Raw genomic sequence first — 576,716 nt, 5'->3', positions numbered from 1 at the left:
AACACGTAAGTCTTTAAGCACATTTTGTATATGAGAATCGTGAGGGACCTTGAATTTGGTGGAGGTTCTATTTGTTTCGCATGTGACGCCCATTACCATACGAAAATATACGTATACGTTCGTATTTTGAAGAATAGTCTTCAGAAATGTCTCACTCCTGGCATGTGCTTAAAATTTTTACGAAGGGAGGCTGCTAACAGTACAGGCATACTGTTGAATAAATATATAATAACCAGATAATTCAAAGCACTCATTTACACTGAAGACACTAAATTTATATTTGATATTACAAAAAAGTGTTTATTTTCAAGTCCACTGGGTGGTGAGACTAGGTATTTAGGCATTCAGGGCTCTAGAAGATATTGTTTCCACCTGAAATCTATTGACGAGTGGTGTTGCGAGTAAAAAATGGAGTGTGAAGTTGTTGTGTTGTGTTGTTGTGTTTCCGCAAACTACCCTTACTGAAAGGATAAACGCTTTTCTTCTGAAATGAATATTACGATCTTCTCTACTCTACATTTCTTATCCGCCTAAAATTTTTGGCCCACAACTCTAACATCTACATGCCGCTGTACCATTCACTCTACGAAAACGCAAGCAATGATATGCTTTATTTACCTGAGCTCGCTTATGCCATTGAACGACTAACTTACGTCGCTGTTAGCAACTTAATATTTTTACCACCATCTATGCCCGTATGCTCATATACATATGGCCATTTTTCGGGCTCATATTTTGCTCATGTTTGCGCACAAACATACAAACATATACTTGTATGCAAACATACATCACTCATTGTTACAACATAAAAGAGCATGTTGTTTAACACCTTACATTGACTTTGCTGTATGCTCTCACCTGGACTCACGTGGGCTGCCGCTTAAGCTAAAGCTTCGTTAACGAGGCTGAGTGATAAGGCTAGTGGAGTTTCATTTAATACTTTCACAGGGAGTAATTTGTGCACCGACTGTTCGGAATGTAATTAAATTTCACGGAGAATGCTAAACCGCCGCATCAAGAATTTGAAGTTTTATAGGAGAATTTCTTCTGTGAGGTAATTAAATTTTTCTTTTTAGTTCAATATGGGGAGAGCCTAAAAGTATGCTTTTCTTTAAACAAGAAATTGCGCCAACTCTGGTAAGTAAGGAAAGACAAAGTGCAAAAAACATTCTATATGTAGTCCTTTCAAACAGATGCTGGTTGCGAATTATTTTAAAAACCCGCTTGGAAGTGAAATCCCTGGATTGAACAGCTTTTTTATCAGCGAAAGTGAAAGCTTAAATTTGTATTTGTATTTTCTTCTTGCTGTATGATAATTAATATTCCTGCGGCTGTCACAATTAATTAACATTTAAATTAAGTTATATGCCGCACGCATACACACACTTGCAAACGCATTCGCATTATCGTGTGAATGAGCGTGCGTGTGTTTTGTAACGGTGTGCGTGTGCTGCAAGTTCCATATCTGTGATTATCCCATTATCCTCTGTCTGTTAGCTGTTGTGGCCTCTTTGTTGTTGTTGTGTGGTGCGCACGCTGCATGAATATCATAATTGCTGCCAAATTGGCTACATTTGCCGTTGACCCGGCCAATTTTGTAATTAATTAAGTAATCTGGGAGTCATTGAACGTGACATAAATAATACATACCTGTGCGTATGTGCTCCGATATGTACATATGTATGTATGCACATAGTTATGGAAACTCGTTGTCGCGACACATGAAAATATTTGACTAAGCCCAATTAGTATTTAAAGAGAATTCCTATAATTCACAGCAAATAAATTACTTCTCGCAGTTTGCACACAGGTACTGCACGCACACGCACATACATAATATGATCCATCCGTAATAGTGATTTAAGTACTGTAAATGATTGAAGGCTATTACTAAATAAGTTGTAGGGGAATTGGAGAGATTAGCGGAAGTATGCTATTAGTTTCAGAGAACGACATTTGCCAAAAAGTTTATAAAATTTTGAATACATCTTTAATACCTCGACTAAAGTTCAAAGAATTTATTTAAATATGCATTTGTATTTTACTAATAATATTTAATATTTAAGAGCATGATTCAGATATTTTTCATTTTAAGGCATATTCTTACATTTATTCGGAAAGAAAATATAAATCCATCGTCGATTTAAAAAAATGTATTGAACCAATCGTTACAATTCTTTAAGAATCCCGTAGCAGAGTGTACGAGTGGTTTCAACGTTTTCAAAGTGGTCGTGAAGACATAAATGATAAAATGGCCAATCAAAACCCGTGATCACCGAAAATTCCATCGAAACTGTGCGAGAATTCATCAAAAATCAGCCGAAATCATCTTTGAAATTCTTGAAAATGGAATTGAATATCTACAAAACATCGATTTATCGCATTTTGACCGAACATTTGGGCTTACGAAAGGTGTGTGCTCGGTTTGTTACGCACAAATTGACTGACGACCAAAAATTGCTCAGAATCCAACATTCGAAGGACGATTATTTGACCAAAAATCACATTTTAACCATTAACCACTTCCCGTATTCACCTGATATGGCACCGTGCGACTTCTTCCTTTTCAGAAAAATGTATTTGCCCATGAAAGGAAAGCGTTGCAGACGTAGAGGCCATTCAAAGGGCTTGCACCGGCATACTGGCGGCTATCCGGCCAACGAGCTAAAAAACATTATGAATAAAAAAACCTGTTTACTTTGCACCTTGTTGGCTCCTTCTGCGTCGATGCAGCGCTGCCCGCGCGATTTCCAAACATGGAAGGCGTCATAGAAGGCATTCTCCGGAATAGCCCTGAGAGCCGAGGTGTATGGTGCTTGGATCTCCTTTCATCGACCTTTTCATTCAAGGAAACAAACAAAGTTCGGGAGGCCACATCTAGCCTGTAGGGCGGTGTGAGCCGGGGCGTTGTCGTGGTGCAACTTTCAATCGGCTGCGATGTCTTGTCGGACCCGATTGACCCTTTGTTTGAGCCTCTTGAGGACTTCCACGTAAAATGGTTGGCGTTGGTGGTGGCATGGTGGACGATGCCTTTGATGTCAAAAAAGACAATGAGCATCGTTTTCACACCGTCTTCATCAGCGACTTCTTCCCGGCCCTCCAAAAAGGCCTGGTGCCACCGAAACACACCACTTCTTGCTAAAGCAACATCTGGGTAAGCCTGCTTGATCATATCAAACGTCTCTGTCGCAGAATTACTGAGTTTCGCTTAGAATTTAATCGCGTACCTCTGCTCTAACGAACGCTGCATTTTCGGCTTAAACCACTCACAGAAACACGTCGCGCGAATAGTTTGTCCTGACTCTCCAGGTGCTCGGAGATAACTGACCAGCCGCTCGTTCGTTTGCTAGATACGCCCTCTACAGAATCCAGTCAGTGCGCGCACGCTCCGAAGTACAGTCGCGGCGGAAGAAAATCAGTCCTATTACAGTTTCATTTCAAATATGAAAAACGTATTTTTAAAGGTAAAGTTTTGATGAAATATTTTAGAAAAGAGTAGTAGATTCATTTAGTAGTGACGATGGTGAGGCCATTTGACTGCCCCAGGAGCTGTTTAAGTCATACCGCTTAATTACAGATCTTGCTTATAGTTATAAAGCAGAACTTTTCTAGCCTTACAAATGTTATTGTAAGACTCGAAACCTAAGGCATGGACATAAAATAATCTATCCGCCTTGTCGAATAGGTACGAACCTCGATATCTACTTTAGAAAATAAAGCATATTTTGAAAAGCTTAATGCCATTCTCGAAAGAAATAAGGGATAAAAACCTCGTGAGGAAATAAATGATAGTTTGAAATAAGGTATAGAAGCCATAGGTTCATACGTGAATAAACTTTCTCCAACGAAGCTGACTCTATTTCACATCTGCAGATGTCGAGCGAAGTTTCTCCGCATATGCAAGCATATTAACTGAAGAACGAAAATCTTTTGACAATTTAAACATCATTTAGTAATTTATTGTAATCGGAATAACCTTCGAGAAGAACTACACCACACCACAACAAATGAAGTGGTCCAAAAAGAACCAGTACTAAACCATTTTATAGTAGTTATAAAAGATATGTGCACATCAAACAACTTACTGTTCACAAAAAAACGGAATTAAAACCATATAGTGTAAATATTGTTGTAAAGTTGGACTTTCGACTCATGTCGATTGCGAGTCACGTAGCTTGCAACTTGCTCGTTTCTCTGTAGGGAATTCTCTTATAAACACTCGTTTATTAGCTGGATAATTCTTTCACGTCTACTAAGAGTCATAACGGAATTTTCGGTTAACTGTTTGTTTAGGCCAAAGTCAGTGTTTATTACTTTGACATTGTTATTGTTTATCTGCTGTTGGTTTAGTAAATATTTACATTGGTAAAGTCTATTATATCATATTTGGGAAACCACAGAAAACATCGCAGGTTATTTACATACAAACACTCACGTGTGGCATACCTATACTCGTACAGCTGCAGGTTTTTATGTGAGTGTGCACAAATTATTTAAGTTGGAGTTCCAAACTTGCGTGTGACTCAATGCAGACACTCATATCCGTTTACCAAGTCAACATATCGGAAAGTTTAAACCTCCAACAATATGTATGTACTGTCAATCAAAGCGCAAACAATTTCTCAACTAAGTTTCATAGAAAAGCTCTCACAAGGATGCGGTAACGAGTTGTATGTAATTTAACTGGCAAAAGAATAGCAATTAGAGAAGCGCTTGCTGAAAATTATATGTGCAAGGGGTACGGTAGTTACACGCAGGAGGAATCGAAAATCTCTATGGACTAAAATAAAAATTTTCTTCATATTTGGATCTAGAATCCGACACAATTCATTTACCAAATGCAGCCAGCGATACTATTAATAAACCAAGCGAATATACAAATAATTTCTGCGAAGCCCCTCAGCAGGAATGGGAGTCATGTTGCCTATTTGAGCTCCTATGGACTGTGGGGGTCTTCTGTTGGTCACTCGGGGTGAGGGGTGGCGCAGTGCGCGAACTATGTGCAGATTGCACAGCCGTAGAGGCTAAGGTCGCGGTAGTGCGTTGGCAACATGGGACCACTCGTCTTCCACTTCCTGTGTTTCTGAAGGCCTGAGCAGGTGTTAAGCTCCATCCATTGCATGGATTACACTTGACTGCGGTGGAGTTATGATGGAGCCTTTTGACGCAAACGCAGCAGAAGAATTCCTCCGGGCACCTGGTCGGACTCAATGCCAGTACTAGTCAGCAAGGCGTTCTTCCAGTGACGGCGAGCTTTAACTAAAACTTACCGATCTAAACGGGGTTAAATCTCCGAAGTAAAAACCCTTGGCCGGATAAAATCCGGGTGAATTCCGGTGCGTAGAACTGATTGTTGTGGGAATTTGTGTGACCGTTAGCTTAATAACTTTCTGCATTATTTAGAAATATTTTTTTATCTTTACTGCGATATTCGCGACATCTACACAAATATTTCGACAAATAGACGTACATCACATACACATGCAGAAATAACGGCAGCATTGTAATTATCTCATTTGGATCCTTGGCTTCGCATGGCTCCTGTTCAGAGCGAATAAGCATTTCAATGACATCGTTAATGACTTGCCGAAGTAATCACAGCCGAGCTAACGTGTAAACAATGGCTAACATATATTTATGCATGCCGAGGATTATCAAACTGCTGGTTTATAATTACTTAAAGCTCCTTAACTGTTAATTAGATAAAACATAAGTAATTGTGTGGGAATCCGTTATTATTCCCTACCATTGCTAATGTATAACGCTTGCAGTGTAATATACTGTTATTAAGTCATCACTGCGCATTAAGTCCGCCTGGACACGCTGCCACAGGATGAAACTTTCTTCTCTTCCTCTCCAATATAGGCGATGACATTACAAATTTCGTATGTTGTTAACTCAGTTTAATGTCACAAGTAGTGCTGCATTAAGGAGCTTTAAACTTTGCGTCTTAATTGCATACAAATATTTGAACTTTTCAAAAGCTATAAATACGTGACAGAGAAACGATGTTAAAAACGACTTAGATATCAACACGCGAGTCGTGTATCGCTTGTCAAGTGTTTTAGTTCAGAGCGAATGATTGCGAGGTAAGAAAATTGAGGGTGGAATATCTGGAAATCTAAATTTTGGAGATCCACTTTCAATTATAATCCGTCAGTGAATGTCGGGGTCTGCTGCAAGGATGAAGTTGTCCAACCTAGAGCTATACATTTTGGAGATCCACTTTCAAATATATCATGATCCGTCAGTGAATGTGGGGGACTGCCACAAGGACGAAATTTTAAAACCTAGCTCACGAAAGCTTACTCAATTCCAGTGGAGCAAATCCAGTTACACGTTCTACTTAAGTCAGTAGTCCGATTGCCACTAATGCTACTTTCAACCTTCCTAATGCACATACATACTGATGAGTCGCTTTACAACTCACATCCAGGTAGGTGTTCGTGGGAAAGTTTACTGCCAACAACGACGAAACCATTCATTATCATTAACTCAACTAGCGCCAAAAATACCCTTTTTCGAAGAACAGGCAGAGGTGTTGTGTTATATCAAGGACTTGCCAAGAAGTCGCTTTCATAAATTGTCGTTGTTGTTTCAGCGACGCACCACTATCACCACTGGCTGTGTGATTTTCTCAAGCACCTGCCTTCCCTTCCTCTATTCAACACTGTTTGCTCACCTCCCGCTTTTACGCCTGTGGTCATCTCTCGTCCTTTGTCACTTGACCCGCATGCTTGGCTGGCTGGTTGGTTGCTCTGTTCGGACAAATGCTCGCTGGCTCAACTAACCGGCCACTATGGCGACATGGCAATCAGCGTTGCGTGGCTGTTCACTTTGTTGCGCTGACGCTGAGACACAACTTGCAGTTTGCAAGTGTACAAACGAATTGATTTACCTTACAGCCATCTCTACATAGCGCTCTTAACAGTGGGTAAGATGGTTTTAGAGGTTTCGAAAACTGAAATTTTAATGAATATTTTCCAAAAAGACTTTAGGCAATGCAATCCAATTGCTTTTTCGAATTGCTGTGTTCTCTATAGATCAGCAATGTCTTTACGATTGAAGTTGGACTCACCGGTATCGCCGGTATCGCCGGTATCTTATAAACTCCACGTAAGACCTAAATATTAGCTCGGCTATTCTGTTTTAAGAAGTATCTCCGAAACTCATTCACTGTGGCAACTTCGTCCCCGTTGTATTCGCTTATTTTCACTGCAGTGTAACGGTACTGCAGGTGTTTAGTACTTTCTTACGCTGACATCGCAGCAACACAGCGCACTAACTGTACAACTGCAGCTGTAAGCAACGAAGGGGGAACTAAATTGTAGTGTTTAACAAGTGAGTTAACCGGCACTGCCCTCCGTCGTGTTGATATTGCGAAAGGGTCTGCGAGCAGTTCGTGTGTTTGCGTTGTAATTATGGCGGCAATAACGGCGACATTAACAATGCAACAACAGCAGAAGCAACAAATCTGTAGTCTTTAATAATGTGTCATGGTATTGTTGTTGTGGAAGCTGCAAAAACAATCGAAAACCCGTGCACTTTGCGTGTTTTGTTTTTGTTGTGTTAATTTTTTGAGTTTTCTGCGTTCTTTTAAGGAGAACTCACGTTGCAAGGATGTTGTTGCTCTTGTTCTTGTGCATGCTCCTATCACCGCTTGCACTGACGACTGTACTTATTTTCGAGAGCTCCGCTTCGCTTCGTGGGCTGACGGCTTGTTGTCGTCGCTCGCTTTTAGTTGCTCTGGAAAATTTAATTTAATTGTTTTGCGCACTTTCTGATGGCGCGCCCATATGTGTGTGAGTGTGTGTGTGGGTGTGTGACTGCGCGTCAAATTAGTCAACATTTTAGTTTTATGAGAGTGCAATTATTATTAAATTAAATTTTACTGCAATGTCTGCAATTATTTTAGAAAGTGAAAGCAAATTACTGCTAAAACAACTCGCTTGCGACGATCTGCGGAAATTTCTATTTCAAAAATTAAATTCGCTGTTATTAATTTAGTAATTAATGGAAGGATGGTCAACGGAATGTTTTACCCAATTCACAAACAGGAGGACCCCACAATATGCGCCTTTTATAGTGGAGCAACAAACTGATTAGACCTTATCAGTGTAGCTTTAGACTTGGAAAATCAATTATCGATTAGATTTTCATCACGTGCCAATTCTTGGACACACCACCACTCCTTGTCGATTTGAAAGCCGTCTTCGACAGCACGAAGAGAAACTGCCACTATGCCGTTATTTATGCACTTGATATTTCCACAAAGCTTTTGGCCTCAACAATGGATAAGACAGTGAAGCAAATGGGTCACCACCAAGAACGAGGGCAGGACGAAATATCTCCTGTCATCAAACAATCATCATCGCATTCGCGGCTTGGCTCGTACGGCACTGTTGATCGTCATAACTTTGAAGACATACATAATTTCGCCTATCTTGGAATCAGCACCAACAATAATATCAGTCTTGAGATCAACGCAAAATCACTCTTGCCAGCAGCGAAAAGAAGAAATGACTAGAACGCTGTTGTTAAGTCGGCTATAGCCTCGTAAGCGGTGTCTACACCACTAATGAAGAAAAAGAAGGTTATTAATTACTTTGCGGAACAATAAAACTATCAGCAACTGCTCAAATAGTCTCATTTCACGAGCTGCTAATAAATAACTTAGAAGTATCAAATTTAACTATAAAGAAGATGCAACGGGTTACACAAAACTTAGCCTAGACTACATCCACACCTACCTATCAAAAAACACCATTTGAATCTTCCTCCCGGTAATTTAATACCATATACTTATGCATATGTCAGTGAATATATGAAATATTTTAAGGGAATTATGAATATGTGATTTGGAGCTAAAAATTGATCAAAGCCTTTCACAACTCTCTCTGGCTCCACTGATATGATTAATGTCCATATAGGCGAATTTATGTAAATATTAGTTATAGTAAGAGATTTTATTCCGTAAAATTTTGTTTAATGGAAATTAAAAGATTATTTTCCGAATTTGTGACATTAGTAACCTCGAAGAGTGTACGCATACCTTGAGCATCTTTGACTTCACGTCAAAAACATTTTCTCAGTAACATTTACATTTCGAAATTTAAATCGAAATAACATATGTATACTATTTACATATAATATGACTTAAGGTGAATATGTAATTTCATTTTAGTGAGCATTTGTTGCCACATCCACCCGCTTCTGCATCCAGCTTCAACCGAACCATGCAGCCATAACTTAGAGAAAGAGAGTAGAAAACACCAAACCAAACCGTAACCCATTAATCATAGAAGACAAGATGTGCCCATATTTTTAAACCTCGCGAACCGAACTGGATGCAATCTGTTTGCATGTCACGTGCCCAATCGCAGTGCTTTTATTGATTTTTGCAGATCTCGCGAATTATGTGTTTTTGATTGGCGATAAATGACAGCCATGTTCCATTGTTTACGCACGGAAGATTCAACTCGACGGCAGCTAAGCTCTTTAATGGCAATTTAATACATTTCAACTTCAAAAGGGTTAATCAGTTCTGAGGCTTCAATTATTTCAAACACATTCGTCAGTTGTTTGCAAGAAATCGGTATATTGATGGCAACGTAGAAGCTTTAGAAACCTTGTAGCACTTTTAGCAGAACAATTATAAATATATTCGCATTTAAATTTTTCGCCTGAATCTGCTGGATGGAGAACCGTTATTAAGTCGCTGTGTCATTAGTATTTAGTTTGATTGATTTTCGTAATTTAAAAACCATTAATGAAAACCCAGCAATTAAAGTTCTATTAATTTGGTGCGTCGCATTACACACACACCTGCACCCGTAGTGCATACAAACTCATGGCAACATTCAAACACGCATTTTCTGGTTTGTTTTGCGGCGTGGCTCGAAAAATTATTTGCAAATAGTCGCTGGCAGCTTTAAGGTGGATTATGTTCATAGGTATTTGTGCACTGAATATATATTCGCGCTTTTTGGTCGTGTTTATGCGAAGTTGTGTCTGAAACAGAAGTTATTATGAGCAACTGCGAGTGAAATGCAAATGTTGAGGCGAATCACTGGGTGTTTCCAACAACTCAACAATTTTGCGATGCATTTCGCTTTTTAAATATTTCATTGTATTTAGCCGACTTAAGGCGAAATTAAAAGATAAAACTCGGACACGTAAAATTTCTCACAACAAAGGGATTGCAGGGAATATTTTTTTATGAAGAAGCAGCACATTTGTTCTAATTTTATTTTTAAAGTAAATTCATTCATTTTATTTGCCAGCCATCGCCAAAAACGAGGCATTTAAAGGTTCTTCAAGAGCTCAACACAAAGCTCAGTAAACAATACAGGAACCAGCGCGAGACAGCGAGTGTGAGCGAAGCGCGGCGAGAAGAGGGTGCATATTTGATTCGCGAAGGGAGGGGGGTGCAGACCAGTTTGTTGCTCGGACGCGCTTGGCCCTGAAATGAGGTTGAGCAGATAAATTAGTTCAGTAAATTATGTATGCATTTATGCAGCGGCAGCAGCGAGAGGCGTTGAAGGGGAAAAGTTAATGCGACGAGATAATCACGCGCATTAAATATGCACATAGTTGAGAAGTGTAAATAAAAGTGACCAAAAACTCCAAGTAGAATATGTATGTGTGTATGTATTGCAGTGATCGCTCACAGTATTGTTTGTGGTGTAAATAAGTTTTTTTTTGCATTAAATTTGCGGGTTTTCGTTCGAACTGCAAGCATACCCACGAACAACACTGTGGCGCTGCTGCGCCCGGGCGTATGAGTTACTTCGCGAACAACGCAAGTTGCCACCCTAATTCGATTTGTTTGCCACAAGAATTTGCATAATTTCGCTGAAACTCAATTTCGTATGCACAAATGCATTTACCCTTTGAGTTTCAGCCTTTGTCATGCACATTTCCTTCCAAGCGAAACGAAAGCCCTTTTATTAACCAAAATTTAATTATTTTAATTGCTTGTTATCAAAGTATGTCTCACTATGTAGATCTGCATTTCTGAGAAAGAATTTTTTGTGTATTAGTTTGTAACTTCCTAACACAAAAAAGAGCACTGACTGCAGATGGAAATCGCGCATTGGTTACTCCCTTGTCAGCGGATGAATTAGCAGCTTGCCAAACCTTCAAGCAGTGAAATAGTCGAAAGCCGACAAAGCAAAGAATTCAAGTGGTAAGTAAACTGCGTCAGTCAACTCCAAAAAGCTTCTTGTGCGGGGCTGTAGTGAAGCAATAAAAGCACCGTAGCTTCTTATGACGTGGCAATTGTGTAAGTCTGCGAGTGCGTATTGGTTACGTAAGGCATGTTTGCTTAGGCAGAGCACTCGGTGTGTTTTCGAGGCAACTACATTCGTGCGAACTTCTTGGGCTGGACCTGCATAGCATAGTGGCAGTCAATGGAAGCTGAAATTTCTCACACACACTCGTTGAGCCACTTCACTGGTACAACGACAGCAGTAATTACCGGAAAACAGCCCTCTTTGTCCATTTATTACTAACGCCTTCATTGGCTTGCTCTTGCGAATTTCTCATGCCGGGCACGTAGCAAGAAGCACTAGCCATCGAAGAGGTATGTATGGACGCATATATTTGGATAGCGAAGAATAAGCGGCTGGAGCAGCGATACGCTTCCGTCGCATTGTGGGCAAAGTAAATAATTTACTAAGCATTTAACAACGTCAACACATTCCAATCCAGTCGCGCAAATTCATAAACCTTTGCTGCCTGCGGTTCAGTTCCTTAGCCCGCTTGACTTACGGTTATTGTAGCAGCTGCTGGTGTGTGTGTGTATTTTGGTTTGTTGGCTCAACAGCTCGTCTCAGCTTGCTTTCCCACGCCAGCGCATTCCTCTCGAAATCGTCGACATTCCTTAACGGTAATCGGTTGTCTCGGGCGTGAGAAAATTGGCAAATAAAACTTTGGTTTCAACATCAATATTTATTGTGATGGCAATTTTCGGCATTTCAGTGTTGAGAAGCGGCCAACATACATAAACATCGTATGAAGGAGGGGAAATTGCACATATTCGAACTGTTTTCACATCAGAGTGGTATTACATGTGGGTCAGTGGATTGATAAAAGAAAGCGAAAACGAAATTATAAAAGTTCGACAATCAATGTTAAACTGCAGACCCTTTACCTGCCAGCCCGATCGCCGATGAGGGTTTTAAGTTTGATAAATTAAATTTGTGGTTTTTACTGTCCTGAAAACGGTCCTGAAGTATATTCGATGAATATTGCCGAGTTGACAGCCCGGGTCAGCTCCGGTGACTTACACTTCACTCTCGTGGGAAGGAAAATTTGTCTTCGAATTTGAGGTTTGGTGGTTAAAGAAGTCTAGCGGAATATTTTTGTAGTATCTTTTAGATTACTTTTGTAATTTTAATTTCAGAAATCCCAAGGGGACAGCCAACATCGCCCGATAATGTTCCGATGACGTGTGCTGATAGCCGGAGCTGGTAATGCTGGTGTTGCACGCTCAGATACAAACACGTTTCGGGCATATTCACCTATATTTACGGATATATGAATTTCTAAACGCATGCGCTGCACTCACCTAAGTGCTTAAGTTGCTGCAGCTCCTCACTCTTGAAGCACATATCTGTTTTGATGACAATGGGAGAAGGGTATGTCTGCTGAGGTGCTTTGTGGCAGTATCATGCGTCGCTGTAGACACGAGAAACATAACTTTTGCCATCCGGAAGAATGTGGAGCGCCATTCACTGGATAAGTGGGTAAGTGTGTTGCGGCATTGTCAATGACCTCAGCGCCTGTGAACACTGTGCTATATAATTACGACATCTGTGCGCTCTTAAGCGTGCTTGTTCATGTGTCGTGTTCTGCTTTCATACCTGAAAGCATTCAAAGATATGCTTCGCATTATGGCAGCTTCGCGGGCAATGAATTGGATGAAGCGTTGCTTGGGGGGTGTCGCCAGTGAATGAGTTCAGCAATTTGGCTGTCAGAACTGTTGCCTCACTGCGCGCTTGTGTCGCCTTACTCTGCTCGCAGGCAATAACATTGAACGTAGCAAGCGCAGATAAGTGCGTTTGAAAATTAATGAAGGCAACAGTTCAGTTGATTTACTCTTGAGCGACGTTGGTACTGACGCATGAACTCACCAATAAGGGCGCCGTTTATTCTGTAGACACATGCAATCTATCTATCTTTCTATAAATTTACCGCGGTGTATGGAAAAACCTTTCAGCCTCAAAACGTTACACTTTAAATGTCAGGCAAAGTTTACAAAAATTTTACAAACTTTCGCTTAGAATATTTATTCTGGTAAAATAATCTTGGTTTTCCTTTTGAAAATCCGTGGATATTGGGTTTCGTAAACAGTTAATCATCACTAAATAACTGCGAGAGAAGCGCGGGTTCTTGGAAGATTACAATGTGTCAATATTTTTCCAGTGAAAGAGCCCAACAAATATTAAGCGACCGCAAGTCGTTAGAAAATTGCATCGTCAAATCAGCTATCAGCTGCCCACACATTAGTAGAGGTTTGGCCAGGTTTAGGATACCTCTCAGCATTCAGTAGATCAACCCAGAAAGGAACTATTTTTTCCGGTAAGTCTAAAATACTTTTTCCGATTATAAAAGTAAAAAATAGACTAATTTTATTTTTTAATAAACTCCATTAAATATTACGACCTCTTCTTTAACGGAAATGACAAACACATCACAATATCGATCTAGAGGGTTTCCGACTTCTCGATTTTGCATTCGAAGTTGTCCCAATAGCTTGACTTTTCGGTCTTTAAGTTCATCGCTCAACACTTATGCCGCCATCATTAATAACGCACACGTCAAAACGCGCACTTACACATGCACACATTACCGAAAAATGTGTGTCTTCAGTCATTTCCGTTTTCATGGAACTTTTCACATTACTTCTGACGTGAAAACTCGCAACAGCACATACAGATATACGCACGAATTTACCTGTATATATAGAAGCGCTATGATATGCATGTATGCACGTGTTTACCGAAACATTAATGAGAATACTTATATGCCTCATTATCGAGGACGGTTATGAAAATGTTCAGGGGTCGTTGTGAATGCTTTACAAACATACACACCTGTGCTGGGGGGGTGTGTGTGTGTTATAATTACGACATCATGACAGCTCATAATTTTATCATAAGGCGGTAGGAAACGAGATATGCATGTATGTGTGTCGGTTGGTGCGTAAGAATTCCTACAAGCACAAATGGCATCGATCGAGGCGACTGCACACACATAAGTGTTATGACAGCGCATGGAGAGGAAACTATTAGGTAGCACGAACAACGAACTTTTGGATCACACAGGTTTGTGTGTACGTGTGTATGAATTTTATGTCGTAAACAAGGTTCGAAGTTTACGGTTAATGAAACTGAAGTCAAATAGAGTTTTGCTTCTTTCCAAAAAGGTGATTTGGTGACTAGGAAGGATAGTGTTGCATAGGGAAACATTGGGGCTCCCCGCGCGGTAATTATACAGTAGCTTTTGAGTCCAAAAGGGCAGGAATGAGACTTTTTCACACGAGAGTAACAAAAATGTGGAGAGAATTTGGAATTACTTATTAATATATGTACATAGCTTACACACGATGACTGCGACCCGATTTCGAAAAGTTGTTGCTTAGATTAAGGCGAGCTTGGGGGAGTCAGAAAGCAATAATTAAAATCTTTTATTAATAACATATCCTCAAATATATGCTTTGTACTAAGAACAAATTGGCTTATCGATTTCTCATATACATAACTATACTTGCACATGCCCGTGAGACATTCACAAAAGTTGACTATTAATTTATTTGTAAATTGCCTAAGATGTCCATTAATGTACAAGCAATATGGAGACCCCAGTTGGCTTGTGCTGAGAATTCACCAGCGTCACCTGAACAGTCTTTAAATATGGAAATGAATGCAATCAACGCTCAATGCATCCATTTAAAGGCAACACTGTCAGTGTCCACAGCAGGTATAGCGGTATTGAGCTGGCAGTGACGTATACGCAGCGTAGTCCACACACGGGAGATCGATTGTCTTGTGCAACCAACTGTGCCCCATTGCCTTGTCGGCCTTTGTGGATGGGCATTTGCATTTTAAATGCAGCAAATCGACTTCCGACCTCAATGCTAATATATCATGCTGATATCAATGTCCAAGCGAACAAATAAAATGCCACCAAAGGGGTGACACAGATTGTTTTGGCGCTCTGCTGTTGAACGGAAATGCAATTGTTGCGCCAGAAAGAGCCCTAGCTGCAGTGGCTTCCTATTGGTTGCTTATAATTCTCTCAAATTGGTCAATTTCAAAAAATGCGAAAGTCTATGAGCTATTTATTTATTTGGAAATTGAGGATGAGTTGGGATGAAACTTGGTTTTAATTCACACACATTTCTCACGTGATTTAAAGTGTAATAAAACAAAGCAATTCCAATTTTCTCAATGCATTGAAATTCCTAAAGATTATAAAAAAGTAAATTTATTTATAAAATATTCAGTATTTAAAAATGTTTCTTTGATTCTTTTGGTGAAATTTCATTACGAAATATTTCCGCTCTGTTGGCTTACCGATCCCGTAATGGACTAGTAAAACTGATCTATCAACAACTGTTTAGTTTTCTTTGACGAAGAGCTTCAGCGATGGACAAGTGGCTTAAATATTTGTTTGGATGAAAACTTTTACTAGAACCATTCTGCTCAAAAATATTTTCGAAATCGCGGACGAAGCGATCTGCTTTCATATAAAACTGTCCCACTAAATTATAGTGCCCACACACAGCTTACTCACTTATTCCTCACACACATCAAGGCAAGCCTCACTTGCGTTTTCGAAGTAGCAAAGTAGAAAAGCAATTGTTCAAGTTCAATTAATTTGATTTGATTGACGGCGACACCACCACAGACCATTTACGCACATAAGTACACACATACATATATAAGCTTACACACACATGCGAACATTACTTTGCTAGAACTGGCATTGTTAGGTCGGCATATAACTCTTACGCCCTGGCGCACAACTTGAGTAAAAGAAAATAATAGTGTTTAATAAGCTAACAGCTTTCCATTAAGTTTCATTTGACTGGGACTTAACTATTCATTTACAACTACATATTCCTTTTTATGCATTTCCTACTAAAGCTTCTTATAGAAAAGCAACGGCTCTCAAAGGTGGCCTAGTGTAGGACTTTGTTGTCATTTTGGGACAGTAATATTTCTGTCCAGGCATTGGAATAAATAATTTACGCATTGAGAGCCAATACAATTTTTTACTATTCTACAGGGTAGGGAACTGTATTTAGCATGTCTTCCGAAAATTTATGATATAATTGGTGCACTTTGTTGCTAACAAGCTCATCTGTTGTAAGCTGGTGTCATATTTATATACGCGAAAGTCTAGGTAAAGCAAAAAATTTTATGTGGGAGTCATCCTTCCCTTAACTTGAGAAGAGAAAGACATTCGCAATTCATTTCTTATTGATATGTTAAATATAGAGTGACTAGTTCATGTTCGAGAAAACGGACATGGTTGCATTGTCTCAGCTCGTCACGCTGATCAGTTATACATACATATATATAACCCACAAATCTTCGACATTTTCTTCTGGGTGTTACAAACTTCCTAGCAAACTCAATATACGCCGTTCCGGGCCTTCCGATATTTACCTAATTAACAGCTATTTAAATTTCAACGCATAATCGGAAGTCGCCGAAAATTCGCATGGAAAAATTCTTGGTAAAGATACAATATTTTCCTAACATTTGGTCCACTGTGCCACCATAAATACTAACATATGCGTACTTAACCGTATAGATGAATGTTTATGGACATCCAGGTCTGAAGACGCAAGGGCATAGACACACATGAGCACAAATGTGTGCCATCGCATGAGCGCCCCAGTAACACAGAGACAGACAGTGTGGCCCAAAAGCACCCACTTCCCCCATTCAAAGCGAGAAACGTAAACAAGTGGGGAGCACGTTCGCTCTCTGAACGGGCGCGCACTCAGAGCCGCAGAGAGGCGACAACCACTTGCTTGATTCTGGCGACCGCCAGCTGATTTGCCCAGGCCCGCCGCATAGCTAGAGGGCCGGGCAGCACGAGCGGGAAACTGCAAGAATTTGCCGTTCACTCCGAAATCGACTCCGAAAGCGAGCACGACTGCCACAAGTGTCCGTGCGTGGCGTCGGTTGTGCTTGCCAGCGACTATTGCGCCGCCACCGGATTTTTGCGTTTAGTAGGGATTTCGACGCGTTACTGCACGGACGTATGTCGCGGCAGTTGGACGACGACGACGGTGACGACGCTGAGTAGTGAAAGAGACAGAATATATCAGAAGTTGTGCTGTTTTTCGTTTTTATGAAATTCACTCGGCCTCGTCTTTGACTTCGTCACAGCAGTCACATTTGAGCGCCAGTGTTAGTGACAGTTCGGTTGAATGTTGAACGTTGACGGTGGCGGCGAGGCTATGAGGTTGTGCTGTTGACATTTGGTATCGAGGCAGTAAACTGTGAAAGGGTACAAAGTCACAACGCGGCGAAGTCGTTAAAAGTAGAGTACAAATTAATCTAGCAAGTATGTATGCGTGCGCATGTGTGCGTGCGTTCGCCGTTTGTGGCCAAGTGTGTTCGTGTACGCGCGCGTTGAAGCGGCTAAAGGAATACGGGAAACCAGAAATATTTGAAGAATTCACAAAAAAATGCATTCGCGTTGCATTGAATGTTCGCGTTCGTGTTTCTTCTGCCCCCCCCCCCCCTCGCGTGCGAAGCAGTGACTCGTCCGTTGCGTGGCGGAAATAAGTGGAGTGAAATTGCATTGGCAGCGGCGGCGATGTTGTTGCATGTATGGCAATTTGATGAAGTATGCGGCATGTGGCAAGTGGCATATGCGGCCGGGGTTCACGTGTGCGCCCCTCTGTCCGCGCACGCCTGCCTCTGCACGAGATGGTGAACAGTAGCTAGAGTCTTTCCGATTCTTTATGACCTTTTACATGTTGCAGTGGCATTTGTTGCAATATTGTATTTACAGAACACGCATGTGTGGCACAAATCAAGTGGCAATGTGTGCAAATGTAATCGGAATAGTCGCACTGCGTGTGGAATGTACAAATATGCATTTTCATGTACGTAAATTTTAGGGCATTTATTATGCACTCACACACACACACACACGCACGCACGAGTTAAAGTGCCCCTGTGTGTGCGCTTTTTAATGCCACAATCGCATGCAGCACGTACATGGCCAACATACTGCCGCATAAATATGTATTTGTGTGTGTGTACAGCAAGTGAGCTTGAAATGGCAAAGGAGCTGAGTGCCATTGCGTTAAATCCGAGCGCAGACGAAAAGCTGATTGAAATTGTAATTACAGGAAGAAGCTTATTCTGAATTTGCTTATAACTAAGAGCTGCAACGAAAATGGCGTCGTTTCAAGGGGCCAATGCTCAATGGCATACAATTGACCTAAGAGGCAAAAGAAAAGCCTTAATTCAAATGAGTGCGACTTGGTCTCTTCGAATGTGTATGAGGCTAAGGATAAAATTGCTGAGGTTCAACTGACTGTGACATTTGACACCAAAGTGACCTAACTTGTGCTTGAAAGTCAGAAGACTTGAGTTGGTACTGAAAAAACACTATTCAAAGAATGGCACACGTTTACACGTTTATTTCCATTTATTACCAAAAACGCTAAAATAAATGCAGACAAAGCAGGAAGGGCATACACTGCTCGAGCGAACTTTTCGGACTGAAATTCGGGGTACCTTGGTATTCACTGTTATAAATCTATATTTAAATTTTATAGTTTTCGCAAAGCAAAATCTTTTTCCAAATCACAGCTTTATTTGAAATGAATGACGGTTGCCGACCAAAATATTTGCTTATTTATTTATTAGTATAAATATAAAAAAAAATAAGTTGAAGTTTGATTAGAAATACGAAAAGACTTTTTCGACTACTCAATATGTTTTTTTCCGAAGCCCTTTGGACCTCAGTAGTACTGGGGGATATAAATAGACCTATCAAATAATCCTAGATACACTTTAAAAAGCGTTAACGGTATTTTTCCTGAAATAACCTTGAAGGGAACTAGCGAGTTCAGATTTCAGCAGTTATGTGTTGTGTTCCCTGTTAAAGAGCAGTAAAAAATGCAAACTCTCTTACGATTTCGAACTCAAAATGTTAAAAAAAAAGTTCTTTATTCGATCCACACGCCGTCTGAAAAATGTCTTTGTCATAAAATGCATAAGAACGGCGAAAGAGAACAAAATAATTATTTTAATTTTAATTTGAAAAAAGAAAAAATCTGAGAAACTCAAAACTATCCGATAATATGTTTTTGAAATTGAGAACGGTGTGAATCGGTTAAGTTCCCACAAGCATTAAATTTTAAATTGCCACACGCAATAAATAATCCAGAAAAGAAATGCTAAGAGCCATAACAACCAACGGTTTATCAAGAAATCGCGAGCACAACAATTTGATGAACAACAACAAAAATAATTGCTTGAAAATTTGTGTGACAATCAATTTTTCAGCTGCTCGGCAAAGCAATTGAACCAGAAGAGCCAATGGAAATTTGGAAATAAACGGACTTTCGCTATAAGCTCACATAAGTATGTATCTATGGCTGCATTTAGTTTGTGGAAAATGGATTAAGGGATATTTGTATTACTCTGAGCGTGATGCTGTGTTTTCGACGAAGCAACTATAAGCATAAAACTCGCAATATTCGACGAAACACCTCGTGTAGCTGTTTCATATACAGGCGCGCTCACCTGTTGAAGCTGCTTGGGGCCTACTGTGGGTCAGTACCAGTCTCTTCGGTAAGTGGAAATCGCTTGTGTGTTTTTTATTGCTGCTTAATTAGTTTGTGATGATAAGCTATTTTGTTTAGGCCAACCGCAAATAAAAACGCTATGCAAATACACTTCTGTATGTATGAAAGAACAAACGGCCGAGCAAATATTTTGAGAGATGGAAAACGTTCGCTCTATAAAAAGTGAATCGCCCCACCTAAAGAGTTGATGATAAATGAATTTATATACATACATATATGCGTACCTACATAAACATATATACATACATATATAAAAATGTATATACATATGTATATATATGTATATATATATATGAGTGTGTTGTGTGTACATACTATATGCATCGTTAGCCATGAATGTCGGCGCTACTGTAAACATAATAAATGGGCAGGGATCCATTAGCATTCCCTCAATCACTAAGCCAATGAGTCCCGCAGGCAGGGCGTGTACGTCATTTCAATGTTTCGAAACAAAAAAGAAGGCTTTTTTCTTGCTTTCCCTTGCTTATTTACTTTCGTATTGAGTTTTTCGTGTGTTGGTCTCTTTGCTTTTCTATGAAAAAATTGCTTACATTTGTGAAATTATGCTAATTACTCATGAACAGCGGTGGCACGAGGCATATGAGCACCGAAAGGCTTCTTATTTAAATATTTAGATTTTCGCGCAGAAGTAATATTTTACCAGACGTAACTTAACATTTTCTTCTAAAAGAAAAAAATAAATGAAAAAGGCTATATTCTTGAAGATTGAGGTTTTCTTTCTACATATATGCTTTTATGATATAATATAAACATGCTCTTCCATTTTGTGTGGCTTTCCAAGCTCTGTTTTAATCCAAATTCAAAAGGAATGCCTATTCTTGTAAGCACCGAACCTTAAATACTGTATATCAATAATATTGAGCAATATATGAAACTATGTTGCCTACATTTAGGCGCATTTATAATATGCTGGGGATAAGAACTTCGAAGTGAAATAAATATATATTTTTTTGCGCTGAAACAAAACGTATTATATGCTCCATACAAAATCGGCCTGATAATATTCGGCGATCTGCTGATAGTAGGTTCGTTCTTGTTGGTTGTGTTATCTACACATAAAACTTTAATGGACGCTGTTATCACTCATATTACAAATAAAACTATCAACATCGGTAAAAGCGTTTGAACACATTGCATGCCTTAATCAGTAGATCAAGTTGATATGACCGCATCACATCAGTGTTGGATCGCAACCATAATCATAGTAGCCTTATCAATAACGAAGTGTATGCAGGAATGCCTGATTCCTCGTCATTGAAATTGGTGTAAAATTCTCTAATTAAACGCAATGAAGTGAGAGCCATGCCGAATGAAAATCGGATGAAAAAGAAACTTCACTCCAATTACAATCTTGTCAGATTGGTCTGTAGCGTTTGATGTGCACACTCCGCAGATTATTCGTCGAGCAGCAGTCAGAACTTCCATTCCACAAGGATATCCTTACAATTCGCATCACGTTCCTTGGTGGAATCAACGTCTTGCATTGAACAAGACGGTGAAGTTGAGTCGCAGCTGGAATGTAAGTGGAATTTTTTTATTAGTCCTTACTACCCTTCCGCTCTTTTCTTATTTACCTTATGTGCTCGCTTAATTCCGAAAGAAAAGCGCTGTTATTTTGCCTTTCAGAATTTTTATTATGATCATTAAAAGGAATACTAGTATGGAAGAAATGCATGTCGCACAACTCCACCGACCCACCGACCCACCGACCCTTATGTTGGTAGTGACATTACAATGGCTTGGAGGCCAATGACCGCGTGGCCCAAAACGGCACAACAGAATGCAATGAACCGAGCAAAGCGAACTGGGTGATCCGTGAGGCGGTGCAATGACAGATTTCCCCCTTCAATGCCATCATATCACGCAGAGTATCTCAGTGCAGGGCGCCCTTTTGTTAGACTCAAGTTTTCTTTATTGATTTTATATTTATTGTGTTGGCTTAATGTGCGTTGCTAAGGCAAAGCGGTGTTGCTCTTTTAAATCACAGCTTTTATTCTCCATCGCAAGGGTCGCCAATTCATTTGTTCGTGCGCTCCATTTGTCCTTCACCTCAAAATGTGGAAAAAGGTTCACTCAAGTCTCAAAATAATTGACTTGACTGTGAGGTCAGGGAGAATTCAAAAGAATTCGGCACTACAAGGTGCGTGGAACGTTGACAATATTTCATTACAGTTCAGCCACATCTAAATTCCGTCATTAAGTGGGTATTCAATGAATAGAGTTTTGGTCATTTTTGATATTTCTAGCATTTTGTGAGAAGGAAATCAAACAGTAAATTTCTCAAATATTTTCATAAAATGGTTGGTAACTTTTAGTGATGAAAACGGATCTTTAGAAATAAAAAAAATACTAAGGAGCCAAAATGATATGAAATTCATTTATCTTTGCCTTTTCTTTCAAGTTGTTGTTGCCATTCACACTTTAAAGGATGTCGCCTTCCTTGACATTTGATAAACTTGAACCTATAAATTCGGTACTGATTTTACGGTAAACAGATTTAAAAAACTATAAAGGCGTTTCGAGATTTTCAAAGGCAGATTAGCGAATTGGCGTGCAAATTTATGCGACCGCCTCTACATCAGATAAAATATAACAGCGTTGTGATAATCTTTGAAAGTGGAAAGCGGAAAGGCAATACAAGACCAATGCAGCATGCATAGCTTTAGGCGTTTAGCACTTAAGAGCCGTCCATACCGCACCGCTGTGTCGAAGAGGTGCCACTGTGAACAATGAACGTGAATACGCCGTGCAGCTAATCCTGCCGCCAATTTGCGGTGCACGTGCACAAGTGCGAAAAACACGAAAAGCACGAACCAGCGAACAGGCGAGGCATTGATGGAAAGCGCGCCCAAAACTATGCAACTTAAACTAAGCTACAAATGTCTTCATATATAAGCCTCTACGGCCCGGTGTTTCGCCGTTGCTACGGGTGTGGTCCGAGGGGTGGAGGCATAAGCACAAGAAAACTGAAAGCGCACTGAGGGCAAATTACTAAAAATAAAGGCATGAAAGGAAAGAGAGCAAAATAAAACAGTGTTAACTACAGAAACAACAACAAAAGCGTTCATTTATGTTAGATGAGTGTTGCGACATAGAAAAAGAGCACAACAAAAGGCAACAATGTAGTTACGTATACCTGGTAAAGCGAGGGGGTAAGCGTGTAGCGCGTTCATTGTAGTACTCTGTGGGCTGGCAGCGTTTCCTTTCTGTCTCGTCTGGTTTCTTGCACTCTGCAATTGTGCTTTCCTTTCGCTGCTCCCACCATTCATCAACCAAATTAGGTCGAAAATTGGCATTGCCCGCACGACATCGTCAAAGTGCCACCGGATGACCGGTGGTCAGAGAGGAAAGTGATTTGAGCAATGCATGAATGAGGTACGAAAAACGCTGTTAAAACGCCGCTGAACCACGGTCACTTCAACGAGGGGGGACGGGTGGACAATGGTAGGTGCTTAGCTATTCCGGTGGGGGAGAGATAAGTATTGTATTTTTAGACCTTCAAATACAATGTGTATGCACTTGTATGTATGTTGCATGCAGTGGCGCTATAAGGTCATCGCATTGTCGAATTGCAAATAAAGAGAGGGAGAATTCTAATTTCTTGAATTGTCCAACTGAGTTTATTGTTCGCAAAATTGATTTGAATTGTGGAATTGTACTCTTGTTTACAAAAATAGAAATTGAAACAAAAAAATTAAAGAAATATTAAATTTGTAGATATCAGCAAATACCGTTATAAAATATGGTACTTTGTTCTAAAAAAGTTATGAACAAATTTCTAAGAGAAGAAGAAGCTGTGCGTTTTGGGTTTCCGGGTTGTTGATTCCACCAATATCGTGGTTTTGCTCCTGGTGGAGCTGTTAGAAGTTACCGTAGTGTGGATGAGGCTGGTGAGACTACATATATTCCGCCACTTTTCTCAGCTTCTCTCGGATATTGCAAAAGTATCTTTCCTCCATGCTTTCAGCAGGGCAGCAGGGCACCACAGTATGCCAACTGAGCTTTTTCGCATTGCCGTGTTGAGAGCAATGAATAACATGCATATAATATACGCAGCCGGGGACAAGTATGCACCGTATGTTTCCCAGTCGAGGCTCATAAAATTGCAAAAGATTAATGACCAGTCTGCATTTAAGCGACATAAGTTGAGGTTAAATCGAAGTGTTTTATTACCCTGCAGAGGTGCCTCCGAACATTTCAAAATAGTGGGAAGGGGAAACCGCTGTCCAGGCACCATTGTTTGCCACTTTGCCATTAAATGGTCATAAAATTCGACCTGAGCGATAATGTTATGCAAATATCCTTTGAAAGCGAGGACGGTGGCTTGAGTAAGGTGCTCAGTGTGCCCGTTCATACAGCGCTAGTTACGTATTTGTCCATGTGGACAGTATGTTGCGAAGATTTGTACTCTGATCCGTAGCACGTAAGCTGACAAATGACCCAAAAAGCAGACATCAATGCTCAACAGCGAGCCGAGGGCGATTAGTGGTCGTAAATGCAGTAGCCGAAAGCAGCGGCAGAGGCATGAACAGGAAGAAAGGGGTGGGGCCAGCAGCCGCTTAGCACAGTTTCGACAGACCGGTGACAATTGGTGGCTAATTCTATTATTCAGCTTAGCCGTAGACTCAATTGTATTCCCGCACAACAACAACTGCTTGAGCATCCTTTACAGTGGCGTTGGTGGTGAAACTGTTGCCACGTCAATTATTCTTTTGGTCAGATGCGAGGAACACAAAGAATACAAAGAATTAGTTAAGTTATTTCGGAGAAATTTCATCGAACTCGTTGTTTTTGCTTTAATTACTTTTGCAGCTAAGCCAAAAGTTTCTGCGGCTAAGCGATTTGCGTGCGGTCAGTGGCAGCTGTCAATACACAGTGGTTGCTATTATTGTTGCCACACACAAAGCACATCTGCTCGTGAAGGCAGTCAGTGTCAGCGACCGCAGCGTGCCTTCAGGGAGACACGACAAAGACACAGTCGAATTAGCAGCCAGCTCTCGCCTTCCGCCTCGTGCGCCCATTTACTCGTCGTACATATGTAATTGCTTAATGAAGCGCGGATTTTCTTGTTCCAGCAGGCGGTCGCTGTGGGGAAGAAAGCACAGTGGCACGCGATTTGCGATTTTTATAGGGAATCATTAGCACTTTCTGAGGAAATGTTAATGAATTTGAACGACGCCGTTAATGCGATTATAATCACAGTACGGTCGTACGATCATGATAAATTATGGGCTTGCTTATGTAAAGATAACTGTTATGGTTATTATGGTAATTATTGTGCTTTCAGCAAAAAGATAAAACAATTGATGATAAGCACAAACTACACGAAGTGTAAGGACTCTGACTTCTTCACGAAGAATTTTGCGAATTCCAAATACGAAAACCTCGAGAAAAGCATTTTTAATACAGCACTGGTTTGCTCACCACGTGGTTTATTGTTGATGTGGAGGGAAAGATGTCATCGGAACTCATATCTTCTATTTTGCTGCCTTAGACATCACCACGCGTTTATAGCCGAAAGCACACAACAGCCTCGGGCGAGTTTATCCGAGGCTGTTAATTCTTTTTCATTGGAGGCGTTTTTACGTGGCGGGTACTAAACCAAGCGCACATTCTCGGGAGGAATGGTTCGCCTTCTCAGTTTATATCGCCTTCAAACGGATGTTCTTTGGCTAACCAGAGGATACTCGGTCTAAGACCGGAAGTCGTGAGCTGCTTGACCCATTTGTTAAAGAATCGTTTCTGGTCACTCCCAGGTGCATGGCGCTCAGAGAACTTTCCTCACTTGCGTGAACTTCTACACATGACTCCATATTCCATCAGGACTCATACGGCTCAACAATTTAATGGTGTGTTACATCAAAAATACATCTGACCATTGTCTTCCTGCTTACGAATCATTTATTACGATTGCAAATGGCAGCCATTTATGTGGAAGTGCATCTCGGTATTTTTTGACAAAATGCTTTGCGAAAATAAGTTTTTGAAAATTTCCAGAAAATTCCGTATCTTATGCTTTAGGGTAGAAACCCGAATCGGAATCTTAGCCGCGGAAGTTTTTTTAAATTCAATTCGTGTTTTTACGATTAGTAGTCATGTGACCTTATTTGAGCATGCACACTGTTGTGAAATGGCCTTGCAATAACTAAAATTTATTTTGTTTTCATTCAAATCGTTGATAGGCCTAAGACCCTAGTGAAGCTAATTTCAACAAGCTTTCCGCTGGTGAGCCTTATTTATTTGTGTAATACCTTCTTAGTTAAATGGAGTATGCTGTTGGGCAACCCAAGAGGGTAGACAGTTAAATGCCGACACCTATTGTACCACTAATCCCACACATTGCGCACGTAAATTAGTTATTCAAGGTTATTTACGGTCGGTGCGTGTGTGTGGATACAATCCGCTTCAATTTATGTTTAAGTAAGGGGGTTCAGTACGGAATGTGGCTCCCTCCTCATAGGGAACCTGATGATGTTTTTATGCCCAACTGGATATAATTTATGATATACGAGCACAATGCTCGCTAACGGGACTACAATCTTCCGAGAACCTCGCATTTGCATTGCAGTTGTAATTCACTATCGTGAGGAAGATAATGTGCTTTTATTACCGCTATAACTGTTCAAATGAGTGTAATTGTTGCTTCTGTCATTTTAATAGCGCACAGTTACACTTTAAATTTACTTTTAATTACCGCCATAGGCTATAACGGACCTGCCGCAGGTAAGCGCCATTATTTCGGGAGTTGGGGCCCATTTTGTTGTGTTTAGGTACATAAAAATGGGGTCCACAACTATCAGCTGTGTCGGAGGTAATAAATTACATTTCTATGTCCCAGCTTGAAAGTGTTGAATAGCAGAGCTTCAAGAATGGAAAAAAAATCTAAATATAAATCAAGAGTAAAGGTTTGGCGTTTTTAGAGATCTTGTTTTTTTCTACTTTATTCGTCCCCTCAATATAACAATAGCGTATGTGCTCATACGCCATTATTTTTTTATTGCATATTTAGAATCTCCATCATTGATTAAATGTCTGGTCAAAATTTCGTCAAATTCTACTTCCACAAAGTGGGTCAAAATGTCATTGGAAAAAATGGTGCATAATTTCATGTTCAGAAATTTCCTTCAATAAGAAAATTACAAAAACTTTAAACTCGATTTTCTCAAAACCCAAAAAAAATTATACGCTATTGTTATATTGAGGGGACGTATTCTTCGTTTTTTTCCCTCATTCCCTTCTGCGCATAATCCATCGAAACATTTGCTCAGTGACATCTTGAATCGAATCATTACTATTTGGCGTTGACTACAGGGTTGGCAACACCCTGAGGGTGCAATTAGCAACAAAGGGGGGCCCACAGGTCTATGCCTTTGAGGCGAATAAATTTGCCACTTAACAAAGCTTTTAACGATTACTTTTGCGTGTTCGTGCGTACGGTGCTGCCGATGTCAGTGACGCTTATGAATACTGCTAGATCGGTGTGTTGACAAACTGAGCTCCACTTGGCTCCCCTCACATTATTACACTTTTGGCTTTTTCCAAAGTTCATGTGTACAGTTAAATGCACAAACTCTCCCGATGCGAGCGACTTGCATTAAATGTGCTGGTTGGCTTTTGCATGCCGTAAAGGAAACTTTCATGAATAAACTACGAAGTTGTCTGTTTCATGCGTTTGACAGGAATGTTATTGCAAGACATTGATACAGGCAAGCCATATATATATTATTACTTATACATATGTACATAAGTGATAGGTCGTCGTTTCATTGGGTGGCGAAACTCGTTAATTTCAACAATTATTTTATGTACAACGGTAATTAAAACTACAACATCAAGTGTGTGCCTTGTGCGACTGATTATCACTCATTCTGTCACTTTTCTCCAGTGAGTATGTCAGTAGTCCTGCAAGTTAGTCCACAAATGCAATACATGGTATATAAGCCCTTATGTTTGTCTCATATATTTATGGAAGGGGTCGACATTGTATGCCCTGCAGTGCGCTCCCGATGGGATCGTAAAAATGTCACTTCCTTTTGTTAGACTTTATTAAAGTTTCAGCAACTGCAAAGCAACAACCCACAACTCTAATGTGCTCGTGCATGTGTGTGTGTGTTTGTGTGTGTGAGTAATAAATAATGAATGCTGCTAGATAATTAAGTATGAGACCGTCTGGTATGTTTTATCGCCGCCGTGTTAACGGGAATTACAATTTTGTTATGCAAATTAAGTTGACACCACAAATAAACCGGTTAATTAAAGATATTGGCTGTTTGGACTGATTACATCGCATTAATTAACTTTATTAATAAAATACATTAAAAGAGTCATAATACAAAGAGTTGAAGAACCGCAGAAAGCCTCAAAGGGCAGCAAAGAAGAGTAAAACTTTGCGAAAGAGTTTGACACGCAAAACTTTGAAGTCACATGATCTAAGGCATTTCATAATTAAAACCAACATAATTACCTAATTTTTGAGTGCCAACACCCCTGTCTGTTAGTGCGAGGGTCGTGAAATTATCATAGTGAAAACATCACAAAGAATTGTAAAAATAGATGACGAACAAGCAGCTGTCAACAGTTGAACGGAGAATTGAAATGTCAAAAGTTGACAAGGGCAAAACAAGAGAGAGTGACAGGGGTCCAAAATGAAACAGAAATAACATCGATAATAAAGAGATGAAACTCGAAGCGCCAGGAAGTGTGCTTTTAAACAGAAATCCAAAATTATTTAATTGCCAATGTACGCTGTTACTGTGTGAGCAATGGCTCTTTATGTTATGGGAAGGTCAAAAGTATTTTAGAAGGACAATATTACAGAACTGGGCATAAATGCAGTCTCTTGTTGTTTTTTGTCTGAACGATATGTACCTTGTATATAAATTGCAATCCTCATGTCAGTCTCATGCTGATTTTTATTAGCAGACTGGAGGTGAAAACCGGCTAGAAAATCCTGTTTCGCCTCTAATAATCTAAAAGTAAGCCGTTTTTTGACTTACGATTTAAAAAAATGTATGGAGCCAATCGATACTTTACAACCCTTCAAAATAGGCTTCTTCTGCGTCGATGCGGCGCTGATTGCCAAGCATTGAAGGCGTCACGGAAGGAATACTAGGGAATAGCCTTGAGAGCCGAGGTGCACGCTGCTTGGATCCCATCTGTCGTCTCAAAATGCTTGCCATTCGTCGACCTTCTCAGGCAAGGAAACAAATAAAAAACCCGGGGGCCCACATCTGAGCTGTAGGGCGGCTGCGGAAGCATTGGTCGGTGCTCGCACGGAAGAAAATCAGTCCTATTACTTTCCGGACAAACCCTGTAAGTGTTAAATGAGTTGAAGTTAAAAAGTACTCCAATTTCTAATTCTTCTTGATCTGCTGTTCAGTGGAGTTCTTTTAATATTGTAACTCTGAAACAATTTCGATCTCGCACCACCTTTTTATAACGGACGCTTTATTTGAGGTAACGAACAATAAATTGGTTTTCTTGTTTTGAAGAAAGTAGAAGTGCCACAAGTCTAATCCCAACCCTTTACTCTTTTCTTCACTTTCTCCCTACAGTAGTAATTTGTTTGTATGTCGGCTGTGAGCTGTCCGTCACCCGCATTGATCGGTTGTACCATAAATGCTTTGATTTCGCCCCTGCGGTGTTCATTGCCTTGCCCGATGGGTGTTGTTGTTTTCGTACGCACCACTACGTGGCCATTTCATTAACTTTTCGGTATTGTTATGCACTGCTCCGGAATAATACGAAAAAAAACGTATTTTAAACATAGAAAGAAATGCCAATGCCAGGCGGGCGGCGATTGCGTCAATGCCAAGCGCCCAATTATGGAAGCGTGCCTCTGATGGTTATTTGTTTCTGGTGTGCCTTTATGTTGTGGCATATACTTTCGCACTTGAGTGTGCGCACGTTTGGGTGGCATTGACGTGTACGGGGGCCAAAAGAAAAGAATCGTAATTTAAAGACGCTTTATTTGAATCAATCAGTCAAATCCAAATAAATTGAGTGCTGTTTACAAAACGGTGTATTTTACGGAACAAATTTCCACCAAAATAGTTTAGACGGTAGCACACAACCTCATTTTACACCTCATTAAACACACCACCGTGAGCTCTGAAATTTTCCTTAATTTCTCTTGCTTTCTCGACCGATTTCGGTGGCATCCAGTTGTGCAACATGAAAGTGTACAAAATGCTAAAATTGTGGCATTAATTCAAGGGCAATTGTTTATGATTAGAAATTCTTGGCTAGTCCGTTAAGTCAATATGCAGCAGAGCAGACCTACAACTAATCTTAATCAATTTTAGCACCGAGTGCTGTGTGTTTATATGTTAGTGTTGTATTTACATAAGTTCGCTCGTTTTAGTTGTGGCACAAACAGAATGAGCAGTAAAATCTAAACTGTAATTACCATAATTCTTTTGGCTAATATAAACAGTGGTGGCCGCAGACCCATTTACTCTGCGGTGGAATTTAAATATGCCCATGTTATTGTTGTTTACCGCGAAGAAAATGTTTACGCGGAATTGTGTTTTATCTGAAATACGCGGTAAAGCAAAAACTATTCATGCGCTATAGCGGGTCATGGGTTTCTTGCCAATATATCCACTAATAATCGGTTTGGAATAACAAATTAGGAGCTAATTGCTGTTTGCTTTGTACAACACCTTAATGGATGCTGTAATTGGAATTTCTTTGAACAATTGTAAATATGTCTGGCACACAAAAACACGGCAATTAAAAGAATATACCGCGAGAATCGTCTTATTGATGGACGGCGCTTATGGAAATTTTTTTTAAATTTCGTGGGCGATCCTAACAGGGATTTCACTTAAACAGCTTAGAACATCGGTCCATTGTGGTACCTAAAAACTCTTATGTACTGTATCATAAGATATGTATATAGAAATCCACACATTTCCTTGATCCTCTCACAAGTTTGTTGAGACTGGTAATATCAGATGCGGCACTGTCTTCCGGTTCGTCCAAGGAAATATTATTGAGATGATTCAGCCTCAGTCTTTTAAAGACTGAATAATGGAAGAGAAAGTGCATGAATGTTTCCACCTCACCCTCCTCCGTACAACTTTGACAAGGAGGCCTACCATTGCGGCAAGATGAACTTTTCTCAGGGAAAGTAGGTCGGTAGACCTATTGCGTTCTACTCGAGATCAGAAGTGTCTGCTAAGTGCAAGCAAGATTCATTGGTCCAGAGCTATAACGCAATACGCCAATGGGGATCTAACTCTGCCTCATTCCGAGCTCATCGCTTTTACCTTTGCGGGCACCCGGTCTGATGATGAAGTAGCTTGATGCTATTTTTAGTGAGGACAGACACTCCTGGACTAGCTTTGAATGCACAATTCGGCCGATCTGCTGTCGGAGTGTATGCTCACCTCCCTAAAAGAAGCTGTACTTCATAGGTATACGTCTACCTGCTAGCCACTTCTGCCTGAAAATACTACAGTGGTCCGGTAGCCGAAAGCTAAGATTGACTGAGACCTGCGTACAGAAAACGTGAAAAAGCTTACTGCTCCTCATCTCCACCGATTTTTCCCCATACACATATCCCTCGCCGGAATGTGAGCAGTGAAGAAGCCCTTGTCCTTACAGTTCAGTGATCCAATTTTGCAGAGATGCAATTAAAGAAGGATACAATTTCGACATGTTCTTATTTGGAACCCTTTATACTCGTATACTTAGAATTTTATATTGATTATTAGACATTTTTAGTAATACCTTCAAAATAGGCGGGTGCATGCCCATAATTGCTCTTGTGGAAATGTTCCTTAGTTCTTTCAGCGTATTTATTGTGTAGCAATCATTTAAATATGACGTGCGATGGGTGCGTTTCGAAATTAGCAAAAATACTCTCTGGGTGACTAGTTCTATATTTTGTCTCTTTTGTGATATCTCTTTCGTATAAAAATCAAGCCCAAGGTGGCCTCATTTACCAATAGCTGAGAGCCCACCATTATTTCAATGTGAAAATGAAAAGTTCTTATCCACACAAAGCATACTCCTGGTGGCCTGTTGCAGTGCCATACTGCCACACTGCCGCACTGCCAAGTGGCACGGCCGCTTTGTTACTTAAGCCATTTGTATTGATGGCTTAAACGCATTTGCTCGAAGGTTAAAAAGCTGCGGTGGCACATTGTGACACTTAAAGCCAACATTGTTGTTGTGGCGGCTAGTGTCTTGCAACATTACTTGGTGGCTATAAAGGCCACCATGCTGTCGCATGTTGTCGCTTGTTGCAAGTTAGTTATGTCTATGCAACGTAATAAGTGTTGACTTTTATGTGCTGCCACACTGTGGAATGCTGTGAATAAATATGTTGCAACTTGTGTTGCTAATGAAAATAATATTTTTCAACAATACAATGGAGCGCGCGGGTGCCGGCAAGTGCTGTGCCGAAGGTGTTGGCGGTAAGTAACGAGCATAATGCAACTAGAAGTAGCTACACCCATAAAGCTGCCGACACAAGGGCAGCGCGGCGAATGAGTAGGAAGTGCAATGCGGAAGGAATAAAAATATAAATAAAAGTTATAGCAGGGTAAAATGTGGTCCTTGCAGTTGTTGTAGTTGTTGTGGATGTGCCAACTGCCATGAAGTTGCTAAGAAATATCTCTTACAATACGTTTTGTGGCATGCAACATGCAGAAATGTAATAACAAGATGCACATAGATTTATGGCGCAATGACGGTAGCTTCAACTGAATTGTTTCTTCTTCTTCTCACGCTTCTTCTTCTCATGCTTCTTCTGCTCAATGCTGATAAATCAGGAATAAGTTCTCGCAGTTTTATTGGAAAAATTCCTTTGGTAGCAAAAGTTTATGTATTTACAGCTCTAATGGCGACAGAAAGGTACAATTCTATTTCAGGGTCCAGAATCTGGGTAAAAGACGCTCTCCGTTGGACTGTACCAATTACTAGCTATGCTTTGGGATTGAAGTTGGATAGTGATTTAGTGAATGTTTAGGATTTGTAAACTACTTCTTTTACTTGCAAAGGCAGAGTAAAGGAAAATATTCTTCCTAACATAACGATTTGTACGACAAATTCATTTTATATACCTAAGATCTCTTACAAAATGTTCTGGGCGACACAAATTTTCGACGTTGCAGCATTGTAGCTAATTCATTCCTATTTATTGCATTATTTAGGAAACCTTAATGCCCGAGCAGAAGATTTGCTTATTATTAGGAAACATATGTATCTAACGCCCCGAAAGAAAAAAATTCATAATAGAGTCAGGCGGAAAAGAAATGGCGGAACTGAAAATATGTGCTTAAAATTCACATTATTTACCAAACCCTTTTTATCATTTAATAGTCCGATTCTGCTTACCATTTTACTTACCGAAAAGAGCAGATGTAAATTAAAAGCGCTTGAGATTCAGGTAGATTACCCGGTTCTTTACTAAAATTTTGTATCATTTAAATTTAAATCCGTGGGTGTGATTTTAAGGGTTCAGAGTTGCAGAGATCGTACCAGCTGCTATCATGGTCAACACAATAGGTATGGTTTCCCTAGTGGGTATATTAAAAATTTATGGTTTATTTAAACTTTAAGTATTTTGCATTATGTAGATGACATTTCATTGTTTCGCTGTCAGTAGGAGAGGGCAATGAAAACATGAATAAATGAGCGCATATTTTCTACACACTCGTACAATATATAACTGCATATGAATATATAAGTACATTTATGAGTAATGATAAATTCCTGCCTTGGTTGTCTGCAAAATGTCGACAACATACTTTATACAATTTATTCGATTGTATTTTCTGTTTTTGCTAGCTTTTCCCTTTATCTTGATTTGTTGCTCAGGTGGCTTAGATAAAATGATATGCAAATGACACGGCCGATTTTTGAGTACTGACTGAGTGGGGACTTTTCAAGTTCGAGGCACTTGTGTGGATAACTCAAAGTTATGTTTGGCAATGCCTAGGGCCTTTTATTTTTAAATTTCTATAGCTCACAGGCATTTTATGGCAACGCTTTGACATTAGACTCGTATTCCTCAGAATTGAACACTGTACAAAAGTGCCCATTGCGAAGAAGTTCTAACTCTCATTGGCGAAGTAGTACGAACTTCTAAACCTGATTTCCCATGAAATTCGCGTTTTCTTGTATTTATCTCGTAAATGATAAACTTGTAGGAAATTTTAAAAAATCTATGAAAATTCCGTACAGCCTTACTTAAGAAGCAGAATATCTCGAGAAGTTTTAATGATAGCTATTTTGCGTTCGGGACCTTTCTTGTAGAAAATAAAATTTAAATGAACCTAAAACATAAATTTCCTACTAGGAGGTATTGTCTGTTTGATTCGGTCGAAAAAAATCAAAAAATTGAAAAACTGCCGGTGTTTTAAAAAATTTTTGAATTTCGGCTGAAATTTTGGTCATTTATGGCCTGCCTAAAATCAATTTTTGCTTAGAACTTGTAGGTCATTGTATGTAGAGGTAGTATATACAGAACATCCAGAAAAATTCTGATAGCAATCGCTCAAGTAAATTTGAAAAATGTAGTTTTGAGAAAAAGGATAGAAAGGAAACTCAAAAACTATAACTCAAAGATAATTTGAGATATCGATTTGAAATGTTATTTTTAAAAGTATACCATATCAAATGAAAAAATTAGAAAAAAGCAGTCGATTCTTTTTTTATTTTACACCAGGTGTTCACCTTAATGCAGAATCTCAAACGAAGCTTTAATTTTAAACTAATATCATTCCATATATCAATTTCTTAATTTTTTCTTTTCTATGAGTGTTACCCATTGTAACCCTTTCATTGTTTTATATTTCAGATACGATTTGCACTTTTCCAATCGTCCCAAAGTACGAGCGAGTGACAGAAACATCGCTGCCAAGGCGAAGGCGAACGCACAGCTAAGACTATGATTCTAAAAATAGTCCCAGAAGCAAACGACAACCATGAGTACAACAAACAAACAAACAACAACACTAAAAGCAAAATGACAATAACAAAACAGAAGACGCCGGCAACAACAACGGGAGAGATAATGATGGAGAGAGCACTTGAAAAGTGTTGAAGAGAATTGCAACCACAACAATAACAAGAACACATGAAAAAGCAAGTCAATAATGCATAATGGGAATTGGATGATTGAATTTGAGTGCGCGGCTAAGAAATATGCGGCAAATGCGACAATTCGCGAAAAACAGCTGCTTTGCGGAGTGAAGGCGCCCAGAGAGTGCTGGCTAAATATAGGCCAGGCGCACGTTGCGACAGTCGTTAATGCGCGATTCGGTTGGTTGTGACATCAAAAGCAACAACAACAACAACAATGCGAAAAAACTACAACCAACCAAGTGCCAACAAGAATTACTAAAATAAACGCTCGAAGACGCTTTGAGTTAATTATGTGACGTCATAGTGACGAGCGAGTGCAACGTCACAAGCGTCAAGGCGTCAAAGCAAAGTCAAAAGCCATAGGAAATCATAAACACATAAGCAAGGCATGAGAATGAGACGGCGAAGCTTACTACTTCGCCCGCAGTGGCCGCTACCCCTGTTGCACATAATGCTGCATGTCTGCACATATGTGTGTGTCAGCACCCGCGGAGGGGGTGGTACCAAGGTGGTGCAGTCAAAAATCTTGTGAGAGCAAAAACTGACAACAGTGAAATAAGAAATCGACAGCTGCGCGGCCAGATAATCTCAGTAAACCGACCCGAAGTGCAAATTTCAATAAGCACTTATTCATATACAGTGATATACATGTGTGTGTGTGTGTGTGTTTGCTGTTTGCGTGCTTTTGCGGGAAATTGAGAAAATTGTCAACGAAAATTGTCAAAATGCTTTTCAACTGGCTCAGTCTAATTTCGCTGCTGAGATCACTTGGAACGAACGAACGAGCGAACGCGACCAGCGCGAATGAGCTGCGACAACAATAACAAACAAAAACAAAAACTAATACATAAAATAAATAATAATAACCAAAGTGAGGTAGCGGAGATAGCAACGCGGCACGGGTCTTCAATCGAAAAGAGTTTTTCCTTCACACAACCGTTATTTGTGGTGAAAATTGATAAAAAAAATGTTGAGGATATGCTTTGGTGGATTTCACAAAAGTAATCAATGGTCTTTGACTGGTTGAGAAAAAAAGTCAATTGACAAATTGTTATATAAATCAGCCGAAAAGTTAAGAAAAACTCACTGCAAGCTATTTTAAGGAAGTGGCTCGGTGCAAAGTGGAAAATGTGAAGAATTTATTATTTTCTGACTAAAACTTACTGAAAAGTGAAAATTGCAAAGTAAAAACTTTGAAAAATATTTAGATGTGAAAAAAATTTTTTCCTCGGCGAGTAACGCTACTCTTATAAATAATGGTTTATTAAAATTAAGATTGAAAAAAGCTAATGTGTATAAGAAATCTGAAATATTAAGTGAAATAATGCTCGGGAATAAGAAGATCTTGTTTGCATAAATTTTTTTCCTGTAATTTATTCCTTCAATGTCAGGGACAGACCTGTTAGATGAGTTCAGGCACTATTAATTACTTTGCTTTTGGATTTCTTCAGCTTTAGTAAAGAAGTGTAGGTAACTGGGAATTGCTGGCTTTCTTAGAGGGCAAATATATACAAAATTGGTATTTTAAAGCTGTAAATTAGTTGCTTTATTTTTGAAATTCACCCATCGAAGTCTCCGGACCTAAATTAGCAGCTTTTATACTGAATATCACCAGGTTTACAGATTCTGTAGAAAATATTGTTACTCCGTAAATTTTTGGTAGGCTTTTGCGGGAGTGATCGCCAAAGATATCATCCCGCAAGATTGCAGTCGGCTCTTTTGCACTTCATGAGCGCTACTCCCTCTGCATAGCCGCGCAAAACGACCAACCGCACAGCCTTTAGCAATGGGCTCCCACGATTCCGCGCGCACCGCGAACGCGTCAATGAGCTGCTGAAGTGCTAAAGACATTTTTTATGCCTTTCACTAGCGTAAAAGGTGAAAATTGCTGAAATTTTTGTTTTGCGAAAAATAAGAATTTTTCAAAGTCAACGAGAGAAGAGCAAAAAGTGCTTTTCAGAAAAAAAAAGAAAAAATAGAAATTAAAATAAATAAGTGTGAAAAATGTGAATGCAAAATTAAGATGGACTAAAAATTTGCCAAGTATTAAAAAGCGCGTTGAGCGGCGAGCAGTATTTCGTTTTCGACGCAACTTTGAGTTTGTGTTTTGTGTATGTTTTGCAAATAAATCAACTTGAAGTGTATAATAAGTGTTGGCAGGCAGACAACAACAACAACAAAAGCAAAAGCCGTTGTACCAAGACGACAGCGTCCTTTGCGGCGGAACGTGTGTGCAAGCGTGTGTGTGGGGCAGCGGCAGCCGGCAGCGGCGCTAGCAGTGGATCCAGACGCCAGGCACTTAAGCAGCGAGACGAATGTGCAGAAGATGGCAATAAATCAATGGAAGTAGGAAGCGCAAAAGCGAAAAGTGGTTAGTGTTGTGGAAATAGTTTCGGAAAGCAAAAATACGACATTGGTTTTCGAAATACCGTTACATAAAAAGTTAGAAAACGACGAGCGAAATATAAATTATTTGATTAACTCGCTCCGTGCGCTTCGTCTTCTTCCTTAACTCCCTCCTCTGCAGGCCGCCCAGCGCTTTGTTGGCGTACGTGTGTTTGTCGCCTAAATGTGTCGCTCAGCTGTCTGCTCCACAAGAACAACAAGAACAACAACAACAAATACATACGAAATCATCTGCCACTGCGACATTGACGTCAGCTCCGCGAAAGTCGTGCAGTTTTAAAAAAGCATTTCACTGGATTAAATGGTGAGTGAGCGCTTTGTTTGTGCACGGGGGGGACGCAAGGGGAAAGCAGCAATGCTTAAGAAAATGTGTGGACGATTTGTTGGTAAAGCAGCGGACTCTGGGGAATTATACAGCACTGTGTGGTGAAACATTGGAAACTAATAAATTATATATTTCTCCGCTTTATATATGTGTGTATGTGTGTTTGAGTGTTTGTGTGCAGTTTGCTGGTTATTGTCACTTACAGCTGTCGCCGCTGACAGAAATGGCTATTTAATACATAAAACGAAGATAGGGACGCCTGGTCCCTTCATGCACATGTGTGTGTGTGTGTGTGTTTATTGAAAAGTAATTCATGCTTCTGGGTTCATTTAACTTTCACAACTAAATTTATGTTTGTATTGCACGCCCAGCATCTTCTTTATGCTTTATTTACTGTGGGCTTTCCTACAACAGAAATTCGAAATTAAATTTGTTTTGCTGTGCTCAAAAGGGGTGAGAGGGGTTCCTTGGGTAATTTAGTAGCAAACTTTTATATAAGTAATCGAGGCTGTTGTCTAAAAAATAGAAACATTTCAAGTTTCGGACGGGTTTGCATTATTGATGAGTTCATGTGGAAAGTATTGAGGTTATTTATCTGATTTATTATTCCAGAGAAAAGGTAACCCCAATTAAATAAGTGTTTTTCTTTTTTTGTTCTATTTTTCAAGTCTTCAAACTTACACTGTACAATCTGAAATGAATTGGTTGAATCCCGTCGGCCACCGCTTCAGTCGAAGTGCGTTTTCTTTAAAGAATCACAGGTTTTTTTAGTGCGTTTCTGTGACGGTTTTCCCTTTCTGCGTAAATATACTTTGCAACCTGTTAGGATTTATGCATTCAACCATTCCTTTGCAAAATTGCAAATATTCTCCGTTACTATTTCTTTTTTTATATATACTAACAGCTGTGATTTCACGCCTCTACATCGCCCCAACCATTAACTAGCGTCGGCAATGAGAGCTGATCAAATCATCACTGGAAAGAGGCATATAAAAATGTCGTAAACTTTTCTCGTAAAAGAGTTGTAAAATGTTAAATTTATTTCTAAATAATGCAGATACTCGTACATAACGGTGCTCCATTTTGTCAATTTCATTTTATATTCCTTTTTGATATTTCAAACTAGTTGATATCTATTATCGTACTATCATTAAATATTTAATCCAAAAAGCAGTCTTGTCGGCCACATAAATATGATCAATCAAATATCTCTTCATTTTGAAAGATGCTTGATTCCCTCGGAATTGGCTCTCCTCCTCCGCCGTGTTATAAATTATCTAATGTCTGTTTCCAATGAAATCAAATGCTGTAAGACGTAAAATTTTCTGCCGATATTTAAGAGCCACCTTAATGTGTTTCCAATTCTATATGCTTCAAATTGCCTTCATACACAAATTTGTCGCTAAAAATTTATTAGACACACATTCACACAGCAAAGTATACTAAAGTGCCTATAAATACGTGCTCATGCATTTTGCACCTCTTCATGCAATGGCTTTATGCATGCCAGTCGCATGCACACACTCACTATCGTTGAGGCATTTCCATACCGCAAATTAGCCACCTGGGCGTATGAGTAATATTTGTGTGACAAATACTTTGATTCTCGCGGATTGACGCTTGATGACGCATTCGAATGCATATTGCTGAAATAACCAAACAATGGGTATAATAATCGCGACATTAAGTCACTATTTCACGCAAACCTGTGGAAGTCTTTGGCGTTTAGTCTATTACATAATACATTGGGCTTATCGATTGAATATCGATTATTATCGACTATTTCGGGTGTTGAGGTGAATTTAGTAAAATCTAAGAAACTTTTTTTAGTAAGAATCAACCTGTCTACCTCTTTTCCATGGTAAAATGTAATAACTTTTGGTTTTTTGTTTACACTCCTATCTCCTCACATGCATAGAGGCACGTGATGTGCGAGTTCACATCCACGAGAATACGAAATAAATACCACTCACGGCAACTTTCAGAGCACTCGGAGAATGTTTGCTGTTTTGAGTAGATAAGTTAACATTTCTAATTCGTGGGAAAGCGTTGTGGTAGAACTATGTTTGCCTTCCGATATAACTGCGGTGGCCTCTGCTGTGCTGTGTGGGCAACTGGAATTAAAAGTTGGCAGGGGTGGCTTCAACTTGCGCAAAAATTGCGGTTAGTGGTCGAGACAAAACTGATAAATATTTTTGTTTTTATGAAACGTAACGGTACATATTTTTCAACAGACGTTGTAGGTGAATGCTCATTTATAAAATCAACTACTTGTTAATGAAGCTCAAGTTTCCTACATTTTTCGCCCGATTTCTCAACTAATTCTGTGGATCGTGGAACTGCTGCATCTAAATCTGAATATAGAAGTTTCAAGGCTCCCCAAACTATCGCTAAAGCCTTTTCCAAATACCTATAATATGAAATTAAAAAACCAAGTGGATTTGCGTTTTACGACGCAACATTCGAAACTAGTTTTTAGATTTAATCTCATTTGATGTGGACGTAGTAAGAACATGTTGGGATTTCTTTGGATTACTTCAGTTTGAAGTGTTCAGATGGTGAGGTGACTTAACTACTACAGTACTTATTTCTCCATTAGGCCGGCTTCAGATCAGTTCTAATTCCTTCCCAGAAATCGAAAGGCGCCTTTTCAGAATAAATTCGAACCAAGGGATAATTCTGTAGTTGTGAACGATGTGCTTCAGAACGAAATTTGGCATTTTTACAAATGTACGGAATTCAATATCATTGTCACGGCAACAAATCACTAGTTCTAACTCAAGGGCAATGTGGGCAACAAGAGCATTGTAAAATGAATTCGAAAAGTGCATTGTGTTTTCGAACATTTTTCTCATTTGATGCATGTTCTTGTTACAGTTGTTGGTTTCACAAAAACAAAAATAAATTAACGCAGAACTTAACAAAGACGATGTAAATATGCACATATAATACACGATGCTTACAAGTCTCACAATACTATATACATTCAACCAAAAATATAGGCCTGTTTTAGTCAAAAATTCTGAAAAGCTAAAATAATACTGAAATATCCGAATAACATATTGGGTAGTCGCAAAAGTCTTTTCGTATTTTGTCAATAAACATCGTTGCAGTCGTATATCTCCAGTGCCACCAATCACATTGTGTCACACCATATAAGTAGTGTAGTAGTGGAGTTTACGGAGACGATGGTGTATCAGTTCGTGTAATACAACAATGGTTCGCTAGCTTTCATTCTAGAAATTTCGATGCGAAAGATGCACCTCGCTCTGGTCGACCTATCGTTGGAAAAGTCGATGAAATTATGGAAAATATTGACCAGGACCGCCACATAAGCAGCCATGACTTCGCTAAGGAACTTAACGTTCACCATTAAACGGGTTTGAACCATTTAAAACAGGCGACCAAAATAATCTCGTTGTTTGGTTACCACATGAATTGTTTGTGAAAATTTTAATGGACCGAATTATCATCTCCAATTCTTTGCTGAAACGAAATGAGATCGAATAATTTCTGAAGTGAATGGTAACAGCAGACGAAAATTAGATCAAATACGACCATAATGTGCGAAACAGATCATGGTCCAAGCGTGCTGAAGCTCAACAAATGTTCTCAAAGCCTGGATTAACGTCTCGAAAGGTTATGCTGAGTAAATGGTGGGGTTGGAAAGGAATCCTCCACTATGAGCTGCCCCAGCCTGGTCGAAAGATTGATTCTACATTTTACTGTCAACAACTGATGAGATTGAAAGAAGCAATCGAAAAAAACGGCCAGAACTGATCAACAGAAATGGCTTCGTCTTCCATCGAGAATTATCAACGTGGCAGCAATCAAAATTATTTGTAATAATACAACAACACGAGAAACTAAAAGAATATGCGAAAATTTATGTTTTTTCCATTTGCTTTTACTTTTTTGACCTCAGATGTCGATCTTTGTTTTCCAGGCTCGCAGATAATAAAACTTTTAAATGAAATTTTTGTAGTATCGAGAAATCAATTATGAAACATAACTGCAAATACAGAACAGAAATTCATGTATTTATGTATACTCATATAAGCGCTTGGCCCGGCGACAACATCAATTATTAAGCACATACAATGTGTTCGCCGCCAGTGTACGAGACATAAAAGTGCGCAATGCCAGCGTGGACATGAGGAGAAAGCAAATTACACTGCATTATTAATGATGTGATGTGCGTCAATGCAGAAGAAGGCTGGCTGTCTTCAATATTTGTACAATCAATAGCAACTGAGCTACAAGCAGACAATGAAAACCTCATTGTTGACATTGTTATTATTGTGTTTGTTGTTGTTAAACATTTTGCTGCTCATTTCCTCACGCCATCGGATTTTGTGATTGTTTTTCGGTAGCTGAGTGCGTGTGAAGTCGTCGCTGGCACTTGTGGTGTCCAATCGACCAATCGAAGCTCGCAGCAGGTACAGGATAAATACTTGTTATATAAGTAAATACGTGTAAAGGAGAACATGTGAGTATTATGGTGGTGTGTCTTTTTGTCACAGCTTCGATATTCCAGCGATAATATCTCGTCAATATGTGTTTAATAGCGACGGGGTCTTGCAATTTCAAAGCGCACCGAAATATTTAACAGCAATTCTCTTTGTTTAAAGTCTTGTTGTTTGCTGCGTACACGAATATTTCAGTAATTTATGATTGTAGCACTCCCTAGTACCATAGCGCGAAGAAGAGTCGAAAGCATTCATCGAATTTCCTGGCTGCCCATTCACCGCCAAGAAACGGCGAGACGAAGCTCTTGCCAAATCACTTGCCCTCTTGCCAAAAATGCGACCGACCCGCACGGCAGTGCGGAAAGTCCCAAGAAGAGCCAATACAATTTAACAATCGACATGCAGCACTCACTTAAACATATTTGTGCGAGTACAGAAGGCGAAGAGAAATATGCAAAACCAAAGCGGACGCCAAAAGTCTGAAATTATGGCGGCCTTTCAAGTGCATTGCCAAGGTCCACAAGCGCTTACACATGTAAGTGAGCACATAAGAGCCTTACAAATTAGGCGCACGCGAGTGCGGGTACTTGCGGTTGAATGAATGACTGGGAGGCGCGCCATGGCTCATGCCAAAGAAATTCAGCTTTGTTTCCCGTTTTATTGCCATTGGTGCTAAGCAGTTCTAAGGCAATTCGTTAATAAATGTTCGCGTTGAGTGTTGGTTTGTGCGCTTCGCGGCCCATGGCTGCATTCAAGCATGTTGTAAGATATTTTTGTTATGTGCAAAATGTCGGTGCGACGCCGAATTTGGCGTTCTTGGCGCGCTTCATGGCGTGCGTCTAGTTTCTTTGTCTTGCTTTCTGTTATTGTTTGCGAATGCGAGCGAGTGAGCTTCCTCCAAGGAGAGTTGGAACAATATTATTCATGACTAAGCATATCAATAATGATTTCCACATTTTATGATTATCTAATAGTTACATTTGATAGCTTAAGCATGCAATTGACTTGAAGAGTGTTACGAGAATAGTATTTAGTTATTATACTGAGGACGTAAGTACCAGCGGCATATAAACCACGGTTCCACAACTCTTTGATAAAAAGTTCGTGCTAAAAGGGGTGACAATTTCATTTCCAAAATCCGAAAAAGCTCCGAACTGCCGTGCGCCTTTAAACTCCTCGAAAGGAGCGAAAAGTCGCCAATTTCATCAAATCATCAAATCCGATGGATGGCATGTGATGGCTGTGTATGTGTGGGGATTGTGATATCGTAAAAAATGCTTTTCGTTCGCTTGCGCGCCATTAAAATTCGCAGAACGTATTTGTATTAAAATGTCGTGGCCGTGATTCGCAAACACTCGTTCACTGCTTAAGTGAAACTGCATGAAAAAATACTCGCAGACTGAAGCTGATGGCAAAGAGCGACTTTTTCATGTGATACTTTATCGATGCTGTCACTGTAGGAGTAATTGGGGATGACGCTTGACAAACACGATGATAAGTGCAGTCTCATAACGGAACTGCAGCGTCACACAGCCACCCACTTCCCCTCATACGCTTCGTTGCCTGCTTCTGCCCTGGTTGCAGCTGCCGGCGTGTCGGTAGCTTTATCTCTCTCTGTGTGTGTGTCTGTGAATGGCTGTAATTTTTATTCTGCCCTCACTTTTTTGTATCTCAATCCCCTGGCGTCGACTTTGCACCAGTTACTTTTATCTGCAATGTCTTTATTGTATTTGTTGGCTGCTGATTCTGAAAGGTCTGAGCTTGACTTGTCAATTTGCATTTCATGTTTGTTTTTGTTTCTGTTGTACTGAATTCTGCCTGACTGGCAGCGCAGGCGAGAGAGACCGGAGCCTTAAACTGAATCAGTAGAGTGGCGGACAAAGTTCGAGGGAAGAAAATGCGAGTTTTAAGTGCGAGTACCTAATTCTTCTAATTCACTGTTTTGCCGCTTTTCAACATACGCATAAGCCGTTATAATCGCAACGTTAAATGCGTGCGTCCTCCCCTCTGACGATTATTTTCCGTGCGGTTTAATAAAAAGGAAGATCAGAGGATCAGAGTCTCTTCAAGGCTTAAAGAAACCACAAAGCTATTCAAATCGCCAAGAATGCCTGGCACATTTGTTGCTGTAAAAATATGACAGCATTAAACTTTGCACTTAGTTGTCCTTAAGTGTGGGTCTCTGTATTTGTGCTTGTAAACAAATTCTTTGTTCTTGCCTTTTGAAACCTTTTCCGTTTCCAAGTGGTAGTAAGTCACTCCTTCAACGAATACTGGTTAAGACTTTTGAGGTTTTTAATTTTGTTAATGTCTCGAAGTTTATTCACAGCGAAAACTTTTCCGTTCATCATCCGACCTGAATGTGGAACTAATTTGGCGTGAAATTATTCGCATTACGCACTTTGCCGCATTGAAATAATGAGAGTTGACTAAGAACTTTAACGGGTGTAATTGAAGTAAATTAATTACAGTTGATGCATTATTTTTGAAAAAGGTCATTCTTTCTTTAAATAGACAAAATGAAATAACCATTTCATAGGTTACCCAACGAAAAGTAAAAAATGCTAAAGAACTCTTCTTCGTGTTTTAGACGAGTTTCTTAACAGGTGTTAAAAAATATTCTGACAAGTTCGTCAAAAAATTGACGACGATAGAATCTATTTCGATATCATCAAGCCATTGGCTGAATGTAATTTTTCCAATCTACTGGATACGGCCAAAGAGAAATAAGATTAGCGCTTAAAGCCGAGCCGAGCGTATTTTACCATTTATGCAACACGGAAATTGGGCTTTGAGCATCCAATCTGCGGATACTCTAAGTTTTCTTGACTCTCTTCCACAAAGAATTGATGAATTAGTGCTTCGATGCAGTATAACTCCGAATTAATCAAATATTACAGAATTTAAAATTTTTCTCTCACAACATGTGCTTCTTTCACTTATAATTTATCTTAGCTACACTATTTTTGTCTTCATATTTCTTCTATTAAAAATTTGATGAGTAATCACCAAAGGCATGTATTGCCAATTTTGTGCAAACTCTCGACTTCCTAGACACATAATTCTCTCAGCGAGAGCTGAGGCGGAGCAGAAGAAAATTGTGGCGGAGTTCAAAAGGCATTCATGTTACACATACGAAATTGCAAGGGGATATTGAGACTGAACGTTGCTTGTACTTGCAACATTGTCGATAAAAGATAAGGCAACTAGAATTAAACAGTTATGCATGAGTCTCTGTAGAGTTCAAGTATTATTATAAGATATTCTTGGATCAGCGTTGAGATATTTCCTAGTGCTTATAACCAGCTGATTTTATTGTTGCATATTTATATTTGACTATTTCTATGTGATATATATGTTTCTTGTGCTACTCTTCTGCTTTGGTTTCGCTCGCCAGTGTTCTTGCCATATCTTTTGCCAAATAAATACCAGCCAAATGGCGAATATGTGAAAAGAGGCTCAGGTCTCAGAAAGCCATTTTCGGTTGTAAGTGCAGCAATAAAAGACGCTCAACCCTCAAACCTTGTTCCGACAGCCTAACCTCAAGGCAAGATAGGCACAATTTTGCATACGAGCTCGTATTGCAATCAACGGTCTGTGCGCTTATGAATATTGCAATGCAGTAACAGTCTGAAGAGGAAAAGGGTCATATGTTGCATGCAACACACATTCTTTGCCCGCTTCCTTAAGTGCGTGTGTGTATGTAGTTACACTTGTTTTTGGCAGAATCAAAGCGGATGCATGATTTGCATGAAATGCTCTTGGACTTGGCGAAGTGAAATGTGGCAGCGGTGCTCATGTGAGTGTACATATGTGTGCGTGTGGTGCGCCACTGAAATGAGTAAGCATCTTTGGCTTACGGCCAGTTGTGCGCGCATTCGTGTAAACAGCGAACATCATTGCCCAACCCCTGTCCTCCCCCCCGCCCATCGTTGGCTTTGCACCGCCAGCGATACCTTGATTGCGCCACAGCATGGCAGAGGCCAACGGCGATGAATAACTGAATTGTTTGTATTTGTAATTGATTTGTACACAAACAAGCGGGAAGAAACCACTTGTGGCGGGATGCCCCCGCTCCTCTAGCGCAAAAGCGCAAAAGCGCAACGCCACTAACGCTGAGACATTGCCACGGCCGTGTGCATTGCCACTGCCACGCCAGCGAGCGCGCCGTGAAGCGATGCGTGGCGAGCAGGCGATGAGACAGTCGCGCGGCCCAGGGCCTCTGTCGGCGAGCGCGTGCATTTTGCTGTGCGGCATCCTGCTGGCTTACAAATATTTCGAATTAAACGCACTTAACACATACCTAATGACGGAAATTTATGCAGGCATTTATTTGTTTGTTCATTTGTTCACGCGAATTAATCAGCGCAAATATTTATTTATCCATTTTCACTCGTTTATTCTTGTTTACCCATGAATGTAGGAGCCCGCGTGCGGTGTGTGTGTGTGTGTTAAATCATTTGCTTTACTCTATCGTCGCTGAGAGCGTCGGCGTTTAATTTATATTCATTTGCGGGAATTTTATATCGCCAAGCGAAAAAAAGCTTTTGATGCGCAAATCAATTTTAATTTATTTAATTAATTTATGGCATTGCCAGGCTCGATATTTCGTTAAATATGCAAAACGTACGGGTAACACATGTACACACCTACACACATATATGTATATGAGCAATGAAATGAGCTATAAAATATGTTTTCAATTACATTCGAGCGAATACCTTAGTGCATTGCTGGAGTGAAAAGGTTGAATGAGCTAAATTTGCAGATTAATTTGTCAGCATTTATAAATATAAATATAAAACTTTGTATTTAATGTTCTAATATTGGGGTCGTCGAAAAAGTCTTTTCGTATTTTGTTCATAGATGTCCTTCCAACACTGGAAGGTATGTGTCATATCATATAGTGTTGGAAAGGTGAGACTTTACGCTTCATTTAACCAAAAAAACTTAAATTCGAAGAAGTAGAAAAAAGTTACAGTTGTTCAAAAATGAGTGGAAATAATGCAGAAATTCGCAATATTTTGAATTTTTTGTATAAAAACGGAAGAATGCCACGCATGCCATCAATGAAATTTGTGAAGTTTACGGAGACGATGCTGTATTAGTACGTGTAGCACAACAATGGTTCGCTCGCTTCCGTTCTGGAAATTTTGAAATTTCGATTTACACTGATGGAATATTTTCTCTAGCGGAAAAATGGCAAAAAGTGGTAAAACTAATTAATTCTGTAAAATTCAGATAAACTCAAAATAATTTTTATTCTACAAAGCTTTTGACATCATCGAGTAACCTTAAAGTACATATATAGTATATCGCATATAAGCGATTCGATTCAGCCATGTCTGTCTATTTGCACCATATGTACGCAAAGCACTTCTTTAGTTGTTCAAATATCGATCTGAACTGCGGATATCGGACCATACAAAGTGACCGATATAAATCAAGATCTTTGTAAAGAAATATTTTTTTTACAAGAGATCTTCACGAATTTTGGCATCGAATATTTTCTGGGGCAATATAGCTGTCATACAAACTGATAAAATTAAGTTCTAGTAGGGAATGCGTTTTTGTTTGACAAAGTTTTTTGCCAAACTCGGCACGGAGTATAGACCAAGGTAACGGTAAAATCTTGTTCAGTTGAGATCTTCTTCTTTACTGCTTACTCAGTCCAAAGCAGCACCTGTTGGCAAGAGATATTCTGCGTTGGATTTCGAGGCTGACGTTGTTGTTGGTGTTAATGCTGTTTCCAAGATAGACGAAGATATCTACAACTTAACCCTAGTCGAGCAAGTCTAGTCGCGAGTACTGTTTGTTTGATGACAGGATATATTTCGTCTTGCTTTCGTTCACTGTCAGATCCATTTGCTTTGCTTTCTTCTCCAGTCTGGAGAAAGCAGAACTAACGTCGCGGTTGGCCAATATTATCAATATCATCGGCGTACGCCAGCAGCTCGAATTATTTTCTCCAGCAGCAGGCTGAAGAAGTCGCACGATAGGTAGTCGCCTTGTCTGAAACCTCGTTTGGTATCGAACGGTTCGGAGAGGTCGTTCCCGACCCTGGCGGAGCTTTTGGTATTGCTCAACGTCAGTTTACACAGCCGTATTAGTTTTGTGAGTGATTAGATGGAATCACTATAGCATAAAGCTGCCTGGCAAACCGGTCGATCAAAATCAAGATACATATCTTGCCCCTTCATGCTACAAGAAATGCACCTGTGAAGCGTATATTAATTGCGGCGCAAGTGAAGTTGCTGGTTTTTTGTTTTATTTACGAACACACATTTATTTTTACTGTAGTCGAAAAAATCTTTTTATATTTTGTTTTAGAATTTGATTAGAAATACGAAAAGACTTTTTCGACTACCAATATTTTGCTTACCATTCTATCCTGAATATGATTATTCAGTCTGACGATAGCAAATAACCAGAATTCCACCGAAATTTGGAACGAGTTGCAGCATTTACTTTTCTAGTTTTCGCTCTCTTCGTCGCTCTTGTTCCCTCTTCTTTGCAGATCGGTCGGCCATTGCACTTCACAAGTTACGCAAAGTTAAATCCATACAAATCTGAGCATTTTGTTCCCAATCCCACTGACGTCCACGTCCATTCATTCCATTCATTGCCACAGATGTCCTTTGTGCTATGCAAAACGACTTATTTAATTGACTTATCTGCTTCTCACCCCTCACACCTCACGCTACCAAATTCATTTCCGAATTTATTTACTCGCCTTTAAACGCCCAAACGACATTTTAATGGCAACGAATCGCCAATCTCCTGCAATGTCGCACTCATTCGACCACTAAATCATTCATTCCTGCATCCATTAATTCATTTATCTGCAACTGCGTGGGCACGGCCACCACCCCGCACCCCCCGCACCGCTCTCATCACTCTGCCCGCTCGCACATATTAAACTTGAAACATTTCGAATTTGAACAGCTGCTCAGAATTATTTTCCGACAGTTGCTGCCACAGCTGTCCACTTGCAGTGTTTGTTGTTTGCCACCAGTTCAGTTGTTGTTGTGTTAGGCGAGCGCCTTGCTGTTGTTGCTGGCTGGCGAAAATTTTATTTCAACCGGCACTTTGTAGTCAACACAAAGTTTTCTCCCACTTTGTCTTCTGACAAACTCCTCGTGTACTTTTTTTATTAATATATGTATGTATATATGTGTGTGTGTGTGCTGTTGTCTCGTCTGGTTGTGCGAAATTGCCGTCCGATTTGCCGCCCATTTGCAGCAAGTACAAGCTTAATTTGTGGTCACAGCTCGCTCATACATGCGTACCCTCGAGCGGGCGGGGAAAGTGCTGGCCGAGTAGTTTGGTCCAAAGTAAACTTGCTACTTGGAAAATTGTGTGAAGTTTTCACAAACTTTCCGCTGAAGTTTCGTTGCGATTGACATGAGCCACTCGTCATTTTCCAAGTTATTTTCAAAAAATGTTTTTTTGGTGAGATTTTATCCTCTTTGGGCAACGGTTTGTACGGTGTTTCAAGTTAACTTGTCCTCGAGTGTTTTTCTTGCTAAGAACTCTTTTTGACTTGCTACTTACTTGTCCAGTTCTTCGGGTGCGGTTTCTCTAATGACGTTTTAATTGTCTTCTAAGCTTCTCCTGATTGGTGGGAATACTTGCAGGAGGGCATTATAGCATTTCGATGAAACATTCAGGTCAAAGGTAAATTGATAACTGAAATGTGTAAATGGTGGAGCAAAAGCGAACTGATTCCACTATTTATATGCATGAAAGGAAGGTAAATTTCCAAAGTTTATACAGCAATTTAGCGAGTAAGCAGCTTTGCAATCGATTTACTATCCCGTCATTGAAAGGAGGAAGAAGAAAGACTCCACCGTAGACGTGATAAAGCAGAGCGAAGTTTACTTACAAAATACTACCAACTACCATAAGCTTAGGTATTCTTCGGTTATTAAAATCACATTTTTATTTTTTTTTTTTATAAAAGCCGTCTGCGAAAATGTATCTCTTACTTGCTTATCGAAACGAAAGCTGCAGTTGGTCGTCGAAATAAAGACATATGTACATACATATATACCAACATAAGCTCAATTATTTAAGAGGGCTGGTGGAACACACGATCTCATATTCGCACATATTGTTTCCACTTTGTTATTTCTTCATTTAGGCAAGTACTGTGAAAAGCGCGCTTGCTAAGGCCACGTTGAAGCGCGTCAATTTCAAAGGAGCGAGTAAAAGCTCTCAAACTACTGTGAAAATATTTCCCTTTGCAAATATGAGTGTGTTTAGTTGTTGCAGTTGTGGATTTTGTCCCATCATCCCGTTGTTGTATACCTTTGACGGTCGGAATGTTGGCATGACTGCAGCCATTTCCTGTTTTCATATCCGCCGGGCATGAACCACTGCCACACACACACACTCACCTACTCGTACTCAAATATAGTGGAGTGAATAAGCGAATTTCAACATAACACTGATTTGGGCCCACGTCTCCCACAGAAAAGAAGGACGATATGACCAAAGATGTCTTTTGTGAGCGACTGGAGTGCACTTATGAAAACCGCCACGATATAAAAATTGTGCTAGGCGACTTTAACGCCAGGATGGGCAAAGAAGACTTCTGAAGTACAGCAGCTAGAAAATTCAGCCTCCGTGCCAAAACTTATCAAAATCGGTTAAGGCTATCGACTTTGAATGGGCTTGAAATATAGTTGTCGGTAGTACCAGAATCCTACACAAGAAAACTCATCAAGGCACTTGGCTGTCTTCGAATCGAAGAGTTCGAAAGCAGATTGATCATGTTATGATACCACATAAAAGGCAAAAGAACAGCTGGTACGATGAGGACTGCCGTGTCGCAGCGGAGAGAAAGCAGACTGCCTAACTCGTAACGTTACAATCGACCATAACACGAGCGGCATGCGCTAGATACCTGCAGACAAAAAAAAACAAATATGCCGAAATGCGTGAGCATAAAGAGCTTAAGAAGCTGGCCGACAGGGCTTATGCTACAAAATTCTTCGAAAAGATGCGGTGACTAACGGAAGGTTTCAAGATCGCAGCATACTCTTGTAGGAACCAAAGTGGTGATCTAACAGCTGCATTACCGGCCGAGCTATTCAAATACGATTACAAAGAACCGACAAGGTGCATGCATCAGCTTCTTTGCAAGATATGGTCTGACAAAGCATGCCCGAAGGTTGGAAGCTAAGTATGCTCTGCCCAATCCACAAAAAAGGCGACTCCACAATTTGCGCTAATTACCGTGAGATAAGCCTTCTTAATATCGCAGACGTTTTGTTTGCCACATCTTGTAAGCTTACTCAAGTTGTTTATTTATATTGTACCTGATGTCACGAATTGCTATTTCCCAATGAAATTAAGCGGACGACAATGACCGAGAAGAATTTATAAATTTCGTCACGTTTGTTACCGTCAATGATATTAACATAAACACACAATTTTTGGGAACCAGCCATGAGAGCTTTGGGGTTTGTAAGTGCGTCGTTGTTATAATTTCCTGGCCACTCTTTAAATGAAATAACACCGTGTTCAACGAACTGAAAGAATGCCTCCAACAATGCACGCAAACACACACACGCATTACTTGTCACATATATGAGACAGTTGGCAGTTCTAACAAACTTCTGCAATAAAGGCAAACGACTACCTTCTTGCCCACATTATTGGCTTTTCAGGCCAGCCAAATATTTCGCAAGCAAATATAGCCTAACATCACCATCCGGATAAGGTGTGTAGGGGCGTATGAGGGATCTACCTGCGATGATTGCTTGCGTACACAAGTGAATAGGCTGCGGAGGAGATGGAAAAGCTCTTATTTCCGGACTTCAATAGTTCGTGTTTACCTTTGCGTTCTTCCGATTAACCCATAAGTTAGCCCAGTGGTAAATTGTTGCCGGTCCTTGCGTTGACTGAATTAAGGTAGACATTTCAATAGCGGTTTCCGGATAACCCGAAAAATTCAGTGTGAAGACTTTTTGTTGTAATTTTCAAATATAGATAAAATGCCTCTCTGAATATTGTACGCTCCACCAGCTAACTCTAAAACTTCACTTGTTTGATTAAAAAACTGGAGGCTAACATTGAAGTATTTTTAATGGTTAAAACAAGTTTTTATTTCATTTACCATTTGAAGTGTTTATAAATGTTGTTTGTTTGGTTTGACCTTTTTTTATTGCTGGAAAATATAAGAAACTTCACTTAATTCCTGGTTTTTAAAAAAACTTGTATTGCTCGCCTTCACCATAAATGTAAAATTGTACTGACGACGACTGGGTTCTCATGCTACTCACATGTCGAACTGGCAGGAGAGCTAGAGCGTACCTTTTTCTGTCCGCAACACGAGCAACACGAGCGCACTTGCCTTCGTAAGAGCTTTCAATTATGATTGCAAAGCAAATAACAATTTGCTCCATATCCTTGTCTCTGGAAGTAGTTTGGACTTGTTATTTCCCTTTCGCATAAAAGATACAAACATTTACATGCATAATATTGTGTAAACAATTTTGAAATGTTTTCCAGCGCAGAAATTGCGCAACTAGAAGGATATCAATAAAGCGAAGCTAAAATGTGGCAATAGAAAGGCAGTTCAGAACGTCCGTCCGTGGGGAGGGGGTATGTATGTGAGCTCACCGAATGTAGTTTGCATAAGATAAATAATTGATTTCCCTTTTTAGGTAAGTGGTAGGTGTAAACGCTTGGGGTATTTGAAGAGGGGAGTGCAAGTGTGCGCAGAGTACCTAGAATGTCAGGTATATGCTGAAGCTACCCAATTTGATTGTCATTTGTAAAATTTTGTTTCAATTTGAAATTGAGTTGAAATTTCAAGTCCTCATTTGCGCTGCGGATGAGCTTGCTATTGCAACCGTTACACCCCCCACTCCCATAAACATCAAATTCAACACACTTTGCGCAATTAAAATGTCATTTTCGAGGATTGCTAATTCGGCTGAAGCGTACTCTGAATGGCGCAGGTGTAGATTAGTGTCAGGTTTTCGCGAGTCTTCAAAGCCTCTAAATTCAAGAATTATAGTAGAAGAGATATCTTTTAGCTTGCGATAATTACCTTCATAGTTGTTGTAATGAAAGCGGCGTGGACTTAAATCGCAATTAGTTTTCTTCCCTAATTTGCTAATATAATAACCGAAAGTCTGTACGCACTGTTTCCAAGGGGCTAACAGGCTGCGGCTGCCTTAAGTGGCATTACAGATTCTTGTGCTGTGATTATAGAGAAGGAAGCGAGATGAGAACTAAACCTAAGAAAAGTGGTGTTCGAAAGACTTGAAGGCAGTGATTTGATGTTTTTCTGGATTTTGGTAAAATGTTGCTCTCAATTGTCACTTGCTTTTGAAGGTTGAGAATATTGATTATTGAGTGAAGTTTTATTCATAAAACCCTGCTAAATGTAGTTTTGTAATTTTTCTGCGTTAGTTATTAAGTAACTGTGGCAAGTTTCTCGAGAAAGTATAAACAAAAAAAAAAACAATTTTGGTGTTTTGGAATTGGCAGTAGAGCGCGCTTGGCATAAAACTAATCTTTGGTCTTATGAACTTGCAAAAGGTGTGATCGAATATTCTCAATCAAACGGGTCTACCCGTTTCAATATTGATTGATGCCCAACAAAAAAAAAAACATAAAATTTCACTCTTTTTTTGTTTTTTCGAGTTTTATTATGCGCAAGTGTACCACAGGAGTGTAATAAACTGAACAATCCAAACCCGAATAACGCACAGCTAAGAGTCCAGTAAAGAATTTAGGAAATTGAAGAATAATTTTATTTGCAGTGCAATTTGTCCAGAGTTTGTTGTAATTTCCACAAACGGTTGGAAGTGATGCGGCCACAAAATAAGTCAAAAAGCTCACAGTCAACCAGAGGCTCGACCGGCCACGATGTCCACGAAATACTTTCGAATGTTCGCACTGCTGCGGCAATATTCTTGGTTGGGTAACGGGTAGTACAGAAACTTATTGAATACAAATTTAATTAAAGTTAAGAGAAAATACAAGTTTAAACGAATTTACATATTATTGAATCAAGCTGGGGCCCTTAAATATCCCTTCTTCAAAACAGTGGCTATTTGGGTTTCTTCATTATTCTCACTAATATCTCATTTAAGGATTAATAGACCTAACATTTCTGGATTAAAAAGGATTGTTGCACACATTTGGCCAAATGAAAAAGTTTTCGAACCAACCTATGCACCCATGAACAAAAGTTGGATACGCTTTAGTCGTTGAAGCACTTTTGTGTTAAAAAATTATATCACGGACAGAAAGCAAGCGAGAGTGGAAGTAGCACGGTCTGCGAAAACCGAAAGTAAATTAAGACAAAAGCGAAATTTTGCACACGAAGAGCAGCCTGTTATCCAGCCGACGTCCAAAAAGTCTTTAATAAGGCTACTATGTTTATAGATATGTGTGTATGTGTGAATAAATGTGCGTGTGCGTAGGTGTAGTGTGTAATGCTTTAATGTAATGAAATTTTGTACTTAATAAAACTTGCGGTAAAGGTTACCGTTATTGCAAATAACCCACAAAAAGGTGAAAGTGAAATAGCGAAGGAAAGCCGACGCAAAGGTTATACCACAGCATCTCTCCATATAATTGGATTACTCTAGCAAAAGTTGAAGGATATTGAGCCCTTACCTAGAAGATGGTGGCTTAAGTTCGAAATTGACTTATATTGATCAGTTGGGAAAGCTCACACTTACTTGGGAGTCCAATATCTGCGTACAGTGAAACTAGTCTTCATGCACAGAAGTCAATAAGCTGATATAATTTGAATGAAAACAAAAAGAGGCTTACTTCGGTTGCACCGAATTAAAATACTCTTCACAAATAGAAAGGACTCATTACAAGTACTTGATTTGTCATTTTAAATGACAGCTACTTATGTATATGCTGTAGTGGCTCGATCTAAACAATTGCTTTAGACATTGCACTGTTTCCTTGGATAATAACTCGAAGTCAAATATGTTTGATGAGATACCTCGTTAAATGAAAACAATTCTAAACAACCGATGTTGGGAATTACGACAAATAGCCAAATTCTTGCAGAGAAGTTTGCAGATTGATATCTCGAAAGCTGAGTCTTCGATGCTCATTTTGCAGCATCTTAACTTAGAGTGGCAATCCTTGAAGGTTGCTTTTTCTGTGACAGTGACCAGAAAATCGCCATCAAACCAAGTTTTTTCTTCAACTGTATTTTTTCCCTTCAAAAAGCAATATTTTATCAACACGCGAAGTTCTTTTTTTCAATTTTCCTTTTCACAATAACGAAAGCTGCTTCACCAAATGATGTATTTCACAAACTAATCATCCGACAGCTGTCATGTCTATACACGCGAGTTTGGAAGATTAGGGCTAACTAAAAATCATAAGGATGTAAATCTTGTAGCGCCATCTATTTGTCGTGTCGGGGACATTTCAATTAACTCGTTAATAAGAAAGAAAATTAGATAACAATGCTCTATTCCTATTTTGGTGACCATATACTGTATCTGGCACGTACCGGAATGAAATTTGCTGCCAGGTATGAGATACATAAAAGTTGAGCAAATTGTGCGCGACGCCTAAATGGATTCGCAAAAGTTTTATGCTCTGGTTTTGTTTTCGTTACACTTTGTTGTCTCGGTTATTAGCTGGCTTGGCACTGGGGGCTCATCATCCAGCAAAAGGCACTTTTGCCGTTGTGCCGGCAAATACTGCAAATGCTCAGTCGACACGCATACACCGTTACAAATTGGCGGCCATCTAATGAAACAAGCTGAAATTACCAGCGGAAATGTGTTCTAATGGGAAGCTAAGCGCCAGCGTATGCTTCACGACGATTCTGTTCAGCATGTTTTGGCTTATTTAAGACACTGGCAAATCTGTTGAGTCTCTCACTTTCGCTTGGGGAATAAACGCCTCGCAACCAAAAACCAAACTATTTACCAAATTATTGAATTCTTTCTTATTTATAGCTATGCATTTTTAATTAAAGTATTGAAATTAAGTAACAATTATAATTGAGTTAATTATGCTTAATACATTTTTGTATTCCGCTAAAAAGAAATCTAATTATTCTCAGTATTTTCTTCTTGCAGATATCGACCAATATGCCACGCGCTAAATGACGACGACACCTTTAAACGACGGATAGCGCGGGATGTATCAGTTTTGTTTGTGATATTTGCTTTCCCTGAGTTAAAGACGTACGTTAAGCTTAAGCGAGATTGTCGTAGACACCTATCTACATATTTTGTTAAATGAGTGTGGATTCACATTTATTCTTTATACCGTCTCTATATATTCACTTTTATAGATGTTGTGATTTATCTGATTTTTTTATTTGAAAAAGTCTTAAGTTGAAATTTCAAAAAACAAATTTTGAGTTTAGCGGTTTTTGAGAGCAAAAACCAAAACGAAAAAAGACAAGAAAAGAAACTACGAAGACCAGAACAACAATAATATAGACACTGTATAAGTAATTTAACATTAAAAAATTTGCATAAGTAAATAATCAATACGAAAGATAATTTTAAAATAAAATATAACTATAACAATACAGAATTATGTAAATAGAATATACAAAGAAAATAGGCTTTAATAACCTGAGAACGTAAGAGCAAAGTGATAACTATATATAGCGTACTTTAAAGAAATATCCACCAAAACATCCCATCGAGCATATAAAAGACAAAAATCTTCAACTAAATCTGCCCAAAAGTGTTCCCTTAAGCTCTTGTCCGTCCAGATATCAGCAGCAGCAACTCAATCGCAACTGTAGAGGCGGAGAGTGTGTGAGATTCGCGGAGTCACCATGTCACATGGGGGCGGCCAGGAATGTTTGTGATATTTCCAGCTGATGAACTCATTTTGATGACATATGGTCCCGCCATACCACGTCTAGCACCACGACCAACACTCGACTGTCTGCGTGAACCCGAAGTGCCAATAGAAATACCACCAAGATCATTGCCACCGCCGTTACCATCGGCAATCGCCACCACCACTGATACAAACAAATCAACAACTAACAACAGGGCCGTAACCGCGGTTGCCACAAACAGCAGTAGAACTGCCGCCAGTCAAGGTGTTAACAGTAGTAACGTCAGCAGCGCCAACACCACTGTACCAGCACACAACTCGTCTGCGTCGCGGACCTTGAATAGCGGCGCGTCCGCCGCTGCGCCAGTCTTCACCACCGCCTTCACCTACGATCCCAGCCAACCAGCCCAACCCACTTCACAGCAAGCCGCCGCGAACTCCCTACCGCCAACGCCAACTCGTCGCAACTCACGCACATCGCGCATATCCCTGACACATTCGGCTTCGGCCGTGCCTACACCGGACGCAGCCGCCTCCAAGCGTTCGAGTGTGCGGAGCAACAGAAGCAATCGCAGTGCACACCAACAGACGCCGCCGTCACCGACGCAACTGCAACATCAGCAGCAATTGTTGCTCTTGCAGCAGAAACAACAACAAGATTACCAACATCAGCAACTACTTCTACAACAACAACAACAGCAAGAGGAACAGTTATTGCGACACTTGCAAATTCAGAAGCATAACAGTATTTCCAAACGACTCAACAACTCAGCCACAGCCAGCCAAATGCAGAACGATGCGACAGACAGCTCGCGTTCGATGCAGGGCCGTCAAGGTGGGCCAAGACCCACGCTCGAGCGCAGTACAGCTATACGCGGCACCACACCGCAACGTGGTCCTACGCCGCAGCGCGGAGCGACACCACAGCTCAGCTATGAGACGGAACAATTGGATGAATATGCGGGCGCCACATCACTTGGAGGGGGTGGTGGACAACTGATTAGTGCGCGCGACCGTAGTCCAAGCGTATTTCTCGAACCACCTTCGCCCGATCCAACACAGATTATTTATGGCCCAGGCTGGGGTCGACCGATGTCACCGATGGATCTGCCACCAGAACCGCGGCCTAAGTCCCCTACGCCAAGCAAATCGTCTCGTTTGCGTCCAAAATTACACCTGCCTTTGGGCAGACTAGGACGTTCTACCTCAACCGATCAGCGCGAATCGAATCGCTTGAAGGAAGATCTACAACTACTTGTCGATAACCCAGTCTTTAATTGCGAAAATTTGCGACAACGCAATTTCGATGCGTTCTTCGAGTCGGGAGAACCGAAGTATAAGTTGCAGCCGATGACGCCGAACTCGGCTCCTACCGGATCTCTATCGAGTGCCAGCAGTCAGTATTCGCCGCAAATAGATGGGCGTAGCACAAAGAGTGCCAGTGGAGGCGGTGGTGGGGGCGGTCTGTTTGCACCCACTCCAAATGAGGGCAAGACGGCGATGAACTCGCGATCACGTTCCACCGAGCAACCAGTGTCACCGAACCGCGAAAGACGTGCGGCGTCCGTTAGTAGTGGTGTTGTGCCCCAGAAAGGTGACAGGTGCCTTCAAAACACACATTCTTTTACAATAACTAATCATATTAAGATTTACAGTTTTGCAGTTCAAGAGGCTTTTCTAAAATAAAATAAAAAATAAAAATAAATAAATAAATTGAATTCAAAGACCGATCATTGTCAATCAAAAGAGATTGCTGAATTAATAGTTTGAAACAGTTAAAGAGAATGAACTGCGTGCATCAAAAAGATTTGAACGAAATTCGGAACGACTTGAATCTAACCTCAAAATTTGTTACTCTTTATTGCTTTATTTAATTAACCGCTAAATTAGTCTAACTTTGATTTGCTTTTTTGTTTGGTGTTGTTGTTGTGTTTTGCCCCACTAATGCAATGCTTTGACAAAAAAACAAGGTTGCCACATACCAAATGGAAGCGTATTCTTCAAAGAATACCGAAATGCTTTTAATGGGAGTGGGAATGAGAGGGTGGTATAGAATGACTCTGCGGAACCGCTTTTATGTAGCGTAAAGTTTTCATATAAATTACTCATAAAGGCAGGAAGAAAAGTGCGCAATGATAATATTTTGAGAACTGTTTTATGGTTAGACCTAACCTTCAAAGCAATCTGTTGAAGTTCTCAGCTGTTTGCGCAAATGTCTTCTGGGGTACAGAAATTCGAGTTAATCATTTGGGGATTTTGATCACGGCTAAGTGAATATTCCTCGAGCTCTGTGCTGAGCGAACCAACCATTCGTAAGGTTAAGTTGAATTTTGCAAGCGACCCTCTCTGGGTTATAAATTAATGCCAAATACTCTTTGTGTAGTTTTTCGTAAATGAGTCTCCAAATATGAACCCGGGGCTGTAGTATGCAGTTTTTAGGAGCTGTCCACATTTTTCTAAAATATTTATTTTAGTTACTTTTATCAGAATTTTAGAGGTCTTACTAAAAGAGTACCAAGTTAGGGGTCTACAAATTTCTCATGGTTTGGGGACTTGTCACTGAGAACCAATGTCGTTGCTATTGTATTCTATAATTAGTGCCTTGCGTCACACAAGTGGAGTTATTTAGTATTGTTGCTTTCGTAATTCGCGCCGACTGTGCACAACAAAGCACACATGTCAAACACAAATGCCAACGCATGTACTTACATATGCACAAAGTCCCCTTTACGCTCCGTGGGGGGCCACAAAAGCGCTGTTACATTTTATTTGCGTTGCTATTGTTGTTGTTGCAGTCGACCTGCAGCTGTGTTATGTACCTGTGCGGCATGTTATGCGCGCATTTTTCACAATGTTTACACTTTGTTCGGTACATACACGAGGGCCAACGAAAGGTACGTGACGAGACTCCGGGGGCTGCCACCCCCCCTTGAACACCCGCTTCCATGGCAAAAACATTGCTTGCACCAATGCAATTCGGTATTAAAGGCAGCGAGGTTGCAGGAGCACGCGCATGCAACATGTAGACAATACAACAGCAACAACGAGAAGCAAAAACAATAGTAATAACAGTACAAACAACAAAAGAAATTGAATTCGTTCAAATGAATTTTCATTGCAGTGACTTTCTGCGGCGACTGACTTGGTCCCGAAGCGCGAAGCATGCGAATGCAACAACAATATGACAATATAAAATAAAATTAACCGAGCAAAGTGTGAGTAGAATATGGCAAGTTGGTTGAAAATAACGCCAAAACTATTCAGCATAACTGCCGCGCTTGGCTACGGAGCGACCCGGGCGCCAACTTTAGTGGCAATACTGCCTGACACATCCGCTGAGAGCGTGTCACATGGCTCGGCCAGTTGCTGTAGCTAACTGTTGTTGCGTGCTTAAAAACTTCGGCGCAAAGTGAATTGCAATTGTCGTCTCGCACAACCCCCGTGTCCTTCCGCCATTCCGAAGTTAAGATGCAATGGATCCCTCTTAGGGGTTGCCTATTGCTGCAGAGGTAGTTTTTCGCTGCCATTGGTCTCTGAAGGAAAATTGTTCGTGATATTCCTTTAGGCGCACAGCATGTATTCGAAAATAAGATAACTATCCGATTTTAAGTAAATATGTATACAGAGATTTTTCAGAAATGTTGCTTCTAATGTTCTTAAAATCTGTGAGTTTACTTAATCAGCGGTTCCACTCCAGCTCAGCTCTTGCTTACATGCTTAAGGTGGTAATATTATATTTTCATAGAAATCTCGTATTCACAATTCCATGCCTCAAATACAGTGGAAAATATCGAATTAATGTCAGTGTATTTGACAGCGGGTTGCTCCCCGCGAAGGAAGCCAAGTAGTGTGGGGATAAAGGTAATAGTTTCACATTTCATTGACGTAAATCCCAACAGCTTTCGCTGATAATTATCAATAATTGCAATTAATTAAGAAGCGTTGTATCGAACATTGTGGCATTTCGCATTTTTAGAAAGTTCTATGGCGTCATAAAATATAATAATGCTGAGGCTCATCGCACATTTTCCATTTTGATAGAAAAGTATCCAATTTTCAATTATGTGTAGCATATCCCTAGGCTTCGCAAAATATTTGGTGCTCAAATCGCTCACAGAGTTGCATGGTAACCATTTCCGTTTTTTTGTAGGCATTAACGGTTAAGAACTTAAAACTTTTTTGCTTCACGAAAGCAATTTATGGAAAATCAACGTATTAGTTGGAACTAAGCAGAAGAGTAGAAGAGTTTAGAGAAGCTGAATTTAAAGGAATTGGATGACGCAAATTATTTATTTTCGTTTCCCAGTTTTTTGTGCCAAGACCTTTATTAATTGTAATATTTTTTGATCTGCTAATTAATTCAAAAATCCTTATCGACTTTTTTGGAGTCGCCGGAAAAAACTTATATATTTCTGAAATAAACTAATTAAAACTCCGTTTTTTATCTTTTATATATTAAAATTACAATGAATTTTTGGAAGTTTATTTTACGAATTTCAAACACGGGTTTAATTTGGACATTTATTTTATTTATTTTATTTATTTATAATAATTCATATAACAAAAAGAGTTTTTATTATATAAATACATAAACGCAGCACTGGCTACGAGGCCTTCAGCCGTCTTGTAATTATAACTAGGTGAAAAATTCTAATTGCTAAGGGTTAGTAAAGATGTAATTTGCTTAAATATATTTTAACAAATCGTTGGTTTTTAAAAATCTATATACAATCATCACGTTTTTTTCTGAAGGTTCACTTAGTAGTTTTATGAGATCAATGTTGCCAGAGTTGTGGGCTGTTGAGTGAAGCATCGGACAGAGTGTGAGTAAGTGTTTGATAGTAGCGGTGTCCTCGCAAAGGGGGCAAATGGATGGGCTTTTACCCGATAGTAAATGGGCGTGTGTTATGATAGTGTGTCCAATCCTTAATCGAGTATATGTCTTCATTGCGCTAGTTGGAACTGTTGACGAGTAGATTATACGATTTCTGGCTGGGTTTATGACCGCGTAGTGATGTTTAAATGTTTTCCATTCGCTTGCGTTTTTTTGATGCCTTTTGTGCTTAATAAGGTTAAGAATGTCTTGCTTGGATGAGACGTAGTATGTTAAGGCAGGAGTCCTGGCTACATTTTTCGCAGCGAGGTCTGCGAAGTGGTTGCCTGTAATACCAGCATGGCCAGGGATCCACATTACTTGGATTTTCTGAGGGGTACCAATGACCGCGTCTCTGATTACTTCTATTATGGGATTGCGATTGGAAGGAGACGTTATTGCAGACATACACGATTTGCTGTCTGTACAGATGAGGAACTTTCCTTTAGTCTTTTTTGCGTAATTAACTGCATGAAGGATAGTTTAGGGAAGAAGCCAATTGCAAATAATTTCTCCTGTGACAGTGACAACTGCTAACGAAGTGGAATCGGTGGACTTGGAGCCATCCGTAAACAATAACTTCCAGCCATTATTTGTGTAATTAGATTCCAGTTCAGCAAAGGTTTGTTGAAAGACTTCGTTTGGTGTGTTTTGCTTGGACAAAAACATAAGCTTATTCTGTAGTATTTTATCATTGATCAGACAGGGAGGATGTCGAGTGGTGAATTTGCGTGTTGCGTTACGGACATTTATTTGGACATTTATTTGCCACAAATCCATAGAAAAGCCAAGGCGGAAGCTTTCGCATACATTTTTGATTTCGATTTTAAAAATTCATCAGTTAACGCTTCAATACGCGAGTGGGAAATCGCACCCTAAACACGCCTCGCCGCCGCGAGTTCATTCATACTCTTCCTTATTCGTAGCTGGCATTTCCCCCGCGGCTGTGGCAGTTATGTCTGTGAACGCATGCGTTTGTGCATTTTAAATTGCGGACGGTTGTTTACCTTCGACATTACGAATTCATAACAAAATTAGAAGGAGCATGGTAAGCTTGTTTGTATACATATTTAGACTTTAAACCGTCGGATGCGGCATTGAGCGGCGTTGCCGTTCTGCGCTTGATAATTGTCCTTAGCGTCTGCTTAGCTGTGCTTCGGTTTTTGCATACTCTTCCTCTCTACACTCCGACAGGCTGTTTGCTTCAGATTGACAGACAGCTGTAAACAAGCATAAGAACCTCAATTGAGGCATTCATGAATAATTGATGAGGTACAGCAATGCTCCCTTTGAGAGGCACTCGAAGGAAAGGAAGGGCCGAGCCAGTAGTAGCAATTATCTTCGGCACACGGGCCGTCACAGCTGATTGCCCTGCCATGAAGGTCATTTGCTCCAAATCACACTGTTGGGGTGCGACTCCACGCTTTAATCCGAATAAATAAAATAGAAAATGAAGTGCGTTCAATAGTGCTAAAAAAGACTCCAAAAGTAGTCACAGTAGAAGCCACCGCCTTTACGAGAAGCGAGGTGTTTCCGCAGGTAATAAAACTCCTAGTTTTTGACTAGAAAATGCTGGTTCACCTAAAGAGTCGAAAGTATTGACCATTACATGAATTCTGCTCCTAAAAATCGTTTTCAAATATTCTCCTTTGAATATTGATTTGAAATATTTTCATCTATCCCACAACGCATGATTTTAGTTTTTAAGTTTTTGCGCATGATTTAGCTTTGTTGCATGGTTTATATGTGTGTTCCTTAATAAGCTTAATTTATTAAAATACAATTTCTTAGTTTAAGTATAATTTCCATTTTATTTTCTGTTTTTGGTTTAGTTTTCGTTTTTAACGCTCAGAAGCACCAATTCTCTCACTAATATATTGAAATTTTTTACTCCTTTCGCTCTCTCTACACACTGAAATGGTTCAACCACCTTCGCTTCAAACTTCACTGAACATACTCAACATCCACCGGGACTTCGGGTGCCAGCAGATTCTTCAACAAAATCTTCAAGTGGTCGAAAAAGTCGTAGATTCTTTGGGTGGAGGGGGCCACGCAGTGGTTCCCTTGGCCCGCGGGCCGGAATGGCTTCCTACAATGGGGTGCTAAAGGATTACGGACACAGCAGTTTGAATGAGGCTTTCAAATCCCAAAATAATGTCAACTTTAAGTTAATCAAAACAGGTGAGTCACACAGAAATACATTTCGGTTTTCATCCATTTAGCCAATTTGTAACTGACTGTAAATAATTATTTGTAATGTAAAGGTTGAAGAGTGAAATGGTTCGTCTCTGTACCTAAACAGAGAGTATTAAGTAGTGTTCGAGATAAGTTTTTATATTAATATCATACGAGTGTTTCGTTCTGAAGAAGCCAGGGTTTTTCTAAGCTTCAAAGTGACTCCAACATATTGACGAATTTAGCCTTGTCCAATGCAGTCCCTTTACTAGCTTCTGTTACTTGGTGTTTAATATTTTTGATATACGATGTGACTATCAGCTATAGTGATCTGATAAGATAAGCTGCGCGCAAATAAATTTCGATAATCAAGCGTTTTATTATTATTTTTTTGTTTCCATAATTTATGCGCAGTTCTCACTGTGTGCTTGCGTGTGCGTCTCATCGTAGGCTATCCCAAACCGAACTGTCAAACCACACTTTGCCCATGTCAATTGCGATACATTCGCTGCCTCAGTAGAAAGTTTATTCCCTCCGCTGCTGTGTTGCCAAAGACCCATGTGGCCACAGTCGCGACGAGGCAATTACAAAGCGGTGGCAAAGCTCAAAATTGCCTGAATACCCCGAGGCGAGTCACAGCTTTACGAGCGGATATTGTGCTTTAGCACGTCAATTATAGAATTCGGTCGCCGGTCTCCATGTTTGCCCACTTCCGCGAGTTTAAATACATAATATGTATATAATTTGTAAATGTGTGGACGATTGGAGGGATTTTGGGAGCAGCATCAGTTTTGGAGCTCAATAAAATCTGTACAAAGAATATGAAGCATAAGAAATAGTGTGTGAAATTAGCAAGCGCTGTAACGAGTGTGGCAGACGTTGAATGTATGAATCCGAACTTTGAGTAAGAAAAACTTTTCTTGGAAATACTTTTAAGATATTCGTTCGTTTTGTTATATATAAATGTTGCTGCCGTCTATAATAGAGGTTTGGTATATTTCACAGTCAGTTTTTGAGTTGAAATAGATTAGTTTAGGCCCTTAGTAATGCCAGATGGGAGTTCAGTTTAGTTTGACGTGAAGTATATGTCAACAGCACGTCTAAGTTTCGTATTTCGTCTAACCCCTTGAACTCCGAAACTCATAGATACTTAAGGCGAGTTCTAGATAGTCCTGGACGCAGGAATAAGCGGTGTTCTAGCGTCTCTCTCATGCCAACTTCACTGCATTTTTTGCATGTTTTTTCATTATTTGCGCCCCTCCGGTTCGCATGTGATGCCAGTAGGTTGTGACCTGTCAAGAGGCCAACAGCCGTCCGGCAGCCCTTTCGAGACCGCGTAAGTAAAAAGCAAAAGTTTTCCTGCGTAGCTTTTGCCAATGATCTTGACGATCCTGCGCGTACTTAAGGCGTTCCATCTCGCTCTGATCCCCCTGTCAGCCCTTTCGGAAATTTCATTGTTTATCATATGTAGCCGCTTTTCTATTCAAAACTTATTGAATAAGTTTCGAAAACAAGTATTTAGTTGAAATTACTAGTTTTTTTAAATTTGTTTAGACTTTTTGCAGCGACAAACTTCAAATGTAGCAATTCATTGTAGTCTTTAATACTGACACTAGATAGCTAAACATTAGCATATGTCTTATCTTGATATGATTTCAATTTTTTTTCAGATTTTCACTGAAAAATGAAAAAAACATTCCATTCGATATTTCACTCAAAAGTAAACATTAGAAGCAACCCATGGGCTAGCATTACTGAGTTTTCCGGGGTGCATAAATTCGAAATAGGTCACACTTCTTTACAATCAATTCCATATTCTACCAGCGCCCACCTTGTATGTTTTGGATAAGAGAGTACTCACTTGAATACGCGTCTGCATTTTTCGACGTGTTGGGGTTTTTGGAAATTTTATTTCCCGCTTGCGCTGCGCACTTTGCTATCGCTTTTGACTGCTGTAATTGAATGTAACCCAGATAGGGCTGCACGTATGTAAATTATACCGTATGTGTATGTATGTGTGTGCAATAGGTATGTTTGTCTGTTTGCCGGCGGGTTCGTCAGTGTCTGTAAATGACAAATTACAAGGTTTTGCTTTCGAAATTGTGTCGCTTGGCACAAAGGGGACTTCACGTCAGACAACCCTTTCGACAAAATGTAACTACGGGCTCCATTTGCATTAGCTGGTATACTATATATGTATGTTTGGATATACGATATACTATAAACACTATAGAGAAGTGGAAGCTATATCCCTGTTATGTAAGTAACGGCACGTATTGACTACAATGTTAGTGAGTAAATATGTACTTTTATAAATGTGTGTGTAACTTTTGATTGCCATCGATTTATCGCTCTCTTTATTGTTATTATTTATTGTTGTTGTAGTTGTTTAGCCTTCATAACACAGTAAAAGCAAGCGCATCGGGTATTTTCGATCATAAATCAACTCGAGAGTAGAGAGCAAACTATAAAAGAGCACAAAGTGATTGGAATCCAGCGGGGAAAAATCAAATTCGTCAAAAGAAATCTGATTTCTAACTGGAATTTCTTGCTTGAAAGTTAACTAGTTGGCAAAAGATATGTCCTGCAACAACTACGCAGCTTTTTGTTAGTGTGTTTTCGCCGGATCTGCTAGCATATCTATAATCAGTGGTGTCATTGACTAGATTCAGCGTGAATTCTTTGGCAATTAGGGAAAAATACGAAAATATAGTCGTCTATTCGGGCGCATAGTATGTGAATATGTGCCGTAGTTACAACAAAAACTGTACATAATTTGACATTTGTTTCGTTAGATATATGTGTCTGTTTGTAACATAATAGCAGTTAGGAGGGATTTCGAGGGATTACGTGGCATTATCTGTTGACAATGCAGACACGGGGGAGGGCAGACTACCACATTTGTATAACGGGAACCACATATACTACTATAATACAGAGTATGCCATATGAAATTAGCGCTTTATTGGTTTTGATAATCGGTTTATGTACTCATTGTGCGCTGTGTGCCTGTAGGAAATCGAACATACTATTCAAACCCCTGCAGAAAACCGCTTCACTTTGTTTTAGCCATTGATCAATGGTGATTGCACGAGTATCGCCTTCACTTTCTGTTAGTTAACCGATTCAACTATTGCAAACATTTTTTAATTATTATTTTATTATTTATTTTTTCAGTTTTCCAACTAACCAAGCCCCAGAGGTATACCTTGAATATTATACAAGAAGTGGCTAGTTCTTAAAACAAATGTTTCTTTGAAAATTTCGTCTGCATATGATTTGTACACACTATAGAAAATATTTATATGAGAAAAATAAAAACAAAATAAGAACAAAACTGTGTAGTCTCTGATTTAGTTACTATGAGAAAAGCGAAGTACTTACCAAATGAAGTTTAGTAGAGCCTAGAAGATTTTTCGTTTTTGTATACAAAAATGTTAGACGCTTGTTTGTTTTCATTGATCGGAAACTGTTACTGAGACCAGTTCTTGGCGAACTCCAGCGTTTTAGCCACTACACAGTGGTGGCCTTCAGTATGAACTGCCACTATCGCCACTCAAAAATGATAATTTTACCACTACACTATTGCTAATGAACATCTATTAATTATAGCTTCTCTTTGAAGCCCTTTTATGAGCTGTGAATAGAGAAAAAGCGCCGCCTAATTATGCATTCAGCGCCAAAGTGTGGGCGAAATCTTCAATTAAACTATTAAGTGCTTGTTATTAAAAGTTTTTAGTTTGAAAAGCACTTATGCCACTTTTTTAGCCGGCCGCGTTAAAAAAAAAATTGAGAGAGTCTTCCAACGGCTTCTAACAGCGGCACATCAATGGAGGTGGGAGAAAGAAATAAGCGGCAAAAACATGAGAACTAAAAGGTAAACTTTCTATGTCAGTTGCACTGAGTATATGTATGGAGAGCTACCGATTCGAATGCTCAATCAGGCAACGCCGATAATGATGCGCTTTGTATTGACCTTTGAAAACGAGCGAGAAGAGCCGTTCGCGTGTAAAGTGAGGAAAAACTTTTTGCCCATCTATTTTTAACGAACAGTGGAAATTTTTAATGAAGAGTTTGCGAAACGTGTAAAGAAAGTGGCGCAGGAAAAGATGAGAAACGGCGAAAAATATGAGAGCGGTGAGCAGCAGCGGCTTTCAAGTGTCGTAACGAAAGGCAATGTTGACATTTTAATTGAACGCTCCGCCGATCCGAGGGTTTTATTCCTTTACTTCAGTGCAGTTTGCTTTTCCACTTTCATTATCCCGTTCAAAGAACAACAGTAACGGTCAATATTGATATTTGGTTAGCGGCTGTTTGAGCATTTGAGCAAAAAGTGATTAGCAGAAGATTGAAGCGGTCGGCACAAAAAGGCTGTTAAATTGCAATGTCGTTGTGTAAGATTTGAGAAAATTAATAAAACAACAGTTAGATGTCCTAAAAAGGAGGTAGTCTCTTTTGACAGAATATTTAATTTGGGTTTCAGGCGAACCTCTCGTTATTCGAATTATTGCCACACACAATTTCTGGCATTTTGCGTGAGGAATTTTAGGCTCTGTCCAATTTTAAGAAAATTTATATTTTATTGAAGTAATAAGGAATGATGGATTCGATACTTCATTGAAATAAAAATGTTTTTTTTTTTATGTTAGGAATCCAAAGAATTTTCGATTCCTTTTGTTGGGGTTTTGGAAGTCGATTTGTTATATGCTGCTTCTAAACATATTTTTGATATCGCATCGAGTTTTACATATGAAAAATATGAGATGTTAGGAAAGAGTTAGACATTCTAAGTTCAGTTCGTCCAACTTTCCATGTAAAAGTTGTAGCTATGGAGGCATCTGTGCGCTGCTGCTTATTCAGACATCCTTACGAATCAGGGGTTAGTTTCGCCAACTGATAATGTGAAGTCGGAATTTTAACCACAGGAGTTTAGAGGTTAATGAAAATTACAGAATAAATTGGCGCTGGAGATGTGTATATAAGCCCATTGCAGCATCACAGGGAATTGACCTAGACACTGGACTACATTACTGCACTTCAAAGTGACGTTTGCTCTACGATGTTGGACTTCGCGGTATATAAATTATAAAAATATGTACGTATGTATGTGATTGTCTGTGTTCGCTAAGGCGCACTTATCGCCGCTTGGTTGTGGCTCTTCTGACTTATTACAAGCAACAATGTCGGTGTTCAGCGTGGACTACTTGAAATACCGTTAAGCGAGTACACCATACGTTATAGCTTCTCAAATGATAAGCGTACTCACATCGAGCACATAACGCCGTCGATTCGATTGCAGCTGAAAGCTGCAAGGTCAGCGGGGACTTTTTATCGCTGCGCCAATAGTGACAGGAGAGCCATAAAATGCGTTTAAAGTACAATAAAGCGAGCTCAACTTCACCGCAAACTGCACTAAAAGATGTGCCAATGAGGCGCGTGCTACTGACGCCACAGCCACACCAACAACAACAGCAAAGGTGACAGTTAAAGCGATTGCCGATGACACTCCGAGTGCTGAACGTCAAGAAAAGCGACGCATCCGTCAACCGGGAAGATCCGAATGGCTGCATTTGCACGTGACAGCATGTCAAAAGTGGCGCGTGGTAAGCGCATAAAGGTGAGGCGGCTCGAGGTCGAGTGGCGCGCACTTAATGGCTTTGCAATAAAAATCAAACGTTGCGCCGGAGCTGCTGTGCAATATAGACAGAGCAGATAAGCGTGGCTATGTGTGTGTGTGTGCCTCTGGTAAGTATCAGCACGTTTAAGTGAAATGCGAAGATCGACCAGAGCAAACCGCTAGATGACATAACAATATTTACTTTTAATACAAATAAATGTCGTGTGCGCAAATGATAGCTTAAGAATTTAACGGTTGCTATTTCCCACGTCTCCTTCTTCTCTTTTTGTTCTAAGTTCCTTACTGCATAACGCCGTGTTTTACCTTCGAATTGCTAGCCTTTATTGGCGCTTAGGACAAAGTTTCATGTCATACAGAAACCTCTGGCGAAGAATATAAAGCTTTTTTGAATCGAAGAGAGCTTCAAAAATGTTTAAGACAAGAGAGACATGAAATATATTTGCCCCTGGTATCCAGATCTCCAAAGCAGAGGTTTCAATTGTTGAATGAACAGTTAGAGAATACTCTATTCTTTTAAATGATCTGAAAAGATGATGACCTTGAATTTCAATTTAACACTGCAAAAAAGCTAAAAGCTTTTATTTCACAGCCTACCTTTAGGCGTAAGGGCCGAAATGAATTTTGATAATATGATTAGCCGACATTTGTGTGGAAATTCCTGCGATTGTTGAGCAAGCACTCACAGGGTGCAAGAAGAATGCGAGAAATTCAATCACAACGTGAAGTATGTGAGGGTATATTTGTATATGTACTATATATCCATTACAAGCTGTTATTTTTGGCCAGCGGCAATATAAAATTCAATTAACTCACCGCTACGGTTTTCGAAGGGACAGGCCACGGCCAACCAACGGCCGTCCATTGAAAACATCCCACTCACACACCCACTTCTTCATTCAAAGGGCATGCACACACCTAAACACAGGCACAAAAAGGCACACAAATACGGTTTCTGACAGACAGTCGTGAGATATTTTTACTTAGTGAAAGGACTCATTGAATTTATCGGCTGTTCGCCACAATGGCCTGCCATAACTGGCAAATTTGCACGCGCTGCGGCCGCCGGAGCAGAATGTGAGGGGTATATATGTATGTAAAGCACTGCAGTTGTGTGAGTATTAAATGCAGAAGAAATCAAATTGCGAATATTTCGGGATGAAGATATCGAGGCGCAGCTGAGCCATAGATAAAGCAGAAGAAAACTCAATTTCCGTTTAAGCTTCAATTTTGCCCAACAGCCCTCCATAAATGTGTATACGATTGTGTATGTGCATACACATACATACAAACAGCATGCTCATAATAAGTGGTCTAGTTGAGATTCAACGCAAGTCGGAAAGGCCAGATCACTTCTTATTAATTGGTAGTAGAAGAATGATGTGCAGATGTATCTAAGATTTCTGATTTTAATTGTGGCATATCAATAAGAATGACCTCCAGAAATAAACACAGTTGCTACACACAGCTTTAGGGGCGCCTCATATTTCATCCAGATCTCGGATTCGGGCGAATGTTCGAAGCTTAAGACGACGCTATCGCATTGCATGGTTTTAGTTCTTTGATTGCTCGATGTAAAAACATTTTTTAGTAGTTTCAAACCTCAATACAAGACAAACTGCGAGGAAGAACTAGCTCATTTCTCGCTCAATCTTTGGTAGTCGAAAAAGTCTTTTCGTATTTCTAATCAAACTTCAACTTATTTTTTTATATTTATAATGAATTTTAATGAGCCAAACATTTACCATTTTGTTCGACCACTTTTTGCAATTTTTTCCGCTAGGGACATTATTCCATCAGTGTAAAACGTTTCTGATTTTTCGGCGAAAAATTGCGACAAAAAATCACAGACTTCTCTTGAAGCCAACTTTACTCCATTAAGGAAGTTCTGCATTGACCGAAACAAATATAAGTCCGATGTTGCAAGGTCAGTGCTATATGGTGAATGCATCAAAACTTCCCAGCAAAGCTCTTCCAGTTTTTGCTCTTCGCTTCGTTTCACAAAGAATCGGAGATGATAATTCGGTCCATTAGATTTTTCACAGACAATTGTATGGTACCCAAACAACGACATTATTTTTGTCGCCAGCCTGTTTTAAATGGTTCAAACCCGTTTAATGATGAACGTTAAGTTCCTTAGTGATGTCACAGCTGCTTATGTGACGGCCCTTTTCTTTTTTCTTTTCCATAATTTCATCGAGTTTTCGACCTATCGGTCGACCTATCGACCAGAGCGAGGTGCGTGTTTCACATCGAAATTTCCAGAATGGAAGTGAGCGAACCATTTTTGTGCTACACGATCTGATACAGCATCGTCTCCTTGACTTCACAAATTTCTATTTTGGCGTGCGTGGCATTCTTCCCCTTTTTGACATAATGTGATTGGTAGCACTGGAGATATACGACTGCAACGACATCTATTGACAAACTACGAAAATACTTTTTCGACTAGTCAATATATAGATACAGGTAAATAAAAAAGAGTTCTTCGTTTATTCACGTTACGTGAAATTGCTCAAAATCGATAGCAGTTTCGCCTTCCGGGTTGCATTACACCACCAATTTTTCGCACAGGGCACTCGTGTCACATGACGTTAGCTCTCAGAGAGATTGTTTGAGGCTATTTGTAAGCAAAAGTGCAATGCGCCCGGACGAGCGTGGGAGTCAAGATTAGTTTTTAGGATAAACACACTCACACTCACACATACACCCACTCGTGTGTGTGGAGGGAAGTGCGCACATAAACACAACATCCGCCTGCATTCAAAACGAATAACGGATGCGAAAATCAAACTCACAACAGCAAAAAATATAGTCCAATAAGCAATCGATTCGGGCAGGAAATGGCGGGCATTAAAATATTCATACGTGAAATAGTGGAAATCAAATGCCATCGAAGTCGCTTGAGGGGAACAGAAAACTGCGATTTTATTAATTTTGCAAACTTTTTATTTACATTACCCAATGCCATCGACGCATTCCATACGTTAATAATCGATGATAGCAAAATCAAGTAAAACTGATGTGGAAAGACGTCACGGCCCAGGCAGCGCGGATGTGGCGCGTGCAGACGTTGCACGCTGAAAGGAAGATAAATGGCTGCCACAGATTTGATTGAGCGACCGAACTCAGAGTTTTCATTAGCAACTACAAATAAAGCGCTGCGGATTGGTCCCTTTCGCTTGTACGGAGATATATTACGCTGCAGCGCTTTTCCTTCAATTCAGCTGTGAGCGAAAGTGCTCAAAGGCAAAGCAAATCACTTTGGACAGCGAGCGAGTTCACAAACAACTACACACACACACACACCTCTTAACGGTGCGTCAGACATCCGTCTTACCTGTCACCTCTGTGCAGATTTTGTGTAGATTTGCAGCATGCAACAACGCTCATGTCACGCGCCACAGAATTGATAATATGCGGGACAATGGCCATGTCTCATCAATTTCATTTCGATTTCGCTTTGTTTGGGCAATCGCATCTCTCATTTGTTGTATTGAATTACATTGACTGCGAGCATTGAGTTGTTATGAAATTTATTACTTCCTGCGGCACAATGCCGCATAATGCACGAATGCCTCTGAAGACAACTTATTGAGGGGAAATATTTTGTATCTTCTCTTGCAATAATATCAAAATCAATTTAAGTTTCCTCTGCTTCGGTATTTAGTTTCACATTTTTCTCTTTGTGCAAATGTCCGCACAAAAGTTAGTTGCAACTGAAAAGTTGAAAGAAGGCAAATTGTAGCAAGGAAATAGAGATTTTGTTCGTGCATGTAAAAGTAGCATTGAATTTGGTGGCAACTTCTTTTTAAAGCAATCACCAATAAAAAAGTTTCTATACAAGAACTTTATTTTTACGCACGCTTTATATGACAGCTATATGCTATAGTCGTCCGATCTGTAAAAATTTAGTCAGAAATTGTAGCATTGCTTTGGCTAATAACCCGTGCAAATATCTCCTCAAAAGAAGTTATTTTCCATACATCGACATCATTCTGATCGGTCAGCTGTATGCTATAGTTGCAGGATATCTTCGGTGCTGACAAATGACCAGTTTCTTCTTCTTACGCTGTTATAGCCGAGTTTACAACAGATTGCCTTTTCGCTGTTTCCTTCTCCACCTGGTTTTTCCAACGGTGTGGAGGGTTCCCTCATCTTTGTTCCCCCGGCGAGTACTGCGTCGAATACTTTCAGAGCTGAAGTGTTTTTGTCCATTCGGACGACATGACTTATCCAGCGCAGCCGCTGTCTCTTAATTTGCTGAACTATGTCAATGTCGTCGTGAATCTCATACAGCTCCTCGTTCCATCGAATGCGATATTCGGCGTGGCCAACGCGCAAAGGACCATAAATCTTTCGCAGAACCTTTCTCCCGAAAACTCGTAACGGGACGGGAATAATGAGTGACTTATAGAGATTGGTCTTCGTTCGTCTAGAGGGACTTTACTTCTCAATTGCCAACTCAGTCCGCAGCAGCACCTGTTGGCAAGAACGATTCTATGACTGTCAATGGCGACGTGGAAGCCAAATCGCGACTGCGGCGACTGTTTGTTTGATGACATGAGATACTTTGTCTTGCCCTCGTTTACTACAAGACCAATGATATCGATATCAACGGCTTCGCTAGTAGCTGTACATTCTTATAGAAGGTCGTACCAGCTCGATTAAGCTCTGCAACTCGAATTATTTTCTCTAAGAGCAGATTGAAGAAGTCGCACGAAAGGGAGTCGCCTTGTCTGAAGCCTCGTTTGGCATCGAAGCTCAGAGAGGTCCTTCCTGTTCCTGACGAAGCTTTTGGTATTGCTGATCATCTTCTTGGGGAAAGAAAAAACGTATGCACAACTTCGGACTGATATAAATATGACTCGCTAAATAACAGTTTCCTTTCTGTTCAGTTCAATTGAGTTCTCCTCCTGTCCATTAGTAAGCTCGCTACTTCTAGCCGGAGATGTTTTTTAAGTGCTTGCACATTTACTCGTACTCGTATGCATGTATAGAATGTATGTGAGTGAGTTGACTCCAACCAGTACCAGCCCGAGGTGTGCGAGCGTGCCAAAAGCGTAATAAATGAAATACTTTGGATGTAAGTAATGAACTCCAAGGCTAACAAAGAAGGAAAACGCTCTATCAATATTTCATGTGAGCATCTTTGCATTATTAATTCGACAGTTGAAAATCGTTTTGGTATTGCATTTGCACTAGACAACTTGATATTCAATTTGTTTTTGGCATTAGGGCGGTTCACTTATATTGAGAGAATTAAGAAGAATATTGCAAACGGAATTGTATATGGTAAAACTTTAAGGTTTTCTTTAAATTGGAAACTTGGTCACTGATCCGCGGGATCCTTCTTTTGAGACAAATGAATTTTGATCAGATTGACCTCATAGCCTGCCGAGGTAGTTGAGAATCCGTACATAATATGTTCATGTTCATAATATGTGAACGAAAACAAATATTTCTGATTTAGCAAGGAAACTTTCCAAAGGGAAAATATATGTTACGCATACGCAGTGGAGCTCCACTCGTGGGTGTCATGCTGGGTATTGGCTGTTTAAAAAAAGTGAAGAATTTTGATTATAATATAAGTTATATTAGAATTTTTGACATAATCAAAAGTTTGCTCTTCGTATTACCTATATATGGTACATACAGCACATATAATAAGTTGTTCTATTAACTTAGAATATGTGTTGCTCGAACGATTTCGATTTTCGAATGCCACCCTATTTCTCAAAACTTTAATGGCAAAGTTCAAGTGCTCGCACCATTCGAGAGTCAGATATACATCTGTTGCTCAATGATGCATATCATCTACAGTAGGTGAATGTTTGTGTGCGCAGGCACTTGTGCTGGGCTGGGGCGCTCACAAAATTATGACATCGATTTGTTTATGGCACTGTGTTGCTGCCTTCATTTTGCCGTAACTTTTACAACATTTATGCAAAATTCATATGCCACTCAAATGCAGCCGAAGAAGCGAGCGAAGGAGGATATTTGATGCTAAGAACCTTCGAACCCTTGTGGGCTGATCTGGTTACTTTCAGGGTTGTATCTTAAGATGTTGTGTTGCTGGCATAAACGTTTAAATAAGGTTTTTAGTGGTGAGACGCAAGGCATGAGACACCTTTATTGGTTGCATCAAGTTGCGTGGTCAACACCAGTGTTGCTAAGAGATAATAGCAAACTGACAGGGTGTCAAAAATTTGTGAGCTAAAAGTCAATTACTTAATAAGATGCAATAAAGCTCACAGAAGGTGAGCACAAATCTGTTTACCTTACTCGTTCCGATCCAAGTGCGCTTAAGATATTTATTGCTTATGGACTTTTAGTACGACAAGTCGACGAGTGTACGCTGTTTAGAGTAGTTTGCAGTTATTGCAGAAAGCCATTTACTAAGCCATTTTGCACTGTACTTTCTTGCACACATACATATATACATACAAAACCATAAGCTCCGCACAGTTAAATTCAATTTTGTTGAAAATAATTCCCAAGAAAAACAAAATGAAACTTATTTTAGGTGTGGGGCATTTGGCTCTTTAAAGGCACATACATATTTGAGGAGGAGGAGTGGGTGTAGAACTAAAAATTTCTTTAATTCTAATTTTTGAAAAATGCTGAATGTTTGCTCATGCGAAATTGGCAATTAATAATACAAATATTTTTTGTAAGGCTGGTGAGTATTCTTTAAAAATGGAGTTAAAGTTAGTTGGCAGTGTAAATCTCAATTTTAAGTCACACATGCACAATGATTTAAAGTCTACTCTTAGCTTTAAAAAAGTTTTTGATTTTGTATTTTTATTTTTTACTTTTTTTTTATTTCTACAAAAGTTTACTCTTTTGCAAGGCATTTACTAATGTGCACTTCGATTACTAGTCGATTGGTTTAGAGAAATCTTCAGCTTCGAAAAATCACATATAAATAAAGAACTTTTAGTATTTCTTCGCTGTAGCTATTACTCGTAAGGAAATATTTCAGCTCTGCTGCACTCAACATCCAGGCTATTCAGGGTGCTATCGCACCAAAATCTCACTCGAAAGCCTGCTGTGCTCTTACAAATATTATTTATTGCCAGTGCAAATGCCAAGTATCGCAAAGCTTCAGTTCAGTGCAACGTCCAAATATCCATTCTCCATCGTTCTGCTGCCTCAGCTTGAAAACTTTCAACGCCACGCGCGTCAACATAACAACCCATAAATACAAACTAATATTTACGCTCTTATTACCAGCTTTCAATACGACAATCCACTTCTCCCACTTGCTTGTCGCCCATTCGTCTATTCGCCCGTCCACTTAAACGCTGAGCACAATCAAATAAAGCCACTTCAAAATCAACCGTAATTCAATTTAGCACGGCAATGCGATTGTTTGTCTGCTATGTGAGAGTGAGAGTAATCGCTGATGCTCGTCACTTCAAGTGCATGCCCTGAGGAAAATGCTGGGGCTGTGCGGAGAAATCGTGATGCAAAGGGCAAAGCACAATAAAAATGATCGCGGCTAGCCATTTCGATACGTCACGTTGCAAGCATAGACCAACCGGGGTCTGGAATAGTCCTGTCTGGACCTTGCCCTCCAGAGCAGTTGATTATAGTTATCAGATTGTTGTCTAAATTCTGTAAATTTCGCAGATCTTTGCAGTGATCTTCGAATACCAGTGCTGAACACAACATTTATTCCCTTGTGGCACTCAGTTTCGGCGGCAAGTGGCTAGTAATACCCAAGTACCCGTCGTTTAAATTTCCCCACACTTATTCCGGATTTATGCATAATTTATTTAAGGAACAAAAACAATCGCGCTTTATTAACGGCATTTGCAACTTTTGACATTCGGTTAGCCCGTAAAGCGCGCCACAACGGGCATGAGTGTGTGTATTTTACACGTCGTGGCGTCGGCTGATTTCAGTCTGCCGCAGAGTTGATCAAATTCAATTCGAAACTTTTAATAGCCTACTAAAGCCTCGGAGCTCGCAAAGTCGGCGAGTTTGCTGGCACGTGCGTCCGGAAGTTCAAATTCCCTACAGCCAAGTGCGGCGCAAAAACAAAGCGCAGTGTCTTCCATCGTCTTATCTAAACACTCGAATCCGCTTGAGAAAAGCGACGGTGCAGCCACACAGACCGCCGCCGGCTTGTGGGTTTGTAGGTGAAAGCCGGCTGTCGTGTTGCAGATTAAGTTGTATTTGCAGTTGGCATTTATGGAAAATATAAATATTTATTTTGTGACTTGCGTTTAAATGTGCAACGCTGATTTTTAATGCTAATAATCTGCTCTTTACTTGCAGTATCTGATTTCACCGAAACCCTCTCCCATTTATACGAGGAACATGCAACTGCCCTACAATCTTTAGTCTCCAATTTTCGTAAAAAGAATGCAGAACTTCGCAAAGAAAGGTAAGTGCTGTGGATTAAGTATTCGATCTTCACCGAGTACCCCGATTAACTATTGGTGGAGAATATTGTGTTATTAAATTTTAAGCCTTGAGTGACGAGAGTTTGTAGCTTTGGTAATTATTTGGCATTTAGTCTTCACGGAAGAGGACAACGACATGCTGGTAATGGGTCATACGAAACATTGTGTGTAACTGTTTATTTTTGCTGTTGATTTTCTCTGTTGTTTTCCTTCGTCTCCTTCTCTTTGCAGACCCGCCTGCCATCAGGCAATTTTCCAAGCATGGGAAACATTCCTACAGGAGGTCGAAACCGATTCTCAGGCATCAAACGATGTGGCCAACGTGCTTTCGCGTCAGGTGAGTCCCGTTAAAAGCTAACAAGGCGTAAAGTGAAATTTATCTTTGCAACTGCTGTTGCCGTTGTGGTGGCGATAATAAGCACGCGTTGCTTCATTACCGCTGAAATAATATTAGCGCTCTGTGCCAGCCCAGATGGGTCCGTTTATTTGCGTGTTGGTAATGTGCAGGTTTCAGTACTGACCGCAACCGCAGCCGCCCCGGTGAGTTGATCAAATGCGCCCGCGATGACCACTGACAACTCAACTGACTCCGAGTGATACCATATTATATAAATGTCGGTGAATATGTGAGATATCTTCTTGAAATTATGTGAGCTTATTTACTGGAAAATAAAACTGTTTGGTGTCAAACGTGCATGAAATGAGAAAATCACACGCTTCACTCCATTTTTGTACTGGATAGCGTCGTCATGGTTGTCTTTATAAAACTCTTGAAATCGGTGAGACCATCTGATCTTTGACTGCACTTGAGCTTGGTGCTTCCTGACTTAAGATATCTTCCACCCCCAGCGAAGAATAATCTTTTCGTGCCCTAAGTTGTAGTTATTGTCGTCTTCGTGGGTTGATGCCAATGATCAAATAGTTTTATTCATAATGTTTTCTTGACATTATCGTTGAATTTTCTGCAAGTCGTCTTAAACTGTTGCAAGTTGCGCATACGCCGTGTCGAACTGGATTCCTGATATATTCTTCAATTTGTTGCTCTGAATAACATCTAGAGGGTATGTCTGCAAGTGGCAACAAAGTAAACACCACCGTTGGGACTTCAAATAAAAACTGCTGCTGCCACACCTTGCCTCACAGCTGCAATTTCAATTATGCTCAAAAGCAATTATCTCTTCATCCACGGATGAAGCGAAGCAAGAGCGCATCATCTATAATAATCAAGGGCCTGCAGCAGATGCTAATTATTTTTGTTTAAATTTAACTCTCGCTTCTTCTTGCAGGTGTCACGTCCAATGCTCGATAAATCCTTTCATCGTAAAGTTCAAAGTCGGAAAATTTTCACACACAGGGAGTCTTTTGAGACTATTATCGCAAAGACTGAAGAGAAGCTTTCGAAGGTGAGTATAAGAAACAAAACAGGGGAAAAAATGCGTGCACGGAACCAAGTTGAAGTACGAAAATGCAAAATGTCAAAAAATTTAAATATTAAAGTGAGGAGGAAGGGCGAGGCGGTTGAGCGAGAAATCAATAAACAAGAGAAAAACATATGCATTCCGCAATGTCCTTATGCGGCGCTGGAATATTCATGAGCGCAATGCACTCGCCATTCCAGCTTATAAATATGCATGTCGGAATGCACTAACACGGACGTATGTGAACCGTTATGTTGGGTGGCGAGGTGCTTACCTGCATGCAGTACTCGCGTCAGACGCTCATCACGTGTTGCAGGATGCTGTTGGGCTTTGCTTCGCCTTCTCCAACTTTATACTTGCATCTTGAGCTGGTTTAAAAGAAAGAACAAACAAAAAGCTTAAAAACGCCCGAAGCAGACAACCGGTGCAAAGGCCTTTCAGAAGAGCTCACCTCCATGTGGAAGCATGTCTCCCCCTTATGACTTTGCTTTTCAGCTTAAGATGACTTACAGCGCATTTACCGCGGTAGCAGACAGGACCAGGGTAGACCATACTATGGCGGGTAAAAAGAAAAGTGGATGGCAAGTCCCAACATTTTAAGTCTAAAATTGTCAAGAAACAATGCAATGTTGGTGCTGAACTCAGAAGGTGCAATAGGCAGTATCAATAACCGGAACGATTTAAGTTGAAAAGAGTTAAGAAAGCGCTAATTGTATTCTACTTCCCAGCTTTCGACCTTCCTTTACACAAAACGAAATTGCTCCTTTGCACTGTCCTCCTCAATTTACATGATTACATTGTCTGCTCAACCGTTAAATGACATTTTCTGTTGTTTTTGTTGTTTGTTGTGCGCTCTCGTTGCAGTGTCGTTTGGATTACAAACAGTGTTACATGTCGCATCGTCAAAATCCCACACCACTCTCACTCACCGAATACATAGACGCACACAATGCGTACGTGCAACAGTTGCATGCCACAAATGCCATGCTGGAGACCTACCATTGTGACACGGTGCCGCAGTTGATGCAAGAACTGGAGGAGATACACAATGATTTATGCGGTATTATCGCCGAATCGATACAACAGGGTGCCGATGTCATTGCCAACAAGGTGAGTTGCCGTTTCGGGTTTGTATGCACTTGCTTGTGTTTGTGTGTGGTTATGTGGCACTTGAAGCATTAAAAAATTGTTATTTTTTGTTTTTCACATACATTTTTGTTCCTTTTTCTAGTAAATAAATTTTGTCTGGTGGCATTTTTAAATACATTAGTTAGCATTGAAATGGAAGACGCGTCTACAAGATACTGGAATTCCCACAAAATGTGCTAATCTAATAATGAAAACTCGGAAAATCGCCAAATTTGGGCGCACCGTGGCTAAAATACCCTTCATAAGTGTATTTCATACAGTTTAAAAGGGTATAGATAGGACTTTATCTTGATTGTGATCGGTCAATTTAAGCGACAGCTGTAAGCTCCAATGTCGGATCTTATTAAATTGTACGGAGATGGTAGCGCAGTCTTCAAAAATAATTTATATAAAAAAATCGTGTCAAATAAAAAAGTTTTCCTTACAAGATCTTGATTTCGATCAGCCAGTTTGCATATTAACACATTTTTAACGTCTAGAATGGCTTAGTGTCTTACTTTCAGAGCGACAACAAAAACGAGTGTTAGCCTTACTTAACAAACCAAGAAAGTCGCATCAGACTTCCAGATTGAGAAAAAATTAATTAGGTATTGGATAGTCGAAAAAATCTTTTCGTATTTCCAATCAAACTTCAACTTCTTTTTTTATTTATAATGAACTTTAATGAACCAAATTTGTACTATTTTGGGCGACCACTTTTTGCCATTGTTCCGCTAGAAACATTATTCCATTAGTGGCTCGGTGAAAAACCGCGAAATGTAATTTTCACAGGCTTCTCTTGAAGCCAACTTTACGCCATTGAGGGAGTTTTGCATTGTCCGAAACAAATGGTAGTCCGATGGTGCAAGCTCAGGGCTTTATGGTGGATGCGTCAAAATTCCCAGCCAAACTCTCCCAGTGTTTGCCGAGTCATGAAAGATGTGTGTGGTCTACGAGGTGTGTTTAAAAAGTATCGCGAATTTTGTGTTTTTTCAAAAATTATTTATTTATTCATGAATATCTATTTTGTCCCCTTCAAAGTAATCCCCATGAGATATTATACACTTGTGCCAACGGTTTTTCCAATCTTCGAAGCACTTCAAAAAATCATTTTTTTATCTTGTTCAGCTCCTCCTTCGATGCCGTCTTTCTCTCGTCAAGAGAAGCGTAACATCGTCCTTTCATGGGCCTCTTCACTTTAGGAAACAAGAAAAAGTCACAGAGGCCAGATCTGGGGAATATGGTGGCTGCGGCATCATTAGTGTGTTGTTTTTGGCCAAAAAGTCGCGCACAAGCAACGATGTGTGAGCAGGGGCGTTATCGTGGTGCAAAAGCCAATTTTTGTTCTGCTTCTCGGCCTTCTGAGAACATTTTGTACCACCGATAAACGTTGCTTCGGTCCAAGGTAGCTTCTCTGTATGCCACAGTCAACATTCGGAATGCATCCGCGAACTGAATTTCGTTTTTCACACAAAATTTGATACAGGTTCTTTGATCCATTTTTTTGAATAGGTAAAAATCGAAGACGAACCAATACACGTCCAAGCAAAGCAGCTGTCAACAATTAAATGAACATTCAAAATGGTCGAGCTTGTCGGCATAAGTGAGAGACATGAGTACCAACATAACGCCACAAAAAATTCGAAATTCGAATATACGTAACCCGCGAAAATTCAAAATTCGCGATACTTTTTGAACACACCTCGTATGTAGCGTTGTCCTGATGGAAACGAAGCCCTTTCTGCGGATCAGCTCTGACCGTTTTTTTTCGATTGCTTGCTTCAATCTCATCAGTTGTTGCCAGTAAAATGTAGAATCAATCGTTCAACCAGGTTCGAGGAATTCATTGCGGATGATTTCTTTCCAATCGCACCAAACACTCAGCATAACCTTTCGATACTTTTTCGACTAACCAATAATTATCACCTAAGTGCTGAGATATTTATTCGCATATATTTTCCGTTATAATTGGAATTGAAATTGTTAGATGAAATTTATGCAGATTGTTTTTCAAAATATTTTAACCAAACAATTGAGTTACATTTTCGTATTCGGGGGCATTTGTGGGTGCGTTAGTATTGTGTAAAGGTCAGCGCTGATTTGCTGCACACAATGGTCATGAATAAATTGTTGGAAGGAACAATTGCGTAACACACACATTCTCAGAGAAATTTTCGATTAAAATTGAAATTCGCATGCGGCTTCGGAGGTGAAATACAAGCCGTCCACGTGTATGTGTGTCTGCATGAATGCGTGTGTGTGTGCAAGTGCAACTGTTGCGTTGCGTGCGTGCGGCGGTCTGGCCACTATCAACATAAACGGCGGTTTGCACAAGTTATTGGCTTGAGCGATACCTAGTTGACCATTAATAACAACAATAACAGCAATGGCAACAATGAAGACGGGTCAATTGTAATAATATTATTGTGGCCGCAATAATAAAATGAGAAAACAAGCAAACAAGCAAACAATGTGCAGTTAAATGGAATCGTTATGAATTCCAATTTAATTACTAGCGTTATTCCATTACAAGTGCACACACACACACATGCAAATGCAAATACACATATTTACATTTGGGTTTTGCTTTTTTGAAGCTCAGCGTCACTTTAATGTAGTCAACTGTCGGGAAGTTCAGTTGAAGCGTGTTGCCTCACTTATTTGCTTTCGAAATTTCTTTACAGGCATCGGATCAAGCGAAGCGCTACGGCTCTCTCACCGCGCAGTGCGGCGCCGTGTCGCCGTTGCAGGACCTCACGAGCTTCGTACGCATTCTGCCGCCGCTGCCCACGCAGGTGCAAAAAGTTCCTAAGCGCATGTTTGCGCCGCCGCAGCTGCCGGCCGAAGTCGAGGATAACGGTGATTTTAATGTAAGCGAACGAGACCAAATATAGTTACCAATTATGAATTAACTCAATTGATTGACAGTTCTCTTTTTAAGTATAAAATTAACACAGCCTAAAGAAGAAAGCTTTAGTTCTTTTCATTTAATTTTACCGTTTAAAAAATTTTTGTTCCGAAACATTTCTTATCGATATTTGTCCGAAATGGCAGTTAGACTTCATTTTAATTTTATACTTTAGCGGTTGTTTTTCGGTATTTTGTGTTGTAACTATGTATGCTTATCTACTTGATTTGGTTTCGACAGGAAATGGCTCCGGTGTTGCGCAACGAGCTGGTCTTCGATCGCCATTCGACGCTGTCGTTGCGCCCAGCCCTGGAATCGTTGAAGCGGGAGGCGCATGAGCTGGAAATGCAAATACGTCTTTTACAGGTATTTGTACCGTTACTCCAGTACAAAGATTAAGTGAAGTTAACGAGATCTCTCTCTCTCTCTTTCTTTCTCTCTCTATCTCTCCCCTCAAGGATACCGTGGACGGCTTGAATCGCACGCAGCAGCGTGGCATTGAGGGACAACTGTACAACAAGGTCAATGAGTTGCAGGAGGAGCTCTCTTTGAAGAAATTTGATTTGCGTGCTAAGCAGTTGCACTTCGCTGCCATCAAAGCACAGGTAAGTGGACCAAGCTAAAGATCGTTTTTAAGAAGAAAGCTCGCCCAAAGAAATATTGCATAGCAACTTGCATGTATGTTTACAACAACACCCAAGATGGTCGTGAGACCATTATTCAGAAATTTTTACGGTTATTCGTTTAATATATTTCGTTTAAATATCTGAGAACCATTTTTTCATTAATTTATCAAATGTTAATGTTGCTGTTTTTTGGAATCGCACATAGATTTTTTCGTATGGCCAATATTATTTTCGAAGTTGAGCTTTGAAAGCATTAAATATTTTAGTACTTGTGTTCTATAAGCTTTTGTTATAAGAATACCTATTTTATACTTGATTTATAGTTAGTTCTTACTCTTAATGTGTCTATTAATTGAAAAGAAACTTTGGTGCTATGTAAGCTTAGTATGAAAAGCTTTGTCTATGTAAGCACAGAGAAACTTGTAACTACGTCCAGTAATGTTATTACAGTCGTAAACTTTTTAAGCTTTCTTCAGTTTGCTGTAGCATCAACATAAATGCAGCTTACTGTTTTCGTATCCTTTTTGCCGCTTAAGTGGAGAGCTTGCAAAGCTGTTAAAGCTTTTAAAGCTTTTAAAGCTTCTACGGCACCTTAAGCAACAGGTTACCTAAAGTCTTCACAAAACTTTTTCCTTTATATTGTTATTGAAAGCTCAACAAGCTTTCTTAGCAGAATTTTCTGCATGAAGTTCATGCAAATGGAAGTGACATTGACCTACTTATCGAGATGAGTATACAAGTGAAAGTCTTTGCTACATGTGCATGGGTTTGTGTGATGCTTTGCGAACAGCTGTCACACTGACATTTGCAACTTCGCAGCTGAGCATACGACCGACTGCCGCAGTGCGCATGTGACCTACTCATCCTTCAGTCGCCGCTTAAATGTTTCGCAGAGTCTCTTCCACTTACCTAGCATTGCTCCAGCTGTCACTTGCGACTCCCGTTAATGTCAGTCAAGTGGCGAGCGAACGAACGCGTGGTCGTTTCTGCATTTAAGTACAATAGCGAAGCGGAGAGCAAAGGAGCGAGAATCGTTGCGGATTGAAGACGAAAATAGTAACAAAAATAAACCAGACGCGCCGCTAAATATGCCAGACTGTGATTGAAGCTAAAGGTGATTTAATAATGAAAATCCGAGCGATTCAAAGCAAAGTGATTACGTGAAAGTGAGATAGTTATGGAGTCAAATCGGGTTAAGGCGGATTTCTCCATCCACGTTTGGCCAGTTTAAGAGTGGCCTGCAAGACAATGTGTCTCGAAATATATCGGTATATATTCGGAAAGTGTGCTACCCACGTGGGATGGCAGTTAAGGGGAGTATCCTAAGTTTTTCTAATCGAATTTGTAAACAAAAACATATTAGTGTATAACCTGAAAAGAAAAAGGAAACGAATAACGGGAATGCAGTAGATGAGTGGTGAACAGTTAAAAATAAGACAGCAATCGACCCTTTCTCTTCCTCCCACACCCGCACTTCCTCCACTTTGTACAGTGTTTATAAATAGATAGCTGCACAAGGCACAAGCGAAATTCAGAATGAGAATGTGAAGACAGAAAGTGTGAAAATTACTAGCAAGGTACAATAACTTCAAAAATAACTCTCTTCATTAAAATTCGCAGAGCTTTGCGAGGTTTTGTGTTCCCATTTTGTGATGGGGCACTAAAAAAATTATGAAGTCATAACGATTGTGCGAGGCAATGCAAGAAGTGTCAAAGTCGAGTATTAAAAACGCCAAAACGCCTGTCACTTGGTGCAGAGCGCAGTGAAGTGAAATGAGGCGAAGTGAAGCGAAGGGGCGAGCATAAACGCCCAAAAAAGAGTTGCGAAAAGAGTGGGAGAGCGAAAGCAAAACACTCTGCAACACACAGAGCGAGCGGCACAACAGGGAGAGCGCCTTAGTTGCTGTCACACCAACAGGAAAGCTGGTCGTGTTGCGCCGAACAGTGTGCCATGCAAACACAAAGTGGTCTTTGAAGACGGAAAAGCCCGAATCGAAATGCAGTCCTGCTACTTGTAAAGCTATTTCATGTAACCCAACATATAAAAGCGAAAGGCCTTACAGACCACACAGTCAGTCACGTGCTTCGACAATTCGAGTGTATATCGAACGGAAAACGGTTAACGGTAAATCGCTACTCGCTTGCGTGCCACACAAGCTGTTGGTCTACGCCTACGCTAGAGCCGCCAAACGCCTAAAGCAGTGCATCCGTGATTCGGGAGAACTATTTCTGATACCGTGCGCGTATGGGTGTTTTGTGAATGAAACACTTCCGCGCCGCCGTTGCCGTCTGTGGCCACCGAACTAGCCGTTGCTTAGCCAATCGTGTCCGTGCGACCAATGCGTGTCGTAGCGTTTGTTCTTCAGTCTGCTATTAGACGCGTATCACCTTCGCATAATTCGATGAAATCCGTTACTAAGTGTTTGCGGTAAAACAGTGCGTGCCTTCTCAAGCACGAGTGTGCCTTGGGGCATTCTTCGAAGTTCTTCTATAGTTTTGCGTGATGGCAAGTGCAAGCAAAAGCCGCGTGATATTTTTGTGACAAAACAAAACCAAAACAAAAAACATTTTGTGTAATGAGCATCAAACGTGTAAATAAACTTAGCTAGGAAGTTGTGTTAAATAGTAGTAGCAAATAAAAAAATAGAGAAAACAAAAAAAATGAATAAAATTAATAATTTTATGTAACAAACTCCCCAACTTCTATGGTAATTATGAATAAACTGAAAGCAACAAAACAAATCCTCAAACAATAAAAGGAGTACCCTTCGAAAATTGGTCTTTCGAAGACAAATTGCTTGAACTCTTAGCACTCATTTGGTTACATGTGTACCGACGGCTGAGGTTTCGCCGATTTTATTTTCATATTTCAGTGGGTTTAACATATCAAGCCAGCCTGGGTAGACAAAACATTTAAAGAGACGTAGCTTAGGGTCCCATTATTGCAAGAAAAATCTGAGGATATGCTCATAATTTCTTTATGAAATATCTAAAGCTGGAGAAAAGGTTTCTTCCAGCGAAAATGTTGGACTGCCCCAACAAAGATTCGGTTGGCCTCATTTTAGCTCGTTGACGCGAGTTTATTTCATAAATATGTGAGGTGGGGGTTTCAGATTTTTTTTAATATAAATCAGGCTGTGAGCTGAGCGTAGCTTCTGAAAGGTCTGAGTGCTTAAAAACTTAATCTACTAACCCTTTGGAACTTCCTCAAAGCATTAAGGCATTACTTTGATATTTCTTACAGAAAAAAAACTAAAAAAAATTACAACAATAAAAAAATAATAATATTAGTGATGAACTAAAAAATCAAGTAACGTTTAAGAATAATCTCAGTGTATTTTTAAGTGATTCATTAAGTGCGACTTCCAACAAATTGCAAAAGAGCATAAATAAGTAATAAGAAATCTGCAAAAAAAATAAGTAAGTTGTGATATCGTCGAAGAATAGTTTAAAAAACCCACAAACATTTCCTCAGTGAAGCTGAAAAGTTCAAAGTTGATATTTACGAAATTTAAGTAGTCTTTACTGACTTATGTAAGTAAAACGTTTTTCCACTAGTGAATTTTTCACTCAACTCACAAGTACTTTCACCGAAACTCTCTTGCTATACCCACTTCAACTACTAATGCTGTGCTATTTGTATGGTAGCCGCCAGAAATTATTTCCGCAATGTACTGCAGCAACTAACTATTCAAGCTAAGACTCGCCACATCTGCTGTAAATTAACTGTAAACTAACTGTAGTGACACACGCTAATTCATTATTATTTCGATTTTCATTTTTCACTTTGCTTACTAACATCTTCACTGATTTTTTTTATTCCAAAGTCAAAAACTAATCTGTAAAGAAAAAGGTAACCTAGCAACGCTCCATTGAAGCATTGAAGCTAAAGCTAATGACCGTTGCTAATGAATGTCCTGGAACACTTAGCCTTTAGATTTGCAATGAGGTCAACGAGGTACATATATAGACAATTGGAAGGCTTACGTCTGTGTCTAATAAACATAAAAATGAGAAGTAAAATCTCACTCAAAAGTGTTTTCAACGAAAAATTGTGATTATTGACTATGAACAAATCGAAACTTTTGAATTATTTAAAGGTCTAGTGCAAAACCGTTTAAGGGGTTACATGGGTTTCCGCGAGGAAAAACGGCTAATTTTTGATATTTTTTCTTTATATAAAAAATGAAATATTCAGAAGTCGGTCATGAAGACGTAATTTTCAGCAATTTGACAGCAGAACTTCTTGCAGGATCATCAAAAGCAAAAAGAAAAAATGTTTTAATTCGGAAAACATAGTATGTATTGTACGAGGAAAAAACAAGAAACGTGAAAATTTTATTTTTGGCAGACGTTTTTACGGAAAAAAACTTCGTTCAAGACCTTGTAAATTATATCTTGAAAACCGGTGTAAAGCTTTTTTAAGATCGTTTAGTTGTTCGGGAAAAGTCTTGTCAACCGACCTTGAAAACATAGTTTCGAGAAAAATGCTTTTAAACTTTTTTTGACTATATGGCTGACCTTGACCGCGCAACTTTTCAAGACTGTATCTCCAAAACTATTTCTCGGATTCACTTGAGAATTAAGGAAAATATTCTAGAGATGTTAAAAAATTCAATAGGATAACCAAAAATAAATTTTTTGAAGCCGCGAAACCCACGTAACTCCTTCATTTAATTCCTATCACCTGAACATCTGTTGTTTGGTAGATAATGAAAGACGTAACTGGTCAATTGTGGAATGGAATGTCTATATTCCTATTCCTTCCCAATCGCTGCGATCCTGCAGAAGACTCCTTACCAAGTCAAACTTAATGTGAAATTTTAAATCGAACTTTGAAGAAATTAAATATAATCCCTAATCCGTCTTTTTTTCAAGAACAGCTTAGAGTTTATTTATTCATAAAATGACATTTGATTCGTCAAGCACAAATATATCTGTTTCCGCACACATAAAGCAGCTTTCAAACATTTACGCACACATGGACTTAACTGTATATAATATATATTAAATAAGCGAGTGTAGAAATTCGATATAATCGCATTAATCTAAAAAAGAGTTGTTCAATAAGAAAAAGTGTAAATATGTATTATATAAATGTATGTATGTATTGCACTGAAATCAGCCAAACTAAGTGTAACTGAAAATAAAATTATGAAATTGGAAAATAAAGTAGAAGAACAATTCCGAGAATTCGCAACTAAACCGTTATTACAAACCTAATAAGAATTAAGTCTACTGAGCACGCTCATTCTTTATTCAATTCAGATAACTTGAGCAGACACAAACGTATTGATTAAGAGCTAACGAAACACGCACAAAGCACACTTTTATGAAGTAGTGGCATTTACAACAAAAACAAAACTATCAATAAGTTGAAAAGTTCATAGCTAATGTTAGTAGGAAAATATTGAAAATTGAAAATAAAAAAAAATTAATAATAAGGTAAGAATTTGAAATAAAATGTGTTGAAAACTACGAGCCTTAAGTAAAGCAGTAAAAATAATTAAGAAAACAACGAAACATAAAATGAAAAACCAAAAAGTTGCTCAAGCAAAATAGCCGTGAAATAATTAAGCAGTAGAATTAATTATAAAATTGTATAGAATTCGAAAATATACAAACACAATATATGTATGTAGTTCGTTGTCAGAAAAAATAAAAATTTTGAATTAAAAAATTTCTAATAATAAATGAAGAATAACACGTCACCATAAACGTCGTCAACACTTAATCGCAAAAACAGCTCTTATCGTTCGCTTTAACTTTGATTCCTTTCCGTCGCCGCCGCCGCCGTCGTCGTCTCCGTCACCATGCGCGTAATCGTGTTAAAGAAAAACCGCAGCAATAAACGCGGCACGCCCACAACCGCACCGACCGCACGTGAACTTCCCAAAAAGTCACTCGCCAAAGTAAGAAAATTCAGCACCAATTCGTTGTTGTTGTTGTCGTTGTTTTAAAACACCAAAAGCAAAACCAGCAAATATTTCTTTATTTTTACTTGTTGTTCGTTGTTGAGCATAAAAAACAAAAACAAAAACATATAATACAATTTATTGAAGGAAGAAGAAGAAGAAGAAGAGAAAAATAGAAATATTTTACACACTGCATCCAAATGCAATCAATTTTTGAGGTGAGGTACAACAAAATGTAATTGAAACCCGATTGTAGCCAGCCACTGCACCGCTGCTCCATTGCCGAGGGACCCCAGATTGGCCAAGCCGGAATCGCGCTTAGAAGCCGTAGACGATAGCACGAGAGTTGAGCGTCAAGCGCCGTGAACAGAAAACTAAGAGCCGCAGTCGCCATTCCGCCAAACTTGCGTTAACGCAGATCCTTTGATGTGATGTGCCCCAAGACGTAAACCCTGTGAGGCACGTAGAGTCCACAAATCTAACTATCTCTGTCTCACTCTCTCTCTCTCTCTTAGCACGCTCATACAACAAATACAATAGATGATAGTCGTAAAATATAATGAAATAAAATAGTTGCAGCGCATTTGAATTGTTCTAGCCAATTTGATAATTAATTAGCGGATGCTGCATGCAAATTAGTTGAATTAATTTACATTTTTTAGAGCAACTAGAACGCCCCACTCTCACTAGCGTAGCGACCCCGGAAATGCCAGTAGTTTAATGCGGAAATGCTGCGAAAATGCATTTATAGCAACTGTTGTGTGTTCATTAATTAGATATCAATAAGGAAATTAATTGGAAATTCAAATTGGTGCAAGTCCACACACAAAATTTCAAATACAAAAAAATGAAAAGCAATCGAAATGAGATATTTGCATTGTTGCAAGCGCGAGATTTTCGTTTTGCAACTGACTGCATTGTTACATTTACCGTTAAGTGTTCTATCTAACCACTGGCTTGCATAGTGCTTACATAATTACGGAAAGTGTGTTAAAAAGAATTTTGATAAAATGAAAATAACCACACATTTTGCGTTGCGAAAATGACTGTTGTTTTTTGAGTAGCGGCAACGAGTTGTTGTAATGCGCGTTACTAACTCAGAAATTGGTTGTAGTGGGATGCCAAAACAGAAACAAAGCAAAAACAAAAACAAAAAAAATTACATTGAGTTTCGTGTTAAATAAAGTTTGTACATAGTGATCCTGGTTCTTTCTGTTCCTTTGTATATATGTATATATGTATGTTTGTAGATTTGTAGCAATTGCAGTTTGCCTCTGTAGCACTCGAACCGAAATTTCGGAATTTTACTATGTATATAACACGCTTTTTAGACATCTCAACTTATATATATCTTTTACTGTTATCGTTTGTTTATGGTTCTCTCACGAAAAATATTTCATTTTATTATATTTAGGTAATTACTTTACGAAGAACACTTTTTAGTGGAGTTAACAGCTCCATTTCGAAATAAGACTTTCATTATTAGTATGTAAGTATTTTTATGCTTTGAAAACGGAGATTTCCCTAGTTTTTGCGGAAACGTTGCCTTGCTGTGTAAGGCGTGTATTTTTATGGTTAAACACCTTGTAATATGGACCTTGAGAAATGGGACTATAATTTCTCAAGGTTAGACTACTATAGACTTCTCCGGATGAGAATACACTCTAGTCGTGAATAGAGAAAATTTTGAGTAAGAGAGCATCTTCTGCAGTGACTTCAATGTCATGATACGTGTACAGCAATGCCAGGCCGATCAATCTATCTTGAAGCATGATGGTACTCAGCCACGTTTTCATGCGGCGAAGTGTCGAAAAAGACCGTACAGAGCAGAATATGCGAAGAAAACTATGAATTATGGGGAAGGGGTCTACATCACAGTTCTTCAACGTTTCCAATGCACTAGTCAGTAACTTGTTGTCCTTTGACGTTTGCTTTTGCCCCGAATGGCTCTGCCAGTGATCAAATTCACCTTTGAACTTCAAACGTAGCACGACGTTGTCATTATCCAAAAGGCCTTTCAATCTATCTATGAAGCAGTCAATAAGATTTTCCATTTCTTTGATTTTGAAAGCATATTCTTTTTCTGGAAGTAGCAAACTCAACTCCGCGATGTCTGAATTTGGTATCCCCGCAAAACTAATTCGGCTGTGTAAACTGACGTTGAGCAACACCAAAAGCTCCGTCAGGATCGGGAAGGACTTCTCCGAGCCGTTCGATACCAAACGAGGCGACTCCCTATCGTGCGACTTCTTCAACCTGCCGCTGGAGAAAATAATTCGAGCTGCAGAACTGAATCGAGCAGGTACAATGTTTTATAAGAATGTACAGCTGCTGGCGTATGCCGATGATACTGATAATATTGGCCAACCGCGCCGTTAGTTCTGCTTTCTCCAGACTGGACAAAAAAGCAAAGTAAATGCAAGGTAAGACGTAAAATTTTTCCTGTCATCAAACAAGCAGTCGTCGTACTCGCGGCTTGGTTCTCATGTCTATAAGTCACTCATAATTCCCGTTCTGCTATATGGTGGACGATGACAACAACTGATGAGTCGACGTTGCGAGTTTTCGAGAGAAAAGTCCTGCGAAAGATTTATGGTCCTTTGCGCGTTGGCCACGGCGAATACCGCATTCGATGGAATGATAAGATGTTTGAGATATATGACGACATTGACATAGTTCAGCGAATTAAAAGACAGCGGCTACGCTGGCTAGGTCACTGAGACTCGGTAGTATTCAAGTTCTCACGCGGAAATGTTCGCGTTTTGTTTGTCGGGCGGATGCAAAAAGCAACCATACATATGGATAACCAGGCAACACTGCAGGTCTTGTCGGCGCCACTTATTAATTCCAGCGTAGTTAAACATTGCAGAAATGCTTTAAGCTCAGGGCAGATGGAAGTCTATAACCAACTGCAAAATAACGAAGCAGTTAGGGCCCAAGTATGATAAGACAACAACCAAGGACTTATAACTTAACAGGAATAGTATTTTCAGATTTTCAGTCTTACGTCTACTATAACGAGGCATTGGCCGTTTGAAGAACACGCGCTAAAAATGTGTCTGCCCTATAACAATATTTGCTGCAAGCTAGAAGGAATAAGGGAAACAGTTTTCCACTCTCTCTGTGAACGCGCAGCTTTAACACAAACCGAGACATAATACTTGAAACCCATAAGGCACCAAACCTTGAATCGCGGTCTCCAAAAAGCATAGAGGACATATGTAAATAGTTTGATTGTGTGCACCAAATGGCTTAACCGAAAAGATGAAACGAGGTAGCAAGACGATGGTTTAACGCTAATTACAAACACATCAATTGTATTTCTAAGGAGCCATATAATGGGCTACATAAATATACAGACCATATCTAAAGTAAGGAAGGAAGGGACATTTTCATTAAGAGTAAGCAACAAAAGCTTAGATTGCCTAAAGCATTAGCTTCGGATTTTAAAGTGTCTGACGGTCCTTCCTTCTGGAAAAGTACAAATTTCTGGTGGTCAGAGAGTTTAAAATAATTAATAATTAAGTAGTTTTTTGGAGCTTATGGCTAGTGGGTGAGTGACCACTAATGAGGTCAGATATTACAAAACGATGTGGAGGCAGATTATGCAATTTTTTGGCTATGCGAACTCATATATTTTAATGCGGGATCAGGCTGCAATCGTGAGTGGATTTTGTGTGCCACAATAGTACTACAATGGATATTTATTCCGAACTACCTTTAAACGTACTTGGAATGAGCTCAAAAAATATCAGTTTTTCTAAACTTTTTAAATCTTATCTTCCTTGATTTCCAGGTTTCTGACTTACTTTTTCTGTAAATATAAAGCAAGCCTTCAAAGTAGTTTCTCCTTGATATGGTTTGCAAAGTTTATGATGGCAATATTGTTTTCGCAAGCTCACCAACTATGCCAAAAGTTAACACAATTTCGGAAAATAAATATTTTTTGCTTGCAGCTCCAATTTTGCTAAAATATTATGGCCCTCTGCACATAAGTATCGCTTAACTTAATTAAATTGCAGAGAGCAAACATCAACTTTGAAAAAATAGCCACAGCCACTTCGCAAGCTCACATCCAAAGCTTGTGAATACAGATTGCTTAGCACAGCAGCAAACATGAGTATCTGTTCGAAATTACTTTAAAATTAAATTAAATGCGAGAATCTGCCGATTTCAATAAAATGAAACCAAACCAGCATTCTCTCGCCACACGGAAATTTCCAAAGCTCAACTGTGGGCCAGCAAAGTTGGGAATTTCGTTTCAGTTCGGTTTAGATGGCTTTCCGATGTAATAATGTAAATGGAATTGAAATTTTTAGATGCCACAAAATGTGTCTGCTTCCCATCAGCGTTGCCACTTCGAGTGGCTTTTCGACCCCATCGCTCTGCAGCTGTAATCACTCTTAGCTCGCTCGGCAATAAACTCGACCAAGAAACAGGCCACACTCGGCGTCGGTCAGCTGCGCCTCAGAGCAATTTTAATTGAGCTTAATGCGGCATGGCATTGAAATTTGGCAAACGACTTTTTCACTTCACTTGGCTTCCGGCATTTGTCCCGGATCTGTTGAAATCTGCTTACGATTATTCACCCCAAGTGTCAAGTAAAGTTCCGAAATATTAAAATTGCACAAACACACCATATTTACGACCTCAAATGAAGCGAGACGAAGTGAAGTGGGTAGAACTAATGAACAAAGAAAAATTGGAAATTGATATTTCTAATCAAAATATATGTATGGGGAATCAGGAAATTGTCTCGCAGTCGCATCAGAGCCTTGGTGAAGTGACAGGATACTTGGAAAGAAGTTTAGAGTTTATTAGAAAATACTTAAAGCGAAACAAGTACGTGTGAAAGCAAGTAGGGTCTTGATTAGAAGCTGCTCTGCGCCTAGCCATCGCCTGTCCTCGCCTTGTGCTAACAAGTCAAAGTCTGTGACAACCCTGGTGTGAATGGATGTGGCAGAATATCGTCGTTAGAAAAGCAATCTTCAAATGAAACACTTTAACTGCACTTAAGCACAGCACTCCCAATCAAGCTGAAACAGATTCTTAGTTAAAATACTTTCGAGTGTTTATGCAAGACGACCACTTTATGTGGCAGAAAGATTGTTAAGTGTGTGTGTGTGTGTACTGGTCCAACATTGAGTGGCAGCGAATAAGCAAATTAGAGCGCCAACGACATGAGCATCGCTTAGACAAATGTTTTAGTAGTGGTAGTAATATACTAAGGTATACATACGTGTGTGTGTCGTGAGATGTATCTTTTATGTATAATAAATGAAAATAACTTAATTGTAGAATTAAAAATTTAAACAGAAACATTAAATCGTTATTGTGGTAATATTGGGTAGTCGAAAATTCTTTTCGTATTTCTAATTAAATTTCAACTTAATATTTTATATTTATAATGAACTTAAATGAACCAAATATGTACCATTTTGGTCAACCACTTCTCGCCATTCTTCCGCTAGAGACATTATTCCATCAGTGTAAAACTTTTCTGGTTTTCAGCCAAGCATAATGATTCATGATTCCTTTCCAATCCCACCAAACACCCAGCATAACCTTTCGAAGCGTCAATCCTGGCTTTGCGACCATTATTGTCGTATTTGATCCACTTTTCGTCTCCTGTTATCATTCCTTCCGGAAATGGTTCGATTTCATTTCGTTTCAGCAAAGAATCGCAGATATTAATTTGGTCCATTAAATTTTTCACAGACAATTCATGTGAGCTTATTATATATTGAGCCTTTTTTTCAAAACCATTTGATGATGATGACTTAAGTTCCTTGACTGCTCATGTGACGGTTCTGGTCAATCTTTTTCATAATTTCATCGAAAAAAAGTCCAGCGCTCCATTTGTTTTTACGCTTCATATCTGCCAAACATTTATGGTTGACCGATAGGGCAGCTAGTAGTGGCAGAGTCAACCAAGCACAGTCGAATCTGACAAGTTCTGATCTGTGAGAGGCCAGCGGGTACCCAATGATAGTTGGCACAGTTGCAACGACTCACTGTCACCGATAAAAAAAGGGTTAATTTGAAATTTATTGCCATGTGGGGGGGCTGTATAGCAATGTACCGGCTTCAAACACACACATACACACAACTGTGTCCGCATAAGGCTGTAGAATGAAGAATATTTTTTGTAGCAGTCAGTATGTAGTCAGCATCCCTATAAGGAAAAGCCAGACGGAGCTAATTTGTTCTGCTTATAGCGCACTTGTGTTATTTTGGGGGGATTTTTCCTGCACCCGTAATAGTTACTGCCTACATACGTTTGGCTCGCTGCACGAAGCTGCTGCTTTGCGCTAATTTTGCGTATTTTAATTGACCAATAGTTTCCTGCAAGGGTGTTGAGCCACATAGCTGATACGCTCGAACGGCCCGAAGCAGACAGCGTGTCGCCTGAGCACACACAGCACACACACACGCGCGGCGAGGCTGCTGCCCCACGACCCAGCGAGCTGGGCGGCAAATCCGTAGCAACAAGCGGTGACATTGCGTGGGTGCGTCGCTGCGAAATCTGAGCTCGCCCGCCCTCTTATACGCTGCTAGATAACTATTTGCTTGTATGCATCCAAATATGTGGGTGTAAGTGTATGTGTGTGAGCTTGTTTTGTATCAGTTCGCTTGCCACGCCACGTAAATTACAATTTTTGCGCTGCTGGCGTGGTGCCCTTGAATTTTTATGCATCCTCTGCTGTAAAGGCACGCTCGCACTCAACGCTCGTGTATGTGTGTGTAGGCAGGCACGTGCGTGTGTGTGCACTTGAAAACATCCTTCACAGACGATGTGACACACTAGTGGCACTCATTCAACTCGAAAGGGTTGTAACTGTAACAAATGGGCGAACGCAACTGTTTCTAGGCACATGTTCGCGTGTGTGTGTGTGTGTAGGATCGTAGGGCAAAAACAATGCAAGTGAGTTTTGTTTAAAAAAGCATCTTAGTTGAGTGGTAATTGAGGTTGAGCGCCCTGGTAGACCCGGAGGCTGTACGGCGCTGCCCATGTGCTGCCTCAATGAATTGGAATTTTCTCATCAGTTTGCCCTTCACACACACCTACACACACGCACATAGTCCTCTTTTTTTATCGTCTCTTTTCATACATTTGCTGATGCCCTTCGGTAACAGGTCTGAATTTTGTGCCCAAAGTATTACTATTTTTTAGCTTCCTCTCTCTTTACCCCTTTCGCTTTGCCACTGGGTAGTTTTGCTGTCCAAAAGTGTCACCAAAAAGAATGGCCATCCGGCTTTCCACACTCACCCGCACGCAGTTTCGTTCAGTGCGCACCAGTTCGCTACGCACAATTTGTTATTGTCGCTGTTATTGCTGTTATTACTGGTAGCAGTTGTTGTTGTTTGTTGTTTATTGTTGCTCTTGCTACTGCTTGAGTCATAAAAGCCATTTGACAGGCGGTTAAATATTTAAAACTTGTTGCGTGTGTCGTTCATTTTCTGGCTCAGAGGCATTTCTGCGAAAAGGAGACAGACTGGGAGCATGAGGACCCACACGTGTGAAGGAAGTGGAGGAGAGCACATTTTTTAACATTCTTTGTAGTTTTATGCACATTCTTTTCTTTCTCAAAACATACAGTGCCTTATACAAAGGTACAAATTAGGTCCATCTGGACTTTTTTCGAAGTGGTAATACGGAAACCTCTGTTAATCCATAAGAGTATAGCCAAACACTTTTTGTGCTATGAGTTTGGGCTTAGTCTGAAGTTTTTATTTTTCGAAAAGTTTACACGTTGATCTGTTTAAGCCTACCAGTCTTGCGGTTTGTTTTTACTAAACCTTGGCCTTTCAATCTTTTTGTGAACACACACACTCGCATGCGCTTTGTGCCTTTCGAGCTACTCTGTGATGGTGTCTTTTGTTTCGGCTTGTAAAGGACATTATTATTGAGTGACAAAGGTCTTTGCAACAATAACAACAACACATTTTGTTGACATCTCGAGTTTGTTCACTTAATTGCTTTTAATTTGTGGATAATTGAGGCTTAGGCGCAGTTAAGTGACAGCTTGTCATCATTAATAAAAGATTGCAAAGCTTTTTGGGGCGCTGCACTTATTATCGCGAGTAGAAAAAGTGTTTGAGATTTTTTAGATGGCTTTCCTCAAATCAGCAGCAGCCTTCTGCAAGCAACATTCATTTCTAGTAGACGGAGAACTGTATTAAAAAACATATATCAACAACAAAACATCAATCAATAGATGTGTATACTCTGCAAGTAATCACCTGTCCCGTTGTCGAAACTTAAACACTCGCTCAAGCGTTGAAAAGATTCTTTACTGCTATATTGTTTTTATACTATACTGACTTACTAACTGTTTAGTGCTTTGCTTTAGACACCTTCATTCGTCAATATGGAATTAGCTTTCAAGCTTTGTAGATCGTCTTTTGCTTGTAATTAATAGTTGAGTTTGTGTGAGCTAACCCTAAACACTTTGAAATCGAGAGCAGAGCCCAAAAGCAGAGTCGAAGGGCACTTTCGTTTTGCTCCGGTTGCCAAAAGGCAAACTATTAAGGAAGCGTCAATCTTGTTGCGCTCACGCATGCTTATCACAGTGCCTAAATTTGAAAATTTTTCTGAGCTGTTTTACATTACAAGACATTACATGATAACCTTGCGGCCGGAGTGGCTGCCACTGCCAGATATTCACAGAAGAGCCTCAAGGCTTCCACCGACAGCTGTGAGTGGATACAACATTTGCTCGCTTACATATATTCATGCAAAAACCCGTTTGTATAGGCAAATGCCTTTCATCTGTGCGAAAGAGTGCAGTTTAATTCAAATTTCTTGCCTCGATTCCACTGTTAATATTGTGGCTCTAGCGTCAGAGAAGCAAAGCATTTGCTGCGCCGCTATTTAAACGGTTTTAGTTATGAAAATGAAGGAGTTATTATTGAAATATGTTTTCCGCATAAAACTGCTTTCTGCTCTTAATGTGCTCTGAGTAGTTGTGCATTCAACGCCGGAAAGCGAACCGTAGAAAACCGAAGCAACGGTGGAGATTTTGACAGGGCAAAAGTTGCCTTAGACATGTGTAATTACAAATGGGTTTATAAATATTAATTAAGCAGTTTGCTATTACCGCAATAAACCTCACTCGAGTCATTGTTAGACTAGGGTAGATAATTTTTATAAGCACAAAGCACATGGGAAACCAAGATAAAATATAAAATATTAAAGAAAATGTGGTTTACGGCGATATGAATTCTCTCTAAGAAGAAAGTTATATGGAAAAGTTGGAGGCATAAAAAAAAATTTAAGACTTACGTATCAAAAAATTTTCACATAACCTCAAAACTTATGCGAACAATTCAAGTTCTCGAGTTTCATCTTGTACGAAAAGTTTTTCAAATTTTCAATCTAAAATTCCCACGCCAAGCTATAGGTTAGTCGAAAAAGCTTTTTCGTATTTGTAACAAAACTTCAACTTATTTTTTTATATTTGTAATGAACTTTAATGAACCAAATATATACCAGTTTGGTCGACCATTTTTTGCCATTTTTCCGCTAGAGACATTATTCCATCAGTGTAAAACTTTTCAAGTTTCTCGGCGGAAAAATGCGGCGAGTAATTTTTCTAGGTTTCTCTTGAAACCAACGCTAGTCTATTAAGGGAGTTCTGCATTGACCGAAACAAGGTGCAAGGTCAGTGCTATATGGAGAATGCATCAAAACTTCCCAGCCAAACTCTACCAGTTTTTGCAGAGTCATCAAAGATGTGCGTAGTCTAACGTTGTCGTGATGGAAGACGAAGCCTTTTCTCTTGATCGGTTCTGGCCGTTGTTTTCAATTGCTTATTTCAACCTCATCAGTTGTTGACAGTAAAATGTAGAATCAATCGTTCGATCAGGCTGGAGCAGCTCATAGTTAATGATGCCTTTCCAATTCCATCAAACACTCAGCATAACCTTTCGAGGCGTAAATACTGGCTTTGCGACCATTTGCTGAGCTTCACCACGCTTGTTCGATGATTCGATTTCATTTCGTTTAAGCAAAGAATCGCAGATGTGAATTCGGTCCATTCAATTTTTCACAGACAATTCATGTGGTACCCAAACAACGAGAATCTTCAGCTTAAACAGTTTGATGGTGAATGTTAAGTCCCTTAGCGATGTCATTGCTGCTTATGTGATGGTCCTGGTCAATATTTTCCATAATTTTATCGGCTTTTTTCAACGATAAGTCGGCAGAGCGAGGTACATCTTTCACAACGAAATTTCCAGAACGGAAGCGAACGAACCGTTGTTGTGCTACACGAACTAATACAGCATCGTCTCCGTAAATTTCACAATTCTGTTGAAGGAAGCTTGGTCCAAAGGCAGCTGAAATCGGCGCATTATTACACCACCCTCCATGAAACGTAACAATATCATGGCAAACGGCTTAGCGTAAAAAATCAACAGAATTTGTTAAATGTTTTCTTTTATGCACATAATTCGCAGTTCCAGCCGAAACTGGCACTACCATACTCGAGTGTTTGGTGCAGATGATTGTTGCTTGCTCTAAATAACAAATTTCCAGTTGGAGACATTTGTTTGGTGTTTGGTGTAGCATTAATCGGTGAGCGTTTGAGTAAGTGGCAGTTGTATTGCTTGTCTGAGTTGTCAACATCGATTACCGCACAGCTGTGCTCCCAGCTGGAAGCGGGCCAGTGAAATTTGCATGTATGACCGTTATGTTAACAGTGACTTCAACAAGCAGCGAACACGGCAAGCCCACTCCCACAAACACTTCCAAGCAAGCCACAACTGCGCGTTGCGAAGGCGCACAATTCCATCTGCCACAATCTGCGGCGCGCTGCCGTTGCCACCCCCTCGGCCAGCTGGCTGGGCGCACACATGCCGCGTGCATTCAATGGCTACATAAATATTAATTTAAAATACAATGTGCCGACGCTCAGCAGGCACACACTTTAATTGTAGTTGGTGTGTGTTGCAGCATACCGCAACGGCGGCTCGGGCGGGGGCGTAATTTATTGTCATTCAGAGGCACAAACACCGCAAACTGCCGTTACTCCACTTTGGTGCGTGTGCGTGTGTGCGACCGTTTGTTTACATTTGGCTTAAAACATGAAAATTTGTATGCTTTTACAGTTGAACACACAAATGCGCGCGTGTGCGTGTGTGCGTGCAGCTGTTTCCGCCTTGCAGCGGCTGTGGGCGTGTGTTGGAGGGCGTTCGTTTAAATATTGACTCGGTTTGTAGGCAAAGGTGTCGCCTGCGGTCTGGTATTACTATTTTTGTTTGCTGTTGTTATTATTGTTATTGAAAGTGGAGGCCATGCGGTTATCCGCCGTGTGGTTGTGTGTGTGTGCGGACATGCAAATAATCTGCTTCTGATTATTCCGTCACGAGGATGTTTGCCTGGCGAAATTGAAATATAAATCTTGCAATAAAATAAGACAAGGCAAAGGGTGAAGAGTGAAGCAACGGAATTTGGGCAGCCGTGCCAACAACAATGAAATGTCTAAAGATAACGGTACATGCCGGCAAACAAAATATTCAGTGATGTGTTAGGATTGAAGAGAGTCGTTTCGGAGGGAACGAAGGGAAACAAGATGGCAAGGCGCTGCTAAATTCGGAATACCAATCGATTGATTCCATCCGAAATGTTTAACAACGAATAGAAATATCATCGCAATTTCCTTAAATATCACATTGATATCTTGTTTATACTACAAAAACATATAAATTCTAAATTTAATAATTTTAAATGGTTTATGTAGGGAAAACGTTCACAAACGTATTGCCCAAATCAAGTTATGACAATTTCTCAACTTTCCGTTAATTTGTGGATTCCACCTCAAAAGAAATGGTTGGTTGGCAAGAATGAGTCAAGCCAATTTTTAATACTCGATTTTGATGTGAGGCATTTTTCATCGACCAGAACAAATGCTAGCCTGAAGAGGCAAGGTCTGGGCTATAGGAAAGAAGGAGTGCGATTTCCCAGCCGCTGTTTCCCATATAACTTTCAAATGGTCTTGCAACATGAGTGCAGGCATTATCACGATGCAAAATTATTGACTTGCCCATTCAATTCGAAAAGTTGTAACCTTCCTTGTCAATAACTTCACACGGTTGCTCATAATAACTGCAGCATGATCCCTGGATGTTACAAAGTATTATCTTACATCGAAGATATACGAATTTTCCGCTGATTTGGCTAGTTAGCTAGGTCTCACATATGGGTTGTTTTGCACTTAGAGTTGTAGTAATGGATACATTTTCTATCACCAGTCACAATCTGACGCAAAAGCGATTCCTGATTTTACCGTTAAAGCAATATTTTTGACATGCAAAACTGCTGTTCAAAGAATGCTTGTTCCAACTCGCGTGAAACCCGATTTCCTTGCTTTGAGTGTAATCGTCTATCTTTAAGCCTGTTGAAATAGCTGCTTGAGTGACTTTCAAAGATCTTGCGAGCTCGTTCTTCTTCTATTTTGACACTTGTTTTGCCGCCCTGAACGTTCTTCGCCTTCGAAGCCAAAATCAACTTTTTTAAATTATGCAAACCATGATGGCAAGTGACACGTTCGCCAGGCGAGCTTACGTTCACCATAAACTACCACGAAAATGCAAAAATTTTCGTAATACGTAGAAAATATTAAAGTAATAACGACGAACTTAAAGCAGAAACATATTTTCAAGTACAAAGTTCGAGATTTTGATTGAAAAAAAATATTGTTGTTTACGCTTCTTCGGAATATTGGGACAATGGATTAATAAATCTCTTCCCAAACCGTACGAATATAATTCTAATATATTTTGTGAGAAGAAACATTGTTTTGGTGTGTGGCACTTAACAAACCTCGTATTCGTAGAGTACTTGAAGAAAGAGTTTATTTTTAGATGGCCTTAAAGACGCAAGGTAAATCGAGTTCCAAAGCTAGGGTTGTCATAAATCACATGTCGACAGAATATTATCTTTTGACACTCACTAATGCCAGCATTTGGAATAAAGCTTCACATTCGAAGCACTTGAATCGCCTTAGTCAGAAAGCTTAACTGTTTGCATTATCCAAAAAAGGAGCTGTGCGGCATTGGAAATGAAAAGGGACGGTTTCAGGCGCCTGACAACACTGCCAGTTGTGGCATGATGCCTGTTGACGGCTGTCAACTAACGGCTCATGGTATTTGGCCTTTGCTTGGCCAGTGGTCTGAGAGACTTAGTTGCAAGTACTCACACAAAGCCTAATATGTCCACAACACACATTCACACTCACATGTACACGGTGGACACAAATCGAGTTCAAGCAAAAAAGCCGACAGTGTGACTCAGGTGGAATATGAAGTGACGTGACGGAGAGTAGAGCGAGGCTGCTGCTTTGTGTTCAAGCGCTTACATGTGTATGTGTGAGGATAAACGTGCCGCTGAAGAGCTATTTCCAAGCCGAAGTGTGCGAGTTGGCAGCAGCAGGTTTGTCGTGTGAACATTAGCTAGGCTGTGCTTGGAATAGTAAATACAGAGCGGAGCAGCCGAGTTGTGTTTGGACAAAATAACAATGAGTGTCGTGCAAAAAGAGCACAGACCGGCAGGTAACAGCTGCCGAAAGAAATCACATGTTTCCTCTTCTTTGCTTTGCGACATTTAATTGAATTTTGTGGGAAAATTAAATGCGGTTTCTAGTTTCATGGAACCCCTACCTGCGCTTACCCAGTGGCTTCCTCAATTAGCCTTGTTATTTTCGTTGACTTTCTTTAAAGTTGAATCAAATAAACTTTCATAATTATGACCCCACATCAGTCTTCTTCTTCTTAGCTTCGCTTGTTGGTCTATTGATATTCCTTCATTCTGTTCCCCGACCTCTGAGCTATTTGCGCTCCATCAACATTTCACTGCCCAATTATGACAGTGACAACAACGCTCCAACTCCGAGTTATGTTTTTATTTGCGCTTTCAACGCTCACTTATCATCGTATTGTAAATAGCAGTCCCACTGACGGAGTAATGTTAAACTGAAAGCAAATAAAGCCCGTCATGCATTTGCGCCAACAACGGCTTAAGCCTCCACCGACAACAGTCAACCGCTCGATGCCGGCAGTTGGCCGGCTCTGCCACAGTCGAGATGACGTTTTGGCAATGGCGTGCAATCCTCGGATGCTGTTGTTGTTGTTGTTCCGTTATATTCCGTGCGATTGCTTCTCGCTCTGTCGGGGCAATGTTGATGGACGTATATCCTCTGAAAATCCATTTATAGCTTTATTAATTGCGACTTGTATGTGCTTGAATGCAGCTGAAGCACGGCCCAGGGCAGCTGTGTTGTAAGGGGAGGCACGCAACCGCAGGCATACTCCCGTAAATACCAGCGGGATCCTGCAACTATGTGGCAACTCCATGTGTTCAAGTGGGACGTGGCATGCTGCAGAGGGCAGTGTGGCACTGGTCATCACGTGATTTCAATGAGCATCGGATAAGCCGTTATCAGCAGAAAATTCATAAAATTCGAGTGTAGCATTGGCATTAAGACCTCAACTCCTCACTGAACATTAATAGCAATGAGCTTTATTGAAAGTCAAATACACTGCATCTTTATTTGAGAAATTTATTTGGATCTGACTCTACAAAAATTATATTTTCCGGCGAATATTGGGAAAAGCCTTAACTTTATTTTAATTGAATGATCTTAGGCACATTAACTATCTCTGTCTACAGGGTGATTCACAAGAGTATCTCATTTTTAACAGTAGCCACCTTTGCGTTCCAACTGTTCTTCGGACATCTTTCTTTTTTTGATACTTCTCCTTTATTGATGCCGATCAAATTAAATTATTTTGCAGTGCTTGCGGCAGTGTTCTTTCAATATCTTCCTCTCCCTTCACAACTTGCCCTAAAAAGAGCAACCAATGAATCTAAATCAATCTGCAATTATGCGCTGTTAATAACCCGCGCTTCCGACGGCGGAAATCGCGGCCGAAACTGTGACACGGAGACTATCATTAGAGCTCGTCAGCCCAGATGGATGCCCAGCAGAGCGCCGTTGTTTTTGTTGTGCATGCTGCGCTTTTATTATGAAATTTTTTAATTAATATTCATAATTCCTCGCCGCGGCCCGCTCCGCCGCGCCGAGTGCTGATTGGCAGCTTTTGAAATCTTTGTCAGCGAGTTTTAATTGCATTAATGCACTAATAACGGCTCCGCCGACGATGGCCGACCAAATTTAGCGCAACAGCTCGAGTTTTATTTGGCCCGAATTTTTTCCTGTAGCAACTATTCAAGCAATATATTGAAACTAGCGGTTTTTTAGCGGACAGCGAGTAATGACGCTTTCACGCTGAGCTTCCATCGACTTGTTTGGCTGTAAATTGCAGTCATAAAAGTCCGTACAATGAAAGTTTACCTGCGCGCCAACAATTGACTCGCAAAATTCGACGTCAAAAGAGTGAAAAATGTTTTAATTAAAATTTAATTAAGTCGTTTGAGTTGCATGCAGTAAAGTGAGACCGAAAGTTGTGTCAGTCAACGCCGTTACACGAGCGAAAGCAGTTTGTTGTTGCGGTGGCGGGGGGTTTGGCAGCTGGACGGGCGGATACGAGATTCACACGGAGTCAGAAACCCTGGCAAGTGAGCAAAAGCAGCCGTTGCAAAGAGTGTAGCATCTTCCGCTCACTTACTACACATGTTTGTGTGTGTATTGGTAGGTGGTGCTTTAGAAATATTTTGCTGAGCAAAATTGATGAGCCATTTTAAATGCAAAAGAACATTGCAAAGAGCTGTTTTTTTACACTGAAATTATCCAGTTAGAAAATTGAAATCGGCACACAAAAGAAAAGTAAATTTTAAACTATCACAATGGATTACTAAGTCACCTCTATTGCCTAGTTCACACACCCTGTCAAATTTTATGTTAGTATGTAAATCAGTAGTGCTAGGTTAGGTTGGGTTAAGAGGTCTGGCATAATCTCTCTTTCACTTGGACAGCTTCGAAAGCCGCTTCGTTGTAGTACCTATAAACTCCTATATATTGGATCATAAGACCCTTCATATCTAATAAGAGTTCTGAGCTTATTACACATTTTTTAAGACGGTTAATATCATTTCTGATTTGTCTTCTGGTTCGTCGAAAGTAAGATTATGGAAATGTTTCAGCCTCGGTCTTGCAAGGGGGGATGTTGCCCCCTCACCCTCTTTCATACAACTTTGACAACTAGAGTCCAAGAATTTAAACCTTACCACATGAATGCCTATGGGACAGTGTCTGGTAAGAAATCAGTAAACTTCAGTAGATCTATTGCGTTCTACACTAGGCCAGAAGGATCTTGCAGTCGCAAGCAGCTGGCCGTTGACCAATCAATAGTGCCGCTCGGACTAGTTTTTGAAATCTGAAAATAGTGTCCATTATATCTAAGCTAAAATTTGTCGTGTCTTCCTCGTTACTGGTTTCAACAAATCAACTCACCAGTGCCGCATTACACATCAAAAAGTTCAATCTCTACCACCCCCTAGTTGTCTGGGGTCGAAAAGAGGGGCTACTCAGATCTTCAGAATTTGACTCCCGTGGACTTGTTTTTGCATGAAGATTTGAAAGGTAAAGTTTAAGCCAGAAATCTGAGGACCTTTGACCAACTGATGGCAAACTTTGGTGCCGAAATCATCATCCGAAGTTGTCGAAAGAGTGAAAGCTGCGACCAATAACGGTAGTATTCCCAAGGTTGTCCAAATGGGTTATAAACCGTGTTCCAGAAGAAATGTAGTTAAGACCTCCGTTGGCCGGTGCGTAATTGAGCAATAATTCCCCGATAGTTTACCAACGCACCTTTGAAGAATTGCACTTGAATTGCAGTTTTCATAATGAATGTCAAGCTCGCCGCGGTTTTCGGCTCACGCCACCAATTAAAAATAACGAAGTTTCTACTTCACAGTTCGCGCGATCCACTAATTGACGAAGTACAAGTGAATTTGTCATAAAAGCATTCCCTTTTTTTTTGCCAAACTGCTCATTCACTACTCTCGTTTCCTTTTCATGCACTCTCCAGCAAAGTTCGGAGGAATAAACGTGGGTAGAGTGCGCCAACAAAAGTTCCGTTTGTATTTTCGTCCCCAAATGATGCGATAATTAAAAGTCAAAAAGGCAGTACAACTGCAGAAAGACAGAAAGAAGTTCAAAAGTAAGCGCAAAAACGCAACCGCGTTGACCTTTGCCGAAAAGTTTTTGACACAAAGGTGACTGGCAGTTGTTCCACAAGTGAAACTCAGAAATACGCTGTATTTGTAACCCTTCTATGTATTTGAAGTAGTGGAACTGCTGTTGAAAGTGTTAGATGAGTCTTAGTTTTATAAGTCTATCGCCATTTTTTAACTTTTTCTCAAATTTTGGGGCCTAGAGCAGGGCTTGGGTTGTATTTTAGCTAGTGAAGGCGTGTTGCTGTCGCTGCTGCCAGTTAACTTCCTTAAAAGGTAAGGATTTTATATCAGTTGCTCATACGCACGGGCGCTTCGAGGGATAACCGATGCAACGGTTAGATATGTGAATCTACTATTAAATCAAAATCGGGAGGAATTAAATTTCGGTGGAACCAAAACAGTAATTGTCGATTCTATTGGGATTAAAAAGATGTATAAGCGCCAACAATGTAACAGACGTTTCCTGAATTTTTAATTGACAAAATCTATACATTTCATTTAGTGTTTGATACGCAAGAGCGGCAACAAACGAGCGCTGCAAGTCCCAAATGTGTTGTAATTCAAATCCATACTTGACATGTTTGCATTAACAAGTTGTCACAAAAGCCGCAAACATGTCGACATTCTGCTCATTGCTGGCGGAAGCCTGACAGGCCGACAGGCATGGCTTAGCATTCAATCAACAACACCGCAACAACAACACCAGCGATAGGACGCATGGGAGCTGGATGTGGCATTGACATCGATAAACAGAGAGACACGTCGGAACCAAAACCCACTGGGCACAAAGTACAAGTCGGGCATTCCAAGCACAAGCGCCCCCTCAAACACACACGCATACACGCACAGATGCGTATAAGTACAGCAGATACGCAGGCGTAAATGAATGCCAGGCCGAGGCGACACGGTGCCGCTTATGGGGAATATGTATGCAGTGTGTGTGCAAACGGAACTGCATTTGCCAAGTGGCATACACACGCACACACGCCCCACATCGAATCGACTAAGTTGGGGCTGTGAACTCAAATGCAAATTTGATGATATGCCAGCCAGTGCAGGATGAAGAGCGAGTGCCGGCGCTGCTGTCGTTGCAACATGCGCGTGGAAGCTGTGTAGAAAATGCAAATCGCACTTAGTGACGCCAAAAGCCAGTGGGCAGCCAAACTGCCGCTAATTCGATTGAAAAAGTCCCCGAAAGTTTTTCAGCTCACTGCCTGCCATTTAGTCGTTGTCAAATGTTCATTGATTTACGCAGCGAACTCCCGATTGGCCACGGGGGGTGAGTGCCGCTTGCCAAACGTGCGCTCCGTGGCTCGCAGCCTGGTGGCTTGGGTCGAATTAGCGCCCATCAGAGCAGGCTTTAGCGATTTGTCGAGCGCTCTCATACACACACAAGCTCACACATTGAGAGGTGTTGAGTTAGTTTATGCTCACATGCTCATTCACGGGCTCATTTAATGCGCTTCAGCTAATAATTTATGTAAAATACTATGCATAAAGGCAATAAAAATTCATGAGCGCTGCACACAAAGCATAGAATGGCACACACACATACAGGCACACATGTCTTTGCAGTAGGGATATGCATGTAGGGACTCATAATTGACTGTGTGTAACGGTGCATAGCGGTTGAGCGTGTGGGTGGTGAAAGAGTCAATGAATTTTTAATATTAATTCCTCGCATTCCGACGTTCGGTGGTCTAATATGGGGTTATAACAGGGTGTTCGGCAGTGTATAGAAATAGATCTAACTGTAAATGAAAGGGTAGATCCGCGACGGAAACAAGATTTATGTGTTAAAGATCAATTACTGTTTAGAGCGGCACTTTAGCTGTGGCAAGTCAGTATGGAACGCTTTCTAATTTATTTTTTATTGTTACCTAAGGAGAAATGTGATTTAAATCTTCCTCGCTTTGCGGTAAAATTATGCAAAACGATGGGTTTCAAAGTTAGTCAAAAGTCAGTAGGTATGGTGTTGAAAAGACGGCTGCTAAAGGCTCTTGGGCAGCAGTTAAGTAAAAACACAATTACTAAAAGCAACTGCTGAAGCTCGATAATTCTCAAACTAGCATGGCTAAACTCAGCTGTCGTTTAAAAATTTGGTTTAACTGATTATATGGGGTAGTCGAAAAAGTCTTTTCGTATTTCTAATGAAATTTCAAATTATTTTTTATATTTATACCAGTATTATTAATAAACAAACAAATATGTACCATTTTGGTCGACCACTTTTTGCCATTTTTAGGCTAGAGAAATTATTCCATCAGTGTAAAACTTTCAACAGTGAAAATCGAAATTTCGAAATTTCCAGAACGGAAGCGAGCGAACCATTGTTGTGCTACATGTACTGATACAGCATCGTCTCCGTAAACTGCACAAATTTCTTTGGTGGATTGCGTGGCATTCTTCCGTTTTTATACAAAAATTTCAAAATATAACGAATTTTTTCATTATTTTCACTAATTTTTAAACAGCTGTAACATTTTTTCAACTTCCCGGAATTTAATTTTTTTTTTGGTGAAAAGAAGCTTAAAATCTCACCTTTACAACACTATACGAGTATGATATGACACATTGTGATCGGTAACACTGGCGATATACGATTGTACCTGCATCTATTGACAAATTACGAAAAGACTTTTTCGACTACCCTATATTTTTTACCTTTATTATACCCTGAACAGGGTATATTAAGTTTTCCACGAAGTTTGTAGCAACCAGAAGGAAGCGTCAGAGACCCTAAAAGTATAAATATAAATGACCAGTAAGTTGAGCTGAATCGATTTAACCACGTCCGTCTGTCTGTCTGTCCGTCTGTCCGTATTTATACGAACTAGTCCCTCAGTTTTTAAGATATAGTTTTGAAATTTTGCAAACGTAATTTTCTCTTCAAGAAGCTGCTCGTTTGTCGTAACTCCCGTTATCGGACCACTATAACATATAGCTGCCATACAAACTGAACGATCGGAATCAAGTTCTTGTATGGAAAACTTTCACATTTGACAATATATCTTCACAAAAGTTGGCACAGGTTATGATCTAAGGCAACAATGTAATATACAGGGAAATTGTTCAGATCGGCATACTATAGCATATACATAGCTTCCATACAAACTGAACACATAGTTACTAAAATAAATGTATCTGTAAAGGGTATATTAGCTTCGGTGCAGCCGAATTTAACGTTTTTTCTTATGTATTTACACTTCGCAAACGAAGTTTCAGTTATTGCTTCAGCTGGAATTTCATCTTATGCCCTCGAAAGCCTTCTAGTTTGAAGAAAAGCTTCTATGCAATAACAAAGCTTCATAATAATTATGTATTTTCACTTTCTTGCTGGTGTTTATGGGATTTACATGCACGAGTGCAGTGATTGACAGCCCGGTGATACGCGGCGTATACGTATCCTTGGACGACTCCCCTGCAACAGGCAGAGTCTGCCTCATTTCATTCACAATGTCACATCATTCAGTTCGATTCAGCTAAATCCCACCCTCACATCGACTTAACTCTGTTTTATTTACCATCGTTGGCTTACAAACACACACACACACATATGCATACGTACAATGGTTTCGCAAGCATCTTTGTGGCGGTGTGTGTGTGTTTGTGATTACGCCATTCTTCCGATGAGCACACACATCGTTGGAATATTTGAACACTCAATGAGTTGGCTCGTAAATGGATGCGAGTGAGTGTGTGTGTGTGTGCTGCTATGCAAAAGTACCATTATTTGCCTGGCACTTATTGTTCTCAAGCGAGAGGCAAAAATTTCTGCTCAACGCGCTGCCTGTGCTGCTCCCATATTTGCTTGACTTTTTTTGATTACACTACACATACCCACACACCCACACACACGCACACAATACCATGTCTACATGCTGTTTATTCACCCAACTATTTATGTACTTGCATGTCGGTGGCGGCGGCCTTTGTGTATTTTCTTCTCGTTATTTGCCTTTTATTGTTGACGTTTATGCTGCAAATAAGATTTATGGTTCAATTTATTATGGCAATAAATTTGTTAAAACGCGAAACAGCAAAGGGAAGCGGCAACGCACCGACTGAAGCGTGAGTGATGCGTCTGCTGGCTGGTGGCGCGTTGGTGGCATGCACTATTCGCAGCCATATCAGCGAGCAATAAGCCAATAAGTGAGCGTACAATTATGAACTTCCTGCTGATGTGTTGTTGTTGTTGTTCTCAGTTAATTGCTGCGATATTCTCGTAAAACTGTTTTACTACTGCTGATTGTGACATGAGGCGCCACGCGAAAGCGGATTGCTTTTAAAGTGCTTGCATCACATCATTGAGTGGCAATTTCTATTTTGAGTTTTCCATTGAATTTTGTGCTATAAAAAATTTGAAATGGTGATAGATAGAGTTTTCTTGTTATCCTCTTCATGCTTTATGTGAAACATTTTTGTACTGCAAAAGTCCAAAATTAAACCCAGTTTTATAAACGCTTTGAGAAATCGAACTTGTCGCCGCGCTGAATGGAGTGGAATAGGTGAAGAATGAAAAGCCGTCGATGCGTTTTTCTTAGACACTGTGTTACAACAACAAAAAGACTAACAACAAAACTCCTATGATGATGTTCTCTGGAGTAATAAACAATCATTTTCGTTCATTATTATTCCTGACCAGTCGATTTCGTAAGCCAATCGAGTTTTGTGCTGTTTTATACAGCCAGAGCCTTAAAGAGGGACCCGGAATCTTTCACCAAACGTCTGAGCTACTCTTCCGCGTCATATATTTTTTTGACAATTTTTACATTTTTACGCTTCGTTGATCCTGTTGACCCATTTCAGCAGAGTGTATGTAAAACAGAGATCAGCATGCTGCATAAATTCCTTACACATGTAAAATTTTAATGCTCTGCGAGTTAACAAGTGGAGGGACAACATTTACTTTTTGTTAGCGACAATTAAAATGGCAAAATGTGCACGACCTCGCTGGCATATGCACACACCCTACGTAAACACGAAGGGGGAGCCGATTCGAAAACGAGAAATGTTTCAAGCAATAAAGACATTTCCCGAAACGCCACAAAAGCAGAGCAAGAAAAACGGACACGGCCGAAATGACCAACCAGCGCACTGTATATATGTGTTTGGGTGTATGTGAATGAACTGTGGCAGGGTGCTTCGGGGGACGGTAGGTGGCAGTGGCAAGCACTTCCTGCTGTCAAGCCGTGAATGTTGTGCAAACTTTTGGAAATCTGCAAAGCAAAATGTTTAATGCAAGCCGACAGTGTGTTCGTACGTACACGTATAACGGTAAACAATGTCGTTATTCGCACGAGTGCGTGCGCATGCGGAGCTCACACAAACAACACATATGTTGCTGGCAATAAGATGCAACAGCGTGTGCTATACCGACCTAAGCGCAAGCGGGCCATACGCTACACGCTCACATAAACAAACTCAGATACAGTATGTAAAAGCATGTTTTGCATAGAAGAAACTGGTCCGGAAAATACTAGTTTACTACTACATCTTTCGGCCTGACTTCGAATTATTTAGAAAACGTCACTTTTATTCTTCTTTGATTGATCAGATGCCATTAAGAAATTCCTCGATTTCTGGAATTGTTGAAGTTGGGACGGACGTGGATGTGTGTTTGCATGAAACCAGGTGCACAACAGTACTATGCAAATTGATGGTATCTCCTCTCCCGCCAGTTGCTGATATATTAAATTTGGCTTGGAAGCCGAGACAAGCTCCGCTTCAAATGAGATGCAGCGGCCCAGGGTTCATATGGCCTTAATATGTAAATTCAAATACTTTAGTTCGGTGTCTCTCGTGATATATGCAAGCCTGCCTTTATTTGTATGTGCGTGTGTGTATTTCTGACTTGCATTTGCGTTTCAAATTACCCCCTCGCCACCCAGCTGGTCAGTACTGTGACATTTTAACGGCCAACAAGCTTTTGCACTTCTCGTCTCTCTCGTGCTTGTTTGTACATACGAGTATGTCTGCATGTATGTGTGAGTATGCAAATGTGTGCGTGTGTGTGTGTTTGTGTGCGCAGCTGTTACACTGGCCACATTTGCGACACGTAACGTATTGCCAGCTGCCAACCTTAATGCACCCGCAAAGACTGGCCGCAACTTTTGTTGCTTCTCCAGCGCACAGTCCACTTATTGCCTTTATTGCTGCTGGCACTTTGACAACAATTCCTGTGGCTTAACTTGCCCAACGTTCTGTAGCAAGCACACGTCAACTTGCTGTTGTTGTTGCGCCCCTCTTATTTACCGTTCAACGTACAACGTTCATCGTTCCATTTGGTGTTTACTATTAAAGCCTCAACTGATGCCACGACGCCGATGAGGCAGCGCAATGTTTTTATTCGACCATACATTGGAACCAAAGCTTTCCCGGGGAAGTGGAATTCATTTGAATTTTATTGGAAGGGCGTTTGGAAAGGCCAAGCCAATGTACATTGTGGCTTGGCACGGGTGAAATGACTTGCCAATTTAAAAGTTTGTTGGCTGGCAATCGGCCCACGCCCTTAAATAAATGAGTCATTTGTCAAATTTGTGGGAAGACATTGAAAGATTAGGGGAATTATGAGCAATGACTTTTGAGTTTGACGTTAGTTTCTATATTCGGAATTTGCTTCACCCGATTCTTTATGCAGCCTTTTGAGGTCCACACCGTCGGGAAATTTGATTAATTTTACTAGCTATAAACTGTTTTGACAGAAATCCCAGTTTTTTCACTTCGAATTTAACGATTTTCGTATCCTTTTTCGAAGTTCCTCAAATTGGTCCTGGCAAGATTCTCAGAAAATTGTTTGGGAACCTAAAAGTACTTTGTTTTCTGAAAACCAGATAACTATGTACCAAATCGGATTGTCGGAAAATAAGCGCAAACAGTCTTCTGCAATTTGGTCTGCACGCCACGCCGCGCGCTTTTACTAGCGCAGTTTTGCACGGCGCGTAGTCTGTGTCAAGCTTAACAAAATATTTAGTGTCCTTAGTTCCCTTAGTACCTCCACCGAATCCCGATTTTAATCAGGCACTCAATTGCTGCGCTGAGCGCACTCACTTCAATCGCTTGAACGTCTGCTTCCTGTGCGCCACGTGGTTCGCTGTCGCCTCGCTTGTCATTCAACTGAAAAATTGTCAATGCAATTTCTGGATGCTGCCGACGCGCAGCATGCAGCAGCCAGCTTGCCTGCCAGCCGGGGCGCACAATCAAGACATCATCAATGTCAACCTAAAAATGTCCTCGCACTTTACATGCTCTCGCTCCTATCCCCTCCCTGTTACTGGCGCACACTTTGCTCACACTCGCTTTATCCGGCGAATTTTCGCTGACATTTTCCATTTCCATTAGATAAGGAATTCGTATTATTTGTTATTCTAACCTGTCAGTGGCAGCGCGCAAACGCTTCGCGAGGCGTCGCAGCTGCTGCTTCTCCGCGCAGCGAAATCAGTTCGATATGCGCCGTCATTTGCCCTTGCCTTCTGCATTATTGATGTTAGCTGGAGCAATCAGCGGGAAGTACAAGCGTTCGTGGCGCTCATGAGCGTTTAGTTGCAGCAGCAAATTCACTGTCGCTTGCACACTGGGTCACCAGTAATTTGTCAGCGATGATTGGCAAGATTATGTGCAGATTCTTGTGTGGCAACAAAGTAAGGACCCTTCAGTTGGCTTGTCTTATTGGAAAAATTTACTTCTTTTAGATTGGTTCTAAGAGCTCATAAAAATAAATATTTTTCGTCACTTGAGGATTTGGGCTCTACCACGTTCGACCAAATGGCGCTGATGGTGCTAACCCATAGCTGAACTATGGCAGAGACGTAAAATGAATACCGAAACGCTCCTCAACTATTGTGGATTATTCTGGGTGTGCAACCATCGTAGATGGAGCAAATATCGTGATCTACGAAGATGTGCTCGACCACTTCGCTATGCTTCGAGGATATTTTACGAGTCCACATGGATTCGCACCGACATCCACCGGTTTCCCCAACTCAAATGTCTTCCACAAGGACAATGCGGCTATTGCACCAGAGCTTCTGTTTTGACGTTCATAACTTTCGCTGTAAATGCTGTTACATGAGCTCCCGTACAAAACCCTGTGACCTTGCAATATCATTAGCAATTCCAAGTGATTTTTCGCAAAATCAATTGCATACGTGTGCAAAACAATCTGCCGTCACTCTTCGGCTGCAACATGCAAGTCAACAGGCCATGTCTGTGGCATATTATCAACACTTTTCGCAGCTTTCGAGGCACGCTCGCCGCCCAGACGAGTTGCGTGTTGCAAATTTAGCTTCACGTTGCATTAAGTGCGAGGCAAGCAGTGGTTGTTGTTGTTGGTAAACTTTCTGTTACACTCAGCATTCCTCATGCCGCGCCAAAGGGGCAGAGGAAGGCGAAGGGAAGGGGGCGGGTATATGCAATTACATGCTGCAGGTGCAGAAAACTTTTCGCACACGAGTGTGCCGGAATTCAGTTGGAGCAACGCATTCGTGCCCCGCATACATGTGTGCGTTCGCGGAAAATAATTTTGTTGTTAAGTGAAACAAATGTCAGTTTATTGAAGAGAGAAAGAGCGTGAACTTACGGCGGCTGCTTTGCCATGAATTGTGCATCAGGACGTCAAGGCGAAAGCGACGAAATGTGAAGGGTGCGGGTGGTTACTCCAATGACAGCTGGTTTGGTTGGGTGTTCGTGTTTCCAGTCATAATTACACTGAAGAAAGAATTTTTTGAAATTAATAATAAGTCATTTAATTCAAGAAAAGTCAAGCCGGTTTGAAGTGCTTGTGGGTGTGTGCGCCTTGAAACATTTCAGTAGTGAATAACACAAGCTCAGCCAATCTATATTTAGTTGCTTATTTTTGATTTCTTTTTTTCTTCCTCTTCTTCACATCATTTGGACGTGGCTGGGCTTCCCTGCTAATCCTCGGGGGCATCGCTTTATTGACCTTTCGCCCGTCTCGCATTGCTGAGCTGTGGCTTTCGCGCCATTCATTCGACCGCCTGTGGTTTCTGCGGATATCGGCTGCCCACACGCCCACACGCTCGCACTGCTCGCCCAATCGCACCCACATCGCGTTTTATATTTTTAATCTTGGCAATATTTTCGGTTTCTTTGATGTTGATTTTGCGATTTCCTCTTTTCTGCTTCCTTTTGCTCTGCTCTTATCTCTCTGTTCATCTCTTCTAATGTACATACATATGTATATTTGACCCTTGGCTAAATTCATCTTGAAATATGACTGGGATATACATATGTATGTATATATTCGCGGTTTTCGAAGGGAATTTAGTTTGCCTGCGAGTTTAGCTTTAGGGTTTTCTTTGCTGGGGCGGAGATAATATTTCAGAAGCTAAACCTAATAATAGATATAAAGTAATCAATAATTATATGTTTGGTTATTCTGAAGGTGTTCTTAGTTTCCAACAAGACCGCCTCTATTCCTGACTGAATATTTTCAGAGCTCAAAAATTCGCCGGCGTTCAGATTAGAGTTAATTAGATTTGCCATTATGTTTTACGCCATTTAATGTTATAGTTATTTGCATTCGCCGATTTGTCAATATTTTTCAGATTTTTGCTCTTGAATATTTAGGGATCTACAACTCAGGTTTCTCCTCTTAATGTCTGTTTGGGCATGATTGAAGCCTTTGAAGCTTTAGCCTGCTCTGTGGGAGGAGATTTTACTTTCTAACACACTACTAAGCCCAAATAAGATGTATTAGTAAGAGTAATTCTGCGTTAGATCCCGTAGTTGTGCCAACCAGTATGTTGGATGAACATATAGTACTTCGTCGTATCCTTTTTTACGACCATTCTTGTGGCTATTTGTCCAATTTGGAGAAGCCGGAGTGAATGGATAAAGTTTCGCTACATAAACGAATGGATTATTTACTATTCGACAGAGAATTATCCTCTTTAAAAGTTGGTTTATTGCGAAAAAGCTCTTTTTCGAAACTAATCAGCACTCTTGATCCAAGTACAATGTACTTAGCACCTCTTACGAGAGAAATTTCCTTAATATTGTAATGCGGCAGCTTGGAAAATGTTGCACAATCTCACCATCCCCACTCCCGCTCAATCAACACTTAACTCAATTTCATCTTAGAGGAGTCCTGAACAGCATTTGCTTGAAGGTATTGCATGACACTATCACTTGCTAATGTAACTGAATTTTTGCGTAAATTAATGAAGCGAGCTTTGTCTCACGCAGAACCACTTTGTGGCGGTGTGCGTGTGCCATCTGCAATTATGCGGTCATCTCCGATATCAGGACTCAATCGCTATCAATGTGTTGTATATGTGATATGGATGCGCTAGTAGTTGTTTGGTTGTGTGAGGCTCTACTAATTGAATGAACAATGGAAAATTTCTTTCACACACACAGTTATACATATATCAGTTAGAAAATGCTCTATTTTTGGCTGTGTGTGCGCTTCTCATAAGCTTTGTGGGCAATCTTACGTTAGATATATTTTCTTTTTGTGTTAATAATAACAAATATTTTCTTTTTGTGGGAACGTTACTCTCGAACTTCTTAAGACTTTCTTACCGTTTTCATTGGACGTATCTGCTTGAGGTTTCTCCCTAGTATGGTCATTGCTTTTCTGCGGCTGGTTTGACCTTTTCTCCGCGGGCGTCTTTTCCTATATTCCTTTTCAAACACTTCAAAATCTTAAACTGGACACAAAAAGTGCTTTCCATAGAATAATTCCGATGATTTGGTCACAACCGAATCATTTACAACAACATTTTGGAAATGAGTGATGGCCTGAGTTAATAGAATCTGTGTTGAGAATTGTTTGCTTTGCTGGGTTGTGAAATGAACATGGGAAAACAATATTACTTCCGGCTCGTTTTCTTTGTAACAGGATTCTACTTCTCATCAAGACTTCGGCAACTTGGCATATGAATTCGTGCAAGTTCATCATGGGGCATTTTCACTGGCAGTTTACAGCCAGGAATTCTGTTTCGTCGAACTGTTCCCAATGCGTAAATTCCTTGAGTGCGCAAATAAGCCAATAGAGAACTAGAATAGAGAGACTAGTGTAGTAGTTGTCCAAAAAATACAATGATTGACGAAACATGGCATAGTGCGGCTCAAACAAGCTACAACATTAGATGACACCCTTAAGTTAGGTTAATTTTTAAGTGGATAGCTTTCGTTCACCGAGTAAATTTCAAAACTGTAGCAAAAGCCAATAACATTTTGGGCTTATCTGGCATATACTGCTTTAAAAAATGCACCTGATGGTTCCTCATCAGATTATGAAAGAAACTTCAATTTGTCAAATTTCTAGACTAGAATACCCCTTAACTAGCAGATTAAGAGTTATACTGATGTAGATATCATATTCTCCCAAAAGCCCGAATTTTCACATATATTTTATATTCAATTAATTAATATGCGCATTTAATTAATTTTGTGCATTGACCGTTATAAAAAATTCGCCTGCTTTGATAACTTTTTAAGCCTTTAAGTCTCTCACTTTCGAACAGCTTTGCTTTCCAAATCAGAGATTAAGTTGTGCATTTATTTTTGACGATTTAATCTTTCATAGCTTTTGGGTGTGAGTGTGTGTGCCTTTTACTTGCTCATAGAATGTTTTTCATGAAAATTGCAACATTTTAATGCGATCAAGCTTGAAATGCAAATACAGTTATTTCATTTATCCATATTATTCTTTATTAGTTTTCGAATGTATTTATACCCATCTATATTACTTACGTAAATATATTTAATTTTGTTGTCAAATCGATCTGCGTGGTGAATATGGTGAATATGCAAATGAAATGCATCTGTGAGTGCTTTATAGCATTTGGACGCTTAGAAATTATGGCTGGCCGGTTGACTCCATTTGCATTCGCTTACAGTTCGATACATTGGCTTGCCAGCCACCGCCTGCGCCCGCCTCCGGTGCTCCCGCTGCGCTAAATTAGCTTCGCATTTAAATATAATGCGACTTAATTCAAATCGGCGTTGAAATTTATTCAAATCTGTTAATAACTGTTCGCAAGAGCAGGGAATTAAGTGAGCGGTACATTTGTGGCACTTGTGCTTATCCAAAAATGTTGCAAGTATAAACTCTAATAGTAAAATATGTACATATGTATATTTTTGATTTGTTGAACAGCGTTTCCATTTGAAAGCTTTCCGAAATCTATAGCAAAGATAAATTCCGCTCACTTTTCTGCTTGTTCGCTGTAGCTTGTTAAAAATAAAAGAGTCCGCTTTAATATTTGAGTTCCTCAAAATGTTTTCACTGCCTGCTCCATCGAGTGAATAACTGCCGTAACGGTGAAACTGTGCGCTGACGAAGAGGAATTAAACCAACAATCCCCAAAGAGTAAACAATGCAGCTGCCAACACCTGCACGGGCCTCCTTCCCCCTCCCTGCTTCGCCCTGCATCATTTACCGTGATGCATTAGCATGCTTGGGCTGGCATTATTCGTCGCGTTCGCTCAACTACATTGTCGCAAGTGCCGAAATTCATCCGGAACTTCAAAAAAAAAAAAAATAGGAAAACTTTCTGACAACATTAACAAGTTCCTTTACTCTTGTGTAAGTACTCGCCTCACTTTATTGCCGCGCTCGGTCTATTTTGGGCTCGGTCTCCACACACCCCGGCGCCTGCGAGTGTGCTCGTCGTGCTATTTGTGTGCTGTCAAACTCAAACAACAACAAAAGTATAGAGTGTCATAGAAATATTAGAAACTTTGCTGGCAGTCTGTTGCAATAATGCAAAACAATGTTGTTTGCATAGAGAACTACAGCCGCTAAAGTTATTGTTGTTGTTGTTGATAGTTGTACTGGTACTATTGCTGTTGGCTCTATTGTTGTCAACGCTGTCACTGCAAATCGGCATCGCTATACTCACTCCGCTGCACCACAGTTTTCTCTTGTTGGTTTGGTTTGGTTGCTGTTGTTGTAAGTGAGTGGCAAGTGCCCGTTGTGTTTGTTGTAGTGCTTAAAAGCGATTATTATTATGCAAATAGTTTTGTATTTTAGAGAATTTAATAATGAAACTACTGCGCTCGGCGGTGTAAATAAGTCGATTGGAATAATGTGTGGCGCTCACACACACACACGCACACTTCTCCATATACTTAAATATATTGGGGCATGCTTCATTGTACTGCGGCATGCAAGGCAGTTGCTTTCTGTTGATTAAATCAATAAATCTTGAGATTGTTGCGAAATTGGCAACCAAAGATTCATTTCTTCATCGAAACGAAAAGAAAGAAAGAAAAATAATGGATCAATATCTAGTGCTCGGGTTTAGTGTTAGATATAGTGGACGCTTCTTTTGCATATCACTTGAATTGCAGCTGCAACTATTGGGTCTATGGCCATATTCGTGCGCTTTGCCAAGAGATGGTGTAACTTGATTATTATTCCACTTTTTCAATATTCCGAAGATGTGCTGGAAAGCGTCTTTTTCAATATATTTATGGTAATTTCTTTGAAGCGTAAACATCAATAATTTATTAAATTCAAATATATCGCACTTTGTGCCTGAAAAAAATGTTTTTTGTCGGAAGTTCTTCTTCGACACTAAAATATGAAGAAAACCTCTGCCAGAAGTTTTCGTATTTTGGTGGAAGTTTACGGCGAACACGGTCTCCTGGCGAACGTGTCAAAGTGGTTTGCATGAAAGAGTGGTGATTTTGGCTTGGAAGACGACGAATTTCCCGGGCGGTCAAATAAGTTTAAAAGAACTGGAAGCATTACTCAATAAGGATTGTCGCCAAACAGAAAAGATCTCGCAGGACCTTTGAAAATTACTCAAGCAGCCTTTTGTCTAACAGAAAACGAACCCAAAAATTATATATGAGACCTGCGAACCAACCAAATAAATTGCTATATCTGATGGAATCAAAAAGGCGTGCCGTGATAGGAACAACCGGGTGAAACTATTAATGAGGAACGTTCCCGAAAACATCTCATCAAGTTGATGAGTGCAATTGCCAAGAAAAGCCCGGAATCGTGATTAGAGACAATGCAATAATTTACATCACAGCAACGCCGAACCGGCGAACCGATACTATCTGCAAAAACTGTTAGGAAGTTTTGCTTCATCCACCTTACCATACAGACACTTGTGCCTGACTGCCATTTGTTTTGGTGATGTTGATATTGTTTTAGGCCCAAGAAACGTGCTGTTTCGACGGGGTCGGACCAAAGGGAGAGGGGTGTCAGATGAGTGGGGTTGGAGGGGCATGCAAAGAGATGGCCATGTTCTGCGAAAGCACGCCAGCAGGAACTGCCTAGTGAGGAGCTCATTATGCTCCTTAACTGGGAGCATATGGGTCTCACTATGCAGGCAATCGATAGGAGACATCAAGAGGCATACAGTCCTAGTCCGGAGTGCAGTATTCTGACAGGTCTGAAGCTTCTTCGTGTGCGTTCCATTACATCCAGGCGACCATATTGGTGCGGCTTAGTTAAGGACGGCCGGCCGATTGCCTTGTAAGTTGCCAGCAACGATTCTTTGTCCTTTCCCCATGTGCTGCCGGGTAGCGTCTTGAGGATTTTGTTGCGGCTCTGTACTTTGGCGATAATTGCGGTCGTATGAGGAGTGAAGGAGCATAGGCTATCAAAAGTTACACCTAAAATTTTAGGATTATTGACAGTCGGAATCTTGACGCCATCGACTGTAATATTAAGATCAAGTCTGTACTCCTTCGATCAGTTTGTAAATATGGTCGCTAGGGATTTAGTGGGGTATTAAGTTCCGTGCAGAGAAGGCGCGGAAAGGTCGGACCGTGTTAAAGTTCAACGCTTCTAGGATCGTTCTCCCACAGGGTGGTTTCTGGTTAAGGCCACGAACTATCTGGGCGTTTGTGACGCTAAGCACTGTGGTCGACGCAGATGTCCACACTGGAATACGATTCACATCAGCATAGGGTAAAATAGGTTGAGTTTGAAGGATGAGTTTTTGCCACAAAGAAACATGTGGGACAATTAATTTTTCTGTCGGAAACACTCGTGTTCGTTTTGCTCAATTACACATTTTTAACAACTATGTTACCAGATTAAGTTTTTAGTCATCGCTCTGGGAGCGATAGTGTTTCGAGAATTTAGCAGTCAGCACGTTAAAAGTCTCTAGAATTCCTCTAACTTCCAACTTTAATTATCGGAAATGAAAGTTTTAAAGTTTGCGGGACCAAATTCTTCGATGCAAATGCACATAACAAGCACACACATGCTAGAATTCTAGGAAATAAAGAATAATCGCATCGAAAATTGGCCGAAGAAGTCGATCATGGACTCGAACAACGCAGTTTTGGAAAACGACGAAAAAATTGAAATAAATGGCAGTTGACTCTCGTGTTTAATGCTTAATGCAACGCGGAGTGAATATGCTGAGAAACAACAAAGAGACAAGACAGCGCACAAGCAGCACAAAAATTGAAAAGTAATGGCTTCGGATAAGGACCAGAGCGGGGCAATGTTGCCGGGGAAAGGAAAATGCGAACGGAAAATGATAGTGAACATTAAAAGGAAGTAAACAGCGCCAACAAAAAGAAGCGGCAGAAACTTTACAAAGCACTACAAATATCGCGTGGAAGAAAGAAGAGAAAAAGTGCAGACCCGAAAGAGGACAAGTGGCGGCGAGTACAAGCATGAAGCTACATTAATACATCTGTACAACGGTGAAGAACAGTTGCGCAAGTTGTACAGAGACCAAACTTCGACGGTGTAACTTTGCAAGAAAGCCGGTGGATGAGGTGTAGAGGGCGCAGAAGAAAAAGGGAAAGAGCGGGGATATAAAACAAAAGACGCAGCTGATCGGTGGCATGGGCAAGACTTCTTGCAACGTGCCATGTATACATTGCTTTATTTTGAGTGTGTGTGGTACACATGTACATCCCGTTACACATGCGATGTGTGCGGTTTGTACTGCGGATTGTTTATCAGCTGTGTGTCCGGTGTGTGTGTGTGATGCGCGATGTGTTGGTGCATGCAACACGCTTTTGGGCCACTATTATTTCATTAAGCTGGAGCTTAGCACACGTTCATCGGTGCAAAGTGTGTTTATTCTCGGCGCGCCATGAACCGGAATGGGGTTATGTCCCGCAGGACGGCTAGCAGTACGCCACAAGCACACACACACTCATGTGAAACGTGATAAATGGTTTTAATTGTGGCATGCACAACAAGCTTCGCGGAAACATGGCGGAGAACTTACTATTCTCAAACCGGTTCTGGCAGTGGTTAGTTTAGGACCAGTATTGAGCCGCATGCCTTAATAAGCTGAAAATGCAACAATGTGGAGTGATCTAATAACGGGGTAAACTATGTTTCGATGAGGCATTAGTCGAGATGATAATGTATTGAGATCACTCAGGGCTCAGTTTCATTCTTAGAATCCAAGTCCAATAATATTAAGCCTCTAGTTTGGTCGCATCGTTCTTTGTCCACTTTGGAAATCTTAAGAGCGCGCCAATATCTGTCATTAAGTTCTGGCTGTCAGATAGCCTCTTCCATGCAACTAGTCGCAAAGGAACTTGTTTGCATTTTAGCCCTCATTCTACCTGCCCGTGAGTGTGTATGTGTGAGTCATTTGTGGAGCACTTCTGAATGCCGCTAAGCCATAAGCACTTCCGACATTAAAACAAGCCAAATTAAAAGGGCTTCCCTCTTCACCAGCTTAACTCATACAATTGGATTGAGCGCTATGCTTGTGTGGGTGAGCGCTGATGCGACTGTGTGTAGTTGTAATCAACTTGAATGCACACAAATGTAAGCCATGTTTTGTGCAGAATAAATTGTATGAACGAATATGCAAGAGATCTTTCCACATGCCGGTGCAACAACGTGCCATAGGCGCTTCGCTGTGTGCTTGGCCCAGCTTCGTCGTCTCGTGCTGCCACCTTGAGCTTTCTTGGGAGTCTGCAGCCAGGCATACATCTGTAATAAGCCCAGTCCAGGATGGGACCCTACGTGCTGTAATGCTACACTCAGCCACCCGACTTCGGCTCGCTTTAGAATTTCTAACATTCAAATGCGAGGAAAACAGTTTTCACAACGTCAAAGGTTCTAAACTATATCTTGATATATATACTATATTTATGTATGTGTGTGTGTGTGTTGTTTGCTCTGTACATGGAATATTCAAGCTGTTGCCGTCAACTTAAACAAAAGTTGCCATTGCAAAAGATGTATGTGTGTCGGTGTGTCAAGTGAGTTGAGCCCGCATGGAGCGCCTCGGCTCGAAATTAATTAAAATGTTATATTTAAGCCGTCGCTAACTGTGTTCCTCATTCAACAGCTTCCACTTTGTTTACTTCTCACTTCCTATTAACTCTGAGATATTATTCTCAGTAGTGTTATTGTTGTTGTTGCGCTATAATGCGAATAGTTGTGAAATCTCACTTAGCAGAGTGAATTTGCCGTGCACCGAAATATCCGACAGGGAAGTATTCCTTGCGCCCATCTTTGAGACTTTGGGCGGAGTGAACTGAGTGCCGGGCATCAGCAAGTCAAATTAGAAAGCTTGAAAGTTTGACAGCCATTTTCTAAAGAAATCAATATGCGGCAATTAAAAAGTTTTTTATTATTTTTGTACTCTGGCAACATGTTGCTACAGAGTATACTAGAATAGTTTTGTTCTCCTAACGGTTGTTGGCATCACTTAGAAGTAATCGGGTCAGATATAGGGTCATATATTGGGTAGTGGAAAAAGTGTTTTAATCAAGCTTCCAATTATTTTTTTTTTTTTATATTCATAATGAACTTTAATGAATCGGATATGTACCATTTTGGTCGACCACTTTTTGCTATTTTTCCGCCAGAGACATTATTCCATCAGTGTATAACTTTTCAGGTTTCTCGGCGAAAAACTGCGACAAGTAAATTTCATGGGTTTCGCTTGACCTACCACGTGTAGTCCGAAGGTGCAAGTTCAGGGCTATATGGTGGATGCATCAAAACTTCCCAGTGGTCTAGCGTTGTTCTGATGGAAGACGAAGTTTTTGTGTTGATAAATTCCGTCCCTGTGGTTCGATTGCTTGCTTCAATCTCATCTGTTGTGGACATCGAGCTTTATTTTGTAACCAGCATTTTTTAAATGGTTTAACACCATTCAATGATGAATGTTAAGTTCCTTAGCGATGTCATTGCTGCTTATGTGACGGTCCTGGTCAATCTTTTGCATAATTGCATCGACTTTTTCAACGATAGGTCGACCAGAGCGAGGAGTGTTTTTCACATCGAAAGTTCCAGAACGGAAGCGAGCGGACCATTCTTGTGCTACGCGAACTGATACAGCATTGTCTCCGTAAACTTCACAAATTTCATTGATGGCATGCGCGGCATTCTTCCTTTTTTATACAAAAATTTCAAAATATTGGGATTTTCTGCATTATTTTCACTCATTTTTGAACAGCTGTAACTTTTTTCAATTTCCCCGAATTAAAGTTGTTTTTGGTCAAATGAAGCTTTAAGTCTCAGCTTTCCAACACCACATAGTATGACACAATGTGATTGGAAGCACTGAAAATACACGACTGCAACAATATCTATTGACACAATACCAAAAAACTTCGATTACTCAATATATGTATCGCTCTTTTCGCAATCTAGGTGCTCCCTGAACCAGGGAAAAGCTCTCGTGTAGTGAAAATGTGCAGAACGGAGGAGGGTAGAAATAAAGAAGCTTGGGGAGGCATTTCAAAAATTCGTTTTCTCTAATAAATATGTATGAATTTGAAGTGAGTAGACTAGCCAATAGCTCAAAAAAACTTGAGGAAGTTTGAAACCGAAGCAAGAAGGTAAAAAACTTTATTTGTTTAATATAATATGTAATTCTTATGTGACATTAAGGTATGTAGAAGAAGGAATAATAGCTCCACTTCCACTTCAAGTATTTGCACTAGAAACATTCATCACTTACTTTAATCCTCAACTCTTAAGTGCCACAAGTTCCACTGTGAACGCAAGCATGGAGCAAGCACCAGCCAAGCATGAAACGAAGGCTCATTCGCTTACATAATAAGTGATGTGATGTGCAATTTCGCATGACAATTGCTATCCAATCAACGCCGAATACATGAATATCCTTGCCACTCACAGACCCATAGCACATATAAAGCATATACATATATGCTATATGTCTATATACATATATAGTATATATTCATGCGATTCATTTCTATTATTTTTCGCATATTATTATTATTATCAGTATTGTTATTGTTATTGTTATTGTTATTGTTATTATTGTGTTCGTAGTGGAAAGTTGTGTATTTGTATTTATGCTTTGTTGGAACTGCCCTCTCATCCAGCGCACTTAGTCATATTTGGAATAACTGTAAAGCATTTGAGTGAATTTGTTATGCAATATTTCTTGGAGCTTGCCGCTTGAAGCTTCGCACTTTGCGTTTATTCAGAAGTTTCTCACACAGTCTTATAGTGCCGTTACTCATATTTCATCTTTAATATACCTTCCTCTCTCTCTTTTCAGGTAAGTGAGCATACCGTATTTCTATTGTAGTTGTGGCAAGAACCACCGACGACTTAAGTCAGCGCATACAACAACAACAATGTTAGCGACTCGCAAGAAAGATGACGGCTTAAGGACGCACACATTGAAAGGAAAGCATTAGCACCAGCGCCTGCGAGTACGCCGCCCCAAATACTAGAGCGCCGTTGCATATGTATTGTATATATGTATAAATATGTATCTGCATAAGCACATAGATAAAAATTTAGGTAGAACATGGAGACATATTTGCATACTTTAGTAAAGTGGAGGCGAAACACACTTAAGTGTTTCGTGAGCAAGGACAGTGCGAGGCCTTAAAGTATGCCAAGCTATGCGGTAAGGTCTGCTGCCTTTAACTAGCAGCAAGGACAAGAGTCTATAACGGTGAAATTGCCGGGTCGACGGGTGAAATTGTGGCAAGCGAAAAACCTTTCGCACCTGACGCCCAAAATTCCACACCTAACTCCGAAGTGCCGATGTGCGGACACACACATACACACACTCCGCTAATACGGCTGTCAATGTACTTTCTTATTACTGTTGTTGTTGTTCCTCATGATATTGCGTGGCGTGTTAATGCGACTCTGCTGTGACATTACCCGGCACTCGTGGGATTTTCCAAATACTTGTTTATCGGTTCGTCATTTTGGGGCTCGCACACACACATACAGACACAGATATACATATGCAAATGTGTTCCGTGTGAATTTTTCGACTTTTTGCGCTCTCTTTTTGCTTTTTTCTTGCTTTACGGCTTATTATTGTGGCACAATTTGGCATGACAACGGCATTTGTTTATCACTTAGCCACACGAACGTCCACCGCGGCGCCCAGCCCCCCGCAGGACTCTGTCGGAATTTGCTTATTTTCACTTCACACATATTCCGCCTCACATTAAAGCATTTTTGTAAGTTTCTATGTGTTTGTGTTTGGTGATTCTTCTGATTTCCCTGTTGGCCGCATTAGATCCACATTTATTTCACATTTGCCGAGCTGACGATGTTGACTCAAGGTCGTCGTACTAAATTGTCAGCGCGCTGCCTCCCGCCCACTCACCCAGGAGCACAGAGCACGGAACAAATACCTCACTCGCTCATTCCGTGCAATGACAAACCATTAATTTTATGGATTTTAATTATACTTAGATCTACAAAAACATATCTGCTCACACACATACACACATATATTTATTTACATGTGTGAATATGTACACACTTGAGGGCCTGCATATTTTATATGGCTTGCGCTAATGGAATTAGGCGAATGCGATTTTGATTGGCGTGATTGATGAATGTCCCGGTGTAATGGCGAGCAGCGTTGATATTGATCCTATTCTCGAGCGCTCGGGTGGTTGACCAGCGTGCGGCAATTTGGTGCAATTAATATGTCAAATAAACGCAAGCCCATGATTAAACAACCAAGCGGAGAGAAAGTGCTAAACGTGTAGAGGTGATTTGATACTGACAAGGGTTTCGAAGCGCAAAGGCGTTGGGAAGGGCAGGATTCAAAAAACTGGATACAGTAGCAATGACTTATTGTATGATTAGTTACTGCTATTGCTTTGAATAAAAATAATCTCTTTGGGCGCTGATATTAGCCGCCAAACGTGTGTCTACCTGAAGTGGAATTTTTTTCGTTGTGATAAGAAAATTATTAATTTCTCGAGTAAAAAGCAAAAAAATTACTTCAAATCAGTTATCAATTCTCTCACTGAGAAGAAATGCCGGTTTTTGGACCTTGCAGATAGATTGGTGTGTTTGTTTATGTTAATTACTTTGCTAATTTGTTTAATGTTTCACTAAGGAGTACGCGTTTATCAAAGCATTTTGCAAATTACCTTCCAATATTTCAAGAAAATTTATTCGTATATCCTCCATCGTTATAATTGGATGTTATTTCTTTAGGGAACGAATAAAATAGGCGTATTTCGCTAATATAGAAGAACATCATTTTTTTTGACAGCTGCTGAATCGTCGTGTTGGCACCAAAGGGATAGCAGAGGAGATCAACACTCCTTATGGATCGACTCAACATATTTTTGTTATTGTTTTATTTTGGGTAGCTGAAAAAGTCTTTTCGTATTTCTTATCAAAATTCAACTTATTTTTTATATTTATAATGAACTTTAATGAAAAAATATCTACCATTTTGGTGGGCTATATGGTGGGTGCATCAGAACATCAGCTGTTGATAGTAAAATGTAGAATCAATGATTTCTTTCCAATCCAACCAAAGACTCAGCATAATCTTTCGAGGCGTTATTTCTGGCTTTGCGGCCATTTGTTGAGCTTCCCCATTTTCGCTTATTATTGCCGTATTCGATCAAATTTTCGCCTCCTTTTACCATTCGCTTCAAAAATGATTCGATTTCATTTCGTTTCACAGACAATTCATGTGGTACCCAAACATCGAGCTTCTCTTCGTAGTCAGCCTTTTTCAAATGGTATGACACAATGTGATTGGTAGCACTGGAGATATATGACTGCAACGACATATATTGACAAAATATGAAAAGACTTTTTCGACTAAACAATATATGAGGCCTGTCATTGTCAGTTTCAACTAAAGGACCTTATAAAGTTGTGACATGATTGTTATTGTCTTTTTGTCAAACCCGAACGAGAGTATTTGCCTCTCTATGTTTTAATACCTATGGGGAACGTGTCGTGAGTTCATTGACTCAATACACAAAATTCATAAGATAAAGAGACGAAATGTTTGCGACGTAATTAAACCGCTGCCATCCAAAAGGGGGTACAAATCAAGGTTTATATGAATAGTCCGGATGAAATTTGATTTTCAGTGTATATAAGCAAGTCATTGCTTTAATCCAAATTGGCTCCTGTAGTGCAAAGATACATTTTGCACATGCGGTTGTAAACATTAAAGTATAATTCTTGACACTAAGTGAGCAAGGACTTTTATCGGGATTTACCGAATTTAAATAAATGAATCCAAAAGTGCAGTAATTTCTCGCTTAAAACCTTAAAGTCATAAGCCTACCGCGAAGCAGCTAGAAGAGAAGTCAATAACAAAGCGTTTTGAATATTTAGCCCACATTCCCACCCCTTGGATCCAAGGTTCAGCGTAGGAGCAGCTAAGCGGCAATTCAAAAGCGCTCATCCGCTTGCTTACCACATTCAAAGCACACATCTACTACGTGTACGCCGACCGAGGCTGAGAACCCATTGCCAACGTTCCTTTTAGAATTACAGCTCTTCGCTCGCTAGTTTGCCGGCTCGTTAGCTCGCTTTGCTAAGCCTTTGTGTGCTCGTTGATTTATCGGCCATCTCGACAGCTATCCAAGCCCTTTCTCTATTATTTTACCCATTCACTTGCCACGTCTCGACGCTCCTCCTGCTACACGCTCCCACACACACACACTTGCAGAATGCGCAGTCATTGCCATTGCCATTGATGCCGCCTTTGATTGCTCGAACGAAGAGCTGTTAGGTGAAATCAAAAATCTAAGGATCACTCGAGCGCGCAAAAAAAATACCAAAAAGTTAAAAACAACAACAAATGCAGAGGGCAACAAAAAGGATGTGCACTCCGTGCTTTCCTCTGCGTCCATGTGGCCTAACAGACAGATAATAAGATTGTGTGGGATGCTGGGATAACCATCCGAAGTGGGTACTCATCCTAGCTCCCGCTGCCACACTGTCGCAGCCACGCCACGAGTTCAACGGCAGCGCCGAATGCAACTGGTCCTTTGTTGTTGTTGCAGCCACTTTGCTAAGTTCAACTATTGTTCGGCTCAAAAGGTTGTTGTCAGTTTGTACCCGCATTGAGCTGCCGTTGACGGCATTTGTTGCAAGCGGCTTTTGTTGGCTGAAAGGCCAAGTGGTTGAGTGCTGTGAATTTTCTTGCTGCTGCTAATACGCTAAATTGTTACTATTAACTTATTATCCTCCTCTGCGGCTCGACGAGCTGGCGTGCATTTGGTAAAGCCCAGCTCTCTCGGAAGGCCACCAATACCAATTCCTTCTCGTTAATCCCTTTGACAATGCCAAATATATGTAGAAACATTGATTTGGATTTGGTTGCATCACTTTAGGAGGTAACTGTTGATTTAAATTTGCGCTTCAGTTATTTATATAATTCTTTATTGAAGTTTACTTGAATGTTTCGTTATTTGAAAACATCTTCTTTTTAACTGACATAATTTCTAACATCACACAATAAAACAAATTGTGCTCGCGAGCAATAAAACTCATGTTCTTTGACTTCTAATATCAATATCATACTAAATATGAGGAAAATTTATTCTATTTTTCACAACCTCACACCGAAACGCCGAGCCAGCCTTAGCACTCGTGCGCCCACGGGTATTGCAAGCGATACTTCCCCTCCATTCGAGGAGGCCACAAATCCACATGTCGTAAGAAGTCCTTGACGCAAGTTTAAAATATCAGCTCTCGGAAAATTCCTAAGCCTCCAAAAAAGCGGATTGCTGTGAAAAAGTATGCGTATTTGAATACGCGCGTTCAATTTCGCCTACATCCATGCAATTCAGGATTCAATTTACAGAAATCATCTGCACACATGTGCTCAGAGCTGTGCGGGAGATGGGTGTGCCTCTCAAGGGTGAGTGGGTTCGCTTGCACGCCCAACTTGTTCACATTTTCGCACTTCAGTCGACTGTTGAATGAATGGCTTGACTTTGAAGCTGTGCGAAAGCGTTGTCAGCAGCGTGGAGGCGCCGAAATGTATGCGAAAGTGCATGGATACGAGCCAGCTCGTGCCGCAAGGGCAGGCGATGAGTCGTTTGCCACCACAACTGCAGCTCAGAAACCGCAATCGCACCAGAACCGCAAAGTTGGCACCGAAAGCACGACACAAACACACATTTACCAGCCGATTTTCTCGAGGGGTTGTCATAATTTCGGAGCTTTTGGAAGTACTAGATTTACTTACTGGTCGATTTTGTGGCTGTTACCGTTGCGTTGCCCACGTGTACTCAGAGTCAATATTCCTCTGGCGTTCTGAATAATATGAGACATGTGTATGTATCTATGCGGGTTAGTTGGGTACATGATGGTCAAGCGTCTCGACTTCTAACATAGTACTCCGAGAAGTTAGTTTTTTCTAAACGTTTTAGAGGGAAGCTGAAAATGCAGCTGGCATCTGATGCCACATCAATCTCCGGTATTTAGTGCCTTAGTACTTTTGATACAATCTATCAAAATCCTTCAAACATAATGAGTCGAATATCAAAGATGCTTCGTTCAATTTCATTTCAAATTATTGAGTCAAGACATACTTGTAAGCTCGCGGCCCAATTGTTTCTAACGTTTTCTTTTATTATACTTGATCTTCAGCAAAAGAACTGTTGTAGATTTTGTCATTGTAGATTAAATCTGTTTCTCCACGTTTTGCGTTTATTGATTTAACCTATTTCGGGCCGCACTTAGATCCACTGCTTTGAATTCATTCAAACTTTATATTCTGCTTGGTATGAAAAAAACTCAATGTTTTAAATTTTTTGAGATTTTTTAAATTAAGCAGTTTAGCCAAATCGACCATCAGCCGAAAACGATACTTACTAAAGTGAAACGTTTATTTTGTTCAATTTTTCAATTTTACATTACATTTTATTTACAATAAAAGATAGATACATGTCATAAGTAAGTTTTGAAAAACTTTTCTTGAAAGTTCAATATCTTATCTTTATATTTCTTGGAATTGATTGAAGCACAAAACATGTAGAGCGACATCGCATTTTGTGCATTTATATGACGAATGGTTGTGACCATTTTGACAACGACGAGGCTTCTCTAATTTGTTAATGTCATGTCCAACTTTGTCTTTACGAACACTCTCCAGAGCGGCGTCTTTGGATTTTCGAACAGCTGTTGACTGTGAAGTCGACGTCACCGAAGACGGCGTCGACGGTTTTGCCATTCGAAGCAAACATTCTGCAACGTAAATATGGAACTGTAATTGATCCAATGGTTCTATTTTTCGTGCAATACATCTTTCGGTGGTGAGTGACATTCCCTTTTCATATTTGACGAGAGCACGATGAATTTTCCAAGCGTTCACCATTGCAAATCATTTGTTATCAGTGGCAAATACCACGTTTTTCCTCGAACGCGAATTCGATAATTGTTCATGGCATTATCAAGGAGATCAACACCACCCATTCGATTATTGTGTGCTCTTACGATGTGTGGCATATCAACATAATATTTCTTGCCGCCTTTCCATCGCTTCACACGATGCAGTGGTTCAATTGCCTCATGATTCGATGCAATGGTCACAACAGAATTGTCGTTCCATACCATATTTGCTGTAAAGTTTTTCCATTTTGTCAATATCCTTGTTCACCGGAAGCTCGCGAGAGAATTTACTCCTTTTTGCTTTAGTCCATTTTGGTTCGAACAGATTGACTTGTTTTCTGCTACGTTCGGATGTCACAGGCGAACTTGAACTAGATTCAAATTCAGTAGATGTTCCTCCGTCTCGTCGCAATCGGCTGACGCATTCGGATTGTCTTCATTGTACGCGCAACGTAGTTCAATGTTCCCTGCTATTTCGTGAGGTACAAACGCACTTCCATCGCTGAGTATTTGCTCCTCTTCATCGATATTTTTTCACTTACTGCATCTGTACTTTCCGGAGGCAAGACCACTAAGTCGACTGTATCTGCATGGAGAATGCGATTTGCGATTTCATGATCGACGTGCCCCATAATCTCCTCAATCTCTCTTCGACTAAGGTATCTTTTGCGAAACATTTTCAAGAGAAAACTGTAAATTTCACAGTCAATTTTTTACTCAAGAACGGAATACCTTACTACCGCACAGCAGGGAACATACCTACGAATTTCACTGAAAGACCTGCTCAGGCTCGTGGACAACAACCGACTAACTACCTGCCTGGAAGGGTCTCTTTTTATATTCGTGACCTAGGAAGCTTGTGGAAAATTCTATTCTAGAAATATCTGGAAAGAAAGCTCTTGAATGTTCCATGAAGTGGAAGAAGTATTTAGTCGATTTTTTCATTTTCTGCAATGTAATTACGAAAAACTGTATGAAGTGTAAGACGCTTTGTCCTCCATGTTTTTCATTATGATACTTCCTGCGTCTACTTGTTTGAGAAAGAACTCAGTAATCAACATTTTAACAAAGCAATTTTCTGTTAAATTGAAAGTATATTCATGGCCATCATTCATTTGGAACATTGGAGTTCACAAGACACAGAAATAGTGAAGTGGAAATATTTGTCGTACCGTTTTCGGCTGGTGGTCGATTTATCAACCAGTTAATTTTTCAAGGAATGTTCATTTTATACTACAACCGATCTGCTGAAAATACATTCTGCGTGAAGTATGCGACAAACACTACAATTTATAGGAAAGTTTATTTTTTTTCAAAAATTTTCTTATTTTTCCCGATTTTTTTTTTAAAATGTGCAAAAATGGGTCTTCCCAGGTAAGCGGTGCCTACGCCAGTAAAGAAGAAGATTGCTCAATTTCACTGGAGATTTGAATTTATATCAAATGTGGAAGCGTGTGCTCGCTTTGAGGCTTTGTGCATGCACTTCTGTTGTTGAGAATAGTGGGCTAAGATCCACGAGCAGCAGATGACACGTTTAAGGTGGAAAGAAAGGGTGGCACACGAAAGCGGGCACAACTCGCTCATGATGAAACGCTTCATCAGCTGAGCGATTTACTTTTATCCGATTTCCTTTCACGGTTTCCTTTGGCTCTGCGCGACGTCTTGGAGTGGAGACACCGCTTGGCAAGCGTTTTTCGACATCCTGGCGCCGCCGAATGAAGTGTTGCGCCCTCGTGCTGCACCACTCATAAATAAGTAAATACATATTGTATCCAGTGGATCATCTCTCGCGCTTTTCTTCAGTTGAGCACTTGTTTATTGTGTACTTTGTTTTGCTGCTTTTGTCCTCCGTTGTATCTTATTTACATTTTGGCGCTCTTCTGCAGGGCGAACAGGTATTATACATATGTGACCTTCCGCGCCAGCGACACTCTCCAAATGCGAGCATAACGGCACAACAGAGCATTGTTTTATTTCCCTTTGTTGTTGGTGTTGTTGCAGTTTTCACCGGCTTAAGTTCAGCACTCGCTGTGCCCTATTGCTGTGGCACTACCTCGAATTAAGTAACACTAAATTCGCAACTATTCTGTACTCGCTCTTCCCGCGCCCTTTGACCGCCCCACACGGCAAGTATTGAGTTGGAAATCCCTTGCAATTAGTTTTATATGCACTCGGCGGACCCGGCACCGACCCCGCTCGGCGCTCAGCTGCGAGTGGCAAAGACACAAGTTTTCAATTTCGTTTTGTTTCCATTGTTCGCCTGAAATTTTCATAAGCCGAAAACTCGGCTCACGAGCAGAAACTAAGTGAAGGGTGAAGGTAGTCTCCCGCAGACGTGGTAGCTTTCATTTCACATGCGAAGTGGAGGAGGGGTAGGAGTTGAAAACTATGCGGAAAGCGTTGCATATGTTCGAAAACTGCCGTGGCTTCGCTTCGTTGCCTCTTTGCTTCGCAAAATTCGATAATTCTTTGACAGTTTTCTGCAGCTGTCAGCTCGGCGTATTGGCACTGATAGAGGCGTTGTTGCTGGCTGCCGCAGTTGTTGCCACTGTTTTATTTTATTTATACTCGCATTGCTTTGTTGTTGCTGTTGTTGTTGATGTCCTATTTTGCTATCAAATTCTCTTGACATTCTGACGGGTTTCGGCGAAAGTTTCGTGGCTCTCAGGTACCACGTGACATATAGACCTCGTTCGTCATTCCGAAAGTTTTGTTTTTGTTTACGAGGAAAATATGTCATATTCAATTATAACAATGACAACGTCGAAAGGTTTGCGAAATAAGAATCTGAGGTAAAATTTCTTAAGAATAACTGTACATATTTCCTTTTAAACAAATACTGAAAACTAAAAATTTCTTCCTTCTTCTTTCGTCTCTCACAGTCAACACATTCCTCCTAAGAGCTTTTATAAAAGTTCTCTTTTTTCCCGTTATTTGTGCATTTACATATGTCTCGCTTTGGTTTCAATTACTTCCCACCTCCTCTGGCACTGGATCGAACTGAGCTGAGTCATTAAATGTATGTAAATCTGACACTTGTAATGTACACTTGGTATTGATTTGTAATTTACTCGCTCGTCCTCCAATTCCCGTTACACATGTTCTTTTCTCTATTTTTTGTTTTGTTTTTTGCTCATTTTGTATGGCTTTCGAGACATGTCGGCATGAGATTACAATTTAACGATTGCACTCAGTGCTAATGAGACCATTGTGATTCAATGGCTGTGGAGAAGCCTAAAGTGGATTTAATGCCGGCTAAGTGCAGTCTAAACGGCAAAGCGATTGCTAAAAGCTCGTTGAAAGCGATACCGAGGAATAACGGTACCCATTTGTCAGGCGTCAAGCATTTCTCTGAGAAAAGGAGAAGTGTGTGTGTGCCACACAAAAACAAGGGAGTGAGGTAAGAAATACGATGGACGTCGCCTATTTCATTCGCGAAAAATCTAAGTTCCGTGCCCCACTGAAACATGAGCGTTATACTAGGCATGTAGCGAATTATTTACGAAAATTATCCATTTTTAGATACCTGATCCTGATTAAAAAAATATACCTGATCTCGTAATGATGGCCTTGAAGACTACACCTATATCTCCTAGAGTGTCAGAGTTGAAAAGGGCAGAAGATAAGATTTATTTTATTCAATAAATATGCTTTTTAGTAATTCCGCCTCTCTTCACATTCACCTATAACTTTCCCTACCTCACATTTGAAGCCAAACTCAAACTAATTTACCAATTCGGGGGCATTATGCGTTCAAACTGGTTTTGAATGTATGTTGTTCTTGCAAAAATTAATTGCATTATTTCATTGGTTTAATTATTTCTCTACTCTCGCAACATAGTGCACAAGGGTACAATAGAATAAATGTGTCGAAAGAAAATTAGCTGAAATACTTGCATTGATTCTAATTTAGTCCTTCACTTCATCTGATAGCGAATGTTGAATTTACTTTCACGCTCCGTTAAGTTGCATCAGGTTAGGTTCAGAGGTCGATCCTAAGAGCGATCTAACTTGGATATCTTAGATTGCCGATCCGTTTTGTTACTTAAAACTCCTAAAAAACTGAATTATAAGTCCTTTACGGATCGGCAAAGCGCTTTGAGCTTATCATAAGTTTGTTGGGGTGGCTAATATATGTTCCCTCTGGTTTATTAAAGGTAGGAGATGGAAATGTCGGGATGTTTCCACTGTTTCCTTCTTCATACAACTTTGACAACTAGAAGGATCTCACAGTCGCCTACTAAGTGCGCGAGAGGTCTATTGGCCCATTGATAGAACGCAAGACGCCAATGGAGACCCAACTCGGTCCCATTCCGATGTCAGGGGGCAAGGAGTATCATCTTGCTAGCTCATCGGTTGCTAGCGATCTCGTTGTAACCAAGCCTAAACGAGTGTGATGCTAAGTAGCTTGATGTTTGATGAGGACAGACACTCCTTGACTAAGTTTGAGCACACAATTAGCGAGCTTCGCGCTAGTTTGCCGCTCTGTTGTAGGAGTGATTAGTGGTTACTTGTGCCTGAAAAATACTACAGTGGCTCGGTAGTCTAAGCCTAGATTGACGGAAACTTCCTTCTGGAATACTCCAATTTTAACCTTCCTTCCTTCCTAGCTTTGATCCTTCCGAGAAAAAGTTCAAGCGTCTCGTCAGAGAAAAAACCGCCACAAGTGCCCTCTGCGGCGCATTTATCCAAGTTTTCAGGAATGCAGTTAAAGAAGAAAATTCCTTGTTTAGACCCCTTCATATACCCAGTCTCATTGAGCCTTGGTGCACATTTCGCAGCAATACACGGCCGACAATGTCAACGGGTGTTATTTCTTAAATCGCATTAGCGCACTCTTTGGACTCGTTCAACATTTATATCCAGCGTAACCTTTTTCTCCACCAGATGAAGACACCATAGAACATTATTGCTTTGACTGCGATTTCATATAGCGAAATCTCTACCTTTGGTGTGAGTCCGAGCCTTTTCCTATAGCTCCTCTACGGCAATAAAAGGCAACCGATGCCTTGATTCTCACCTCAATATTTGCTCTCCATGAAAGCTCTCTAACAAGGATAGAGTTAGCTCCTGGAAATTGTGAGAACAACCAATGTGCGGCTGCATCCGAATGTAGCCGCTCCTTACTTTGACATCAGTATTTTTAAATTTGAAAAGTAATTACCCTGAAATGCATTATAATTAAGTGGTCAAGTGCTTACATGGCACATATAACTGTTAAATTCGCTCGAAATCTACATAAATTTCACATTTAGACAAATTAACTGCAAAATGCAAATGCTGATAAATTATTAACTGTCAAAGGCAAGCACATATACCCACACATAGGCTTTGGGGAGAGTGTGCTCCGGTCACGTGCTTATTTATGCGTAAAAGCTGAGCATGAATTATTGCAATTTGTGAGTGTTGACTGTTGCAATTATGAGCCCATTACCGTTATTATCAATACAAAGCGGGCATTCGTATATATATATATGTGTTGGACGCACATACATATATGCCCTGCCTAATATATACCTTATGTACTTACATATACATATATATGATTGGGAATCTTCTTTTATCGCCGCCTTCATTTTCTATCAACAAGCAAGCTGTCTTTATTTCCCAAACACGTATTTGAAACTATCCATAATTATATGTGATTTTGATAAATTTTGGACAATTTCTAAATTCTACTAAGAACTCACTTGCAATGGGCTGAACAATGTGCAAGTTTTCTTGTCGATCTGTAACTTAGGTCCCAGATCATGTACTGGCCTAACTTGAACTTTTGTCTACTCTGTAAATATGTATTTTTCTTTACATACTTTACTTTGAGAGACTCTCTTGCTTACTTTTACCAATTTAGTAGTTCGCGGAACCCACAATGTGACAGCTCTAAGTATTTTTGATTTCAGAGTTGCTTGTCGTTTTATAAGACAAAAGGCGATGATAAGTTTCACAGCAATTTGCTCTGCTGAAGTTCTGTGGTGGCTGTGAGCCGATGTCACACTCACTCCTAGCGCTTCCAACTAATATGAATGCAAATATGATTTGGAAAAGAATTCAAAGAGTCTGCTGCAGATTTGCAACTAATTCATAATTCACAAAAACATTTTTGAAGAGCGAGTGCTTGCTAACTTTTGGTGCCTTTTTGCTGGTTGAGTGGGTGGAACAGCACTTCTTGTTGCTTTGGACGATGTTGTCCGATCACACTCGCACACACAAACATTCCGAAGACACATCGGCACAAGCATGGCCAGTGGAGCACCCGAAAACTTTGCCAACAGTCATATTCACTTGAAGGCGAGTCGCTGGGGACAAGAACCCAGCTGACTTACGGTCTTAACACCCATATCTAAATATTTTCGTTCTCACTGCTTTCTTCAACTCACTTCCAAGAAACTTAACGACTTTTGGCTGGCAGCAAGAAGCACCGCAACATTCACCGCCTGAGCGCACACACACCTACATCCTTGTGTCTGCTTATCGACAGAAGATAGTCTGCGTACCGGCGCTAGACTTCATTTACTGCAGCGGCTTTTTCTCCGGCGTTCGGCGAAATTTCATTAGTTCTTTTCGCGAAACTTTGCTATGCTCAGCATGCCGAGCAGGTTTTGCTCATTTCTGACGGTATTTTTTTATGAAATTATGAAAATTTGCGTTTTCCGGCCGCAGACAAAGGACGGCAGTGAGAAGCATGTCCGCTTAAGAGACAAATGGGGAAAAGTATTTGCGCGTGAAGGGGGAAGTGTAAAGCCAGCAGCGTTCAAAATTTAAAATTCACCAAAGTCTACAGATATAATAATCGTATTTCAGCAACGCTTAGAATTCGCGAAGAACCAAATGGCGCTAAGCTCCAGCAAATGCGCTTAGCCCTAGCGAGATGTATGTGTGTGTGTGTGGGCGGCTCTGTCTGCGGATTATTAAATTGTACATAACTTGGGTAAATATGTCTGTCTGTGGTGTGTAGGTGTAAGACCATGTTGAAATTTTATTAGACCGCGCGTGCTCGTTCGCATCCTCCAAGTAATCGCACCGTTATATGTGTGTATGTGTTTATGTGTTGGTGTTTGACAAGGAAGGAATGCTTCGCTAAATGCTGCTGAATCAACTTCAAAGGCGCAGCCGAAAATGAGCACAGCAGCCTGCTGATTGAGTGCAGTTATGTGCGACTCAACAGCCTTCCGCGAAGTGCAAGGAATTGGAAACTCAAGCCGTAAATTCGAGGTTACCTGGGCCTTAATTGCTTTTGATTGCTCACCCACACTGGCGCCCATCCCCGCGCGCGCACCCAACAGCAACTGCTTAAAGATTTCGGCAGATTTGTCAGATGTTCAGCGGAAAGATCTCAAAGCCTTTCACTTTGGTGGAACTTGAAGATTTGCTGGTTTATTAAATAATAATGATTTTCTTTTGTGTATTCGGAATGAGTTCTGTAGGCAAATATTTTCGGTTCCGAACCGTTACTCGTATACTTAAATCAAAGACTTGCTTATGAAAGGAGCTCGGGACTCAAGATATTTAAGCCAGGTTTTGGATCCTAAAGACTTAAACTCTTGCTTTGAATCATTTGTTGAATCCGAAAATTATCTATAAGTAGACTATTAGAGGGAGCTTAATCCTCTAATGCTCAGCTCAGCTGGATTCAAACGCGTTGAGTTGTAATCAATTTTGCGAGTTGAAACAAAAGCTCGATTGCTTTCTTTCGCTCAAACATTGCTATTTAAATCATTGAATAAACTTTGCGGTCGTCCCACTTAGTCCTTGTGCTTTCTTTCTCCAATCAATTTCCACAGATTTATACCATCTCCCTTAATCCCCGCCTTCTTTTCCAATTAACGAACTTTCACATTCGACTGACAGCAGAAATGCCACATATTTCATTATTCCCCTGCTTTTCATTTTATTTTACTGTTACTGCACAGCCACTCACACACATAGCTGGCGTAAGCACATTCAGTTATAATATAGATAAGTTCGAATTTATCTCGTTCCCTTGTGTGTGGTCCTGCCTCGGCGGCTCTCTGTACAATAATTAACAATCCCGCCATTTATCTAGTCAACCGCTGCCCTTCAGCGACAACAAACGAGCAACAACATCCACAGGAAGAGCGACTCAATGGCATGCATTAGTATGACATATGTATGCGGGCGCCCTCACACGGCCCCACACAGCCCCCCACCTCACCGCACAGCAGCACATACCGATATGCAATTTATTAACACAAATTGTAACTGTTCTGCCGGTTGTTGTGGTTGTTGTTGCTGCCGATATCCTCACGACACAATATTCCTAACAACACGAGCGAAAGCAAGGCGGAATTAGGACGGGGAGGGAGGAGAGGCGGAGAATGAAGTCAACACATCACGAAATAAAGAACACGAAAAAACAAAGCTGGAACGGTTGGCACATTCGCTCATCCTTCTGGGCGCCCCCCACACAATAGCACACAGAGCACAATGCAATCAGAGCCAACAGCTGCGGTCGGTCGTTTGAGGGGCCATGTGGAGGGCTCGGCGTGGTGTTGCGCTTAAAAAGTCGCACAATGGACCGATTTTCGCCGTTACTTTTTGCTGTTGTGTTTCTTTTTGTCTCTGTGTTGTGGCTGCATTGTTTTGCTTTGACTTTTGTGCTTCTCCCATACACTTGGACACCCGGCGGCGTTGAGCTTTGCAAGCAGCTCGGCACCAGCATCGATGAGTTGGCGGTTTTGGTCGCGAACGAGCGGCGGGTTTGGAGGCATGGAGCAGCGCTTGCAGCGTCGACGTGCTCATACGTTAGCATTCTTGTTGTTGTTGTTGATACATAACACACCCACCATCTATTGGGAATTAAAGAGTGTCATAAAACAGTGTCGAATTCAGTGAGTTTATCAGCACAACTGGACCTGTTGGGACGCGCTGTTCGCTCGCTTCCCCCTTACTTCGCCGGTCCGCGTTTAGATCTCTGCATTGTGGCGCGGTTGATAGCCGGTGCTCAGGCGAGCTTCTCCAACCACATATTTAACAAGGGATAGTGTGTGAGTGAGCAGATAGCGGTACATTGTGCGCCCACGGAGGCTCCTCGCTCCCGCCGCACTAGCTGCAGAAGCGCTACGTGCTCACATACCGTTGTCTGAGGTTACAGGAGCGCTGGGGTATAGTATGTGTAGGAGCTCCAACACTTTCGTGGAAATATTTAACGCTGCGCTAACAATAGTCATCGAAATGAAAAAAAAAGAATAAAAAATTACGATTGTGTGTGTGTGTGGTCTATTCGGTGGACGATGCTCGCAATCGGGTGCATCTGCATTGGAAATTAATTAAAATCCGTTTTTCTTCTGAGAATTTATGACGCTTCAATTTGGCAGTTTAATGGCGAGTTTTACAAGTAATAATGACAAATGGTGTTTATTGAGAGGAACGGAGAATGCAGCTGAAGCGTAATGAACAATGCTTATGAATGCGGTATAAATTTCAGTTTTTATCGAATTCTGAGAGCTGACCCAAAGCGCTGATGAGCTCTTGTTATAGGGCATTATGGTTTTTGAGCGAAGCTCATGAATTCATTCAAAACGCGGATGACTGGAGGAATCAGCGAATTTTTCGCTATTTATGGTGCAAACACTCAGCGCTTCATCAAAACTCAGTGTGATGCAGGCTTGATTGTTAGACTCACTTAAAGCAACATAACTGTAATTAATATACAGGGTTTGCCCGAAAAGTAATAGGACTTTCTTCCGCCCGGTTGTACTTCGAAACGTGCGCGCACCGATTAGATTCGGTAGAGGACGTTCTTAGCTAACGAACGAGCAGCTGGTCAGTTGTCTCCGATCACTTGGAGAGTCAGGAGAAACTTTCTATGAGTGGTGGAAGCCGAAAATGCAGCGTTCGTTAGAGCAGAGATACGCGATTAAATTCTGTGTGAAACTCGGAAAATCTGCGACGGAGACGTTTGATCTGATCAAACAGGCTTACTCAGATGTTGCATTAGCAAGAAGTGATGTGTTTCGGTGGCACCAGGTCAACGCAAAGAGGCAATCTTCCGAGTGGCTCACGTCGGTGTTATTGATAACAGTTTTATTGAACTTCCCTTAGTTGAACTCTTCAACTTCTGGTATTGATGCAAGCTTTTTAAATTATACCACAACATATTCTCTTGTTGTTGAATGCCATTTCAGCTGCGAGTATTTTCTATAGTCTAGATAACTACATTGCAGTTCCGGGAATGTGCACTTCAAGCGGCATTTAAGGTAATTGCTTCTCGTGGAACCATTTGTCTGGTCTTTCCAACTTTGTGTGTTTCCATGTCTCAAAATCTGGGATTCGCTCCAAGTTTCTTTGGCGCGGCAAGGAAAAATCAATTGTCTAAGCCAAGCTTGTGCGAACGCTTTCAGGCGTTGCAAGTAGACACCTTCAATTGCCGCCGCTTCCGGCACTTGCAGACTTCAGTCGATAAGTGTTTGCCGCATTTAACTGTGTCCTCTCGCCTGCTTACGCACTTGAAGAACTTAACTCAGAGCCGACGGCGATTACACGGCAGCCGACAACTCGCACATGCAGCCGGCTCTTGGCCATCCAGGCGGCTTGAGTTGTGTGCGTCGTGAGTGGGTAATGGGCTTAAGGAAAGGAGCTTACAAGTCAAACGTAACGAAGGTATTGGGGTTTGTGGTGGGACCACAGGCGCTAAGGGGCAGCTGGTAAGTTGGTAAGTGTCTGTGTGGCGAGAAGTGAGGCAATTTTTGCTCACAATTTTCGTACTTTTTCGCAACAACAACCACATACAGTAGAGGCAAGAATTTCCCAGACTCCCATGAACGAGTACCTGCCGCATGTGTCACTTATCACAAGGCTTGTGCATGTATGCCGTTAGTTACAGGAAAATGGCAACAATAAAAGTGCAGGCACACACAGCACACAAATCTCGTTGCGGTCGGCATATTTTGCGTAGTTGCAGTTCATCCAAGTGCAAGTTGCATGCAACAACACTTGCTCGATTTCAATTGTTGTTGGCATTGTTGTTAGCGATGCATTAAGCAACTATTTAAGTGCATATGCCTGTTGGCAGCGCGCAGGTGAGCTTGCGTCGGTGTGTGTGTGTGTGTGTGCCATGGAGTGACTGGTGAAATTATTTGCGCATTATTGCCACAAAAATAGAAGTGAGCTGGTATTTTTGAGCAGGATGCGATGTTCTAATGCATTTTTGAAGTATTTGTCGGCTGCCAGTGGCTGTGTGGCGTCTCTATATTTATGTGGAAGCCTTCGCTCGTGGGTGGAAATATGTTTTGCGGCTGCTGAACTTTCGGTTAGACGCCTAAATCCAACGAAACCGTAAATTGTGTTGAACGAAAATAGTGTTGTATGAGTCCTTGTTCATTTTCAAAAACACTTTATGTATACCCCTCCTATGTGTTCGTGTAAATCTTTACGTATCTCTATCAGATCCGTTGGGGTTGTATGACTTCTTGATTTCGCCTGGAATTTTACAAAATGCTGATATTTAAGCTATGTTGCTGCCCCTTAATGTTGTAGACCATGTAGACCAACATTTGGCCGAATTAAGGCTATTTCTCTATCTGCTTCGCCCTTCCACCGGCTGACATAAGCTGCAGCCATTCGCTCTTTAATCTTCGTTAATATGTCAAGTGGTTTGTCAGCTAGTTTTTCTCATCCGCCAAGGTTTGTAAGCCATAAATCATAGAAGGGTTAATGCTAGGTCAACAAACAACCCATTTGATTGGTGAACGTCAACAGAGTGTGCCCCTCTGACCCCTCCTTGATCCAACTCTAGCTAATATCCTCAAATTGTCTAAAACGAAGCACCGCAACCCTGTTTCTGCTTGGCCCCTATAACAACGACACACACACACACATATACTATTGACCCACAAACACCAGTAGATACATCCACATGGACAGCAATAACTTAATGCCGTTAATGCGCTTTGGAACTTAATATCTTAAATGCTCAAATAGCGTAAACATGTCTCGCTTACATTTCGCAATTAGTGAGGCCCTAAGTCAACAACTCGGGGCGGCAGCTGCAGCAACAGGAAGCCGACGCGCACTGTGTGTGCGTGTGCGCGTTTGTGTTGGTGGCAGACGGTGCGACGACTCTATTAGACTCTGCAGGCATTGGCGGAGGGAGCGGCCGCTGGAATGTCTTTATCACACATTTAGTCATTTCATTGCCCGCCTCGCCGACCAATCACACCTGCACTGCCTCTGGAATGTGCCCTCAACCCGCACCCCCTCGCACCTTCGCACTGTGCATTTCGGCTCGGTCCAAGCCCGCTTGTCTTGTACTCGGCACTCGGCAAGCTCGTTGAAATTCGCATACAGGTTGCGGACATATCTATTTAAATATGTACCTCGAGTCGATGGTATTTACTACTTAGCCAACACAAGCGCAAACGAATGAAGGACGTTCCGTTTGTGGCTTCTGAAGAGAAGGGGGTGGCAAGAGACTTGAGGAAATCGCCAAAAAAGTAAAGGAAAAAGAGCAGCGCGCAGCAGGGAGGGCAGTTGACTCAAGTAGTTTAAGACAGAATTCGAAATGCACACACCCTCGCACTCATACATGCACACAAGTGCAACTGTAAGTGTAACAAAGGTTGTTGGTGTGCTCAGAAAATGCGAACAATGTTTGACAGTGATTAATGAATTTTTTGGGGCAGGTCCACAAGCTAGAAACAGTCACAGACTTAGCCACACACACACACACACACCACACAACCTGCATGCAGACACTTATTCACGGATGGCAATAAATGCAGATAAGCGAGCCGTTCGTACTCCCTCCGAGAAACCTCCCTCCCTCGGCAAATACATTATGTTGTTGTATGTGCACTCACATAACTCAAATGGCGTTGGGCGATGCTTGGTTTATCAAAGACGACGAAGAAACAATTTCAAATCCAATATTTTCCACTTTTTCTTTCAAAATTGAAATCAATAAAATTAAGATTTTAACTTCAGCACTCACCCAGGCTCTAAAAAGTTGCTATAAATAGTCATGACTAAATAAATTAAACAATTTTATTTAAAGCGAAAATAACACAACATGCAGCCACCACTTGAAGAAATCTTGGAAATTTGTCGTTCTCTACAGTGATTAGTGTATAAGAAAGTTTGTCATAAAAACACTTTATTTGGATCATATAGTTTGTTTGACAGTTATATGTTATAGCGATCCGATATCAACGGTTCCCGTAAAAGAGTACCTTTATGTGAAGACACGGATGTGTGCAAAATTTCAGATCGATATCTCAAAAAATGTGGGAACGGTTCTCCTATATACAAAAAGGCGAACATACCAACGGACCAACGGACCGATAGAGGGACATGGCTAAATCGATGAAATATATTGGGTAGTCGAAAAAGTATTTTAGTATTTTGTCAATAGATGTCGTTACAGTCATACAAGTACATCTCCAGTGCTACCAATCACATTGTGCCATACCATACGAGTACAGTGTTGGAAAGGTAAGACTTTAAGCTTAATTCATTTTGAAATTTTTGTATTAAAAAGGGAAGAATGCCACACAAGCCACCAATGTAATTTGTGAAGTTTACGGAGACGAAGCTGTATCAGTTCTTGTAGCACAGCAATGGTTCACTCGCTTCCATCGCTAAGGATCTTAACATTCATCATCAAACGGGTTTGAACCATTTAAAAAAGGCTGGCTACAAAAAGAAGCTCGATGTTTGGGTACAACATGAATTGTCTGCGAAAAATTTAATGGTCCGAATTAATATCTGAGATTCTTTGCTGAAACGAAATAAAATCGAACCATTTCTGAAAGGAATGATAACAGGAGACGAAAAGTGGATCAAATACGTCAATAATTTGCTTGTACCAGCGTGGTAATGGTTGACAAATGGTCGCAAAGCCTGGATTGACGCCTCGAAATGTTCTGCTGAAATTGAAGCAAGCAATTAAAAAAACGGTCAGAACTGATCAAGAGAAAGGGCTTCGTCTTCCGTCAGGACCACGCTAGACCATGCACTTTGATGACTCGGCAAAAACTGAGAGAGCTTGGCTGGGAAGTCCTGATGCATCCACCATATAGCCCTGATCTTGCACCATCGGACTACCATTTGTTTCGGTCAATGCAGAACTTCTTTAATGGAGTAAAGTTGGCGTCAAGAGAGCCTATGAAAATTACTTGTCGCAGTTTTTCGTCCAGTAACCAGAAAAGTTTTACATTGATGGAATGGTGCATTAAGGTTCATTATAAATATAAAAAAATAAATTGAAGTTTGATTAGAAATGCGAAAAAACTTTTTCGACAACACGATATGTTGTTGTAGCTCCAGTGAAGTGCTGATCAACCAGCTGCAGAATATTTGTTTGTCCTCAGCTTAGTGCTGTTGTTCATGTTTTTGGTTGTGGTGGCGCCTGCATGTGCTTTGTGGACGAATTAATCGAATCTGTTGGCTCATTTGGTTTTTGGTAATTCGTCAACAAGCGAAGTTTCTATACATGGCACTGATTTATATACATATGTATATACAGGAGTGAATGTGTCTGCTGCTGCGCTCTGTTTTTCGTGAGTTGCAGTTAACACGTGTTGTCGAGGATTAAGTCCTTTTGGTCTGATGTTTGCCACCACATTTATGTTGGATTATTCACTTAATGCCTGCAATATTCAGTTTCAACTTTTCACACATGACCTGCACATGAAGTAAGCCTGCCGAATTGAAGCGAGAGTTCAGTTTAAAGTTGATGCAATTTTATTATCAAATCAGAAGTGACACAAAGCAAAAGCCGACAAAAGACTGTCAGCCTTAATAACTGTTAACAAAGGTGACCGACGGTAATGTCCTTTTCCTCTTCTTCCTTATCCTTTTCTATGCCATGGTCTAAGTACATTTGATGTACTTGTGTTCGTAACGCCTCTTCACGCAGCACTTGACTGCACGAAAATCTCTTATCCGCCACGTCCATGTGCCTAGTACCCTTACCTGAGTGTCGTAGCGTTTGTAGATCTTGTAAAAATGCCTCAAGTATCCAATCTGCAGCACACTTTCACACTTTGGCCGACACGCACCGACTATGGTGCCAAACAACGTGCGCCCCTGGCCATATGTATGCCTGCGTGTATATAAATATATAAACTTAACCCTTTCACTCCGATACGTACTCGTACATATGTTTATAGTTTGGGTGTTCCATTTGTTCAGGTGATTGTGAAGCATGCTGAGCTAGAAGAGATCGCCAAAGCCACGAAACACACCAAAACGGAAAATTTGGATTATGAACAAGTCTTTCAGAAAAAATAATTTAATTTTTTTCTAGTATTCTAAGGCAAACACTAAATAAGCACCATTGTCAGCTGACTAATTTGATTTTGTCGCATTCCGCCTCATTAAAGCGCAGTCACCATGGCCGCGCCGAGTATCACCAACCAAGAACACTTAGCGAAATGGAAAATAAAGCCAGAGATTCTGGTATGGCTTACACTTCGCAATTCTCTTCTCATAGACCACCACCACCTCGAATTGAAGACAAATCGGATATCTTTATTGACAATGGTGATCAAAATCTTCGTATCCAATTTAAGTAAACTCAATGGTGTTGCCACTAAGCCATTATTTATAGACTTGTAACTACTCCATTTACCTACCTAGCTAGCGTTGGAGCTCAGGAAAGGCACCAAAAATTCTAAAGCTCGGATTAAGTGTGGCTCTCTCTTCCACTTTAAACGAGTGAAGTTCACTGTGGGATTACTTAAGAATTATGCGCTTATAAGTACTATATATAAATATATGTGTGTGTGTGTAGAAGTCACTGTTCGAAAATGAACGTTTACACATACAGATACATGTAAACGGTAATGACATTTTAACATAAAACACGGACTTCAGTGGCCACTCACCAAAGCCCTTGCCACCAACATCCTCTTCCTTTAAACGTGACGCGGCCGCTGCGTGCTTGGCAATATTGAGTGTTGCTCTGAGTTGCTCTGAGTTTCGTGCATATTTTACTTCACTTTCCGCGCTCGTGCCACGTTCATGCCTTCTCGCGCAGCCCCCACCAAATTCCTCTGGCGGACATTTGCACGTTCGCCGCTAAAGTGCCATCGTCCCAGCCATTTGTTGGATCATTTCTGCCGACCTGTTCGGACTTCGCATTTGTTGCAGCTCCAGAGCACTTGTTGTTTTTGCTGACACTCTGTTACATCATTTTTCCAACTTACGTGACTTCGAGATAATTCAGCAGCGATTCGTGGCAGCCAGTCCGTGCGAGCGTTTGCGTGTCATTCGAGCCGCAATTTGCATACACGGGCGCCGAGCGGAGTTTACAGTTAAATGCTGATTTGAGTGGAAACAGCAGGTAAATGTTGTAACCGATTTCCCTTCGGATTTGCCACATTTCCATGCAAACACACACTTACGTACACTCATCTATACATGTGAGTGCTTGTGTGTGTTTGAAATTTTAAATTTTTCATCAGTGTGCTGTTACTATTTTTAGCGTGCCGCCCACTGCCCTCCCCCCCACTTTATTGCAGTCATTTGCTAATGCGAACATTTATTTCACTTCTGCTCGGCTGCTCATACGCCATGGCGCGTCAGTGGCGGGGCTGCCGCAGATTGGTTTAGCCACTTGAATGATATTTGATGATGAAATGTTGCAGGAGTGCAAGAGCGAACCGGTCTCCCGTTATTATTTATCATTCACTCCCTCTGCATACATACATATATCGACCTGTGCGGCCACAAAATTTGCATTTTGGCGTTGCATGCATCAAATTTTCTAAAAACGAATCAAGCCTCGCATTCGAGTTTGCAGTGCGTGTTTGAATTGGGTTTAGTTAAATTCATCGATTGGCCATTATGCAAATAATTCGATTGAAGTGCCTATATAAATAATAACGGTATGCAATTGAATTTATACGCGAATGTTTGGGGCAGTGGATGCCGGAGTTCACTATAAACTGTAAATATCTGCTCTGTTGCAATTTTACCGGTATTATATTGGGTAAGCGAAAAAGTCTTTTCGTATTTCTAATCAAACTTGTAATTTAACAAACTTGTCTTGAAGCGAACTGTACTCCATCAAGGGAGCTCTGCATTGGTCGAAATAAATGGTAGTCCGATGTTGCAAGGTCAGGGCTATATGGTGGATGCATCAAAACATCCCAGCCAAGCTCTCTCAGTTTTTGCCGAGTCATCAAAGTGCTGGTCTAGCGTGGTCCTGATGGAAGACGAAGCCCTTTCTCTTGATCAGTTCTGACCGTTTTTTCAATTGCTTGCTTCAATTTCAGCAGTTGTTGACAGGCAAATCTAGAATCAATCCTTCGACCAGGCTGCAGCAGCTCATAGTGGATGATTCCTTTCCAATTCCACACAAAGCTCAGCATAACCTTTCGAGGCGTAAATACTGGCTTTGCGACTATTTGTTGAGCTTCACCACGCTCTGACCATGATCTTTTTCGCACATTATTGACGTATTTAATCCACTTTTCGTTGTCATTCGCTTCAGAAATGGTTCGATTTCAGCTAAGAATCTCAGATGTTAATTCGGTCCATTCAATTCTTCACAGATAAATCCTGTGGTACCCAAACACCGAGCGGATAAATGCTAAGTTCCATAGCGATGTCATGGCTGCTTAATATCAATATTTTCCATAAGTTCATCGCCTTTTCCAACGATAGGTCGACCAGAACGAGGTGCACCTTTCACATCGAAAATTCCAGCGCGGAAGCGAGCGGACCATTCTTGTGCTACGCGAACTGATACAGCGTCGTCTCCGTATACTTCACAAATTTCACTGGTGGCTTGTGTGACATTCTTCCATTTTTTATACAAAAATTTTGAAATATAGCGAATTTCTTCATTATTTTCACTCGTTTTTGAGCAGCTGTAACTTTCTTCGACGTCCCCAGATTTAATTTGTTTTTGGTTAAGTGAGGATTAAAATTTGACACAATGTGATTGGTATCACTGGAGATATACGACTGCAACGACATCTACAGACAAAATACGAAAATACTTTTTCGACTTCTGACACCGCTTACGCGATTATAGCCGAGTTAACAACAGCGCGCCAGTCGTTTTTTCTTTTCGCTACGTGGCGCCAATTGGATATTCCAAGCGAAGCCAGGTTCTCCTCCCCCTGGTCCTTTCAACGGAGTGGAGGTCTTCCTCTTCCTCTGCTTCCCCCGCCGCATACTGCGTCGAACACTTCAGAGCTGGAGTGTTTTCGTCCATTCGGACAACATGACCTAGCCAGCGTAGCCACTGTCTTTTAATTTGCTGAACTCTGTCAATCGTATAACTCGAACAGCTCATCGTTCCATCGAAAAGCCTCTGCACCATACAGCAGCACGGGAGTAATGAGTGACTTATAGATTTTGGGTTTTGTTCATCGAGAGAGGACTAAATATAATCTCGATAAATTGTGTAGTCTTTTTGCGTACTTTTATTGAAATCTTATTTGCCCAAAAAGAAACTTAACACTTTTTATTGAATTTTTATGTAAAACTTCAAGTGCAGTTGAAATTCGTTGATGCAAGCGTTCATATTGCCTAATATTTACTTCTATATGCACGTATGCGCATAGTTATGTACCCCAGAGTTTATGGAAGCTGAAAAATAGCCAATATTTTAAAATTGAAAATAGATTTGAGCTGCTGCTGTGCGAAATAAACTTAAACTACGAGTCCTATTCGTCAAATTTAATTGTTAATGCTTGAGGAAGCGAGGAATAAAATAATTCATGAAAACATCTGCTTCCTCTTGCCCTGGGCTCTTATTTCTCTCTACATTTTAAACTATCGTAGAACTCGATATTTCAATGAGCGCTGCGCTGGCAGGTATTCGCCCTCGCTTCTGCCTCTCACCTCTTAAAAACTGACTCCAACGTTTGTAGGCACCATTGCCAAGCGCACTGCAAAGTATACTCGTGTGTGTGTGTGGGTGGCGATTCACTTGTATGAACTTGCATGTGTGTATGTGTGTGCTGGAGACTCTCTCCATTTCATATTTTCCAAATTTGACAATTTCGTGCATTTTTCAAATATTCAGAGCAGCACAAGAGAGATAAAGTTACGCAATTACTCACACACACAGTCGCAGAGTAGGCGGCATAACGGTGCGCCTGCAGCTGGAATGAGAAAATGAAAAATAAATGCGAAATAAAATGTCTACAGTTGAATATCTGCAACAAGGTAAGTATGAGTCTACTGCGATAACGGAGTGTGTGCTGTTGCTATTATTGTGGACTACAATACCGTTAAATAAGTAAATGCATGAAAAATGCAGGAGTGCATGCAAGCGGAATGCATCTCTGTACGAGTATTATGCCAAAATACTCATGTGCAAGGAGGTTTCCATGCTAGAGAGCGCACAATTAAAGTTCTTGAAGTGAGTGCCAATCATTTGGAATGACTTCTGTGAAAAACATACTATACTATATGTATATACATATACTATGGATTCGCAGCACTGTGTGCTAAAGCCTTGAGTTCCTTCCACGAGGAGGAATTTATTTACTGTGATTTTGAGGTCTTTCTAGCCAACCGCCTCCTTCAAATAAATAGTGACCTTTATATAAACAGTGATCCACTTAGGGGCTCCCAAAACACAGAAATTTAATGTGTAATTTTTATTATCATTCGAAGGCATTTACTTTTTTAAGATTATCTATCTCAAATGTTGGCTGCGGCTACTCTCAGATGGTCCATCCATTGAGTCCAATTTTCGATCAGTTGTTCGAGCATTTCGACTGGTATCTGGCGAATGACAACTGTTTTGCTTGCTCCAAGACCCGAATTGAAGCGGGATTGTCCGCATAGACTTTAGACTTTACATATTCCCGATGATTCCACCGGCCCACATACCACACTGTTGTTTTTCGTGGATCAAATGGCAACTCTTGAATTTCTTCAGGTTGCTCTTCGCCTCAAATGCGGCAGTTTTGCTTGTTTACGTATCCATTGAGAAAAAAATGGGTCTCATCACTGAACAAAATGTGGCTCGAAAAAGTCGGATCTTCTTGAAACTTTTCAAGAGTCCCTACTGCGAAGCGATGTCGCTTGGGAAGGTATAGAGCGGCTTCAGTTCGTGGACAAGCTGTATTTTGTACGCTTTCAATTTAAGATCTCGACGTAAAATGTGTCTCTGTCGTTTCATACATTAGTCCGAGTTGCTGGGAACAGTGGCGAATCGATTCTCCATGGTCTTCGTGTACAATCACAGCTGCTATATTTTCTTCACTGATAGCTGGACGAAGTCTGTTCGGTCAAATATTATCCAGTAATGAAAACTGGGTCTTAAGGTGGGTTGTGGTGTTGCGAATAGTAAACTTAGTAGGGTGATTATGGTCAGCATGTCTATGGATAATAAATCTGTACATTTTTCAATTTGTCGCATGTATATGCCCATATATTTTATATGAGATTTCTCAAAGAGTCGAGCTTCCCATCAAACTTTCTATCACCCTGAACCCGGCAACAGCTCTTTAGAAAATTCTATTTATAAACTGGAATTCTGAATTGATCCAATGAGATCTGCGTGTCCTAAGGAGTTAAAGGCAGACGTTGTAAGGCTCGAAATATACGTCTTCTGCCTCAAAAGCACCAAGGTTTGGCGTTGGAAAGAATAGAGTGGCTGAATCTTTTATGTGCTTACATACACACTAAGCCAGCCGAATGTTAGAGCCCATAACTTCCATGGCGGTTGTCGTGGTGTGCAAGCGCATGGAAACACGAGCATAAGCAAGCACTCGAACATGAGTGAACGCGAATGCCGAGCAAACAGTAATCGCGGCGCACACACAAGCGCATACACAGGCGCATTTGCGCATTCCGAGGCTGGCTTGAGCCTGCTATGGAGCCGCATAAATAGCAGCGAGCAGAGTCTACTTAAATGCGGCCGCTATTGTGTGCCTAACGGGCCAAAAACGCGCCCGATATTTGGATGTGGCTGCTCATGTGTACATGTGAGCCATATATGTGTGTGTGTTGCGGGGGAATAAGCCGTTACACGCGTGCCTATCTATATGTGCTGGCATCGAGAGTGTTTGCACAGTGACATGTTCTTGGCTAAGTGCTCAACTTTATGCAAATTATATGCTCACACACACACGCACGCCGCGCGTTTAAGTGCGTGCGCATATGCACACAATCACGAGCGTGTAAGTGGGGTTATTGCAAGCGCATGAGTCAAGTAATTAAGTGCTTATATTATGGATGAGTTGTGGCCGTTAGGTAGCTGCTTCCGAATCGCCCGCCATAAAGTGACTAAGTGCAGTCGAAAAGCTCCCGACTATGGAATTTTCCATGGAAATCACAATGCATGTGTCTGTATGTGTGCGAGTGTGTGTGTGAGATTGTGAATGTGTGAGTCCGCGAGCATTTTAGTAGGCGCATTTAATTAAAACGTCATGTCACGGCGCATTTAGAGTGATGTGGCAGCGCAATTATGTGCCGGCAGCCACTTAAGCTTGGCAGTCGGCAAGCTCCTATAGAAGTCAGCGGCTTAGCGCATAGAGCGTGAACATTTCTGGTTATAATTATTTAAGTGGGCCGACAGAGAAGTTGCTCAGGCATTGTGCTGCTAGCCCATACATATGCATATCAAAGAGAGCTTAAACTGCGGCCTCGCCCGTTCATCGGTAGTTGCCACAGAGAGCTTAAATTCTGCTACCAGCACCGAATACCGAATTGTGCAAAGCACAATTTGGGCAAGCTTCCACTTTTCAACTTTTTATCAAGCGAATGCCATTGACAGAAGCGCTGGCGTTTCAGCCGCCGTAAGCTTAGTAATAATAGACACAGTCCCGGCTACTACACCCATGTTGACCAAAAGTCCTTCTCTTTATTTGCACTCATTTCTTTTTAGTGTAAATACTGGCTTTGCTCTTCACTCACTTCTCTGGGTTCCCATTCCATTTCTGACCACTTTCGTTGGCCATTTCAGTTCGTAAATAATAAAGTGACGGCTATTCACCCTTTTCGAAAAGAAATACAATTTTTCTTCAAAGCCTATTAGGGCACACACTCTTGCACGTCGTGTTTTCTGAGCAATTGTGTGCTTAAGTGTTGGTGCCTTAAAGGCTAAAGCTGGTCAGAAGTGACACATAAATTTATGGAGAGCAATAAATGACAAAACGGTACGAGCGTTAAACGTTTCAAAAGGCAAAAAAATGCACAGCTCAAATGTAAGCCTTGAACTTGATTACTTTTTTATTCCGTAGTAATCCCAAGTCCTTATCGTCCCTTAGCATTTTAAGTTGTTAGTGTAATTTTTGCGCTCAGTTTAGGGATTTTGCTCACAGAGAATTCAAAAAGGGCTCGCAGTGCTTGATTTGAAAGCTCTCGAAGTAGTTTTGTCATACGGCGACAGTAAGGCTGCCAAAAGGGCGCATTTCTGGCAAAATGTTTTTTACTGCGGACATTTATAGGTCCGAACGGTTTTATTTCATTACAAGCTTTAGCTGAGCAGCTTTGGTGGCGAACTGCTGGGCACTTTGAAAACCAAACATTGAGTTCGCTTGATAATAGCGGCAAATGTTGGATTAGATCCCGCTGAATATCTGCTTTCTTATATTCGCCTTCAACAACAACTTCTGTCTTTATAATGTAACGGAATAAATAAAACACAGTATTTTCCTTCAAGCCCACCTACACATATTTCTTGCACAGGCAAGTTTGTCCCTCCCTGCAACACTTACGGTTGCCTTGCTTCTGTGGCAGCCGTAGCCTCATTTGTGCGGATCACTCATACGCCGTGGCGCTTTTCATTCGTGCAAATATTGTCATAATTAATTTATGGCTTGTAATTGGGTCAAAAAATGTGCATGCAAATGCAAGTGGCATGTCATAATTTTAATGCAGTGCAAAGACAACAACAAGAACAACAAGAGCGCGAACATTGAAAACCTCAGCAACAAAAGTGGTGAACGCGGGCAGCGAACATGTCGACGGCATCCACTTGAGTGCTTTGCGTTGCCGCCGTGCATTACAATCAACGGACTGGGAACAGAAGGCGTTGAAAGCGAGCAACAAGCAAGCACTAATGGCGTGATTTACGTGCCACAAACTACATTTTTTAACTAACGAGCGCAGCCAGTGGGCACATTAATCACGGCGCTTGATAAAAAGGTGCCGCCGGGCCCACAACATATGCTCGCGAAAATGCTCAAATGCAGCATTGCAGCAGTGGGGCGGGTGCTGCTGTTGGTCGTTGGCTGGCGGTTAGGGGCATGCTACGTCGCCACAGTCAGGCCAAATTAAATTACATTTCGAACGCATGCACTCTGAACGCGCTATGAATATGTAGTGTGGTGTATGTGTGAGCGCTTATCGTACACTTCTATCGCATTATGAACACGCGTCCAAAGCGCAAAAAGCAGGCATTTCCCTTATCGAACAAACAGGCCTCGTATTTGCAGGCAAATGAGGCAGCCACACACACACACACACACACACGTACATACATGCATTTGGCTGCAGTCTTTCATTTCATTTGCTTGAAATCGAATGATTTATGGGCGCGAAAATGCCCCGTCCGTCGTTTGCCCCATTAGAGAGCGCCAATTTGCAGGCGTTTATTATTATGGCATTCCCATTTATTTGCTCATTTGCCAGCGCGTCGGCGTGGATGCCAAAATTGAGCCTTTACTACTCATTAGCAGTCGGGAGTGCAACACTACGTGACATTGGTTTCACAAGCCCGTCTGATGCAAGGTTATTGGTGTGATTAGATATTGGAAGGCTTCCCCTGTTGCCCTAAAGCCCAAGCTTCGTTTGGACTTCTATAAATAGACATTAAATCGAACTTAACGGTTTCCTTGTAGAGGAACTTTACATAAAAGTGATCGAACGTATTGACAACTGGTTGCATAACTCCCATTTATATGTCTGTTTGTATATCTATGCGGCCATATCTCGTCACGTGTGAGTTAAAAAGCGTTTTGCTTCAAAATGAGAATATCATAAATATTTTACGCAGTGCCTTGAACGTTTAATTAAGATTATCATCGCTCTCCGGCGAATGGAGTGAGGGCGCGTTGTCCCCGCAGACGGCCATCCGCCTGCACTTTGGCAAAAGCCGCGGGGTGCGCTGAAGAGTTCCCCTTATCTTTCTGCTCGACTATTGGCAAGCGCTCATACACATATGGTACAGGGGAGACAGGGGCGGGGTGTGCGCGCCGCAAGCACTGCTGAAACAATGGCAATCAGCAAGAAACTGACAAAAGCAATCATAAGTTCCATAAATATGTAAGTGGTCGTCTGTGCGGTCTCCTCTTGTCCCAACGCCTTGAATTGTGCTTGTGTTTTTCTTTTTACAACAACAATTGCTATGAAAAGCTGCAAATGAACGAAACGAGGGACGAAATATGGGCAAGAGGTGTGTGTATGGCTTCATATATGCATGAGTGTGTGTGTGTGCAGCAGGGTGTTGCGCAAAGATGGAAGATGGCACAGATAATGGCCCATGACACTCGAGCGCAGAGGAAAGCTGCTTAGCTGCCCCTCGGCGTCATTGGCGATGGCATTGTGGCTGCGTGAAAACAAAACCATAAAGCGGAAAAATAAACTGTAAACATGAGTAAAACGCCGGCATTCAAGTGTCGCCGCCAGTTCGGCTGAGTTGGTCAGCGCGCTGTTTTTATTATTATTGTTGCACAGCTGATTACAGTTGGCTGCGGGGATGGGGATATTGTGGAAGCAAAGTGAAAGCGTAACGATATTTGTGGTGATCAGCAGAAGCTACGGAAAATATGTGAGGGACCGGGGGAGGAAGCTTTCTCCTTTTGGTTGATTATCAGCTCTCTGATTCTCACTTAGAATATTTGAACTGCGATCAGGTTGGTTAATAAATGTTAGCAAAAGAAAAGAATGGAGCATCTTTTACACATCTTCAAATGTTCCCTTGTAACCAGAATGTGTTAGTTAATAATCTCTCCCTCTACTTTTCGTAAATATTTCATACATTTTTATTGTTAATTCCTCTTATATGGCTGGTTGGTCTAGACTCGCTTCTACACTTCCCACAACAATCGGGTCCGGGTAACCGGAACGATCCCGGATTTTTAACCAGACAAGGACTGTCAACGCGATCAGTCATCGCACACGCGACTAGGCATCCACGTCACTGTTTACAGTCATAACTTCGAAGTCGTAGATAATTTCGTCTATCTTGGAACCAGCATCAGCACCAGCAACAACGCCAGCCTCGAAATCCAACGCATAATATCTGTTGCCAACATTTGCTACTTCGGACTGAGTAGGCAATTGAGAAGTGAAGTCCTCTCTCGACGAACAAAAACAAAACTCTATAAGTCACTCATTATTCCCGTTTTGCCATAGGGTACAGAGGCAAGGACGATAACAGTATCTGACGAGTCGACGTTACGAGTTTTCGAGAGAAAGGTTCTGCGAAAGATTTATGGTCCTTTGCGCTTCGGCCACGGCAAATATCGCATTCGATGGAACAATGAGCTGTATGAGATATACGACGAGATTGACATATGTAGTTCAGCGAATTTAGGTCATGTCGTACGAATGGATGAAAACACTCCAGCCCTGAAAGTATTCGACGTAGTACCCGCCGGGGGAAACAGAAGAAGAGGAAGACCTCCACTTCGTTGGAGAGACCAGGTGGAGAAGGACCTGTCTTCGCTTGGAATCTACAATTGGCGCAACGTAGCGAAAAGAAGAAACGACTGGCGCGCTGTAGATAACTCGACTATAACGGCGTAAGCGGTGTCTACGCCAGTAAAGAAGAAGAAGTCCTGTCAACTCGGCACCATTCCTCGAAGTTACTTCAGGTATGTCTTCTGCCGGTCCAACGACAACAACGACATACTATCTTTTATTTTGTAGTTATCTGCTGCTTCTTCTTTACATATTTTTGGAGGCTGAAAATAGTGAAAAGTGCTTGCCGCCCTTAGAGGAATCCACAGTTTCAACTTTTGCCGCAGGCGAGCAACCGCACTTGTAAATGGACGTGTATAAAATGAATATCGTTACACTTTCATGTATCAATGCGAACCCGCGTGGTGTAAACGCAATGAGTGCCGCTAACAACTTGTCCACCTTCCTGCCTCTAGTCGTTGTGCACCCTCCAACAGAAACTGCATGATGCAATTGCTGCGCAGCTGGCCTTCTTTGGGCCCATCTTCTAGAGCGTGCAGCATCTTAACCCACTTTGTGCGCGCTCTCCCCCACTCCCCGCGCAATATTTCGCGCAAAAATTTATTTGGTTCAGACTCACCAGTCTCTTTAGTTGCTTTGTTTTGCAACACTTTCGCTAAACTTGTGCTATAATTTCAAGGCGAGTGCGATTCGTGCCAAGGGGGAGGGGAGCGGGGTTCGCAGCAGTGGATGCTGGCGGCTGGGGTTTTGCGAACGCCGCTGAAAGCAACTGTAAATTCAATCGCTGCGCGGACGCCAACACGACGCAATGAATGAATGGAACTTAATGCATGAATGCAACACAACAACAACAGCAGCAGCGGCAGCGTTGGAATAATAGCAAAAAATAAACACTCCGAACACAACAAAGACATGCTAAATACATGTTGCGCCATGTTGTTGTACACGGCAAGCGAAAATGAACACGAAAGTGATAAAACAACACAACAACAACAACAAATGCCAGCCATTAACTTTGCGTCAAGTGAACTTATTGTGCCGCCTCGAACTAAGCCAGCCCCCGCCTCAGCGAGTCCATTATTGCAACTACAATAAAATAAAGCGCGAATATACTTCTCTCTGCCTCTGTGTGTGTGTGTGAGTGAATATAGCGCAGTTATAAGTGCATTTATTTTGTAGGCAACCGTTGAAAAATATGTGGAGCGTAAAATTTTTTTGTTACTTCCACCACACATCCTTACTTACATATATACACATATGTTGTGTATATATGTATATACATATGTGATGTGCCTAAAGGGGGCAGCGAATAAGGCGCCGAAGAATGCGAGGCAGGCTGCAGTACTCGAAAGTGCATTAAAGTTTCCATTTGCCTGAAAGGGCGCCAGAGGCCGGTTCGCTCGACTGGTCGATAGCTTCTCCTTTTCCGCACCCCACCACAGACATTCGCACACATTCATACGCAAGGGCGTTGCAAGGCGAGAGCTCATACAGGCAAGTTTCTTTCGGGTGGTGGGAGGCGGTCGGCGCAATATGGCAGTCGGCAGCCAATGCTGGCGCAGGCGATTCCTTGGTTGGCGGAAATATGGATTTTTAGGCGTATGTCAAGCCGGCAGGCCGCAAGCCGACAAGTAGCCACTCGAGTTCCTTTATTTGTTTTCGATTGTGGAAAGTACTTTGACATTTGTACATAAGTTTGGGTGGGTTTTTGGTAATCGGTTTTGCAGGCGAAACGGTTACACATTTAAAAGTGAAGGCAATCACACAAGCAGTTCTTAGCAACGACAGCAATTGCTTTTTGCGAACGTTTGAGCTGCAAAAATTTCCTGTTTGATAGAACTTAGAGTTTTCCTCGAACCAGTGGGGTACGTGGTGGGTTGCAAGGTAATAAAAAGTAACACCACAGCAGAGAGATGGAGGAAAGTAGCACTGTTGAATGAGCAGCTCTGCTCTGCCAGACTGTTTCACTAAGTCCTGCTTTGACTGCAACCATTTCGCCTTACCAGCCAGCACTGGCTCAACATAACCTAATACTTGTGTGTGTGTGATTGTAATTGTGTGCGCTCAGAAGGCAAACAAACTTTCATTAACCCATATGTGTTCTAACAGTTATTGGCTCACACCTACTGGAATGCTGAAGAGAGGCGGCGTCAGCACGAAGGCAACACACACAGCAACACCAACACTAATGCATGCTGGTCCAACGCGATGTATGCAAACAAAAAGAGACCAAACTGGCGTCGACATAGAAATGTGAACTGAAATCTGATTAAAATTTTAACACCATGCGAACAACGAAAGCGCCAGCAGGAAGAGCTTTGGATTCTGTAATGTGCTGATGGCTCCATGGCTGCACAAATAGTTGGCTTGGAGGGCGATGGGCCGCAAATCGGCAGCTGCAATCGACTTAATGCAACCGCACGGTCGCTGCAATTACTGATAAGGGCTCGGTGAGCTGGCGAGGAATTTCGGTTCAATTGGCACTTTTAGCGCCACATGTGTGCCAAACTGCTGTTGTTGTTGTTGTTGTGATCGTGTGTGCTCTAAGTAGCACTGCTATCTGCAAGCATTAATTGAAATTGGGATAACTAACGGTTATTGCCGAGAGCGCCAAAATAAAGAAATACCAAAATTTATTCGAAATGCAATTTAGTCGGAAAATACCGACGACTTTCACAGTTAAGCTGCTTTGTATTACTTAGGAGCACCGCTTGCAGAGAGCAGGGATCAGCAGTAATCCTTTCCAATAATAAAATATTTAAATTAGCGAACGAGTGCTGCTATGGTTCTGGTCCTGGCTTTTCCAACGGGGTGTGTTCGTGATGACGAGACCGCACGCAATGCTGAGCAACATGCCAACTCACTTTCACAGAGAATCCAGGTCAACCCGACGTTTGAGTGACTTGTAACATTTTGCAATAATTTTTCTGTTTCCGTTTCTGGGTTTGTTTCTGTTTCTGTTTCGCCTCGGCACTACAATTGCATATTCATAACCGGGATTAACTTATAATCACAATAATCAAGTGTCTGTATAGCTGCTCAGCTTTTAATCCGCCTGATTGCTTGTACGCCAACAACCGAGCGCATCGAGCGCCACCTGAAGCCCACCCACACTAGCACACTGCCTTCATCCATCACTTCATCACTTTCAACCGCCCACCGATGCACCGATTAACTGCTCCTGACCCACTTGGCCACTGGCACATGGTGTATGGGTGAGTTGGAGTATGAATGTGTTGGTGTCGGTGTGCGTTGGTGTGCAAGTATGTGATTATGCATATGGAAAGCCGATTGCGGATCAAAATATTGTTTTAGTTGCCACATGTGGCAGCTTTTCAACCTATGCATGGACGAGTAAACACACACTCACACATACATGCATGCTGTTGCTAATGCTTGCATGTGTGCTCTTTTACATTCGCTTCATTCGACTCGAAGTTGGCAGGAAGGAATGCCTGGAAAGTTTTACGTGCAGATTAAAACATGCAAGTGCACCAATAGGAAGTGCAACACATAATACACGCCATACACCGACACACTCACATTCGCACAAACTCAAACAGTGCCGCTGCCAGGCAAGGAGCGGCGGGGCGGGAGGGGACTGCAATGAAAATAAATGTTGCTATTACACTTCACTGCAAGTCAAACAAATTTTATATTTGCCATACAAAACACATAAAAGAACAACAAAAACGAGAAAAACATCAGCTGCAGCAAGTATGTAAAAGCATTGCAAATCAGCAGTTGCACTCGAATGCATCAATTTGACTTGGCAATCGGTCTGTGTTCACGCTCGACTCGCTGCACATGACACACAAATAAATACTCGCATCGAGCACGTAGCGAGAGGGAACCTCTGCGCAAAATGACAATACCTGAAAGGACCAATGAGCAAGCAATTTAACTGGTATTTAAATGGAGTAACCAAAGCATAGGTTACCATAGACTTTAAAGTGGCATTGAGAGCTTTAAATTATCGGCTCCATAAGAGAAACTGCACTATAAAACTGCACGGCAGGAGAACACCAGCTCCGTTCGAGCTATTCGTTGTCGTTTAGAAATAAAAATAAAAATTTTTGATTTGGAAAATAATTTTGCTGTTATAAAGTTTCAAAAACGTTTGTTAACTCAATCCTCACGAGTTAGTCAAGGTCGCCGCCTGAGCAACCGATTTTCTCACTGGGCATTGCTGCGTCCCCACGATGTGCCATATAAAAGTGCATGTTAATTACACGCCATGTCGGGCAAAGTGGCCTCAGCAGCGATGACAGGGACAACGAAGTCAAACGCAAAGGAAAATAAAAGTTCTTAGAAAAATATGTAATAAATTTATTTTAATTAGTGGAGCGTGAAATTGAATTGTCAGAGCAAATGTATTGGCGCCTCAGCGAACCAATGCTTGCTTCAAAACTAGCTTAATTGGGCTGAGAGGGGGGTTCAATGCTCAAGTTGTTTGTGAACAACACGGCCGCGCGGCTGCTCAACAAGCTCTTGAGAGCATAGAGAGAAATTAGATTTAAATTTCGAAATGCTAAAAAGGCTCTTCTCACACTTTCTTTTTGTGTTCCCTATAGACTTTTGGCATATTTCTAAATTTTTGTAAGCGAAGGCATTTATGACCAAAGTCATAACGCCACATCGGATGGCCTCGCATACCGCTATATTTCCACACACTAGTGTACATCGTGCACCTATCAATGTAACTGCCTACAAATGAGTCCAGAGTGTAATTAGTGCAGAGTGGAAATTAAAATAAAACTAAATTTCATTTCACATCACTTCCATTAGATCCACTTGCGATGCTGACTGACTGACAGGCACTGTGCTGACGAACCGTTCATTTTTATGCCTAGCAACAGTGACAAGTGGGTGCTTCCACATTAGTCCGTAAAGAGCAGCGGCAGTCTGGCGCGCGCCTGCCACTGATTGCCGCCGACAGAAGCCAACAATGATGAGCTGCAATAACGGTGACAGCCGTAATCATTATGCATGCATGAGCTTGTAGTCGCAAGCGAGCGAGAGTAATCAAAATCACGAGCACTGAAAGTTTAAATAAGCGCAAAACAGCGAATAGGAAACACGCAACAACAAACAATAAGAGCCACGTTTATTCGATGGCATCAGCGGCGCTGCTGACGGTGACGGCTGATCGGCGAAATGGCTGACAAAAGCGCGCTAATAACGGTAACGACAATAGCTGTGCCGACAAGCTCACAGCTGACAAACTGACAAGCTGACGTTGAAGCGCTGTTAGTGTCATAACAAATGTCTGTCACTGCGCCCGTGTGATGCATTAAAAACTGTTTGCTGTCACATGAATCCGCGCACATAAATAACGGTAAATAAGAAATGAAATCGCATTTAATCGCTATGACGTAACGCAGCGTAAGCGCGCGCTTCTAAAAGCGCCCGAACTTTGTATTTCTACATGAGAAGCATAAAATGGTTAGCTGCCAACATAAAAGTGTCATGGCGGCACCTGCCATCAACCTGTGGGGGCCAGCCGGCGGTTTGTCGCTGCCACTCGCGCCGTAACAACCCGAACGAATCACCCAGCGTCCAGGAAATCATTTAACTGCGCGCATCAGTCACCTGCCCCCTGACCTACATGCATAAATACAAATGCAACTGGGGAAACTATAACGGTTTCTTTATTTATTTGAAATTCTCCTCTTACACTCTGTCCTGCGTCCCTTCACCCCTTCGCTGAGCAAATTTGTGCGGGGTCCAAATGGCTTTCTGGGAGCTATCTACCGAGGTACTAACACACCCACGGCTACGGTCCCTTTTAGCCTTGTTTTATTGTTTACCTTCTGGATTTTATTGCAAAGTTAACGGTCTCATGTTCACTCACATTTGATAATGTCTATATACAACACACACACAGGCATACATGTAGGTGGGTTAAAGGATTTAGAGGGACGAAAGAGTAGTCAAAGTGAAACGGTAAAATATCAACAAAGGCAATTCGTATGAAGTTGGTAATAAATGAACGTGAAGGCACACTAACGTTGGCTGCGCTTGCTCCAATGCAAACACAAGTCTCCCCGCATCTGTGTGTGTGTGTGTGTGTGTGTGCGGCAGATTAAGTTGTAAAAGCAACAAAAGGCTGTGCAACTAAGTTTCTCATAAATATGGCTGGCGGAAGAGGAGACCAGGGCGAGCGGCCGCCTTAAAGCGAAAACGAACGAGGCGAGAACAGCTGACGGTATTGAAAAGCATTTTAAGCAAAACACTAATTAAACGAAAGACTCCGAGAGATTTACATAAAATGTAAGCTTACAACAGAAAATGCTAAAATTAAATGCAAAAGACTTCGAATGAGGCACCAAGCCTACATTTTTCTGTGGTATATGCTCCAAGAGTCTGTCAACAGCCTGGCCTGACTATTTGCTTTCTTTTTGTTGCCTGAAGAGAAAAGAAACTGTCCCAAGTTTTCTGGAATGATTTTTGATTCTAGAAAAAAAAAATATTTTCACGGCAAATCTTTATTATCACCTTCAAACTAGGCAACGTTTGAGTATATACGAACATTCCAAAGGTTAAACCATTTTTCCTTTCCTTGTTGTTATGCCTTGGCTGGAATGGTCTTCAGTGGCTTCAGCGACTTTTGGGTTTTTTCGTTTTGAGACAGTTTCGACGTCTTATTCATAAAACCACATCAAGTAATCAGTAATGATGCATTCGATGAATATCACTTCTGCAGCAGTGTTGATAAGCATCTCTTTATCGACCTCTACTCGACGTGGTTTTTCAAGTCTAGCATTAGCACGCTTCATACCAAAAACATTAACCTTCATACCCAAAACATTAACCTTCAACCCCAAACCATTAACAGAAATGTGTTGTGTCGATCCATAAGAGATGATGGGATGCTTTGCTGTCTCCCAACTGATAACACTGCGTTCTTCAAGAATTCTTTCATTAATTTCTGCGTTACCGTCATTAAGATTGTTGGACTACATGCATGAGGCAAGTTTCCGGTGATTTCCCGTTCTTCACTGAATGCTTTGAGACATTGATATTCTTGAATTTGTGATAAAGTAGACTACCCGAAACAATTATGTCTTTATATATATATATAGACAAAGGTTTAATCAATGCGAGAAAATTAAAAAAAATATATTGGTTAGGTTTTCTCGCGTAATTTAAATGGAACAGTCCAAATCGATAGTGATCGGATGGTAAAACGCTCAATTTGTTTCAAAAAGTTTAATTTGTACCGGCTGGATTAAAATTCGCAGTCACTTCAACCATTTTCACGAAGGCTCCTTATTAGAAGATTAATTCCACATCAGCTGAAGTAACAGATCGATTTTGGTATGGAACATGATTTCGGAGCCACTTTGTCTTGCTCAAAGGAAATAATTATTGATTAAAGTCGGCTTTTCTTAATACAAATATATAATAATTTCACAGATAGCAAATTTTTTCAATGCCAAATGAGGCTAATGAAGAAGTTTTCATTACGGTAATTTTCTCGCGATACTTAAGAGCGATTTTCTAAACTGAAATGCAATAGACGAAAGCAGTTGTGGATTTCCAAAGCAATTTCTTAACTGGAAACTGGAGGCAACGTCCATTTGTTTAATTTAAGATAATACATTGTGCCGGCGCATCTCATAATAATCCAGTCATTACCAGAAAATTCACAGCGCAGTCGTAAGCATAAAATTATCTTCGCCTTAATTTATTCATTATGCACACACCACCCCCACCACGCACACACCCACACACACACGTACGAGTACGGCGCAAACGCTTATTCATTGCATCCATCGCATAATTTCCTTCATTAAACCGCAGCGTTATGGCGGCGCAATCGCACACACACACAAACAAATGCACAGAGATGGCTGGTTGTGCCGCCTTCCAGGAGCCACAGGCGACAATAAATAATAACTAGGCCGGCACTGTAACGCGAAGATACGAAGTTTTCCTAGCCGGCAACATAACTAACATATTATGCGCCCACAACATGCATGTGTGTGTGTGTATGTGTGTGTGAAGGGCGTAGGAGCGTTGGAGGGCGTGGGACTATCAAGGAGCTGCAAGGTAAATTAATTCCGAAAATTAATACACAAAAGCAATATGAGCAACAACGGTTGCCACGAGCTACAGCTCCAGTCGTTAAGGATATTCAGAGCACGGGTCTGCTGAAACTGGCGACAATGCCCGAATCTGACTGGCAGTCAGTCGGAAAAGTAATTAGATATTCTAGATGTGTGTGCATGTGTATGCACTACTTAAATATTCATCTAATATGCAGGTACACACGCGTCTCCCATCTCAAATGCGCAGCTGACAAGCGGCCTGAGAACCATGCTAGGCACTCGTGGAGCTGTGGCATGTGAGTGAAAAGCCTCAGCCAAAATGCAATCACAAATGTGGCAGTTCACTTAAGGAGCATGGAGCATTTTAATGCCACATACGATTGGTGCTGTGAATAGCCGGGAAAGCTAAACTGAATTTCAGATGGCAATAAAATGAAGGAATAGTGAGAGAACGAAGTATGCGTCGTCTAAAACTATAATTATTTGAAAATATCTGCAAGATTTTTTAACAATTCCCTCAAAAAGTGCCCTGGCTATCAGCGTGTTCACTTGGCTGTTCTTCTGGAGCCTCTTAACATGAATATCTGCGTGTTTAATATGCTTCTTCCATACCGGTGGATAGACGATTTATGTGTAGTTGGACAATTCGTCTTTCTACTTCAGTTTACATTCGAAGAGGAGAGGCAATGAAATCGCGTTCTGAATCTTTAAAGCTCAAGCAAATATTCCTATTAGTCGGCAAGCCACGCCTTTCTGCTTTTCGAAAGCAAAAATTCAAGCCTTATCGGCCGCGGTTGATTAAAGCACCTAAAAACATAAGTTCCAATTCGTTTTATTTGACATTTATTGCCTTCGCGATTAAACTCGCCACTGCCATCAGTCCGCCACCACCGACAGGTGGACCCGATGAACCATGCTGTGGTGTAGTGTGGTGGAGTTCAGTGCTAGTTAAATATTAATTAAATTGAGTGGCGCGTGGCTTTGACACTTGTCGACTAATTGCAACAAATGAGCTGCCTAATGCCACAAAAACATGTCGTTTGCGGCGACATGGTCACCGGCTGCCAGTGCGAGATCCTGTTAATATTTAAATAAATTTAATTTATTTAATTAATTAAGTTGACACGACAAGTGCAACAGTGTTAATATTTAAGTGCATACAAGTAAAGGCGCATGTTGCAACATCTAGCTGACACTTGCAACTGACGGCGCATGAATATTTAGTGAATATCTGTAATCAAAATTTAATCATGTTTCCAATTAACCGGAGAAATATGTTCATGCATGTGTGTGAGTGTGTGTGTGGTGGTATATGTGGGCGCCACGGTCGAAATGTTACTCATACGCCACGCACGCCAATTAAGTTTATCAGCGCATTTTCCACATCGTAAGCATCGCATTTGGGAAACGCACGACGCAGGGAAGGCACCAAGGGGGCGGTGGCGTGTGAGATGTGTGCCGAGGCAAGAAATGAATGGCGCGCCATAAAAACATAACGCAGCGCCTAATTGCGGCAATTAAGCCGACATCATGAATGCAAATTATGTCGTAAGCTCGCATAAAACCCGTGGTTGAGGCGCTACAACAACGGCAACAGCAAGTAAAGTCAACAAAATTCCAGCAAAAGGATGGCGGTGGTGAATGCAGCGTGTTAGACAAGGCCTTGCGCTCTCCCCCCGCCCTGACTCTGCGCGCAACGACGCAGGCAATGCGTAGCCTGAGTGAAGGAAAACCAAATAAAAATTGGGCAGAAACGCTAATCGCATTACTCGGCATTCGTAAATACTTCTGTGTGGCTAGATATCAGCGTCTGTGAATTTCTGCTCACATTTCCATATTTATTGTGTGGGTGTGTGGGCGCGCCTTTGTCTACATACACAGCTGCGCGTAAATCGCTCGGCTTAATTTGCTGCGAAGATAAGCGTCTTTAGCTGTGCAGTCGAGCAGCAAACGCGAAGGTAAACTTTCGTCGTGCTGCCGCGCGGCGCCGCAGACTGCACAATTGTTTTCGCGGCTTGCTTTCCTTTTATGGCTCTAAGACATCTCTTCGAGCGCTCTTTTGCGCGTGTGAGTGTGTGGATGTTTGTGAGCGAAAACTTTTACTTCTAATGTTTGTGGGAAGCACATAACAACAGCCATTAAACGCCGACAAGCACAATGAAGTCGCGGCATCCGGCACCGCAAATATCGCTTTAGACACAACAACAAAAGTACTTTGCTTACATTTTGAGGTATTTTTATTGACTTCATAATCATAAGATTTGGGTATGAAATTTAATAGAATTGAAGGTCGCATTTTTCATAGCGATTTTTCACTTCTTTCAGAGGCCATAAACCATTACGGGCCTTTATTTGGAATACGAGGTAGTTTGAGATCCTGCATCAATAGTTGCGTGTGCAGCGCCAAACTAACACGATACAACAAAGCATCGATGAGTGCCAACACTATCTCTAGCAGCTATTTGAGTTTAGGCACTTGCTAGAAGCACCAACAATTCAGTGAATTTGAAAAGCGCTTTAACAGTCGACAATGGCAGTAATTCCTGCTCAGTATGAGAGTGATCGAACACGCTCAACAATTTCATGAAGCTCACACTCACTCATTCACCGGCGCACACCTAGCAGCCGCATGAACGACACTCCCATACACAAACACAAAATCCATGCAGTGCAAACCATACACTGGTGATTGCGACATTTGCAGTTGATTGAATTCGTAATGTAACCAAATTATTTTCACTTGACCACCTTTTCAATTTCCGTGCGCAAAAATGCTCACTGCGGTGAAGCTCGTAAGCGGGCGAGCAGCCACCGGTCCCACCATGGAGCTCGCATGGAGGCGTCGTTGTGTGCAGTGCGGGGCACGAAGCCGGTGCGGTCGGGAATGGTGTGGAATGTGATGAAATTTACCACACGAATAGACAATCGAATGCATTCACATGGAAGGGCATTGAATTTGAGTGTTGTGGTTAGATGGCATCTGGCTGGCTGACTGGCTGGGGGGCGGGTTCTGGTGAATTTCCAGTATTTGCTGAGCAACTCAAATGAGGCTATGTCAGCAAGCACCGAGCCCAAAAAGAGGGTATAAAATGATTTAGGTGGGAGAATTTTACAGCATTGACAACAGTGAACATAGAAAAGTGGAAAAGTTTAGTACCTCCAACGTTTGTTTCGAAGATTTCGCCTATAAAAAGTGACGGACATCCAGCTACTGACTAACTCCTGGTAAATTTTCGAGCCACTCCAGGCTGTCAAGAAAAACTGAAAATATTAAAAGAGCGTTGTTTTTCGAATTCTAGCACGAAAACTAAAGCTATCTAATATCAGCTCCGTTGAGCAGTATTCGCCTTAAAGGCAGAGCTGTCGTCGGCGCTGTAAATATGTGCATATAAGCGCAAGCCAATTAATGGTAATGTGGTGTGATTTAAGTGCCGTAAAAACTTACAGGCTATAAGACGCTCTGCTGCGCTTCGCTTCTCCTCCAGCGCCTGCGGTTCTTCAATGATTTTGACTTTTTTTTTTGTCTGACATGTTCGCCTGTTTGCCAGGTGTGCCGAGCCCGTGCCTTCTATTGTGAAATGCGCCACTAAATATTCGTCAGTCGGGCAGTTTGCTACTTCCGTTCATTTTCATCAGCCGTCTGCTGTCTTTTCTGTTGTCATGTGCCGGATCCCCTTAGTCGTGTTTCCACGACCTCACGCCGCTGTCAGATGGGTTTCCAAGCTCTGTTTTACGGACGAAGTGTATTATAAATTTTATTTCCTTTCAAATTATTTCACAGTTATTTTTCTGCGCTCACTCAGCCGTCAACTCGGCGGCAGGATATTAAACGCTGTGTTGCTGCATCATGAAAAACTGGCGCATATATTAAATATTGTACAACAATTGAGGGCAGCCATAGAGTTTTCAACTCAAATGAATAATTTTCGGTTGGATCGCGATCATCACTGATTCATATGGCGATTCCTCATGTGTATAAGTGGTAGAATTTGTTGCATTATTAACGGGGCCGTGTGTAAAAAAAAGTTGGGCGAAAACTAACGGACATTTTAAGGTGGAGCTGGAATAGAAAAGTAACGAGCGATACTAATTTCAGAAGAGATTATGGAAATTAAAGCTTGTGTTTGTCAGAGTCTGAACGTATGATTGTCAGTCGAGTTCTGGCTACTTAACATCATACCCAAGAGATACCAAACGATCTGGGTTACAAAAAAAAACTACCTCATTCAAACCTTCTCTGGAAGAAGTGTTGCTCAGTGTGCAAAACTCGTTATTAGGTGTTGCTGTTGGTTTATTAAAAAAATACATGACTATCCTTACTACTTACTATACTTAAGGAAATTAATTGGATATTTTTCTCTTTTACTTGCAGAAAGATTTGTACGTGAGCAAAGTTGATCCGGGTTCGCCACGCGCCGAGCGTAAACTTTCAGCCGCGACCGCGCCATCGATGAAAACAAAGTGGCTGAAAGCATTTAGAAGCCTAAAGCCGGCTTCCGGTTCAGCACCCGCCGATAGGTGAGTTTAATTAGCGATTTCTCTCTCTCTCTAAATGCCTCACAAATTCGTCTCACAAGCACTCTGAGAGAGCAAGAGCGAAAGCACTGACTTTCCTCACGTGTATTCCTAGATTAAATTAGACTGCATTACAGTGTTACATAATAATATAAGGAAGATATATATATAAATTTTGTATTTATATGTAGTTAAGACTTGTGAATTTATACTTAGAAATAGGAATACTTAAGTAGGTCTATGAAGTATGAATTTTGGACACTTAAGTATGTAGTGTGGTCGAAAAAGTCCTTTCGTATTTTGTCAATAGATGTCGTTGTAGTCTGGTCCAGTGCTATAAATCACATTGTGTCATGCCTATAGTGTTGAAAAGGTGAGATTTTAAGCTTCATTTGATCAAAAAATAACTAAAAATAGGTAATGAAGTTTGCTTAGAAATACGAAAAGACTTTTTCGACTACCCAAAATAGGTAAAGGATGCTCTCTTCATATTTATTATTTCGAGCGATAAGTTCGAAACTTTGCCGTGAAGCGGCTCCCCACTCCGAATCCATAGCTAGATAGTCACGCGCACAGCTACAGCAGTGAAACAGTTAAATGAGTAACTGCAAGAATCAAAGCGGTGCCTGCAACAAACTTTGCTCGCTTGGTTGCTCGTTAAAAATGAACTAAGCCCACAAAATAGATAAAAATTGTCTACTCTGTAGAAAAATTGGAAATTATTCAGGCAGCTGCATATTTCAGTAGTTTACCGAGTGAAAATTGCTGTCTAAAAGTTTGTGGCACAGAGCTGCAACATCAGCAGCAGCGGCCGCAGCCGCAGCCGGCACACACTCGAGCACAGGGAGGCGCGGGGCGTCCGAGCACACTTGCATTTCACACTAAATGATTTCCCCAAACGGCCGATGAGCACTCGCACTGATTGCGGCCGTTTGGCGCCGCGTCAGGGAATTTCATGCCAGCTTCATAACGGGACGCAAACAAAAAAATAAAAATGAAAATAAAAGTGGAAATAAAAACAGCGAATGTTACATGAAAATAGAAATGCCGCAAAAAATTGAAAAATTCATATGCTTCACACAAATACCGAGCTGCACACAGCCCCACCCCCCCCTAACCCAAGTGCATTGAAACTCTCTCATTTGCGAAATTTTGCGCTTACACATCAAGTTGGGCCTTGGAAGGGAAAACAGGAAGAAGCTGTGACGGCATATCGATAGTCGGATAGACGGGACGCCACCAACCAATACGGGCAGCGCCAGAGGGCACACTCACACAGGCATATAAGGCATGCGGCTTGTGTCTGTCGGTTATGTGTATTTACTGAGTCGTAAGCAGAAGCTGCTTTGCCTTATGTAATCATTGAAATGTGAAATTTGCAATGGAAAATTATTATTTTTCAGCGCAGCCGCCAACACCACTGTCGCCATCGCGAACCATTGACGAGTGTGTTCGTGGGCGCATTGAACGCCGGAAAGTATGCCAAGCGGTGCCGTGCGACGACCGGTACTAGAGTGTGTGCGTGTGTGTGTTGCCTGTGCTGACCACGAAATGCCGCCTTCTCATTGAGCACGTCAAGTATTAGTGCCGCAGCCCGCGTGGCCGAGAGATTACCGCAAACAAATCAAAGCGAAATAGACCATGTGGCACATGTGATTTCAGGGCGCAGGAAAAAAGTAAAATGCTCAATGGAAACGATGATTGGCGCTGCGCAGCGAAACATGTTGCTTTTGTGTCGAGTGCATTCGGTTTGCTGCGCTATCCTGTCAAGCGGCATCAGCAGCTATCTGCAACAATAAAAACCAGCTGTGTTGGCGCCAACTCTGCGACGCTAGCAGAAGCTAATATGTGGCAAAATGTGAAAAATATTGAAATCACCTTGAGTGTTACAAGCATAGGCACTCACACCCACGCAGATAAACATTTCACTGTTTTCACTTTGCAAATTCCTGCTTATTGCAATTGCACACGGCGCTCTGCGGGTTTGCCATTTAATCCGCGGCGCTGTAAATATTTAATGCAGGGCCACTCCTCCCGCTGCCTGCCTGTGACACATGCCATCAATTGCTCGGCACCCCGTCTGATGGCAGCGAGCGCTAGAGCGGGAGGACAGCCGCCAGCAGGCGAAACTCGGCGAATGTTGGGGAAATGTTGCAAATATTACATTTAACTAATGAGTAGTTCAATGCGGTTGCTTTGCCGCCTCGCCGCCACGCCGCCACGCCGCAGTGCCAAATGAGAAGCGTGCGGTTGTTTGTGGCAGTATCACTTTGGCGATTGAAATTCAAATAAGTTTGTTTTGCGCACTTCCCTGCAAGTGACGGGTGTGCGGAGAGCTTTTCACTTTGGCAAAAAAATTGCTTGGCAACTCTGGCCCGCATCTGATCTTTGTCTGTCCGTCTCCACAGCCGTGCAGTGTTTTGCTTCTGCTTTTGCGGTTCAACCGACCGCAGCTTTCAGGTTTTCAGCAATTTTTACTTTTTTTGTGATTCGAAAGCAAGTTGGCAAGCGTTTCCTCGGGCATCTGCAGGACATAAGTCCTTTATCATTATCGATTGCTTGGCTATGAGATATACACAAAATTGATGCATTTCTGCTTTGGGCATGTGATGGTTGCGGCAGTTTTCAAATCAAAGCAGGTCTCTCGACCCCGAAGAGACGCCGCAACTTACTTACATGCATTAGTTGGCTTCTTGCCTCAGATAATAATAATTGGTCTGTTTTTTACTAAGAGCCATGTGAGCTAGTGGTAGAAGCGGTCGGGTGCATTTGCTATCTTCGGACCTTCAGCCAAAGCGCTTGGCGTGTGCCCACTTACAGCAGGTAAACAACGGAACAAAAGGAATGAGGAGAGAGTTGCTTTGAATTTCGAACTTCCGGAAATATATTTCTGGAAAAATTACTAGAAAGAAATTATGCAAGTTTTTATGGGTGATAAATTCGACCGGGGAATTTCGGGCATTCCACAAGGGCAAGGCCACAAATACCGCAGGAAAGCTAACATATGCCATCATCTGAAAGCCCTGAAAACGCGGTGCCCACGATTCGCCAAAATCAGCGATTTTTTTGCATGAATGAAACTCGCGTGTCGCGTGTTTTCTATTTTTCAGCGGAAAAACATTAAACAGTACAAAGCTTTGCTCGTTTTCCCCCAAAAGTGTGTGTGGTCGAGTGCCTGGGAACTAAGTACATGACCATTTCACACACACACACACATCCACACAAGTGTGGCATGGCCAATGTTGTTTTTGCTGGTTGAAATTCACGCGAACAATTGACTAAATCAGCTACCCGCGTGCGGTTTAAGGTCAAGCAACGGCGCTGCGCCGTAAATACGCTTCGCGTTGGGCCGCGGCTCTGTGGCGAGCGCGCGAAATGTTACGTGTACGCCAGGAAAGCCCGGCAAAACCCAAGTGACAAATTGCCTTGCGTGTCACATTGCATGCATAAGTAAGTGCCGTGTTGTTGTGGCTTAAATTTACAACAACATGCGAAACCTTGCTTTTGCACACATTAGGGTGTGCTTCGCTTGCTCCAACAAATCATTACATAATGTCTTGGTGTGAAATCAGGAGCTTTTTTGTGCTGGAAATCTTTTTAACTTACAAAGTTACACTTCTTGCCGAATGTGATTACGCCTCACGGAGTCCGCATTCAGGAAATTTATATAAGTCTACTTGGGGCACTTAGAAGGCGCCGCCCTAACGAGCCAAATATATACAGTGGGACCTGATGTGTGACGATTTGGTGATTATGGCTTGAGGCCACAACTCACACGCCACTCGTCGCCTTCGTATACCGGGGGCATGCAGATATGTATGTGTAGGAATCGTGTGAGAGGTCAGCTAATAAAGCAGCAACCATTGCATTCACTTAAGTACCGTTAGCTAATTGACTTATTTGTGTACTTTCACTTTTAATTACGGTTTATTAGTGGCACTGAGTTGTGTGGATCGGTGTAATCGCGAAATGTTCGCAACGGCAGATTTGCCACTAAGCTCTGCTAAAACAACCAAATAATAAAGCAACAATAAATAGCACAGCAATTAAGTGCATACGTGTGTAATTAGGGTGCTGCGAGTGCAGCGCTGCTTGTCGAGCAATTGTTTCGCGCTGAGCGAGCGAGCCTCATTTGCGTTCACACTTTATCGAAGCGGTCTGTGTTTGACTGCAAACTCAAAATAATATATTCCACTTATTCTAAATAATAAATAAAATTATTGGCAAATTTAATGGATTCGGAGAGTATAGTGTTGAAATAGAAAATACTGCGAAATAATTTTGATAAGAGAGCTTCGTGCAGTTATCTCTCAGAAGCAGCATAAACATAATCTAACTGAATTAGAGACGGTTGATATTTATTATGAAGTTCGCTATTTCTTAAATTGATTTTTGATTTTTTGAGCGTTCTTGAAACAATTCATTTCTCCATTTATACAATTAGGGGTTTTTGATATTTTGCTTAATCAATTAAACCCCGGATAATCAGCTCTTAGAAAAATTAGATTCTTAGACAAAAGTTTCCGCTCTAGACAAAAGATCCAGATGATTTTTCCACAAAGCCATTCCTTTAGAAGTTACACGCAGTATAAGTTATTTATTATTATGGCTTTAGCATTCCTACAAGTGATGTATGCATTCTGTGTTGCTCACACGCCATGGAATACTATACAATTACGGTACATTTAATGCATAACTTTAACTGCGTATAATATCTAAAGGAAAGTTCGTTTCAAATACATCATCCAGACCTTTTTTATACTCTTGCAACCAGTTGCTACAGAGTATTATAGGTTTGTTCACCTAACGGTTGTACGTATTACCTAAAACTAATCGAGATGGATATAGGGTTATATACAAGTATATATGAATGATCAAGGTGACGAGAAAAATCCGGTTGACTGTCTGTCTATCCGTCCGTCCGTCCATCCGAGCAAGCTGTAACTTGAGTAAAAATTGAGATATCTTGATGAAACTTGGTAATCGGACCACTGCCACGCCCACAAATCCCCAATAACCGAAAACATATAAAGTGCCATAACTAAGTAGTATATATTTTATATATATTTATTCTATAATTTAGTACAGAGCAACGCAGTAGCAAGGAGCGCCTGGAGGACACAAGTTTTGAAAAAGAGGGCGTGGTCTCGGCTTCTAAAAAGTTTAATATGTATATATCCCCACCGCCCACTTTTTGACGAAATACCATATCTCGAGATCCGACTGACCGATTTCGACAAAATTTGGTATATTGTATTTTTCTATGTCACGTTGTGAAAATGAGCGAAATCGGACAATAAGCACGCCTATTTCCCACATAGCACAACTTTAATTTTCACTTGATTCGTTTAGTTTTCAGTACGCAAATCAAGAAGCAATTAATATAACGGGATAAAACTTTGCCCTAATAATGCCTTTAGTGTGTGACACCTTATGAGCAATAATTGTTTAAATCCAATAAACATTGTTCAAGCCCCTAGCCACCGAATATTTAAACCCCAGTCCCCATAGTTGAACTTTGATCGAAAACATCGGTCAATGTGTGATATATGTAACTGAAGTTAGGGGATAATTTTTCTTCTATAATGGTATGTCTGTATGCCAAAAACCAATACTTCCCTTAGCCCCATTTACGTAAAATACAGATTTTCGAACTTCCGTGCGACGTTGTACCGCATATATCGGCCAATATGTGAGTTATCTTAATGGAAATAAGAGAGCGTGTATTACACATAACAGTGTATGTTTTTGGCAAAAATAGATAGATTTGAGCGAAAACTTGGCCTAGCCCCTATACAACTAATATCAGGTTTTTCGAACATCCAGCTGACTTCACTCTATGTGATTGGTTTTACACCTTAAAGTATTTCCCCGGCTTTGATTTTTGCAAGTTGCAAGAGTATAAAATGTTCGGTTGCGCCCGAACTTAGCCCTTCCTTACTTGTTGTTTTATAATTTTATTTTTAAAAAGCCGTAAATTTATGCGAACGATCTTATATTAAAAATATGGTAAAAGTGGTAAAAGTGGTCGGTTTTGAGTGGAAAAAACTGAAACTGCAGAAAGTGTTATTTCAAAAAAATTAACTTCGAAAATAATGGACACTGTAATATTTTTAACAAGAGCTTTCAACTAGAAAATATAAATTTCCATAACATTCGGTTAGCAATAAGCTACTCAAATAAAATTATGGTTAGCAGTTAAGCAATAAATTTAAAAATTATTTAAAATAATAATTTTAGAATATTTCGTAAAGTATCTGTAGCCATATTGTTAGCATATTTTACAAGCACTTACTATATTATTAAGCAAATAAAACTATTTTATTATATACAATAAATTTAATTGCCAATGACTTATACTTTTATTGCGCAATTAATTCACAATTAATTCAACACATCGAATAATCCAATTATTTTGTTGCATACATTTTGCCATTGCCTTAACCGAACCGCAAATCAAAACAAAACTCAACAAAAACGTTTCTGAAATAATTTTGTCATGCGAAATCACATAAAATTCCAAAAATCAAAACAATCAAACCAAATATACATACGGCAAATCGTTAATTGCAAAATCTCTGCACCCAGTCAACCACGTCCAAATCAAATGTATCACGCCGTCTCAACTGTCTTAACCTTAAGGTAATGAAACAAACAAACAAAATATTTGAAATGCATCATTTTCCAGAGTTTCGTTCCAGAGTTACTCTGTAACCTATTGCAAGTATCATTTCCGTTACCTTGACGTTCGCACCACTGCATCAATCATACACCTGTGTGTGTGTCTGTGTGTGAGATGCACTCATAACGCATGCTCCCGGAAAATTGGTTGAAAAATCCTTGTAACTCCCACGATCATATATTCCGCTTAAAATTCCAAATTCGATCACCGTTTTGTAAATATGTATGTCTGAGTGTGCGAGTGGTCACTTCTCTCCCGTCCCCTAAACATTTCCTCTTAAGCTTAAGTATTTGTTGTTGCTGCATAATCATGTGTTCCGTCTAATGTCCCGAATCGTTCCCACCTTTTCACATGTGTATACGAAAATGCATTTCCACACACACGGATCGCAGTTATTTACCGTTGCAAATCCACTCATAGTTTACCTTAGAAAATCAGTAGCTCCAGTAGACTCCTCCGAAATGTTGAACCGAGTAAATATAGTTTTTGAAATAATTCAAATGAAATGAAAAACTCCTTTTTGATCCTTTGTTGCCTTCATTATTGCTTATGTAAATAAACATAATCAAAATCGGCCTATATAGTTTAATGTACATATAATATATAAGTAAAGGTGGCTGCGTGTTTGATTAGCGGCGACGCATAATCCATTCGCGTCACGTTCGGCTAACAAAATTACACTCTTAATTGAACACGTCGCTGAGTTCTGCTTGCAAATTTACTTGAACACATTTCCGCCAGTTATGAGAGCAAATAAGAGAGAGACAAAATATTTGCAGGAAGTTGTATTTACAGTTTTTTTCGAACTTAAGGTAGAGTGTCTGACCCACAATTTAGGAGCTAATATTAATATCAGGATCTCACATTTGTAGAAGCTTCTTTCCTGCCTTCTTGAAATTTTTTAGTCTTGTTTTCAGTTGAAACAATTTGGGATTTTTGGAAATCTATTTTCGGCACATTTCAACTAATACTACAACTTACGAAATATACATACTTGTATACTTAACGAGTTTTGCATTAACCAAATTTTATTTGGCATACTCTCCGAAGTTCATGCAGCGAAATTACTTTGAGCTCACAGGTAATGCCTCCTGCCTAAAGGTGCCCTCAAACAGAGGCAGAGCCTTACGGCAAGCATCGCCTTTTTCATCATTATTTCATTCCCTTTTTCTCCCTCTTATGATATTTGTTTAGAAGAGCAAGTCAATGAACCAAAAGCCCGAAAGTGGTGAGCTCATTTTCAAAATATATTCGGTGTCTTTCTTATTTGTTGTAATGCTTTGGAGCAGACTAAACAACTCCATAAAGTTTTCAATTCGGAGTCAGACACCAAACCGTTAGCGAAAGTGGGGAAAGACGGATTATCCAACATGTTGAATTGCAAACATAAATATTAAGTTCCGTACGAGTGAGGGGGGTGAGGGCACAGTCAACGAGACATTCACGGAAATTGGTGAGCGAACATCGGAGCGCGCCACCAGTTTCGAAAGACAAAGCAAAAGGCAAATATGAAAAAGTGGCACAGAGTTGGTGGCACTTAAAAGTTGGACTCGGTCGAGCGAGCGCAGGCGGGGTGGGCGACACGGCAGAAGAATGAAGAAGTACCGAAGCCAAGGAGCAAAAGTAAATCACAAAAGTTTTCGCATTTCCCGAAAAAGTTTTCAAAATCTTTTTCTCCGTTTTTTTGTTTATTCGCCTGCACGCGGGCATACACACACACATGCATATATAGATGCATACATATGTACACATGTGAGTTTTCGTTTGCTTTTTACTCGACTCGGCTTGAGTTGTCTGTTTGTTTGCCTCAAGCAAATACGAGCAATATGAGCACATACATGTGTACGCAAACAACAACAAACAGCGAACAAACAAAGAACTGAATTTGGAAATATATTTTGCTTGCTTAAAGGATTTATGCGCATAGATGCTGCATAAATCGCAGATGGCTTCTCATTTTGGGCCCACATATTCAATAGAATGAAAAATTAATATTACGAGCTGTAAGGGGATATTTGCAGTAAATCTTTCAAGCAGAAGCTCCACAACAAGCAGAGAAACGCTTCACTTGCCCTTCATTCGCGTTGGAAAGCCAATATTTTTAAACTTGAATATACCATTGTCCGTAGTCCTTTCAGATCAGACACATCTGTTTGCCATTCTTTTAACCGTCCCGAGGAGCTGAGGGTCCCACTTACATTTCTCTGCTTGTATTTGCCAATCGGGAGTCTATGCAATGATCAGGGTCAAGATGTGGACTCGACCAAACTCGAACCACTTAATTATCCTTTAGATCCCTTAGATCAACTTTTACTAACTTTGCAAACGCTAAAATCAATCGTAGTGTGAAGAAGCAAGATAAGTTCGAAATATTCAAGCCAACAGAGACAAAAACCTATTCAAATAAATTCTTATATTTAAATGCACACAACTAACTGTAGTTGTTAATACATGCCTCCTAGCGCCCATACCGCCGTAAATCTCTAGTTGATATAAACATCTAGTCCATTTCCACTCCGCCTCCTGCCAACAACGTGTGAGTTCTTCTGAATTGAAAATAGTAAAACATCCAGCATTTAGTTCCTTTCGGTTTTGATTCGTCCACGAAGTTTGTATGTATGTAGACTTTGTAGTTGTGTCGGTAGTTGTACATAAAACAAAAACCACAAGTATGTTTGTAATGTTGGAATTTATCTCCTACACTATAGTTAGACACACATTAACAGTTACCCGTTTATCAACTAAAGCGATTTATTAAAAATGTAAAAATATTTCAGTAGAAATGCAACCACACCCTACCCTTGCGTCTCCTTCCCCCCTCCAATATCTCCAACGAAGAGCTTCTCCTCCTCCACCACACCCACCTCTTGTACATATTATCCTTGTGTATATTTTTGTTTAGCCAACATTTAGATGAGCAGATTTGCCAATGCTGAACTATTTCGTATTTCTCTTGAATTTTTCATAGCCAGGGCTCATGTACAACTCATGTTTGTCGGTAGTACGTGTGTGCCAACCGACGTCACGAGCGTCGCTTGTTTCTTAAATCTTACATTTTACTTTAGAATTCCATAGGAATTTGCTATTATTATATTGGAATCTCTCTTATAAGCATATACTATAACTGTAATTCCTTCATTGAATTTACTTCATTTTTCGCATTTTCATTCAAAACATTTTGCAAGTTTATTTAAGTCCTTTACGTTTTCGCTTTTGAGTTTCTTGAAGTTTTGCTTTTATTATTTGGACGTGGAAGCTTGGTCACAATCTGATCGGGTTTTCGCCCAAAAGTGACTAGTATTCGAGAACAAGAAGAAAGCAGCGAGAAGTTGTTCTGTGCTTAAGCAAGACGATAGTTTTCTTTTGGGTAGACAGTCCGGGCTGCTAACGAAAGATTTCTGCATTGCACGAAGTTCTAGATTCTGATTCAATCGTGGTAAGCTTGTGTTCTCGGGGCTCTGCATTCTTTTAATCAATTGCTTGGATGGCATTTCACTAGTAAGCCTCAAGTGTAAACAATGCAAAGTTGAAGTTTAACCGAAAATTTACTTCGTTAGTTTCCTTAAGAAGCTCTGCATTACAAAGGAATTTATTGAAGACCATTCTAAATGCAACAGATCGATTTTATTAACATAAAGAATACAAAAAATCACTTTTAGCTCGTTGTGTTAAATGCAACATTCAAACATTTCCGCCATTTAAAGGAGCTCAGATCACTGTCTCTTAACACAGAGGCACGAGAATCCAAGAAATAATGCTCAAACTTTTTGAAACGAATCATGAACAGTTGGGTGCTTAAATGTCGGAAATTTTCATTTCACTCACTCTAAAGCTCATTAAAAGTGTTGAGTCTTTATCCTTACAATTGCAAGTGAGAGTTGCAGATAAAATACAGAGCAAATACTGAAAATGCTTGATAACAAGACGCGCATGAATGGCCGAATAAACAGGCTGCAAGCCAGGCAGACATCAAAACAACATATGCCTCACACATATAAACAAACAATCTTATACAAATGTATGTTGTATGCACATATGTTTGGCCGGCTGAAAGTGTGTGTGTTTGCCTGGCATTTGGCAAATAAAACGTAATAAATTTAGAAGCGCACAGAATTTGCGTAAACATTGAGTTATTTCAGTATTGTAGATGTGTGTGTTGGTGTGCAAATGGTGGCAAATACATTTCACTAGTCGGAGACTAGTCGACATTCAACTGAAAAGTTCACACTTTGTGCTTCCCATTCAAAACTCCAACTCTTCGTTCCACAGAGAAGTTTCGCTGATGAGTTTGGGAAGATGTTAACGGTCCGCTCCGTTCATAAATGCCATTAATTACTGTTATAAAGAGAGCAAAATATAGCCCTTAGACTAATTTTCTATGAGGATGAAGTTCCAAGAAGACAACAAATTTAAGTTTTCCAATTGTCGGCCAGTCCAGCAAACTGGCCTTCATCGTACTAGTTGCGGACTAGAACGTGCTCACATCAAATCCCGCCATTTTTCGCTGGGTAAATGAGTTTGTAAACACGCATTTGGCAGCGTTTGTTTCAGTTTATTCATATTTCGTTGCCGAAGCTCCAATTCAACGAGCAAACAATGCAATGCAAACATCAACAATGAAAGTATAAACAACAGCAACAACAACAACAATTAGCAGTAGTGTCGGCGGAATAGACAACTCGTTCGCAGACGATGACCGAGCGCACGTCAACTCACATACACATGCATACGTGTGTCTCGCGTGTTTTTCATGTGTGTGTGTGTGCGCAATCGGCTGCAATCGGCTGCAATCGAGCTGGCGTAGGCATTTAGACACGCGCTTTGTGAATGGAGAGCGGCGAATAAACAAAGCGGCGGACAAGGCGCATCTAACTAGATAAAAACTACAGTTATGAATTTGCAACAACACAAAAGCAACAACAACAGCGCATACATGAAATCAAAATTGCGGTAACAATGCAAATGAAGAAGACATCAGACAATAACAACAAAAGCGCGCAACAATTACAATAATAATACAGCAACAAAAACACCAACAACAGCGTTACGGTGCCGACAATGAGCAGCACAAAGCCCAGTGGCAACAATAACAACAACAAAAGCAGCAATGGAAAGCGTGTCAGCAACGGAAGGACGCGTATGTGTACTTGTGTGCGTGCGAGTGAGTGTCTGCAGTAATGCAGAATGAATAAACTGCGTTCGAAATTGGTTGCGTATACGCCACGGTGCACGGAGCGTAAAATGCCAGCAAATTAATGATAAGCAAGCGCACGTGCACATGCACAGACATGCACAGACAAGCGCAGCGCATATGCAGGCGTGTTTGTGCAATAAATATTGCTTTACGCACACATTTACACAGCGCAAATAACACGAGCGGCAGTGCATGTGAGTGTGTGTGCGAGCATTATGGTTAAATAAATTGTTATTGCTCATGTAAGCGGAAGCGTATGAAAGTAATTGGCAATGAAAACAAGATCTTCTGGGTGTTGAGCGAAAGTGAAATGAAATATTTTTTACACTTCGCTGCGGCGATACAGTTATGCCCGAGGATGGGCGCGTGTGCGTGTGGGCGGATGGGAAAATGAGCAGATATTTGCATTTTTCATCTCATTTTGAAGAGATATTAAATTCAGAAATCTCCGTTGCAATATTCTCGTAAAAAATGTGTAATATGGAAAACAGTTATTCGACAGTTGTTCAGCACCAAAGTGTAAGCTAATGGTGCAAAATTAATTTGTTTCAATTGAATTAATTACCAGTTCAATTATGTTATGTCACTTGTGTAACAACTGCCATTTGCAATTGACAACTGCCTCGGATAATGAATTAATCAATTTAAGCAATTTTTTGTTATAGCAGGATGAGCGAAAACTTAAAACCAATAAATAAATATAATTTTCAAATAAACTTTCAAATAACTTATGCCGCTAAAGCCCCCCAAGCGAGGACCAATTGCATTTATTTCTTGATTATTTTACTTAAAAATAACGGTCTCGAAAAGATTTATCTCAAATAAAGATTTAAAGATGCATTTTAAGCTAGAAATAAAGAAACTATTTTTTTTTTATTTTTTGAGGTTTAACTATTCCTGTTTACGTTTGTTGTCTTGTTGGAAAATCCAAGGAATTGATCACAACAATGTTTCGAAGCGATCGCCGTTCATCTTACGATTGATAAAAATCAATTCAATTGATCCATAAAACGTAATGGCATTCCACACCATGACTCCACCTTCTTGGCTGTGGTGGTGACTTAAAAATTGTGATAATTGTATTGAAATCCATCATGGCCTTCTAAATATAAACGTTTTTCATCAGCAAAGACAACTGAACGCCAATCATTAAGTCGAGTGCCATATTGAGCAGTCCACGTTATGTATTCTTTCGTGAACCGAAGCCGTTTTTCTTTGAGTAGTTCATTCAGAGAGGGGGTTTTCTTGATTTTCAGACGCTTTAGATGTTCAGCATTTTTGATTGTACGCTGAACAGTTGAAAGGCTTACTTTTACTCCGACTAATTCCTCAATCTTAGCAGCAGAAAAAAAGTAAAAGTAAAGTAATAAAGTAGTAAAATTTGAAGTAATTCTAGCAGTTTTGTGTACTGAGTGTTCAAATTTGTTTATCTTTTAAAATGTGTGCCATATGCCTCTGGATCCTTTAAATATCTATCAATGGTTTTGGAGCTGCGTTTTATTTGTTTAATGTAATGTTTTGATTGGATAGCTCTTAAGAGTGTCTATTTTTTCTAGTCTACTTTTTCACGTTCCAATAAGCTCTGAATAGTAGCTTTTCACATTTTTACTTTAAATGCAGTACGAAAACAATTTATTTGTTTACTTTTAGTTCTTTCTCAATAAAAAAACTGCACTTGTTTACGCAAGGCAAAAAAAGTAAAATGCGTCTGTTTCAATGACCAACCGATTGCCATAGACATTTCTGGAATCTTCGAATATACAGTTATTTTTTCGCAAATCAACCAACTTTGATCAAATAATTTACAGACAGGATTCAAACTTTAATAATAAAAGCATTATTCAAAAACAACGTTGGTGCGTCTAACCTAAGTCCAGCATTGTATCCTAAAATTTACATTTTCTTACATTCAAAACAGTGGTAAGAATTGTTCAGCAAATTTGTTATTTCGATAAGAAAATTGTCCAACATTTCCGTAGTTCCAGACAAAGTGATATTATTCTAGTTTAAAAATATTTTTTTTTTATTTCCAATTGCTAGGCGCGCTGAAATCGTGGGTATGGTCATGTGACCATTTGTGTAGATTTTCCCCAAGTTTATGAGATGTTAATTTTTTTTATTATTTCCGGTATTCTTGTAATGTTCATACATGACTTATAGAAAAATGGATAGTACAGTGAAGAACTGCTTTTCTTTACGACTTTTAAAACCTGCAATTTATGCCACTAGACCGGAATACCCCCTTAAGAGTTCGGGTATTTTTTAGGTAGCCAATGCTATATTGACTGGATCCTCTTATTCGCTAGTTAGTAATCCATTCCCCTTAAGCTACTGATTTCATTTGCTGTCCTTAAACATTTTATTGTCACATCTCTTGGAAATTTCAAGAGATTATAAACTAAAGCAATCAACTTCGAAATCAGATGGGGTGAATTTTTATTTTGTGCATATATGGCAATATTGGTAAAAATATTGCAGCGTCAAGCCGATAAAATCAGCGCTGAGCATGCACAATGCCTTAGTAAACACATATTTTCACACACACATTTACGTACATACATGTATGTGAGGCGCAGTACGCTGACTGCCACAGTCAATAACACGCACATACATAAGCAAATACACACACGAATGTCTTGATCTGTTGCCACTTGCACTTTTTATATACGTGGATATGTGCGCGTGTGTGTGTGAGCGCAGATAGGCAATCAGTAATTGGATATTGTCCGTTAACATGACACGCAAGCATATCGCTGGCACACACACGCACACATACAAGTAAATGACATTTCGCATTCACCGATGCACTTACATGCTTTCGGGAAGTATACGAGCGCGCTGCTCCGCGGACGGGCGTCGGTGGCAGCGGTGACTTCGGTGGCAAACACACGCACACTGGCCACATTTCAACTTTACTTTTTTCCACTCGCTGGCCAATTTGTCAGTTTAACAATTATCATTGCCACTGTTGTTGCCGCAACCGATAGCGTTGTTGTTTTTGTTGCTGCCATTTCTGTGACAGTTTTCAAGCTGCTGCAACTGCTTCATTTTCATTTCGCGCTGCTTCTCTTTGCAGCATTTTTTGCGCTGCGACGTGTTATTGTTTACAACTCTCATATTGTTGTTGCCATTTGCCACTTTCGCTTAATTCAATATATTGTCTGTGTGTATGTGTGTGATTGGCTCTTATTTTCTCGCTCATCCGTTATTTTAAATCCCCATTCATTTTGCAAGCTAATTGATCGATCGTCCTGTGACCGACAGTCGCCGCAAAAACGCTGAGCATAAACTCGATGCGCGCTTCAGTTCACATGTGTGTCATAGCGTATACGTAACGGAGCACACAGAATTTACAACTTCAAGTCCTTACCGTTTATGAAAGTAAAACAAGTATTTTCGATGGATTTCATAGCGGGAGTTCTGAAGGCGCTTACTTTGGCAAACTCAGTATCCTCAGTGCGTCTTTCGGGGCTTCGAGGAATCAATCGTGCCTAGTGGTGATCGTAACTGTGAAATGGAATATAAATTTTTTATTTGCTTATTATTATGTTATGAGAGATGGAAATTTAGTTTGAAGTACGTTTCTGACAGAGCAACAACTTCATGGGGAGTTTGTACTGAGGAGCAAACATAATTAAATATTGCGGCTTAGCCCGAAGGCCAATTTTTGGGTTGCAGGGTAATGATGTTCGAAGAATGACGTAATAAAATCGTTGAAGATGAATCAATTTTCGGTTGTTTTCAAGTTTCCAACTGAAAATGAGAAATAGAGAAAAATTAAATACTACTCGATTTTGTACTTGTAATCATGTAATGTGAGAGTCTCTTTTGAGCCTCAATTGTTTTTAAATTCTACATCAATTTCGACTTCATTATATGTTGCTCTCGATTGGTATTGCTCAAGTGTTTTCCTCTAAGCTAAACTTATGTACATATTTAATTGAGTTTTTCATAGTTTTTGTCTTCATTTCCTCTTACTTGTTTATCGTTTTATTCATACTCATTTGTCCAGTCGTCTGCGAGATCCATATTTTTAGACTATATGCTATATATTCACTAATGCTGCTTCCATTCTCTTGTGATTTGCTCGACAATTTAGGCGCAATGGAGCCGCCGGCTCGTCCTCACAGCCGCTGCGTCCCAACGAGGATGGCAGCCACCACCTGCAGGAGTACACCTACAAGAAGATAACCGCCTGCGATGTCTGCTCACAAATACTAAGAGGTAAGCCATTGCGCATGCGCACTCATAAAACTACCGTTAATTACGCTAAGGCACACATTAACGATCTGAAATAAAATTTGTTTGCCCGCAGGCCACACACGTCAGGGACTACGCTGCCGCATTTGCAAACTGAACGCCCATGGCGACTGCGCATCTCAACTGCCGCGCTGTCAGCCGAAGCAGAAGCTACTGCGGCGACAGAAGAGCACTTCGGAGCTGGAGAACCGCGCCGATGTCGAGGAAGAAAGTGAGTTCTGAACGTTGCCAATGTTGATTGCCGACACCTCCACTGATATGTTGCACTAATATTTGCTTAACCATAGCGGGGCTAATTAAAGGGCGGTTTGTTGTTGTACGAAAAAACAGTGCATTTGTGAATGAGTTGACAAAAGCTGTTACAACAATAACAACTAAACGAGCAAGAAAGAAAGTAACGAGCTTATGCTCAGTTGGGGTCCTCGAGTCAGAAGGCGAAGAATATCCCAGCTAATAGGCGGCGCGGTTTACTCTTGAAGGTTTAGGGCTGTATGACATAGAGCTTCATAGTGTGTTTCCTGATTTCTTCAGCTATTTGCCAATACATTATTTACACAAAACAACAATTTTTCGTTTTTTCTAAAACTTTTCAACGTCTTTAATCTTTGGATTTCTTTTCGTTATTTAAATCGGCAATTTATTTATTTATTTATTTATTTATTTTTTGAAACTATAACTCTTTTTTCCAATTCTTCTTAATTCTAATCTTAATTATAGCTTAGTTTCTGAAATTAGAAAAAATCTATCAAAATTTGTTAGAAACTCTACTACTTAGCTAAGTGCCCTCACACGGTATCGTAAACCCACCTTTATGTTACTCTTCCCATTATGTGTGTACATCGAATTGCAGGTTAGAATTACGCGTAAACAACAAAAATGTGTAGCCATCAACACTTAATGAGCTGACTCATACATGTTCGCAACGACTAATGATAAGTCCATCACCAATCTAATAATAACTTTTTTCTATTTATCAGTTAACTAAGTACTTCGTACACTAAATTCTCATATCTCTTACACCCGAAGATCAAATGTTAGTAACCAAACCCGAGACTTAAATATTAGTTTTCGAAAATCACATTTACCGGGAGGTGTAGGAGACTAGGCAACTCAGGTGTAGGGACTAACAAACAAAGATTCCAGCAACATTATGTTTATATATAAATTTTATGTGTCACGTGGTTTGTCCGCGATGGACTCCTTAAGTACTGAACCGATTTGAGGAAAATTTAGCACACTATGTCCAGTTCGAACCAACCTAGAAGATAAGATAGCAAAAACAATAAAAAAAAAATTATAAAAAATACAGTGAAAGCTCCATTAAATGGACGCTACATTAAGCGGACAACTCTGTTAACTGGGCATAAAGGCTGGTAACCAGACATTGAGAAAGCAACCTTAAATTTTCTCTTAATTGGACCACAAGTGTTCGGAAGTACTCCAATATCAAAACGCGAAGAACTTGCGCTTAGGTTCCCGCATCTTTTATCTGAAAGAAGAATTACCACCGAGTGCAACCAAAATCCTTTCCGAACTCACATAGATTCACTGTACAAGAAACTTGCAATCTGATTTATCAAGTTCATACTCATTTGAATATTTGCACAGGCGAATCTTTAATCGAAAGAAACTCAAGTCCTCAATTGCATTTGACATATTTCCCATCGTTGCATACTTATGAAATTTGCATCGCTTTCCACTAACGAAACGCGCTCCGCTCTCTGCGAGGCTTTCCCTTCAATTTGCATTGTCATATGCCGACAATATTTACCGTTACATCGGCTCAACAGCCAGCATGGCAAACGAAAGAAAGAAAATCAAACCGAAAAAATATGAATTTCTAAGGCATTGTCTTGCAGTAGAGAAGCGAAAGCAAGTGATTTCTCTCACTGTTTACCCAGCCACATGTACTTGCTACAAGAAACAATTGGAATACAATCTGTTCTGCTTTATTTTTCTTCCAAAGACAACTTTGAGCAATTGCAATTTCTTATTGCAACATTATTTGCTTTGCCCCCGTCGCACCTCCGCTTTGTTATGTACTATTGATGCAGCTTCCTCGCCTTTCTTTCGCCCTTTCTTATTTGCATTATAATTGTAAAAGAGGAGGCTGGCCTATGAATTCTCCCCGCAGAAAACACGTTCAAGTGCCGGATTGATTGCTGAGCATTTGCCCATGCAATGGACGGCGCCGGTGGGAGAAGGGATGGCGTGTGGAGCATTCAGTTGGCAAAAGCTCATTTCCATCGAATTCTTTTTGAGCGCCTTCTTGCCTCCATCGCTGTTGATTTACTTTGTTCAAGTGCCATTAAAGAAATTGCATTGCCCACACTCAGAGCGGTAGAATTGTGGAAGACGCTAGAAGAAATAGATTTAAGACAAGAACAACGCCAGTAACATAATGTTTCTTTTGAGTTTTCAGTATGAGAAACGTTTTCCTTTAAGAACATATTTTATGGAAATATTACTTGTAAGTCTAGAGGCCTTTAATCTAAGCAAATATGCGATTCAAGAGGCGCTTTGTGTTAAGCAGGGAGCAGGCTGGAGCAGCAGCCACAAAAGCGGCTTTGATTCAACTTTGATTGAGTTTCGTTGCAGTCCTTGTCGAATCGCCAATTGGATGCTCAAACACCTCCCTTCAACCATTTCACACTCGACACACTTAAGTTAAGCTAGAAAATGCTCTTCACTATGCAGTGCATAGATATACTTGCATATGTTAGGTGAGTGTTGGCGGTGTAAGTTCTGATGAGCAGACAAATCAATTGTGACAATCTGATTTGCTGCTGATTGACACTTTTGTGCGCTTGGCAGCACGGCAGCCGTGCAACACACGCAACTAAGTTTCCTTTTGAGCAAAAAGCGGAAACGAAGAGGGAATCTTAGAGCTCAAACTGCTCGGCCAAGAAGTTGCAGCGCACTTGGCAGCCAATTGCAGCAGAAACACTTGAATGAAAGCGCAGAGACAACACACGTTCAAGAAATATTTTACTCGGAGTCACTGCGCTGCCAAACTAACTGTAAATACTAAGGGAGAAAATGTTGAAATTTGATTCCGAGAAACGTCGAAAGTCGCGCGTTTGTAGAAGCGAATTTAGAGTTCAAGGAAATTCTTGCACAAATATATATATCTTACATTTATACGCCAAACATACACTTGCATTTTTGTCTCGTTTCTTATTCTGATTTATATTTTCGATTAACCTGATTCCAAATCTCATGCACGACCTGATTTCTTAGAAAATAAAAAAACACAATTTTTTTCATAAACTTAATATTGGAAAGCAAAACAAAAAACGAATGATTTAAGCGATCTGCCGAAAGAACGTGGCACTCGGTTTCTTTGAAGCAATTTGATGGCGAACCGAATGAGCTTTCGGACTCATTAAGATAAAAGGCGAATAAAAATTATTAACGATTTTATTTGTTTAATATTTATGATAATTTATATTCGAATAACTGTTCAACAACAATAAAATTAAATTAATTTTAGGTATTAAAATATAAAAATATTTGCTTTTGTTGTGTGTGAATGTTGAGTAAATGGCGACACTTAAATCGTTCGTAATCCTCCCGGCAAATTGCCTCTCATACACTCCATATCAGACGGGTGACATTTCCGTTGCAAAAATACTCAGAATAACCCGTGTGAAACCAAATTAAGTACAAAATTCCATCAATTGCAATATTCAAGGGCCGGCTGAGGAGGGTATAAGGGCGCCAACGCCGCCACCGCCACTCGCGCTACAATCAAAGCCACCGCAGCAACAACAGCAAACACTGGCCGACGAAGAGAACGCGTTGCCGGCGTCGCCCAATGCAAATCAAACAATCGGAAATCGAAAATTCCGCCAGAAAGTGCCGTTCATCGATCGCATCGCGCAATTAGGTATACGAAAGAAAATCAGCAGTTAAAAAAACAAAGACAAAAACAAAAAAATTAGATGATTACACAACAGCAAAGTTTAACGAGCATAAAACGAGAAGAATACTTTATCGTAGAAATTATTATTGCAGAGTAATTTGCTTTGTTTTGATTGCGTACATCCGTAGGTGCTGCATACACACACACACACACAAACATAATCGATTGGCTCGCTGAATGACAAACACCCAAATTATGACCAAAGTCACACCCAAGTATCGCTTTATATAAATACATATATATACTATATAATCGTATATTTCAATAAATATTCATCGGTTGTAATCGTGCAAATGTGCTCGTACACCAGAAACACGAAGTAGCAACGAAAGCAAAGGGCTACAGTAAAGTGCAAAAATGCAACCGTGTGCTTGCTTTAGTTGGCGCATATAGATCTATATATATAAGCATATGTTCATTATATAATTTGAAGTTTATGTTTAAATGTTTGGCCATTGCTTTCGAGCTTTAGTTTTAGTTTCCAAATTGATAGCTAATCCAATAGTTCTGGTACAAATTGAATAAAGTCTAGTCTACTGTGTTGCTTAGATTGGCATAGCATGTCTTATTGAAATTAATCATCGCCAGTACGTCATCCAAATATTGTTCAAATTGCGCTCATACCACCAACTCATCTCATAATCATGGCACTCTGGCCAGACATACAAATGTATATCTATGTCTATATACTCGTAGTTACCACACGACGCCGCTCAGTGGAAAAGCAGCCACCAGCGATCGGTAGTTAGCTGAGCAGCTGACTGATCTAACGGTCTCGAGGTCGATTACAATGCTTTATGAACAGCCAAATTAATTTACTACATTTAGATTATAATTGAGTAACTAATTTTTGCCTTCGCACTGGCGGCTACTCGACTAACGATCAGCTGTTATACTTGCTTGTGTTCTTCATTTTGATTAAAAATGATCAGCTGTTTGATATTTTATCAATGTACACAACCAAATCCATAAGCCTGGACAACAACCCGCAAAGTGGAACTCCAGTTTCAACTCGAGTTGAATTCAATTAAGATTTAATGTAGTAAAATACGGCTTTTATTTTTTATGGCAAATCGATCTAAATTAGCGTTTTAATCGAGCAAAGGCCGGTTAATTGCTCAATTAGCTACTGTACAAAGAGACTATTATTTGTATTGCTGCCCAATTCGAAAGAGACGCGTTACTAATGTGAAATCGAGCTTCTTTTTGCAGAATTTTTTCAATTGGCTTCAAAAGCTTTGGACAGCTTTTGAAATTAAAGCAGTTATACCAATGACGTAAGAAAATAATACCGGCTGTCTTTTCTGCTGGGTGCTGCGCCAATATTTTTTCTTTTGTTTTTACATTTAAAAAGAAGGCATTGAGTTATTTTCACTAATTTTATTGTTGTTTAATTACATAAAACACAACAACGACATGCAAACACAAACACGGAACACAAACAGAATCGAAAAAGTCGAAAACTCGCCGAGCTGAAAACCGAAACCCATCAAAGCACTTTTACTTTTGGCGCCGACTGTGGTATTTGTGAAAAGTTTTTGCATTCGATCAAAGAAATGCAAAAGTGTTTTGGTTCGTCGGTTCGTTCAGTACACCAACACAATCTTAGGAGCACTCTGCCAGGCACAAGTTCTGTAGCGTTTCAGTAGTTGATCATTAGAAGTGTTTCTTACTTGCTAGCATTACTTTTATCATAATGACGTAGAACAATTCCATGTAGCTGATCGAGAGAGAAAAGATGAGAGCGCTGAAGTAGAGTACTCTGATCATAAGAACTATAAAGAAACTAATCCAACTTGCCTCCTGATTTAAACTCACTTCTATGCCATAAGTCCTGTTATAATTTTCGCGATGTCCCTGTTTATATTAACCTACCTACGAATATTTAAATCTAATCATAAAAACGTAAATTTCGTTAGCGGATGTAAATAAAAAAACATGGGTCATGGTTACTGAGGACATATATTTCCTTACTTTTTCTAAGAAATTAATGATCACAATAGTCATGGTATCACGATAGTATGACTCTTCTTCTTAAAAACTGAATAGCAATCGGTTTCTCATATTTCATATTTTATGATGATTTTTATGAAGATTATTGTTTGACATCTTTGCTTGTTATAATCTTAGAAGGTTTTAGAGATCACCAAATATTATTAGAATCTTTTGAGAATTCATAGAAGGGACATATGTCATATATTATCAATACTCTCTTTGGTATCTTTAAGCTAAGTATGAATATCTAATACAATTTACAGCAAACTATTCCTCAATCCGCATTCAATTACTCGAAATTTTATGTGTTTGAAAAATTTGTTAAGAATGAGCAAAATTAGTGTTTATAATTTTAATCGATCGTGCGTCAAATTCTTCATAAACCCCTCATACAATTTTTATTTGTATATCACAAACGACGTCTTATTTGGGCAAAACTGACACTGAACTGAAAAACTCATCAAAAATCCTACAAATATCTACTGGACCAACGCTAATTGGCAATCGACACCATGCTCGCTTCATTTCTGACGTCTAAAATGTGACAAAATTGAAACCCAACTTACGAATTGGCCACGCCCATCCCACTTCGTGCCGAAACTTGACGAACCAACAATTTGCAAAATTTCCAAACATGTCTCGAACAGAGTTCACAGATATTGATCAAATCTATCGCGTACTCAAACAAACCGGCGAACTTAAGTCCGCGAATATTGCAGCGTCCACGACGGGAACCGGCGTAGTAGCCGCCAGCGCCGACAAATCCGTCCAAGGTGGCAGCAAAACGGATGGACCCGACATACAGATCGTTAATGTGCCCGACTATCCGGAACGTACCGGCATCATCGGCGGTCCGGGCAGCAGCAGCAGTACGGGTGGGCTCTCCGCGATAGCAGCCACGGCCGTGGCGGCGGCGCAGCGCGCTGGACGGGGCGTGCGGCCGCCGCCGGTGCCGGTGCCGATACTTGGTGTGCAGTTGCAGCAGCAGGAGCTGGCGCAGCAACGCAGCGGTGGATTGCCGGTGCCGCAGCAAGATGTCTCGAGCAGTTCAGGTCCGCCATGTTTAATTCCTACCATGATTGCTCTATTTCAGTTCACCTACCTCCTCTCACCACAAATTTTTTACTTTGAAGACATCTTGTGTCACTTTCACCAAACGTTCGATGCAGATTTACACACTTTACATCACTTTTGTTCAGCGATAAATCACACGTTTTAGAAAAAAATACTTTCCTCCTACTTACTTACTTACTTACTTCCGAAGCATCTGCAGAATGCGTTGAGATTTCCTTAATCTCGAGTTAGCTCCTCCATGCACCCCCCTGTGTCACGTGTGAACAATTTTTCGTTTTATTTATACCATCGTGCCGTTTTCTTTCTCTTTCTCTCCAATTAGAGGCTTGTAAAATATTAGTTTACTCTCTTTTTGCTGTGTCTTCCGCTTGTCTCATTTCTTTTTCTTTCTCTCTCTCTCTCTCTCTCTCTCTGTCCCCTAGTTTGCTCGTTTGTATTTGTATAAAGTTATCAGTTTCCTCATTATATTTGTATACACTGCCGTTTTTCAAAGTCCTGCAAATCCTGTTTTATCCAGTGTTACTTTTCAATTTTTAATTGTAGCTCTTATTTTGATGATTCTCGTTACATTTATAGCGGTTTTGTTTACATTCTATTTGTAGTGATTTTCAAACAATTCATTTTCCCCTTCAAAACAGAATTGACTTACTTTGTAAGCTTTTTGCAACCGCAGAGTAAAGCCTACATCTTTGAAATGCGTTCATAGAAATGCGTTCCGTCGACACAGCCCACGCAAGCTGTAAAGCTCTTGTGGCTTTCCAGTCTACAAACTACCCAAAAACTGCTTGCACACAATGCCACTCGTCATAATTCCTGCCACTCAACATGCCGCCCGCCACCATTCACAGCTCACTTCTTCACTTCTCACGAACTACACCAATATAATACTAAAACCCATTACAGCCACTATCCAATACTCAAACCCAAATATCACCAGCAACAACAATCCGAGTTCCACACCTTAAACATGCTTACAAAGCCTTCTGTTTCCATATGATTTCTGTGGTCTGTTTGGTTTCCATTCTGATTCATGTTTATTTTTCCACTTGACTCATGCCTCCATTCTCGTCATACAATATTAATCAACCAAAGTAGCCAATACTCGAACCGCTTTTATTGCTAGATGCTTAGTACTGCATACATAGTATATATGTATTATAGTAGCTGCGCATTTTGCTGAAGGTTTTGCGCAAAAACAATATTCTCTATTTATGCACTTTCTTGCGAATGACTTTGCGCTTTGCCGCCGCTTTGTTAGCAAAAATTAAAAGTATTTAAAGGATCAATATTTATCTGTGTTGACTTTGCTACATGCATACATAGAAATATAGACAAAACGTGTGATTGCCATTCTGCTTAATAATATAATGTAATGTATGAAATAATATTATTTATAAGAATAATCAAGTAAAACATTTCGCTTAGTGACAGTGGTTGCTTACCTTACATACACACATTGGCCTAATAATTACATAATTTTATAATATTTAAATGGTATAGCAAATAGATCATGGACTTTTTGGTAAATGCGTCCGTAGTGCAGTTGTTAGAAAACCTCAGAATGATTTCGAGAATATTTTTCCTAGAAGCCCTTTCACTTTATTTCAATGATTATATTTAATTTTTGGCGTTCAGGATCAAGTTTTTTAAATTGCCACAATGAAAATGCTTAAAGCTGAACCCAAGGTGTGCCTAAACAGAAAAGGGACCACGGTTTCCATCATAAGTAACACAAAGAAGGTCCACCCCAGTGAATCTTCCTTTAAGCTAATCTGTTGTAATTAGCGCTTGATTTTGCTTTTGAGGCAGCAACTGCAGTTGTTTCGACATTTTTGTAAAGAAAACTGTTGGAAGAAATCGTAGTAATCACCTTTTAATGAAGTATATATAATATACATATATATAGCATCGCGCTTTGACGTGTGCGTTAATGCGTTCGAACATAGTCCACAAATACAATTGGCTCACCACTACCGCAGTAAGTGACGCCTTGGTGCTGCAAAAGGAGCATTGCATGCTTCAAGCGCACTAACGTTGTAAAATGAAACAAAACAGAAAGCAGCCCTGCTGCTTAACCAACGGGAATGAAGTAATTAGAGCGTTTAACGCATATGTGTTGAAAGCAGGAAAGAAATCCTTTAATTGGCTTCGCCGGTTTCGTTGCAGCAAGAACAAGAAGAAGAAGAAAAATCGGGGCGCGCGGCAGCTGCATAATTCAAAAATGGAGTAGAACGAGGGAAACACTTAATTTACGGTTCACCATTTCAATGCAATTCGCTAAGGGGCTTCTGCGAAGGCAACTAGGAGACTCCGCCATTCATCCACCATGCACTAAAGGGGCATATCGCCAATAAGCGCCTGCATTAACCTGCGCTACACAGCGTGCGTATGTTTTTCCGGAGAGTTTTGTGGCTGCTTGGCTTAGCGGTTGCGTTGAATGGCGAATGGCTGTGAAAGCTGTTGCAAATTAAACGACTTTGAAGACGCACGTGGCCGGCGCTTGCGGTCGCTGAAATATGTGAAATATAGGCATCCACAAAACTGCACACGTTGACGTTGCATATGTGCTTTTGTGGGGACCGAAGCGAAATAAGTCCAAACGTTGCCGCCAGTATTTATTTGCGCAAATTGCTTGCAGGAAACACACACACGTTTCTTGTGCGCGCAAGACCTTAAGCAAAGGCGGCCACAATACGTTTCGCATGCGGATATGAGGCTGCAGGTGCGCCCCTTCCACAGGAGCCCACAATGCTTCGCCAAGCGATGCTGCAAGTCTGCCAGACTGCTTTGCACCTTATTTGCAACGCGGGGCACGTATGTGGAAGGCGGTCCATAAAACATCGCCTAAATGCAGGCGTTTAAAGCGAAAAAATATTGCGTTGACAGCGTCGCCATGCCTCGCGTGCATTTTTATTACCTTCTTCCATTGAGGAATGTAGTTTGAACTGCAGCGCAGCATACACCCATAAATATTTCATGCCATGTAACGCCTACGTTCGCCAACGTAGGCAAACCACATGAAAGGCGATGTTGCTAATGCCTCGCGGGCGCTTTCTGGCCGTTTGTATGGTAACGCTGCTGGGGCGCTGACGTGAGGACCGGACTGACGGACAGGACGCAAAGAAATGTAACGATTAATAGACCACGTTGTCGCCGCAAGTCGAGGGACGATGGAAGGATTGAACGTCGGTTGATTGTATTTTTCGAGCTTTTTTTGAGCCGTTTCTTGGAAAGATCTTCTTTGGCGGCGTAGACTTGAACGACTGCGATAATATTTTGGCCATCAATCCTTGCATTCATATATTCACACTCCGATTCATGGCTCGTGGCCAATCCTGAGTGAACTGCAACAATTTGTCTGCATCTCTCTTCCATGAGTGCATTTGCTTTTCAGCCGACGTGAGTTAAACATTAGACACACTCATTCAGATAAAAACGGTAGCACAAATTTAGTTTTGATTAAATATTAAAAAGTGAATTTCAAGCATTCCGGGTCTCGCCTTAAACCTGTGTTATTACCTTTACAACAACAACAGCTGCACCTAATTAGTGTAACTCAAGCACGGCGTACCATCATCTGAGCACTCCCTCCCTGGCTGGAAATAAATTATGGCCCATAAAAGGGAAATTGCATTTCTGTTCGCCGGCGGCCCGCGTTATCGGCGCGCTGCCATAGTTGTCACAGCCGTTATTAAACTTGCACCTGCCTGCCAAATAGTTAGTAAATGAGCGGCAAAAGCGATGCGAGTTGCTGATATGTCGCACATTACGAGGCTGCAACAACGGCCATGCAACAACTGTAAACTTGTGTTTTACTGCCGAGGGCAGAGCATGGCGTAGCAGCGCACAGCGCCACAGCGTGTAACAAGGAAACTTCTCGGCCGCAACTGTAAAACTTTTGATAAGGCCGCCATTGTTAAGGTGAGCGCGATAGCTGCAGCGGCCCAGGAATGCATCGCCGCCGCCACCGCCGCCAGTTGGTTGCAAGCTGTAACTTGCCACATAAACAGTGGGCGTCGCGAACTACAGTAATAAAATTCCGCTGATAAAAATGCTTTGTGGCAGTAAAAGTAATTGCAACACTGTGCACGGCCAACAGCCTTGACTATGGGAGGGCGCGTGGAAGCGAAAGGCGTTACGCAGAACGAGTAATAAATGCTTTCGCGCAGTAATCAAAGCCAGTTACCCGACTTACCTCCAAGAGCCAATGCGACACAAAGGCGGCTGGGGAATAGGCGCCAGAGCACGTGTGGTGCCGAATGAGTAAATGTAAGAAAATTAATTTGTTGCACGTGAAAACTTAACAGTGGCCTCTCAAAAGTTTCCTCCGAGTGAGATGCCATCAAATATACTTTTACTGATTCGAAAATTTTATAGTTAACAAGAATGGAGAAAGCTATCGGTGGTGGCCTATACAAATAAACGGTAATAGAAGGGTTAATAAATTTATTGTATTATGCCTCGTGACCTCCTTTAATTTGTACTGAACAGTGTGTTATGGTACATTGTCTCTTGAACCGATGTGCTAAAACAGGGAGGATCGGTAAAGTGGTCGTTGTGACCAGACTTAAGCCGGGATACTGAATACCTTTGCTTTTTCATCAAGGGAGGTTAGGTTTAAAATGTCATTTTGACACTTGAAGTATACACCTAATGTGGATATTGTTTCCTAAGTGATATTCATACCGGTCGAAGCACGTTTCCACATGAGGCTGATGCCTGCCGATTATGGTCGTTGAGTTCAACTTTTCTCATTCATTTGAGCAAGGAAATATTTTGAACTCTTCATCACCGCACTATACATCGAGCGCCCCGCATGTGGCATGCAACGGTGCTCGTTGTAATGTCTCTTTATGCGCACTTCGCTGCCATTAAGTCACAGTTGTTGCGGAGTTCGCGGTTTACTGAGCACTGGCGATTAGAGACAAGCGGACGAGAGTTGTGGCGTCCCTGACCGTTTCCAGCACCGTGTCCGACAACAAAAATAGGACACCAGCCAAATTTCAGTCGTCTGGCCACCGCAGCTTCACAGCTCCGACAATGTTCGCAACAATGGCAGTGGCCACAGCAATAACAACAAGGACAACTTGTCTAATAACGAAAGCCATAACATTGGCTAGCGACAATGGCGTCGCGGCCGTAATTTTCCAGTCAAGTGCGTCGCTGGTACTTGGCCAGCACCACCCCAACCACTTCAGTCCGTCGTCCCGTCGCCATTTCCCTCCAACCAAGGCTCATCCATTACGTCGCTGCACCTAAGGAGGTGGCACTCGCTGCTTTGTGGCTGGACATGACATTAGCGGCGCCATCAGTTTGCGTTGTTGTTGTTATTGCTACTAACCGTGCTGCTAAATTTGTCGCCGCCATTGTTGTTGTTGCCAATATACTTGATGTTTCTTGGCTGTGCGTCGTCAGCGTCGGCATATTCATATACTCCCCTGCCAACCGTTCTCACGCTTCTCTTGGCATTAGTAGCATTTTCATCATTTTCTTTGCGGCAACGCAGGGAATTTTAGGCACTCCGTCCGTGCGATTGTTGGTGCGTTTGTGCACTTCATAATGCCACTCTCGAGTTTATGACGTGCTTGCGCCGCACTTTCGCACCACTTTAGTGCCACTTCTGCACAAAATTCATTTCCGCTCCTTATTACATACAACAACACACGTTCGCGCGCACACACGAAGTGCTTTCGTGTGGTTTATTTTTATGGGATAGTGTACTTAACCACACAAAGGAAAGACATACCTAGAAGGACGCTTGAAGACGGGCATTAGGGCGGTCATTCTCGAGCCAAGATGGCGCTCTTTTGTGGGCGAGTCCCGCTTTGCCACGTAGCTGTACACAGCTCTGCCAATTTTAGTAGAAAACTTTCTGTTCTTCTTCTGTATGTCTACCCTCACGCGCACACAGAAACTTAGCGCTGACAAGTGGTTTAACTCACCCTCAAACGAGGGGACAATAAAATTTCTAATATCGCAAATTCAATTCGCCATAAAGGATATGCGAGCATAAAAATTGTCAATGAATATCGGCAAATGGAAAAGTGATTTCGCTTCGCTCCAACGATAAATGGATTTGCGGAAAAGTCAATTGTGTTTACAGCGCAATTGGGAATCTAGTCTATGAGTGTTATTGCGCGAAATGAGCTGGAAATGCCAACTCACATATGTGCACTCACGCACATATATAAATGGAAGTATGTATGTACCTCAATATGAGTTTGGCGAAAAACAAATTATGATATCGAGATTTGAAAGGTTTTTGACGGCAAATTTCGCTTTCTGCTCCTTTTCAGAAGAAATTTTAGTAACAGTTCAGTTTAAAGCATTTTTGAGGCGAATTTTATTTTGATTTTTGTACTTATCCACCAGTACTTCTCCTTCTTGTCACTATCTTGCTATCTTCATTACGATTTCATAGTTGTCCTAAACATTTTCGGCAAAAACTAGTGCTTAGCATTAACATATTGTGTAGTCAAAGAAGTCTTTCGTATTTCCAATAAAATTTTAACTTATTTTTTTATATTTTTAATAATAAATAAATTACTTTTTTGACAAAATACGAAAAACTTTTTCGACTAACCAATATTTAACAAAATTTCTAGTTCTGTTTTAGCTGCATGGCATTGTTTATTAGTTGAAAAGTTAAAAACTAGCTTAACAATTTCACAAATTCAGTTCACTGCACTTAAGTTTTTTGCGAATTCTACTAAGTTTTGTCTAAATTTTCGTTTGTTTTTGTTTTAACTGCTCTGAGAGATTACTTTTGATGCATACACTGTGCAACAAATTCTTTGCCACTGAACGCTGATTTTTGGTGCTATTAATTGATCAGGTGAATCAGAGTAGAAAGCAGCGATTTGTATTTGACACCAAAATTATATTTTTTATTTGGATTCGGAAACGAAAAATGGTATGATTTTCTGAAATCACAAAAATGAAAAGCTACGGAGTTTTGGTAACACATTTGTATAAAAAAATTAATGGAATGAGAAGTGTAATGATTGTTATCCGAAAAGAATCATAATTAGGCAAGCAATATTTGAACGCCATCAATAAGCTCACCTTTCCAACTTTTGCACTTATCTTTAGCAAAATTAAGAAAATTTAAGAGTTTTCGCATAATTTACTAACCAATGTCACCCTTTCTGTCGCACTTTTCCTTTTCCCCATATTTTCTCTTTCTTTCGCCAAACTTGCCAAACGAAACAAACCGCCACGATCACCAACAAACCCCAAACTGACCTGCCCACTTTGACTATTTCACCAACCGCCCGAAAACTCTGCTAAACAAAATGACACATTAGACTACCGCTTGTCCCTGGGCAACGCCGCCGCCATGCAAATGCCACCGCCCCCCTCGATGGCGAGTCTGCCGACGTCGGCGTACATCAGCGGTGGCATCGGCATCAACTACTACACCGCGACGCAGCTGCCGTCGGCGACGCTCAAGAACAACGTGCTGGCATACCAACAGCAGCAACAACAGCTATTACAACAACAACTACTACAACAGCAGGCACAGTCACTGCCACAGTCGGGCCCTGCAGCAGGCGCCGCAGTGGCAGCACCAGCAGCGGCATCGTCGCATCAACCAACGGCACAGCAACCGATAACGGCCGATTCGGGCATGCGGCGTCGGCTATTCGCCGGCTTTCGTCCGCTTTCGGGGTTCGGACGTCTGCGTTCGCGCTCCTCGCAGCATCGTTCGATATCATTGCCAGAAAGTAATTACAACAACTGCGCACCAACTGCTGCAACCACTTAAGAAACTGTCTAAGCCGTCTCACTTGCCTCACTCTGTGTGTTCTGCATCTCAGTTGTTGTGCTCATACTTGCCTACTTTTGTACTTAAGCACTTGTGTGCCTCTTTGGCAGCTCGCTCGTTGGCTGTCGGACTCTTTGTTTCGTTTATCCTCTACCTTTTATTTTCTCTTAATGTTGTCTTAATAGCTGTTTACTCCCTCTGTCTATTATTCTTTGCAATTTTATGTGGAATGATTCTGGATCTTATGAGGAATGTGTGGATCTAGGTTCCATAGTCAAAGTATGGTAGCACTGCACTGCACTGAGGCCAGTAGACACGATTTAACTGCTTCTTATTCACTAATTTACTGTCATCTTGATGCGTGCAATCTATCTAAGTGTGAATGGCGAAGGAACAAGAAAGCGGTTCCTAAACTGTGGGAACACTTCTCGATGTTTTTATGCAATATTAATTTTACACTGTACATATGTATACACATATTCTCTGAATGAAGCTATTATTTTCTATGATTGCCATTATTATAGTTTTTTCAACTTATATTTTGTAGAAAGTAATGACGTCATTGAATTCATTGCACCCTTTATGTTATATGATCATGCTGAGACAAAAAGAAATCAATCAGATCGAAGTAAGCGTTTTTATAGGGTCAGACAACTCATCCGTGTCTTGAATTGGTTTCTTTCGAGTTGAAAAATATTTCAATTTTAAAATAAGGTTACATTTTTTATAATCTCTTCTGATTTTTGGCCGCCGCGATCATGTTGCGATCACTTTTAGTCTTCATTTCGAAGTAAAATATCTATAGGACAACAACAAAGTACAAGAGGAATTGTTTGATAAATGAAACGTTTTTTAATTTACTCAATGAAAATCCTTGAAATTATTAGAAAATGTAAAAATTGCCGCCCTAGGATTGCGGACCGGGTTTAGAGCAGATCTCAGCACGAAACGCAGACACCTTATGATAGCGTGTCGCCAGCGTAATTTGCTCGTTAGTGTAAAGTGGAAGTCCAGTGACCACTTTCGAGTGAACGCAGAGCAGAAAATTTAAATTAATGCCAGAAGCTCACAGGCACCAGTCTGCACCACACAAACAACCACATATGGCAGGAGGCAGAAGGAGCTCCAAAAATTATAAAATTATTTGTACAACATTTCAAAAAATAAGTGCGATTATTCTATCAAGTACACCCTGAAACATATCTCATTTAATTATATGAAAATATGCGCAAGCACACATATCCACACACACACATGCACTTAGAAATGGACAAGTAAATAAATGTGCTAAGCGCAGGGAAACTCGCGCAATTAAGAATTATGAAAATGCGATTCTAAAGCGGAGAATTTTTAGAACTCACCGTTATTCGCTTTAAGTGGTTGGCAGAGCGTATGAGTGCCATGTTTGAGTTAGTCGCAACGAGGCTCACCGGCGGAGCTTTCTACACCGAACACATGCTTGTCGCACTCTCGCTCACACACGCACACAATTTGTGGCCAACCTACCGCGTACAACTGCAATTAGTGGCAGAAAAATACCGGAAGAAATAGAATTTGCAGCGTTTTCGAATGGAATGCCTTTATGGGACCGCTGTGCAGACAGAGCTGTACGAATAGTTTTAATCTTACACCTCTTTCGGGACCACGCCCAGTAATGATCATCATACCAGACTTGCGCTCAGTACGCCTGCGTACTAAACCCTAACTCCGACTGCGGTTTCCTGCGAATCCCCTGATAACCCTGTTTGCAATTAACCTAGTCACAGATCTTGTTTTTTTGACGTATATTTTGTCCTGCATTCCTGCACCTCAAATTAATTATATGGGCACCGCACACATTAGCACCGACTGGATTACTTTAGCCTTTGTGTGCAGAGGTACACGCCTAAGGGCATCTCCAGGAGAGATTTGACACCAAATGGAGTTCAATTCTTGAATTCGCCATTTAAGCAGCGAAATCGTTATTTTGTTGGACATTGCAGCTTAGTTAACTAGTTAACTTTTGTAAAGCTTTTGTAGTTACATGCTCGTAATTCAGTTTCGAAAAGAGTAACTAGTACATGACTAGTTCATTGCGGACTACTTGTCGCCAGTGTCCCCTCATAACGGGACTATTATTAATTAACGCGGATTACAAAAAGGCCCGCTTTTAAAGCACACACAGCCTGTTATATCTGCATACATATTTACAACAGTTTGGCACAGAAGTGCACTAAAACCGGATGCGGCTTTGCGGTCGCTAGACTCGTGGCCCTTCCTACAGCGAACTGAAAAGTGTTGCTTGTGTTTTGCGCTCCTCTTTTGAGTTCGTGTTCGCCTACTTGCGTCCTTGGCGTAATGTAAACAAGGCTTATAAAACAACCATATCATAACTTGTGGCAATAAAAGCCCTTAAGGGGTGAGGCGCCGTTGCCTTTGTTTTGCTGCTATTGTTTTCCTCTTTTCATTGAGGAGTTTTGTTCTTTTCTGTGGAACTGCCTGAGCGTGGGCACAAATTTATGAATTAATACACTCCTTTCGAACTTCACTGCCTTTCGCTACTTTTGCATTATGCTTTCCCATGTTTTGTTGGTGTTCCCTCTGCTACGTGATTTTTTCATTTTAAAACTGCCAGCTGAACACACACACTTCCATTACATTTGTATGCGTACTTTTCTATACAAGTAAATAACTTACCAGCCATCCTTAACTGTTACTTTATGTATTTGAAGGCCAGTTACAGCGAGTATTTGCACGCATTAAAGACTGAACGCAATCAGCCGTTTTTACTGACTGAAGGCCCGCAATGAAGACCGACGTTGTCGCCCCTCTTACAAAACCTGGCGTCGCAACGAAAGTTTCGAACACATTTTTAAGAATGTAACACCGTCGGTCACTCAAGGTCAAGGTGTCAGTACTGAAAATAAACTCTGTACTCTTTAAAGACCCAAGTAACGAGAAGCACAATTTTTCAAATTTGTTGGCCAAAGCAGACACTATGTGCCAAGGAGCGCAATTCAATACCCCAGAGTTCCGAGAGGCAGCGAACGCTCTAATTCAAACTCATCCGCCGTGTGCTCAGTTTGGATGAAGTTATCGGAAGTTCCGAAAGTTCAAAGGAGTATTTATGTTCCATATTTATGTAAATAAACTCGCCGAAAGGAACACTCAACATCAACACCAAGAAAGTGAGCGCTCAAAGGGCACCACACTAACAAAAGCAAATCTGCGATAATAAAGCAGCTGGAAAGCGGGGCGAAAGCGAGGCGAAAGCGCAAAACGACGAAGAGGCGAGCATATTTAAAACTTTATTATGGCAGCCAAAAATAAACAGTTGATAAATCACGCGCAAGAGGCGTGTGAAGCCTGAGCCTTAGCTGAGCGCAGACGGAGCATTTGAATTATTTGCTGGCGCTTTGAGTGAAAAACTCGCTTCGTGCGCCCTTGAATTCCGCTGATTAATTTAATGTGAGTGCCACAATTAATTTCATTTAATGCAACGCTCCCGTCGCCCGCTTCGACTTTTATGGGAGAATGTGCGGAATTATTTCGAGCGCGATTTCCACGAATTAGCAATGAGAAACGTGTGTACACAAATGCGAAATGCAAAAGGAAAATCCCTGTAAATGGTAATAAATATGTGGCCGAGCGTCCTCTCTAGCCATCTGCAATACACTCATTTTCCGAAGCGCGTAGTCTGTAGCATTTTTTTTTATATTTTTTGCTTGCCTTTTCTCCTCAAGCTTTCTGCGTATTCCCGTCGTTTTTTGCTGGTCGTGTCTGTCCCCATTCCGTTGTTCCCGGCGAAGCGCTAACTCCGCCACAATCATTTCCGCTTCCGCAACTCGTTTCCTAAATACTTCCGTAATTTTATGCACCGAAATGCATATCCTCGTCGTCGGTGATTGTTTTCGTTATTGTTATTGTTTTTTTTTTGAAGCCAGCGAAACAAAAGACGCATTTCTATGAAGTTGGCGCAAAAATCTATAACAACCTTGTTATTGTTGTGGTTGCAAACAGTGAAGCTTAAAGCGCCTAGCTTGTTAATGGCGGTAATCACCGGATTTCGCATATATAATTTCCACGAACAAAAGACTACTGCAAAGCGCCATATTCTCTTCCTTGAGTTTGTAAACATTTCTTAAATTTCGATAGCCAAATAAAGAAGGGAGAGTAGTTTGTTCTCTGCTTGCAACACCGTTGTTCTTTTTGATGAAGGAAAATTATATCAGGGAAAATGCCTTCTAAAAGACTGCAATAACGTTTAAGAATAGGCTATAGTGATTCCTGCATAAACGCAATCGACCACCGGGGCGTATGAGCAACCTCAAGCAGGCCAACTGTTCTCTATTTTACTGTTCACTCTCCGGTTTTACTTTCTGTTTTACCGCTATTGACATTATTATAACTACCGCTATTATGACTAGTATTAAGTGATATTATTATTATCACCGTTATTTGCGCTAAAGCGTAGAGACGCGCCTACTCGTAAAAGCTACCAATGGCTGAGCGCAGACTTTCACACTCGTGCAAATACGAAAACGTATACACACATACAAAAGTGCACATATGTGAGTGTGTGCTCGACGAAAAGTTTTGGACACGCACGAATTTGGAAATGGTTTCGGTTTGCTTTTTTGGTGAGCGATTTTCTGCCAAACTGCACATCCGTGTGTTCATGTACATGCTTTTTTACTTCTCTTCTTTTCGGCGTTTTTGCTGTAATTTTTCGCCTTGAGTGCGTGTATTTATTTCCGCTCATTGATTTTATTGCCGCTCGACGAATTTCTTGTGTTTGTTGCTTTCGCCATTGGCTTATTTTCACTGACACGCTGTCGCTTCGGGGCGTCAGTCACGCCGGCGGGCTTTCCCAACGTAGCGAGAACTCACGGCTATTTCGTGAACTTTTTGTTGTTGCTGTTTTTTATTTTTGGTTTGCTTTTAACACTGACTCACAGTTTTAGGCCACAAGTATTTCGGGAAATATTGATTTTCTCGCCACAAATAGAATGTGTCTCGAATGATTTAATATCCAATTTGTTGAATTCAGCAGATAAGGTCGCGTTCATAATAATTTGTGAAGTTCAGTTTGGGGATTGTGGGAGGGGAAGTAAGTTCGATCTTTACAACAACTAATATGCATATATAGAGTCCATCACTACGTGTTTCCAATTGATATTCACTTTTGAAAATCGGAGTTTGGGTCGATAGAGTTTTGAAATTGCTGTTTCAGACCTTTACGTACATAAAACGAGGACACAGTAGTCTTAAGAAGGCACGGTTGTCTTTATGTTGGAATGTTTAAGCAAACTGATGCTATCTTAGCTAAAACAGAAACCCTTGAGCCTTCAACTAACAGCAACTAACAAACCACGCTTTTAAAAGAAGCTCCTCATCAAATCTAATAATGGATTACTAACACAAAGACATTCCTCGAGCAAAGCAAATGAGTCCTGGCAACTGCAATGAAAGCGTGCTTATTCGGACTAACCCAGCGACCACTAACCCTGAATGACAGAGAGAATTTTTTACTGATGCACTTTGCAAACAATCTCTTTAGTTGCAGGTACCAACCCAAGTCCAACGCGCCCTCTCGGCGAACCGCTTATGCTGAATAAGAAAATCCTCAAGAACAGTCAAAGTGGCAGCAGCGAGCAAGCGCCCACGGACGTCTCCTCGCTGAGTGAACTTGCTTGCGCCAGCAGAGCCACGCCCTCGCTCAGCAGCAGAGGAGCCACGCCGGCGCCCAGTGAAAGCGGCAGAAGCGGCGGCAAAGCTGCCGCCAAAACAGCAAAGAAACGCGTTCAACTAAAGTGAGTTCTGAGAAGGGGAAGCGGAAGAGTGCTAAAAGTGAAAGCAAACTCAAGACTCCCATCACTGCATCGTGAGTGGCACCGTTAAGCCGATTGCAGGATTTCGTTGAATTGGATTTGAAGTGAAGTGGAGCGGTCCATGCTCCCGGTCGCATCGTTTGATATTGTTTAGAACCTCTTTTGAATGCTATGTTTAGTTCTCGTAATATTATCTTAACTTTACGTCTAAAAGCCCAAGTGCATCCGCCCTTCTGACCTACCCTAATGAATGTTCAATGAACCTTTTAACCAAAATTTAAAGCCTCAGTGACAGCAATAATAACTAATAATACCTGTTAATTATAGTTTAGGATTAAGGGAGGACTACAGCCAGGAACACTGTGTAACCAATTCCGGCTAAATTTTTTTCAATAAAAAATCAATAGCTTAAAGTAGTTTAAATGCGTCAGCTATTTCATAAATTTTGCTCGAAAAATCGGATGCTGAAATGAGTTTTGCTCTGCGTGTCTCATTACTTCTACTTCGTAGTTCCTTTTTGAAATGCCCGGGGATCTAGGATATGCATACTTAGTTCCAGTAAGCTTAAAGCTGAAAGCTTTTCAAATCATTTTTCGTGAAAAGCTCGCTTCGGCTGTCAATCGGTTTAGTTTTAATTTCATTCAATATATTACACAGTGTTCCATAAAATACTCAAATTGTTGTTGTATTGTTAATCTTAGTTAATTAAATGAAAATTGAAAAAGCTTTTAGGGAGATACGATTTCATAGTTGTACGGTATAATTGTTAGTCGATAGGTTAAGTACTGATGAAGTGGCTCAAATTAGAAGGGTGTAACTAATTACCGTTAACTACACCCGAGAGTATTCGGCAGCCAGGAATCATGCCATTTTTTCGCGAATCGCAAAAACCTTTTTAAGGATAATTCACGTAATTAATTTATTGAATTTCTCACTCTATTATTTCGACCGGTTTTTGCTTTCCGTTACTTTTTCTGATTTAAAATACGAAATGTGACTGCATTCAGCGTGTCTTGGTTGTTGTTGTATTGAAAATTAAATATTAATCATTTATTGTTGTACTTTCCGTGTATTCCTACTAGATCTGATTTAAAGCGCTTAGTAAGCATTAATTTTGCTCGGCGGTGATTTCCGTAAGTCCCGTTAATTATCACGACTCAGTGCTTCATATAATTTAGTGATTTCGTATAATTTATTCAGCGCAACGGTGCTTTTGCCATCGCCATTGTTCCCACTCATCGTACTTTTAGTTGTGTTGTTGCTTGTTTACAGTGAATTTTTCAGTGTTTTAAACTTGAGAATAATTAAATTGCACAAATTACATATAATTAAGTGTTGTTGTAGTTGTATTGTGTTAGCAGCGTGTGTGTGTGTTGTATAAAAATTAAATAAAATATTGTTTATCAAACACATCTAAGGTAAACATTTGTTGTTGTTTTATTTGTTTTCTATTTATTTGCGCACAAATATTTTGCCAACATGTGGCAACTCGCCGAATGTAAAAAAAGTACTTTTTTCGATTTCACATTTGCATTATTATTTGTTTGTGGGCTCTGTGTGTTCAGTGCACGCGACAGCTAAATTATTCACACGAAGTGGCCAATTGCAACTCTGTCGCAGCGAACAGCGCCGATTGAGATGATTTATTCATGGCGCTTTAATAAATTAGTTTCATAGTTAATTGAGTTCGTAATTTTAAAAATAAAGGAGCTACTGTGGGCCATTCAGGCAAAGCGGGTCGTCACCGAACGCCGAAGAGCCTGGCATACAAACGGCACGGCACTAAGTAAATATTTGCCCGTTCTTTACACACGTGAGGGTCAAATGAAGGCTAAAGGCCAATTGTGTTGTTGGTGTAGTTAACGAATTTCGCTAGTAATAAAAAGGAAATATGTAAATATCTGAGCAAAATATGTGAAATAATGGGATCGCGTATAGTTTCACAAACTTAAGAGGAAGGTGCTGAAGCAACGCTTAGATGAAAATCGTGTGTCCGTCTTGTGTTGGTACTATTATGTTTTGTTTGTGTATTTTCTTTTCTAAAATTTAAACCATTCCACAGTTCCACCTTCCTGCAACCTGCAACCTGCAACCTGCAACCAAACATTTCGTTCTCTTGCAATTGTGTAGTGAAAGAGCGCCGAAATGGCGCCTGAGCGGCCTTTGAGTTATATATGTTAGTGCCTGAGTAGAAGTGTCCACCATAAAGCCTGCACGAAATGTCAATATGAAGCACAATTTAGACAGGCGGCCGCTAAAAGCAGAGCCGCAACGCCATGCACCCAGCACACGCCAACTTAGAGGCGCAACGGATGTGTAGACTTAAGCTTTTGTTTGTGTTCTTGCACGTTTTGTTCCTTCAAACACTTTACATACTTACTATAACGATAAACACGAAACACCCTTTATCCAGATTGAAACTTCCTTTTGAAAGTCAAATCAGAAATAGAAATTGCTCAACTCACAAAAGAGACTGCCAAGCTCCCCACACCCTCACAGATCTGCTCAGTGCACACACACAACTCACCCACACCGACACCGACACCGACATCGAATTGGAATTGAAGAGAAGAAAAGACTTTCCAACCGCTTTGCTCACTAAATGTTTCCTACTTTATTACCTAAGCATAATATTTAGCAATACTACTTACTTCCTAGTTGTTCCGATATTAGTTGTAAGTTGTTTGCATAGTTGAAATAATGGAAAATTAATGCATTTTTTCGAAACAAATTTTTCTTCAACATTTTTTGTGTTCCGAACCAATTCTAAATCTATTCATCATCAAATATTCATCAAACGACATGTTGTACAATAAAAAAAAAAACAACAACAACAACAATAATAAAACACAACGTCGCATTCGAATGGCTATCGTCGTATTATGCTTACAACAACAACAACAACAACAACAACAAAACTGAACTACCAAATTTCTCAATAATTTGACGCGATTTGACACGACCGCCTCCAACCGACACAACAACAAAAATAACAACCAACATCCGTCACGAATAAATTTATTGCACATCGCCAACAACAATAACAACAACAACAGCACCGCACTCGCCGCGTCGGCAAAAGCTGAATTTGCGCATGAAATCGCTGAGCTTGGACTCGCCGGAATCGACGGAACTGCACGGTCAAATTCGTCGGCGCCAGCAGCCGGTCATCGGCACAACAACAGTTGTTGGTGGCGGCAGTGTATATTACCACAGCGGATCCGGCGGGCACTTGGAGCACAACACACCGCCGTCGAACAATAGCCGTTTGCATTGTAAGTACACACCTGCGCCCTGGCGCACACACACACGCACACGCGACAGCCACACAGACACACATGTATATCTGAATGCCAAGTGCTTGCGAAATCAACAACACAAATTTAACTCCGACTGCACCAAATACGCCACCGAACCTAGAAAATTTGCAAACCGTACCCATTATGCGCCTTTGGCCGAAGGGGGATTTCGAAGCACTGGCCCTTTACTTTTACTCACAATCTCCATTTAATAAGGATCAGTCATTATATTCTGCAGTCAAATCTCGAATATAGGTGAACAAGCGGAGCCACAGAACAACAGCACCAGTAATAAATATAAGATCATAGTCAAATGGCTTCTTGGGATCATTGCCCCTTTTGTTTTTACAAATGTTGTGTTTGTTGTAAAACATGTTTTTGGTGCCAAACGGACAGAAATGAACTGATCTATGTACTACATGATTCTTTGATTTGTTCGGGGTTATTAAACATTCCCCAGAAAGTGTTTGTAATAGGATCCGATCTTATTCCGACATCAAATACTTTCTGTAATAGGTGAAATTACTCGAGATCATGATGCGCTCGCTCTTCCAGATATTGTTCTGATTTTCTTTTATGCTTGTTTCTAAAACTTTACCAGTTAAAAATCACTTTTCTGATCACTATTCCAAATCGGAGATGTAAAAAGTTCTTTAGTTGTGGAATTCGACCGAAATATAGGGCAGTCGAAAAAGTCCTTTCGTATTTTGTCAATAGATGTCGTTGCAGTCGTATATCTCCAGTGCTACCGACCACATTGTATCATACCATATGGTGTTGGAAAGGTGAGTTCGTGAAGCACAACAATGGTTTGCACGCTTCCTTTCTGGAAATTTCGGTGTGAAAGATACACCTCGCTGTGGTCGACCTATCGTCGAAAAAGTTGATGAAGTTATTAAAGAATATTGACCAGGATCGTCGCTAAGAAACTTAAATGTTCATTATCAAAAGGGTCTGAACCATTTAAAAAAGGCTGGTTACAAAATGAAGCTCGATGTCCACAACAGATGAGATTGAAGCAAGCAATCGAAAAAACGGCCAGAACTGATCAACAGAAAGTGTGTGTGTGCCATGGATGGCTTCGTCTTCCATCAGGACAACGCTAGACCACACACATCTTTGATGAGCTGGCAAAAACCGAAAGAGCTCGGCAAGGAAGTTTTGATGCATCCACCATAGAGCTCTGACCTTATTATTTGTTTCGGTCAATGCAGAACTTCCTTAATGGAGTAAATTTGGCTTCAAGAGAAGTCTGTAAAAATTACTTGTCGCAAGTGGTCGACCAAAATGGTACATATTCGGTTCAATAAAGTTCACTATATATATATATATCAAGAATGATAGAATACAAGTTTACGAAGACCGCCATTATGAAACGTCATAGTTACGTGTTGAGAAGAAGAAGAGTGAAAAACTGTCAAAAGGCTTGCAAATTGTAAACAGAAAAGTAAACACTTTTGTAAATTCGCAAAATATTATTAATTCTTTCGATTTTAATGAAAAGTTTTAGTGAAGCGATTGAATATTGTTGAGTGAAAAGAATCATTGAGTCATTTCTAAAGAAATATATCGGCCTGTTGATAATAAAATTGTCTATTAAGTTGTGATTCAAATGGAGAAGACGTTTCTTGTGTTGTATATAAATATATACATATATTATAAGTTCAGATGTATCAGATCTATGAAATTATGATAAAAGAATTGTGAAAATATTAATTTAGTATTAAATATATCATTTATTTTGCAAAATAACACCCATTTTTTGGCAACTTTTAAATCGGCCGGAAAACTGAAAAAAACTCATTTTCGATCCTTTAATTGCATAATAATTATTACAACAAGCCACTGCACATTTCATTTTAAAAAATTAATATATTTATGCTTAGAAATTTAAATAAATACAACAGTACATTTACACTGGTTTTCTTCATTTGAACAATTTCCACACATGCTACTCTATTAATTGTGGATGTGCCTAAAACTAATTATATACATACATACACATTTTCTCGCAACAATATTCTAAAAATTCCACTGAAATTTTTCCTGCAAAGACGAATGAATTAATATTATTTTGGGAATTTCAAAAAGTGTTTACTTTTCTGTTTACAATTTGTATGCATTTCTATGCTTGTTCGTCTCAACGCATAAGTGTGACGTCACGAAATTGTTGCACAATGTATTTGTTTTTGTAAGAATTGTCAAGAGCTAAACCGAAAAAAACTAACTGTAAACTAGTGTCGTAATCTTGTATTCTATCATTCTTGTATATATATATATATATATATATATGTATATGTATATGTAGAGATGAATATATGTATAAGATGAAATTTGATTAGAAATACGAAAAGACTTTTTCGAAATATTAAGGCTTAATAGAAAGATGTGGCAACACTGGGGTCTAACGAACGTCGCAAGTACTCACACACATATATCCACATTTTGTGATGTCCGACATTCCAATATCATTTCACCAAATTTTATGCAGAAAAATCTGTAAATAATCTATGCAATACCGTTAGTCATTTGACATCTAGACAATTTTGCGAACACTTCGGCGATTGTAGTTGAACGTATTGAAATTATTTTGTTGCGTTCCTAGTTTGTTCGTTGGTAAATTACATATATAAAAAGTACTTATTATACAGTTATAACCGATCTAAGTAGCGTAAAGTATATAATATAGCAACATGTATGTACATACAGCTTAAGCGTTCCGTTGTTGCGTTGAGTTACATAATATATATGAAGTTGCAGTTGCGAAATAAAATTAATTTGAAAGCGTTCGCGCTGGTAGCTAGCGCTTTCTCGTTTATAAGTATACTATAAGTAATCATGTCGGTTTAATTGCACTTTTAATTTCGAATCGCTCATCTGTACATTCACGCCGCTCATTTTAATTGCAATCCAACTCAATTGCTTTCACACACACACACACACACAAAGCCCTTTCACCTTTGCTTACGCCACACAACACACGCCACACGAGACACATGTACCCGAGTAACGGTGTATGCCGAAGGTAATTTGTTCTCAACTTTAAGTAGCATTGGCGCAAATAATTAGCGAATTGCAAAAACAGTTATTAGTTGCAAGCGAAATTGAATTAAATTGCTGAACAAAATTGAGTCTTTTGCACTTTGTGCGTGTGCCTTCGTTTAATTTCGCTTTATTTTCCTTTTCCTTTCGTTTTCTCTTTTTCTTCTTCTCTCTCTTTCAACAACTTTGCTGACTGCACGCCACGCCACTCCACAACCGCTTCGACATCCACACGCACACACACCCATCTCCGGCGCTGGCCGACACCTGCCAACAATTGCAACAACAACATCAACAACAACCCAACACACACACCCACTCACTTGCACCCACACACACGCACATATGGGCCCACAACATTTGCCACCCGCACACGCTCTGCTCGTTCGTCACACCGTCCACTCGTCCACCCGACAACTCGCCTCTCCCCTCCCCACGTTCCATATTCGCCCAACCACCCCCCATCCATTTGAAACAAATTTAATGCAGCATTCAAACGTGCATTTACAGCGCCTTCCAGCCCCTCACACCAGGGCCGCAAGCTGCTGTATGCCACGCGCGGCATGCGCGGCGGCAGCGTCGACCTGCCGGACGAGATGGAGAAGTCGCAGTCGTCGGCGAGCACCTCGCCGTGCCCCTCACCTGTAAGGCAATTTCAGGTATTTCGTTTTCAGTTCGTTTAGTTTCGGTTTTCAGTTGCTCTTCAGTGTGATTGTCCATTTGTTCGGTAAATTGATGGCTCCGCAATGGGGGTATTCACATTGGCTGGCATGCGCTCCAAACATTCGTGCTGATTCATGATGTCAACTCGAGGAAGTTGATTACTTCGTCTGATTATCGGCCGATTGACAGTCATCGTGAATACCCCCATTCTGCTCTATATACCAGAGATGTATTCAATGGATTAACAAACAGTTTGTCACAAAAGTATTTGTTTCTTAACAATTACTGTTTGCTTTTGTTTTCCTCTTTGTATCTTTCTTTTATTTGAGTTTTGTTTGGTCAGAAACTGTGACGTAAGAAACACATTAATGTGATAACTTTTTAAATTCTTCTCGCCAGAAATCTCACCGCTTATTGCCAACGAATTTGTATGTGATTCTGTACAATTTCAAAGCGCGCCACGCTGATGAGTTAGACCTGAAGGCTGGTTACAAGGTAAGTGAGCCGTTCATTTTTCTATCTCCTGCTTCAAACTATTTCCATTTCATCTCCTTCCGTAGGGTGGGTAACCATCTGCATATGATGCTATCACGATTTATTAGGGTTTTTGTCCTGCTCCAACAAACTGTGTATAGGCAGTGTCTCTCTTGCTACTTTATCCTCTTTCCTAAGTTTTTCCTTCTTAGCTTGTTGCGAGCCCACAGGCTGGGCTAGTTGGAACCGCTTCTACAGCGGGATTTTCTTTCATGATTCTATGAGCAGGCATTCAAATAATGTTTCCTTGCACCCAAGAGTCATAAAGGATTTAGTCTATAGGAAGAGTTTGTCTTGAATCCTGATACCCACGATGGAGTTTGATCTCTGGAATCTTATTTCCAATTTCTGTCCTAAAATGATCGTACACTTCGATCGACACTTAGTAAGGGCTCCATGTGTCTAAATGATATAACTTTATCTATCCTAATTTAAATGTTTTTGTTAATATTGAAATTTCTGGAACTTGAATTTTTGTTAGTTAGTTGGCAGAGCTTTCCCCATGTTTTTAGATGGCTTATGGTCTCCGAGGCTTTACTTTGTCTCTCAAGGGATGATCACCGTGAGAACTTTAATATTTCGCCTCTGTCAAGATTAAACTCACGATCCACCTTGCAGTCACACCTTCGCACACTCGATTACGGATGATGCAGTAGTCTTCTTCTATACTGGCGTAGACACCACTACTCGGTTATAGCCAAGTTAACAACATCGCGATGCAGTATCACCAGAAACAAATATTTCGCAGTTTTCGCGCATTTCACAAAATGTTCAGCTGACCGGTGGGGTATTAACAATTCTGCTTTTTCATCAAGCGCTTTAAATATCAACGAATATTAAAAAAAACGGAAATAATTCGGTAGGTTGCAAATTGTAACGGTAGCTGCCTTATCAATAACGAATATGGAAACAAATTGCTCTGTCATAAATAAAGCTAATATGTTTTAATAAATTCACATGTGGCCGGGCGAAAGCATATTTCATTAAATGGATAAATACGGAGGCTTTTTGCCAAGGAAACCAATAAAAATTATTTCCGCGCGTTTTTCGACATGGCTTTAGCTCAGATATTTGTAAGTTTATTTATGGCTTCAAATGCATTTATTCTGCGGCGCGCTGATTCAAGCCAATCATGAAATATTTAAAGCTGCGCAAAGCCCAAATGTTACATGCAACATTCAGATTTGCAGCTGCGCTAACGGCACATAACCCTGCGACCCACGGCTTTCCATATCGTCCACACAAACAAGAGAACATAAATCAATTAAAAAGCAGCAATTGTTCTGAAAAATCCCTATACGAGGGAAAGAAACAAGTTTCTCTTGCTTCATCACCGCAGGGCTTTCCTACTGGGATAGTTGCGATTTCCCGGGTGCCTATATATTAGCGAAAAATAAGCGAAACAAAGGCGAAATATTCGGTAAAACAATGAAGTGAGCAAAATACAAATCATGAAAAATTCAAAAATAAAAGAAAATGAAGCGAAAGCGGCATGAATTTAAAAATGATAGGCGGTTTGATACTTTAACAAAAAATACTTGCTTTAATGTGTAAAGAGAACCCGGACAAGTATTTTCAACAAAAGCCAGATCTATACTCGTGTGCATATATATAATATAGGAGCAAAAAATAGTAAGACTTTGTTCATAATTTTAAATTTCTTAATTTATTCTTCACAATCTATGTAGGGACTACAAAATTCCCAGTACACCTCTGCAAACATTTTTTCCAATCGTCGAAACAGTAATTAAAGTCAATTTGCCGAATAGCATTCAATGCCGTAGAGACTCACGTTTAATGTCTTCAATTGACTCAAAACGGTTTCCTCGAATTGGTCATTTGAGTTTGCCGAATAGCCAGAGGTCACAAGGTGCTAAATCGATCGAATATTTTGATTGAAAATTTGACAAAAATTTCATGAAGAAGTAATGCCGTAAGCGACCTTGCATTATCGTGGTGCAAAAACCAAGAGTTGTCGACCCATAATTCCGGCCTTTTTTCACGAATAGCTTCACACAAACGACGCATAACACTCAAATAGTATTCTTTGTTGACAGTTTGGCCGGTCGAAAGGAATCCGGAGTGCATCACACCTCGATAATCGAAAAAAACTGTCAACATAATCTTGGTCTTGTGGCCTGCTTTGACGTGGTTTTTCGAATTCGGCTCACCTTTGCCACGATACTCGTCCGATTGATCATCTGTTTCCAGGTCGTAGACATAGGTTCAAGACTCATCGCTAGTAGTAACACGTTTCATGACATCCTGGTAGACGGAAAGCATTGTTTCACAGACGATAATGCGACACTGTTTTTCAAGTTAAGCGATTTTGGAACCAATCGTGCATTCACTTTTCTTACACCCAAATGATCTTACAAAAGGATTTTCGCGGATTTCTGATATTCCAACGATGCCAATAAGATCTCTGACTGTTAATCGTCGATTCTGAAGACTCCTAATTATCCAAATTTTGTCCCTGGAGTATTTCGTTAGGTGCTTACCATAAACAATTCATAAAGTCTCGATACTAACTAACTAACAAAACGAGCTGTGCCCGCGCCAACACCTCCTGAAGTTTTGTAGAAAGGTGTAACATTGTATGGTACTCTCTCGGTATAGAAGCTCTGGAATTGAGTTTTTTCATTCAGATTTGCTTCGCAATAAAACAAATTAATTGTCCTTGCATTTCAAATATATATGTAGAATAGACTTCAAAAAATTAGTATACGAAACACTGTTACGATAGTCAGACCTCCTCTTCAGGTTAATTGTATCACTATTGAATCCGCCTGGTGATCCGCTGGTGATCAGATCAGACGATCTTTCAATATCATTGAACAACTAGAAAACTCGAACTTTTGCACCAAACAGCCTCTCTCACAGGGAATAAAGGAATGCTTAGCCAAAATCGATTGTCATCCATTTCTGTAGATTATCAATGTAATTCCACAAAAACAAATGTATGAAAAACAAACCAATGCAACAACAATAAAGGATGCCACTGTTAACAGAAATCTCGTTGTTTGTTTATTAAACGCCGTTGGAAACTTATTTGAGTGAAAACTGGTTGCTGCGCCCGACAGCAGCCGCCTCGCAACTCGCTGCTGGTTAATAAGGACGGAGAGGAATGTGAGAGAGTGCCGAACAGAAGGAAGATGTGAAAGCATAAACAGCAGAAACAAAGGCGAAATGAGGCGCCGCAACAAGGGGGCAAAAAAAACCGATGGACCAACAATAACAATAAGGACAGCATAACGGCGTCGAACATAGCGTAATAACACAAATCGATGAGCAAGTGCTTGCTGAAGGGCTAGAGAAATTCGTGATTCCGCGAACAAACGCAAACAACAACAACAAGCGAAAGGGAGAAGATAATGCTGCTGCGATGATTGGAATTTTTAGGAGAGCCCTTGGCGCCACGTTGCAAAGCGATTCTGCCACCTTGGCGGGTAATTGCTGCAGCTGCGAAAAACTTCTTGTCCTCTTTATTGTTGTTGTTGTTGTGTGTAGTTGCTTCGGGCGCTTTTGATTAGAATTAAAGGCACGTCAATTAGATCGGTTGGCGATAAAAGCGTCCGTTTGCACTCACCTGCACACACACGTAAGCACATGCCGCCACTGACATATGTATGTGCGCCGCTGTTGCTGTGTTTATGTGCAGGTGTGGGTGTTCAAACGATTGATGGCTAATCGCTTCACTGGGCGCTCTTTAAACCGTCCGTTTGCGCTTCCGTGGAACTTCTCCGCTTTGTTTATTAACCTTTAACGCTAGCATGTGCGCACATGTGTGCGTGTGTGTGTCTGTGTTGCAGCACAAGTGGCTCAACAGCGAAGCTCTGCCATCTAGTGATTTCATAGAACTCTCAGGTGCCAAAGGCAGCTTTGCTTTGATGTTGATTTCAAATGTTTTCGCACTTAAACGAAGGATGCTGGCATTGAATTCGGTTCGGGGAGGAGAGGGAAATAACATAAAAATAAGAGAATTTTCAAGGCCTTATATTAATTGCTACAAGTGTGGATAGTTATCAAAACACTGAAATCCTTTTACATCCAAAGCGCCAAAACAAATAGATAGAAGGTGAAGTAGGAAAAGTCCTTGAGGCGAAACATATATAATATAATACCTTAAAGACAGTGCGGATTGAACAACATTCAATATATTTAAATTTACCAATGTGGGCTTTGTCATCCTCCGTTAGTGCGTCTCCTTTTCGCTCTTTTACCACTTTGCGTATTTATTTATGTTTCTGGCAGGTCACCGTCATCGATACCTCGGACCCAGACTGGTGGCAGGGCAAATTGCTGGGCCGTGTCGGCTACTTCCCATCCAAATATTGTGTGCGTCTAAATGCCAACGAGAAGCCGTTACAGGTCACACATAATTTGCAAGTGTCCGATGGTGAGCGAGGGGAGAGTATGACGCTTTTACGAGATCAAATAGTTATTCAGGTAAACCTTTTCCATTTCTACCACTTAAGACAAATGAGATCTTGTTGGACTAATCCTTTGCTTTTCTTTTGCATCCTCGCAGACTGGCGACGAGGTCAACGGTATGGTGATGGTGCGCTCTGCAGACAATCGTCAGGGCTATTGCCCCGTTAAGTACCTGCAAGAGGTGTGACAGCCAAAAGAACCGCCAGTTGAACGTGACAAGCCGCAGAAGTCTTCGCTGTCATCAAAGCTTTTAGATAAAACGAAACGTAGAATAAGAATTGTAGTCTCTGAGAATGGTGGTAGTGGCGCAAGTTACAGTAACCTGGGTCGCGAACCCAGTGCACCGCCTGCCGAACACGGGATGAAGAATATAAACATCGATTACAATGACGACTATACTGGGGGCGCAGAAGAGGAGTACTATGGGGGTTTTGATGCGGCCACTGCCAGTAGTAGAAGTAAAAATGATAAAAATTGGGAGAACTGGGAGCGCATAAGGGAACAGAAATTGGAGAGAATGAAAAACATTTGCTTTGAAAGTTACCGTCAATCGAAACGAGATCGAATGCAACAAGCTAAACCGAAACCGAAACAACTTGACCCCACTTGGTATACAGATAATATATATTCTAATCGCTCCGAAGATCTTGAAGAGGACTATGTGCCGGAGTGTCTAAAATATGGAACATATCGTAAGCTTCGCAATATCCGCGAACAGGATGAGTTCTTTGTGGAGGATATTTTGGATGACGCTCCGCAAGATGTTGGTAGTAAGGGCAAGCGTGGTGAAGGGGAAGGCTCTTCCGGTTATGGATTACACCGTTCAATCAGTTGTAAGGAGTTTCAGTATCCAAAGTCACAGAGTTGCTATGTGATGAGTGGTGGCACGTCCTATGAAGGTGGTGGTACCACATCCATATTGAAGAAAACCAATGTGCCCAAATCGTATTCGTTCAGTGCCACGACGTCGAAGACGACACCCTTCGATGTGATGGACTACGAACTGCCGCAAACGGGCGCAACGCGCCGCGATAAACAAGAGGCCTTCCGCAAGTCCGCGGGCTACTACTGCAGCAGCAGCCTTGACGAGAGCACGCTAGTTTATGCGACTCACGAACCGCCGACGTCTACGCCGCCACCTCCGCCTGCGCCGCATTCATGTTGCGCGCGCGAACAATGTACCAGCGCCAATTGTCTACTTGACGAAATCTACCCGAGTTATACGGCGGCGGCCGGACGTCGTACATGGCGCAGCCGTGGCACGCCCGTGGGCATGTATAGCGCTGGCGCCAGCGGTGGTAGCAACAGGAACCTACATACCGCCTCCGCCTCCACCACAGCCGATTGGGTCGAAGAACGGGAACGCGGTAGCCAGCGTGTGGCAGCGGCCTCGCGCTACTCTATACACTCGGGACGTGGGCGCGATCATGAACGTGAACGCCACAGCGATCGTGAGTGTGAGCAGCCACCGCCGCCGCCACCAACGGTAGTATGCTGTTGTGCCGCCGATGACTATTGCTACCACCGCCAGCAACAGCGCCATATTGCCAGGTCGCGTTCGCGCCTACACTGTCCCGGCCACCACCCGGCAGCCGAAGAGGAGGAACACTTACACTGCCGCGCCATGGCCTACGACACCGATCTCGATCACTTCATTCGTGATGAACGAGAACGTCTGCTAATGCAAGACAAATTCTTAGACGAAGACGAGCGCTATCTATCCAATGCTGGACCAAGTTTACACTATGCAGCCCAATATAGGCGTCCAGCGCGTAGTAAGTCTCTATTAGAAGTACAACCACCTAGTCGTTATGATGATGACACGTGCTCGGACTCCACCGAAATGGACCTTGAAGACTTTAATGTAGATTTGGAAAAGTATTGGGCCGAATTGGATAAGCCACCAAGTCCCGTCGATTTAGATATGCAGCGTCGCAACATGCAAAGCAACCTGAAGGCGAAGAATGTCAGTGTGGGTTGCTATAACAACGGTCAGCCTATCGATATACACGATCGTGAGCAGGAACGAATGATGATAAAGAAATCCCTACTCGAGGGCATGCCCTCTCCGCCACAAGTGGAGTCGTCGGCGCCAGACGGCTCCTCAATACATCATGGCGCCAACAATTCAGGTGACTTTCATTTTTTTGAACAAGCTGGCTCGCCCCTCCACCGCGCATATAACTATGGCCACAAAGTGTACCCGGTCGCAGATAGCCTACCCTCATACAAATATAACAACTTCTACACAGATCACGAAGTACAGACCAAACAGCCAACCACCGGTGGACCTCACCCCTCCGCCGGTGGTCACTCAGCACTCAGTCTAATCAATAACATATTCTCCATCTACAAGCCAAACAAGTATTCAGCCCAAAACTGCCAAATGAACGTTGATACCAAACCCGAGCCGTGCAAGAAAATGAACATCCCGACTAGCCGTCGCCCTCTAGGTGCGCCACATTCTGAGTACATGCACTCAATGAAGCGACCGATGTTGATTAGCACCGATCAGCCACAATTCAAAATCATACCCGAAAAAACGGGCCTAAAAATTACACCGCTCTACACGTATGAAGACTACATGGTCGAGAAACCACAATCGCGACATAAATTCGGTGGCATGACGCGACCGGTGGTGCCTCCGCACTGATGGTGCTGGACCTTTCCATGGTATGGCGGTTGTTAGGGACACCGAGGCTGAAAGGAGCTGTTGAAATGAACGTGAAGCTGAAATAGACCGATAAGTAAAGAAATAAAAATGAGGCGTGATAACGACGTAGAGTACGGAAGCGGCCAGGGAGGGAGTGTGTACTTTGTAAGGAGGCAAAAGAGACAGAGAAAATGCAACGGCGCTGGCGAAACGCACAAATAGCTATTTTTAGCGAAACATAAAGACAAAGCCGGAGGAACACGTATTTTTACCGTCACTTGAAGGCAGCCATACAACAATAAATACAAAAAGATCCGCACTCAGTCCCTACCCTTTGCTTGAATGTCGAAAAATTCATTTCCATCTCTGTTAGTAGTATCAACCATCAACGGCATCGTCAACAACATAATGCGAGTATTGACTTCGCGTCACCCTCATACTTACGAGACCGATGTGTATTCGTACATCGCCATCTTCAGCGATTTTAGAATGTTAACATTTCACAAATTTTCAGTTTCGGTTTCGGTTTCGGTTTAGTCAGCATCAAACAGCTCCATAGCAAGTTTTGAGAGTAAAGTAGTCTCCAATGGGGACTATGCAACGCCTGGTGTAACTTGGATGGCGTGAGTACAAACGTATTTGGGTCGAGTCAGCAACACTATACCAATGGAAAGTCATCAAATGAAATTGATGTGATAAAGTAAAAGACATAGAAAACTGTATATTATAGAATATATGTATGTAGTACAACCAAGAAGTACGAGAATATTTTCGAGGAGAAAGTAAGAAGAAGCGGCAGACAAACGTAGTTCAGTGAGAAGCAGCTTTGAAATGTTCGTGCGTAAACTTATTTATGTGCGTTGGAGCTGCCCCATTAAAATCGCATTTTGATCTCCAGGCATTAACGGTAATTATTTGAAAGCTTCCAGCAGAAATATGAACAACAGAGAGAAAATTTTGCGGGATTCTGAGTATTACCTTCGCTGCATATTATTATTAGTGGTTGTTTAATTTCTGTTTGGTTCGTGGCTCAACCTCAGGGCCTATTCACTCAGAGCAAGGCGGCATCAGTTCAGCTCAGTCCACAGAGTTTTTAAAATACTTGAGAATAATACTGAGAGCTGATGACGTTGGTCATTAAGAAACAATATTATTCAACTGTTTTTCAGTGATTTTATTTTCAATTGAGCGGAATAGCACCTCTTCAGATGGAGTGGCCATTTCCCATAAATTTCTTATTTTTATTTGTCTGTTTTGAACATCTTTCTTCGCTCATTTCGTTCGTTTACTGTAATATTCTGGAAATCCCGATTTGAAGAAATTACTTACTAGAAATTCTGTTACTAAAAATGCGCTCTCGACGTTCTCTCAATCACAAAAACACAAAAAAAATAACAAAAACAAAACAAAAACTCAATTCGACAAGGAAGAAAAAAAGCAAAATAAAACAATAATTAAATATTGGTAAACAATCATAAGTATACACAAAGCAAAAATATATTTACACAACTATACAAGCATATTTAGAACGAAGCATCAATGAAAGCCGAAAAGTCGAAAAGCAAAAAGTCATATCCAAAATTCCTACTTAAAAAAGATACAAAACAAAGCAAATATATATCTACGAGTCGTATGTAACTGTATTTGGGTAAGTGCATTTGTAGTAGACGCTGCAACGGTAGAAGGCAGACCTTGATATGAACTTAGTCCGGAGTTTTGAAACACTTTTTGCAAAAGCAACAAATATTTATTGAAGCTAACGTACATAAAGTAATGAATATCAATTTTTTCCAATATAAATATATAAACGTTTATAAACTTTTCTATTTTTTATACCAAAAATGACAACAACAATTTGATAATGTTATTTTTTTGGAGACTTGCATACATTACCAAACACATTTTCCAATTACAAATACAATCTAATACAATTCGAAAACTAGGAATGCATTGGAACCGCGTGAGCGGACTGTTGAGCCCCTCGCCAAGCAGTTTGCATTACGAAATGGTATAAATATGAGAGAGCGGAGCTTTGAGTGTCAAAGCTTCATGAAAGCTCGACGTTCCACTGTGAAAGCTTAAACTTTTGAAGGATGAATCAATATTTATTGGAACAGTTATTCGAATGCAGCTCAAAAGGGGACAATCGGATCAAATGGCAACGGCACTGCAATGCTATTGCTAATGGAAAGGCAACCGATTCTTGAAGAGCGCTTCGGAATAAAAGCAGCCGGAGCAAAGCTGATTGTAGGCTAAGCATATGCAAAGTAGATGTTAGAAGAACTCGCAGCACTTAGAATCCTTAGCACAGCTGAATGTTAAATGTTAAACAAAGGAGGAATGAAGTGGAATATCGCTATATTTCGAACAAAACTGACAACTTAATGTTTACAACCAAAACACAAAGCGTTAATAAAAACAAAACTAAAATATTTTAGCTTAAGGAATCAGCAGAATAGCTTAAGGTTAAGGTTAAGCCCTTCTAGCGTGTAAGTAATTAGGTAAATGAAAATATTGAGAACCAAAACCGCATTTTAGCAAATCTTATTGCAAATCTAATTGCTGACATTGGAACGAAAACGATTAGAAACCAAACGATGAACTTAGTACTTAGAATTCGCTTTTTTATAGTGTATCCACGGGCCTTATTTTTCAGCAAGTAAAACAAACAACCAAAAACGAAAACAAAAACAAAAACTAAGAAACGCAATTTGTATGAAGACGAGCTGATCGCCAGCGAAGCGCATCCAAAGTAGATGTTGTTGTAATTTGATATAGACACACTCCCGGCATTTTAGATTTTTGCAGAGAGCGCGCGGAGTGTTAACTTACACCTTTACTCTTGTACAAATGTACAGTAATAAATTTAGGGTTTTGCTTGTAGACCCACTTGTGTATAAAATAAGCCCCCTTTTCATAAATTCATCGTAAGTTTTCTATTTTCAAAACTATTTGTGAAATTAATTGAGTAACGAATATGGTCCACATGATCCTAATAACCTTCAGAAAATTCCGTAAAAAACCCAAATCCTTAAGCTTATTAAGATATCTTCGTAAAACGTTGAACGCTTAAAGCCACAACACGCAGTCACGTTTCATGCATCCCTATCTTCTATTGAAGCACGAGTTCAGAGTTACTTTTTCTTCTTGCCAAAATTCGATGGCCGAGAAAGACCTAAAATATTTTTTTAAGCTTCCAATAATCTTCGAAAAACCCACGACAGCTTGAATTTATTTGAAAGCTATTATAGGCAATTTGGTTAAAATTTTTCGGAATTTAGCTTATGATTACCAAAGCCACTGAGGAAATGGATTATAATGGAACCAAACGCCATTTTCAAATCAAAACGTTACTGGTGGTTCAAAGAACTCAGTTAGCTCCACAAATTAGTTAGATTTCCTTATAGAAGTGCCGCTTGAGAATCTGCTCACTAAGTTGGGGAGACCCTGATTCGGCAAGTGAACAGTTATCCAAAGAACTCCGATACTCTTTTTGGTTTCCTATCCCCAAAAATGGAAATAAAATAAAAGTTCAGTCATGAATTAAACTGAAGAACGTTTCAAAATTAGAATTTTTTTGTCTGGTCATAACAGTCGATTAAAAATATTCTCATAACGTCTATTTTGTTATGTGTTTTACAGTTATTTATTTTGAAGAAGCCTCACAGTTAGTAAAGAGATTACGAGTTCACTTTCAATCCGTATTCAAATAGCATAAGTTAGCCATGAAGCCTACAAACTGGTAATGCAAAGTTTACTTTTAGTAAATTATATTATTTGGGGTGTTAAAATAGATGTTTAGGAGAAAATCATAGTTTAATGGATTTTATTATTCTCCCGTTAAAAAATCTCTAACTTCAAAAAACGACGAAAAGTCAGAGTTGAGAACCCAGTCAAGGCACATTTAAGTTATTAAGATTTTAGAATTTTGCGCATTTCATTCACAAAACTTTTCCTAGATCACTCCTTTCTTATGAAAATATACAAAATGATGTTGTTGTTGGATGTATGTATGTTTGTAATATATATAAATATAATAATAAAATTAAAGACAATTTTATGAACAAAGAAACAAATGAACGCCCAATTCTTATGAATGAAAAAATTTAAAACACATCGCACCTTGCGCGCCTGGCGACTGCCGCCCACTCGCCACCGGTGCACGGTGCATGGGGCAGCAGCAGCGGGCAGCAGGGCGCACCAGAATGTGAGGAAAATTAAATTTACTATGAAAATAGACGTGTGTGGACACGCGCTGCAATTGGCACTAGCAGACTAAATAGAAGTAGTTAAATTAAGAACAACAAATAGTACTTTGCGTAATTACTGAAATAATTAATAAATCTAGATTTAAGCAAGGCTAATGTAACAAAGACAAAATTATTAACAAATCATTTAGGTTTAAGTAAATCAAAACTTGGCCGTTTGCACAAACGGATGCAAGTTATTCAATGATAAAAAAAAAACAAAAAACACAGTAAAAGAAATTAAGCCCAACATCAAAATTGCAATTTAAAGCCTTCGCCATCATATCTTGGAAAACTGCAGCGCCTAAAAGCAGACCACATTAATTTTATGTAAGCTTTCAGTAAGCCCTCGCGCTCCCAACCCAAACTGTATATGTACGAATTAGAGCTCTTGCAATTATTCGAATAACCTGAAAAACGAATATTCGAATATCCGGTTTGTAACCGTTCATATGAATATTAACCGATTAATTTCAAATAGTTGTTGTTCTGCTGCAAATATTTGTATAATTGAAAATTGCTTGAAATCTAAACAGCCTTTGATTTTCGCTTGATTTAAGTTTGTGAAAATTAAAATTCTGTCCATATGCACCACAAACTTTCTATAAATTTATATACGTGAAAAAATTTGTAGAAGTTTAACGCTTACTATTCGAATAGCCGACATCGAACGGTTCATCGGAAAGTCGAAAATGTGCAGTTAGTCGAATAGACGACGGCTTACGATTATCCGGATACTGCAAACCGAATATTATTATGCGAATAATGACCTATTCAGTTAATTCGGTTAGTCGATCAGTCGAATACCAAGAGATCTGGTAAGAATGTACTCAGTTGACTTATGGATAAAAGTAAGTCGAGCCCTTGAACCTGAATTCTTGAAGCAAATTTTCAAACCCGCACAGAATGAAATTGATAACAATGGGCAACCAACCAATTTTAACTAAAAAATTATTTTTTATTATAAATAAAACACAAAAATATTTGCTAAGGCAGCGACGATTATGTAAAAAAGAAAAAAAAAGGTCTTAAGAAGAGAGAAAAATGCCGATGAATGGTTGCAGCCACCAACGCTTGCGTCATTTCCCGTTTTTCCCAAAATACTTATTAAGTCGAGGGCACGAAATATAATAAAAAAAGTATTCGCATCCCCTCACCGTCACACATCATAAAGTACCTAACTTTTCTTGTTATTAATGAATATTCATATCATTGTTGCATGTCACATGACCATTTTTTCATTATTTCTTACTTACAAATTGAAGAAAGCAAACTATTTAGCTAAACACCCTGAAACTTGGTGGGGAAAGCCTCCAAATATCAAAGAACACAAACAAATTAATAATGAAATGAGCATTCTCTCATGCTGAGCAACTAGTATGTAAGTCCAAATGTGAAATCTATGTGTGTGCAAGAATCTTATGTGTACTTAATATTAAGTTATGGACGAAAAAACACTTAAATAATGAAATGGCATGCATTCGTAATTCATTTCTAATTAAATGTTGTATGGAACTGCAACACAATGGAAATAAAGTAAAACACACAGAGAAATTATTGAGAAAAAATTATGAATAATAATAAATGAAGATAACAATTGCAAGCAAATATTTTGTGTTTCGGTGGGGCTTTCTATTCCTTTAGCCACCAGTGTGTTAGCGCCAACATCCGCCGGAAAGTATGCAAGGGCAACACAAAAGACGCGTCTTGTTTCTCCTACTTCATGATGTCATGGCTTTGGCGCAAAAAACGGTATATTTTCAAGACTTTTTTGTTATAAAATTAATTTTTTGTTATAAATGAAACAGTTTTTCAAGCCTTCTTCTATTCCCAAGATTCGTATTTTACAAGATTTTGTGAAATTTTCAAAGGAAATTATTCAGAACTCGGCCGTAAGGACGTCATTTCGGCTGTTTTTTGGACAAAAGGTCCCTCCGAGCTGACAGAATTTGTTTCAAATAGCTCTAATTGAAGAAGAAAAAAGCTAGACAGGCAGGACAGTCTAAATTTTGCATCGAAAATCTGTGTAAAATTTCGTTAAGATCGGTTTCGAATTTCGTTTTCTACGTAGCTGGGCTCAAGCACGCAACTTTTATCCCCAAAACCATTACCCAATGTGCTTTGGTATGTGAAAACTGTTAGCTTAAACAAAAAGTTAAAACTTCGTGGGTTTATGGAATTTGTGAAGAAATTTTAGTAAAAGATCGGCGTATGAAAAATATTTCCACACCGATCAGGTAAGTAGAAGACTCAATTTGATTTACATACCTTATTCTTCAATAATATGTCTCGCTAATTATTTGTTGGATATGTACCATCCTCCCAGGTCCTTCTGAAGGAAGTGCGAATCTAATAGACAAAAATGCTACTCCTCGGTACAAACTTTTTACGATCCCCGAAAATGAATTTAAGCGAATTTTTTGAAATTTTTATTTGTAAAAGTCATTTCGTATTATATTTATTCTTGTTGTTGATTTGTTGTTTTCCTACTAAGTATCTACTTTGCATTTATAATTTTGCTTACACGTCGAGATACGCTTTAACTTATATCACATTACAATAAATTAGTATTAGCTTTAAATTACAATTCTCCAGTATGCATATTAGCACTTAAACACATAAATACATACAGATATCAAGTTAACCCCTATTTAGAATAACTTAAACAAGTACACAACGATCTGCTCTCATTCTATGGACATTTGATACTACAACATAACCTAGATTATTTATACTCGCTCATTGTTGTGGTCGCGTTGTTTCAATCTGCTGTGGAAGAAACGAAAGATTAAAATATAAAGCGAAGTTTTAAGGGACGTCAAACAATAAAAAAATCGCAAGCAGCTGGAACTACGGATCGTGAGCTTCTCAGGAGCTTTCGAGCTTTCCAAGCTTTATTTTACTTTTTCATTCTATAATTTCGTCTGCTTAATTGATATATGCATACTGCTTTCTTAAAATATGGATAAAAGCTTGCCTCAGATTTTTATTCTGCTAGGAAACTAAAGTTTGGTAGTCAAGTAACAACAAAACTATCCTTAACCGAAATTAATTTTTGTGTGCTTTCACCAAATCGTTCAATGATTTAGCTTCCTTGAAGCTTCCAGAGCTTTATATACTCTTCAGAGCTTCTAAACGGTTCTTTCTGGATCCCATGGTAGACATCATATTTACTTTTGGAAAGCAGGATTTTCTTGTAAGCACCTCATTTAGCTGACAGGGGCACATATAAAAAAGTTTAATCAAATATTTAAAAGGCTTCGCTGCAAGATCAAAGTTTCGAGGGCACAACACATTCACAAAAAATATCCTTTCGAATTTCTAACCTAACAAATGAGCTCGCTAGTTGTCGTATAACTAAGTTAAATCTTAAATCGAACTAAAAAGTCAGTCGTTTTTTTGGAAAATCAGAAAAACTTCTTCTCTACGCTATAGTATTTAGTAATATTAGGCGACGTCGCTTTTCCAGGTACCACACGGGCTCTCAGTTGTCTTCAGTGCGCTTGCGAGCTGCACGTTGCACTCTCGAGCTGCACGCACGTTGTTGTAGAGCTAGCTGCTGGCGAGACGGACGCTGCCGCGGATGTTGTCGTTGCTGTTGCTGCCGAGGGCGCTGCAGCCCCATCTCCTCCGGCGGACATTGTCATCACTGTGCCATTTGGCGTTGTTACGGCGACGGCGGCTATTGTCGGCGGCATGAGCGCTGCAGCGCCCAGGGAGCTTAGCGTTGTGCTGGAAGCCGCCTTTTGATTGGGGAAGAGTACCGAGTAGGCGGGCGGCGGATCGAGCTCCTCGTAATTGGGTGGTGAGGCGCTGCCCGTCTGAAGATCACCGGCTGCGGCAGCCGCACTGCTCTGTAGCGCCGATTCACGTTCGTTTTGGGTCGCGTGCTGGGAGGCAGAGGCTGAAAGTGAACGGATGGTTTGAATGTGAAAGCTTAAGCGACAACAGCAAACTGGAAGGAAGGAAGGAAAGAAGGCGGAGGCGTAAGAATTGGGTCACCAATTTAAAACGTGGATGGATGGATGGATAGACGGATGGAAATGGAGATATGTGCAAATTTTCCCGGGACGAATTGAAAAGAGTTTCCGAAATCGAGGTTCGTGGGAGGTATACGGCATTTTTTAAATATATTCAAATGGTTTTAGTAAAAAGTAACGCATATTTTTCACATGTGAATTGTGCGTGGGTCGTCGTCCACAATTTTTAAATGTTGTTGTAGTTAGTTTTTGTGATTTTAGTTCGCGATGAAGTAGAATTTTCGAAATATTTACAGACCGATCAAGAACATTCGTTTCGTGTAGTGGTGTCAAGTATGTGAAAATGACGGAAATAGAACAATAAGAATGGATAATGAGTAAGTATTATAATTTAAGTGTTTATGTGGACCGTATTCGGATTTTTGTGGACGTTATTGTTTGGAGTGGAAGATGGTGTTCATAATAATGTAAAGCAGGAAAGCGATGTGGGTTTCATTCGGGGGTTAGTTCGTGTGCGTGTGTTTGTGGAATGCAGCGTGTTGTATATAGTTGTTATTGTATGAGATGATTAAGTTAAAAAAACCAAAATATAAAGAGAAAATTCATTACTCAAATGGAACAATCCACAGCTGCACAAAGCTAAACAAGCAAAAGCACCAAATTCCTCTAAAACTTACCCCAAAGTCCACAAATCAGCAAGGCGCCGCCACACAATAGCATGCCCAGCATGAGATAACCCCACGGCCCGTACTTCGAGAGATCCGAGTTGAGGCCAGATCGTGTCGAATTGCGACGGTGATGACCCCCAGAGCTTTCAGTGGTATTCGTGTCGACTTGCGCTGTGGTCGTTGTAGCGTTGCTCGCGCCTTTGCTTGTATCATTCGAACCGGACTGACCCGTTTGCTTCGAGTCCACTTTGCGCAATGTTGTGCTATTCGCGCTACCAGCAACACCCTCATTCGTAGACGCTGCATCCGCAGCCACGGTTGCGGTCGTCGTTGTCTCACCGCGTGTCGGCACATCGAAGGCAAATAAATTGCGGAAAACCTCCAAGGCAAAATGTTCGAAAATGTCGGTCTCCATGGCAGGTGGTATTGGCTCACCGTAGCGCCGGCGCTTCCAACACATATCGTAGTCCTCATCGCTATCGTATTCATTGCTAACCGGGCAGTGCCGAATGCCGTCGCAGACGAGATCTTTAGAAATGCAGAGAATTGGTTCGTCACTGCAAAAAACCCGAGATTTATGAAAGATAAATATTAATGATAATATTACGTTTATTTCTGGCAAATAACTTACCCGATTCTCAGGCATTGATGCTTCTTTTCACTGCGGCACTGCTCGCCCTTGCCCAAGGCGGTGACCATCAATTTCGAATGCAGCTTGTGGTGGCCGTGCTCCCAGACTATGCGCACGCGTCCATGAAACAGCCGAACGGGATCATCCATTTCCGGCGCTGTGTCCTCCAGCTGACAAGGGTCGAGTCGCCACTGCGGCGTGTGGAAGTCCAAAGAGCTGAACTGTATTCAAAACAGAACCAGAACAAAAACAAAAACAAATCAGCTTTATTATTATTCCAGACATTTGCTGTTGATTACAAGATGTCTGCGAAGGAATGCTTGTAATGCTTGGGAGAATAATTAAGTCGCATTGCTGCTGTTCGTAATTGAAAAATATTGCTAACCAAAATGGGCACGAAACATTCTCGGCGCACAACAATAAAAACGACGCCGAGCGACATGATTTCAATTAATTGCGAACGTGCTTTACATTAACAATAACATTCGCTTAAGTAAATTATAACAACATTAGAAGATATCGTTTGTTTTTGTTGTTCAGAGGAGAACTCGTTGTTCTGCTCACGGCAGCAGCATGTGCGTCGGCGGAGTCTCTATGTGGTCGCGACTAATCTGTAAATGGGCCAGAATATGTGGGATGATGAGATATTAGTAACAAATAGGGAGGGCTGACCTTCAGAACACGTTGTTTAGAAGTCTGAGGCGGGCCCTATCCCTAAGCGGTCTCTAGTTACAACATATCCTTAGTAATCGCAAGCCGACGAGTGTATTTCGGTCATGAAAAAGATCCATCTTCGTCAGACAGGTCACAGCGAAAGCACCCTTTAGAAGAGTACTCTTCTAAGCGTCTTGGAAGTGCTTTATTTGTAACTATCTATGTATATGCATATTAATTGCTTTTGACTTCGGTTAGGTAGAAGTATTTCAGTCAAAAGTAATACTTTTATAATCAGGAAAGTAAATGCGCAGATCAACAAAAAACAACCGGATTTGGCGTTGAAATCACATTTCCATCAGAACATAAAGACGCTCACGCTCACGCCTACGCATGCTCCAGCGCCAGGGCGTGCGACTTGGAAATTGTCCAAGTGTTCGCTCACACACAATTTTGCGTGGTGATAAACTTTTCGATATTTATTTGAAGCTGCCAGCCTGAGCAATACCGCCAGTGGCGCGCGTGACACGAATATTCTCGTATGTATGCGTATATGTGTGTGAGTACGCAAACAATGTAAAATCAATAACGGTCTTTAAGTATGCAATTCGGCAGAGAACAATTATTTTAAGGCCAATAGATCAAATAATTCAAATATTTGACTGCCCAATTCATGGCTTATTCATAGCACACATTCATACGAGAAGATACCCTGCAGGAAATCCTTCGATGAGTTCCAGATTCGTTAAGTTCTGAAGTACGCTTAACGTAACGATGAGATGAAAATGAGGACGCCCTGATGTACGCCTGACAGAGTTTCGTTGAGTACTATGAGATGCTCAGGTCAAAAATGAGCTTTGGGCATTGAAGATGATGTATATCGTAATGTGTCTAATTAGTCCAGGACCGGAGCACCTTGGAGCTAGTTCGTTTTCCAGCTGTGGCGCTGCGGCGGTATATGGCGGTGTGTATATGTATAAGTGCGTGTTTATTTGTATGTATGAATTAATGTGCCACACCCAGCCGCCCACCAGTCGTGTGCCAGTGCAAACGAAGTTTCATTCATCGCATGCAAATGCCCAAGCGATTGACAAACTGGCCTGACACTTTGACTGCCCGACAGCTCCCAAGCGTGCGCACACACCCACATGCCTGGCCCTCACCGGGGCGACACCCAGTTGCTTGCTGTACAAATTCAAACGCCACGCTTACTCTCGGCTGACGCATTGTTGCTGCCGCGCGCTGCTCGTTTAATTATATTTCAGTTGTCATATTTTATTGTTGTCATTTATTGCATCGTTTACTGTTCGTTTTGTGGCACTTGGGCAAATAACTAATGTTTTCACGGGAGACGCGGTTTATTTTTGGCTCTGTTCTACTTTTAGGCTGCTTCTTCTTCTTTTTCGCCAAGCTCTCATATAAACATGTGTCTGTATGTATGTATGTACGAATGTGTGCATTGAATTCAGCGTTTATGCTCACACTTCAAGTTTACCGCGTCCGCCGCCACCCATATAGTTGCACCCGAAATAAAATAATACGGACGGACAACAGCGACGGATTGTCAAACCATATGGCTACGTGTGCGCGGGTCTGAAGGAAATAGTTCTCCACAAGTATCAGCTGGAATAAACTCATTCAAGAGATGTGTCTCAAAGCGATGATCGGATACGGATTATTCTCGAGGGAAAGCCCCAGGGCTGGAGTTAGAGAGATTTGCATACAGTTTAGCTCATTTACTTTAGGCCTGATGTCTGTAGTATAATGCAAATATGTTTCTAATATAACCTCTGACTTGCGTTGAATATTTTTTATGTAGAAGACTGGACAGCAAAAGGAAAGAGATGTAAGCAAATTATATAACGAATTTTGAAATCTTTGCACGAAATTCACCGACTCACAAGTTTTATTACTACAAGCAACAAGCTTCCGCCAATTGTGCAGAGCCCAACCGGACCCTGGAGCCAAGCTGCCGAAATTCATTCACTTATAAATCAAAAGTTATAATGTTTTTTACATTTGGTTGTTGTTGTTGTGGAGCAACATTTTACCAGAAAAACAAGCTGAGCTGTCGGAGTGGAAGATTCGCTTGCTGGTTTTTGTTTTGTAAGAAACCAGCCCTTGGCCACCTCAACGCTCGCCAACCTGGTCCGCCGTCGGTTGGCTAATGAACTGGTTGCCTCCGCGGATGAGTAAACAAAATATATGTGTTTTCTTGAATGGGAAGGCAGTAGCTGAGGCCATTGTATGGAAATGTATGTAAATAAGACTCGCAGCGCTTTCAAAAACAAAAGGTATTGGAATAAAGCCGTTTTGAATACGCTCGACAACGCTTCCTGCTTCATTCAAGCGAAAGTAACCATACCTACTAATGTACACTCATGAGATAACATATGTATATTCATACATGTATATAAAATTATTTACTGAGAGGTTTCAACTTTCTTGGATATTTCGTTCAATGGGACAAATGTTTAATCACCATACGATAGTCGCATTTCTATGGAGTAGCATAGGTCCTGACGCTAGCGGTTATGAATGTGGGATTGCAGCAACTCTTCTTAGGAGCCGTACTTGAAAAAAATCAAACCCAATTCTCTCAATATATATTATTATTTGTCACTGCACTTTTGAAACAAAGCTATGCCCGCAAACTGGGGCTAACAGAACGAGAAAACTGCAGAAAATGCCTAGAGCGGGGCACAAGGGAAACAATGGAGCATCTCTTGTGTACTAATCCCGCATTGGCAAGACTATCCTTTAAGCATCTGGGTTCCGCACAGTATGATACACTGGAGGAGGTATCGACAGTGAGGCCGCAGAGTCTGTTAAAATTCGCGTCAAGCGCAGGCATCCTAAACGATGACTACATACTCTTCTTGGACTTAGCATGTGAATTCGATTTGGTATAGCATAGGACCAAACTAGTCTATGCGTGGCTTATTTGTCGACCAGATGAATCTAACCTAACTTATGTAACCAGCAGGTCTTGAGTACCAAGAAAGAAATTCGAAATTCGTGAAAGTTTTACCTGCTTTAGGCAAAGAGAGAATAGACCAGTGGGGCTAGCTAATGAGATCCCAGTAGAGCAAATCGCATCACAACCAGAATTTCCAATCCTCTGATCTGGAACTATTAGCTTCCCTTGATTCATTCCGCAGAGTCTAGATTGGATTTGATTGTGAGTTTCTACCTGCCTGAATATTAGAGACGTCCAAAGACAACATGTGTTCAAGTAATGTGCGCTAGTGCGGGGCAGCTGAGTGTATGTATGTGTGCATCAAAACCTCAAATTTTAGAAAAGCTTTTAATTCATTCAATTTGTCTTTGCAATTATCTCGTTTCCAATAGTTCCATTGAAGGCCATCGGATTTTACCGCCGAATGAGACTCTGTTTCTTCAACCAAAAAGAACGAAAAAATAGAAGATTACAACTGTTTCGACGGTGAAGCGCCTCCAATTGCAAACTGCCAACTGTTGACTGGCGCTAAACTGAAGCAATTCAAGGTGAGAATGAGATCATTTTAATAATAATTTCCATTTCATTGTCCACGTCTGTCCATATATGTGCATCGTACATACCCACATATGTAAGCGCAATGAAAATACAAGCGAAGCAAACAAGAACATGCGACAAAGCGAAAGAAAAAATCTTAGCGAAGCGTTAACTTGGCGGAACATGTGTTGCTGGGTGTAATTAATGGAAAAAAATAAACAATAAAAATTATCGACTTTAGCAACAGCTACACAAGCTGGTCATGAAAGTACAATATAAAGGGCCGACAAAAAAATTATAAAATGTTGGGATGCGAATTTGGATAATTGACTTTTCCAGTTATGGATTTGAAATGAAGTGGACGAAGAGTTTGCTTCCTAGAAAATTAGCTATTGAATCAGATCACAGAAACTGTTTTGAAGCAATAGCCCACAACTGAGGCCAGAGAATCAAAAAATGGTCTGCAAGATATACAATTTTATATTAATTTGGATTGGAACCCTTTGCAACACGGGATGCTTATGCCGCTTATTCTGGTTCCATATATGTTTCCGTTCGATTACAGAACTCTCTTAGACACTTCAATGCTAAAATGAATTTTGTTACGAACTAAATGGGTGCATGTGGTCTCTGTTTATTCGCTGCCCTACTAAGAGAAGAAAACCCGAAATTTTTATTATCTTCAGAAGCATACTCTTTTTCTCTGCCGATACGGTCCGGTTGTCTGCAGAAAGCGAATGACTTCCTTCCTCAACCCTAATGCCATTAGAGCACGCAAGTGCAAACCGGAAGGTAAGCGGACAAGATCGGACAACACATTTGAGTTTAGAAAATCAACAAATTTTTGAATTTGAGAAAAAGAAACAAAAAACTGAAGCCGAAAATACATTAACGCACACACACATTCGAGTTTATGAATATGTGCTTGCACTGGCACAAAGTGCGCCGGCGACATTAGATTCACCGTGATTCATCATTAGTGTCTACGTTTCGCCAACCACGCATGTGTAACCCAAAAGGTGAGCTACTTGTTGTCGGGCCGTCAACCAACTGACTGACTGACTGGGCAACTGAGTGCCAGCAGCAATGGTTGATGGCTGCCTGTGCACGAAAGCGTGCGAAATTCATGTGCGCATGCGCAAAGTACAATAAGGCACACAAACATTTGTTGGAGTAAATAACACATACTTACATGGGTTAGTACACTCACATACACACATCGTCCGCGCTTTCAGTTTCGACATGAAAATGAGATTATTTCACATTGAAACTGAAATCGGCTTAAAAGAAAAAACGCATTTGGCAATTTTCAAGTTGTCGCATTACCACACGCGCACACACACATGCGCACATACACACAGGTATAATCGCGGAGCAAACACGAAAGCCATAAGTGGAAATGTGAGCTTGCTAAAAATAAACAATGCTCCTGCTTGAGGTTCTCACATTTTACTTAGATTTTTAATGAGATTGTTTATATAATATTCGTAGCAACTCGGCGAGTCTGACTTTAAGCGCAGTGCTGCGGAACTTGTTCGAAATACACATCTCCCAGATCCGTACTTTGAAAGCAAAAAGAGTGAGAAAGACAAATTGGAAAATCAAATTAGTAACTCGCTAATTACTCGCAAATCAGTCGAGCCCAAAATACAGCACACAAATTGGGGGGGTGACCAAAGCGGCGCCAGATTTAGCTCCGCGCCGAAGCCGTGTACGATTACGCTTATTTTTAGCGCAGCCGACACATGCTTTTCGGTAATGGAGTCTAATCATTCGGTGTTGAAGCAAAATATTTCAGTTAAAGACTCTAATTGGACGCTTGCAGAAGCTGCGTCGTTCACAAAATTGCTGAGGGCGCTTAGCACATCCGACATTGTATGCTCTTGTCTGAGAGGCAGGGATCATCTTATTCTCCGTAGTCTTGGCACAAAACTTTAATATTAATCCAATCCACAAAAGGGCTGTAGTCCATTACAAAATGGATGATATGCGGTCTTCCCTTTTTATCCATTGTCCTAATGTGCGGAAAGGTATTAACTTATTTCTTTTAGAATGAATGAAGCTGGATCTCCTGTTCTGGTAAACTTGGAGCCAAAAGTTTTTAAAGCGAATCCCAGCACCTATTTTTTATTCACAATCTAAAGGTAAATAAGTGTAACTCAAAGCATACAGCTTTCTTGAACGGTTTTATTGCCCTTTGAAGATTGCTTACTAAAGCAAAATCGAACCAAAACAAAAGCAAAGAAAAAATATTAACTTTGGCTGCACCGAAGCTGTAATACCCTTCACTGGTGTATTTTTTATGGAATAAAATTAAAATATGACGAAAGTTATATGCTTTATGGGTCCACGCTGAACAATTTCGTGAGAGATTATAGTGGTTCCTAACATAATGATTTTTATAAAATTTTGTGAAGATATCTCGTCAAATTGAAAAGCTTTAAATTAAATTAAAAATGCTAAGTAAAGCTAAAGGCATAATACTCACAATCGACAGCGGACACGATCTCGTCTGCTTGGCTGACTTGCTAACGGATGCATTGATTTTGTCAATCAATGACGTCATGCCGCTGAGAGCAGGCATGCCACTGCCAGACGTTCCAGAGCTTGCATCCGTGCCATCAGCTTCTGCCGACGCTGTCGCTGCTGCTGTAACTGTGCCCGATGTTCCGCCGCTGCCGGTCGCCGGTCCTACAACATCGTGTGTGTTAGCTTTGGCCGTGGCGCCATGACGATTGCGTCGTATCTTTGGTAAAATGAGGCGTACGATGAAGCCGTAGTTGGCGGGGGCGCTGAGGATGCGTGTGCACAGATGACGCTTCTCAGCTAAAACGCCGGGTGCAAATTCAAGTATTAGACTAGATTCCTTGCCGTCGCTCTCGATGTAATGCTCCTGCTGGACGCTGCAGATCTGCTCGAATTTAGGATTCGTTAGGAAATTGATGTCTGCAAAGGAAAAGAGGATGCATAAATGATAAGCTCGTTATAACTGGAAAGATATCCGATAGGGGGTCTCAACGATAGATCGAAAGAAAGCGGTTCTCAAGTTATTGCCGGAATATAACTTTTGAAGGAGTTAGTGTGCTGGCAGAAAGACTGTTGGATGATGGTATAATGGTAATGGCAATGGTAATGGTAATGGGTCCAGTTGAACTTTCGAGGCGAACCGAATGACTTAAGAGCGAGTGTGTCAGTAACACGCTTTCCACAATTACCGCTACTCAAGAACTGTGTCAAATGTCTTCATTCTCATTGCGGTTTTGGTGCAGTTTGCTTTTGCGGCATTTTGTAACTTTTTCTTTTATTTGCAATTGCTTTTTTTTGCGATTTCACATGCAATTAGCTACGTCCGTCCGTTGACAGCAATTGCAAGTTAATCGATGGCGTATCAATAACGACTTGACAGCAAGCGCAAATACTTGTAACTCCATATGCATGTATGTGAGGGTGTTGTGAGTGTGTGTGTATGTGTATTGTTCGTACAAATATTTGCGGCTCTTAATTTAATTGAAAAGTGCACGAGGTGTGAAAATGCCTGCCGCATTTGCCCTAGGGGTGAGCACCGGCCACGCCCCACGCTGGGTGATAATTTTTTGATGATTTGTCCAAACAAATTCCATTCACTAACTTGCTTGTCTGTATGCCAATTAGGTGAGTAAATGCACTCCCTTAAAGAGCAATGAACTGCAACGCTTTTGCAAAGCTCCGAAACGACACGTGTGAACCTTATCACCTTAACCAACCTTGTCTTATGTCATACGGAATATAAAATAGAGGGCACTCAAGGTCATAACACCCAACTAATCCCAGTATCGGCAGACTAATTCCAAACACTGCATAGCAAAACTCTTCGATTATTATAACCGAGCGCTTACTCTGTCGACTTCAAAAGAGCAATTTGAATGGGAAAAATATTTAATTCACCCTCCAAACTTGTTCCACTCACTTTCCAATAATCTTCTGATGTGTTCATGCTTCGGGTGTGCTTTTCTGGAGGGCTTGGCGTGGACTTTGCTATTCTCATAACGTCTACCAGTAAAGTTCAGTTCAGTGTTAGTGAGTGCCTCCATACAATGCAAGCATTTGTACAAATATTTAGTCGAAATTGTGATAATTCATTTAGCAAACCCGCCACGGAACACCCTTAATGTAAACATGCTTTACCTTTTGGTTTTTTCTTACATAATTCAGTATTAACCGAGGTGAAAATGACAACTTTAGCGAGAAAAATAAACATGGAAATAAGCGCAAGTGTACCCGGTGATATATATATAGAGGGAGAGGGGAAATTTTTCCAATTAAAAGTGAAAGTTTATAATTTTCCGCAGCTGGTCGCTAATTGTAGAAATGTATGAAAATGAAACAGGGAAATTGGTGATAATCACTAATAAAATTGAGTCATTCTCCCACCTGCGATCGGCCTATTAGAGAGGGATTTACCAGAGAAAAGCTTTACTTCAGTGTGTGTTTCAGTTAAAATTTATATCAACTTATATTCAAAGTTAGTTTTGTTAAAAATAATTTGTGTTAACTTGGAAATGAATGAATAATTGCTACACTTTAACCCAGAGACCTCCTTTTATAGCAATTGGGCGGCCGATCGCCAGTGCAATGGGGTCAGTTGGAAAACAATTCGAAAACGAAATAAATTATAAAAAATTTGCTTTTTAATTTTAAAATAATTTATTTAATTTTTATATCTGATATACAAGTTAGATATGAACAAATACATGTGTATATGTAAGTGAAAATCATGCCTGCGTGTGGGAAAATCTGAGCCAAGAAATATACAAATTCGGGGGAAGCTAAACGTCGAAAAAGCTTTTTCGTATTTTTAATCAAACTCTAACTTATTTCTTAATATATTTATAATGAACTTTAATGAATCGGATATGTACTATTTTGGTCGTCCACTTTTTGCCATTTTTTCGCCAGAGACATTATTCCATCACTGTAAAATTTCTTTGGTTTCTCGGCGGTAAACTAATTTCCACAGGCTTCTCTTGAAGCCAACTTTACTTCAGGGAGATCTGCATTGACCGAAACAAATGGTGGATGGTGCAAGGTCAGGCCTATATGATGAATGCATCAAAACTTCTCAGCCAAGCTTTCCCAGTTTTTGCCGAGTCATCAAAGATGTGTGTGGTCTAGCGTTGTCCTAATGGAGGACGAAGCCATCCATGGCACACACACTGGCCAGTTTTTCGATTGATTGATTCAATATAATCACTTGTTGACAGTAAAATGGAGAATTAATCGTTCGGCCAGGCTGGAGCAGCTCATAGTGGATGATTCCTTACCAATCCCACCAAACACTTAGCAAAACATTTCGAAGCGTCAATCCTGGCTTTGCAACCATTTGTTGAGCTTCACCACGTTTGGACCATGATCTTTTTCGCACCATATTGTCGTATTTTCGTCTTCTGTTATCATTCGCTTCAGAAATGGTTCGATTTCATTTCGTTTCAGTAAAGAAGCGCAAATATTAGTTTTGTACATTAAACATTTCACAGACATTTCATGTGGTACTCAAATATCAAGCTTCTTTTTGTATCCAAACTTTTTTAAATGGTTCAAAACCTTTTGATGGTGAATTTTAAGCTCCTTAGCGATGGCATGGCGGCTTATGTGACGGTCCTTTTCAACGACAGGTCGACCAGAGCGATTGCTTAAACGCCAGATTCAGAAAATAATGCTTAAAGATCGTATGAAGATCTCAAGAACATTTTTTCAAAAGATCCCATTCCTAAAACCCTTGAACTTAGAACAAAAAGAAAGTGAATAAAGGGAAACCATTCAAATGACAAACTCACGCATTCCGAATCTTTCAGTTTTAGCGTCATTGAGAAGTTAAGATACTATTTTAAAAATATATTAGAACCGCTTTACTAAATTAACTGTGATTAACTTAAATAAATGAATAGCGCCTTTGCTCGAACAACACTCGCCGGAGTAGATTTTTAATTGGCGCGTATCCATGTACAACAACGTTTTCTCTACACACATTCACACATACACGAATATAATATATATCTGGAGCCCCTTGATTGCAAGATTCAAAAACTGGAATGATATTCGCCGCTCAAAATCGCGATCGCTTTGTTCCATTGTTTATTTTTTTCGCAATTTTTGCACGTTTGTTACTTTTGTTGTTGGTTCTCGGTTGCGCTTTTAATTGTGCGCTGCTTGGACGGATCGATGTCAAAGGTTGGAGTTAAGTAAATTAATCAAACCAGCACTCACGCAGTTAATTGCCTGAATGTCGAGTTCGGGCTTGCAATCACACAGATACACACACACATACGTAGACATAAACTTATACATGTGTACATAAATACAAAAATGCTGGGTGGCAAATCGGGAATGAGCCTCAACCTTTTCTAGTTTCAAAGCTGTTCAGTATTGTCTATTTGTGACCCGTGAAATGATTAAAGAGGAAACAGTAAAACACAACAACAACGCATTATTAACAATTGCGCAATGCGGAGAGTTGCATACTCGTATTTCACATTTGCATTTGCTTATTTGCTTACAATCATAAACTTGCATATTTTCCAAGCGAAGTTTTCCTAATTAAATACTCAGGTTTCATGAGGTTGTTGGCAGGGGTTTCCGCGGTTGAGTTAAATAAATTATATTTATGAAGTCACTTGAACTTATGAGCAAATATTCACAGGGAAATATGAGTTTTCCTGATTTCTGTTTGTCGCAAGCGCGAGGAGTACGAGGAAGAGTAAAGATACTCAGATTCTCGAAGAGTATTACTGTGGAACAAGACCAGTATAAATTAAAGAGATTCGCATGATCAAGTGCTCGCTCTATTGGAGGGCGTACTCCCACAATTCGAAGCCGCACTGTTTCCATTGCAGTGGGTTTGCATGATAAAATCCATATTTACAAGATACACCGCCAAGCAGAGAGTCTTAGATAAGTAGGCTTTGTTGCGCGCCGAAAATAGACCACGTAACGCATAAGGAGCTAATATCTGCCCTTCCACCTGGCACCTGGGACCTGCCACTATGACAGCGTGCCGCCTTGCCACCACACAACGCGGCGTGATCCCATGACACGCTGTGGCAAGTACGAATATTAATATGCAATGCGCTCTAGTGGCGGCGCTGGCGAAGGCAACTTCTGCTCTCGACCGGGTCAGAAGCAATTAAACTTCCCCATGGAATGAAGCGCACCGCTAACGGCAAATGAAGTGCAGCAGCTGACACACATACGACAGCCGTCAGTCAATTTGCTCATTCACTCGTTCTTGCGGCACAATTGGCTGCATCCGCAACCATCTCATTAGCATTTGATTCCTTTTTGCTGGAGTTACTTCATTTGATTTTTTCTTTTCCTCTTATTTCTTGTTCTTCCCAGCTGAAATGTCTGTAATCTCATTATCTTTCCACTTCTTTTTGCTTTGTTGTGATTTCGCCATCAACTCGATTTGGACATTCATGAATTTATGACTGTGTCTCTGCGAATGTGTGTGTGTTTGTGTATGCCATGCAGCCGTGTGTTGTAAATTATTCATTTGAGAACTCAACCCGGTGCTTTATTGTAGTTTTTGTTACTTTTGCCTTATGCCATTCAACGTTTTCTGTGTCTCTTTGCGGTTTCTTAACTGTTGCAGTGTTTTTGCTGAATACTCATGCTAATTTCATTCTTTTTACGGATTTCGGCTTTCGAATTTCGCCATTCACTCCTTTCTTTATTCATTCAAATTTCTATAATCTCGACAGTTGTTGTTGTTTTGCCGTTCGCTGCTTCATGTACATTTCACCGGTTTCCGTTAACCTTAAGTGGGTTGAAAGTGAGTCAGTTGCTACTAAGCCCTCCGCTGGCTTCTGGTTTATTAACCTTTTGACGCTGGCAAATTCGCCAAATAAATTTTCTTTTCATTTAATTACATATGTGACATATATATGTACATATAAGTAAGTATTAATATATATGTTATATACATATGTATGTGTGTACCTTTAGTAAATAAGTGGGTCACACATTCATGTCTTGAACTCAACTGAGAAAATCATATTTTAGAACAAATAAAGAAAGCTGTCGCTAATAAACAGATATAGTTTCAGGTACTTTTCATGCGAATCCGATATTTTTAACTAACTTTGCACCATTTTTAAATCTAAGTAGGGTGATTAAGCACTGGATAATTCCTCCTAGCATAAAACCCAGTATTTGTCTATAGGAAGAAGGAAGGTTCGATAACTAGATACTCTTGGGTGTTTGCGAGTACCAATATCCTCAACCTGTCGCTAACCACTCTTCAAATACCCGACGTGTGGAAAGTCTGAAAGTAGTCCCGTACTGAAACCTGGGAAACCCTCCAGCAAAGGGGAGTCCTATCGTCCGATAACGCTCCCCCAGTAGTGAAGAAATTTGGGACCTTGCTACTCCAGACTTTCACTCACCACCTGAGTCTAGCAAACTACCAGCATGGCTTCCGAAAAGTGCACAGTACCACCACATCGAAAAAACTACGCTCCCTCCAGGACTGAAGGGAGGACCATGCATGGACTACCTGAGAGGTCGTCAATCATCTGTACTATTTCGAGGAAAAAACTCTAAACTGAGAAGAATTAAACAAAGTAGTGTCCTCTCGCCGCTATTGTTTAACTTCTATATCTCGAAACTCCCGCAGCCATCAGAGGGAGTTTCTATAACCTCGAACGCTGATGATTGCACGATATTGACGTCGACCAATGGAATCAATGGCATCTGTTCAAAGCTAAGCGGCTATATTTTCGACTTTTCTCGCTTCCTCTCTGCACGGAACTTAATACTTTCCACCACTAAATCCACAGCGACTATACTTACGAACTGAAAGAAGGAGTCGATGGCATCAAGATTCCGACTGTCAATAATCCTAAGATTTTAGGTGTAACTTTTGACAGTCTGTGCTCCTTTACTCCAGAGTACAGAGCTGCAACAAAATCCCCAAGTCGCTAGCCGGCAGCACATGGGGAAAGGGCAAAGAAACGTTGTTGACAACATACAAGGCAATCGGCCGATCGGTCCTTAACTGCGCCGCACCAATATGGTCGTTCTGGATACTGTAGCAGGTTAAACTCCTACTTATCCAGGATAGACCCCGACATATCAAATATACTATATGTCCTACAAGCAATAAGTCTCCGCATGACACTGGCCACCTCTTTGCATGCCCCACGAACTCCACTCATCTGACACGCCTCTCCCTTTGATCCAACCTTGTCGAAACAGCACTTGTTTTGGGCATTCCTTTGAATGACGTCGACGACAACTTAGCTAATCCCTATCAATCTAACGGGGACTATGTACCCGCTAAAATAACAACAACACAGCAAGTGAATAAGGCAAATTCAGCTCCCTTTATACCACAAATAGTACTCTTTTCTTACGCAGACTTGTGAATTAGGTACGAGTTCAGAGAGCCCAATTTATACATTAAAACAATCTCTAAAACTCAAAAGCCGTCCGCCTCAAGTGTGGTTCTTATGTTACCCCCTTTATCTGTATGACGTTAGATTCGTTTCCTAACTTTGAAATCTGTATTCTTTTAACAATTTGGAGTTAGACATATTCTCCAAAACAGTGACCTTTGCGCATTCTCGTTGGAGGGCAGCACTCGTAAGTAGTTCAAGTTAAAATCTACACGCATGGCCAAAGCAATTATCGTTCGTAAGTACATATGTACATACATATATACACACCGATTTGTGATTTTTATGTTTGTAAGTATGAATGGGGCGTGCAAAAGTACTCGGTGGATAAGTGACATCAAATAGACTCGCATAAGCGACAGATGTGTGTGTGTGTGTGCTCTGCCTGCGATCTTGTGAGTGGTGAAGCATGGAAGCAATCACAATCGGTTGATCGGATGGAAGTTTCTGATTCCATCAGAGCCATTAGTCATCTGAAGTCCATTTCAATAAACTCTCATGGAGTGTGATTGTGGAAAGGTGAATTTTGACTACTTCATAGTTGTGTGAGTTCGGTAAGTTTTTTTAACCACAAATAAAGTCAGAATACTGATAGAATAAGAGAGAGAATTGTTAGCAAGCGGATATTGAATACAAACTGATCGCAAGCAATCCCCCTCTCCTTTAGCTAATTATTTTTGATTTCATTTTACATTGTGTTCGAAAAAATAGATTGGTTATGAAATTCCGACACACAACCTCAACCCTTTTGCCTTTTGTCGATAATTTCAACCGACACTTCACATAGTAAATATGTATACATATCTACGAGAGTATATCTGAGTGCAGCCCAGCAGTTGTTGCTATGCGCCCAAAGCGTCGAGGGCCAATTAGCAGGAACCGGTTTTTAATTGAACCACGAGTACCATGAGTACCGCGGAAAATAAAATTGTTGTTGTGCGTTGCAATTTTGTAAGTAATTCAACACAACTGGAGAACTGTTGGCTTCCAAAAAAGGTGAAAACTTCAATCAAATGCGTCTTTGGGAATCCCTTGGCCTCTACTCGGCCAATTGCTGAGTCACTCAAATCACTGATGTATGTATGTAAATCAGATTTAGTTTCCAAATCAATCCACCCATGCTTACATACTAATTTGCTCACATATGCATATATGTGTATTGGTTCTGGCCGGCTGCTGCTGTCCTCAGTTGGTTCTTGCCAACCTCTTGGTGGGTATTCATCTAGAAGTGTCTCGGCGGCGAATGTACTCATTAGAACCAATAAAAATAAAAACAAACAGCGCGTTGTTATAAAAAAAAATGGCGAAACGCGTTTAACTCACACGCTCACACAGCCATTTGAATCTTTTTTTTTTCAACGAAACTTGTTGTCCAGCTGAGCCACTCAAGTGGCGATCATCAAAAGAATAAATTAGAAAATCAAACAAAGCTTTGCCTGTTTTTTGGCACAGTAAATGCTGAGCGATCTTACAAGCTCAATATATATGTATAGATGTAGCTTCCATATACATACATACATATGTACGAGGCACATGTGATTAATGCGCGTTGTCTCTCGCGTTTTTGGCGCCTGTGTGGCGTGGAGACTATTTTCAGACTATGGAGAATGGTTTATGGACGCTTTTGAATTATAGGAATCACGTAGCGTTAAGTTAATGGAGTTTACCGTTCACAGTTGTTGAATCTTAAAAGTAGCAATGAGGAGATTTCACCAATATTTTTGAAAGCTATAAAATAGTTATTACTGTAAAAGATTGGGATAATTTCAGCCGTGAAACAATAATTACTAAATTACTATTTATTAGCCATCCTAGAACTTTATGAATGCGTTTCATAATTTCGAAAATAAATAATAATAATCTCGAGGTAAAGAACGGTCGCAATCTCCGCTTCTCACATCTTTACCATCAACATACATATTGGGGAGTCGAAAAAGTATTTTCGTATTTCGTCAATAGATGTCGTTGCAGTCGTATATCTCCAGTGCTGCCAATCACATTGTGTCATTGTGTCATATATTGCATCATATATTGCTCAAAAATGAGTTGAAATAACGAAGAAATTCGCAATATTTTGAAATTTTTGTATAAAAAAGGAAAGAATGCCGTGTATTCGTGTAGCACAACAATAGTTCGCTCGCTTCTGTTCTGGAAATTTCGCTCTGATCGACCTTTCGTTGAAAAAGTCGATGAAATTATGGAAAAGATTGACCAGGACCGTCACATAAGCAGCCATGACATCGATAAAGAACTTAACATTCGTCATTAAACGGTTTTGAACCATTTAAAAATGGCTGGCTACAAAAAGAAGCTCGATGTTTGGGTACCACATGAGTTGTCATTTCTTGCAGGTATCGTTCACATATTGTCAAAGATATTCTAAGCCTTTACACAGTATATGACGAGATTTAGTTCTTTTTAATTGTAAAATAATTGAAATGTATTTGTTTGCGATAATCTTATCTTTTTCACACATCTGTACTTTCTGTGATCTACAAGGCGTTTAAGAGTACCTAATAACTCCGCGGTCAGATGTGTGTATGTATTATATAACGGCATCAGGGGCATACCCACATGTGGGCAGGTGTCTGTAGAGTCTACTTCAAAGCGTAGGCGCGCCTGAAAACATAAATACTTTTATTATTTATTTGAGCAACCAGCAACCTTAGAGACATTCAAGTGCGCACTTACACGTTCGCATGTGTGTGCGTGTGTAGGAGTGTGTCGCGGCTGCATTGCTCTGCAGACTACAATCCATGTAATTGCAGTTGCGTTGTTGTGTAGAATGCTTTCATTACCAAAACAAACAAAGTTGTTGTTAAAAGCACGAATTGGGTCAATTGTTGCAGTCGTAAAGGCCCGCTGAATAAATGACAAATAGGCAAACAAACAAACACATACACATACACATACATATGATAGGCGCTCGTTTGTGCTGAGTGTGTGTAATTATGTGAAAAGTGTCAATTATGCCTGAACACATTTTTCATTCATTTGTATACACACACACAGGTGCATAGACGCAGCCACACATGCTCGGCGGCACTTGCTTAATAGACGAGCGCATTGGAGCTATTTTCATCGCTTGACTTTTGAAGCATTAAGCAATTTCCCGACAAGGTTGCGGTTCAATTCATCACCATGACTACACATATACACACAGCGACACATATGGGCATATAGAAGTGTGTGTGTATGTGCTAATCTGTCTACACTTCACCGAATTACAGCTCACAACCGTCGTTTGCTGTTGCATTTGTTGTTGCTAGAACGTTTCGACTTTTGTTCACGAACAGTTTACTTAAAAAATGTAAATATTCGCTCGGTTAGCGATCATTAAGCCCGCAAATAGGCTGTGAAAATGTTGCATCTACATATACACACTGCCCCGCCAGCTCCAAAATGAGGTGCCAATTTTAGAGTTAGAAGCATTCAGTAAATAAATTACATAATTGATCGGCAGTTTTTCTCATTTCTGGGCTCAAACTATTACTTTCCATTTTGCCTCCAACCAAACATACACACTTCAATATTTGTGCGCCTCTTTTGTGAAGTTAACTGCTCCATCCCTACAATCGCGGACCGTTGGCGCTTTGTGCACTCAACCTTTTAGCGCCTCCATTAGCTAGTCATGCACCGCTCGTCGTTTGGCCGGTGGGCCGTGTTCCGCGATATAATCGTTTGTTAGTTAAATGGGTTGAACAAACTCAGCCGCACTTTTGCCGGCGCTGACACACATTCCAAAGCTGACATATGTTTGTAAGCATGCGTATATGGTCGTCTACGAGAGCTCCCAACATTTTCAACCCAACTTTCTAGCAAAAAAACTGTACTTTCAAAGATACCAAATACCAAGAATTCTTCCCTCTCTTCAAACTCAATCTTCTTGGAGTAGTGAGTTAGTTTCTCATTGTGGAAGCGAAGGATACCGGAGCATTAGAACTTTAGAGTGCACCTTTTCCCAGGTCTTAGAATGACAAACTCCCTCTTCTCTGAGTTGATTTCAAAAAATTTATTGAATCAATCGTTACAATTCTTTTAAAACTTTCAAAATTGCGATGTCCAAGGATTGAAGACGTCATCGCCCTTTTCGACAAGGAAACAAAACGTCCTGGGTGGCCACATCTGGGCTGTAGGGCGGCTGCGGAAGCGTTGGCATGCGGTCTTGGTTAGGTAGCAGTTCACAAGAAATGCGGTGCGGTGCCGGAGCGCATCTGGGTAAGCCTGCTTGATCATATCAAACGTCTCTGTCGCAGATTTACCGAGTTTCACACAGAATTTAATCGCGAACCTCTGCTCTAACGAATGCTGGATTTTCGGCTGTTCTGTCTCTCCAGAGACAACACACCAGCCGCTCGTTCAGTAGCTGGGAACGCCCTCTACCGATACCAGTCGGTGTGCGCACGCTCCGAAGTAAAGTTGCAGCGGAAAAAAATCAGTCCTATTATTTTTCGGACAAATACTGTAGAATCATGTTTAAGCCATGTCTTTTATTAAACTAGAAGAAATGACTACAGCTGGGTCATTAGGCTAGTGGAACGCATCTTTAAAGTTAGAAAAAGGCTAATTCATAATCACAACTAAAACCGAAGACACGCAAACCGACTAATCCCACTTTGTGATGGGCTCAGCAAGTCCAGTTATAAATGACGACCATTTGCCCCTGACAGCGAACCAAGAGTTTGGCCGAGAATGGCATTTCTACGCAAGAAAAGTAGGTAAAGTAAGCCTCGGTGTGAGATTGTCAAACAGTTTGGACTTTGCTTTATACTTATATTTGTATTATTTTTCTGTTTTCGCTATTTGCAACTAGCGGCAAGCGACAAATATCTCGACCCGTCAACTTTCTAATAAAAGCAGTTAAACTCCTGTTAGCTGTCAGTGGCACAAATAAAGAGGAAGAAACGCTGCCAAAATGTATGAACGTGTAGTTCACACATACACACACACACGCACACACACCAAATAGTGGGCATTTATCAGCAAGATCTGAACCACTGAGCCACTGAGACACCTCTGTGGGAAGTGACAGGTGCATGGCGTTAAAAATTCTCGACTTCGTGAGTGCGTCAAGCCGTGAAGTGTGCAAGTTGCACGCCACAAGCAACAACATGGTGCCCAGTAATCTTCGAGTGCAGTTAGCTAAGTAGCCATGCGACCGGCAACCGGAAAAACAATAATGAATAAATAATCTTGCCACGCAGCGACTTAACGAACACCTTGCCCGACTAAACGAGGCGAGCAGACGGCTGCGGAGCGAACATTTACCGCTACGACTGCCGTTGCAATTATACATACAGACTGTTCTTTGCTGCCGCTTCGTGTTGCAAGAATATCGCTTTGGCAACGAGGTAACAACGGCAAAGATGCACGCAAGATGCTAACGGCAATAGCCACCGACACGGCTACCAACGGTACTCATAAATATGCAGCGATGTTGCCAAATACTACAAAATATGCGAGGGGTATGAGGCAACCGCCTTCGAGCTCCCAACTCCGAGCTGCGGTTATCGTAAAGTGAGATCAAACAGGCGTGCCGGAGTTGGCGCTCTAATGGACGCATAAATCAGTTGCGCATGCGCGTGGCATCATCGTACAGCGCTTCTGCTTTGGTGCTCTGTTCTGCCAGTGATACTTAAACACACACATACACATGAACACCATGAAGTAACAGTTACACTCGTTTATTTCGCAATTTATATCAATGCTTTGCACGCCACTGTATTGCGCAGTCAAAATCAAAAAAACGGAAACGAGTTCGGTGGCAGTCAAAAGACCAGATCCATAATCCTAAATACGGAAGTTGCCAATCTATAAGTTATTTTGGACTTCTTTAAATAATTTAAAATATTCCTAGTACATTCCTTTCACTTCAGTACTAACTTTGAACCCAGAGGAGGAGTTCTGAATTATTGTCGAAGTCCACCACGCTTCTCAACCTCTTTAACCTCTAGCCAAGCCCCCGAAAGCAAAGGAGACTAAATTAATTAAGTATTTTCTTAATTATTTGCAAATAACTCTCCCGCAGGTGTTTCGCAAAGCTCATTTTCGAATATCATAGCTCCACCTCCTACTAGGCACTAATTAAGCGTAGCATTACAATTGATAAAACTGAATAAACTTATATAACTTGTAATTAGTGCACGTGAATAACTATTCAATTCCAATTCTGAGCTTCGCTTTTCAAGTTAAATTGCGAATTTCGAAAAGTCATTAATTATAAAGTTCAAGGCGAAAATGCGCTGCGCCTCTCATTCCCACTGGCTAATGCCTCTGAGCATGGAGCCTTGACCTCTAATGAAGAGCGTAGAAGACTCTGAGTCTAAATGTGGCTTTGATTTGATACCGTTAAAATAGGTTTATGAATTATTCCATTCTCTAAGCGGTCTTTAGCTTTCTTCCAATTTTCCAACCAGAACACCGCACCCAGTCGAACCGTTTGCCAAGATCGCGTTAATCAATTCGAAATTATTATATCTCCGCTCAAATGGGCGTGGAGATGAGGCATAGCTGTTATAAAAATCCGAAACCATACACCCTATATGAGCAATATATGTGTGTGTGTGTGTTGGTAGCGAAGTCCAACTAATTGAGTTCAATAGAAAGGTGCAATAAGTTTTTTTTACTTTATTGTCGTGTTGTTGCTTCATTAATTGCATTTCACACGAATTGCCAATGGAATAATGTACATATGTATTTAGAAGATGATGAAGAAGAAGCATAACGACAGCGATTCTCAAGCTGCGCGCCCATGCCGTCTAATAATACCTCGAATGAATTATTCAAAAGAAATTCGGTGTTTGTGGAAAGGGGAGGGGCGGTGCAAGTGGGGAAGGTATAATGAATTAATAATTGCAATTACAGTAAATATTTAACCGTTCCAACGGCACTCACTCGTGCATAGCAGAAACGTGAACTGAGAAGTACGTAAGACAAGTTGCCGCAGACGTTGCAAGTTACGTCGGGGGCACACTTACGACCGCACACTATTTACATTATATGTTTGTATGAAGATGTGTGTGTAGATCGCTATATTGCCGATCTACGAACTTAAGTGCCGTTACAATTGGATGCAACTACACGACGAGCATTAGCAGAGCCAATGAATTTGATGCGCTAAGGAGCGCCTCTGCGCTTTGTAGAATGTCGATACTGAGCGGCTTCGCGACGCGCCCGGTTCACAACGAAACTCAACTCTCTAATAGTTTAATACCCCATTTTTTGACGCGGACCCACGTTCATTTCTCAACCAACCTATTAAAACGGTATTTGGTCTTGGATTTCACGTGATGTTTGTGGTTTTCGGGCAAACACTTACATACACACTGAATAAGCGGTTAATGCTGGGCGAGTGAGAGTCTCGGAAGAGCGGAAGTGTCGAGGGGCTATACAATAGCAGTCAGCTGATCGTTGGCGTCGCGGCCTCGAAGGTCAATACACTTTTCTCGAATGCAAATCAACTCAGGACACCACAGCTTCCCCGCGCTTTTCAAAAATCACATTTGCGTAATACTCAAAAGTAAACACTTGAGAAATGGCACGGTCTACTCGTACGTTTGTATCGATATTCAATGGCGAAATTAATGCTCACTTGTCCGCTGCGAATTGGCGGTCAATTGCGGTCAATTCGTTGCTGTTGCTGCCCTTGTTGTCGTTGTTGTTTGCGACGTGTCGTTTGTTGTTGCCGTTGTCGGCGCTGCGTAATTGACAGCCTAGCATGGTGCGAACCGGTTGCGGAGACACACCAGCAGACACACCAACTTATGAGCAATATCAACCGAATAAACAAAATATTCCCAAGAAATCATAATTAAATTAGACAATAACTCTATAAGAAATATTCGCTAAAGGCTTTGGTTAACTTCTACAAGTGAAGGTCGAGGCTGACGCTTGATATACATATGTATGTATGTACAGAAATTCTTTTTTCCTTCTGAATACCTAAGCTTGCATAGATCAGACGTGGATGAAGGTGGCTTCACAGAGAAGTCGCTGCAAACTATGGTTGACTGTTGACTATTGGCGAATTATGAGTTGAACACTTGCGTCCAAAATGAATCTGCTGGGGCGTTGAAGAAGCTATAGAGGCAGCAGTTCCTTTGGCCTGGCATCTGTTCCACTCTGGCCGTGCAAGACAAAGGCTATTTTTAATATTTGGTACATTTTCATATGTATGTTTATAGGTTTGGGTGTATGTTTGCGTTAATAAATGTCTGATTTTCTTGGAAATGCTATAAACACACTTACTCGAGTAAACGGCGGCCCCCTCCGCGCCAGCAAGCGCGCTGGCCATGGCCAACAATGACAAAAGGGCCATCATTGGAACACGAAGACTGGTCAAATTAGTTTTATTTCTCATTTCACCATCTGACATATTTCGCTGGTGTGTATCAATAACGCATTTATCGGTGGACTTATCGCTTGTGTGCTCGTCGACGCCGCTATTGCACACTCGGTTTTTGACAGCGCCGCTGTTGTTGGGATAGTCGCAGCTGTCGCTCAGCAGAAGACATGAAGTGACCATTTTGCTATTTATAAGCCTCTTTCGCGTTCACCTTGCTTATGTATGTTTGTATTGTTGTTGCTTCACCACTTCACTTTATTTTTTATCGATTACTTTGCTTTGTCACTGCTATTCTTCTGACTTTTTATCATGGGTGCATCAGCATGCCGTAACACACGCCTAGGCTCAGCCGCTGGGCCCCTGTTTTCGTCTTTATTACTTTGTTAATTAATTAAAATTGCAAATTTTTAATTTAAAATTTTCGCAGCTAAACGCGTTTGCACGAATGCTTTCAAAGAGTTGGTACTTTTTGTTTTTTTTTTTAATATTTTCAATTTGAATCAAAAATGCAAAACTCGTCCGTGCAGTTGTTATTGTGCTGGTTACTGTTAATTTGCATCGCCAATTTGAGTTTGGCAGCTTTTTCGTTGAATTTGCATTTTCTTGTTATCGCTTATTCCGAGCAAACACTATTTGACTATTCGAAAGAGCCAACAGCTTTCACACAATCCACTTCGAAAACACACACCGAAAGCGAGGCCCGCAATGGTCAAGATAAGCCGCTGACAAAAACACTTCGAAAATCGCACAAAAATGTTCCAATTCGCACACAAATTAATTCTCATACACGCCCTAACGTTGAAAATAGGCGCCTCGCATAACAAAGATCTCTTTATCGTGTCATTTATGTAGATAATTTCGCGCTTTGAACAGTTACTGCCTCGTATTGTAATTTGCTCATTTGCCGTGTGGCCAAAAAGCCATAATTTAATAACACAAGATTGCTTGGAAATTTTTCGGTCTGATTCGTTTCCAACCGTTAAAAGCCGGAATCGTGGTTGAGACGATTCGTCGTTGCTACGTTCGTCGTCAACGTGTTTCGCCTCCGCTCAACGTTCGCTCGCGCCGAATATCGGATTCCAACTGAGCTCACCTTAGCGACGATCACAAATGTTGGCCGTTTTCCATCGTGCCATATTACCAACAACTCGTAGACTCGTGTTCCTACTCGCACACTCACTCTTCGGTACATATGTATGTAAGTATATATGTTTCTGCTTGCAAATCCACAAAGGTAAATAAGTAATAAAATAAACTGCTGTACGATGCTATAGGTGTGCCTGTGTGTATATGCGTTCACAACCACAGTGCGACCGATTCTGTCTTGAACAACTTCATTATTTCCATCACGTTCGTACGAGTAAGTCATGTTTGGCCTCTTCCACGATAATGATATTGACAACGATCATCCCGCTTGTCGGTGTCGCCATTGCTGGCTTCATCATTAACTGCGCGCTGGCGGGGGAGCTCTGTATGGGCCCGAGTGTAGTCTGAACATCAAATGTGGGATGCGAGCGAATATTAGAGCCAACGGGCAGCGTACGACCGATAAAAGAGAGGGAGCGTTGTTGATCATCATGTATGTGAAATGCAGAGAGCTTTAATGTGTTACAATGGACAATTAAAAATTAATCATATAAAAATCTGTTTTCGCGGAAACAAATTGGCTGCTGCTGGCGAAGCGTAGGGTGAAACCGGTTTTCCTAGAAGTCATTGGAAATCAACACAACTTTTCAATAAAGCCCATCCACGTGTTGTGGGAGTTTGCTTCAAGGTTTAGCCTACCATTTTAACTAAAGTGAGCTCGAAGTGGTTTTCGGCTAAATTTGACTAAGCAACGTCCTCTAACGTCATTCCGTAATGCGTAAATAGTTCGTAAGCCCATTTTTAAACGTAACTAGACAGGTTACACCTAGCGGTCCAAGCCCAATGGGCTTTGGATTTGTTTTATGTAAAGAAAGTTCTAAAAAGTTAAAAACTGTTTCAATTTTGATAAATCTTAGAGCCAAAGACAGTTGACATACAAACTCTATTGTTGTATTTTTGTTGTAGGAGTTCCAGAGCGCGTAGTGAACAATTAGAAATGAATGCATCCAATCCTCCGTCTCTCGGCTAATGTTGAACTACCGTTTTATGCCGTGTCTCTTTGCATATGCGTTTTTATATGCATTATCTCTGGCTGCGTATTCGGAATGTAAAAACACAAATGATTTCAACGTTTGGCAAGCGACAACAAATAACACAGCAACGAGTTCACTCCGCCACTTCATTCCGCCATTCATTCTCCAGTCAGTCCAGTTAAATGACACTTCGTTTAGTGGCCAACCTGCCGTCACACCTCCGACATGCTGTGGGCTGGAAACGCTTGAATAACCGCGCATAAATTAGCTACGAAAAACAAATATGAATTGAGCATGCGCAACATTGCGCGCTGTCAACAAGCTCAGCCAAAGCCAGTCACTAAAAATACTTATTAAATGCGGTAAGGTGCGTAGGGGCGCATAAATATTATATATATGTATGTATGCACTATACATAGTGCGTTCCAAAGTTAACAGGACTTTTTGAATTTAGCTGGTGGCGCCATCTACATATATGTATGTCGACTAGTGCGTTAGAATCTGTCTTTATCGATTGTCCAGTCAGAATTTCATGATATCTCATAGATTGTAAGTGAAGTTATGGCGTTTTAAGTGTCAGGATGTTTGTGTTATCGGTGCGAAAATGAGATTCGAACAAAGAGCCAACATTACATTTTGATTTAACATGGATAAAACTTTTACCGAAACGTTTCAATTGATGAAACAAGTTTATGCCGATGATTGCCTATCCCGTAGTAGAGTGCACGAGTGGTTTCAACGTCTTCAAAGTGGTCCTAAAGACATAAATGACGATCAACATGTGGGCCAATCAAAATCCGTGATCACCGGAAATTCCATCGAAATTGTGCGTGAATTCATCAAAAATCAGACGAAATAATCATTGAAATTCATGGAAATGGAATTGAACATCTCCAAAACATCGATTTATCGCATTTTGAGCGAACATTTGGGCTTACGAAAGGTGTGTGCACGGTTTGTTTCGCACAAATTGACTGACGACCAAAAATTGCTCAGAATCCAACATTCGAAGGACGATTATTTGACCAAAAATCGCAATTTAACCATTAACCACTCCTCGTAATCACCTGATATGGCACCGTGTGACTTCTTCTTTTTCGGAAAAATGCATTTGCCCACGAAAGGAAAGCGTTATGCAGAAGTAGACCCATTCAAATGCATTTTGGCGGCCATACCGGCCAACGATCTAAACCACTCGTTCAATATGCTTTTGGATCGTGCAAAAAGCTTTATTGAAGCAGAAGGAGATATTTTGAATAAAATAAATTGATTTTGCCGAAAAAACCATTTGTTCTGAATTTTTTTGAAAGACCTGTTTATTTAGGAATTCACCTTGTATATTCATCAATTCATCTTCCGTTATTCTTGCTGCTCATTAAATACGATCCACCGAATGAAGGCAGGCGTCTGCAGGCTAGTTTAGTAAACTCGTCAACAATTTGTATAAGATCTTTCTATTGCCAATGGGTGGAAAGAAGCCGTTAGGAAGAGGTGAGCAGATTTGCTGCTCCAGAGTGCGGCCTCCTTTCGAGAAGTCACAATTCGCAGATAGCAGAGCTGCGATACTAACCTTGAACTCATTTATTTCAGGGTTGGTCGAAGAGTGTATTAGCATCGAGTGTCTTTGTGATAAGACGGGTATGGTTGCGGGCCATAGCGGAATAGCAAGAAATTAGAAAGGTGATGAGCTAACAAGGAAAGGCACCCTAGAATCATTATCGGTAGAATGGAAGCGGGTCGGTGCTCCGGCATCATCTTATGTTCTACCACTGGACCACTATCGGTACTACCGCAGTCGCAAAAGCCCTTTGGCCCAAGATTGATCGCAGGAGATCTAGCTCTCAGTAAGGCTAGCCTCTCCCTGGTTGTGGGGTTTTTAACAGGCCATTACCCTATTGGCGTACATGCTGTAAGATTACGAATCCTACCAGACGCTTGGAGCGCATACCTTCAGACATACCACCGAATTGGCGAGTGTTGAAAATAAGCGCATCTGCGAATTTGTATTGGCTACTGAGCGCTTTGCTAATCTGTCAGTCCGAACACATGAGTTTTTTATTTTCTTTGATTTCACAAAGGATTACATTTACCAGTCCACGTGCGATCTTTGACCAGCCAACTAAACTAACCTAACCTAACCTTATGTTGCCCGTAGCAGGAAAGGCACACCAGAGTACAGAATCGCGCTGAAAATGTAGTCCACTAAGTCTGTAAGGAGTTTGAGACAATAAGACATTTAAAACTCTAAATAATGTAGAACTGGAGCACTTGTCTTTTCAAGGGAATCATGGAAACACATATAGATATGGAAACCGTCGCAGTGGAATAAGTTTAGAGAGTTTTATTGATTACTTTTGGCGTCATTTTCCAATTTAACTTACAGTTATTGGGAAAATGTATGAGCGACGACTTTAATTTTAGTGATCCCAAGACCTGTAAACGAGGTCAAAAGCTCTTCTCCATAGTATTTATGAAAACCGAAAAGCTTTCTGAACAAACTTTCTCAGATTATGAAATTTGTGCATAAAAAAACATTTAAAAGCCACCAACGTAACGGCATTTATATCCTTTATTTCGAGAACTTGTTTACGGGATTTTCGTTTAATGTCGATGATGTTGACATTTTATTTGATTTACTTAACCTATAAACGAATGTCAAACTAAAACATAGCCCAAGTAGCGAAGTGTGGTTCGAGCAGGGGCATGAAAGAGACGATCTCTTGCACTCACGAAACCGCTATTGACTATCGTAACGGCCGACACATAGACCGCTAACTGTTGCATGCGTTGGCAATGCACTCACTCAACCGTACATGTGCGCCTTCGGCTCTCGAAAGAAAACCAAACTGCACACACAATTCGCTCGTTCGCAAACCGCGCGCTCTGCGCCTGAAGCCTCGCTTAGCAACAGGAAAAGAAGACAGACGGTGCGCGGCTCGTATCTAAATACATGCAACACCGAAGAATTGGCAATGCGAAAGGCGAAAATAATATTCGTAAACAAATTACCAAATGCCACTTCCAAAAATAAAAATAGCCAGAGGTGCTTTGTGGTCGACGAGGCGGACCAGTTCCAGCTGAGCTGAGCTCGTCGTTGTAAGCACGATATTCGAGTTGATGTTGCAATATATTTACACTGCACTTGCAAGTAAACAACAACAACAATAATATCATTAGCACCTGGCAGACCCATACCCGTAAACTTCTTGCTTTCGACACCGCCATGTGGCATCAATAGTTTTCCGAAACCATCCACGTCAGTTTCGCAGATTTATATTTTATAGTATGTAGATGGACTTATCTGAGTTCTCCGGCTAGGAAGCTTCAACTAACCACCATACAGTAGGCTGCTGCAAACAATCGAATTGGGAATTACAAAGTGAGCTCAAATTGCGCTTTTGTGTTTGTTGGGTGGCGGCTGTGATTTGAGTGGCCAGTTAGCAACCAGTCACTCGAGCAACCCGTCAGGCTTACGTGTAGCAGTCGAAGCAGTCAAACGAGGCGACCAGAGCCGCCGACCGAAGTTTTAAGCTAACAGCCAGAAGCCGGTTAAGCCGTTTGTTTGTGGAACTCGACCGGCCGCAGTCGCAGTCGCAGTTAATCATGTTTTTTCAGTGGAAACGATCAAATGCACAGTGATTTCAGATTGTCCAAAGTTCCTCAGCCGCACAGCCAAATATATTATTACTTCGTTTAACAAAAAGGAAAAACGGTTCGCCCAAACTTCATTAGCCACGCGACGGTGCTTCGACTTGTAGAATTCGTCTCTTGTAGTATAACATGAAAACTGGAATCACAAATGAAAAGAAGCGACCTCGATCTTTTCTGACATCGAAGCGCTGAATAAATTTTAGATCGGGCGGAAGCGTGTTTGGGCCCACTGTGCCGTGAAACAGATCGGCTCTGATGTTGTTTATAAGTATCTGGGTACTCGAGATTGATTGCTAGTAATTGCGCTGCTGCCTCGCACACACGCTCGCACCATCGCGCCAGCAGCGTTGGTAATAGCTTTGACGCGACTTGAAGTTGTAATCGCCTGAAATTGTTGTTTATCCGCAACTGGTTAGCGATTATTGTTTATCGATGACTCCGTGGCGCTGATGACGTTTGTTGTTGTCGTTATTGGCGATTCTAAAAATAAACCAATCCCACTATTTTTGTGCGTTTTGGCCGTTTTCGGTTGCAATGTTGTTTACTTCGTCATTCCGTTGCTTCAACTCGCCGCCGCCGCTCCTGGCTCCGTCTGTTGCAGCATTCAAACTAAATGGTTGCATGCGGCAACCAGCTCGGCGCCGCCACATAACAACAAATAGCTGTTTAGCTGTTTTTTACACTTCAGTGTATTTATTCGCTGTGCAACAAGTTTTCGTTCGCTTTTGCCACGGCTTCAGCTGCACGTGTGCACATGTGTGTGTGTGTCAATGTGTTTTGGTATTTTTGTTATTGTCGCAGATTTGTTGTTGACAATCGCCGATCGGAACCAAATAATGTAAATAACCGAAAAGGTTATAAACCAACCGGTCAACTTGAGTCTGCTTGCCAACCTGTTTAGCCGATGTGTTGTTGTTGTAGCTGTTGTTTTGACTGTCGTCTTACATAGTCGCATACATACATCGCTTGAGTTAATATTTATTTTCGTACTTCATTTACCTCATTTAAATCGAGACGTGGTGCGAAAGATTTGCTGAAGATTGTGTCATTGCTGAATTTCGATATTTTTAGAAACTCAATTTAGATCTGTGTTGCATGAATAGCGCCACTTCATCGATCCGTCGACATTCTCAGGTAATAATTACGTTTCGTCAAGATACCCGAATTCAGGTCTATTTTGTGTACACCGAAAAAGACCGCTCTGCGTATAAAAGTTGACATTGGGCTGCTATCGGAAGGCTTAAGACAGAACTACCAGCTATCTAGTACATATGTAGTTGTGACCTTCACGTTCTAACATCTTAACTTCACAGCGGTATTTCAAGTAAGCAAAGAAGAAGAAGACGCAAGATAGGTCTCTGATGCTCGGGATTTCTCACAAATACGGGGTCTTTAAGGGTGTGGTCTTACTACTAATTTTCTCATGTCACCGAGACATTCGGCTTAATTGCTGATAACTTAACTGTGTGCGTTCAGACTTAGACTTTACGCAAATTGCTTGGAAAACATCACACAAAATGTGGATTAATTTTCCTTCAACTCTTTATAATTCACAATCCAAGTTCGATTATACACATACATACATACATATACACAAATACACATTTGTTTAGATAATCTAAGTGTATCGATCATCTTTGAGAATAAACGACGAAAAACCTGTTCGCCTTCATTGAAGTTATTGTTTTCAATATTTCTTAATTGTTTTCAGACAAATGTACACTTTTCGCTGAGGTGCGTCTTCGTCGATACTTGAACGTGTTCAACCTCATTACAGGTGATTTCGAAATAAAGAAAGAGCGAGTTCAGCATCCCAGAGTGTTAAGGCAGCAAAGTGTAGGGTAATAACTTAAATCTGGAATAATTTTTTCTTTTGTTATAACCTCAATATTTGAATGAAACCTAAGAATTGCTTAAAACTAAGTTAAAACCTTAAGTTTGACAGCATCAAGCCTTCTTCAGCGCTCACGCTGGAAGCTTTGCTCGGCAGCCCGCTTGCAGTACATTTACATTTGCTGTATTATTTTGCACACCTTGTATGTGTTTGTACATATGTGCATGTGTAGCAAGTGGCTAGCTTTGATCAAAATACACGCCATCAGTCACGTCTCCAGATCCGCGCTTATACTTGCAGGCATGTTTGTAAGTCTCGTTAATGTTGTTGCTATTTCGTGGGATAAATTTTGTAAAATTCACATTCAATTGCAAAGTGTAAACTGGATTTGACACAATTCGGCGGTTAGTAACATATCCATATAAATATATTTCATACATACAAGTTAATACCACCAGTTCACATTACATGAACATATTCTTTATCTGTCATAAATATGTAACATGACACTTACGACCCATATGGTCCGTATTGAAACATTATGTGTACTTTGCTAATACTTTGATAATACTGAATAATGAATCTTTCCACTTGTAACATATGTCATATCTCAAGTGGGTTGTAGATATACTTCCTAGAATGTAAGATAAATATTTGTATCTAGACTTAGGCAAAATACTGTATATAAGAAAACATAATAAAGAAAACGAGGAAATTGACCACAGGCAGCTGACCACAAGGAGTTGCCCACGGCAGTTGCCCACGGGCAGTTGCCCGTAGTTGCTTACAAAACTCAAACAGAGTTTGTAATTGGCGATCCTGCCAGGAGATGAAATAATCTCTGGCGGACCAAAATGTAACAATAAATTTCGGCGGTAACCATTTAAGGGGACAAAAAATCCCCGTGTTACCGTTTGAAAAATTAAATCTAAAAAATTTCAAATGAAGGCTCGACCAGCCAAATAATAAAATATTTTTTAAAACCGCGATTCACTACCGCAAGGGGGACCCTCCGGTTTATAATATAAACTCAGTTTTGCGAATCTGAACTCCAGACCCTCCAGAATAAAAGAGTAACTTTTCCCAGAAAAGATCAAAGCAAATATTTAAATACAGGCGGGCAACAAAATATTAAAAATTTAAATATTTTTGATATGAAGTTATTACAATAGATTTATGCAAAAAGAAATTTAACTATTATATATTTTTGTGAGTATTACTATATACATATGTTATTTCATGAAACTCACAAATATATATATAAAAAAAAAAAACAAACAAAACCGAAAAATAAATTTAAAGGAAAAGAATATAATTATTTGGGAGCAGAGACTCCTGAAGTGCCTGCCGAAGATTTTTCCGGCAATATTTTATTAACAAAAAAAAAAATATATATATGTAAATCAAAATATAAAAATTCAAAATTTATATTACTTTGAACAAAAAAGTCTTAAGGCACCAGCCGAAGAAAGTACCGGCACTAAAAATAAAAAAAAAATACTTTAAAATTGTGGAACAAAAAGTTCAACAACGCCAGCCGAAGATTTTACCGGTATAATAAAACAAAAAAGAATGGCGAAAAGCCAAATAGAATATAAAAATACTAAATTTAAAATACTTGGGACTAGAAAATCCTAAGACGCCAGTCGAAGATAATACCGACAATAAAATAAAAGAATATACTCCAAAAAAGGAGGTACTAATATTTTAAATAAATAATTTCAATAATTGGGGTACTCACAAGCCGTCGTAAAGCATCGTAAAATCGTAATATTATAAATTTTTACACTTGCTTAAAAAAAAAATGTTAGATTTCATACAAAAATGAGTTTACACATTTACAATCCTCAATGTTATGTTTTCGAATCGTTATAACTTATAACTTTATGCGACTTGAAAAAACCCTAAATGTAAAAGAAAAAATTGCTGAAATGTATTCAGGCAATAATACAATAAAAGATGTCATATATAAAAATACTTCCACCAAAAAATAATTAGAAGTCAAAAATAATATAAAATGTATCGAAAGTATATTTAAGAGTCAAATTTAAATAAATTGTAAAATAAATTAAGATTTCAAAATAGTACTGTTCAAATTGATAAAATAGTCTATAGCCTCACGTACTACTATATATCCATTTGAATCGGGACGCTTCAATTTAGAGGTGGGGGAGTTAATACCACCAGTTCACATTACATGAACATATTCTTTATCTGTCATAAATACGTAACATGACACTTACGACCCAAATGGTCCGTATTGAAACATTATGTGTACTTTGCTAATACTGTCCACCTTAGGTGGTCCCAAAATATAATTCATAGATTGTAAGATGAATATTTCCACTTGTAACATATGTCATACCTCAAGTGGATTGTAGATATACTTCCTAGAATGTAAGATAAATATTTGTATCAAGACTTAAGCAAAATACTGTATATAAGAAAACATAATAAAGAAAACGAGGCAGTTGACCACAAGGAGTTGCCCACGGCAGTTGACCACGGGCAGGTGCCCGTAGTTGCTTACAAAACTCAAACAGAGTTATTAATTTACATACATATATTTATTAAATTTTTTTGTTTTTCTTTTAATTTTATTCGGAAAAAGTGTTCGCTTTGTTTTTAGTGTAGTTAATTGAATTTGGTGATTGCTCTAACCTGACAGAGTTCCAGGTGATACTCAGCGCTCTTTGCTTTCACAAAGCACAGTCAATACATAACGTACATATCTACAAATATTAATTTAGGCCCAATCTTTACAATAATAAGACCTGCACCAACATTCGGGCTCTTATTTTATTTATACCCGGCTTGGACAAGTGTTTACGCAGTCCATTGGACCTAAAACTGAAAATATCTACAAGCGATGAACAATAGATGAAGAAGGACTGGAGAGGACTGTCGATAACATCTTTTGCTTGCCCGCCCGACGGAAGCTAGGAGTTTCGGAAAAACACGATTTATTTAATTGAGATTTGCCTTTTCAAAATTTCCTTTGTATATTGTGTTTGTCACGATATACATGCATACATACATATGTAACACCCAGAAGAAACGTCAGAGACCCTTTGAAATATATATACATAATTAAATGATCGAGTCGGTTTAGACATGTCCGTCCGTTGACATCAACATTTAATCGAACTAAATCCTCAGTTTTTGAGATATTGATCTGCAGCTGCTCATTTTCCGGAACCGTTATACTACTATATCATATAACTGTCACACAAACTGAACGATCGGAATTAATCCGCCAAAGGAAAATTTTATTTAACGAGATATCTTCACGAAGTTTGGGGCCGATTATTGTCGAAAGCACCTGTATAATCATCGAAAAAATTATTCAGCGCGGACCTCTATAGCATATATGTAGCTGCCACACTAACCGACTGATAAAAATCCAATCGAGAATCTTTTCAGTTTGTGTAGGGTATTAAAGCTTATTTACGACTTAAGCTAACGTTTTTCCTTTTTCACTCTTAAACATGCTAGTTTCCAATTCTGTGACACCGCTTAGAACAGCCTGAATTGCCTACTTGAAGATAAAATAATAAATTTAATAAAGAGACATTTAACTCATTTGATCATTCACCAAACACAATTTTGAAAACGGAAAGTTGAAGAATCGGCGGAAATGCAACTTTTAGCTAACACCACAGTTTGAAAGCCATTTGGAAGCCACTGCATTGGGTCTGAGCTAAAAGCTCTTATTATTCAACGCAACCACCAAAGCTTTAGGAATGAAGAGCTTTGCACTTGTACTCAAGTAAAAGCTTAATTCACATTCTCTGCTTACACACAATTGAAATTTAACTTTTCGTGTTTATTAAACATATTTACGGAAATAAAAACCAACAATTTTTAAACACTTAAATGTGGCGATGGGAGTTACAGACATATCAATTCTGTACTCCAGGAACTCGATTCCATCCTTACCGGATGTGGCCTTTTAGCTGCACCTTGACCATCAGTGTCTGACACAATTTTTATTTGGGAAAATGGCAATCCGGTATATTGGTCAAATGGAATTGGATAATAATGACCAGATAAGTGGTAGCTGATGCAATAATCTGAAAGAAGATGAGGAGAGAAACTAACTATGCAACCCTCTAATTCAGTACCACAATACCAGCACTAACCGATGTGATCAGCTTGTAGTCCATGTCGAAGAAGCCCGCTGCGTTAAAATTTCGTTTTCTCTGCAAGACTTCCATGGAGAAAATCTGCAGAATTTGGTAGAAGACACAGGCGTCTGGGGCCTCATTCGAAGACAGGCGAATTTTGTGCAAAATCGAAATGGTCGTCTCCATCTGGAAGGTAAAAATGTATGAATAGTGCGCTCTCTAAATAAAATACTTCAGGAATTCAATAATCGTAATTACACTTTGAATCCTCTCACCATTCTTGATGTCTTTCCGCATATTAAAATATTCACCGCAAACGCCATGACCTGCACCAGGATCCAAGACACAATGAAGACTACGTGATAAGTGGGTATCACCAGAGAATGACTTATCAGTGAGAACAGATTATAACTTTGGACGGTGATTACGCCGAAGGAGACGGCGGTGAGAAAGAGTAGATGCCAGCCGAAGATGCGCAGCACCAAGTCGATACCATCGCTAACATTTGAATAAATGGTCAACAGCTTTTGCAAGAGCTCAACATTTGGTTCCTCGTTCATCATGTCGGCTTTCTGTGAAGCCGTCGGCACTGCGGTCAGAGGCACCTCACTGACCGAGTTGCTTTTCCGCACCGTCACTATGTGCCTGCGCTCGCTGGTGAAGCGTGTATTTCGATTGAATTTGCTCAGTTTATTATTGATCAGGTCCAATTTTGTCTTCAAGACATGCATTAGATTGTAGAATTGGAACTGCTTGAAGATGAGCACACTGATGGGCATGAAACAAATGAATATGTAGCAGGTCGAAAATGGAGAGAATGGCATTTCATCGGGCAAAATGATAATGCAATTCACCATCGACAACGGAAATGCGATCAACAGTTGCAATCCTAATTGCCAGAAGAGTCGTCTCCGCAGCGATTTATAGTCAAATTGTATGTCGTCAATTTCACGAAGATGCTGATCAATTCTCGTGATAAGTGCATGCAATCGGCACTGCTCGTCCATATGGGTCCAAGCTGTGACCCAGGCGATGAGACCGAGACCGAACAGTGTGAAGACCTGTGCCCAGCTGGTCAGTCGTGAAATGCCGTCACCATGTTTATAAGGTACTGCCCGTAGTCGAAGAATGCCTAAGCAGAAGCCCACTAGAGGTTTCACGATAAATTAGAGAATGAAATGGACCATTAACAGAGTTTTACCATAATCTTGTAACTCCGACTTTTAAGGCACAAGTTCTCTGTTGAAAATATTCTCAAATATCAGAAACAATCGTAAGAATTTTACTGATTGGATCTTTCTATGTATCATAAAGTTGAATCAAGAAGTAAGGTAGCTAGCTATAAGTTTTGAATAGTTTCTCTACATTATACAGCTCTTTTGAGGCCTTCAGGGGAGTTTTACATTCTTATCTTCGGTACTCATGGCTCAGGGTCTCGTTTGTCTTCTATCACTTTTTGATCTTTCAGATGAACAAAATATTTTTCTCTGTACTCAAAATTACCTATCAAAAAATGGTAGACAATGATTCAGCACTCAATTTTAAGCCATCGACTCATTTTTAGAAATCAACTTTATTCATTCCAATAAACGAATCATACGTTTGGATGGCAAATCACAGTAGTTTCGTTAATCTAATTGAACGTGTTCAGAAAATGTTTCCCAAACACTTTTCGGACTTTCTGAAGGCTTCGATACTCTTAAGACTCCTACTTTCTTCCTAGGTCTAGACTATATGAGAACTGACTTTTTACTTTTTAAAATTTTCCGTTTTCACTGTAGATGTCTTTTTTAAAACAGGGTAGAAGGGATCCCTAACAAATTATGGGGCCAATAATAGTATTCATCTCTTCTCTCTTGAATTGATTATAAATTCAGCCACTTCTGACCATTTCAATGAAAAGAAGCACTTTGAATATTCACTTGTGTAAATCATTATGTTGAGGCAACTGCAAATCCAGGCTTTCGTGTCCCATTGAAATATCCGGTCACAGCCGTTGCGCAAGACTTCTCCGCGCCGCAGCTGAATTGGTGCGAATCCCAGGAGCTTGTATATGCGACCGAAGGGATAAATGATGTAAGCGAACTCTTGGCAATGAAAATTACCCACTACGAATGTGTGCACCGCGCGTAAACACGACGAAAATTTTGACATTTCTTAGGCAACATGAAATTCACAAAATCAAAAAACGCGAGGCTGGTATACTTCCGAAACGGTATTCCGTGTCTACCGGAACGATGTCTTCACGCGAAACGCCAACTTCTAACTAGCCAAATGACGAGTATCCCTATCGCTTTCTCGTCCGTTAAGTGGCATTGACCTTATCACAAACACTTTCGTTTGAATTTCTAATTAATTTTATTGCCGGACAAATGGGTGGTGGAAAATGGGAATGCCATCAGCGCGTAAGTATGTAGGTATGTCTGCGAGCTCTTCTGACTTTCCAGATGGGGGTATGCAAATAGCGAACAATGTTGATCTACCATATTTACTTAAGTGTGGTAGTGTTATATGTGAGAAGAAAATTATATAAATACATCCATCAAGGACGCACAATCTTCCAGGGACTAACAGTCGGAAGTGGGGAAAATACACTCAAACATATGTATATGTATGTGCATAAAGCACACAGGTAGGCAACCGCACTGGAGTGGAGCACAATTGCTATCTATGAATTTTATTATTTACCCAATGCAGCGTGCTGATTGGCAGTCCGTGGCCCTGCACGTTCCAATTAATTAGTTGTTGCCTTTATTTGCATAGTTCTAAACGCTCATACAAACATTTATATTGAACGATAACGGTTTTAAAGCATTGCATAGCCTTAAGCTTTTTTATTCAGATAAGGTAATAAAACATCGACCACATCTCTAAGCTTTATGGGATCTGAAACTAATCTATCTAGATTCAAAGAGACAATGAGCATCCAATCACCAACTATTGGTTGAGCAAGCTCGGTATCATTTTTAATAATGAAGATAAGTTCTTCTGACACACAGCTTTATCTAATAAGAAGTTGCTTTGTTTCTACACTGGTGTTGTGTACCTGAGTGTAACTACAAAAGGATTGAAATGTTGTATCGAACTAATGAGTGATTATCGTTTGTTTTCCGAATAATTAGAGCACCTGTAGGGAGATCTAAACCTCATTCAAATCATACGCTTGCTTTGAGGTGAACTGGGTACTAGGATGAGCGTGAATGACAATCATATGTAGGAAAATCTGGATCTGAGGTGGGATTTTTACGCCAGCGGCAAGCATGAAAAGATCTGGGACTGGAAATAGCACAAGAACAGGAGAACAATGCTTTAGCTCAGAGCTACCAAGGCAAGTTAAAATGGTTGCATAATCCATAATAGTTACGTAGAAAACAGTTCTTACCGAAAAGGCATCGTGTTTCAGAAAATGTTTTTTAAGAAATAAAATTTGTTTTAAACAAGAACGTGTGGCATTTCTGGCACTCAAAAACCCCGTTGTGCAGTTTAAAATTCCTCTGATCGTCTTCAATTTCTGTTTCCAATTAATTCATTACTTTTCAATTACTTTTATTTCGTGGTGAATTACGCACGGTTGCGTTTCGCTTGGCACAAATTATTTGCTGTAATTAACGCACTAATTAACTTTTATTACCGTTACATTCGACCCATTGGGGAATAGCTTTCATTCGTTTGATTGATATGTATGTCGACTTTTTTCTGCTTTTATTATCTTCGTTGCGCTTTACGAAACATGGGTTACACCCACCAGTTATTTTTTATATTTTTTCCGCTTTTTATTTTCGAAGTCAAACACAAATAACTGTTATAGTCTTCACTCACTTTATTACAATAAACACTCGCCTTTTTTCACAATGCCCACAATTCTCATGTGCAGACCTGATGAATTTTGAAAGACGAAAAATTTTTTTTGTTTTGTAATTTTTATTAACATTTTTTAGACTACATAACATACATACATATATATGTATGTATATATGTAGTTCTCTTTCATTATTAATTTTAATTTTCATATGTACAAAAATATTTATCGTATAAAAATTATCTATAATTAATTAAATAAAGAATATAATATTTATACAAAAGTTGAAGAGTAGCCGAAGAGCAGGAAACTTCGTAGATTCCACCGAATCGTGTACTTATTTCGGACAGAGAAAAAGAAATAAGAGCCACACAGGGAACCGTTACCAAGAAAAAAATAATAATGATAACGGTAGAAAGCGAAAGATTATGAAGATAGTAAGGACGAAAGTGATGGCGAAGGCAGCTTACAGAATAGCATGAGTATGTCAGGGGTGATCGCGTGAGATCCCCGCATGTTATATTTCGTAGGTGGCGTTTGGCAACCGATTTGTAAAGAATTTCATTTGACTTCTAACGAGCCGCTTTAGCTTTTTCCTCAGGCAAATTGTGTTTTGAAAATTTCTTTATTTAAATGGCTTTCTCGCACATTTTGGTGGCACATTTGATCGCAGCGCTTGTCGCTCATCTTCGACTCTTTTGCATCATGGTCTCCAGCACGCTGGGGTCCAAGGTTGAGGCGTGCTCCAAGTCTTCTGAACTGGCATTCTCCTCAGCCACATTCACGAAAGCACTCGAGAGTTCACCGTTCAATTTATTCACTGCCCCCGTTGATATGTCGTACATGAAGATCTCCTGCTCTGCTTCATCGTTGGATCTATTTCAAGTGAAGAGGAAACGGAAATTTAAATATTACATATCGGAAATAAAGAATTGTCGAAAATTTTACCAACTTTTATCTGAATGGAAGGATATACCTTTCCACATTTAAAAAAAACTAGTTGTGTAATACAAATTTTTAGTAACTATGAGGGCAGAGTTGGAATTCACTTTTTTGTGGTTTTATTACTTACTTCGCCACTAGTAGGACCACGGATTGCTGTTCCACGTCCGTTCTTGCTTCTTTCTCCAGCCAACGCTTGAAATTCTCTTTTGTAGGCTTCTTAACCAAAGTCTTGATAAGGTCACCACCAATGAATTTCACTTCCTTATCATCAGCTGCGGCATCACGTTCACTACGGCGCTCAGTGCTATCATTAGCTGGTGGTTGCGCTTCGACTGGAGCCAGAACCACAACACTCACGATCTTCTTGTCGCGCAACTCCTCACTATCAGGTAGAGGGAACTGGGCACCGTTAATTTTAAGCGGTAAATAGCGATTGTATTGACGTTCCGCCAAGTCAACAGGTGGCACAACAGTCGCATCGGTCTTAATGTACTTCTCCGAAACACTCTTCTCGTTTTCTGCATCGAAATGCACGACTTTCACATCTACACCTTGTTTGTGAGGCAATGCATTCGACTGCTTGACGCGTTCAATATCTTTTTCGCTAAGCGAAACCTTATCGCCATTCGGCTTGACCACCGTGACTACTTTTTTCGAAGCGGAGATCTGTGCTGCTCCACCAGCTCCATAGAAGTGCTGCAGATGCTCGGCGGGTAGATTCTCCAAAGCGACGTCTCCAACCTTATCGTAGTCCAAGACGGAAATGTCTGCGTTGTTCAGAATACCGGATGAGAGCAGCTGTTGGCGTAAGTCGTCGGGAACTTCGTCGGGCAATTGAAGTAGTGTTTGCGAGGCTTTAGCTTCTTTCTTGGTACCTTCAGTATTCTGTGTGATCGGTGGAGTGGGAGTGCTGCTGCTTGCGGTGGAGACTGAACCGTAATTGGAGTTACTGGCACTGGTTGCTATGGCGGGTAGGTAGGGCTTGTCATTGCTTGATGCCGACTGTGAGCCAAAACTAAATTGGCTCACTGCGGACTTTTCTTGATTGCGACGCTGTTCTAATTCTTTGAAGACATCAGAGTGGAAGGTCGAAACACCGAATTGGGATGAACCGCCTGCAGCAGCGTTGGAAACGGTTGAGGATATCAAACTACCAGCACCAGATTGCCTTGGTTGCTGAGCGAAGTTAGTGGCTGGCTGTGCTTGCAATGAGGGTGAACTGGCGAGCACTTGTGTGGAAGTTGCTTCCTGCTGGTACTGAGTGGAGTGATATTGATTGTATGCCGTTGGTGGTAAAGGCGTTATAATCATGACCTTCTCGCCATCTGTAGTTTGTGCGTAGTGCGGAGGAGCTGGCGTAGTCGTCGAATAGGCGGAATGTTTGCCATTCTGTGCGGTTACAAAATTACTGAATTGTTGCTGTTGCTGCTGCTGTTGTTGTTGATTTTTTACCGATTGCAAAGCCGCCGCTGTGAGGTAATGGGTATTCACCGAATTACCACTAGCAAAGTTTGAGCTGGATTGCTGCTGTTGTTGGTACGATTGTTGCGCTGTGTTTGGCGCCGGCGTGGGTCCCAAATGGGGCGCTGGTATGTCGTGCAATACCTGATTTTGTGTTTGGTAGCCAAAACTGCCAAAGCCATTGTATTGTCCATTGCTGCTGCCGCCACTGCCAATTGGAGTCTCGATAGTCTCAGTTATGTGCTGCTCATATTTCGGTATCGACTTAAGAAGCTCAGTTTCCTTGGAAGCTTGTACTCCGAAATAGTTATGAATTGATCTAATTGGGTCCGACGGCGATTGCAATGAGGCAGTAGTGGGACTGCTGGGGCTTGGTAAGCTGCTCTGTTGACTATGGTAAGCTTGGTTCTGGCTTTGTTGTTGATTCTTCTGCAATGTTTGATAAGACTGCTGTGTCTGTTGTTGGCTCTGTTGATAGGGCTGTTGATGAGTGTTTTGCTGGTTCTGCGCTTGATGTGGTTGCTGAACCTGTTGCAGAGGCTGCTGGTGGGACTGTTGTGCTTGTTGTTGTTGCTGTGGTTGAAAACGGCTGGAGGCCAATTTTTGAGTCAGCAACTGAGAGTGAGAGTGTGATTGTTGAGACGTCTGTTTAAAGTAATTGCCATTGTTGCTACTAGATTGTGTGGTCTGCGGGGAGGGTAATGCGAAGGTCGGCTGTTGCACGTACTGCGGCTGGCGATTGAACTGGAAGGGCTGTTGGGAGTGATAGCTCTGTTGGTGTTTCACCACGTTGGCAGGCTGCTGTGGTTGGTGGTAATGTTGTTGCGTTTGCGTTTGCGTTTGATAATTCGTGTTCTCCAATTTGGCCGGTATGGGAACTTGCTTAATGTGGGGTTGCGCCGGAAGTGTCGGACGGAACTTAACTGGTTGGTAAGGTAAGCCCGATTGGCGGAAAGGCAGCTCTTGGGTTTTAGGTGGTGCGGTGGGGAAAACAACCGATTGCTTCGCAGGAGCCGGCGTGGGTTTCTGAATTAGACTGCTGAAGAAGGATTGTTGCTGATTACTGGGCTGTTGCTGATATTGTTGATTGTAATTAGAGTAAAAGTGGCCTTGTGCGGAACTGGAAGCCCCAAAAGTTTTACGGAATTGTGCCTGCAGTTGCGGTAACTGTTGCAAAGTCGGCAAGGATTGCTGAGATGGTGACGGTGGTGGTGGTGGATTTGCCACATTTTTAAGCGATGAGCTGAATTGAGGGCGCTGTTGTTGTTGTGACTGTTGGGATTGTTGCTGGTGGTGTTGGTATTGTGATTGTTGCTGCTTTTGATAGAAAGTCGCAGATGGCTGTTGGACAAGGGCGGCTGGTGGACGGAAGTAATTGCCGCTTTGTTGCAGTGGCAATTGTTGCTTCTGATGCTGGTACTGATGCTGTCCTTGTTGTTGTTGTTGTTGTTGTTGTAGATGTGCTTGTTGGAAGTGTCCTGTAAATAGTTGATTAGCACCAGCTTGCGACTGACTGTGTGCGCTAGGGCCGAAGTCGGATCGTGTATTGTAAGCGTCTGTCTTGAAACTGCCTGTCTGTGCGCCGCTTCCGACAGGTATGGCAACCACTTGGCTCTGTACGCTTTCGGCGTCATGTTCCTCAAGCTGGTGTCCCGCCTGAGACTTGTCCTCGGACCCAAAGGTCACATGAATGCCACTATTGCTGTGATATTTCTCCGAATCGGGGTGGATGATAGTGCGCAGCGTTGTGGTCTTGACTGGCGGAGCTGGTGTCGCAGGTACTGGATAATGAACAACTTCCTCTTCCTCCTCTTCTTCCTCGTTGTCATCGTTGTTGAGTGAGGCGATGGGACTTTCCAAATGCAATTTGTTGTTTTGGTCTTTCTTGTAGTTCACATAGAAAACGTGAACCTTCTCCTTCTTTTTCTTGGAGACAATGGGTTGCGGTTCGGGCTCAGGCAGCGTTTCATTTGAATCCTTTATGATGATCTCGATAATCGGCTCGGGCGCTTCCAAATATTGTGGATAGTACTGAGGTCCAATATAGTTGTTAGGGAATTGTGCTGGAAAGTGGTTAAAAAAAAATATTAAATAAAAGGATCAGTTTTTTGGTTTTCATAGCTCCCCCACAACTCTCACTCACCAATCGCATCTTGTCCGTTGTAATAGCCGTTTTGCGGATAATAGGCCTGTCCATCGTTCTCGTAACCAGCGCGTCGACTTGCGATTTCCGGATAGAGGTAGCCGGCGTTCTCGAAGTCATAAAGTGTGCGCTTTCCGCGCTTATCGCTGGCGTTCGTGGTACTGGTAGATGTCTTAAGAGCTTTTGATTCACGTCCTATGGTGGCAGGCTTCGCTAATGTTTTTGCTGCGGCTTTCGCATTTGCGGCCTCTACGACCTTTGGAGTGGCAATGGTCTTGGCTGTTGTCGCCTTGGCACGCTGTTTGACATCAGGCCCGTCGGCTGTGGCTAGGGCTGTTACTATGGATATTGAAATCCCGTACAACTGCAATTGGCAGAAAGTTAAAATTAGTTTTCTTGTTGGATCATCAGAAGAACAAAACAAACAATATATTTTGGGGCATACTTTAAGGAATTATTATTAAATGTGGTGTGTGGCTGGTCACCTTTCATAGATTGTCTACGATACTCTTTGCAAGAAGTAAATTACTTTAAAAAAATTGCCAACGAAATCACTTAATCTGCTAATTTGAAAGCCCACAGGAAAGCCATTACGTGAACGCATTACCGAGTTGCGTAACAATATTCGCCTATGTCAGACGATCGCGTGGAAAGCGAAAGGGGATTTGAAACCTCGAAAGACACACAAGTAACGAATGACATCGCATACAATCGACTTGGCCAAATGCCAGCATTTTCGCCAAAGGCTTAAATAACGAAAATAATCGCGTTTGCAATTAAATGAATTTGTTAAGTATGAAAAATTGCAGTTAATCGCCGTTTAATCTGAAAACGAAGCGAAATGAAAGCGACCAGCGATCATTAATCAAAATAGTTTGAGTTATAGGCTAGACGATAAATATTTACACATAAGTCGAATAGCAATTAATTTGCTTGATATCTTCACAAGCTTCGCCTCTCATTTGTGATCTGTGTTTCTTGATGGCGCTCAGCTTCGAAAGACGAATGGGTTTGCGAGGACCTTTCACCCATCAGGAATCGAAATAATTTTGACATAATTTATAGCCAGACCAGGTGAGAGTTTTTGGTATGACATATGTTTTAATGTATTGACAAAAGTTAGGATGTGTGATATTAGAGTAAGTCTTATCTCAGCAGCATTCTCTTTTCACCGACTGCTATTTCTGTGACCACAAGGGAAAGGTTCATCCCTCACAGACGTTCGCTTGACACCATTGCAGCTGTTTGGCAAGGTATTACATTTTCATCTCTTTTTTAAATTCAAAAAGATTTTATTAAAATCCGAAAGCGAAAATACCTCATTGAACTCCTGAAAAAAATTGAATAGCTTAATGCCAGAGTTTTCGGCGATGCGGTCAAACAAAATGATAACGGCCTAATAAGAGCCACACACGTGAAGGCCGCGCAATCCGCTATGGACAGGTATCTGTGTTCGTAGATGTGTCGCAGCTGGTTTGTCTGTAACAGTCCGTCTTGCGCCACTAAAATGATTAAGTCACTTATCGCTTCACTTTATTGCGTCAAAAAGCCCTTTCCGCGCAATTCCTCACGCGCGACACGAATGAATAGCACACGCTCCAAATGTCGCTCATAATCGTTTAATTTTACCGTTGTGACTTCTTTGCTGCTTTTTATTGTTTGCAATTCAACAACAACAACAGAGCAAAAGCACAACAGTAAAATTAGGGCTAATTATGAAATGATAAACGAGAAAATATTTTTTGAACAATGTACCTACACATACAGTTACACATATGAACATATGTATGTAACAACAGTTATGTAAGCAAAGCAACTGTTACAAATGGTTACAGATACCTTGTCGTCATTTCAGGATTTGTTCTAGTGTCAATCAAACTGGATTAAAGTCGGTTGGAGAAATCTCCGTCCCGCGACAGAAATGATCTAGTTTTTAATTTAAACTAACTAATTTTCTAAATTCTGAGTTTCAGCCAAAATTAACTGTAAATACGGGGTTTTCATGGATATATGTATTTTATCTATGCACAACAATAAAAACTGCGAAAGTAGCCCTTGATTTTGATCCGCTTTGGTTAGGCAATTTTGGAGCCTACAAAAGCCATATCTTCGAAGAAGCACATTTTTATACTTCTCTAAGAGTCTTTCTCTCATCAACTGAATTATTTTCGCTTTCCGACCACCTTTTTGACCCTGTGACCACAGGCCTCGCCTGATTACGTGACAAGTGTTAAAGCTGAAACAGATAACAATGTAAACCCGCAGGCCGAATCAGCTGACATGACCTATCTTTTGAGAGCGCAATGCAAGTGATAAGCCAAGAGCGGTCCTACCGCACGCTTTACCATACGCTACCGTAGAACTCCCCACGATTTGGATTTTTCCCGTAGAAACGGGTCAGCTGATTGCTCTCGCACAACGCAGGGTTGCCAGTCTTCATATACTGTAGTAATTATAAAAATTGTCTTCAATATGTTTGAAATTTTCTTAAACTAACTCAAAATCAGTCGAATGCTTTTTTTTATAAATATAAGTTATATTTTGAAAAATTGTAATTGAAAACTTTGACGTGTATAAAACTACATACATATGAGTTCTGAGCAATGGCAACATTGTTCAAATGAATACAAAAAAGACTGGCTGATTTCTACGGGCTGAACTTTTGACAATTTTTGTTCACTGCGGGCGGTAACTAAGGAGGGAGTAGCGGAATTCGGTGTTTCTGCTATTAACGGTGTCAAACGGTGTCATATCATAAGAACTTTTTATCTGTAGCTTTCTTACCACTTTGCTGCTTTTCCCAACCACGGCTCCTCAGTCATCCGAAACAGACGCAAATTTTGACTTTTTCACTTAGACAAAACAGTCTTATTGAAGCTAAAAATCTGCGAAATGTACCACAGAGTCTTCTCGCTGGCATTTATGTGTATATATGTATGTATGTGTGTGTGGTTGCCAACTTGCTCCACTTGTCTCATTGTTTTTTGGTTTCGTCGTTTGTTTACTCACAATATTTACATTTGCTGGCAATTCTTCATAATAAGTATGCGTTTCTCCTTCCCCTCGCGCCACACACTTCGGCCCACCCGCTTTGTTCATATTCGGAATTCAAAAAGGAACTATGTGAATTCATTATTGTTGGTATCATGAATTTCACTGTGTGTGAGCGTGTGGTTGTGTAATGCATTCGTCTTGCTACTGTCAGCGCTACCGCAGAGATGCGGACGGCGGATCTTGACGCTATGACACCGCTGCTTGTTAATTTGTTGGGGCAATCGCATTTCGCCCACAACAACAAACGGTTGCTTGGTATATTGCCGATTTCTTGGCAGCCGTCTGCAACTTTCTCTCATTGTTGTCCACACACACACACACACACACGTGAGGGGATTTATGCAAATGTTTCACCACTTTTTTGGTCTGCGAGTGGATTCGCTCAATCCGGCCTACTCGGTGGAGGCGTCAACGCTTTTATCACTGTTATTTAATTTTATTTCTATTAGCGCGTCGTTGTTGTTTACACATTTCTAAAAATACACCCATTCATTTCTGGCTTTTTATGCTTTTCTGCTTTAGTTATGGATGCCTAGGTCAGTTTTTAGGAAGAAAATGGCTCTTCAGTATTTTCTTTGTTCTTTTCACGCTCTGCATTCTGCTGAGTGTTTTGTTTTTGTGTTGGGTGTTGACTTTATTAACTAATAACGGGTTTTGTTTGGTTGCAGACGTCTTTAATTTGCATATTGTTTGCTTCTTTTGTGTTATCTCATTTCCGCATTGTTGCTAATTAACGGTTAATTTCTCCTAAGCTCAAGTCAAACAATAATGAATTGCTAATTTGTCAGCATCCAAGCGATTGCCTAACCTCACTGGCATAACCTCTAACTGGCGTATTGAAGATGTTAAATTAAAAATCACAGAAGAAACCAAAATACAAAACAGAGTCAGAGCAAAGCAACGCCATTAATATATAGTTTGTACCTCGACCACAGAGGAGCAACATTCATACCATACACATATGTGTTTTCAGAAATTATTGAAGATCATAAATGGAAATCCTCTCCTACCTCCGGCTGGGAGTTCATGAACACATTCCAAAGCCCTCAAATTGTGTTATTTATGTATTATCTTTTATATATTTGACGCGCCACTGCTCAACTTTCAAGACACAGAGACACTTGTCCCAGGTGTAATGATCCGAAACCAATCGAAAGCGAAAAGTGTCGAAATAACGGTCAATGCCAACAGGAGTGATATAAAAAGTGACTCTAAAATACATGAGATATGTCAGCACGCAGAGAAGAGGCACTGAAATGTCATTTCATTTCCACTCGTTTTCAGTTGCACTTCGGTAAGCTGTGAACTAGAAAAGACGAGAAAATAAAGCAAAACTAATTAAATTGGCCGTCATCTGCATAATTCATACGATCGGTGACTTTTCAAAGCGTAGAGACAATAAAAATAACTGCATAAATAAGTAGAGTCACAAAACGAGGGCGATTGAACAATGCCGTCGAATTATCTATCCACATCTACATGTTTATGTGTGTGGGGCAAGTTCGTGCAATCGAAAATTAGCGCGCTGACACTCGTTTGAGACGTCATAACGCGTCATTGTCACATTTTTGACTTGTTTGGATGCACACACACACACACTTTCAATTGGACCAAGGGCCCTTTGGCTGGCTCTAAGTTCTTCAAACCCTCACAGGCCGGTGAAACGGTTAATTGGAAACGAACTTAAGTCTTGTTCGGTTTTCAGCATAATATTTTCTAAGAAAATAATACTAAAATGTAAAAAAAATAATCAAAAAGTCAAATTGGCTGACACAGTCACTGATATGAACACTGAAACACTTTCGGTTTTGCTATAATTTGACTTAGAAGAGAAGAAGAGGTGCAAACCGAACGATCTGTTTCAAACATCTGGCTTTCAAGTACATTTATTTTCTGTCGAATCGAAGTCTCAAAATTTTAGTCAAGGTTTCTTATCTGAGTCTTCTTTAGAAGCAGACATACACCAATAGCATACTTATTTTGTACAGATAATAAAATTTTACTAAAAAAGAGTACTGAGTAAAGAATGGATAAATCTGTTTCGTATTTCTTCTATTAATCTTCCTTTCCTTGCGATTAGTGCATGATCTTCTGAGCAAGTGTACGAGTCTATCCTTTTCCTTAAAAGAATATCAGAAAGCTTAAACTTTAACATTTAACCAAAAGCGGTGCTTGAAGGGAAGGTGTCATTCTCACGCGGGTCAACTCAGTTGCTGAATGGTGTAAATAAGTGCTTCGCATTCGCTTCGCTGTACGCCAACTATGACCGCCCGCAGTTATTTACGATACATCGTGAATGGTAGGAGTGTGATGCCACCTGTTGTGGAAGCTCACGATGTTTCCGTGTCACTGTGACAAAAGCCTCCAACGGCGGACGAAGACCGCAGCTCTGGCAATGGACAATGTCCGCACACAGCTATATATTTTCTGAATTTGTTTACATTATGAATGTGCAAAATGCTGTGTTAATTTGGTTCGCGTTATGCCGTTCAATTACTTGATTAAACTTTGCACGAGTCGCGTGACCCACACGGAGATTACCCTCAGATGTCTCCAGAAGGGGCGCAAGAATTCATCGATAGAGGCTACTCCATTAAGCCGGCCTTCGTGACTCAATTCGAGACTTAAGGCATTGGAAGGTCTCATCAAATGTACAATTTACTCATATAACATCAGGGAGCAGCAAAAGCAACAACTTAACAAATGAATTTCAAATGAGCTGCGCGTTATGGAGAAGCTGGCAAAGTGCCATTGATGCCCCCAATCCGCCGCCGACCGCCATCCGGCTGCCAATGGCTCATGGACAGACTGGCCCCCATAAATTTCGCTGTGAGCTGCGTGCCAAGCCAATCGTAGGTATGTTTTTGAACACATAGTGTTGCCTCCAACACACACATATATGTATGTACTTATATGTTTGTGCATAATATTCATATTTATGCGAAGCCAATATATATGCAGGTGTGGATGACTTGTTTGTCCAGCGACTAATTAACACGTGAAATAAGACGTCGTAACCAACTCTCCTCTCCTAACGTTGTTATTTTGTAACGGTATTATGTTTTCGTCTCCTGTCTTCGATGAAAATGTAAGCGAATTGAAAGTGAAATGGTTCGTAATAACAATAATGTATAACGGTAAACATTTTATGTAAATTATTACCAAACGGTCAATAAAATTTTTGGCCAAAGTGTTTGAGGCTATGCAAGTATCAAATGTATAACAGTAAAAGAGTTTCGAACAAACAAGTACGACTTGATTAGCCGAGGATTGCATAACAGGTTCGACTAAAGGCTGAAAGGCCCTTACTTTCGAATTTTATAATGGGAATTCAAAACACCAGATCAACAGAAATGCCAAAGGGAGGAACCGAAATCATTGAAATCATCTCTTTTTTCTTTTAGTGTGAGTTTCGAACTAACCGCCGAACCCAAACACTTTAACATTCTTGTTTAGTTTTCTTCGAGCTGATTGGATGCTGTCTAAAAATATCAAATAATTGCAATTTGTGCAAAAATATTGACCATGAACCACGACTTCAAGTGTGTATTAAAAAAGAAGGGAAAGAACCGTCGTTCTTAATGGTTATAAAATACTTTCATTATGATTATATGCGAAGAAATAGAATCATTTCGAGCATTTTAGTCTCACTTTAACTTCACCTTCGAGTAACTGTAGTTAGCTGCAACTGTTACCAAAGCAACTGCTAACTGTTCGAAAATTAACAAAGCTACAGACGGTAGCGTAATCACTTGAAAAAACAACAAACATGACAACAACTCGAGTTACATGCGAATGCACGCAAAAACAGTATTGCAGACGCATGGGGGGCGGTCCGCGGTTGAAGATTCGCAAGCTCGGCTGACGCAACGGCATTAGTTAGAGGCAACGAGCGCGCAAGAAGCTAATTGCCACAGCAGAAGTTGCGAATGCATAACTGCGAAGTGCCTGCAAATGCCGTTGATAAGGAAGCCACCAACGGGCGGAGGAAGACGAAGACGAAGCGTGTACATGCGCTGAAAAGCGAAGTTGAAGTCGCAGCTTGCGAGACGATGATGGCAGAAATGAATGCCACCAGCACAGAGACCATGCCGAAGCGCCTTAGCATATCAACAGCGCACTATAACCTCATGCAACAGCAACAACAACACAATCAAATGAGATGGGAATCGAGCCGTTGGCAGCAAAAGTGCAAGCAAAGCAAAGTTACAGCGTTTACACACGACTTGGCGAATTGGAGGTGCAAACTGGTGGCGGGCAGCGGAGACTAGGGGCATGCGGCGTGCTGTGTATTGAACGCTTACGCGACTCATTGCACGCCATGAACTCATTGTTGATTGCCAGTTGCTCATAATCTATGTACAATTGAGTGCAGTTAAATAGCGGCATGGAAGACCACAGCGTGTTGTTGTTGTTGTTTGACGTGAGGCGCCAAATACCGATAGCTGCCGTGTAATGCCACTGGAACGGTTGTTTTTGTATCTGATGACAGCTACTTGTGCAGTTACCTATTGCTGTTGTTGTTATTGTTGTTGTTGTTATTATAATTTTATTTTGGTTTCGTTGTATTTTTTCACATTTGTTCGACTTTTGTTCTAAAATGCATTTGTTGCAAGTCATGAAACCATCTCCGAAGCGGCTTTCAACGACTACAAAACCAAAATATGAGGAAATGTTGAATTTATGATTTCTTTTGTTATACTAAGTAAAAAGAGAGGTGTATGTGAGCAATCTTTTTGACAGCAATAAATTCCGAAAAATAATAATTTCGGAACAACCTATTACATACATACATACATATGTATAAACTACAAGTACTTAGCCGTACGTGTGCAAGCCAAAATAGTTGCACCTGTTCGTGATTAATTATTGCAGCAACCGTTACTTCAAATTGGCGCAATTTCCGTTACAACTAGTAGTGCTTACTCCAACTGGTGACACGCCGAATTTTCCGCATGCAACAGGCCACAGTTATGATTGGCTTAATTTAAGCTAATAAACGCCCAGCAGAGCATTTCTTTGCGACAGCACCATTACGCACACACATGCATGTATACGACTCTGTTGCACGGCAGTCGCCTGCCGCAGCCGTTTCACTTTCTATCCGACACTTTTCCTCCACGCAATGCCACTCGATTATGCATTCAGCGGTTCGAGTGTCTGATTACTTGTTTTTTTTGTGTTTGTTTTTTCACTTTTCGTTTTCATTTTCATTTTCGATGCTTGCGCTGAAGAAGCTGCTCGGCAACTTGCCACATGCCGCATGAAAACCTGCAACTTGCCAATCTGCTTGGCCCGACTCATCGCCTGCCTGCCAAACCGGTGAGTGGCTGTAGTCGGCCTCTACAGCGAGTATGTACATCGGTTATGATGTGCGAGTGTATATATGTATGTATGTATTTGTTTTATTTGCCAAATACTTCACTTTAGTGCAATTTGAGGTTATCGGTTATGTTCCTCACCTTTTCCTTAATCTTTAACTTGTTTTTTTAAGCAAAAGCTATAATTTATAAGACGTGCTTATATAAGAGCTTATGTACTGTGCACCACGCGTATATTACCAAGCGCTTCAAAATTATGCAATTTTAAGCGGATAGTCAACACTTGGGATCCGGGAAAAGTAAAAATCCGGTGCCCTCAGTTATAAGAAAATAAAAGGACTGAGTTAAAAACCGAATTTTTTCGAAACAGTTTTTCTAGTTAAAGAATTTGAGCTTTGTGAATATTATTCTGAGTTGATTGCAATCATATCCATAGTATTTTTACTCAGTTCGGATTGGCTATTTTTAAAATTTAAGTTTTATGAGACTCGCTAAGTCAAAATGTTTAGCACCCAAAAAGAAACGTCAGTAAATATTGGGTAGTCGAAAAAGTCTTTTCGTATTTCTAGTCAAACTTCAACTTACTTTTTTATTCTTTATTTATAATGAACTTTAATGAACCAAATATGTGCCATTTTGGTCGACCACTTTTTGCCATTTTTTCGCTAGAGACATTATTCCATCAATGTAAAACTTTTCTGGTTTCTCGGCGAAAAACTGCGACAAGTAATTTTCGATTGCTTGAAATCACTGAAGAAATTGCTCATATAGCTGCAATAAATCTTTTGTATATGTTAAGGATATTATAACTAAAACTCTGCTTTCAACAAGATTTCTACGTCAAATCTTAAGCTTTATTTTCACCAATGGTTTTAGCTGCGGGATCATTTTGCTAAGGCTCCTACACACTGTTTCTACTGAATACTATTTTTCGACTTCACCAACACACTTTTTGCACTAAGTTATGGTACGCTAAGATTACTTTTCCTCGCATGAATTTAAAAAAGTATATTTTTCCTCAAATTGCCAACTTCCTGAAGTGAGTTGCAAAACACAAAACACTTCATATTTGTGTTGGTAATTGATCCTTAAAATCGAGCAAAATCAGCTATCAACTTAATCGTTTGATAACTGTAAGAAATCCGAATGAAACATGAACTGGTTTATATTCGACTTTTAAGAGCCTAATGCCACAGTCACACATAGATTTACCAAACACTAATGCACTAGTGTGTGTAACATGTGACGTAACTAACCAACTATAATTAAATTATTACTTAAAGCAAAAGCGCCAATCTCGCACTTCCTCCCACTTGGTCGAACACAGTGCTTAAATCTCTCTCTCACACACACGCGACCGAAAACACGGTCACCAGCGCCATGGACGCCAGTAAACAGGCAGTTTGACTTCCTCTGGCCGACCAGCCGTTGTCAGAAGACAATTTGCGCGGATATAAATGGAAAGGAAACCCAGAAGCAACAAGAGTTCATTCTTCAAATACCTCTCTACATAAGTGTATATGTATGGATTCCCGAATAAACATTCGCGATAGCGACGCCTGGTCGGCGTAAACGAATATTTTACTGCAACTTTAGTGGCGCTCTATTCCACTCGGTGCTAAGAAGAAGAAGAAGCTTAGCGTTGGAGTAAATGCAGTTGGTTGTTGTTGTTGCATGCAACGATTACAGCATCATCTTTAACATGTGAATTATTGCAGGCGCAAGTTCGGTTGAGTTTGTAGTTGTGAGGTGGCCAAAAGTGGGTTTTGTGTGTGTGAAAGTAGTTTTTCCGGTCAAATGATTGCCGCTGCTGATTTTCGAATTTCTGAATGTAAATGTATTGATGTCTGCGTGTGCGCATGGGGAGGAATACTCCTGCGGTTTCTACACACAAACTTATATAGAAAAGCAAAATATCAAAATTATTTTTATTTAAGAACCTGTGTGTGTGTGTGTGTGTGTCAAACATCCTGATGTAATCACTTTCATTAGTGACAATAGAAAAAGGTTGAAAAAGGCTGGAGTCTTCGGTTTGGGACACTTCGACCGCTTTTAAGGTTTCGATTCAATGAGGACCCATGAGTTAGAGTTGAAGCTTTCTTAACTAAAATTCTCCTCTATATTATATTACGAATGCCGAATTTCACTGACAGGCCTTCGGCTTCGAATTGTAGCCTAGAAAGTTGCCGAAATTGAGCGTAAGGTGTAAAGCCCTAAGAGATTTTAAAATGCTCGAACTGTCAGTCACTGTCTTGTTAGTCTTCAATAGATTTCCTAAATACCACAAAGTGTCGCCGGCAGGCCTAATCACCACCTGGATGCATTTACCACGTGATTGGACCCTGTTTCACAATAATTCGGCACAATTACACCCACTCAAGCGCATTTACATGTCATTCAAATTAGCTGCGCCTCGGCGGGACTCGCGTCAATTAGAGTCAGCATTTGGCGCTTGATTGCCACAAATAACACATGCGGACAAGCAGTTAACTCAGACGCTGAAGTGACAGTGGCACTTAAAGGGCCCTGAAGCACTCATCGGTATCAACGCTTGCAAGGGATATCTGCCAAAAAGCTTCAAAAGCAGAAAGCTCTGTGATGAAAACCCAAATCCATGCCATGTGGTAAAACCCGCTGTAAGTGCCGTCTGCCAATCGAAGTACCATCGGAATGTAAAAACCGTTAAAGAGCCGTGCAGACTACAAAACAAAACTAACAAAAACAAACATTAAATTTAGCCAGATGACGACAACCGCTAAGAAAAGTTCAAGCCGATTGTGTACAGTCGAAATGTCGATAAAAGTTGTTGTTGGAGAGGTCAGTCGCTTTTCGACGGGCACTCAATGAAAACGAAAGCGAGTATAATGACTTTTTCCGGTCACTTTTTCTTATTTCTCACCGCCGTGGGCTGCAGCTCGACTGCGACAACATTAAGCAGCCTAAACCAGTTGTTGTTGTTGAAGTAGCTGAAGCCATCTGAACCAGTTCAATACAACAAAAAGGGGAGCGGGAAGCACATGCATTTGCGCAGCAATAAAGCAGAAAATAAGCTAAAGGAATTGCAGAGCTTTGGGGAATAAGTTGACTTAAGGGAAGGGAGTGAAGATTCGGCAATCAAAAGGCCGTGGCGGGGTTACGCCACGAAGGTGAATTATGGAAAATGAGCTTCAAATAAAACGCACTTGTGTATAACAGTACTTTCATATAATTTTAGTTTTACTAATGAAGATTTTGAGTGAATCCTTCACTTGCCGCACGTGCCACACCAGCTGTGGGCATCTAGGCACATTTCCTGCCAACTCAATGGGCTGACACTTCACCGCTAGTTTGTTAACGACTACTTGCCAGCGTTTCTCAAATTGGTGGCACTTAGGTGGATTTATGCGAAAATTGGCTGAGCGAGTGCAAGCAGTCGACGGCAGCGCCAATCGTGACTGGTGTCACTCCCGTGCAATTACTTAAGCCCCTACAAGTTGTAACATATTATTTCCACACATACACACACACGCACACCCATGTTGAGTAATAGCATTTGCACATAACTGTTTCTGGGTATAATACTTTTCTTTTTGTTTGCTTTTGTTTTTGCTTTTAAAAGTAATATGCGTTATGGATTTGTGTGCAACACCAGTCATGCGTCAGGGCGATGCAACCACCGCGGCGACCCATTTATTGCCGTCAACACTCTTGCCAGCGAACTGTTGCAAAAAACACCGAATCAGCTTGTGAGTGTAATGGATTAATGTAATTGTTGGGGTAATGATTACCAAGTATTTGGCTTAAGTACTGAAGTTCTCGCCAACATTATCTTAAAATAAAGTCCACACGGATTACTTTGTCATCCATATAAGTCATCATTTGCGCCTAATGTACTCCCATTCGCTGCCCCGAAGTTTCGCATCCGAAATCCGAAATCCATTACATAACAGCTGCATTCTGATTGTTTCGTGGGCAAGGTCGGTGCATACAGCCCACACATTCATGCGGAGCACATGCGATAACAACAAATGAGGCGCAATCCACCAAACCGCAGCCGAATGACCCAATAACAACGCCTCGGGTAGAGCAACAAACAAATGTGGGGGCAAAGCGTTTTGGAGCAGCCACAAGGTTACTATGCGGTTATCTTCATAATAATGCTGCTGCATATTTATCAGCCAACAACAAAGCAGCTGTGGCAATTAGTTGAGAGCAACGAGAAAGGCCAAGAAATCGTTTGCATTGGTGTTAATTTCAACACAGCAAACCACTAATTATGACAGTGAAGAAGATTGCGGCTGATGTTACGCACATCACGCTGTTGTTGTTGCTGCTACCGACGCATGCGTGTGTGGTGGTGCGGCGTCGACGCCACGAAAGACCACGAGGCACTCGAAAAGGCCAAAAGCCATCAACGCAGAGCCGAACATCGGATCAACATTAGAGCTAAAACAATGGGAGCAAAGATATTCAATTTCTTTGGTGTTTGTGGTGTGTACCGATGTCTGCGTGTATAAAAATAGACAAAAGTGGAGGCAATAAAACGACTTAAATGAAATGAAAGCGAAAGTAGAGCGAGAAGTCGTCAAAAAGTGTAAATATGTTTAGCGATTGCGGCAGCGAATGCTATTACTTCTGCTAAATGGGCAAACACGATCATTTCAGCAACGAAAAATTAGTCCACTTCAAGAAAATAAGGAAAACTATATCACATCGGTTTTGATACCACAAGGACCGACCTTTGAATTTGAAAGAGATTTGTTGAATAGCGAAATTTTTATTCAAAAATATTTATATGTGTAAGTTCAACAGTAAAAATTTCATTCTCAGCTCCAACGCTGACGTATTTTTTAATTAACTTTGTAATGGATTTCTCTCCGAGGCAAAAGAAAGCAAGCTGAGTGTTAATGAACTTAATTATAGGGTAAAAATATTCAATTTGGAGTTACCATTTGCTTTTCTTGTAACCTTAAGTAAATATCCGCATGCCAGATAATAACAACAGACAGACAACTACCCGCTCAGCTTGTTGAGTATTTCAGGGACATATTTGATGGAACGAAATCTATCCTTCTTTTATTCATATAGACTAAACAAGAGAGTACTTTTATATGTTCCCTCGGTGGTATGTTTTCCAAGTAGCCAATCTTGAAATCATTACAATATATAAAAAGCCCATCCGATGAAGTTCAGCAGAATATGTATATACTTTCAAATGGACCAAATTAGCATCTGCGATTCTTTGCTGAAACGAAATGAAATCGAACCATTTCTGAAGCGAATGGTGACAGAAGACGAAAAGTGGATCAAATACGGCCATAATGTGGGAAAAATATCATGGTCCAAGCGTGGTAAAGGTTAACAAATGGTCGCAAAGCCAGGATTGACGCTTCGAAAGGTTATACTGAGTGTTTGGTGGGATTGGAAAGGAATCAGCCACTATGAGCTATTCCTGCCTGGTCGAAAGATTGATTTTGCATTTTACTGTTAACAACTCATGAGATTGAAGCAAGCAATCGAAAAAACGGCCAGAATTTATCAATAGGCTTCATCTTCCATCAGTGCAACGATAGACCACACACATCTTTGATGACTCACCATATAGTCCTTGCACAATCGGAATACGATTTATTTCGATCAATGCAGAACTCCCTTTATGGAGTATACATAGTTGGCTTCAAGAAAAGCCTCTGAAAATTACTTGTCGCAGTTTTTCGCCGAGAAACCAGAAAAGTTTTACACTGATGGAATAATGTCTCTAGCGGAAAAATGGCAAAGAGTGGTCAACCAAAATGGCACATATTTGGTTGACTAATGCTTATAATAAATATCAAAAAATTAGTTGAAGTTTGATTTAAAATACGAAAAGACCTCTTTGACTACCCAATATATGGTAATTAGTATAATCCGAATTGATTTTCGCTCTGCTTATTTGCATTTTTCCAATATGAAGCAGCAGTAAATTCAGTTGTTGTCTTTTAAATCTAGCTTACAAGCGTGTAGCATACATGAGTGCGGCGAATCGGGCCTCAGCTATATCTGACGGTCACTATTTCTAATTAAGACACGAATTTTTCATCCATTGCCCAAATATAGACGTTTCTTTGTGTGTTTGAGCGCAGAAGGATACAGTTATTCAAAACAAAACAGTTTACAGAACAACATCCCTTCTCAAATACAGATATTAAACCACAAGATGAAAATTGAAAACTGCAATAACAACAACAAGAAACGCATTGGCAAGCATCTCGTAATTTTGCAATCCAGTTGCCTTTGCTATTGTATTATTAAAATCTAAGAGACTGGTCATTAAATGAACCAAACGACTTGTGTCAACAATGAAAATCAAGAAACGAAAAAGAGATTATACTGAACAATAATTCGCGCATTTTGAAATTTATTAATTAATTTATGTGTGTACCATGTGTGACACCGAAGCGGCACATACATACGGACATAACGCATGCAACGGTCTACAAGCGATTTGCTCCACAGCTGCCTGCTTGGCGCTACACTCACATTTACGACCCCATGACGAAATCGCAAAGCAATGCTCAAGCGATGATCGTTCCACAGCAAGACAGGCCACATTTACAAGTTACATTTGTGGCCATAAACGATGGCGAACATGCAGAAGACGTCGCCACACGAGTTGCAGTCACATTGGCAGCCGTAACACAAACAGGTCCCGCCGGCACAGCGAGCGGTTGCAACTGCGCAAGCGCCCTGATGCGGTCACTTAGCGACCAGCGTGCGCATGTATGTGTGTGTGTGTGTGTGTCGTCAGCAGCGGTCGCCAGCGAATTGAAAAGTGAAAGGCATTCCTTCAAGTTAATGCTGTCAGCGCGATGACTTGCGTGTGGCCGTGTGTGTGTAGTGGTTGTTCGAGCATCTTTTTACGTTTACCTCACATACATATCCACATACAATCATCGCTTTGTTTTCATTTCGATTTTTGACTCAATTATTTCATTTTGTTTTCAATTGTTGGCGTTTTGTAATATTTTCGGTTGGCTCGCTTTATGACTTAAGCGTCACAGACGAGCTTGCGAGCGCCATTATGAATACTGCTCCTCTTGACTTGATAAGCGCGTCTGTGGCAACTGTCGCAGATATGCACGACCTAAGGAAGCAACAACAATTAGTTGGCAATCGAATTCCGATTTCAGTTGGGCAAAGAAGCCAAAATCGGTCGTTCGTTGACAGTACTTCCGGCTGAGGGCGCTCATTGCGCGTGACCTTCCCTCCGACGCGCGTGGTCAGCAGTCAGACGCGTTTAGCGCACTTAGTCAATTAATTAACTAATTTCATTTAAAATGTTTATGGTCGCGCAATTATTTTTATCTTTTTTATTGTTGCCTTTATTTTGAATTTCACAGCTTAATGGCACCCATTACACGACTTAACGCTCTCGTTGACCTTTACATTTGCCTCGTACCCAACTTGTGGTGGCACTTGTGTTTCTTAATGTGTTGCCAGCCGATCTAAATCGCGTGCAAAGCTGCCATTTTTGGCGTAACAAGTGCAGCTGGTCGTCAAAGCGGTTGCCAAGGGTGAAGCCAACTGTATGGTTGTGCGTGTGTGCTGTGAAAATGTGCGCGGACGGCCTTATGACCAAGCGACGAGCAACGGTTGCAGCCGGTTTGTGTCTCGAATCTTTGCTTCACTTCGGTGTCCATTTTTGCCTTGCAAATGCTGTTGTGCTCTTGTGTGGCATAAAAGTTCAAGATTACATAAACTCGTTGCTGAAATGGACAGTCCAAATTTCGATTTCATTCACGACATGCGAATGTGTAGCGGGGAAAATGAGAGCACAACAACAAACTTAAAAATTTGTTTGCAAGATATTTGATTTCTTAATTGGACTCCTTAAATGGTATTGAAAAGTATTTTTTTTATTGTAAATGAATGTTAATGCTTAATATTTTCTGTTCATTATTAAAATTATAATAATAAAGGATGAGTCAGAAGAGGGTCTAGTGTTTACTAAAGTGGACTTGAGGGGTTCGGTGCTCGAAATCCCATACTCCGCTAAGCACCCTGAATTTTGTATACAGAGAGATCAACTCATCAATTTTCTAACTATTTCATTATTTCATTCGAGAATTTTCCTTGGTTCCTTGACCTCGCTTTATATTGGTTAGTCGAAAAAGTATTTTCGTATGTTTTCAATAGATATCGTTGCAGTTATAGTTCATTACAGTTCATTATAATTAAAAAAAATAAGTTGAAGTTTGGTTAGAAATACGAAAAGTCTTTTTCGACTAGCCATTGTATCTGCCAACCATGTCTGTTTGAGCACCCGTTAACTTCACTGCAACTTAATTTGTTTTATTTATTTACATTTATATTTTATTTGTACTTTAAGACGATTATTTGTAGCCAATTCACTTGCACAAATAATTAAAAGCGCTCTTTTAAAATGCCAATTCAGTGAAATTAAATGAAGTTCGCTTTTTAAGTCTTTTGATTTCAGACTAGTTCAGCGCATTTACTTATTTACTAATGAATGTATTTATCAACAACAAAGCGACCACAGAAGAGTCATTCTCTGGCACACAAACACAAAAATTGATGGCCAATAGATGAGACCTCATGCAATTTGTGTTCATGTGTGTGTGTGCGTGTTTGAAGATCCACATGCCAGCAGCAAAAGATGTGCAAATGCAGCAACGATGGCTCACGGTCACTGCAAATCGGCGCTGAAAAAACAACAATGCGTGCACATCTGAACCGTCTGCAATAAACGCTTCACCATCAAGACACACACACACACGCATGCACAGAAATCAATTTCATGCAGGCCAATCGCCGAAATTCAAAGCAAACTGTGGCCCCAATTAGTGAGCAACAACAATCAGCAGCTCACAGTTGGCGAAGTGGCGAGCGAAGATAAACATCCAAGGCTAAAGAGACGACAAGTGAATTTTAATAGACACAACAACACACAATTCACACAAATAAAGCGAGACTAAAGCAAAAGCAACGAAATTTGTTGCAAAACACTGCCAAAGCCGAAACATAAACAAACGGTGGCGAATTGAACAAGTGCGGAGAGGAGGAAAATGCACAAATGTCACTTAACTAAACAACAATAGGCCGAAGGGCCCTTCTGCATTGTTTGAGAATTGACAAAGAATTGATTTTTCAAATATTCGCCTTTTATACTAATGTGATGTGTCTGCTACAGTCTTCTTTCTCCGCCCAGTGACAATGGCTTCTTTCATTGGAGAGAAGAAAAGTGTTTTTTACAAATGACCCAGAAACCTTCAAAAAGCGTTCACAAAGGGAATGTTGTGACTGAAATGTGTGAATGGCATACACAAACAGCTGGAAGCAGAAGAAGCGTGGCAGACCGAAAGCATTGATTGCCCATTAACTGTACAATTGTCGCCGCTTTTGATCGAGCAATGACTGATAGCGCCGCTGAGTGAGGGGGTGGGCAGCGCGTGGGGTCTTAGAGCCAATTAATTGCAATGAAAGTGTTGAAATGCCAACCAAACGAGGCGGGACAGATGTAGAGCAACTGATAAGCTTCCCTTGGAAGTGTTTGTGTGCTGGAAATGACGAAAGAATGACAATGATTTTGTGAGTCCTACTAAGCACTGTCAAGCTTTTCCAACTTCTTAAAGGCAAATATAACACGGCAAAAGTTTGAATGGAGGGAACGACACAAGTGAGTTAACTCCCGAAGCAAGTGTGATTTCCAACCATAACATTGTTTACTAATTTTGCAGAAAAAGAGCAAGCTTCTGCTCATGGAATAAACAATGTAATTTAAATGACGTTTCTTCTTGAAAATTTCTACCGAAAATTCCAATTTTGGATACACTCATGCAAGCAGACAGCTACATTGCTGGAAGCCTCTGCGCCGGTTAGCCCCCAAGCCTCGTCAATCACAGCCTTAGCATGCTTCAATAAACTGCCAGTATCGGTTTTTCTGCGGAAGTGAGCAATTTCACCGCTCATTATGTGCCCATACCTAATGTGTGCATGTTCACATGTATGTATGTATGTGTGGAAGAAAATATATAAAAAATTTGAGTCTTCATGCGCTTTTCAGGCCAACAAAGAAAGTAATTTCTAAACATATTTTTGATTTATCGGAGTTATTTGGGGAGCGCACGTGATTAGCATAAATTACAGAGTATAACTGCTTAGATTAGACCACTGCTTTCTTCAGTAGTATTTTTTGTATACAGCAAATCCGCGCTGATTTTCATACAAGTATGAACGATAACAATTCTACCGGATTTCATTCGCAAATTACTGTTAGGGGCAATGATTAACAAATTTGTCTGCTCTCATCTGTTTGAGAAGCCCTTCCAAAGGTCAATTTTGCAATTCTGAATTCATATGTCCACTAGTCCGGTTAAAAACGTATCTTTTCTACAATGTCTTGAGATATATTTGAGTGTGCTTAAAAGTTCGCATTTCAATATTCTGAAAACGGCGTTCCACATGACTGCAACTGAGTTGACTTTTGTCGCGTTGAGCTGTCGTGCTGCCCTTCCACTTAGTCGCTAAAGCCAAAATGTGTAATGAAAAGCGCATTTTAATATTCACTCGGCATGCAAAGCTCCAATCAAGCGTCAACTCGGCGCGACCAGCAGGTGAATGCGTAATAATTTACGCGTGTGTGTGTGTGTGGCTCATCGATTGTGTCTCGTTGTATTTATTGTTATTATAAAATGTTTTCTTTTGCCTTTTTGGTCATGTGTAGAAAGTTAAGCGAGTTTGTGGGCTCCGGCTTAACATTTTTACCCAGATTATTTGCATACACACACACATTACTGTATGCGTGTGTGTGTGCAGCGCTAAATTATGCCAGCAGCTTGGCTGCACGCCCTGCATGCAAATCGCAAAACGGAAGCGGGTGAATGGTGGCACAAATAACTCACTGTTTTAGTCTTCTTGCTCTTTCTGATGTTTTTGGGTTCAAGCTTTTTCGAAGTTTTCGCATTTCGCAGAATTGCATTTTTTCCCGCCTCGCAGAGAGCTATTTGTCTGTGCTTGCCTCCACTTCTCTTCACCTGTTGCGACCATCTCGGCTTCCATCGCCGCGACAACCGATTCGCAACGGCCCGAGTTGTTGTCATATCGCTTACAAAGCTTTGGAAGCGTGAGCGTGAGCGTGAGCGGTCGCGTATTTGCATTTCGCCGTTAATTTGCAACAAAGTGTTAAGTAATGACGCGCTACAGCAAATATGTGGCCAGACAGTGGGACGCTGCAGTTGCATGTACACAGTAAGTTGATATGTTGGCTTGCAGCGAGTATTTACAAGCACACACGCGTAATTACTTTCAACACAGTTGTTTGCTTTAATATTTACTTAGCAAATATAAAAACTCAGCTGCCGCACGCAAGCCCTTTAGGAAAGTCGGAGTATAAAATTTTGCTTAGAGTTTTTGATTTCATTTGGCAAAGGGCAAACAATCTCTTTGAAGCGGAGATCATAACCCTCAAATTATTGTTACTTTAGGGCATCAGCAACTTACTTCAGAAGTCGTCAACCGAAATAAATACTGTAAATTCGTCTTATCAGTCATTCTCAGTGTAGAAATTGGAGACCTCTAAGCATCCCTCTACCTTTTAGAGAGTATTGAGAATAGAGATTTACTTCGTTTATTGAGGCTTCATAGTACATTGAACCTCACTCACAGTCTCTGCAAGCACTTTTGCATATTTTTAAAAATATATACTGAACATGCATGAATTTATTGCGTATAGATACTATGGTCTTAAAACTTACTTGCCCTTATATAATATAAAGGAACTAAATCTCGTAAATCACTTTCCCATATTTTTGAAAGAAAGATTCTTTATTTTACTAATTTTCGCGGTGCTCTGCTTAACTCCTTCAATGAATCTCATTGTTTACAGCCATTTTTACATATTTGAAACCCCCGTATCTATTTCGAACTTAGCGCCATATACTCGTCGTTACCGCCATACAGGCATAAATAGCACCTAACCTCAAACTAAGAGGAGTCAAGGCACGCGTAGTATTTACTAACTTGAGCACATCGCAAAGCACTTTTACTTACTGCTAAGTGCATGTCTAAGTACTCAGGTTCTGTGCCATCATCTAGCGCTCACACTCTTCCGGCTTCCCTTTCATTTTTGCCGGAAGCAATTTCACACATGCAACATCCAAGCCGCTTTGTGCAAGCCCATTCGTTCACTTGTTTTGATCCAGCGGTATAATATGTAAGACACTTGGTAAGTGCACAGTGGCGAAGACTCATACATTTATATATGTGTTTGGAAAAAGGCACTTGAGCATGTGAGTGTACCATAGCGAGCATAATTACCATAATTAGATGCACAGGTTAGTACCTCATTTGCTCAAGTGGTAATTAATCAGTGTTGTTTTGTGGGCACACATAAGCATCCAAACAAGCACTGACACACGTACAAAAGCGGATCTGGGAACTTTTCACCATTATGTCATTATGATAACCATTTGAATGCCGTCAATTTGTCCCACTTACTATTTATAAAGTATTGAATTCTAAGAAAAGCCAGATAAATTTTATTACTTTTTTAGTATCACTTGCAATTTATAGCCCAAGCATATTAGTTAAGGCTAAACAAAGTGAATTGGCGCTAATGAAGTTGTTAGTAGTGACCTTTGCGAAGCGAATTCATCCTCTCGATACTGGCGCTGTTTTCATATTTTGAAATTTGCCACGAAAATATGTTCTGTTTTTCCTTTCTAAACTGAATCTGAGACGGATTAAAGCAACCTTTATTTTTAAGCAGCGGCAAGTTCGCTTCTTAAGTCTTTTGATTTCAGTTGAAGAAGTTTTGAAAATTAACGTAATGAATTTAATAGCAATTATAATATTATATACAACGTCACCTAAAATTCAAAACAACGTATCATCAAAAAAATTTGAAAATTGTTGCCAGATATAATAACCAATATATAACCAATATGTAACCAATATATAACTATTTTATAACCAAAACTCAATTATTGTTTTTATATTGGTGGTGGCTATTATATCGCTTTTCCTTCGCCTGCAAACTTATGAAAAGCGATGTTAAGTTATTTTGCATTTTAGGTGACGATATAGTGTAGTATATCATTCCTTCGCAGCTCGTTAACTTACCAGAAAAAGTGCAATCCTCATGGCTGCGGGCGAAACAGTTATCTCCAGGCGCAGCAGCAAATCGGAAGCGCGTCAAATATCTGTTATAAAAATGTTGTTGTATTCAACTAAGACAACTTTTTCTAACGGGAAGTAAATAAAAAATCTAATTTCAATTACACTCAGGCAACAACAAACGAAGAAAGTGAAACGAAGAGAAAAAACCTTAAAAGTTGTAATTCAAATGACCGTACGCACTTTACTGTTAATTAGTATCTTCTTGGCATATGTTTGATTTTGTAACTATTTTTCATGCCAAGGCGAGTTCGCACTGCCGCGAAGAAAGTTTCACTGGGTGTCACTTAGCGGCAAGCATAAATTAAGCGCAGGCAGTGCAACTATCATTAATCCGTTTCACACCAAAACACAGGCAGTTTACTTACGCAGAAGCGCCGAGTAGCTTAAACACACGAAACAGAGATAAACAACAAATACAAAAACAGCACGCGAATGTCCTTCTCATAAGACAAAGGCAGAGTTCGTTTGTATGTGTGTGGGTGCACAGCGATATGTTTTATTGAAACAGCGCACACATAAGTATGTGTGTGTTTGTGTGCGGCAGACGGCTGTCACTCGATCGTTGGAGGGTTTCACGCGCACCACCGAACCGTACGACGTTATGGTTAATGTTGAACTGAATTGGACGGAATTGAAATTGCAGTGAGGCGGCCAAAGCGACGCTGGTTGCTTCTTTTTCGACTACCACGACGACACCGTCGAAGCGCCAAAAAAGACGCTCTCCGGCCGACGACAAGTAAAGTCCACAAGAAGTGGCGAAAAGACAAAAGCGAGACAAAGCAGCAAAATTGCGCTAAAAGAAGACGTAGAAAGCGAAACAACGGCGCGTTGCGCATGCGCTTGTCCGGCGTCACCATCACTGCTGGCAGCGCGGTCGAGACGGCCATTCAGCGCGTTGCGTCAAGTCTTCTACGAGCTGAGAGTAGTGCAATCGCAGAGCGCAACGCGAACGGCAGGGAGGGGGTCAAGCAACTGTTGAAAAGCAAAAGTGTAACAACAACAGTAACAAACGTTGTCTCTTCGGAACTGTGGCAAGCGCGCAAGTAAAAGTGTTTATAATCGCGCCGCTGAAGCGGTTGAGCGCAGACGGTCGCGCTCCCACTGGCCACCGCGGCTGTTTGCTTCGCAGATGAGCTGCTTGCGCACAAATTCACCATGGTTTTGCCAAATACTCGTACACCAAAACCCACCACAACACTGAAACTCCTCTGCAGCTGAGTGCCTCACTCGGAGAAATGCAATGCTTACGCTAATGTTGACATGCTGCCGCGCGAGTACCAGAAAGGTCATTAGGTTCATGTTAGAATATTTGACCTTTCCTATGGAAGGGCTGACTCTGCTTCACTCTAGAACAGGATACCTGATTGTCGACCAAACGTGTAGGGATATGAAGCAGGGGTGCCCAAGCAGTGGTTCAGCTGCTTTGCGATAACTGCTCCATAGCTCTTCTTCTGCCTCGTTGCCATAGATTCCAGCAAAAAATAGCTGCAAGATTTGACAAATCCTCTCGATAAATAAATATTATTTCCAGACCAGACCATTAACTTCTTCAAGCTAGTAAAAGGTTGTAAGCAAGTCCCTTTGGTTGTGAAACTGTCTCGAAGCTTAATTCAATTGAAAATGATTTCACAAACTGTTGCTTGCAAATGGACTTGATTAATCTCGGTGTGTAGATGCGCTCATGCCACGCAAGTTCACTCCGCAACACGTAATTCACATTACCTTCCATGTTCGACATCGCAATTACAAGCACAGCCAGACAGCAGCCCGACCACTGCAGCCACTTTATTAATGGGATCAAATATACAACATTTTACTTTCATTTGACTTTGGGTCGCAGATTATCTGCGCTGAGCTCACAGCCGAATGGAGTAGCAATTAAGAGTTGGACGAAAATGTTAAAAAAACAAAAGCAGCGCCAATTCACCATTCGGAGCAAGTTCATGACTTAACATTTAAGCCGGAAGATGGCCTGGCGCGTACGCTTGCACCGAAATAGGCGCATGCGCGGCTCCAAAAAACTGTATATGACATACGATTGTTTATGTGAATGTGATTATGTGCCTGATGTTGGTGTAAAAGTTTGCGCGGTGAGACCAGTATCATGGAATTGTCTCCCTCCACTTCATCAGTGCAGTTGAGCCGGCTTTGATAAAGCAAAAGTGAACCGCAATCGTTTAAAGATTGCAATTACAAAAATATAACACCCAATATGAAGAACAGATTTTAAACCTGCTTGATTCACAAAGAGAAAGACCCCTATCCTGGAAATGTGGTGGGTGCCTTGTACATTTTCCAGCAACCAGGAGGTAATCAATACTTTTCAATCCAATTTGAAGTGAAATGCAATAAACGGAAGCATTATTTCAGGTTTTCCTATATTTTCTTCAGCGATCGGCACCACCCCAGGAAAGTCGAAGAAGTAATTTCGTATTTTGTCGCTCCGGTCGACCTACCGTTGGAAGTCGATAAAATGATGGAAAAGATTGACCAGAACTGTCACATAAGCAGTCGTAACTGGGAACAAACAGAAGCTCTATGTTTTGCCTGTGAAAAATTTAATGGACCGAATTAAGATCTGCAATTTTTTGCTGAAATGAAATGAAATCGAATTATTTCTGAAGCGAACGGTAACAGGAGACGAAAAGTGGATCAAATACGACAATAAAGTGCGAAAAATATCAAGCGTGGTGAAGCTCAACAAATGGTCGCACAGCCAAGATTAACGCCTCGAAAGGTTATGTTGAGTGTTTGGTGGGATTAGAAAGTTTAACACTAATGGAATAATGTCTCTAGCGGAAAAATGACAAAAAGTGGTCAACCAAAATGGTACATATTTGGTTCATTATAAATATGAAAAAAATAATTGGAAGTTTAATTAAAAATACGAAAAGACTTTTTCAACTACCGTATATAAAGAAGTTCCGCCGAGAATGCTGTGAGAAGGAGTAAATCTCGTAAATCTAGTTACCAAGTAGGTAGAACTTGGAGATCCAAAACAACTGGATTTTAAAGTCCACTTGAAGTACTCAAAACAGAGTTTTCTCGCCCTCATTGAAAACTAGAAACCGGAAGTACGCCTTAATTGAATCGACATCTGAACACTTTACCATCCACATACCGTGCAAATGCTGGTATGCATGCCGGTTGTTTGTAGGGAGTTATGAGAGGAGTTTTTTCATTAGACAGCCAACAAAACCCCAAAGGTGAATTACATAACTCACAATGAATGTTAAATCATATTAAATTGCTGATAATCAAGACATTTAGCATATTGATATTGTTGTATAATTGTATAATCTGTGAGGTTGACAAAGAGATGCCAAAACACCAGTTTCTTTGTATTTGAATATGCAAATCTGGGGGCAAGTGGAGCGACAGTGGAATGCGATAAACACAACAACAACAATCGACTGTATGCAGACACCTAATGCTCGTATATGAGACATCAAATTATGCGGTAATCCACTACAAGACCTGCCAACAACAGTTATGATGCACACACACACACACACACGATATTTTGGATGGACAGTAAAGCTTGGCCATTCGTAAAAACTGTATTTTATCATTAACGAGTGCGATGACTTAACGGGATTAACGATGTAATGCCATACATATGTGTGTGTACTCGGGTGCTTGAGTTTTTACTTTTCATATTTATTAATACTCACCGAAGTAATAAAAACACACGGCCGCCAGAGCTGCAAAATGCCGCCGAAAGCGAAGTGAGTGAGTGACAACAACAGAAACATTGTAAAGTGGCGACAACGCGCGAATGAAAGCATAACGGTGTCAGAGGTAAGGAAGTACAGGAATTTATACCTACCCATCGACAAAATATTTATACAAATATATTATATACATATACTACATATGTGTATATATGAGTGTGTGCGCTGCAGTTATGAACTACTTTTCAACTACTCAGTTGCGCGACTGGAAACCTGGCGCTTTGGCCTGCCGTTGTCGAGAAGTCAATGGTCCGACATCGGCCAGAAATACGCCAAGTTTCAAAAGCAACAAACAAAATGGTTCAATTATAGTAAAATTTCTGAGCACTTAAAGCAACACAACAAAATGTTCAAAATTTGTATGTGTTTTTGTACTTAATTAACGGAATCGATCGTAGAGTAACTCATTAATAAATCGTTCAATAATCGGAATAAAGTCGATCGCTTTCGGACTAGTCTATTTTCAGCTCTAACTGAGTCAATAGGATTTGCATCTTAACTCGCATTTACCTAAATCGTTTGTTCGAAAAATACTTATAAAAAAATTAGAAAAGCAAAAAGTTGTTCCAAAAAGTTAAGCCTACGATTGCCGAGTTGTTGTTGTTTGACTGATTTACAATATGGAATTTACGCGCATTCCCTTGCAAAGTGACCGCCAGTTGCAGTCGCCAATCGTGTTTTTACCAACTACATCGATATGCTATAAACAAGCTGTTATCTTTAGCAAGCAGCAAGACGGTTTAACCACCCTGTGGGAAAGTGAAGTGTGTAGCAGTAAGCTTCAAGTCGTACAAAGACAAGGAAATAATCACGTCACTAGTTTAATAAAAATTTTATTATGTGATCATGTTGCTGACCTCCAAAAAGAAAGAAACCCACATATTTGAATCATTAATCTTTGGCTTCTTTTGAGCTTATTAAGAAGCGGTTGTTAGACGCCAATCTCAGTCGGATTTTCTTACCTTTCTTCCTGTCTTTTTTTGTATTTTTTATAATCACTCAATGCGTTAAGTTGGGCAAAGTGAGTTCCGTTATGAAAACCAAGCACAAACCGAAATTTCATTCACTCATGATTTCCTACTGGGAAGCCGCAGCAAACTACAAGTGTTTTTGCAGCACAGGTTTGCCTGCGATACGTCACTGCGACTGCAACGGTTTCACTTTCGATATTGGCAATTTGTCAGCAGCAGCACGGCCGATTGCTATTTTGTAGTTTTTCTGTATTTGCTTTTGTTTTTGTTTTTGCTCGATAAAAATGTATTTATTAGTTATAAAGTTTGAGCGAAGCTGCGGGTTTTTCACTTAGCTGTCGATTTCCTAGACTTGATCGATGGATTGAGCGAGCGATTTGTCCACCATCTGATTGTGGCGAATTGATCTTCGTCTCCACTTGCGGCGAATCGGTGGCTCGAGCATCAAATTTCAGTGCATGTAAGCGTTGGACCGCTACAGTCGTCATATATGTATGTATGTATGTGGTGATCCTCTTGGTGGTCGCTTCGAAGCAATTTTGTAAAATTCATCCAATTCAATGTTTGTTTGACTGGCACGCGCCCGATTTCCTTCGGTTATGCGCTGTGGCTTTTGTAGATACCACTTTAAAGCGTTTTCTTTCTATATTTCTGAGCTTTAATAATAACTTTCGTGGAATTAATCATTGTATGCCTTCACAACTGATTTAATGTGTTTTTAATGGGCTTTTGAGTGCTGATAAATAAAAAATTGCCTTCGCGCACAATTCTCTATTGACAACCATCGAGCTCAATTCAAATCTCTTTCTAACTAGACTCACTTTTAGCAGCGATTAAAAGAAACGACATGAGAAGATACTTCAAATGAAGAGAAACTCTGGGAAAATGTCGTTTCGGTAGCGAAATATTCACATAACGGCGTTTCTAATTACTTCATCATAGTAGTATCTGAAACACACTTCCGTTTACTTATATACCAATATTTCAATTTCTTACGATTTTCTTAAGACAATGACAGAGATAACTTAACAATGAAACAAGGTCCACATTTTGCGCAAGTTAGAATTCCGTTAAATGAAAAATCTTATAATGAATCTGACAAAGCAAAGCAAATCTGTCACCAACTGTCAGAAATGGCATACCTACTAGACCTATTTGATCTTATTTTTGCCACCACTTACCAGATATGATAGATCCAAAACTTAGAAAATATTTCTTCTTCTGATGTGTGACGACTTTGATCAAAAATTATCTGAAGTCGGACCTTACAGGGTTTGTCCGGAAAGTAATAGGTCTGTTTTTCTTCCGCCGCGACTGTAATTCTAAGCATGCACCGATTGGTACAAGCCGAAAATGCAGCGTCCGTTAGAGCAGAGATACGCGAATAAATTCTGTGTAAAACTCTGTAAATCTGCAACAGAGACGTTTGATATGATTAAGAAGTGGTGTATTTCGGGGGCACAAGGCCATTTTGGAGGGCCAGGAAGAGGTCGATGATGAAGACCCGAAAAAATGTGCAAATCCAAAATAAAAACGATGCTCATTGTCTTTTTTGACATCAAAGGCATCGCCCACCATGAATTTATTCCTCTGGGACAAACCGTCAACGCCAAGTTTTAGGTGAAAGTCGTCAAGAAGACTCAAACGAAGGGTCAATCGGGTCCAGCCAAAAATCGCAGCTTATTGGAAGTTGCACTAGACAACGCCCCGGCTCACACTGCCTTTCTTGTGAACAGCTCCCAAGACCGGGACCCAATGCTTCCGCAGCCGCCCTACAGCACAGATGTAGCCCCCGAACTTTTTTATTTCATTGCCTGAAAAGGCCGATGAAAGGGGTTCCAAGCAGCATACACCTCGGCCCTCAATGCTATTCTGGAGCATGCCTTCTTCCATGCTTGGAAATCGCGCTAGCAGCGCTTCATCGACGCATAAGGAGCTTATTTTGAAAGTTTTTAAGGAATTGTAACGATTGGTTCAATAAATTATTTTAAATCGACTCAGTCTTATTACTTTCCGGACAAACCCGGTACGTTTTGCGAGCCACTGTATATCGGATATGAAGATCCCTTAAGTTTTATTGTTACTATACATTTTGGTGTAGTTAAGTGGACCTATTCTCCAAAGCATAAAATAGTATAGCGTAATGTAATTCGCTGCCTAAATTGCATGATATCGGTCCATGTATGTATATAATATACGTGCATTTATTGTGTTGAAAACGATTGTGAACTCCTGATAAAGCCTTCAATATTGATTTTTCGCAACGCCTCGCTCTATGAGAAAAATCCCAACCGCCACACACATTCCTACCCCATACAACCACCATATCCAATAGAGATCCCTCAAGGTTAGGCTGTGGTCCAAGTTGTAAGGCGTCGAAATCGTTTTATTGAGCTTTCCTGCTGCCACCATATCGCCATAAGCCAGCTTTTCCCAATAGTCCACGAGTCCGGCGCTTATTAAATTTTGGATCAGCACATTCAGCTTGCCCCGGTATATGGAATGTGGGCTCATGGGTATGCCCATTTGTATGTTTTTAGCCAAGACCATCTTATCGCTAATGTAGAACAAGTTTACACCCAATCTTCTTTGATACTCCACAAACGTCTTCCACAACGATTGCGGAACGGTATAGCCAAAATGGGTGTTCAGAGTTTTGCGCTCATAATAGTAATCATTTATGGATTGTGTAATCAGGAATACACTCGTATACTTCTCCAAAAATCGAGGACCAACGAAATCTACGAGTGCATTGTATTCGGCTAAGGAAATTTTAACGCGTGTCGGCACACAAAGCAACTCGTCAAATGTGTTGACTCGCTGAAGTTTGGGACTGCTAGTGAGATATGTTTGCAAGTAGCTGGTACTGATGGTGCTCACATAAATACCGGCCACAAATAGTAGAATACAGATGAAGCGCTTCGTGAATGCGGCGGTGATGTGTACGTGTGTGGGCTGACCCAGCATGCTGCGCAAAGAGACAATCGTAAGCGTGGAAAGAAAGAGTTGACACGTGTTGCTGCATGTTCGACGATTGCGACGCCAACGCGTGCTCTCGCAAGTGAGCAGACAAGAGAAGATCAGCAACAAAAGCAACAGAATAATGCCGATAATTGATGTAAATATGAGCACATAGATGTCCCTTATCGGTCGTTTCGGGGGACGCGGTAACATTGTGGCCCAAAACATAGAAATCACCGGCGCTGATACCTGGGACGCATTCAATTTCCAACCGATTCCGGTCAAGCCCATCAAAAAGTCGATCGTTTCGTTCTGCAGCATACTGAATATCACATCGTACTCATAGGTGACGTCCGGCACGATCGATTTCGGGTAGCTAATCACTGCATTGTGGTGGGCAGCAAAGGTCTCAATCACTTTAACCATATAGCCGCCTACTTGCAGACGACCCCAACGATCGCGCCACACAATTGACCGTGGCTCATTTTGGTCAGGAAGCGTGCGCAAGGCGGCGCCCTGCATGTCCTTCAAACGATTGGGAAAGAAAGCGTTCTGCAGCTGCTTTCGTTCCAAATGGAAACTCGGGAAGTAGCTATAGGTGTAGTAGTGGCCCTCAGAATCGAAATCACTGTACACGCTTATGACATTTAGCAACTTCGTGTTGGCGCAGTACACGAAAAGTTTCCGCAATTGCTGCTGCAGCTCGTTGCGCCTTCCTGTCGACGCGTTTACGTAATTGACGTTCCATATGAAGAGGATCCGTACATCGCGCACCACTCCGAGGCATCTGATCATCAGATCCAACAGATGTGGCTGGAGAGGCTCAGCGACGCAACGCGCTACCAGCAATTCGCTGTTGACATCGGCACCTTGTAGCTGGCAGCTGGATGTGGCATTCAACAATATAACGCTGATATTTGAGCGCTGAAGTGAGCGCAAAGTTTCGTCGCCCAAACAGGATTGCTGGTCGTGAAAGTCCTTAAACATCACCACCGTTTCGATTGCACGCTCCATGCGAATTTTGTCAATGAGCTTAGAGAAATTAGCGAAGCTCACATTTTCATCTTCTCCTATTATTAGACGTGCGTTGGCTTTATGAAAGAGAGCCACAAGTATTCACAGTATTTTGCTTGTGCACCACATTTGGATACAATCTTTCTACTGAATAGCACAAAACTCGATTGCAAAGCTCTTAACCATCATCTGCACATTAACGTTAAATTAGTTGAGTATTGATTCGGCTGACTCAAATTCTAGTCAGTTAGCCGCAAGAAGTCCAAAGATTTTATCGCATCGAACTAGTTAGTAATAACATATTATTAGTTGAGGGCACACGTAAAAGAAACCACACCCACATCGAATGGATTAGAAATTATTAAAAAACAATTGTCTGGATATTTACTACATACACCGGCCCCAATAATACTGAAAGCAAGATGTACTGGCGTTACCAATTAAAGTAAAGCAGAAGAACATTATTTCAGTAAAACTGAAATATATGCCGACTTGAAAGAGCTATATTTATCTTAAGTTTAGAGACGAAATAGTGTTGGAGATGTTCTCTTAACACTTTATATACATTGTGACAAAAAAGTTAAAGGAAATCGTAATTTAAATTCCCCGGGTAAATGATAGTTAAAAAAGATGCGATATCTAACAAAGAATTTGTCTCAAATATTGTATTTCTAATCAAATTTCATGTGCAGAATCGTTGGAATGTTGGAAAAGACTGCGGTGTTAAAGTTTTATTAAAAACACAAGCCTACGAGTGGTACAAAGCCTTGAAAGACGGTCGAGAGCTCATGAAAATATTAAAAAAAATTAAGGATATGGTGCTTGAAAATCGTCAGGCAAGTGCTAGAGAGATGGCAAGAGAGCTCGACATCTTTCACGCGTCCGTTTGAATGAGTTTGGTGAATATTTTGGATATGAAACGCATTCTTGCTCGACTCGTCCCAATAACGCTGAATTTTTTCAAAAAAAAGTACCTAAACAGATCTCTTTGGACATGCTTGATCGTGCGAATTTCAAATCCACATTCTCCGTAGGAACAGATGGTCAATAAAGAGTTCTATTGGCCGTATTGAGGCGATTGCCTGAGAACATTCGTCGAATACCGTTGGAAAACACTCCATGGACTTAACACGATTATAATACATCATGGCATCGAGCCACGATTGTGACGGAATTTTATGCCAAAAACATAGTGAACACCATCGGTGAACCGTATTCATCAGATTTGGCTCTGTATGATTTTTTCTTGTTCCCCAAACTTAAATTGCCCCTCCGTAGAACCCGTTTTCAGCCGATCAAAGAGATGAAACGAAATTCGCTGTTTTCTTTCCAATTATTTCTTTTCACCGGATTAGATGGAAGACCGTTAACTTTCTCGATTTTTTTAGGAATGTTTGAAGTAACTCTTTTGCCTCGGATTCGAAACAGATCTGGACACATACAAGCACATATGTATGTAACTAATAAAAATATTAATTACTGTAAATAAATTACGGTAAATGAGGTTTACCTAAAAGTACACCTGAGCCTCACATACGAGGAATTATAGCGCATATCTTGATGTGTATATTGATGATACGGTACGGTTACGGTAAACTATAATTTAAACAAGCTTTCCAGTATGTGCGTCATTAATCAAAGGAGTGTAGACAAAGGAGAACACCCCGCAAGAACTAAGATGATTAAATGTATGTGTGTTAATTTATTTAAAGGAGAGCTTAAATTTGGGCAAAACCAACGGATACTCTCTAGATGAAAACTCCTTTTGAAAATGGTATTCACAACTGATGGCCTGTGGACAAGTTTGGAAATATTTCGAACAAATTTTTTAAACCTCCGGCAGTGTATGTCTGTATAATCTGGACTCTTATAGTTGTGATTTAACTCCATTGGGAATGAAAAGTGTAAGTCAAAATGCCTTAACGTCGGAAACCCTATAAAATATATTTCCACATAATCAGCGTGATGAGATGAGTCGATTTGGTCATGTTCACCTGTTTATATACAGCCGAACAAGTCCCTCAATTTTTGAGATATAAATTTGGAAGGCAATAATGTAAGTTTCGAAGAAATTGTTCATATCGGATCTCAATAGCATACAGCTGTATATTGCGCTGAAATGCGTTTGCTGAATGTAATCGCTATTTACCGGGACTACTTGAAAGACGGACACTTCTGCACATTCAGCTATTTCCCGGAGTTTCATCGTCAACGGGAAAGAATGGATGAGGATTGCTTTCCAACCCGGATAAAGGACTTAGAAGGTGTCGCCATACGAATAGCTCCCGATCAGTTAGAGCTATGGAGCCTTGTGTGATAAGATCGTAATGGTGACATACAGATCGGCGGCTTTTTGACGAGATTTGTAAAAGGGTTCGCTAAACGAAGTAATGACACGGTTAGCTACCCCATGGCAGTCAAGCCAGAAAGGGCTCCCTCGTTAGAAGAACTGATGTTTTTATTGCAAAATAACTCAATTGACATAGTGGCTGGCACAAGGGCGGTTAAGTCTGCCGACATGGATGTATCGATTGTTATATTGCTTATAGATTGGTTAATTAGTTAGAAGAACTGATGTTTTTATTGCAAAATAACTCAATTGACATAGTGGCTGACACCCGTTCGGTATCCCCGAATCAACACTTTCGAAGAATTCCTAAAGTCCGATATAACTATCAAAACAAGTCAAGATGGCATACATGGCTCTCGATTTATATGTGAGTAAAGGCAACCTGAACATAGTAAAAAAAAGTTTATTTCTTCGACGCTGGAGAAACTGCAAAGGCAGCGTACATATTTAGATACCCGTTACGGTTATACAATGTTTAGTAATCTATGGGATGTCTTGGCTAGATATCAGACCTATTTGAAACAACCTCTTTTTTATGTGAGCAAAAAACTTTATTTAACTAAAGGATAGCCGCTGGTTATGCCGCTGCAGAGACACTCGATTTACAAAGAAGCTTTCAATCTAATGATAAACCGATTACATTCGGTCGGACTGACTGACCTTTGGAAAAGGCAGGTGCATGAGGATATGATAGGGGCGAAGAAATCGGATGGAGGGTGTGCGAAATGCAAAACTAGATTTGGAGGACTCTTACTGGTTGTTGTGGCTCTATGGAATTTGAATGGGTATATCAAAAGAACAATAAAAGTGGCGCCTAAAGAGCAGAAGATGTCAAGAAAAAGAGCGGTTAGACGGCGGGCGAAAAAAGGGAATGCAATTTAATTATGCTCGCCTCCGCACCGTCCCCATAAATATATTCGACGCAATTATAAATATGTGCCTAGCTCTAATTATCCGTAATAGATCAAAATTTCATTGAGAAAATATAATAAAATGCTAAAAAAAATAAAAAAATAAACTTCATGGAAACTCTTTTATAATAAATTACTACTTCTACAGCACGAATTTAAGATAAAAATTCGGAAAAAAACTCAAAATATTTTTTCTTGTGTAACCTTGTTGTACGAACCACATCTGTGTTTGAAAAGGGGTCATGCAGAGATCTTCTCAAGGCAACTTCTCACAGCCGAATTATCCCTATAACAAATGTCTCATGTGGATTTAGGAGACAGTATCGTGTTTAGTCCAAGTGGTACCACGACTCTTCTTATCTTTAGCCTTACCCTAATAAGTTCGATTAGTCAATTTCTTATAGCTTTATTACAATTATTTGTCAACAAAGATTCACATCAAAAGCAGTCAATAGTATAGTTGAAAAGAAACAGTTCAAGACATTCTTAATCTTAGATTAGTGAAAAGGGTATCCGAAATTGGTCAACCTAAGGGCTGTCCCGTCGGTTGATGATCATTCGCTTTCCTGCTTAGCCAGATGCTTTTTTACCGCTCTGCCATAACACCAAAGTTCAGCAAAGAACACCAGAAACGATAGACCTACACCGACGCCATACAACCACCACAGCCAGTAGAAGCTGCTCAAGTCCAAACTTTCGCTTCGCACATCGTTTACTGGATTAGTGGTGTTCAGTTTTTTTGCCGCGACCATATCGTCATATTCTTGGGCGGTCCATAAGTCCAACAAGCCCACGCTTTGTATTTCATTGATCATATTATTGAGCGCGTCCGTGTAAATTGAATTCTTCTGCAATGGTATGGCCATCGGTATACCCTTACTTAGATATATATCGTTATTCACATAAAAAAGCGGTTGCTGCAAGTGAGATTGATACTTGCTCATGACAGACAACATTGGGCTGAGTACTGTGAAGGCATACCGTGGATCCAATATTGATTGTTGCCGTTGGATTTCTTCAAATGAAGGCTCAATGTCCAGTATATCATCTAACACTTTAAGATATTTCGGGGGGAAATATCTGGGAAGCAAGCTATACTCATATTTGCTTATTTTTACTTTTATTCCCGAGTGGTACAGCTCTGCGAATTTCTTTATACGCGGATAGCGAAGACTGCTAGTCAGATATGATTGAAGACTTGCAGATATCAATGTACTCATAAAAATGCCACTTAAGAATAGAATTATATATAAGAAGCGCTTCAAGAATCTCGCTGAAAGTTCTACTCGAACGTACGACGGTTGGCCAATTATCCCTCGAAGCACTACGTTGATGAGTGTCCAAAGGAAAAAGAGAAAACTTTCAGTTGACGTTCGGCGTTGCAAAATCAAACTCTCAAAGGTGAAGACGGAAGAAAATATAAAGAGTAAGCTGAGCAGTAATAGGCCCAACACTGAATTGAGAAGGAACACAAAGATTTCGCTGTCGGGTATTCGTGACGGCATAGGTAACATAATTGTCCAATCCACTGACAGCACAGCTGCGCTTATGTCTATAAAGTTGTTAACATCGCCCGCAATCACGATTCCACTTACTACATCAATTGTATCATTTTGTAAAAGGGGAACCCAAGTTCCTATTTCTATAAAGTTATCTGTTTCCACAGGCAATGGATAAGAAAGTGTGGCGTTATTCTGTTTAGCAAACTCACGCAAGATTTTAGTAAAAAAGCCGCTGATCTGTATGTTACCGTTCCGATCACGCCACACAATAGTCCAAGGCTCCAATTGGTCGGGCAGAGTTCGTAAAGCAATGCCTTTTAAGTCCCTTATGCGGTTTGGGAAGCAATCCTCATCCATCCTTTTACATTCAAGATGAAACTCCGGAAAATAGCTGAACGTGTAGAAGTGTCCGTCTCTCAAGTAGTCCCGGTAAATGGCGATTACATTCAGCAAACGCATTTCAGCGCAATATTCGAAGAGCAGTTGTTGCTGTTTTTGCAACTGTATACGCATCCTACTCGTTGCATTCGAATACTCCTCATTCCAAATGAAGAGCATTCGAGCATTTCGCCTATTTTCAAGGAGGCTGAGCATTGCTTCCATAAGCTCAGCAGAAAATCTCTCCGGTAGACAGCGGATTAAAAGCAGTTCGCTGCTGGCTCGCTTGGAAGGTGAGCCAGAGCTGTCCGGATTTAATAGCTTAACGGTCGTGTTCGTGCTAATTATTTTAATATCATCATCACAGAGGCAGCTAGGCTGGGAGTTGTAGGCGTTCATGACGATAACTGTGCTAATTTTTCGCTCCAAGTCAATTTTCCTCAGAATATAACTTATACTTGAGGCATTTGAAGAGTTCCAATTCAAAGTTGGATAACCCATTAGCAGTGGCAAGTTGTAAAGTAACAGTATATTGCCGGAAGTTAACATTTCCGCTTCAAAACACTCTCTGAGAACGCTCTTATAAGACTGATTTAAGGTTTATTGTTTCGCTGTGTTTTATACAATGCCCAATTTTTGTCCTTCGATTCGTTTCAATTTCCTAATGGATTACAGGAACTAATAGAAAAGTTGTAATATGAAATTAATATTGTGAACGATGTTATCTCATCGAAAATAAATGCATAAGTATCAGTTAAGAGTGTCATCAGAACATGAGGAGGCAAACGCGGCTTGATTGATTACGAGAGGCAATGATTTGTGACACCTAATATATCACGGAAGAGTTTCTGGCGATGGAAACAAACAATACAAGTGTTATTGTAATTAAGGTGACCAGGTTTCACTTATGGCCATCAAAGAGAGAACATGTAACTCATTAAATTTTTATTAGATAAAAACGGTGAACTCCAAAAGAAAATTAACATACATATCACTTAAACGCTAAAAATCAAATCAAGTTCCCTCAACTATTTGGCTTCAATTTCAACTTTTAGCATACCTCTATAAATAATATACTATGAGGTTAGTAATAAATAGAATAGCTGCTGGTTATCAACTATAGTTAGATCGCGAGACTGTTCCTTATTCCGCGCTTCCTTACGGGAAAGTTCACCTCTCATATTTGCGAAAGTGGTCGTCAGCCAATGAGTGACCTTCCAGTGCCCTACCATGAAGAAGTCCGAATAAAAATTACCCGCCTGAAGGAGAACAAAGGGGGGAGGCGGATCGATTGGCGGCCGAGCTATTCAAATACAGCGGCGAATATGGAGCCTGCATCAGCTTCTTTTTAGAATACAGTCTGACGAAATCATGCCCTCCGATTGGAATTTAAGTGTGCTCTGCCCAATCCACACAAAGGGATGTAAGCGGACTTCGTCAGAATCGAGAAGGACCTCTCCGATTCTCCAATCGTTAGTTTTGCTATATGGTGCTGACGCATGAACGATGACAGAGTCGGATAAGTCGACGTTTCGGGTTTTCGAAAGAAAGGTCCTGCGAAAGATTTATGGTCCTTTGCGCGTTGGCCACAGCGAATATCGCATTCGATGGAACGATGAGCTGTATGAGATCTACGATGACATTGACATAGTTCAGGGAATTAAAAGGCAGCGGCTACGCTGGCTAGGCCATGTCGTCCGAATGGACGAAAACACTCTAGCTCTGAAAGTTTTCGACGCAATATCCGCTGGGTGAGGCAGAGGAAGAGGAAGACCTCCACTCCATTGGAAAGACCAGGCGGAGAAGGACCTAGCTTCGCTAGGATTTTCCAATTGGCGCCACGTTGAGAAAAGATGAAATGACTGGCGCGCTGTTGTTAACTCAGCTATAATCGCGTAAGCGGTGTCTACGCCTATAAAGAAGAAAAAGTCTCTCTGTCTAGATAAAAAAACTTTGACGAAGTGTCAAAAAGGTTGGCAGTAAACATATTATTGGCTTAAATATCACATCTTAAATTGACAGCCAATTTTAAACTAAATAATATGATAACTCCTCATTAATTTACTTGCCATAGTTCTCCCTCCATATTTTATTTAGCGTGGGATAAAACATGTGTTAAGAACAAGCAAGCAAATTTATCATTCTCAAAATGTAAGGCTGGTGGGTGGGAATGCAAAATACAGGGTAGGCTGGAAAAACCAACTGTGCTCTGCCGTGTGTACAGTGCTTACAGGTGAATCAGCAACTCAAATCCTTTTCAAAAACCAAAATTTCAAAGTCTTTTTTGCGTAGCCGTTTTCCCGGTGTCATGATTATAGGGGTAGTTGATCTTATTAATGTCTCATTATCACTTCCCTAATCTATGGTCAACGACCGATGAACCATACTTGTTGGTAGCGGTATTCCTCGGATGAAGAAGACACATTTTTTGTATATCCGCCTTCCACCTGAGCCTTCCGTGAGAGAAATCCATTGATTTCTATTATTAATTACCATTAATTCTTATTATTAATTACTATTATTATTAATATAATTATTAATGGCACATGTTGTGTTCTGCGCACGCACGAGCGATTTGTAGAACTAAATGTGAGCTTAGAGTCATGAGACTTAGCAGTACTTGTCTAGACAACAGTTAAATATGTTGTGTCTGCTTCTCTTGGTCTCACTTCAGCTTTCAAACTGCGGAACTCACGCAGAGCTCTGGCCTCTGGCAGAAGATGCGGTTCCTAACGGTGCTTTTGTGGATTTACTCCTAAGGGTCTATGAAGAGAACGCTTTTAATACAATACTTGTGTTGGGAGAAGCAACAACGCCTTGCTTTTCTGTAAGTGAACTAGAAGAGAAAATGCAAGTACCCCTAATCATTTCCACAGATTGTGCTTCGAATGACAAGTTAAAGGACCGCTTCAATAGCAACGTCATCGCCATTGTGTGCTTGCCCGCAAACCGTCTACATCTCGACCTACTCAAAGTTTTGGCCGCTAAATTGCACCGTAGCCGTCAGGCGCGTATTATTCTACTGTTTGGAACAACTAAACCTACAGCGGGTCTGCTAGACGCCTTGACTGCTTACTGGGAGGAACAGTATATCACAAATGTTATTGGTTTTAGCGATTTGCAGTCATACTTCTATCGTTATTATCCATTTCCGAACGGACATTGGAGACACGAGCTTTTAAATAGCTCCAAGTTCTACTTTCCACTTCACCAAAGAGATCTGAAGGGAAAACATTTCCTTACCTTACCGGGACAAATTGTGCCCCGCTGCCTTATTTATGTGGATTCGGCCGGCCAACAGCACCTGAGCGGCTATGTTGGGCTCCTGCTGCTCACCTTTGCAGAAAAATACAATATTACCTTGCAGTACCTCTATCCAGTAATTCCAGGAGAAATATTACATTTAACGGTTCTATTAGATTTTGTCACAAATGGTTCGCTGGACGTAGCAATCACATTGGTTCCCCTATCCTATGGTGGAAAAGACTTTTACTCATTTTTGACTTATCCGCTGGAACTGAGTGGCTGGTTTATTGTACTACCTTGTCCTCGGCCACTCGATTACTCCGAAATATACGCAATAGTCGTTACAGCCCAAGTGGTCGGCATTTTGATAATACTCAATATTATTTTCTCAGTACTGGACTCTATTATTAAGCATCAATTCTATAAAAGTACCGATGGCATCATTTGGACTGACATTTTGGTCAACGATAATATTTTTCGGGGAATTTTCGGTCTCTCGTTTATCATAAAAAGACACCCAGTGCTATCACTGAAAACACTTTACGTGTTTCTATTTCTACTGGGCTTGTTCATCAATAACATGTACACGGCATATTTTCAAACCCTCTTCACCAGTCCACCTCTAAAGCAGGAAATATTGACTTTCGACGACATGCGAGACCAGAATTTGGAAGTAATGTTTGATCGCAAGGAAATATCAACGGTGAAAGACTCACTTGGCTCTGATTTCAATCGAACATTCAAGGATATATTACTATTGGAGGATACTAGAACATTTCAACGTCATCGGAGAGATTATGACACCGCATATGCCTATTCAATGCCAGAATCACTTTGGTCCATCTTCAAGGCACAACAAGAAACATTTGAGAGAAAACTGTATTGCTTAGCTCCGACTCTAAAATTTTTTGGCTTATTGATGATGGGCATACCTTTGGCCGAGAATTCGTACATCATGGAGCCGCTGAATATGATGACCTTGCGCGTCGTGGAAACTGGGCTTTTGGAGCATTGGCGTACAGCGACTTACCTAGATATGGTAACAAGTGGCCAATTGTTGAAGGTGGAATCTAAAATCGCGGAAAAATTCCACAATATCAGCATCCAAGATATCCAATTGCCATTTTATTTACTGTTATGTGGTTTAAGTGTAGGCGGTGCGGTTTTCATTGCCGAACTTTGTTTATTCAAATTAAAGAACAAACAACAAGTGAAAAAATAAATGCGGAAATAAACTAATAATATCTCATTATTTAGTATTCTTCAATCTTAAGCCATCGCCTGAGCTCGAATCGATCGCTTTATACAATTTTTTTTTATTTTTAAGTATAGACTAAGTGAAGGACCAAAAGCGATACAAAATTATGTAAATAATTGAACGTTTATCGTTCTTGCATGTCTATTCTAACATATGCTTAAGCTCCTTCCAAAGCAATGTAAAATAGCCCTGACCATTGCTGGAGCTCTTGTTTTGCTTAAACTTTTCCTTTAAAACTTCTGCCATGAAGCAAAGACTTCCAATGCCAATGCCAAAAATATACATCAACCAAATATAATAGAGATCCTGAAAATATAGAGGCTCATAGTGGCGAGGTATAGTCAAATCCTCCAAGCTCAACTTTCCCGCCTTGATCATTTCAAACAAACTCATTTCAGTCCAGTGATGCCAGAAACCGTACGCCTGCATCTCTAGCAAATATTCATTGAATGTAGCGCGATAGACACTATTCTCAGCCAAGGGTACTGCTAGTAAAATTTGGCGATGGAACTGCACCTCTTCGGAAACGCGAAATAGGCGTTGAGAGAAGTAGCGTTGCTGACGCTCGACCATCGCCCACATTTCCGAATGTGTGGAATACGCGAAGCCTGTGTTGAGGCTCTTCCGAAGTGTGTAGAAATTCCGCAACTCGGGAATAACGAGCAGAAGATCTCTGTAGTTCACCATAAAAGACTCGGGCATGAATTTCTCAAGTACCTCATACTCTTCTAGCGGAAGAACGATTTGTATGCCACGAGTTTTTAAATCAGCGTAGCTTTTTATTTGTTCTCCCGAAGGTGGTTGACTGCTAAAGGCATGCAATTGTGCACTGTAGACAGTGCTCCATATCAGACCCTGCAGGAAAATCAAAAAAAATAGGAAATAAAATTTGTAAGTTCGCTTGCGGCGTAATTGAAACGGTAGTCCAATAACCCCACGAAATATTTTATCATTAAAGACGACGTCATTATACGGGAATTCTTTTACGCTTCGTACATGGCTTTCGTGGCCATTGATTATGTACGTGTAGAGCAATGAGAAGATAATGAAAATCGTTACATCTATTATCAACGTATTGCTTTGAAAGATATACTTGTAGATTTGGTAACGCTCAATATAGCCCGACCGTGGCAGCATTGGCATCCAGTTGCTGATCTCCACAATGTCTGAGAACGCGTAAAGCGAAACGTTCTCCACAGGCATTTGTAAGCCAATGGGCAAATCCAATTCATAATTGCTGGTTAAGTCTGCCAGAATGGAGATTTCGATGCTCGCACCTACATTCAGCGGTGCCCTATAAGTAAGTGTGGCATTCAACTTGCCGGCGAAGGTGGAAATTAGATGGTAAACATAACCAGAACTGCGCTTTTCACCAAGAGCATCTGTATAAACGATGGATCCCGGTTCGGATTGTGACGGCATGCTACGCAACTCATAACCCTGCAAGTCCTTAAGACGACTCCGATAGCATATCCCAGACCACGGATAACTCTCCAAAGTGAAATTCGGAAAACGAGTGAAAGAGTTCAAACGACCGGTTGCCGGAAAATCTCTAAACACTGCGAGTACATTCAACATTTGCTGCTGGTCGCAGAAAGTGAAAAGTTCCTCCAGCTCGTCCGACTGCGCTGTAGTGAAATTTTTCAGCAGAAATAATATTCTAACCTCCCGCATGTGCTGCAAACTTTCAGACATACTCTCCAACAGATTCAAGTCCACAAAAGCGTCAAGACACACGACGCTGAGCAGCGCGCGGTTGAAGTATGCGTTCAAGTATATCCTATAATTCGCGTCAAAGATTAGTTTGGCCGTGAAGTTCGCCGAACACCAGTCAGATAGGTCAACAAAGCAGTCTATTGGCTTACGACGTCACAACAACAACGTGCTGAAGTCGCCCTCCCTTTGTATGGCTTCGAGCAAAAGATGCGAGGAGTTTGTTGGCTCCACTTGGCCGCCGATGACTGGCTGTAAAATTTCGGGCTCGGCGGCGAAGCAACCAAAATGCAAATGAACGCACATTTGCAGAAGAACAAATAACACGGAGTACATTTTGGCTGAATTTCCAGAGTAGAGCAACTAAAACATGTTGCCTACGTGAGATCCTTTTTATACTCATCTGCATATTAAATAGGTTTATACAGTCACAGGACGAAGATCTTCTAAAATTCAGAAAGCAAATATAGTAAAATTTTATTCAACGAGTGTTGACCAGAACGGCCATTGAAAATGACATCAATAAAATTAAATTGCAGTATAATAGCAAGTCTTGTTTGCCTTTATACAGGGTGCATACAACTTCAATGACTCTCCTCTACTCCTCTGACGTATGTATTATGAGTATGTGAGGCGCTGACGGCGAGCATTGCCAACATTTATTATTTTATTTGGCGTCGATGGCATCTCTGACAACATGGATCCGATAATTTGTGTTAGCCCCACAATTTGTTCGGTTAACGGTGTGACCTTAGGTAAAATATGGCAAAATATAATGACTATTTTTTATGTGTTGAATCATTATTTTATACATACCATATATTACGTATGTATGTACGTATATAGTATACTCGCGCTTTCGTATGTGTTTCGTACTGTAATGAGGTTAAATGCTGAATCTATCGTCACTACACAAAATCGCTAACAGTGTGTGCGATTAGGTAACCAGGGCAGTGGTACAAAAGAAGAAATCTATTACATAAAGTGTTGCAAATTAATCTTCCTCACCCAATAAAAGAGCCAAGCATCGATTTTTCAATTCAACATTTCGATTAGGAACCCGCTGGGATAGCTCGCCTTTTGATTAATCTTAAGTAACCCGAGACCCGATTAGCAATGTTTATATTACGCAATGAATAATGAGGGATTGGCAACATGGACGGCAGCAAATATGGGGTCAATAATGCATGTGAAGAATTCAGTGTATGCTATTTGCAAAGTAATACTATTCACAAGAGACTAAGAGACTTCTCGTTATAAAGTGGTACTTTGTAGTACAACTATTCTCAACAACGGAGGCAAACGCATTGACATGATATTACCTCGGAATGTACCGGAACTCTAGATACTCAAAATGGGAATTAAACTTGGGCATATTTCAAGCCGAGTTTAATGAGGCAGCCCTTTAATACTTCTGCCAGCAAACACAGAGAAGAAACTAAGCAGACCGTCAGAACATCATACTTTGAAACATTGGGGACAACACAGTTTTATTGCAACAACGCTGTCCAAAATAAATGGGCTGTGGCAATAAAGTAACCGAACATGCACGTATGTGTTAGTGTAGGTGCATTGCCACGAACAATCATCATATGTTCCTGGCTAATAAATTGGTCTTTTATTTGCCAAAGGAGGCAAGTTCAGAGTTGAATAACAACAAACAAAGTTAACTGTTTAAAGAAATTATAATTGTGATCGATTAGTACGCTTTGTAATACTAATGAATTAGCGTGCAAAAATAGCAAAAACAACAACAACAGCCACTTAACTTTTACTCTTTACTACCAAGAACATTAGAAGCAAGCAAACAGGGTTTAATAACCAATTAACCTACACGCTTACATACACTGACCTTATTACGGGTGGCTCTACATCAATGAATCAAATTCCTAAGAAAAACGGGGTCACGGTATTTAGAATAAGTATGTGGTGAGTAAGGACTTTCATGCCAAGTCGTCAGTACAATCCTCTTTAGAGCTCCTCGTAATTGAAAATCTCTTTGTATTCGGAAAATATAACCGATAGGTGACGCTGGGGTCAAGACACTTCTTAAAATAAAATTTACCGTCATAGTTAACTTTTTAGAGGCTCGCTGCGCTGTGCATAACGGGGGCCAACAGCGGCTCTTGAATTGGCACTAAACCTGCCACCTAGAGTCCTCTTCGCTGAAAACTGCACTGCAAAGTCGACTCACTCAGGAGAAATGACATATAGAACCCTCGGGCAAAGCTCGGAGGGTAATGGTGGTTTGACAAACACCGACTGCATGACTCCGCTTTTCAACTGGGGAAAAAAGGTTCAAAGTAAACATAGAAAAGATGGCTGGCGTAAAGGTATGTTGGCTACGCGCAGCACTCTAAATATCTATGTATGTATACTGAAGGCTGTGTGGATAATGGAGTTGGTGCGGGAATATACTGTCCAGAGTTAGGCATAAGGCAACCTTTTAAGTTGGCGGACCACTGCAGTATATTTTAGGCTGAGGTCTTTGCTATTGCGAAAGCAGCGGAGTTGGCCTCTAATGCACCTGCAAGCAAATCCAGAGTCAACATCTACGTAAGCAGCCAAGCAGCAATCAAATCTGTAGCCTCTTATCGCATATCGGCCAATGAAATAATGACGAGATTGCCAAAAATGGTGCCAGGCTAACATCCGAAAACGTGAACAACATTGGGAAACCCATGCATTGTCTATACGACGACCGTAACAAAAGCAAGGTACAGAAAATCAAAACCCGATGGAACGAGCTACGAGGGGGAGGCAGGAAATGCCTAGAGCAGGGCACCAGGGAAACAATGGGGCATCTCTAGTACCCTTGTCCTACATTGGCAAGACTACGCTGTAAGGATCGAGGGGCCCCATAATATGATACACTGAAGGAGGTATCGACAGTGAGGCCGCAGAATCTGTTAAAATTCGCGTCAAGAGCAGGCATCCTAAACGATGACTACTCCTCTTGGACTTAGCAAGTGAATTCCATCTGGTATCGCAAAGGACCAAACCGGTCTATGCGTGACTTATTGGCCGACCAGATTAACCAAACCTAACCTAACTATAACTTGAGTACAAAAGAGGATATTTTTTGACACTGCTCGACTAAATCCAAACAAATCTGGTATGAATTGACCTCGAAATTGTTTCATACTACCAAACCAATCCAACAAATCGCTCACAATATTGAATTTTGCAAGCTTTGGGGCCAAATTGACAAATGAGTCGGAAACAAAATTAAATTCTTACAACAGTAATTTACAATAAATTTGTTGGCGATACTCGCTCTATTGAACTTAAAGCAACAAATATCGCAGTTAAAGGCAACAACTTGTAATCGTGTTGACAGCTCAAATTTCAGTGACAAATGACTATGACGGCTGAGTGTTGACCGTCGCCGCGCTCTTTGACATCGACAGTGGCGCCCACTTGCCTCCCCTTCAGCTGCCCCTTCAACCTAATTTAGTACACACATTCCCGTTATAATAGACACTGACGATTAAGCGACTACTCCGGAGGGAGTGGTGTAACGCAATCAACAACAACAACTACCAAATTGTTTGAGCAAAACAACTGTCTTCTTACCCTTGGAAAGGGCGCTCATACACTTTACGTTGGTGTGGCGTCGTTTCTTCTCGTGGCACGTGAAGTGTTCGAGTGTGTCGTTTATTTAAATTAATCCTAAAATGGAGTTGACAATTAATAGATGACATCTGATTGTCGACTGACATATGGTATGTATGCGGCTTGACGGCAGTCAGTGACTAGTAATGAGTTCATTAGTCATTTTATTTCCTTTTGTATGGAATCGTGATTTTGGTGTATGTTGTTTCGTTTATTTATTCCCCTTATTAAATTTTAGAATGCCTTGCTTTTTTTAACTTATTTAAAGAACTGGTCTGAAATGACTCTTGCCTCTTGTTCACTTAGACTTCAACTTCATAATCGAATCGGGTTTCTCGTGTTGGTTGGGAGGGAGGATGGTAATAGGGTTATTATATTATTGTATTAGAGCACGTGGTATTTTGCTTAGTCATAACTGAATTCACTATTTTAGGCTTTTCACAAAAGATACGACCTTTGTGGCCACATAATAACAATATATTGCCGAATGCCGAAATGCTTTTCAATTGAATTAATTGTAAATACACAAAATTAATGAGCGATCTTAATGAACGCAAAAACTAGAAATTCCTAATCATAATTGATGAATAAATAGATCTTTTTGGTTCGTGCAACATCCCACCAGACGCTGTTAATGAAGGCGCGTTATAAAAGAAAACGATTTGTTCAAGGTTTTACTTGTCGAATCACTAATGGCCAACCGTCAGACGGCAACAAGTACTAAAACGCTCAATATCGACCACATGGTGGCAGCAATCGGAGACGGCTGAACGAAGACCCAATTTGTATGATGCAATGCCGTCGTCGGCCGCTATAATCATCAGCAGTGATCGCATTTCGCATCTAATCGCCGATAATGGCAATGATGAGCAGTCAAAAGCACTGTTTTATTCGACGATTATGGGAATTAAAGAGCCTAACAATGCGTAATTGCAATGTGTGTGAGGGAGAAGGGTTTGCGCAGCATGCGAACAAACAAAAGCGCTCGAAATGCTTTTGGCCGAAACAACTGACGTCGGAGTGAAGAAGCACTGCCCGTTTGATAAGTGAAATAGAGTAGGGAGCTCTCTAAGGTAACAAAGAGAAAACGTGGTGCCGCTATGCTCTGAGTACAAAACTTCAAAAGCTGAAAACATTTTCAGAATTTTTGCTGTGGAAGTCTTCTTGCGTCAATATGACTAGCTGCAGATATGTTCATAGGATTTAATGTAGAAAAATACTGAAATGCAAAAATACGAATTTTAAACCTGGAAAATAATTTCGAAAAATTCACACCTGCAAAGTTTTCCCATGACGAATTTTATAGAATCTGCGCAGCCAAGAAAAGAGCTACACTTCGAAGTAGCAGATTAATTATTCTACCATCTTAATACATAGTTATTGCCGATTCCGCCCGAAGATATCGTCTCACTCACTCGTATTAACTGCTCTCGATTTTGCTCTAATGTTAGACTCCTCTTAATTACTTCGAAATTACAGTCATAAGCGTTTTCGTTATTGTTGTTGCTGTTGCAATATGCCTTTAGTGGCATGCCTCATTTGGTTAGACATTTTCGATTAAATTGCAGATTCACTCCTCGACTGACACGTTCAATAGCCAATGTCGCCGCAGCACTTCAGCAGCAATGGAGCTTCGCTCAAAGAGGTTATTGCTTCCTCAAATAAAAGTGAATAAATAATGAAATTCAAAACAAAGTAAATGCCAAAGTCTCAATTAAAGTTGCACAATGTAGAGCGCCTTGGGAACCGTTTTTTCTCTAGCGCGAATGCGTGCGCATGTGGTTGTTGCAAGTACAATATGTTGTTGCAGTTGATGGAAATCGGAAATCACTGAATGTGCTCGCATTCGTTTACGTTGACTTCGTACAGTTTACTTCTTCTTTTAACATGCTGAAATAATTTACCGATTTTCGATTGAACGAATTTGGAACGTGAATTACGTAAGCTTGACTTGGTTGATATAATGAGATGCCAAACTCGTTTGTGCATCTCGAACTCGAAATCGAACAGGAAACTCTTTGACTGACATTGAATTCGTTCCCTATTGTCTGGTCGGTTTCAGAGGTGAGAGCATAGATGTACACATTGCGATTGAGAGTTCAATCATCTTTTTTCACCCGAATGGTGGATGTGATGGACAAACTGGATTGACAGTTCCACTTAGACTTGAAATTGAACTGCCTTCAAAAAATGTCTTCCAGTATACATACAAGTAGTTGCCTATTTTATTAGCATTTATGATTTATCTTCATTTTCGTTATCTCCTTGATCATGCAATGCTTGGGTATACCAGGTTGTTTAATAAGTATTGTCGTTTGTTACGAAAAATACTATTTTATGATTCAAAATACACTTTATTATTCAGTGTAATCTCCCTGAATATGAATACACTTGCTCCAACGATCGTCCAATCAGTGGATCACATACCTGAAGTGAGAATCCGGAAGGTCTGCAAAAGACGCTTCAACAGACATTATGACCTCTTCATTTGATGAAAGACGCTTGCCCCGCATACATTTTTTTAGTTCTGGAAGTCGCTGGGTGCCAAATCCGGTGAGTACGATGGATGGTCCAAGAAGCAAGTAATCCACAAACAAATTTCCTCTCGCATCCCAAAAAACTGATGCCATAAGGTTATGGCCGACTTCCGAACATGAACTCCTTTCCTCTTGTTTTGATTCAGGATCATGATGATAGACCCAAGTCTCATCCATAGTGATGAATCGACGTACAAAATACACTTTATCCTTTTTAAAACGATCCAAATGTTGCTGAGAAAGTCTCATTCGAATGTGTTTTTGTTCCATTATTAGCGAATGCGGCATCCACTGTGCACACAAGTTTCTAAAACCCAAAATTTCACTTAAAGTATGGCTCACACTGCCTAATGAGATGCCTAGAGTCTCTACTAAATCTCTCTTAGTCAATCGAGATTCTTCCAAAACCATATCTAGTATTTTGGCTATGATTTTTGGTGTTGATGCACTTTTTGGACGTCCTTCACATAGATCGTATTCAAGGCTTATACGAACACGTTGAACAACCTGATATCTTGCAAGGATCTACAGTAACTCACAATGATCTGACTGAAGCAAGCGCTTCGAGATAATTATTAAAAAAAAAACTCACAATTCGAGCAGAGACGCAATTTTAAACGGACCACTGACCACTGTGGTCGAATTGTGATATTTTTTTTAATAATTATCTCCCACACAAAGCCTAAGCTCTTATAATTCTCTAAATTTCTTGCTTTGTTGTTGCTTGCAAATATTTCCAAATCAGTGAGCTGAGATATAAGCCTTATAAATGAGTTGGCACTTAGCCACTAGGAATAGTGTCGAACATCTCCTTTACGCAGCGGACGACGAGTGTGGCGAAATAGAAGGTAAACATATTTGTAAAGCTGTTGCGAACTCTTGAGTACTCATCTAATGCCATGACTGGTGCCACTCTTCATGGGAAAATCCTTTTGAACGATGATCAGAGCGCTCGAATTGCCTGCCAGAAATCCGTCATTACGAGCAATAAGCTCCATCTGCCAGTTGCCGCTACCCTCATATTCACCTGTCCACAAACCGATTTCTATATTTCTAACATTTAAGCACCAATTTTAGGCCAACTACTTATTTGCCGCCATTTGAAATAAGCAACCTCTTAGGAATGCACCACGAACGAGTGTGTGTGTCCAGTCTGCGTCTTGCCTGCTGTTCGAATGTTAATTAGCCCATCATTATTATCTCTTGCTTTCATGCACATTTACTCAGACATGTGTATGTATGTGTGCGTAGTGTCTGTTTCCAATTTTTAATTGCCATAACAAATATTTTCAGCGCTTGTAAAAACCAAGCTAAAATACGCTGACGCCAGCAATTACAAAATTCAGCAGTCCAAATATCCGAAAACCCGAAAATGCCGTGTTTCTAATCGCTTATTTGGATTGTTTAGCGTTGTTGCTGTAGCGTTCGTACGACGCGATCGCCCATTAATTTCAATGCCAAAACTTTTCACATTTTTCAGTATTAGCATGTTAAATGAGTGTGTTTGTAAACTGCACGCTACGCCAATTAAGCGCCGCTCTTAATTATAATTTAATTATTTTCAGCTTCAATCTTCGCCTTTGTCTTCCTTTGCTTCAAGTTGTCATTTGTTGTTTGTTTGTTTGTTTGTTTTTGTTTTTGGGTTATAAAATTGTGGAGCTGCGATCTTTTGGACTTGACGACGTCCAGCACCCACCATTCGCAACCCGCAGCGTTAATTCACCCAAATAAGCGTTGGAAATTATAACAACAACAATCGATAATATTTAAAACGATTTCTAGAGTCTGAACGAATTGCTGAGGAAACAGAGTTTAAGTCAAGCTTAAGCATGCTACTTCTAGGCATGGTGCGGGGCGCCGCAACTTGAACTCATTGTTTTCCGCCGTCACTGTTGGGCAACATAAATCGCCATTGTGCAGCTCGCCCTTAATTGAGACCTTCGGATTCGAGTTGTCTAATTATTTACGCTCTTTAAATCGCGCCAAGCACTTATTAATCAGCTTTAGTTCTGCACTTCTTTTCCCGCTGAGTAATGCCATTGAAAGAGGATTTAACATGTAACAACAACAATAACTGAAGCACTAACACGACGGTGGTTCACAAGCCAGAGGAGAGACGCTGATTGCGGCCGCGTCTTCGCGATCCCAAGCGTCTAAGTAACACATATTCTACTGCAACCGAACTCTTCCCCCTTACTTGCTACACATGTAGTAGTGAACGAGGGCGTCTTCTGCGAGAATCTTGCGTAATTGTTGTACAAGTGCAAAGCGATTCTTGGCTATGTGACCCATGTCAGCTTAATTGTAATTGTTATTGTAGCAAATACATCAGACAGAGTGCCGTATCTAGATCTAATTTTAACACGGTTACTGTTGTTGTTATTGTTATTACTTTTTTGAACAGCAAATTCAGCCTTCCCATCCAAAAGCACTGCCAGATGTTGGGGCTTTAGCTGCAATCTTTTGTTTTGTTGTTATTTAATATTTTCGTAAATGTTGTTGTTGTTAATTTTTATGAAACCGAAAGTCACTTGCGTACTTATTGCCCAGTCATCAGCAACAGCGTCGGCACATCAACCTAAACAACCACAATCTGAACAACAACAACAATAACTGTGTGGCAATGGCTAATTGGTCGCTAAGTTTGGCTGTCGCGAGAGTCGGCGGCAGAGGACTCCTCTGCTTCGGTATTGCAGTCATAATTGCAATTTGGTGTTCTTGTTGTTGTTCAACTGACGCGGTAGTTTTTCTTCGATTATTCTTTTAAATGAATGCAGAGCATTTGCACTTCTCCCTTGTTGTCGTTGTTGTTGTTTAAAAATGAAAGCACCATTTCCCACTCGAGCCTTATGGACAATAATTGTACCATTAAGTTAGAAATTTAGTAAAAGCAAATTGCTCCGCTTCCATTGCAGCGAACTGATATTGGTCGCAGTTTAAGGAGATTGGGTAAGTGAAGCAATTTTTAGTAAATCTACAATTTAATGCTTGTGCTAACAGCCATTCCCGGAAAATGTTCAATGCCAAAGGCATTCAAAAATAAGCTCCTACTCCTTGAGAGTTAATTTTGACTTCTAGTGATATATTTGGGAAAACTTCAAGGACATAGTGAGAATATAAAAACATAAAGCCACATGGCTAATCATGGGAGAGCCAGACGTGGAAACCTGCCAGCTATACTCGAAATTGAGAGATGAACGAGTTTAGGAAGGTCGTCAAAAAGTGCGGGATGGAACAAATAAGCTCTTCCTAGCACTCAAAAGTCCCATTAATTTAATGTGAATATATGTATCAAGAAGCCAATAAGATTTTCCATTTCTTTGATTTTCAAAGCACATTCTCTTTAATCGCTTTAGGTGGCTCTGGATGCAGCGAACTCAGTTGAAATCCATCCAATACTTCTTTAGAAAAGCGCGTCTTCAAATCTTTGCCGATTGTATCCAACAGAGGAATGTACACTGACACCCTGTAGTATTCCTCGCAATTTCTCACACAAAAATTGTCACGTTTTGTGTGCCGGCCACAGATTCTTGGTTTTTCTTCGTCAACTTTCAGTTCTGTCGCCATTTTTTTCGTGTCTGAATGAATGGATCGAAAATGTTCCTCATATTTTTGTCTTCGATTTTGGAACGTTACAAGCAGCGAGTCTATCATACTTGGTGCCTTTGCCAGGTCGATCGATCGATTCCTTCTATAATTTCCCCCAATTACCCCTCTTAATCCGCCGCTGTATATATATATATATATATATGTATGTGTGTGCGGTATATACCTTCAGATATTCAAAATGTCCTTTTTAATTCATTACAGAATTGTGTGGGTTTTATCGTAATAACTATCGGAGCTTATTTGAAAAAAAAATCAACAATTTCGGAATAATGGAAGCCTATTTAGTCCCACCGCCAACTCTAATAATTACATTAAATAAATGATTCTATTGAGAAATGGACGAGGCTCGGAATCTCGAGTACGTTAAAGAAAGCCTCTGCAAGGAACAATAGTTCCGACGGACCGCAAGGACTTCGACCAAGCGGACATCAAAACTCAGAAATCTGTTAAAATAATTAGTTGGAGAATGAAGAAAAATATCACGAGTTTGTACAAGTTTCAATTAAAAAATTGCATTCGATTCTTCTTCTTCTTTATTGACGGTTATAGCCGAGTAATGGCATAAAATAAAATAAATAAAATGCTTTCAATCAAATCAAAGGCAAGCGGAACAGTAATATCCCTCTAATACACAGCTATACGTTTGTGGACATGAAAGGCAATTAAATCGGCGATGAGATTTGCATTCTCACATATTTATGAACCAGAGCCAGATATAATGTATGTACATACATACATACATTCATTCGCACATTCAGGTATGCGAGCGGTTATTATGCATGGAAATGACTGTGTGAAAATATTTGTGCGCTTTTGTTTTCATTTAGTACCGCTCCGCCTATAAAAAAGAGTGTTGTTCGTGTTGTTATTGTTGTACAAGACATTGCTGTTATCTATACTGTGTGAGCCAATGGGGACGCCCTGCTGGCGGTTGTCCGAGCAGACTCCTTCCTCTGTTGCAAATCTCTTAGCCCGCGATTAATGTGTCCAATTAGCAGCACCACTAAAGTATTACAGCATTACAACAACAGTGCACGTGCGCACACACACAACTCGACGCTCAAGCGAACTCCTGCTGCGCCGCTGTTGTTGTTATTGCCGCCACGGTCCACCAAGACGCGGCATTGGGGGCTAACCCCTTCCGGGGCTGTGTGGGCACGCGTGTGTGTGTGTGTCTGTAGCGCTTTTGATTAATGCTTCTAATGTTGACTGTTATCTGATATCATTGTTGTTGTTAGGGTTATTTGACTTTCCGCCAGTGTACACACACATATGCACAACTGTGAGCACTTGTTGCAATTGCACACAATTTGCTTTGTTGTTGTGGCCATATTTGTGACCCAGTGTCTGAGTTGCCTTACGGCCACCGCCGCTCACCACCGCGGGCCCTGCAATTACTGACACCAGTTGGTGACTGCCGCCGCACCGCCCTCCAGCCAGCCAAGTGGCGCAATTGTCGCCATGATATTTGTTTATTTTCATTCATTACCCGATGAAGTGTTGTTTTTGTGGGTCTGCACTCAAGCGTATTCGTTGACACGCGGCATACATACATATGAGTGTGTCGTTTGCTTGGCGGTGGCGGGAAGCTCGCGGGAGGCTCGCGGACGACGCTCGTTAATTAAGCGAGGTGAAATTAGACTTATTTCCCGTTAGATCTGGAAACGCGCCTTCCTAGCCATGACAGCGCAGGTGTATGCGATGGCGTAAAGTTGACATTGGTGGCCGCACCGCCTCGTGCATTGTTGATGCCTCATTCATTTGGTTTTGTTGTTTTTGTTTCCGTGTTTGGATGAAGCCATGCATGTGTGCAGTTAAGCGGGCGTGAAATCTCGCTCAAGTACTCGTGCGTGCCGCCGCCTTTATGCGAAGCAGTCATTGTTGTTGTTTTGTGTGTGCTTTCTGCTTCTTTTGATTTGTGTCTTTCTCTCTACAAACAATGAGGAAGGAAATAAATCGAAAAATTAGACATTCTCATCCACAGCAAAAGTCGCTGTTGCACCTACACTCCCCTCCAACCTCCATATGTGTTCATATGTATGTACATATGTGTGTGTGGGTGTGCGTTGTAAGACACCACAATATGGGGAAGCGTTTTCGGTCTGAAAGTGCTGGCGGTGACAGCTTCGCCTCGTTGCACTTCGCACTCCGGTGGCTCGCTGTTGGCTGTTTGTGCCGCTGCAATTACTTAAATTGAGTAAAGATTTCAATTTTGTCGCATTTTTCGAAAATTAATAACTTCATTGTGTTAAGACCTGCAACAAAGCAATTACTAAGTGCAGAAATATCGCGTTGCCAATCCGCATTATTAGGACATTTCGGGTTACATTGGCTACCCAAGGGACTCTAACTCCGCTCTACAAGCAAACGCCGCTCTCAGGAACCATGAATGACAATTGCTACACATTCAAGCTGAGTCCATGGCCGGCGGAGCTTAACAAAATCAAAAGTTTACGCTTGTCAATCAAAATCGCTTATAATTTGCGCATCTTCTTCTTCATCATCTGCGAAAACACCGCTAATAATTTGCGCTGGTCCACGAAAAACAAGAGCATAACGACACAACGCAACTGTTGACTCGTCAATGGTGTTGCATTGTCAGCGATTACGACTACCAGCGGAACAATGTCTTAAAGCACGCAGCCACAAGACCATAAGCTTCGGCGAAATCCGCAGCTGAGACAATCCGCTGGCTGAAACGCGAAGCAAAAGCAGAAGCGTAAACTTATTGCAGTTCTCTTGACGGCTGCAGCATTTGAGATTGCGTCGTTGCTTAAAACAAATGGCCCGCTCAAGGCCATGCCGTCGTCTGTCCATCTGACAAAGCGAAAGGAAGCCACAGTGCGCGGGCACCTCGATTCAATGCGACGCAAGCCGGCGATTAGAGGATGAACCGGAATAGCAGCAAACGAAATGCGGCCAGAATTAGCGTGTGACCCGCTCAAGCGTCGTCGATTACATAACTGGCGCCCACTCTAACGACTGCGGCTCTTGTTCGTTGCGAATGATGCTGCAGATCTTATGATTTTTGTGTGTAGAACGCGATTTTGCAAGCGCTGTGTTTGTTGTTGTCGTTAATGGCTTTGGCAGGTGAATGGCTAAAGTGATTCTTTCGAAGCCAGCAGTTGCGAGTTGGAAGCGCGTGTTAGCCAACTCTTCGCTACAAATTGCTTGAGATATTGATCAGGTTATTGCTGTTGCGGTGAATCCCGATACATGTGCCTCATCTTGGGCCACTCACTTACCATTCCAATCGCCAATGCGGCATGATTGGTGGAAAAAAGTTGTACGGGAAATGAACCTACAAATGCTTTGTATGAGTATTAGGTTGGTCCTTACAATATGGAAGACACATTCGTGCTCTTATATCTTAAATCTATCGGTGCAGCTAGGACTGCGTGCAGAGTCTCATTCATCGTTCGAAGTGTTTCCTGAATGTAGTAGGAGGAGTGTAAATCTGCGAGTCATAGACGGTTTCCACCAATATTTCTTGAGAGTATGTAAGACACCGATCGACCTCACCATACAGGTCATCCTCAACTGCTCACATGACCACTTGCCGGGCTCGCCAAGATAAATAGTAAATATGTATGTATCTATAAGCATACCCTCATGTGGTCCATGCATTGTGTTCGCATTCGTATCTCGTTGTTTCCGCAACATCTCTCCGACGAGCGCACAGACAGCGCACACATAACTTGCTCAAATGAATTTGAAAACGAATTTGAAAGTATTCGGTTACGGATCGTGTTGCGGTCAACCAAATTGCGTAACTTCTAATTAACTTTCGAGTGCGAGTTGCAACAGCAGCAGCAACAACAACAATAACAATAACAACACATGAGACAAATATCATTTTTAGCCGCACACATGCGCTCACACATGCAGGAGCAGCCAAATCTCAATGCACAAGTCAAGTATTATTGGTCAATGTGCCCTCTAATTACAGAGCCATGAATGCCCTCCTTTCAGGCAGACATAAAAGCGTTGTTATATTTATAACCGGAAGCCGCGGTGAGTGAAAACGATGCTCATTTTCTTTTTTGACATCAAAGGCATCGTCCACCATGAATTTGTTCCTCCTGGACAAACCGTCAACGCCAAGTTTTACGTGGAAGTCCTCAAGAGACTCAAACGAAGGGTCAATCGGGTTCGACAAGGCATCATCGGCATCGCAGCCGATACGAAGTTGCACCACGACAACGCCCCGGCTTACACCGCCTTTCTTGTGAACAGCTACCTAACCAAGGGCAGTATCTCAAACTTTCCGCAGCCGCTCTAGAGCCCAGATGTGGCCCCCTGACTTTTTTTCCTTGCCTGAAGAGGCCGATCAAAGGCAAGCAAGGAGCATGCACCTCGGCTCTTCCGGAAAATACCTTCCGTGTCGCCATCGTAGCTTGGAAATCGCGCTGGCAACGTTGCATCGACGCAGAAGGAGCCTATTTTAAAAGTTTTTAAAGAATTGTAACAATTGATTCAATAATTTTTTGTTAAATCGACTCAGTCCTATTACTCCGGACAAACCCTGTATGTACCTGACATATCATGTAAACTACAGATTCATCTGTTTGTATCTAGATTGGTCCCATGTGCTATGTGCAAGTATTGGTAGGTGAATATGAGTATAACCATTATTCTCTGTGCAACATGTTGCGAGAGTAAAAACACAAAAACTTAATTAATAAAGACAACACGTTTCTTAAAAAATTAATCAGCAAAAGCGTAACAAATTGGACTCAATAAATATTTTTAACACCGCAATAAAAATCTTTCAAAAGACCATGTAAAGTGTCAGTGGTCGGTTTTTTTTTTATTCATTTTGGAGTGTTTAAAAACAACTCTCTCACAATAAAAGCCGAGGGCAACACCAAGCAATCGGATACCGAAACTATTTGGCTAATTTTGGGTTTCGCAAGCTTCCTCAGCACATTTGCATATGGGTGTTTATTGCACACTTCATACTTTTGGGTTTCAGCGGTGTGCGCTGTCACCCACTAAAACCGAAGTTACCCAACACAAAATATGCTGTTCGTAATCAAATACGAACTCGAAATTGTCGAGTGTTGGTCATTTGCATATTTCTTTGTCCATCAACATACAAATACCCGCTTTTAAATGCACAGTTTTGGTGTTTCAGTGTTTTAGTTTATCTTGGCTCGCTTGCTGCTCGATTATGAGATTTTAAATCAGATGCAATCTCAATGACGGCGCTCGTGACCTTCCAGCTGCTAGTCGCGATGTGATGCGTCATATGTTCACTTGTGGGTGTGAACATATGTGTTTCAGTGAAGATTCGTATTTGTTTTTGTTTCAATCCAAAAAGTCGAAGAGGAAGTAAAAGTAGAGCGACAAGTGAATCATAGGTGCATGCATAATTTTATATGAATTAGCGAGTATTTTTTGTTATTGTCCATATACGTAACATTTCCGGATGTAAACTAGACTGCGACTCGTGGTATGGATGACAAAATCTTTAGTACTTAATCTTTAACAGTAGGGTAGGGTCGGCTAAATTGTGGCAGACAGAGTATGCTCCCAAACTTTGAAGTAATTTGTGATAACACGAACATAAAGAGGCGAAGAGCGAGGAAAATAGAACACACTTACTGGACTCTGAAGACTCAATTAACTACGATCTAATTAGGACTTCGGAGATCGTCCGAAAACACTCTGTCTCACTGTGGGCTGAAATGAGCCTCCTTAATGTATTACCCATAAGATATTACATCGCTTCTAAAAATGTTTGTATATAAATACCGAAGTGAATGTAATGACGTAATATTCCAAATTGTTTCCTTAAACTCCCCTCAAGAAGCGCTCGAACTTTTGTACCTTTTTTAATAGAAAAGAATGATTCTTCCAAGTATAATCCACTTATTTTGGTCGCCCCTGCATTTCGATGCAATAGAAAACTGTTGAGTCTTTAATAACGTCATATTCCATTTCAGCCCTCGGTCGTAAGCAAAGAAGGCGAATCCATCTAATTATGTGGAGTTCTTTTGTACTGCCTATAAGTACAACGTAGTCTTTCGAAGCCATAATTTGATGACGAGCTGAATTCAGCCATTTTCCATTGTTTGTTTGAAGATTATCTTTCGCGTTAATTTATAAATCAGTAATTTGCCTATTGGATATACACACTTACAGATAATTGCCTAATATGGTGTACAGTTAACTAGTGGTACTTATTTTGCCAGCAGATCCCTTCCGTACTTCGTGAACATTTACGTTGGAGTATGTACCAATAAAACCGTTCATTATTGTTGTTGAACGGTCCACTGTTATTACATAAATTGGGAACCCCGGAAGCTTTGTCATCTCCATCATTATTGGAAGTTGCTAAATCATGGCAAACGGGCTTTCGGGATGGCAAACGTTTGAATATTATTTACTTGCGAGAAACCTGACATTCAGTATCCCAACGAGGTTCCTGAACTACGGTACTAAAAGATAACTGTTAGTAGCATCGAAATGTTAGCGCTCTCAAAACTTGTGCAGTCACTGGCGTTAATACATTTCCTCTCGTGGGCGCTCGCTTTCACTGTTCAACAGGAAGGAGAAAATGTCCGCAATCAAAGGCTCATCGAATTCCTTGTGGAACTGAATCATAGACAGCGGTACCAAACTGTCTTGCTGGAAAACTGTGCAGCAAACTCTTTCGACAAGGACATTTGGGTAAAAATGGAAACCCCGATGATACAACTACGATCCGCAACTCAGTACCAAAAGGAATTGAAAATACTCTTCAACCACAATTTGCTCGTCATGGTGTGTGTGGAGCGCAACGTTGACTCATTCAGTATAATCGGTGGACTTGCGAGACAATTGCAGCACATACGTGATACACATGTAATTCTATTGGCGGAAGCTGACGCAGAGGTGCACCAAGAACAAGTCGTCGAAAAACTCTTTCGGCATTGCCAAGTGCTGCAAATTTTAAACGTCATCGCACTTTTTAGTGATTTTATAAGTACCCATTTGGTACTCACGTTCGATGCATTTCCTACTTTCAAACTGACGGCCGTTCCATTCATGCCGTTTACGAACTATTTCCCCGACAAAACTCGCCAACTCCACGGTCATCCAATCTACACAGAGCCCGATCAGAACCAACCGAGATCGTTTCTGTATCGAGACCTCAGTGGTGCACTGAAAATGTCCGGTTACATAGGCAAACTGGTGGAGGCCTTTGGACAACATTTAAACGCCACCTTGCGTTTTCCGCGTCTTATTAACATCAACGAAACTATATATCAAAGAGATCAGCACAACAGCACGCGGTCGGGCGTCATCGACTTTGCAACCAGTTTGAGTTCTTACAGATTCTTCGCACCCGTTCAGGAGTTCACATATCCTTTCGAATTCGCCAAGTGGCTGATAATGCTGCCGGTAGAGCGCGACCTCGAAGTGAACGAAATGTTCGTGTACATCTTTCAATCCCAGTTATTCTTGTTTATTATTTTGATAGGCGTTGCATTGGGATTTTTCTTAAATCTATTTGAATATTTTCAAATTCGACGGCACAGTTCGGGTAGAACATTTTGGGGTGCGCTCTGCTGTCCTGGACAAGTCTTTCGTGGCATTTTAGGTCAAACATTTCCAATGTGTCCGCACAACAATTGGCGAATGAGCTATATTTATTTTACAATATTCCTTGTGGGACTCATCACCAGTTGCCTGTTCGCAGTGTATTTGAAGACATTTCTTACCCAACCGCCTACTAAGTCGCGTATTAGCAGCTTCGAGGACCTTATAAAATCGGATATTCGTTGTCTTGTTAATGAGAAAGAGGTCCCAATTGTCATAAATCTTTTTGGCGCTGCTGCCTGGTCACGTTACAAAGACGGATTTGAGATAATATCGTCTTGGTCAAAGTTTTTGTCACTTCGTTTGTCTCTAAACACCACCTATGGTTATACTGTCACCACTTCATTGTGGCCCTTCATCCAGTTGAAACAATCGCTCAGACGTCGGAAACTCTTTCGGCTCGCCACCGATTTTATATTGGACGACTGGCTCATCCTGGGTATGCCTATTAACGAGAACTCCATATACAAACCGGCGTTAAATCGGTTTATTGCGTTGGTAAATGAAGCGGGACTTATCAACCATTGGCAAGTTATGACCTATTACGACATGAAAGCGATTGGTGCCATAAATTTGGATTATAACGTGGATGACTCACGGCAGTACAACATACTGGTTCCCAGCGATTTTTACTGGATGGCCTGGATGTTTGGTGTGAGTTATAGCCTTAGTATAGCAATATTTGTACTCGAATTATTTATCCACAAGTTTGGTACGTACTCATAAAGTTACGAAATTATTGAACTACGCCTAAAATAAATGTGCCTGTTAAAGTAGGCACAAATCGAAATGCTCCGAGACAAAATATTTTTGGAAGACACTTAAGGAGGCATAGAACGTTCTGATAAAGATGGTACTATGAAATTTTAGTAGAGTTATTTTTTTGAGGAAATATTGTGTTAATTCGAGGATTTTCTAAGGTATCTATGCATCTGCATATGGAAAATGTTTGAAACTGACAGACAGTGGGTGAGTTTGAAATATTGATTATGCGAGGCAAGGAGAAGGAAGCGTCAGCGTAATTGTATTTAAAAATCTAAGTAGATATGCACATCGATAATTCATTAAAGAACATTAAAAAATTTCCGATCCCCACCAAATTTCACAGGAACAGTCCCTGACCATCCATGACCATATGTTTCCGAGTCCATGAGAAACATACGAACAAAATTTCCTTTCTCTTTTATATACACATAAAGATTAACATTAACATAATAAGTAAAAAATTTTATAAGAATTAATTGATAATACACAATATCCTTTATTTAGTTGTTATTGGTCCACAGCTACGTCAGAAATAATAATAGATTATCCCTGGCTATGTCTAGTTATTTTTCCCGATTTAACCTAACTGAAATTTGTGGCATCACTACTTTTATATAAGCACGTCTTCAAACCAAAAAAATTACACTAGATGGCTCTATAACCAGTGCGAGAGCTTGATTCTTTATACTCTTATTCAAATTAATATTAATATTTTGCAAATGATTTGAAAATACCCCTCTTTGCAGTTTTATAGTTGGGAAATTTGGTACCTTCGTAAGTAGTCTTGAGCTACATAGGAGAAAAGTGCAAACTAATGCAAATTTCTTAATCTGACGTGTCTTTACGAATGGGCAGCACTGTTCATGAGTCAGCGAACATTCGCTTCAGTGTTGTATTTAGATAGCACATGCGAATATTACAATTAACATTAATAATTGAAAATAATGAGACTAAATTTGGTTCCACAAATTACCTGATTTTTGATTCCACGTATATATTTACAGCGAGTAGTAATGAGCATGGAAATAGTATGTTAATACCGAATAAAGATAAAAATTTCGGAGAACAATATCATTTCACTCTTATGAACTTGCTGCTCAAAAGTAGAACTCTGAATTTTTTTCCGAATCGCAGCTGCGCTGCCTGAACGTCGACTCCCGTCAACGAACCTTCGACACACTCAGGAAAAAGAATCGTTTGCGTTCGCTGTCTGCCGCCTTCGTTGCAAAGTGAAAAGTTTTCCTCCGCGTTTAAGTGATTTTGGTATAAATAATATTTAAAGTTTTCCATATATTTAGTGAATTAAGCATAAAGTGTTAACAACCAATATGGCCGATTCTAAAGGGTGAGTGTAAAGACCATAATTTTCGTTAATTCTGAAAAGCCGACTTTGTGTTTTGTCAAACTAAGTTGCTGCTGCAGAGACTGCGACTGCGAGTTCACTGCTAGCTTCAATTTCGCGTTGTCATCACCGACGAAATATATTTTAATTTAATGAAATGCCTCATAAAATAGCGTAAAAATGATCAAAATTAATAGTTTTCCTGCTATTTAATATGCTTTTAAATAAAAACTTTTGTTTGAAGGCTTTGAAATAATAACCTCAAAACAGCAATTTGTATATGCAGTGCTACAAATGACCTGCTGCGGCATCAACTCAGCCTTTCATACGCCATTTGCTCTGGCTGTAATTACCCATGCCCATGAACAAGAGTAGAGCTATCCACTGTACGCTTCTAAATGTCAATATGCTTAAGAAATCCACCCTGTTTTACAAATTTCAAATTGTATTGAAATATCTTTCAAAATAACTCAGTCTTCAAAAATTTTACCAAAAATTTGAAGGCATCGCTTTGAAACGAATTTTGAAATACTTTCAAACAAAGAAAATTGTCTGCGCAATTGTAAAAAAATAAACTATCAAAAAAGAATAAACCAAACAATGGCTAGTGGTAGTGGTAATTCTGGAAGTGGAGGCAATAGTGGACGCCATCATGTGCCTTTTCATTGGAGTCCCGATGCCGACGACGATGTCTGCGATGATGATTTAATGGACGCGGATCAAGATTTAACAAATTTTGTACATAAATACAGACAGGAACAAGAGCAGAGTTTGAAAAAAACACAAGGTTCATTGTATTTGCCATCGCCAAATTCGACGGGTCCAAATAAGAAAGATGGCAAAGGCGGAGAACCTTCTGGAGCAAATTCTGGACCTATTTGCGCTCAAGCTTCTAGTGACAAGCGGTGTGATGAGCTTTACTTCTATATATATATATATATATATAAATATTACGCCTTTTTTCAAGCCACTTACTGATTTAAAATTGTTTTTCTTCCCAACAGTGATGATTTAGCTACCGCAATTCTTAAGCGTAAGGACCGCCCAAACCGTTTAATCGTTGAAGAAGCCGTCAACGATGATAACTCCGTGGTGTCATTGTCGCAGGTATAATTGAAATGTTTATATATATTTAGTTAGTGCCGGGTACGTACGTTTTCTAATTTTTTTATTTTTAAAAGAAAATTCGTCATTTATTTTATCAGCTGAGTAATATTATTGTTATTTCCCTGCATTGCATAGGAAAAAATGGATGAATTGCAATTGTTCAGAGGCGATACGGTTATTTTGAAGGGCAAACGCCGTAAGGAAACTGTCTGCATAGTGTTATCAGATGAAAACTGCCCTAATGAGAAGATCCGCATGAATCGTGTTGTGCGCAACAACCTGTGTGTCCACTTGTCCGACGTGGTCTCCATTCAATCGTGTCCAGATGTAAAGTACGGCAAACGTGTTCGCATTTTGCCTATCGACGACACGGCAGAAGGTGTGACTGGTAATCTTTTCGAAATCTACTTGAAACCATATTTCCTGGAAGCTTACCGGCCCATCCACATGGGTGACAACTTCATTGTGCGCGCTGCTATGCGTCCGATAGAATTTAAAGTTGTTCTCACCGATCCGGAGCCATACTGTATTGTAGCACCTGAGACCGTTATATTTTGTGATGGCGATCCAATTAAACGCGAGGTAAAGTTATACGAAACTAGTTATTTATTTTTAGTTTAAGAACACTTTTTCACTTATGATCTATAGGAAGAAGAGGAATCGCTTAACGCTGTGGGCTATGACGATATTGGTGGTTGTCGCAAGCAACTGGCTCAAATAAAGGAAATGGTGGAGCTGCCACTCCGTCATCCTTCGCTTTTCAAGGCTATCGGTGTGAAACCACCACGTGGCATTCTCATGTACGGTCCACCTGGTACAGGTAAAACGTTAATTGCACGCGCTGTCGCTAACGAGACCGGTGCATTCTTCTTCCTTATAAACGGCCCGGAAATCATGTCTAAGCTTGCCGGTGAATCAGAGTCGAATTTGCGTAAGGCTTTCGAGGAAGCTGAGAAGAATTCGCCTGCTATTATTTTCATTGATGAAATCGACGCTATCGCTCCTAAGCGTGATAAAACCCATGGTGAGGTGGAACGTCGTATTGTGTCGCAATTGCTCACCCTTATGGATGGCATGAAGAAGAGCTCGCATCTTATAGTCATGGCCGCCACCAACAGGCCGAACTCGATTGACCCTGCGCTGCGTCGCTTCGGCCGTTTCGATCGTGAAATTGACATTGGCATTCCGGATGCCACCGGTCGATTAGAAGTTTTGCGTATTCACACCAAAAATATGAAATTGCATGAAGACGTCGACTTAGAGCAAATTGCGGCTGAAACTCACGGTCACGTGGGTGCTGATTTGGCTTCGCTTTGTTCCGAAGCTGCTTTGCAACAGATTCGTGAAAAAATGGATCTCATCGATTTGGAAGACGATAAAATCGATGCCGAAGTATTGGCCTCTTTGGCCGTAACTATGGAGAATTTCCGTTATGCTATGACCAAGTCGAGCCCATCAGCATTGCGCGAAACTGTGGTGGAGGTGCCCAACACTACTTGGTCGGATATTGGTGGTTTGGAAAGTGTGAAGAAGGAGTTGCAAGAATTGGTACAGTATCCAGTAGAACATCCGGATAAATTCTTGAAATTCGGCATGCAGCCCAGTCGTGGTGTGCTGTTCTACGGTCCACCTGGTTGTGGTGAGTTTTGAAAAATATTTTGTTCCACCTTGAATATGAGTATACTTACTGTTCGTATTCCGCACATAGGTAAAACTCTTCTTGCTAAGGCTATTGCTAATGAATGCCAGGCTAACTTCATTTCGGTTAAGGGACCCGAATTGCTTACTATGTGGTTTGGTGAGTCCGAAGCAAACGTACGAGACATTTTCGACAAAGCACGCTCGGCTGCTCCTTGTGTGCTCTTCTTCGATGAATTGGACTCGATTGCTAAGGCACGTGGCGGTAATGTAGGCGACGCCGGTGGTGCCGCTGATCGCGTTATTAACCAAATTCTTACTGAAATGGACGGCATGGGTGCTAAGAAGAACGTATTCATCATTGGTGCAACCAATCGTCCCGACATTATTGATCCAGCCATTTTGCGTCCTGGCCGTTTGGATCAACTGATCTATATTCCACTTCCCGATGACAAGTCGCGTGAAGCTATTCTTAAGGCAAACCTTCGCAAGTCACCACTGGCTAAGGATGTCGATCTTACATACATTGCCAAGGTGACACAAGGATTCTCAGGTGCTGATTTGACCGAAATCTGTCAGCGTGCCTGTAAGTTGGCTATTCGGCAAGCAATCGAAGCCGAAGTGCGTCGGGAAAAGGAGCGCGCAGAGAAGCAAACTATGGAGGTAAGACTTGAGTAAAACAAAAATTATTTGATTTTAATTGCTTACTCGAAACTGCCTCAACATTTAGATGGACGAGGATGATCCAGTCCCGGAAATCACACGTGCACACTTTGAAGAAGCGATGAAGTTCGCAAGACGTTCGGTGTCGGACAACGATATTCGGAAATACGAAATGTTTGCACAGACTTTGCAGCAATCGCGCGGCTTTGGACAGAACTTCAGGTAATATCTCGACCTGATTTTTACTGCGAATGAGGGCTAGTTAATTGATTTATTTCCTTTTTATCCACAAAATAACAAAATAGATTCCCGGGTGCCAGCAGCACTTCACAAGGTTCTGGACCGAATGTACCAGCGAATCCGCCAGGCGACAATGGTGATGACGATCTTTACAGTTAGATTTTTAGTTTTAAAATCAATGAATATTAAACAAACCAATTTGTCAAATTGAAGTATGCTTAAACAAGACAAACAACAATTTCTAATTTGAATAAAACAAATAATAATATTATAAAAATAAAGAAAATACAACTATGTAAGATGTTATCTACCGAATCACCGCCTCTAAAGCGATTACGAAAGCGAAAAAACACGAAAATTGATAGTATTGAAAATCGGTTGAAGTATTACCGATTTTGAGCCAACGCGTGTTGTAAATGAACATTATATATCTCGCGGCATTCACACACATACACCTAGGTATGAACCATTCAGCGTACTCACGTAGAAACCGAGCGTACCCGAAACTAATTTTAACATTACGAGAGAAAAAAACAAAAACAAGTTTTTAAAGATATAAAAATAAAACAATAAAGTTTAGTGGACACCCAACAGACCCTGGTGTTTCAATTCGGTATCCAGAAATAGGTATTTTAGGCACTTCTGATAGTAATTTGGAGGAACCCTGCCGAGTTGACAGTTGTTGGTCGGGTAAAAGTCCGTGTCGGTTCCGATTACGCAGACCCGACTGGGTGGGACGGATAGTAAACAGTTCAGTAGTTGCACTTCTCAAGCCGTCGGAAAGATCTTTGACGTTAAATGAGGAAGTGAGAGTGTAGTGCTGCCATCGACGTCATCTAAAGCGTCTAGGAAACGCGGAATTTCGACGGAGTCGCCTTAAATAAAAGCTTAGGTGTATTAGTTTGAATGGCCATGCGAAGGGATGGTGTTGGCCGAGACTTTGTTATTTTTTCTGAAGACACTACTCGAGTTCTTCTTCTGTAGTGGATGGTGTTAACTCAGAGTGGTTAACTAAGAGTGTCGCGATAAGGTGCTGATTGTACATAATCTCGTCCGAAATGGGGTCCATTAGAAAGCGGATGTCTCTCTTCCAGCTTGTAAAGGAAATCATTGGGTTTGGTTCCGTGCAATGAACCGCCGACTTTTAAATTCATCATCGCAGGACGGCAGTCTCCGGAACCCCCTGGTTGATTGTTCTTAATTTGGAATAACATCTCGAAAATTTATCGCTCAGATAATTCGTGGTGCTCAGTTTTGTGTTCCGAGTAGCCCCTGCGTGCTCTTTGAAACACTTGCTCCTGCTACGGTCCAACTGCATTCCAGCTGCCTAATTAACCCTGTTCGCTTACCGACCTTGTTTCCAAGCCGTTCAAGTTAAAACTTCGCATTTCCTTTCATTAGGTTCTTTATTAATTACTATTTAAATATTTTTATTTTTTGTATTAAATACTACACATTTCACTTATTTATAATTAAATTTAATTGAAAATTGCTTTTCAATTGTATCGCTTAACGGTTAAATACATTATTTCATTAGAGTGCAGTTCAGGTATAATAAGCTCATGTTAGCGAGGGTCTTGTTTGTGCCTAAGTTAACGCAAAGGGGAATCCATGTTGAGCATACTCAAAAATACGGGGTTCAGGGGTCTTATAGACCCCTAACCGCACACACCGACCATGGACTTCCCTCTAGTGATTGGGGTCCTTAGTAGACTTTCATTGGATATCTCCTTTCATTCGCTGCGAATGTGCGCAGCAGTCGAGGGAATTTGTAAAAGAAGTTGGAAAGACAACAGAAAAGCGTACCCGAAGTTTAACAAATCCACCACAGAAACTATTGAAAATAGTATGCTTGGACCAGATAGTTTTGGCAACGCATTGGCGGGTCATGCGACTATTACTACTGAAGATGTCGAAATGCATATTTTTGTATGTTGAAGGGCTAGGTACATTGTGCATTTGATTGCCAGCAGTGAGTGGACGAAGGGAGTCGCTTTAAGCAAGTTATCTTATTCAAAAGAAAATCCATTGCGATAGGATCTCGCCGCAGAGGTGAGTGTTGACAGAAAAGGTTGAACGATTTTGATTTTAATCTGACAATTGCGATTCCCGCTTGCATTCCCCTTCCTTTCTGCGGCTACGACAGCCTCTGCTAGCTTCACCACTTTCAGGGAGGATAGCTGTGGCATAAGCTTCCACTTGGGGTATTTTTCGAACTTCATTCTGGGCATGGCCGGCTCCCGTTAGGGGTCGTCGGTGCCAATGCACACTCGCTTAACGCAGTTTGCTCAGTTTTCACTTCGAACCCTCGTCCGTCGGAAGTGGTGCTGCGGATTATCGGTAACAAATATGAGTTTAACAAGCACGGGCATTATTGCTTAAGTTCGTCTCTGACTAGTTAGTTACACGCATAAAAAAGAACAAAATACAGTTAACACATCGAGTACATCAAATCAATGGAGGCTCACAGTTATTTATCTTACATACACACATACGTAAATAGGATCCAACAATGTTGCAAGAAGGTCCGCAATTGATTAATGACATGCTGACTTTTAGGACTCCATTTTGTTTTGCTTATATATGTATATTCATTAATTCATAGGTACATACACACACACACAACGGATTTATTTTGATGTTAAGATTATTTTTATTTTTTCATATTTTTTTCTTCTAATTTAAGGTAACATCTTGAATATTTTTACTTTGCTTCTGAAATCGAAGCGAAGAAACGAAATTTGCAAATTTTCCTCCATTCGCAATCAAATATCTTCTTACTCAAGCGTGCGGCACTATCGACGCGGAGCGGTTTGTATGATTTTTTTCACATTTTTGGTATTTTTTAACGCTTTTTACGGTTTATTCTACTTCTTCTGATGATCTCCTCTCATTTCGATTGTGCAATGTAAAACGGTAATTGTATTCTTACAAGTACTTCAATATGTCCTTACTAGCTAATTACAATACAGTTGGATTTGTGTGAATAGATTTCCTGTGTATGTGTTGACGATTCCACACCCATGCAAACGCATTTCTACATAATGAGAGTGAGTGTATATGCACAAATGGGCTCATTGTCATTTCTGTTGTTGTAACTAACAAAGGATTGCTGGTGTATACATATGTACATACTCGTATTTTAGGTAAATACGAAAATCCCGTATCCATTCGATTCAGGGAACGGATGAACCAGCTTTGTTCGATTTGAATCTCTAAATTCTGAACTGAAAACGGTATTTGGTGAAAGTTGGTCAGCGAGTGGACATCATAAGGTATCTTTTAAAAATATATGTATAACTCCAGTTGAGATGAATGGTTGATGCTGTCCTAACGGGTACCTAGTCCCCGTTAAGGATTAGCCAAGTTGTCGTCGACATTATCTGACGGAAGGCCCAAAAAACGTGCTGTTTCGACGTGATCGTACCAAAGGGAGAGGGGTGTTATATGAGTGGGGTAGATGGCGCATGCAAAGAGGTGGTCAGTGCCATGCGGAGACTAATTGCACGCAGGACATATATTGGATATGTCGGGGTCTATTCTGGATAAGTGGGAATTTAACGTACTACAGTATCCAGAACGATGCTGCGGAAGTTTGTTGCGTCCGAAGTTTGGTCGGCGCACTGTCTAATGTCGTAGACGAATTCAGGAATGACCTCTTGATGTTCCAAGCAGGTGACTGCAGGGGTGATTTCTTCGAAAGCATCCCGGCACGAACTGCCTGGAGAAGAGTTCATTATGCTTTACTGGGAGCATGCGAGCCTCAATATGTAGGTGCTCAATAGGAGACATCAAGAGGCATCCCGTAGTAGTCCGGAGTGCAGTGTTCTGACAAGTCTGAAGCTTTATTATCTGCGTTCCACTGCATTCAGGCGACCATATTAGTGCGGCGTAGTTGAGGAAATGGTCATGACCTATGGTTGGCTGATATGCTCCCATCTTAACTAATTCACAGAACGATCCAGTTTATATACAGCTAAAAACTGCTGGCTGGTTAAACAGCTCAGCGCCAGGTTGACGGAACTTAAGGACATGGACTCATATATGGGATCGTGTAGCCATCTAATGGTGGGTGCGCATGTTTCACTGATCTTCGGCGACCAACTGACTTAACATTCGTGACAAAAACCTTTCCCCATAAATGCAACTCATCTGATGGGTTGCTATGCCATCTAACTCTCAATATGATTTTCGGGTTTTACTGGGTACCGTTGCTCGGTAGTAGGAAAACACTGAACGAGTCACCTCTGGTGGCAACGAACAAAACTGAAGCAAATAAACAAACAATTGCCGTGGATTTTTAATAATTTCCATTGAAAAGCACGCACTTCTCAATTCTACCGTTATTTTAATTCATGTCTTTTACTTTTAACTTATTTTGTTTTCTGGTTTGTGGCTCAGAATACGTCGCTTTGTTGTCGGAAATATCTATGTATGTTTGTGTGTTTGAGTTGTAAATAACGCAAAATAACGGTACAAATTACATGTTGACTTTACCCATCAATAATCTTGTTAATTTTTAATATTATTTTTTATATTTTTGTTTTTATTTATATTTTACTTACGTCGCTTACAACTTCTTTGTTAAGATCATATTAATTGTTTGATGGCTCTGCTATAAACCAGATGTACATAATATGCTTTGCAATTAAAAATAAATAATACAAATTATTTTATTTATAACAAATATGTTTATGTATGTATGTGTATGTGTGTGCGTGTGTTTATCTTCGCAAAACCTAGCGGACCTCGGTCCATTTCAAATGAACTACCACCTTTGAAGTGTCCGCACTAAAATGTTTCTATCTTTCATATTTTGCCTTCTCCCGCCTCTAGTTCTCTAGTTCTCTCATTAACAATCTCGTAATGGCCTGCATCGCTGAAACTTTTAATTACACTAATAACTATGTTTATGTTTGGTTTTGTTTTGTTTTGTGTTTGCTTTTTGTTGCTTGTAACTATTTACTTTTTAAGGTTTACATTCGCCTCGACGGCTCACTGTGCTGAGACTTCGTGTGTTCGCTTACTTCTACGTTTTCTTCTTCTTCTTGCTCTGGTTGAGAGCAGCGTTTAAGCATTTAAATTAACTGTTTTTACTTATATTTGTTGCTTTTGTTTTCCAAGGCTTTTGCTTGAGAATGGCAGAAAAGCAGTGTGTATCTATGTATATGTATGTTTGTAAGCAAAAGGAAAGTTTTCAAGCGCCTGGCTCACTCCCACTACTTCCCATTTTACAAACTATAAAAACAACAAGTAGAAAGAAATTAGAAGATATACTTTACTTACTTTACCAGATATGCTTGTATGCATGTGTGTATGTATTGTGTGAGTGCTTACGCACACATATGTGTGTTTGTGTTTGTATGTAGGCGGCGAGCGCTTGCATCCCGGCGCGAAATGATGTTGTCCTATGAGTTCCGGCTTGTCAGATTTCGGAAACATGCCAGCCTTGTGTCAGTTCTGAGAAATCTATCTGAAAATCCTTCTATGATTGGAAGAAGACTGTTGTTTTCTGTCTACTTCGATTCCGGATGGGAGCTTCTACATTTCCTGACTAGCTGAAGCTCTTTGCAGGGATGCATTGGCTTGTGTGGCGTTCGCCGATAATAGTACATACATGCATACATACATACATACGCATACTATACTAGTATACACATACATAAGCACTTTCTTGCTTTAAACTAATTTCTTGTGCTTACAATTCAATATGTTTTGTGAATAAATATGGACTTGGTTTGGTCTAGTATTATGCTATGCTGTTTTAGTTGCTGTTGCACTTGATGCATTTGTAAATTCTGTTTCTGTTTCTGTTGTTACTTTAGTGATTCTCCTCTCCTTTGACTTTCAACATGATTGACTATTGTATTTTAGTGCGCTGCTCTTAATGCTGTTACTGTTGTTGTTGATGCTGCCGCTGCTGTTGTTGTATTCCTAACTACACGTACTAATGGCGTCTGCTGCAGCTTCAGTTGGATTTTAATTAAATTATTAATGATATTATTAGTAGATTTATATTGCCACCGCTTTTAGAGTGGCATTGTTGTAGTTGTAGTTCTTGTTGGTGTTGTTGTTGTGTATGTGAACTTCGCACGTGAGCGCTTTTGGCGGTCAGTGTGTGTGTGTGCGTGTGTATTCTTAGTTGTGTGTGTGTTTGCTTGGAACTCAGACTTTTTATCGTGTATCGCTAATGTTGTTTTTGGTGCCAAAGATTTTGATAAGCTGCGTCTCGTAGTCGTCAATGTTGCGCTTCATGATCTCCATGCACGGGCCCAGCAAGCGCTCGAATGCTCGCACCTCCAAGACTAAATAAAGTGAGTAGAGAGAATTGTGAGCAGAGATTATTCAAATGTGCTTAGCGAAATTCAAAAGTTAATTCAAATATTTGTTGTTGCTGTTTTATTATTTGCTTTTAGTGTGGCCGCATGCACAACACTTTTCCGCTGATTTTCAGTTGCCAATTAGACACAAATCTTATGATACAAATACTTCTTTACTCGCATGCTGCAGTTCGTTGAAGTAGGAATAAGTGGAAATGTCCAAAGCAAAACAGAAAAATAAATAAATTCATAAAATAAAACATAAAATTAAGTATAAGACTAACAGATTCCTATTTACAAAATTAATGGAAACACAGAAAGAGTTCAACACCCTCACAAGCAAGTTCACACACACATATTTACAATTGTAACGGGATTTATATAAGAGAGGCAAATTTACTCTATTGAGACTGTTGAGTTCGATCAATTAAAGTTCTTGCGTTTTGTCGTATACATACATATGTATACGTTTGCTTATTCAAAGTATATTTTCAGTTCCCACGGATTTTATCCGGCCAAGGGTTGCTTTTTCGGCGATCTAACCCCGTTGGGATCGGTGAGTATTAATCAAATCAATTAAAGTTTCGGTGTAAATATTGTATATAACGGCATATATGAATAATAAAAAATAACTGTTTTGCGGCTGATTGAGGTCTTGCTCACACTTTTATTTCCGAAGGTTTACAGGAACTACATACATATGTAGATCATTAAGTTCTGTTGTCAAATTTTTTAAGGAACCAACACCTCTTCAAATGTGGGTTTTAACCAAAATTTTTAACTTTTGTGTATTTCTGAGGCCAAATAAATTAAGTTATTTTTATTTCGATGTGAAATTGCACAATTTGGTTACTTTTCGAGAGCATTTGAGAAGATTTCAGAAGATTTGAATTAATGTTAAAACATTTTCCATTAATGTAATAACTAGGGAACTTTTATGTTAGGCAAAATGAGTGTATTGTATGTGAAAAAAAACAGTTAATTTCAACTTTAAGATTGGAATGTTTTGAGGTAAACTTTTGGGGGACCTGGGACCAATCTTTCCTGGTATTGGCACGCATTTACAGTCTCACTCGTCCGGGCTATAATTCTGACATTGCGACCCCTTGAAATAGAAACGAACTGAACTGTCGATCGCAGGTCTTGAAGACGGTTGGTACGGAGGAGCAGGCAGTTAGTATCTTCCCACTTACACTGGGAATTACGACAATTAGTGGCCTTACGCATTGAGCACTAAAATACCAAAAATGTTAAAAATCGGTTCATGAAAGAATATTAAATTGTCAATAAAAGCTTTTATGTGTGTTGGCAGTGTCAGTGTGTTTATGTGTATGTGTGACAATCCGTTTATTAAAGGGCTCAATGAGTATATTAATGCAGAAAGTGTTAAAAGAACCGTTACCCTTTTTTACTTTAGACAACATAATTTCCATTACTTCAGCTCATTAACGGTATTTTCTTGTCTAACGGTACTCTCATAACTGTTATTCAAATATTACTGTTTGGCGAACTGGTAAAAGGTATAAGTTGTTGTTGTTAAAACACTGTGCATGTTTGTGTGTGTGGTGAGGATATCTTTTACCCGATTGGAGCAAGTGTCCCTTTGGTGTTTTGTAGTTGTTAATCGGTACTGGTGTGTGTTTTGGTTGGCTGTGTTTTTGAAAGCGGTGTAACCCAATTGACCAAGATTAGAAGCTAACATGCGCCGTTATTTTCTTCTAATTATTACTCGAGCCTTACCAATGCGCCTTTTAGTTGACCTTGCCTCCAAAGTGGTGATGAAAATGACGGTGGAAGTGGCAGGGTACCTTTACATACCTAGAACTTATGGGCCTGCTTTCTAACAAGCAACTACCGATCTAATTATTTACTTCTTAGTGCTTTTCTAACACCTTCGTGAGTACTTGAAGCTCGGAATAGTACTTGTGCTTCCTCTAGTAGCTTGTGCTTTTGTATTTCCGTTAATGAAAGAATTGCATAACAATAAAAATAATAATAAAATCTAAAATACAAAACTGCCGTCCGACCGGATCTCGTAAAAAACTAATTCGGCCTCTGTATAATATATCATGGAATTGATATTAATTGTTATTAGAGCTACAAATCGGACGACAGAATACAATTTTGGTATACTAAATGGAGGTCTCGCCAAGTATTTCATTCATTTTTTTATATTCCTTCCTTTTTAAACTGCTCATATTAAGAGACCTTTCAGTATCGTTATCAACCGAAGATTGTAGTTATACAGATTTATATGTGTACATATATTGTAAGGAAATTTTAATTCTCTTAGAGAGGTATCCTCTGAAATGAAACAGCGCTTTGCTTTGTTTTATTGGCGTGAACATCGCTGAAGTGAGAAGCCGAAACACCCTCCAAAGGGTTGTGCGCTGTGTTTGGGATCCGCCGGATGCCTTACTACTACATATGAGCAAAAAACAGTAAGACTTTGTTCATAATTCCGAAATTCCTTATTAATTCTTCGAAATCTATGTTGTACCCCTTAAAGTAATCCCCCTTGTCCATAATACACTTGTGCCAACGTTTTTTCCAATCCTTGAAACAGTTGTTAGAGGCAATTTCCGAAATAGCCTTCAAAGCGCGATGCGATTCAGAGGATCGACGCAGTTTGCGACGGTGCAAAAACCAAGAACTGTCGGTCCATAAATCCGGCCTCTTTTTACGAATTGCTTCGCGCAAACGGCGCATTAGATTCAAATAGTATTCCTTGTTGACAGTTTGGCCGGCCGGAAGGAATTCGGAGTGCTTGGCATCTCAATAATCAAAGAAAACTGTCAACTTAACCTTGATTTGACGTGACGCTTAATATGTTTCATAGCATGCTGGTAGCCGGGAAGTATTGATTCAATGGAACTTCTTTGTTGACTAATTTCACTAAAAATCGCCGAATGCACTTTATGTTCTTCAGAAAGACAAGCTTATACTAAGCACTAATGATTATTTTGATGTGACGTTTGGCACAGATGTAACTGTCATACCGGCCTAGAAAAAAATATTTCAGCGAATGGTGGAAAGTCTTACTATTTTTTGCCCACAGTGTATCAGTTCTATCTTTTGCCAGTTTTCATAACTTGAAATAATTATAAAATATTTTTTTGCTTTGCATTTATTTGTATGCATATAAATCTTATAACATTTACTCAGCGTTAGTATCAAAACGGAATGTATTTAGAAGCATCCATTCCGTTCTGGATTTCCCTGGAGACTTGTAACATTGAGTGCACGAAATTCAACACAAACGTATACAAAAAACTACTGTCCATACATACATAAGAAAAGTGAATGATTTTTAAAATATATTCTCCCGTGCAAGATTCGATAACTGTTCTTCATAGATTTCTGCATTTCGCTTGAGCACATCCGTAAGGAACCCGAGTATTCGCTCGAAAGCGCTCTTGTCCAAATCTTTCACGCATTGCCAAGCACAAGTCGATTCAAGCATTTGATTGTTTATTGAGTTTTATTATTGATGATTTTTTAAGGAGAATTTAAAGGGCATTAAAATAGATTTGTGGATAAGAAGGTTAAAAGGAAAGTTTACTTTTTTAAATCGAAATGAAGAGTTTTCGGTTTTTGCATAGAAATAATTAATAATAACAAAAGTTAAGTAATGAAAGCATACAACTAATATTAAAATGATAAAACAACAAGCAAACGGAATGAATGGCTCTACAATTTAATGTCCTGCAGCACTTTCATATTGTCATAATAAATGCGCAAATCATCGTCTAGGTAGCGGTAACCGCTGATGCCGCTCTCCAACAAATTCGCACATTTGCCCAACAAACGCTCGAAGCAATCGGTATCTAAGACTACAAACATAGGGCCCACGTATTGTATAACAAATCGGGCATATATAAAGCATACAGATACAGTTACGCAAGCACAAGCGGAGGAATTCAGAGATACGAAGTTATACGGTTTAACGAAGTTTAAGGAGTAAAATTAGCAGGGGAAAATTAGGAAGAAAATTGAAAAATAAAAACAAAATTAAATTAATAAAAGCTTAAAAAGATAAAACATAGGCGGAAAAACAAGCTAATGCAAAAGAGAAATGAAAATAAAATGGCAAACTAAATATTTAAAAGGCAAAAGAATACTAAATACCACATCCACTAGGAAAAGATTTCAGTAAAAAAAGATTTCTGCAAACACATTTAAATACATACATACATATGTACATACATACGTATATTAAAGTTCATGTGTATACTTCATTGTATAGGTTAATGTAAATAGTATAGTATTAACGGTATATACGCTGAAGCACTTCAACACAATGATTTGAAAATTAAAAATATTGGTAGTCGAAAAAGTATTTTCGTATTTCGTATGGCAATAGTTCGCTCGCTTTTGTTCTGGAAATTTTTATGTGGAAGAAGAACTTCGCTCTGATCGACCTACCGTAGAAAAAGTCGATGAAACTATGGAAAAGATTGAACAGTTTCGTCACATAAGCAGCAATGACATCGCTAAGAGACCTAACATTCATCATCAAACGGTTTTGAACCATTTAAAAAAGGCTGGCTACAAAAAGAAGCTCGATGTTTGGGTACCACATGAATTGTCTGTGAAAATTTTAATAGATCGAATTAAATTCTGCGATTCTTTGCTGAAACAAAATGAAATCGAACCATTTCTGAAGCGAATGGCAACAGGAGACAAAAAGCGGTTCAAATTCGACAATAATGTGCGAAAAAGGGTCCAAGCGTGGTGAAGGTCAACAAATGTTCGCAGAGCCAGGATTGACGGCTCGAAAGGTTATGCTGAGTGTTTGAAGGAATTGGAAAGGCGTCATTAACTATGAGCTGCTCCAGCCTGGTCAAACGATTTATTCTACATTTTACTGTCAAGAACTGATGAGATTGAACTTCAAGAGAAGTCTGTGAAAATTACTTGTCGCAGTTTTTCGCGGAGAAACCAGAATAGTTTTACACTAATGGAATAATGTCTCTAGCGGAAAAATGGCAAAAGTACGAAAAAACTTTTCGACTGCCCATTAGTATAGTGTAAACGGTGAATACGGTGAAACAATAATTCGAAAATTTAAAATAAAATGAATAAATGTTTTGAAAAATCCTTTTCAATGGATGTGGTATGAGTACATAAAAGAGCTAACTTTCGAAAGTAACAATAAGTTGAGTTAATTTTGTGGTCTTTTTCACTTACATGCAACTTTGACATCTCCATCTGCATAGACGGAAGCAGCGCGTGGTCGGTGTGTAACCAAAGCCAACTCGCCGAAATATTGACCTTTACCTAGGCGCGAAATCTCTATCTCCTTGCCATCTTGATCCATTTTCACCGAAACATTACCATCCTCTATGAAGTACATGCCATCAGCGACGTCACCTGCAAGGAGTAAAGCATATAATTTTGTAGAGATTTGAGTGCTTTTAGGTAAGTAAGTTCGTTCTCCCGACCTTGTTTGATGATTCTCTCATTACTAGAGAAGTGCTTGGAAACCAATGCATCGGCCAAATTCATGCGTTCATAGGACTAAATGAAAATATTCAAAAATTAAATGAAATAAATTCTTGTATGTATAGAATGCTTCTTGTAGTATAAATTACAGAGCACTTCTGTTTGAGTAATAAGCATATGGTTGCTCACCTTCAACGCTTTCAACATTGGTACACTGTCCAATAGCGTCTCGTACATTTTTCGCTTTTTGAAAGCGGACTTCAATAGAATGCGGCGGAACGTTTGACGGTCCATGGCCCAGAGTAGGCCCTCTGTGACAGCCTGTATGGAGGCGGCTCTGAAAGCAATCGAGAATCGTTACATAAATGGCAATGTTAGTCCTTAAAAAGAGTTAGTTCCCAATCTGATCACTCTTTTTAATTTAGTTGCATGCACATATGTATGCTTGTAACAATGTGTGTGTGTGTCTGTGTGTAGAGCAAAGGTAAATCGATAAAATGCTTTTTAAGTTTATTTTAAGCTTTACTTCCAATTGAATAAACATCTATTTTCAACTGTAACGCCTCCTCCCATAAAAACGATGAATTACACACACACACACAACCACATGCAAACACATGCTTGCCAGCTGTCGGACACAACCACGCACACAAACACAATCTCTCGGCCAGGTTGTAATAAGGATAATTAAGGCACTAAACTCCAGCACTTTTTCCATTCAAAAAGCTTTTGTGCGCCAAAAAGGCGAAAAATGTGATTTCATTAATTTAATGGGAACATTTATATTTTCTATAAAAAGCCAGGAATTTTTAGTTTGTTTTTGCTAGAAAAAGTAATTCTGCTGCCTTTATGAGCAGCAACTTTTATTCATCACTTTAATGCTGATTGGTAGTCAAGCGCATATAATTTTGAAATAAATATTTTTATACAAAATTTTAAGCATTTACATACTTCATAATATAAATATTTATTTATATATACTTATACTGTATAAATGGAATTTTCACTCACCTTGGTACGTTATAGAGCAATGCCAATTCACCGAATATTCCAGTATTGTCGTAAGTGAAAATATGATCACCATTACAAATTACTTTGTAAACTCCACTGTTCATTTTTTTTTCGTGCAGCAAAGAGTAGATTAAAAGAGAAAAAAGGGAAGAATTAGTTAAAATATGATTAAGTATTCTTATTAGCTTGAAGTAATTTAACAAAAAAGTTAAGGGTGTTGCAAGCTTAAATCACACATCGAACGACTGCCGGGTTTGATGAGAGCGTTATTCATGTCTCCAATTCACCAAGGTATTTTACAGCGCTTGCCAAGTGGTAACTTATTAAGCACCTCATAATTCGACGAATTTGATTTAAACGAAGAAAGCGCTTTCAATTTTGGAGAACACAAAACTTAGAGAAATTAAACGATTAATAAGGGCACGAGCTGGTGTGAAAATTTGGTGAGAAAATTATATTCGAAACTAAACTTGAGTTGACTGTAAGAATTTTTGAAGACAAAACGAAACTCGTATAATTTTCCGCCTTTGGTGCTACACGTTTTCCTCCTACATTCATTAAGAGAGTATTCTAATCTAAAAAAAATATAAATAGAAACAATCAAAAAAGTGGTTCAAATTGTTTTTTGTTCACGCTCTCTGACACGATTTTTGAACGATATATGAACATTTCTTTGTGTTGTTAACTCGTTATTAATGTTTAAAAAAATAGGTCCCTAGATTCTATCACAGCCGAGGAGCATAAACACTATTACGAAAAGACCAAACTTCGAGGCTTGTGACCTCAACTCGACGTTACTTTTAGCCGAGCAACGGCAACTTGCATGAGATGCTTTATCATTTAAACCCGTTCACCAAATCATCGCCATTCAAATGCAATAAACAAAAAAATCAATCCCTTTTAATTCCACTCATAGGAATGGGGAGTAAATTTGCATGAGAACGGAGGGTGAGCGCACAGCAATCCCCGTTTAGCTCACTCACTCACCACTTAGCCGGGCGTTACCATAATTGAAATGCGATACTCACGACTCAATAACATAGAAATTATCGCCGTCATCACCCTGGCGAATGATGAACTCGTCCGGCTGCACTCGCTTCTCGAACATGGCGTCCAATACTTGATTCATCTGCGAAAAAAACAAAATGTTTGAATGTAGAATGTATGTGAAACACGAATTTGCATGTCTGTCTGTTTTTGTATTGAAACATGTGAGACCAATTTCATATTTGAGAATAATGAAGAACAAATATTGAAATTGATTTGCATGTCTGTGTGTTTGTATTAGAAGTGTTGTATTCTTCGAATCTATTTTGGTCTCTCTACGGGAGAAAAATTATTGAGACCAGCTTTGAAAATACAGAAATTGTATTCATATGTGGCTCACGGAAACGTTAGGCTTAGCTTAATCTTTCACTAAGCGGCAACGGTAATTCATGCTCCATACGAAAACGTCGTTCTACCTTCGGTTTCTTTGAGTTGCTGTTCGGTTACAAATACAAATTTGTTTAGTGCTCAGCAAACAGGTGTTGAAAGCGTATGCGTCTGAGGTTAGGTTGCCTTGAACATAGTGCATGCACTGGTGGACCTAAAGGAATGCTATAAAATATTCCGTGGGGGAACAAAAGCATCTTACTTGCGATGCTCTATCTCTGTGCGTTCATTTCAAACGCTACAGGAAACCGCAAATGAAATGCAGTTCAAAGAAATGCAAATGTATGTATGTGTTTGTGCCGCTGATGGCACGCACTCACCTGTTCATCGTCCAACGAACGGAACAGCAGTACATTCTTCACCGAATCGGTTAGACGTGCACGTTGCTCATCTGATTTGGGATAGACCTTGCGTTCGGCCTCGTCATCGTCGGCGTCGTTTTCTGGATCATAGGCTTCGGCAAATACGGATTTGCGGCGTGTGGTAAAACGGCGGACTGGCTCTGAAGATAAACAAATAAACGAGAAAAATTAACGTCTTGGCATGAAGAAGGCTGCAGCATTTTGATCGGCAATCGGTCGCTTGAACCCCAAAATAGCAAAATACTTATTCTTAAATTCGGGATGTGGAGAAGTGTTGGGCGCTGGAAGCCTGTGCTTAAATGTTTTGTTGTGGAATTCGATGACAGCGCTCCCAGCACTCAAATCCCACTAACGATTTGAATATGTATGCTATGTGAGTATGTGTGTGAGTGTGTGTGCGCGCGTGTGCTAAGTGCATTATTCATACGCCACGCCGGACGCGAGACGCTGCGTTGTCGCACTTAATATGCAAAATATTGCGGTGCTCCGTCAAAAACTTAATTAAATTAAATGATTTGCACTTTAAGTGAACAAATGTGCGAGACTTGACGGGCAATTTGCGCCAGCATAAATCATTTTGAACGGACCTTCTCTGAAATGCAGGGTCGGGCAGCAGCCGCCGTTGGTTATGTTAGAAGAATGCGGCCGGCGATATAAAGTGCGAGTTTTCACACTTAAAAATCACATAAAAGGCAAATGCGAAAGCGATTTCCTGCCGACGCAGACGGAATACCCATTTTACAGATGACAAGTGATTTCAGGTGGGGCGAAGAGTTCTTAATCTGACTGAAAAGTAAAGTTGAGAGCTAATAAATGTTAAGTTAAGATTTACTACAAAAAAGGCGAAAAGTTTCGTTGGGCGTGATGTTGTTTGCAGTAAACTCTTCAATTACTTTTTACAAATTAAAACATAATCTTATTTTAATATTCACGACGAATATGCTTCTCGAAATAGCAAAAATAATAGAATTAGCGCAAACTTTTAGTGCTATTGTATTATTCTTCCGTCTACTGACGTCTGATGGACTTTTATGCTCACAAAGTCACATCATGTAAACACACGCACATTACAACGTCCACATATGCGTGCACGTGTGAGTATGTGTGTGCGAAAACATTTGTTATTTTCATGGTGGACTTCCACGCAAAATATAATATGCGAGGAAAGCATAATAACATATTTGAGTGTTTTTGCAATTTGGTGCTTGAATAGCTCACGTCCCCGGTTTGGCTCACTGACAAATATTTACAGCAAACAAGTGGGAATTCCATAAAATTTAATTAAAACGCATGCAAATGCGTGTAGAATGTTCACTTGTGCAAAGTGTTGAATGCACACACACACAAGCTTACGTACGTACAAGTATGCCTGGGTGAGTATGAAGTGATTAGCCGCAAAATATGCTATCGATTTGTGGATATTTATGTCTGTATCTTTATCAAGTTTTTCTTTTCTTCGATCGACAGACAATGAGGTCCTTTGCGATAGTTTGCCCGAAAAGTGCGACGTCTCGACTCTTCCATATCCTTTGTCTCTGAAAGTCCTGTCTCAGCATAAAACATTCTTGTTTCCCTTCTCTCCTTTATCTAGATTCTAGACGACCATCTTCTGCAACTCTGTATTCGGAACCTGTCTGCATGCAGTAAAGCAGAAAGACTTGTCATGTGAAATGAAATAAGTGAAATCAAAAGATCAGAGAAGACCAAATTCCGGACGTAATATTCCCCAGGTAAACTCATTTTGATCAAATTTATTAAACTTGAGCTCTGCATTGCGGATTCCGTTTATTTCGTTTACTGCCACTCTTCCGCTTCTTCACCCACTCACGCATTCAAGCATCGTCCGTGGCAAGAGGACTCTCCGAATCGGTATTCACTTCCCTTTCGGTGCAACTGAATGGGGCTGTAACAGCAACAGAAAACAACAACAACAAAATTGTGTTTGCCACAAAAGCAAAGGCAAGCAGCTGCCGAACAACAGCAATGACGGCACGAGCCCGACATTCCCATGTGGCATTCATAATTTTCTTTGCGTTGGTGGGGCCGTCCCACCCCCAATCCATGGGCGCATTAAAACGCAATTAATTTACGCATCTCAATTAAGAATGCACTTTGGCGTTTAATTGCTGCAATCATGTTGCAATTCCAATTTGAAGATGTGGAAGCGGAAGAATTGGGAACTCTCCGAAGCGCTCGTGGGCATTTTCTGCATTCAACTAGTTGGGGAAACTTAAGAAAGCGAGTTTCATCATCGGAAAACATATTCGGAAAACGTACTGGAAAAATGCGGTAATACCCAATTTACGCAAAGACATAAAGTACTATATATGAGACAAGACAAGAACAAAATACAACAATTTTACTATATGATTTCGAAGTAAAAGTAAATTTTTGATTATTAACCAAAGGTCTTTTTATTAGTCACTGTTAATAGCAGGATCCAAGGCAAAAACACCAATTTGTAATAGTTTAAGCTCAGATCCGATATTTCAAATCTAAATGATCCTTTGTGGTTTAAAGTTTATAGCAAGATTTTGAATAACGGAATTTTGCAGTCGATATGAGCTGGCCCTCACAGAGAGCTAAATTATTATAGAACATGGCTCGATAACTCGATTGAAGATTTCATTGAAGGATTCCCCGACTGTTGTGCGAAACTTGTCCTGATTTTGTTGTTGCTCTAATTTCAACGGCAAGCTTTGATTTCCGCTTGTATTACCGGGAGTTAATGACAGTGTTGCCATAATAATAAGCTTGATAATTGTACTTAATAAGTGTGTGTTGGGTGTTTTTAGCTTACCGAGAAGCATACTGGCAGTGGAAACTTGAGAAGCCATTTTCGGGTGAAACGCTGCCGATGACGATGTACGGTGGCCAACACAACCGACTCGCGAGCACCCGAGCGCGTTCAAATGAAAGAAAAATGCGTGCGGAAGAGGTGAAGGGCAGCAGCGATGCGCCGGCGGCAGGCGTGCCACAAGCAATTACGCGTTCACAGTAGACTGCGCAACTGTGCAGCTATAAGCAACGCGCCGCGCTGTTAGAAGCGTTTTCGCGGCCGTGTTGTGCGTGGCTATGGCAACGAGGGCGTGGGTATGCAGCCGATGCGCGCGGAATGCGAAGAAATGCAGTAACGCCCACGCACCGGCGTGCGGGCGTTGGTAAGTGTGTGTGCTTTGCGAGTACGCGCTCACACACACGCGCACACTTGAGTGGCTTAATTAAATTTCGTACGAATGTGCGAATGCTTCACTGCCCCGTGGGTGGCGGTGCGTGGGGGCGGACGGATGCCTGGTTGTTGATGCGCTGTTATTGTTGATGTTGTTGCTGCTTGGCGCAGTTTATTTTTGCTCAAGTAGTTATTCCGCACTTGATTGTATTAGTTAATTGTAGTTAGTTTGCAATTTCTTCTTGTTTTTGCTTTTAATTGGAGCTATTTTTGAGATTTCACAGCTAAATGCTGCTGCTAGTGTTACATGGAGGCACACACACAGACGCCCGCATGAGTCGGTATATGGAGGAAATTATGTTGCCAGTCGCTGAATGTATTCTCTTTGAAATTTTTGTTGTTATTCGCGTTATTAACGCACGCGCGCGCCCAAACTGACGAACACACACACACACACATGTGTATGTAAACACCACGACTACAAGCAGCAGATAAGTGCGGCATTAAAAAGTTCAGTGCGAAGTTTCCAGCTAAAGCGACTAAATATAGAACCCAGGAGAGGATTCAGCGGATCTGGAGCCGCCCTGCCACACCTACAAATTGCAGGCGAGAAAAGGGAATGCAAGGGAAACCCTTACAATTGCAGCCAATATGTGCACAATACAACAAATGACACAAGCTTCGACATAATCCCGTTGCGTATCTTTGACAAGTTTCAATGAACAACAACAAGCTGCTCTCCGGCACCCAACCAGACGACAAAAAGCGTTGTGAACGCGCATGGTATAAAGGATCCGGGATTAGACATTGATGAATTGAAGTGCAGAATTGGGTGAAAGATAAAAGCAACTGCAAGATATTGCAAACAATATCCGCCATCTTGGAATCAGTTCTACGTAAACCTCTGCCGTATATGATAGTGGGTATTAGAAAAAGTGAGGTTAGGCCACTGGCATCTTGTTTTATTCTAAGACAAAAGTAGATGAGCGCTTTCCACACAAGTTGTGGGACTTGTGTAACTACGGTTCCTCTTCTTCTGCTGTTGTTCCAACGTCCTTAGTGATCTCAGCAGTTGAGGAAGGAGTGAATTAATGCTATTATATGGTGTCATGGTGTTCGAATAGGATTGCCGAAAAGGTGCTCTGCTCACATATGCGGTTTATACCCCCAATGATTTCGTTTTCGCTGATATCGACAGTAACATTTTATTTCATGGGAGCTTTCCAAAATTTAAACCACTCAAAAAAACGCTCCCCATAAATAAGGGTCCCGCATTGAATAACTGAAGGAATAAACTACAAAAGCACACACTGAAATAATAATTATATTATGCTTGTATACTATACGTAATGAAATGCAAGCGAAAATTAAGCAGACGAAAGTGAAATGAGCAAGCAAGCGCCGGAAAGGAGCGAAGGTTACCAGTGGCGAAGTCATGAAGGAAGGACTTTAGTGCCGAAATAATTAAATGGAATGTGTGGATAGTAAATACATATATGTATAAGCGTTTGTATAAACATATTTAAAAACTTAAGCCAGCACATTTTACTTATATGCATTTATATGTTTCTTTTAAACGACACCCATGGAAAATTGTTTATTTATTTATTTATTTATAATAATTCATATAACAAAGAGAGTTTTATTATATAAATACATAAAAAATGGTTTAACTTTGGGGTATTTTAACAAATTCAGCCTTCCACGAAAAACTACGGCGAAATATTTGTGAAAGGGGTATTCTTAGAATAAAACTTTTAGATCCAGTTCACAATTTGTGCAAATATAAAGAGCCACTTTCAAGTAAAAAGTGCTGAAAGTCTAAATATTCTGCCAGATTTGCTTCGAATTCGGGTAAGAAAATCGAATTAACTTATGAACTTAGGCATGAATTGCACCGGTCACTGGACAGAAAGAAATGAATTTCCCCGGAACATATTCAACTTGATGGCACAAGTGAAGCTGAGCATCAACATGGAACAGGAATCGCTACCAAGAATCAAAGGCAAAATAAATTGAACGACCTTCAAACTACGAGTGTTAATAGCATTGACAGACCGCAGCGTTAATCCGGATTAACTGTTTTAACTGATTTAATCCGGATTAGTTCAGGAATTAGTGAAGATTACTCCGTTGCTAACTCCCATTTAATTTTCAAAATTTTAGAGAGTTAGCTGCAATTTCAATGTATTGTGAATGAAAAACAAGCAACACTGACATCTGCTTTTCAAATTTTTAATAATAAGATAGGAAGTTTTAAATTATGATGCCGTTTTAAAAATAATGTGTTGATATGCTTTTGTAATAAAAATTTGTTTTGTAAAAATTAAAAAATCATTGATTAAATGCGGAGTTAATCCGGATTAACGCTGCCGTCTGTTAAGCCTATAAGAAGCTTTTGTAGAGTTTTCACAATACATCTCAACAATTTTTTCAACAGAGTCATGCCCGCTTCTGCAGCAGGAACTAGAAGAAGTCACTTTATCACAGAGTGCACGGCACTATCTTCAGCTAACCCAAATTAAAGTCCGGCATCTAAGTAGATGAAGTGGGAAAATTATCAAACATCGAAGTGTGCATGATGACACACAGAAAACTACGAAAGCGGAAAAAATTAAATAATGAGGAATTCTGTGTTGGATGACAGGAAAGATAATATTCTTCGCAGAACCCCCGAAAGATGTGCGTGTGTGTGCCCATAATTGTCGACAAAAAACATAAAAAGCTGGGCGCGCCTTTGTTGTTCCGCGTTTAATGACAATTTTTATGCTTCGTGCTTGGGCTTTTCTGGGTTAATTAAGCATTGCATTAATTTAAACGACAAGCAAGTGTGGGCGCAGGGCAAAAGAAACGAAGAAAACCTAAAATAATACTGCCAAGTGCCACCAGCAGCAACACCAACGATGACAGCGAGTTCTCGTCACCTTTGACGGCGAAGTACGCGAAGTTCGCAAAACACAGTAAATTCGCCTCAACGCCCCGGGAATTTCACCAAAACGAGCACTGCGATAATGTGCACTTGACGCGTAACAGGTGCGCACTTTTGTCTATTAGCAATGTACAAACGCGTTAACGGGGTCACAACAAGCGGCGATAAATTTTGTCTACACTTTGCGCGGGCGTCCGCTCTTGCCCCTCGAGATATGCAAATTTTATTGTTTTTTTTTTTTTTTGCGAAATTCGGACTTTGCCAGTCTTTTGCCTATCACAGGCGAAGTGCTGTTTTATGCAAATAACGGTTACGGTGTGGTTGCGACGGGATAATCCAAAGTGATGAGTCGAGCTTTCTACAGTTTCGATAATTAAGCGACAAAGACGCGCGCGAGGACCAACGTGGAGCGCAATTAATTAGCAACACATCCTTCACTAATAGCGTTTCGAACGGAACGACAGCGCAACGCTTGAAACGCTACGAGCACAGTACAGCGAGTTAAATTTTCATAAGTGTCTCCAAAGCCGAACCAACAGCTACACTGGACGTCGAACGACTGCGGCTGCGGTTGGACCTCGCCGCCATCTGAGCGAACTTACTTATATGGATGTATGTACATGTATGTATGGGAGGGTGCTTGTATGTATGTGGGTATGGGCGCATTGGAGTGGAAAGAGGGAAACACAGGGAGCAGTCAATGAAGCGACTTAAAATACACAACGATAGGCCGCGGCCACCCCTGAGTGATGCCTTCACACACCGTTGGATTCGACTGAAATCACAGAATCCAACAAGTTGAAGAGCCGTACTTGTCATCATATCCAGAAGCATAAAGCTCTTACAAACACCCAAACACAAGAAAAGAACGGTTGTAATAAAGGGTGATTGGCTTTGGTAACCGTATAATTGAAAGTTATATAATTTTCTGTATAAACCAACGAGTAAACCCAAAAAGGAATCGATAACTAATTCGATTTTTTTATAATGATCGTTTACTCCAAGTTCTTAAAAGTTTTAAAAATCTATATACCACGTTATAGTAATAGTAATAGTCGTCCTTACTTAATGAGGCACCCTTCATGTTAAGGTAGCACTCACACACTGGTTAATAAGAAGGAACAAGCCGAGGCAAAAATTATTGTTCTAGTGGCAAGGCAGATGTACAAAGCAATCAAACCAATAAAACAACAAAAATTGTTCACCACTTTCACTCATTGCCTCGGAGGAAAGGTTAGCTATTAAGCGAAGGTAGGATTTGAGAGGGAAAGCGACGGAACCATCAAGAGGCAACTGCGCACTCGAATAAATCGCATTAAAACGTTGTTAATGGCCGACAAGAGCTCATCGCCACACACACACATGCACAGCCAAACATGTGAAGCAGTGGTTCGTAGCGTCGCTATTAAAGCGCGAAGCTATTTCTCATAAACGGAAAAGAATTCGAAGGATGAGTTAGAACAAAGGCAGCAGCTATGCGCTAAAAAAAGCAGCTTAGCCATCTCCCAGTAGTGGAAGAGGGCCGAAACATTAACTGTACATGTAAATGATGCTCTTGCTCTCTAATGAATGCGGCATTGTCAATGTGCAGAGGCTTTGATGTCGCATGATTGACTGGCGGCGATCAATATTTGTAGGTGGCCCAGCACTCTCAATGCCCATGTGAGCGTGTAGTTGAGAAAGTGTGTACTGTGCGCATTTATACGTTTTTCTAATGACTCTTAAGGCGCTACACATGAGCCATCAAGCGAAATAAACTAAACTACAATGAATGAAGCTTTGTGTGAGTGTAAGGTTGTAAGCCACTGTTTACACACACAGCAGTGTGGCCACAAGCCCCACCAGCTCAGTTTAGCGGACCACAGGCATGATACCGTTTATGCGACCGCTTCGGACATCGACGTCGGCAAGAACATTCGTTTTTTACATAAATTCCAGCAAGATTCGAAATTATATAGCCATGTACTCTCTTCCCGCGCCTCTACTCTGGATCTATCCTAGCTTCTCTTTAGAACAGTTTTTAGAAAAGCTCATCGCGACCGAAAGAGAGAATCGATTATATACTTTGATTGTGTAAAAGGACATCGCTTCTCTGTCTCTTCCCTAACCCATTCTATATTCAGATTATCTTGGCGTGTGGTTTCTTCGGTATGAGTCCAGAATTCAACTAACCAACTATAAGTTACAGCGAATCTATGGTAGCGCCTCATTTGAAGGCCCATCGAATATGCTAGGCAGAATCATTATTTACGCGCATATTTAGTGTTACGCGTTCCCCGCTCTCTTAAAAAACCTTTTCACATTTCAGTAAGCAATAACAAAAATAATAATAACAAGCGATAAACAGACATTCGTGAAAATGGTCACAAAGCAGCTTTTGAGGTGATTGGCATGGCTTAGGTTTCGAACCGCAGCACCACCTGGCTCATCTACCGCCTGGGCGAATGAGCAAATAATTAATAGTTCCTTAATGAGGCAAGTTGTCCGCACAACCCAGAACCGAACCGTTAATGAAGCGATGTTGGCCGCAATGCTGACAGCTGCTGCCGCAAAAATAAACTGACGCTACGACGGCGGCAGCAGAGGCGAAGCTGATTAATCTCTGCGCAAATTGTGGCAAGCAGAGTGAAGTGGCCAAAGTCGGAGCAAAGCGGGTCAAATGCTTGAGTGAAGCGCTTTTAACCAAGTTCGATCGAGCGTAAAGACAACAAAACAAACACACTTTTAGAATGTTGAGAAGAAAGACTGCACGAAGGATACTAAAACAACAAGAACAGCAACGATAAAAATAATAACAATGTGAGCATGTAGAAAGTTGCTGACACATAATGAGAAGCATCCATAATCTGAACGAACTAACCTAATAAATGCCACTTGACCCGTCGAAGCGAGACAAGGCATGTGGGGGTACAACGAAGTGGAAGTGCGTCCATGCGGTTTGGTGAGAAGGCGCACAAATTTATAAGTTTTAATATGAGCATACTATCTAGATAAATGCATATATAACGGTACAACTAAATTTGTGTGAAAAGTTTTCGTCGATTGGTGCCCTTCGAAACAGCCGTTATCCATTTTAATTAGGTTTGGCCGAATGTCGCGAGAAAAAATCCAAAAAATTTGCGTGCAAACTTTATCACCGATGACAAGCGCCAAAGTGAATATATTCGCCGAAACCACACCTAACACACGACATTCAAAACACCGGCTACCAAAAATGCCAAAGAGCCAAGCAAATGGAAGCATAATGTAATGCCACAATATCCGTGCGAAGGACATGACATTCACGACATTCAAAAGCCGAGAGCCTAAGGACTGTTGGAAATTTTGTTCGCGCACGTAAATTGTGCCACAACGAAAGGTGAGTGGATATGTGCACATGGATATTGATACATACATAAGTATATGGGTAGACACGATGTTACAAGTTTTCCCAACACCTAATGAGTTGATGTTACGAGTTTCCGAGAGAAAGGTTCTGCGGAAGATTTATGGTCCTTTGCGAATTGGCATCGGCGAATGTGGCATACGGTGAGCTCTATGAGTTATACGACGACATGGACATAGTTCAGCGAATTAAAAGACAACGGCTATGCTGACTATGTCATGTCGTCTGAATGGATGAAAACGCTTCAGCTCTGAAAGTATTCGACGCAGTACGCGCTGGGATACATCTGGCGAGGCTGCGAACTAGTAGGGAATAAGGAAATAAATTTCCACTTTCTCTGTGAATATGCCCAGGCCTATCGCAGATCCGACACAGAACACTCGGAATCCATCCATCAATATTGGACATTAGTAGCTTCATCGAAACCACAAAATCTATTTGAGCGAGGAATGAAAGTAGTAAAACTACCACTGAGCTATAACGAACATGTGTTCTCTAAGCTGTCACCAGACGACCAGCAGATAGGTCCTATTACTGGAGAGGAGTTCACAAAGGAACCAGTGTGAATGAGAACTTAAAATACTGTTAGAGATTTTCAAGTTATTTAGCTATTTGTCGGTTAAGTTCTGAGTAAATGTCGACGCAATCAGACATTGTGAAGCCGCACTTTTGTTAAAGTAGCTCAAATGTATACTCGATGCATACTACTTTAAGCCGCGTTTCACATTTAAGAGGAATCTCACTTTAAATCGTTCAATATATATTGCCCGTACTGACTTCCGACCTGTGATTGCATTTTTGATATATTCATTTTCTTCCTCTTAGATTTTGTAAACTACTGTATGGTGCTTACCTTCTTCCTGTGATATGATGCTGCTCTCTGGGGAATCTGGACGATAGAAATTTGCAGCGGCCTGACGATTCGACTGCAATTTATTGAAATACTGTACTGCATAATCGACCACATCTCCGGGCTGTTCCAGCAGATACGCTATTGAAAACTCCAAGAGCACCTCTCTCAACGCCTCGGGCACCTGAATTCGCTGCTTAGAATCGGTCGACATGTTTTCCGCTCTACAAGAAAAAAATTGTCAAAGATTTAGTAAATGTCTTTTTAGTTTGCAGAAACGAGAGCTGGTACAAAGTATGTTAAGGACTCTTCGAAGAATCATATCTTTCGGTGTAAATCCGACGCGTAGGTGCTTGAACAAATAACCACTCATACAATTAGATAACTTCAATTGATAACTCACGAACACGCACTTAACATATTCATGCTTTTGCCTTTGTATGTATGTGTGTGCGGGAGCGAATGCGTGCGTGCTGTAAGTACGTCACTTAAGTAGTCGGCGTTCGTCCGCTACTTAGCAGCATCTGGAGCTAATTCGTAGCGAGACGGCGGCATGGCTGACCATTATTTATAAATGGCTCGGTGGGTGCTCAGACACGCTTCCATTTGTGGCGCGCTATTGTCCGTCCAAATAAACAATTCCACGTATTTATCTAGGTGTGTTTGTGTATGAATGTCCAGCCATCAAGCATGGACAAGTGCCAACTGCCATCGCCAGCCAATGACCACAAGCGCGCTTTGTTGTTGCCCAATCAACGCACTTGTGCGTCCGCCAGCGGAAGCGCCTTCCTCAATCGACACCAATGCAAATTACTAAAAAACAACAACAATTACGTACACTTTTACATATTCAGATATATGTAGTGCTAATGGTGGGTGCGGCCAGGAAAGGAGCTGAGCTGCAATGCAGCGGAACGTGCTTAACAACAAGCCGCTCTTGCGTGCTTTCGCTGGCGGAACTTAAGCTTGAGTTGGAGCGCGGAAAACTAGAGGAAATTCATTTGATTCTGTTTGTACTAGTAATTGCGAGTAGAGGGGGAAATAGTGAAGGTTTGGGGGCAATTTACAGAAGGGAAGCACGCTGATTAATTGAAGTGAAAAATACCGTTATATTTCAGCGTGAAATCGAAGCGGTAGTGTGGAGACCTCTACAGATTTCCCTAAACTCAGGAGATAAATAAATTTAATTTGATGCTCCTTTCAGCAGCTCCGTCGTTAACAATCAGGCCAAAAAAATCAAGCCTAAATAACAATCTGGAGGAGCATCCCAGGAAAGCAGTTGCAGATCCTCCGAGATAATCTAAGGGCAGATCCTAGGAGCTATGAGTGCTTTCCCACCACAACCGGGACCCTCCCAACCGATTGTGCTCAGCGCCCAATTAATTCCACAAAGTGATGGGGCGGCTATTCGGCAGCTACAAACACATGCATATAACGACACAAAACCGCTCAATATCTGTTTGTATAATTCCGCCCGCATTTGCCTTTGAATGCTGCAGTTTGACCACGTTTTCCACACATAAGCGGCTGCTAGGACTATTGTGCACACACACTTGAACACACATATGAATACAAGTATGACGCAGTGCGCTTCCCACTTACTGTCTCTGAGTTGACTTATTGGCCGGCTAGCTGTCTGTCCTGCCTGTCCAAGTAAGTCAAAATGTCTGACAACTTTGGCTTTTATCACCCCTGTTTCATGTGTACGCATACAAACACACATACATAAATATACATGGTACATACGAGTGTGGCTTGCGTGGCTGATCGATTGGTTTGCCTTACATGTAGGGCTTCAGACTAACCACCGTTGCATTTGACAAATTCTACACACTTAAGACATACATACATATAAACATGTGAGGCTTAGCACTTACATACACATACAAAACATACATATGTGGGGGTCAGCTGCAGCTGAGCTGTGCGCAAATATGTTTAAGTGCCATGAAGGTACCTTAGGTGTTCTTTATTGGAAAACTTAAGTGGGAGTGCTCGAGCATCTAGTCATGGTAGGCAGGTCTAATTGTATAAGTTTATATGTACGGTCCAGCGATAAGTTCCTTACCGGGTAGATGGATCACAAATGTGTGGATATGCGTATATGTAGAGCTCGATTTCCAGGGTCGCCCAGCACTACTACCACAGCGCACAAAAACACATACATGCACATGCATATAACATATATGTAAGTATGTATAGTACTCCCGAATGACTCCCTATAAGGTAAAATTTTGAATGAACTTTCATAGTTCCAACACATATGTGTGTTTAGGATATAGTTGGAGATAGATTAGTTGAATCTTTGTTTATGTTTCTCTTCTGTGTTACCATTTGCAAGAACTTACCCTTTTGTACTATCTTTTACGATTGGCCTCTTTTTGCAGACTTTCGAGTACAACAGGGTATAATTATTGCATATAAAAATACCAGAAATGCCTCTAGTCACGTGCTACATTGCGACTAATCGCGCACTCATTCCGCACTTGTCGCATGTTTTGCAGGGTATCTGGTAGTGTCGAAGATAACAAAGCGAAAAAAGCGCTTAATGTGATTGTGCTTCGGGTTATTATTGGCGTTTCGCAGGCAAATGTGTCAAACTGTTTCGTTCGTGCACAAAACATGTGTAGGTGCTCACATACATACCACATACACAGGCATACTTGACAGTCACATACACTGCGATCATCGAAATGCACACAATAGTAACAACAACAATTAACAATACCATTCGAAGCCATGCACTCTACCCCTTACCCACTTCGATTGTGTGGCCGATAGGGTGCCCCAACAACAATTGAAGCAGCATTCAGCAGTGTTGTTTGCATTTGTATTGGTATGCAATTTTTGTTGATATATTTCCGTTATACGTCAAAAGCACTTGCTTTTCGAGGAGTTCTATCTTGCAAGCATTTGGTGGGGGGTTGCGGTTGTTGTTCATGCATATTTATTGAATGCGGAGTCAGTATGGGAATATTCAGCTTTTTATCGCCACATTTGACTTAACACTATAACAATAGTTGCCTGAAAGTATGTATATGTAGTGTAGATGTTTGTATATACTATAGTATATATATAGTATAACCTTATCTACTTGAAAATGTTTACCTCAGGCCCCCTCGTTATCTTCGCTTATTTTCTCTATTAAATATCAGCTTAGAAAGTTTCAAGTTTGGAATTGGAAGACAAAGAAACACCTGGCGTTGGCGTTACAAAAGTCGACTTTACATGATATCAGAGGGAGCGTTTTGAGGCGGTGCGAATCACTCATATCAATCAAGGAGTAGCTATAACATGTCTTACAAATCATTTTAATTTAATAATTTCTTCGATAATTTGCACATCTGAGTACTTTTCGGAGTCTCTTCAAAAGCAATAGCTTAAGCAACCATATATCTAACGCACACGTCTACCTACGCACGTACATAGACGTATATACCGGCAGAGTTGCCAGTTTTTTTACTGAAAAAAGTTTCAAAATTTGATTCTCAGATTTTATTTCTAATTTTGGAACACGAATTAAGCAAACGAGAAAAAATTTAAATTCAAACTTCTTCTATTTTTGGTTATAAACTTGGGATTATTTTTTTTTATTTTTCAATTCGGTGCTTGGGATTAAAAAGTGATCCGAAATTTTATTTTTTTTTTTAATTTTCGGGTTTACAAAACTAATTTAATTATTTCCTTGGTGCATTTTTTGCAACCCCGTATACTAGCACGATATATGGAGTCAAAAGTATTAGCGAACTACATACAAACACGATTGTATGTATATATACACGATTTTCATAGGGCAAAACTTTCTTTAAACGGCGAGAAGATCCAATGTTACGAACTCATATACAAGTTAAGTGCATCGTGTTCGACGAAAAGTGACGGCGCCAGAATGCAATCGTGCAAAACATTTTTTCCCCGAAATTGGGCGAATTGCCAGCGTCGCACTAATTAAGCCGATAAACGTTGCTGCGCTTTATGGCAAAAACATATATGGAAATTTCGTAAAATATTGCATTCCACTTTATAGGCGTGTGCGAACGTTTATAGCTATATCCCCCACACACTCCCATACACACGCGATTTCGGTTGTTTTCGGCAGTGCGATCCGAAGTCGGCGCAAATGCACACAGCTCACTATTTGCGTCTAACGGTATAGAATCGTACGTGACTGATTGAAATTTCGAGCAAAACTGAAGCAGAGCAAATGAGCCGACAAAAAAAAGCTGAGCTGAAATTGCTCGAACATCGAGGAGAATTAAAACATAATACCTGGCCGAGGCTGTCAGCACCCTCGTTTGCATTGTTATGCAGTCGTATGAGTGTTTTGCGCCAACAACAACTGCAACAGCGACTTTGCATTTGCTGCCTCGGATTACAACATAAATTGTTGCAAACAATTATTATTATTGGTTGTTGTTATTATTGCTGTTCAGGTGAAACAGTAGACGACGTCTGTCTGGATTTGAGACGCGTCGGCGCTACCTAAAGAGCGAGTGCCACTTGCCAATAAATGAATTGCTTGGTGTCGCTGGGCACCTAAATGGCGGCCCAGTAGGAAAAACCAACGTACATAAGTCAGCCTACGGATTTACTTGATCTAAAATGCTTCCGAAGAGAAAACGGGACGAAACAGTCTTCACGACCCATGAATGGTTTCAACTTTTGAAGCTTCCTAAAGCTCCTTTTTGCAGTTCAACGTGACAAATTACCAACACCTTTCAGCAATTTCTCAAGGGCTAATAAGTTCATGAAATCTCACATTATTGCTGTTGTTGTTGTCATTGCAGATACACGAAACATTTTTCCCACTAGGCACTTTTGGGCAGGCAGCGAAGACAACGTAGTCAACTGAGCTCAACAATGCGCTAGTGCAATAATTTGTATGGCTCATTTAGATTTGAAATATGACTTCTAGCTGCACAACAAACATTCTTTCTCTCCTTTTGTTGTATTCTCTATGCGGTAATATCGCGGCAATTACGGCATTTACGGTTCACAACACGAGCTCATATGTCATGCAGATGTCGAAGGAACACGATAATACCCACGTATGGGTGATTTGCGGCTCCTCTTGCAGAAACATTCGAATACTCGTGCCTACGTACAAGACAACACGAAATTTAAGAATGACTTCAAAGCAATGGAGACAAATATTTTCAAGTTAAAAGCGTTAAGTTTGCATTTCAAACACATTTCAGGTTCAATTAAACGGTTTCCTGGAAAACAACAGTTAGGTTCATACATATGTTATTTGTGATGCGAAACTCGGGAATTTCTTAAGTTCGTATGATATTTGCGAAATAAGTAATTCTAAGAATAGTAATATATGTATATGTTAGTATTCTTATAAACACTACATAGACGAACCTAAGCCCTAAACGAGCCGCATTTAACCGCAACACACAGGTGGAGTTCCATGTTTGGCCTGAGAGAGCGAAAGTATGCTCTAGTAGAAAAGACGGTCAGAGATATACCATAACATGATTGGAGACTGATTATATAAATATTTGCGTCTGTCTTTCTACACAATGCAATATTGTACTCATTTTCTCATATAACACAGGCAAGAATTCAACATTCAATGCGAGGGGTTCTTGAACGAAAGTTTCGGCATCTATCGCCCACAATAGCTTACCGCCTCAGATTCGGCTATAAGGAGTTAATGGCAGCTGAGATTGATGGAAAGATGCCCAGTTGCGTCTCGCAAATAAAACTAAATTAATGCCAGGCGTAAATGAGTTATTTCGACGTCTCACCATCCAACTCACCGGTCGCCAAACATCGATATATGGACCGAAAGGTAAACAAATCGTCTATGATTATTAGCACTATGTAAATAACTCAAGAGCGAATTTCATTTGAAAACTTGGCCGAATAAATTAGAAGGCGAACGCACAACTAAACACCTGAGGGACTTGCAAACAATAAATATAATCGTAAATTAGAATCAGTGCTTCTGAAATGGTATGTTCGTGTTGGTGTTCGGGTAGTAAAGCCAATGCGTATGAGTAATGTTACGAGTGATGGGTGTAGTCCGTTATTATTTTCACCGCAAATTCAAATTAACTTTTAACTAAATCACTCGGCACGCCACTGAAATTGCCGGCAGCTGTAGCAACGCCAAATTAATGTCCATAACCACAACAACAATAACTATAACATCATTATAATGAGTTTCACAGAATGTGTTTATGCCGTACATACATTGGGGTGTGAGGGCACGAGTGCGAAGTATTATTGTGCCAATCAGCGACAGCAACCGAAAACATGCCACACAATCGCGTTATTTTGATTTAAAAGTTTTGAGAACTTTTGCTAATTACAAACTTATTCGTCGTCAAATCACAAACTGCAGTGTGTTTTGGAAGAGGCTTCATTTAGGAAGTGAGAATAATATATATTTGTGCTTTCCAGCGCACAAACTGAACTTGAGTAACGGCATTCATGTAATACATCAGCGCTTCCGAGCGCAGATCGCACCGTTACTAAGTTCTTCAAAGAAATGCGTTCGGACTGTTAACTTAACCGAGATCATGTCCACTTCTAATATCGACATTACACAATTCCATAAAAGCGAGTAACAAAAGTATCAAGTTCCCTAAGCGGACCGCTAAGTCGTTTTCAACAAGTAATTTGTACTTATAACTTAAACCCACTAACGGAACTGCCAAAGTTGGCCGCAATCCAAAGCCTTTACGCAAATATACTATTGCGAGCAAAAAATATTAAGACTTTGTTCATAATTTTAAAAATCTCAACTTCGTTTGATGTCTTCCAAAAAGGTTTCCCCGGCGCGGTCGTTTGAGTTTGCTGCATAGTCAGCGGTATGATATTGATTTCAAATTTGGCAAACAACTTACGAAGAATATCGCAGTCTGCGACGATGCATTATCGTGAAGCAAAAACCAAGAGTTGTCGACCCATAGTTCCGACCCCCTTTACGAATACCTTCGCGCAAACAATGCTTAACACTTAAAAAGTATTCCTTTTGGACGGTTTGGCCGGTCGGAAGGAATTCGGAGTGCACAAAACCTCGATAATCGCAGAAAACTATCAACATATTCTTGTTTTTTGATCTGCTTTGACGTGGTTTTTTCGACTTCGGCTTACCTTTGCCACGCTATTCGTCCGATTGATCGTCTGTTTCTGGGTTGTAAGCATAGATCCATGGCTCATCGCCTGCAGTAATACGTTTCATTGTTTTGCAGGCGTTAACGCGACGTTGTTTTTCGAAAAAATAATTTTGTAACCACTCGAGCTTTCACTTTTCTTAAGCTCAAATGATTTTCACTGATCCTTCCAATTTTCCAACGATGCCGGTAAGATCTCAGACTGTTAATCGTCGATTCTCAAGCACCAATTTTTTTTTTTTTTAAATCAAAAACACTTGCTCACGACAAAAAATTATCACCGAAGACCTTTTCCATATTTCCGGGAATGGGTTTTCGCGTGAAATTCAAGTTAAAAAGTATTACTATATATTGCCCGCTGTAGTATGAGTGTTCGCTTATGCATATCTAATAGACCACCCACATTCGTTGGCGTAAACTATTTACTGGGCGATTTGGTGGCGGAAGCGAAGGTGGCAAAGTCATCATCAATGCCGTCAGCGCCAGCAACCGATGACTGAACCGAATGACTGCACGGCAAATACAAACAGTAAGGCATGCCAAAGCAATACATTCATATATCAACAACAACAGCAACCGCGGTACCAAAACTAAGCTCCTCGATGGAGATGCACGCAGCGGCAACCACTTAATCATTGCATATTAATGAATTTAATTGAAAAACTTTTTCCGATTCGCCTGATTTGAGTAAGCGGGTGCGTTTAGCCCCAGCCGGCAGTGGGCGCATACTCGAAGCAGCAACAGTCGGTGAGGCGCCAACTTACGGATCTTGCTGCGGTTTACAGCCGTAGACCAGGTGGCATTAATGGCGCTGCAAGCAGACGAGGCGGACGAGTATATGTGTGCGTGCGTCGGCATTTCACGCCGGATCGGCGAGGCGTTCCCAGCGAGGGAAATTCATTTTAAGGTGCATGCAACTCAAACAAAAATGGCAGCGCGCTGGCAGATAGCACGGTGCGGGCGCAGGGACGGGGTGGAATAAAACGTAAGTGCTTGTTTTCGAGCGATTAGCACACATTCGAACATACGGTGCGGTGGGTGTACATGTGCACGCATTTGAGTCGAAAGTGAAAAGTTTTGAAACTAAACACAAAGTTCTGTGTTTGCGGATAAACGATTTGCATAATTATGAAAGCTGGCGCTCTCTTCCCCACGCACATACATGTACAAACGGTACGTCTGAAGTCGTGTCTATATATTTAAATATGTATATTTTAGCACCGGTGGTACAAACACACTTCGCAGCTGCACTTATAAGCCGCACTAATTGATATTCATGCTCCTGCTGAAAAGTTAATATTTTGTTAAACAACAAACAACAACAACGACGAAAGTAATAATGAAACAGTGAAAAGTAGTTAGTGTAAAGGTGGAACACAGAAGAGGAAGATATATTTAATTTAGCTGGCAACCCTACATGTTTGATCGTTCATTGGCGGGCCGATTCAAGTAAAGGCTCCAAAACGGGTGAAATTTAGCTGCCAAATATCGAAAATTAAACGATTGTGTACTAATTTCGATAAAGCTTAACTGTGATTAAAAATACTTAGTAAGCGTTTTATAGCGCATTAAAATATGCCTCTCACGAATTATGAATTGTAATTAGTTGCTTATTGTGGGCCTTAAAAACTCAACTCACAAATTAGTAAATATATATGGACATAACTGTTTAAGTCACTTGCGTTCACATATCTACAAACTTCGACCATTTACCCGCACCGCACGATCGTTTTGGCCATTCGAATGCCGCAAGTTCCACAGTTCACTGAACAAGCTCTCGAGCGTACACAAACAAAGATGAAGAGACGAAGAGACCGGCGAGTGTTGCCCCTAGTAGCTTACGAGTGGAGAGAATAACACAACTCCCACATATAAACATTTCAAAAATACAGGGTTTGTAATAGGAACCCTGATTTTCTTCGCCGCGACTATATTTCGGAGCATGAGCTCACCGTCTAGATTCGGTAGAGGGCGTGCCTAGCTAACGTACTATTCTCCGACAGTCCAAGTCTCCGAGCACCTGGAGAGTCAGGACAGACATTTTCAGGTGACGTGTTTCTATGAGTGGTGCAAGCCGAAAATGCAGAAGAGCGATTAAATTCTGGGTGAAACTTGGTAAATCTGCAACAGAGACGTTTGATATGATCAAACAGGCTTACTCAGACGTTTCATTAGCAGGAAGTGGTGTGTTTTGGTGCACCAGGCCTTTTTGGAGGGCCGAGAAGAGGTCGCTGATGAATAAGCAAATCCAAAGTCAAAACGATGCTCATTGTCTTTTTTGACATCAAAGGCATCGTCTAACTTCAATTTGTGCCTCCTGGACAAACCGTCAACGGCAAGTTTTACGTGGAAGTCCTCAAGAGACTCAAACGAAGGGTCAATCGGGTTCGACAAGGCATCATCGGCATCGCAGCCGATACGAAGTTGCACCACGACAACGCCCCGGCTTACACCGCCTTTCTTGTGAACAGCTACCAAACCAAGGCTGACATCCCAACGCTTCCGCAGCCGCCCTACAGCCCAGATGTGCTCCCTCCGGACTTTTTTTTTGTTTCCTTGCCTGAAAAGGCCGATGAAAGGGGATCCAAGCAGCATGCACTTCGGTTCTCAAGGCTATTCCGGAGAATGCCTTCCGTGACGCCTGCAATGCTTGGAAATCGCGCTGGCAGCGCTGCATCGACGCAGAAGGAGCCTATTTTGAAAGCTTTTAAAGAATCGTAACGGTTGGTTCAATACATTTTTTTAAATTGAGTGAAAGAGATAGGAGGTTTGAGGCAAACGCCTCAAAGCTGAAAAGAAGTCAAAATAAGTTATATTGACTTCTATTCTCCTTGTAGGCCACACGGATGGGTACTAAATGCACTGGATGCCCTGCCTCAGTGGCTCTTCCTGGCAAACATTTACAATCAGACTGGTACAAAGACAAAGGCCCAGAAGAGCTAGCTCAGTCACACCATAAATTAGCGTAATCGCCATGAATTATTTGCGAATTCCGAAAATAGCCACTAGACGCAATTAAATGCATTGCGAAAAGGTAGCAGAGCGCTATACAAACATATTTATTGTTGTAATGCATGTATTTGTGTGTGTGGCTGCCAATCTAACGCCAAATGCCGCAATGCACCACGGACGCGACAAGTGCCACAAATTCAAACGGAACAAGTTTTTGCCGTTTTCGCAACGAAAGCAATAAAGAGCGAAATAACTGTGAGAACACAGCGCCGACTGACTAGGAGGCCGACAGACGTCTGGCATGCAGCTATATATGATATATATGTACATATGTATATAGGATCATAAGTCTGTACGTAGACTCCTACGTAGCCGTTGGCGTCAGATAAACAATGAAATCGATGCATTGGAATAATATTAGCTGAATTCGGCCGCAGTCGGCATTTTGTAATCGACAACAAACACACGTCGCCTCGATTAGACTGAAATAGCAACAACTGGAAATAATGGGTCAAGGTGGGCTGCCTTGGGGTACGCACACACGTATGTATAGGCTTTGGGTTTGGCTAACGCTAGTTAAGCTACCTTTCTAAGTGACTGAGCGACGACGCAGCGGCAGGTTGCATGCGTACGACAACTCTCGATTTCACTGCAAATTTTGAAAGCGCAAGTAGATATGTATGCACGTAGACTGATGCATTTTTTGCTGAACTGTTTGCTTTGACTTTTGTTATGCATTGCCCTGTTGGAAATGTCACGTGTTAAGGGTCCGAAGTCAATAGGGCGACAAAATTGGTGAGTATTCATGTAAGAGCACCATATAGTAGTAGCTTACAAATGAGTATGCTTCTAAGTTCATTGCCCATTACCGTTAAGTCTTAAGAATCTACACATTTACATCATTTCGTCGACCTCGATATCAGATGTGGCAACCCGCTAGTCTATATATTCCCATTTATGACACGAGTGGCAGCCGCAACCATCGCTAATAAAATGGAACCGCATATTTTGAGAGAAATAGAAAATTTAAAATTTTTTTAAAGCTTTAGTATGTTTATCAAGCCTGATGGCAAAAGCTGTCACGCATGCTGTCGCAGCTTTATAGCTTTCAGGGTGAGTGAAAATTTCCTGATTGCCGCCATGGAGTCGTTTGCACTCGTTTTGCATGGCGACGAATGGAGCGAGGCACTTAACATGAAGCGTATATAACGGTTTCGTATACATAAACACAGGCGTCCTTTTGTTTCTTGTTTATGACGCTGTTAAGCAGTCAATTCTCATCGCAGCTTTCCTTATTTATTGGGTTTTTGCATCGTTGCTCGTTTGCAGTTTCCATTGCAAACTGGGGATCGTAAATAAATTTACTAAAATAGCTAGAGTTTCAGTTCCGAGATTTGTCTAGCTGCAGCTTTAAGGAACACCTCAAAATATGATCCATTTGTTTATGGGTACAATTTGATATCTAAGTATATATTTGGAACTTACGTAGTCTTGCTGGCCTGAGCTTTCGGCGGTTGCTCATCCGAGCACTCACTTCCTTCAGACATCGTTGGTTGTATTGGTGCCGGACTATCTTCACTCTTTCTGCTTTTGTCTTTGCAGTTGTCTGTTTAGTATGAGATCACCCGACTTTACTAATATTGAATTTTTCTTCTATGGAAACACACACAGCTTTGTGAAGTATTTTAATGAAATAAAAATCAGTTTTACTGAATTATCGAACTTTCAAGTGGAAAATGTTGGAAGCCAAAGTGTTTGCTTTTTCATATGATGGCTTGGCAATGGTGATTGCCAAGCTTTCGGTCGCATGTTTGCCATGAAAAAGTTTCTTAAAAAGTCGATTGCTTGTTGGAAGCCGGCTTGTACCTTATGATTACCTTATTTATCGGACAAAAAACTCGAAACTCTGAGGTTATGAGAAGTTTTCGCGTAGCTTTCATACAAGCCTAACTCAATGGGAAAATGAATTAAGCTAGAAGAAAATGCTAGCCATCGAAATTATATTTTTTTTGGATGTGTATAATTCTTTGAGAAGGTATCTATGCCATCAAGTTGATCCACGAGTTAAACGCTAATGTTACTTGTCATAGATCCGAACGGTCAGAGTTTTGCAATACATTAATACAAACTAGCAATCGAAACATGTGTTTCAAACTTTCTATTCTCAAAGGCTATAACTAACTAAAACTCGACATCATTGATCAATAAAGGAAATCATTTTGAATACATATTTTGCTGGAATCAAATCAATTATTTCCCAAAAACCATTTTCGAAATCATACAACCTTTATTGTGTTTTCTAAAACAATACACACATTTTGAGTATTTATACATTCCAAAAACCATAAATTTATTTGTTGTTGCAATATATGTACATATATTTGCGCTACAAATAAGTTTGACTTCAAATGACACATTTTCCATTTTAATTTCACTCCCTGCAGTAAATTGTGGGCCCAGTGAAACCCTCGTGTCCGTCACTATACCATAATGTCATGCCATTAAGCAATATATTGTGATAACTGTATTATAAATTAATGTCTCGTGATAAATTATATTTTTATCAGTGGGGCGGATGCTATTGCCACGAATAGGTGCCATAAAACATTGACATTTATAAGCCACCAGCGGGAGCTCCATTAACAATGCCAAAGTGCATGTTCACTAGCAAACCCCCAAAAGCGCACACATATACAGGGTGCCACGAACGATTTGCTGCACGCAATAGCTGCATGCATGTTAGTATTTGATACTTTGTACACATACTTAGGAATAAAATAATGTAATCTCACATTCGGTGAGACTGTTTTCCTGTTGGGGGTTGGGTGCCTAGAAGTTCCACGTCAAATAGAAGAGCGCTTTTATTTAAGAAGCATTTTAAGGCAGCTTCATAGAATCAACAGACGGCAGCGTTAAACCACATTAATTGCATTTTTCGGGATTAATTCAGGAGTTACCACAGCTAACTCCGTTACTGAATCCAAAAATAACTCTCAAAATTTTAGGGAGTTTGTGAGATTTTCGTTGGCAACATTGTTAAAACTTGCCAATTTTCATCTATTGTGAATGAAATACAAGCAACCCTGACAGCTGTTTATCAAATTCTCAATATAATATCAATAAAACTTCTATGTTATGATGCAGTTTTAAAAATAATGTGTTGATATGTTTTTGTAATAAAAAATGGTTTGGTAAAAATTGGTCGGCTAGCAACTGTAATGTTTATCTTCTATCAATTTTCATTGAAAATATTATAAAAAGGACAATGAGCTGTTTATGAGAGTTTCAAACTCGCATAGCTGCCGTCTGTCACCTACAAATTTAGATCTGATTAAGTGCGCAGTTAATCCGGATTAACGCTGCCGTCTGTCAAGGCTATTACGTTCTTGTTAACTAATTACAACACAAAAATTTCGGTTCATCAAATGAAGCGAACCGATAATTTGAATTAGTCCTGGCCAATTAGACAAATATTTTTAAACAGATAAACCGTTAGTAATCGACACATACTTATCATGAATGCACCAAAAAAACTTCCTAAATGTGTGAAATACCCACACATAAACAGAAAGGCGCATGAAATATTAATATAACATATGTATCAAATTTCGTATGATGTGCAACATAACCCTGAAATTTCTTCACACGCTGCTATTAGAAACCCTCCAAGCAGTATGCAAAGCAGCAGCCTACACTCATGTCCTCGTACCAAGTGAGTTTCAAAAATTTATAAATGAATTCTGGCGAAATTGTGGCCTAAACCAGTTTCCAAATTCCTATGTACTGCAACAACAAAGTCAGTGAAATACGAGCAAGCAACGTTTCAGTGGATTGTGTAACCGGAGACACTGAGAAAGCCGAGGCTGGTGCGAATTTCCACCAAATTCTTTTGTTCTTGCACATTAAAAAGAAGGCGGACTTAGAAGTGTTTAGCGTTAGGGTCACCTTGCAATCCAAAACTTTGCTTGCTCAACCACATTTGAAAGAATTTGGAATCCCTGTAGTGTTCTCGAGTGGCTGCCGCGAAATCATCGCTATACTCGATTATCAAAGCAGGAGTTGCGCAAAGCAAATTGGATAATTGTATGTGTGCATCGAATGGCGTGTCAGTCCATAAGTTAGTAATAAAGACAAATCGCTATAATTTCACCGCGATTTCAGCAATTCATCGTTGAATCCAAATATGTAGGATTAACTCATCCGACTAATTTTGCATGTATAACGGTTACTTAAAGCCACATAAAGACTCAACCAGAATTGATAAATAGGTATTTCTTACACACTTCGTAAATACACGAAATAACCCGAAACACATATCAATGTGTGGCTGTGCACTCGGTAATGACTTGATTTATTAATTTTGATTTCTGTTTTTCGTAATTTATTTTGCTTTTGCTATGAATTTAAGCGCGCTATGGTTGCTCTGAAGCTGTCGCCTGGAATGCCAAATTAGGTTAATGATTACCAGCGGAGGCGACCAAACGCATTATGACTTTGTTTGAATTTCTAGCCGCTCGAAAAAGCTTCAGCTGTCAGTGACACCAAACGGACAATTAGAGATACATATGTACGTGCATATGTTTCTTTGCATGCAATATAATTATGTGTTCGTATGTTGCACTGCCATTTGGATTATTTATTCAGGTAGTCGATGGCATTATTGGAACATGTGTGAGCATACCTCGTGGATGTGCATGTTCAATACTTCTTCTCTATACCATAATTGGTAATTTCTGGCAGAAGTGGGCCATGGCTCAGTGAAGTATGGCTTTTGCAGCTAATATGTGCACGATTTGCATACTTATTATATATTTTTGATACACGTTCACAATGAAGGTACAATCGAGCAATACAAATTGCCACATAACAAATAAAAGACATACATATATGTATGTAGTACTTCTTCTGTGGAGGTCTGAAAGATTTTGCTTGTTTCCTGTTATGTTTTAAAGAAAAGCAAAACCCAAGAGACAAATCACTCAAAGCATTGCTGCAAGAATAGCCAAAAGCGAAGACTTGAGTTTTCTTAAAGAAATATAGCGAAACAGCTCCGGAAGAGCGTTGGCGTTTGCTTAGTCATCTATCCTTTGTGTTTGCCTCATATTGGTGAGTGTAAATATACTTGTAACATGATTGCACATCGATTTTTCAGTCATATTTTTATGTATGTATGTATGTAAGGCAGTAATCAGAGCATTGTGTAAGCATTTTCGAACGATTCACCTTATTTTCGAAGTAAAAATTTAATATTAAATTAAAGCATCGCCGTAACTGTCAAAGCAAGCACGAATTCGGACAAACTGAAATACCCAAACACATCGAGTCGTCGATAAAAGCGGCAACAGCACGTAAAGCGCCCGCGAAGCTTACGTGAAAGCGCCTAAAATAAAAGCAAAAAACAACGACCACAACAACTATACATTTGTATGTAAGCATGTACATATGTATTCGGTAATGTTGGCATTGTACGAACGCGTGTATTGGAATACGAATACGTGAACTTACAAATGCTTAAATAAGCGACGTCAAAGCGCAGCAATCAAATAAATAAAATGTCAAATACAGAAAAGCTGAAAGCCTCACAGCCTGGTGGGTGAGTGATCGAGTGAGCAGCGAGCAAACATACACACATATGTACATGCACGAATGTGCTCCAGTGGGGGTCAACTAGGCGAACACCGAAAACAGCAGCCGTAATGTACACTAATATCTATATAAGTATGTACATATGTACGCATATGGTATACATACAAACATGTTTACATCAGGTAATATTCACAAGGGAATATTAATAGAAACAGTAACACCATGCGATGGAGAGGGGGTTGATTTCGTGGAGCAGGAAATTTCAACTTCTAAGGGATTTACGTATACTCTTTCTAGTTTAGAAATGGAATTTCGGAAAGTTTTGCATTGCAGCGGAGGACTGGCACCCCAGTTGTGGCGGAACTAAAAACAAATAAGGGAGACTGCTTTCATTTCTTCACTGCGCTCTTCTTATCGATTATTGTGTATTAGAGGCTGAACCAAGAGCCCCGTTAACCCACGCTGGGTCCAATTGGCACACATTTTCACAAAAAACCCATTCGAAATATTCCTGAAACCCGCGTGTTAAAGTGCGAAACCTCGAATTAGCAACTGCCTTTGCAGCCGCACTGTCACTGAAGGTAAATATTAGTGCAAATATTTGAATATTTATAATCTTTGTTGTTGTATTTTCGGTTGTGCCGAGAGACGCCTGGCCGATTGGTTAGTCATGCAGAGTGTAATCTCATTATTTTGTTGTTCTTAACATCAAATGCACGTTTTCTTCATATTTATTATGATATTTGATACTCCCCTCTCCGAAGTGATGCAATTGACCAGCAAACGACCACCAACCGGGCGAAACCAGTTTACTTTTGCCCTTCCTCGGAGTTTATGAAGCGAAATTCAAGCGAATTATCAACGATTTGGTCACCGCAACATCTGTCCTCAGAGTAAAGTTTGTGTATTTACGTTCGAGAGGGTAAGCACCTGTGCTTATTTATGGAGATTTGATGGATAGCGCTATTAAACACAAAACCTGTATGTATGTTAGTCACCAAAAGGTGTTTTTAAAAACATGAAATGACCACTCTGACGTTGGAAAAAAAATATTTGTGACCCTGATGCTTAGGGATCTCCTGATTTCATTGAACGAACGCAGGAGTGCATACTGCATGAGAGAAATTAAAATAACGGGAACATATTTCTGGCCAGAACTCTACAACACTGCGATACACAGCAGATACACTGGATATACAGCGGGTACACAAATGCCACTCGAATGGATGATCAACCGAAAAGCATTGTTTACGATATTTCACTTTTTATTATTAGCCGACCATCCCTGCGCGCATGCACATGTGCATGTATGTACATATATGAGCCTATGTATGTGTAAGTGAAAAATTTCCTATGGAAAATACCTACTAACATATTGAGGTGTTGTGTTTGCTTGCTTCTTGTGACTCAATTCACGGTCGCTGGATATTTGGATATTATGATTCTTATATTTTATTAGCGTTTGCTATTTACTGTTTACTTTTTTGTTTTTCTTTTTCTTTTTGTTTTTGTTTCGTTGAATGTTTAGCTCATTTACGTCACAAATTAGGCGGTGTTTATTGTTTTTGTTACTTTCGGTTTCTTGTTTGAGACGGCACAGTTGGTCCCGATACATCAGCACCTCGGCAACAGCGCCTTTTGTATAAACAAACCGACATTTTCGAAGGTGTGGACGTGGGAACGCATAAATACGCAACGGAATTGCGCGCACGAGTGTCCTTGAGGACACGCAAACGTAACTGTAGAGATGTACATACATACATACATAAAACAGATTGAATTTACACACAAATATAAATATGTATAAATGCTTATATCATAAAACTTGTTCGCATAACCCGCGAGCGCCTAGGAGGAGTGTTAAGGCGGTAAGATGATTCTCTTATTTTCGCGGGCCACATTTGGTCTTGTATGGATTGGTAGGTTCGCAGTTGTAATCATAAAGCATTCTTTGATTCGTTCTTTAAATAAAAATTAGAATTGATAACCAAAATAAACGTTTTTCCTGCTCTGACTTCACTAAAGACAAGAAAAGTTTCAAACTGATATTCATTAAGACTAGACTTTTTCACAAAAATAATTGGCAAATGGTCATAATTGTGCAAACCTGAAAACCGTTGCATTACAACCCAACCCATAAATAGGATGCTTCTGAAATTTGACACAGCAGACAGTCGAAGTAAAAGCAATCATGAGAAGTGGAGAAAACAGAAGAAATCAAGCTCTAAATGACAGAAAAAGTCATAATTTTCTGCTTTGAAAATAAGGGTTTTTAAGTTTATGAAATTTACATACATAGATAATTATTCTCCCACTTCCTCCCTTAGTCAAGGCTTATTAGAATATTCAATCTGTTCGAATAGAATTTACTTTTTTGTATAAAAACAAGAGTTTCGAAACCTTAGTAAATGCGGGCGTGAATATTTACTGCCACAAGTACATGTTAAGAAGCAACAACGACAGGAATCGTCACTAAAATTATGACTAAAGATAAACAGCAGATAATAAATAGATGTCAATTGGAAAAACGTACAACCCACCGTGGGAGCTTTTGTGGATGTGCGCCTGAATAAGTTAACGGAATGAATGATGTTGCGATTACTCGCCAATTAAAATACGATTTACATGGACAAGGCCATAGAGGCACCCACTCGCGCATCGCACACGAGCCATGAATGACACAAGACATATTTACACATTTGTCCAGAATATGCTGATGATTGTTTCATGGATTTGCTTGTATGTATGTGAGCACTAAGTACGTAGCATTATCGCCATCCACAGAAGCATCAGGAGAGCGTTTGCCGCGAGGAAAGTCTGCACTTTGTTAATCATTTACTCGCACGCATAGTCAGTGGGTGCCCTCCACTTCTAACCGGCATCCGCTGTCATGGCAACGGCTAATATTGCCCTGGAGGCGTTTCGCTCGATATTCAGTGTTGCAGGGAATGACCACAAGCTGCAGTGCTCAGGTAAATGACGGCAAGCATGCCTGTAATTGAGTACTTATCTTCATTCTGTTGATTAGGGGTGTAGACCCATTCGTATTACCAGAAGGACACACATGCACAACCGAACATATTTTTCCAAGCGCGTTCTATTCGTTTCTGCGTATTTGCAGGTGGAAAGCAAGTGTATGAGTGTGTGTGTATAAGCATGTAAGCGTAAACATAGACCCAGCCTACCGGCTGTTTTATCAAAACCTCAGAAATTGTGCAGAAGTCAGGACCTCAGTCATTCAAAGACATTTGCTTTTATCAGCGATAATTTACCTTAATGATTTTACTTTAATTTGTTTTTACTACAATAATTAGGCAACTATTTTTCCAGTTTTGATAGACACAAAAGGTCTTCCCCTCTAAAGTTTCGACAATATAAACGAAAAGAAAGACAGTCGGAAATAACTCAATATAAAATCGCCAGGGAAGAATCGTGACTGAAAAATGTTCACATGAAATATATTTCTCATCCATTTTATGGCAACGGCAAAAGGTTATGTCAGTTAGCTGCTTAGAGACAGTTTACAGAGGTGCCAAAGGACAACGCCAGTGAGGTAACCGAGATGATAGAATTTTAAATTTTCTGGCAAAAAACCACAGAATAAATGAGTAATGGGAACCTCGGACGAGAACACGCCGCAAGCACTGGACATGGCGATGATTCTAGTTCTTAAATATCCCATTTTGATTTTCGAACAGGCTGGGAAGGTCTGAATTATTAACCAGTGATGACTAGTGGTATCGAGAGAAACTGTGATATGAAAATTAGGTATTTGTCATCTGAGAGTAATATTAAATAATGGGTGGTAATGATGAATACTGTGCTGCAGCAATGAAAAATATCTCATTCGAACAACACTTCGGCCCATGAATAATGTCAAGTGCTTGGAAAGCGTTGATCTTAACTTGCATGCAATACTCCTCTCTACTCCACAAATTGTATGAAAAGAGTCAAGCAAGTGTGGAGGAAAATAATAAATATTAGTGCTGATTTTGTGGTCGAGGTCACAGCTTCCAGTATTTTTCTTGTCTTTCTAGTGTTTGTATTCCATTACAACAACAAGTTTACACGTGATGTAAACAGTAGTCTAATTAATTACGCTCCTCCTTTGTCCCAACTATCCATTTGTTGTTGCCGTTGTTGTTGTTGACTAAGATAAACTTTAACGCTACTCCGCCCTCGCAGCTCTGTCTCGACAGCAGCATTTTCGTGGGAATAGGTATGCGTGAGTACGTGTGTGTGTGAGTCAGTTGAAGAATCGGAAATAAGTATTGAACCTCTATGCTGTTCGAAAGTTAATTAATTGATTGTTTGCTTAATTAAATGGCTGGAATAGCTGCTTTGGGAATTCGTGATTCTCGTGAAAAGGGTTCAACGGATTCCACGATTTATGTGTACTCGCATTGACAAATGATGTCGGCAAAGTGTGTGTGGGCGTATATATGGGAGAACACGGCTGGCCTTCGCATTCGCCTTGTTATCTGCTGGTTGTCCAACCTCAAATTGGGTCACAGCAAGCCGAACTATGAGAGAAATATGAAATAAATTCAAGGCTTTCCCACTGTCCCAAAAAGCGCGATGAAAGCAATAAATAACAAGGTAAAAGTGAAAGTCAGCAATAAATTCAAGCCGGAGCGAAATCAATCGTTATGTCAGGCATAGCGACGCTACGAAACCGTATCCATGACTTTTTGGCGATTGCGGGACTTTTAATGACCAAACGAATGTCAAATGTCATGACGAACAGCGCCCACGGCGAGGCGTTCTTGTGAGGGATTTTCGCGCTGCTAAGTGCAAGGTCGGCGGAAGGAGCAAATGCGGGAATCTTGCCAACAAAAAAAGCGCTATCAAAAGCAGTTGCCAGAGAGAAATTACTCAGCAGCCAGCAGTAGTTGGTAAATGCTCTCAATAAGATATGCCTATATTTGTGTATGTGTGTGTTCAAGCAGATAAATGAGACAATAATTTGGCATATATGACATCATAATATAAAATATACATATGTACATATGTACTACTGCGGGCAACACATAGTAAAACTTTTTAATTTAAATTTCGCATGAAAACCCATTTGTCGAAATATTTTTTTTAGGTTTATTTTTTAGGCTTGTCTTTCTGAAGTACATAAAGTGCATTCGGCGATTTTTATGTTGAGTGAAACCATTCAACAAAGAAGTTCGGCTAAACTTTGTATGCTCCTCATCACATTTCTGGTGCCGAAACGTTCAGAATATTAGAAAAGGCCTTCGGTGATAATTGTTTGTCGGGAACAGGTGTTTTCGATTGGTACAAATTATTCAAAAAGCGTCGAGAACGCGAGACGATGATCACGTCCACGATGGTTATCAACATCAGCTGATTATCAACACGTCAATAAAATAAAGGAGTTAATGCTTTTGAATCGACGATTAACAGCCAGAGATCTTACTGCCATCGTTGGAATATCGGAAGAATCAGGGAAAATAAAAGTGAAAGCACTATTATTTACAAAATAAGTTTTTTCGAAAAACTGCGCCGCATTAACGTCTGAAAAACAATCCTTTCCGAATACCAGGACGTCATGGGATGTATTATTACTAACGATGAGTCTTGAGTTATGCTTACGATCCGGAAACAGATGATCAATCAGACGAATAGCGTGGCAAAGGTAAGCCAAAGTCAAAAAAAAACACGTCAGGAGGACAAAAATCAAGGTTAAGTTGACAGTCTTCTTCGATTATCGATTATGATGCACTCCGAATTCTTTCCGACCAGACAAACTGTCAACAAGGGATAATATTTAAACTTTATGCGTCGGACGCGAAGCTATTCGTAAAATGAGGACGACAACTCTTTAGTTTTTGCACCACGATAATGCACCGTCGCTCACAGCATTGCTTCTTCCTGAGTTTTTGCCAAATTTTCAACCAATATCATGCCGCAACCACCGTATTCGGCTGATTTGGCTACGTGTGACTTCTGCATATTCAGCAAACTCAAAAGACCGCTTCGAGAAAACCGTTCTGAGTCAATTGAAGGCATTGAAAGTAAATCGCTTGATTCTAACAACAGTTTCAAGGATTGGAAAAAGCGTTGGCACAAGTGTATACGGGCCAAGGAGGATTACTTTGAGCGGGATGACATTGATTTTGAGGAATAAATTAAGATTTTTAAAGTTAACAACAAAGTTTTGCTTTTTTTACATGCTTCGAAGCTCTACTCGAAATCAACTAGTTATAACTGCAAGTAGAACTCGGCAGCCGACTCAGAACGAAACCGAACTCGTACTAGTTATAAAAAAAACTAGGCCAATTTTAATCAGAAAATTTTAGTCATAAAATAATATTTTCCGACTGGCATGATGATTTACTACAAGGGGTCCTCCACTCCACGCTGTTTCTAAAAGACATACATATTTATTCAATGGAAAATTATTTTAATCAGGAATCTCTTATATTTTATAATAAGTAGATAAATGTGGTCTCAATATGTCTATTTTTAGACTAAAACAATTAAAATATTATTCATTCTAAATTTTTTCATGGACCATACATACTATTTGAGAATGAAAATCTTAGTTATTTAGCGATTCAATGGACTTTAGGAGCCATGCAAAACATAATGAAATTCCGCAGCTCTGTCCTATAAACCCACGTACATAAATTCATATGACATATGAGTGTTGGTTTATGCAGGAACTTTTACCCTCAGCGGCTCGTTCGCTGTTTGTCACGTACACACAAGCCAGTAACTTAGTAACTCAGTGTCAGAATGTCCCGTTGACTTGACACGGCGTTTGACATTAAATTCAACTTAAATTCACCCATCGGGATACGAACAAGTGACAGCGCTGCAAAAAGGCGAGCAAAGGCAAACACCAGCGGGAGCTAAACAAACTGACACAAACACACACACTCACACATAAACACATAAGCTATATTCTTCTATATAAGCGCTTACATGGCGGGAGTGTGAATAAAACAGCTTGAAAGAGAACTGCGTAAACACAGAGTTGATGATTTGAGCGACGGAGAATCGATGCAGAAAGCCATAAAGAGACAAGTCATTGGATGGGGTAAAACATGTACTAATATTTGTATTTGCACTCGTCTGCTAGCATATCCACACGCATATAAAATCACATATGTGTCGTTTAGGACAATCAAAATGACAGCTTCCTAAATTCTAAACTTTTCTCAGAGAAGTTCGAAGAACTATTGAATATTATTCTTAAATGTACCAGAAAAATAGAATATTAAGTACGGAATGCTGAAGAGGGGAAAGCACAGTTGCACGATGCGTATGTATTCCGAGTTCTTTAAGCATCGACCATGGGTCTAGCTAGTGTCTACTGTCCTTTCTGTGGCTCGCGTCGCCCTCCATAAGCGTGTACACATTTAACGGCATTTTTGATTTGACGCAGGTTTGAGATATTTATGCTAAATTTGATTAAAATGTCTCCTTTCCTTTTATCAACCTGCCTTCCAATTTAAATTGGCTGCAGCGAAGCATTTTGCAAGGAATTTTCGCCCAAGACATGACATGCCAGGGAACTTTCTGCAAATCCAAAGCAAATATGAAGTACATCTTTGCTATGCACAGCAAATTTGACAAAGTCACGCAAGTGAAGAAAAAGGATATCTTAAATGATGACCCGCCAAGCAAAGGCTGCCAAGTTATTATGTGAAAACGGAATGCTATCGACAACGAACGCAAACAAGCCGAGGAAACTTGCAAACAGCAAGCACACACACGATGTACACGAAGAACTTGACTAGACTTTGATGAATTAGTTTATAAGCGTTGGCAAACAACGCTGCCGAGAAGCCAGAAAACCCTCTTTGATCTGAAATTCAAATCGACTTCAAACAGAAAGCAAAACTTAAAGTGCACACATATAAGGGAAAATGTGCAAAATGTGAGGTTAGGTAAAACAAGCCAAGAGCCATGAAATCATATAATTATACAGCTGAGTAAAGGTGGCACATCATTCGCATTTTACTTTCTTTCGAACGAATATGTGGCTAGCTTAACTTGCTTGAGTCATTCTAGTGAACTGCTCTAAAACTGAAAACTTCTAAAGTCAGCATTTTTAAATAAACTCAGTTATTTAGTATTAAGAAAATAGTTCTAGTGTGAAGCTTATACTTGTCAGCAAAGACACACCTCACCAATGCCAAGATCTCTCAAGTTTTATCCGAGGAAAATGCATTTTACTCCCCCAGTCTAAAATCAGACGAGTTTTGTAAGAATAACGGAAAGAAAACGGAATAATTAAATGAAAATTCTATGTTTAATTCTTTTCTGTAGAACAGCGCAAATGAGCCTCGGCTCTCAAAATGCGCTATAAATAGTCGGAGACATTAATAACAGGTCAATAATTTACTATTAAACGGAATAATATAAATGAGTCAATTATATGTATTTCCTAACGATTCCTACAAGCTGCTATTTGAGCTTAATAGCTAATGGAATACCTACAAGCTCATATAGATATATATTTGTATATTTATAGGTATATGCCTGTTGACTCTGGTGGAAATTGAGTTGACGCTCTTTTAGTCACGTCCACGACTTCCAATGGAAACAAATAGTTGCACGAAGGTCAAAGCAAGTGCGAATGCAAATAGTAATAAAGTGAATCGGAGAATTGCATGCTTTCTCGCGCCAACGAAGTCCAGCTGTGCTTCAGGGAAAACTTTTCCACAACATGAACTCTTATGAAATATTGTATGGAGTATGGAGTGGTAAGCTTGACAACCAAACATTTTATTTACTCAACAGGCGTTGTCCCAAGGTTGGATTTCTGAAAATCATTTTGCTCCCATAGTAAGAACCTCCAAAAAGCACCAGACCTCCGTCCATACATAATAAGTTTTCTATGGCTTAACAACCTTGGAGCTCCTACTGTCGGGCTCATGAGAATTTAGTAGCAAATTCACACTCCTTCAATATCACAAAAACAAAAATCTGGTTGTTTAAACAAAATAACACAACAACGTGTAGCGCATACACATCCAAGCAAACCCTATACTCGTAGAACCATCCATTTCCTTGCATATGCAGATAAGTAAAAGTATATACATACATACATATCCCTAGAGCTGTTGTCTGCAATTTTTGACGCAAAAATCAGCGCCGCCCGCCTTTGCATTGCTCGATTCAATTATAAAAATAATCTGCAAGATTTCTATCGCTTTCTCGCCTTGCTGGCTGCGCCCTTATCGTTGTGGCGACGCTGCTTTGAGCTCTCCACGGAGGTCGCAGCTTTTGCGCCGCAACTTTTGCTGGCAATTCTTTGCGCTATTCTGCTCATAAATCGCACAAATTTTCCCCATTCGTTGGTTTTGAATTCACACTCTCTTCGCTTGTTACATGGCTTTCGCTCTGTTGCTCCGGGGATTAAGCTCTGACTTGTAATTTGTTTGCCTGCGCAGACTTTAAGAGTGTTAGCCTGGCTTTAAGTATTTAAGTTTGGAAAATTCAACATAAAATGGCCTTGTTTTATTTGATTTGTTTTTTAATATCACATTTTGATTTCCGCTAGGCACTTTCACGCAGGAACAGAGGTTCTGTGAACTTGACGTTTTTTTGCATTTCATGGTGACGAAGGGGTAAATTTACCACCACCGAACCTGCATTTTTGCGAAACGAATACCAAATGTGGGCCTTCATAGCAACTTTCATTGCATCAACCATATCCAGGAAAACATCAAAATGGTTGATTCATAGGCCGTTTTTAATTAGTATATATTCCTAAGTATTCCAGCGCATTTCGGCACATTTTGCACATCTGAAATAATTCTCAGTAAGACGTACTGTATTCAGTTTTTGTTTGAATATTTGCGAGCAAATTCGATTAAAAAGCGAAAGCGCGCATATCTTGCGGCCTCGTGAAAATTAAAAACGATACTGAAACACATACATTTTGTACATACATACATATGTATGTATGTACATATGTATTTGGACATATGCGCACATATGTAAATAAATTTTCAGCGAGTCTTTCCATTTGCATTTAAGCGAATAATCATATTTCAACGCTCGCGAAATAAATGTGTGTAGCTGAAATACGATTTAAAAACTTTGGGAAATATTCATTTGCGCATTTCGCCCCCGCCGTTCGCCTTTCGCCGGCTGAATAATGCATTTGGCTTTTTAAATGTAGTAAATATTCTTTTTGTTATCGGGGCCATTTCGTTTGCCGCTCTTCGCTTAGGTGAATTATTGTGAATTATGCGCGCACATGCGAGTATGTTAATGTACAATACACACACACAGGCACACATACGTAAGTTTAGGGTCAGCCCGCCATGCAAACACAGAAACGCGATGTTAAAGAATGACCCATATTTCATTTTAACGCGTCTGCCGTGAACTTAAGCATTTCGAGACAAAAAAAAATAAATAAAAATTCACAAGATGGCGGACCGAACAACGCGCGGATGTGAGGGCAGCCAGGGCAAACACAATGGAACACACGATAAATGGTAATTTGTAAAACGCTCATTTCCATGAATATATCTGATGTGTTTATGCACATATATTGCATGTACATAATTAGAGGTGCAGAGCCGATTGTAATAAGGAGTGACGTCTAGGGCTCTCACATTCAATATACACTTACAAAAATTAATAAAAGAATTCGAATTTTATTTTTTTACATTTACATTTGCATATTCTTCTATATACATATGTATATAAGTGTAAATATGTGTGTATGTCGACAATTTACGAAGTGATGACTCTGCCCGAAGCAATCCATTGAAAATCCATGAAATTCATATTACACTGTAGATGAATACAAAAACTAAAGTATATTTTCTAAATAGATTTCTCGACTTTCACTTTGCATTCTTAAAACAATATAAACATACCGTGATTCAATTTCAAGACTATCGATGTGGTATTTAGTTTTTAATCGACGATTTTTCACACTATGGTCACACTAGATGTGCCCCATAAATGGTTAGAAAGAAACGTAGACAGAAGCCTTTTATAGTCTGTAAACCGACTATATAAGTATTAAATAAAAATAAAAAAATAGAAAATCTTTAAGATGAATGAGCCGTAATTAGACTCTTCTTAAAAAACCCTTAAAGTAATTTTCATAAAGTTAAAGTGCAATTAATGGCAGAAGTCTAATGTTAGACTCCTTACTAACAATAATTTGAATATATTCTTAGAATACTATTTATACTCTTTATTGTAATTTTAATTTGCCATATTTTTAGCACAAATACCGTTAAGCAAATTCTCCAAACATACACTTTGCATAAAGTTCAGCTTTGGCCGCCGTGGCGTATACGTAACATCTACGTCTAATAAACGTCTGTGTCAGGTATTATTACAATCTTCACATAAATCTGGTATGTAAAGCAATGTACTTAATGTTGAGTAAATAATTTCATTTTCAACTATTTTCCTATTAAATTGTGAGCGCGACCTATTTTCTGGCTTTCGATTACGGACGGCAGACGGAATTGAATCGAATTAGTTGAGTTAAAAATGGCGTCAATGTATGGCCCTTTTCACTTTATAAATATTTGTAAATAAATTGGAGGCTTTTATGTAACAAAAATACCAGCGTCTATAATTACCAATTAAGTGGACTCAAATAACGAGCGACGCTTCTCTGAGCCCGTTCCAACTTCAATGCTCGCGCCAAAGCGTTGCGTGCACGAAATCAACGAATTTTTACCATTTTTAAGCCAACGCGCGAATTACAAGCGCAATTAATTTGCAGCTACTCACAATAAATTGGGCATTGCTGTGCAACTGTCAGCGCTTAACGAATTGATGTGCTAGCCAATTGGGCATTACGGTAGTAAAGTGCCTCGGCTACCCGTAGGCGACTTAAAAATTTAACAAAACACGCCTGAAGATAAGAAGAGAAGAACATCTACTGTCTGCTTATAGAAAACTGACGGCGATTGGGGGGTGTTTTTACAAATGCTTTTGTAATTAGATGCTGTGTGTTGGCGTGGGTTGCGATTTGGCAGGCAAGAAACCGAGAATAATAATTTAAAAGCAATTGAAACTCGAATTCTAGGTTCCCAGCACCTCGGTCTCGGGCGCGGCAGACACACATAGCTACAAACATGAAACAGAGGCACCCATAGCACAGTTTGCACCTACAATGTTGTTGCAACCGATTTCCCCCTTTCTGCTGTCCACGAGCCCAACATGGCAGACACCACATTTGAGCTGCCAAAAAAGACGCATTAATTATATGAAAATGGCCGAAGTTCACTTGGTACGTTTCGCGCCCACCCTCTGTGCGAGTGCCTCCTACAACTGATTCAGCATGTGTAGCCTTGTGGACGTTGTTGCACTATTATTGTTGTTGTTTATTTCTAATTTTCCATTACCCACTCAACAACTGCTTGGCTTTAATACTTTTTCCCACTTGTGCCTTTTGCTTTCAAATATTTTATTGCCAAAGTTTCACTTTTTGTTTTTACCGTTATTATTATTACCGCTATTATAGTATTAGTGCTGTGTCAATGGGTGTTTTCGTTCTTGTCAAAGCACTTTTCGTGTCATGTGTGAAAATCAATTGTCCAATGTCTGTTTCCCGGCTGCTAGGGTCTGAATGAAAATCTCTCTGTGATGAAAAGAAACCCAAATACTTGTATGCTTGAAATTCTGGGTGAAAGCTTGACAAGTGGCAACAGGTCTTGAGCTTATATTTATACTTTTATCTGCTTAGTTAATAATTAAGATGGAGTCCCTTTACATCCTCTGCAAAGTCTAGTCATGTAATCTCTCTGTTCAGCTCCAAAACCCCTCTATCACAGATTTTAGAAAATAAAACTAGTGAAAATTAAATAAGTGGAAGCATAATGAAGATTAAGTATTTAAAGAAGGAAAAGCAAATATCTTATAGTCCCAGAATTTGGTTAATTGCAATACAAACAATATTTTTATACCCTGAACATAGTATATTAAGATTGTCACGAAGTTTGTAACACCCAGAAGGAATCGTCGGAGACCCTATAAAGTATATATATAAATGATCAGTATATCGAGCTGAGTCTATTTAGCCATGTCCGTCTGTCTGTCTGTCCGTCTGTCTGTCTATCCATTTGTCCGTCAGTCTGTATATATACGAACTAGTCTCTCAGTTTTTAAGATATCGTTTTGAAATTTCGCAAACGTCATTTTCTCTTCAAGGACCACTATAACATATAGTTGCCGTAGAGACTGAACGATCGGAATCAAATGCTTGTATGGAAAACTTTCACATTTGACAAGATATATTCACGAAATTTGGTATATGTTATTTTTTAAGGCAACAATGTAATCTCTAAAAAACTTGTTTAGAACGGATTACTATAGCATATAGCTTCCATACAAACTGAACACATAGTTACTAACAGAAATGCACCTGTGAAGGGTATTTAGCTTCGGTGCAACCGAAGTTAACGTTTTTTCTTGTTTTAGTTTCAAAATAACTTCAAGAAGCTTTACCACACTTTACCACTTTTACCACAAATAAGCGCATTCAATAACTGAAAGAAAGTCTCTTGTCGTCTGTTTAAAAAATAACTTGGATACAACAACAAATTTATTAGCTTTGGCATTTTTGTGCCATCACTGATGAGCCGTGGAAGTCGGAAGCACTGAAAAAACACGATTATACTGCTATATGCGTATGTGACTCTTTGTGTATGTGTTCGTGTGCAAGCACCGACTTTGTACCTGGTTTGCACTCTGACTGCCCTCACTTACGCCGGAGACCTCTGTCCCTACCGCCAGCAGACATGATGCGAGCGTAATTTTGATCTAATTTGTCCTAATGGACGCCAGACCGCACAAACATGAAATCCACACACACACACACACACACGCGCGCGCGTAAAGCGTTAGTTCAAACCTTGTGTGTGGGTGGTGCTGGCCGGAGTGCTTGTAACTCGGCAGCTTAGCAAATTTGTTGCGATAACTAAGCGCTCGCTATCAGCCCGTTCGTCCTTTCGTGCCCTGCCTTTCATGCTCTTTGTTGACTTCGTCTCCGGCGGTGTGCATCGCTGTGTGCAAGGGCACTAACTGCTTACATTTTGTTACAATGGCGGTGCGCACGGGCGTATGAGTTATTATCATTTCGCTGGCATCTGCTACAAATGCCGTGCTTTGTTGTAGTTGTGTGAGCGTTTGAACCTTTTAAGGAACAAGCGTTCAGAGTTAATTTCATACTAAATTGGCATGTCAGATGTGCCACAAGGATAAGTAGGGCTGGCGTGAGTGTGGTGGGTGATCATGTGCGGGAATGAAGGGTGTATGTGTTTGTGCGACCTCATGACACCATGACAAATAAGCTGCACTCAAAAGGTAACCGCACATGCAGTCAGCACGCCAATGTGCTCCTCATATTCGATTGTACATATGGGTGCGCTCGAGCTTTCGATACCTTTGTCCGCATCGCCCTTTGGCCCAAGGTGCACGCATAAACAAATGGAGTTTGTGACGTTAGTGTATATTTTTGTCGTTTGTAGTTTACTGGAAAGTTGTTCCAAAAATTTTCTGCCGTTTTTCGGTACAACAAAAAATAAATAAATTCTCCGTTCTCCGAAGAACTGTCCAGTAACCTAAATATTGGTTACTATCAATATCAATATTATCAAGCAAATATATCGTTATTTTGTCTTGGAATTGGTCTAAATCATTTACACATTCCCTTTCACATACGAATATGTGTGTTTCGATCCGACCATATAAACATTAATCGATTGAGATGCTCGCACACGCATTGACAGCGAGTGATTCAATAGGGCAAATACCCTGCCAAAAATACATAAACTTTCATAATTCATGTTTATATATGCAAACGACTGGAGTATATATGCATATGATGTATGCATGTAATGTGAACGACAATCAAGGCAAGCAATGGGACAGGAATAGATATTTATCAAGTCGGTGGTGGTGGTCAGTGGCCAACAACACTTGCCTAGCAATAGCCAGGCGCGGATGAGGCGTGATTCGTCCGACTAAGAAACTGACGCTCGTAAGTCATAGCGAAGATATCCTTGATGTCGTGCATAACCCCACACACGACCACATGGCTGTGGTTTTATTGCACTCATGAATAAGCGCGAATGTTTGTGGTGTTTACCATATTTGTCGGGACTTTTGCCGCCAACGGATTTCCGTTCCACTTTTGCAAACAGACACACACACATACACCAAGATACACATGCAACTTAAGTAACGGAGTGAGTGTACAAGGATCTAAGATTCATTACCATAAGTTCGAGCGAAGGCACTTAGCCTCATGGGGATCAAGCTGGCAGTTTACGCTCTAAAATTACATAACATGGTCAGTGTACATGTGAGCATGGCAATATTTGCAGTGATTTATGCCTACATATGGGTGGTGTTTGTTGTTATTATTGCAATTATTGCTTTCTGTTGCCATGGCATACACCGAGTACTGACGTAGTTTGTAACCTCTTTACAGAGTCATTAGCCATGTACCGGCCATATTGCATTACTCAATAAAAATGTTCACACACATGTGCACATACGTACATACATGCATACATATATTTACATACGTAAACAATTGCACTTGTGAACTATGTATAATGTTAGATTGTGAGTGCACACTTCTGTCGATTGAACTGACGTAGCGGGGTTTCGGAATACCGTGACCACATTTTATATTAAACCCGACCTTTTATTGCTCAATTTAGAGACGTTATCCATTACGTCGGTGATTACTCAATCGGTATTCGAAGCTTATTTGTCCAGGTTTCATTTTATTAGGCATCCATCTTTATCCGACGTTGCGTCATGTGGCAGCAAGCAACGCATTTCATTGTTAATATATTACCGGATAAATACCCTTGGCTGTTTGCAACTTTTTACTCATATATCGGAGAGTTAATTTACTATTCGCTTTCATTTCCATTTCCTTTTAAACGGGCATTCATAGGCTCACAACCCTTTGCATACGAATTGAATTTTCTACTGTTTCTACTTATCCACTGCGCTAACGGAACTTTATGGGGGTGATTAATAATGGCGTGGCTGTTTTGCAACGGAAGTCCAAACAACATATATCACGTCGAAATGCAGCAGTCAGTACCAGGTCACCTTAAATAAGGGAGCTCAAAACCCTTCAGGTGCTCACTTATTAAGTAACCAGTTTCTTAGAATTCACAGTAATAAGAGTTTATGGCCTAACAGCTTTTCAATAGCAACCCGAGGAAATGATTCTAAAGATGATCCTGAAAAGATGAGATGAGTAGCGATAGCGATGCTTACTCCACTATTTAAATGAGCAAACACGGCGAAAATGTTATCACTTTAAATATGGGGTGGATATTAGGTACCTGAATCAGACCTTAAAAAGCTCTGAGAGAATCCCACACCCACTTAGATTTAATCAAATTTGGATGCAGAGCGAGAGAAAATTGTAGCTCAAAACCCTTCTTTACTCAGCACTCACTAAAATGTTTACCGAAAATGTGCAGAACGGCAATTTCTTTTCTCCGAAAAAAGCAAAATAAGAATCAGTCTATCTATTATGTGCTTTGAGTTCTCGGGGAGTGTAAGGTTGTGTATATATTTGTCTGCTTTTGCTTTCACATGGAGATGACTCCCAGCTGGGACACACTGATCAACACACAAAAAATCGGCATAGGTACGAATACGGTCTACTGCTTTGCTGGTGGCTTCATATACGAATTCCTCGATCATTGTGCATGTGCCTGTACATACATGTATGTTTGTGTGAGTTATAGACAGTTGCCCTTGAAACAGACTCGGGAAGCGAAGCGCCATTAAAGCGCATATTTGCTGCCATTCCTGCCTTGTGGCCGTGAAGCAGTTATATGAGCCAGCTGTTGCATGCAACAACAACGGAAAAAGTACGAAAAATAACGACATAACACTAATCTACACCATCTTTTGAGGTTAAGGCAGTTTGTGTCTGCTCTAGCTCAAGTCGATCAGATGGTGTTAACTAAGTATTCATTCTGAACTTCTCACCTGACTCTGAATTATTGAATGATTGTTAATCTCTATTTATAGTATTTAGTTATTTTAACACTTTTACTGAACTCCTGGACTCTTCGATGTTTCTTTTGGTTCAAAAAAGCAGATTAACATAACTCCATCATCAAAATGACAGCCAAGTGATAAAAGAGTATACTAAAATTGCAACACCAATGGTTCATGGACGCTTTTAAAAGATGTCTACGAGTGCAGGCATCAGAAAAATTTGATTTTGTTGACCAGTGCAATCACATAGCGCGAACATGGAGAATACAGGAGGCGCAGCCTACACGGGCTCATAATTTCATATTGTCATTGTCGAAAAAGTTTATCTTCTTCTTTTTGGGCTCACACACTTCCACTAGACTTCTTTCATCTTTGGTCCTATATTTCTTTCCCATTGTGCTGGCGATAGAGACACTCTATTTTCAGTGTCATTGTGCGAATGAGTCAAGTGAGTCGAGTGCTGCAACGCCACAAGTCCTCAGCACCACCTCCTCCCTCCCTACACCCACAGCAGCCAGCCAAAGGCAACAAATCCTCGCCAGGACGGCTTCCGAGCATTCAGTGTCAAAGGAAACCGTGCAAGTACCCTTACGAGTAAAACTGGGCAAAGTGAGTGGCGCAGAGAAATGGCGCAGTAATAGAGAAAAGTGCTCTGGCTGTTGCAGCTGGGCTGATTGCTGCAACATGGTACCGTTAAAGACGTATTTCTTCCACAGGCTTAGTCGTCAGCGAGGACACCATGTCTTCGGTCTCTGTGTGCGTCAGTGTGTTTAAGCGCACATTTGCGGTAGTAATAACGGTAACCATATTTGCACGAACTCGTGTGTGTGCACGTAGCAACTCGCTGCAGCACGCTCACTCTCGGCTGTGCACTATCTACATACATATATGTATGTATTTATAGACAGAAATGAAATTATGGACAACATTTTGCGCCACAGTTTGAAATAAAAGCAGCAACGTGTCCGGAATTCTGAATGGCACAATTGGAGTAGATGGTCGCCCGTCTCTTAAAGGAATTGCAGAAACATGTCGAACATTTGAGAAAATTATGTGCTTATATAATATATTAGAGAATTTCACGCGAAATGCATGAGGATAGAAGAGTGAGCAGGAAGGAACAATTATAAGTGCATTTTTTATAAAAGTAGTTCTTGTCTTTCCAACCGATCTCTCCTTTCGACAACCTCACCGAATAATGTACATGTAAAAATAGTCACTGAAAAACAAAAAATAAATTTGGGCTGAATTCGAAAGAAGCCGAGCTGTAGATACTATTGCAAGGGAGAAGGCTACTGTTTTAATCTCCTTGCTCATTAACCAACCGATGGGGATCAAATGACGTCATTTGGCAAGCAGGGTTAATTATACCAGCACGCAACACCAGCAAGTGAAGTGGTTTCTCAAGAGAGTGGGCGATGGCATGCTGACATGTACTATTTTAAGATGAAATTTTCGGAATCTATTAGTTTAGCTCTCTAACTTAACTTATGGCAGAGCATTCCTTCCTTCAACAAAGCAAACAATGTGCGAGGGGAACGATGCAGTCAGATTCGTTAAACTCATTGGAACTTCTCATGGGAGCAAATTTAAAGTTATCGCTTTTTGCCCGTGGGCAAATTATTATATTATCAATTACACTGAAATGCAATGATAAGCGTTGGTGGACCAAACATACATCAAAAGAGCCGTTTATTAGCTCACAGTGCAGTATGTTGCAGATCGTAACTAGCTGCTGATAAGCCTTCACCTGTCAAAAGGAAGACGTCTTCGCGCATACGGTTATGTAAGTGTGAAAACAAAGGTATTCATTTCACCAACAATGTTGAGTACAACAGCGATAACAACAACAAAAGTAGTGTTATCACCATAAACGACATGTCCTGATTAAATTGCAAAATCACATTTTGCTTTTTGCGGCGCTTTCATTTTCATATGTGTGCTTTTGACAGTTGACCACAAAACTCTTCTGCCCCTTCACCGATCCTTCTCCATTACAAAATGTGTTCACTTTCCGGATGTTTGCTCCATCATTTTCCTGACTGCGTAACAGCGAGTTTTTCTTTGCATTTGACAGTCGTAGGAATACTCAAGCATGCACACAAACTCTATGACTATTAGATGTTTATATAATATGTATGTATGTGTGTATGTGTGAGACTGAAAATAATTGTGCAAATAAATTGCTTATCAGTAGACAAGTCCTCGCTCTAACAATTACTTTACCACAATCAAAGTTGTGGAGACACGAACAGCACTCTTTTACAAACACACCATCATACGGACGAAGTACTCGAGGTTTTCCTATAAATTTACTACCTGAAACATTGTAATTAGCTCACACACTCGTCATTGGTTTACAAAGCAAAACATAAAAAATATATGCTCAGACTAGTCTGAAAAAGACGCGGATAATAGGGTAATATTACTTCAAAAATTTCCTACAGAATCTCATACTTATATGTATTTATACTCGCTGGTGACTCCGACCACACAAAAATTAAATTTTCCAGACTTTCTCCAAATTTGCTTGTTTTTTTGGCAATCCACCGTGTCACTACACTTGTGCTGCAGCTAATGCTTCAAGCCACCCCAGCACGTCTAATTTAAGATACCTCAAGGCGGTCATCGTTTCGTCAAAACTTTGAGATTGGCGAATCGAACAAACAATGGGTTATATCAAACGGTCTGGTTCAATTAAGAAGAGATCTTACTTGTATTGTATAGTACTGACTAACTTCGCGGCTGCTTTCGCATAATATTTTTTGATTGAGAGAGCAGTTCAACATGGCGAAGTCGACGTATATTTTTCATCGAAGGATTGAGGTAACCCCTGTTATCTAGTTTCTTATAACAAACGATTTAGATGATGACCTTATGGCCAGATCATTCTTCCCATAACTTTTTGTTGCCATAAAGAGAACTTCAAATACAAAGAAATAATCTCTTTTTGGCAATGATCTGAAGGTGTATGCATATGGCGAAAGTAAACTAAACCACAAACTGGGTGTTGGTGACCAGGTGAGCGGTGGTATCACGCGACTCATTCAACTGCCAACCTTTGCAGGGCTAGCCGCAAAAGAGTCCAACTGACGCCGCCCACTCTTTAAACCAAACAATTTGAGAATACAATAAGCAAAGAGAGGAAGCCAAATTGATAACTTTTCAATGAACCTTTACTTACTGCCTTTGCTTATTTGGAAAGATAAAAGGAAAAAAAATGAGTTGAGGCGACGAGAAACCGCTGCAGAATGAATGCAATTTAAATGTAAAATGTTATCAAATTGCAGCGCTTGAAAAGCTATCTCGCAAATTTCAATTTTACGCAACCAAAGGGGGGTTCACACCGCAAATATATGTACACGTGGACCACACTGCGAGTTTATTGCCCAAATAAAGCACTTATTCGTAAAATTTCCAACGCGGCACCGAAGTTTATTACAAAAAGATTTGAATGTCGTGAGTTTGAGTGCCATTTGACTCACTATGAAAATCAGGAAACTGAGCGCCGGCATATTGAAGTAGATCAACTGTAAAATTCTACTAAATGTCCTCTGCATGAAAGCACAACAACACTGCACAACGCGAATCCGAGTAATGCCAAAATAAATCCAACTCAACGCCATGCTGTGCAGTTATCTAGCGCACAAGATGGCGAAATTGAGAGTGAATTGAAATGGGCGCACAAGTTCTTCGAAGCGCAAAACTGATTTAAAATTTTATTAGGAAGTGGCGGCTGTAAATAATTTCTCATTATTTTATGTTCGCCATTCGGAAAAACAAGCTCAGCCATGAGCTTATTGAATGAGAGAGAGTTTATGTCTACACGTTACAGCTATGGCGCATCCCTGGGCTGGGGTTAGTATATAGGATTGAACATATTCTCAATAAAATCTAACGCAGTTTGAAATCGGCTTACAACTGAACTCTTTAATACATCTTTTTCATTTCGATAGAATTTTTCAGCATTTAAAGCAGCATTGACAACATTACACAAGTCTCTCCAACGGTACCAGTGATTCTACAAGTCCCAAAAGTAAAAGGAAATTTGAATTCCATAACGGAACAGAAAATTCCGTAATTAATGAAATATCAAACAGAAATCCAATTAGACAACTCCGAGAGGCGAGCGTTTGATGCCACCGCTAACGGACAGGAAAACTGCAACCAAATACAAAGTGAATTACATTAGTTAGAAGCAAAGGTGTCCGGTGACCGTGTAGTCCACTGACTCACACAACTCATACATATATTCGAATTCCCGCGGCTCGTCATTTTAACACCGATGACATTCTCAGCGACGCTTACACCTGTCCACACATACAAAAGCATGGATGTTTGCACAATTTGCTCCAACTTGCTTGCTGAGAGAAATATCACCGCTAAGCGAATTTGTTAAACTTCTGCAGAGTAGAGCAAACAGTGATAAGACATGTTAAACTAATTGATTTAACAAAGCTTTACTTATTAAGGCATTTGAGTTCAGCTAAGAGGTGAAGAACTTTGCTGGCAGAAGCAAATAAACTTTCACTTAGTACTTTGCTAGAGGAAAGGGGCATCTGGATTTTCTCTTGTAGGATAGTAAGTGGAAAACACAAACTCAACTCTGCAATTGTAGGATCTGAAGGGAATATGCATATTGAGAGTGGGTGACGGCTTTCAGAAGTAAACCACACATATCATATACGCATAAGATCTGAGAGAAAAGCAGAATAATTTCTGTTCAGTAGAATTTGTTTCAGATTTCACGATCAAGCAATCGCTCTAGCTATTGCTAATGAAGGGAGAGTTTAGCGGTGCTAGTTTGTAGGTTTGTATTTGTAAACTTGGGAGAAAATAGTTTCTCAAGACGAGCGTTTCGTTGAGCATGTGAATGGGCATCAATTTGGACTTGGCAACTTTTTCCTGTTGCCCTGCTAATATTACAACAACGACTTCCACTAAAGTTGCACCCTGAATATTGAATTTATCGGACATACCTAGAAAAAAGTAAAGAAAAATAGTTAATGAGCTTGAAGAACATTACTTGATACGTACACACATACCACATATCGAAATCAAGCAGTGAAAAGTTCAAGTAGATTGTAGGTAATAAATGAAATGAAAACAATAAACTCGGCATTATCACAAAAAATTTAGACACTGTTTAATGAAGCACTCAAAAAACTTACTCAAAAAGTCACACAGAGAGTGTGGATAAAAAAGACCGAAAATTTCATGTTGAATGAGGATGCCAGACAAAGAGCAACAATATTGTCAGTATTTATGTGTGAATTTATAATGTTCTAGGCATTACTTTCACATCTCTCATAAAACATGCGCATTCCCTAGAAAGTGGGGAAGGCGACCTTTTACCAAACGTCAAAATTTTAAATTATTTTGTGCAACTCTCCATAATACTGGAATCGATAAGCTGAGGCTTTAAGCAAATATATAAATAAGTGAATAAAATATAATAACAAAAGTGTTGTGAGTAATGGGGAACTGTTCCTTATAAAAGTGTTCAGCGACGACCCGACAATCCACCAATTAGTGGTCGTGTTCTCACTCCAAACACTTTCCAATTAAGTACGAGTTTAAGCATTATTTCCCAGTTCGCCTTACATACACCAACAACTTACATATCTGCTTAAAATGAGCTGGCAAAATTCAAATTTCATAAAATGTTTCAGAACACATTAAATGATGCATTAAATGATTGTTTCATTTTAAAAGCAAATTCTCTGAAACAAAGAAACCATCAAAAATGTGTGTTTGCAATAAATGGAACACATCTGCACCCACGCACCATAAAGTGTGATTTCTATTAAAACGCCTACACAAGATGAGATCGCCGGCGAGAAAGAGCCACCGAATTTTCTGTTTATTTCAGCCAATTTCAGCCAAAGCACTGACCGCTAGAGAGATAATGCTGAGTTGCTGAAATAGACAACAGCAGATAAGACGAGAGAGATAACGACGTGTATGAGAAGAGCAGCTGAATGAATTGTTACATGGCGAGCGCGCAATGCTCCTATCTTAACACAAGTCATCTCGCTGGTGAGATAAGAATACCTGCATGCATTTATGGACGTTTGTAGGTGCTTGTAAATGCTTGGCAGTAGCTGTGCCGTCAGTAATTAATTTCGTCGTGTACAAGCTCGTAAATGGGCTACCGGCATTTGGCGACGGCTTCTGGCATGTTGCAAATAAAGGGTGTTATAATAGTACTGCCGCCGTTTTTATGTATTTACATATATACATATGATTAACTTTACTATTAGTGTAAACTCCCTTCCCTGAGTGTAATTGAAGACAAAATGTTGTGAAGTCTTGCAAAAGCATAGGGCATAGGACAAAACTCACCTAAAATAACTGGGATTTACCACAATTACCTTGTACGGATAGGCCAATGTTCAGCATAAAAATAATTTATAAATTGCCTACGTTGCTAACTGGCAACTGAACATCTCGGTTTTCGGAACGCCCTTTATCTCCCGGTACTCCTCGGCTTACTTTCAAAGCCCAAGATTGAGATTAAGTGTTGAAAAATAGTTAAAAAAGAAAGTTCAAATTTCCTACTGTCACACTCTTTATAAACGAGAACACAGACACACGAACTCATGTGTATGTATATATGCACTCACAGCCATGTATGTGATCAGCTCTGTACTTGCCACTTACTTTCAATTTCTAAGTATTTCGCTGAACGAGCGAGCTCGAAAGGCCGAAATGTAGAAATGGCAAAAACAAGTGAAACAATGGGCACTAATGGAGGCATACCCACTCGCATGAACTCATGTAGGGTATGTGTTGGTACATGCCCATCTACATACATGAAGACACCTGCTGAGGTAAGCAGATATCGGTATGTGGGAGTGTGTGGAAATCACGGCGCACCGCAACATGCCGCCGACAAAAAGTCTACGCTGCTAAGCCGATAAATTATGTGCAAAGCAAGACAACAAAAGCAAAGCAAAGCAGAGACAAGTGGAGAAAAAGAAATCTGCGAGATGTTAAGTCATGTTAAAAGTTGTCAATTGAGTCAAAATGTTTACACCAACACTTTAGATGCAGACAAAGGGAAATAAATAAATGAAGTGACAGCAAAGCGTACTTAATTGTCAAAAGACAAAAGAGCACAAAACGACAATAACAAAAGTGAAATGTATTTATAAAGACAGACAGACATATGTATGTAGTATATTTAAATGTAAGCCAACATATATAAAAAGCTCGCACATTTGGGCTGATGACACTAATTACATACATACATATATGAGACCAGTTCACTTACGCTACACACAAACACTTAGGACAATCGGAGAAATTTTGAATTTTGTATTATGCCGCGAAACAAAGGGCAAACTTTGCAAGGGTTCCATTTAGTACTCAAGAGGTACGCTTTGTGGGAAATTTTTAAAAGTTATTGTTTATTGCATATTCCGATAGCAAACTAAAATTGTCGATGAGTATTTCAAATACATTTAAATAAATACAACATTCCAAAATGCAACCGCTCAGTTCCATCAGTTTATCTTCGAACCGTTTTTCCCAAAACTACAATTTCCAATTGGCTGCAGTTGTTAAATCATCCGAAACCCACGATGTTTGTAACACCCAGTGGGAAACGTCGGAAACCCTATAAAATATATATACATATATAAATGTTCATCATGACGAGCTAAGTCGATTTAACCATTTCTGTCCGTCCATCTGAAATACGCAAACTAGTCCGTCAGCTTATGAGATATCGATCTGAAATTTGTCACACGTCTTCTTCTCCCCAAGAAGCTTATTTGACACCGTCGATATCGGTACACTATGCACCTGTCATACAAACTAAATGATCGGAAGTGCTTGTATGAAACAACTTTTTCATTTTACAAGCAATCTTAGAAATTTTTGCATGGATTTTTATAGATTGGCCGAAGTAATTGCTCAGATCGGATAGCAAATAACTGTGAAAATAGCCGAATATTCTCAAATTATTTGCTGAAGAAAAAACTGAAGAAAAGATGCAACTCCAGCGAACCACATTGACATGAAGTCGGCAACATTGCGCCGTCCAGCTAAGGCAGCCGCGTTGTTCGGTAAATAAATCACGTGAATTCGGAAATTGACTGAATTTGCGCTGAAAGGCGAAAACAAATCATGACCAGACGACTAATTTATTTGGTTTTAATAATTTCATTTCAGCAACTCAATGTCAACTACAATTGAAGCATGAGGGCAGCAGAATCGGTGGGATCGCTGATCTAGCCGCAATCTCGCATTACCGCTTTAGTTATTAGTTTCTTTACATTTGCTTGCACATATGTACCATAAGTATGTACGTATGGGTGTATTTGTGATTTTTTTTCTTTTTTTTTGGTGAACTGTGCACGCACAGCCACATGCTACTGAACACTGTACACATGCAAGTGTACTCACACATAAATGCGCGCGTATATTTGTGGCAATATGATGAACATGTGTGTGGTGTTGTTGCTGTTGTTGTCAATTGTCAATAACACGCATTGAATTAATTAAATGTTTATTAACAAAATGATATGTCTGACTGACTTTGCGCTATGTGGCTATCATATATAGACATATGTACGTATGTATGTCTGTACTTGGGTTGTTCATGACAAACGTTGATGAAGCCATTCTTTGAATTGATTTTATAATTTTGGAAGCATTTTTTGTGATCTACAATTGGAAAATTGCAGAGGCGTTTACGGTGAAAATCACCAATATCTACTTATGCATTTATAAAGCTTATCTTCTTCTTCAATATTTAGCTCTCTCATCATTTGCTTGAAAGCGTAAGGTTTGAGTGGCAGCTTGTGCTTCCAAATTGAGCACACTAAAGTTATTATACACTTGTACATATGTATGTATATTAAACACATGTATGTATGTATGTATGTACTATTCGCAATTTTTCCTCAACTTATCGTTAGCCGTCACCCAAAGTCACTCATACGCACCGCAGGCAGTGGATAAAGCAGGAATTTCTTAGAGTTATCAAGCCTTAAAAATTTTTTTAATAAGTCCAAAGTTTACGAAAGTTTCAACATTTGTAGAAAAAAACACTAATGCGACCCAATATTGACTGAAATCTGCTGCATGCCAATGAACTTTGACGAAATGCCTGAAATGTCTATGCGCTCATACCCGTTAGACAGGATTCTGCCTTAAGTGTACGCTTGATCAGTATGGGTGGCAACACCGGTCCGCAGACAAGCATTTGGGGCACGGCGCCTATAAGCAGCGCGTATGTGTGGACTTACATGTCAGAGGTGCGTACAGCTGTGAGTGCAAGCACATATCGAACGCACAAAATCAAGTTTACGCTTGCACAGCCACTCACATATGAAATATACTTGCCTCACCTTGCGCCGCTCCGCTCGATATTTTCGCTATTTCCATTGATGGAATTGCGGCGTTAAATAGCAATCAACCAGACGTTAAGTGAATTTTTGTTGTCGTTTTATTTGCTTTATTGCTCGCAATATTTATTTTCTATAAATAAATAATGTGTTTACTTGTTGTTGTTGTATACTTCACTTTCATGTACTTGCGCTTTCACACCTGCTACCTTCAATCGTGGCTTTATTAGCCGCCACACTGCTTCAACGGCAGACTGGTTGATTCGTTGACTGGATGACTGGCCGTCTGGCCGTCTGGCGGAGGCAATAAATTCACTCACAGAATCAATGGATGTACTTAAGTTACGCATGGTGACATAGCACACGTCCATAGCATGTTATTGGTTCTTTGCGGTTCAACGCTCATGTCTTCGAGACGCAAAATTCCGAAAAGAAAAAAATAGCGAGCAGCGACAAACTAGAATTCACACCTCATTTATCATTGTCATTAGACGAAGTGCGAATAACGGTTGCGTACGAGAATGTGGGCGACCGAGCGAGAGAACAAGCACAGAATGACTGGCTACAACAATGTTTATTGTCTTATTGCCCCAGGGCAGTAAGGCCATTTGCCATTAGCCATTTTCGCAATTTCGGCGCGTGACTTCTCAGATAAGGTGTACCAAAAGCGTCTGCGATACTAACTTACTCCACTTGCTCGCACAAACGAAAGTGAATCCATGTCTTTTTCTTACACTCAAAATAGCCGTTATCTTTGCCAATGATTTCTAGACAACCGCTTTGTCTTGCTTGGGTGTTGGCGTCACTGTTGGACATGTGTCGGAGGGCTTTTATAAAAGCAACAAAAGAAACAACGTGGTTTTGTTAAATCACTTTCGTGAATTTGTCGTTGTTATTGTTGGCGTCAATCAGTGCTATTGCCCAACAGCAGACAGCCACTATTCAACAGTCAATTGGGTAGCCTCAGTCGATTAGTCAACTTGTGGCAGAACCTTATGCTCATACTTACATCCATACACAAAATGTGTTAGTGTGTTAATGTGTGTGTTTGATTTGTTATTTCAATGTAGTTACTACTGTATTCGCACATGTGTGTGTGTGTTGATCATTGGGTCGCCTGAAAGGTCATGGAACCATTTTTCCTCAATCCTTCATTCGCTGTGTGCGTTTAATGGCTTGTATCGTGTACAAACAGTTTAATAAGGTTATTTGTTCATTCCGCCAACTTTTCGTGTCTCACTTATTCTTTGAGCCGACTTTTGTCGAGTTTGTCTGTAGCGGCTTGACTGATTTCTTGTTGACATTGGATTTGACTTGTATAGTGAATAACAGTATAACTTAGGTAAAATATTTGGAGTGTTTGCAGCAACAACAAATAATATTCAATTACAATTCTTGATTGCTCCACTTCGGAAAGCTTGACGGGTCCATTGAGGAGACAGGATGTTGTTAACACTGGAATGTATTTTTCAGTTTAAGAAACTTTAAAGCTTTCAATGTCAAAAGTGATAATATTTTTCAAAATTCCACTGACCAGACTTCAATAAATGTGTGCTTAAAGCATGAGCGAAAATCTTCTAAGAGCACCGCGTCGATGTTATAACATTTTTATCTCGCTTTGGCATGTGAATACCAAGCCTGGGGGCGATCAATAACGGCAGACAGCAGAGCGATAACATTGCCCCAAAATAGTTAGGTTAAGTATATATGTACGTAAATAGGTATTCGTATACATTTGGGCGGGTATCTCTGCTAGTCAGTCTCACGTGACAACTCAGAGTTCATCTTCAACCAAACATTGAAATATATTAATATGGCACCTATGCAAAAAATTGAGTGACATTTTGATTGACAAACCGTACTGCCGAACTCCGACAGAGGCCACTGATTCATTGCTTCTACAAATATTTAATGTTAATAGCTGCCGGAAAAGAAACGAGCAAGTTGTAAGAGCCCTTTTCTTTCAAATGGAATTTTTACAAGTTTTTCCCAAAAAAGGAGATCTATGATTCTGCGGTTGAGATCTAATTAGGTTTAATTTTGCTTCAATAATTGAAATTCAATTATTCGAAAGGAGGATGTCTTGTTGGATCTTATGATTGTCAAAGAAAAGTTAATTCGCCTACAATTTGTTACTTAAAAATTGCCGACAATAATTTATAACATCTGGTATATAAAACAGCCACCGGCATATATATATGCACAGTTGCAAAATATATAAGAAAATGTCTTTTCTTGGAATCCCACGAATAGCCGAATACATTTTAAAACAGAAGCATATATGTACATATGTACATGAGTGTGTGCATTTGTAGATTGAAAAATAAATGAGTTTTCCGCTGCGAGGCACAGAAATATTTAAAATTGTCTACAACACAGAAAAAAATGTTTATTAAAGAAAAACAATGTGAGGAAAGTAAAAATTGAATGCTAAAATCAAGTAAATATCAGAGAGTAAACAAAGATAAAAACAAAAAGTATGAAGACAAGAGATTGGTCTGGATTGCAGCCGAGAAATGCTTAATGCAAATACATACATTTATAAGTAAATATAGTTCTTTTTTTGCGAAAATTTTATTTGTTAAAAGTACATTTTTTCAAGTTTCGTTTTCACAAGAGCTGTCAGTTGCTGAAATACTTGTATGCGGGACCAGAATATGAAAACCAAATATTTTCCCGATGTTAAAGAGTAAGAATCGATAAAAATTGTAATCCACCGCATTTACATTTTTCATGTCTACATTATACAGTTGCATACCCGCAATCCAAATTACAATACATACGTATGCATACAGTGGCTTCAAATGCTTAGATTCACTTGAAAAGTTCAATGTTAATGGGGCACGTACCACTATAATAAAACCGTTAAGTTGTTAATTACATATTATTTAGCATCTTTTTTTATCAGACTCGCATACACACCTACATTAATTGAGCGAAAAAAGAGAAGAAAGTAAACAAAATAGGCCGGCCTGACTTGCCTCATTGAATGTACCCTGCATTGAAATACCAAACTCTGCAGAAACGGCACTAGTCTAGAAGTAGTACTAGATTACAAGTACAATTATCGATTTTATTGTAATTCAAGAAACATGTATGTGGATTCGTCCAGTGGCGGATTTGCAGTCCTAGCCGCTCTAGCCCCCAGGCCATGTGCCGTCCCTTTCTCAGCACCCATCATTATAGACTAATGACATAATTCATGAATTTACTTTATTCCCACTTTTAATTGATTCAGAAAATTGTTTAACTAAAAGCTAGCGGATAAGGCAAGTTTATAATATTTTCCGAGATTTCAGGGATGATTGGACATTTAAAAATGATTTTAGGTTTTGTTTTTAATAAAATAAATGTTTTACTCGTACAATGTGTTACAAAACTCGTCTGCACTTAAGCGCAGCAAAACCATTAATCAAATCTTCGCAATCCAATTTGCTTAAAAAATCAGCTTCTATGTTAAGCAAAGCTAGATCGTTTAACCTCTGCTCCGTCATTGTTGTGCGTAAATAGTTTTTCACTCTCCGCAAACAAGAAAACGATCTTTCTCCAGTCCAGTTACTGGCAGGTGTACACACACACATACGAAGAGCAATATCCACGTTTGGGTAAATGGTTTGAAGACCTTCGGTTCGTAACCATTTCAACAAACTGACTGCACTCTTTCGCTCCTCATTTTTAAAATCGTCTTCTAAGTCAGTAGAATAAATCTTTTGCAATGCCTTGGCCTTATCTTCGACTTCTGAGATGTTTACATTCGTCAGGTTGGTAATAAAGAATTTATTGTAGAGTAATTTATAAGAATCCCGACGTCTTTTCAGTTCTTCTGACAATGTATCAATTTCTACTAAAAAAGTATTTATTCTAAAATTTTCACGGCCATTTTTTGTGGCATCTCTTCACCTGTATTTGTCTCGCCAGGAAGCAGCTTACGCTTTCGATTGCGTCGAAAATCTTTTTCGTATTCCTGTACGAAGGACAGTTTTTTAGAAATTGTATAACTCTTGGAGTAGAGAAAAGAACGAACAAGCCTCTTGGCTGCTTTCAGCTGCACATTCACCTACTAAATTCAGCGAGTGTGCTGAACAGGGAACATAATCGGCAAGGGGCGACATTTCATGCCCGCGGCAGTTTGAAATGTCAACTCCCAATTCAGTTAAAGTTGAAGTAACAGCATCTGTCATTTGTTGTGATTTGTGGCCTGTGTTTGGAATAAACTTGAGAAACCGTTCTACAGGTGATCCATTAGGCAGGACATATCTGATTACATAAGTGAGCTGGTCTACGTGAGATATATCCGGTGTCGAGTCAATGATCAGAGACAAATATTTTGCTGTTAATATTTCCATTACAATTGTTTCCAAAACTTTGGTTCCCATAAGTCGACTGAACTCCTCGCATGTGGTTGAAGAAAGATAACTCGTAAATCCTGAGCCTGGATTTCCATAACGTGTAATGTGTTTAGCTAAGAACGGATCGAACTCGGCGATAAGCTCTAAGGACATTAAATAATTTCCATTGTGGATTGATCCAAATTTTTCGTCGTGTCCTCTGAAAGGCAAACCACGTGATGCAAGTGCTTTTACGCATACAACTACTCTTTTCAGAATGTTTTTCCAGTAATTTATTTCTTCATCTAATTGCATTGTTAATGCGCGGTCAATGCGACCTAACACGTTGCTTCGTTCTTTCATATGCAGAACAGATAATCTGTGAGTAGGCGAATTCTCATGAGTTGACATTCGAGTCAGTCATTGAAACCTTCTTTTTTGTCGAACTGACTCTCCCCGCCATTAAAAAGCAAACAAGGACCAAAAAAACACATCCAGTACTTTTGGAATAAATTAGCCACTTTCGCGGAACTGTTTCACCATTTAGAAGCTGACGTTCGAATAAATATCTCGACAACTGTCGCGCTTTATCTTTGTAAATGCGCTCACTCTTGGGAAAATCATTTTGGATGTTTTGATTGGCTCCGATCTTACAAATGTGATCACGCGTGAACTCGTCGATTGTCCATTTAGCTGGATCGTCGTTGATTTCGTAGAGCTCCTGGTCCGGAGGATTGGGCTGCACTCCTACTCTTGTCACTCCTGGTACGAGTGGGATATCTTCGGCTTGCACGGGGTCACAGCGGCGCGACGCACCTCATGCGCGTTATAACAATAGGTTAGGTACCTAAGTACCTATTCTTCCTAGATACTTTATATGTACGATGTACGAAATTATTTATACTTTGATACGCAAAAATAGTGATTTAGGAAGATTATATAAGCATACGTTTAAGATACTTTGCATTTGAGTTATTTCTTGTTAATCTTGTTGTTATCAGTGATTTTTTTTGGCACGATTTGCCGTCCTTAATATCTGGCCGCCCTAGGCCCGGGCCTACTGGGCCTTAGAGCAAATCCGCCACTGGATTCGTCCCATACAAATCTCCTGATATGGATGGTATTATTCCAACAATGCTGCAATATGTGCTTTGTCTATCCGTGCTGTGGCGAAGGAGCTTAGGCCTGTAAGCTTAACTTTTTTCCTGCAGAAAACATTAAAGGATGTCTTAGACGTGCACTTCAGGGCCTCGGCGCCTCCAGGAAGTTTTTCCAAAGAGCAACACGCATACACAAAAGATAGATCAGTAGAGTCTGCACCCCATACACTGATATTAAATATTGAAAGGACTCTTGAATATAAGGAATTTGCTGTTGTTGTTCCTGAACATTTCAACGGCATTTAACTTTTCTAGAAAATCTGTTCTGAGTAGTATCGATTCTATCCACAGTTAGGCATAAGGCAGCCTTTTAACCTAACGGACAACTGCAGTATATTCCGAGAAAAGGTCTTTGTTATTGAAAAGCCACGGAGCTAGATTTTAATGCAACAATGAAAAAAATGCGGATATTTAAGGAGGGAGCCTGCTTTAGAGGCTTAAAAAATCGATTTTTTTGAGGTTTTTTTTGGGAAGGAAAGAATAATTGATTAAGGCGAAATTTCTAGGGTTTATAGTTATAAGTATATTTAAACATCATCCGCGAATTTTTTGATACGAAATCTTTTACATTTTGCCTTTGGGAAGCAATTGCCATTTCTATCGGAAACAAAAAATTCAAAGAGATTAATATTTTTTAATAACTTATGTTCAAGTGAAACTAGGAAAATTGAAAAAAAGGGTAAAATTTTATATTTTTTTTAAATTAAAAAAAAAAGTGGTTTTAACTAAAAAAATTTTACTTTAAACATATGTTCATACTTAACTTTTCTTATTTTTTTTAGTTTAAAGAGAAGATAATTTAAAGCCAAAGATAATAAACTTTGCCCCAATTCCATACGACGTTTAGCTTTTTTCTATCCTGCCCGCCAATTAAGAAAAATCGTACAACTGTAAAACCGAGAAATCGCTTCAAAGTTTTCGCTTTCTGCCCAAGCGCTCATAAGTATATCTGCTAGACGCTCGGTCACTACTTCCCTTCCAGCTTCGACAAATATTTCGAATTCCCATCTATAACTTTGGGGAAATATTCTTAGATAGTTTTTAAAGAGATTTAAGCAAAAAAAAATCAATTTTTTGAAGCTTCTAAAGCAGCCTCCCCCTTAAAGAAGATTTACAAAACGTAATAAACGTAATTTAAGACCCAAATGCGTCTTTATTCATTCGATAAATGTTATCTCTTAAAATATTTCTTTAATTTGGAACTCATTAAAAACTTTAATAGGATTGATTCCAAATGTATTCATTTGCAAGTTTTGTCACATTAGTAAACAGCTGGTTCGAATATTGGTTTTGCATATGTCCGAAAAGACGAAAATCCAATCAGATTCTGTGGCACCGTTGAAAATCAGAATTGGTTTGCAATTCTGACAGCTAAGCAATTCTGTCTTGGATTCCACAACATCCTGATTGATAGAAGAGATAGCAGAACATGATTGGAAAACTCACTGGTTACATACTGGTGGCGGCAAACGCAAGAAATGTCAAGAGCAAGGCACCAGGGAAGCCTTGGACCAACTTTTGACCACTTGTCCCGCGCTAGCAAGGCAACGCTTCAAACATTCAGAGACATCACAGTATGAGGCACTGAAAAAGATATCGATAGTGAGGAAATTCGCGTTAAGGACTACCAAACGGCACTCCATCTGGCATCGCTAAGGACAAAAATTGGTGTGAGTGAGGCGAACGAGTCTATCAGAGTTACTTAACCTAACCAACCCTTTTGAGATATATGTAGGTTTGAAATTTTGCAAACATTTTTTTCCGTTCCAAACAGTTGCTCATTTGACAGTACCACCGATATCGGACCACTATAGCATATAACTGCCATTCAATATGAACGATCAAAATCAAGTTTTTTTATGAAAAACATTTGTATTTATGAAGGTAGTATAACAGTTTTTCTTGTTTTTTATTAATTTAGGTTATGTTCCATAACTGAACTCTATTTATTTTTTTCTTTTGAACTGGTATGAGACATGATAAATCTGACAGTTGCCATTTCATCCTAGCCCAGCATTGTCGGCCGACTAGTTGAGCCTGTCGTTCGTACTAGTTGGCTTGTGACTTGTGGATTTCAACATTTGGGCACTGGGTACTTATGAGCTCATAAGTTGTATGTGTATAAAACAAAAACTATAATTATATTTTAAATATATAGCATATATTCAATATAATAACATAACTTCCCTGACACTGGCCGCCGGTAAATCTTATCTCACTCTCTTATCTAACTCTTCAGCGCCTGTTGTAGTTAAAATGTACACATTTATATTTATATTGACATTTACTCGTTGAAACGATATCTAAGTAAAATAAAATATGATATTATTTCGCTAAAAATAGAACATTTGAAATCGATTTTTTATAAAACCCTTCACTGCCTTGCCTTAAAATCGAACGGATGTTTGTCTTCGATAAGGGTGTACTTAGTGTGCAAAACATATTTAATGCACATGTTTACGGGGCGTAATCGTTCAATAATTAAAATTTAGAAAGAAGCAAACGCCATTATTAAACTGTGAAATCATATAACTCCCAGAACAGCAGAGTAAAACTGCAAGAAACATAAAAGCTGTCACGCAAAATCGTTGTGCGAATTGAACCTCGCCGACCGGTTGGTTCAACCCGAATATCAACTCAACAATCCCTTACTCGTAGATAAGAACGCTCGTAATTTACCATCAATCGACATTTTATCAACACTCCATTTCATATTTGTGTAGGTGTGATTCAATCAACAATGAGCCGACCAATTGGCAATCGGCATTCGGCATTTGACAAGCGGACAGCCATGAATCTTAAGCTCGAGCGCTCAGCGCCGTAATTCAATCAATCAATATAGCCATCCATCAACGGAACACAGCAATACGAAAAATATCGCACACATACAGACACGTACGGGCGTCAATCGCAAGGAGCTGATCATTTCGAAAGTAATTCGTAATATCTATAAACAGGTCTGTCATTATGCAGATTTGAGCCGCGAGGCTTTTGCTCGTACTAAATAAATTCCCTTTGATGATTTGACGCGAATGTTGTTGTTGCGGCTACGCCTGATAGTATGTTGTTGTTGTCGTCAATGTTTATAAAATGAGTACATTTTTTGGCATGCACAAAACTCTTCATGATTATGATGTTGCCTTGCTATTATTGTTGTAGCTGCTGTTGTTGTCATTACCCCTTTTCAAAATTTGCCGCACAGCAGCTGGTTTTTTGGCGTCCTGCTGGCACTTGCGCTTTGACAGACGGATGGAATGTTGCTGTAGTTGTTGCTATGCCTGCTTTTGTCACAAAGTGCGGTTTCGTGTTGAAAAACATTTAATATACCTTGACACCCTTCCCAGACGACGGCTTTACTTCCGCTTTCCCCCTCATTTCAGTCTGTTTGTGGCTATGCAAAAGTATATGTGTACATGATTTTCGGCATGGAACATATGTAAGCGCTAGTTTATTTCTATATTAGCGGTTGTTGTATATCGCCCTCAGCAGAAGCTCCGCGATATTTAATGGCGCGTTCGGTCTTTTCTCACTCTTCTCTTCTTATGTTATGTGTAACTGTACTTGCTCGCCTACGTATGCGCTTTCTATGCCTTATGGATGGCATATTTGTTTTACTTTCAAGATAAAGTTAATCTCCAATTTAGTCGACTTCCTTTCCCCTTAAACTCTATTTTTCTATTTGCTCTAACTTTCCGTGTACTTCGTTCTCATTTAACTTTCAAATATCCTTGTGTACGGGAGCAGGCATATTCATCAACAAAGAGTTCATTCGGTGTTCGAAGTTTTTGAAATAAATTTCCGGATATGGATTCACTACCTTTGATAAGTCGTCGCTTGTACAAGCTCTCTCTAAAGAACAGAACAGCTGATTTTCGAATAACTCAAAGATACTAACTAACGTAATTTTCCCTTTATCCAGTTCCATGAAAAATATAATTATTTCTTATACGACTTTGCTAACTCGATACATATAACTTATTAAATCTTGATCTTGTGTGCCTGGAGCACCGGCGGGAAAGAAATTCGAAGTCGGGATTTCATCAGGCTTTAGACCATAAAAGTCTAATCTTGATACTAAATACAAAATAGACGCTAAACAGATTCGACCAAAGACTATTTGCAAATCCGCCTTTGAAGTCTTCAATACAATTCGAGTTATGGCTTCCATCGCTTCCTAACTCACTAATCAAAGTATTAATAAGAAAAGCTATTCATATCAGCTATGTGTTGCAATTTTCGCATATTTCATTGCCTACAAATAGGCGCTCAACAGATTTCTTACGCTTTTTTTATAGCACACAGCTATGTGCACACATACACGAATAATGCAAACACATGCATCAATATGCGGTTGACGAAGCATCATTTGCCGAAACCGTTGCTGGCTGTTGACGCTGCTGCTGCACCTTTGGATAGTACTTGTACCTCCACTCATTCGCAATGAATGACTCATTAATTTTGTTGAACTGCGATACGGCCCCAACCCTAACCTTGAGTCGCAGCTAGGGGTTAACACCGCACCCACACACATACACAACCAAACGAGTGCGCACAGCCCACTGGGATGAAAAAGGCTTTAATAGGACGCCTTAGTCACAGGAAGAAATGCGAAATTTTATGTGGAGTAATTTTTTAGTAAGCGTTGAGGCTTTCAGGGTCGGTAATACGAGTAAATATTCAAATTCAGCCTTTCTTGCTGTGTGTTGAATTTTAGGCTCCTTTTAAAAGCAAAAAAACAAAATATTTTTAAAGTAAAGCTTTTAAAGTTTTTAAGTAAAGCGAGTCTGTAGAGGAAATATTTGACGATTTTTGCTTTCATGTAATGTGATGTGGTTTGATGTGCATTTTAATGTGAAGGTAGAAGGGATAGTATTATATTAGCAAGAGTATGTGGTACATATATATATATATATATACAAGTTATTGTTGTTATTTTTGTTTCTGTTGTTGTAGCGGTAGAAAACATCCATGAAATAGTTTCGTAGAATGGTGCCGAGTTAACAGTCCTTGGCCGGACAAAAATCCGGGTCCGTTCCGATTACTTAGACCCGTCTGTCGTTGAAGTTATACATACTACATAACATATGTACATTTTTATTTTTGGTTGATTGGCTATTTGGATAGTTTTTCACATAAATTATTTTGGTCAAGTAAATGATGTTATCAACTATTTGACGAAGAGAGACCTGAGAACCAACCACTAATTGTTAAACTTGTTGGGACTTAAGTTGAAGACTTGCTTAGATATCTGGACCACCATGACAGATACCAAGAATTGCTTCTCTATGCACTATACCACGGCTATTCTCTCGAACACAAAAAAGAAATTATTAAAAAAAACTTGGTTTATATTTCATAAAAACATTGTCTTTAAATTTAGAAAATAGCCGGAAATGCCCAAAATAAAGCCTCAGTGGCAACCTAATAATGGGCAACTCATTATTTAATCTGGCAGCTGACAATCCAGAGCTCAATTAATGTTGCGTATTGGAACAAACTACCAAAAAGCTATCGGGCAAGTGTCGGCGCCTTAGCTCCCGGGAGCACTATCAAGTAAGTACCGGGGAGAACATCAACTCGATGCATAAAGTGCCACGTTGAAAAAGTACGTGTGCGCACATACGCACATATGTATATACATATAGTGAATGCACCTACATACATGCATATGTTACTCGTGAATAGCGCTCAGCTCGGAAACTCGTAAATTACAATTTGCCTTCGGTAATTCAGCACATTTTCCGACCTGTTGTACCTCCTGTCACGGACTTTGCTGTGTTTCTTTGCCCAAACAAACTTTAAAGTGAATGTCTTCAGAACGAAAATACACACCGACATAAAAATATTCTGCGTGGGGGGAAAATGCGCATAAGAACTGAAATCGGCATTAATGCTTCATTTAGTCATCGACATGCCGCCCTTCCGTACTAACAAAGTAGTTGCTGCTCAATTTGCATAAATGGTTTAGCACACATCCAGCTTTTCAGTTATAAAAAATCCAATTTTCGCCGATATCCACGTACAAGGTGGTAGGTCGTATCAGCTGATTCGGTTCGCAGTTTGCGTCGGTGACTAAATGAAGCATAAGACTTGTTAGATACACACACTCACATAACTGAACTGTCTTGCTTAGCTCACAGAACTGTTTAAGATTTATATTTAGAAAAAATGGAAAACAAGGCTCTGCATTTTGGGATTTATGATAATTTATCGTTAATTATTTCAAACTTATCAGCGTTTTTTGCCTTAGTGCTGGTCATTTCAAAGTCGTACGGTATTACACGATGCCCACCTCAAGCTACACAATGCATACGTATACTTGGATCACAATGCACGTTTTGCATCGTAGATCACTTGAATATTTATTCTTATGTCATATTTGCTTTGACTCACCTGATTTCTCTCTGATGTTCCTAAAATTAGTATGGCAATTCCTTCGGTTAGCTTATCTTCTGCCAAAGTGTTCTCTTAAGGCGACAAAACCACAGACACACAGGTTATTCACAATTTCCAGCTGAACGATTGCAGACGTGGTAGTTAGTTAGCAGGTTTGCTTTTACACTTTCTCTTGTTAACAAAACACAGCCCTCAATTGTCTATATAAAACTTTAATCTCTCTTTCAAACTATTCACTTTCCATTTGTGGATATTTCCCCGGATTTTTATATACCGCACACATACATGTAAATGATGGCTAATAGCACGTATCAGTGGTTCTGCCTAGAAGGAAAAGTTATTAAATTCAAGTCTCGAAAGCAGCCCCCAGAGAGAGCTTGTACATACGAGTATGTGGCACACCGAAAGGTATCACCGCCAAGAAACAACAACAAAATGATCGATGCAAAACTTATCACTTTTATTTGCACGTTATTTCTTCTTTTTAAAATTGTTTTAAATGTTAACACACACGAGCTTCTTAATCTTGGACTTAGTTTACTTATATGGCTCTTAAAATTTATTTGATAAAATAACGCGTTTCTGAGAGCTTATTAAAAATCTGTATTCAATTTAATTTTATTATATTTATAACAGTACGAGGAATGTAGTAGTGCTATGCCGTAGACAGAATTTAGTGGCTTATCGGATGCAATGAAAGATAGTATCCTCAAAATGGAAAAGTTTAGGAAGGCTGAACAGCTGATTTGATTTTTTGAAGGAACACTTTGGCTTTCAAAACAGATTCGTGAAGTTTTAGGTGGAAAAAACTCATCAGTAGCTGCATACAGAAAATAGTTGCATTTCTATTAAAATAATTATTTAATCTGTAAGAAGCCAATTCCTCTTCAGATTCATCTCATTTTTGTCTGAGTGCTAAAGAATTCGGCGCTTGTCAATAGTCGTAATATTGAAAGAGATATTCGACAAATTGCTCCAATTTTATTCATATTTCTACTTTCTGTTTTCACTACTTTGCGGGCGAAATTTACTTGCACAATCCTTTTAAGTGACGAATCGCATAATTCGGTCAAAAAATCAGCGAATGGATATGGAATTTAATGAAAATGAATAAACGAAAACATTAAATGGCAGGTGAAAATCGCTGCAGCATACATACATACATATGTATGTACATCATCGCCGCGGTCTACTGCAAAGCAAGGCGAATTGATTTTCCACAAAAATGTCTACTTGAAAACCAACTGAATTTTACTGAAATGTTGCAAACACAAGGATAACGCAATACTGAACCCGCCGACATGTGGTCGAGTAAAGAAAATGAATGAGCATTAATTTCCGCTTGTTCGTTCGTTATAAATGCTGCTGCCGAGGCTAATGTATAACCAATATGTAGTACAAAAATTGTGTAGATACATACATACATTTGTATATAGGCGAGTTAATAGCATAGGTAGCGAAAGGAAATCGCAACAAGTCGTGCAGCGAAGACCGTGGCGAAAGCGTATGAGAGCGCACATAGGCTCGCGAACCATCACCCACCAACAAAGCCCGTATCATAAATGGCAACAACAAAATCAACAGTGTGCCTAGGTGGTGTATGGGGTAGTATGGATGTGGGTTGTACTTTGGCTCATTCGAAATGCACCGAGTAGTACTTACTGCTATGTGTAATGTAATATGTAGAATGTATACGACATGCATATGTTTCCATAGCCAATTAAGGACATGACAGCCGCACAGCAGCCGGCTTTTTATAACGACGTCGAAGAAGAGAGAAGGGCTGCTTCTCTCAAATAATCAATAATGTTATTGCTGGGCAAAACAGTGTTATGAAATATACTGCCATCACACGCTACCCCGTATGTCACCCACACTCTCACTCGCATTAACATTTTTTAATATAATGTATGCGCTTATAATATGAGCCTAACTGCAAGCATTACATTAAATATGTTATCCACTAGGTAGTTCAATGCCACTGAGACCCTCAAATGCTCTTTGGGCCTTTATCATATTTTTAACTGACTGAAGAGATATCACCTTCACTGTTTCTTTTATCACATGAACACGGCACACTAACACAGATGTGTCCACGTGAAGATGATGGGTTGGGGTCGGACAAACAGTCAAACGTGATGAAGAGAGCATACAAACAATCTTATCGCCTTATCGTAGTTGTTGGAGCCGATAGCCTCAACGCGGTCGTCGAAAAATCAACAACACTCAGTTTTCTCACACACTATTTTTATCTACGAACATATCCATGCATACAAAGTATACCTGCTCGTATACACTCGCACAGAAATATTTCTCTTTTTCATCATATTTCACCTTTCGTTAAACCGCATTAGGTGGGGTGGAGTAGACAGGCGAATAAAAAGACTGAAAAACTTTTATGCAGACATACTAAACACTCGGGACATTTGCTCGTTCTCTTAAATCCGCACAGCGACTGTACATACGTAAATGCAAATGCCTAAACTTAAATATGTATGTATTTTCATATTATGTACATATACGGTGGCATTCGTACAGGAAAACGAAGATTGACTCTGACCGTCTAGTAGTAACTTTTGTAATCGCTGGGCAAAGTGTATGATAAAAATTTTGTTGCTTTTCACTTAACGAACTTTTGCTCGAATCAAATACATAAGCGATTAGCTTATTTGGGTTTTTATTTCACTTTTGGCATTTTTTAGAACACTTTTCATTCATTAATATTTCAAATTAACGGTTTATAGTAATGAAATTTACATTTTCTTAAACTGATACGTTTGATGGATTCTTCGTTCAAACTATATTCCGATAATCTAGTATACTTCACTGTACTCGGCAACGTCTTTACTTTGACTCAATTCTGTGCAACCCAATTCAACTTGCATACTTTTTCATGGCCCCCCTCAAGCGTTTTGGGGCGCATACGCTCTGCGATGGCTCTCGCTCTCCCTCCCTCTCTCTTTTAGCATACGTTCAATATTCTCTCTTCTACAGAGTTGTATGTTGGTGTACTTTGGACAAGTAGGGTTACATTTTCCGATACTAAATATTGTTAACTAAATTCTTTTTAAGCTCGCTTGCTTAGACTTGATTGCTTTGCATTCGGACGTGCGTTCGGATAGGTTGAAAAAATTCATTAGTTCTTTGAATTCTAGACTAGAAATATGTATATAAATTGCAGTTTCTGAATTTGTTCTTATAATGTCCCTTTCAGAATTATTTTTATCGTAAATTCGATTATTTTGCGCAATACCTTTCAGAAATTGTCTATTCTGATAATTATGTAAAAATTGTTTTTGAAATATCAAAATTACATAAATTTAAATTTTTGAACCGAGGATCAATATTTCGAGTGTACCATAAATCTTTTGTATTTGGACGATTCCTATATGTCAAATTCATCATTTCTGGCAACACTATCCCGTAACACTTGCCAGCACTTGGTTTAGTTATCCGTTGTTTTTTGTTTGACAGTTGCTATTTTGTGTTTTTCTTCTTTTCCAATAATAGTGAACAGCACATAGACAAAAATTTGGAAACGAAAAACTTTAATTTCACTTTCACTAAGCTAAACAACTATTTCCGTTTTGTCGAAGAACAAAAGCCGCCAATTTGCAAAGTATTCATCTTTTGTTATAATCCAATTATAAGACGTAGAGGCATACAGAAGCCATGTCTAGAATACGTACTGTTTTGCAAGTGATTACCAAGGCAGAGGAGTAATAGAAATTGTTGAAAATATAAAACAGTCAGTAAATGATTAAGTACGTAAATTGAGGTGACCAACGACTGCAGGCGAAGCGCGGGTGATCAATTGTACTTAAGTACAACTAGTGCGATAGATAGTAAATTGAGTGTTAGTGATTTTGTAACGTAAATATATATTAGCTATTTAAGAGAATTTTTAAGAATCGCAAGTTTCGAAAGTGGCACCGAGTTTTACAAGAAATTTGGAGCACCACTTACTAGATGTGTGCGCAATATATGCAAAGCCAAATCCTGACCATCAACCTATAGCTAGCCCTCAGAACAAGCACACAAATTTATACCGAAACAGTTCATGTCAGCAGCAATGGGCAATTATGATGGTGAGAGTAAAAAATCAACAGCTTTAGGCAGTTGTATGGCGGCACTAAAATGGATACCAGTCATATTCATCGCGGCTGTTATCGCATGGTCCTATTATGCGTATGTGGTGTCGCTTTGCTTACGTACGTATCAAATATAATTGCCTCGTTTGCAGTAATTAAATTACAGTTATATGTTTATTTTCAGTATCCATCGAAAACGTCTTTGAACAAATTGTTTTTCTGATATTTTATCATATAATATGTGTATTGTTTTTCTGGTCCTATTGGAATACCATCTTTACACCAGTCGGTACAGTTCCCCCGAATGTAAGTGTAAGCACACAGTGCACTGCATTGTTGTAAATACATACATATGTGTATACGTTTGCGGTTTAATGCAATCGTACATTTTACGGTTATCAATTCTTATCTGAAATGTTTGCGTTATCGCAATTTATTATTATCCCGAAAGCCCCTACTTCATGTAACAGGTGCGAAACTTATTAAAAAATGTTTTATATTAATCGAAATGAGTCAGTATTTTATAAAGAATTTAATCAGCGATCCATTATAAGTATGTATGAATTATTAAATTTTTTTGCCGATCACAATGCTTGAGTCAGTTTGTATATTTTTCGTTTTCAACTTTAGTATTTGAGAAGCTAAACCGGATATATTATGACGTCATATTTGATACGGTTTGGGTTTTAGCTAAATACTTTGCAATTCTGTTTTCTTTTCGAATATTTAGTACGAAAATAAATTAATACCTTACATTTCTCTTATTACAAGACTTTACCTAAAAGCGTTAATTTTTTTCCTTACTTTGGGAAGAATTTAAATACAATTTTTTAATTGAATATGGTGGCCAAAATTATATCTCCAAAACCGTTAATAATTATGCTTTCAAGCCGAAACACTTTAAGTACTCTAAAATTATTTTAAATACAAGGGATTTTTCACGGATTGGAAAAATATATTTTTGCCGCTGGAAAAGCATAATAATAAATTATGTATCTGACGTCCCGTTATAATTTTTGTTGTATAAGTAAATTTTGTTTTTCAACCTCTCACAGTGGCGAATTCCAGAAGCAGAAATAGAGCACATATTTCATGCTGACACTCAGGATCAACAAAAGAGAATACTAGAAAATTTTGCCAAGACGCTGCCAGTCACAAATCGGTTTGCTTTAAATGAATATTATCAATTTTCTTTAATTCAAATGTATGTCTTTCCTCGTAATTCGTTGTTAGCACACTGAATGGTTCGGTGCGTTTCTGTGAAAAATGCAAAATAATCAAGCCAGATCGTGCACATCACTGTAGTGTCTGTGGTGCTTGTGTACTCAAAATGGATCATCATTGTCCGTGGGTTAACAATTGTGTCAACTTCACAAACTACAAATATTTTGTACTCTTTTTGGGCTATGCGTTACTTTATTGCCTTTATGTGGCCTTAACATCGTTGGAGTATTTCATACGCTTCTGGCGGGTAAGTGCAAACTCACACACACAAATACTATTTTTTCTTTGCTGTATGCATGTGGCATGTTTTGATCAAGTAGTTGTTATTATTTACACTGAATTCCATACAAAATCAAACAATTACAAAATTGTTCAAAAATGAAGTTGGAACTTTCACAACAGGGCGATTTGAATAGTGGCATGGGACGGTTTAACATAGTGTTCCTGTTCTTTGTATCGATAATGTTTGCAATAAGCTTGGTGAGCCTATTCGGTTACCATGTCTACTTGACGCTTATGAATCGTACAACGTTAGGTGAGCTAATAGCAAAAACATATTTTATCAAATTGAAACAATTTCCTAATGAATATACCCTAAATTCTTTAGAGGCTTTTCGAGCGCCAATATTCCGCATTGGTGGCCCAGACAAGAATGGCTTCAATTTGGGTAAATACGCCAATTTCCAGGAAGTGTTCGGTGATAACTGGAAACTGTGGTTTTTGCCAGTCTACACGAGGTAACTTTTGTTGCTTATATGATTTTTGTATATATTTTTCGTAGTATGTGTGTTTTCAACATTTTTTAATTGTTCACAAATTTGCTGATATGTGCAATTTACATGTGTGTGCAGCTTTTTCGTTTTTGCAATTTGTTAAATGTTATTTGCTTTAGAATGTGCACTACTGAGTAAACAATTCTCCTCTGCCTTAAATATACCTTTAATTCTTATTTTCTGATTTCTACTGAATGTAAATAGCATTTTTATATAAAAAAAATTTATTTGGCAAATTAAAAACATGTTTATTACATATCAGTTAGTTATATCCGTTCACTCATGCGCAGTTAATGTGAGCATTTACTTTTTTATTTTTATTAACTATGATTTCGTATTCAATCTTAATTTTAATCATTTAACTCAACGAAAATGTAGTTGTAAGTTTTTAATAATATCTGAAAATAAGAAAATTAACCATTTATTTGTATTTGTTGCGAACAGAATTTAGTATCTAAGTATGGGCAGAGTGCCTTGCTTTGTGACAATACGAATTTTTAAGCTTCGCAATTAAGATTAAATTAATTAAACATATTCTTACCGTTTTGAGTGTCTGGACAATGAGATTGTAGGTCACTGACTCCAGAATTGATTCGCACGAGGACTATTTTGAGAAAAGGCGAAGTGTACATAATAGGTCACTGGTACGCACGTCCACATTCCGTTCATTTAAAATTTTTTTATAGTTGCAATAGCGCTCGGCTTCGAATGTATGTAATACAAAAATATATAAGTATGTAAGGTTTGAAAAAGACGAATAGCGATAAAAATTAGCTAATCATTAATATATATAAGAACTTGAGAATGTGATATAAAAGAAATAGCATTAAAAGAGAATTTGATAACAATGAGTGACGAAAAAATCCTCGTCTGGACGCAGTCTTATTGGAATTCGCCAGAATTGGAAAGTGTGTTGAGGTATAGTTATTTTGATCACCCAATTTCCAAAAAATGTTTTTTTCTTGAAACAAGAGTTGCTTAGTTCTTATAGCTAGCTTTTTTTAATCATCGTAATGAAAGTGTCTTATGCTTTGACTTAGTTCAAATGAAACGATGAATCCTTCTGTCAATACCTTGTCCTCCTTACTATCCTAAATCTTCGGTGCATTCTGTGCAAAATGCGAAATAATCAAATAGAAATGCTGCGCACACAAAATAATAACAATAACACATTTAACTGTAAATGACCGTGGAAAAATTACTAAAACCAAATAACAAAATTAAACTCGAATAATTTTCATTACCACACTCATATTTGTCGCAGTGTCGGCGATGGATTGACGTACACAACTCAAAAGCAGCATCAGATGCAGTCATACGACTCCATGGGCGATACCACGCAGCGAACCAGGTTAGCATATGAAGCATTAAATCCAGTTAAATAGTGCGCAGATAAGTTCAAATGTAATGTAGCAGCTTGGCAACGCTAGTAGAACCAAAACAAATAAAATAAAATTTTCCGAACTGTTTTATGCTACTCGCAGCATTTTTTCTTATCCACGCCCATTACATTTCACATTTTTTATTTTAAATTGAGTAAATACCCATACACATCTTTTTGTTGTTTTTTTGTTATTGCTATTATCTACATCAAACAAAAACAAAAACGAAAACAACACAGCCAACATGAGTTGCTGCGCGAAGACGATACACTGCCACTGAATATGACTGGCGCTGCTGTCGGCTCAGTATCTGCGGCTTCCACTGCAACGGTGAAATCGGTTGTTGGCGCTGGAGTCAATGGAATGGTGGCTGTAATACCAGTTCAGCCGGCACAACCGGTGGAAGCGACCACACCAACAGCGACCGACATAGAAGTTTTAGTTGTGCCAACTATGGACACTGCCAACGGGAATGTGATTATCAATATGAGAGACTTGGAAAGCAGTAATGACGAACAGCAGCAACAACGAAATAATCAAAACGTTTAGAATTAGCTAAATATGTGGCTACATTCATATTTTAGTTCGCTGCAGAATATCCAACGATTAGTTATTTAAAAAATTAAAAATTATATAAATACATAATTAAAGACCGCGACGACTTCAATTGCGATTCGAAATCAATAGAATTAAGCCGTTAGTGAACCCCTAAATATTTCATTTTTTTTTTTTTTTTTTTTTTAAATTGAAAAAGGCAATTTAATTACAATTACAATTTATATATATAGCACTAGCGGTTAAGCCATCAGCTTAAATATATCATAGTACTCCTTTATGTATGCCATTGGAATTGAGATAATTATGAAGGCCATTGGTGGGCCTTTCAAATTGTTATTTATAAAGCTGAAAAAATATAAGGAAAAAATCGGGTTAAAACGAGACTCTGAAGATTTTCCAGTACTTTATAACTGAATTGTTAAAAACCTACAATTCTCCTATTTAGTAGGGAAAATATCTTGTTGATTTTGTTATTTAGTCTTATTATATTGGAAATATTTCCCGAAGTAATTTTTTTTTAGTTTTGTATTGAGGACGAAGGCGTTGACGAATATCAGAACGCTGGAAAATTTTACAATATAAACTGCATTTAAAAACTAAACTAAGCTGCATATGATCGCAAAAGAGAAAAGTAGGAAAAAATATTCCTTTTGAATCAACGATATCTTCATAGTACATACCTAATAATGATTAGAAGGTCATATATGTATATAATAAGTGTGTTTTAATTTAATGTTTTAAAAAAGCATTTAAAAATTCTTATGAACAAATGTCTATCTGTATATATATATACATACATATTTACACTAGAGTAATGTTAAGTAAGTGCTTGTTAGAATAAGCCTTTTATACTTTAATTCCTTTTGGTATTTTTATGTTTTACATTGTAAAATATTTTCATTTAACTCTCACTTTTACTTTTCATTGAAGCCTCTTTCAACTTATTATGGAAAAATTGAAATAGAAAAGGCATGCAATGCCAAGTGGCTAAAAGCTCACGCAGCTCATGACATTGTAGTGATCTTCCTCTTTGACCACCAGTGTCTTTATTGTATAAAATATTAATTTATCGATGTAATACCCTCATGATAAGTGTGTATATTTCACTGAAAAATGTAATTGGTTTATCTATTTATCTATCTACTGCATACATACATACATGCATACATATTGCGTAATTTTGTAATACATTCAAAACTATAATAATATACTTTTTAATACCGAATTTCGTACAATTAATTCTTAAATATTTTAAATGTATTTAGTAGTTTCTTATTTGAGTAAACGATGGAATTATGCAAAACAATTTTGTGTTTTTAATTTGCCAAATTCACTTTCAGTCGCTAGTCAGCAGCGTTTTTGAAAACACTGAGTAATTGTGCATGATTTATTTATTTATTATATCTAAATTAAATGTTCGTTAATTCGTGGAAAGAAAATTGAAAAACCATGAAATCAATACGGAGAAAACGGACTTGAAAATGGTCACAATACAAAATTCCGCTCAGAAATTAGCGAATCATGGGAGTTAGGAATTCATAGTTAGAGTTCCTACATACGTTAAGTATTGTATGAATTTCATAAAATTTAATAAACATCTGGTATTTATATGTATTTATCTGCTCGAATATCAAAGCTTCTATTCTGGAAAATGTATATTAGCAATTATAGCACACATATTCTTCTCCCCTTTTCGAACAGCATGGGTGATGGCATCAGCTATCCAATACGTCATTTAGATGAGGATGCCGAATCGTTGCTGGGCAATAGCGATACGCGCATTGAAATGGAGGAGGATATCTTTCCAGAGACTCGTTTTCACAACACGTACATTCCATAGTTGATAATTTCTGACGATAACGTGGCTTCTTATTATATTTAGTTGAAAGACGGAGTCCATTATTTTACGTTATTCTTCTTATATAATTTTAGAATGTGATTCTCTAAATTTTGAGTTATTATTGCGGTCACGTTCTGATATTGTCAAAAACTCAACGAAAATAAGCTAAATTTTTAGAAAAATTGTGGTACATACATATACCTACTATGTACATACATATTTATAAAATTTATATGTTTTTAGTCTTATAATCATTATGCATTAAGACTTAGTTTCGGTGGCACTGCGTAGTTCTACACAATATACAAATATACCGACTCGGTGCTTGGTGGATACTTCTGAACCGGACTGACAAACGAAATTTGTGCAGTTTCTATTCGCTAAATTTTGTGTAGCGAAAAGATAAATAATAATGTATGTATGTATTGAAAAAGTATTACAATTAAATGAAATTATAAAAAATAATGTACAATATATTAGTTAATAAGTTTCCTACCAAAACCATATTTATACATATGTATGTGTGAACGTATTTCATATCAAAGCAAAAATGTGGCAAGGAGGCAAAGTAATTATAATGTTTAAAAGCAACCGATTGCAAATAGAAGCAGAAAAGTGTAATAAGTTTTAATTTATTTAAATACGCAGTATTTTTCAAAATAAAATTTTTATTTAAATGCTTTTAATTCTGCTTAGTCTGTAAAATGTGTGTCACTCTTGAATGCTTATACTCTAAGAAGCCTCGTTTTGCAGCTTTCTCAGTTCATTACTCGTAATTAGAAGCTCTATTCGTTTGTTGCTAATAAATCCTGAGAAACATGCTAATCCTGAGGACTGTGGACGGATATAAGATGAGTTAGTTTATCAGAAGTCATTCCATAATCCATACTTTTTTAGGTTCGTACATTTAGAGGTTTCATACAAATAAAAATGTCTCACATGACCTGCTCTGACACATTTCCAGCTTAAACTCACCTAATTGAGTTATTTTCCAAACCAAAATCAATCACCATAGCAGATTTTTTTTTTAATGAGATAAGCATTTCCTGTAGATATGTACCTACGGTTTTTACTCATTTATGTGCATATGCACATGTGTATGTTCAGGTACAATATTTAGGTTACGTTTAGCGCTAACATCTTTATGTACATATATGTATGTAAAAACATGCACTGGTACCTAAAATAAACATAAAAAAAAATATTGGTTTTTAGCAAAATGTATTGAAATTGAGAAGAAACCACAAAAACTAGTTTAATTTTACAGTCTAATCTATATCAATTAAAACAAAACATTATAAATAATTATAGGTGTTAGTGAGCTGTGTAAAAATAATACAAACCAAAAGTAGAATATAAGAAAAATGTAACCAACGGCAAAACCAACATAACCGGCATAACAGTTTCGCACAAAACAAAATTCAAAATTTTATCAGAATATAAGGCTATGTGACGCGTAGACGTAGATGTGAGCAAATGTGTACATAGGTCTGCTCAGAACAATAAATACTACTGCGACACTAAAGTTTCATCTGTTGCAAGTACAATATTATTTGCTATTAAATAAATTTATTTTCATGAAAAAGGCTCACGGTCGCGAAATGCAAAGTTCACTGGAATACAGCATTTATAAAGATCCATTTATGTATATATTTTGTTTAGAGTATGTAAACTTCATATATACAAGCTGTTAACTCCATCTAACTGGAGCTTGCATAAATAGTTATTCGTAAGCGTGGATTATTAGTAATAGATAATAAATCTTTACAGAAAACATACATTTTGGATTGATTCATTGTGGGGAAAATTAGATATACCAATATATTTATTATACAAAAAATCTCAATATGATCATTTGTACATTAACAAGTAAAAAGGCATATGATGATGAAATAATGTCAATAGTTGGAAGTGTTCGTTCAAAAAGTCTCATATTCAATTTCATCTTAAGAATATATGTATGTATATCTTTTAAATGCAGGTTAAAAGGACATACAAAGGTCTATTGTTTAAAATGTTTATAAACAATTTATAATATAATGATTATTTAGTTTCCTACAGTATTAATTAAACTTAATTAGTCAAAGCGACTTAGATCCCCTAAATCTTTAGTTGGTACCATTGATTGGATCTCATTCGTTGGCACTACTTCGAAGTCGTCATCAATCTTACTCGAGGCATTATTAAATTGCATTGAAGCTTCTGAAGGTGCACGCTGGTTTTCATCTCTTGAATTTTTAAGTGTCGTTTTACTTTCCATTATATTCTTTCGGTGCTCTTCCTCGTTATCCTCATGACTGTTCACATGTTCTTCAAATTTACGTTTTTTGTTTTTCTTATTACTTTTAATCACATCTGGACGGATGCCAGTATCATCACTGCGCGGCAGTTGGTATTCATCAAGTTTCTCCTCCACTTCCGGTACACTGGGTTCGAATTTTTCCTGCAGTGCTGCCAAAGCAATTAACAATGCCTCCTCCGTGCGAATTGTACGCGACCCTTGACGTGGCAACACATTCACATAATGATCAAAGAGTAGAGCAGGGTCATCTACATTCAATTTTTCATCATTAGCCAGGGCCTCTTCGAGACCTTTTAAACCGCCAAATACAATAAGTAGATGGTTGAATTTGTACGAACGGTTTGGCACCTCGTGCACATTAGTACCACGATCGGAAGTACCTATTGTAAGATCATACCCACCAGCAAAGGGACCCCTTGTGAAAATTTCAGCAAGAGAATGAGCAATCCGTACTGAATAACCCCAATAAATGCCTGTTTCTCGTCGGGGTTCTTCTGGGCTGACAATTTTGCCCCGCAGTTTCTTGTTGTTATCTAGAAAAATTTAAAACGATCAAATCTCTATAAACAATAAAATCAATTAAGTATACCTTTCACATTATCCAGCTTAACTGTGACGCGGACACCCGGTTCAATGGCTTTATTAACTAACACGTCATTCAATAAGCCCACGTTAACATACGAATGACCGTCTTTTGCCTTTTTGTCCGAAATTATGCCTTCACGATATAGAAACACGTTTTGTTGACGCAAGTGATGTGGCGTGTCCAATGGATTCAACAAGCCCGAGTACTTTAAATCTTTATGTAAGGGGAAAAAGAACTTTCGTAGATATTGAGGACATTCCAAGTACTGAAGGATACGCGCTAATTGCAAGCAACTACTCCGCACTGTTGGCGGCCGGGAATCACCACCGTTTGCCTTTTCTTCACCATCATCAGAGTCATAATTACGTTTCGTTTCACGTGCCGTTGCCACACCTACATCATCGAACACTATTACTTCATGTACACGGAAAATACAAGCAGCGCGCGCGATTTGGCCAGCCACATAGGAACGTAGTTCGGCAGATTGTGCATTCTCCAATATAGAACCTGGTACCGCTATGCTTATTGTTGAAGGATCGGCTTTAATATTGTCTTTACCTTCATCATTAGCCTTAGCTCCCTCGAGGACAGACTGTGAATTTTTATCCAAATCTTTCAGCAGTTTCTCCTGTTTACGTTGCTTTTTTAGAGCTTTTCGTTCCTCATTAATTTTTTTCCATGATTTTGGTGGCTCCTTTCCTATCAAGACTGGTGGCATTTTTAATTTTCCTATAATTTGTAATTGTTTTGATTTTAAATACCGAAATATTAACTTAAGGAATTATAAAAATTGTTTACGATATTTGTGAAATGCACGTGTAGAAAATGGAAAGAATTTTGTGGTGAATATAATTTTTGACAGTTAATGATCAGCTGGTCATAATCATAATTTTTCTTTTGATATTTTAATTCGTAGTTTTGATATCGTTTTGTTTGGTTTTGTTATCAAACATTTCCGAAGTCCTGTTTCCTATTTATTATTTGTGGTAAAGATCTCAAAATAAAAGTACAATGAGCCGAGAAGTATTGGCGCCACCATTACAACGAATGGACAACAATCGCTGTTATCGTGTGAATTTAATACATGAAGACTTTGGTAATCAACTAGCAGCTATGCAGCGCAAAGAACATAAACTTGAAACAACAAATAGCGAAACTGCATATATGGAGCAAGGTATGTACAAATGTCGCTTTTACCATTTACACATCCTATACTCGATTATAATTCTAGACTTGTATGCTGAAGATGACGATGATGAGCAAGAAGATAGCGAAAATTTGCAAATAGAGGAACTTAAAAGCGGTCATTATAAGCTGACTATGCATGTTGCACAGTAAGAGGCTATTACCTTGTTTTTAATGCCAATTTAATCAGAATCCCTTCATTTTAGGAGTTTTTATGGTGGCTTGATCGGTTTCAAAGGCAGCACGAAACGGCGCATTGAATCAGAAACGCGTACAGAAATTTTTATTCCACGCGCTAGAGAAGGTCCGAAACAAGTCGAAGATATCACTATAAAAGGTCAGTTGTAAATATATTTATATTATAAAATTTATATCACTTTTACAACTTTTCAGGTAAAACACGAATAAACGTTATGACGGCTCGTAGAAAGATTAATTTGCTAATAGTTTCTCTGCGCAAACGTATGCGACCAACACATTTTGCCTGTGTACCATTAAATTATGGTGAAATAAAGGAGCGATTCTGTGAATTTAAGGTACAAATAAGTTTTATATTTATAAATTTACTTATATAGATTTTCTTACCTCAGAAAGAACTACTGGAGCTTAATTTGCCGGGTATTGATGAAATGCTTTTCCAAACAGAGGAGTGCATACATTTAACATTAAGCACATGCGTATTGCTAGATGCCGCTGAGCGTTCTAAAGCTGTAGATATATTACAAAGTTGCAAGTACGAGATACTGTATTGTTTTCGAATTTTATATATATATAAATTAGTTTTTTTTAATCAAGGGCATATCTCTCTGACCTACGAACACCATTTCAAATTGAAGTTAGGGGACTGGAAATTATGAATGATGACCCAAGTGCAGTACGCGTATTATATGCCCGAGTAGAATCCCCTGAATTACAAAAATTTGCTGATTTGGCACTGCAGCCATTTTTGCGTAGTGGTTTAGGGTTTGATGATTATGAGCGAGATAATGTGAAACTGCATATGACTATAATGAATAATCGGTATCGCAAACAGTTAGACGCGAAAGCAGCAGGCTCTTTCGATGCACGTGAAATATTAAAACGTTACGGTGATTACAATTTTGGAAGAGTGGAGTGTAGTGAGGTCCATCTGTGTGTGATGCATCATACATCGGGTGATGAACATGGAACATTCTACAAAATCACTGGAAGCTTAAAGTTCTAAATCGATGCTAAATCAATATTTACATTTTATTTTAATTTCCAAATAAAAATGGTCGCGTTCATCTCAATATTTGTTGCTCGACCCCCCCCCCCCCCCCTTTTTGTAGTACTTTCAAATATGAAATCATTTTAAATTCAAATAAAACACATTTAACCACTTTTTAAAAATATCTGCATTTATTCTTATCTTTCAATATTAATAAATTAATCGTTTACTATATTACATTCAAAATTTTCACTTATCTAGTTCGCTTTTATGTTGTAAACACCGATTTTCATGCCATTTTGTTTTTTATGATTTTTAGTAACTTGTTTTTAGCGTTTATAACTTTTCATCTGCTAGCTATGCATACATATTTATGTATGTATGTTTGATTGTGAAAAAATATTTCAAATTAAAAAATAATTCATTCCATATTGTATGTGATTTCTTGCTCATTTAACTTGCAAACTTCGAAATAATTTTATAGTATTTTTATTTTATAAAAATCAAACTAAAATGCTAATGTATTAGCCTTTTATTGCTTTTAGTTTATTTTTAAAAAAATCAAATAAAGTTGTGTCATTTCAGCAGGAAACGAGTTATGAATCCAATATTTTTGCTTAGGAAATAAGATAAACTTTACTCGCAAATAAAAGGCGATAAACACTAGGCATTTATTTCAATAGGAATCAAAAGAAAGTTTATTTATAACACGAAGACTCTTAAATTGATGAAAAAAATCATAATGGATTCTGCTCCTATCACATCCTTTCTGAACCAGTCACAACATTCAATGCTTCATCCAAAAAGGAGGTATAAAATAAACTCGAATATCAAATTTCTTCAGACACACATACAGTGTGTCATTCCATTAGTACTAGTTATTTTAATAAGTGTATACAAAGTATTCGTAACAAATAATTTAAAAATTTGCGCATTCATTTATGCGTTACACGCTCTAAGTGGCATCCGCACAATAATTCAAAGGAATTTGAGGCGATTTTTGTTGTAGCGCGTCTTATTTCAATTTACCTTTCACATTTTATGTTAAATGTTTTGTTCTTTAACTGAGTATAATAAATTCACGTTGTTCATATAATTTATTTTCTTTTTAGGATTTCTTATTTGTCAGCTGTGTTTTGTTGTCATTTAGTTTCTTCTTTTACTGTTACAAATTTTCAGTCTAAAAATTGTGAGTTATCTGTTGCAACTCTTTATGGCTGATTTTTCGTGTTGTTGCGCATTTATCTACGTTTGTGTATATGTGTATATATAAATTTGTTGTATATTACCCTTTGGTTTAGCACTGCATTTAAATTGTTTTGAGACATATTTTAAATTTCATAGACTGGAAAACATTTATAACATTGAATCGGACAATCAACTACAAAATTTGATTTTAACTACATAACTTTATCCATAATTATTATTTATTTATGCTTCTACACTTCTGCAGTGTTTTATATAATTTTTGGTGTAAACTTAGTAGTGTTGCCTTAGAATTGTGTGGTTTATACTCACAGCATATATATGTATGTATGTATGTATATGGATGTGTGTGGATAATAGTATGTACTTACATACATATGTACATATATAAAAAGTTGGCTGACAACCAATGGAAGTTAGCGGTTCTACTATGTGTTCATGTTTTCGGAAGTATTTTGCTTTTTGTGAATCAGATTATAAAAGATAAGCCAGACATAAGCATTGGATTGAAGTTGGCCCATTTCACTTTGCATCTTTTAGGCGCTACTTAAGGAGTATAATAAAAATGACTAAACAACTCAGCTTCGGCACATAGTATATCAGATCATACTTTCAACTTCAGATCTTGCTGGTGGGACCGTAAGTATCTGTTACGATAGTATAGTCCACATTGGGAAGAATTCCTTTAGATTTTGAGGTTTTAATTACGTCGACGGTAAAAATTAGCACTATAATCAATCATCCCTGGGCTAACCACTTTGGTAATACAATATAACAACAGTTTTGCCCTAATTTTCTTGTTCGACTTAGTGCTGTGTGTTGGGTGGGAAATATTCTTTGAGAATTAGTTATAAACTATATTTGTTTGGGATTTAATTTCATATTGCTTAATGAAATGTCTTTAAGTTTTCCAATTTGAAAATAATAAAAATAACAAAATAAAAGAGGAAAATACCGGGTAAATGGATTAATAAAAATGTATTTTGAAGTATTTTTAAGCTTTGTTCAATGTGCAAATAACAGTACGGATATTAATGGATACAAACAATGTAATGACAATTTTGAAATGCTCACAATGCAATTCTGAAACAATTTCCTTTGTAAAGTTAAAGTAAGTTTTTTCACATTCAAATGTGTAATATGTATTTATGCAAGTTGTTGTTGTAAATGTTGTGCTTAATATTCCTGTGTGCTTGCGTGTGCGTGCGTGTGTATGGTGTTTTTCCGTGATGTGCTTTACTCCCGTTTACGATTATTTTGCCTGCTTCAGTATAAAAGTCCTTTGGATTTTAAAATTGCCATTTTAAACTCTTTTCATGCGATTGTTGTTGGAAACTTCTCTTCTCTCTGTTGATCATAAATATTTTACTTTCCCTTTGCCGCTGTCAATAGCTTGAATTTCGTTCACCACCCTTCTCGTGGTTTTCGTCGCCGCCTTTGTTTCCGGTCAGCTCCACCACTTGTCTTTAAATGTTGTTGGCATTTATTACTATTTAGCATGTCCATTGCTCAGCACTGCTGGCAAGACGTTTGCTTGTTGCACCACCGCATTGATCACTTCGATTTCTTTCTTCAAAAAAGCGCCACTCTCTTCGACACCGTTTACTAGCTTGTCAATAGTCTCGTTCCCGCTGCCGCTGCCGCTGCCGCTGCCGCCGCTTCCTGTTGTCACATTTGCACCGATTCCAACACGTTTGCGTAGGCCATCTTGTGATATGGGTATTGTGGGAAAGTCGCGATTGCGCATCAAATCGTTTTTCAACTCAACGATGCCGCTAACAGTTTCCGCTACAGTCTTATCAATGAATTCTTCAATGTTCTTTGTCTCCGTTCCGATCTTTTCCTTGATCTTATTGCCTAATTGGTCCATTTCGCACTCTTCGTGCTTCACACTGACCGCTTCGCGTGCGCACGCTACGGTGGGTAGCAGCGGTGCCGGTTGTGGTGCATTGAGGTTCGACTTTGTCGCTGGAGCACTGAGGTTTTCATAGTCGTCGTTGAGATCGTTACTATTGCCTTGAGGTATTTTCGCTGAGATGTCATTAAGAACGTCCTGTACAGCTGTGTTTGCCGCCGGCAATGAGACGGTGCTGAAGTGGTTGGACTTGATATCTTCTTCACTTGGGTTTTGTAGTTTTTGTGGGGTGCGTTCTCGGCGTTGTTCGCCGCGTATGTATTTGGGTAAAATAAAAATGGTAACCAGTGCAGCTATATGGAAACATAAATAATATTTCAGGTACAATCTAATGCTGCCCTGTAGTGAGAGTGAGAGAAGCAGAAAAGAAATTATTTCATTAGTTATGTGAGGTATTAAGGTATGATGCGTATAGAATGGACAAACGCTTATTATCAACTGCTTCGGATAAATTGAATTCAAAAGGTATCGGATAATAATGAAGGATGATTTCAATATCGAATAACTTTTCATTTGACCTTTTCAGTTTCGCGAAATTATGAACTTTCTTTTCTTTGGACAACAAGATACTATATTTTATTTCGGTTATATATATTTACCGAATTGTTTTCATTAAAAAAAAATTTGATCTCAAATAAATTTTAACGTCCTGACCATGAAGGTGTATTTTCAGAATTGTAATATTTACAGTTGCATGTTTTTTTTGTGTTTTGAAGTACATACCTACATGTACATAGAGCTTTCTTCTCGAACTTACCATGAATTCAAGCAGAACAAATGGGAATGTTGCATAACCCATTACTAGGCGAGTAGTTAGGCATGTGAGTATGTCATAGAACATACGCGTGAATTGAGTGCGCTGGAAGCGATGACGGAACATACGACGAGCCTACGAAAATGAAAACGCTTTTCATAATGCTGCTTGACACAGAAATTAGCTAAGGCACTTACCACGCGCGCAGCAGTTACCATCAGCGCACCGGTGGCGAATGTCACATAGTAACCAGGATAGAAACCGTGCCAGACCGCGCTCAAAGCGAATGTTAATACAGTACCGTATTTCCTCGGCACACGCTCATAAACAATGGTGCGCAACCAACGATTTGTGCCGCAGTTCCAATTGTTGATAGCGTCGCGCATATTTGTGGCAAACTGCAAAGAAAGGAAGATTAGTACTTTCGTTGCAGCAAGTGATGCCCAAAACATACCTCAAATCCGAGCACATTAATATTCGATATTAAGTCCCATTTGGAGTTGCCATCCTTATCGTATCCGGTGAAACCCAGACCCGAATTATTGCAAATGGCATCGGCTAGTAGCCATGCGTGATAATACTTAAAGCGTATGCATGATGTGGCCATCATGGCATACCAAAATTTGTACGCCATTGAGCTGGTATTTACAAAGTCATCCTCCTTCATGTTCTTAACGGGATACATTTTCACGAATTTCATAAATATAAATGCACACACCATACTGCCGATGACCTTCTTGATGACCGCCTTGACGGGGGAGGGCTCCAACACCAACTCTGATTTGCCATTATCTAAATTGCCCTGTGCAATAAGAAGGAAAATGGAAACATATGAATAATCACAAGATGTGCGCACAAATGTAGAAAGCTTTGTAATAAGATTATATGTCTACAGACAGATAGATATGCAGAAATGTGAAAATTTTAAAACGTCTTCAGTAGTGGTCAGTATTTTCGGCAAAATAAGTTCTTACCGAAATTGAATATTTTCAAGAGTATCCAAATGACATTAGATTAACATGTAGATACGAGGCATTGTGAGTATTATACATTACGATACGTTGGACATGAAATCCGAACATATCAAAAGATAATGGGATACTATTTACCAGACAGTCTAAAAACCCCATGTCGTTTATTTGATAGTCTCCAGAATTAAATATATGTATATGATTGCTAGTTAGACCTAACCCTCAAAGGACACGTGTCATAATATTGGATCGCGAGGTATAGCATTCTGAGTGCACAAGTTTTGATATAAAAAAGGATGAAAAAGAATTCCGTACATTAAAGGACACCATTTTGTGGAGAAAAGGGCTGCTAATACCATGAAAAGGCTTGCTTGAGGGTCACCAATCAAAGGAAAATATTAAAATGGTAATTCTACCGAGGAATGAGTATTGTTTTTATAATATACGAACTTTTTAACCTGCTTGTAACTACAAAAAAGTTTGCAATATTTTGAGTAAAATAGACAATTTTTGTCAAGAACTTTTCACCATCGTTACTACAGTAGTCGTTGGCACTCACCAAATTTCACCGAACAAAACGTAAGTTCGAACAATAATATTATTCAATTGACGTACACCATGCATATATACAAAATTTGCATGCATTCCAAATGCGTGCGTGCTTGTTCTACTCACATTGGTTGATGGTCGCTTTAGGAGGTTGTAGCCTTCAACAAACTCAATGTAGTCTTTGTAGAATACCAATGGGCCCGCCAATAACCCTTGAAAGTGTAACACATATGAGAAATATTCGAGCGCCGAGGGAACCTTATAAATGGCGTGATATTGTTGTGCTTTTGTGAGGTCCTGCAATTGAAAAGCAAATTAGTAGTTGAAATTACTAAACAAATAAACATGTGAAATCATAGGCGGTATTATTCATAAAAATATCACTAAAGGAGACTAAATTTTCGCAGGTTCTCCACCCCTGTAGCCAAACTCACGCGCTACTGCTAACGCCATTGGCTGCCACTCATCGTGCCGTTAGTGCCTACTTATTGCTTTGTCGAAGTTTGCCAGTTTTTCACACTCACCTTATGCTGACGCACAAAGCCGTCGTGTATGCTGAACGCTAAGCTTGTTACTTTTTGTGTAATTATCATTAGCGGACCGGTGATGTCCAGCGAGTAGGAGCCATAATCGTAGATCTGCCTAATCAGATGGATGCACAACAGGTATGTCATGGCGACGAGCATGACATTTCTGCAAATATACAGGGAATTGCATTAGTAAGAGAGCAGTAGTTAATAATTTAAATGTAAATTTGTAAAGCAAATGCAGATAAATGTAAATATTTAGCACTTGATGTTGACGAAATAAGGTTCATGCATATATCCTTACCGCTGCACCACCCGCGGATCCTGCGTACGTATCACAATGTAGCATACAGATGGAAGTCCTGCAATATGTATGGCTTGTGGACCAAAGCAGAAATAGCCAAATGCCAAGCCCACGGTTAACGCGAAAATGTGTCGCACATGGGCCGATACCCTGGAAGGATGCAGAATCGAGCGGAACAGAGAGGCCAGAAAAAGTGCGCCGATTTGACATATTAAAAAGTTAACCTGCAAAAATCAAAGAAAATACATTGTAATTATCACCTGTCGGTATACGCATACATATATTCTAATTAATGGGGCGTTGGACTTGGGGACTCAAAAATTGGTGGAGAGCTGTTTGCTGAATTGTTTGCCGTCGAATAGATCATAAAATGCAAAAGTAGATTAACAATTTAGCAAATTACCGCAAATAAATAAAGCATAATAAAGTAAAATTAAAACTGTAAGTGCGCTTTATATTTATGAGGGTATGTTAACATTGAATTTAACTGTAAATGAACCAACTGTACTTTTCAAAGTCCAAATTAAAACCATGAGTGGACTTTTCGGTCATTCACTCCAATATCGAACACACATATCCACGCACATAATCGTGAAACTCCGCCAAAAATGGAACTTCACTGAATCCAATAAATAAAAAGAGTTGCGTAAAGTTTTATAACAAGCCAAGAATGATAGAATACGCGATTACGCCAACCGCCATCTTGTGACGTACTTGTAATTCTTTTGAGCCGAGAAAAAGCAGAGGACAGCTTGCAAATTGTCAACAAAAAATTAATTTATTAGTTTATAGTAAACATTTTTTAGTGAAATTAATAGAAAAATGTAATGGGAATATATGTACGTGGGTCATTTTCAAATAAATACATTTATCTATGGACAACATAATTGTCAAATATTTCGAGTATAAGACAAGACAATAATGGTCTAGAAGGAAATAACTAGACCCAATTAAATAATTCCGGGTGTAAAACGAAATGCCGACAATAAAATATTGAAATTTAGAATTCCGACAAATCTAAACACCGACAAATCAAGAAAAGGTGGCGTTGTTCGATCGAGGCCCTACGGCCTTAGGCCTCCGGCGACGAACACGCTCAGGATCATAATTCTTAATCAGTAGAATTCTCGTTTAGTGCTTCGGTAGAATACATGTCGGTATTTTAGTTTGAAATCCATTTTAATCAGGAGTGTGTCTGTATTCTTACTGGTACTGGTGATGCTCAATTACTTATTAACTCAAGTAAATGGATGTCATGGCTATAAAATGATAGCGATCAGTTAGTCGCATGCGATAAGAAGCAAATTTTCAATGATTCTAGAAATAAATATGATAACTGGTGGGGTTATCATCCCCGCGGCGGAAGGGAATTTCGGACGCATATTTCATATTCATATTTCTTATTTCTGCTAGAACTGTGTTAAATACGTAAACACTCATCAGAAAGTAATGAGATGAATTTAGCCCAACGAAAAACTTGTTCTGTTCGATTCTTACCTCAAGATATTCTTATAAAATATGTCTCCTTACTTCTTTATTAAAAATGAAAGTTTACACAATATGATTTCCGATTCTCCAAGATCACTTTGAATCACATGATCACTTGCTTAGATACAGTAACCTGTGCCCTCATTTCAAGATCATGACAAAGGGAGTGATAAATAGAATACGCGACCGGAAACGAAATCAGAAGTATGCGATACCGCTAATACACACAGTTATCATCAATTATATAAATAAACTTGTCTGATAGCGATAATAATTGAATCGAATAACTCTTGATTAAACTACGAGCCTAGAGGGAGGGAAGGGGGATTGCTTATTTAGATCAAAAGTTTGCACAGAAACTTTATTTCTAAATTTAATTGTTGAATAATTTGTTTTCATTCTTACTTACACATTTACAATCGCATATGCATGTCTGTGTTTGTAAGCATGCATATTTGTGTGCGCATTTGTTGGTGGCACATCACGCCACCCCAAATACCAATATAGATGTGGTCATCAAAACAAAGAGAAAACTCATTCGGAGGTTTCGTTATCAGCCAAATACAAAACGGCAGCGAACAATATATATACATATGTATGTACATATAGTACATATTAGAACCCAAGCCACTTTTGCGATAATCCGCAATATACATATGTATATATTGTATACGCTCTTCAGAGAAAAATGTTTAAATTTGCATGACGTTTTAATGTCAAGAGGGTTATCCCGATTATACTCCATATGTTTTCGTCTATAAAACTTCAGGTGTGAATGAAGTATAGCCAGTAAGTAAGATAGTTGCTTGTGAAAAAAGTGGGATAACCATCGAAACATTTATTATTGGGCTCAGTTTCAGTTTAAAAAAATCTATATTTATAGCAGATGTACCGTTAATTGTTGTACAGAGTGGCGCAAAAGTAATCCTCCTATCAGAAGATGCTATAAACTATAAACTGCTCCAGAACGCGGGTTATTGGTGACTATTAATTTGACCAATAATCGGTCGGTGACTTCGGCACAACGTGAACTTCGTCGCAGATTTCCTGGCGGTCCGACGCCTACTGGTGAAAAACTGCGATGTTTAGCCGCTCGCCTTGAAGAGACTGGCACAACACGAGATGCTTCCAGGCGTGGCAAAATGATGTCATGGAGGCGCCGTCGACATCGACCAGGTGTTTACAGCGAATATTGGTAGGAGATTTGAAGATGTTTCCGTACAAAGTCCAGACGGTGCATCAGCTGTTAGCTGCTGACCCCCAATCGCGTCTAACACTCAAGCCATCTTTAATCACCACCAAGAGGAAGATGATTTTTCATTAAAAATAATCGTGTGTGATGAGGCCCATTTCCATCTTAGCGAGTACGTAAATAAGCAAAATTTACGCGTCTGGGGCACTGAAAATCCACGTGTAACCCACGAAGAGCCATTACACCCGCTCAAAGTCACTGTATGGTGTGCGCTCCAGACTTCTTTTATTGGGCTTATTGAAGTCGCGGGTTTATGTCAACAAGCCTCAGACTCTTGCAGCTCTTAAAGAGAATATGCGTCAAGAATGTGAGGTCCTATCGCCGGAAGTTCTGGCCAAAGTGATGGAAAATGCCATAAAGAGGGCTCAAATGACAATCAACTGTGGCGGCGGCCATTTACATGATATCATATTCTCGACTTGATGTAAAAAAATTTAAAAGACCAAATAAAAATAATCCACATGCAGAATCAAAGTTTTTCATTTTTTAAAAAAATTACAGCCAAAAAACCGTAACCGGAAGGTTATTATTAATTGTTTTCTTCAAAAATTTGTTCGAGCTAATTAATGAAGAGTTTATGTCTGCCACAGCTATAGAAACGTTTCTGACGCGTGTTTTGATCTTATTTTACAAAATTTGTATATTTTTTTAATTCGAATGATCGAACTTGTGAACGAATAATAATACAACGTATAATATGAGAGATAATTCATAAATACCTAAGTGCGAAACTATCATGTATGGTAAATACACATGTAAATGAGAAAGCGTACATTCAATTAAGGCTTGTGAAGCTGATAACACTTTACTACTACATACATATGTACATAAGTATGTACATATGAACAGACAATACAAGAGCAAATATTGAATTTGAAGATGTCGATCGCCGCACATTACATATTCGCTCGCTGTACTTTTCTAGCTATTAAGGCGATGGGAGAGGGCTTGGCCCCCTTTTACCCCGGCTAGTCGACGCACACATACATAAATGCACACAATCACAACGTGACTCTATAAAAGCAAATCGAACAACAATAGCCAGGGAGAGGGAGGAGGAGCGCAATTGTAGGCGCAGTTCGAGATTCTCATCTGCATTTCATTCCCGTGTGCATATATGTACATACATACATATACTATATGTGTGAACATATACGGTAGAGCGACAATTAATAATAAAAAGTGCAAAGCGCGAAAGTGAATGGAAAACTTTTTAGTGTTGCAATATAAATGTTAGAGGCCTGACAATGTGAAGGGAAGAGAACAATGAATGAATTGTTCGCTTTTCACCTGAATTCCTAAAATTTTCAAAATATTTGCGCAATTTCAGTATCATGAAAGTAGAAAGTCGAGATTCGAAGTTCCATTGAAAGCGGATGACTCCGTCACCCTGAAAGTGTGAGCTCTCAAGAATAAAATTCTTAATCCATCGAAGTTTTTTAAATACACTTTACGAGCACCAAAACTCTTTTACACGATAACCAAGTGTTTCATAACGGAAAATCTTCAATGAGCAATTTTGCAGAAAGAGAAAAGGGCAGAAGGCAAAGGAATTTCATTTTCTGATATTTTATGTAAAACCAATTTTGGTGCCAATTTAGCATGCAACCAGCTCGTGCTCGCCGCGAAGGCGAAGGCGGTACATGTAACTTTTTATAAATATTTATGCACTCGTATGTTTGTATGTGTATGCATGTACTCTTCTTATGGCGCTCTACAAAGCTGCATGTGTTTGGGAAGTGCGCAGCAGGCAGGAAGCGAGAGAATAGCTGTCAAATCTGAACCATTTTATGGCATTTGGAGAGCTGTTGCCGACAGTCACATGAACTAGCAGCAGCTGTCTTGGGGAAAAAGTTGGTAATTCATTATTATTGGCGAAATCCAATTGATGTATCAGTGAAAGCTATAACCGGAGGGATTGGTTAACTGGAACTAACTCAAACAAAAAGGCGGAACTAGCTGAAAGGTTAAAGCCAAAACAAGTTAAAGGTTAAACTGGATAAGTCCATTTCAACAAGATTCTCTTGAGGCGAATTTTTTACCCGCAACACCTTTCGCAAGAACAGACAGTAATCACCAGATAGTGGCAGGTGCGGACATAAAAATTACCGAAACCAAAATCGCACCTGATCATCGAGATCATAAACACTAGTCACTGTCTGAGAAGTTTTTGAATACCGTGTAGAGCTTGTAGTTACAATGCGAGATATAGGCCCATCTACTAGAAAAATAACGGATTTATATTTACTACATTTTGTATTTACATGGATACGAATTTTCAATCTGCTTTGAAGCACTTCTTAACCTAAAATAGAACATACTTGTGTATTCCGGCTAGATTTTTTTTATTTTCTCGTTGAAAAGTGATCGCCAGTGGGCTTAAGGAATTGTGAAATTAAAGTAAGCTTTTCAGTAAATAAATAAATATGTTTAGTATTCGTATTACCACCTCTTTGCTATTATTAATTTATGCAATTACAATTACTCAGCTAGCTCTTCGAATGCACTTGGGACGCACTCACCTATACTCATACTTACTTAAATTTGCCTAGTATTGCTTAGAGATATCCAACTAAAAATGATTGGCCTTCAAAAGCGCTCGACTTCGTTTAATAATCATCGCCTTTAAGTGATTCCTCGCACTTTTTTAGTTGGAAAAAAACTAATATTTAAATTATGTGCTATTTTTGCACATTGAACGCTGTTTGAAAACGCCGCACATACATTCTGGTTGGTCAGTCAACTGCTGAACCGAAGAATGTTTAATGTTCTCGTCATAGAAGTGTCACTATAAGGATTATAGCGACCGACATTGTTTAAAAAATTATAGCGTTAAAGAAGCCGAGATCGACATTTTTAAAATTTTCGAACTTTCAGTTGACTCAGATGATTACATACATTTTAGTGAAATTGAGAGAGCATACTTTTCTAAAGACAGTGTATCTTTGTACCCAAAATGAATAAAATCTAACAAACCATATGCCCCGGCTTTGATCGTGTAAAGTGGCAAGACTATGATATATTCGGCTACACCGGAACTAAGCCGCTTCCTTACTTGTTTTACGTTTATGGTTTTTACATTACTGTAAATCTTAATATATTTTGATTCGTCACTTTTAATTGCGAAATAAAACCCTTTCATTTAAATAGCACACGGACTAATTATTTTGCGATTAGATGGCTATATAGGTACATATGTACATATGTAGATATATGCATACATATTAGACTTGACTAATGACTTATTTCCAGCTCTAATATTTGTAGTGAATATCGAGCCAGAACATTATTGATGAACATTATTATTGGTTAAAGAGAAGGACAAGGCAAATCAATCAGCTGCGTTAATTCAAATTATACATTAAGGGCTGCCACTTCTAGCGAAAGCCAATTGAATTTTAACAAATAATTGATTAGTCAGTGTTCTTTGCAAAAATAAATTGAAAAAAGACTATTTACGTATGCAAATATGACGAATATTCGTCCAACATGCATGACGGTGACGATGATGTAAGCAAATGCAGTGAAGCCATGACAAAAAATTAGCAAAACAAACAAGGCAGAGTAATTAAATTACAAACGAATGGCTTTGAACGTGAAGTGAGAAATATTTCATTGACAAAACCACATTAAACAAAATAATTGTTTCCATACCAAACCTTGATTTCGGTCAATCAGTTTGAATGACAGCTATATTACAAAGTAGCTCGATCTATATTTGTTCGGAAATTGTACCGTTACCTTGGACAAAAATACATGCCAAATTTCGTGAAGAAATCTCGTTAACTAAACATGTTTTCTAAGCCAGCACCTGATAAGGGTATAAAAACGGAAAAAAAGTTGTAGAAACATAAAATAATGCTTCTTCTTAAATATAAGAGGTTATAATAAAAGATAATTATCCAGGAGTCAAATTTGAAAAAACTCAATCAGCCATTTTATTAATGTAGCCGAGTTTTCATTTTAATTAGAACTTCGATATGTGAATAACTATGTATGTTTGAACTTATATGTACCTACGTAAGTAAAGAGTTGACAAAACTGGTCTGACACGTTTAACCAAAGGCCCAATTTTACGTGCATGACATTGAAGTGATCCAACTCTGTTGACGGCAACCACACACATGAGCTTCTTTCTAACATACTAGCATTCTGCGAGGCGACAACATTAGCATTCCTCGCACACATCTCTGCTTTCGTATAAATATGTAGATATGTATATAGTTATGCTTGACTGTTGACAGTGATCAGCTGGCCTCCTCCCACAATCCCAAACATTAATATTGGAGTGAATGCTCTTCTTACTTTGTATTTTTATACTCTCGCAACAATGTTGCTAAGGAGAGTATTATAGTTTTGTTCACATAACGGTTGTTTGTAAGTCCTAAAACTAAAAGATAGGATTATATACATATACCAAAGTGATCAGGGTGACAAGTAGAGTCGAAATCCGGATGTCTGTCTGTCCGTCCGTCCGTCTGTCCGTCCGTGCAAGCTGTAACTTGAGTAAAAATTGAGATATCATGATGAAACTTGGTACACGTATTCCTTGGCTCCATAAGAAGGTTAAGTTCGAAGATGGGCAAAATCGGCCCACTGCCACGCCCACAAAATGGCGGAAACCGAAAACCTATAAAGTGTCATAACTAAGCCATAAATAAAGATATTAAAGTGAAATTTGGCACAAAGGATCGCATTAGGGAGGGGCATATGTGGACGCAATTTTTTTGGAAAAGTAGGCGTGGCCCCGCCCCCTACTAAGTTTTTTGTACATATCTCGGAAACTACTATAGCTATGTCAACCAAACTCTACAGAGTCGTTTTCTTCAGGCATTTACATATACAGTTCAAAAATGGAAGAAATCGGATAATAACCACGCCCACCTCCCATACAAAGGTTATGTTTAAAATCACTAAAAGTGCGTTAACCGGCTAACAAAAAACGTCAGAAACACTAAATTTTACGGAAGAAATTGCAGAAGGAAGCTGCACCCAGGCTTTTTTTAAAAATTGAAAATGGGCGTGGCGTCGCCCACTTATGGACCAAAAACCATATCTCAGGAACTACTGGACCGATTTTAATGAAATTCGGTATGTAATATTTTCTTAACACCCTGATGACATGTACGAAATATGGGTGAAATCGGTTCACAACCACGCCTTCTTCCAATATAACGCTATTTTGAATTCCATCTGATGCCTTTTCTGTATAATACGAGTATATACATTAGGAACCAAAGATGATAGCGGAATAAAACTTTACAAAAATACGGTATTTGAAAAATATGTAAATGACGTATAATGAAATCTCGATTATCACTTTATCATGCGAGAGTATAAAATGTTCGGTGACACCGGAACTTAGCCCTTCCTTACTTGTTATTTATTATAATTTACTGAAAGTAAACTGAAAGATATGATTGACAGTCTGACAATCAAAAGTAAAACATTTTAACAATTTTAGCACGCTGCCAAAGGGTTAATACAGGCTTGCCATCCATAAGTCCATCCATAAATTCACTCACTCATTGTATAGTGAACAAATGAAACTCAGTGTCTTTCTATGCAATAGCACGGCAGTAAAAACCGCAAAACCACTTCAACAGGTGCTTTCGTCTCGCTTGACCGGCCAGCTCAGCTGGGCTACCAACGCGGCACTAGCCACTTCTCCAAACAGGCCGCTTAATTGTAGCAATCGAATTTGGAAAATGTGGAATGTGTGCCTACTCGTTCATAAAAAGTTGCAAGTGTTTAACTATATTTGCTAAGTGGGTCAGTTATTCGAGTGCGAGTTTACCAGCCAACTGTTCTAATTAGAGTTTGACGCGCCGCACACACACTTTGAGGGTGTTCTAACAAATTACATTGGGAGGCGATGAAAAATACGACCGAAGTGGGTAATCACTATGTGCAAATGGAAGTGGTCTTGCGAAAAAAACAAAAAATTTAAGCCAGCTGTTCGGTCTTAGGTTCATATGGAGCTATATACATTTTATAGACAGAGTTACTTTCTTGCCAATGCCAAGAAAATAAAAATATATTTGCAATTCAATAGGTTTTTCCCCGAGCTTTTAATACTTATATAGAAAACTCAAAAGCGGACAGACGGCGTTATTATGAGCGTGCTAAGCTCTTAGAACTAAATGAATACTTCTCAACGAATTAAAAATTGGTGATAATTTTGGCAGAGCCAAAATGAAGGGGAAGTCACAACAACTACCCAGTCACGCCACTCTTTTAAAAGAAGCGATTCGCAATCATGAATGAGCCTTGAGGACTACGAGGAAAGTGGATTTAAATATGCGAGCAGACGATTACTATTGTCTGCAATTTAAATTTTAGCCAAGCAAGCGATTCGGTTCATGTATGATACATATGTCAAGTATAGTTACATAATTTAGTCACTTTTTGCAAACACTGCGAATAATGGCAGAACGAACAGACATTGTTATTATTTTACGAGTATTACGCACAACAGAGGGCACAAAAGATTGTTTTCAAGTTGAAGTTACTTGTGACTTTGGTATTTAAGGCAAATTGTTGGGAGACAATGAAATACGGCTTAAGTTGTGCTAGTGTTATATGGAAACAATCTAATTTTGCTGGAACTCACAAAGATTTTTATTATTTGCAGGCAAAGTATTGCAACATTTTTTTTCCTGGGGCACGATTTGTCAACCAGTGTGTTTACAGCAGCTGTTTATGTCAGTCGACTTCAGTAGTGTTTGTCGAATTTTACAAAAATGTTTAACGTATTGTGTTAAATTTTGACCAAACACTCAACAAATAGCATTGAGCAAGCACCGTATTCACCTGATTTAGCTCCATGTGACTTCTGGCTATTCTTGAAACTCAAAGAACCGCTCCGGGGAAACCGTTTTGAGTTAATTGAAGACGTCAAAACAAATTCGACGCGAGAGCTGAGGTCGAATGACATAAACAGCTGCTGTAAGCACGCTGGTTGACAGATCGCGCTAATTTTTGGCATCGTAATTAAGGACAGTTGTACCAACCTAGGAAAAAAATTAACCTGTTTTCCATATAAACGGGAGATTTAAATGAAGAATACCCCGATTCTTTCTAAGCAGGGTGTATATACATAACGTATGTATTTAGTTAAGAGATTGGAGAGCAGGGTTTTAGAAAGATAATAATAGATCGACTGAACATTTAAAGTAAACAAAAAAAACATTTAACATAAAGAAGAAAAAAATGTAATACTCTTCCAACCCTAAAAACATAAAGTTAAATAATAAACGTAAAAGCCAATGGCTTATGGACTGTGGATGCTTTTCTGCTTCTGGTATGGTACGGCGGTTCATCGTATTCATAATACAAGAAATCGGTTCATCTATAGAAATTATCCGTAAAGCCATGTGGTGAGAAAGAAATGCAAATAAAATTTAGGGGTTCGTACTTCAAATGTTCAAAAAAGCGTCACGAAATTGTTAAAAAGCGCATTGATCGCACATTTATGTCATAAATATATAATATTTTTATACAAACCTATGAGACAAATTGTGAGACCTCAGAAAATTAGAGGTAAAGATGCAGGATCCAATTTTTTTTGAAAATGTTTTGTACGACACTATATGAGGATATCATATTTGCTAAACTTTCAATTGATGGTTAGTCTAACGTAATACTTCCAATGCAAAATGAAACAAGAAAAAACGTTAACTTCGGCTGCACCGAAGCTAATATACCCTTCACATAGGGTTACCAGATCGGTCCAGCGAAAAAGCGTCTCCATCAAAAAAGCAAAAAAAAAAAAAGTAAAAGGAAAAGGAGCAGGGTACAGATGGATCACAAATTCCAGCGTCTCAAATGGGTAGAATTTATTTATCTTCCAGCATCGAAAAATTTACATTTTTTTTGGTCATATTTTTTGGCACTGCCGATTGCTTTTAGCATATCAACATTTTCAATTTTCATTATATACTTATGGAAATCGTTGCATGGCATGTTCTTATAATTACTATATATTTAGTGACAATCATGTTGCGAACATTTTCAACAAGGAGACGATGGCGTTCATCACTCCATTAGAAATTGATCAGAGAGAAAATTCTTTCACAATTAGCATTATGTCCGGGAATAGAAGAATACTGCGCAATTTTCAAAATTTCAGAAAAGGAATCAATGTTTGAATTTTCTTTAAAAAATGCACAAATCTGGTAATTTGAAGTTTGTGAAAAAAATTTTATAGAATCTTCGTCTTTCTCTTTTTTCTTTTCTATAAAATTGTTCAAATTCACCAATTGATCAATTATCTTCTCTTCATGGATATGAACATTTTTTGATTCAAGAAATTGCATTGTTTGCACAACTTCTTCATATCGAACCTCTTGTGATGTGCGATCAAATTTCAACCATTGGAAAACTTTTAATTGACAAAGATGAAGTCCATTTCAACAAGTATTCAAGAGCTTCCTGATAAACACTGACGGTTCTTTCATGGAAATCAAGGCAAAAACTTGTGCTTGATTCTCTCGCGCAAGGAATTAGCATCGGATTCAATGATTAAATTAATTTAAAGAACACTTTTGCCTTCGCTTTCTATTGATGCTATTTTACATTGAAAAATTAACATAAATTAGTGGACAAACAAAAGATAGCTTTCAGCCAAATCATCAGAAATTAAATTTTCCATACATTTGCAGGTTTTTCGATTGATAAAAGGTAAGCTTTTAATGCTTTTTAAACTAAGCCATCGAGTCTTGCTGTGTGAAAGTAAAGGTTGATATTGAATAACAGTATCGAAAGTCTCGATAAAGATCGATATATTTTGTCTCTTTTCATCCGCTTATAAATCGTTCGGTGCGTTTATCGAATGCGCGTGTGTGTATCCAATAAAATTGGATAAATTTGCGAAAAAAGGCGTTTGCGCCAAAAATCAGTACACTTCATTGAAAAATCAGTATATCAGTACGGGGGTCTAAAAATCAGTACATCTGGTAACCCTACCTTCACAGGTGCATTTCTTTTAGTAGCTATGTGTACAGTTTGTATGGAAGCTACATATATGCTATAGTAAGCCGATCTGAACAATTTCTTCGTATATTACATTATTATCTTAGAAAATAAACTGTGCCAACTTTTGTGAAGATACATTGTTATATCTGAAAGTTTTCCTTACAAGAACTTGATTCCGATCTTTCAGTTTGAATGGCAGCTATATGTTATCGGCAGTTCCGACAAATAGCAGCTTCTTGAAGAGAAAATGACGCTTGCAAAATTTCAAAACGATGTCTTAAAAAATGAGGGACTAGTTCGTATATGTATATACAGACAGACGGACATGGCTAAATCGACTCATCTCAACATACTGATCATTTATATATGTATATACTTTATAGGGTCTCCGACGCTTTCTTCTGGGTGTTACACACTTCGTGACAAACTTAATATACCCTGTTCAGGGTATAATGATCAGTTAATAATTGCGCATCCAAGCAATTAAGAAATTCTTTGGATCGTTGCAATAAAGAATAATGCTCAGCCATTTCGGCGATGATCGCAAAATTAGATGCTGATTTCAATAAATCCACACTTAATATGGTCAGTCGGAAATATGTACATATGTATAGATGTAAATGGTCGGAATCCATACATAATTGTCCATACACATGTGCGGTACTGCCGTAAACAAGTTCTAGGCAAGACAATTACTTTTTCATATACATATTTATGCATGTGAGTATGTATGATACATATGAACATATGTAATCGTTGTTTTGAATTTTGTAAAAATATAATTCCTTTTGAAGGTAAATCTAACTAAGCGTCTATTTGTATGTGTATGTGTAATGTGGAAATCGGTTGGAACCTTTTGAAGAGAGACCTTGATCAATAGCTGCGCAATTTATTAATTTTTTAATTTATGTATATATGTACGTATGTGTATGTACATATGTACATTCGTATGTGTGTATGCACATATTTCAAACATTTATGACATCAGACTTAATCAAATAAAATCATAAGCCTTTGTATACAATTCGGAAATTGTTTTATAATAAAAAAAATGAAAACATTTGTAATAATCGGGGTATGCTGTTCTAAAATTTACCCAAAAAAAGGCTTGCTGTATTATACATTATTTTAATATAGTTGAGGACTAATTCTTCTAAATTACTCGCCACAATTCAGTGGCTTTACATTTTTCAAAATGGAGTCAAAAAGGACTTAAATTTTTGTAACGTTCGGGATATATAATTTTCTATAAATAGGGAGAAGAATGAGTGCTTCATCAGGACACACATATCGATAGTGACTTGACAGAAACCCTGGGAACTTGGTTGAGACGTTCTTATCGTTCACCATACAGCAGCTGAACCTGGCACCACCTGTTGATTACTACCCGTACATTTTGCCTCAAAGCAATACAACATCCTCAAATCAAAAATTATTTAAATATCCTATTATCGCATAAGAAAAATGAATACCGAAAAACGAACTTTTCACAAAGTTGCAAGTAATCAAGAGTGTGATTTGAATACGTATCTTAATATTTTCAAAGGAATTTACCATTGTCGCCATGATTTCATTTCATTATTTAATAGAAATACTCTTCTTCTTTGCTTAACAATAATTCAGCAAAATTAAATGTAATTTTACGATAATTTAGTACAAATGCCTGTGGGCGAAAGGCCATAACTTCGAACTCGAAGTGCCAAATTCACAAATTGAAGCTAGCAAGTAGTACACAACTGTCTACAAGCTGCGCAAATGATAAAAAAATTACACAATCAGACAAAGTATGCAGCTGACAAAGCAATAAGTTAGTTAAATTATTAGTAGGTGAACGAAGATTTGCATCGTGGGTAATATGTTACAACAGTGATGCTAACAAAATTATTCAAATCTTTGGTTAGATATAAATGGAAAGAATGTACATCTGTTGTTACATACGCATACATATGTATATGTACATATGTAAGTATAAAATTGTGAGCGTATGCATTCTTCATGGCAAACCGCGTATAAAAATAGAAGCATGGAAAGTGAAATAAAAACAAATATACACACAAATAAGGTGCAGTTTAGATCATCGACACCGAGAAGCACCTTAGTGTGACAAACAATGCGGGCAGATTTGTAGCTGGGGGTGGCGCACATCTCATTGCTAGTGACAGCAATAATTTCTTTAGATATATGTACATATGTACATACATACGTATATATTCTATCACCTCCATTTCCCATATTTTTGCAATGTTAGCTGACACAATCGTATACATATATAATAAATGTGAATGTACTCTTGAGAGGGCCCACAAAAGCGGCTGCGAATGTGAGTGTGATCTCCGAGTATCTAACGACCCTCAAAGTAACAGACATGAGAACGCTATAGAGTAATGTTTGTAACTTTGAAACAGGCATGGAGTTCCTATGTAATTCGTCATACATCATCGTCACCGGTACGTGCACAACATGACTCCGTTCGGCATTACCCATCCAAATCTTTTATTTGTTATATTTTTTTATAATTATTCATGCAACATTATTGCAAGGAAGAGGTCAAAGTGTTAAATAAAGTGGATAATCTGAACAATTGTCATCGAAATTATGTTCCTAAGTCTTTCAATTTGCTACCATATGTTAATATAGCATCATTTAAGCAAGCGTAAAATAGTAAACCTAGATAAGTATATCAAGTTTAGAGCATGAATACCACTGCTCAATCACATCTATAGATGTCAGCAATAAACATCGCATGCATAGCATAATTACTGATAAGGAGGTACATAATTCAATGGCAATGCGGCCTTTCAAGAACTAGTTTCTTGTTTCACTGTGTAGAGTTTACAGGTATATCTACAGGTTGTACATCAAGAAAATAGTACATAATAAATAATAATAGCTTTCATCATTTTCATCTCAAAGCCCATACTTACCAAGTCTACTGATAAGCCACATATATCTGCCAACCAAGTGAAGGCCCGACTGCCTTGATAGTTGTCATTATCTATGAATTTAGGCGATTCTAGCATTTCGCTGCCAGATTGCTAACACGTCGACGTCGCTTCTTATATAATTTTTTTTATTTCTTAACTATCACTTTTCATTCAATATAAACCTGTAGAAAAAATTAGGTAAACTGATTGAATTCAAGATAATTGGAGAAATAATTTTTAATTCTTTATAATATCAGTAGCAATATATGGTCAGAATTTAACACGCGATCACGGTAACAGTTTAAGTACATAGATATCTATATGGGGTTGTGTAAATTTTTACAATTTTTAAAATTTTCATACAAGAAATTTTTGCTGTTTTACACATTTTTTTTATAAATAATTGTAGCTTCTTTTCATTTTAAAAATTTATTTTTCACCTTTTCGTATTGCTTGAACACTTCGACATATTTGGCTCACAAACACAACCACATTAAATATATTTCATTTTATTTCATATATTGCACAAATTTATAATTTGTTGATTTCATTCAGACATTCACAATAACAAAAATAAGTTAGCTTAAGGAAAGTATTGCTACGATAGGGAGTGGGTGGGTAAGTCAACATCTAGAACCGACTAACATTGTGCAAATATATATGTACATACATTTTTAAATATATATGTACATATACGTATCAAGAATTTTATACGCTGACATTTAAGGCGTTAATGAGTAGGAACGACTTCTTGCTATAGAATTGTTCTTAGTAGTAAGTAACTCGCCGAGTTTCTTTTTCACAGCTCTTTTTATTCACAGAGAAATATATATTTATTTAGCTAAATTTTCACCTTTCAACACAATTTTAATTTTCGCACAATAATTGTACTTTATTTCACCTCCACGACTCAAAATAAACTAATTCTCAGATAATTTTAACAAAGCCAACGACGAGTAATTACGGCGAAAGCAATGAAGATGGAGAATGACGTACAGAGGTGAATTTGACAACTGTCATATCGCGTTGCCAACTTCTTTTTATGTTTTTAAACTTATAAACGAAATTAAACGCCGAAAATAGCGGTCATTTAAATGCTTTGATCAATCCAAGTGAATTACCTTAAATAGGTACCAGCAAAAATATCTAGTGTAGATTTCTTTGGTTTCTAAGTATTAAAAATAAAAAAGAAAAAATAGTTAAAGACGCTTGAATATTTAAAAATTAAAGTCTTATTGTGATAAAATAAAATATATTAATATAGTTACTAAATGGCTGATGAACTCATTGCAATTGAAAGATTAATGTCTCGAGGAAGACCGTTGTAAGTAGTACTGTTTCTATACTTAATGTATTGCTTTTATATAATTGGTATTACCTTTAATATAGCTTTAGTTTTCTTTCAACAGTACTATAAAAGCTCGTTTCATGTATGTACATAAGTATAAAGACTTCCTTTGGGTTGTATCCTTCTTTATTAGTTGAAATTAAATACACATTTTTTTTATTCATTTTCATATATGAAAAGTATCCGATTAAAATATTGAATTTAAATTATCAGAGCAAAAATAAGACCACTTGAAATATTTTAAATAATAAATTATGTGGTTATACATAAATTTTGAAACTTAGTGCTACTACTGTTTCGGTTGAATTTGTACGATTCAAGCACGTTAGGGGGTCCAGATTACATCCTTGGAATATTTAAAATATTTTGTTTAATTTTTCCGGTTTACTTAATTTTAATTTTGTGAAGTTTCAATTTGAAACCCAACATCTCGCTTAACACACCCGACAGAGCGGAGAGTATGACAACTTTCACTGTGGTAAACAAATAGGGATTGGCGCTAAGTCCTGATATTTTGAAGGGTGTTTCCAATTCTTTAAGCAGATCAGCAGCCAATTTGAGTACGCTGTTGGATACCATAAGTTCGTCTTTTTTTTTAGGCTTTTGTTCAATCTGCGTTGAAATCGAAAAATAATTGAATGACAAAGTTTAACTCACGTAAATAGATCTGTTATGAATGATGTGTTAAATACCTGTAAATATAAATTTATTTGTTCAGTTATGAGAACAGAGACGCTTCGATATTTGTGATGTATTTTATTGCCAAGAGTCATAAATCGGACCAAAAATATCCCAATTGTTGTAGACCACATCAGCGCCTCTAAATTTAAATGGGAGTGTAAATGCACCGAGTCCTTAAGCCATTCCACACTGAGAAAAGCCAGCAATAGTAAGGTGACTATGAATGCCGCTGACACAATGACGTCGACAGAACGTTGCGGCCCACGTTTCTTGAAAATAACGACATATTATTTCATATATATACATGTCTATAGCTTTAATTAGGTATACAATTATTTCATTCCTATATATTTTACCTTGAGATATGAGCGTACACTAAGCCAAGTCTTGATATTTCGTACTTTATTTAACCGAAAATGTGGCAGGTTGGATTTACGTGCACGACGCGATGAAGTTAGATGTGAGAAGAGCTTAGCATAGAGGAATCTATAAATTGAGTTAAAAATTTGGATATATTTTTGCCATATTTTGTGCAAATTCGCCCACCTCTGTTTGAATGTCCGTTCTGCCACAGCGAACACAATGAAAAGAATTGTAGTGAGACAGAGGCGTTGGAGGCAGCTTATGACCAACACAGTGCGCTCCCACTGGGTACTACCAAAGGCAAAGCCAAATATTTTCCATAAGGAAAATGCTGCTTTTTGCCATAGCAGCATAGGAACTTCAAGGTAATTGATTTCATTGGCATTGGCGCTGTCGATGGTTACCTAAGGCAAATAAGAAGTAGCACAAAGTATGAGGAACACTAAATGACGAAAATACCTCACACAACCGACAAAAAGATGGTATTAAAGAGAGAATGAATGAGAACCCCAGACCAATATAGATGTAGTCGTTTGTTTCCGGCATTGACTCAACGCGCTCAATAATACAGGATGAAATCTCAAGCACGGACATTTGTGCTTTTTTTATCTCGCGTTGTTCCCAAACAGTGCAACTGACTGACAGAGATATATCCAAATAAAAATAAATAAAAATTATTGGTTCGCGCTTGAAAGCATTCTGAACTTACTGCGATCTGACGTGCCGTGTGGATTCAAAATGGTAGTGGGCATGAAATCTGCATCGTAGCCATCCTCATCTGAAAACTGATTACTTTTATAGTTATCAGAATTCTCCAACTCCGAACTGTAACTGCATTCTTCACCTGTGAAAATTCCATAACATGAGTTTTAAGAGATTTGTAGGAATATTAATTAATTAGTTTAATAATATTACTGTTTGTGGTTACACCAAGCCATTCTGTAGCAGAAGTTGTACACTCAGTATAATTAGAAGCGTTGCCCAGCGAAGCAGGACTAGATATAGTCTCTCCATCGTCACCCTCTTCATCGGTTTCGCCACTGCTTACATCTGCTGCAACGGAAACATTTAGTTTCCTCGATGGCTGATAGATTTCACATGAGGCGAGTGGCCGCATTTTTTCATTCAGCGGTTTGAGGCGATAATAAGGGTTTGATTGTGGCTGCGCCAACATTCATAATGCAAATCAAAAAAGTTTGCAAAACTTTTTATAATAAAGGAGAATAGATTGTTTGTGATATCTAAACTCACCTCTCCCTCATAACTGCTGGTATCTTCCAATCGTTCTATCCGATTGGTTGCATTTAATCGCAAACGTAGTTTATTCTCTTCGGTCAGCGCCGGTGTCTCTGCATACGAAACCGGTAGTGCTATATTCATTTCCTCCCCACTTGAACTTTTGCCATTCAGACTCTCAAAGCCATCATCTTCACAGATTTGGCGTCGATTGTTGTTACGAAGTGCTGGTATCGCCAAGGAACCTTGGTTGGGCGCACTCGTAGACACAGACGCAGCAGCAACGCCGCCCGCGCTATGATCCGCCATATTTTCCTTTCGATGTTCGGAAACTAGGCAATCAGTTCGCCTTATGAGATCATCATAAAATTCTTGTACGCACGTATCGATGCGTACCATTTTGCTGCTGGGAGAAGAGTCAGCGCTCGAAGTGGTAGAACTGGCATCAATTGCACCACTTTTATTACGCACTGTTCCTGTGGAGCAGCATGTTGTATTCGGAGAATTGCTTTCACTAGTCGTGGTGGTGGTCGCTGCCGATACTGAAGCGGAGCCGGAGGGGGATGACAGTGATTGCGGTGAGGTTTGTTGTTGCTTCTCTTGTGTACTCACCACAGTCGGTTCGCTACTTACTATGGCATAGTTATGTATGGGCGAGTGCCAATTTACATTTCGTTTCTTATTTCCTAAACTATGACTATTCGTAGGACTATGGTTATCGGTATTGCAATCGGTGCTGGTACTGCTAAAGTCTGCAGCAGTTGTCGTCGCTTCCGTTGCGCATTTGAGATCAAGCTTCAGTTTGGCGGGACTGGTGCAGCGACGAATGCCGGTCGTGGTTATGGTCGTATTGTTGAAGGTCTCGGCGCTGCCAATGCGAGCTGGTGTTACTTTTGGTGGCACTGGTGGCCGTTTCTTTGGCGTTGTGGAGTCGTTTATATCGGCAGCCCCATTGCTTGGCGCCGATTCCACGACATTAGTAGTGACATTATTTATTTTGGTTAGCTTCCCGGAATTCGCTTGCATTCTTTGCATGGCACATATTAAGCGTGTTTGTTGTGTACTTTGTGTAGTGGTTATCTGTTGCTGCTGCTGTTGTTGTTGTTGCACTATTGCAGCCTGCTGTTGTTGTGTTGAAGCATCAGTAGAATCTTGATTACGCAATCTATATAGTAAACATTTATGTTAAATAAAATATATTCATATGTGTATGTGTGCATATGTTTACGTGAGTGATTTGAAATGCGTTTTACTGATGTCTGTGAAAATTTACCTAACAAGTTTCTTGCGCCTGCGTACACGATTCTCACCACTTTGTCGTGGTGGTCTGCCACTGTGGCTGGCATTCGAACAGCGTCTATGTTTGGACTTTACACTAGTTAAAATATTAGTTGCCACTATTTGCGAGTGTATAAAACTGAGCAGCAAGCCCAATACCATAGGTATAATCAGGTCCGATAAGGTGACAACGTGCTATTAAAAGGGAACCCAAAATAATTATGTGTCCTTGTGCGCATAAATTTTCAGCATACGCATGCATGTTCGTACCTCTTCTTCTACCTGATTACTTCCATAATTTAGATCGGCCTTGGTCGCATTGCTCCTCGTCAAATTTGTGTCTATGAGAGACGAAGATGTGTTTGTGTTATCGATACCACCGAATCGTTGTAAATTGAAGGTGTACATTGCCCAAGTAACCATTTGTGTGATGTACATTAATAGCAGCACGGCGAACGTGTTTGGCGATGTTTGTTTCACCCACCATCGTGAAAAGACAGGCAAGAAGAAGTACCGCAACACGGCCAAACGTATCACAGTTAGAAGAGATTGTTTTGGCTTGGCCTTTGGAAATGTAGAGCCTACTCAAAGGGAAATAAATTGTGTAAATATTAGTATTTGAAAATGTTACATATTCAGTGGGATTTTTGGCAAACAAACCTCTAACTAAATCGACATCAATCAGGTCTGTTTTGAGCTTTGCATTTTTAAGTGTAACACTGTTAAAACCATCTAAAATTTTCTGCTCCACAGTTTTCTCCCATTGCTGCTTATCGTAGGTGCCAATCTTTTTCTGATACCTAAAATAATAGTAAGTGGCGAATTGGAAAAAAAATCGGCGAACATGGTGTATTTGGTATTTTACGTGTATAGAAAAATATTTTGGAAGACATTACATAAGTTTATTCTGATATTAATAAATAAATAAATAAATATGTTAAACTTTCACATAAAACTTTCCTCGCTTTGCTTAACAGTTCATACTGAAACAACGTAAGACTGGTCTAACTGTAATACCATTTTCGAAAAGAACTCACCACGCAACAATTTCATCCAATTTCATAGTAGTGTTTACATACGATTTCGCTCGAAAGATTTCCTATGAAATATCTGAAAACAAGAATTGAAAATATCCACATGTATAAACATAATAATAGTGAAATAGTTAAGTAGATTATATAGATAATGCATTTATGTACATATTCTCCTTTATATATCGCTCGCTCCGAAAAATTTGGAATTATACACTAGCAATTTGAAAGGATCAAACCCGAGTGGTGTTCAAGTGTTATCAAAACATTTTGCTTCGTATCTAAGGTATTTAAAATAAAATCAACATAATTAACTCAGAATATATGTATGTATGTGCATATAAACCCAACTAATGTGTCTACATTTAATATATTGGAATCTTTAATAAAATTAAACATATTATATATTTTTATACACTGAATTTTAATAATATCATGATGTGACAAGAGAAAAAATACACGTTGTGTATGCAGCTCTCAATGTCACATTGCTTGTTGCTCTTTTTTTGTAAAACAAAATTATGGGAATAACCGTAGACTGCAAGTTAGCAACCAAAAGTTTGCACCCAAAACAGCGTAGAAAAATCATAAATGAAGTTTAGGTCAGAATTAGTTGAAATCGTTTTGCAAATTTGAAATATTAAAAAAATTACGAGCAAATAAGACAAAAAGTATAAAATTATAAACATAAAAATTTATATTTAGAAAGTCAAACACTAATTTGGTGCTTTTAGGCGCAATCGAGTAGTAATGGAATATGAACATGTAATTAGAGAAAATTCTTTGCTTATATGCAGGTACTTAAACAACATGCATATATACATATGTATGTATGTATGTATGTATGCAGCATGGTTTTGAACTGATACGTCGCTTAACAAAAAGTGAGCGTTTGTAACAGTAATAATAGATTTATCGTAATATTTGTGCTCGTTGTTATAAGCAATCAAACTTATTGAAAAATATTTGGGACTATACCCTGACATAATTTCATTTAGTTAGTAAAAGTTTCACAAAAGGTGTGCATAAGTTTATTTTCATGTACAAGCGAACACGAAGTTATTAATATCCAATTAACTTCTAGTCGTATCAAATATTAAATAAATATATTTATTAATGGTTCTCAGATCGAGTGAGGAGTTTTTATATCTAACATATGAAGTTAAAATGTATGGGAAACCATAGTTATAGCAACTAATACATCCGTTAGTCACAGCCCTACTGGGAAGAATAATATGTGGTTGGGTGTACCATACATTTAAGGAGACTATCTATATCGATCTTTTCTAATAAGAAGATAATATATGTTACTAAGATCTTTATTTGTAGGTATTTGCACAGTCATAGCTCTATTTTAAATATACAAAAGTTATCTACATAACAATTAGCAATAAAATAGAAAAATTTGGATACATACATTACATATGTAAATATGTATGTACGCATAGCATATATATTATCAGACATGCATACATATTTGCAATTAATCAGTATTTGAACAGTCATTCTCATTAGGTCCCAAATGAGTATTAAGCACAAGCTTGCATTGGAAAGCTTTGTGTAAAATTCATAAGCATAAGCTGTTTGATAACAGCAATGAAGAGTCGAAAGCAGAAAATGAATACAACTATATAATAAAATTTAAATTTAAGTGAGTAAACATTTGTATAGAAAAGAAATCTTCTATGTTAACACATTTCGTCCAATTACCACTCACACCAGCCTGAAAGTTTCCTACTAGGCTGGTTAGCATTTACAAGACTACAAACATAAACATACATACATATATGTATGTATATATATACATAACCCAAGGCATAATATTGGTGTAAATTTTAACAACAGAAACTGTGGGGCTGACAACTTTCACCTTCACTCGCGACTTTACATCCAGAGTCTGTAAATTGCAAAATAGACTTGCTGGACAATGTTAATTAAAAGACAAAATATTTACCATACATGGCTACGGTATAATAAAGGCATATACATTTCAAAAACAAAGAAAATATTAGAAGATTAATATAAACGGTGCCAAAACACAAAATAAATGGGTTGAGACTTCCGCATTGTGAGATCGATGATTGGAGGCATATGCATCCCACACATATCAACATACATATTTTAGAGTAAATATGTATGTTTGGCATGCAGTAAAACAAGCATGTCAACAGCTGTTTAAGACGTCGCTGAGGCTAGAGCATTTTATCTGCTTTTTAGAACTTTTTATTAGGTACCGAGTGTTGGCCTTTTTTGGGATAATGTGAGTTCGGCTTATGTAAATTGTAATAATCACTAATTTACCAAGAGTAGTTTCAACGTCTAGGTTGGTTAGTTGGAGTGAGTTCAAGGTTATTATTATTGTTTACTAGCACATCTGTTTTCGATGCTACACTTTGTAGGTGAATCAATTATATTAGCAATAAATCTAAATCCACAACTGCAAATACTAATTTATTTTCACAAAGTCAAACTTACCAATTTACGCATTAATTTTTTTGAAATTCGTTTCACTTTATTAATTCATTTATTTTTCAAACGATTTTTTATTCTTTCCACGGCTGCCAGTTTAGTTAATATTTCTTAGTGTTCTTCTCATTTGATATGGCACCATAATATGTCCGTGAGACAAGCGCTTTTATTATCCAATTCACAGCAGTCGCGGAACAACAAAAACTAACTGAAAATTGTTCCTCCCTTTGATTTGGTTTCCACATCAAAATCAAATGTAAACTTTTTGTTTTCGCCTCCAGGTGAGCGTAGCTCCACTCAATATCCAATAATAACAGTGCTCTCAATGGTGTTTTATTCTTCCGGCACACATTGCTAACTCTCTCCACTTGTCAACTTGGCTGCTCACAGTGAGTCTTGGTAGCGTATGCAACGAATGTTATAAGTGTACATACATATGTACTAGCAGCTGCAAGACAAAGTTCTCTGCCTTTACTGGTATTCGGATAACCAAATCTTTTTCAATTTTGTTTTTATTTCGTTCTTCTGCTGACCCAAAACAAATGTCAATTTTCTTTCTTCTATTCGCTGTTTCACGATTTCACTTGGAACTATTTGCGATTGTTCTGTGCCCACCTCTGAAAAGCGAAACAGTGTTGCGGTTTTTAAACACCAAGATATGATTTTGCTTATTTTATAAATGAATGGAAAATATACACAAACAGTTTTTATGAGTGATTTTTAGTAAAAAATAATATTTGACTGAATGATTTGAACGAACAATGTAGTATTTACACTTGTTCATGATTCAATTATAGAAGGTTGTGTCGACACGGAGCGTGCTTCTTCTTACGAAGGAAGTGTTTGTTTCTATAATATCAAAATCACTTATGATTTTCTTTTTTCATGCGTTTTCTGTTTTAATTTTCACTAGTTACCACTAAAAAAATGCATTTTCTTTGGTGGAAATTTTTTAAGAATTAATTTTTGAATCATAAAAATAAAACAATACAAAAGAAAACGGCTGATTTTGACATTATGAATCCAATTGCTTTTGTCAAATTGTTGTTTTTGGGCTATCGACAAGACGTTATATTATATAATTGAATCAAGCACTTGTTTCATAAACTGATTGCTGCATTGAAGGAGAGATCCGCAAAACATCCTAAGTTGTACAAGTGTTGGCAACACTGTTTGGAACAAAGTATTGATAAGGGATAACTGTCAAAATCTTCTGATAAGAGACACCAACAGCTGAGTGCACTTATTGTTATTGTTAAGGGCAGGGTTTAAGATGATGAAACTCCAATAGATTAACACCGGTTAACTTATGCATCCTATCAGTAAGAAAGGCATGAACGATCTCCCTCATGAAATCATAGAAAAATATTTCAATGATCTGTGATGCATTGAGGACTGCATAGGCCCATTCACATACATCTTTCCTCGCTTTGCTTATCAGTTCATACAGAAACAAAGAAGCGAAGGAAACAAAAGATATGCCTCAATGAAAAAGATTGGCGGAGATTTTGCTTGACTTCGCGTCGAAAACTTTTTATGTGAATGTACTTGCACATTTTTTTATTATACCCTGAACAGTATATTCAATTTGCCACGAAGCTTGTAAAATTCTGAAACATCGGAGATCTTATTAAGTATGTATGTATGTATATAAATGACCACCGTGACGAGCTGTCCGTCTGTCCGTCGGTATATACGTCAACTAGTCTCTCAATTTTGGAGATATCGATCTGAAATTTTTCCCACGTCCTTGTCTGGCCTATTTGTCGGAACCGATATCGGATAATGCTGAACTTGAACAATCAAACTCAACTCATTGTATGGAAAACTTCCTGTTTGACAAGATACTTTCATGAAATTTGGCTCTGACTCTTGCCAAATGTTCAAATAGGACCACTATTGCTTTTAGCTGTCATTCACACTGTCCGTTTAAAATCAAAATAAATAATTTTTCATATAATTTATATTATAAAAACTGCAATTGTGAAGGGTATTATGGCTTCAGTGTCGCCGAAGTTGACGCATCCTTCCTAATTTTCAAAGAAAAACTATGATTTGCGTTGCTTGCCAATCGTAGGGCATGAAATTATACCAAAATTCAATCAACTTTGTGAGACATAAAAATACTGTTAAATTTCAATCTAAATTACTGATAAAATGTTAATCAGTCTTTGCCAACCCATAAATCGAAAGTAAACACACATTCGCTTCTTATCATCCAAAAAATAGTTTATTTTATCCATTTTGTAGCAAAAAATTCATATTTATACATACATATATGCGAATACAAACGGCTTAAACATGTAATGTCGTGTGCGCGTGTATATCTGCACACATACATGTACATATATACGTGCAGTAATAAATAATTCGCAGAAGTTTATTTAATAAATTCAAATTCATTTTCGACAATCGTACGGCAACGAATCAATTAAGTTTCTCAATTGCCTTTACACAAATACATTGTAGATTTCGTTTGGGTTTTAGTTGCGGCGGTCTAGCTTTTGCATATTTGTGGACTTAATTTTTAATTTTTCGCCAAGAAGTATTTCTTTTGTCTCTCTGATAGTATTCCCGAAATGTACTTCAATCGATCCTTTGTATGTCTCTCTCTCTCTATTTGTAAATGTTTATTTGGATTCGTTTTCGGATCTATGTTTGCTAAAAATTCGTTGTAGTAGTTCTCCTTACGTCTAATTTAGACGATAGAATTGGATGATAATTCGAAAAATCTTTAATTCTTTTGTCGATGTATTTATTGAAATGTGTGTTTGAAATGTTTTCTCCAATTTATAGACTTTTTCCAGTGTATTCATTATTCCTCTTTACGCTTTAATTAATGGTAACTATTTATTGTTTTTTGGTTTTTAATTTATCACGACTGTTTTGGGTGTTGCGGCGGTGGCGGTGGCGCCGGCTTAAAGCATTGCAACAGGAAGGCAGTGTATAATAAGAAACCAACGGCCAATGCGATTAGCGCATACATGAATATATTCAGTTCTGGCTGGCGGAAGCGATTTTTGCGTAACCATTCCAAAACCTCATCTTCGGAAAGAAGATCACCTACGAAGAAATTCGAAACGCATAGATATTTCAGATTTTCCTAAAACAAAATTTCCCGCACCAACCTCTATAAATGCTGGGGAACCTTCTTCGGAAATATACCATAGCTGGCAGCTTTGTAACACCCCATTTCTTGGCATAACGCGAATCGGCCATCTTAACGAATGTAATGTCCAAGTTATCCGTTTCACTATCGATGTTTTCCAATTTTTCCAGTGCAGCGATACTGTCTTGCTGATTATGTTCATCTAAAGGGTTATGTCGTATGTTGTGAAAAGCTTTTCCGATATTTTGTATGAGTTAATATTACTTACAAAAGAACACCGTTATAAATTCGTTTTCCTCGAGCAGTTTATCTAACATTTTACGATTTACTTCCTCAATTTCATTTTTGATTTCGAAAACATCTTGTGAGGTCAACCAGGTTATAATTTTGTCGTGTTGGTGCAAATCACCGTCGTACAAAACAGGAACTTGTTTTCTGAAATATAAATCAGGCAGTGATTATTATTGGTAAACTTTTTGTTCACTATTTTCGCCTAATTCGAAGCAAAAACTCTTTTTTCAAATATTAATTTACTCACCTAAAGTAGACCAGTGAGGGAATATTCACGACATCGTATTTCTTAGCCGCTTCGATGCTTGCAATCTTCACGAAGTCAATGCCAAACATGTCAGCTTCGCCGTCAATCTCTTCTAGTTCCTCGAGAATTTCCTCACACTCGGCACAATCTTCTTCATCTATAATGTTTTGTATATTAAATTGATTGGTTAAAGAAAATATTCCCACAGACAAAGAGATATCTTGAAGTTAATTAGAAACATCGTTACTTACAAAAGAACACCACTAATAGCGTAGACTCAGCCATTAAGCGATCCAGCATACGTTCGTTTACTTCTTCAATTTCATCTGCCAATTCGCGGTTGTCATCGTCAATTAGCCATTCCAAAACCGATTGTTCGTTTTGTAGATCGCCTTCAAAAAGCAGAGGATTTCCGTTTCTTTATGAAAGAAAATGCCAAATTAATACAAATGCAGTCAGACATAAAAGAAGGCATTGATGTCTTCTAAGATAACGAAGGACCTAGGACCCCCTGATATTATCGCTTATAAGTTTGAAAGCATATTAGTTGCGGGGTTGATGAAATACTCAATAAATGTTCAGTGCTTCTTGATTTTGAATGAGTAAATACTTTGATTCAGTTGGAGATAAGGTTTCTTTTTAAATAGACGGATATTTACTCAGTCGTTGAACAACTTGTTGGTAATTTAACTCTTAGATCCACTGGCATTAAATTGAGAGAGAGAATGGAGTTATCAAGATGGCGTTAATGAAACTCCCAACTTTCTTAGGCAATTCTAAATGAATCTATTTGAAACCACTCGCATTGCATCAACCGAATTTATTAAAAAACCTTCCAATATATTCTAATTCGGCTCGTTTCTTTTGCGACATTTAATTGGAACACTATTGGCAATACTTTACCGGAAGTACACAAGCGCTGGGAATGTCTTTATCGAATAACGTTTTGCCAGTTGCGGATCCTGTATTTTGACCATATGGATACCAAAGACATCACATTCGTCGTCGATCAGTTCAAGGCCTTCCAGAATTTGATCGCAAATATTACAGTTGATTTTGTCTGGATAACGAAAAACAATGAACGATTTTTAGTCTTAAACCAATAATTATCAATTTCAACAGCTAGAATCATTATTTGATATTATTACAGAAACATCGTGGGAATTTTTATAAATATTTTAAGTTAATGTGTATTTCAAATATGGAACGCACTAGATGTTCAAATAATTAATCGTTAGTATTTCTTTGGATTAATTGCAATTGATATTTATCTATTGTTTGGAAGGTTAGAAATAAGTTAAAGAAGACAGATGTTATTATTGTTATTATAAAAAATACTATTTATTTATTTACTATTTATATCTACAAATTTAGTATTTCGGATTTGCATACTTTTGTGCCTCCAGGAGCAAGGCAAAATTGTGCATTAAGTTAGCTTAAAAAAGAAAATTTAATTAGTTGTGTTACATGGGGACAGAGAAAGAAAACGCCAAAAATTAAGGTATTCATTTCCAAACTAAATACAATAAATTGATACATGTGTAACACATACAATGCAAATTCTTGGAATTCCGTTTTCCGTTTTGAAAAAAAACTCTTAATAATCGTATTATATAAACTTCACGCAATAACAATCTACTTTATAAATCTTTAAGGGGTTACATGGGTTTACGGGTTTCAAAATTGATTTTTTGTTAATGTCTTATTAAATTCTGCAACATCTCTAGGATATTTTCCTAAATTTTCAAATTGTTCCGAGTAATAGTTTCGGAGATACAGCCTTGAGAACTTGTGCGCTCGAGGCTAGCTAGGCTAAGTGCGCCGTCTTTAAACGCGTTTTTTCTCGAAACTGTGTTTTTGAAGTCGGTTGGCAATATTTCTCAAGACCGATCTTCATTAAATTTTACACAGGCCTTTAAGATACTATTCCTAAAGATTTGAACGAAGGATTTTTATCGATTACAACTGTTTGAAAAAAGAAGTCGCAAAATTTTCATTTTTTGTAAAAATGTCTGCCAAAAATAAAATTTTCAGCTATTTTTCCTTCGTCCAAGCTCTAAGTTAAGGTTTTAACCAAAACACGTATTTTAGATGATCCTGTAAGGAGATATCCTGCCAAACGGGGCGCATCTTTTTTCCGAAGGGTCAACGGAAATGGCCGCGCATGGCCGAAATCTCTTTGAAGTGTATTACAGTGCATAGGAATATAAATTACCTTTACGAAGTCACATACAACAAAGAACCTATTCAACATAATAACATTCAAATAAGCTATGTTTGGATTTTATTTTTTGTGTTTAGTTTAATGACTGTTTCGGACATGAAAATATTAGCTTTAGATTTTGTATTTAATCTTTCTTTCAAAATATTTTATGGGCATTGACGGATTATAGCGCAGAATCAATTATTTTAGACTTTAATTATTTATTCACCATGGGAGTATTTAAAAGATTCAGGCCCTTTGATTTCGGGAAAATCTTGTATAGTGGCATTATATGAGCTCACCAATTCTAAACTTATCGTGACATATGTATATATTTTTGTATGAAAGAAGGAGTTTCGGGAATTATTTGTATGTTTTACGTCAGTTTGCTGAAAACAGAGATTTAGAATAAGGCTTCTAATTGTAGCTTATAATACATTTGGAATCAACCACTCGTATCACCCCAACCAATTTCGACTAAGCAGTTTTTAGATATACTATATGTATTATTTTACAAGTGACAGTTTGAAAAGATACTCTGCTGTTTGACATTTTGTAAAAAGTAAACACAATATTCAAAGCTAACCTAACTTTAGTTGCGATCATGCTGACCCAGAAGCATAAAATTAGTTTCGAAAATACAAAAGAAATATGCTCATGTACCATTTTCCTTATAAGTAGGTCAGAGTGTAAGTATTTAGATTAATTGGTTATGTACAAATTTCGTAGGTTATGTAGAATTTTTCTGTGAATACCTTGATTTTCGATACGTTTTCTTTTGCGTGAAATGTAATTCTTTATAAATTGTTTGGATGCGTGTTTCGAGGTGTTGTTCATGCTTCCGTTTAAAGAGGCAGGCGAACAGAAACTGCGGCAATAAGCGGGTGGTTTTCCTTTGCGCTCAGTGGGTACTGGGGAGTTTTGTGGTTTCGGTATTGGTTTGTGTTGGATCGGAATGTGTAGTCGTTTGTTTTTTATATAATATTTTTATGGTTGTATTGACAGTGTTGTTGATGTGGGGTAGTGTGAAGGTTCATTATGAATGGACAATACAGGGGAAGAAACAGTTAGAATATTTGAAGCAACACTTATCAAAAAGAAGTGTAAATCAAAAGGATTACCATTAATTTTGGAGGAAACTTACAGAAATAAACAGCCAAGTATTGTGTTTCCTCAACCATAGTTTCCAGCATCTGGCGGGTGATTAGCTCGATGCGATCTTCCGTCTTTTGGGTGATAAGCCATTGTAAGACCTCTTCTTCTTCGTTCAATTCACCTGAGGTTAGAATAAAGCACATTGTATTAAAGACATTGGTTACTTATTTCTCTTCGCTGCGGTTTGTCAGTATTTCAGGTCGCGAGCAACTCTTGGCCAGCAACCTAAGTTGATAGCCCTGCTTTCAGCCTCTGTTTTCTCCGTATCTATTGTATTGAGGGGGGCTATTCTAAATTCTCTTAAAGTGGGCTATTTTAGTCAACATCAGTCGTTCGAGACATTGTCGACATGTTCAGGGACTTAAGCACTTCACTAATGTAGCTACCTACCTTCGAAGACATTTGGAATACCTCCCTCGAAGTACACCAGGGCTGGATACTCGTGCACGCCATAGCCGTCAGCAACAGAGAAATCTCGTGTCTTAACAAATGTAATACCGTGCTTATCACAGTCGTCATCAATGTTCTCCAACTCTTCCAGTACTTTGGTGCACTGCTCACAACCATCGGCATCTATACAGAAACCAAAGCAAAAATAAAATTATGCATTAATTAGCATACGAGAGGGGTTAGACATTAAAGTGTTAGAAAAAAGCGAGAAAGTTAGCATAAGATCGAAGATCGCAATTTTTTAAGGTGCCATATTTTTGGAAAGATGGTTAGTAGATTAAAATCCCCATCAAAATATTTTTAGAGATTTACGTGCTTATCATATGTACATGGTGGACCCAGTAGTAAGTCCACTAGGAGACTAGTGTAAAAAAAATGTAGTTCTTGTTACGTGAGGATGGGCAACGGTAGAGAATGCTAGAGGTTGTTTAGAGCTTTAGAGCTTTTGGTCTCTTTTTGTTTTACTTTGAATGGTTGGACGTGCAAAAAAACAAATGCGGAACTTGAGGGTATGTATACGCTTTTACTTAAGGTTTAAGGTTGCTCAAAACTTTGAAACTCTACAAACTTATTTACAAAATACAAATATATGTACATATGTATGCATATAATCACGCAAGGTGGCAAGGAATCAAAAAGTTTCTTTTACACAATCGGTATTTTTGGGGTCTTGGGAATTTCTGTGATACGGTAATGTTTCGCTACCATCGTCGTGCTTGCTGCTGCCGGCGGCGGAGGATGGAGTCGCTGTCTTGGTGGCACTCGCTTCGGCCCCCGCTTCAGCTTCGGCTGCCGCTGCTTCACTCTCACCGCCGAAAGATGCTGCTGCTCCCGCACCGCCCTCCTGCTGCTGCGCCTCGCGTTCCTTCTTCAGTCTCGCCTTACGTGCTGCCTTTGAAGTACAAATGTCACATTGTGTTTTGTTCCCTACGTTCAGCGTTGATTTCAATTCGAATTTGGTTTTCGTTTTGATTTGATTTTTATTGAGTTTGTTTTTGTTTTTATGTATTTTGGGTTTTAAGTAGAGTCAGGAGTGGTTTTTATTAAAATTGTTTGTTGTCATCGTTGTTGTATTTGTTAAATTAATTTAAAATTGGAAAGAATTCAAGTTTGAAAATATCATTAAATTCGATCGATAGAATAAAAAAAAATTATCTACTATTGTCTTATTCTACGGTTAGTCACAGAAGAGAAGTTCTTTGTCGCCAATGAACCGCAACTACTTGAATGAAAGATCGGATTAGAAAATTAGCTTCAAGTAAAAGTATTTATGTCGTTAATTACATTTGTAAAAATTAAATTAAAACTAAGTAAATCAGTATTAGACAAGTAATGTATATTTCTAAGCGCTGCAATCTTTTTGCGCAAAAGTGTAACAATAAATGTAACAAGTTGAAAAGAAATCTGCGGTAGGTCTGACAATTCAGCAAAACAATAAAATTAGTTTTACTTTATTAAATAGACAAAAACGGTTTCGAGAAACTAACAGTTTTATAGGTTTCAATTCCCGGCCTTCGACCACTCTTCAAAAAATTGTGGACATACGTTTTTTGACAAGCTCAAAATTGAAGGAACGCGATTTATTGGTGCGTGTTAAAATTTATAAGGAAATATTTCTCAATATCTCAAGAACAAATTTTATAAATTTAAAAGTATGAATCGCTCTATTGTGAGAAACAAAAGCCCATTTTAGGCCATCAAAACTTTTAATATAAAAAAGTGATGAATTTAGCCAGAGCATTGACAGAGCATGAGATTTCTGCCAGTCTATTCTTATGTGATGAGCACTCTTGCCTTGAAATGAAACTTAGAATAAACTGCTGGAGCATTCAGACATGTTCGGTCCTTTAATCCTAATTCATAAAACTACTTTGTGATTTTCAAGAACTCAAAGTGCTCTCTAGAGTCATGGCAAAATTGTACAGTTTCTTTTTAAAAGTAATATCCGCTCGGAGCGATAGAACTATACTATTTAAGGCAGTTCGCCTTATTTTACCTTTCACTGTTATATTATAAGATTTTTTCTTGCATTCAACCTTGTCACATGAGACACTGAATTAGTTATTAGAAAGAATGGACAATTCCCTATAGAAATAATTAGGAAATGCTTACAACTTCGCACATTAATGCTACCAAACCGATTGCAGCCTGCCACTAATTTCATAAGGAAATGCTATTGTTTACTTACAAAAATACACCGCAATCGCACCGGAATCTTCGATCAGTTGAACCAGTTTCTCGCCTTCAAGATCTTCGATAACATCCCCACTTGGATCCTTTTGCGTAAGCAACCAAGCAAGAATTTGTTCTTCTTCATAAAGATCACCTGAAATAAAAAATACAACAAACTATAAGTTATAAGTAAACACAGGGACTCATATCTTCTGTTAATCAGTTTTACAAATACATATTGTTGTGGCAATTATATGTAAATGTATGTCCAGCAAATTACATTAGCCACTCTGAAGCTTTCTTTACTGGCGTAGACACTGCTCACGCGATTATAGCTGGAGGATGGAGTCGTGTGTAGAAGATCACGCAAGTGAGGAAAGTTATCTGATTGCCATTCACTTGGGAGTGGCCAGAAACGATTCTTTTACATATGGCTCAAGCAGCTCACGACTTCCGATCTTTGACCAAATATCCTCTGGGTAGCCAGAAAACATCCGTTTGAAGGCGAGCTAAAGTGAGAAGGCGAAACAACCCCTCCACAGGGTTATGCGCTAGGTTTGGAGCCCGCCACGTAAAAAGCACTACCAATGAAAAAGCGTAAACAGCCTCGAATGGCGACCATGGCAAACGCACTAAGGATAACGATTTTAGGGCATGCACCTGGAATGTCCATTCTAAAGCAATTGAAAGCTTTAAGAGTCATTGAAAATCACCTGCCCATTAATGTTGGTCCTTTTCATGGAACTAAACATAATGCCGCGGTCAAGCATTCTTTCTATGCCCCATTTTAAACAACAAACCAACCGATTGCACTACGACTAGCTCATAGGACATCCGTAGTCTACTCACCGGCGTAGATAACTGGTTCCTTCGATGATGGCTTAAAGAATACAATTGCAGGTAGCGCGAAAACGCCAAACTCTTTTGCCATTTGTTTGTCGTCGATCTTCACGAAATCGATGCCCGCCTTATCGGCTTCGTCATCAATGTGCTCCACCTCAGCGAGTACTCGCGGGCATTGCTTGCATTCGTCGCTATCTGCGAAGAAAATGCATAATTGGAAACATACATATGTATATACATATATAGAAGAACGATCGGTACTCACAGAAGATCACAGCCAAGTAATCGGATGATTTTCGTATTTTCTCAAACATTTTGCGGTTGACCTTCTCAATGTGGTCGGTCATTTCCATGTTGGCGGGGCTGGTGAGCCAATCCAAAACCTCCTCTTCATCGTCGATATCGCCATCATAGTTGATGTATTTGCCTTTGCGGAAGTATGTTATGCCAGGGGGATTTCGGTAGCCGTATTTCTTCGCCATTAGCTTGTCGTTCATTTTGACAATATAGATACCGTACTCTAACGCCTCATCATCAATCAATTCAATGTGGCGAAGCACGCGCGGTGCATCGGGATCGTCCTCTTTATCTGCAACCGATAAGCGGAGTTCATGATGTCAATGAGGAAATTTATGTTTTCGATGTTCTAGCAATATACTACTAATTAAGCCAACTGAAATGGTTACTAATTAAACACTACGCAATTGAACGAATTGTGACGGTTTTATGACAAGCAGTTACAGTTTTTAGTGGGCTAACTATCTAAACTAATAGCGCTAACACGTTTAAACACTTTTTATAGTTTTTAATTGCATCGGCTGTTCTTGGTGTTGTCATAAAAACAACGTAAACTTGCAGTCTGGCTGATATTGTTGTTGCTTTAGCTTGTTATTACATCTACTTAGTGTTGTAGTTATTGTTGTTTGCGTTTTACTTACAAAAGACGACGGCCAGAAAATCTTTGGTGTTAATATATTCATTTAGAGTGTCACGATCTATCAGCTCGATACTTTCATCGGCCTTTTGTTCCAAAATCCATTTGAAGACGACTTGTGGATCTTCGATATTTCCTGTTCATTTTGGATGTAAAATTATTAAAAAATAAATAAATGGAGTTTTCATTTTACTCACGATTAGTTTATAAAAAAATGTCTTGAGATATTCATTACCTGTTTGCTGCAGTCTGCCGATCAATTCAAAAGAGTTACGAAGCGTCTAGTATATTATTAGAAACCCTCTATTTACATAACTAACTGAGTACAGGAAATTTATGTGTATTTGTATTGTATAGGCTTAAACTCCGTTGAGTGGTGCCAATATCTGGATAACGGCGGATGAATGATATCAGAGACAAATTTTGTAAACCAGATGATTAGGGGAACTAGTCCTGCAGACCAGTATTATGTTTTGCGTTCAGAATGTGTCAACTGTCCAAACCGAGTTGGCATTGTGCTTAAATTCGATTTTGAATTGCGACTTTCATCTCGGCAAGTAAACTTGATCTTCCGAGTACCTGCGATAAGGGGTTATATCCACGTGTAATTTTGAAAAAAAATCGATTTTTTTGGCATATTTTAAATGTATATGTATATATTCAAGAATATTGCGTATTTGTAAAGACGTCTCCGAACGTTTGAAAGTAGGCGAAACCGTAACCCGGAGTAGCAGCTGCTCTTTAAATGCGTTTGTCTTGAAGCGATTTTTCCAAAGTCGGTGAGGAATATTTCTTCGGAACGGCTTGACCAATTGACTTGAAATTTTCACAGGATCTTCTTAGATACTTTTGTCAGGTAATGAACGAAGAAATAAAGTTTCTGATAAATTTTTAGATTTTTTAAGTCACTTTAAATGGTAAATTTTCGTGCAAAAAAATATTTTTTTTGTTGGGAAGCTTCCATTTTGTGTTACATCAAAATTTTGACTATTTCTTTCATCATTACCTGCCCTGGTCTATCCTTAAAGCAATCCTTTTGGTTTTTTTTATTTCAGATAATTTGGATCAGAGATATCTTCCTCACCTCCAAACACCTTTTTGTGGAGGACTTTCAGGAGATCTTCTACAGGAACGACGAAATCCAATTCTACAACTTTGCTTCCGCCGTTTTCCAATAGATGTCTCTAGAGTCAAGCACTGGTCGATTAAATCGGTTAAATCGTTTTATGTCGATCTTGGACATTTGTGTCAACAATAACCCAACAAAATATTTCTAGAGATCTGTTTGCATCCCAAACTTATTCTCAACTGAAAATGTCACTTTTTGAGCCGAACTGAGCTGAGGACCCGTCCACACTTTACTGAGGCTGACACATACAGAAAATACTATTACTCTACTACTACCTTCTATATGATTTCTATTAGGTATTAAAAAATTTAGAATTTTTGTCAAGCAACTTGTGTTAGTTTATAAAAAAATGGATCATAAAGCATTTCGTGTGTTAATTAAGAATTGCTTTTTGAGGGAATAAGGGAAAACATTTTTGGACCGTTTTTTATACAATAAAGCCTTAAATTTACAAAAAAAACGGCGCAAGCAAAGTTGTAGACTTAATAATAAAATATGAATTCTTAGAAAACGTGAAATTCGCTAAAGGTTCACATATTTTATGTATTATATATATTCAATAAAAAGACCCTCCAGAAAAAATTAACAAAGCAACACATTCTTCCGAACTTTCATGTGGATATAACCCGATAAGTTAGACTTGCTGCGAGGTCGCAATTAGTCAAATTGAATTTGCAGTGTGGCACCATCACAATGATCGAATTCGTATTTAATTTCAGCAAATGCCGGAATACATTCAAAAGGCTCCAATACCGCCCTTCTTGTTAGCGAAATAATACAAATGTGAATTTAGAATATCTCTTTTACTTCAATGTCGACCGCCTACAGGTACAAACTGATTTATGCGCGATATCAAGAATAACACACTAATTTCACACAAAACACCAACGCATTTACGCTGACACACACAATCACGCACACTTTTATGCTGAAAACAAGAATACTTTGTCTATCATATTTATTAAATATTTGTATGGCTTGGAGGAAAAGCCGGCACTATTTCAAAAACAAAAAAATTAGCATAATACAATTTTGCTGGAAACTCTTGTAATTTCCAATTTCCCTCTTCATGCAGAAACAACTAACTTTTAAGTTATTGTTAAATGTATTTTTTCTTACTTTATTAATATCCGCGATCGTGGTCATATAAGAACTAGTTTTTCCGGCTTTCCCTTTTGATTTGAATTCATCATCTGATCTAAATGACTTGCTCGCAGTCTGTTAGGGATTTTGCTAAGAACAATTTGTTAAAAATATATTTTCAAAAAAATTAGAATGAGAAGAACATTGAGGGAAGACGACAGCCAATCCCATACACTCGAGGGTTTTAGCCTACATGAGATTAATAACAGAAGTGGGTACAATCCAAACACAAAGGCTCATAATTATATACATACATCCATATATATATACATATGTATATTCTTCTATACATATATATCCAATATGTAGTATATATACTTCATTATTATGCAAACACCATAATTTGCATCTAAAATAACAGTCATAAGTGTTTTCTAGAATTTGCAAACATTATCAGTCGCAATGCTGAAGGGAAGGCCTTAGCGGTTAATAGAGATAAAAGGCGTGGATCATTTGTAGAAAATAATAAATGTGTGTTAATACATTGTTTAGGGTTCTATGGATCCTTTATGAATTCAGGCTCTTTTGAGTTTTCTTAAATGCGTTTGTGGTTTGATTTTTGTATAAATCTGTTTATTAAATTTCTAAAAATTTTAAATTACAATTTTACTAATATTTTTTTCTGTAAAACATTTGTTTTTGACAATTGAAATTATTTGCTTTTAACTATCGCTCCGTGGTACTATTATTCATATCGGCATACATGCATACATACGTAACTCGGTGTGCCTGAGTTTTTATACCGTTGTACATACATTTCAAAAAGTCGCTATTGTTCAACATTGTATGTTACTTAAGTTAATTTTTTGTTTTGTATTTTTGAAAAACAGTTACATTTCGATTGTTTATTTCAATTAATCATAATTTTGTGTATGTGTGTGAGTGTATTTTTTATTATAATTAAAATTAGAAAACTGCATTTATAACAAGTGCTTTAACTTCGTTAAATTATAACAGCGCTTCCAGGCGTGCACACACACATCCACACATACCGGATCGAGATGCTAATGTAACTAGCCACTGACGTGCATATGTGTGTATGTGCGTGTGTAGCCAACCGGAAAAGGCGTGAGTTTAACGGTATTTTCAATACCGGTACAACAATAAATAAAATTACAAAGAGTCAGCGGTCGCCACCTAGCGGCTCCCACCACATACATATGTATATGTATTTATATACATATATATTTTGGTTTGTGTGTGTGTGTTACATTCGCTTTGCAACACCACTCTTTCACACCAACTACAAACTTTTCTACATAACAAAATATAAAAACAATTTTTAATCGAAAACCGTGCCTCCGCTAAATTTAGTTAGCGCTTTTTACCTACTTATGTATATTAGTTATACTTATACGAGTATACATTTCTACATAGACGTATGGAAAGTCGTTATTATTGTTGTTGTCTTCGGACGGCATTCATTCGGTTCGATTATTACAATGTTCTTTATTTACTTCTTATGCTTTTATGCTTTCTTATCAGCCCCGAAAATAGTTAACAGATTTTTGCGTTATAAATACATAAGTACAATATATAATATTGCAAAATAAATAATAAAAAGTTAGCAATAAAATTTTCAAGTCCCCTACATTGTAAAGTGTACACAAAACGGCACAAAACGTGTAAATGTATAGTATCAAAAGTGTTAAGTACAGTTACAAAAATTGTTTGTTGTAATTATAAAATAAATTTTCCAACTTTGGAGATTATCAAGTGAGTTTTGTTTTCTTCTTTAACAATAAAAGTTTGTAAATAGTTAAGATTCTCTAGTATAACAGTATAAAAATTAAAATAGTTAACTGACATTTCTTTTTTGTTTTTTTGTTTTTTTCTTTTTGATTTATTGAGTTTTCAAGTACAAATTGCCTTCAGTTGGAAGAAGTCCTTATTTTATTGAGCTTCTTTTATTCTATTTGATTTGGCAAGAAGGCTGGTCGAACGGCTATGGAGAGCAAAAGCAAACGAAGTGGCTTATGTGAATACACATCAACCAATGTGAGGACATACATACATACATTCTAGTTGGGGTAAATCAAAAGCGGAGCATAAAGAGTGATCGGAAGAATTGGAGCTTTTTTTCTGAGCAACTACAAAAAGAAAACTAACGAAAAACAAAAACAGATTTAAGCATAGCACAGTCATGAGTCATGAACTTTGACTCCTAAGCTACAGAAAACGTGTGAACGAGATAACGAGATATTTCTTAATTAAGTACATGCAATTGAGATATATGTACATATGTACATAAGTGATTTACTTAATTTGAACATTTTCCACGTTAAGGACTGTGCTGCGCAAATGCTGTATAACAACTAAATCTACTTAGAAGGCGATTAATTTCTGTTTGAAATTCATTTTTGTTTTTCTGAGAATTGAAGAATTGGATTGGATTGAGTTGTCTGTCGAACGAACAATCTCTGCAAAGTAGTGGAACGTTTGCAATATTTGTTGTTGCTTCGCTTTGGGGTTCTTATTTGTGTTGTTGTTGTTATTGTCCATTTACGACAACTGTATATCCAAATCACCACATCGGTGATTATATTTGATAATATATTTTGGGTCCCTAGTAAAACTGATCCATTTCCAATATCGTTCTTATTTTCAAGATATAATTTTTGCTTTATCATACTCACATTTATGTATAACCTCAAAGAAATTATGAACATATTGATATACATACATACATACATATGTATGTATGTGCGTTGCGAAGTTGGCGAGTATTGCGCTTGTGTAAGCGGTGTGCCATGGCAGTATTTCTCAAGGACAAACTAATTGGGCTACACATTTGTATGTCGGCGTGTGTAGTTCCATGGATGTTTTGTTTTAATTCATTGAAATATTTTGATTTTCATAGTTTGGCAAAAGGGGTGACGATTGTTACCAATTTAGTCACTAAATATTCATTAGTTAAGCCATTCACTATCGGAAAACGTCCGAACTTTGAAAGCAAAGTCTCAGTATAGTGAATAGCACCATTCGATATAATTTAGTATTCATGCGTTCGCTGAGGTCCAATTTATTCTATTAAAAACCATTTAAACTGTTAAATTATGTTGTTGTTGTTGTTATCGGTTTCATAAAAAAGATATGCAATGGTTTGGGATGCTATTTTTTAAGAGCGCATGATACAATGTTATGTGCCTGGGATAGGGTTCTATGCTTTTAAGGAACCGTAGCTTTGGCGACTTCGTGATTGGTACTAAATATAATTTTTTTCTAGAATAAACTCTAATAATTTTATTAATTTAATTAGTCGGGACCAAATAGTTTTTGCACACAATAAAGCAATTGTATGTTGTTAGTATTTTCTATTTTTTTTATATATAGTATATTGTAAATATGTACATATTTCTTCTAAAATGAATCTTCACAGGGTATAATTAGTAGTGGATATTTTCCATTATCTTAGTACATATGAACAATGCAGTGTGGGTGTTTGTTTGTGTGTGTAAATTATTATATTTGGTTACATATTGCTTTTTCAATTATATTGCTTCCTTATTCCCAAAGAGAGATATCCTGAAAAAGGTCATATAGATTTTTTAGTCGTTTATGCAAATAATAAAAGCCTGCAAGACACAGAAGAAAAGAGAAGAAGAATAAAACAAACACATAAAAACAGCGTGTCTCCACGCACATTCTCCAAAAATGCAAATGTACATATGTATGTATGTAAAGCAAACACAACGTCTTAGCATACATACATACATATATACAAACATAATTGATTAGATATCTCTTACATATATATGTACATATGTATGTTATATTAGGCAACAAATTCAATTCTATCGACATACAAATTGGCACCTTTAACTACCAGATAATATATTTGCCAAAGCCGAACATACCGGTCTTCACATTCAATTTATCGCCATCCTTAGCCTTTTTCGACGATTTTCCACTGTCATAGGATTTATCATTGGCCACCTGCTTGTTGCCGCCAGTAGCTTTCTTCGCTGGGGAGCCGCTAGATTTACGAGGACTGGTGTAGGAGACTTTTCCCATTGGTGCAGACGCATCTTCGTCATCGTCGTCGTCATCAGCATCATCGTCGTCGTCGTCATCATCGTCTGCGTCGTTCTTCACAATTTGCCTGAATGAGGTTTTGCTATCCTTATCCTTTTTATGAGCTGCTTTGGCCGACTTGCCGGCTGCACCTGTACCACCGCTTGCTGTGGCCGGTCCAAATTGAAAGTTGCCTGTGGAGCTGCCGCCGCGCTTATTTGCCGCGTCGCCGTCGCCGTGGCCGATGCGTTGTGCGGTCATTTTGGGAACTTTCGTTGACTTTTCCAGTTTAGTGGGACAACATTGGAATGGTTTGTATGCGTTCGGTGCGAAATTACTACCACGCCGTGCTGAGCCGCCGTCGTGACCCAATCCAACATAGAAACATTCGTCATCTGTGTGCAAACAAACAAAAACATTTTGTCAGATTGTTTCTCAAAAAAGTAGTGGCATCTAGAGACAAAAAATGCAAGTCTGCTAACAAAGCACGTCTATACAAACTTCATAAACGAATGTTTTGCGGTTGTTATTTAACGGTTTCTTTTAATTACAAAACATAATATATGCAAACTAAATGTTACTAAGTAGAGTAGTTAAAAGAGAACGCAAAAGAGTGGTGGAAAAATACACGAAAGTAACGATATAGTTTTTTTAGTTTTCTAGTTGCTTCCTTTAAAGAAGGTTTGCTTTCGTGCTTTTAATGGTAGGTAGTACACATACATATGTAACGGTACATTTTTCGCAATTTCTTTGATATATCGCCCATTATTTGTTATTTTGTATGTTTTAATGCTCAACACAAATTATCTTGGAGCGATATTCGAAATATTCATACTAATGAAAAACCACAGATAAGTTAGTAAAAACTTACTTTAAAATTTTAAGTTGCAAATAGGTTTTAGAAAAGTTTCTTGTTTATTTATTATCAACCTTTTCTACGTTTTCTCGTTTGTGTTTTTTTTTTCAAATAAAATTTAGAAAATTTTAAATTGGATTTTGGCGCAAAGCGTGCTTCACCTGCTAGTACTTCCATCACACAGTAGGCTCTTTTGTATGCCCAGCCAAGGAAACACACAAAATTGGCACAAACAGAATTTATAACTGACAAAATGCTTTTGATGCTGACATTCTTCTAAATATGTGCTATATATGCTAAGCGATTCAATTGTATTCAAATCGATAAGAGTGACTAATTTTTATAATCATTTATATAATTCCATACACATATGTATCTAAATATATTTATAATCAATTTGTCTTTTTTCTTGGTATTTATTATATTTTTAATACTTTCAGTTGGTTTGAGATTTCTTTCGTAGTTTCTTAGTTTATATTACAGGAAGAATGATTTTGTTTTTGTTTAGGACATAAATACGCATTAATAATTAAACAAATACAACTATTACTTATAAAATAAGAAACCCAAAAATAAAAAAAAAAAATCTTCCACAAACAGCAATGATTATACTCCTTGCATTTTGTTATTAATCCTCTTTATTAACTTGTTCTTTGTACGCTCGAAAAAATCAAGTTGTAGTCTTTTTCGTAAAAACATTGTGTCAGCTATGTTATTTTTAATGTAGTTGTTGTTAGTTCGTTGAATCTTCCAAAATCAGTAAAACTACCGAATGAACAAACGAAATTGTAAAAATTGTTGTTGCTGTTAGACAATTTGGGAAAATTTAAAGTGGATTGCATTAACGGTTCGTGTAGGTATTACCACTTACATACATACAAATTATTAGACATTAGTTAAGGGACATATATTTTCAAACTATTTAACACAATCGCATTGCCTTTAGGCTGTTGGCTAAGGTCACAACAATAAGGCAGGGTTAAATTCTGTATCAAACAGTAAAGAACGTAATGTGGGGTACGCGTTAGGCTACGTATGGTCAATAGACAGAATTTGTTAGTGCTTGTGATCGAAAACTATTTGCAGAGCTCTCTCAAAACTTTCTACACTTGCATTCTTTCGCGAATTATGGATAAAAAGCGTCCGTGCATACTGAGGCACCTGTCTTAAGAGCTAATTTATAAATATTGGCCTGATTGGACACACACGACTACGGATATCATTTGAAATAGCGCCATTCAGGTGACCGATGGCCAAGAATATGAACTTTTACAGATTGGAATTTATTCAATTTTAAAATTACATGCTTAAAGTAATAGAATAATATGATGCTCTTATAAGATTGTTAAGGATAACCATACTAAAATCAAATCCACCATTTTCTAAATATGAGTAATGAAATAGCACTAAACCTGTTCATCCCGTTCGATATTTACATATATCGGAATTCAAGAAAAATAGTTGAATTTTTATAAAAATCTTATTTTCATCTTGGTTTTTTTACGATGTCTGCCCTCTAAATTTAATGGTTGCAGTGAAGTTAGTTCTTGAAAAAGTACCTGTACCCAAGCAGATTCCTTGCTTCTAACGAGTGATCCAAGAAGGGTACTACTGAGCGTACTATTCGCAACACCGTCACCCAGCATTAATTTTTAGATAATATTCGACCTAATATACCACGGCCTGCAAGCAATGAAAAAAATATGGCAGTCGTAGCTGAGATTGTACACGAAATCCGTGGATACTCGATTCACCGTCGTTCGCAGCAATGCGCATGGAACGTATGGAACGACTAGGCACATTTTATGTCGAGATCTTAAATTAAAAGCGTACAAAATTCAGCTTGTGCAAGAATTGAAGCCGCTCGACCGATGAAATCTTGGGTCCATATTTTTTCAAAAATGATGCCGATGAGAACGTAACCATCAATGGCGACTTTTTTCTTTGGGGATATGTAAAGTCTAAAGTCTATGCAGAGCAAGGGCTTGGCGCAAAGCATCACGCGTCATTCGCGAGTTACTAGTCGAAATGCTTGAACGAGTCATCGGAAATTGGACTCAACGGATGGACAATCTGAGACGTAAAAAAATAAATGCCAAAGAATGGAATTTGTATCATAATAAACAGTTGCCATTAAATTTTAAATTTCTGTGTCTTTTCTTAAAAAAAGTAGGAAACCCCGCCATGCGCCATTATATCTTAGTGGAAGTTCCCTCTGCCCCTAGGTGTATAGGCAATAGTGTATTGTTGTTTTTAGTGTTACAAATTCAGCAAACGATTTATATTAGTATCGTATTTTCGTTTCCGAATGCATCTTTCGAACTATTTTAACAAGAAACCCTTTCAGGAGGACTTGTACGTAATCGTGCAAAGCATTTTGCTGGGTGGCTTATGTATTTCAGGACGCATTATACATATGTACAGTGTCGGACAAAACATATTGGACTCAGACTTACGAATTACATAATCCAGCTTCGAACAATTTGTTTTTATCTCCATTCACTCCTTCTCTGTCTATTCTTCTATTTATTATCTCCCAAAGATTCTCAATAGGATTGAGATCCGGCGATTGAGCTGGCCACTTTAGGACATTAATATTTTGACCTACGGTCCAATTTCAAACTAGTTTCGACGTGTGCTTTGGGTCGTTGTCGTGTTGAAACGACCATGAAAGTGGCATACTTGTAATTTTTTTCATATAAAATGTAAAATATTAAAAAAATTTACAGGGTTTTTCATGGTTTCATTAAATAAACAATATCCCTTTATATTTGAGTACTTTTTTTTATATCTAAAATTGTAATTTGGAGTATACGTCAAGTTTTAAACAATAATAGCCATCAGTCCAATATGTTTTGTCCGACACTGTATGTGGTAATTACAAATTCGATGCATATATTTACTTTCGCACACGAAAAGCACTGTTACTGTTGCTGATTTGAGCCAAAATTTTGAACATATTTAAGTCGTTTGTTTTACCTTCAGCTTTCGGTACGAAATGATTATCTTGCGTGCCTTTTGGCATTGCACGATTATGCTTTGACATTATGGTATATCCTGTATCGGTTAAAATAAACATATACAGACACGATGTTAAATTTTTCTTTATTAAAATGTAGTAATTAATAGGTAGGTTATGAGCATACTCGTTATATGTAAATTACATCAATAAAGGAAGGGGTGGGGAGTGCCACAATACTAAGTCTTCGTTTGCCAACAATGTTTTTAAGGATTTACCTAACTTATCTAAGAATCGTTTGTTGCAAAGTTCATTAGCTTGATGAATTTTCTGAGGTTTTATTGGCTTGCGAAATTTCGGATGACTTTTAACGTCTTTCGCATCATCATCATCATTGTCGTTGTCCTCGTCGTCGTCGTCGTCGTTGTCATTTCTGTCTTTATATGTTTTGCTTCTATTTGGTTTGCTAGACTGATATTCTTTTTTTCTACGGTCATCGTAGTCACCATTATCGTCCGATTTGCGACGCTGTTTTTTTCGTTGTGACATTGAGATGTATTTTCTTTTTTTGACACTTTGCCTTTCATCTTCATCATCCTCATCCTCATCGTCATCTTCGTCATCATCATCATTATCATCATCATCATCATTATCATCATCATCATCATCATCATCATCATCATCATCATCATCACCATCATCTTCTTCGTCATCATCGTCCTCATCTTCACCTTCCTCATCATTGTCGTCGTCTGTCTCTATTAAACGACTTTTAAAAACTATTTTTTTAAATCGTAATCTTCGTGAACCCGGCTTTTTATATCGCACTCGCATGTGTGGTTCATCTTCACCTTCGTCGTCATTGTCGTCGTCCCCATCATCATTGGCATCATCGTCACCGGATTCATCATCCTCATCGTCTTCGTCGTATGCAATTCTGCGCTTGATTAGTTTATATTTTTTTTTAGTTTTGTTATCAACATCCTCTTCATCATCATCATCAGCGTCATCGTCGTCATCATCATCATCAATTTTTTGTTGTGTTCTAATAATTTTCTTTAATCGTTTGAGTTGCTCTTCTTTACTTTTCTCCGCTTTTGGGTAAACCAACTTGGTTATTTCATCATTGTCCTCATCATCATCGTCATCGTCATCGTCATCATCGTCATCGTCATCATCGTCATCATCGTCATCGTCATCATCGTCATCGTCATTGTCTTCGTTAATGTCATCGTATTTATCAATGTATCTACGTCCTTTTTTCATTCCCCGTTTAATTTGATTTTCGATTTCGTCATCGTCTATATCTTCCTCATCATCGTCATCATCCTCATCATCATCATCATCCTCGTCATCCTCATCATCATCATCATCCTCATCATCATCATCATTATCATCATCTTCATCATCATCATCATTATCATCTTCATCATCCTCACCTGTATCGACAACAGTTTAGTTTTGATAATAAACCAGATAGCTTTCAACTTAATACCATTGAAAGAGGTATTCAATTAACAGTAAAGTTAAAGTGATACGAGCTGTAGAGGAATGTGGTTGAAAGTCAGGCGAGTCAATTTGAATTCAAAAAATGCACATGAGTAATGAAGGCTTTAATACGTAAACGATAGACGTATTCGTAAACTACAAACATATGTTTTTTTCATTCAACTAAATATACGCACCTCTTCTTTATGGATATGGCCTAGACTGTCAGAATTGCTTTGATAATTCGCTTGGCCATACGATCAATGTATGGCGCTAACAAAGTTAACAAATTTTATTTTTTATCATTGCTCAATCGGTGTATTCACTAATGTAGATAGACTGAGATCTAAGTGTGTGTATAATATACTACATGAATAAGAGTTCTCATGAGTCAAAGAATATGAATATGTTGACTGAGTCTTAATGCTATGTGGCGTGTGTGTCTCGTGTTAAAGGACTAGGAATAGAATTGTATGTGTGTTCTCAACCGAAACTGGGAAACAAAACTTTCGAACAAAGAACACTTACTCTTTTGATTGATCAGCCACTGCAACACACGATTTTCATTTTTGAGATTACCTGTCGGAAAAATAAGAAACATGTGATTACATATTTATGCAATATATCGTTTGACTACTAAGCTATACCAGACGTAATAATAGCAGATTTTTCACAACTCACCGTCATACATGATTGGAACGCCCGTTTCATAATAAACTAATGCTGGGAATGCAAAAATTCCTATTTCATGCGCCAACTTCACGTCATTCGATTTGACAAATTGTATGCCGTGTTTGTCGGTATCATCATCAATGGTCTCCAATTCCTCCAAGATTTGTGGACACGTCTCGCATTTGTCATCATCTAAATAAGTTGATATTTTTAATCAGAAATGCAAATTTATTTTAACTATTTATATTACAGAAAAACACAGCTAAGTGTTCTACGTCGTTAATCAAAACTTGCAAAGTTTTGCGATCGACAGATTCGATAACATCAGCTGTGGATTCATGAAGGTCGATAACCCAATCCAGAATTTCTTCCTCCTTCATTAGATCACCTGACGCATACAAGAATTGACAATTGCTAAGAATCATTATATAAGAATCAACTCAAGAAGTGCTTACCATCATATATCGTGCGGAACTTGTGTCTGTAAAACGCTAATGCTGGCAAGCTAGCCAGATCGTATTCCTTATCAACATCAGGATCGGAAGTTTTGATAAAGTCAATATCTTTTTCTTCACATTCATCATCGATATTCTCCAGTTCATTCAAAATCTTTTGTGCGCGCTTATCGCCTTCACGGTCTGTAAAAAGGTTACAAGGGAAAGCGTGCATAAAAAGTTTCCAAAAGGCTTCGATCATCTTTCACTTACAAAAGAATACCACCACGTGATCATTTTCCGACAGTATCTTATCCAACATTTTGGTGTTCACTTCCTCAATTTTACCCGGAATCTCAAGAGTGTCTTCATCTGTGATCCATGCCAATACCTCGTCTTCATCATCCAAATCGCCTGTAAAAACTAATGGATCACGATTTCTGAAGAATACCAGTTGTGGATAACTTTTTATGTTGTGTTTCTTGGCGATGTTGGTGTCTTCGGTGGTGACAAAAATGATGCCTGCTTCATCCAGTTCATCGTCAATGCTCTCCAATGCATTCAATGTCTTATCGCATTTTTCACCCGGCTCACAAGGACCGGTGAAGAATACGACTACATACTCATGGTCATTGATTAATTCGACCAGTATTTCATCGGTGACCTCTTCAATGGTGGCGGTACGCTTCTGTAAAATCAGCCATTCCAATACTTCGTCCTCGTTCATTAGATCGCCCTCGTAGAGTGCTGGTATTTTGTTCTCAAAATAAATGAGCGCAGGCAAATGGTCTAATCCGTATTCTTTCGCTTCGGCCGCATTGTCAATGCGTACGATCACAATGCCCTCCTTTTCGAGTTCATCGTCAATATTCTCCAGTTCGTTGAGTACCCGAATATCTTGTTTATCATCCTTGTCATCTGATCAAAAGTACATAAAACGCATTAGAACATATCAGGTTTTTCTTTCGGTGCCTTCTTAATCATAAAAAAATACAAATAAAACGTTGAAAATACATATGTGAATGTGCACTAAATCAGAAATATCAAAGATTGTTCGGAACGCATTCAACAGACAAAATTATTTTACATCAAAGATTATTAATTCTTTCCTCTTTAAAGTGTTAAGGGTATTTATAATTTTGTTTGAAAAGTATCCAGTACATTATGGTGCACTAAATTACAAGTTGGTTGTCAAAAGAATAGTGTTGCATGTTTTTGTTATATTGCGATAGGGATCTCTGCAAACTTACAAAAAATCACGGCCAAATGTTCAGTATTTTCAACCAACTTGTCCTTCATCTCGTCGGTGACTTCGGGGATCTCTGAATGGCGCTTCTGATGTACGAGCCAACCCAAGAGCTCGTCTTCTTTCATCAAATCACCTTCGTAAATATGTGGTATGCCACGTTCGAAGAAGACAATCGACGGTATTTCATCGATACCCCACTCCTTCGCCTCACTGTCGTCGTCAATTTTGACGAAAGCGATATCATTTTGATCACACTCATCGTCGATATTCTCCAGTTCGGCTAGTACCTTTTGCGATTTCTTTTGGTCCTTGTCGTCTATGGGGACGGAAATGAACAAAACCATTAATTGACGTTGACGAACAAAAGAACTTTTTATATACAAAAAACCTAATTATTCCTGTTGCAGATAAACTTCAATACACTAATGTACTAAATGCCAAACGCTTGTGGAGAAACTGTATCGCCTAAGGCTATCTACTATTACTGACCTATTTAAAATCACATCTCAGCACTTCATCAGATATTAGTGGTTAGGTTTCGTAGACACGACAACAAATATCGATCGCAACAACACTTAAGAGATCATGTAGACGACGCAGATGTTTGCACAACCGTTTGTGGTAGTTCTAAATACTAGTCAGCCGCTTTTCGTAATACTGAGAAGTTTTAATAAGTTATTACTAACAATATATGAGCCTGAGAGAGGTTTATAACACCAGTCTTAAAATGTTTGCAATAATACCGGAAATATAAGGTAATCTCTAATAATTGCCGTACAAGTATTTGATTGTTACTGACCTTATCTTGGCGCTACGTTTATAGACTGTGCAGACATCTGTGTAGTTTGTGCGATAATTTTAGTTTAATAAATATTTTTATAAAGCGGCTTAAATTCATTAATACCCAAGTGAGCACAGAAAGCATAATTAAGGCTTAGCGCGAAAAGGCTTTACGTTCTGTCTGACTTATACACCATAAAAGAAGATTGTAACAACATCTATTTCACGCAAAACACACTCACGCACGAACATCGAATATCTGCATCTACATAAAATGACTATGTACAAATTGGGTAATTCTTCCTTTCCTTTGTGGAAGCAAAATGTATTATTGCAAATGGGGCTAATATCACTGCAGCGAGTACGAGATCGCTCAGGCTAGCTCGTACTAGCTTCATTGGCCAATTTGCGCTAAATTTCATGCAACAACTTACAGTAGAGCACAGCGACATAGGGCATCTTTTCTATTATCAAATCCAACATCTCATCGGTTATATCCTCAATTTGATCGGAGGTGGTTTGCTCCTCGAGCCATTTCAGCAATTTCTCCTCATCCTCAAGATTGCCTTCGTAAATGGTTGGAATGCCTTTTTCAAAGTAAATTAGTTTAGGAACTTTGTTTATGCCGTATTCGATGGCTTCTTCAGGATTGTCAATTTTCACAAAAGTTATACCCAATGCATCACATTCATCGTCGATATTCTCCAATTCTTCGAGTACTTTCTGCGATTTCTTATCATTGTTATCATCTAAAATGGGGAAAATGGGTCAGTACATTAACGCGGAGCACTAAGGAGGCAGAAGGGGGAGTAATCAATTGATTGGTATAGTTACAGAATAGCACAGCCATAACACGGCCTTCCTTCACCATCTTGTCAAGCATCTCATCTGTAACATCCTCGATTTCGTCATGCTCTAATTGTCCCACCAGCCAGTGGAGTATCTGCTCCTCAGCCATGAGATCACCGTCATAAATATTTGGAATTTGTTTTTCGAAATATACTATTGCCGGAATCTGTTCACACGCGTGCGCATAGACATTTTTATTAATCATATGTATGTATGCATTCTCAAAATTGTCATTCATTATGCATTACCGTATCGATTCCATATTCGGCTGCGGCTTTTGGATCGTCAATTTTCACAAATTGAATACCGTGTTTATCGCAGTCGTCGTCAATTTGTTCTAGCTCTTCCAATACGGTCATTGAATCATCATTACCATGATCATCTAGTTGTGAAACGTATGAGAATCAGTATTCAGTCAGTATTCATATTTGAAGTATTATAATTTCGAATTCGTACAGAATAATACAACCAGATTATCGATATTGCTGATTAGTGTGGACAGCGTTTTAGCAGTAACATCTTCTATGACGTCATCTTCATCACCGGTAGATTTATTTTGCACCAGCCATTCTAAGACATCCTCTTCTCGAGACAATTCACCTGGATAACACATATATTATATAGTATAATGTTGATCTAACGGGGATTAGGATAGCTGTGATGTGCGGCCTTTAGTGGCAGTACTTGCGTTGTTCTTCATACCTTCATATATGATCGGCGTCTGATGGCGATAGTAAACCAATACTGGAAGATTGCCCAAATTATATTCCTCGGCCAATGCCTCATCATGAATCTTGACAAAACCGATGCCCAACTGATCTGCTTCATCGTCGATGTTTTCCAGTTCTTGCAAAGCTTTGGCACACTTGCGACATTGCGGCTTATCTGTTCGGGGGTGGAACAGATATTTGTTAATATCGAGTTCTGATAATCGCAAATAATATTGTATTTGTGGAGGAATCGATAGGTTTCGATCGGGAATTGGGTGCATTTTAGGCGTTGAGCAGCGCAGGCCGTGCATACTATGTAGGTGTAATAACAATGCGGGGCGGTGCGGGGCATCTGGATTATAGTACAAGTATGTGAAGAGCTGAGCGCGCGTTTGTGTACATACATACATACATATATGTGGGTGCGTGTATATGTGTAATTTTGCGCGTGCAAAGGAGACGTGTGTGCGTACATACATATGTGGTAAATATGTATGTACATATTTTTATGAAAAATATATAAATTCTACATCATATATATTATTTCCATCGGTTTTTTGATTTTTTATTTAGGGCATAAGTATATTTCATATTTCAAGTTCATGCAGAATTAAACATAATGTTTAGCCTTAAATTCATACATACATACATATGCTATACCAAAGAAATGTCCTCTCAATTACATACATATATACCAGTTTTGTTAATGATAACGAGTTCTGTTCTTCGGCAAATGTTTCGGTGCAACCCTGTACATAATATGTGTTTGTGAGTATGAATTCAAGTCATTGTTGTAACTTTTGCTTAGAGACTTATTTCTAAATATTTAACAGATGGACGCAAGCTTTCAGCAGTTAAAAATATTTAAATTAATGATTCTTAACTGAAAAATTTGGAACTGATTGTACTAATTTGAGATTTCAAAATCGGTATCAGCTCCGCAGATACATTGCATACACATTGATTTCGCATTTTTCGCATAATCCTGTCCGAACAGAATTTTATTGAATGGCTATAATTATTTTATTGTGATAAATTAAAGTGATATTTATTCTGCTTCTGTTTTTTAATTTCTCCGTCGCCATGTTAAGCAGTAACATATTTACTAAGTAAATGCATTGTTCGCTGCGGACATGTAAATAAACGATTCTGGTTCTGTGAAGAGAGTATTCTCAAATTTAGAAAGCTTTAGCTCTCTCTCTGTAAGCTTCCGACTTCTCTTTCTTCTGAATTTCTATAATAAGGGCGCATGCTCGTGCAAATCGGGAGAAATCAACGTGGAAATACACCTACACGCCGAAAGCGGGGTGTGGTGAATTTCATAGAAGAACAGCGAGATTTGTAGTTGTATCATATTTTGTATTATTTTATTTTATTTTTTCAAATATAATTATTTATATTTAATTGAATTTAAATATGATTGTTTTCTTTTTTTATTTTTGTTGCAAATCCTCACTAAATGCAAACGATGTCCTTAAAACAAGAAAATCAAGGCTCTATACATATGGTATCTACTGCCACCAAGTCAACATAAGTCGTTTCTTAGTCCGTTGCTATCATCTTTCTTACCAAGTTCTAAGTGAAATTTAATTGGCTCGAAGCCAAATTTGCATTTGATTGTGTATTTTATTAAAATGTTTTTAACATATAAATTTCGTGAGATTACTCATTACAGTTCGCAGATGTGTGCAGAGCCAAATGCTCATACATTTATATATTTACTAGCAATTTATGGCCACAACGACGATTTTTAGTAATAAAATGAGTTTAATTTGAATTTTTCATATTCCACATGTAAAAAGGTTAATAATTCACGAAAACTTCTTGACGACTATTTCGAAGCGATACACTAATATAAAAGCAACAACATTTACCTCACAACGGTTGGCTAAGATGGTAAATGTCAGCCATTTGCAATTGTGACTACGGATGTTTTAGTTTCCGATGAAGCGATCAGATGGCTTAGTTCCCTCTTCAATTGATCAATACGAGCATTAACTGCACTAACTAAAGCAACCGTATTTATATTGCTGTATGTCGCCTTAATATATGTACATACATGTCAAAAGGAATTATGTTCCACATATATTGAACAAATATAATAATACTATTAAGAAGCATATATGTACATATGTATAGTGAAGTTCTCCATTACGGACCGTCCTCATATCCGGACATCTCCCATAATTGGACAGATTTCATGAACATAACGTTTTCCTTAATATTTTTATACAAAATCAATTCCTAAAAAAACGGTCTGAGTGGTATACATATGCACATGGCTGTGGGTTTCCCTTACCGTTTAACTGGAGCTGCGAGGAAACAAATTTATATTTTCAAGTACATGAGTTCATACATATACACAAGACCTGAGGCCGACATGAGAATTGCTGACACTAACGACTGTTGCATTTGTAAAACAGAAATTATTTGCCTCCAAGTGTGCCCTGAGACCACACACGCCCATATTTGTGTATACTCATATGATATGCAAGTGGGAATGGGTTGGTCGCGTATACGCCCCCCATTGCAGTACATCAAACACAATAAGCTAAAAGCGCGAAAAAAACTAAAAAGTATACACCAGGTATTTCGATTTAAAGTGCATTTTCACCACTGCCAACCATTCAGGCCACTCGCATTTCTTTCAAAATGAAATGTTTTTACATTTAAATTTCACTCAGCACACAAGCGGCTATGTAATTATGTTCGCATATCTAAGTTTTGTACTGTGTTTGTGTGCACTTGCTCGAGTTGCACCCAAACTAAATTATGTGTTTTACTGCGAATGCAATTAAAAATTCTGTTGGCCCGTCCAAGCGCAGAAATTAATGTTCGACTGTCAATTCGTAAGCCATTTTCACAAAGCGTTTGTCAGCGGCGAAATCGCGAAAGTCGCAGCCAACAAGAACATGGCGAAGATCATTCAATGGCGGCACACGCGCTGGCTATGTTCGCCTTCACCCATACGAGACACTTGTAGGCCACACCGAATAGCGCCACGAAAAGCCACTGCAACGCAAAGTGGACCAAACTGCTAGCCAACCTGTGAGCCCCTGACGGGGGGGACGTGACTGCACTCACCTGCATGCACCGCCCCCTCAAGAGCATTGTTGCTTTTTAGTCGTCGATATGAAAAATAGAGCAAGCCTCTTAATTGCATTCCTAAAACACCTCCTTTGGGGTATAAACATAAGACATTCATGCTGTGATGTCGGAAAAGAACCAATTTCGGTTCAATGCGAAGGTTACTGCATACATAAATGTGCTACCAACTAATGTTGAATATTTATATTGGTGGACCAATCCATCAGCGGCGCTTTTGCAAAATTAAATTCTTATTTACCGTAGCAGCAGCTGGGACGAAGCTAGCTAGCAAAGCAAGTGCACAGCACTTCAGCCAGTGCCGATTTTAATGAGGATGCTTTGTCAGAAGTGAAGCTTACCTCCCCTTCCCCCATACTCTACACGTTATATGAAAGTGCCTAGGCTCATTTGTTTTCCATTGTTATCCGCTGTTTGCTTTTTTCCAACAAAACAAGTTGAATATATGTACATAATATACATATGCATGTGTATAAATAGTTTGTTAGCTGCAGGAGATTTTGGAGTACACAATAAACTTCAGTGCTCATGCAGCATGTTGCCCAAAGTAATTTTGTTTAATTATTACTCATTGTTAAGAATCCCATTGGAATTACGAGTGTCTCTATAATCCCAGTATGTGAAAGTAGTGGCCAAATCCACTACCCAAATAGGTTTTCCTATTGGGATAGGATCCACAATGTTGTGGAGCTAAACCAGCAAACTGTTTGCGATATTCAAATGGGCATTCATAATTTTATTATTGGCCGCTTGATATACTTAGTAGACGATTGCATCCTTCTTCGTATCTGCAACGCATTGAATCGTTAGCTTGACACCCGAACACAGCAACAAAATGGATCCTTTCCGATCTTTTGGAAGACGTTATCTTTGTATTTGTTCAACGTTTCCATTTACTCGTTTACTTTCATGCTAGCAATAGGCACCAATGTGATATGTCCATAAAAGTTGACCTTGAGAATATTATTTACGAGTTCATTGCTTGTAAATTTGAAATCAAGCTATACAAATGTAGGGTCGCATGGTAAATCATATACACACATGCCAAATTGCAAGTGTGTGGTGGTCCATATCTACATACATATGTATATGAGTACCACGTAAATAGGTTTGCATAAAATGAATAGAAAATCAATATGTGTCTGTCGTCGCGTTTCTCATTTTTTCTTATTGCCCCTTTGTGTTCGCCTTGTCGTTGTCGCGAAATCGTTTCAATGCTATTTTTATCAGCGATTGTAGGTGGACACTAACCTGCCTGTGGCTGCGGCCGCGGCCACGATTTCTTCGTGATTTTTCATTTTACTTTACGCTTCACAATCACGCCACAACACACACACAGACAACGACGCACACATGCAAGCGCTCGAAAAATGCTTGCTAATACACTTCGGGGGATTTGCTTTGCATTTCTTACTTCTGGCGCGGTGAGTGTATGAGTGCGTGTGTCGCTCGCACCAGCCTTTGTCACGCGTGTGCATAAACCTGTGTTGTTGCCACATTCGATGCGGATATTTAAATCCAAATACGCGCCACATCATTATTCCGCTAAAGCGGTAAGGCGGCGTTGTTTATAAAAATTATTATTTTTAAATTTGAGTTCATTTCTGTTTTGTTGTGGAGTCGCTTTTCGAATATACTGATGATCTGGTGGCGCTTGTGTTTGTAAAAAAAAATTTGCGTGATTTATTTTTCACTTCACACAGAAGTTTCGTTTGAATGAGGAAAATAACGGCGTTCTTCCAAATGAGAGTGTGCGGTAAAAATGCCCTAAATATAAAATGCTCTATCCAACGAATGCCGATATAGGGGCGCTCGAATCCTGAACCCTCTCTATTATTATCCAAACCGTAAGTATGCTCGTTATACCGTAAAATACTGCTCGTCCAACAAAATAATGACTCGCTCAATTCAGTTTTTACACTGAAAACGCCAAAATAGCCTATGAAAATCCTTAACGATGGATGTTGATTTCCTTGCAAATGCGTCTTAAATGTTTTCAGGGTTAAGGTTTTAACCAGATGCGGGGCCATGTCACACTTCAATCAATCTTTTAAGTTTCTACAACAAAAATATTTCTTGACATCAAAGCTTAAATCTGCGAGTATATTTCCCGCAGGTTAATTATTGGCTTAAAGCATATATGAACATGCAGAACTAATACTGAATGAAAAGAATTCTCCAAATAGAAATTCAAATGAAAATAGAATGTCAGAGACGCCCAATGCCATACAGCGCTACTGCCATCACCATGAGGCTGGCGACAAGCCCAGACATTTGGTGCTACAATTGAGTATTCTTACATGCGGTCACACAGCAAATAGCCGAGTTTCTCATACAAATAAGAATGCCACGATGAAATTCGTCCACCGTCAGCATCTAAATTGGCAAATGTATATGTAGGTGCATACATATGTATGAACATATGTATGTATGTGTCTTAGTTAGAGTTGTATTCATGTTTATTAAATTTACTTTTCTAATTTTATGTGGCTTTCTTGTAGCTACCGGTGGGGTGGGCATCTTGTTGTCGTTGATAAAACATACGAGCCATATGAACTTGTCTAATCTTTTGTGTTCGCGAGTCTGCTACGAAAATAGCTTAAATGAATTGCATTTCCTGTTCTTGCAGTTATCTTATTGTATTCAATTTTTTTCAAAGCAAGAACAATGTCTGCACCAACTTTTTCAATACACTATTTTCAAGCCAATGTATGTACTCACCGATATGGAGCTGTAGTGCTCAATTCCAGGGATACACAAACGCAAATAATAAGAATGTGATTCAGCAATTCCAAAACAAATGTGACATGGAACGCGATCTAGGCGCAACCTCAGCTCAAATTTGAACTTTGCGCACTGAGAGACAATTTGAGGTAAGGCAGACTACGAGTGGTCCTGATATGAGTTCAGTAAAAAAAGAATTGCAAATTTGAGGTGAGACTAGGCAAATTTGAATTATTTGATATTGTAGAATAGTAATGGTACGGAACTTGCTCAAAGATGTTACTGAATGTACATTTTCTTGTTGAACAATTTAGGTCCCTGAAGGTTTAATGGCTCGAAAGGTACCACCGAAAATATTAGACAAAGTGGAATGTGCTGGTGAAATTTTATTAAAGTGGGCAACCCTTAGAGGATAACCTAGTCAATTTCTCGGATAAGCATTTTTTCATGAAACATACATGTGTAAGTTTTTTATTTATTTATTTTTATTATTTTTTTTTCAAGCTTGTTTAAAAAACAAATCATCATTACCGACCGTGAATTTTTTGTAATAAAAAATTATAAAATTAAATTTGTTTTTGTTAGAAAGTAAACAATTATTATATTTAATTTAATGCCGCCACTCTTATTTTTGTGAACAAGGGATGAGCGAATATATGTATGTTTCTAGTGAAAGGTTATTAACCAGCGCCTGCTGATCCGTGCGTCGGAGTTCTAACGTAATTAATCCTCAAGGTCTCAAGAATTTCACTAAACACCAGCAAACTTATTTACATACATACATAATTATGTAAGTATAAATTCGTACACTTCTTTGTCTTTTTTAAATGATTTCATTTTCATTTCTGTGACCATAAGTATTCTCTTTGGATCAAAACTTCAAATGTGTGTCCAAATGTCAAAATATACTTACTTATGGGCTATTTGCTTACATATACATATACCATACATATACTACATACTACTTCCTTAGATAATGCATATCTAAGAATACATACATACACACACCGACTCAGAAGCAATTTAAGTTTTGTTTCATAAAGAAGCGTTAAGCAGAAGCAAACACGGCAAAGCTTTTGTCACAACCAATGTAAATGACGTTAGTTTTTTGCATACAAACATCAGCGCAAATACCAGCATATACAAATATACATATTTGTGTATATATACATACATATATACATATTTACAGGTACATATTTACAAACAAGTGGAGTGTATTGGCAACAATAGAAGTTCGTCATAAGGTGATAAAAGAGCTAAGTGGATCACTCAGGACATGGCATTCAGTGCAGGATGAAGTGCGTGGGAGAAAATTAATGACTATTTACACAAGACCAATACAAGAGATTTAATTAAATGATTGTTGTTGGTTGTTGCTGTTTTCTTGGTAGAGGTGGTAGTGGTGATGCAGTTGGTAAGTTGGAGGGTAGGCAATTTTGACTGATAAATAGGCGAGTTTCGAAAATCCAACTTTAAACGCACACTTTCACTTACCCATCACCCTAGGCGGACACGTGGCATGATCGGGACCTGAAGTAGTCGATATTTCAGAACAGTTTTATGTACAGTAGAAATCCAAAAGTCTAGTAGACATTAAGTAGTATGTAGTGCGAGACGCTCGAAGTATATTATGAGCTGCTCTCATAGTGATCATATTGTTACTTTGTTTCTTTTTCTTTAGTTTTCAATTACAATATTAAATTTTGTCCTTTTTTTATCATCAGCGATACGCATTCGACTCCACATGGTTGTTTCATTATTTACTCTATACTTCTTTGTATTTTTTTTGTTAGTCACAAATGCAAAGGTTAGCTGAAATCCGTCCTAATATACCCTAAATGGAAAACATCCTAACTTTTGTGTTTGTTTGAATTTTAGTTACAATTATTTTTCTGTTATTATTTTATTAAATTGAAGTGTGATATTTAATTGTAAAAAGTTTAGTTATCTATGTGTAAAAGAAATTGCGACTTATCCTAACTGCTGTTTTTTGAATAAGTGAAAAATTTTCAATCCCTGGTAATTCATAGACTAAAAACTGCAACTGCTTGCGGACTTTTTTTAAAGAACCCAAAAGAAGCCTGAATAAGTTTGTGCAAATCTTCATAAATGATGCTTAAGAGGTATATAGTAAATGCTTCAAATGTCACTACAAAATGTGCGAAATTCAACTACATAAACAAGTGTGAAATCAACTTTTGAAAATAGCAAAATAAAATATAATTCGGTTTATGAACACAACAAAGAACTTACAGAATAGAACAGCTACAAAGTCAGTATCCTCGATAATCTTTAATAGTATCTTTGAATTAACCTCTTCAATGCGATCGGGCAGGTCCATGGCCTCGAGAGAAGTGAGAAAATCAAGTACGCCCTCCTCGTCCATGAGATCGCCATCATAGATAATTGGTTCTTTTTCCCTGTGGGTTATATTTTTACATTAGTGTCTATGAGCTTCCATGTCGGTTTTGTTTCTTAATGTACTTATTTTGGAAACCAATAATATACGTATAATTTGCAATTCTGCTTAATTTTGAGAAAATTCACTTTATCCCAAACTCGCCAACACTGCTTAACCATTTTCAGCGAATATTCAAACCTAAGTAGTAGAGAACTTTCTTTGGATGGCTACTAAGTTTTTTATTTTGTTTAGATTAAGGGACGCGAGATCTTGAACTGTGCTAATATTTAACCTCGTTTATGTATACATATATGTATATTCTATATATGTATTCAAAGATTAGTTTATTATTTACCTGAAGTACGTGAGTGCTGGGAAATTTTTTATTCCGTATTGCTTTGCTAGTCGTTTGTCGTTAATCTTTACGAAGTCGACACCAAATGAATCGGTATCATCATCGATTTTTTCGAGTTCTGCTAATACTTTGTCACAGGTGATACAGCTTCGCGCATCTGGAAAGGAAAAGAAAGAGAAATGGTAAATGAGAAATAAATAGCACGCAGGTCTTTCTTAAAGGCAGAAAATTTGTATAAGTAATTATGGAAAGACATACCAGGAGCACGTTTTCAAAAATAAAGTAGTGCCTGTTGAACCTCTGACCAAAATGATCCCTTGACTTAGAAAAAATAACTTGGGTGGTACAGTTTTAGTAATCGCTTGAATAAAATTTCAAACATATTTAGACGAACAAAACTTAATAGATCTGTCACAGTTGGAGAAGAGGCAAATTGTGTTGTTGTTGAGACAAACGTGCAGCACCTATGTTGCAAACTGTGACAACATGTTTACTGACATGAGCAATTGTCTTGCGCTTCTTTCTTTGATGGAGAATTCCTTCTTCCCACGACAAAAATACGTTTTAACAACATCTTACTTTCGTGCCTTACAGCTTCTATAAATAGCTATAATTTATTTCAAGTCTTGAGTTTTTAAAATCAATAAACAATTTTAAAATGTTAAATTTTGATAGTAATTTGTCATAGGATCCATTCAAAATGGTACAAACTGATCTAAGTGTGTAAAATAAAACTAGACAGCATGTAAGATAGCGGCTATACCACTTTAATGAGGTATCAGCTTACTCTCTTATATAAATTCAAATCGATAACTTGATTTTTGGTTTTAAATGCGAATTTTTTTACAAGAAAGCAGTGTACATGATAACAAAGAAGGAAATGGCGAATCGAACACTGCTATATATTTGGTTGTTGAGATTTCCACCATTTCAAAGTAGAGGTTCGAAAGCGGCACGAATGATGCAGAATGTGTTTACCGTTTTATGTTAAGGTATTTTTAGATCTCACAAAATCAAAATTACTTTGTAAAAGATGATGCATCCCTTCAGTAGGTTGTCTATAAAAACAGACATATTTGCATGTCTGAATGTGCAAGTACGACGAGGTGCCGTTAAGTATTGCCAATGCAACAATGCATTTAATATTACTACAAACAAACATTCGTAAGCGTGTGTGTGTGTGTGTGTGATCGCATACACCTGTGGGGGTATCCGAAGATCTTGAATGAATGGTAAAAGGAGCATTTGCGAGCAAGAGCGGATTATTAATGATCACTAAACTGCCAACATTTTTTTGAATTAAATCATACAAATTTATGCACAACGATTAGGGTTGCGGCTGAGTGACCGCACGCCGCTTTCAGCCATTGCCAACTAAACCCCTTGTCAGCGCCTGCCTGCACCCGCACTACTTTCGGTCGTCGAGGGGCGTGGGTACTTCGGCATTGGCACTAGTAATTGTAATTACAAGTGTTGAGTTTGCGCCAGAGTTCGTGCAGGAAAATGTTTGTGGGTATGTATTGCCAATTCTAATGCATTTTGACTATTATTTGGCATGTATGTGTGTGTGTGTGTGTGTGTATGTACTCATTCCATTTGGGTAGGTGGCCTGCGGTAGGCCAATACGTGCAACGCTTTGAGTACTATATCTGATTTAAAACTAAAAGATGACAACGAAATGAAATTAAAAATAAATATGCAAAACTGCCATCGATTAAATGTTGCTGACGTGTTCGCTGTCGTCTCTCACAGTGGTGCCTTTGGTTGTGTTAATTACATGCCATTTGAATGACTTACTCTCTAAGGCCGGAAATGATTTTTTGCTGATATTTCGCTCTAACTTTATGCGGCAGAAATCACAATTTGTTGATTTATGCTAGATGTGTTTTTAAGTTGGAAATTTCTATAAAACATTACCCTGAGGACCGCCGAAACCAACGTAATTGTCCAAAGCATTAGTAACGAAAGTTTAAGAAAAGAGTATCAATTTTTTTAAGGATTTCCCCCAAAAATTACAGAAAGCATAGTTTGTAAATGAGAGACTACCTGCGGTAGTGCGACATTGAATTTATCGTTGAAAATATCAAAATAGTCAAGTATATATGTACATTATTTCCATAACAAGTAAGAAAAACCTAAGTTCGGGTATAACAGAACATTTAATACTCTCGCAACTTTTAAGAATCAAAGCCAGCATTTCTTTCGTATATCAATAGTATATCTAGAAAGTTTACCAATATTTTCGGAAGTTCGCAATAGGCACTGAGCTCCAAATATTCTTTATCTGGGGCTCAATAGACTTGGACAATTTTTGGTCAAAAGGCGGCACACTTCAAATGCACTATTCGTGCAAAGTTTTATCCGGGTACATCGGTTGGCTCTTGTTTTGATTACTGGAAAGTGAAAGAATTAGATGGAATTTAAAACTGTGTTGTATTTAGAGTAGGTTTGGTTGTAGTCCGATTTCCTCATTCTCGCACCGTAACGTAGGAATGTCCGGATAATATTATTTAGCAAATTTGGTTGAAGTCGGTCGAATAGGTCCTGAGATATGGGTTTTCACCTGTGTGGCCGGTAACTCTCCCATCGTCTTATTTTGACCCCGGCTCCTAAAAAGCGCTCTCTTCCCATCTCAGAATTAATATTTAATGTCGCTGGTGTATGATTTATTGATTTATCGCGCTTTTAGTCGTTTTTAACAGCACCGTTACATTGGAAGTGGGCGGTGTTATAATTAAATTTCATCTATTTTTATAGTGTTGGTAGGGGTTGGTAGGGATTTATCTAGAGCGAATTTGGTCCTTTTAGAGGGCGATACCACGCCCATTTTTCAAAAATTTCAGCCCACAGGTACGCCTTTCTACTGCAATACCCTGTGCCAAGTCATAGTTGTATATCTTAATTTAGTGCTTAATTATGACACTTTATATGTTTTCATTTCATGGCAAACTCGTCCACCCTTTTTTGCCAAGGAACACGTATACCGAGTTTCATTAAGATATCTCAATTTTTACTCAATTTATCGCTTGCACGGACGGACAAACAACCAGCCACTCGGAACTCAACTAGTCTCGTCATTCTAATCGTTTATACATATGCATATATAACCTTATATAACTCTATTATTTTTAGCTGATGCAAACAACCGTTAGTTAAACAAAATTATTATACTCTGTTCAATATGTTACGAGAGTAAAAAAGTATAGTACGAACTTATCCAAGATAAGAGCAGTAATACAAAAACAATTCTCATTAACTCTGAAAATTACAAATTTGTTTCCAAAAATGATGCTACAACTTCGTCTAAATTCACCATATGTACTATAAAGATTTAATCTATCCATGAATAAAGTTGAGTTTTTCTTAAACGCTACGTGTATTAAAAATAAAGATAAAATAAAATAAAAGAGTGGAACTAGGCCAATATAAAGGATTTTACAAGCTGCACTTAGTTAGATTGGATACACCTACTTATGTAAGTATTCAAAATACATATGTACATAAGACTGGGACTCCAATTGGTGTGTCGCTTCGCGGCTTCTAATATATTACTCTCCGTGTTATTTAACATTTGTTCGATTATCGCCAGTATTAAGTTTATAATTTCAATTTCAGACATATTTTCCATATTGCCGAATACGCACATCACTGATGGCACATCTGGTGCTCTAATGCAAGAAAGGCAGTTTTCCACACAAACAAATTACTCTATACCATAAACTCAATTGTTTACTTAATCAACAAGTTTTCTTTTCATCAAATGCTTTTGCTACATATGTACATATACATATGGATTACAATGATGAGCTTTCATGTATATTTTCAAACCCATAAGAAAATTATCTTTAATAATTCTCTGCAAAAATTTAGATATTTTTATCTTTTCATTGTCTTCTCCACATATGTACATATGTATGTATGTATATAATGCTCGTGTGCTGATTTTTAACTTTTCGCTGCAAAACGAATGAGTCCATACATGTTTGGAAGAATTCATGTGCTCTATTCTACATAAGAATCTATAAAGGCAAATTTGATCTTGTATCTTGATCCGTCATCTTCAGATTAATTAAATGTATTACGAGTGCAATTTCGAATGTGCGAAACAAGGTAGTAGTGTTGAAATTTCGTGCATCCCATCGCGGCGTTGAAAGCAACCCGAAGCCGTAAAGAATTTAGAAATATGGTAGAAACTGGGATGTAGGAAAAGCAATTGGCCAAAAATCTAAAAGTTTTTAGCTAAGCAGCTTCTATTATATGTTTGGTATCACCCTTTAAGCCATTCGTTTTTGGATCTCGTAATAGTATTAACTCGGTGTTTTCAATTTTGAAGCACGGTCACCATATTATTCTTGCTCTAATTTGACTTTGCGCACTGCTGGTAAAGGAAGTCTTGGATCCATATACATACATACATACAATACATAAGTATCATTTAGTGTTTTAATGCGAGAAACCGCTTGAAAATTCTATGCTCTGTAACTAACAATTTCAGTGTGCCTCTCATATAAAAATAGTTCAAACTAATTTTCTCAAAATCAGTAGACTACAATTATTTTCGTTCAATCAACCAATTTAGATTGCAGTAACACGTAAATTAAGCTTACGATCCAAATACATTATTATAATCTATTTCAAAATCTTCCGTTCTACAATAAAGGTCGCAATAGTTTTTCTTTACCATGAAAGCTATACGCATAGTTATACGTCAAGCTCACTGGGACTCTGTAATCCAGGAACTGAGCATTCAAATAAAAAATACCGCCTCCTGTGAGCAACACAGAATTTACAAGGCACTTTTATGAAAGCAAACTTGCACCGAGTATATCTTTGAAAGGAATGTTTTTACGGAAAAAACTAAAAGGACATTTTTGATGGAGCGAAATAAATTCTTATGGAGTATTATTTTTCATCAAAGTTTTAGGTTAAAGGTACAGCTCGAAGACAAAAGTTTACAGAAATAGAGTTTACTCGCTCGAAGGACAAAAGGTGCCGTTACTGCTGTAGCAGAAAACATTTTCAAACAATACTAAGTCAGCCGTTGATTAAATACACTTAAAACGCAATTTATAAGTGTGGGATAATGTTGTTGTTGTGTTGCATACTTTATTGGCCATTTCCACGCCACAACTCATTAATTAGGACTCAAAGGCATTGCAAGAGCATAAGGTATCAACAATAACAGGTGTTTATTCTCCATCTTTGCGATTTACATAATGGTACGTACCCCCTGATGGTAAAATCGCGAACGAAACAATAACATATAAATGGAACGGCATAGCGAGGGAGGCACTTCAGTTTTGTTTTTTCTTTTGTGAATATTGAATAATGTTCCCAGTGTTGGGAAAGTTCAAGTGTTCCCACACAATGCAATTGATGAAAAGAGCGGAACTGCGCTAGACCAGAGAACATAAAACAATTCTTTTACCATTTTATGCTCTCTGGCTAGATTCTGTTAGTGAGGGAGCTTGTTGGTAGCGTGGAAAGCTGAGCCAGAGAACATAAAAGAAGAAGAAAAGAAATTCTTTTATGTTCTCTGGCTGAGCAAGGTGAATTTCACAGGTGCACTTTGAAAACCAACTGTTTGTCCCTCTTTGGCGCACACAACTACACTCAAATATTTCGCTGCTTCGTATGTGTTCGTAAACATTTGCTGCCAGCTGATGTGGGGAAACAACAGCTATCGTTAGGCATCAGCAACAACAACAAAACAGTTACCAATCGACATGTACGCTTGCGGAGCTTTTCAAGAGTCACCAATACTACTTTGATGTATGTATATTTATGAACACAGCGTAACAATTTCAAAAATTTTCGAGCGCAGAATTGTTCACATTTTTGCCTTAGACGTTTTAGTGTGAGAATTTCAAAATTTCTTTTGCTTTTCGATTACTTTATTCATTTCGACTTTTGATATTTTATTTTCTATTACTTGTTTCACATTGCCTTTTCCTATTGTTGTTGTGCATGTTATACGTTTGCCATTCTATTTTTTACTCATTTTTGTGATTTAATTTTTTGCTGCGGTTTTTATATAATACGTACGTATGTTTACCCATCGTTACTGAATTGGAATGCTCAACACTATTTCGGTCTTCTGGTTTCGATGCTCCGTACAGTTTAGTTCACTTTACTACACTTTTTTGCCCCGATTTTTATTTAGTTCAGCCACTTTGTAGGTACATATGTCCATAGAATTCTTTTACTTTTTTTATTTTTTTATAGCACCAGTTCTTTTTGTGGAAAGGCACTTTTTTATTTTTTGGTACTTCTCAACAAATACTGGTTCTTTGCAAACATTTCTTTTTCCAGAAAAAGTTTTGCCTTTAGCTGTTTCTGATTGCTGTTTGCTGATAGCCGGGTAATTTCAGTAATGCCACCTACTATGTATATTTACATATGTGGACCCTATGTAAGTGAAAGTATCAACCCCCTTCCCATATTTAGAATACTTACACCAGAAGACAGCAACATAATCCTTGTCGGTCAATAATTTCTCCAATTGCTTGGCATTGACCTCTTCGATTACAGCCTCGGGTTCGATGGGCGCCGGTGGTGGCGCTACTGTGGCCTGTGATCCCTTTTTGTTAGCACAGTCTACATATCCGGGAAAACTGATGAGTGCCAATAGCGTGCACACGCATAACGTCAGCACTTTTTTCCGCGAAAAAGTCATACTTCTAATTTTCGATCGTATGTGTGGTGGTCGTTGGCGTTACGACCCCGTCGTTATTTTTTGGTAACGTAACGTTACGCTCCAATCTACACACTCCACTCTATGTATCTCACTCCGTTCCTAACCCGATCCACAGATCCCCTCGCAACGTTACGCTCCGTTTCCGTTCCGACTTAGCTTGAACGAATGAATTTTATTTTATTTTATTACTTTTTGTTTCCTTTAGGAAAAATGCAGCTGGCAATTTTTCGTTACGAATTTTCCGCACGACGTAGACTTTATGCAGTTGGCTTTTATATATGCTTTAAATTAACTTAAAATTAAAAATTTCATCTGTGAAAAAAAATTGAACTAGAACCAGAAAGAGAAAATATAAAAAAATTTGTCGATTAAGTAATTAATGCTGGTGGTTGCTCAAACAATATAAGGATGATCACTTTTTTTTTGAAATCTATTTAAATTATACAAATTATTCCGATAGCTTGAAGAACTTCAATTATTTCAATATTATATCCGATTTTTTTGCTCAAACACTTCAAAGATTTTTTCCAAATATTTCTAATTTAATTTGCTGCAAAATCGGATGTATTCGTCGCTCAAAGTAATTTTCGATGCTTTCAAATGAACATGTTTTCGATATATTTATATTTTTAGATATGTATATATTATATTTATGCTCTTTTCTAGTATATTTTTGGTACAAAATATTCATATATACTATATATATATATAAATTTATATATATATATGTATATTTAGTATGTAGTAGGAAATTTATATGAACTTCAACGTTTTCCGCGGACTGATTATATCTAGTATTTTTTTTTTTAATTTTTAGTTCCACTCCGTGCAGAGGTCCGCTCGCAACTGAAATATATTTCGTAGGATTTTGGTGAATTTTGCCTCGATCGCTAAGATCGGTACCAAATTCGTTAGGTGTGTGTGTTTCAAAGTTAGTGTGCTTGTCGCAAGTTGAACACAAAGGAAAAAGACAAAAATCGGAATGGTACGAAAATTGAAAAATCTATTTTTCTGGTAGGAATATACATATGTATATATGTATTAATGATATATTAGTGAGTACAAATATGTTGGTCGAAAATGTGCCAGTCGGTGGTCGTCACACTCGGAAAAGCTTCTCAGCAGCCGAGAGCATCGAGAGAGCAAAGAGCAGCATCAATTCCGAATTGTTAGCAATATTATCACTCCCGAACGACGAATATTTGGAAAAACAATGCAAGGAATGATTTGGAAAATTTTCACTCAAACCATAAAATTTCAAAATTGAAGGTGCTTACTTAGTAACTAATAGTGTGTATATTTGCTGTATGCACGTATTTATATTCATTGAAGGACGCGACACTGTATTTGCTTTTTGATAGGTTTTGTCTTTGGTGCTTTGTTCATTAATTTGATGACTTACAAAATCGAAAAATTAACAATATCACTAGATTGTCTGGCATTTTCATATTTTCGCATTAATTCAACTCATTTTGACTTTGGAATATAAAAGTTATAATTAACACAAACAATATGTATGTATGTACATATGTATGTGGTATGCAGTAATGACTTTGAAATAAAAAACAAGGCTGATATTTAGTAGGGATGTCTTCCGTGTTTACAGTTAGGAAAGTATTTGGCGCCATAATAAACTTGGTACAAATGGATTCGAACTGAAAATAATATTATTGGACATAATAGTAATTAGTCATATTGCTGGCGAAACGAAATAATAAATATCCTTTCATTATGATATTCATAACCTTACCATATTAAGTTGTACTTTCGATCACGTGCTCACCAGTTCAAACCGAATGATGAGACATACATACATACATATATACTTAATTTGGCTAGGGGTCTCAGCATATGGGCCGGTTTCAGTTCACATGGAAAAATGCCATAATTATTTACTTTACTCGTGGCCACGCAAAATTTACCACTACATATATTTTCTTAAATTTTTTTTCGGACTTGTTCGTTCGTTCGGGATTTTCTTAAATTTTGTCTTTTTTTATGTTCTCAGTAAGCATAAGTAAACTAAATTATATTATGTAATTATAATTATAATTTTTAATTTATTACATGCAATGAGTAAAACACAAACTAGCTTTCCTGTGCTTATAAAAAAGCGGCCGATTTTATTGTTTTTAAAGTATTAACGACTAAACTTCGTGTTCCAATTAAAAAATAATAAATAAAACATTAATTTCAACTATATTGCAAATGAATTTAAATTAAAAAAATAAAAAATATAATTTTTTCATCGCAGACCAGTCTGTTACATTTCGAGCGCATTTTGTAAAGCTCACTAACTTTCAAATGATTTTATCTATAGCTGAATGTATTTTGTTTTTAAGTTTTAATATTTTTGATAAATAACATGTCAGTAACTTAATTCTAACTAAATTATATACCGCAAAAAGTACCGCTATAAAGTAAGGTCAAATATGCACAACACTTGAAAATTTTGAGTGGTAAGCTTTGCGTGGACACGAGTGTGGCATACATTTCATAATTTCTAAAATGTACATAAATATTAATACATTTTTCCTCATACAATTGGAGTATTCACAATGTGTCATAAAGCATCATAAAATCATAAATTTTTATACTAGTTCGTTGTTGGATTGCATACTAACATAAGTTTACGCAAATACAGCTCTGAACGCTATGTTTTCGGATCGTTGTAACTTATAACTTTATGAGACTATGTGAAACCCCTAAATATAAATTTTGAAAATCATTAACCAATTTTACTCCGCCTGAAAGTATGCTTCTCATTGACACTGGCTGCTTTATAATCTATTACATTCAACTAAAATGAGCTAGTTGTCAATTGAACACATGATAGTAACAATGTCGCCTACTCTTCGTTAATATCCCAATTACTCACCGAGCATGTGCCTTTTTGCTCGCGATTCGTTAAAATACTCAGCTGGGGAGTAGAAATGAGTTTAGTAAAATTTTGTACTTGCTTAAATACGGTTATAGACACAGTAGGAAGACGCCACTATCAGCTTTTTTGATTACCAAATTCACTATCGTGACTGAAAGGGCTAAATAAGTTTTTACTTAAATTTAAAGCGTAATGAAAAGGAAAATATCCCCACAATTTTATTCGTGAATACATCATTTATTTAGCCAGTACAAAGTATTCAGTGATTCCGCAAACCTCGTCCCTCTCGTTGAAAGCACCAGCCAAACCCATTTCGTGGAAAATCGAAGCCACCTATCAGAACGTCGGCGAAAAGAAGCACGGAGGTCACGGAGTGTTGTAGTGCTATTCGAAGTGATAGCTGGAATATTAGACCTAAAGTTCATGAACTAAGCGAATAAGCGACGACATAAACGTTAAATAGAAGCTAATATCTATTTGTTCAGTAAATTTGTGACCACAAGAAGCACTGTTATCAATGCAGTTAACGGTCAAAGGCAAACAATACCAAAAAACACAACCTTTTAACCAACTTTAGCGTTTTTGGTTCTTGGTTCTTGGTGTGTATTTTGTATTGGTTTTAAAATGTAAACTGTTGTTTGAAAATCTTCGATTGAATGTGCCACAAAGTGTCGATTGCTTTATGTGCTACATTAATAAATTGTTATAACATATAGACATGTGTGTTGGTTAGAAATTCATATATGTACAATAAACAGTTAAGAAACTGTGTTAAATACATATATGAAAGAAGAAGCAATAAAATTGACATTGACTCAAGAAGGAAAAGCGTGCGAATGACATTTCTGCTGGTCGGCTAAAATACCAGGGAGAGCACGCAATATTTATTTGCCAAAGAGCGCAAGTGTTTACAAACCAACAGTGAGAGAAGTATTCCTGCATTTGTATGTAAATAAAAAATTATAAACGAGAACAACCCCAAAAAGTTAGAATATCCTTTAGTAGAAAACGTGCATTCTCAAAGTTACAACACAGTCGTCGGATTTAAGCTGCGGAAAAGAGTCGAACCAAATCTGAAACTCCAATAAACGTCAATATTTTGCAAATAAAAGTTTGTTGACAAATTGTTTAGCTGTTCAAAGCGAAAACAGCTGTGAAGGTGAGTACAAGTGACTACTATCGTATATGCACGATTCGTATTTATGTATGTATGTACTACATATGTATGTATGTATGTGCGTACATTAGTACGTATTTTTTTACAAGTACATGTTTGCATATAATGAATTGCGATAATTACAAACTGAAATTTTCCCGTCATTTTCCTTTGTTTTGCTATTTCAGTTTTGCATATAAAAAATCAACATTTCAATTGCATAACTTGCTTAATACATTATTTATGTACAAAGTTTTAGCGCATCAAAAATATCCGCATTTTTACAAATGTTCTGCTTATTTCAGTTTCTTGTGCTTCATGTCAGTGGGTTATTTTTAGGCTGAGAAAACGCCAAAAACTTAAATGAATGCTTTGAATTCGAAATTCAGACACCGCAGAGACATATTTGTTTGCGTCATTGAGTCAGATGTTTACGTAAATAATATACGCACGCACTTAAGTATTGTCTAAAATAAATTGACTTTCTTTAAAATTGCTCTCTCATCATCAAAATAACAAATTTATTATATAAACTATAATTTTAGATTTTTGTTTTTCTCTGATGCTTCTATAGACGAATCGTATTCAGCTCTTTACGTGGGAATGAAATAACAGTACAAATTTTCTAAACATGTACATACATAAAGAGGGCCACGGCAGCAAATTGCACCAGAAATACGAACTCATACATAGATATGTACATATGTATGTACATAAGATACTTTATATGAAGAAGGAAATAGGTAGAGGAAAACACTTTTTCTAAATAAATTTATAACTATTGTATTAAGTTCTCAATTTCTCAACTGCCACTTCAATACTTTCCAAGAGTTATTATCGATAGCCCTGATTCAATTGATATTTATATACATATGTACATATGGATGTATGTATATGTGTGTCTATACATGTGCAAATGTTTTTATATGTATGCGTATAACATTATTTGTCCATTAAACATTTATCTTAATATTATTCAAAAGCACACGCATATGTACATATCCATACATATAAACGTATGTATGTACATATATTTTGTACCACAATCATTCATATGCCTATGTTGATACCCTACCAATTTTATTTTTACATAATTCGACAAGAGACAGTAACGGAAAATAATGTATATACCTAATACATTATATAATCGCAACATATGTATCTTGGTATGGCCTTTTTGAGTTCAAATCTAATGATACAATATAGAGATACTCTGAAGACCCACTTCGGTATCAATATGACTAACTGTAGGGTATTTTCCTTACATATAGTAAACACGAATAGATAATGAAAACAAACGTAAAAACCTATTAAAAGTCGAAGTCTGCTTGCAATGTACTTGAGCGCCCTTAAATCAATCAGTATGCAACCTGTTGGCCGTATTTCAACATTTATTAAACATATGTATGTACTATATATGGTTATATGTACTATGTGCATATAGTATGTATATCCCAACCTCAATACCATACAATGAAACCAACTACTTAGCATTACCATGCAATTCGAAAACACCGAAAGCCCAACCAGCCGACTTCCTTTTGCCCTTAGAAAATATCGTCTCAAGACATTCTGTAATTAGAAACTCCTAGATGTGAACGACTGCAGTGCTACACTGAGTATAGCGATCCTCCAACTTTTCGATACCAATTTTGTTGTATGATTTGTTTTATGCTTCAAAATAGTCCTCAGCTTTAGCGAGTATTTTTTTAAGATTTGATATCGGGAAATAGTAGCTGGGGCCACAACGGGAGAATACGGCGGCTGCGGAAGCAACTCGATGACTTGTGACACAGTGCTATGGCAGTCAATAAAAATTGTTTCATGCGTATTCCAAAATACAGGCGCCATAATCTGCCAACTGACTGTTGCGTTTTTCGACGCTTTGGAGCGGGTTCTCTTCGGCAGCCCACTCGGATGATTGTCGATTAGACTTCGGAATGAAATTATGGAGTCATGTGTCATCCATAGTCACATATGAACGCAAAACCTCGGGGTTGTTAAGCTTGAACATCTCCAAACATTGCTCCGAATCATCATCTAGTCGTTGCTTTTGTTCAAAAGTTAGCTCGCGCAGCACCCTTTCCACAGAGGGTTTTTATACCAAAATATTGTTGATATCTTTAGACTGCCTGCTATCTCGAACAACTTCACTTTATGATCATCCAAAATTATTTTGTGGACTTCTTTGATGAACTTAGCATACCAATCCTTAATGGTTGAATTGAAATTCATCATCAAGCTTCAACTAAATTCACGAAAAAATTATCCGACAGCAGACGAATTTATGCACGCACATTTTGAAGGTTATGGCTAACTAAAGATTTAATTCTAATAGCGCCATCAAGTGTGAGGTCGGGAACTTTTCAATTGATATAATAGTTTGTACATATGTATCCGTCATATGAATATTATTGCATTTCTTGGGTTTAATAGTTTATTTGACTTGTTGGTTACTTGATCATTTGGTCAGATGACCGATTGCTTGCACGCATTGACGGCAATAATGGCAACAAGAATACCTAGCTGTAATGAGTGAAATTTTCCTCCAAACGCGTTAAATCGATAATGAAGCGGAAAATCGTCATGGAGAAGTTGTGTTATATAATTTGAAAGCTGAAGCAAGTTTTTGTACAGCTTTGATGTAAACATTGTGTGAAAGAAATAACAATTATTGTACAAAAACTTACTTTAACCCATTTCTGCCCGTTGGGTATTTAAATACACACGCAACAGTCTTCACGCGAAGAATCATATTTCGCAAGTTTTTGTAGATATCGATTTTTTTTCCTAGTTCATAGAAGAAATGTCAAACAAATACACTCTTTATAAGGCAGCACAAACTTTAGATTAATAGGTGCCCATTTTCAAGGTCAAAGTTGAAACATTTTAAAAAATCAGAAAATGTATTATCAAAGCTTTCCAGCAAACTAGAAAATAAGAAATACCTGTAAAATTAATCATAACCGGTTTTTGTAAAGGATTCTCTTAACAAACAAAAACTAAGAAAAAAATATTCTTAAGCCGCTAAGATCCTGGAGCTGAATATACTCACAATATTGAAATACCCATTGTGCAGATGTGTGTACTATATGCTGAAAAAAATTTGTGAATTAGAAATTTTAATTTTGTTTAAACACATAGTTTTTTTTAATCGCTTGAATGTTAATTCATATTAAAACTAACCAAAGCTTTTCTTTTGATAAGTTTTTTGAATATTTTTTATTTTCCCTTCATGTTGTGGTAATCCATTATGGAAGTCAAAACAGCATTGTTTTGAATGAAGTATTACCTCACATTTTCTGCAACCAAACTGAGTTTGTTCTTCACATTGGTGGCAGCGAGCACATCTGCTCAGTTTTGTTATTAAATGAAGCCGTCTGTACGCTTACTGATATTGTTATTATGCACCAGAACTGCAGTTCCTTGCATATTAAAAACTTTCACTGTCTATACATTTGATGCGTTTTTTATATAGTATATTTATACTTATTACACAATATCAACACCCGCTTTATTTCACAATTTTAATTTAACTTGACTTCGTAACACAGTTGATTTTGATCGACTCTTGACGAACAGCCGATCAATAGATTGTCACATATGTATATTAAATTTCAGATGCACTGACAACCCTCATTAGCCCCCGCATATCTCAGTTATGCTGAAATTTACAAAGCTGAAATTTCGCAGAGCAACTTCGGACCACTTACTAAGCCACGCCACCTACAATGGAAAATCAGACTGGAATGTAATTTTCACAAATCCATATGTACCATATACTGAGTACTAATTCCACCAAATCGCCCTCCATAGGTACATATGCACTAAAAGTTTGTTTCACATGCGACAATCAAATATTCTTTCCAGCTGAGTAAGCATACAAGCAATCGGATACTTACGAACTTGTTTTTTAGCTTGAAATAAAATAAAGCCATTCAAAGTTATTGGTTTGGCAGCCCAATCTCTTAAAAATCGTTCCAAAATAAAAATGTTTCGACTGCATGTATCGACTTCGTTTATTTCCATTATTTCTTAGTTTTCTTGCTATAGGCAAATAGCTGAACAGAGTTGAGAAGTGTATGTGGCATTGACAAAAGCGTCCTGACCTAACCCAAAATGTATAAAAGCATACAAACACATACTTTTTTTGCCATTATGCCAATCATTCAAATGCTCTTTCCCTATTCTTTTGTTTTTTTTTTTTTATTTATGTAGAAGAGTTTGGTTGCAGGCTTCTTCAAAGCCTTTGAGCGATTTTCATTTTGCTTGGCTTCTTCGGCAGTTTTCGGAAATATGAAATTTGTATTATTTTTTTTGAAATATGCTGGTTAGTGGCCGTGACAATCTTGATATACATAGTTGTATATAAGTATACATCAGAATTCAAAAACAAAAAAAAAAATTATATCGGCTGAACCGAGGCTATAGTACTCTTCACAAATGTAATATTAAAGGTTCCTTCGAAGAACTTTGATCAATCAGCTATAAGCTATAGTGACATCATCTGAATAATTTCTTCAGAGTTTGCACCATTCTTTCTTTACGCAATAATTCATGTAAAATTTCTTGAAAATATTTCGTCAAACGAAAAGCATAGCATACAAGTACTTTATTCCGATCGTTCATTTTGTATGGCAGCTATATACTATAGCGGGCCAATATGGGCCGCTCCGACAAATGAGCAGCTTTTAATTTTAAAATTTCAGGTAGGTATCTCAAAAACTGAGACGTACTATATATAAACAGACGAACGAACAGACAGACAAATGTGGCTAAATAGACTCTGCCCACCATGCTGATTATTTATATACGATTGTATATACTATATAGGGTCTCTGATGTTGCTCTTGGTAAGCTTAATTTACCCAATTCAGGCTATAATTAAGGGGACACCGCCATTTTTAGAAGATCGATTTGCCCAAATCTAGTACTAAATTTTAAATTTAGTAAAATGTAATATGGTTGCAAAAGCGGAAAAAAATAAGTCCGTACCATCAGGAGTTCCATTACTTGAGAAAATATCTCTCATGGCTCAGACTGGTTCACTTTACATCATATGTAACCGTCTGGAGGTCCATATCCGGTGAAAATGTGAGAAATATATGTATATATGTATATAGAAGTCAATATCATCTCTTAGACCCCACATGATAAATACACCAATTTCTATTATTCCGAAATATAAGACCTAAGGAATTTACGTAGGTATGTATATATTTAAATGTGTATGTATGTACATATGTATGTACATATGTAATGACGGCGGAAGAAATGCCAAGTTGGTAAAGTAATTGGAGCACTGTTTCGACTTAAGACAACTTCAGCCGTGTGAGTAGCTGTGTTTTCTCCTTAGTTAAATAAAAATATAATAAAATATAATTTATTACATTAGCACAATTAGTGCTCTTAATTTACATTTCAATGTAGTATCATGATGGAATTAAATATGTTTTACATATGCATATACTAAGTATATATGTATGTACATATGTATGTATGTATATTCGAAAACGTCGACCGGAACGGAGTCAATTAGATGTGCATTTTTATATTCCGCTTTTGCAATTAAATCACTTGCACTTAAATTGTGCGAAAAGTTTTAAATAAGTAATGAAACTCAATGCGAACTGTAAAATGTTGAAAAAAAATCTGAGATCAACTACAGATCAGTGTGCTTCAAACTAAAATCAACACTTTTCGCCATACAAACAACGGTTCATACCTTTTCAAAAATAGGCCAAACATGTCTAGTTGGATTGTGGCGCAAAGCCATTGGTCTAATTGAAACCCATTGGAAAATCGTTCTATAGTTGGTATACAATTTTGCTACAAAGTTGCACATTTGTATATATGATCCATATACTTGTACATACATAGCGGCGTATTTATTTCATATGCTAAGTGAATTTATATCTTTTATACATACTTATGTATACTATATGGATGACTGCACGTCGTTGGACTGGAGTGTACGCACTTTGCAGTCTTAGTAATTAGCAGAACCCGTTTCTGGAAGCTTCAAAAACGATACAGACACATATCAAACAGCTGTGAACTCTGATATTCGACGATATAAAACATCTACATACGCATGTACATATGTGCATACATACATTTACACATGTATGTGCATACATACATTTACACATGTATGTGCGGTCTTTTGTATTCGCGATTTGCTGACAAAGCGATATACATATGTACATATTCCAGCAATATCCTCTTGATAAAAGTTGTTTTATTTCATAAACGTAGACTTCACTTAACCCAGCTTTGTTCATCGTTTATTACATGCTACGCCCAGAGAAAAGCACGCTTAAAACATTTTTTAAACCATGTTTTATTGAGCAATTTTATGTCAAAATATTTTATATTTATTTTTGTAAACTTTAGAAAAAATAACAGTTGGATTAAATTAACTTTTCCTTTGTAATTTTTTTTGTTCAAAGTTCACCGATTTCGGTTGCACTCAAAAATAGCTCAATTCCAGAATTCTGCAAAACACAAAACTTTATATGAGAGAATGTAAAAAAAATACTATATTACTCGTTACCATATGAATACTTTGTTGTATGGCCCCGATTTTTCAAGTTTGACATCTGCGCGGTAAGCTCTCCTCCAGTTTCTGGTATCTACTCCGTGAAATGGCTGAAAGAGCTAAAGACTATCCAAAAAAAGGCTTGATACGGAAAGGCGACACATTAATGTAGACGAACTAATATTTATTTTTTATTACCTCGTACATAAGTATTTACTTATAAATGATCAGCGTGACAAGCTGTGTCAAAATATTATGAAACACAAGCTTAGTTTTTCGGTTGAGAAATAATCAATAAAAAATATTAATTTTTAACAATACAGTAAATACTAATTTCTGATCTGAGATTTGATTCTTTACTATGGATTCTGTATGTACATGTCTGGTGTTTTTATAACTCGTCCAAAAGAAATTCTAAACTAAATAGTATATTTCCTGACTAGTTTAATGCTTCTCTGCGGGGTTCATACAGCAGTGAGTCTGAGTGCACGCGATTATCGACAGTCACTGCTCTTTCTTTTATTAATTGACAAATGCAATCTTCATTTGAGAAGCACAATGATTCGAATCAAATCTCTGAGCATACTACATATATACGCTTGCTTATCCAGTTGCTCAAGCATAGCATGCAAGTCGTATTTTAAATGAACGGCTTTTGAGTCTTGTTTTCGGTTTATAATTTCAGCAATTTGAATAACAAATTGAATTGTAATTAGATGAACGAAAGACGTATGGTACATAACGGGTGTACCAAAATTAACGCAAGATCGGAGTTAAATAGAAAACACAGTTTTTAGTATCATAAAGTACATAAGATGGGGCTATCTATGGAATAAAACATCGGCAAATGGCCTTTACGGCTTTGGTCGAAATTTTCCATAACTATTCTGCATAAATGTGGCTGGATTTCATTGTTGCAACGTTGAATCTCCTACTTTAAAGGACACATGGTTGTGCGCTTTTTGCAACAGAGCTGTGCGTAATCGTGCGATTTAGTGTCATTTTCAAAAAAGTATGGTCTAATTATGACTTCAGCCCAAAATCCAGACCAAACAGTGAAACGTTGTGTGTCTTTGCACAATCATATGTGGCTTGTCAGAACCGTAAAAACGGCAATTTTGGCGCTTAAGATAACTTTGCTCGAAAAATCAGCATCCAAGCTTTCATTATTTTTGAAATATCGTTCAATAATGAAGACAAGTGGTTCTATCGTGTAACGCTCCATTTTTACTAAGCCTAAACAGTCAGCTTTCGTTAATTTTGGGACACCCTTTACATCCGAAATTATGGTTATTAGTGGGGGCACAGTCGATGTTACTGACATTGAATGGCCTAGGAATAAAAAGCCGAGTGTGCTTATATGTAATTGATATCAGAATTGTACTTTATTGAGTTGATTATTCAAGTTGCTCATAGGTCCATGTTACTCATTTGGTACATTCAATTTTGGAATTCGAAAAACACTGACCTAATGCGAGTTGCGTTAGCTGGTTTTCTCACTGTTGTTGTTATAGCGGAAGAACACTATCTCCAAATAATTTTGAGGAATAATGTCGTATTAACAGTCCTTGGTCGAATAAAAATATGTGTCTGTTCGGGTTACGTAGACCCGAATATCGTGATAACGGTTTTGCCCTTGTATTTGCCTTGTTTTACCACACAAAAAAGTGAGGAAACATATTGTTCATTAATCAACAGATTAAATTTATTCGGTCAGCTGAAGATGCCTTAATTCTGCAGAAATTAGTGTTCAGTTAGACATTTCATCAGCTAAGGGCCTCGCAGTACCTTGCATCTATTGTTCATCCCAAAGACCTGTCATTCACTGTATTATCTATAAAAATATGTACGCATGTCTGTATAAATGCATATATTTATCTTGAGTGTTCTTGTTTATGAGCTGTTTGTGTCTCGTGATTTAATATATGTACATATATATGTATGTATATATGTACATACATATATGTACATGTATGTACAGGTACCGTCACATGTTTGGTTAAGTACATATGTATATCTACATATTTTCGGCTATAATAATCACTTACGTGCAGATGAGGCCGAAAAAGCAGTTAGTCTATTTTTACATATTTGTACAAAAACATCCAACATTGCGGAATTTTCATTTCACTGACGTTAATGTTGTGTTGTTTTCTACTCTGTGTGTCAGTCAGTTCACCGCTTTTTTATTATGATGACTGGGGCGCCTAAACTGATTTGCGTTTTTTATTGCATTACCGCATGGCGTGGATTAAGTTTGGTTATCTCGATAGTAAGTTACGTATGTATAAAATTTATAGTTGAATGTGTTTACTTTGCCTTGGTAAGTTGAAATTGGTGAGGCAATGTATGAACATACACACCACCCACATTTATGCACTCTTACACGCACTTGTGTATACTTCTAGGATGTAAGAAGGTCAATCCCTTATTTGAATAGAAAACATCAAATTATCTTTTTGTTTCCTAACAATCACCATCAAATAAACTATTAAATAAAAATAAGTAAATATCGTTCAGCGAAATGTAATGGGAGACAACAATAATGCATGGGCAGTATGCTTACATTAGCGGTGCCGGTTGGAAATTCGACGATCCTTTTTTACTCACAAAATGGCACACGGAAAATACGTTGAGACCCCATTTCGTGGAGTGGTTTTGTTTTTGTACCCAATTTGATTCTTTGTTTCATTCATATTCACCCTAAATGTAGGCAATAATTCAAGTGGCCTCGAATATGATATGGGAAAACATACGAAGTCATCTAATTACCCGCTATTAAGCGCTTAACTAGGTCGGATTCAATAATACGTAGTTGACGTCAAATACTTACTTATATGTATACTTATGTACATACATATATAGATAAAGGTATCCATGTGTATGCATGTATGTACATATGTATATGCCAATGTATGTGACCTGTGATTGAGTTTCATCAAGAAACTAGGAGTGTATACACACTTATAGTCATACAAGTATGTACATCTGTACATAAGTACATAAAACATTTTTAGAAATCCAGCATTTCCACATGTCCACAAACTTACATACATACTTATTTGATAAAGAAAACACACAATAAAAAAAACCAACATCAAAACATTAAAAAGTGGTTCAATAACTGCATGTGGCAAAGCTGCACCTACGTACATACATATGTTTGTAGGCAAGTGGAACTGCCTTTCAGTAAAACGAACTGGTTATAAACTTCTTCTTTGGTGGCGTAGACACCACTTATTCTGTTATAGCCGAGTTAACAACAGCGCGCCAGTCGTTTCTTCTTTTCGATATTTGGCGCCAATTCGAGATGTCAAGTGATCTCTCGAACGGAGTGGAGGTCTTCGTAGAATGTTCTCTACCATCCGGCGAACGTAACCTAGCCATGACCAGTCGCTGTCTCTTGATTCGTTGTACTACATATGTCAATGTCGTCGTACAAGGTGCTTTCCAAAGTAAACAGGACTTTTTGAATCTAGCGCCCCCTGGTGGTGCCATCTATGTGTGATTTTGGCAAAGTTGACTTATAGTAGTTCTGAACTCAAAACTTACTTGCGACTAAGTAACTGTGTAAGCAATTTTTAGAGATGGTAAATCCTTTTATCTACATCAGCGTAGTTAACGCATGAAAACATAGGACGAAACAAAACAAAGTGGAATAAGTAAACAAGTGTCGTAATGAGGAACGTCAAGGAGATCCTGAAGATTTATGGCCATCAAGCTAATTAGATTTGGTGGCTTTGTGGCGTCGATGCCTTTGATTATATCATACATATTCAGCAGCAGCAAACAAGGCGGCACTCGAGCACCGTTGGCAAATCGTATCTTGTCGCTTCGGATTATTCTATCCTATGCTTTTCATCTCAAGTATCCTCAGCGTTGCCGCTACTTATGATGAAAAAGATGATAGATCGAAAAGATGATATGTACATAGGTTGGTAAATGTAAACGCTGAATGCAAAATGAAGATTTTAAATTCGGCCAAATAATATTGAATGAAGTCTCAAGGAAATTTGTCGGCGGAATTCGAATTACGTAAAATGTTAAATTGTAGACAAAATAAACGCAAATTGTAATCCACAATAAAATTATAATAAAAGTTCGCATAGATTTAACACTTTGCCTGCAAAACAACAACAAAATAAATATTGGAAATAGAAATCAAAACAGAAACGAGAGTGTAACCGGCACGTCTACTTGTAAAAATAAAACATGATCGCGACTGACGGGCATAAGCTCCTGCGTAAATGCATTCAGTCATACCCAGAGGTTGAACTATGTATACATTTGCCCTTCTTGTCACCGCACGCAAGAATGAGGTAGTTGAATTTTTAATTTCAATTTCTAAAACTTACGTCACTTTCAAGTCCAGCGACCGCTGCTTCGTGCAACCAGCGTTGTGCCGCACATCAAGCGCATCAACTTCCGTTTTCGAGCTTTATGGCCCATTCAAGAGTACCCACGGTGTGCCTGCACCATATGACATAACACCGATAATATCGGAAAGACTAGAATATGTATTGTATAGAAATAAATGCTTATTTACACACGTACATATGTATGTACCTACATTTACATAAGCTATTATTATTATTTATACGCTTACATTACACGTTTACAAAAGTTGAGGCTGGTATCGTACATAAGTGTGTAAGTATGTAAGTATATTCGAAAATCAAATTAGTGAACGTGAAAATTAAATTAGCCGCTGGTATTGTCATTTGGCTGGGCCACCAACTAGTTACCAACGACGCCAAATTGTTACGGCGCCAGAAGCAGCTGTGAAATGCTATGCTTGTGTATATGTATACGAGATTTGCTCATAACGAATCACGAATTGTGTATTTCTTAAGAAAGTAATCATCCCCAGATATATTTCAGTTCCACCATCGTTCTTTCCGATCCTCAAAATTCTGAAAAAAGTTATTTTTGGTGATCTTGTTTAGCTCCTCCTTGATGCAGTTTTTATCTCCTCAACACTAGCGTACCGTCGTCCTTTCATAGGCTTTTTTCAGTTTTGGGAACAAACAAATCACTGTGGCTAGGTCTGAGGAATTCGGTGGCTGCGGCACCATTAATGTGATGTTTTTGGCGAAACGATGCGTTAGCCAATTTTTGTTCTGCCGAGCGTTTCCGGCGGATAGCTTCGCACAAATTGCGCATATCTTGCAGGTAATATTCTTTTTCAGCATAAGTAAAGGATATGAGTACCAACATAACGCCAAAAAACATCGAAAGTCGAATACATGCAGCCCGCGAAAATTTAAAATTCGCGACATTTTTGTACAATCCTCGTATTTGTATGTATATCTATGTGTAAGAATTCACATACATATGTATGTATACATATACATATGTCAAAGTTGTGATTTTTCGAGATTAGCGTCGATTGCTTCGAAACATTTGCAACTCAAATGTGTGAATAGGTAAAACTTAGCACTTCGATATAAGCTGACTGTTCATAATTTGTAGAGATGTGGTTCTCGGAGAGTTTCTTTTCTATGCTGTTGCATACCGGCCGAATGATGATTGAGTGTGGGGTTGAGAAAAGCGAAAATTGGGTTAACTAAGCTTCAATTATAACGAAATCTTATCATATAACTACATACATATGTATATAATTTGCAAATTTTTAAAAGTTAGTCCGCTTTTTCACTTTTTTCCTTTTATTTTCAAATATTTGTGAGTAAAACCTTTGATTTCCGAATTGTGTTTACAATGATTTGAAAGGTCCCATTATACGCCGTTATTTCTATGAGGTGGCCCATAATTTTTTGTCGCTCGGGCAATGTGTGATATATAATTGAAATTCAGGGTTAATCCTTTCCTGATAATTGTATGCCTGCGTGTCAAAAATGTATTTAATGGGGTCAATACTTCCCTTAGCTCCCATATACCTAAAAAAAGATTTTCGAACTTACAGGTGACTTTATATTGCATACGTCGGCCAACATGTGAGTTATCTCGATGAAAATAAGAGAGTGTATTTACCCACAACAATGTATCCTTGCGCCTAAAAAGGTAAAAACGACCCAGCTCCCATTTAACTAATATTAGAATTTTCGAACATCCGGCTGTCCTTACTCCATATGATTGGTGATTAAATCTGAGGTACCTTAATGGAACCCAGGGAACATTTTTTTAGTATGTGGCATGATAATAGTTAATAGACGAAATCGGGTCGATACTACCCCGACTCCCATATACTACATACATATAATGGTTTTCGTTTTTCTAACTAACCTCATGCTGAATATGTCGGTCAGTGGAGTTATATTTTGTGATTTTTTTGAGGTTAGGATTTTCATGCATTAGTATTTGACAGATCACGTGGGATTTCAGACATGGTGTCAAAGAGAAAGATGCTCAGTATGCTTTGACATTTCATCATGAATAGACTTACTAACGAGCAACGCTTGCAAATCATTGAATTTTATTACCAAAATCAGTGTTCGGTTCGAAATGTGTTTCGCGCTTTACGTCCGATTTATGGTCTACATAATCGACCAAGTGAGCAAACAATTAATGCGATTGTGACCAAGTTTCGCACTCAGTTTACTTTATTTGACATTAAACCAACCACACGAATGCGTACAGTGCGTACAGAAGAGAATATTGCGTCTGTTTCTGAGAGTGTGGCTGAAGACCGTGAAATGTCGATTCGTCGCCGTTCGCAGCAATTGGGTTTCGTTACGGTGAATGGCGATCGCTATCGTTCGATGCTAACAAACTTTTTGTTGCCAAAAATGGAAGAACTGAACTTGGTTGACATGTGGTTTCAACAAGATGGCGCTACATGCCACACAGCTCGCGATTCTATGGCCATTTTGAGGGAAAACTTCGGAGAACAATTCACCTCAAGAAATGGACGCGTAAGTTGGCCACCAAGATCATGCGATTTAACGCCTTTAGACTATTTTTTGTGGGGCTACGTCAAGTCTAAAGTCTACAGAAAGAAGCCAGCAACTATTCCAGCTTTGGAAGACAACATTTCCGAAGAAATTCGGGCTATTCCGGCCGAAATGCTCGAAAAAGTTGCCCAAAATTGGACTTTCCGAATGGACCACCTAAGACGCAGCCGCGGTCAACATTTAAATGAAATTATCTTCAAAAAGTAAATGTCATGAACCAATCTAACGTTTCAAATAAAGAACCGATGAGATTTTGCAAATTTTATGCGTTTTTTTTTTTTTTAAAGTTATCAAGCTCTTAAAAAATCACCCGATACATATATAGTATATGTATGTATGTATATATAAAATTGCTTGGATTCCGTTTCGCACGTTTGCTCTGGCTTTGATTGCGGCAAGTTGCAAAAGTATAAAATGTTCGGTTGCACACGAACTTAGCCCTTCCTTGCGTGTTGTATATGATCTCATGACGAACGACAGTGTTTATACAGAGGTACACGTGTAGAAGCTATAAGATGATCTGGAGTCGGTGGTAAAGTTGTAGTCCCCACACGTTTGGTAAGAAATGTATCAGTAATAGCATCGCATTAAAGACTATAAGCAAGGATAAAGGGCACCAATACAGATATATATACTTATATGTGTTTTAGATGATTTTATGGTATATTATATAAGAGATGTGTCCAGAAAATACCCGTATTTACTTGTATGTCAAAAACATTTTTTATGTTGATACAAATGCTTCTAAAGTGTAGCAGCCGCTAAGATTGGACGAAAATTCTCGTTTTTTTAACACACCTTGTATATTATAACAACGGTTGCAGGATTTCACTCTGACCGTAGGAAAACACTTGAAGGGTATATACACACTATATGTATGAGGTATAACTGCATCAGCTCTAAATGAATCAGTAGGATTCCCTTTGCTGCTCTCCATTATATAAATTAAAGTGAAATTCGTGTGTGGGTGGTTAAGCAACGGCTTTGTACATATGTATATACATAGATTATATGAGCCTTTCTCTTTTAGAAACTCTCGTGCGTTTGCATATTCCCATTCGCAATGTCATGAGACCCTAGAAGCCTTTTTACGTGATATATGTACGAAACAGTTGCTGCATTGCAATTAACACAAAATACAAACGAATTCTAAATAAATTCAGATTTGTATGCATTCCACACCTTTTTGTTCGGCCTCCGCTGAAAAGCTGCAACTTAGCACAGCATTGTTATAATTCTATATTGGGCCTATCCTTATGAATTATGGAAAGCACACCAGCATGCATATCTTCAGACACGTGGTGACACACATAGTATTGTTCTCCCCTTGGCATAGCTTTCGGCTGGGCAAAGAATTTTGTAACATTTCACTGCAACAACGTTGCGCGCTCCCAAAAGTGTGCGGATTATGGGCACTCAACTCATTAGTGTAAAATACATACACATGGTTCGAAATATAACAGCAATGGAATAAAATAAAAAACCGATTTTAATTTCACAAAGTGCTTCGGTTAAAAGAAAAATATGTAAAACCTGCAATGCTGTATAGTTACAAGTATTTATTAGTATTTGCCAGTTCTGCAGTTCTAAACCGATATTTTCTGCCTGAAATGTTCGGCTTTTGGGATAACATTTGAGTGTGTGCTCTTGTTCTTCTTTTTTTCTATTCACACTTCATCGCTTAACAAGGATTTTTTACATATTTCTTTTATGGAAAGTTCAGTAATGAGATGAGATTGTATATTTGTCCTTGAGTCCCACTTTGCTTAGTCACACGTTGTATTGATTATCGCCACCAACCTCCCCAAAAGAGTGCTTGCTATGTGTTGGGGCAGGAATTCAATTTGGAAGGCAGAACGCCTTGATTGTTTGACCCGTTAGAGGATTTACGAGGCAGCGGGTTGGCGAATGTTGCACAGCTAGAGTATGTCAACATAAAATGACCTCATTTTCATAGTTGACCTTAATACCGTTTATAAATTTATTATTTAGCCGAAGCAAAATCTGTGGGAATGTTTAATATTGTCGGCATCTTTGCATTTACACTGGCAGTGTAGATTAAACCAAAACTATTGCAATGAGAATAATTCAAAAATAAGAAGACATTTTAGGGTAACAATTTTATTGTTTTATATGCTCGTAAATACTTACAAAATTTTCAAGGTTATGTAAATATGAAATTTACATATATATTTACATTTTTATGTCGACTGGGCCTTAATGTTTGAATTTATAGGCCGCAGTTACAGTGAATTGACGCCATTCTGCATAAATACTGCAGAAGTATTTGTGTAAGTGTGAGTACAAAGTACATAGTTCAAATATAAATACATATGTATAATGTAGATACGGGCATATGTTCAATAAAATTATGGGGCATTATTCGCCATTCCAAATTTCTTACAAAAATTTAAGCGAGTGGAGATCTATGTTGGTCTATTTGCGGTTAAATAAAGCCTGTAAGATCGGTATTGCATTGGTCACACACAGTTTAAAACAAGAAAAAACGTTAACTTCGGCTGCACCGAAGCGAACATACCCTTCACAGGTGTATTTCTTTTAGTAACTATGTGTCCATTTTGTATGGAAGCTATATGATATAGTAATCTGATTTGAACAATTTTTTCGGAGATTATGTTATTACCTTAAGCAGTAATCCATGTCAAATTTCGTGAAGATATCACGTCAAATGCGAAAGTTTTCCATACAAGCCCTTGATTCCGATCGTTCGGTTTGTATGGCAGCTATATGCTATAGTGAGCCGATCTGAACAATTTCTTTCGATATTACATTATTTCTATAAACAATAACTCATACCAAATTTCGTGAAGATACATTATCAAATGTGAAAGTTTTCCATACAAGAACTTGATTCCGATCGTTCAGTTTTTGGCAGCTATATGTTATAGGCCGCTCCGACAAATGAGCAGCTTCTTGAAGAGAAAATGACGTTTGCAAAATTTCAAAACGATATCTTACAAACTGAGGGACTAGTTCGTATATATACAGACAGACGGACATGGCTAAATCGACTCAGCTCAACATACTGATCATTTATATATATACTTTATAGGGTCACCGACGGTTCCTTCTGGGTTTACAAACTTCGTGACAAACTTAATATACCCTGGGTATAATTAGACTTCTAGCAAGATTGATTTTATTTCTGAATTCAGGCGTGTCAGTAACAGTTAATATTAATACTGTTTCATTGATACCCACAAGCGATATATGTTAGTATGTGTATGGTATAGTAGGAGATCCGAATGAAAAAATTAGCTCGATTATTTTATTCGAAGAGTCGAACAGTGTAACACTTTTTTGGCAATAAAAAAAAGTTAATGCTAAGTATAATTATTATAAATATTGAATAAGACTGAAAGTAAACTTTGAGATGCATTCATATAACCATTTCAATAAATCGACTTACATATATACAATAATGCAACACAAATTGAAAATACTTTAGGAATTTGTTGTGTTCATTTGTTGAATGCACTTCTTATGTCCTATGTATGTTGAACAGTTTGCACTTTTTTTTTGAACTGAAGTTTCAGTTTTTGCCCAAAAAAAAATTTTCCAACATAAACATTTTTTTTTTTAATTTAGACCGTGCCCAATTTGCCTTTCTTTTCCCATGTACATATGTAACCGAGGACAGCTTATGAACATTAAGGTATGTGTAGACTTGCATACACGTTTGTGTATTTACTGTTGCACGCCTTAAAATAATCGGAAAAGTTACACACGAGCCTCAGATGGATTAGCACCTTCTTACGATTGGCCCACCCATCCGCTTCATGCGTTTTCTGACTAATTAAGTGATTCCAGATCACTTGCGTAGCTCTCACGAATACAATAACAAAGCTAAGCATTACAGCAGCTCATGTTTCTACTGAGCTTACGCTCAATTAACTCTGCGGTTAATGCGGTTTGACATCAATCAACTATAAAAAAATGAAATTGAGCTTTACTGTTGTTGTTGGTGTTGCTATATTGTTTTTGGTTTAGGCGGGGTACTGCATTAATAGATTGACAATTTAAGTTACAAATGTTCACGACAACAACGGTCAACAAAATCCTCAGTTCATGTCATTATTATACCTCCTGGCTTGGTAATTAAAGAAAATATTTGCAATTAGATTAAATATATCGAATACTTTCTCTCTCTTAAACATTTTTAAATAAATGTGCTTTTCACTTTGTAACAGACATCAGGGATCTAAGTAAGTATTGACCCGATTCAACACATTTTCGTCGCACGGACATAGCATTGTCTGAGAATGAGTATCCCTAAATTTCAATTATATATCTCACATATTGACCTATATTTGCGGTAAAAGTCAACATTAGGTCCTGGTATTATTCGGGACCTACGGACTTGAACAGTTTTAGTTGGATTTGAACAGTTTTTGGTTATACTCGTAAAATGGCATACCCTTAATACAGTTGAATGTCACACACCAAACTTTGTTGAAATAGATTGGGCGAATCTCGAGATATGGGATTTCACCTAAAAGTGGACAGTGCCACACCCATCATCTAATTTAGACCTCTGCCCCTTTCACGGACAGACAGATAGTTACCCGGATTTTAACGTTTCTAGTCATCCTAATCATTTATATACACATAACCCATAACCCTATATCTCTCTCGATTAGTTTTATTATCAAATTATTATCACTCTGAAATTGTAATTTGTAATTTGTTCACAGTTTTACATGCAAATTTGTCCTGTATTCATTTTCCAACAAAGGGAGGAGAAGGTATCACTCATGCAAGCACTCGTATAACCCAATTGCAAAGAGCAACTTTGTTTGAAAGTTCATTATTACGCCAGTCGTTCCTACAGACCAAATAACTATGGAATAAAATAAAAAGGAATAATATGAGGTTGTAGGTTTGGATGAAATATAAAAAGGTAACAATTCATGCAATTGAGGTTCTTCGATTTCTATACCATCATTTGCCATACCATAACAGAACACTCATTTACGTTGAGATACCTTATTTCAATTAAAAGTGGAACTATTTTCGTGTACAGGTATTTAAAATGTTGCTTTTGAAATGTTGCCTTTGGCTGTTATATGATTATTGTACTCAAGTATATCATGTGTGCGACTCTTATCGCGTATAGTGTTCCAGATAATAAAATATATACGCACTTTTAACAGCATTACACCCAATAAGAACTTACGTATAAAGGTACATACATTCGTAATGAAACGAAAAAGGATCTCTGAAATATATAAGTCATAAATAGTGGAATCAAGTTCTCGCTTTATCAGACAATTAAATAATTTTTATATTTTATAGTGTATTATTGTTATTAGAGCAAGTGTAGCAATCACTTAGTACTCGAAACCCATATCATGAGATCTAATTAATGGAGGCTAATTTATTATACAAGGGTTGTTTTTTATATTTCATGATTAGAGAACAAAAACAAACAAGAATCATCAAAAATCGCTTTATTGTTTTTCAAAATATTTTCCATTCAGATCTATACGCTTTTGCATGCGTTTGAACCAATTGTCGAAATACTTTTGCCACTTTTGCCACTTTCATTGAGGTCTCTCGAACCATGCATTCTAAACGCTTAGTCTAATTTTTAATTGAAGTTCTAAATGCTCAAAAACCACGTGTTTCAGTCGATGTGTGATCGCATTGTCATGATGAAGAGTGGAGAGACAACTGCCAATCAAATGGTTGTGTACCACTCAGAATTTACTGTTCTGCGTCGTTCAAGTGACGACCTTGCATTAACAGCTTGCGCCATAATAAAGTTGTGAGTTGCTAGATTTCAACACTAGGGTAAACAAATCCCTAAATATAAAAAAACAACCTGCAAACGTATTATATTTATTCCCCATGATACTCTGTTTGTTCTATATTTTGAGCGAGTTGGTTTAATGGCTCTTCATCACCCAATTTCTGCAATAACTTATCAGTTCATTAAAATACCTAAGTACAGTGATGTGTAGGCTCACTTAAGCATGCGCGATTGCTTGCAAAAGCCTTTAAAATATTTGTAAAGATAAGCGTCGCGATAAGTTATCTGTATGGCTTCTATATCTTATCAATAAACTGCGCAACTAATCGTTCTTTGGACATTAATTCACCGTAACGAGGATTTACTAAAGTACCCGTACCTGTCCAAGTGCACTTGGAAGCGTTGGAACAGTACAGTAAGTGGAACCTTTTTTTCGAAATAAATTATAAGAACAAATCACTATTTAAGATATTGATTTTGTTTCGTAAAATTCAGATAGACAAGTAGTGGTTTTTCTTATGTCCCGCATATTATTCTATTTATTTAGTCAAAGCTTCAATATCAGCAATATCAATATCACCCTCAATATGTAAAATTACAGAATTGTAGATTGAACGTTATGAACGTTTGCGATTATATTTGGAGTGTTCGAAAGTCATAAACATCAAATGTATAGACATGATTGTATAGTTAATGTGGTGTGTTCAAACTGATGAAATTTACACATTTGAGAGTTTTTGAATGTCGCTCACATGCATAGTGTCATAACTCAAAAAAGTCGATTTTTAACGAGAGCGTTTTATAGTTTTCAATTGTCTCTTATTTACGAAATAAGCATTATCCATAAGTACATTGAATAAATTAAAATACATACATATATTAAGGGGCTATACCAGTGTGACGCATGAAAAATTAGGCGATTTTCGTGAAGTTTTTTAAAAGAAAGTACTAGATTGAATGTTTCGACGTTCTATGGACGTAATAAAGTATATTTTTAGCTAGATTAAAATTTTTTTTTTTTTTACAAAAATATTGAAAAATAACGGAGTTATGTGCTGTCTGCGGAAGTGCCGAGAAAAAAAGTGCCTCAACTGCTGGCATGATTCCGGTCGAATGAGTAGCTGAAACAAAAAAATTCAAAATGTTTATTAAACTTAAATATAATTTCTATGCAATGAACTACGATCTTTGAAAAAAAATCAAAAATTAAGAAAATGGCGTAATTTTGAAAAATAATCGTTTTTTTTTTACGAAAAAATGGTCGTTTTTTTAATGCCAAATTGACAATTTTCAACCAATATAAAAAGATCGCAGTCCATTGTATAGCAAATGTACATACTCAACTATACCCAGTTTTAATTTGAAGTCGATCTGTCAATTTCTCTTTGAGTTATGATGTCAGCAATTTTGAAAAATGTCGTTTCGAGAAAAACGCGTTTAAAGTTTCACTTATATGTATATGTTTGCACCTCTGAGCGCTGCCATTCCAAAACTATTCAAGATACGACGGTGCCGATTTCACGGATATTTTTGAATATATAAACTATCGAAAAAGCAAAAAAAAATTTTTTTTAAGTGTCACACTGGTATAGCTCCTTAAATCTGAGCGTAAGTAGCCTAAAAAGGGTGTACTAAAGTTTTTTCTGGGCCATAAATGTTTTCCAATTTGAATGAGGACGTTATTTGTGAAAAACATAAAGCAATTTCGCTGTCATAAGATAAGTGTGTCGTTATTGTTGAGAAAAAAGTCATGAAGAAAGTATAGTAATTACATATTTAACAATATCGTTGTAACACAAAATATCTCGTTCTATCTGCAAAAATAAACAAACTCCGCCCTAGCACTACTAAGGTGGGTCATTGTTGTGATTACGAAATCAAACGAAAAAACAATTGAAATAAATTCGCGTTCTTATCTCGACTGTTTATTAAATTGCGCACATTTCTACATGCTCAACTTAAAAATCATACTTTTTGAGTTATGACACTATTAATGTAAATGGTTCGGAAATGTATGGTAAATGCATTTCCTCCATGGGTTTTTGTCGAAATTATTGTTTCTCGCGTCTACACTCCGAGGCTCAGATCAACTTTCAATTGCATAGTTTTAGATATTGTGCTAGTTACATTGAGGTCTACCTGTCGAATTCATTTTGGGAAGCTGCATCTAAAACCGCATAATTAGTAACATTGTCCAATAAATTTGCATGAATTAATAGTATGAATTATAAAACCAATAATTAACTCACCAAGAAAATATTGAGAGATTCGAGGCTTCATTCGTCGAAGCTTTGCAATCTTTCCCATTCCTAACATCTTCATTATTTTGCCATAACATTTTACAATTCTTATCTTTTATGAGGGATTATATTTTTAATTTGTCATCTTCTATTTCGAAAAATATTCCGCAATGATTGTTTTTCAACATTAACTCGGCTCCACCGAGGTAATAGTACCCTTCAAAGAAGCATTAGTTATAGCACTCTTGTGCAACAATTTACACCCTTAATATGAAAAAATATCTTTTATAAAAAAACGTACACTGATTTTAATCCGTCTGCTTGAATGTCAGCTATCTGCTAAAGTGATTCCATATCCACGGTTCCGAAAAGGAGCAGCTTCTGGGGGGAAGAGGGGGCAAAATTTTAGATCGATATCTCAAAAACTGAGCAAACTAGTGCTTATATACAGAGGGGCAGACAGGCGGAAATGGCTAAATCACTAAATAAATATTTTATTTACACAATTTTTCACAATAATTAACACAAAATACTCACTCCAATTCACAAGACCACCTGGTTCTCAAATTTTCGCAGGAACGTTTTTTGCGTGGGTATACAAATTGAATTAAGCAATTGTGATTGTTATACTACTCATACCTAACAGCTCACTACAACAATAAATACATATGTATGTATATGAATATGACTATTTTGTATGGCTTTACGCAATCGGAATGAAAACTATCACGTATCAACAAGTGTGAGTACCACTTGCACCTACTGTAGTCATTTAAACACGCCTGAAAGGGATTTCTCAGACGTGTGTCAATTTCTCTCATTTTCAAGTTAACTGTTCCATATCTCCATAAATCAAAAGCTCATCAGATATGTTAATCAAATCTAAAGTATATTTATTTATTATTTAATAATATGTATCACAAATTACTGTATGCAATATAACTACAACAAATACTCGTACGAATCAGCCGATATAAAAACGACGGTGCGAGGGCTAGTTCGAGTTTCTTAGAAGAAGCGGCCTCTAAAACATTCCACAGCATGCCATAAATTCAAGATAAGGAATCGCAGAGAGACATAATTCAAATAACGCTACTTTAAAGTGTTATATATTTTTTATTGTCACACCGACATATGTATGTACATATGTATAATTATGCTCTTTCAACTTGTTGCTGCAGAGTATAATAGTTTTGTTCCTCAAACGGTTGTTTGTATCACCTAGTTGTATATATGTATGTACATATGCATATATAGAGTCATGTGTAGAAGTTCACGCAGGTGAGGAAAGTTCTCTGAACGCCATTCACTTGGGAGTGGCCAGAAACGATTCTTTTACATATGGCTCAAGCAGCTCACTACTTCCGGTCTTTGACCAAGTATCCTCTGGGTAGCCTAAGAACATCCGTTCGAAGGCGAGCTAATGTGAGAAGGCGAAACATCCCCTCCGCAGGGTTGTGCGCTGGGTTTGGGACCCGCCACGTAAAAAATCTTACCAATGAAAGCAACAATCAGCCTCGGATGAGAGACCCCCCTTTTGATGACGACCATGGCAAACGAAATAAGGACTACGATTTGAGGGCATGCACCTGGAATGTCCGGACTCTGATGGACTAAAGAACTAAAGGTTGACATCACCGCCATCCAAGAAATGCGATGGACGGGACAAGGACAGAGACGAGTAGGTCCTTGTGACATTTACTACAGTGGTCATATAAAGGAGCGCAAGTTTAGTGGTGGGAGAGAGACTCCGTCGCCGAGTACTATCATTCACTCCGGTGAATGAGCGTCTAGCCACAATCCGCATCAAAGCGAGGTTCTTCAACATATCGCTGATTTGCGCCCACGCCCCGACGGAGGAGAAGGACGATGTGACCAAAGATGCCTTCTATGAGCGCTTGGAGCGCACTTACGAGAGCTGCCCCCGCCACGATGTCAAAATCGTGCTTTGCGACTTTAACGCCAGGGTGGGCAAAGAAGGTATCTTTGGCACTACGGTCGGTAAATTCAGCCTCCACGACGAAACATCCCCCAATGGATTGAGGCTGATTGACTTCGCCGGGGCCCGAAATATGGTTATCTGTAGTACTAGATTCCAGCATAAAAAGATTCATCAAGCCACCTGACTGTCTCCGGATCGAAAAACTACCAACCAGATCGATCATGTTGTGATAGACGGAAGACACGTCTCCAGTGTTTTAAATGTGCGTGCGCTCCCAGGTCCTAACATCGACTCGGACCACTATCTTGTTGCAGCCAAGATTCGCACCCGCCTCTGTGCAGCAAAAAACGCGCGCCAACAAACACAAGGAAGGTTCGACGTCGAGAAGCTGCAATCACAACAGACAGCCGAACGATTTTCTACTCGGCTTGCACTCCTGCTCTCTGAGAGCACTCGTCAACAACTCGGTATGAGGGAACTGTAGGACGGCATTTCAAACTCCTTACGTACAGCTGCAACCGAAGCCATTGGTTTTCGGAAAGTGCAAAAGAACAGCTGGTACGACGAGGAGTGCCGTGTCGCAGCGGAGAGAAAACAGGCTGCCTACCTCGCAACGTTACGATCGACCACAACACGTGCGGGATGGGATAGATACCGAGAGTTGAAAAGGGAAGCGAGACGCATTTGCAGATAGAAAAAGAAAGAGGCTGAAATGCGTGAGTACGAAGAGCTTGATAAGCTGGCCGACAGGGGTAATGCTCCAAAATTCTACGAAAAAATGCGGCGGCTTACAGAAGGTTTCAAGACCGGAGCATACTCTTGTAGAACCCCCAAAGGTGATCTAGTGACCGATGCCCAGAGCATACTTAAATTATGGAGGGAACACTTCTCCAGCCTGCTGAATGGCAGTGAACGCACAACGCCAGGAGAAGGCGAACCCGATTCCCCAATCGATGACGATGGAGCAGACGTTCCATTACCCGACCATGAAGAAGTTCGAATAGCAATTGCTCGCCTGCAGAACAACAAAGCGGCAGGGGCCGACGGATTGCCGGCCGAGCTATTCAAACACGGCGGCGAAGAACTGATAAGGAGCATGCATCAGCTTCTTTGTAAAATATGGTCGGACGAAAGCATGCCCGGCGATTGGAATTTAAGTGTGCTATGCCCAATCCATAAGAAAGATGACCCCACAATCTGCGCCAACTACCGTGGGATTAGCCTGCTCAACATCGCATATAAGGTTCTATCGAGCGTGTTGTGTGAAAGATTAAAGCCCACCGTCAACAAACTGATTGGACCTTATCAGTTTGGCTTCAGACCTGGGAAATCAACAACCGACCAGATATTCACCTTGCGCCAAATCTTGGAAAAGACCCGTGAAAGAAGAATCGACACACACCACCTCTTCGTCGATTTCAAAGCTGCTTTCGACAGCACGAAAAGGAGCTGCCTTTATGCCGCGATGTCTGAATTTGGTATCTCCGCAAAACTAATACGGCGAACAACACGAAGAGATCCGCCAGGATCGGGAAGGACCTCTCCGAGCGTTCGATACCAAACGAGGTTTCAGACAAGGCGAAACCCTATCGTGCGACTTCTTCAACCTGCTTCTGAAGAAAATAGTTCGAGCTGCAGAACTAAATGGAGAAGGTACCATCTTCTAAAAGAGTGTACAGCTGCTGGCGTATGCCGATGATATCGATATCATCGGCCTCAACACCCGCGCCGTTAGTTCTGCTTTCTCCAGGCTGGACCAGGAAGCACAGAAAATGGGTCTGGCAGTGAACGAGGGCAAAACGAAATATCTCCTGTCATCAAACAAACAGTCGTCGCACTCGCGACTAGGCTCTCACGTCACTGTTAACAGTCATAACTTTGAAGTCGTAGATAATTTCGTCTATCTTGGAACCAGCGTAAACACCACCAACAATGTCAGCCTAGAAATCCAACGCAGGATAACTCTTGCCAACAGGTGCTACTTCGGACTGCGTAGGCAATTGAGAAGCAAAGTCCCCTCTCGACGAACAAAAACCAAACTCTATAAGTCACTCATAATTCCCGTCCTGCTATATGGTACAGAGGCTTGGGCGATGACAACAACCGATGAGTCGACGTTACGAGTTTTCGAGAGAAAAATTCTGCGAAAGATTTATGGTCCTTTGCGTATTGGCCACGGCGAATATCGCATTCGATGGAACGATGAGCTGTACGAGATATACGACGACATTGACATAGTTCAGCGAATTAAAAGACAGCGGCTACGCTGGCTAGGTCATGTTGTCCGGATGGATGAAAACACTCCAGCTCTGAAAGTATTCGACGCAGTACCCGCCGGGGGAAGCAGAGGAAGAGGAAGACCTCCACTCCGTTGGAAGGACCAAGTGGAGAAGGACCTGGCTTCGCTTGGAATATCCAATTGGCGCCACGTAGCGAAAAGAAGAAACGACTGGCGCGCTGTTGTTAACTCGGCTATAATCGCGTAAGCGGTGTCTACGCCAATTAAGAAGAAGAAGATGCACATACACCCTGTCAAGAATGTATCGAGAGCACATGTGCTAACGCTTCTTCCAATCGTCAAAACATTTTTTATAGGCACTTTCCGAGCCTTCAGCTCGCGCGTCAAATTTGTTTTGATGTCTTCAGTTGAGTCGAAGGGTGTTCCCCGAAGTGGATATTTCAGTGTGGAGAAAGGTAAAGTCACAGGGGGCCATATCAGGTGAATTGGTTAACACTAATTTTTGGCATCATATTAAGGACAGTTGTAACAACCTAGGAAAAAAATTACCTTTCTTTCATATAAGCGGGAGATTGGGGGGGAATGAAGAATTCCCGATACATTTCTTGACAGGGTGAATATAAATAATCAGGATGACAAGACGAATTGAAATCCGAATGTCTGTGGCTATAACAACCAAATTCGCTTACAGAAAATATTATAAGAGCTTCTGCCGACAGTGTGAAAAAGGATGAAATTGGATGACAATCCCGCCCACTCCTAACGGTAATGTTACAAATTACTAAAAGCGCGATAGATCAATAGCTAAATACACAGAGACATTGGTGCTTATAGTTGACTTTTTACCTACATTGTCGGACAATGTGTGAGATATGCTTATAATTGAAATTTTGAATCCTCTCCTGATGATTGTGTGTATGCGTGTGTGTTAAAATGGGTTGAATCGAGTCAATACTTCCCTTAACCCCCATAAACCTAATAAAATGATTTTCGAACTTCCGGCGTTTATCTTAATAAAATTGAAATTGAGAGAACGGGTTTTCTTAATAACGGTGCATATTTGTTAATGAATAAAATCGAGTTATAAGGCCCCATATAACTAACAAGCCTTATGTACCTGAAGGTATTACAACGGCTTTAATCCTTGCAAGTTGGAAGTTGAGTATGAAATGTTCGGTTATACCCGAACTTAGTCCTTCCTTATTTGTGAAATTGCACTCTTATACCAAGCAATTTCCCTAAGTAGTAATTTCGGAATGCGGCAAAATCTAACCCCGAAAGTCGATATCTTCAAATATCACTCTCGCACTATGAGCATAAGACAGTGAGGCGCGTGGCCGTTTGTTAAATACATAAACAATAATCACCTTCATAATCGTAGTGAAACACACAAAACAATCAGAGAAAATAGAAATAGAAAAATCACCATCGCTAAAAGTTTTACAATAGTCGAACCAAGCCACATACATACATATGTATGTATATTCATATGTTCACATAAAATGACGTTCGCCGATAAGAACAGTTATTAAATTAGTGTCAACAACTATAAGCAAATAAATGAACACTTAAAAATAGGCACACACGATTCCACATGAGAAATTAAGCAAATAGAATTGAACGGCGAGCGAGTTCAATGAGCTGCTCTTTCAGCCAATAGGCTAATCTCAACAATGAAGAATGATATTTCAAAATTATTTCAAAACCCACAATTGACAACGATTTGTCGTTGAAACAACAAAGCGTTTTCACGCACTCAGTGTACAGTGAAGTTCCTCATAATCGGGCACCCACCGTCACAGTGTTTTTTTCCGGCTAAGGGAGCTGTCCACATGGACATGGGGGAGTAGACTGTGTTTAAAACGTGTTTTTAGAGTCCGAAGCAGCAATTCAGAACTATATTTCCACTGAACTAATATAATAAATGCGAACCATTATAAGCCAAAAGGGATTTAATGACAATTATTGTACGTAACATTAGCTTCCCTTGAGCCACCGCGAGCCAAACGGTGGCAGCGCAAGTCAATTGGTTTGCTGTGATCATTTTGCATATTGTTCTTAAAAAACTGATTTCAAACACCACAATAGAAATTCAAAAATCGGGAACTATTAAAATATTTTCCGTTTATCAAATATAATTTGAACGAGATATTACCAAAATAGTGTCCATGCCCGGTCATTGGTATGTTCTCATATCCGGTTATAGGAATTGGAATATGAATTTTGTATGAAAATATTATGAATTTTGTCCATTTATGAGAGCTTTCCGGTTATAAGGACTGTCCGTATTGGGGAATTTTGTACATTTTAATTAATGTTAAAACGATTTAATATTTAGAAGTCAAACAAAAATGGCGCTTTGAAAAATCAATCTAGAAAAAGCGCAAAACAGTCCTTTTTAGACTAGTTTATTTTAGTTCGAAAAAGTTTATATCAAACTGTAAAATTTCTGACAGGCGCGAGTTTAGTTTGTTGTTTCACTGGAGAAGCATTCTGGCTCTGCCGACTTCACTTCCCTTCTGCCATCAGCCGATCTTTCAACGTATAAGCTTATCATCATCTTCACACACTCACACAAACGCGTACTAGTAGATATACATACATACATACATAGGCCTTTGTTAAGGTTTTATGGAGAATAGTTTTTTGCGGCGCTTAGCCGATCTAATAACGTGCTGAATTATTTCAGTCTTGTTATACGGTTACTCGCGGCATGGAGTAGGCCCATCAAATAGTCCAATCGGCAGTTAACAGTAAGAAATGTACATGACGAAACAGATTTATTGCAGAATGCCGGTAAGGCGACTGCGGCGTTGAGTGAGCCAATAACTCCTCGGGGAGTAAAACATACTCAGGTTTCGTGCGTGTGAATGAATGAGTATACGTGGACCGGAATCGAAACAAATGTAATGTAACAACATAAATAATATATGGTCAATACCTTTTCATAAAGTCGCTGTTGTAAAAATAAAGGATAGAAAATAATTTTATTTTTAGACTAAGTCACGTGGTGTTGATGTGTTGCAGAGTTTAAGGTGCTAGTGTATGTGAAATATGGTATTATGTATGTACATAAGTATGTAAACATATGATTCTTAACCCTTAGCCACCCAACGCCGGTCTCAGTGACTCTACCGTTTTTTATTTTTTAAATATTCCCGTTATTATGCAAGCTGCGCAGTTGTCCGTCTATGAACTTTTTCTTTTCTCTCGTGTACCAATTCAAAAACTAGTGGTAAAACATTTTTGCTTGCGGTCATGGTGACCGACGTTAGGTGTTTATGGAATTTTAGTGCCAATAATTTTTTTTGTGGTCCTATAGAGTTATTATGTTTTCGCATGATCAAAACATCGGTAGATGGCTGCAAGAGTTGGACTCGGAGTCGCAGTTTGAAGGAAGTTGCAATGAATTACCAAATGAAGACTGCAGTGACATAAAAGACGCTCCTGTAGACCATGTAATTGATGGCGAATGTCAGCCAGAATCGGAAATAGAACTAAATGAGTCAGATCGCGTGAGAAAGAAAACGCGATCGAGTGTTCGTCTTCTGACGACGATATACCACTGGCAAGGTATAGGAGTTATTTCGGTAAGAACCGGTTTCGTTGGTCTGCTTTTCCCGCGATTTCAAGGTCAAGAACTGCGCAGCATAACATTGTACGAGACGTACCTGGTCTCAAACCTCTCTTCAGAGATGTGTTGCACAGAAATACAAAACCCTTAGATTTATGGAATTTATTTAAAAAAAAAAAGATATGTTAGACGAAATTATACGGCACACAAACGAAAAAATCAGAAAAATGAGGCCTAACTATCAAAACAAAACATGTGTTCAGGATTTAGATATAATTGAGCTTAGAGCTTTTATTGGTTTGCTATACTATACATCAATTTTTAAAGAAAACCATACACATTACTTAAGTTGGTACAGCACGGACGGAACTGGTAGAGAAATTTACCGTTGTATAATGAGCAAAAACAGATTTGAAGTTCTCCTTAATTGTATTCGTTTTGATGATGCCTGCACTCGAAGTGAACGACGTCTGACAGATATAGCAACACCGATATCTCACCTGTTTTATATGTTCATGGAGAACTGCAAAGAAGTTTGTTCAATTGGTACCTACGCTTGCATAGACGAAATGTTAGTGGCTTTTCGCGGAAAGTGCAGGTTCACAATGTTTATGCCAAAGAAACCTCATAAATATGGCCTTAAAATTATGTGCATTACTGGCGCCACAACAGGGTTCCTTTTGAATGCCTACCTATACTTGGGAAAGGACTCTGACAGTGAAGGCTTACCTGTTGAGTACCATAAACTAGGCAAACCTACCCAGGCTGTTTTGAGATTGATATCTTCGATTGAAGGCACCAACAGAAATATAAAAACCGATAATTGGTTTACTTCAGTTGAGCTTATGAACATTTTGAAGAAAAAGCAGCTGACACTCGTGGGTACCCTTAAAAAGAACAAACGAGAAATTCTCCTAACTTTTTCCCTAGTCGTCATTGAAAAGTTGGTTCGTTCATTTTTGGATTCACGTCCGATGCAACATTGGCATCTTTTGTGCCAAAGGCTAAAAAATCCATCCTTATTCTGTCCAGCATGTATCATACTTCCAACATTGATCCTAATACTAAAAAAACAGAAATGGTAATGTTTTATAAGAGCACAAAAGGCGGAGTAGACATGCTGGATCAAAAATGTGCCATTTACTCCACTTCTCGGCGAACGCAAAGATGGCCAATGGCGATCATCTATAGAATGCTAGATATTTCTGCTGTAAATGCATATATCGTAAGCAAGATGAACCAAACACAGGAAAAGGTACTTCGGTTTAATTTTATGAAGAAATTAGCTGAAGATCTCGTGAAACCACATTTATAACGCCGTGCATACCAGAATGGATTACACAGAGAACTTCAAGGCGTTATTCGCCATGTACTGAAAATGGATCAAGGTACCCAGTACATTGCTAGCCGACAACGTAGAAAAATTTGAAAAACGTAAAACCTGTTCACTATGTGATCCCAAAAAGAAACTCAAGACATTCCACATGTGTTTTGAATGCAAAAATCCAATTTGTATCGAATGTTCCCAAAAAATGTGCATACCATGCCGCCAAAAATTGTGATTGTTGGCAAGTAGCAATTTTATTTTAATTGCGATTTATTCGCGCCTAAAACAATTTATTATTGAAGTCCATGTTTTTAAGTTATAAAAAAAAAGAAAAAAATTTTAAGTTCGAATATTTTTTTTTTTAATTAGATCTCATTTTATAAAAGTATCTACGTTTTCTTACAAAATTCGTATAACATTGAATAAAAAATGTTATTGCAGTATGAAACTTCTTTTAAGTTAATTTTTTGTTAATATTAAATAAAAGGTACAAAAGAGTTATGGGCGGTTTTTGCGTGTTTTATTATTATATTTATACTTTAAACACTAAAATGAAGTTAACTTTGACCGACGTTAGGTGGTAGAGTGTCTAAAAAAGACGTTAGGTGGCTAAAGGTTAAAAACGATTTTTTTCAATTGTGTTAGGAAAACAAGCTTTCGTTGCCGCTTGTTCTCCGTACTTCGTCTAAGATAAATATAATATCCTATTAATTTATTTATTATTTATTTACAAGCAACTCATAAAACTACCCCTTTTTTGTATATTTATCTACTAACTATACATACATATATGTATACATATCTTAATGAATGAGGTTACAGAGATAAACTGTGATATATGGCTTTAATACTGATATAAACAAATAATTTTTTATTTATTGAGTCTGCTTGTTCAAAGCCTAACAACAAGTAATACAATCTTAAATATAGTTAAAACTAGACAAGCTCAAGGTTCTAGTGAAATTGAAATGGTAATATTTAAGTTTTCAAACACCACAACAACTAGTTCGCTCCGAAGATTTGAAAAAATGGAAAACAAGTTTGCCGGAAAGCATGGTGAACACTCTAAAATTAATATTTTAAGTCTGAAAAGCGGAATCTGCTATTTTTGAAGTAAGGAAATTCATGTCCACAAATTTGAATGTAAACGATTTATTAATTGTACACCTAATCAGACCAATATTTGGAAATTGCGAAAAAATTTACTGCCCCATATTTCGAGCATTGAACTTAGCATATAAGTAAATATTTCCAAAGGCTAAATCTGCAAATCGCCAATCGGATTTTGATTGATAGAATGCAATACTGGTATGCGCTGTTGTTTGTGTGTATGGACAGTATTGTGCAAAAATAAAGCAGCTTATGATGCACTGCGATTTCCCCATTCTTCTTGAATTTTTTCGAAGCAATAAAAATAGCAAAAATAAACTTTTGGTTTGTATTTACATTTACTTGCAACTGCTTCAGCAGCCATATGGTCAGAGGTGCATTTTTTTTATAGCATAAAAGAGAATAAAAAGATCTTTATCTTTATTTTGATCGGTCAGTTTATATGGCAAGCTATGTACATACATATATGCAATAGTAGGTCGATCTAAACAATTAATTTTGGGTTTGTATCCTTGTACTTTATCATGGTCCATGCCAAATTTCTTGAAAATATCTCGTCAAAAGACAAAGCTTCTACACAAGCACTTGATTCCGATCGTTTGGCTTATATGCTAGCTATATGCTATAGTGGTCCCATATCAGTGGTTTCGACAAATGAGCAGCGTCTTGGTGAGAAACGGACGGGTGCAAAATTTCTGGTCGATATGCAGTGAAATTCCCCAATTCGCACAGTTATAAATTTATAATTATAGTTGCATATAAAACCAATTCCTATAACCGTATATGAGTACGTTCCAATGACCGGACATGGACATTATTTTGGTAATATCTCAATCAAGATATCTATTATGAAAAACTGTGGACAATTTGTAGTTGCCTTTACGCAAAACGATCACTTGCGCTTGCGCTGTCTGGCTTGTGGTGACTCAAGGGAAGCTAACGATATAATTGTCATTCATTCCCATCTGGCTGATAATAGTTCACATTCATTATGTATGTATGTTCAGGGAAAATATAGTACGAATCGTTTGAGCAATATTCCAAAAGATATTGTAATAATCTAAAATCTTCATTTGCAAAGTAAGGAATTTATAACGCCATACTATAATTGAATTTTATTGTTATAGATTACATGAATAAACTAAGTAGTATGAGTTAGTTTTTAGTTGTAGCATGGTTACCAGTTTGGCCCAAAAAAGGTGGCAGCACTGCAATGCAGATCTTTTATTAATAAGAAGCAGCAAAATGTAGACTTAGCCAAACCCTGCACTTTAAAGAAGCTTCCGGAAATGAAAAAAATACTAGAAAGAACACATACATATGTAGATATTTAAGTAGACCGTTATACTCATTTTATTAAACCATTACTTTTGTAATATGATATAGGCTGCTGGAAGGGAATTTTATATTCAGTGGGGATTGCCAATAATTTGATTGTATAAATACATAATGTTTCAAGTATTGTATAATCGCAAAATGCCAAAGCCAAATACATACGTACAAACATACATATATCCACATAAAATCCATAATTGAAAACAAATGAAAAATCTGTTACTTATATTTGATTTTACCGTTCTTTACAGTTGACCAACAGCGCTTATTAGTCATTTCCAACGAGCTCGTCAACTATACTTTCGCAATTTATTTTGCTACTTTGTAGAATAAACCCGATTTTCAACAATGAACCCGACCCAGCAAGATTGCCAGTGCATTTGACACACGCCAAATAGATGTGGTAACAAAAGAAAAATAACAAAAACAACGAAGCGAAAAAGACGCAGTTGAATTGCAAACGTCAATATAAATAAAAATAAATCTCACACACTCATTAGATAAACAACACTGCTGTGAGACAGTCGCGAAGAAACAATTTGAATTATTTTTATTTTGTTTTTTAGTTTGTTCTCGTTTTTTTTACTAAAACAAAATAATGCAATAATCATAAGAAAAAGAAATTTTGCTACAAAATTTAATGTAAAATACTTGAGCCATTTTTGGTGAACTATACGAGTATACATTTTTAATTGGTCAATACGCTCAGCCAAGGGAAATCTACCTGCCGCATGTGGATTCTATCGGTGCTTGTGATTCTGCCAAAGACGTTGTTGGAGCTGACGACGCCGCACTGCAATAGTGCAACCAAATTCAAAGCGAAGCTCGTCAGACACCAATTGTCAGCAGAAATAGTTGCAGCTAAAACGCCAGCAAAAACAACATTCGTAGCAGCCTTAGCGCCCAGCAGCAGCAGCAGATACAAAAAGAACAACAATAACAATAGCAGCAGCAGCAGCAGTGTAGCAGAAACAACTGTAGCCTTTAACCCAAAGCAATATTCTAGCCAATTAATAGTCGAGTGTGTGCCCATCGCATTTTTAGTATCCACATCGTTGTCGCCATCGACGGTGTCTCCGTTATTCATCGACATTGTATTTATTTTCATTGCATCGCTTATTAATTTACGCGTCCAACATTTCCACCACAACGCGGTTAAATCGAAGTTAGTATTCTTGATGAATGACTTTCGCATAAAATCACTTTATAAGCCAACAACAACAACAACAGCAACAGTAGCAACTGACAGTGGAACAGAATTAACTGTAATATTATCAAAAATATTAAGAGCTATTAGAACAGTGTTAGAAAACAATAATAATAACAACAATAGCAGCAACAGCAATAATATAATAAAATCTATAATCGAGACAACAACAACAGCGTTAACCAATCAAATCCCACGCATTAGTAAAGCTATCCCTGAAGCCCCCCTCTATTCATTATTACCATCAGTAAATAACCAAAACAACATCACGGTGGCCGCCTTTGTACAATTACGACTTTTTAATAATAACTCCTTCTCGTCGAACAATCATCGTACTTACAATAACGGCAGTAAATCGAATAAAGTATTTCTACACTATACACCACGTGATCCGCGTTTAAGAAGCGCCAGTGAAAATCAAGAGATTTTCATCAATAAACACCAGTTCGATAGTGTTAGTGAATTGAAAATAACTGAAGATTTATGCGCTTATGGCGAAGTTATCGGAGGTACCTCCGCAATAATAATACAAATTATTAGTGCTAATTTACCAATACACTGTGATTGTAATAAAATTATTAATTGTTGTAAACATACTTGTAATATTAATAAGAATAATAATAGCAAATTTGAAAGTGAAAGTGCGAGTGCGAGTGCGAGTAACAACTTAAACATTAGTGATCATTCGCGTAGTAAAACTATTTCGGCTGTCAACTCTCACAAACTAATATATAAGAAGATACAAAGGCAAACACACAACCCGACCGCAGAGTCACCCGAAGTGGAAAATAAGTTCTTGTGGTAAGTCTGCGCATTTATAATACGAGTATTCGACTTACCTCAGTAATGTCTTCTCTTTAAGTTTCAAACAAAGTTTCGATTGAGAAAGCATTGTATATCTTTAAAATACCTTTATTTGATAGCGAAAATCGTCAAGAAATTTCAGACAACATTGTTCCGTTAGTATTTTATAGAAATATGAATTTGCGCTTATAAAATTGTAAATGTGCATACGTATGTATGTATGTACATAAGCATGTAGTCGAGTGTATGAGTGACTGCCAAACAAAAATTCTATTTTTATCGTCAAAAATATTTAGAATGAAATTCACCGTGCATTTGTGAAAGTCTTTAAACGTCATTCGGCTCGTACAATTTGCGTAATAAAATTTGCCCATAACAATAGCGGATGGCATAAGGAAGAGTATGGTTCGGAACTGAACATTAACGTAATGACCATTTGGTACCAACCAAGCCGTATGATATTATGCCTTTAAACGCCAAAAAGTGGATAAATTGGCATTAGTTGAAATAAAAGGCATCCAACCCTTGAGTATTATTCGTTCGTCGCCCTTCTATTTGAAGGTGGGCAACCCGTTCTCTCTTGATTTAACTACATACATAGTTTATATTTTGGCTATATTCATATTTATCAACGCCTTAGGTTTGCCAACCTTGGGGAGAGCGGACAGACAGTTTGACGTTAATTCGCAAAAATGCAGAGTCTCACTTATGTATATATTTGTAAATATACTCTTTAAATGTAAATATATCACTTTCGGTGTGTTCACATACGAGCCCCTCAGGGAAATACTTTTAGTGAATTTGTGTTGTGACACACTTAGTGTGCTAAGTTAGATCTTCTGGCCAACTTTTTGTAAAAAGCCTACCTAAAAATATCTCATTTACTCAGTACAAGCAATGTTATTTAAACATTTAATTCTGAAACCAACTTGACTCTTATTGTTTGGAAATTAATAACTTACTTTTTTATTAAAACAAACTAAATAAATTAGAATCATTAGACATTAAAGTAGGTTTCAAAAAAATTATTTTTTGGCAGTCATTTCTTTAACTGTATTAATATATCAACCACTAGCGATCAATTGATTTAGTGTCACTCTTTTGAATTACATATATAAAAATTTGCCACTTAAGCCAGTTTAAAATCGAATTTTCTTTGTAAAATAACTACTATAAAGTTTTATATATGTAATTAAGAAGGTAGTTGCCTAAAAAGTCAAGCAAAGTTCTTTATTGAATAACATAATTGTTTTTATGCTCAACGAGCTTCCATTGCATAGAGCTCTGAAATCGTTTTCAGTTTTTTTTTTGTTTTCGAAATTTCTTCAAATCATTAGATTTAACAACGTATTACCAAATTTCACTATTAATCCCATGGATTTTTGGTCTTTTTCTGAAAACATTACTTTACTTCTTTTGCTCCTCTTTCAAATATAATTGCAATTCTAGCTTTTCTAGTAGCAAAATAACGCAACAAAATCGTTTCATTATACGTTATACTAAAATGTCGATTAAACATATTTCCTAAAAAGCATTAGAAATTACTTGAAAGTCTCGTTAGAAAAAATATAACTTTTTTTAAAAGAGTTTTCTACTTTTTCCTACAGGGTCTTCCTAAATTCATTTGTATACGCATTTCGACTCCCAGCCATCTACCAACCTCTTGTCTCTTTCGTCTTGACAGTTCATTTTAATGTTTATTTTGAATTTCTACTATTCCCCAATATTTAGGGTGTTGAATAGAAGGGAACTCAAACGATTCTTGTCTTGATTGTATTTATTTTGGTATTGTTTTTTATCTATTATTTGTTAGGTTTGCGAAAATTAGTTGTTGCTTTCACCCAAGCAGTCTTTCAAAAGTATCATGATGAGATCGTTATTTTCTCTGTTTATCGACTGCTTAATTTAAAAAGAAATTACTGAGGTGTTAAAGTTTATTGTAAAAAATATCAAAACTATTGAAATGTCAACAAACAACACATGATTTTATATGCAGCAATAAAGTTGTAGTTGTATGTATTATGTGTGTAACATTTATGTATATGCATATTTGTATATTCTAGATAACTAGTTGTAAACGAAAATGTTTCATACGCTATAAAATAATAAACGAATTCAGTGATAATGGCTTTCTTCCTCTTTTTAATTGGCGTAGACACCGCTTACGCGATTATAGCCGAGTTAACAACAGCGCGCCAATTGGATATTCCAAGCGAAGCCAGGTCCTTCTCCACTTGGTCCTTCCAACGGAGTGAAGGTCTTCCTTTTCCTCTGCTTACCCCGACGGGTACTGCGTCGAATACTTTCAGAGCTGGAGTGTTTCCGTCCATCCGGACAACATGACCTAGCCAGCGTAGGCTCTGTCTTATAATTCGCTGAACTATGTCAATGTCGTCGTATATCTCGTACAGCTCATCGTTCCATCAAATGCGATATTCGCCGTGGCCAATGCGCAAAGGACCAAAAATCTTTCGCAGAACCTTTCTCTCGAAAACTCGTAACGTGGACTCATCGGTTGATGTCATCGTCCAAGCCTCTGCACCTTATAGCAGGACGGGAATTATGAGCGACTTATGGAGTTTGGCTTTTGTTCGTCGAGAGAGGACTTTACTTTTCAATTGCCTACTCAGTCCGAAGTAGCACCTGTTGGCAAGAGCAATCCTGCCTTGGATTTCCAGGCTGACATTGTTGGTGGTGTTAATACTGGTTCCTAAGTAGACGAAATTATCTACAACTTCAAAGTTATGACTGTCAACAGTGACGTGATATCAATATCATCGGCATACGCCAGCAGCTGTACACTCTTATAAAAGATTGTACATGATCGATTAAGTTCTGCAGCTCGAATAATTTTCTCCAGCAGCAGATTGAAGAAGTCGCACGAGCTTTTCGTGTTGCTCAACGTGAGTTTACACAGCCGTATTAGTTTTGCGGGCTTTCTTAGCATTAGGAAAATTAAATAGTAAGCTTCTCCGAAAGCATAAAACATCTATTGTAATAATCTCTTGAGAGAACAAGGAGAAAAATAATTCCAACTATATTTAGAAAAGAGCAGAGAAGATGGAGATCCCAAGTGCAACGTAGTCAACCAAGAACAAATATTTTTTTGGCTTTCAGGCTTATTCATTTACATGACGAAAGTTAAACAAATGTGAAGCTGAAGCCTTCTAAAAGATTCTCAATATGTAGCTAAAATACGCTGCAACAGGATCGCATTTTCAATTACATTTCCCAGTCAAAATGTTTGCTTTAAGAATATGTCCGGTGATCTTGTTTATGACCAAACGCTATTTTCGGCAAGGTCAGTCGGAAATAATATTCAGTAGTAAGGTAGTATCGCCGAATAGTTTATCGTTTGCCTAACGAAGCCTTTGTTGCCAAAGGTCTAATTGCAACTTGAATGATATTGTTTCTCACGCCTCTCTGGAAATTCAACTGTCAATGAGATTTTTTGACTATTAAATGAGATATAAACTACCCTATCTTTAAAGTTGCATCGAATTTAAGCTAAACAATAAATTTTATTAAAAATCGGTTATGTAGTTTATGAGTTTATCCCTGACAAACAACGTGACACGTACTTTTTATTTAAATAGACTCTTTGGCAACAACATACAAATTTATGGTTACTTCCTTCGTAACGAACTACCCCCAACACTTCTTTCTTCGCATTCAAATGAACTACATAGTTGAAATAAAAATAATTCGGCCAAGCAGATTTATGATTTCATGTCACTTTGTTAATACCTAAAATCCATCTAAAATTCATCTTCAGAAATTCCCTGCCATTTCAAAGAACTTGTGTGGAGCTATTTCAGAGATCAGTCATTGACTCAACATAACCTAATCGAATATATTATTTTTAACATTGATAGAGAATAAATGTAATTATCCATAAGTCGATAACATTTTATACATATATTATAGACAAAAGACTACAAGTATGTATGTACATACATATGTCGCTATATACATTATTAAATTCGACCTAACCCCTCTTTGACAAATCAAAGAACTGTAATAAAAATGTAATGTATTTTGTGGCTTATTTGCAGGAACTCACAGCTTGAGCTCCAAAAATTTAACTCATTGAAGTGCACAGTTGGTATTCTGCTTTGAGTGTAAGGTCGAGCATACCGTGCAAGCAGGCACGTGATCGCAATATTCTTCGCCACAGCCGCTGTTACAGTGAGTTTCGTGGTGTGACATTTAAACCGGAGTTGAAACTCTCACCAACATACCGTTATAAAAAGAACTTTAAAAAGCTGGTTGTTTGTCGTGACTTGAAACTGCAGAACGGCGAACCGGTGAGAATCCAGCCTTATCGGAGAAAAAGTTAAAATTTAAGTATTAAAGGAAATATAAACATATAGGCAATTATAAGACCAAGTACAATAACAAAAATTGCTGAAAACCACTGTGTTCAAGACGAAATCAGACGTACACAAAAAAAACTTAATTGGAAAATATTAGTGAAAAATAGTAACAGCCATCGTCTGTTATTACATAAGGCACTTGCGTACGTTCATACTGAAAATTCATCTTTTATCCTGTTAAAAATAGTTCACAAAACCTAAAAATGGTTGCGAATCAAACGAATGTTAAAAGTAAACCGGATAATGTAGTCTATCAGACCCTGTCCACGCCAACCGACGTGCAATCAATCGTGGCATCAATAACTCCTACGCCTACACCCACAACAACACCACTAAACAAATCCATTAAACACGATTTCTTTCCCGAGGTAAAATTCTGTGACCTATCGGCAAGCGATTTACATGATGATGACGGCGATTTCGCTGTCAATGAACGGCTCCTAAAACATTGCCTCATCACAGTGAATGACGATAATGTTGGTCTAACCACGACAACAACAACCACCTTTTTAGTGATGGAGGAGAGTGATGTTAAAAAACGTAAGCGTCTTATATCAAACGAATCGGGCGATTCGATTGATTCGAGTTCAACAGATAAAAAGAAGCCAGAGATACCAGATGGCGGTTACGGTTGGGTCGTAGTTTTAGCCTCACTCGTTGTTTCGCTAATTGCTGATGGCTTGTCTTTCTCATTTGGACTTATTAATTCTGAACTGTTGCATTACTTTGGAGAGTCACCCTCGAAAACGGCTTGGATTAGTTCGCTATTCTTTTCGGTACCACTATTAATGGGTCCGATTTGGTCGAATCTGGTTGATAATTATGGCTGTCGTAAAATGACCATATTTGGTGGTTTGCTATCTGCAATCGGATTTGGACTCTCCTCACTTTGTAACTCTGTGGAAATGTTGATGTTGACCTTTGGTATCATATCTGGTTTGGGACTGGGTATTGGTTACGTAACAGCAGTTGTATCAATCGCTTTTTGGTTCGATAAAAAACGAACTTTCGCTACTGGTATTGGTGCTTCTGGAACTGGAATCGGCACCTTCTTGTATGCACCTCTGACCCAATGGCTAATTGATAGTTATGGGTGGCGCGGAGCCACACTCATTCTCGCGGGCACTATGCTGAATACTTGCGTTTGCGGCGCGTTGATGCGTGATCCGGATTGGTTAATAGAAGAAAACCGTCTTGAAAGTCGTTCACAAAGTATGACCACATTTTCGAATTCAAGCGTTTGTCTCGAAGAAATTAAAAAACTGTTGGATACTGGGATAACGAAGGAGGCCGTGCTTGACACGTTGGTAACAAAAAATAACACTGAGGCTAATCAACAAATTAATGATCCACACGAGTTCGTTATGAAACGCTATCGAAGCGAAATCTTCTTACCGACGTTTCTAGGTTCTCAGGATTTAGAATGCGTTTACGAAATCAAGAGCCTCAGTAGGCGTTCACTGAGAAATAAAGAAGGAATGGAAGCACCTTCACGAGAAAATCTATTATCTATGTCTTCAGCTGGGCCCAATCCAACAGCAGCCATTATTGGATCACCCGATGATACAATGATGGGCGGTATTGCTCAAACAGCCGCTGAAGATGCAAGAAAGAGTTTCTTGGCTTCGATAGAAACACTCTCGCCCTCTGAAAAAATTGATCGCGCTACACCATCAGATACATCGTTTTCTTCGCAACAAGCTATGGATGGTGTAAATTCTAAAGCACAACCACGCGAATTCCAACGTAGCTCCCCCATTGATGGCAATATGGCCAACTCACGTTACTCCTTGAATGAAAATTTTTTCAGTGCAAAAAATGCCACTACATCTTTTGTGGACCTTAAACCTAACGGCTTGAGGCACAATTCTGTCGATATATTGAGCGATGAGACTTATTATATGTCAATTAAAAAAAGTAATACAGAACTTGTAAATGGTAATTTAAGAAAACTACACAAAGATGCGGCAATAATTGGAATACCGGAAAATGATGCCAGCATTAAGCCAGCGAAACGTGCACGCACCGATAGCATTAGCGGCATGCGTCGGCTTTCTAAGTCAAAGAAACCGTCGGTTCGACCAAGCTTACGATATAATACATCCTTACGGAACTCCAACTTCCTCAAGAACATGCGTATACACCGCAACTCCATACATTATCGTGGCGCCATGTTAAATACACATCGCTACCGACTGCGCGCATCGTCGTGTCCGAACATTTACCGGAACTCAATGACAACAATCGCGAAAGAAGAAGAAGACGTAAGTTTTATATGTTGTGTTCTACATATGTGGTTGTCCTTATCAATAGAAACTTTTTCACCGTTTGAATAGTGGTTTTCCCCAATCTCAATCGTCTTCCATTAGCCCAGTCAAGATCTTGTAAAATTTTCAAATTACAGTGGCAATGGCAGAAGCCGGTACTACTGTACTTCTCGAAATTTCACTTAGTATATTCTCAGCCGATTTTTCAGAAATATTTGGACTGCATAATCACTCCAATCGCTATCTTATTGTGAGACTTTAGTTAGAATTTACTTTTTTCTCAAATTTAATATAACGTGGAGAAGTACTGAAACGTGAACCCAAGTGCAACCGTAAAAACTATTTGTCCCTATTTTGATCCTTGCTCTCATTTCTCTATTATCTGCACTCTGTCTGAAACTATTTCAATATGCTCTTGATTTTAAATAACCATAAAGTGAAGAATTGATAGAATTATATATTTTCAGACCTGGTACGAGAGTATGATCGACACAATGAAGACAGTATTTGATTTTTCATTGTTCGCGGACATGAAATTTACTCTATTCAATTTATCCACATTGTTTCTATTCATTTGGTAAGTAAATTCACTACATTCGTATATAAACACATATCTGGTATTTATTTGCAAGTTTCGATTGGTAACAATAAATATTTTATCCAAAAACAACCCAACATGTCATTACAATGTATTTGGATATGATCATGAAATTTTAAAACAAGGGATGATTAAGCTCAGTCACCTATCATCTCCTCTATGGAAGCAAGAATTTCTGGCACGAGTTATGCGAAAGGAAAATTTTCTTAACCAAAGTAAAAATCGCAACTCAATTGCATATGCGTCGAAGACATGTTAGCGCAGCGTTGCACCGCCAGTGTTGTACATATATTTGTTTGAGCTTGTTCTATTTGTTATACTCGTATTCTTGGCGAATATATAGTATATCAAAGATTAAAAGTTTGTTTTTTCTATTTTTTATCACAGGTTCATTATCCCCTACCTTTATCTGCCGGAGCATATGAAGCTTCATGGCTATGAAACGGCGGATAGCGCACAAATGATTTCGGCCATTGGAATCGCTCAAACCATCGGCATGATCGGTCTGGGTTATGTGGGCGATCGTTCTTGGATGAATGTGAATGTCTGCTATTCGGCGTGTATGGTGGGTAAGTACGAAGTGCAAAAATAGGCAAATGATTAAAGTATTACGTATAGCCTTTATAAAATATGTGAAGGCAAAATAAATAATTTTACTCTACCATGTAGTAAGAATTTATGAGGATAATCAAACTATAATAACAAAATGATGAAATTTGTAAATGAAGAAATGTCCGTCCGTTTGTATAACCGCTATAGGATTCGCCGATTGTGAGGTCTGTCGAGTAAACTAAGTTTATAGCACAGCATGATTGCATAGAAACTTCTCACAAGAGAAAAAGCTCTTAAATGTGGGAGCATAAGGATTGTATTATCAGTTATATGAATATAATGGGTTGTCAAAAAAGTCTTGCAGTATTTTTATTGATTTTTTTTTTTTGTTGAAATTGAAATGAATTTTTGATGACTCATGCCCAGCTCTTGACCGATTCAGCCAATTCAGCGATTTCATCGCAATTTTCGACGACAGGCCTTCCGGAGTGTGGGGCATCTTCGACCACCTCTACACAAGAACGAAAACGTTGAAACCATCGTTGTGCGGTGGAAATGGAAACTGTATCGGGTCCATAAACTGCACAAATTTTATTGGCGGCTTGAGATGCATTTTTGCCTTTATCGTAGTAGTACTGTAAAATATGCCGTATTTTCTCTTTATTTTGCTCCATGTTTGCGACGCTATAACTCACGAACGACTTAAAATGAGCTTTCCCAAGAGGTATAGCATGACCCGATGCGACGAATAAAACTAGAGCTTCGCGCTTTCAACGCCAACTAGCGAAAATACCGCAAGACTTTTTTGACAACCTATATATGTATATTTAATTATATACTCACATACTCATGGCCTTTTACTTTCGTTCTACTTTCAGTTTGTGGCATATCGGTGCTTCTAATGCCGGTTCTTGTAAGCAGTTATATTGGACTGCTGTTGGTGTGCATCATCTTTGGATTCACTTTCGCTAGCTCATTTTCATTTACACCTAGCATTTTGGTCAGTATTGTCGATTTAGATGATTTTACGTGTGCCTATGGACTGGTGCTCTTGGTACAGGGTGTTGGTATGATTGCAGGGCCACCAATTGCAGGCGCTATTTATGAAATGACGCTAAGGTATGTAAGTGCAACCTTGACCAAACTGCAATCCCAAAGAAATAACATCTTACGCAAAACCATAGATATCTACTATTGTGAAATCTAACCGGAAATGAATAGTAGATTATTAATATTGGGTAGTCGAAAAAGTCGCTTCGTATTTCTAATCAGATCAGAATCACTTAAATTTTTTTTATATTTATGATGAACTTTAATGAGCCAAATATGTACTATTTTGGTCGATCACTTTTTTCATCATTGTTAAACTTTTCTGGTTTCTCGGCGAAAAACTGCGAAAAGTAATTTTCACTCCAACTCCATTAAGGGAGTTCTGCATTGACCGAAACAAATGGTAGTTCGATGGTGCAATGTCAGGGCTATATAGTGGATGCAACAAAACTTCCCAGCCAAGCTCTCTCAGTTTTAGCCGAGTCATCAAAGATGTGTGTGGTCTAGCGTTGTCCTAATGGAAGACAAAGCCCTTTCGGTTGATCAGTTCTGGCCGTTTTTTTCGATTGCTTGCTTCAATCTCATCCGTTGTTGACAGTAAAATGTGGAATCATCAACCAGGCTGGAGCAGTTCATAGTCGATGATTCCTTTCCAATCCCACCAAATACTCAGCATAACCTTTCGAGGTGTCAATCCTAGATTTGCGACCATTTGTTGAGCTTCACCACTTTTAGACCATGATCTTTTTCGCACATTATTGTCACATTTGATACACTTTTCGTCTCCTGTTACCATTCGCTTCAGAAATGGTTTGATTTCATTTCGTTTCAGCAAGGAATCGCAGATGTTATTATGGTCCATTAAATTTTTCACAGACAATTCATGTGGTACCCAAAAATCGAGCTTCATTTTGAAGCCAGCTTTTTTTAAATGGTTCAAAACCGTTTTATGATGAATGTTAAGTTCTTTAGCGATGTAATGGCTGCTTATGTGACGGTCCTGATCAATCTTTTCCATAATCTCATCGACTTTTTCAACGATATGTCGACCAGAACGAGGTGCATCTTTCACATCGAAATTTCCAGAACGGAAGTGAGTGAACCATTGTTGTGCCACACAAACTGATAGAGCGTCGTCTCCATAAACTTCACAAATTTCATTGGTGGCTTGCGTGGCATTCTTCCCTTTTTCATACAAAAATTTCACAATATAGCGAATTCACTCATTAGTGAACAGCTGTAACTTTTTTCGATGGAGATATACGAACACAACGACTCTATTTACAAAATACGAAAAGATGTTTGTCAGGTTTCCATTATACTTAGCTAACTACATCCTTATGATTCGCCTTCGACATCAATATGTTGAAGTAAAATATTGCTGTTTTGTGAGCCTAAATGTATGCAAATACCATATATGTGTATATACATACAATAATATAACAAAAAAAATAGAAATGTGCATAGGTTTATGTATTTGTGATTTCCCTGGCGATTACACGTAAATGGTCGATAGGGAGTGAAAACTTCTCTTCTAGGTACTTTTAAACGCACTCAATTATGTATGTAACTTAACTAAACCAAATATTAATCTAATCTTTTCACAGATGGGATAACGCATTCTACTTTGCCGGTGTATTTGTTGCCTTATCTGGTGTGGCCTCCTATTTGATAGAATTTTGTGAGAAGCGAGAAAAAGGCAGCGACAGCGATGTCTCCGAGACTAAGAGAACTAATTTAATACATTAAATTACGAATCCCTGATAGAGAATGGGGATGCATGAAATTCCATTAAAAGTTCATAGCAACAAAGTCTTCTGTGTAACATGTACAAGATATGCGTGTACATATGTATGTATGTTTGTACAACAGTATACCATACATTATAATAATTTTATGTATTGTACGTATGTATTTATTAAATTAGAACTGAACCATGCTTACAACTGTTTCTCATGTACTTGACGATTAAAAATTAGAATTTGCAAACGAACATGTATACACTCATAGATAATGCACATTTATTATTATAAAAACAGCACTATATCCAAGTTACTTCGTATCTTTGTGATAACAACAAATACACACACTACAACTTAACGTTTTTTTAACACACTTACATAAATAAATCAAGGAACAGTACAACAGACCAATTTGTGTTCTGTAAATCGATAAAATGAAGAATAAAAACTTAATTGATGATTAATTTGTAAACAGATTGACAGATAGGTGGCAAGGGTTTTCATTTTCTTAATTTTCAATCTGCCAGTTGGAAGGTTTTTACAACGAACGAAAAATTCTAAAAATTATACAATATATAGATTTCAAACATATTTAATGTAAGTATGAATTGCATTTATTTGGTCCTTTACAATTATTTTTGTGTTCTGTATGTTTTTTGTTTGTACACACAGAATGCACAATAAATATGCAGAGAATAAAATAATAATCTGTGAATCAAATAATGCGCAAAATTAATATTATACTCGTATGTATGTAGTCAACGCAACGACAAAAAAATTAACCGTAAGCAATTAAAACGCCCCCACTATGATTTTTTTATTACAATGAACTTAACTTTTTTAAGTGAGTCCATTTGTCCAAGAGAGAAGAATTGCTTAAAACTTTTGATATACATACAAACCAAAAAGGTGAAAACATTCATTTCGCTCAAGAACTATTTACTATATATAAAATAATGGGGATATAAAAACAAATCCATTTTTTTCTAAAGAACTTTAGATAAACACATAAAATATACATACATATACAGTGTGCTCTGGTTAAAGTGAACGTAATTTTTGCACAACAGACTGTGCATAATATTCATTTTCATCAAGGTCCTATTCTATATACGTAATAGCCTTTTATTACACAAGTGTACTCTAGAACATGTTTCTATGCAATTTTGTGACATATTCGACATAAAGTCTGCTAGGACAACGAAAATCATTGTATGTATGTAGAGTATGAAGGCTTGGCCACTTAATTTTGCTAGGTATCTTATATATTGACCAGTGCATACGGTACAATGCCAACCGAAACATTGAAGTCTTACGCAGGCTAGAAGTGTTGACCCATTTGTATGTCACAACATATTATTACAACAAAAAGATGCTGCCGGAGTTGCATTAAGATAACCTCACAGATAGATTAGTCATAGGCACTTTGTTCGACATACTCGGTATCTGTGAACTTGAAAAGTTATAACGAATGGACAGATAGACGGATTTCAACTCGTCTCGCCATCCTGACATGATAATATAATTCTATATAAATCTCGATTAGCTCGTTTATATGAACAAAACTATTATACTCTGCTGCAACTTGTTGCGAAAGTACGTATAAGAATAGACCGCTCATCCAGGTGCGAGTGCACTGTAAGTATGTATGTACATACATATGTATGTATATCCCCACAGGCCAATCAAACTTTACACAAATCAATTATATAATATGCAATATATATTATATTTTACCAAACTGCTTTCAGAAGAATTAATTTAACAACCCACTGATTTTAACTTTAAATAATCGAGTTCATTGGCTATAAATTATATTTTTTAGCTTTTAGTAGCTTGTCCCAACATCTATGTATGTACATACATATATGTATAAAGCGTTAAAGCGAAGATTTTGAAGAAATATCCATGCAACAAAGCATTTTATCGCGTTCGCATACCTTTATTTGCCTTTTGTAAAAACCGAAATAAAAATATTGTGATGAAAACAAAAAACAGGCGAAAGGCACAGCCTTTTAACACTTAAGTTAGTGCACAAAAAGCAAAAAAAATACTTTTATGCCATTATGTAAACATTTATCTAAACATTGTAGACATACACTTGCTCAATATTTTTACGTTTTTCGGATACACTGATAATATTCTTAGATTCACAAATTTCTTTAATTACGCACGATGTATTTTTAACAAACAAACCTATAGTTTTACAAAAAATTCAATTGGGCATGTAATATTGGATTAAAGTATACATCCGTGCGGAATTGTTAGGAGAAAGAGGGAGGGGAGTAAACTGATATCGGCTTAAAACTCTAAAATAGAGGGAAAGACATATTCACACACATGCACATTTACACAAACAGCGACAAAATATTGTATAAACCACTCAAATACTCATTTATAAGGATGTCCAGACGTTTATGCTCATTGTACTGTAAAACAGTAATGTTTTAATAAATATAAAATTACGCAATACAAATAAATAATATTAAAATTTTTGAATTTAAAGTAAACAATAACAAACCCGTTATGGACTTCAAGTATTCAGCTAACTAACTGTTTTCATAGGCTTTTGATGAGACATTTATTTTCGAAAAGCTTTCGCTCATCGGGTGCGCCAATTCCAGGGAGGAAAATTAAAACAAAAAACTAGTTTTTCGGTTTCGATCAGCCACTCGGCAGCAACTAGTTCCTTTCATTAGGATTCGCACTCAAACAAAAATAAATATTCCATGAATCTAACCTACATTGCTACTAAGAAGAAAAAATGCTTACTCCTCCCTTATTTGAACACGATTTACCAACAAGTTTCCACTCTGTTATGAATATTGGTATCCATACAAGCATACTGACATACATACTATGTATGTACATATATGCCAACGTATATGAACCTAACAGTAAATTCAACTAGTCCAAGCTAATTGATTCAAGCTCCAATTTATTTTCAATACTCGTTCGGTGTTTCGGTCTGTTCTGTACTATGAGAAAGTGGTGAAGTTGCCTTACGAAGCCTCTGAAAATATTACATCGAAGAAAAGTAGGTCATAAAAGTTGTTAGAACGTTAATAAAATAATGATAAATAATCCACATAATTTATCCTTGATTGTTTAGGCTTTCAGACTCGCACCACGCACACTAAACTCATTAAAATTTTCTTTAAACAGCAAGATTTTGTAATAATTAACAAATCACGATTGGTACAAATCAGAATTCAGAGTCTCCAATTTCGCAAAAGAGTTGAAAATATTTTTAATCAGTTTCTTATCTAGATTAAGTTCAAACTTTCGCATTCTCTCAGAAGAAATGTGTTACGAGAACACCTCTTCTTCCGGCGAGAAAGTCAGTACTTTCATTGTTGATAATCGTATTGGCATTTTTTCAAATTAAAGGCTTTTTGAGCCTGGAATCGCTGTTAGTTCGATCTCAATTGAAATTTTCTATCTACATTACAATTCAGGGTAATCTGTATTAGGTATATCAATTATGTTTTATATACATACTTGTGGCTTTTAAATTAAACAAAAGCTCAATCAGTCCAATACACGCACTTGTCTTCCCTTTGTGTCGAACCATCACTTACTTGTACTTACATATGTGTGTGTAGAAATTCTGTTCCGACAGAGTGCTCCACTCTCAGTTCAGAGCAGCGTCTTTTGTGGACGCGCACAGTTACGAGTAGACTTCCCGAGCTGTGTTATCACCTACGGCGCTGCAGTCGCAATAAGTCCGCCAATTCCATCAGACGAAGTGCGCCATTAGTTTTAGATTCGAAAGTAATCAGAGCGATTCAGACGTTCCGTTACCGCGTGTACATGCTTACAAACGTTTGTGCTAAGAACTGTGATATAAATGTAGAGTGAAAGTAGAAAAGAATCAAATTAATTATGTTACATTGCTAAATATGAGACGAATCTGCCTGCGGCAAAACTCGCTAACAATTTAATTGAACGTAAACAGGATTCAACAAAACATACAAGCAAGTTTAATCTCAGTGCCATTTTAAACAGCCGACTTGCAACTAGTTGTAAAATCAGTAAGAAAACAGCATGGTTTTGGAACATCCAATCGTAGACACAAACAACCCAAATACTAGAGAAATGAGATCGAATACGACACCAGTGATACCAACAGTAAGATGTAATCCATCATACAGCCAACAGGATTGTATTGAGGTTGAATTTCCCAGGCTCTCTACAAGCTGCGACCATGCTATCAATGAGCGTCTGCTGATTTGCTGTCCAATAAGGGTGAACGATGGCAATGACCGCCTGACTACTACAACTAGTAAAGAAACACTCACAATGTTTGATAGCCGTAATGCCACGAGAACGTCGAATCGTCTTATCTCTAATGAATCGGCCGACTCGATAGGTTCGAACTCGATAGATAAGAAGACGCCAGCGGTACCTGATGGTGGTTACGGCTGGATCATTGTAATAGCCTCACTCATTGTTTCTCTAATCGCTGATGGTTTAGGGTTCTCATTTGGTCTGATTAATTCTGAATTGTTAAATTACTTTGGAGAATCCGCTTCAAAGACGGCGTGGATTAGTTCGTTATTCTTTTCGGTACCACTATTAATGGGACCGATTTGGTCGAATCTAGTTGATAAGTATGGCTGTCGTAAAATGACCATATTTGGAGGTTTTCTATCAGCCGTCGGATTTGGTCTCTCCTCACTTTGTAACTCTGTGGAAATGTTGATGTTGACATTTGGTATCATTTCTGGTTTGGGTCTGGGAATAGGATATGTAACAGCAGTTGTATCAATCGCTTTTTGGTTCGATAAGAAACGAACATTCGCTACTGGCATTGCTGCGTCTGGCACGGGAATCGGCACATTATTATATGCACCTCTGACCCAATGGCTTATTGATAGCTACGGTTGGAGAATAGCCACATTAATTCTCGCCGGTACTATGCTGAACACTTGCATCTGTGGTGCATTAATGCGTGCTCCCGATTGGATAAATGGAGAAAAAAAATTAGAAAAGGAAACTCGTTCACAAAGTTTACCCACATCTCCCATTTCTATTATAAACCATAAAGAAAATCCAACGAAGCAAACGTTAAATGATATGATTTTGACTAAAAGTAATGCAAATCTAAGAAAAGAAATCCATGATACCAATTACATGAAACGTTTATATAGCGAGATGCTCATTCCTACCTTCTTGGGATCTCAAAATTTAGATCACGAGTGTAAAGTCAGTAGTCTGTATCCGCATTTGTCACAACGATTTAGAGACGATATGAAATCTTCTTCTCATGGAAATATGCCATCTTTAACATCACATGGACCCAAGAAAACAGCAGTCATTATAGAGTCCCAAATTAACGCACTCATGGGTGACATTACTGAGACTACAATTGAAGTCGAGCAGTTAAATATAGAATCTATTGACGCCGAGTATAATAAACAGTTATCAAATGAGACTGCCCGTAGATTAAATAATAACGGTTCTTCACTAATTTTGGAAGATAATGTAAAAAATCTGACTAATTGTACAAATATTTTGAAGCTGGAAAATGATGTTTTCAAAGACTCAAAACATTATGTAGAAGCTCATAGCCCACCAATGAAGTTAATATCGCGCTTGAATCTACGACAAACTAGCTCAATACCAAGTGCCAATCTCCAGAAGAATATGCGAATACACAATAATATCTCACGTGACCGTAGTACAACCTTGAAACCATATTTTCGCCGTACGACTTCCTGTCCGAATATCTTTCGGCACTCGACAGCGGTACATGCAAAGGTGAAAGAAGACGTAAGTAAACTTTATAGATTGAGGGTAAACGCCACGAAATAAATTTGACTAATCCTATAATGTGTAGGAGTGGAGTAGGACAATTCTTTTACGTGTATTGTTATTCTTTTTTGGAAGCGATTTTTCCACCTTTTCCTGATTATATTCTTTATCATAGCTCAAAACCAAATAAAGTAGTCCAAAAGGGAAAGGCTTACAGCCTTTAAAATTAGCATTTCCTTATTGTACATAAGCAAGGTATGAAACTCTTTGAAACGGTACCACCGATGAAGAAATTTACCACCCTTTGTTAAATAAAATTGGGATTCCTGTGCATTTTGACAAGGAAATGTGTTTATTGTTATTATATAGGAACAAGTATGATGCAATGTCCTGTGGTGTTTCGGATTATATATACATACTATGTAGGTATATAATTATAATAGTACTTAGCGTACATAGAGATGTTTAAGTATACATACTATATGTACTCATATAGATAGAAAAATTCATTTTGAATTTATTTATTGTATTACCTGTTTTGCAGACTTGGTACGAATATGCGGTTGGCGCCATGAAATCGACGTTTAATTTCTCATTATTTGCTGATGCGAAATTTACACTATTTAATTTGTCAATATTATTTTTGTTCATTTGGTAAGCGAGAGTTTCAACGAACAAAAAACAGTTCCACTAATACTGGCAATCACAATTATAGGTTCATGATACCATATCTTTATCTGCCGGAGCATATGAAAATCCACGGTTACGAAGCAGTGGACAGTGCGCATATGATTTCGGTTATTGGAATCGCGCAAACCATAGGCATGATCGGTCTGGGTTATGTGGGTGATCGTTCTTGGATGAATGTGAATATCTGCTATTCGGCGTGTATGGTAGGTGAGTGATATATTGTTTATAATATAACTGATATACTGCTTCTTTGTCATTAATATATTCATCTTTTTTAGTTTGTGGAATCGCGGTGCTTCTAATGCCACTCGTGGTGAACACCTATGTTGGACTCTTGCTAGCTTGTATAGCCTTCGGTTTCACATTCGCCAGTTCTTATTCGCTTACGCCAAGCATTTGCGTCAGAATTGTGAATTTAGAAGATTTTACTCGCGCCTATGGTTTGGTGCTGTTGGTTCAAGGCGTCGGTATGATAGTGGGACCACCGATTGCTGGCGCAATTTTTGAAATGACGCTGAGGTGAGTTAAAATCAATTTATATAGTGATTGCTTTTGGAAACCCCTCTCTCCACGCCTCGCTTTAATTCTAAAACTGAGATAATCTGCTGTCTGGCTGCCTTATATTTATGTAAATAAAATACGTTCGTATACCTTAGAAGCCATGTAAACAAAAATTTATCAGAAGCGATGCAAAGATGTAGAAAAGACTCAGTCATCAGCAATCCGAATGAAAAACCAATTCTGCTATCAATAATAAAATCTAGTGGTGTTGATTAGACTGTACCCTATATTATAGATTATTTTATTCAACTTGAAAAATATGTAAATTTGCGCAGGTGTAGGGAAGGTTTTTTTTATAGGAGAAACGAAGCATTGCCATTTTTAAGGTATTTTGCGAACTTGAAATCTTTACAATTGTATATATGTATGTATACAATTGTATATATGTATGTATATACGCGTTCAAGATCTCAGACCGGACATTTGGTGCTTCTTCTGAAAATCTCATTTTGGAGTTTTATTCTAGTCCTAATCTATTCTAATAAAATTCAATCCAAGCTAATAAACAATTCTTATTTACAATTCCATTTACATTACCGAATAAACTATGTATATGCTTTCCGATTGCAGATGGGACGACGCATTCTATTTCGCCGGAGCGTTTATAGTCTTATCTGGAGCGGCCTCCTACCTGATAGAATTCTGCGACAAGGGAGAGAAAGTCAGATCCAGTGATGTATCCGAAATATAGAAATTTTTTTGGCTGACAAATTTGTTATAGTTTCTAAGTTTTTTGTAATTTATTATATCTACCTCAGGAGAAATACACGTTAGTTTTTATTGTCATTCATCTAATTGTACATTAATTTAATAAGAAAACTGAAAAGCGGCACCTGTTTCTATTACGGTAAGTAAATTATCTCAATTACATATTGCTCCTAGTTCCTAGAGAAACTCATATATAGGGCGAGGGAGCTTAGGTAGGTAGGTAGGAATGCAGCCCTATCGGGCTCAATTAGCACTTGATGTGCCATTTTGATACACTATTCGTAGAACCTCCTGTATCTGCTATTACGTTTCACCTTTTCTCTCAAACCATTTTGAGGTTTCGATGAAACTACTTATGTCCGATATGCTTTTAGTGGAAATCCATTTAAGGTTTGGTGCTTGATGGATTCCAAGTGTTTTGTGTCGGATATGTGCTAGAGATGGGCATTCGCAGAGAAAGTGGAAGATTGTTTCCTTGTTCCCTGCTACTCCGCAGCCATGGCAGATGCCGTTGTAGGGCATACCCATTTTGGATGCATGTTCACCAAATGGCCAGTGCCCTGTTGTGGTAGCTGTTACTCTGTAAATGCTTTTTCTTGACCTATTTAATAAGTCGTTGATTCTTTTCCTGTCATATTTTGGCCATAATTGTTTCGTTATGACGCATTTTGTAATGTTTTTCCACCTGTTATTTGCAACTTGTTGAAATTGTATGGAGGTTAGATGAGTGAGATTCATTGAACATGTAAACTCACACCTAACGAATATCCCAATAAAATAATTAAAAAATAAGTGTGCGAGACTCGGAATATACATATATGCATATATGTATGTAACTATTGAATAAATTACTGAAAGCACTCCTAAGATATCACGCTACGAGTGGATATCCAGAGGATCTGCCCGCCAACTTCAGCATAACAAAAAATAATATTCCGCAAGCAAAAGGGTATACATTTCATCTGATTGTAAGTGTATTTATTTGTTTAATTTTATTTAGTCACATATCAAACTTTAATTATCTTAAAATAATTTTTCTGCAATATTTATCTCATATTTTGTTCGCAATATTTTGTGTAAAATTATCAATTCAAAAATATCCATTAATGCAAATATTCGCGTGTAAATATGTATGTAGGTATGTAAGGTTTATAAGTTTAAGTATAATTTATTATATATTTCATGGTTGTGTTTAAATAAATTCATTTATTTTATGCGCTTAAATAATTTAGAAAATAACCATTCCTTACAGTAAATAGACGGGAACCAAGAAAAGAACAAAATATAAATTAGAATTTGTAAGCACAGACAATCCAGTCAAGAAATCTATATAATCGAGAAGTTTTTCATTTATTTAACCATTATTTGCCACTTCCCTTACGATTTTTTTGTTTTAATATTCAAATGTTTTTTATGCACACCTACAGTTCCAGTGTAAATTTGTTAACGCATTAAAATTTTCCAAAAAACAACAATATACAATATAAAAAATAATACAACAATAACACAAAACAACGCAAAGACAAGCAAAAGACGTCTGCTATATATTATAATATACTTATATAAGAAAATGTATACCGATAACTTTTTAAGTGATTTTGAATGTATTCATGTAAATACAGTAATTAAGTCCGTATATAATTTTAATCCTTGTTTCTAGAATTTACTTATATAAAACAGTGTATTTTTTTCTGGATAATTATAGTGTTAGTGTTTTTGTTTCGCATATTTTTATAGAGTATATGTGTTATATTTTAATTGTTCCTAGGTATTGTAAGATCAATCGTTAATTACCAATTAATAATTATATTAAAAGGTTTAATTATATGCTTGTAGTATTTAGTTTTGGTATTTTTAAAAGCCCTTATAACACTTTTGGTTTTTGTCTCTTTTGTTTAATTCTAATAGCTTGTATTGCCCGCATTAATCTTTAAGCGTTTAAAATTATGATGAACGTTTGCGCGAAGTTTGCGAAATTTGTGAAATGAGAAAAAGAACGTCACCGCGTCACCAGCAGCACCAGTCAAAATCGTTAATTAAGGTTGGAGCCCAGATTATTGTTCATTGACTTTTTTGGTGACTATTGGAAACTCACGGCATACATAGTTATTTTTAAAACGTTTTCCAAAATTCACCAATTTATAAGTTTTTTCAAAGTAGTAACTTTTTCTTACAAACAGTTTCCGTGGTGTAAAACAACCATGTATTTAGAAATAATATTCCAGTGATTTTGAAAATTTAAATGTACCATTCCATTTTCATTTTCACACTGTTGGTTATTATAGCAAAAAAAGATAAACGGCTTTATGTATGTATATTTTGTTTTCAGTTCAGTTCAGTTAAGCACATAATTCAAAAACTTCTCTGCTTAAACTCCGGACACTTTCCATAATAAGTGTAATAATCTCATAGCCAGTTAAATAAGTTTTAAAGACTTTATTTGGTTTTGATTTTCTATTTGCGTGCTGTTGATCTACTGATATATGCTTATATGTTTTTTAGATTCGTTCATATCTTATATTATAAGAATATTTTGAAATGCCGGTTTTCCGTTACACACATTTCACTTTTAGTTGATTTAAAATAAAAAACAACATAAACAAAATTAAACAAAAATATAATAAACTTGTGAAGTAAGGAAAATATCTAGTTAATAGTTATATTGGTTTTGTATATGTTAGAAAAAATCACTAACTTCAGCCGCAGCTGTGAAGTGCCACTTAACAGCAGCCGCTACTAGCCGATCCAGCTTGATTACCAGCACCCGGCAGTGAGGGATTCGTTGGGGAATGCTGTTGTCCAATCTTAATGCCATTTGCCTGTAAACATACAAGAAATATAATATTTCAAATTTGCATTATTTATATATTATTGTATTATTTTTACAAAAATTAATAAATCTTTATATAAATTTAGTAATCACCTCATTGTTTATATCGAAAACACCTTCTTGTATTTTCTCGTAAATCTCTTTCGCTGTATTAATAAACGCTTCCTCTACATTGGCAGCTGTGCGAGCTGACGTTTCCATAAATACTAGACCATGTTCGCGTGCAAAAGCTTCACCCTCCTCCTTTTTAACTTCACGTCGTGAATCCAAATCACTATGCAAAATATAATAGCTTATCATTGAGGGTAAATACAAATATAGATTTGTAAATAATTCTATGTATACCACAAGTATATATATATGTTTGTGCAAACAGAATGGAGATAAACTTTAGGAGAATGAATCATCATATATATGTGGGGTTAAAAGCTAATAAAAAGGTTTTGCAAATTCAAAATATTCATACATATGTATATACATACATACGTATATTAATAAAGCATATCCAACTAGATATTTATTACAGACCTCTTGTTGCCAATTAGCATAATGACCATATTTGAGTTCGAATGTTGGCGCGCATCCTCCAGCCATGTAGTCAAATGATTAAAGGTTTCACGACGGGTGATGTCATACACCAACAAAGCTCCGGCTGCTCCACGGTAATATGAACGAGTAATTGATCTGAAAGGTACATCGAAATTGTTTAAATTTTTATTAAATCGGCCGTTTAACATTATACCTAAACGCTTCCTGGCCAGCCGTGTCCCAGATTTGTAGTTTGATTTGTTTGCCGTCAATCGTAATCATGCGTGCCCCAAATTCCACGCCAATCGTCAAATCATGCACAGGTTGGAAGCGTTTGTCGGTGAACTGAAGTAGAAGGCATGACTTTCCGACACCTTAGAAGAAAATAACAATAATTAGTAATAATAATGTCATTATATAAATATGCGATAATTTAATCATAAATATTTGTATCTTTTATACTAATCACACAGTTATTTTTCTTTTGTATGTTTGTTTAGGTATGCGAACATAACAGAAATTTAATTATTTTCATTTGCAAAATTAAGTTAATATGACCGTGTAAAGTTAAAAAAAAAACAATAAACGAGTAGCTAGATATTTTATATATGACAAACAGTTTTTAAATCACAATAAATATTAAAGATTAACTTGTATTTTTTTACCATATTATTAATAAATTTATAAGGAAACTTAGAACAATACCGATACCCTTTGTTCAATTTTATTAAGTATTATCTATGTATGCTAGAACGCAGCAACAATGTCAAAATATCGATTTTCCAAAAAGGTTTTCAAGGTACATGTCACCCTCTGCTTTCGTCATCACACGAGTATCAACTAATGAAAATAATCTAAGCAGCTGCTAATATTCGTGTAACATAAAAAAAAAACATAAAACTTTTAAATGTCTTCTTTTTGGTTAAAAATTAATGTTTTGACTCTACGTTTAATATGCACTGGCTAAACATTTTGCAAAAAGAACTCATTGTCATAATTTTCATTTAATTTATTTGTGTACACAATTGACAGTTTTCATTAAACAATTTATAGACTCACCAGTATCGCCAATGATAATATATTTAAATAAATATGCGTACGACATTTTCTCTTTTGAATTCCTGATTTTCTTATTTGTAAATATCACAAAAATTAGTTATTTTACTTAATTTTCGCACAATAGAAACGCAATTTATGTTACAGTCAGAATCGTCTTTTCACTTTCCTATCCTTTGTCTTTTTATTTTCAGTATTGAGATTAATGCTGCCACACGTATTTCATGTGGATTTCGTCGCACGAAAGCAGTTCACAACGGTGCTACAAAATATTTATTTATGTGTAGTTAACCGGACTAACTCTGAATTACATGCAAAATAAAAAAGAAACAAATATTAATAATACTCTTATTATTAAAAATATAATTCAGTAGCTCTGACTACGTGTCTACGAAAAATAAAATAATAATTATAGCACAAATGTTACGTCGTAGTTGAAGTGACACTCCTCCATCGTAAATATTTTTTGTTACGTTAAATTCAACCCTGTAATGAATGTATCTCATACAACCACTCTGAATCAATGAACGGAGGAGTTGTCAAAAATTTTCACAAACGAGAAATTAGTGGAAAGAGGATTACGATAAACTAAAGATTTTTCATATGAAAGACTACTCTTAATATACTAAATTTAAAACGAATATTTATTGAAATTAAATTAAATTATATTATCAAATATTTAAATTCTTATAGTGGTAGTATAAAACTGATTAACACGCCCATAATAGGGAACAAACACTTCACTTGCCTTTCTTTTTTTCTTAAAAAGGGAAGAGTCTAAAGAAACATGAAGATGGCGGACAGCACGACGATTCTGCGAAGAAACAGACCAGGAACAAAAGCAAAGGTTTGTAGGAAGGAAGTGCTAAAGTGATTAGTCTTTATTATGTGAATACAGTTTCCATTCAATCAGAGTTAGACCTAACATGTAGTCGAAGCATATGGTGAAAAAGTAGAAACGAATTTACTTTGCAGGATTTCTCTCGCTGGGCGGATGAACCATTAGAAGAAATGGATAGCACTTTGGCTGTACAACAATACATTCAGCAACTGATCAAACGTGATCCATCAAATGTTGAGTTAATTTTGACAATGCCAGAAGCTCAAGATGAAGGGGTTTGGAAATACGAACATCTCAGGTGAATATTTAACATACGATTTTTAGATCATTAAATTTTACTTTTCGTATAGACAATTTTGTATGGAACTAAATGGACTGGCTGTTCGTTTGCAAAAACAATGCTCACCTACGACATGCACACAAATGACGGCCACCGATCAATGGATATTCCTATGTGCTGCACATAAAACCCCAAAAGAATGCCCCGCCATTGATTATACACGACATACACTGGACGGCGCAGCATGTCTCTTGAATAGTAATAAATACTTCCCAAGCAGGTAAACATAATGCCAGTTATTAGTAAGGCGAAGGTCAGAAGACAGATATTCAGAAGTTAGATTGAGCGTTCTCTGCATTTAATGTGCCCCGCTATTAAAACAACTATTAATTGCTTGAATTACCCTATTCTTTTTCTTTTTATTTACAAAATTGTAGTATTTATAGTTATATAAGTTATTGCTTAAATTTCAGTATTTTTACACTTTTCGCTAGGGTTTCAATCAAGGAGTCATCAGTGACCAAATTAGGTTCAGTGTGTCGTCGTGTTTACCGAATATTTTCCCATGCGTATTTTCATCACCGGCGAATATTTGATGAATTTGAGGCTGAAACGTATTTATGTCATCGCTTCACTCATTTTGTCACGAAGTATAATCTCATGTCCAAGGAGAATCTGATTGTTCCAATTAACGAAGAGGAAACTGCAACACCTGGAGAGAGTGAAGCTTAGGACTTTTATATTCAGAGCTTGGAAAATTGTGTGTAAATGCATATGCAACAAACAAATGCAACATATTTATATCCAACACAATACAGCGCAATCTGAAAACAAAGGCGTATGAGAAATGCTCATACAACAGTAACAACAAAACAATAATAACTAGAAAAATCATAATTAGAAAGCAAGTCATTAAAACATTATAACCACAATAAAAATAATTATGAAATTTATTAATGAAAAATATGTATTAAAATATAAAAAAGACCGGAAATCAAAGCAATCTTTTTTGCGAAATTATAATGAAAATTCAGAAGAAAGAAAATGCAAAAGAAGGAAGAGCAGTATGTATGAGAAATCCTCATTGTGGAATTTTTCTCAATGTGGAATTTTTCTCAATGTGGCAAATTATTCTTCTATAATCTATATATTGTCTGGAAGCAAAATAAAACATTTAATAAAATGTCTTTAAATTATAAAAAAGAATGAAACCTTCAAAACTCGATTAAAAAAAGGTATTCTGTTAATATCCCTTTGATAATGCCGTGGCAAAAATTTAACATTAAGCAGAGTATTGGCAGAATTTATTCTAATAAAAATAATAAGTCTAATTAATTGCTTTAAAATTTCTTTAGTATAATTTAATTGAAAATTGCAATGTGTGCTATTGAAATTTTTGTTTGCTATATAGTAACAAAAATCTATTTATAGATTTTAAAGCAGAATATAGAAATTGGTTCTTTGTTTTAGTGTCAGTACACGTAAATTCCCAAATATATATATTCTGAGCAAACATTTAACATTTTTTATTTTACATCGAAAATATTGTTTTAATTATGTATTAGTTGTCGAAAGAACATGCGATGATGATCGTGAGGGATTTATTTAATCTAAACTCGTCGAGAATCAGTCATTGTAATTAGTTAATCTCGCAATTTCATAAGCAGCATACTGAAGCTAAACGTTAACTATATGTCATAAAATGTGCTGTTCATTTTCGAAATATTTTATTTATAGTAAACATAAAAAAATTAAATATAATATATCGACATAGTAGATTCTTTTTTAATGATCAAATTATTTAAAAGTGATTGAAACATCCAACAAATTAGATACAAAACAAAAAAAAGTATACGTATATATATTTATATGTAGTCTCCACTTTTGATTATTTAACAATAGATACAAAGTAACAACCATAAATACAACATACATAAATTTAATATGCGGAAAAATTTAATAAACAGCAATAAATGAAAAAATATGTAATAAACCTGTAATGAATATAAAAACTAAGGAATAAAAAAAACTTATGTAAGATATCAGTTTGAATACCTTTCTAGCAGTAGTATTTACACATAAAGCAGTTTTTGTTATGAACTTATTTCTCATTCCTCATAGAAAATACCCCAGATTTTTATCACAGCTTTCCTAGAAAATTTGATACCTAGGAACCCCAAAAATTTTTTTCTGACAATTAGATCAAGGACTATCTGCCAGTTATTTCTGTATCTACTACATCAACATTTATTGTCATCAACTAGTGCTTTAATATATCTAAAATATAGTTAAATACACGAACAGAATTAAATGTTATCTTTGTGGTATATTTTTCAAATATTTTTTTAACTATATCATAAAAAGTTATAATTGCGCCGTTGTGTTGCACGCATGATTAAGATCTGCTTTTCCTTAATTTTCACAAATCAAATTAACCCATTTCTTAATCAAGATTCCATAGTGTCTATACAACTTGAAATATTAGTAGGCGGCGCAGATGTGGCACCTGATGTTCCAACTTCCATCTGCGTAGCCTGGGCAGATTGCTGTTGTAGTTTCGCACTTTGCTTTCTTTCAGCTCGTTGCTGACGATGTTGACCATTACTGTTATTATGTCGTAGCTCAGTACGATTTTTATTTGGATTTTGCGATTTCTGTTGCCTTTCGCTTTGCTCTTTTCTTTGCAAATCCTTTACCTTCTCTTGTCGCGCAACCTGGCTTTGGGGTCTTTCCTTAGACAACCGTTTTTGTTCATGTTGCCGTCGCTGTCTCAAGCCTTCGCTATTTTGTCCTATTTGTTGTGTCTGTCTTTGTTGTTGCGTGGTGGAGCTCGGGCATCTCCAGTACTCAGTCGTCGTATTGGGCTTCTGAATACTGTGGTGGAAAAAAGAAATAAACGGATAATTAGAATGAAAAAATACTGAAAATTAATTTTATATTTTCGGGATTGGTTGAGGTTTAAACGAATAGCTTATACTCTCGCAATTCGTTTGGATCAAAGATGAGTAAATACTTGCAAGTGTTGGTAAAACGTTATATTAAAAAAGTAAAAATTCATTTTTCGAAGAAACTTAATGGGTATTAATCATAACATTCGTAGACTCCGTTAGTTTTAACACATTTTTCTCCATGTCGGAGACATTTACCTTAAAATCAACCTAATTAATAAAAATTTAATATATTGTATATGAGGAAAAAGGCAACAAATATAAAACACTATTACATGCAATTTTATGAAGATAACTCATACTCTGACTGACATATTCGACATAAAGTCTGCTACAATAATGAAAATCCATATAATTAGAAGCTAGGTAATTCACGGACCGATTTCATACATTCTCGATATTAAACTAGAGTTTATCCGATACACACTGTATGAAGAAGAGCTAAACACACTTGTTGTCAACAAGTTTGATTGATCTAGGTCGAGTGGACATTAAGCTTAATTACAGTTTTGTATCTTCTGTATTTTGTGGCCGTGTCAGATGGACGATCGGACAGACAGTTACTTTGATTTCAACTTCATTATGCGTTCTAAAGTTATTCAATATGTATGTGATGAATATTAACAGATGGGTAACATTCTTGGCTAAAAAATTAAACACAGATTCGATGCGTAATGCCAGAGTAAAGTTTTAAATTCAAACTGGAACAAAGCCAAAACAAGAGGTAGGATGGCATAACATTCGAGAGATTCTTTATAAAACTTGGGAATGTAATATGGCATCTTGTTGAAGATATTATGCAAATTAAAAACACACTACATTGGGAAATGGTTAGCTGCAATGCTTACAAAATTATATAAAAAACTTGGATCTTATCACCAGACGAGATATTTTACTGATATTTTTATAACTCAATATAAACTTATATTTTTTATTGTAAAACTTGAATATCTATTTGCCGTACTTATTTGCAAGTTGAATTTTTTGATTAGAGCATGATGGACTCATCCAAGAAAAGAGTAAGGGGAACATCATTTTCTTGGCAGATTAGTGTAACACTTTTACCGGTACGATTTACAACCGACTAAGTTTTTAGAATATCTTTTCATAGCCTCATCGATGTGAAATCACCGAAGTTGTATCATAATGGTCGGAATATGTGTATCAACCAGCATGAAGGATCTATTGTGTAAGTAAAACGTTACTGAACTTACTCGCCAATGCTCTCATCGATTGGATCCAACGTCATCAGTATGTGTAAGCTGGGCACCTTTCGTTTAGCTATAATCGGCTCTAAACCGTCCATCTGCGGCACCCAATGCTCTTCATTTCTATAAAATAATGCACGAATTGTATATAAATCTGTTACATGTACATTGATAAGCATTTAATTATATTTATTAATATATATTATCTTACTTACGTAACTTGATCCATGCGGGTCAACTGATACAACGGATAGCTTCGCTTCAATACTTCTGCACAAGAAACCGTCTTCACCACACCGCCACCCATACCGCTCCAAACGACTGTTCGATATTCGCCATTGTCCAAAGCATTTTTGGCATAGTTAATAACATTCGGTACTTTAGTACCCCCTCTTACCTACATATTGTACATACATATGCACATACAAGAGTACACAAAATTGTGGGTAAATTTGTATTAAAAATGAGCATACAGTTCATATTTACATATATATATGTATGTATGTACGTACGCGCATCCAAAGAAAGTCCTTTTGTGGCAACTTGGACAAACAATCAGCGAATGGCAAGTCATCTTTGGTTAACTCCTGCTCGATATTTTCACCTTTCCGATAGTGCATCATATTTTACGTTTTTTTGTTTTGCTTATTGAATTGAGACTACAATGGAAAGATAAAGAAAATCCATTCGTTAATACATACAGGTATAAACACGTGAAAGTTTTAGTGGTTCCAACTGGTCATTAGTGCGCACGGAAGCGGTAGAGCGTAGTGCATAATTGATTTACAAGCTGTGGGTGTGCCAGTTGGCGGCCAATGAATGAATTCAGTGTGCCTATCAAGCTATGTCTTTGCCATGTCGTTCCTCTTCTTCGTGGATTATTTCGTTTAAGGAATTTGTAAAACAATTTCCTACAATAAATTAGGTTAGCAGAGCCAAGGACACTGAATGGTTAAAGAAAACGACGCCTGTTGGCTCAAATAAATGAGAGCAACCACTTTCATGGAAAATTTTAATTTCTTTCAACCTGTTGCCGAGAGAAAGTTTTAAAATAAAACGAAAGCCAATAAGCACGATTCGAAACGCTCATTGCGTATGTTTATAGCAGTAGTTATCTGTGAAATAACTTCACCGATCTATGTTCATAAATATATAAGGTTAAATTCTGCTCAAAATATCGGTAGGTTTATTGCATAATATTAAAAAGATGAAGGATGTATGTATATAGACAGTTGCTCTTGTTGTTATCAATAAATTTTGAAACTAATAATGTAAATATTAATTCAGATTTATTTGAAAAGCCGTTGAAATGTTGAAAAAATCCCACTTTTTTCTTCTTCTTAGTGCTAGTCTTCTTACTAAGACACTAATTAAAAAAAATAACAACAACTCTCAAATCTACACATGTACTAATGACGAAATTACTCCTTAATTGAAAAATAGCTATGCAAAAGAACGGCATTGAAGGCAACGTAATTGGGAAAATGACGGAATATTCAACACGCTCCAGTCAATTAAGCTATCATCATTGAACTTTTCCGTGCAATCTACAAGTGTTTGGCAACGAAACTGACGTTCGATTCAGCCACTATACACTTGAAGCACGCTCAAGTCTTTACGAATACGCTCATATACACATATACATATTTACTCGTACATTCCAAGAGTGTACTGAGCCCACGCTTTTGCCGCTTTAATATAATTGATGTATGCAGCACGAGTTCTACATGATCTGCGTTGGCAATAAGGACATGCCAGACACACTCATTCAAATATTCAGCTATGGTTATTATGCTTCTTCTTATAGCAGCAACAACAAAAGCAGAACTATAAGAGGTGATAGGAATGTTCGAATAGAATGCGTTAAAATTCCTTAGCGGCAATAACGCGCACCGCTATTATCCACACTCTCACTCTCATAGGCCATCAAGCCTCCGGCCCTCATTCGCTTTGCTATGTCGCATGACTTGTCATCAAATTGTGGTATCTTCGTTAACAATAACATCAACTCAGCCTGCAAAGTCATCGATGCCACGTACAATAATTCAATTTATTATTAGAAATTTGAAGGCAGAGGGCAGCCAGCTGCATTTAAAAGAACTTAATGAGTAAAAGATGAATATGCTATAGACTTACATATGTACATATACATATTTGAAATTGAAGTTTATTCCGAGTATTTCGCTGCCATAGTATTCAGCTGACTTCTAGCCCATCCAATGATATACATACATACATACATATATGTAAGGTATATTCGCGCTCACACATAAAGACTCGACACTACAAACTCAAGACTGTTCAGTTGTATGTGGACATTATATTGCAAGAATTTTTCTGGCATTCCAGCACTAAAACCGGCGACCCAAGAGTCGGTGCATAACATGTGTGCTTCGTTTCAACTTCTACAAGTTGTTGTTGTCATCATTATTTCTCGGATAATCGAATTTTTCATTTTCAGTTGCTCAAAATTTTCGCCTCTGTGCGGAAAATGATATAGATTTGCAAAATTCCTATTGTTTTGGTTCTGTGTGTTTGCATCGAGACTCAAAAAGGTATCTTAAAAGGTCTTGTCCTTCGCTCCATACCAGTACGTACTTATTTATGTACAGATGCGTGCAACTAATTAACAACGACTTGCTCCTATTTATTAAATGACAATTTCTGTAAATCTGTTAAGGGTAAAACAAGAAAAAACGTTAACTTCGGCTGCACCGAAGCTAATATACCCTTCACAAGTGCATTTCTTTTAGTAACTATGTGTTCAGTTTGTATTGAAGCTATATGCTATAGTAATCCGATCTGAACAATTTTTTCGGATATTACATTGTCAAATGTGAAAGTTTTCCATACAAGAACTTGATTCCGATTGGAAAAAATTTTAGTCTGGTAACTTGGGTTCAAAAAATCGAAAATTTTTTTTTTGCTTAATTTGAACATACAGCGCATCGGAGTCCAACTTTTAAGGTCGACCGGAACTTTAAACGCGTTTTTCTCAAAACATTGTTTTTCTGGCCGGCCCGGGTCCTAACTTTTTTTACTGAACCGGTTGCTTGCAAATTTTAACAGGTTGTTCTACACACTTATAGTTCGCGTCGGTACTAACGAGAATTTTTTTCACCCCTAACTTTTTATTTTACAAACCTTTCTTTGATAAAATAAAATGACTTTTTTTCAAAGTCCGCCATTTTGTTGTCTTGAAAATTAAGTTCAGTAATTCCAACCAGAATGACATGTCTACAGAATAAGAATAATAAAGAATATTTAATTTCAGATAACATCAAGAGCCAAAATCACCCTCCAAAGAAGTCATGAAAATAGGCATAAGTTACCAGACTACCTTAAGGAATTCAACAATTTTAGTGAATAAAAAATGGGTAAGCGTAAGAGGCAAATCAAATTCGAGGTGCGGTTTTTGGGGAGAATCCAAATTCACCGTCTGTAGATACCATAAAAAGACAATTATGCAAGGCAGGACTCTTTGGAAGAGATTCAAGGAAGAAGCCATTACTCTCTGAACGCAATCGAAGGACACGCTTAGAGATTGCCAAAAAATACCGCCATTAGAGAGCAAAAGAGTGGAAAAGAGTATTATTTTCTGATGAAAGTAAGATAAATAGGGTTTCAGGAAAACATGGTGACTCTATTAGACTGGGCTTCATGCAGCTCCGACCTAAATCCAATCGAAAATCTTTGGACACATTTGAAGAAATGAGTTCGTTCCCATAAAGTTAGAAATTTCCATGAATTATACGAAAATGTTAAAAAGGAATGGAATCATATTCCGAAGGGCATCTGTAAAGGTTTAGTGGAGTCAATGCCTCGCAGATGTCAAGCCGTGATTGACAGTAATGGGTTTGCAACCAAATATTAACATTAAAACCGAAATAAAAGCATTTTTCCAAAAAACAAGAAAGCGTTGTTAATTAATTCCACGACCTATTTTTGACTTTGAAGTCGTAAAATGCCTTTATTTTATAAAAGCTATCTTATAACAAAAAAAAAACAAGTAAGGAAGGGCTAAGTTCGGGTGTCACCGAACATTTTATACTCTCGCATGATAAAGTGATAATCGAGATTTCATTATACGTCATTTACATATTTTTCAAATACCGTATTTTTGTAAAGTTTTATTCCGCTATCATCATTGGTTCCTAATGTACTATATATTATACAGAGAAGGCATCAGATGGAATTCAAAATAGCGTTATATTGGAAGAAGGCGTGGTTGTGAACCCATTTCACCCATATTTCGTACATGTCATCAGGGTGTTAAGAAAATATTATATACCGAATTTCATTGAAATCGGTCTAGTAGCTCCTGAGATATGGTTCTTGGTCCATAAGTGGGCGGCGCCACGCCCATTTTCAATTTTTAAAAAAAGCCTGGGTGCAGCTTCCTTCTGCCACTTCTTCCGTAAAATTTAGTGTTTCTGACGTTTTTTGTTAGTCGGTTAACGCACTTTTAGTGATTTTCAACATAACCTTTGTATGGGAGGTGGGCGTGGTTATTATCTGATTTCTTCCATTTTTGAACTGTATATGGAAATGCCTGCAGAAAACGACTCTGTAGAGTTTGGTTGACATACCTATAGTAGTTTCCGAGATATCTACAAAAAACTTAGTAGGGGGCGGGGCCACGCCAACTTTTCCAAAAAAATTACGACCAAATATGCCCCTCCCTAATGCGATCCTTTGTGCTAAATTTCACTTTAATATCTTTATTTATGGCTTAGTTATGACATTTTATAGGTTTTCGGTTTCCGCCATTTTGTGGGCGTGGCAGTGGGCCGATTTTGCCCATCTTCGAACTTAACCTTCTTATGGAGCCAAGGAATACGTGTACCAAGTTTCATCATGATATCTCAGCTCAGTTACAGCTTGCACGGACGGACGGACGGACGGACAGACGGACGGACGGACAGACAGACATCCTGATTTCGACTCTACTCGTCACCCTGATCACTTTGGTATATATATAACCCTATATCTGACTCTTTTAGTTTTAGGACTTACAAACAACCGTTATGTGAACAAAACTATAATACTCTCCTTAGCAACATTGTTGCGA

The 576,716-nt window shown here is 38.9% G+C and overlaps 21 protein-coding genes and 1 long non-coding RNA gene across 54 annotated transcripts; 11 read left to right on the top strand and 11 right to left on the bottom strand.

The window, feature by feature from the left end:
• The first annotated feature begins 17,267 nt into the window (after nt 1–17,267).
• LOC120770333 lies at nt 17,268–56,501 on the top strand. Of its 2 annotated transcripts, XR_005704928.1 has the most exons (4): nt 17,268–17,589; nt 36,843–37,682; nt 56,257–56,364; nt 56,475–56,501. It is a non-coding gene; the product is annotated as an uncharacterized LOC120770333 (long non-coding RNA). The 2 variants fall into 2 exon arrangements; XR_005704927.1 differs by lacking the exon at nt 56,475–56,501 and having other exon boundaries at nt 56,257–56,467.
• Nucleotides 56,502–56,608: 107 nt separating this feature from the next.
• Nucleotides 56,609–228,021, top strand: LOC120770332. Its single transcript, XM_040097727.1, is given in 19 exon segments — nt 56,609–58,574; nt 63,843–64,034; nt 77,950–78,058; nt 78,309–78,414; nt 79,364–79,480; nt 80,360–80,605; nt 83,308–83,493; nt 83,772–83,897; nt 83,990–84,136; nt 170,763–170,908; nt 186,881–187,005; nt 187,097–187,252; nt 190,736–190,930; nt 193,681–194,013; nt 210,670–210,888; nt 214,465–214,598; nt 215,017–215,112; nt 219,406–219,600; nt 219,683–228,021. Coding segments are annotated over 19 exon segments (6,999 nt in total). The 5' UTR covers nt 56,609–56,995; the 3' UTR covers nt 222,275–228,021.
• An 890-nt stretch (nt 228,022–228,911) lies between these two features.
• On the bottom strand, nt 228,912–254,789 carry LOC120770905. 2 transcript variants are annotated; one of them, XM_040098581.1, is made up of 5 exons: nt 253,593–254,789; nt 238,403–238,860; nt 231,765–231,985; nt 231,143–231,690; nt 228,912–230,440 (listed from the first exon to the last, which is right to left on the bottom strand). In XM_040098581.1, exons 1-5 carry the CDS (start codon nt 253,867–253,869, stop codon nt 229,980–229,982), a joined length of 1,965 nt encoding a protein of 654 aa, XP_039954515.1. In that variant the 5' UTR covers nt 253,870–254,789; the 3' UTR covers nt 228,912–229,979. The 2 variants fall into 2 exon arrangements, with proteins under 2 accessions (XP_039954515.1, XP_039954516.1); XM_040098582.1 differs by having other exon boundaries at nt 228,912–230,389.
• Nucleotides 254,790–265,241: 10,452 nt separating this feature from the next.
• Nucleotides 265,242–267,638, bottom strand: LOC120772227 (putative gustatory receptor 2a). The gene is made up of 5 exons (XM_040100718.1): nt 267,344–267,638; nt 266,012–266,568; nt 265,697–265,945; nt 265,437–265,607; nt 265,242–265,367 (listed from the first exon to the last, which is right to left on the bottom strand). Exons 1-5 carry the CDS (start codon nt 267,573–267,575, stop codon nt 265,284–265,286), a joined length of 1,293 nt encoding a protein of 430 aa, XP_039956652.1. The 5' UTR covers nt 267,576–267,638; the 3' UTR covers nt 265,242–265,283.
• Nucleotides 267,639–269,903: 2,265 nt separating this feature from the next.
• LOC120773002 lies at nt 269,904–303,979 on the bottom strand. The gene is made up of 4 exons (XM_040101920.1): nt 302,315–303,979; nt 273,770–274,133; nt 270,293–273,689; nt 269,904–270,096 (listed from the first exon to the last, which is right to left on the bottom strand). The coding sequence occupies exons 1-4, from the start codon at nt 303,977–303,979 to the stop codon at nt 269,904–269,906; spliced, it is 5,619 nt and encodes a 1,872-aa protein (XP_039957854.1).
• A 7,989-nt stretch (nt 303,980–311,968) lies between these two features.
• On the top strand, nt 311,969–313,588 carry LOC120773000. The gene has a single exon (XM_040101917.1). It carries the CDS (start codon nt 311,969–311,971, stop codon nt 313,586–313,588), a length of 1,620 nt encoding a protein of 539 aa, XP_039957851.1.
• A 177-nt stretch (nt 313,589–313,765) lies between these two features.
• LOC120772993 lies at nt 313,766–315,319 on the bottom strand. Its single transcript, XM_040101906.1, has 2 exons — nt 314,621–315,319; nt 313,766–314,479 (listed from the first exon to the last, which is right to left on the bottom strand). Exons 1-2 carry the CDS (start codon nt 315,317–315,319, stop codon nt 313,766–313,768), a joined length of 1,413 nt encoding a protein of 470 aa, XP_039957840.1.
• A 16,250-nt stretch (nt 315,320–331,569) lies between these two features.
• Nucleotides 331,570–333,411, top strand: LOC120772992. Its single transcript, XM_040101905.1, has 3 exons — nt 331,570–332,516; nt 332,625–333,339; nt 333,394–333,411. Exons 1-3 carry the CDS (start codon nt 331,570–331,572, stop codon nt 333,409–333,411), a joined length of 1,680 nt encoding a protein of 559 aa, XP_039957839.1.
• Nucleotides 333,412–334,621: 1,210 nt separating this feature from the next.
• On the top strand, nt 334,622–339,035 carry LOC120770943 (transitional endoplasmic reticulum ATPase TER94). Its single transcript, XM_040098654.1, has 7 exons — nt 334,622–334,795; nt 335,797–335,899; nt 336,035–336,481; nt 336,548–337,538; nt 337,608–338,200; nt 338,268–338,422; nt 338,506–339,035. The coding sequence occupies exons 1-7, from the start codon at nt 334,779–334,781 to the stop codon at nt 338,597–338,599; spliced, it is 2,400 nt and encodes a 799-aa protein (XP_039954588.1). The 5' UTR covers nt 334,622–334,778; the 3' UTR covers nt 338,600–339,035.
• Nucleotides 339,036–342,965: 3,930 nt separating this feature from the next.
• On the bottom strand, nt 342,966–420,103 carry LOC120772340 (cAMP-dependent protein kinase type II regulatory subunit). 15 transcript variants are annotated; one of them, XR_005705053.1, is made up of 10 exons: nt 374,910–374,997; nt 363,349–363,569; nt 352,971–353,152; nt 352,245–352,345; nt 351,217–351,312; nt 350,395–350,542; nt 350,205–350,280; nt 349,951–350,133; nt 344,143–344,745; nt 342,966–343,678 (listed from the first exon to the last, which is right to left on the bottom strand). XR_005705053.1 is itself a non-coding variant. In XM_040100893.1 (10 exons), exons 3-10 carry the CDS (start codon nt 363,557–363,559, stop codon nt 348,451–348,453), a joined length of 1,140 nt encoding a protein of 379 aa, XP_039956827.1. In that variant the 5' UTR covers nt 363,560–363,569; nt 417,237–417,563; nt 419,997–420,103; the 3' UTR covers nt 347,499–348,450. The 15 variants fall into 15 exon arrangements, 14 of the variants coding, with proteins under 14 accessions (XP_039956825.1, XP_039956838.1, XP_039956837.1 ...); XM_040100893.1 differs by lacking the exons at nt 342,966–343,678; nt 344,143–344,745; nt 374,910–374,997 and adding exons at nt 347,499–348,593; nt 417,237–417,563; nt 419,997–420,103; XM_040100894.1 differs by lacking the exons at nt 342,966–343,678; nt 344,143–344,745; nt 374,910–374,997 and adding exons at nt 347,499–348,593; nt 417,237–417,563; nt 419,756–419,982.
• Nucleotides 420,104–420,721: 618 nt separating this feature from the next.
• On the top strand, nt 420,722–428,551 carry LOC120772339 (palmitoyltransferase ZDHHC15B). Of its 4 annotated transcripts, none has more exons than XM_040100886.1 (8): nt 420,723–421,450; nt 421,515–421,636; nt 422,386–422,492; nt 422,564–422,801; nt 422,939–423,089; nt 423,162–423,291; nt 424,592–424,678; nt 424,949–426,506. In XM_040100886.1, the coding sequence occupies exons 1-8, from the start codon at nt 421,300–421,302 to the stop codon at nt 425,256–425,258; spliced, it is 1,296 nt and encodes a 431-aa protein (XP_039956820.1). In that variant the 5' UTR covers nt 420,723–421,299; the 3' UTR covers nt 425,259–426,506. The 4 variants fall into 4 exon arrangements, with proteins under 4 accessions (XP_039956823.1, XP_039956822.1, XP_039956820.1 ...); XM_040100887.1 differs by having other exon boundaries at nt 420,724–421,450; nt 422,957–423,089; XM_040100889.1 differs by lacking the exons at nt 424,592–424,678; nt 424,949–426,506 and adding an exon at nt 426,969–428,551 and having other exon boundaries at nt 420,722–421,450; nt 422,957–423,089.
• A 347-nt stretch (nt 428,552–428,898) lies between these two features.
• On the bottom strand, nt 428,899–430,806 carry LOC120772338 (putative methyltransferase C9orf114). The gene is made up of 2 exons (XM_040100884.1): nt 429,999–430,806; nt 428,899–429,942 (listed from the first exon to the last, which is right to left on the bottom strand). Exons 1-2 carry the CDS (start codon nt 430,711–430,713, stop codon nt 429,185–429,187), a joined length of 1,473 nt encoding a protein of 490 aa, XP_039956818.1. The 5' UTR covers nt 430,714–430,806; the 3' UTR covers nt 428,899–429,184.
• A 200-nt stretch (nt 430,807–431,006) lies between these two features.
• Nucleotides 431,007–432,551, top strand: LOC120772342 (activating signal cointegrator 1 complex subunit 1). The gene is made up of 6 exons (XM_040100905.1): nt 431,007–431,169; nt 431,227–431,329; nt 431,387–431,517; nt 431,574–431,716; nt 431,771–431,913; nt 431,976–432,551. Exons 1-6 carry the CDS (start codon nt 431,007–431,009, stop codon nt 432,382–432,384), a joined length of 1,092 nt encoding a protein of 363 aa, XP_039956839.1. The 3' UTR covers nt 432,385–432,551.
• A 1,983-nt stretch (nt 432,552–434,534) lies between these two features.
• LOC120772337 (lysophospholipid acyltransferase 1) lies at nt 434,535–454,183 on the bottom strand. 2 transcript variants are annotated; one of them, XM_040100882.1, is made up of 9 exons: nt 454,089–454,183; nt 453,236–453,417; nt 438,596–438,819; nt 438,289–438,457; nt 437,891–438,061; nt 436,699–437,046; nt 436,442–436,642; nt 436,248–436,379; nt 434,535–435,829 (listed from the first exon to the last, which is right to left on the bottom strand). In XM_040100882.1, exons 2-9 carry the CDS (start codon nt 453,329–453,331, stop codon nt 435,065–435,067), a joined length of 2,106 nt encoding a protein of 701 aa, XP_039956816.1. In that variant the 5' UTR covers nt 453,332–453,417; nt 454,089–454,183; the 3' UTR covers nt 434,535–435,064. The 2 variants fall into 2 exon arrangements, with proteins under 2 accessions (XP_039956816.1, XP_039956817.1); XM_040100883.1 differs by lacking the exon at nt 454,089–454,183 and adding an exon at nt 453,676–453,747.
• A 508-nt stretch (nt 454,184–454,691) lies between these two features.
• Nucleotides 454,692–462,259, bottom strand: LOC120771250 (protein phtf). The gene is made up of 13 exons (XM_040099165.1): nt 461,648–462,259; nt 459,179–459,251; nt 458,802–458,941; nt 458,412–458,722; nt 458,137–458,336; nt 456,879–458,028; nt 456,543–456,789; nt 456,337–456,471; nt 456,087–456,265; nt 455,811–456,031; nt 455,621–455,750; nt 455,276–455,533; nt 454,692–455,195 (listed from the first exon to the last, which is right to left on the bottom strand). The coding sequence occupies exons 2-13, from the start codon at nt 459,202–459,204 to the stop codon at nt 454,968–454,970; spliced, it is 3,225 nt and encodes a 1,074-aa protein (XP_039955099.1). The 5' UTR covers nt 459,205–459,251; nt 461,648–462,259; the 3' UTR covers nt 454,692–454,967.
• A 1,987-nt stretch (nt 462,260–464,246) lies between these two features.
• LOC120770428 (FK506-binding protein 5) lies at nt 464,247–505,448 on the bottom strand. Of its 10 annotated transcripts, none has more exons than XM_040097881.1 (28): nt 505,377–505,448; nt 504,373–504,943; nt 497,917–498,073; nt 497,414–497,580; nt 496,655–496,690; nt 489,321–489,503; nt 489,075–489,218; nt 488,867–489,000; nt 488,604–488,784; nt 488,204–488,518; nt 486,991–487,305; nt 486,014–486,658; nt 485,762–485,944; nt 485,557–485,694; nt 485,316–485,498; nt 473,050–473,181; nt 472,377–472,700; nt 472,118–472,306; nt 471,285–471,422; nt 469,802–470,023; nt 469,037–469,219; nt 468,636–468,767; nt 466,192–466,348; nt 465,540–465,706; nt 465,289–465,445; nt 465,019–465,185; nt 464,770–464,952; nt 464,517–464,704 (listed from the first exon to the last, which is right to left on the bottom strand). In XM_040097881.1, the coding sequence occupies exons 2-28, from the start codon at nt 504,590–504,592 to the stop codon at nt 464,517–464,519; spliced, it is 5,340 nt and encodes a 1,779-aa protein (XP_039953815.1). In that variant the 5' UTR covers nt 504,593–504,943; nt 505,377–505,448. The 10 variants fall into 10 exon arrangements, with proteins under 10 accessions (XP_039953817.1, XP_039953821.1, XP_039953815.1 ...); XM_040097882.1 differs by having other exon boundaries at nt 504,373–504,894; nt 505,377–505,442; XM_040097883.1 differs by lacking the exon at nt 505,377–505,448 and having other exon boundaries at nt 464,247–464,704; nt 504,373–504,592.
• A 2,113-nt stretch (nt 505,449–507,561) lies between these two features.
• On the top strand, nt 507,562–547,796 carry LOC120770059 (serine/threonine-protein kinase DDB_G0283821). Of its 2 annotated transcripts, none has more exons than XM_040097178.1 (3): nt 507,562–508,653; nt 541,894–543,650; nt 547,709–547,796. In XM_040097178.1, the coding sequence occupies exons 2-3, from the start codon at nt 542,374–542,376 to the stop codon at nt 547,770–547,772; spliced, it is 1,341 nt and encodes a 446-aa protein (XP_039953112.1). In that variant the 5' UTR covers nt 507,562–508,653; nt 541,894–542,373; the 3' UTR covers nt 547,773–547,796. The 2 variants fall into 2 exon arrangements, with proteins under 2 accessions (XP_039953112.1, XP_039953113.1); XM_040097179.1 differs by lacking the exon at nt 507,562–508,653 and adding an exon at nt 537,025–537,202.
• A 417-nt stretch (nt 547,797–548,213) lies between these two features.
• On the top strand, nt 548,214–554,645 carry LOC120770056. Its single transcript, XM_040097175.1, has 5 exons — nt 548,214–550,293; nt 550,764–550,873; nt 551,282–551,463; nt 552,325–552,565; nt 554,104–554,645. Exons 1-5 carry the CDS (start codon nt 548,233–548,235, stop codon nt 554,243–554,245), a joined length of 2,736 nt encoding a protein of 911 aa, XP_039953109.1. The 5' UTR covers nt 548,214–548,232; the 3' UTR covers nt 554,246–554,645.
• A 180-nt stretch (nt 554,646–554,825) lies between these two features.
• Nucleotides 554,826–562,041, top strand: LOC120770057 (monocarboxylate transporter 9-like). Of its 2 annotated transcripts, XM_040097176.1 has the most exons (5): nt 554,826–560,013; nt 560,540–560,649; nt 560,711–560,892; nt 560,964–561,204; nt 561,817–562,041. In XM_040097176.1, exons 1-5 carry the CDS (start codon nt 558,286–558,288, stop codon nt 561,935–561,937), a joined length of 2,382 nt encoding a protein of 793 aa, XP_039953110.1. In that variant the 5' UTR covers nt 554,826–558,285; the 3' UTR covers nt 561,938–562,041. The 2 variants fall into 2 exon arrangements, with proteins under 2 accessions (XP_039953110.1, XP_039953111.1); XM_040097177.1 differs by lacking the exon at nt 561,817–562,041 and having other exon boundaries at nt 560,711–560,888; nt 560,964–561,090.
• Nucleotides 562,042–564,375: 2,334 nt separating this feature from the next.
• On the bottom strand, nt 564,376–566,561 carry LOC120770062 (ras-related protein Rab-2A). Its single transcript, XM_040097184.1, has 5 exons — nt 566,372–566,561; nt 565,527–565,686; nt 565,313–565,468; nt 564,878–565,058; nt 564,376–564,773 (listed from the first exon to the last, which is right to left on the bottom strand). Exons 1-5 carry the CDS (start codon nt 566,415–566,417, stop codon nt 564,675–564,677), a joined length of 642 nt encoding a protein of 213 aa, XP_039953118.1. The 5' UTR covers nt 566,418–566,561; the 3' UTR covers nt 564,376–564,674.
• A 368-nt stretch (nt 566,562–566,929) lies between these two features.
• Nucleotides 566,930–568,835, top strand: LOC120770061 (MOB kinase activator-like 4). 2 transcript variants are annotated; one of them, XM_040097181.1, is made up of 5 exons: nt 566,930–567,063; nt 567,138–567,215; nt 567,344–567,507; nt 567,560–567,769; nt 567,963–568,835. In XM_040097181.1, exons 2-5 carry the CDS (start codon nt 567,156–567,158, stop codon nt 568,219–568,221), a joined length of 693 nt encoding a protein of 230 aa, XP_039953115.1. In that variant the 5' UTR covers nt 566,930–567,063; nt 567,138–567,155; the 3' UTR covers nt 568,222–568,835. The 2 variants fall into 2 exon arrangements, with proteins under 2 accessions (XP_039953115.1, XP_039953117.1); XM_040097183.1 differs by having other exon boundaries at nt 566,933–567,215; nt 567,984–568,835.
• An 877-nt stretch (nt 568,836–569,712) lies between these two features.
• Nucleotides 569,713–572,334, bottom strand: LOC120770060 (ribonuclease P protein subunit p25-like protein). The gene is made up of 4 exons (XM_040097180.1): nt 572,158–572,334; nt 571,861–572,042; nt 571,652–571,768; nt 569,713–570,363 (listed from the first exon to the last, which is right to left on the bottom strand). Exons 1-4 carry the CDS (start codon nt 572,266–572,268, stop codon nt 569,937–569,939), a joined length of 837 nt encoding a protein of 278 aa, XP_039953114.1. The 5' UTR covers nt 572,269–572,334; the 3' UTR covers nt 569,713–569,936.
• Between the last annotated feature and the right edge of the window lie 4,382 nt (nt 572,335–576,716).

This window comes from Bactrocera tryoni, chromosome 3, assembly GCF_016617805.1.
Source record: "Bactrocera tryoni isolate S06 chromosome 3, CSIRO_BtryS06_freeze2, whole genome shotgun sequence".
NCBI classification, from domain to species: Eukaryota; Metazoa; Arthropoda; class Insecta; order Diptera; family Tephritidae; genus Bactrocera; species Bactrocera tryoni.
The sequence above is the reverse complement of the archived record's forward strand: the minus strand, read 5'-3'. Positions and strand labels throughout refer to the sequence as shown.

Bases quoted from the DNA above. Each gene is read 5' to 3' on its own strand.
- LOC120772992 (XM_040101905.1), top strand. From the start codon at position 331,570: ATGTTAGCGCTCTCAAAACTTGTGCAGTCACTGGCGTTAATACATTTC. The intron at 332,517-332,624 runs GTTCGTGTACAT...TCGACGGCACAG, and splicing joins GACCTCGAAGTGAACGAAAT to TTCGGGTAGAACATTTTGGG.
- LOC120772340 (XM_040100890.1), bottom strand. From the start codon at position 374,971: ATGTCTGAAGGAAGTGAGTGCTCGGATGAGCAACCGCCGAAAGCTCAG. The intron at 363,570-374,909 runs GTAAGTTCCAAA...TTTTTCTTGTAG, and splicing joins GCTCAGGCCAGCAAGACTAC to AGCGGAAAACATGTCGACCG. The intron at 348,594-349,950 runs GTAAGTGAAAAA...CTATGTTTGTAG, and splicing joins TGGAGATGTCAAAGTTGCAT to TCTTAGATACCGATTGCTTC.
- LOC120771250 (XM_040099165.1), bottom strand. From the start codon at position 459,204: ATGAAATTGGATGAAATTGTTGCGTG. The intron at 456,266-456,336 runs GTAAGTTCAGAA...TATCTCTGTCAG, and splicing joins ACACGGCACGTCAGATCGCA to TCAGTTGCACTGTTTGGGAA. The intron at 455,751-455,810 runs GTGGGCGAATTT...CTCAATTTATAG, and splicing joins GAACGGACATTCAAACAGAG to ATTCCTCTATGCTAAGCTCT.
- LOC120772338 (XM_040100884.1), bottom strand. From the start codon at position 430,713: ATGCCACCAGTCTTGATAGGAAAGGAGCCACCAAAATCATGGAAAAAA. The intron at 429,943-429,998 runs GTATACTTAATT...AAATTTTTCTAG, and splicing joins TAAGCTGGATAATGTGAAAG to ATAACAACAAGAAACTGCGG.
- LOC120770061 (XM_040097181.1), top strand. From the start codon at position 567,156: ATGAAGATGGCGGACAGCACGACGATTCTGCGAAGAAACAGACCAGGA. The intron at 567,216-567,343 runs GTTTGTAGGAAG...TTTACTTTGCAG, and splicing joins GACCAGGAACAAAAGCAAAG to GATTTCTCTCGCTGGGCGGA. The intron at 567,770-567,962 runs GTAAACATAATG...CTTAAATTTCAG, and splicing joins AATAAATACTTCCCAAGCAG to TATTTTTACACTTTTCGCTA.
- LOC120770059 (XM_040097178.1), top strand. From the start codon at position 542,374: ATGTGGATTCTATCGGTGCTTGTGATTCTGCCAAAGACGTTGTTGGAG. The intron at 543,651-547,708 runs GTAAGTCTGCGC...GCTTATTTGCAG, and splicing joins GTGGAAAATAAGTTCTTGTG to GAACTCACAGCTTGAGCTCC.
- LOC120772339 (XM_040100886.1), top strand. From the start codon at position 421,300: ATGTCAGCAGCAATGGGCAATTATGATGGTGAGAGTAAAAAATCAACA. The intron at 422,493-422,563 runs GTTTGCTTTAAA...ATTCGTTGTTAG, and splicing joins ACGCTGCCAGTCACAAATCG to CACACTGAATGGTTCGGTGC. The intron at 422,802-422,938 runs GTAAGTGCAAAC...TCAAAAATGAAG, and splicing joins ATTTCATACGCTTCTGGCGG to TTGGAACTTTCACAACAGGG.
- LOC120770905 (XM_040098581.1), bottom strand. From the start codon at position 253,869: ATGGTCACTTCATGTCTTCTGCTGAGCGACAGCTGCGACTATCCCAAC. The intron at 238,861-253,592 runs GTAAGTGTGTTT...TTTCCTTTGCAG, and splicing joins GGGGGCCGCCGTTTACTCGA to ACATCAATTTCCTAACGAAT. The intron at 230,441-231,142 runs GTAAGTTTTAGA...CCTTCCTTCCAG, and splicing joins GCTGATTTGTGGACTTTGGG to TTTGCTGTTGTCGCTTAAGC.
- LOC120770060 (XM_040097180.1), bottom strand. From the start codon at position 572,268: ATGATGCACTATCGGAAAGGTGAAAATATCGAGCAGGAGTTAACCAAA. The intron at 571,769-571,860 runs GTAAGTAAGATA...ATTATTTTATAG, and splicing joins ACCCGCATGGATCAAGTTAC to AAATGAAGAGCATTGGGTGC. The intron at 570,364-571,651 runs GTAAGTTCAGTA...TTTCCACCACAG, and splicing joins ATCGATGAGAGCATTGGCGA to TATTCAGAAGCCCAATACGA.
- LOC120770943 (XM_040098654.1), top strand. The intron at 337,539-337,607 runs GTGAGTTTTGAA...TTCCGCACATAG, and splicing joins CTACGGTCCACCTGGTTGTG to GTAAAACTCTTCTTGCTAAG. The intron at 338,423-338,505 runs GTAATATCTCGA...ATAACAAAATAG, and splicing joins GGCTTTGGACAGAACTTCAG to ATTCCCGGGTGCCAGCAGCA.
- LOC120770428 (XM_040097881.1), bottom strand. From the start codon at position 504,592: ATGACTTTTTCGCGGAAAAAAGTGCTGACGTTATGCGTGTGCACGCTA. The intron at 489,001-489,074 runs GTACGAATTCGA...TTTCACAACTAG, and splicing joins TAATCTGGTTGTATTATTCT to ATGATCATGGTAATGATGAT. The intron at 465,186-465,288 runs GTGAGTAAATTA...TTTATATTTCAG, and splicing joins CCCTCACTGGTCTACTTTAG to AAAACAAGTTCCTGTTTTGT.
- LOC120770062 (XM_040097184.1), bottom strand. From the start codon at position 566,417: ATGTCGTACGCATATTTATTTAAATATATTATCATTGGCGATACTG. The intron at 565,687-566,371 runs GTGAGTCTATAA...TTTTCTTCTAAG, and splicing joins TATTATCATTGGCGATACTG to GTGTCGGAAAGTCATGCCTT. The intron at 565,469-565,526 runs GTATAATGTTAA...TGTACCTTTCAG, and splicing joins GCTGGCCAGGAAGCGTTTAG to ATCAATTACTCGTTCATATT.
- LOC120773000 (XM_040101917.1), top strand. From the start codon at position 311,969: ATGCAAGTACCCCTAATCATTTCCACAGATTGTGCTTCGAATGACAAG.
- LOC120772227 (XM_040100718.1), bottom strand. From the start codon at position 267,575: ATGTCAAAATTTTCGTCGTGTTTACGCGCGGTGCACACATTCGTAGTG. The intron at 266,569-267,343 runs GTGAATATTCAA...TGAAACCTCTAG, and splicing joins CAACATAATGATTTACACAA to TGGGCTTCTGCTTAGGCATT. The intron at 265,946-266,011 runs GTGCCGACGGCT...CTCTTGCAAAAG, and splicing joins GTGAGGTGCCTCTGACCGCA to CTGTTGACCATTTATTCAAA.
- LOC120772337 (XM_040100882.1), bottom strand. From the start codon at position 453,331: ATGCTAGAATCGCCTAAATTCATAGATAATGACAACTATCAAGGCAGT. The intron at 436,643-436,698 runs GTATGTTTTGGG...CTTTCTTTGCAG, and splicing joins TTAATGTGCTCGGATTTGAG to TTTGCCACAAATATGCGCGA. The intron at 436,380-436,441 runs GTAAGTGCCTTA...TCATTTTCGTAG, and splicing joins TGGTAACTGCTGCGCGCGTG to GCTCGTCGTATGTTCCGTCA.
- LOC120770056 (XM_040097175.1), top strand. From the start codon at position 548,233: ATGGTTGCGAATCAAACGAATGTTAAAAGTAAACCGGATAATGTAGTC. The intron at 550,874-551,281 runs GTAAGTAAATTC...TTTTTATCACAG, and splicing joins ACATTGTTTCTATTCATTTG to GTTCATTATCCCCTACCTTT. The intron at 551,464-552,324 runs GTAAGTACGAAG...TTCTACTTTCAG, and splicing joins CTATTCGGCGTGTATGGTGG to TTTGTGGCATATCGGTGCTT.
- LOC120773002 (XM_040101920.1), bottom strand. From the start codon at position 303,979: ATGGAGCGTGCAATCGAAACGGTGGTGATGTTTAAGGACTTTCACGAC. The intron at 274,134-302,314 runs GTAGGAATGTGT...TGCCAATTGCAG, and splicing joins GGATATGGTGGTTGTATGGG to TTGTACGGGATTTCAATATC. The intron at 273,690-273,769 runs GTGAGTGAGAGT...ACCACTTTCCAG, and splicing joins CAACGGACAAGATGCGATTG to CACAATTCCCTAACAACTAT.
- LOC120770057 (XM_040097176.1), top strand. From the start codon at position 558,286: ATGGTTTTGGAACATCCAATCGTAGACACAAACAACCCAAATACTAGA. The intron at 560,650-560,710 runs GTAAGCGAGAGT...TCACAATTATAG, and splicing joins ATATTATTTTTGTTCATTTG to GTTCATGATACCATATCTTT. The intron at 560,893-560,963 runs GTGAGTGATATA...CATCTTTTTTAG, and splicing joins CTATTCGGCGTGTATGGTAG to TTTGTGGAATCGCGGTGCTT.
- LOC120772993 (XM_040101906.1), bottom strand. From the start codon at position 315,319: ATGTCTGAAAGTTTGCAGCACATGCGGGAGGTTAGAATATTATTTCTG. The intron at 314,480-314,620 runs GTACGAAGCGTA...ATTTTCCTGCAG, and splicing joins TCAATGGCCACGAAAGCCAT to GGTCTGATATGGAGCACTGT.
- LOC120772342 (XM_040100905.1), top strand. From the start codon at position 431,007: ATGAGCCGAGAAGTATTGGCGCCACCATTACAACGAATGGACAACAAT. The intron at 431,170-431,226 runs GTATGTACAAAT...TTATAATTCTAG, and splicing joins AACTGCATATATGGAGCAAG to ACTTGTATGCTGAAGATGAC. The intron at 431,518-431,573 runs GTCAGTTGTAAA...ACAACTTTTCAG, and splicing joins CGAAGATATCACTATAAAAG to GTAAAACACGAATAAACGTT.